This window comes from Microtus oregoni, unplaced genomic scaffold (genome assembly GCF_018167655.1).
Source record: "Microtus oregoni isolate MIOR12 unplaced genomic scaffold, Mior012 000019F_ref0000042, whole genome shotgun sequence".
In the NCBI taxonomy this organism is placed as follows: Eukaryota; Metazoa; Chordata; class Mammalia; order Rodentia; family Cricetidae; genus Microtus; species Microtus oregoni.
Window position 1 is genome coordinate 28,902,256 of NW_024543078.1, and position 426,305 is coordinate 29,328,560.

Here is a 426,305-nt window from a genome sequence, read left to right on the forward strand (position 1 = left end):
ACCAAACAAGTGAAGACCTGTATGACAAGAAATTTAAATATTTGAAGAAAGAAATTGAAGAAGACACCAGAAAATAAAAGATCTCCCATGCTCTTGAGTATGTAGAATTAACATAGTAAAAATGGCAATCTTACCCAAAGCAATCTACAGAGTCAATGCAATGCCCAGCAAAATTGTTCACAGATATTGAAAGAAAATTACTCAACTTTATATGGAAAAGCAAAAATCCCAGGATAGCCAAAACAATCCTGTACAATAAAGGATCTTCTGGAGAGGCATCACAATCCCTGACTTCAAACACTACTACAGAGCTACAGTACTAAAAACAGCCTGGTACTGGCATAAGAACAGACAGGAAAGCCAATGGAAGCAAAATAAAAGACCCAGGTATTAATCCACACACCTCTGAACACCTGATTTTTGACAAAGAAGCAAAAAATATCAAATGGAAAAAAGAAAGCATATTTAACAAATGGTACTGGCATAACTGGATATCAACATGTATAAGAATGAATATAGATCCATATCTATCACCATGCAAAAACTCAAGTCCAAATGGATCAAAGACCTCAACATAAAGCCAACTACACTGAACCTCATAGAAAAGAATGTGGGAAGTACACTTGAACACATTGGCACAGGAGATCACTTTCCAAATATAATCCCAGCAGCACAGACACTGAAAGTAGGAATTAATAAATGGGACCTCCTGAAACTGAGAAGCTTCTGTAAAGCAAAGAACACTGTCAACAAGACAAAACAACAGCCTACTGAATGGAAAAAGATCTTCACCAACCCCACATCAGACAGAGGACTAATTTCCAAAATATACAAAGAACTCAAGAAATTGGTTCATCAAAAGAACAAATAATTCAATAAAAAAAAATAAAGTACAGACCTAAAGAGAGAACTCTCAACAGAGGAATCTAAAATGGCTAAAATACACTTAAGGAAATGCTCAACATACTTAGTCATCAGAGAAATGCATATCAAAACAACTCTGAGATTCTATCTTATACCTGTAAGAAAGGCCAAACTAAAAAACACTAATGACAACTTATGCTGGAGAGGTTGTGGGGTAAAAGGAACACTCCTGCATTGCTAGTGGTAGTGCAAGCTGGTAGAGCCACTTTAGATATCAGTATGGTGATTTCTCAGAAAATTAGGAAAAAATCTACCTCAAGACCCAGCAATACCACTTTGGGGTATATATCCAAAGGATGCTCAATCATGACACAAGGACATGTGCTCAACTATGTTCATAACAGCATTGTTTTTCATAGCCATATCCTGGAAACAACCTAAATACCTCTCGACCAAAGAATGGATAAGGAAAATGTGGTACATTTATACAGTAGAGTACTATACAGCAGAGAAAAATAATAGAATCTTGAAATTTGTTAGCAAGTGGATAAATATGAAAATCATAATATTGACTGAGGCAATCCAGACCCAGAAAAATAAATATCATATGTACTCATTCATAAGTGGTTCTTAGACATAAAGCAAAGAAAATTAGACTACAATTCACAATCCCAAAGAATTTAGACAACAATGAGGACCTTAACAGAGTCATACATGGATCTAATCTATATCAAAATAGAAAAAGACAAGGTCTCCTGAGCAAATTGGGCACCATGGCAGAGGGTTGTAGGGTGGTAAGAGGAAGAGAGAGGAACAGAGAAGACTGTATAGCTCAATAAAGTCAATAAAAAATAACGTAAAAATAAATAAAGATTCACTGCAAAAAAAAAAAGAAAAGAAAAAATAATTTAATTTGGCTTATGGGTTCAGACAGTTGAAGTCCATGATGAAGGCATGTCAAGAGCCCTGCTAAGAATTCACATCTTGAACCACAAGTAGGAGGAAGGCAGGCCACACTGGGAATGACATGAACTTTTTTAAATCTCAAAGCCCATCCCCAGTGATAAACCTCTTTCAACAAAGCCACATCTCCTAATCCTTCCCAAATAATTTGATCAACTGGAGTTCCAGTACTCAAAATGAGCCTGTAGGGGCCATTCTCATTCAAACTGCAACATTCCACTCTCTGCCCCCATTGGCTCATATCCATATCATAATGCAAAATTAATTTAGTCCAATTTCAAAAGTCCCCATAGCATTTCAATATAAACAATTTAGAAGTCCAAAGTTCAAAGTTTGCTCTGAGAATTGACGAACTCTTTTAATTATAATCCTGTTGTAGAATGGCTGCTTGTTTGTTCCTAGTTGCTCAGCCCCAAAATAATCACACAGAAACCATAGTATTTGCAATACTGTTTGGTCAATAGCTTAAGCATATTCTGGCTAACTCATATCTTAAATTAACCTATCTCCATTAATCTGTGTATGGCCATAAGGCTGTGGCTTAATGGGTAAACTTCCAACATTTGTCTCCAAATGGGCTACACTGACTCTGCCTTTCTTCTCCCAGCACTCAGTTTAGTTTTCCTACCCTAGCTCTACTCTACCAGGCCAAGCCAGTTTCTTTATTAACCAATGATATTCACAGCATACAGAGGTGAATCCCACATCATAATCCCCTATAAAAACAATATTATATACTTCCAACATACAATGGCACTGAATATAAATTACCAATACAAAAGGGAAGAATTGGGGCATGGAGAAAAAAAAATACAGAACAAAGGCAAGACAAAAATCTAGCAGATAAAACTCATATTCTTTAGCTCTGTATCTGATTTAAAGAAATTAGATGGTTCTGTTCTTTCAGCTCTGATGCTTCCAACAGACATCTCTTGGGCTGGTTCCACTACCTGTGTGGAGCTCTCTTTGGCAGTTACTTCATGACTCTGGCACTCTGAACATCTTAGGGTTTCCAGTGCAATCCTGGCTTCACTTTCACAGCCTTATGCAATACATTTCAGTGTCTTCATATAGGGACTGGCTGGTCATACATTGCCAGACATTACCAGTTCTTAACCATGGAGGAAGATTCCACCGCTCCCTCAGTCATGCATCTTCCATGACAGGATCGCAAGTTCAGTTACTTGCTTGTGATGGAACCTCTCCCCTCCCCAGATCACATTTGTGGCAACTTTTATTGTTATGGTGTTTTAAGAGCATAAAATTTCTTAGACTTTTTCCTTTCACAAGCTGGAAGATTAACTAGGTGGGGTCTTTTCCAAGGGCACTCCTCTCTAACCAATTGTGGATCAGGCCTCTCTTTAATCTCTTTATCATTTCCAGAACAAGCGTGACTCCAACATCAACTTTCCTGGTGCTCTTTTTCTCTTCAAATAATATATTTTGTATTTCTTTTTGTCCCACTTCTACTTTTTCATTGTAGACCTACGCAAGCCTTATATTGGGAACAATGCAAAAAGAACCAATTCTAGGCTGTCCCAAAATCTCCTCTACCAAAGAAATTAGCACAGTACTTTTCAATGTAGCCTTAAGAAAGTCCTTAGGACAAGGGCAGAAGACAGTCACTTTCTTTGCCAAGGTTTCACAAGAATAGTCTCTAGCCCACTTGCTAATAGGGTTTGCCTCTGAAACCTCATCAACTTGGCCTCCACAGTCTTCATGGCACCTACTGAGAGGCTTCACTTACAACACTAAAGTTAAAAGAAAAAAGTCAAGTCTGTCACAGCAATAGTTGCCTTCTGGTATCCTAGTATCACCTCCTAGTTAGTTATGGTTCCCATTATTGTGATAAAACACCATGATGAATGCAACAAATAAAAGAACGTGTTCAGTTGGGCTGATAGTTTCAGAGCACAGGAGTCCATGATGGAAGAGCAAAGGCATGGTGGCAGGAACAGCTGAGAAAGCACATCTTGAACCACAAGTAAAGGGCAGAGAGGGCACACTGGAATGACATGAGTCTTTTTAAACCCCAAAACTCCCTCCCCAATGACACACCTCCTTTAACATGGTCACATCTCCTAATCCTTTCCAAATAGTTTCACCAGGTTGGGACTACATTTGCAAACTTATGATCCTATGGAGGTCTTTCTCATTCAAACCACTACAGAAGCTGTCATCTTTCAGAACTGAAATAACATCATTCTAAGACTTCTCATCTTTCAAAGTTTGCTTGAGAACTCATCTGCTCTTCTGACGGACTTGACCTTTGTGTGCTACGCAATGTTTCTCGTTTGCAGATTTCAATGTGTTGTCTTTGTTCAATGTGTCTAGTTTTAACTATAATATGGCACATGAAACTTTTTTCCCATTATGTCTGTTTGGTGCTCTGTATAATAGTTATACCTGCATGGGCCTTTTCCTACATTTTAGAAAGTTACTGTAATGGTTTTAATGAAAAATATTTTATATGCCTTTGATAGGAATTCTTCTTCTATAAAAACAGTTCATAGATGCAGTCTTTTTATGGTGCACTAAAGATCCTGCATATTCCACTCATATATTTTTTGTCTTTGACTGAATCTTTCAACTGGTCTATTTTGTCGTGAAGTTTTGTATTTTACTTACTGAAATTCTCACTTTCAAATTTCTAGTTGGTTTATTTTTCAGTACTTAAATCTTTTACTGAATACTTTTTACTTATCCTATGTTGAGTTTCTTATCTCATTTAGCTATTTGTTTCATTATACTTTATTCATGAGTCCATTCATGCCCTCTTTTATTTCTTTGAAATTATTATAATCACTCCTTTGAATTCATTGTCCATAATTTCATCAAAGTCATTTGCATTAGCAGCCTTTATGCTGGGATTTGTGGGCTTTTGTTGAGTCCTGTAGTCTTGGTTTTTCATATTACTTGTGTTTTTACATAAGGGCCTGCACACCAGGAGTTAGATTGTTGGTTGAATTCTTTTATTTAAGTCATTTTTCTTCTCTCAGTGAAAAAGCTTGCCGTTTTCAAGAGGGATTAATTTGTAGTAGGGTTGAAGTGTCATTTCCTCTACTAAGCTGTTATCCAGGACACTAGGCTCTAGCCCTCATCCTTCACTGATCATAGACTGTGCTCTGTAATAGCTGTTACTCAGCAGGGAGGGTTCCACTCAGAAATCAGAGTAATAATCAACTGCAAAACAACTTCTCCTAAAGCATCAACAATTTTATAAAGTAAAGGTTCACCACTTGTACTTCATGTGCCAATGTCTTAGTTATTATAGACAAGAAGGGGAAAAAAGAAAGCAAAACATGGCAAGACTAGTGATTAGTGTTGGGATAGTAGAAGAGGGAACACAAATGAAATGGGGAACTGTCAGATCAGGGGCACACACACATGCACACACATGCATATGCACACACATACACACATGTACACACATTCACACTCATACACGCATATATACACGCGCACACACACACATACACAAGCTGCAAGATATGAAGTGAAGTCTGGCTAAAGGAAAGACTGAAAAAAAAAGATGTAATCTCTCTCTCTCTTTTTTTTTTATATGGCATAGAATAATCTCCTCTCTTGGAAGCTAAGGCACTGAGACACGGAAAACCAGGCCAGGAAAAAGAAAAAGGGAAGAATAAGGGGGGGATGCCATATAAGGCAAGAGCAGAGCTGGCCTGCTAGATAAACGTTGGGTGTTAAACAAAGATAAAACGTGTAGACAGAAAGAGAGCCAGGTGAGGATGAAGGAACTGAAACTCATTGGCCTGGTAGCTGAATTCCTTCTGGAGTTTCTCAGATTCCTTCCCTGGCTCCTAGATGCCGGTCTCATGTCTGGGAGCTCCTCTTTGATGAAGTGGTTCCTTTGGCACTTTTTAATCTTCCTCTGGATAGTGGGATGCTGTCTCGTGATCCATGGGCAGTGCCTCACAGGTGGAGTCTCAGATAACGGTGCACCTCTGCAAATTCCTTAGGGCACATTGTCTTTGCCCCTGTGCAGCTCTTACATTGGCCTGTGCACTGCTTGTCTGTATGAATGACCCTGTACAGTTTGGCTACCACCAGATTTTAAATTCGCCGAATGCAGTACAGACCTGATCTCTTTCCTCCCTTCCTCCTTCCCTCGGTTGCTCTGTATTTTCTTGCTCGGGTTCCAGCAACAGTCCTAAAACACTTCCTGGGAGTATGGTTCACAGAGAGTCTTGGGCTGTCAAGAGCCACAGCTGCAGAAGTGGTTTTAAAATGGCATCCTGCCTCTGCTCTGTGGGAGAAGGCTTTTCCCGGTGTCTTTTCTATTAACGCCTGCTGCACTGGATGTGCATCTTCCCCCCCCCCCCCCCCCATCTGTTGAAAGTGTTTGCTGCTTCTCTGATAACTAGTTTTCAGCCTTCACCTGATTATTCCCTGGAGAGTCTCTGAGGTTGTGTCTGTGTGTAGCCTGCAATCTTGAAAGGAAAAAAAAGAAAACAGAAAAAGCAGGGAGTTTCATTTTCCTTGCTCATCAATTCACACAGTTGACTGAACTCGACATGTCAAGTGATGTTTTGAAGACCTTCCTTTCCAGGGCTTTCAGGAACTTTACAGATGTCTTGGCCCCGCTTTTAGTGATGGTGTTAGAAGTTTCTCCTCTCTAGATTGACCATACATATTGGTGCAAAAGTTCAGTTCCAGCACTAGGGAGGCAGAAACAGAAGAACCAGGCTAGCCAGTTTACACAGCTAATTCAGTCAGCCAGAGCTGCATAGTGAAACTCGGTGTCAAAAGCACACTTACTATTACCACCACGCACACAGATGATTTACGAAAAAAAAAAAAAGCGTTGTAAAGCAGTTTCTTCCTTCTCTTGTTCAACACTAAATTACTGGATTCCCACCCACCTGTGTAACCAGTCATCGGTAAGACATACACAGGCAATTGGAACATAGCAGGGGCATATGCCCCCACATTGTCCGTAATAAACGTGCTATGTAGTGATTGGGCAGCTGTTTAATTTCATAGGTTTTTTTTTCATTTGTAAAACTAAATGAAAAACATCAGTTTGAGGATTTTAAGTATTTTAATACATTTTTTTTCTTTTGGTTTTTCAGGACAGGGTTTTTCTGTGTAGCCCTGGCTGACCTGGAACTTGCTCTGCAGATCAGGCTGCCTCTGCCTCCTGAGTGCTGGGACTAATGGTGTCCATTGCCCAGCTGATTAATATATTTTTGAAAATACTAATGATATTGTCAGTCTCCTTAAAACCAAATCTATATACCTACAGGGTGTGTGTGTCTTATCTAAAATGGTTGAGACCAGAAGTGTTTCCTCAGGATTTAAGAAAAAAAATTAGAGTATTATTATCATACTGAGATACTTAGGAGTATCTAAATGTAGAATTAATTTATGGATGGTAAATTTATTAATAAATATATAAATATTTATTCATATTTATAATTTACATATGAATACTACATTTTATTTATACAACCCAAACTTAGTCTACATAATATTTTAAGTAATTTTGTGTGTTAAAACTTCAAGGGGTGCAATTTATGGTTTCTGAGGTCACGTTGTTACTCAAAAAGTTTTAGATTTCAGATTTTCAGATTATGTTTCCTCAACCTATGTGCTTTTTACTGGGGTCATGGTGACATCAGGACCATGGGCCTGCCAAGGGCCATGTCTGGGTCTGTGGTCCTGCTGCAGCTGGAGTCTGTGTCGATCTCCATGGCCCATGTTACCACAGGGGCCATAGAAACCATGCATGTTGAATCTAAAGGCCATGATGAGCTGGCATTGCCCTTTGCTGACCCTGGGAAAGCTGCCCCTGCTCCTTCCTGGTCACTGCAGAAGAAGATCAGGCCCCAACCCTCACAGGAGAGATGCCCTACACACACTCAAAAGAAATGGTCCCATGCCTCACCACAGGCATGAGAGAGCTAGCCCCCATGACCTGGGCATGGAAGAGCTGGCCCTGCTCCACACCTTAGGGGGACAGTCCCAATGGCCAGAATTGACTAAATCAGCTATCTTCAAGGGCTTTGTGTTGGTCCACCCCAACATCTACCCTACCCATGACCTGCCCGAAAAGGTGAAGGGACTGGTCCTGAAGACCCATAGTGACAGGATCTCCTTGACTCAGGGCAACAGCAGACTATCCAAGAGAAGTTTTGGTGAGGGTCCAGTATTGATGGTTAACCAGAAGAAAGAGGCCTTGAACCAGAACAAGAAGTCATTGCAATGAATATTTGCAAGTAAACCTGAGTGGACAAAAAAGTATAGAAGAGGTGGAAAAGACAGAAGCAAAACGGTGTGGATTTATTTTTCATTTTTTTGTTGTGTTTTCAATTCCTATTTTTAAAATTTTTGGGGGGAGGGAACCTACAGGGGTCAGGGACAGATATGGAGAAACTGGGAAATGAGCAGGATTGGGGTACATGGTGTGAAATTTCCCAAGAATCAATAAAACATTATGTTTTCAATAAAGACAAAAATACTGCATCAGTCAGAAAACATCAAAGTTGAACTAAAGACCCATCTTAAGTTGTAGAGGGCTCTGGCAAAGTCACTACTAAATGCTTCCTGGGACCCCAGAGTAGATTTCGGGATAGAAAAAGAATAATAGAGAGACTGGCAACTTTTAAGTAACTGCAGTAGGTTAATAAATAGCCTTATGCCAATGTCAGTTCCTGGTTTGGATAATGATGCCATTGTTACATAAGATATTAACTAGGGAAATTGATTGAGGGTACCTGTGGACTTTCTGTACTGTTTTGAGAATTGTTAATAAGTCTAAAATTATTTAGAAACATTTGAAATGTTATTTTTAATGTTAAAACCTCACTCATTTCAATTCCGTTCTTTAAAAATTCTGTGTGTTTTTAAAACAATTTTAAATTTCCTGTTGGCTCTTGAAGCCTTCTTTTGTAGTTTTATGATTGTAAACAGGTGTGATTTAAAGAGGATAGCATGAAAGGAAAAGACCAAACACTGGCCATTGGCTTTGGGGGCATGCAGGATGCAGGACCCATAATTATGGCAGGGAAACGGGGTTCACACAGGCCTGAAGAGATGAGTGGAAGCAGGCAGTGGTAAACATGGAAAGTACTCTCTGAGGAATTGATCTTGAAAGCCAGCAATGAAAGGGGACCAAAACACCAGCAGCTGTGGACATTTACAATGGACTCTGCTGAAACATGGGCATGGTGACAGGAGTGATCCAAAAATAGAAAATAAAAAGCAAAAAGGTGAGTATGGCTTTGTAAAGGTTGGGGGAGCAAAGCCCTAAGTTGAAGAGAGGTAGCCTTAGGAGTTAGGACTTTGAGGCCGTTCACAAGGTGAGAGGCCAGCAGATAGGTGCTTAGGCAAGTCACCATGTGGTTAGGAAGAGAATGCAAGGCTTTTCTGATAGCAGGCATTCTTTGTCTTCTAGTGGCCTGACTCCATGATGTTATGAAAACAGCATGCATGCAACAGAGATGGTTCCTTGAGGTTGGATGTCGACATTTTTCAACATGGTGATTTGTTTGGCTTATACTCCCTCAGGGTGCAGAGTAAGGCAGAGATCCATAACTTCAGTCAGCTTCTCCAGAGTGTGGCTTATTAACCAAAACTCTGTTATGCCCTGGTGTTAAGCAAGGATGTGCAGCATCAGATATAGTAAATGCGTTTTCTGATTATAGTATCTTGAAGGTAATGATAGGTTTGTCAATGCATAACTCATCCCCAGCTAGGAGTAACTGTACTTACGTTGTAATCACCGAGGTAGGTAGCTCTATTAGTCAGAACTTTCATAGAGCTAGAACAGAAAGAGGCAGATACACGTGTCCATTTAGTCCATTTAGGTCTCTACATCCTCGGGTTCTGCATCCATGAACTCAACTCATTGGGTCAAAAGTAGAGGAAACGAGACTTAAGAGATTCCTAAGTGGTTTAGAGCATTTGCTGCTGTTACAGAGGACTTGGTTTAGTTCTTAGCAACACAAGCAGTTCATAATGGTCTGTAACTCCAGCTGCAGAATTTCAAAGCCATCTTCTGGATTCCAGCAGGTCCAGGTGTGCACAAGGTGCACAGACTTTAGATGCAGACAAACCACCCATATACATACAATAAAAATACAGTAATATTTTTAAAAGTATGAGGAAAAAATTGTTTTGTCTGTATTGACTATATAGGCAAATACATAATATCTAGATATCCCTTAGTCATGTCAAAACATATAACTAACTATCAGAGCAATGAACAATAAGGATCAGAGAAGAGGTGCAGAGGTCATAGGAAATTTCAAAAGACATCAGATGGTGTCATGAAAGGTGGACCAGTGACATCACTGGGGAGATGCAATCACGGAGCAGTTCCTGGACTCCCTTCAGGTGAGAGACTGTGGGCTTAAATGACTTCACTCTCCTGTACAGTGTGTTTTACGGCCACCACATCCAATTTCTTTGAACAAAGCGCAGAACCGCGCTTTTGCTGCGGTGAGAAGCAGGTGGGAAAGATAAGAACGGATGGGGACTCATAGGAATGGCTCCCACAGTTCGCCATGAAGTCAGCTGAGAATTTCATGTAACATAATTTAATATAACTGGTGGGTCTCAAGAGAAAAAGCTTGATGGCTTCCAGTTTGTTTGTTTAGTGGAAACACTTAAAACAACATTCCCTCCCCTGTCTTAACAACCATGCAAATCAGACGCCATAGCCTGTAATCATTGGAATCTCTGCACACGCACACAGGTAAGGATGAGAAAGGTGGAAGGTTGTACTGACTCACCCTGTCACCCAGGCTCTGTTTATTGCACTTCCGTCCTTAGAAAATACTGCTTTCAGTAGGTAAGTGTGTTTCCTTCGGCGTTCCATTCTAAGCAGACATAATTAAATTTTGACATCTCCAACAAGAATTTACTGAATCATAAATCCTCCTGTTCTTTTAAAATTGTGGCATTGTCTTCCAATTACTTCTTCATTTTATTTTGTATTTTAGTGGACTAGGACATTTCTACAAATTTACAGGGTGTAATGCAACCTTTTGACACGTATTTCCAATGTATAATCAAATACATATGCCTTAGCAGAGGGCATAAATCCTAAGGTATTGGATTCTGTGGCAGTTTAAACATGGAGCCCTGGTAAAACAGATCAGCAAAGTTGGGTAGAATACAGTGTGAGCCTTAGCTAGGCCCTTTTACTAGCCTTGCAATCCCTGAATTCGCTTCTTCTAGACAATTACACATGAAACGGGTTCTCATTTCTCCTTTAAATTTATACAAAAGTTTAAACTTATCATGACTGGAAAACCAGTAGGCATCACATTTACTTGGTGAATTGCTAAAAAGTGTTAATTCCTGTACAGTGGGAAATAACTCCTTTCCCACCTTATTGTTTCTTTTTTTCTTTCTTTGCTTGTTTGTATGTGATCCAGAGATACGGCGCTCCCTTTATGCCTGAGGATGCTGCACCCAGGGCCACTAACCAGCTTCCTCAGATCTAATAGCAGATGCATCTGTTCTTAGTACACAGCATGGGAAGGCTATCATGATAAATGCTGAGTGAAGCATACACGAAAAATCAAAGGAAGCATGAGTTTGCTGCCAACTGAGATAAGGAATGGACCATGGAGGAGGCATGTCTGGACTTGGTTAAGAAACCTCCTTTTACGTTCTTCAAAAAACAGGATATAGGTTAAACTTAATATGTATTTGTATCAAGGGTTTCAGTTCTTCCTTTATCGGCGATCATTGTGGGAACAATTCCAAGAAACGTGGCAGGGAGTCAAAAGGAGATTATATTTGCACACGCACACACGCTCATGCGTGCACACACACACACACACACACACACACACAATCACCACCATCACTACCACACCATACATCACACACTTTGATTAGATTCAGACTTCCAGCCAGGCCTTACATTGAAGGGTGATATGGTTGGGCTAATACTGAGAAGAGTAATAACCTCGAACATGGAAACCTGCTACCTCCATCATTCCTTTTTCTCAGAGACTGAAGTTAGCAGCTTGTTATATATTTGGTTAGAAAGTATGTTAAGTTTAGTCTTCAGACTGTTTTGAATGACAAGTAACATAATATGGTGTAGACCATTATGAGTTTTTCCATTTGCCTGTTCTGTACATAAGTTGTTCCCAGCTTGAGAGTATGACAAATAAAACTCCTTAGAACCCTGGTCTATATATAATATAGATATGTTTCCATCTCTGTTGGGCAAATACCTAGAAGCAGAATGGCTAGATCACGTGGTAAACATATGCCACTTCTTGACTGTCTTCCAGGTAGAATCTACTTGAATTTGCTTTCTGTTTCTGTGACAAAACACAGATCAAAATTAAAGTTATATTCCATTATCAAGGGAAGCCAGGGCAGGAATTTAGGACAGGAATCTGGAGGCAGAAACAGAAGCAGAGGCCACAGAGAAATGCTGCTTCCTGGTTTGCTCCCAGGCTCAAGTTCAGCTACCTTACTTACACAGCACAGAGATGACACTACCCACTGTGGTTGGGGCCCTCCTACATTAATGAACAACTAATAAAACTCACCGTGAACCTGCCCACAGGCTGATGGATGGAGGCAGTTCCTCTACTGAACTTTCCTCTTCCCTGGTGGCCCTAGGTTTGTATGAAGCTGGCATCATTCCACACTCCTAGAAGTCACTGAGAGTGCCAGTTCATTATTATCCCAGCACTACCAGTAAAATCAATCTCTGTTCTTTTGCTATTTTAATCCCCACGTTGTATTGTTTTGTTGAGTCTTCTGTGGCTAACAGGTTTTGAACATCTTTAATATTTTATTATAAACCTATGCATCTTTCTTTGTGATATGCGTTTCAAATCTTCCACCAATGCTTCAGTTAGGTTGTCTTTGGCGTGTGTGTGTGTGTGTGTGTGTGTGTGTGTGTGTGTGTGTGTAAGAAAAAGAGAGACAGACAGAGACAGAGAGGTGCATTGCCAATGTTTTCTTACATTCTGGAGGATTTTTTCCATCTTCCAAGAGCAGAATTTTAAATTCTGGTAGAGTTCAATTTTTATTTTTTTTCTCTTATTGGTATTTTTATTGTTATAGCTAATAAATTTTACCCCAAGCACAAATTTTTCTTATATGTTATTTCCTCAAAGTTTTATAGGCAATTTTGAGATAAATTTTGTATATTTCAAAAATTAGAATCCCCATCAATATTTAAAAATATGAATATTTTCTTATTATAGTACTAGTTGTTGAAAGGTGTGTTCTTTCTATATTGAATTTACCCTTTACTGAAAGTCAGTTGCCCGGATGTGTGTAGACTTCCTTCTGGGATCTTATTTTGTGTACAAGGTGTGATTTCATTGCTTGAACAAATTAACACATCCCTGGTGTGCGGCTACTGATCTGACAAATGCTCTTTCTACATACATCATGAAAGACTTCCGAAAGGTTAGCTTCAGCTGAAAAGGTTAGCAGTGCACTTTCTCTCTCTTAACTCTACAATTCTTAGTTCTAAGGAAACTTTAGCTCCCTTTCTTCTCTATAATATTCGCCATGGTACATTCCTGCTATGGCACCATGGTGTTGTCTATTAATAATCAAAAAAAAGAAGCTACTCTAGATGTGTTGATAATGCATATCCCAGGGTTGGACATATTTTATTAAAATTCAGGAGCCTTCTACAAATACTCGGGATTCCTGTAGCAGGGTGAGACATCCATTCTGTAGCTATCCTTTCTTACAATTGAAAAGGGGGCTGATTGCACAGTGGGCCACATGGAACAGTGCAGGCAATGCATCTCACATACGGCTGGGCTACTCTCTGTTTCCGTATAACAGATAAACACAAAAGTTCCTATTTTTGAATGGGTTCCAGAACTTGCAGAAATATTGCATAAGTCCTTGCTGCCAATGAGTTAATCAGCTGTTTGGGCCAAGTGTTATGACAGATCCAATGGCCGTGAACTGTCACTGGAGATATAGAAGGGATTTGGAACATTTGCAAGCCTTTCTATTGAACACAGAGCCGTCTATAGTGACACAGAGCCTTATGATTTTGGAAAAAGGCCCTGCCATCACCTAAGATATCTTCTTAGAACGATTGACCTCCTATGGTGTCTTACTGAAAACAGAATCATAATCATGGGCCGCCAAGTTCCTATGCAACTGTCCTCGGTAAACTGGGTATTATCTGAATCATCGAGCTATAAATTTTAGCATTCACAGAAATATTCCATCATCGATGGAGTGGTATGTAAATGATCAGGCTCGGAAGGTATAATTAAGCTATGGGGAAGTAAAACAAATACCCCGGGTCCTACCTGGATACACTGCTTTCTGTCTTTCACTCTACACCTTGTTAGGGATTCCCTACAAGCAGGGATATAGATTTGACTTTGACAGACTAAGAGAGAACTGAAGCCTGTTTGCAAAGGGCTCCTTGTGGTATGCAACTTCTACCTTAAGTACATGTCTGCAGCACTACACCCCTCTGTCACATCTCTAAGGCAAAGTGGTAGAGGGAAGCCCTCCACATAACAAGACCCTAGAAGAAAAATGGTAAGATATTTGGATATATTCAGGAGCTTAATTCAGTTCATTGGTTTGGCTGAACAAAATTAATAAGAAAGTGATTGGAAATTGGTGGCAAAGAAATTTGGAGAAAAGATCTATGATTATAGTTCTTTTTCATGAACAGGGTCAAGAAGGTGTTGGTGTATCCATGTCAACGCTCATCAAAGGAGGATTTTATCAATCAGGTGTATAAGGTGACCCATTCTGTGGACCCCAGTGTCAGCCTCTTTCCCTAGACACCTCCATCATCATCTGGTGTGCAATGACCAACTAATACCAGCCACATAATTTTCCCTGGCATGATGTTATTCTGTGTGGTGAGCAGACAGTATCTGAATTTGTTTGAAGATACTATACCACTTCCTTAGTGGAAGAAATATCATTTCATCATTACTAAATACTTACTAAAACCTAGATTTGACTTTTCTGCCTATGTTGCCTTTTTTAAAAAAAAAACTGCCATCCTTAGAGTTATAGAAAGCCCTATCAAACAGGATGTGCTACACAGTATTATCTCTGATTATAAATCTCCTTTCACAGCCATAAAAGTATAGCGTCGGTGTCATACTCATGGAATTTTAATAAGAACTTTAGCACCCTGAAGTAACTAATCTGCAGAACAGTGGATGGCTTCTGAGGATAATAACACTTGCTCTGTGGCGTGTCTTGCAAACTGGACACAGGTCTTTAGAAGGCTGCTTATGTTCTGAATCACGTCCTATTTTATGGTGTTGTTTTTCTCATAGCTGACACTCATGGAGCTGGAGATGAAGGGGTGGGACTGGGAGTGGCACCACACACCATCACCGCTATTAACCTGCTAGCAAAAAAGTTTGTTTCCTGTTCCCACAGACTTATGCTCTGTTGGCCTAAGGTTCTTGGTTCCAGATCAAAGAATTATCTCACCAGGTAACAAAACAATGAGTCCATTGAACTCGAAGTTGACACTGCCACCTGGCCACTTTGGGCTCATTGTGTCTCTGAGTCAATAGACCGAGAAGGGAGTTGCTATGTTGGCTAGGGTGATTGATCTGGACTGCCAAGGGGGAAACAGTTCTGCTATTTCACAGTGGAGTTGTGGAAGACATGTTTCTGAAGCACAGACCATTTCTGAGAACACTGCTCAGAATTACAATGCCCTGTGATTAAGGTCAATGGAAAACTGCAACTGCTCAAGCCAGGCAGGATATCTGACATCCCTTCAAGAATGCAACTCTGAGCTACTCCACCAGGTAAAGAAAAAAGTTACTTGCTGATAGAAGTAAAAATGTCAGCTGTGACCATGTGACTAGTTATAGAAATGAGAATTCTAATAGCCTTATTTATTTGAGAACATGCTCATGTACATATAGTTAGCAAGCATCTTTGGTTTTGCTCCCGTCTTATTCCAGTAACATGAAGGGAAAATGTACTTATTTTATATAAGCCAACATTTAAGTGTTGCCAGTTTTCCATCATAGCACTAACGTTACAGACTGCCAGGGGAAGAGTAAACATTACTCAAGGTCTTTACTGTTGATTCCGGGAAGGCATTAGTCAGCTTTGGTTGGATATGGAACAGTTGGGTTGTGTTAGGTCTAACTATAACTTTATAATGGTCTTTATTTGGAGGTTTAACTTGAATTAGAGTGATGTGAATATGTTCTAAGTTCATAAGAGGTAAGCTTTAGAACGTTTCCTTTATGTGACTATTTCAGTAAGCTGTTTGTCTTTATATCTGGCAAACTATGATATGTTTATGGTTGTTTCACTTCTATGTGTATGTACGTATGCTATGCATACAAGTGTACATGCATGCACATATGTGTGCTAGTGCCCATGGAGGCCAGAAGAGGCCATCAGACTCCCTAGAGCTGGAGAAACAGATGACAATGAATTGTACAATGTGTGCAGGGTTCTGAACTGTGGTCCTATGGAAGAGTATCAGGTGTTCCTCTCTGTTTCCCCACCCCCACATTACGGATTGCACCTGAACTAGCCTTTTAAAAATTTATTTATTTATTTTGTGGGTTGAGTGGTGCACCATAGTGGTTGAGTGGAAGTGAGAAGATCGTTTATAGGAATGGGTTCTCACTTTTCACCCTGTGGGGCTCTGGGATTGAATTCAAGTCATCAGGCTTGGTGGCTCCTAAAAGTAAGATCTTAAAGGGAGAACTATACCTGTGTTGACAAGATTATGCACAATAGCAAAGTAACGGCAGTAATCCATGCAGCAGATATTCACAACGGAGTCCTTTCAGCTTAAAATAGGGTACGCTGACACATGCTGTAATACACATAAACGGAGGATGCTAGGCTATGTGCAATGACCCACTCACAAAAAGAGCAGTGCTAGATGATTTAACTTTCACTCCATCATCAAATTCATGGAAGAAGGAATGGTAGCTGCCAGGCCTGGAGGGAAAGAAGGAGCTTGAAGAATTGTGCTTTGATGGGTACAATAAGTGCTCCTAACTGCTGAGCCATCCATTCATCCAAAAGATGTGTTCTTAGAGAGTCTGGGAGAGAGCCTTGGGAAAGAAATTAACATTGAAATGAGATGGCAGAGTAAAGGAGATTTCTCTCCTTAATGCATGTGGGTATCATTCAATCCACTGAGGCTTTGGATAGAAACAGGAGGAGAAAGACAAATCCCTTCCTTTGTTTATTCTGGAGAATCCATTATTCTGTTTCTGATTTGGGGAACCTTTGGATCAAGACAAGGACTTACATTATTGACTCCGCTGGTTTCCACATGCTGAGGTTTGCACTGAAACTGTGTTAGTGACTTTCCCTGCCCTCCAACTTGCAGATGGTACATGGTCATTTCATGACTCCGTAATCATGTAAGCCAAGCAATTATTTTAAATACCCCCTCTTTCTTATTGATTCTCTTTTTTCAAGAGAATCTTCAGTTACTGATTGTACATCTATGGTTGCATAGTTTATTCATGATAGTGTTGGTTGTTGTCTCTCTCTGAGTTATATCTCTTTATGGTTTTGGTATCAGAACAATTCTGATGTCCCTGAACAAATTAGGAACTATCATACCCTCTTCCACTTCTGGGTGAGTGTGGTGGGAAGAACAGTCACACACAGAAACACATTTACACATGTATACACACACACATATACACACAAATATATATATATACCCACATACACACATTCACGCAAGCACAGACACACATAAACACACCACACACACACATACACATTATTTCTTTGGTTAGTACAGTAACTGGATTAGTTGAGAATATCTAACCCGTGCTGAGCAGTGTTGAAATCATGAGATTTTTTTTTTCTTTTCTGGAATTTCTGCTCATTGCATTTGCTGGAGTACGTATGCCACTCAAAGCTGAAGATATTGACAAAGAAGGAAAGGGGAAAATGAAGACAACTCATAGCTTCCTTTTCATTTAGTCTTCCCTCATACAGTCATTGACAGAAATGAAATGAAAGCAGTTAAGTTAGTTTTCTGAAGTTTTAGCAAGTTCTGGTATGAACAAGAAACATGAAAGCTACAAAATATATGCTGTGTCATTTTGATGGGTCCAATATAAATTAAAGACAATTTGTCTTTTAACTTTTGTATTTGTGTGCTCATGCCTATGTGCATTTATGTGTACCATATGCATGTAGGAGTCTGAAAAGGGCATAAGAGGCATAGGAACCCCTGAAGCTAGGGTTACAGATAATCGAGAGCCACCATATGAATAATAAGAACTGAATGTGGGGCCTCTGCAAGAGCAGTCAGTGCTCTTAACTGCTGAACCATCTCTCCTGTCCCTGTCTTTCTTTTCATTTAAAAACACCATTATACAATAGAATGATCAAAAGAAAAATTCATGTTCAGGATTTAAAGTTTCAGAATGTTCTTTACTAGGGATGACAATGAACAAGTAGAAATCATTATGACAAGTTCAGAGAAATCATACAGAAAAGAAAAGAAAAAGCTTTTACTTTCAGAACCTTCAATGTTCCTGTCCAAATATTGGGAATGGGCCATGTTTCATTTTGGACTAAGCTTTAGGGAGGCCCTACTCCTGACCTCCCTGAAATTGGATGATGATATCTGGTGATCCTTGAAGAAGAGGTGAGGTTCCTACAAAGGTGTTCCACTGGCAATCACCAGTGTGAAACAAAAGTACAAATAAACTGTGGCCATTTCAGCCTCAGAGGCTGAAGAGACGGCTCAGTGATCTGAGCACTGGCTGTTCTAGAGGACCCAGGTTTGTTTTCTAGTACCCGCACGGCTGCTCACATGTGGCTGGAATCCAGTCCCAGGGGATTTGATGCTCTCTCTGGGCTCTTGTGGGCACTGCAGGCACATGGTACCCAAACATACACACAGGTAAAACATCTATATCCATATTCATAGTGTAAAATAAGGAAATCAATCAATAAATGAAGATACCAATCATATGTTGTTTTTTTTTAAAAAACACAATTTAAAATAAATGAAGTATAAAATTTTAAGGTCACATTTTGTGAAAAAGTCCACAAAGGCCATGTATTGAAATTTTGGCTGATAACTCATGTCCATTGTGCAAAATGGTAGAACATTTAGGAGCTCAGGACTAGCAGAAGGAACGTAGATTCTTCAAGGCGTGCTTTTAAAGGGATCATTGAGATTCTGGCTTCTTTTTTTCTGTCTTTGCTTTCCAGTCATCATGATGTGAGTAGCCTCTTATGCCATTTGCTCTCACGATACACTGTGTTGCCATATGCCCAAGACAAGTGGTCCTAATAACCTCTGAAATACCAGGTAAACATTCTACTTCATGAGTTGATTATTTTATTTATTTTGTCACAATGATAAAAAGCTGACTGACATGTAGTCAGTAAATCCTTGCTATTGTTGCCTTTCCATGTTAGCTTCTACTCCTAGTACCCTAGCTTCTATCACTTACACTGCAGTTTCAAGACCCTGAACATCTGATCCAGAGCCCCTGTCATTGCCTTGCTTCCCCAGTCCCTAGGCAACAATGATAAAGTCATGATCCCACTTTTATACTAGTGACAACAAAATCAATCACTATCCCATGGGTGACCAGAAGCAGCTTTGTTACCTTCTGCTTTTTAAAGGGTGACAGCTGCAGTATGACCCAAACGGAGGTATGGAGTCACTGAGAATTAGCTGTCTCATTCTTCTCAGCATTATTTCAATGGCTTCATTAGTTGTGCAGATGTAGGACATCAGGTGCCTTTGACCTCAGAGAAACAGCACTATCAGGACTGTGCTTTTGAGCGGCTGTAATCCTTATGACACCCTGGTTGGAGGAGAGATGAGGATGGACAGAGAAATGATCTTAGGTCTTTCCATTCCAGAATTCAAGAATTGATCCCATCCCTTCATTTTCTCTTCTGGCTTTGGAAGGCTTAATATGTACCCTGGGAACATCTTCAACATTAACTGTTCACCTAGAAGTATAAACATAAGCATCTTCATGAGTCTGCCGTAGAAGTCCTGGTACCATCAGTCAGCAGCCGGCTTTTGAAGACCCAGATGCACAGGATCCCCAGGACCCATCTCTGCACGGCTTGATGGGGATATATCACTTCATCACTGATCTGCAGCTCCCTCGGAGGCTGATGCTAACTAAGCAAGGTCTTTTCTATCAGGGTGCTTGGAACATTCAACAGGGGCTGGACCCTCACAACAAGAAACTTGACTTTGTCCAAAAGGGCCTGTGATGTTCATGTGATTAGTTGGAAAAATAAAAGTAATACCTTTTGAAGAGCAAATACCACAGAGTTGCCTGCATTTAAGATCTCTTCTCTTGGGATACATTTTCATCTGGAAGTGTGGGAAACAGCTATTTCTGCAGCCTAGCATGCTGATGTTGGCATGCCCTCCATGAGAACTCTCTGCCTTTTAATGGGTGAAACAAAGGAAAACACTGGATTAGAAGCTGAGCATAATAGGCTGTGACATTTCCTGAACCGAGATTCCAAAGCCTGCCTTTTCATTTTTTAAAAATCCCAGAAGATCTAGTTAAGATGGAAAGTGTGATTCCACCCAGGCAGGGATGAGATGCGCACCAGGGGAAGCCCTCAGCTGTTGACACACACCATCATCTCCAGGGACTTCAACCATGACATTTCTGACTTAGCGAGCGAGCATAGATGCTTTTACAGTAAAAAAAAAAAAAAAAAAAAAAAAAAAAAAAAAAAAAACACATGTCCCTGACGACATGTGTGTCTTGACAACCCAACTCCTTCTTTTGTTTGGTATGCCTGATCCAGCCTGAGGCCAAAATAGAGGTGCTGTCTGGGATCCCTGTTAAATATTAAATACTCAAGAATGCAGGAAGTCAAAAACAACTCCCTCTTCTTTCTTCTTTGTGTAAATGTAGAGTTTTGGCTTACTAGAAAGATGGCATTTTTCATTTAGGTTAGAATCTCATGGTTTGGTACAAACCACCACCAGTATTCAAAAACTATAAATAACATTTGGAATGTAGTTCCTTTCCTAACTTGATCAAGAATGAAGGGGTTGGTAAATAGGAGGCTTTGTGGCAATGAAGGAGATGAATAAGATGGAACATTGATAAATCCAGCCTTGGTTGTCAGAATAACATTAAAATGGAACAGAACAAAGCTATCAAAGGGAACATACTTATCTGTTGATTACCGATATTTGCTTTCCACTGACTTTTAACCAGACAAGTTCTCTGAAGCAAAATACTTCACAGAGACAGAATACACAGAGGCCCAGGTTGGAAAATCCATTTTAGTCAGAACTGCTTGATGGCTTTTCTGTGCGGCCTCATATTTCTGGAAAACCCTGCAAGGAATCCTACACGCGGTTGCATAATCCTCGTGTGGGCTGAGGGTGGAGGTGCGATGTTATATAAGTTCACCCAGACTACACGCACGTCAAGGCGGAACAGCCAGGCGATGCTTCCCTCAACCAGAAGCAGGGCTCCCAGAATGATCTCATCAGTAGAAAAATGATGACAGCTGGTGGCTTAAATAAAGCTTCGTGACGACAACGTGGCAGGAGAGCCACACCTACACATTCTCTCCATTTGCTGTTTGGCAGCAAGTGCAGCACACACTTTCCGACAAACTCCAAGTGTTGGCGCTACTTGTGTGTTGAATCATCATCAGAAGAGCTGGGCGCTTGGCATACATGAGGGCAAGCATGGTTTGGGGCTGGTGAAGAAGCCTTGTGTACAGGGTCAGATTCCAGGGGATCAAGCCCGCGCTGTGTGCAAACATGAGGGACTTTGTGAGGCTCCCCAACTCTTGATTCTTCCTAACTGTAAAATGGTGACAACAATAGGACCTATGCTTTGTGGTGAATTCCCTTAGGGGGCAATGCTGGGGGTAGAACCCGGATGAGCACCCCATCACTGAGCTATATTCAAGCCCCTTGGGGTCACTTTAAACATTAAGTGATTAGGATTTGTTAACAAGTTAACATATAACTTGATTTTGTTTTACTTTTTCCAGTGTTGGATGCTGAATATACTCACATGCTGGACCTCACAATGTTCACCACCAGCCCCGAGAGCCACTGATACTAAATGTTAATGTTTGCTACGGTTCAAAAAACATTGGGTATTTTTCACTGGGTACATGAAGTTACCATAATTATTTCTCAAAGAAAGGAAGAGACAAATGAGTGTCTGTTTAATTGCTGGGGGCAGTTCAAAGGAAATAAATAAGGCAAAGTGGAGACATGGATTTCAGCTCACACAGTGATTTTGAAGTAGAGTAAGTTAGGAACTCTTCCACTAAGCCTCATCCAATGGATGCTGAAGGGTTTGTAAAATAGTGCAGCCATTTTGGAAACAGCTTTGCGCTTCCTCAAGGGAACCCTGGAAGGAAAAAGCATGGGGTTACCTATTGGTCTGGCAATGCCTCTTAAGCCTATACCCAAAATAACCCAAAATATACATCCACACAAAACTTTCGATATGTATAGCATGACAGCAGTATTTATAATGTCCAAAGTGGAAATGCAATCAATATTTGTCAACTAATCAACAGTTAAACTTAACATAGTTTGTCCGTGCACTAGAGTAGTATTTGAGTATTAAAAGATAGGTTAACACAATGCTACAATGTGGATACTCCTTGAGGATATTATCCTAAGTAAAATAATCTAGTCATTAAAGACCATGTGGTGTAAAGTATCATTTATGTAAGTTTTCCAGGATAGGCAAATTAATAAGGGCGATTAATGGTCCCAATGAGTGCCAATAGATACAGGGCTTATTTGGGGGGTGAATATAATGTTCTGAGATTAGATGGTGATGGTTGTTTTTTTTAAAGATTTATTTATTATGTATACAACATTCCTTCCATGTATGCTTGCATGCCAGAGGAGGGCAACAGATCTCATTATAGATGGCTGTGGGCCACCATGTGGTTGCTGGGAATTGAACTCAGGACCTCTGGAAGAGCAGTCAGTGCTCTTAACCTTTGAGCCATCTCTCCAGCCCCGATGGTGATGGTTGTTACATAGGCCTATGTACGTACACATACCTACTGAACTATATTCTTTCTTTCTTTCTTTCTTTCTTTTTTGCTGTGTGTGTGTGTGTGTGTGTGTGTGTGTGTGTGTACCTGGAGGCTAGAGGCCAGCCTTGTATGTCACTCCATAGTTGCACTCCTTTGTTTTCTCCAGGCAAGACTTTTCACATGGCTTGGAACTCACCAATTCGGCTAGACTGGCTGGTCAACAAGCCTCAAAGATTTGCTCATTTCTGTTCTCCAGTGATGGGATTATGAGCATTCCTGTCCATGCTGGGTTGTTTTTTTTTTTTTTTTGCCTAGGTTCTGGTGATCAAGCCCAGTTTCTCATGTTTGTCTGGCAAACACATTCCCAGCTGACCTGTTTCACCAGTCCCAAACTGTATATATGAAAAGGGATGCCTTTCATGGAATATAAATGATATTCTCCATCCAAGTAAAGCAATCTATATACATATTTAAGCCATCATTAACTGATGATACCATGTAAAATAGGTCATTTAAATAACTTGATTCTGCTATACTTCGGATATGATTTGCCACCAAAAATTAACGTGGTGGAAGCTTTGTCCCTAGTGCAATGGTGTTGACATACTGGAACCTTTAAAAGTTAATTAGTTCATGGAATACCAGCTTCAGAAAGGAGTTATGTAGTTCCTTTAGGACGACCAGGTTTATCCTACTTAGAGTACAGTGTTATAAAAGTGTTAGTCTGGTCTCTCTTTTTCTTCATTTCCCACCTCCATCTCTCTGCTCCTCTGTAATGCTATCCTGGAATTTTAGCTTCCAAAGTTATGAGATAAACAAACCTCCGTTTTTTACACATTACTTAGTATCAAGTATTGTTATAGGACACACAAAACCAGCTAAGACACACTGTGCTAGCTGGCCTTTGAGTTGCTGTGACCGATAAACAAACCTCTGTTTTTTACACATTACTTAGTATCAAGTATTGTTATAGGACACACAAAACCAGCTAAGACACACTGTGCTAGCTGGCCGTTGAGTTGCTGTGACAGAATGCATGACATAATTTAAGGGAAGGAGGATTTCCGATGCACCATTCCCTGTGGTGGAGAGGAAGCGATGAACAGAACAAACCCCACTGTAGCACCTATAGAGACAGAATGTCATCAGCCTTAGCTGACTTTCTCCTTTTCACAATTTATTTAATTCATAAAGACAGTGAATTCAAAGTAGGTCTTCCCCACTCAGTTAACTTTTCTTCCCTGGAAATGTCCACACAGACACGCCCAGAGATGCATTTTACTGATCCCCTAGGCAGTTCCCAGTCCAATCAAATTGACACACAAAATTTATCATCGAAGACGCCATCCCAAAGAGAAAGCAACTCAACCCTCTCCTTGAAGCAGAGTTGAGAATGCGATAACAATGTGGATGTCAGGACGTGGGTCATCAGGTCTTTTCTCAAGAGACCATGGGCCTAAATATAGGACCCCTTGTTGAAGACACCCCCCCCCCACGCCGGGTACCACAAGCTAAACAGAAATACCAAGCAGTTTCAGCTGTAGAACTCACACTTTCCCCAGGAAAGTGGTTTCTGCGACTTTAAGCACCCAAGCAAGAGGACTGAAGAAAAGACTTCAGGCTGGAGTCACTTCTTTCACCTTCGATCACATAAGGAGAAAGGCATCCCCACTCCAACAATGTTTACTGCCAATAACCTTTTGGTCACCGCCCAGTTCTGGCCACCTACCAAAGCCAAATGACTGGGGTGTGACTTTTGTTTGTGTCCTAGCAATGGTTCAAGGGGCTGGAAGTCTGGTCTCACATTTTTTGAAGGGAACTATGTACCTAAAGAAAACGAATATCTTATCGGTCCAATCAGAATCAAAGTGGATTGATTTCTTACAATTGCCAGGTGCTACCTTAAGCAGTTGATACGTGATATCTTCTTTAATGCTTACGCAAACCTGTGAGATAAATATTACTCTTTATCCTTACCCCTGGGGGCTGACTTATTGATATGCTACCAACCTCCCTGCCTGTAGTGCTGTGTCGACTTTGAATAATTATTTTAATGGTTTATTTTCTAAATCTTTGTCAGTCTCTTCAGACTGTCATAACAAAAATGCCATGAAAACAGGTAGCTTAAAAAAGTAGAAATTAATTTCTTTATGGCTCTAAAGGCTGAAACAGACATGATTGATACGCTGCTGGGCTTGTTTTCTGGTGAGGTCTTCCTCCCTGGGTTGCACACCTCCACCCTCTCTCAGAGTCCTCAGGTGGCCTTTGTTGTACATACTCAAAGAATGCTGGTATTTCTCCTTTTTCTATAGGACATTACCATATGGGATTAGAGATTCAACGGTATGCTATTGTTTTATCTTATGTCCCTAGAGCCTTTCTGCAAATACTATGCATTATAAACTGGGACTTGATTATTTTTAGAAGGCACCAAAATTCAATCCATATAATAAATAACCACCTTATAAACACAGTTTATATCAACCATGTTATTATTTGTAAAAAGATGGAGACTCCACAAAACCTGGATCTGTTTAGATTGCTCTGACATTGCACAGAAGGAAATGAATGTTTAGAGAGAAGGGATTTGCTGCTGGCAACACTACCAGTCAGTACAAGATCAATCCAGAAGCTACTATGTGTGACCTTCAGTCCTGGGCCAACAAATTTTGCAGCCCTGAGTTCTCAAGTGCACCATTGACTGGATAAGACTCGGCATCCTTTACACATTCAAATTCAGGAGGCACTGACACAGCCAGATTGTCCTCTTCCCATCTTTATGTGTCCTTGATGTGATCCTGGGCACCTTGTATATGGTCTGGGTGTACACTAGTAGGGTCTCTGAGGTCCCAGGCATCCCTACCAGAGGAAAGGTAAGACTTGAGAGAAGAGATAGAAGGAAAAGGGAGGATCGGGACAGAAGATGATGACAAGGAAGTCCCTCAAGTGATCTGTACTCTGGTACTAGCTCTTTCCCCTGAGTCAAGAGCTCAGTGAGGTAGCCAGGGTCACCAGTGACAGCCGGGAGATGCACAGCAGGTGCTTAGCTGTGCTCACTGATGAACGGGACAGAGGTGCAGCCTTTGTGTGGCATATGGGACGTTGAGCTCTGAAGAAGTGGCACCTGGTTGAAAACCTTGATGGAAGCCTGCCATCATCAGTCCTTATGGACTAGACACACCATGCAAACTGACAAATGCTACATCCTCACCCACCCCAGCTGTTACAAATATCTATTAGAACATCTTGGATTTCTATAAAATATTTTGCAATGGTCAATATTTGAGAGAATGCTGGCTTGTTGCCAGACATCCTAAAGTGTATGAATGGGGGAATCATCTTCTTCCTGAAATCAGTGTCCTTACATGCCATGATATTATTTGTTCTACTTAGATCAAGGAGTACGTGAAAGTATCACCACAAAGTGACCACAAAGGTCAAGTGATCTTGGCACGTGATCCTGGGCACAGTGCCCCTCAGACCTTTGTTTCAGTCTCTGTCTGGAAGAGCTCTGCCTTCTGCCTGTTATTTCTGTTTTCCTTGTCTCGTTCTTCATATATCTATCTGTTGGATGCTCTGCTTTCGGAAACATCTGTACAGAGATGGATCTGTTGGGATGCTTTCCATAAGGGAAGCAGTTCCTGAGTGTCAGGGCTGGCCTATTTATGCTCCAAGCAGAGGCGTTGGGAGCTTAGACCCTCCTACGGGTGTTAAGCCCCAACCTTGCCTTTTGCTTCATTTTGATAAGTCTTCCCAGTTCTTCCACCCACTCCATTTCCCTTTTTGGTTTCTCACATTGTGAGGTTTAGTGGCTTTCTTAGAACTGGAGGTTGTCCAAGTCTAACACTACCAGGCCTTTTTTCTTAGAACAGAAATAGGAAGGTCAGCCTTGAGGTGGACAGTGTCTGCCTTCCTCTAAATCTTTTGGTGTGGTATTCTCTCTCTGAGAACCAACTGCAATCAGTGCTCATGATGTCTAGCTGCTATCTCTGCCTGCCCTCTGAGCCACTGCTGTTTCTTGGGATATTCCCTGGGGCTTAGGTTCCTAGTTCCTGGATTACTGGTCTCTTCCAGGCTACTCTTTCCCACAATGGTGTCCAGAGCATGGAGAGATCTTAGAGATTCTAGGACAGAGATTCTGATAGCCACACTCAGGCCTGGGAAAGAGGCCTAGAAACTCATCCACTCAATGTTCTCTTTTTATAGTGAGCCCTAATCCACCCTCACTGCCTGTCCCAAATGTTGAGAGTAATGAAAATAATCAACAAGATCCACTCTTCACTGAGTCATGTCAAACACATAGAAACTAACAAAAACCATATCCAATATGGTATGGACATATGCATATATTTATATTCCATGTGTATATGATTCATATGCCTATATTTATATAAAGATAAAATTTATATGTATATACAAGGAAGCACTTTATAAATAGACACATAAAGTACACACACAGACACACACACACACATACACAGACATATACACACACACTAAAAGGATAAAACATCCATCAAGACAGTGAGCAAGAATGCCAAACAAAATTCAAGACACTGGACAAGCAGCAGATGGGAATTGACGATGGGGGTGTGCTTTAACACCTTGGATCACAAAAGACCTCCTGGATGAGGAGGTATCTGAGCAGAGCCAAGAGGATACATACAGAGCCTCACGGTCCTCAGGTGGGAAAGTGATCTGAGTATTTGCACTCAGATCGAGGCCTGACTCTGCTGGAAGTTTGCAAGGGTTCACCTGTTCTGAGTAGGCACAGGGGCTGGGGCCCCGAGGCCTGGCAGCCACTGCAGAACTTAGATTTTGCACAAAGTCTGGTCTTCCAGCTTTCCTTAAACAAAAAGTTGGGGCTCAGAGGAAGAAAGGCTTAGACTGGCTTCTGAATAGCGACTTCAGTCTCAAAATCTTGTTACTAGTCTTTATTCCAATCCTAAGAACCTAGCACAACTGCTGTATTTGTAGGGCTGAACTTCACAGAACCAGGTTCTGTTCCTGTTCCTCTGAGGTCAATTAGCAGAGTGGAGCGGTGAGGCATGGTGGATCAGGGCCTTCAGGTTGACTTGCCCGGTGGCCTCAGCACCTGCTGCCTCTGCTGGTTGTTTTGCCCACCAGTCGGGACGGAAATCACCACAATAATGTCCATTCCTATCCAGCCAACCAGGCTGGCAAGCAGGCAGGCAGCCCCACTGTTTTCTGACTTCTCAGAAACGTGTACCTGTACCCCAAACTGCATCCCTCTCCAGTCGCAGGTGCTGCACACACCAAGAACCTCATGGATCACTCTGCCCGCCCCACGCAGTAGCTCTGTGGCACTGACAAAGGTTCTTTTAGGTTCCAGGGCAGAAATGGGGACCCCAGGCACTCCCCTCTCTGTTCCTTCAACTCAGTTCTCACCAGCTAGTCTGCCCGCCTCGCCCCACATAGCCACAGGTGGCGAGGTGTTCCCCTGCCCAGATCTGACAGCGCGCCCCGGCAGGCGACCCCGTGCCCACCGCGGGGTGCGCGCCCCGCCCAGGTGCGCTCGGGCGGCGGGGGCGCGCGGGGAGGCGGGCGCTGGGGAGCGGCGCGCGGGCGCGGGGCGGTGCCGCGGTGGGCGCGGCTGAGCAAGCTCGGCGGGGGCGCGGCGCACCTTGCTCCCCGCGCCCGGGCCGGCCGCGTCGGTCCCTCCCCGCGCCCCCGCCCGACCGGACGCCTCCGGTCGCTTCCGTCCTCTCTCGGCACGGTCGCTGTCCTCACCAGGCCCGCGTGGGAGGACGATGGGTCAGCGCGGAAAAAGTGAATGAGGACGGCGACGCCGCCAGCCAGCGCCTCACTCGGCCGGCAGAGCCTCGCGCGCAGCCCGCCGGCTCCATGGACGCGCCGCGCGCACTGGCGGCCAAGCCCCCCAGCGGGTAAGCGGGTGCTGCTGAAGGGCGGGCACGGGTCTCCGTGAGGTGCTGAGGACTTGGGGCGCCAGGGTGATTGCACCGGTAACCGTGGCAGGCCTGACCCGGGAGCACTTTCCGCGGGCGGTGTTGGTGTGTGTGTGTGTGTGTGTCCGTGTCCGGGGCGTTGGGGGGGGGGTCCCTCCGTGCAGAACCTCAACTTGGAGCTACCTCCTGTCCCTTGCGATGGTGGCCACTGCAAGTCGAGGGGACAACAGAACTCCGGGCCTCGGACTCCAGCATGCCCATCTGGTCCAGTGTGTGGGTTCCTCCAGCTACCCCCTGGCAGGCCCTGTGGCCGACTTGCTCCCTGCCTCATGACAGGAGGGCACTGGGACTGGGGAGGCCCATGTGGCCAGGCGATCTTGGGAGGGACTTCATGAACATGTGGAAGGGACTTCATGAACACTGTTCTTCCTGCTGGGGCCTCCCTTGGCTGTATCGGGACCCGAAAAGGTGAAGAAGACACCTTCATTGGACCAGGAAAACAGAGCTGTCACCCCTGTCTTCTAGTATTCTCTAATTCCCAACCTTTTTAGTTTCTTTTTGCTGTTCCCACACCTTGTCGGCAGAGATTTCCTGTCACATTGAGGATTTTACTTGCGGACAGAAAAACTTGCCTAACACGGGTCAGGGTCAAACAATCTTGCTTTTTAATCCCTCCCCCAGAATCGTGCTCATCCGTGTCCATCCATGTCTGGACACTTGGCAACCTTTGTGGACTAGGTAGATTTTAGAGAGTGCCATGGGACCGACCTTTGACCTCTGCTCTCTGGAGCAAATTGGTCATGAGTGTAGCGAATGGAATGAGGTGGGCTGGGCCCGCACCTGCTCCTGGAATGGCCCACTTTCCACTTGAGCAACTGGGTTTTCGGAGGCAGCATTGGGGACAACAAATCTCTTTTCTTTTGCAGTTATGTCCCACTGACTCACCCTGTCCTTTGCCCATGGATGTTGCTGCCCAAGTGTTTATAAAACCCTTCTAAAGCAGCTCTTTATTATTTCTTAAAATCTCCCCTGGAGGTTTCCAAAAAGTAAGCTACATTAGTAACTTATAACTCAAGCCAAGGAATTTTTTTTAAAAAAGACTTTAACCCCACTACACTTAAGTGTAGTTATATAATTTCTTTGACTAAATAGATTCTCCTTAAAGAAAATAAATACGGGAATACTTTTTTTCTCAGTAACCGGAAAGCCCAAAGTGACCCAGGAGTTGTAAACAGAATTGCTTTTAAATGCGAGGCTTTTCTGGATTATTTCATAAGTCTATTAAAGGGAATTGAATTATTTTTTATCACATTTTCATATAAATAAATATGCAGGGACTATTTAGGAGGCCTGAAAAATTTCCTAGAGTCTCTGAAGAAACCAGTGAAGGAGTCTGGTAATAGTGAAACCACTTTCTTCAGCCAACCCAGGTCTGCCTTCCTTACTACTGGTCACAAAGGAAAACCAAAGACTTGCACCATAGGTGTGCTAGCAGAGTTTAGGAGGCTTGATGCCCCTGTACCCCCAGAATATATTGCCTGTTTCAACCTCTCTGTCCAAGACATCTCAATCTATTTTTGTAACGTCTATTATTGCCATTTGTCACTTGTTTATACCCTGAGTAAAGAAACACCAAGAAAGAATAAATAGGCTTTATTTTTCAACAAAAATTACAAGTTCAATGTTAACTATTTGGTGTTCAGAGTATTTTTTTTTTTGAATTTGAAGAAGCAAATGGCACTTAGATTTCGGATATTTTATACTGTTTGGTTGCTTCTCAGAAAGGATTGTGACATTGTTGGGCTTCACGGTGTTATCGGCGGCAATTATGTTTTCTTGGCTTGTCTTTGAAATTACTGTTTTCTTTATCTCTTGAGAATTGTCGGTGTTTGCGGTGTGCTCGAGTCAACTTTGTTTTCTCTCTGATACCAAAGAGGCTAGTTGTAAAATTAAACTTTGTGTAAACTATCATTTTCCCATGTGACAGCGGTCAACTGGCAGGATGAGTTTGTTATTATTGATTAAAAGCTCCTCAGTCATCCTTGTGCTGTGCAGCCTGGTTGCACTGAGCACGAGGTTGAACGTTATAAAGCATGGATTAGTAAAGGCACGGATGGGCTTGTTGATGGAAAATCATCCGCTAAGAGTGTTATCTTTGTTAAGAACACAGATGCTAATTTTACTGGAAGTCACATTTTTCTTAGTAATTCCATTAAAGCAGCGACTGTGACAAGTGTCTGTCTGGGGAAGGCCTTCTTTTAGGAAGGAGATTGTGTGTAGACTTGATGTGTTGCTTAGGTAATTACAGAACTCATTTTTAAATGTGTTTGTGTGTCTGTGTGTGCGGCACGCATGCGCAAACGTTGATATATGTGACTGGCTGCACACACGCTGTGGCGCATCTGTGGAGACTAGAAGACAACCTGGGAGTCAGTTCTCGCCTCAGGTTTTGACTAGTCAGAACTAATAGCTGGTGGAATATTTTAGAATACAGATTTAGGCAAATTGCCTGTTGGTAAAGTTTGAAAATATAGTTAAGCCCGTACTTAATGTATTTTAGTGTATCTGTTTGAGTATATGGGATCCATCTTAGAAGTTCGTTGTTATAGACTGAATTCTGTACTGAACACCATGGGCATAAGGAAGAGAGTGTTTGGCATTTGGCAGATGGTGGCTATTGAGGTTTTTTTTTTTTTCTATTGAGAAGGTGCATAATTGTGTGGAATTAGTATCCATTGACATGAACTCTCAAAGCTGGGTACACCTGAGCAAAGGCTGAGTCACTAATACAAATCAGTGGACTTCACAAGGATGTAGGTTTGCTACTTGTATGTGTGTATTTATTTTAATGACTTACTAGAACAAGAAACGATTTGAAAAAATGAAGTGGGGGTCTTGTTGTTGTTCCTTTGGGCCCAACACAGAACTACAGAACCCATCTGTCCCTTCACTAATCCACACTTTATAATGTTCAACCCCTTGCCCATTGCAACCAGGCTACAGCTCTGCGTAGCCCAGGCTGGCCTTGAACTTGTGATCTTCCTGCCTCAGACCTCTAGGATGACAGGCATGTATCACTATGCCCAGCTCAAAGTAGACAATGTGAGACCCTCTTATCTGTCAGCAACCAACACAGTATCACAAAAGAGTGCTTATCTCTTTTGATGAGAATATCACCAAACCATAAGTGTTCTGATCATAAGGAAATATATATCATAAGACATTTAGATTCACTTTTCGATAATGTGTTGGAGAGTGTCTAGATCCTTATGAAGGAGAGAATAAGGATTATCTGTTACAAAACCTCAACACTAAACGAGCTACATTCTTAAAGATATTACTCTGAGCTCTTTTTTATTCCATCCACCCACTTAAATAATGTTAAAATTCTGGATGTGGAGATTACTCCTTGGGATTTTACTTTTTGTAGTGTCAAATAATCACAAGTCATTTCCCTTGCGTCTGAATAGCTGTGTTCAGATGATGGATCTGAATGGCCATGAATATTGCTTCAGAGATATTTGCAAACTGTTGAATCACTCCTATCTCTGGGATTCTAGAATGCAGACCGTCCTTTGTTTTTTTTTTTTTTTTTTGTTTTGTTTTTTCTCATGATCGTCCATGCAGGGGCATATTAGATTATTATTGGGTGGCACTGTGACCTTGAAAATGTAACAATCCCCATTTATGCAGGCTTGAATTCTGTGGCCTCTTTAATTTGCGACTTGCAAAAATGAGGTCGTGACTTGTGTGCACCCAATGATATGTCTATAATTATTAAGAAAACAGTGATTATAGGATGTATCTGTATCCCATAATAACTGGCTTAAGATACTAGGCCTTTTGAACTTTGTGATTAGGTTTACAATTATATTTGCTTTTCAACTCATCAACAGTTTTAAAAGCTGATCAGAAATATTTACTGTCAAATGAGATTTGAAATACACAAACATGGCTATATTTAGACTTGAACTAAGTAAACACATTAAATAGACAGTGTATTTGTTATGTGTCTTTTTGGCCCCATCCACACGGAACTCTGGGGTTTGTGGATTTTATCTATCATCTAAGTTTAGTGATGTGTTTTCATCTGTGCTGCAATAGAGCACAGCTCTTATATTGCATGACCCACTGAAAACTTAGATATCTTCTCCTATTTGTACTTTCCTGTGCTTTATCTCTTTCATATTGACTTATATTGTTGATATAGATGATGTATCTTCTAAAATAATTTTTCATTTATATAAGTGAGTTGTCCATTTTAGCCTTTACCCTTCCCGTGATCAGTGTGTGTGCTGTCTTCCTTCTGTCTTGCCAATGTATTGTTAAAGGGCCTCTTAACGGGTTTCCTTTTGCCTTCCCTACTTCCACTGTTCTATATTTTCAACTTTTCTCTTGCTAGGAGAACATTATGTGGGCTTGATATGGTGTCAGTTGCCTTTTATAAAGCTAAGAATGATGGTTCCTTTCAAGACTGTCCCCGTCACTCCAGACCCACATGGGTATGCACTTTACAGTAGCAAATGACAGTGTTTCCCCAAGAGTGTGTGTGCTCCCCATAGGCTAGCCCCAGGACCTTTCCCATGGTTCTCAGCAAGTCCCTTTATAAGATAATCTTTTCCCCCAGCCAACAGCACCCTGTGGTGATTTAGGATTTTAAATTCTTCTGTCTAGTCCCTCCTGAACAGGAGGTAAATTGCTCCTGGCTAGGATGGTGTCTTCCAGAGGCCAAGTCCAATTAAAATAAATTCCTTAGCCAAACATATTTCTATTAAAAAAAACAATCAAAGAAGAAGCTTTAAGATCAACTGTCAAAATATATTGTACTTAGACTCATTTGATGAGATGCATCCCCAGGTCACAGGTGCTTTCACATAAATGGGCTTGGTGATCCAGTTGCCACCCACACCAAACCAAGTGATACATTTTATGGACTGCAGCTGAAGCTGGGCATGGTGGTACAGCCTGCAATATCAGCTACTTGGGAAACTGAGGTTGGAGGATCCCAAGTTCTAGGCCAGTCTGAGCTATAGACTGAGTCCAGTGTCTTCTTGGGTTCCAGAGTGAGTTCAAGGCCAGCCTGGGCAATTTAGACTCTTCCTTGAAGTGAAAAGGAAAGGTGGAAATGTGGCCTAAGATGATCTCTTAGAATCCTTACTCAGTGATATAACTCCCCACCCTGACCCTCCAGAACCTAAAACCAATCAAACGAACAAACCCAGCACACAACAACGACAAAAGACTACCTTAAATTGATTTAGAGAATTCTATTTTAAAGGGATAAACTCTTATCTCTTTGAAGTTTTCCAACTGTAAGTCAGTGAACTCAGAAGTCCTACTCCTCTGCCTTACCTTATTCCCAACATCGTTCTTACCCAGTCTGCTGTTCTAGAACCCAGTGAAGGGGCCATTATTCTAGGGAAAGCCCCGTGTTGCTCCAGACACAAGGCAGCAAGGGTACCCATTCCCCTTTCTGCATTAAGAGAAGGTGGGGCTAGTGGATACCATTGAGGTGACCAGGACTTTTGCTTCTTACTTCTATTCTCCTGTGGGAAGCAGAGAGAAGACTGGAATGAGATTTAGGTGCTGGTGGTAACATACACCTTTGATAGCATAGTCTGCAGCCTTCCTGACACAGCTCTGTATGAATTGAGAGAGTGACTGCACTCCAGCAAGGCTGCCCTGTGTGAGCCGTCAGGGCACCTGATCGACAGAGTTCTTCATCTGTCCTTCCAATTCATTCTAAATCTACTCTGTGTGGCTTGGAAGTCTCAGGAAACTGGCCAGGTTATTGACTGTGGTTTCTCAGTCTCTGGTGACCACTGCAGCATCTTCCCTGTAACTCTGCCACTGTTGCACTCTTTCCCCATCACCTGGCCCCGGAAGCCTTGTCTTCTATCCCAAGATGGTTCCTGGCAGCCCGTAGGCCATGTGGGCTTTCCATCCAAGGTCTCCAGTGACTTTACAAAAGTTAGTTCACTGGCATTTCCTTCCACATCTCCACACTTTCCCCTGTCAGAACCCTTGTAGGAACTGTGATTTTAGCTTGCTAATCTTTTTCCCACTGAAGTCAGAGCTCCCAAGAGGTAAACACCCTCCTCTGTGTTAGTATCATCTGCCTGTAGCACAGGAGACAGCTGTCACCCAGTAAACCAGCTCCCCTTACCATTTGTGGCTGGGTCAGATAGCCTTAGAACTCAAAGGGGCCCAGTGTTATATGATTCAGTGATCCAGAATGTTCTGGATGCCTCTCTCTCTCACTCTGAAAAAAGAAAATAACATTTTCTTAAATTTTCACTTACCTTTGCTTCTGCCAGACTGTGTGTGAACAGACAGATCAGCTGGCACTGAAGGTTCTCTGCTCTGGAGAAGCTTGCTAGCCATGTGTCCCCTGTTCTTCAGTGACTTGAGAGGTGTCAAATGCCTTATTGAGGAACAAGGAGAAATGGTGGCTTTGGGACAATGTATCCTTTTTTAACTGACTGTCCAGTGGGTTGGGCTGGGGTTGTGGTCCCAGCTTACCACAAAGCTCCTTCCCTGCCTTGCTGCTTTGTCATGGCCAATATGTGGCTTCCCCATGTTTTAGCAGGACACAGGAGAATCACCTGCCCTTTCCTTTGTGACACAAGTTGTACATGTTTCCTCTTATACACATGGTCTTGGCCCAACTCCCATCATACAGTCATTAAGAGGAGACATGACATAGTGGGACACAGTCCCTGACCATGGTCTGCGAGGGATGGGAGGAGCTTGGTACGTTAGACTGATGGGGGCAGGTGATCTTAATGCCCATGTGACTCTTCTGCCTCCTAGTAGGGGCCTCAGAAGTCAACTGTCAGGGAGTGTGGCAATGGTTTCTAGACTGTGCTGAGAAATGTATCCTTATTTTGCTCAGTTTATAATTGGCAGTAAGTAGGCCTGAGCTTCACTGACTGGTTATATATCAGCCCGATTCAGGCCTCTTGCAGCTGCTGCTTCTGATTCTAGTCTCCACATCAGTCCTGGGTGTTCAAAAAAATGCAGACCCTTCACCCTGCCATCTCTCCAGGACCTTACAGACCTAGAGCACAGGAGTTCTCTGTCCATCCCCAAGAGGAACTGACATTTAGACAGTCACCCAAAAGGACAGAAGCAACCAGACCTTTCTGGCTGTCAGATGCCAGGGCACTAGCATGCTTTAACTTTTATGATTCTCGTTTCCCTTATCTCCTTCTCCTCCTCTTCCTCCTCCTCCTCTTCCTCCTTTTCTTCTTCCTCCTCCCCCCCCCCCCCGCGCCCTTTTTTTTTTTTGGCTGTCCTGGAACTAGCTCTTGTAGACGCGTCTGGCCTCGAACTCACAGAGATCTGCCTGCCTCTGGCTCCCGAGTGCTGGGATTAAAGGCATGTGCCACCATTGCCCAACTCCAACCTCTTTTTGTTCATGGTGTGAAGCACTTTAAACCTGAGCAGATTGGAAAGAGAATTTCCTAGCCACAGCCATAGGCTAGCTGTGTCTGAGAAAGTTGGGGAGCCTCTTGCCTTGCTCCTGAGAGAAGGCAGGCTAAGCGAAGAGTACCTGTTCTCCAGTGATGGGGGTTGTCTAGAAAGTTCATCATGTTAAAAACTATGAGTGGATGGAAGAGTCAGAGAACTAAAACTGAGTTGTAACCAGTTAACTGATTTCGCAGTTTTTGAGTACGCAATCTGAGCAAATTAAATACTTAAATAGCTTCCTCAATCAGTCCTTGCAGGGTCTCCCCAAACTTAATAGTTTGGGAGTTGTTTAAAAATAGGCTTGTCTGGGAGTGATAATTCAGAGATGTGAACACTTTTGTTCAGGTGACTAGAGCCTTAATAATTTAGAACAAAACTTAATAATAGTCACTAAACAAATGGTTATCTTGAAAAAGGCTGGTGTGTTGTAGGCAGAATCTAGACATTGACCACAGCAAATAGTTCCTTGTCAAGGTCCCCATATGTCTGATCACTCGTCTTCTTGCCTATAGTTTTCTGTTGACTCAGCTTTAAGGTAGAAGTAAAACCTTGTCCATTCTACTCAGTGCCTACATCACGTACTATGTTGTAGTGGTCATTTATTTTCTAACAGCATTGTTTGTATGGAGAATGAATTAGAGATTTCTTTTGGCCCTTACCATATCGTATGACATCTTTTCAAGAGTGCTATTTGGGCTATAGAAAGCTCAGTGTTTCTCATGCTATACCAGCCCTCTGAATTCCTATCCATAGTTACTTCTGAGATGTTTTTGACAGGTGTTCACGGAGTGATTCATTTTCAAAGAAAATGCTCCAAATGAAGATTACGTGCAAATTTCACAACATCAAGAACCATAATGAGAGGCTGGAATGATGGCTCCCTGGGTAAAATGCTCGCTAAGTAGACAATGGGAACCTGAGTTCGCAATTCCCAGTGCCCAAGTAAAAGCTGGGTGTGGTGGCCATGGATCTGTAAACTACAGTGTCAGAGACAGGGACAGGCTGATCCCTGGGGGTTGATGCTCTGTCAGTCTAGCAGCTAGACTTAAACTGAAATATTGAGCTGGGGGTTCAGTGAGACACCCTAAACCAAGTAAGAAGGTGGGAAGTGGTGGAGGAGGACACCTCACATGGATCGTTGGCTTCTACACACACAGAATGACACACAAATGACAGTATTCCCCCACACATCTACACACACACACACACACACACACACACACACACACACACACACATATGAGATGGGGGTAATGAAGTCTAGTTTGTAAAGTAGACTGATTTGGAAGCGACACTTCAATTTGAGAAATTTTCTTACTATTTTTCAGTTTACCTAGAATTTTACATTTTTTTCGAATGAGAGGTTTTTGATGTTTTTTGTTTTGAGAGGGAAACAGAAGTGTTTACAAGCTATCAGTTAGGTGTTACCATATTGGCGATGTGCTCTAGGTTATGTTGAGTCTTTGGATGCTCTGTGAAGGCTTGACTCTTCAGGCTAGCCCCGATCAGAAAGACAATAGTGATTTTCTCCTGCCCTGTGAGTTCCCAGCCTGGCATGTGGCCCCCCACTCCTCATCCCTGGTTACTCCGCTGCACTATCTGGAAACACAGAACTGAGGTTCCCAAGTCCCCTCGGCTGGGGCCTCTTCTGCTTCCTGCAGGATGATATGATATCCGTGGTGTGCTATAACTTCTCAGCAGCCTTTTGCTAAAGAAACAGTCTCCCACAGGCATCCGCATGAAGCCTCTTGAAATCCATCACCTGGTGGATGCATCTGTCCTGCTGCATTTCCAGGAAGCACACCCCCTGGGACTCTTCAATGGGACTTTAATGCTTTGAAAGAAGTATGCATGTGTGGCAGGAGACGACCTCACTCAGAAGTTGGTGGACGCATTTGCAACATGGCTGAACTAATAAAAATTGGGCCCAGTCTCTGCCTCCCATCTTGCAAGTGCTTCTGCCTTGATCCTGGCTAATGAATTAATAAACATGAAAAGCCTTCCTTTGTACTGATATGACTTGGCTCTCTGTGTCTTGTGCTGATAGATTTGATAGAGGTACAGAATTCTGCTTTGTTCAGTAAATGTACTTCCTTCAATGTAGAAGCTTGGAGAACCTAAACTTGTAAATTTGTTAGTTGTGTTTTCTTGTGTATAACTTGAGGTAACCTTCAGTGAGAGCTGGGTGATTCTAATAGCCCCTTTGTTGTTGGTAAGTGGGTTTCACTGACAGAGTGTACTTGGCACTTATTAGGGCGTCTAAGGGCTGGTGTCCTGCATGGACATGCTAGACAGGGAAGGATAGTGTGTGGCTTTTTGGTGTGGCTCTTGCTGGGTTGTGCCTGCTATTGTGTACATTTCTACAGTTCCCTCATTCTTATTTTTATTAGTCAGTTTCTTATTAATGTGACAATTACCTAAGACAATTAACTTATCAAGAGGAAAGATTTCTTGTGGCTATGGGTTTCAGTGGCTTTAGTCCATGGTCTTTTGCTTCTGTTGCCTTTGGACCCGTGGCAGTATGTCACGGTAGGACATGCAGTGGAGGAAGCTGCTCAGATCATCTTGGTTGGGAAGCAGAGACCAAAAGGGCAGGGTTGCCAGTGATATAACTTTCACCATCTAGGCTCATCTCCTTAAAATTATGCCATGCCCCAGTAACACCAGGTTCAAGACCAAGCCATTAAAATACCAGACTTTGAGACTCTCCATATCCGAACATTACATTGCTCACTAAGAGACACAAAAGTGGAAAACCATGCTCTCTTCATGGTTAATGCATTCGACACCTAGCCTGAGTTGTTTTTGTGTTGAATCTCCTTTTCAGATTACATACTTAGCTCCGTGCGGGTCTGTGCACATGGAACATCCCTCATCCTATGTTTTTGAGCAGAATTGTTTATTGTGGTGATATTGGATCAATAAGCACGAGCAGAACCCTTGTTTCGGTGTTAACCAGTTGCTATAGACAGACAAGCGAAGGAGGAAGAGTGTACCCCTGACTTTGTTTGAACTGTTGGCCTGTGGGAAACCCTTCTCCTTAGACAGGACATCTGAGCAGTAACCTCGGAGGAAAATTGTATGCTTGAGATGTTTTCTTGGCGCTGATTTTTCAAAACTATGTAGGTTTCTTAGGGCAGTGATGTCTGTTTAACATGGAACTTAGTGGGAAGTAATAGATTGTTTGCCTTTAAATGAAATTAGCCTTCATAATAAATTCCTGTGCTCTGAGAGGAGGGCTATACACTCATTTGCACAACATTTTTATTTAGGAAAGGCAGTGTTTCTGTAATGAAAAAAATTATTGGCTTGAAAACATCTGTTTTTTGTTTATTTGTTTTAAAAATGTCTAAGTGCTATATGACTTTTCTGAAAGATTTTTCCCACCAATCCCTCTTTCTTTTGTTAGTGATAGAAGGGATAGAGCCTTGCTCTGTGGGTGCTTTCAGGCATTGGGAGAATGGGGTATGTTGCTGCAGGGCTGTGGCTGTGGTTTGCAGTTCTGGTCTCTTTCATGCTGAACATGTCAAATTCAGAGCTTGTGGGGTGGAAAAGTAAGATCTTCCAAACCATCCTCTGCCACTGAGACGTGTGTAACTTGAACCAGTTGGCTAGTTTCCTTGGCTCCCAGGTCCTCTTAATTTTTGGGGAATTACGTAAATTATAGATTCTTAAAAAGTTTTACATTTTTATTTATTATTATTAGTGTGTGTGTGTGCAGGTGTATGCAGGTGTGTGTGTATGTGTGTGTGTGCATGCACACGCACGCACGCATGCACCAGTGCATGTGGAAGTAAGAAAATGATTCTCCAGAGTTGTTTCTTCCCTTCTACTGTAAGGCTGGGCACTCAAACGTAGGCCATCAGGTTTATGTGGTAAGTGCTTATCCCTGAGATAAGCTGGCCCGGGTTGTAGAATTCATGAGATAATTTGACAAGGAGTAAAAGGATCCTGTGGAGTGCCTGCCATATGGTGGTTCCTTTTTTGCCCTCTGTTGTTCTTTTCTACCAGCAAGCCATCAGGCCAAACAAAGGAACAGACTCGAGGCACTAATATGGCACCCTGTCCCTGAGCATGTCTGTAAGGAGACATCCTCTACAGTTCCCATTGTTTGCACACAGGAGAGACAGAGCCAATGCTACTGTCATAGGAAACCAAAGACTTAGAATAGGATAGGATAGGATAGGATAGAATAGAATAGATGGGTCTGCAGTAATGTTCTGAAAAGAAGCACCAAGGATCAGGATGGTTTACCTAAACATCGGTGTGCGAGTATTAGGTAAAATACTACACATGAGTATAGGTGTTTCCAGAGGATATTTGCACGTGTCTTGTTGGGAGTTGGACTGATAACTAAGCTAACCTGTGAACAGTAGTTCTGTATCTGTTCTTGTCACATAGAACATCTAAGAGTCATCAATAAGATGCCCTTTCCTTTTTCCTTCTAAGGCTCCACACTGTCCAGATGGGACAGGGTGTCCTCTCCCACCAGGGATGGTGCCACCTTGGTACAGCACAGTGACTTGATTGTATGGTTTTAGAGAGTGAACTTTTCCTTTCTCATTCAGTTAGGTTTGATGTCCTCGGATTTTATAGAGGGTAAAAAGCATTTATCCATATCTTTGCCTTCTGCAAATGAATATCAGAGCCTGACTCTGAAGTTATAGTGTTATGCATTAACTCTGTAAGGAGGCTTAGAAAAACATCAGTCTATTGTAGTATTTTAACTATCCTATTTTATAAAGTGTAGGTTATATGGCAGTGATGGAAGCAATAGCTCATTTGAAAATGCAGGTCTGTGAATGGTATATGTTATCAGAGTTTTAGCATTACATTGGAACTACTGAAATAATGATTTTATATGTGCCAAAACCTGGTTCCCCTGCTGCCTTTCAGGTGTCTGTGTCAACTATAATAATCGTGCTTTCTGCTGTATGTGATGCTCCTTTTAAAGATAGATGCAAACTGGCAGTAGAAATTAATAATCAAGAGGTGGAATGAGCCCACATTAGGGCCCTATATATAGTTTGAAAGCATGATTAATTATCAACACATTTCTGATACTTTAGGGGGAGATACGTTTATCAGTTTATATAGCAGTAGAATGTGGCTATGGCTTGAAAGTGTCCTCCAATCATTATAGGTCGAAAATTTAAATTTATCAAATTCTTATCTTAGTGGAGAGGTATTTGGGAGGTAATGGGAATTTTAAGATCATAGGGGTGGTGACTCCATGCTTGCAGCAGTGGCTTTTCAGAAAAGGTAGCAAAAACCCAGTTAGCCCACAAGCTTTGCTTTAGTGCACAATAAAGCAGGACACAACTGTATCAGATGCTAAGCAAATGTGGGGTGCCATGCTCTGGGCTTCTCTGTCTCCAGGATCATGGGGTTAGGGAATCTCTCTTCTTTGTAAATTTCCTAATCTGTGGCATTCGGTTACTACAATAACACTGTCTGAGAGCGGAGCTTCTTGTCAGGGTTCAGCACTAGGAAGGATGCTTTTGCTTTCTTCACTGGTTTCCTCCTAACTTCCTCTGCAGAGAGTGAGGCCAGGTCTTTACCCGTGTTCTGAAGTTCTTTCATAAGGGCCTTTTTAGCACAAGGCACAGTTAGTGTCCTGAGAGAGAACATAGGAATGGAATATTAGTGAGGGGAGGTTGAGGCAGTTAAGAGCAGTAAAGGCAATCAAAGGCAAGGCCTGGCTATTGTTACTAAGAAATGATGCCTCTGTGGAGCTAGGAGGGATGTTAGAGCTTGTAAGGGTTTGAGCTGGAGCTCAAAAATCATATAAAGTACAGCTAGAGGGATTGCAGAAGGGTTGTAACTGGCGTGAATAGCAGCCACAGGGCAGATGAAAGCCTGGGCTATAGTCACCACGGTGAGTGCATAGGTCGGTAGTGTGCTGCAGATACCATGACTTGGATGTCTGCATCAGGAATGCATTGTGGGGGGTCAACAGGTGGGAGATGCAGAACATGGCTTTATCTTGATAAGCTGGGAATCAGGTCAGCATTTTGAGTACAACAGGATAGTAATGGACAAAGGATGTTCTTAGAATATTTCATGATTCCAGAGAGAGAGTGGGGAGAATAAAGGTGGAGTTAGCTGAGTCGTGGTGACAATGGTTTGATCCTGTTGTCTCATTAATAATAGGGTTGGTATCCTGAAGTGGCCCTAGTCTGATGAGTCACGGGTGGTGGGTGTTGCCCTGTTCCACAGCCATGGTGGAGGGAGTGTATGTATTTGGGAGGGTTAAAACCTTAACGGTGGTGGTGTCTTGGGAAGATCACATAATGGGAACTGGGCAGAAGCACAGGCTCTGAAAAGCTTCATTCATTCCACTATGGTGGGAATAAGTGTATTGTATTCTGACCACAGGATTAATATTCATCAGATGTGACTATCAGCAGGTGCCTCTATTTCCTTGAGGATTGATAAACTTTATTATTGGCCATGGGGTCGGGGACAGCTGCTCCAGGGGATAGCATGGTGGGGGTATATGATATACAACGTCTTCATATGTGTTCTCACCTTTACCCCTCACAAACGCCTTGTGGGGTTGGTTCTAATCCTATATTAAAATTGAGGACTGCAAAACACAGAGAGTTAACTCTCGTGACCAAGGATAGCTAACTTGATACATTCGCCTATTAATTATGTTGATGTAATCTCTTGCCCTGCTCAGATGTTCATGGATAACGTGCTGCAGGCCCTGAGGAAAGTCCGGAGTCAGAGGGGAAAGCAGGAGATGAGGGAAGAGCAGTGACAGCTCACTCAGATCCTTGGAAGGCAGATGACCTGGGGGGAAGGCTGGGTCTAATTAGGCAGTGCTTGGTCCTTGCATGGTTGTCTTGGAGCTTATTAGTTTATTCTTTCATTCCTCCGAGAAGGTATCTATCCCTTTTACCTCCTGTTACTGCAGCACACAATAGCTGGTCTTTGAGGGGCTGTGTTGTATAAGCTTGTGTCCTTAGGAAGGAGCAGAATAAGGCAACATGCTCTTCGGTGGTGTCTGCCTCTAGCTGTCTTTTCTTGGCCACACCCTTTGTACCATAAGAGACTCTATTCAGGTGGTTCTTCCTGACTACAGGAACTCTGACTGTGCTGGGGAGAGTCTTGGATAGGGGTCTTTAGGGGTAAGTGTTGGATATTTAAAATGACAGAAATGAGTCATGTGGTGACAGGCCCAGGGACATAGACCAAGGAATGTGAGTGTGCGCTGTTTATTCCACTACACTGTGCAGCCTGCTCTCTGAGAAGCAGGGTGTCTGAAACTTAAAGCAAGCGTGAACACATGTGTAAATAAAGCCAGCATGAATGGAAGCTAGTGGGCTTCCAGGCAGAGATGTGGAGACACCCAGGCGCACCATAAGGTTAAGCTGCTTCCTTGAGAAGGATACATACATCTTTGGTCTTCTAGACTCGGAGCAGGCCACCTGAATCATTGAGTGTTTTTCTTGGATTTTGTCACTCATCCATCTCAGTAGATCTGTATGCAGGACCATTACACTCCCCATTTTGGAGCTGAACATATTGACTCAGAGAGACTGAGCACTAGTTTGGGTAACATGGAAGCAGTCCCATGCTACATCCTTGGGCAGCATTTGTGTTGCTAATACTGTCTGTCCTCTGAAGAGGATCACCAACCTCCACTGACCCAGAGCCATAAGCCCCATCCTTATGTGCAGTGCTTGGGGAAGCCACAGGTTTGTACCCCTGAAACCAATGCTGGGGTGCCGGGATTAATTAGTGCTGCAGGGGTTTTAAGCTTATGACTTTGGGAAGAAATAGGAACAGACAGAAAACGATGAGTAAAATCTAGATTATTTGATCTTTGATGATTATTCTTTTTGGTTCCACTGCAAAGTCACAGCAAAATATCTTTTTAAAAAAAATCTTAGCTTTTAGAAGTGTTTTGTATTCAATACATTTTGATCACGTTTTCCTCATACCCAGACTTTGTGCCTACTTCCTCTTAGCCATGCTGGGATGTCGTCTGGCTTGAACTTATACAGGTCTTATACATGCCGTCACAGTCTCACTGAGGTCATCAGCACTCTGGTATCTAGAAGATGCTGTGTCCTTGGAGAATGTAATGCTTTCTTACAGAAAACATTATACCGTTATACCTTCTAGGAAGCCAGGTAGTGAGGACTGTTAGAAGTGTGCTGTGTGTGTCTCTGTGTGTGTGTGTGTGTTTGTGTATGTGTGTGTATGTGTGTGTGTGCAGACCTCTCACAGGACTCAGCATTCTTAAGATACTGAGAAATGCAGTAATGTAGCCAAGCTGTAGTTAAGGTTGTGTTGACTGGTCTTTGAGGGGCTGTGTTATATAAGCTTGAGGCCTTAGGAAGGAGCAGAATAAGGCAACATGCTCTTCAGCAGTGCCTGCCTCTAGCTGTCTTTTCTTGGCCACACCCTTTGTACCATAAGAGACTCTATTCAGGTGGTTCTTCCCGACTACCGGAACTCTGACTGTGGTGGGAGAGTCTTGGAGGGGGGTCTTTAGGGGTAAGTGTAGGAGATCTGAAATGACAGAAATGAGTCATTATACTGGGACGAGTTGACTGGATTGGAGCACTAGAGTCTACCGGATTCTACACAACCAATCCATGCCAAGCTTGCTTATAGGTGTGGATTGTCTGGGGTCTTGACTACTGTACAGGATGCTCTCTGACCTAGTGATTCGGGTCGTTACTGTTACTACGGGGGTCTTTTAATGGTACTTGACACATTTCACTTGACTTTCATAAAGCTCATGACTCTTCAGAAAGGCATTTCATTCTCTACTTTCCAGATGGAGAATGGCCAATGTACTGACTAATGACAGCAAAGGAGGCCAGCCATTATGATTCACATCTGGTTTTTTATAGCACTGGGAAGGCTGCGGCAGAAGGGCTGAGTTCAAGGCCAGATTGTCCTACATAGTGAGTTTCCAGGGCAGTCTGGATTACAGAGAAAGATCCCATCTCCAAACTAATAAACATCAGATGGATCAAGAGTGATGAAGTAATCACATTGCTGAGTTATCTGCCTTTGTGCTGGGTTGTGGAGCCCCTTGGAGCTGGCTCTAGGGAGGCAGCTTGTATGTGTAGATGGTTGCTGCTTGCTGTGATGAAATCACATCTGATCACAAAGGAAAGTGACTGCATTTAAGACTACAGATAGTAGTGATCCATCATTTCGTGTCTGTGTCCTAGAGCTGTGCAGCTGGCACCAGGAACACTTTTCTAAATGTTATATAAGCTCCCACATTGTGGCAGCTACATGTAGTCATTCATATAAAACATCTAGGAGATAGCTCCATCTTTGCTAACTTTCAGTGGGATCTTTGCCATGTGGTCATCTTTCTCCATATGCTTCGATGTCCTCACACCTAGTACCTGACACCTGCAGATTAAGAAATGACTTGGGGGAATGAAGGAGGAAGCTGTAAGGCCTTTTGTGACCTCGCCTCTGAAATTACATATGATAGCTCTGAATTCTATTGGTTACAAACAAATTACTAAGTCCAAACCAGGCGAGGGGGTGTTTTTTGGGGCAGTTACTATAGAACACCTGTTTTGGAATTTCATGGGGCAATCAGCTGGATTGCCTTTCTCCAAAGCAACTCTGTCAAGACCCTATTGATACTCCATTAATAACTTCCATCAGGGGTCCAAAGAGGAGACTTTTGTAACCAAATCCCACTTGTGATGGGACTGGCACAAGACATTCTGATAGTTGTTTTCTCTGTGTACAGAGAACTGCATATGATAATATTCTTTACATGAATATATGTTGTTTTTAACATAAACATTCTCAAAATGGTGAAAGCTTGCTACTGTTAATAACAAAGGACAACAGAACCCTCAGATATTGAAAAGTGACCAAGTATATCAGTTTGGAACAGTCCGTTTATACTTGTTACCCGCATGTCGTTCCGAATAGTGTTCATTTTGCTGTAATTTTTAATGCATTTCACATGCTTCATTCCTGTTGCTTAGAGAAAAGGCAGTTGGCAAGCTTTTGATAGGGTCAACACTCTCTAGATAATCAGCAATATGAAAATAGGTATAAAATAGGTATAAAGCCTTTGCAGCTCTGTTTTATGTGGCCAGCATGAAACAAGAATTGTGTAAAAATACTTCCACGGCAATTAGGTAATTCTTTTCCTGTAGAATTGTTTGTCTGTAAACAAAGTTTTCCTAAGTCAAAAAAAAAAAGTCATGGGATAAGTAATTTGTATAAAATAATATTTCAGTTAAAAAGCAAAGCAAAATAGAATAAAATTCAGATAAATACAAACAAGAAAAAAGACAAAGTAAGTAAAGACAATCTTTAAAAGCTTTGGGTCAGTAGTGTTGGGGATGGAGCCCAAAACCTCATATATGACAAGAGCCAATGCTCCTATGGAGCTACACCCCCACACTGCTTCATTTTTGGTCAGCTTGACACTAGCTAGAGATATCTTTGAAGAGGAAGCTTAGCTAAGAAAATGCTTCTATTAGATTGCCTGTAGGCGGTAGGACATTATCTTGGTTGATGACTGATGTGAGAGGGCCTTGCCTACTGTAAATGGTGCCATTCCTAGGCAGGTGGGTAAGAAAACCAAATGAACAAGCCACGAGAAATCAGTGAGCAGTGCTTCTCCATGGCTTTTGCATCAGTTCCTGTCTCAAGTTCCTACCCCTTACCTCTCCGGATAATGAAACACAAATTGATGAAATAAACGCTTTTTACTTGAGTTGGTTTGGGTCATGGTGATTTATCACAGCAATAGAATCTCTAAATTTGTTTGGATTGCCATTATTTGATCAGTCATCTTACATCTTAAGATGAATTTTAAATTTCAGTCATGTCTGTTTGATTGTCTCTGTTTTAATGGGTTTTGTTTTTGTTTGGTCAGGTTTCTTTGAATATTATAAAGGCTTAACAAAGAAATGATCCATTTTAACTAATGTTTATGATTTTAAAAACTACTTAGTAATTGGATCATGATTATTTGTAAAGCAATTGTTGCTTTGGATCTATATGTTGCACTTTGGATGTTCTTATCCTCACTAAGCCGAAAATATAGAAGTGAGAGAGACTCTCCAGTGCTGTTGAAATATCCAATGTCCAGTCTTCCTTTACATCTTGTCTTAAGCAAAAAGTCGAACTGCTCCCTCACTCACAAAGATACGCATAAATTCAAAGAAAAAGGGCACTGAGGTGTATGCATGGCTGTTAAGACCAAGACTGTGAGTTGGGTGAGTACAAAGGGCTTCAAGAGTACTCATGGTTAAAGAACCAGTTCTGCTTGAAGTGTAGGACCCAGATACATCCAGTTTAGTTTTGTGAAAGGCCATCTTAGAAAATTTGATGTGTGTTTCATCTCCATAGTCACCGTGTAAAGTGTTTTATCTTGCAGCCAGAAATTCAGGTATGCACCTCTGCTCTCCCTCCTCCCCCGTTCCTCTGTCCAGTGCTCCTGCCAATTTATATGTGGGTGTATGTATGTAGCATTTTGTGTAACAGGACTCTGTTTTTGTTATGCCCTTTTACTGAACACAATGGTTTTGATATGCACTCTCATGTGGTACTTCTTGGCTTCACACTCTTTGTTGACAGGCACTCATCCATGCTCGAACTTGTAAAAGTTTGTCCAACCATTCTCCAGTTGACAGACGTTTGGATGATTTACAGATTTCATATTATAGGTACGGCTACTGTAACTATTCACATACAGGCTTCATTTGACACATATTCCTTCCTTTTGGGTGAATACTTGGGAGAGCAAGGGCTGGGGCACATGGTCGATGTGCCTTGAATGTTTTAAAAAAAAACTTCTAGGCTGTTATACAGTCCACAACTATACACAGGAATGATATTTGCTGAGCAGTTTCCCCCCTATTTGAATGTATATGAAACCTATTGCATTTTACATGTGTTTTGATTTGAGATGTGATGTATGCTTGGTAGCTTTCTTTGGAACGACGGTAGTCTTGCTTATAAGGGCACCTCATTCCCAAACATGGGCTGTGTGACAAAAGTGTGTGAGACTTAGCCCTCTCCTCCCACATATAGAGTCAAGTATCAGTCTTACTTTGTGGCTCTAATTCTCCAGTGGCTTGATTGCTTGAGCCAAGGTTTCTTCTTTCCAGTTTCTAGTATTCCTTGTGCTGGTCATCTAGCTGATGATTCACATATACTGGACATTATCCTAGCCTCTGCTCTGCCTGGATTCACTATTAGATGTTGGTGCCTTGGCTCTTTAGAAGAAAGACATGGTTGTAGTCATGCAGGTTCTGTGCTGTTGACACTGGTGAAATGTGTCCAGAGGGACAGGTAGTCAAACCTCAGGGAAGGCCTCTGCTAGGGGAAGTGTCCCAGGGCTTCCTCAGAAGGTTAGTGTACACATGCGGGGTTGGGAATATGGGAGTGGTATGTGCCTGTCAGCAGACAGTCAGGGCAGTAGCTATAGGAAAGTGCCATTCACATATTAATGGTTAGTGTTATTATTTTGGTAATTCTGTCCTCCTGAAATATAAAAAGAGAAGAAAAGGCTGATTGTGAGGAGTGTTACTGGGGAGTAGTCTAGGATGGTAGGGGAGCCCCCAGAGGATCCGGCTGGCTGAGGACGAGCTTTAGTTTAGAGCTTCAGGAAGACAGCCGGCATGCACACTCCTCAGTGCCCTTTCTCTTTGGATTTATCCTTATCTGTGTGGGTGAAGGAACAGTTCAGCTTTTTGCTTAAGACAAGATTTCAAGCAAGACTGAACACAAATCTTTCAATGACGTTGACAGGTTTTTATTTTATTTTATTCTAAAACAGGCTCCTTGAACTGTGACATTTTGTAATTCACATGATCTCTGCTGGGAAGATCCTAGTGATGGGGGTTGGGGTGGGTGTGTTCTAGTCTGCTTAGTCCCTTGGAACCAATGTGCCCCAGAGATCAATAACCAGATTTTCAAGGACAAGAAATGTTCCTTTGTCTCCTGGTAGTCAACAGCACATGACATATATAACGACATTGTGACTTGGCCTTCTTTCGTGTTGCTGTTTGAGTTTGACTGTGTTTTTTCAGTGTAAGGGTGTGCTTTGAGCAAACATTGCTTCTTCACTTGAGATGGATCTCCAGCCACTCTGAGGTGAGGCCGATGCTGCTCATTCCCAGCCCCTTCTGAATGGGTGCCTCCCAAGACCATGCTCTTTGTCCTGTGCTGCTATTTTCTTCTATACCCCATCTGTTTCCCCAAGGCTTGAATAGGGTCCATATGCAGGAACGGTAATAAAAATAGCAGATCAAGTCAAACAAACAAACAGCGAAGAGAGCCTTCAACTCTGAACACAAAGCAGTGGGCCCTGACTGAGCATCAGTTTTGTCTTGGTATTGCTGACAGGCTGAGCATAAGAGAAACAATAATTGTCATTATTCCAATTATTGAAAGTAGGACATAACTTTTCCTGGCACTAAAAGGCAATTATTTGCAGTTGTTTGTTTAGGTCACTGTGCTCCCATCCATTCTGTGGCTTGATGGAAAGGTTTACTCAGAATTTCCAGATTCTATAAGTACACCTACTGCGTGTGGAATGCAATAAGTGATTGATGGTGCAGGGTAAGTGTTTGTGGAACCAAACTGCTATGGGCACAGGGCTCCATTGAGTATCAGAGTCGGGAGCGTGAGACTGCCTGTGTTGAGCTCAGTGCCTGTCATGGTGAAACTTCCAATAGAAAAGGCACAGTAACGTAACTGGAGCAAGGGACAGAGGCATCTGATGAGATTGGCAAGAAAGTTGGCATTGCATGAAGGGAGGCCAGCAGAAAGAATATTTGGGCAGAATCCCTCATTGAGGCCACACAGCTCTGTAGCCCATCAACAGCCTTGGCAAGAGGCATTGGAAGAACTTGAGGGATCATTGGATTCCATCTTAGAAAACCAGCTCTAGTAGCAGTCAGTGATGTTGGGAGACAAGGACTTGGGCTATGGCAGTGGTGGCATAGAGGGAGGATACAGAGGTTCTGAGCTGCCCCAGGAAGGAGGTTTTGAGTTGTGAGGGGATCCAGGATGCCTGTCATTGATGGAGCAGAGACCCACTGCAGGTGCAAATTAGGGAAGGAAAAGGACTTTTGAGTTCTGCATGTTATGACTTGGTTGGTCATGAGCCCATGAGAATAATTTTAAGACCTCTTTGTAAATGCCTTTGCAAGCGTGATAGTATCACACCATATATGATCTTCTTCAGAGGAGAGGGCAGGTCCAGTTCAACCTCACTTCCTCGAGACTCATGCTGAGTCACAATGCCATAGTGGTGGAGGCCAGCCTAGAGCAGGAGCTGCCAGCGTCCTGGGCCATAGTGGTTGTCAAAGCAGCCATCAGTTTGGGGTAAGGATCAAAGTACCAGCTTTCATGTGGACTGAGAATACAATGGATTTCTGGGGAGCAAGGCCTGTCTGGAGTGCTCAGTAGTGCCTGGGTGCCTACAGGGTGTCCATGCTCCTGAAGGACCTTGGAGATCCCAGTGGGCCAGAGACTAACTCTGATTAAAGGTTGCTAAAGCCACAGTGGAAACTGACACTGTCTGTCTCGTTTTTATCGCCTGTCTATCTGGTAGGTCTCACCTTCCTCTTCCCTAAGGATACTGTGACATGGAGGATTAAGAATTTTCCCAGGGCCTGGAAGCTAAGGCAATCTCTCAGTAGGTAAAGGGCTGCTGCACAAATGTGAAGACTTGAGGTTGGATCTCTAGTACCCACGTAGTAAACTGGTCATAGGTGTGTGACCCATTTGCTGATAGGGAAGGCAGAATATAAAGAGGAGAACCTCAGGAGCTAGCTGCTTAGCCAGGTAAGCATAATCAATGAGTTTCATGTTCAGTGAGAGATCCTGTGTAAAAAAAGAAAGGGGTGAGGGATAGAGAGAGATACCTGATATCAAGTTCTGACCTCCACACACATCACATACACCTACATTTGCAGCCCACACAAGTTACACACATACACACACACACACACACACACACACACACACACACCCCACATCCATATCCTGGGCTTGTCAACTTTCAGGAAGCCCAGTATAAGAATTTGAAGTGAAAAGCATGACTCAAAATTAAAAACATATCCTAACTCTTCATTGTTTATCTGAAGTCCACATTGAATGAGGCATCTTAAGTTTTTGCTTTATGTCCTATCATGTATTTGACTCAATTTTCTGCCACTATAAGCTAAAAATATCATAGACTTAACAATTTAAACACTAAACATTTATTCTCACAATTTCTGGATACCATGAAACCCCGGATCACAGTGCCTACATGGTTGGCTCTGATTCCTGGTGAGAGCTTTCTTCCTGTCTTAGTTAGGGTTTTATTGCTGTGAAGAGACATCATGATCATGGTGACTCATGTAAAAGAAAACATTTCATTTGGGCTGGCTTACAGTTCAGAGGTTTAGTGGATTATTGTCATGGTGGGTGCAGGCAGACACAGTGCTGGAGAGGTACCTGGGAATTCTCCGTCTGGATCCACAGGCAGCAGGAAGAGACAGTGAGCCACTAGGCCTGGCTTGAGCTTCTGAAACCTCAAAGCAACCCCCAGTGGCATACTTCTTCCAAAAAGGCCATATCTACTCCAACAAGACCACACCCTCTAAAAGTGCCACTCCTTGTGAGCTTATGGGGGCCTTTTTCATTCAAATCACCTCAATAACGCTTACAGATGGCATCCTTCTTAATGTCCTGAAGTGAGAGAGATGGAAACACAGGCAAAGAGAGACAGAGACAAAAAGCCAGAGAAAGAACCACCCCTCTGGTGTCTGTTCTTACAGTGTACTGATCACACTTTTTAGACTCTCCACTCATGACCTATGATCCTACTTAGGCTCTACCTTCAAATATCTTCATCTTGGGCATTAGGTTTCAATAGAGGACTTTGAGGGGAACATAAACATTGACTTTTCATAGTTCAGGTTACAGTGCTGTTACTGCAGTCTGTGAAATCTGCCGTTCTCTTCTGAGATGGAACATGGTGTTCTCCAACTGTAAGTCTCTGAGGAAACATGTGTGAAGTGAGGACAGAGGAGAAACAGGTGTAGTCTTAAAAGCACTGTTCCCACATGGATGGCCCCAAATTCTAGACAGCTAAAAGAAAAAGCACCGTCGTGGTGTCTGTTCATGGTTCTTCCAGTTCTGAACCACAGATGCAGTTGGCAAACTTGGAAGAGATGCAGTAGTTATGTGCCCTTTTCTATCAAACGTGCCTATGATGTATGCACAGTCCCTACCTCCATTTCCTTCCAGGTTTACCTCTGCCCCTAAATCCCCTTACAATTTCATGCCCCTCCCACAATTTTAAAAATTACCCCCACTGAGTCCAGTTTGTGATATCAGTATACTCCATTGGACCATCCATTGGAGAATGGTAGACTTACTAGGGGCCATATTCTTAAAGAAAGCTAGCTCTTCATGGGCGCTCATCATTGTCAGTAGCACCTCATCTGGGTTTAAGGGGCTCCTGTGCCCTTCCTTCTCCATGCAGCCATGTTCACTGCTAATTAAGAATTGAGAAAATTGGCTGTAGGCAAGTCTGCAGCCTACAGCCAATTTTCTCATTTGAGGCTCCCTCCTCTCAGATGACTCTAGCTTGTTTCTAGTTGATAGAAAGCTAGACAACATGGTGTATTCCTTTGTGCCTTCCCTTACCATTTGTGATTGTGTGTGTCAGTTTTTTCTTCTCTGTCGCTCAGCACTCGTCTATCATGGGTGTGGGTCCACCAATCTGTTCACCCATCCCTCATTGGTCCAGTGTTGTGCCTGTGCTGGAGAGCCATTGTCAGCATTCTTGCAGGTATGTGTTTGTGTGCACTGTCCAGTGTTGTGTTGCTAGGGTGAATGTGTTTACTCTTGCATTTACCTGATCACTCATAGCTTCATTTCTTTGCCATCCATGCATCTACTTAGTAAAAGAATGTCTAAGTCTTTTGCCTGTTTTTTTTTTTTTGAAAGTATGGCTTTTGAGGTTTCTTCATGTAATGTGAGTCATTCCTAGGCCCTGTATGTGATTTGTTTTCCCAGTCTATAGCTTGTATTTTCATTTTTTAAGTCATTGTTTTCTGAAGAATAGAAGTTTTAACTGAAGACATTTCTTTCCTTTGAACTTTATATCTTCGCCATATGTAGGTACCATGCCTATGAACTCTTGCCTACTCCTAAACCAGAAGATTTTGTTTTATGCGTCCTTACATGCATCTCATTTTGTGATCTTTTTTTAAAAAAATAAGATGTGGGATTTGGGCCAAAGTTCTGTTTTTTCTCCACTTTCTCCTTTTAACACAGGGTCCAGCCATTCTATCACCACTGATTGAAAAAACCATTTTTGTTTGATTTTACATAATTACTTCATACTTTTGTCAAAAAAATCACCTGGCCATATTTGTGTGGATCTATTTCTTGATTAATTGGTTTAATGACTCATAGCTGCTCCTCACAAGTGCTATACTGCTTGACTGTTACAACTTCATAGTAGTGATTAAAATGGTATACTCTAATACCCTGAGCAGTCTTGGTTTTTCAAAACCATTTTGACTGGCTTTCCTTTGCTTCTCCATACAAATTATTAAATAAGTTTATCCATAGCTACAAAATCATCAAATTGACAATGTCTGCAATTATGCGAACTCTGTAAAGCAATTTCAGTCTCCCAATACATGAATATCTGCCACAATTTTTCTAAGTCCCCTCCATTTCTCCCACCGGCATGGTCTGTCAATTTTATCAGTGCTCAGGAGGGTTATACCTAAACATTTTTTTTTCTTTAGGAATCAAAAGTATCAGTGATATTTTAAAATTTGAGTTTGAAATTGTTGATTGACAGTCTAGGAATTTAATTGATTTTGCATGTGAACCTTGTTCTGTTCCTTTGCTAAATTTATTAATTCTGTGGGCTTATATTATTTGAAGGTTCTTTGGAATTTACATGACTAGCTGGAAAACAGGCATGGATTCACGCCCCTGGTCTAAGCTTTATTGCTTTTAATCCTTTCTGCTTCCTATTGCCCAGTGTTTAGTTGAGTAAGAGTACTGACAGAGTCATCTTTATCTTGTTCCTAATCTCAGTGGGAAAACATTCAGTCTTTTAACCAAAAAAAAAAAAATCAGCTGTAGATGCTTTATAGATGTCTTTTTAATATTTTTTAATTTATTTTTATTTTATGTGCATTGGTGTTTTGCCATTGGTATATCGGGGTTCCCTGGAACTGATGTTACAGACAGCTGTGACCTGCCATGTGGGTGATGGGAACTGAACCCTGGGTCCTCTGGAAGAGCAGTCAGAGCTCTTCACCGCTGAGCCATCTCTTCAGCCCACTATAGAAGTCTTTTTAAAGACTAAGGTGTTCTATTTTCTTCTTTATTTGTTGACATTGAAATGCGTTATTGTTTTGTTTTAATTTGGTTTTCTTCAACTGATGTATAATCAGTTACATTAATCAAGTGTCAGTGAACCAGCCTATTCCATAGTGTTCCTAACTACAAATTCATAGTTGCTTGTTACTGTTCATGTTGGCAGGGTTTGAACTCGGGGCCTTATGCGTGTTAAGCATGTGACTCGCCACAGAACAGCTTTCTTCACAGAAAAACCAAAATTTTAGGTAGATATCTTTAGGTTATCTATCTCCAACTTTTTTTTATTTCTGGTGTTTTTTTTATTTACTTTAGGAAACCTTAAAATTCTGTGAATTTTCTAATATGGAAAATATATAAGCTTTTTTACTTAGATTAGTATTTTACCATTTGTATGGGCTATAACATACAGGTCTAGCATTTCTAATCCCAAACCCTGAAATCTGAAATTCTATAAGATATAAAACACTTTGAGCTAAACAGTATTCTAAGAATGTATAAATATTTCAGAATCCCCCAAACCTCAGAAATCCAAAGTCCTGCTGATGGCAATCATTTATATAAGGAGTGCTCAGCTTGTCTACTCACACAGTGTCATCTGAGCCTTGTGCTCTATGCATGTTATCAAGAACTGAAGTCAAGAATGCACATAGTCCTCCAGTGTGGGTCTCTGTCTCTATCTCCATCCATCGCCAGATGAAGGTTCTATGGTGATATGCAAGATATTCATCAGTATTGCTATAGAATAGGGTCATTTCAGGTTCCCTATCCTCAGCTGCCCAAGGAACTAACTGGGCACATCGCCTTGGGCTCCTGGGAGCCACTCTAGGTTCAAGTCTCTTGCCAACCCCAGGGTGGCTCCCTTAACTAAGAATTGTGCTTCCGTGCTCCCCTATCCAACCTTCCTTTATCCCAATCATCCTTTTTCCCCAAGTTCCCCCCACACTGGAGCACTGGACTGAGCTCCCAAGGTCCCAATGAGGAGCAGAAGGAGGGAGAACATGAGCAGAGAAGTCGGGACCGCGAGGGGTGCACCCACCCACTGAGACAGTGGAGCTGATCTATTGGGAGCTCACCAAGGCCAGCTGGACTGTGACTGAAAAAGCTTGGGATAGGGCCAGACTCTCTGAACATGGCGAACAATGAGGGCTGATGAGAAGCCAAGGACAATGGCATGGGGTTTTGATCCTACTTAATGTGCTGGCTTTGTGGGAGCCTAGCCAGTTTGGAGGTTCACCTTCCTAGATATGGACAGAGGGGGGAGGACCTAGGACTTACCACAGGGCAGGGAACCCTGACTGCTCTTTGGACTGGAGAGGGAGGGGGAGAGGAGTGGGGGGAGGGGGAGAAGGGTGGGAGGAGGGGGAGGGAAATGGGAGGCTGGGAGGAGGCGGAAACTTGTTTTTTTTTTTCCTTTTTCTCAATAAAAAAAAAAGAAAAAAGAAAAATAAAAGAATGCACATAGTCTATGGGACTGAATATGTTACCAGGTCTCTTTGCTTCTTTATGAGCCACGTTCATTGCCATGTTTCTGTCATATCCGAAGAGTTTGATGTAGCAATTCTAGAACCGTTTTATAGGCAATAAATTGCTTTCATCTGCTTTTATTTGAGAATGTCTCTTTTTTTGTCCCTAATGTATATGTTGGGAAAAAAAAAACATATAAGGAATGTATTGCTTCGCTTTTCATTGCTGTGACCAAAATTGCTCTTATAAGCAGCTTAAGGAAAGTTTTACTTTAGTTATGGTTTCTGAGGAGTCAGTCTGTGACTGGCCATGTGTGTTTTGGTAGAATATGGTGTCAACAAGAGCTTCTTCACCTGGTTGTAGACAGGAAGCAGCAGAGACATGAAAGAGCCCAAAACAAGAGACACCCCCCCCACAAAGACTGGCCCCAGTAATATCCTTCGTCCAGGAAGGCCTCACCTTCTTAAGTTTCCAGAACCTTTTCAAAATCATGAAGTAAGCTGAGGTCCAAGTATTTAACATGGGAACCTATGGGGGAGATCATATATTCATTTTAAACCACAACCAGGATATATTCACCATGTGTCCAAATTCTCTTGCATGACTTCATCTCTTCCTAGGCATTGTTTCTGTTGTGCTGTTTGCTCTCAGGATGCCTTTCTTTGTCTTCAGTTTTAAGTTAACTTAGATTGTGATGTCCAAGAGTGTGCAGTGTCTTCACTCTGCATGGGGTTTGTTGAATTTCGTGAATATGTAGGTTTGTGTCTTTTGCCAACTTTGGGAAGTTTTCTGCCATTAACCCTTGAAACATTCACTTTCTCTTTTCTTTCTAGAATCCCATTGATATGAAACTTAAATTTCTTGGTACCATTCAATAGGTTCCCAAGCCTCCACTTTTGACAGATATTTCTCTGACACTCCTGTCTGATAATTCCACTGACATATTCTTACTTAGCTTTGGTGATTCTGCCGAGGACTCGTCCCATTGAGTTGTGTGTTTCACTGATTGCATGTTCTCATCCCTCCTTTTCTTCTCTTTCTGCCAGGTCTGGGGGAGGGCAGGTGGTGGCTGTGTGGTACTTCTCCAGATGTCCTTGTTCCCACCTTGCCTGCCCCAGGTTTCATGCTGTGCTAAGTCCAGGACTGGGAAAAGAAGTGGCAGACTCAGCTGGTGGTACTTTGAATTCCGGATTTTGTTCTCAGATCATCTACCATTGTTCATTTTCCACAGCTCATGTAGTGGCTCTGTACCCTGAGCGGCTTCTATAGCTGCACTGAACAAGCAGTACATTCCTTGTATTTGAGCCACTCACTCTTCTTTTTCTTTGAAAATTCATGTGCCATTCATTTCCAGAAAATAAAACTTTATTCATCACTAAGAGGAAATAATGATTCAAGCTAGGACAGAACTTGAGGGGCTGTCAACTGTGGGTATTCCTGAACTAAAGACATCAGTCTCAAAAAGCTACAGACTGTATCCTTCCAACTGACTTCTGGAAAGGAGAAGATAATGGAGAAAGTAAAAAAAGATCTGGGGGGAGGGTCCCAGGATTAAGGAGATGGAAAGTGGACAAGCTTGCACCTTACAAGGGATTTGTAGGACAGTAAAATCACTCGTAGGACACTAATGGTGACTCATGCTGTGGCCCCTTTGTTTGCTGTGCAGCCTACTGAGTCCAGCACCGAGAGTGAAATGTAGTGGTCCTATAGTTGTTGGTAATAGTGACGTCTGTGATAGTGTCCAGTTTTAACAATGCAGGACTATGAAGGAGAGTGTCAATGGTGGGGAACGGCTCTGCGTGTGTGAGGGAAGCGAGCATATGTGACCTCTGCACCTCCTTTCCAAACTCATTGCAAACCTAAAACTACTAAACCATTTATGTTTTTTTTTTAATTAATACGTACATCAAAGATTGCATAGTAAAATCATTGGAATGCCTAGGAATTGTAGTTGAAATCTTCAGTTCATTTGCTTTAAAGCACGTTAAATTTATCAACAAAAAAAAAAAGAAGTATGTGCTTTTGGAAGCATGATGTAGCCTGTCCCCTTTCCTCTTCAGGTGCCGCGCTATGACTGTGGGCTGCTTTTATGTGTCTTATTGGAATTAGCAGAATCTAAGAGATAATTTTGAACATGCTAGATCTTCACTTTGCCAAATGCTGCCCTGGTGAATCACTGGGTTTTAAGAACTAAGACAGTTTATTCATCTCTCACTGCTGGGCTGGCACACAGGGTGGGGCTTGGTAGTAATTTGAGAATGATAACAGCTGTACCGTTCCTTATAGGACACAAGTGTCTCTGAGGAGAGCATTTCCCTGTCGCCCGCCCTGAGGCTGCGTGGGCGCTGCAATTAGTCATCACACACAGCCCTGGGACAGTCACAGGCAGGGCGTGCAGTAGCCGTGTAGAGCCTCTAATGACCACTTCTTTCCAAATTGAAATCTCAAAAAAACAAACAAACAAAACCAAAACAAAAAACCAAACAGAAAAACTAAACAAAACCAAACAGTGCACATTAAGAGACAGGCTCACCATTCCCATCCCTGTTCTCTATTGTCATTTTCACATTGTTATTATAGTTTTGTTGTTGGTTTGTGGGCTGGGTTTTTTTCTGTTTTTTTTTTTTTGGCTTTTGGAAAAGATGAATCATGAAGAGGCTGTAACCCACTGACTTGGAAGGTGAGAGTCAGGGACTTGTCTAAATATAACCCTGCTGTCTCTAGTGCCAGAGAAGGGGCCATGAAGTGACTGTCCATGGGGTGCTCTGTCCCCTGGCCTGGAAGGAGGCCCACCCTCCCTCCCTCCCTTGCCTGGCCTGTTTCTTGGTTCTACTCATCTGATCAGATATGGCCCTTTTGGTGGGCCAAATGCTGCCCTGGTGAATCACTGGGTTTTAAGAGCTAAGACAGTTTATGAGTCTGTACCTGTGGAATTACTACATGTCCTTATCATTCGATAAGAAATTTGTGTTCTTGTATTTGAATACTCTAGGCTGCTGCTGTTTTAGTACAATTAGGATTATCAGACATGTTCTTCTTCTGGTGCAGTTCAGAGATGTGTGCCGGACTGAACTGCCTACATCACAGACACAGCTCCTTCATATATGTCAGACTAAACTGCCTGCATCACAGACACAGCTGCTCCTTCATACATGTCAGACTGAACTAACTACATCACAGACACAGCTCCTTCATACATGTCAGACTGAGCTGCCTACATCACAGACACAGCTGCTCCTTCATACATGTCAGACTGAACTAACTACATCACAGACACAGCTCCTTCATACGTGTCAGACTGAACTGCCTACATCACAGACACAGCTCCTTCATACATGTCAGACTGAACTGCCTGCATCATAGACACAACTCCTTCATACATGTCAGACTGAGCTGCCTACATCCAGACACAGCACCTTCATACATGTCAGACTGAGCTGCCTACATCACAGACACAGCTCCTTCATATATGTCAGACTGAGCTGCCTACTTCACAGACACAGCTCCTTCACTTCCTGCATGCTAAGAAGGGACCCTAGAATATTGTTGAGACTTCAGGATGCATTTGAGAGCCCATGCTGGGCTGGATTCCCTGTCTCCCCATCTGAAGTTAGTATTGATCATTCTCTGCATGCTGCCTCCTTGGTGACTGCAGTGCAATTTTCTGCAACAGCCTCCCCTTTTTGTTGAAAAAAAATTTTCATACAATGTATTCAGATCATGCTTTCTTCCTCTCTCAGCTTCTCCCAGATTCTCCCTGCATCCCTATCTGCCCAGTTCTATTCACTTTCTCTCTCTCTTTAAAGAACAAACAACATACACACATACACAATCATAACCAGAATATACAAACAGTAAACCAATAAGACAAAAATAAGCCCTAACAAAGATATATGAGATAGAGTGTTGTGGTTTGAAAAACATGTCCCCCCCCCAAAAGGAGCTGCACTAATAGGAGGTATGGCTTTGTTGGAGTAGGTGTGTGTGTGGTCTTGTTGGAGGAAGTGTGTCACTGTGGGGTGGGCTTTGAGGTCTCCTATGCTCAAGATATGCCCAATGACTCAGTTTACGTCCTTTGGCCTATGGATCAAGACATAGAACTCTTCAGCTCCTTCTCCAGCACCAAGTCTGCCACCATGTCCCACCATGATGATAATGGACTAAACCTTGAAACCGTAAGTCACTCAAATGTTTTCCTTTATAAGAGTTGCCATGGTCATGGTGTCTCTTCACAGCAATGAAAACCCTAAATAAAACAATCTACTTTGTGTGGGCTATATACTTCTGGGTATGAGCCTTTCCATGAAGTGTTGTGAATATATTCACTGAGAGTCTATTGGATAAGACTAATTTTTCCTTTGCAAATGGGTACCGGTTGCAGATAGCTTCTTGGTTAGTGGTGCAAGCCTGTGTACACTTAGGTTATGATCTTTCCACCTGCATTTGGCATTCAGAACTTTGCAGAAGATAGAATGTTCTGTTCCATTAGCCTTGTTTCCCCTCTACTGTGTTGATTATCAGTGGTTAGATACAGTAGGCATCTGAGAAATATTAGCCATGATTACAGAATCTCATTGTAATTAAGGAGGACCAACTCATGGGAATAAAACACACACACACACACACACACACACACGCACACGCACGCACACATACATATATATCAACAATCATTATTTTACCCAGAGAAAAAATGAGAAAAAACAACATACTCACCATACAGTTAAAATTTTAAAATATGACTAAAACTTCTTCTTTAGAAGATAATTAAATTGCTTCAAATCAAGCATAATTAAGACAGATGGCAGAGAGGATTGAGGCCAAAGCTGGTATGGAGCGCTAATGGGAGTGCGAAAAAGTGGTCTGAAGGGAGAGGTTAGCAAGGTTCATGTGCACATGTGTATGTTGATAAACAGAAATTATATTTGTGGATCAACAATCTAATTTCCCTTTTCTTGCTTTATATTTTTAGAATAATATCAAATTTGTTGGAAGTTAGAATAATATCAAATTTTTTGATTCAAGAATCTTAAACAGAGCCAGGCAGTGGTGGCACATACCTTTAATCTCAGCACTCAGGAGGCAGAGACAGGTAGATTTCTGAGTTCAAGGAAAGCCTGGTCTATAGAATGAGTTCTAGGATAGCCAGGGCTACACAGAGAAATCCTGTCTCAAAAAAACAAAAGAGAGAGACAGAGAGACAGAATCTTGATGCACTCTCCCTACATATATTCCTGCTGTTCACGTGGATATAATGTTCTGTTCCTCTCTCTTCTGCTCCTCATTACACATGAATTGGTTCACGTGTGTAACACATGCACACATACTCACTTTTATCTCAGAGCGTGATATACTAATTCAAGCGCTCGCCCTTATGTCTCAGTCTAACACTGTCCCTCCCAGCCTTCCCACACTCCATATTTATAACTCATTCCCTGGCACTGAGAGGACTGGCTCCTAGTCCTTTCCATAGAATTGCATAGTTTTCTCAGTCCCCTGTACGTGTTTAGCCCTTTAGCAGACCTACCTTCCCTTTAACCTCTAAACCAGTGCTCCTCAAAGAAGGGAGAATAGAGGTATGAATGGAGGAGATTCCTCTAGGAGAAGGATGCGTTCTTCCCCCAAACATATTGTACTGATATGTGAAAGTTCTACAGAGTTTTGAAAATGTGCTTTGGAACATTGGACTTTTAATGGTTAGAAATCTTATATTCTGGTTTTAATAATTAAAACATTGATGATTTTGTTGATCTCTGTACCTTACATTGCCATGCAACCCATACATATATTCCCAATATTTTAGATATAAAAATATCTGGATAAGTAGAGGCCAGAGACACATCATTATCAATTACTCACCCCCTCTCATCAGCAGCTTCCCTAGGGCAGAAAAACTCTTAGAGAATTCTTGCTTTTGATGTTATCTGTAGAAAATGTAGAGAAGGCAGATCCTTGTGCCCTGATAGAGCTGCCCGATGGGGAGTGACTGTGTGCAGATATCTGCTGGCTTACCCACAGATAGACAAATCTGGGCTCACCATTAAGACCCGGTGCTGCCAAATTAAATATCATTGCATCATTCAAACAGTGGGAAAGTGCAGGGGTAGGATCTGTTCTTGGCTGACTGACCCCAGCTTTTTAAGAGCACAACTGGCACTTTTGGATTCAGCATGACATGGACTTGGACTGCAGAGCATCTGCGGCCTTGGTAGAAGCAGTAGGCTTGCATTCCTAGGCCTTGACAATAGTATCTCACCCTGCATTGAAGTGAGATACTATTTCATAGTGGGGGTCCTGTTGCCTGGCTGCTGCCTTTGTACAGGATGGTGACAGGCCAGAACCAGGAGGGCATGAACAATATCTTCCTCAGGGTCTCCATGTGTGCTCATTGGAGGTTCAGGGCATTTCTTCCCTGTGGTTTCCTGTGCTGTATCTCATAACTCTCACTGGTCAATTCCTATTGGCTTATGTATAAGCAGTGGCTTCAGATGACTCCTCTCCCTGCTATGGTGAAATCCAAGTTCTTTCTTGGGCATTGGGCCCAGGTGCACTTAGGCTTGGCTGACATGTGTCCAGCCTTCCCCTCCTGTTTGCCAACAGTGACCTGAAGTTTTCCCTCCCTGCTCTGAAGGCATCTTCCTTCCCAACTACCTATGCCCTTGCTCAGACCACTTGACCCCTAGCCTGTATGCTCATTCTCAGGCTCCACCACAGCCTTTAGGACAGTATGTACTTCTGGGGCCTCCTTGCCCTGTGTGATCTCTGGCTTTCTGCTGGTGTTCTTTGAAGTCTTCTGACAAAACTCGCTGCTGGCAAGGTTGCTGAGAAAGTCCAGCATGGACTATCCCTGCAGTCAAGCCAGACTATCTGTGGCTGAGTGTATGACATCACCAAGCAGGGGCCACCCTGACCCAGCCGCTATGGGTAGTGCCTCCTTTCCCAGAAGTTTGCGTCATCCTCACCATTCCCATAGGCTTCAGAGCCCAGAGTTGTCTAGAAGTTGTAGCTAGTCAAGGAGTCCCATTCCTCATGTTCTACAAAACAAAGACTTGATGGGGTCAGAGACCTTCTTGCATAGGCTCAGAGGATATGCAGGGGCTGAGTACCAATGGAAAGAGATTCCTTATACTTCCTCTCTTACCCTAACAAAAAGGTACTGAGTGGCCTTGAAGCCTGTCTTTATAGTAGATTCTCCAAAGTATACCTTTTATTTGGAGAAAGCAAAGATTAATTTGTAGAGAAAAGAATGGGGCTGATTGTTACTCAAGAGGGAGTAAAAAGAAAAATTTCTTCTATATTAAAGTAGACACTTCCGATCTCACCTGGAAGGTTAAAGGAAGAGGGAAAGAGGTGAAGAACAGGGCTGCAGTGTTTGTCAAGCTTTGAGAACAGGTTTGGTTTCCCACTGATAGGCGGAAGCTGCGGTTGTTAGCGTTCTCAGGAGCAATGGGTAATTGCATTTGTGCCCTTGCACAGCCAAGTGGGATGGTACAGTTTCTTCTGAGCACTAGCCACTGACCATGGGGTCCGTGTCTGTGGTTGCCTGGTGCCTTGGGCATCTGTAGCTTTGGAAAGTTTCTTGATGACTAATAGATGCCGAGGCTGAGGACACTTGTGGCTCTCGAACCAGTCTGCATTGTGTGGCAGGCGTGCTTGGATATCTTTTTCTTTGTGTGTTTCCTCTATAAATTCTTTTCTCCATTCTTGAAGGTACCTCTTGCCGTGGTGGGGTCTTATCCTCAGCCTCTCTTTCCTGGCCAATGTGCTCTATAAAGGATTCTGGCCTCTTGAACTGCAGAGGCCAGAATCCTTGAACAGTACATGATCTCTCTAGTTGGAGAACAGGGCCAGAAACCTTCATATGATGTCCCTGTGTGGGCGGCCCTGCCACATCTGGAAGCAGGAGTGTGCTGAATGTGAAAAAAAAGAAAAAGAAAAAAAGCTAGAGGGTGAAATGTTTGTTGCTTCATTGATATATACATAATGTCCCAAGGAGTCTACCCTTCAGGCAAGGAAGGGAACTCCCCAGGGGAACTGCCTGGCCCTTCCTGAAGCAACCCTCGTGCTCCCTCTCTTTGTGAGTGAGCTGCCTCTGCTGTTGCTCTCAAGTATCTCGCCGGGTGTAATCATCTCTGTAACTATTCCAGCTGTTTACCAGTCCTGTCAACCCTGTCTCTGCTATTCTCTCTCTTCAGCCCCATGCACATCTCTTCTCATGGTTCAGTCCCTGATTAGATGGACTCTCAGGCAGCCAAGAGTTCAGGCTGGATGTTTATATTTAATGTTGTTGTCACCATGGGTGTTTCTCCTTTCAGAGTCTCATAAGGAGCATGCAGATCTTCAAATAAAATCAAATTATTGGTGTCAGAGAAGAATTCTTTTTTATTAACAACGTGTCAAAACACTGCCTTGCATTTCAACATATGACTAAATAACAGAGATTTAAACTAGTGTTTTCTAAAATGACTCTGATGTTGGAGGCAGTGAGTCCGTGAACTTGGAATTCTTACAGGAACGTTATTTACTTTTACCGGTCCTCCTCTGCTGTGCAAGACAGAGATTGTGTTGAGCCTGTGCAGAGAAGCCTGCCAAGGGACAGATTTCAGTGGGGCTTTGTAGGTTGAGCTTTCCAGAGTAAGTCACCATGCAGATGTAAGAGTCTGTAACATGTAAGTGTACTTGGCACCAGACACCCCCTCTTTGTGGCTTATTTCTGTTCTTCTTTCCCAGATAATTAATGGTCTCAACTTGGTTCCTTTGTTTGAAAGCAAGGAAGTAAGAAGTGGAAGGCAGTTTGGAGCCCACTATTACAGTAAAGCAAGCAGATAAAAAGGGCATGGAATTTGAGGGCGTGGAAGCTATTGCATGGGCTGAAAAGCACGTGTTAATAGGTCTTGCAGTCAATGCCGTCCTCAGGCCTGGGGTACTTAGATATGAGGGTGAGCCAGGGTAATTGCTCAAGGGTGTCCCTTATCTGAGGCACAGTGATGGAGTTGAGGATTGTATTTATTTGCTAGGAAAGGCACTAAAATAACATTTGGTAAGAATTAGAAGTCTGTTTATATTGGAGGGGCAGTTGAGTGCAAGGTACAACATGACAGTGCATTTCCGGCAAAATGAAGGCCTTCCTGGAGAAGAGAAGAAGGCCATCTCACGGTGTAGTAAAGATGCCACTGTGAAGGAGGCCACTGTGTCCTTGATACAAGGAAAAGGACGAGAACTGTGAACAAGTGGCCGAGGACGACTGTATTTTCACAAGGAACACAGGCCTGTCCTAGCTTTTGCTTGCTTTCCTGCTCCTCTGATAAACACCATGACCAAGAAAAACACTGGGGAATAAAAGGTTTTAGTTTGCAGGTTATAGTTCATTGTTGAGGGAGAGGAAAGCATGAATGTGGGGGCAGGAACCGAAAGAGGCCATGGAGGACCACAGGCCCAGGGGTGTCACCACCGACAGTGGTCTGGGTTCTCCAACATTGACTATTAACCAAGAAAATGCTCCACAGACTGGCCTATAGGCCAATCTGAGGTAGGCAGTTCTTTAACTGGTGTTTTTGGGTTTTTTTGGTTTTGTTTTTCTTGCCAGATTACTGTAACTTGTGTCATGTACACCAAAAACAAAGAATAAAAAATAAAATGAAACAAAACAGCTGACTGGCACAAATCCCAATCACAAATAGGTGGAGCTGGTGTCACCAGAGAAAGTACTGCTAGATTCTGGAGCTGGGATGGGTTCAGTGACACTTCAAAATAAACATCTAAAATAGGTTTTATGAGATGTTGGGATTCCAAGGCCACTGAAGTGATCAAGTATTTTAGGAATTGGTTTTGATTATCAAACAATTTAGGCAAGTTAACTATTTTCAAAACAGTAAAATTAGTTTGTCTCTTCTGGCGAAGCCTGACATTCTCATTTAGAATCTTGACTGTTAAATGCCAGCCCGACCAGGCCGCTATAAATATGCAGCGGATGGGCTGCCCAGCCCTCAGACAGGACGAGCTGAGGATAGAGGGACAGTTTTCCGTCTAAAGCGGAGGACTGTGGCAGGAAGTAAGCCTGATCCAATTTGTCATGATCTGATATCTGCAAGAATTTCCTCAGAAATGTCGCTGTAGGTACCAGCTGCCTTTATGATAAATTTAACTAGAATCTTAGATAGGACCATTCCTCGCATTGCAGCAGACACCTTTCCAGCGCCTTCATGATAAGCTGGAGATAGGTTTGTGTTTTGAGATGGCTTTTCGATTGGTTTTCATTGGATTTATTCTAAAACAGGAAAAGGCACTCCTTGGGTTGTTGTTTCTGTTGCTGCTTGTGTGACATTCCTTAATGGAAGCACACAGTGAGGAAAGGGGTCTGTCCTGTGGCATCTCCTCTTTCCCATAGGCAGTGGATTGTGAATAGTTTTCTGAGCTCACATGCCTGCTGTGGCCTTTTGTTCAGACATCTTGGGACTCCAGGGACAGCTGCTGCTGCCCTAGACAGCGTTCGTGTGCGTACTGGGCTCCTCTTGATCTGTGAACTTGTACAGTGTATGCATATTTGAATGTTTTAGACGACTGGAAAAATATTCACTGATATTTTAGGATGTAGACTAGAACTTAGTTACCCTTGAATTAATCATCTCCTGAATTAATTTGTTCTTAGTAATCAGAATTTTCTTTTCGAAGTTTCAAACTAAAGCAAGTTGGTCCCCACCCGCCCCCCGTGGTAGAGGGCTCAACGGGCTAAATATTTCTAATTCTTATCTGTAAAAAAATGTGATTTGGGTTTCTTCAGAGTGCAAGTAATAGAGACTTGAAGAAAAGGATGCTGTATCAGATCAGGTTGCCTGTGATTAAAGGTGCTGCCTCTGAGCTGTGAGACTGTTTCAGGCTAAACCCATAATCAAGGTGCAAAAGGGGAACAAAATCTACCCCAGTGGAAGAAGTCCCAGCTTGAGTGAGCCATGCACACCTGAAACAGCAGGGAGCTTAGGCCCTCTCTGTGCTAGCAAGAACTCACTTCCATGAGCTCATTTACAGTGGATGTGGCGGTCCTTTGATAGAGGGCTATGCCCAGCATATATATCTGTGGGTTTCTGATGTCACCTAAGAACGGCAAGCCACATGGCAGAGTCTGAGAATCGGTCCTCAGTCTTTCAGCTCCTTCTCTGCGACCTTGGTAAACATCTGTCTACTTGTTTATCATTTTAGCAGCTTGCTTAGGTTTTCCTTAAACATTCAAATGGAACTTTTGTAAAAATACTTCTACTGCCTCTTTACAGATATTATCCACTGCAAAAATTATTTAAATAGTGTGACTAGCTATTCCATTGCTGGCCTGAGCAGTTTGGGAATGTCAGAGTTGGCTTTTAGTGGTATGTCCCCACCTCACAGTCTTGCTGCTGAAGGAGCCTGGTTGGAGCTCTTTGACAGACAGAGCTGAGGAAGTGGTTCACGAGAGTGGCAGGACAGTCCATGTCTTGGAAAGCCTTGCGTGCTCTACGCAGCGGGGCAGGAGTCAGCAAGCACTTTGGCAGAGGGTCAGGTGGTAAATGATTCCAGCTCTGTGGGCCATCTGTCTCTGCAGGACTCCTTGGCTCTGCCATGACATCCATGGCCACTGAGCAGTTCATAAATGAGTTGTGGCTGGGTTCCAGGCATGATTTGTTGATAGGCAGAGGAACTTGAATTTCTTGAAATGTGTAACAGGAAATATTGTTCTCTTGTTTTCTCACCAACCCATTTTAAAAACGTCCAAGTCATTTTTAGATTAGTTGCATGTTGGTGAGTGGGAAATGTCTTGGATGTCTCTTATACGTCTGTCATGTGTATGTCTTCTTTCTTTAAAATTTTCTTTACTCTGTGCGCATGTATGTAAGATGTGTGTGGGGGGGGTGCTATGTTGTCCATGTGAAGATAAGAGGACATCTTTCTGAAGCTGGTTCTCTTCCACTTTTACATGGGTCCCAGGAATGGAGCTCAGATCTCAAAGACCTTTCCTCGCCTCGCGATCTGAGACACCCCCTTATCTTCTTTAGGGAAATGTCTGTTAAGTGTTAGAGAAAGAAGGTTGAGGTTAGACCTATGATATAGAGATAGTCTGTTCATTCCTTCAAACCTGCTTCCTAGTGGTTCTCAAGCAGGCACTGCATTAACAAGGTTGCTCTTTAGACATTCGGAGTCCAATGTGCTGGCAAACCTGCTTTTTGTAAGGTCTGCAGCTACCACAGGGAACAGACCAAAGTTTGTGAGCCCATGTGCCGGCCCTGTTGGTCGAGGTGCTCGGGGCTGATCATGCCTGCGCTGAGGCCTGGCAGCAGCAAGTCGTCTTTGACTGGGAAGGATGCACAGGAGCCCCGTTCTTGCTGCATAGGATGGCCAGCCTGGTCGCACTCCCCAGCTAATGCCCTGCCACATGTCATGTACACATGTATACATATTCATTCCTACATTATACTTTATTGTTGGGACCACTTGAGTCCTGGCCTTCAGATGCTCTTCCCTGCTAGAGCCTTCTAATTGAAGTTACTAAAAGCTGTGCTTTGCCTAGAGGATCAGAGGATGGGATTTTCACCTGTTGGTCATTGACTGCAGGGTATTTAAGCCTCCATGGTGCTATTAAAGAGAGGCTTTTGTACCAGCGATTAGAGATCCGTGTGTTGGTCTGTCTCTGCATGTGTTTCCTCAACCTCTAGCCCCTTTCCCGAAGCTCCTTGGGAGGCCTGATGTTTGCTAAAGGGAAATGGAGCAAAAGTGGATAGGGATGTAGGGGAGGAAGGGATGACTGGTAGAAGTGGAAATAAAATTAAAAAAAAAAAAAAGAAATTGCTAAGATTTCAGCCCTGTGTGCTGGGAGCAGATCTACTTCTCTATGTGTATATGTGTGCATGCATGGCCGTGTGGGTGCATGTGGACATATGTACATGTGTGTGTGGAAGGCAGAGGTCAACCTTGGGTCTCATTCCTCTGGAGATGTTCCCTCCCCCCCCTCCCCCCACACACACCTTAGAGTCTTTCATTAGCCTGGAGCTTACCAAGTGGACAAGGTTAGCTGTCTAGCCAGCCCCAGGATCTCCCTGCCTCTGCTCCCTGGTTTTGGGATTATGAGGTGTACTACCATGCCTGGCTTTTTTCGCAGGTTGCGGAGGTTAAATTTCAGTGCCCGTGCTTGTGCAGGAGGCACTTTCCTGGCTGAGCTATCTTCCTTGCCAGCTTAACATTTATAAAATCTTACAATCTTGTCTTAATAGTTAGGTGTGTTTTGTATGCTTAGTCATTCTCTAGTAAACTACTATTAATTAAGACAGCATTGAGGTGAATGGGTGTTTGAATCTTTCAGCTCGCCTTTTATGAAACCTTAGTCTCCATATTTATTCTGTGTTCTGTTCACACTCCCATATTCTATAGAAATAGTCTATTAAATTCCATTCTAAAGATTGAAATCTGACAGTAAGTTATTAAATTTATGTTTGTGTGCCATGCCTCCTAAGTATATTTGTGTTTGCATGATTAAGTTTGTCCAGCAAAAGGCACTGTCTCCTTTAATAGTATCCGAAGTGTAAGCAAGCCAGATGTGTTTGCCCTCTGCCAGAATTCAGGCTTTGCTTTCTTACCCTCACTTTGCCACACGTCCCCTGAAAGCCGTGCTTGGCACCCAGTAAGCACATATTAAATGGGAATGAATGAGCATATTGAGGAAATTTGGAACTGAATTCGGGAATCCGAGTTTGGAAGGAGCCCCATTTTGAAGTTGTTCTGAATGGGCCTGCTGCTTCTCACCACCTCGGAACTGGTCCTGGCTCAGAGCTTTGCTGTCTTTCAGCTGAAGAAAGAAACTTCAAATTTTTCCTCCCTTCCGAAAACGATGCTTTTCATCTTGTTTCAGCTCAACCCTGTGTGCTTTGTGAGGTGCTCCGAATATGCTTCCTTTGCAGGTTCTGCTTGGTGGAAACATTTGCGTGACCACAGGTGCATTCATACAAGGCCATGTCCGTGCCCATGTTGGAAGCTGGCTGTGTTAGTAGACTCCAGACAGAACCCAGCGCTTCAGAAAGGCTTGGGCACCAGCGTATTTTCATTCTGCTAACTGAAGCTTAGCCCTAAGGGAGGAGAAGCTGCCCATGAGTGTTCTCTACCCCTTTTCAGGACAACCTTCGACTATCTTGGGATTTTCTTTGTTTTGTTGTGTTTGCCCTTGTCTGTTCCATGGCGAGTGTTGATATAACTGAACATTGATTTTTCTAATTAAAAAGATGCACAGACATAGAAGAGGTTGATAAAGAACCCACAGAAAAGTGGTTTCCCTTCCTGCCTCTGACTGTCTCAGAGGAAAGAATTATGATGAGACCAAGAAGCCTGCACTTATTGTTCCTTGCCTTAAACTGAGCAGGTTTTGTCCGCTTACTTGGAATCCTCCATGGAAGAGCTAAGCCAAAGGAGTGGGGTGAGGCGGACATGGGGCTCTTTGCTGAGTGCTTCCCCGCCCTGTATGGTAAGGCAACACCCAGACTTGAATACATGCCTCACATTCCTGCAATCTGGGCCAGCCAGGGGCCCTGGGTGGTGGCTGCATCCCGTTCCTTCTGTTACTTACAGAGCTGTAACAAACAAGCAGGTCCTTGTAGTACCACACAGCACTCTCCTTTCCTGCAGCCACTGAATATATGACCTTAGAGCAGCCCTCCAGCTGTGGGTTGCCTAGAGACCCAGCAGCCTTCTGGAACATGCCTGAAGGGATGCATTTGCCTTTCAGGCTGCTGCTTCTTGAACTCCTCACTCTGAAACACTCATTTCCTGTCCTTGGCAAGAAGGGAGAAGAAAGTTCCTTATCAGTCCACCATAAGACCCAAACATTGGTTTCTTACTTTTTATTTGTTAGAGTTGTGCTCTCCCGGAGTGGTAGTATAGCATCCTTGCCTGTGCCTTGTGATCCAACTGGGTTTTGTTCACAAAGTATTTATCTTATTTTTCCAAAGATCTATTTTTTGTGATTTTTGTAATGTTCACAGTATACTAATAATGTGCCTATGGTTTATAAGTAATCAAATGTACAGAAATGGAGGTAGTGGCATAAAGCCTTTTCAGATGCAGTCATAATGTGGACCTTGCTTGGTGACCAGAAGGAATGGATTTTGTCCTTGGATTGGACCCCTGGGGTTGTTTTGTCTCCAGCTAGTATGTGGAAAAGGGCCAACAACCCTTCAGATCAGAGAACTTACCTAAGTAGACAGGCTATTTACTGTATCAGAATTGGTGTGAAAAGTCAAATTTAAGGAAATAAAAGGATGATGAGGATAACGATTATCATTGTTATTTTTGAGACTCACTTTGTAATCCCATCTGGCTTGGCACTCATCATGTAGACCAGTTTTGCCTTAAGTTCACAGAGATACTCCTGCTTTTGTGTCTTTAGAACTGGCATCAAAAGTGTGCACCACCTTGCCCACCTTGGGATAATTTTTTTTATTGGTTTTCCTACTAACACACCCCTGTTTATATGAAGAGTCAGTGTGCCAGAAGGAAGATTGATAAATTGAGAGGACATCTTTGACTCCTTTGAGGTTTATCCCAAACCCATTAGGAAACTTAACCACGGCCCAAGTTAAAATGGTTTTGCTTTTGTAGTTATTTTGTAGTTAATTTAGCTGTGTAATAAATCCCTGGTTGAAACTGAAAAGACGAATGAATGCAGGTTACAATGGTGTGAACAGGACAGATTAAAACGGTACTCTGTTTGCAAATTTCCCTTTCCATATGCCTCCCAAGGCAAGTGAGTTACTTTTTCTGAATAAAACCACAATTCTCCATAGTGTACACTCCACAGCACCCAGAAGCAAGTCATAAAACAGGAATATATTTGTGCTTTGCCCAACAGTCCATCCATTTGTATTTGGGAGAATGAAGGTATCCTTGCACCGGAGTCACATGCGCCAAAGGGCTGGCAAACAGCCAGTAGAAAAACCTCTTCTGACTTTGTCCTGTAAAGTCATACTAGTTGACCTTTAAAAAAAAAAACAAACAAACAAAAGCCAAAGCTTATAATGAAAAATTAAATATCAATCTGTACTAACTACACATTTGCTTTCTGTTGCAGAAAATGATAATTATCATTTTGCAATTAATTTGTTCATATACAAGGTTTATTAACTACCAAATTAATGTATTTCCACAGCATGTGTCATTAGGTGCTTGAAATGCTACAGTTTGTTCTGGTGTCTGGAGAATATCAAATACTAGGTATTATATTAACTCAAGATGGCTTGCAAGATTATAAATTACTGTGAAAGAAACCACGAGTCAAAATATAGATGGAATAATGGGTATACTAAATCCCGTGTGGACCTAGTTTTTAATTATAGGTATAGAGATACTTAGGTTGTATTAGTGGACATTTTAACATATGGTTAAAAAAATTGCTAGTCCACATAGACTCTACCAATAAATTTTTGAGCTCATTGAGAGCCATAGTAGGAAGGGAACTTAGAACAAAAATAAGAACAAAGCTGTGTCCCCTCAGCTGTAAGTGCCAGCCTTCATTCCTATCCTCCTGCCCTGAGCAGTAGGAGCCTCCACTAGACTACTAAGAGAACAGGATTCTATCCAGAGCTGGTCCTGGCTGGGTTGCAGTTTCCCCTTCTGTCTTCCTCATCTGTGTCCTTGCTAGAGCCGGATGACAGCTGTGCCCTCCAGCCACTAGCGGATGAGCATTCTGTCTTAATGTTGGTAGTGGTCATCTGTGGGGCAGAAACGGACAGGAGTCGGTGGTTGGGGACCATCCCCTCTGAAGTTCTGCACTGACTCTGTATCCTGAACTCTAGAGGGTGCAGGATACAAATTACCCCTAGCCTTGAGCAACCAAGGGATGCTGAAACAGGATGCTGAGAACGTGACAGAAGAGTAAGAATGCCCCTACCTCTGAGGTTCTGCCTGCGACTTCTCTTCCTAGTTGGACTCTTTTATGTAGAAGGTTTAAGGCCACTATCAAGTAACCCTTTAGGAGGGACACTAGAGATGCAAGAGTATGATTGATGTAAGAGACGAGGTTTCCCGAACGCTCGGATTGCTTCAGGTAATTTATGACACATTTGCTACAGTTATATGATCTAGTTTCACGCATGTGCATACACATACATGTGTGTGTGTGTGTGTGTGTGTGTGTGTGCAGTGTGATCAGCCTGTTGTGCATCCTTTAACAAGTGTGTTTGACTTTATCCACATTTATCCCACCCCAGCTAGTGTGTTTTGATGCCACCAGCTTAAGGAAAGTGAAGGTGTCTGCTTCCTCTTGCCTCAGATGTTAGGCAGCGAGCATCCCCCGATGACTGAGCTGAGATAGAACTGAGCTGGAGTTATGGCTCCATCCCTTGCTAGCTATCTTGTGTTTTGACAGTTACTTAATCCCAGTCTTGGTTTCATCTATAAAAAATGGGAAGTGACCCCTCTCTGATGGGTTGGCGTGAAAACCTAAGGAGACTGTGTGTCTGGGCGCCAATCTCGGGACTATCTCTGAGTGAGCGTGAGCATTCCATCCGTATTAGTTATCTCCTCTCCCTCTTTTGAAAAGAGGGTAACTCTACAATGCCAGATACTTTTGCATAGAAATGATTACGAAATGTTCGGAAGTCGCCCAAAAGGTGTTTGGTGACATTAGTCTTGTGTCACCATCAGAGGGACAATCTAACACGACCAGTCTGGCTGGTTCTCTCTCCCAGGCTTCAACCAGAGTCCTGGAGCTTAGAGCCAGGCTGGCAGAACTGAAGCGCGAGCCTCACAGGCGTGCCTGGGCGTTCTTATCCTTGTGGCTTTTGAAATTTCTGCTTAAAGGATGGCTAAGATTCATCGAAGAGTCAATATGTGCCTCTTGCAGGGTACCCTAAAGCAGAGCCTTCTGCCTGCTGCATGAGCAGGTCACCTGCTAGTTACACACACACACACACACACACACACACACACACACACACACACACAAGCCTTTTTGTTCAGGAAGAAGTTATAGATCCAGCTGTGAACTTTTCCCCTCTGGCAGAATTTGTCCCTGAGTAGTCTGTGGAGTGCTGACTAATTTCAGACCCTAGTTGGGGTGGCTGACCTTGGTCTGTCTCCCGAGAAGCCCTGGCTCCACACAGGGTGTGGATCCTAAGGCATGTTCAGAATCTGCAGCGGGTGAGGATCCAAGCCTGGATTTGGTGGGACCGTGGGAATCTACTCTGCCCAGGTAGGGAAGTGACATGGGGCAGTGTGTGGGGTTGCCATGGTTGTTGTGACCCAGATAATGTAGGGAGAGGAAAATGCCGATAGTGGCTGTGGCCTCCTTAACTCCCAGCCCCTCTGCTCATCCACTCATCCCTCCAGCATTTCCCTATTCCGTGATCTTATTCTCTCTGTAAGGTTTGTGCAGCCCTGGCTCTCAGTTCCTCCTTGGGTTTCTGAGACTTTCTTGCTTCAAGCTCCAACTTTCTCATCCATATTCTATTTGCTAGAAGAGTTCCTGAAGCACACCCTTCTCATCTCTCCTCCTTTTCAACAGTGTAAGTGCTCCACTCAAATGTAACATCCGAGAAGGGTCCTAGGGTCCAGTTCAGAGCTTCTCATGTCGTGTGGTCCATGCTCACCAGAGCCTGAGGGGAAGCATGCTTCTCTTCCCTTGCCCCAGTGGGGATTTCTCAAATAGGACTCCATCCCAGGGCCACTCTCTGGGTTTGGGAAGTGTCCAGTGAATTAGTAATCACTCTATACGCTGTCACCCTACTGCTTTTTATTATCTTAATCGTTGCCACTGATGTGAGCCCTGAGCCCCTCCTGTTGCTGCCTTCATCTTGTTTTGCTCAGGGCAATGCTGAGTTGCTCCGTATACACATGGCCTGGGACTCTTTCATCTGAGATCCTTTTCCCCCAACTTCTTGAAGGGCTTTTCAGTGTTCTGTCCTGTATAACTTTCGGCTGGAATTTTCCATATGTTTGTGGCCTCACTCTGTAGGGTAAAACTTCTTCATTCTTTTCTCAAAACTCTTAAAAAAAGAAAACACAGTTTTTCTGTCTTACATTAGTCCCCGGGGATGTAACCTTCTGAGAGCACAAAGGTCAATGTTCTGTAGCTCTTCCTGCTGTTTCTGGGACAAGGCCTCTCTGTTGTGGAATATTATTGTAATTGGGAAAAGATGTGTTCCGTTTGTTTATACTGTGGAATATCACTTCCGCTGCATAAAGGTGTGTTACATTTGTTTATACTCCATTTGTTTAACAACGTTAAGATGTGTGTTTAATTATGCAAAGATGTATTGCAGTTATTTTGCCTTGCCTGTTTAAGGCATCTGATTGGTCTAATAAAGAGCTGAACAGCCAATAGCTAGGCAGAAGAGAGATGGGATGGGTGGGACTTGTGGGCAAAGAATAAATAGGAGAAATCTAGGCTTGAGAGAGGAACAAGAAGAGAGGAGAGAATGAGAGAGATGCCCAGGGCCAGAAGCCAGGCAGATGCTGACCAGCAGACACAAGAAGCAGTGAAAGTAAGATATACAGAAAGAAAAGTAAAAATCCCTGAACCAAAAGGCAGATAAAGAGGAACAGGTGAATTAAGAGAGCCAGACACAAACAAGCCTAAGCTGGCCCAACCACTTATAACTAATAAGAGGTTTCCATGTTGTGATTTTGGAGCTGATTGTTGACCCCAAAGAAAAAGCCTTGTACACCTCTCAATTAGACACCTTGATACGTCACAGCACATACATTGTAGTCTAGAAGAACAGCCACGTGGCTTCCCCAGCTCCCCCCTCTCATCTCTCATTCCCCCTTTCAGCTGTTTTTTAAGCAGACTTGCTCTCTATTATGTTCCCAGATGGAGCCACACAAGAACCAAACTTGGCTACATTGAGTCTGGAATTCTTACCCATCTCTATCCTTGGCCCTCTCCTTTTCCTGCAGGCAAGAAGAGGTGCCAGAGTAATTTTGGATTTCTGTATTGTCTTAGGTTTCACTCTTTTATTCAGTCAGTACACTTATGCATGCTCAAAGTCACTGTGAGTGCCTTGGCCTTTCACACTTGTGTTGTTCATTCATCTAGTAGATAGTCATTGTGGATCGATCCATTGCTCACACATACTTAACACCTGGGAAGATCGCCAGAGATACTATGTCAAAGTCTCTTTTAAACCTGACATCTCCATCTATTCTAGTGGGGGAAACAGGTATTAAGATATACTGATGTAACATATGAAAATGGAAAAGAGATTGTAGGGTTTGAGTAGACTGTCTACAGAGATTTTCCAAGAGCCGTTATTGTGTGCAGAGTAGTCAATGCTCTGGGGTGCAGTTGAATTTGGTAGGTCTACTTAAGACTAGGAAAGCCAGGAGCTTGGACGCAGAATTGAGCCACAGGAGAAATAATGGAAGTTGAGGTAGGAAATGGGAGAAATGGTATAGGAATAGGTGTAGATAGTTTCTAAAGCTTAGGAGATACCTCCAGGAGAGTCTGAGGAAAAGCGTAGAATGTGCTCTGAACCTTGCAGAGACATCCTCCAGGGAAGTCAGCACTAAATGCTAATACAGTCTTACTGTTGTCCTCCAAGGGTTTTCCACAACCTCTAGGTTAACCTCCTAACTATGTTTCTGCTTCCAGAGTCTCTTCCCTAGTGGTCTGGCTGTTCATTCTGCATTCTAAGTTGAAGCCAAACATGTAAGCTCAGTTGTTTATATGTCTAGCTATGTTTCCCATCTTTTCCTCTTTTCACACCCTTCTCCCCAGGAGATCAACCAGCACCTCCAGATTTTTGCCAGGGACCACATTCTCTTCCTTAGGCAGCAAATGTTCACACTGTTATCTTGAGCTCTTGTGGAGTTAGGTATCTTCTCTGTTTGGCATACTACTGGGGTTGGAATTCCCTCTATCTCACCATGTCTTCCCTCTTACAAGGGCCTTCTGCAGTATGCTTCTGCAGGGCACTGGATTTTCCATCTCGACTCTGGCTGTGATGTTTTTGTTGTGAGTGCTTAGGAGTCCTGTCTACTTCTGTAGAGACTGAAGAATTTGTGGCATTGTGGGGCCTTTCACATCCTTGTCTGTTTTAGGTACAACATAGTGGACAAATTATGGAGATAGTAATGGTAAAATCCCAGTCCAGGAAACATGTGGCTTCTTTACCTACAGCAGTAATTCAGGGAAGTGGGTTGTCAGACAGGAAATGATTTTAAGCCAAACAATTATGAGATAATACAACTTCTCTGTAGTGTACCTATCATCTGTGAACTAGTTGGCCACTTTAATCAAGCCTCCTAGCTTCTTCATCTAGGCTTGTATTTCCTGTTATTGGTAATAATAGTGACGCTCAGTCTGCCTCCTTGTGGGCTCATTTTGAGTAGACTATACCTCGAACTGTCTATGTACTAGAAAGAATACGTAAAAGTAGGCTGGCTAGAGGAGAGATATGTGCTTCAATAATGACACCACTGGCAGGCAGCTCCCATGATACTTTTCCCCAGAGATTCTGGCTTCTGGATTCCAACTCAAAACACTGTTGATGCAGTTCTTGAATCTCCGTCATGTTCTAAGATTGGGTTCTGCCTCCCAGTGACTATGCATGCCAACAGTGGGCTTTTCTGGTGCACAAAGGCTGTTTTGTATCCCTTCAAGTTTGATTTCAAAAGATCCTGGGGAAGAGCAGTTGGAGTGGCCCCTGCACAAATTTTGTGACTGCATCTTTGTACCTTTGGCTTCAGCTTTTTATTTAGCTCACTTCTCAAGTATATATCAAGGGAGAATACTAATTTGTTCTTTTAAGATGAAGTACCCAAAGCAGGATGATACAGGGCCAGTTTAAATTCCAGGTAGCTCTGTTACTGCATAGGAACACTGCCTTTGTCCTGGCAACTGACACGATATCAAAATCCTGCTCGTGGCTTTCCAGAGTACATTTCAGAAATCCTAACCAAGAATAATAATGTTAGTGTAGTGGATAAAACTAGCTTTTAGCCCTGTCATAGAAAGGTAGCTAAATGCTGGCCCTGGTTCTGAGGCCATTGTCAGGGTATTGTAGACTTGCTGATAGGAGGCGAGCATCCGGCTGTGCAGGAGCTTAGGGAATAAAACAGAGTGGGGCTAGATTTCCTGCGGGTCAGCTGAGCAACTGTGAAGGGTAAGGCCACCTCTAGAGACTGAATTGCCCTTGTGTTGGTAGCCGGACAGTTCTCCTTTAACTGTAGTCTTTTATGATATGAGACAACAGAACTCTGGTCATGAGTCATTGTGAACCTCCTATGAATGCACATGGCACAAGTACAAGGCAACTGGTCTACCAGGCAATAATTAAGGCCCAGATGATGCCATTTCCTATAGTGTCTGAGGTTTGGCCATCAATAAGTTTGTTCAGAGGAGACTTGGCAAAGGGTTCAGTGTGACTGCTTGGCTCTTTTCCCAGAGAAAGACGAAGAAAAGCTCTCATAGACGGGCTGAATGTCACTGTGCACCCAGAAGTACCCCAGACACTCTTAAAGACATTTCCTCACTTTGTTCTCACAGTAGCAGCCATGTGAGATAGCTGGGATGATCCCTCTTTTAATTAGAATGTGCATTTAAAATCCTTATTTTTAGACAAAGGAATATGGCAGGAATATGTTCTAAACAGCAGGCTCAGAAATAGCATAAGATATTCAGATTAATTCAGGCTTTACAGAAATCCTGTGGTTGAGTTTCTTATTAGTAATTTTGGGAAATAAATGTTTGGCTGACAGCTTGACAAAGTACTTTTAGTTAAGTGAGTAAGTATCCATAGATATTTAAGTCCAAGATAGGACATGTCAATACTTTTTCAATGTAGGCGGGACCTCTATATTATCACTGAGGAATAAGATACCACTGAAGCAAACGCTCATCTAGCACTGTGCTGAGGTCTGAGCAAGACTACAGGAAGCATAAAATAAAGCAGGTCCCATGGGATACAAGACCATGCCTTCACATTAACCCAAGAACTAGTAGACCTCTGTCTAGAGAATTCTATTTACTCACAGCTCTAATATTTGATCTGGAGGATTCTTGGAGAGCCTTTAATAGGCCACTTGACTACCCTAATGGAGGTGAATGGAAAAGGAATTCAAAATGAACATAAGAAGGTGAATACAGAGCTCTGTGTGGATGATAGGATTTAGCTGTTCTTCTAGCATTTAGTTCAATTCACAATTCAATGTTAAAAACATGTTTTTGCCTACTTGTAAATAGATAATGCATTTTCCCATTTGCTTTGAATTTAGGATCCAATTAAATACAAATAACACCTCATTCTACAGTGACAGTACCACATTTAATTATCAAAGGGCAGATGCTGCTTTTTCTGTTCTTTCATACCAAGTCTTAGCTCGTTTTCTAAAGGACTTTGTAGAAGCCGTAACAATAAAGACAAAAATCATTGCCGGTTAACCCAGAGTGATTTCTAATAGTCACTGCCAGAGAAAAGAGCATTCAGATGCTGCTTGATGTATGTCTTTGGAGCAAGAATTGAGGGGAAAATGGAATAAACACATATTATTTTTCTTTGGGGAAAAAACATATAAAGGGAAATGTAGATGTCTGTTGGAAAAGAATGTCTCATGAAAATAGAAGTGAGAGTTCCTCAAACATTCCTCTTCATATAATTTTGATCTTGAGATATAAGGTGCTTTACATATTCAGAAAACAAGACAGTGCCAAAGTTGGAGTGAATCATGAGGTTGAAAAATCAAAACTGTAGTCTGAATGTATGAAACTTATAACACAGTTGTGACTGTTCAGCAGAGCTGCAGTGAAGCCCTTTCATAACACTCGGAGTCATGATCCTAAGTCCTGTGAAGATGCAGGAGACCCAGGACAGCCAAAGCAAACCCGAGAAAGAGCAGCAGACAGCATGCCAAGACTTGTCATACCTGATTTCAGTGGAAGCAAGAAGAGCCTTCCCACCAGGGCTGCCAGTCAAGTAGTGTTGCCAGGCAACCAGTGCTGCCAGGACAGCTGTAGACCCACATACAAAGAATGAAGTTGGAGTCAGTATTTGTGTTATACAGACGTGCAGTGGATCACACACTTTGATTTAAATTTATTAGTATTACTACCATTACCTTATGCATGCACACATGCAGTGTTGAGTATGGGTATGGTGATGTGGTGGAGGTTGGAACTATGTGGAGTCAGTTCTCTTCTTCCACCTTTACATGGATTCCAAGAATTGAACTCGGGTTGCTAGGCTTTCACAACAAGCACCTTTACCATGTTGCTGGCCCAAGATCACAGACCATTATCTAAGAGTTAAAAATGAGACAATTCTTAGAAGAAAGCAAGAGTAAATTTTTGAGATATTGAATTAGGAAAAGATTTTTAAGTCTAACAGCAAGTACACTGTAGGCCAAAGCAAACATGGTTAAGTTAGATATACAAACATTTGTGCTTCTTAGAATTCCATAAAGAAAGTACAAATATAATCTATGGAATGCATTAAAATATTTGCCCATTTCTTTACAAGCACTTGATTCTGGGATCTGTAAAGAACTCTTTTTATCTCTGTTGTAAAACGGCAACCTGGTTAGAAAATTGCCAAAAAAAGGTTTCAGCAGATATTTCACCAAAGGAGATATCCATATCATCAATAAACACATGAGATATGCCTACTTCTGTTAGTGACTGAGTCCATTCAAATGAAAGCATATGAACCGCCCCTGAAAACCCATTAAAATGGCAGTAATAGGAAAGTCAGTAACAGATGCCACCAGGAATGTGGAGCAGCTAGAATCCTCATGCATTGCTTGTGGGAATGTGCAGTGACTTTGAAAAATGGTTTGTCAATTCCTCTAATTATTAAACATGGGGTGGCCACATGGCACAGCAATTTATACCTAAACAGAAACCTGAAAATGCATGTCCACACAAAAACTTTTTCAACTGAAATGTCTACTAACTACAGAATTCATAAATATAGCGTGACCTGTTTATACAATGGGATATCTTGCAGCATTCAGAATGACCAAGCGCTGACACATGGTGCAGTAATGATCAGACAATTTGAAAATATATGCTATATGATAGAAGCTAGCCACAAAGACCATGAGGCGTATGGTTCCATCTATATGAAATTCCCAAAATAGACAAATCCAGAAAAAAAGCAGACCAATAGTTGCTTAGATCTAAGGAATTGGAAGGAGCAAGGGGTTTGGTTACTAAGACATATAGGTTTCTTTGGGGTTGATAAAAATTTAAAATTGTTTGCTGTGAATTTATGAAACATTAAATTGGGGCAATGTCAGTGGGAAAATCATATCATATATATTTATCAATAAAGCTACTTTTAAAAATTCAATGCTAGAACTACAGCGCAAAATAAAGACAGAGGGGACAATGTTCTAATTTAAATAGGGTCTAGCAATAAAACACAGTGCCTGAAACTTGACTGTGCTTTAGACTGAAAAAATATATCCAAAGAATTGCTTGGGCACAACTGAGAATCTTGAGTTTAAATTGAGTAGTAAGTATTGTTTGCTTAGGTCTGAAAGGGTCATGGAATTGACTAGGGTTCTTCTCCATGCCTGAGAGATGCTTGCTTCGAGAAAGATTGCATATAACTAATTTAAGTGCTCCTTCACATAGTTGGTAGCATCCTGAAGTAGGGATGCAGAGCCGCTTATTTCCAGCAGTTTCCCATGTTAACATTCTACTCTTACCCCTGCAATGGCGTGAGAGAAAGAACTGTTGAATGTATTGTGTGCTTGGAATTCCTAGAGAACAGAGGTATGAAAGCACATGGGAAAATAAGATATCTGATGTGTCTAATACGTTTTTTGGGGCTGCCTATTCTTTCATTTATGGCATTTATCTCAATTTGCATACTTATCTCTGGTCCTCTGCCACTCACGTGCCATTTATAGGGTGGTAGTTACTGCTTAAGATGTTGTTAATCTTTTAAAATTTGAATATATACTGCAATACTATCACTGCCATTGAGGAGTTTTAACAGTGCTCAAAAAAATCATCTTCAGCAATGCCAATACTTGGCCAGCTGCTTCAAAAAGTCACTTAAAGTAAGAAATACAACACATATGTATTTTTATTTTAACAAAATATGTAGAATACATTTATTGGTAAATTCCTCAGAATAGGATTGTCTTTCAGTTGTTGTAACAGAATTCATGAGGATTGTCAATTTATAAAGAATAGAGGGGGTGGGCAGTGATAGTGCTTGTCTTTATTCCCAGCATTCAGGAGGCAGGCGCAGGCGGAGCTCTGTGAGTTGGAGGCCAGCCTGGTCTACAAAGTGAGTCTCAAGACAGCTAGAGTTGTTACACAGAGAAACCCTGTCTCAAAAAGAAAAAAAATGAGGTTTATTTTGGCTCACAGCTCTGGAGTATAGAAATCTAAAATCAGCATCTGTACCTGATGGTGATCTCATACTGCATCATAACACAATAGAAAACTGAGACATGTGAGCATGTGGAACAAAACACAGTGCTAGCATGGCCTTGCTCTTACCAGCATTCACTAACCATTAGTTCTTGTGGTGACTAATCCCATCCTGAAAACACTGCATCCATCCTGATGGCCTGTTCACTTCTTACAAGTTCTTACATGCAGGAATTTAACATGCATTTTGGAGGGGACAAACAATCTTCAAACCACAGCAGGAGTAAGGCCCTTTCTCCAAGTGTACATGGAATTTTTAATGGCTCTCATCCTCAGAATTCTCAGGGTGCCCAGCTACTAGGGCAGGTGTCTCTGCTTACGGTTGTGTATGCCTGTGGTGTTGGCATGGAGAATGACTCCTTCTCCTGTATTACATCAAGTCCCCTTTAGTTGTCATGGGATTTACTATTTAAGGTTCAAGAGCATCTTTTAAGCAATTTTATTAATGCAAGAACTTGAGATTTTCTTCTGAGTTTCACAAGGGACAAGGACAGTGAAAAGCATTTTGACAGAATCAGCAGGGAATGACTTTTCACTTCAGCAATTCTCGTTCTTTGGTCGTTTGTTTGATGACTTCTAGGAAGAATATTTTAAAGATAAAGATAATGATTGTCAGATTTGTCCACAGTATCTTACAGACAACTGTCAGTTTTGTTGTTGCTATAGATTGGGTCTGGAATGTCCCCCAGACCCATGGTTAAAGACTTGGTCCTCAGAGTGGTGTTTTAGGGTGGTAGAATCCAGTGGAAGGAAGGTATGCTGTTAAAGGTGCACCTTTCAAGTGGCTATGAAGACTCCGCACCCTGTGGTTTTCCTCTTGCTTCCTGACTATCATGAGGTCCTCAATCACCAGCTTCTACCATGAAGAACTGTGCCATCATAGGCTCAAAGCAACAGAGCCCTGCAGCCACAAGGTGAAATCTCTGAAACTGTGAACTAGATAAACCCTGCCTTGCTGTCACAGTTTCAGTTGACACCATAGCTGGGAAGAGGGAGGGTCATTTAAGTAATTACCTCCATGGCACTGGTCTGTGGGCAGATCTTTAGGGACTTTTTCTTAATTGCTAATTTATGTAGTAGGGTCCAGTCTACTGTGGGTGGTTCCATCCCTAGGCAGGGCTTGGGTTATTTTAAGAAAGGAAGCTGAGTAAGCCAGAAGGAGCAAATCAGAACTGTTCCTTCGTGGTCTCTGCTTCAAGATTCTGTCTCCAGGTTTCTGTTTGAATTCCTATCCTGACTTCCCTTAGTCAAAGAGTAAGCCCAAAAAAATTCTTTCTTCCCCCAAGTTGCTTTGGGTCATGTTTATCACAGCAATGGAAAGCCAGCTAGGAAAACTAGTGTGTGTGTGTGTGTGTGTGTGTGTGTGTGTGTGTGTTATTTTGCCCATGTGATGGAACAGTCAATTAACAGAGTTGATAAACATAAATCTCATTACTTTACCTGATATTTAATTAAATTACATAATTGCTCACATGGACAGCTGGTGGTGATGAACGTGTACACACAACCTGTTCTGCTTTATCAATTATAATAGTCAGCTATTATATTGGGTGTGATGGATTGAAGGGACTTTGGTTTTGCTCACTCAAGACAAGAAGCCATGCTTATAGGCCTGCTGCATGTGGACTTTGGTCAAGAGAATGCCCATTCTGCACTTCATTCATTAGAGCTGGAGCTCCCAGTCAGACCCAACCCTGTGCAGAGAGCATGGGATTCCTCTTAGGGCTAGGTCTGCTGGTTCCACTACCCTGATGAATGAAAACCTGCAGGATATCAAAGGTACAAAAAGAAATCAGAGTCTGGTGTGGGAGGTCCTTCTGTCTATGTTCAGCTTTTATTGGTTAATGAATAAAGAAACTGCCCTGGCCTGTTGATAGGGCAGAACTTAGGTAGGTGATGAGGACCGATCTGAATTCTGGGAGGAAGAAAGCAGAGTCAGAGACGATGCCATGGTGCCGCTGCCAGAGATAGATGTGCTGAAACTTTGCTGGTAAGCCACAATGACTAGAAATGGGTTAAACTAAGATGTAAGAGTCAGCCAATAAGAAGTTAGAGCTAATGGGCCAAGCAATGTTTTAATTAATAGAGTTTCTGTGTATTTTGGGTGTAAGCTATCCAGGTGGGCTGGGAACCAAACAAGTGGCCCCCTGCAACAAGAGCCTTCACTGATAAACAAAAGTTAAAAGAGAGGAAAATATCAAGTAACAATAAATGCTGTGACAGAAATGTGGATGTATCTTGCTTGAAGAAATGACATTGCAAAATGTATTTCATTAAGAAAAATGTAAAGGGAGTAACATTGTTATCTTTCTAGAATTCAGATGATCTACTCTTGAAGAATTTAAGGAAGTCTTTTCTGGATTCTGTGTTCTGCCCTTATTGAAAGTATAATTTATTATATAAAAATGGACTTGTGTTATGCTTTCTTTCTAGGGTTTTGTTCTGTGGAGCACATGATGAGAGTATATGTTCAGGAAGGCCCTGTGCAGGCTTAAGCTTGCACTTAAACTTGCCTGTGCTAGTTTGTGGTTTTCATGTATTCTTTTCTCTATTACAGATTCCATTCCAGGATACAGTATTCATGTTTTTCTTTGGTTGTCGTCTAGAAGTAGAGCCTTTCTCTCAACATACTCTTAATCCTGTGGGCCACAAAGAGCCCAAGACAAATGAGAGGCATACAACTTGGTTGGAAAGATGTCTCATTTAAATTTACTGGGTGAGGATAGAGGTGAACTTAGATAAATAGGCAGCCAACTTTAGCAAAGGACATACTTAGGAATCATAATCAATCCAGTATTCTACTGTATATTAGAAAACTCAGGCCATTGAGCTTCTTCTTAATCAACTTGGTCAAAGCTGAGTTATTCTTTTAATTGACCTTTCTTGTATAAGATCTCTTTAACTTTGGCAAGAAAAAAAATACATTTCCTTCAAGATAAATACACACACAGAAACACACATGTATATATATATATGCATTTCTTTCAACACACACATATACCTTTCAACATACATATATACACACAGTCACACACACATAGACACACATATTCATGCACACACACACATACCATCTTCCATCTAGCTGTCTAGTACTGTCTCAAGTTTAAAACTGACAAAAATGAATCTTCCCTTCTTTATAGCAGCTCTCCTAAAGGAGGAATAGCTTTATTTACCCTTTATACCCAGAGATCAAGAGCCTCAAGCAGTCTCATACCAAAGGCCAGTGGGGGTGGGAGTCTTTGAGAGAAAGAAGAGTACATGATCCCCACAGCCTGCAAGTATCAGGATAATTCAATGCTAGCAAGAAGGCAAATGGCTCTGAAGGAACTGAATCCCAAGTTCACTGTATTTCTAGAGTCAGTTCCAGTCAGGGAGTAATTTGAAGGACTTGTTGGCTGGTGGTGTTGAAGTCTCAAATCCTGTGATTTTTGTCTATTGGGTATCTGAACAAGTCAAGAACGATCAAGAATAACAACCATGATAACTTTTATATCATAAAAACTTTAATGATATATTAATCAGCATTCAGTGTGTTTTATTGGATCCAATGCCACACCTTGTGCTGGACTGTGTTATGTACAGATAGCAGTCTGTCCCCATCATTGCTCGAACTCAGAGCTGGGCCAAAGTATGCAAGGGTGGGGCCGAGATAATGCCTGAGATGTGTGCTGAGACTCAGTTCACTCACATAGCTTTGTGCAGTGACTCATGATGGAAGATGACCAGTGAAGGCACTCAGGGAGCATGGAGGAGTGGACTTATTTGGTGCCCTGTAGCCACAGTTACCATGAGATCCCAAGCTGGCAGAGAAGAGCCATCATTGCTGTTGTAGCTCCTGCCTAGACAGAGTGTAGATTATCTATCACTTTCATCCAGATTATGCAATGAAATGCTTTTATTCTGAATATAGCCCCTTTGTTTCAAATAGAGAATTTAGATAACTTAGATTATTTTCTGTGAGGACAGGGTATTTGAGTTTTCTTTCCTTGTTTCAAATTCATGGAATGATAGAGTTTTTCTATAAGTGCTACTAAATATTTTCACTTAAAGTTAATAGCACATGGTAGTATGTGATATAACTGATAGATACCTTATTTTATATTTGCAGTGATATTTGTTATATTGAGAATTAGCCCTCTGGGTAATGTGTCTTTATGTCAAAATAATTATCTTGCAAAATTGTAAGTTAGTCTGCAGGCAAGCTTTGTTTTTTCATCTAACTTTCTTTTGCATAATTTAATACTAATAATAATTTCTTTTAAATGTTCACATTTGAATCCTGCCGTATGGCTTACTGCTGCCTTCCTTACTTCATATCACTTAATTGCATGCTTTCTTCCAGTTTAAAACTAAAGTGTGTTTTCTTATCATCTCCAATAGACTGTTGGCTTCCAAAACATCTGGAACAATACAACATTTGCATCACAGGCTGTCCATAAATAACAAAGTCCTAAAGAGTTATCCCTCCACATTCATAAGGCATTTGTTCCAGGAGCCCCCAAAATACCAGTCTACAGATGCCCAGGCCCTTGCATACAACGAGACAGTCTTTGCACAGAACCTATACAGTGCTCCTATAAAGCTTAAGTAATCTCTATATGACTTGTAATGCCTATGACAGTGTAAATTCTATGTATGTAGGTGTTCATTGTTTAGAAAATTTTGATAAGGGAAGTGCTTGTTGTTCTGTACAGATGCTATTTTTATTTTGAGAAAGGGTCTGCTATGTAGTCCAGGTGGACTTGAACTTGAGTCCTCCTGCCTCTTCCTACTAAGTGATGGGATTGGTTCCAGTCAGGCTCCATCACACCCAGTTGTAATTTTAAAAAAGAAAGTGTTTTCACTCTGTATTTGATTAACTCATGGATGTCGCGCACCCATATTCAGAAAGCCAGCTTTCCATGTTTATGAATTTTCTGCTCTTTGCATGCCATTTCTATGGGTGTAATTAATTCACTTGGCAGTTCTGCCTTGAGCTTGTATTTTCAGCTAGCTACTCTTGACTCTTCTGATTGGTGCAGAACTTGGTGAGAAGGCAAAGCTTATGCTACCTGGGACCGAGTTGGTCAGAGCACACATTGCAGAGTTCTGAGGAAAGTGTTGAGAAGCTCGGAACTGGTATCCTAGTTGGGAGGTTGCAGAAATGGCTTCTCGTTCTCACAGGAGTGGGTGGAAATGAAGAGGAGGTGAGGGTTAAAAAATATGAGGTGGTGTTTTAGGGCTAGCTACTGTTTTTGTTGCACTCTATAAGAGGTGTGAGAGCAGACTCTCAGGAGGAATGGGGAAGAGAGGCCATCTTGGGAGGGGACAATGTATGTAACCATGATCATTTCTTACAGACTGGCCATTGTCAGCTATCCGACCAGTCAAGGTGGAGAGATAGAAGTCTGACTTTTAGAGATGCTGAACAAGTAAAGGGCTTTTTTCTTTTTCCTTCCTGGGCTCTGCACTCCCTGCATGAAATTGCTAAGCTCTGTTGATGAGAGCGTGGGGGTTAGAGCTCAGGAGAGGATCTTGGCAGAACTTTAGTGGTCAGTAAGAGGTTTGGCAGCAAAAGGAATGAGCAGTCAGGGGACCTTGCTTGTCTTTGGAAGTCATTAAGTGTGCATTTGGAAGGAGATCCCATTTCTTCCCACAGTGCCCTGCAGAGAGCCAGGGAGAAAGCAAAGGGAATGCAGGGTTTGGCACTAGGCCACACGGGGAACAGAAGCAAGTGGCTTTGAGAGAGGCTAGGCCCCATGAGACCTGACCTATTGCTTGTGAAAGGGAACACTCGGTTTGCTAGTAAGAAATCAGTCATCTTGTACGCCTGGAGAAGACAAGTCACTGTTCTACCCACCGCTCCAGTATGCTCTCAGTTATATTTCCGAATATACAGCCCCTGCCACTTGTCATTGTCCTTTCTTGCCACCTCTCCTGCTTATGAAGTTTCATTTTTTTTTCCTCTAGTAATCATAATCTCTTGCATCCATGAGCTTCATGTCTCATCATCACACCATGATAATTACACTTCTGTGTCAGTTTGACTGGCATGGACAGTGGTAAAATACTACATAGCTGTCCAGATCTTGAGATGTTTCATGAATTAAGGTTTGAATTAAACCTCAGAGGCCTCTGTCCTGAGGGGAAGGCCCCCACCTGATTGGTGAGAGTATCTAACCACACTGAAAGGAACTCTTAGACATGCTAATGAAATATAACCAATAGTCTTTCCTGGGATAGGATCTTAACTTTTCTTTTTCATTGGGATCAAGCCATTGGTTCTAAGGGTCATTCTTCCAGCGAAACTTGTAAGCCCTCAGTCTCCGGTATGAGGTTTTAGTGATTTTCTCCCTGAAAAAATAGTCTTTTGTAGCTGTAGGGTTCCATCCCTGCCCAGATGTAAGGGCCTTATGGAGTTTTCTGTTTATCTTTAACATATAGGAAAGGTCTCCCAGAATTATCCCTCAACCGCCCCGAAGGCTGTATGATAAATCCTTCATGCTTCTGTTAATTCCGGAGAGAGCATTTGGATTGTCTCTTCTTTTGTTTCTTGAAAGATTTCACGTGTTTTGTCTGGTATCTACTGTTCTATACCATAATTGCTCCAGGTCTGAATCCCCAATCTATTTTAAGTCACTTGCAGACAGGAAGTAGATTTCCCTATTTTTAGAGCTTCCCACCATCCCTGTGAAAACAGCAAACCTCTGTTTTCCTATCTGTTAAGTAAGGTGACAGTTCCCGTGTGGGTTGCCACAGAAGACTGGAATGCTAGTTCACAGAAATGCTACTTTTCTGAAGTCTTAGAGGACCAAGTAAGGTGCGGCTAAGCCTCTACTTATATAAGGGTGGGAACACACTTGAAAACATAACCGCTCCACTTTTCCTATATAAGAAAGATAGTGGGCGGGATTTTGGCCCAGCATACTGAAGTGTTCTGTCTATTGGAAGAGTAGAGAGAGAGTGAAAGACTGGATTGGGGCTGGGTGAGGGCCATTACTGGACTGTGCTGGGGGGGAGGGAGCCGGGTAAGAAGAGTGTGTACTTTTCCTGGTACAAAAAAAAAAAACAAAAAAACAAGCCAACTCTTCCCCATCTCGCTGTTGAACCGAGTCTGTGGCTCATCTTCTCACATGATAGCTGGTTTGGAGGTTCTAGCGGGGGAGTGCAGCTCGTCCCGTGCCCCTGAGCTGAAAGCGGTTCTGCTGCATTGGAGAAAGCTGCCCTTTTTAATTAACAGACAGCTGTGGGAAGCATGCATGTGGAGGTGAGGGAGAACTGAGTGTTTGGTAAGGTCTAGAGAATGATCCATGGTGCTCATAGTTTGGCCTTTAAGTAAGCGAATTTATTAGGTACATAAACAAGTCCAAGTAAAAGAATATATGGTAAGAGATAGCAGGTAAGAGATAGCAAGCAATCATCAAATCATATTCGAAGTATCCAGCAAAAATCATTTGGGGAAGGCCTGTTGAGGCTGCCGTTTATAGTTACTGGCAGACACCCAGACAAAGCAGAGAGATAGAACTTCCAAGTAAAATAACAAATAATAGCTGAACGGTAGCAACATCAAATCATAGGTTTACAAACATCCTGCAGGAAATGGCTGGCGACTACCAGCAAGGGAAATACAAAAACCATCAGCCAAGGATACCCCCTGTTCCATGTCCCCCCTGGGCCATGGAGATAGAACTCCGAGGGGAGGAGGCCAAGAGCAGGAGCTGCAACTGTGGAGTTCATGGTGGGAGCAGCCCAGGCTGCATCTTCACCTTCTGAGAAATGGGGCTATTTTGGTAGTACACAGAACCTGCCCAGACATCTTCCGGGAGAGAAGAGTGACAGACATAACAGTTAGTCCTGTAGTCCAGCCCTCCATAATGCAGCAGGGTTCCCTCCTCCAGTTTCCTTTTTTTTTTTTTTTTTTTTTTTTTTTGGTATTTCGAGACAGGGTTTCTCTGTGGCTTTGGATCCTGTCCTGGAACTAGCTCTTGTAGACCAGGCTGGTCTCGAACTCACAGAGATCTGCCTGCCTCTGCCTCCCGAGTGCTGGGATTAAAGGCATGCGCCACCACCGCCCGGCTCATCCTCCAGTTTCCAAAAGTGAACCCACTGCCCCCAGAGCTGAAGTCTGGGTAGCAAGGTATGCTGCCTAACAAGCCAGTTTGAAATGATGTCCTCCTGAACACTTATCCAGTTCCCTCCCAGGCTACTTTGACCACTGTCAGCCGCATCCTCTGGAACCACCAAGGCATTGTAGTGTTCAATAGTAGGTAATTAGGAAACCACCAGAAGTAAACTGTACAACATATAACTATAAAAATGGAAAACAAGCCACAAGAGAGATTGGCAAAAATAAATATAAACAGCAATTAAGTTATTGAATGTACCAGAACGAATGTTTACAAACCTAACTAAAATAAAATTCATCAAATTTTGGAAGCATGGCCAATTTCTAATTACTTCTTATCATCACATTGGCCCCAGAGGAGATATGCGGGCTGAATTGGCACTCATTTTAGATCTGAAATTCTACAGTAAAATCAACAGTTTTCATGTATATCCATTCACAGAGCTAGTGAGGGCAAAAGTCAGTTCTTATGTCTCAGAAAGAACAGATTGCCATGCCCAGACATCAGGAAAATATTAAAAATAGTCATTTGCTTTCAATAAGCCACACGGTGTATATCCACCCTCCCCCCCAATCAGTGCGGAAAAAAATAACAGAGCTGTATTAAATTCCTTCTAACAAAGCGTGAAAGGAAAGAACCAAGTGGAGTGGGAATCTTAAGATAAAGATGTCAGAGCCAAGAGTTAAATAGGAAGCCATATACTCTGAAACATATTGTGGCTCCCCACTGATAAGCCAGCTCTCTTTCTATTTACTTTTGTAAATAACTGAAAAGCAGGGAAATCTGACTACACAGCTTTCCACACAACTAGAAACTGATGGGAACTGAACAGAGCTCAGAGAAGTTCTCAGGAAAATGAAGCCAGCTCCCTGCACCTGGGGTTAGAGACTCATATAATACCCTGGGTCAAAGAAACAAGTATCCACGTGGTCCACATCCGTGTCTTACGGACCGTCCTTGTTTCCAGACCAGCACTCTTATATACATTGCCTTATGCTAGCTTTTATGTATTTAGTCCAAAAACAGCTAGACTTGTGTATAAATGTACCTACAATTTAATCAAACCACCACCCAGTCTTATTTCTGCTGTCGTTTTAAACAGTGCTCCCACTACTTAAAATAGACACAACATGTGGGGCAGGGACATGCTATAATCCAAGATACCTCCAGCAAAAGCATCAGAGCAAAGGGAAAGACAGTGTGAAAACACAGCAACCCAGAGTCACTCTGATTCCGTATGCACATTTTCTGAACCAAGAGCCAAAGACTGGGTACCTTTTAATTCTCTGTTCAAAATATGACACTTGATAACCTCACTGTGGCTGTTTCTCAAAATAGAGACTGGGCCTCACAGCAAATGTCTGGGCTGGTGAAACCTGAGCTCAGTAGCCCAACAGGCTCTGCGGGAACAGGCAACACAGCCTCTCTGGCTCTTTGTCCACTGCCTCAGAATTCCTGCAACCCACCCCCAGGGCTCAGAACCTTGGGAGATACCAGACCTTGGGCTCCAGCTCTCCTCACCCACTTCCCAGATAACATCTGCAACAAGAAGTCTAAGCAATGACCACTAACAACAGCAAAAGCAAAAACAAACCTTGAAAACAGTGTGATGATGGATTGCCCAATGAGACAGTACTTACATCATCAGGGTTGACTGATCATTTCACCGAGCACTAGAGCACTAGGCATGGTTCTGTGAGTTGTGCCGGGCTTCCCAGGCTTGTTACAGTAGAGAGGGAAGAGAGAGGAAGAAGGGATGTTGTAGAATGGTTTTTGAAAATAATGTGTGGTGTTTGTGTATTGTTTGCACTCCTGAATCCCAGAGGCCTTTGTCACCAAGCTGATGCTCCAAGCCTAAAGGTGTCCTGTCTGCTGGCCCCTTCCTGCCCAGCCCTAACTAGGTCACCAGGAATCCCACTTGTTTGTGGGTTAATTGGAGAAGCACCAAGTGAGAAGGGCAGTCTGGTGTCCTATCTTCTCTGTAGTATGCTAGAAAAGAACAGGCCTCTTGCTGCTGCTTTCCAGGGCTCCCCATGCAAGCACATTCCTAGCATCTGATTATGGGATTCTGAGTCAGCTTGTAGGCTTCACCAAGTGTGTAACACAGACTGCTTCTTCACTTTTGCACTGTGTTGCAGGGTCATTTCTAAAGGTTTAGGCATCAGGAACTGGACTTTGGCCATGGACTTTGAAGATTAGACTTTTGCAGTCACTATTTGATCCCAGGGTGAAGGAGTGGCCATCATCCCCATCATACAGAGGGGAAAGAAAGACCATCATAGGATATAGTGTTAGACCATGCATTTCCTGATGGTGCTGAGATTAGAGCCAAATCCATGTTAACCTTTCCCCTGTCACTTCCTCGGGGTCTGATTTCCCTTTTCATCTCTCACTGTGGAACACTTTTACAGTCCATCCTGTGACTCTGTTTTCCACTGACTCTGTGGAGGCTAGAAGGGATTGGCAAAGATCGACAGATCTTGAATCCCCAAACCCATCTGTGTATAGAACCACCAAGGTTCTTGTCATGAATGATGCAGAGAATGATGGATATAATATTGGAATCTTACAAGACAGACCCATCTGGACCACATAGGGAGTAGAGACTGAGACATTTCTATCATGGAGGATAGATGGACAAAGATTTTCTAGAGACGGTCCATCTTTGGCTTGAGATGGGACTCAGGAATTGGTGAGGCAGATGGTGGAGATTTTGTAGGGTCTACCCTTAGAGTCTGAAGGTGAAAGTTAGAGCATCTGTGACTTTAGAGACAGGGAAAGTGCCTTGGCAACTTGGACCCAGGGAAAGGAATGGAAGCGTGTCGGGGGATATAAGGGGAAAATGGAGGAGAGTGTGAGGTTGAACTCTGAGCAGATGATGAAACACTTGAAGAGACAAGAGGCAGGACTAAAAGGAAGTCCTTGTCTGGATATCATTAAGGGCTAGGGTGCTACAGACTTGGATCCTCATGGTGTATGTATATGCAGGGCCAGGGGGTGCTTTGGTGTCCTGGGTGTTTGTTACGAGGAAGATTAGAGGAGATGCTAGAGGCCTACTCCGTACTTTCCTAGGTCTGTTTTGAAAGTGACCTTTGTCCCTAGGGGATGAGAGAGGCTGATGACAGCTGTGAAGGTTGTCAGCCAGGTATGCCATTGATTCTGCTTACACAGCACTAGACAAAGAGATGAAGTGACAATCAGAGGAGAGCTGGAGAGGATGGCCAGATGCCCAGATCCTGAAACCTGCTGTGCATTCATTGGGGTCCTTGAACCCTTGACCACAGGAGAGCTGAGAGTTCACCAGGCTCACAGGCATACCTGCTTGCATGTGTCCTTTGGATCAGCAGCAGTCCCTGTGATTCTGAGACAGGACTGTGCGTAGAACAAAATGTATCTTTCGGGCTTGAAAAAAAAAATGCACCGTCCCTTAAGGACAGACTACAAAGAAATAACGAGCTTCTGGTTGTATAGCTTTAGAAAGAAGAAAAGCCAAAACTCCTTCAGGAGACAGTTCTACATCATAGCTGAGAAGATGATGGGAAGAATTTCTCTATGCAAATTCAACAAAGCTTAAGCACATGAGTCCTGCTGGCAGTGTTAGGAGAGCTGAGTCATCTCTCTAAGAATACTTAGGAATCTTCCCCGTGGGAACACCTATGAGCCCACACTGCCAACTCCCAGAGGTTTGCACACGCTTTGGGAGGAAGAAGCAGGTGCTACCAGACATCCTCATCCCATAGGGACTCTGCCCTTTCTCCTGCATAACTCCTGTATTCTCCTTCATGCTTTTATGGGTCTAAACAGGGTGTCGGGGGGCGGGGGATGGGACACAATTCCAGTGATGTCATTCTGCAAAAGGCCTTGTTAGCTTTTTGCTGGGAACACAGGCAGCAGCAGCCTCCTCATCTGTGAAGTACCACATCAGGTGGCACTCATAAAAATGTCACTGTGCTCCTCCACCAGGCCTGATTGAGCCCAGTGGAGGCTTTCCTTTATCTGCTGAGACTGTACTGACTACCAAAGAAAGCACATGCTCACTTGTAAGTAAGATGAGCAAGTCGCCGGCCTGGGCAAGGGACAGCCTGAGATGTATGCATGTATGGGCTAATGGTTTGGGAGTCGATGAGTTTTCTCCCAGTTTACTTCATTTTGTTTGCTAAGGATGTTCAAACCTCTGTAAACTAATATTGAGCAGTTTTGGAAAGTAGTTACTCCTTTTCTGTAACACTCCACAATACAGCAACTCTAGTTTCTATCCGATCCTCAACCCCAGAGTAGAGAGTTTGCTGATAGCTCACTCATGCACACTACCCGGCTTTCTTAACTCTCTTTGCTAGAGAGTTCAGTAATAGCTATGAGAGCCAGCTCTCAAATGTTCCTCTGTGAATATGCACCTGATATCTGGTGAGATACCAACATTCCCGTATATACTGGTCCCGGAGCTCAGAGGCTGGTAGGGGCTCCAAGCTTTTGTTACTGTGTTACAGAGAATCCTATCAGGAGAGTCTATCTTTTTATGGTGAGTTACTGAAAGCTTCCTCCACCCTAGGTCAAAACTAAAATTTTATTGTGAATAGCATTTCTTAGTTTTCAGTGTGTTTACTGCGTAAGTGAGCTTTTCATTGTGTCTGGAAGAATAGGCTAGTGTTCTACTCTTACACTGATAAAAGGTTTTTCCTTCCATTCCAAAGAGTAAAAATACTTGTGGTCAAGTAGTGGTCATTGATCATTACCTGGGTTCCCATAGGAGTCATCTCATATAATCCTCATGCAAACAGTACCTGGTAAACCTCCATGTTCTCTATTCAGCTCTACTCCGGCCTACACATTACAATGGATTCTCCAAATACAGCCACCTGCTGGAGGATGCACAGTATGTCAGAGACTTTTCTGGGTCTGACCTGACAGACTTAGTGACTCCTGAGCAGGGAGCCATGCCCAGTACTTGATTTGCACTTACAAGAGGGTATCCTGGGGCTGATTTCCAAAAGAGAGTCCCCTTCTGTTGCCCTGATATGAGGTATTTCTATGGGTATACTTATATCCCGGCATTCAGTGAGCAGTTTGGTAGACAGCACCTCTAAACAGCTCATTTGCAAGCTGTAGTTTAAATGTGGTCTCTTAGCCTGTCTGTTTCATACAGACACACTCTAGGCTTTGTTTATCTGGATCTTGGATGTCTTCTTAGACTTAGGTTCTGTTTTGAAAGGCAAGAACAGTTGTGAAAGCTTTGGTAGTAGTTTTCTGATTTGTCTTTTCTAGCATTAGAAGACAATCCTGTCATAGGAGCAATACCTTGTGTTTTGGGATTGCTGAGCACTGAGAGAAGGCCTAACAGGATTTCTTATTTGGAGGTCCCCGAGAGACAACCTGTTTTTATAAAAACCATGTTTACAGGAAGAAGATTTGGTATATCTTGTTTTCAAGAAGTTTCACGGCTTTGGCTATATATTCAGTGAAGGTTTTGTCCCTAGAGGCATTGAGGAACCCTCCGGACTAACTGGGGCCTGACTCAGCTCAATTGCCAGTCATCAGCCTAGGGCACGTATCTCCATCTCTGCAAGTCCATTTATTTCTCCATCGTGAGGAGACACAAGATCCTGACATTATGTCTGAGCCACATGGAGCTTTCACAGTGGGTATAGTTCTCAGGGAACCCCAATTCTGTTTACAATGTTTGGCCATAGCCTTTATTAAAGAGGATGTATCTGATTGTTTGCTGGAAACCTTGTCAAAGGGTGGCCTTAATCCAATCCCTTTCCCTGCAGGGTCCCAGTAACCTAAGACAGGGAAGAAGGCCTGCATTTCTACATTAGCTTAGGGTTGTTTGGTTTTGAAAAGTATTTGAGGCAGTGTAGTGTACATAGCAGCTAGTGCAATGCCCAAGTGTTATGAAGAGCGTGGGGCCCCTTTGTTCTGTCCCGCCTGGCTAGTTTACACCTGAAATAATCACACAGAAAATGTATTAATTAAATTACTGCCTGGTCCATTAGCTCTAGCCTCTTATTGGCTAACTCTCACATCTTGATTAACCCATTTCTATTAAATCTGTGTATCACCACGTGACTGTGGCTTACCGGCAAGATTCTAACCTACATCTATCTCAGGCCGGAGATTCATGGCAACTGCCTGTCTCTACTTTCTTCCTCCCAGAATTCTGTTCTGTCTTCCCAACCTACCTGAGTTTCACCCTATCAACTAGGCCAAGGCAGCTTCTTTAATAACCAGTGAAAGCAAAAAAAAAATAAATAAATAAATAAAAATAAAATTAAAAAAAAAATAACCAGTGAAAGCAACACAAATACAGAAGGGCACCACCCAAGGTTCAGAAACACTGCATCTGGAATTCTGTTATTCTAGCTGTGTGCTTGTCAGAACATTGACCAATCTATTGGGTCCTTAAGAGCCTTATCAGATTGGAGAGAGGGAACTTGTCACATGAAATTGCTGTGAGGATTGGAAACATACAATGTTTAGCTGGGCAGTGGTGGCACATGCCATTAATCCCAGCACTCAGGATGCAGAGGCAGGGAGATCTCTGTGCGTTCAAGGCCAGCCTGGTCTACAGAGCTAGTTCCAGGACAGGCTCCCAAAGCTATTGAGAAACCCTGTCTTGAAAAAACCAAAAAAAAGAAAGAAAAGAAAAGAAGGAAGGAAGGAAGGAAGAAAGAAAGAAAGAAGCAATGTTCAGTTTGATAATGAATTCATAAATTTCAGGGAAATGATAGCTAGTAAACAGGCTGTTAATGGGTTGCAGATGCAGGAGTTGGTGCCAGACATTAGGGTGCCTCTTAACTTCTTGGCACCTGACTGTACTTGGGGTGAGAGTGGGTTCCTGAAACCCTTTGTGTAAAGTTGAGCACGAGACAGCTGATCACAGAGGATTTATTCCTATGGCCACTCTTTGGCACAGTGGTTTCTGAGCAGTCTTCCCTGGACTTAGCACTTTGCTTGTCAGTGAGAAACCAGAATATTGAAGTCTTTATTTTCTTGGAATTGCTATCTAGAGCTATGGCTAGTAACTGGCACCCAAACAGAACAGAGACAGCTCATTTTGCACTCAAAGGCTCATTTGCACTCAAAGGCTCACACCTCCAGGAGGAAGCAAAGACAGGAATTCAGAGAGACCTTCAGGAGAGAATGGAAGCTCCCATGTGGCTGCGCCATAAGCAGATGCTGATTTGCTTCTTGATGTGATTGGCAGGCAGGCAGCTCTACCTGGTTCCACTAAAATGTTATATGAGCATGTGCTATTTAGCATCAGCTAGGCAGGATATCTGGCTTGGTAAACTGCAGGAATCACGTATTTGGTGTTTTTCCAGGGGAATTAGTGTCAGCAAACCTTTAACTTCTATGTCCATGGATCCTGGGTGTCTCAAGAAATTTTATGACTCTATGTCTTCAGTTGGTGTCTCTGATGGAGAGACAGGAGAAATACAAAAGTAGATACCCTTTAGATGCTGACCTTGGGGCTACAGAGAGGTGGGAGAGGCATGAATTTTCCATGTTAAGTCTACAGATCCTGAACTCCCTCATCCTGGGCCTCCTGTAGTCTGAGTGACGGCCTTTCATCTCCTGTAGAATTTGGGTTTAATTCATCTGTCTGCAGAGATCCTGAGATTTGCAGCTTCTGGACCATTTAGGCCATGTCTTCATAGGTCCTCTAGCTTTCAGGGGACAGTTTCCAAGCACTCTTCTCTACATTGAAATAAAACCCAGCTGGGAGCCATGGACTGATGAGAAAATTAGACAGTACTCAGGAGCTGGGTTGTATGATGGTCCCACATCATATGAAGCCACAGTCGATGACTTGGAAATGCCAGAAATGTTGTCTTATGTAATATACTTTCCACCTTGTAAACAGTTCCTGCCAGGCACACCCACCGTTTTAACTTGGAGAGCTGGGGGAGTTGAGTTGTGTGCTAGTGATTCATCCCTTGAAGAGCCCTGGCGGGACCTACCTGGTGACAGCTGATCAGCACCTATCCTGGGTGTGCCCAGGAGGAGCCAGGCAAGGCCCTAACCCTTAGGACTTGGTGGCACTTGGGCAGAAACTTGGCCCTCTCCTGTGCCCCACACCCTTGACTCTTAGCTTCAGCACATGGACGGTTTGCATAGATCTGAAAGAGCCACCTACTTGATGGAGTTCATGGTTGTTCACAGCTCTCTGTCTCAACTGCAGTGATTCTCTCTGTGCCATTCAAAAGTGAAGGAGGCTCTTTATCATTGTGACTGTGTGCTTTTTTGTTTGCTTGCTTGCTTTTCGAGACAGGGTTTCTCTGTGTAGCCCTGGCTGTCCTGGAACTCCATCTGTAGGCCAGGCAAATCTTGAATGCAGAGATTCACCTGCCTCTGTCTTCTAACTGCTGGGATTAAAGTCGTGGCCACCAGGCCAAGCTAGGACTACGTGCTGTCGAGACCATTCAGAGAATCCATGCCTGCAAACATGGAGAAGGGAAAGTCAAATTTGTCCTAAGGCTGTGTACTTCACCCACACTAGAAATATCTTCTCCCTAACGCACACATCCTTGACAAGCCTGACTACAAAATTATCTGCAACAGTACATTGTCCCTTATGGAAGATGGATCAGGAGGGAGCCAGGATTGAGACTTGATCATATTCCATGCACAGCCCGCCCCTTCCATCAGGATCCCTCCTGGGGAACTCATCATGCTACCTCTGACCTCATAAGAGTTTAAAATCTCTCCCCTCTTCCTCTTCAGGCTTAGCACCCTTGCTTCATCAGATAGGCTGCTCATCAAACCCGCTATGAACATAGATGAACAAATAGACCTAGTCAAGCCTCTTTTATCAGTTATTTGGCATCTATATTTAGAAGGACTTGCTAGTCATGTGATAATTGCACCTAATTTTAAGGAGTCATTTTCCTGTCTCCTGTAGTGGCTGTGCTACTTCAGAACCCTAGTAACAGTGCACGGGTGTTCCATCTCTATAGTATACTAATTGCTTTTGCCAAATGAAATAAAAGTTGTTGCTGTAATAATGCTATTTCAACATTTGATTACAATCCATACACTTCAGCTGTTAGGACTTAACTGGTCAGTGACAGGCACAGGGCATTTTCAGCTCCCTATGGGGTTTCAGGTCGAGTCTAGAGATGTGGAGACTCCTCATCTAGGTCATGGGTCTTTTCCCAGGCCTGTCTCTCCCAGAGATGAGCACTCGGAAACTGTGGTCTTCAAGAGACAAAGAGAAGGGCGAGGGCAGAGTGCTGTGAGGTTCCTACAGATGGGGCTGCTCCAAACTGCCGACTAGCTGTTTGACAAAACTGCTGACCCTGGGAGAGCCAGGAGAGAGGCTGAAGACCAAGAATCCAAAGGTGTGGTTATCAGTATAGTCTGCTGGGACAAGGATGGCTGATGTCACTGAGATGGAAACTCCCTCAGTCTCTCGAATGGACACAGCTGCCTTTGCTGGGAGTGTGTTCAGTGCATTGTGGTGTTTCTTCTTTAACAGAAATAACTAGAAATGATATTGTGGTTTTGAAATGTTCTATTACATGTGCATACATATTGTGTATATATGTATACATATATACACACACACATACACCACTGTCCTGAGCAAATAGCTCTACTGAGTACTTACAACCTTCCAAGTTGTATCAGGCTGTAGTCAGTGGGTTCTGCCAGGTAGTTTGTGGGGTATGCTGTGAGGAACAGCCCTCAGATCATGTTCCCTAAATGCTGTGGAAGAAATCTTAGGGCGGTGTAAATGACTGGAAGGGAAGCTGGTTATGTGACTGGAGGTCGTGAGGTTCTGGGCAACTGGGCTCATGAGCACAATCGGGTGGATACAGCGGTATCGCAGGTATCTAGAAGACGGTGGTGGATTGCTTTTGCGATGAGTAAAGGAACGGTTGAAACCCATTACCTCACGGTAGGACTGTGCTCCTGTGATAGCACAGACCACTGAGATGCTTCCTGCTTGACTCGGCTCTGCTAAATTGGAAAAGGTATTTCTTTTCTGAAAGTTACAAAATAAACAGAATTGTTTTTGTGTAAGCCCCTGTGGGAGGTAATTCATTGGCCCGACTTCTGTCTTGAAGTTGGCTAATTTGTGAATGTTTCTTTGTGCTCATCTTTTTAATCTCCAAAATGGGATTAACAACTGTCCTTCAAAGAGACTCAATAATGTAGTGGTTAAAATTTTGGACACTGTGAAAATTATGTGGGTTTGAGGGTAGCAAAGCTCTACGTCTTTGTCACGCTGCGGAAATGTGCCTCTTTATTGTCTATACCATAGGAAAAGTCTTTCCCTTAAAAGTGCCACAGATAGAAATATGACTTAAGAAATAATGGGCTCTCTGATACTCATGATTTTACTTTATTTTTTATTTTAAATTGTTTTTTCATTGTATTATATAGCCCAGATTTGGCATGAGACTCACTGTGTAGCTCAGGCTGGCCTGGAACTTGCTACCTTCCTACCTAAGCCTCTTGATTGTTGAGGTTATATGAATGTGCCACTATTTCTGAATGTTTTTTACTTTCATGTCTAGGGATGAAAAGAAATAAGCAATAGCAATTAAAATATAGCATAACATACAACTATTATATAAATCTTATGTTTTTATTTTTTAAGTAAATTTATAACTACTTACATACCACAGCAGAGAGTGCCATTCCTCAGTGTTGTTAACTAGGGTGGGGACATCTGGAAGCTTACAGCCACTTCTGGATCCCATTTACTGCTTGTTCACATTTCTAACTGATGGCTCATGTTTTACAAGTAACACACATTGCAGTAGCAAAGTACATGTCATATCTGGCATCGCCCAGACGCCACCACTGGTCTTTTTAGACTGTCATAGAGGCTATTACTAGAATGTAGCCCTCTCTAAACATGTTCTCCTAAGCAAATATTTTGAAATTTTTAATTTTTAAAAAATTACTTTAAAATGTTATTGTTCCTTGAATTTTAGGTTTTTAAATGCTGGTGCCAATATACTATTATAAAATCATTTATTAATTTTTTGATATGTTCTATTAGTTATTTAATTTATTGGTTGGTATGTGGTTAGATTGTTTGTCCACCATTAGAAATTATGACAGCATATCTCATAGGATAGTCTCACAAACTTCTTGAGAAAGAATTTCTAAAAAAAAAAAAATTGCTAGAAGCCTATCTGGCTATCTTTGAAACCTCATGCTAAAATGCCTACAAAGGTCATTTGGGTAATAGACCTCAGGATGGGTGGAGGGCTCTCATGACCTCTGTATGGATTTTGTGGTTAGGGCTGTTCCGGGTGGGGAAGAAGCAAGCAGTAGGAGCACTGGGGTTCCTGCCTCTGCCTGATCCTGAGTGATTGTGGGTCTTCAAGTGAGCTCCAAATCAAACTGGGCTGCAAAATATTTTGAATCTGGAAAGTGATTTTTGAATAAATAGATAGTTATTAAATAAATTGTGAAGGTTATTATAAAGCATCCCCCAAATGAGAAGTGCTAAGTAAATTGTGGCTACGGTTATTATAAAACACACAGGGTCTTTATGAATTAAGACTCCTGTATATAAATTAATGCCTGTGCATTTGCAAAGATATGTACATAGTTTTATATATGCTTATAAACACATTTTTATTGATTATATTGAGCTATACATTTTTCTCTGCTCCCCCTCTCTTCCTCTCCCTCCCCTTCAACCCTTTTCTCTGGTCCCCATGCTCCCAATTTACTCAGGAAATCTTGTCTTTTTCTACTTCCCATATAGATTAGATCCATGTATGTCTCTCTTAGGGTCTCATTGTTTTCTAGGTTCTCTAGGATTGTGAATTGTAGACTGGTTTTTTTTTATTTTTAATTTTTTTTAATTTTTTTTTTATTGAGAAAAGGAGAAAAAAAAACATAAACAAAAAACAAGTTTCCACATCCTTCCAGCCTCCCATTTCCCTCCCCCTCCTCCCACCCTTCTCCTCCTCCCCCCACTCCTCTCCCCCTCCCTCTCCAGTCCACAGAGCAGTCCGGGTTCCCTGCCCTGTGGTAAGTCCTAGGTCCTCCCCCCTCCGTCCATGTCTAGGAAGGCGAACATCCAAACTGGCTAGGCTCCCACAAAGCCAGCACATTAAGTAGGATCAAAACCACGTCCTTGGCGTCTCATCAGCCCTCATTATTCGCCATGTTCAGAGAGTCCGGTTTTATCCCATGCTTTTTCGGTCACAGTCCAGCTGGCCTTGGTGCGCTCCCAGTAGATCAGCTCCACTGTCTCAGTGGGTGGGTGCACCCCTCATGGTCCCGACTTTTTTCTTTATGTCTGAAAGCCACTTATGAGTGAGTACATATGATATTTGTCTTTCTGGGTCTGGGTTACCTCACTCAATATGATGCTTTCTAGATCTATCTATTTGCCTGCAAATTTCAAGAAGTGCATTGCTAGCAGCCTTTCTCACTATATGGAGTGTCCAACAGGTGGATGTCTTGTTGACAGGGACTGGGAATTTCCTCCGAGGTTAAGTAAGAATTCCAGCCACAGTTCAAAATAAGGTGAAAAGAAAAACAATGGGGTTGTGTGTTGGGGTACTACCACTTACATCCCTTTGCTACCCACAGCCACATCCATGCCAGCAGTTGTATTGGTGGTACTGGAATAGAGTTTTCTGAATAATATTAGATGGCTCAATTTGGTCTCAGGGCATCCAGTATTATAGATTCATAGATCCACTCGCTTAGATCTCATCCTAGTTCCTGGAAAGGAAGGAGCTTTGCAGAAAATTAGGGATGACCACCTCCTTACTAGTGATGAGCCAGCATGTATAATCCAGAAAGGGTCAGACCAACAAACTCAGCTGCACACACCTATACCTTGACCAGGATGGGTAGAAAATAAGACATGTTGCTTACAGATGGGTACCACATTCTTAGGATGTTTCTTTGACAGAAACACTTTCAAAAATGCTTATCATACTGTTTCTTTGAAAGTGCTTGTGGAAGATATTATCTGTTAGTACTGGAGACTGCTGGCATAACTTCTTTGAAAGGTCTCCATAGATTTCAAGGTGTTTCTGAAGCGAGCCATGAATGCTTTTAAGGATGAATCATCTGGAGCCAAGCATAAAACCTTCACCTAGTGTTTCTGTGTTATCATTTTCAAGAAAGAAGATGAAGGCCCGTGCTCCACCACCTCCTGGAAAGCCTGCTTCCCAGAATGTCCACAGTGACCAGAAACTGCCTCATGATTCTACACTGGGTTCCCAGCACAGCCTGGTCCAAATGAAGGAGTCACTACAGAACAGCACCTTGGACATCACTGTGGTTCTGCCCAGTGGACTGGAGAAACAGAGCGTGGTCAGTGGAAGGTAAGATTCTGGTACCTGGGTGAGAGTTCCTGTGTACCTCTTCACATATGTGGGAAGAGAAGGAAGAATGGTGTGGGCATGTCCTATTTAGTTCCATGTTGAATTTGATTCAGGTTAAAATGCCTGCTATGAATTGGTCCAAGATCAGAGCCTCCCAGATCCAGAAGTCCCACTGGAAAGTGTGGCCCTACTGACCCAGGCAGGCTCTCTGGAATCTTTAGGGGACTCAGAGCTAAAAGCCCATCCTGGTAGAGTTTGGGCTCAGAGAAAAGTGTAGAGATACATACATTTTACAATTTATTTTATGTGATAATTAAACAAAATCTTGATGAGTATTGGTTCCAGCCTCAATATCTACCCACGGCTGGAATTCTTGTGTTCTAAGATACCATGCCTTTAGTTGTAATAGGTAATATCATGTTGTTTTTGAAGCTCTTAATGCCAGCACAGTGTAAGAAGATATTTTTCAGTAGGATTTCTCTTTGCAGCCATTGTCACTGGTGTAGGAAGATCTTCACATTAGCTTCAAAGAAGGTTCTTGGACTTGAGACTGATACCTTTGGTGGCATTTCCCCAGGCCCAGCTCAGAGACTGAGTTGTAAGAGTTTCTATGTGTGTCTAGTTGTTTTATAAAGCAGTCATAATCTTCAGCGCACATTTCCTACAAAGTAAGGAGTTTGTTGTACTGTCATATCATAGTTTAAACACTATTTTAGAGTGCATGCTATTCTGCCAGTAAATATACATTTACTACATTTATATTTTCTCCAAGTTGATAGTTACTGCTTTTTCTTCTCTTAGCTTGTGGCAGATGGGTAGTAATGCATGAATCTTCTTTGATAAACACAAGGAAAGGTGGGGTTCCTTCCAGAGAGTAGAAATATTTCTGAAAATCCTTTCAAGTGGATGCATTGTGCTCCCTGTACCTTCAGTTTCTTCTTCCCTTTAGAGCAACAGTTATCACCATTACAGTTTGTAAGATTGCTGTGGAGTCTAGGAAGATCCTTATAAATTATTCAGATAACGTTCTCTTCTTTAAATAGAGAAACTTAGAGTCAGGAAGAGCCAGCCTCGGCCTGGAGGCCTCTGTCCCTGGGCCACCCTCTGGGTGCTACAGGTGAAGGCATGCTTCACTGGATGTCAGATTCCTCACTCTTGTTGGCTTTTTTGTTACATGTTTTTTTTTCTCATCTGCTTCAGCAATGGCTTTAGCAAAGAGCATGCTCATGTTGCCCTAAACAGCAGTTTACAAAACATAGCCAGCCCTGAACCTTGTATTTCCTGATGGACAGGAATCTACTAGAGAAAACAAGCTAGTGACTGACTGCCTATGACCCCATTCTGCAAATTATAGTTTTCAATTTTTTTTGAGCTGCTTTGGAATTTAAAACCGCACGTAAAAGTCCCTATCTGTTCTTAAATATTAAGACATACGGATGGGATTTGGAACAGTTCCTGACTAAGGGAGAAGGCCTGGCAGGCCTTTAGGAGTGGGGCTGCCAGCTCCCTGCATGGCAGGTGGGAAGGGAGCCAGCAGCCCCATTGCTTTAATTGGGAGCACAAGTGAAGAGAATATCTTTGAAGACACAGTACCCTCAGCCCCGGGGGAGCTTCATAAAAGGCTCTTAAGTGTTGACAGTGTTGGGCTGTGTCATTTTTGTGTAGAAAATTAGTCACATCCACATTGGTTCACACGGCTAAGGGACCTCTGGCAGGGAAAGGCAATGTTTCTTTCTCCAGAGCGGAGGGAATTGCTCCCAGTGTTGAGTCCTGTGATTCCACCCCTAAGAACGATTATACCCTAAACAACACAGAATAAACAAGTTTATACGTGTGCAGGGAATTCCAGGTCACGAGCCTTGTAAAGCGGTGGAAGGACTTCCACTTCCTAGTTATTAAGCTTATGGCAGAAGCTATTAAAGAACATCATTATGAAAGGAGTTTCCATACGCAGTTTCCCCCTCCTCCTCCCTTCTTCCTTCCCGCCTCCCCTTCCTTTTAAATAAAGGACACTGTCTTTTCTGTGAGGAAGTAGCAAGATTGAGGGTCTGAGATTTAAACTGCAAGGAGCATGCTGTCCTGGGAAAGGAGGAGTGTTTTCACAAACACACAGCTTGATAGTCTGTAGAGGGTACTGGGCTTGTTTGGACGGTGGTCCTATTCCAGCCCTCCTGAAGGGAAGTATCATTCTGTGGGCTCCTGATAGGTTACTAAATATTAAAATGTTCAGTTATCCATCAAGCAAAATAAATAAGGAATTGCAAACTCATGTGAGTCTCTGGGAAGAGGGTTTCTCAGCCCACAGGGGAAAGTGGAACGTTTGCTGAGCAGCCCACATAAGGAAGGTCCATGTTACAGAGTCTAAACTGCCTGCCAGGCCATGCAGTGGTTATTCTGCAGCCTACACAGATTATTAGAAATCTGACTTTGCAGCGCCAATTTTCTTCAAACCCCAGGAACAACAAACATGCTGAGTGGCAAGTAGACTATAGATGAATTTCTAAGACAACCAGAATTCCTTATTCTGAGGGTAATTTGTGTCCAGGTCGGCCACAGTATATCCTCTGAATGAAGATCATATAGAAGACACATGCCTCTCCTATAAGCTGGACACAGAATGCAAAAGACCAATGGTACTCCACCTGTGGGTCTCAGTCACTTTGGGGTTGAAATGACCTTTTCACAGGGGTCTCATATCTATATACTGCTACATATCAGATATTGACATTATTATTTATAACAGCAAAATTACAATTATGAAGTAGCAATGAAATAGTTTTATGGTTGGGGGTCACCACAACATAAGGAACTGTATTAAAGGATCACATTGTTAGGAAGGCTAAGAACCACTGGAAGTCTCCACAAATTAATTAAAGGATCACAGCATTAGGAAAGTTGATAACCACTGCTCTAGGCTCTGAAGAAAGGTAACTTGTAACACACGGGTGAAAAACAGGAGAACAGAGTTAAGAAAGGACAAGAGCTACTGCGGTCAGAAAAGGGATACCTTTGGGGCAGAACCTGTCCACACCTGCTCCCATAACCCACATCATATGGGATCGCTTCTGGACAGGACAAACACCAGGCTTCCCTGCATTCCCAGCTTATCTCCTCTCTTCAGATGAAAGAGTCCAGTCAACATTGCTTTCAGATGGTTTTCTAGTTCAGTTGCCTTAAGAAGACAGGCTCTCTCCAGATAGCAACTTTCACCTCTCTCTAATCCCAAATTATTAGACCTTTTATGGCCAGGCAGCAGCTGCATGGCCCCGAGAGATAAGTCTCCGGAATTTTAGTCCATCCTTCTGTCTCTAGCCTTTGTTAACCAGGACCCAGGCTTTCACAAAACTGCATTCTTGCTAGAGATTCCAGCCTCAATCTGAAATCCTGCCTCTGGCCATCCGACCTCCCTATTGATGTGCATCTTTGTGGTCTCCTATCTTGTTCTTAACTGTTTCTGTGTCTTGTCCTGGTGAAAATCCTCAGTGCAGACTGTCTGCCAAGGACCTTGATTACATTTTGCCTTGCCTCTTTGATGCCGCATGAACCTGTCAAACTGGACTTTCTCTCAGGATTTGTATTATTGACCTTGTGGTATGCCTCGCCCAGAGCTTGGGGCCACATGCTGGCCTTGGTCCATATAAGAAAGTAGGGCGCATTGGAACAGTTTGAGATTTGGCCAAGCCTGTAAATTCAGTTTGTTTTAAGACTGCCGGGATATACCTGAAAGCACTTTGCACGCCTAGCACCCGGTTACTGTTCATTCAGCATAGGTCCCAGGTGTACATGGCATGATACTAGTATCAGGACATTTTAAAGGTCAGCCCCTACACCTATGGCATTGACGCCACCAGGGAACAGGTAAGAAGTATAGGTTTTTCAGCCCCACCCAAGCCTGGCTGAATCAGAATGCCATGGGTGGGGTCTACCAAACTGTGTCTCCACAGTCCTAAAGGTTCAGACAGGATCCTCATCGGGAGATCTGCTGACAGCAAGCTCTGGGCAGTGCCCTTGGCCAGGCACTGTGTCCTGACTGTGCACTTGGGCTCTTCCTGGCCTGATGCCATGAGGAAGGAGACCGGAGTCTATATAGTCTATAAAGAGGCCTCATCATCTTTATCTCCCAGACAGAGCGTCTTCAGTGCCTTTCCATCTGTCTCAGGGAATGGTATAAGAGCAGGCTGCGATCTAGGCAGAAAGTCCCTTCAGTCCAGGAAGGCAGTTAACTTGTGGCCCCTCTGGCTTTGGTCTGCTGACCTCTGAGAGACCCACCAGCACGGGGATAGTGGTGGTGGTGGCACAGACCCTTCATTTCTTGTTTAGTCCCTTAGTAGGACTCTGAAAACAGTCATTTATATGACTTTATATGCTTTATAGCAGAAGACCAGTTTCTTATTGAAGTCACTGAGACAGAAAAAAATCGATTTTTGAACTTTGTATACATTTAGAAAAAATATGTGTGTGTGCGTGTGTGTGAAAAATAAACATATTTCATATATTTATATGAAAACATTTTTTTCTTTTCCCTTAGATAGGGTTTCCTGTCTGTCCTGGAACTCACTTTGAAGGCCAGGCTGACCTCAAACTCTCAGACATCTGCCAACCTCTGCTTCCTGTGTGCTGAAATTAAAGGCCACCACTGCCTGGCAGAAAGCAATATTTTTTTCTTTTTTTTTTTTTTTTTTGTTTTTTTTCGAGACAGGGTTTCTCTGTGGTTTTGGAGCCTGTCCTGGAACTAGCTCTTGTAAACCAGGCTGGTCTCGAACTCACAGAGATCCGCCTGCCTCTGCCTCCCAAGTGCTGGGATTAAAGGCGTGTGTCATCACCGCCCAGCAGAAAGCAATATTTTTAAGAGGAAGAAGTTTGTAAAAATTCTATTCACTTTTCAAGTTTATAATTAGAGTGCCCAGAAACAGTTTCATCTGTGTTATGAATATTAAAAGGTATTGTGGGGCAGCAGAAAGCAAAAAAAGCCATGGAGGATCAGTGGGAGGAAAAAAATTAAGAGACTGACAGTTATAAGTGAGCCCTCCAGCTCACCTCACTTGATTTTGGGAGGTAGTTACTCCTGCTTTATGTGAGAACTTTTACTCTTCTATTAAACTTGTGGCTTCACCTTAATTTTAGATGGGTGATTAGATAAAGAAATGGTACAGAGGGAGATTTTGTGTTTTATTCAGATTCCTGAGTGTTCCTATGACCTCATCACCTGGGCAAGATCTCTAGCACTTTGTAACTCCCTAACATTCCTGACTCTGTCTTTGACTTTCTGATTGCTGAGTTTCATTCCTTGGGAGTTAGGGGAAACTGTTTTGCAATTCAAGAGTCTGATGTCACTTGCTGAGAGCAGGGTGGCACTCTTTCACATTCCCTGTAATCTTCTGCCAGAGCAGTATACAATTCACATGGAAAAGAACAGTGAGCTGTCATTTACTTAAACCGTGGCATGGAGCCTGCATCTGAGCTGACAATGTTTAGTGTATTGAAGGTGTTAATTCAGTGGAGTCTCCAGCAACCATCTAAGGCAGACTCTAGCCTAATGCTCTTCCTGTGGGGAAACTGAGGCACAAAGCAGTGCAGGTGGTCTCCCTGGGTCAGAGAGGCCACATATAGTGATCTTAGGATTCCACACAACCAGACTATATGATTATCACGAAAAGAACGCTGCCATGGTAGACACCAGTCCCCTACCAGAGGATGATGTCAGGACAGCTGTGGACCAGGCACCAGGACTTCTCTAGATCATCTTGGGGAGGAGGAGAGGCCAGACTCAGCAGGTTGTGAGAATGATGAGTGACCAAGCAGTCTTGCCTGCCTTTGGAAAACTCTCTGTGGTGCAGATACAGGACTTACTAAGACCGTGTGGAGGCATACACAGAACACTCAGTTAACAAAGTCATCAGTTCTTGGTTCATAGACAACAGGAGGCAAGCTGGGATCTAATGGATCTGTAGTAAAATCCCACAGGGACTGTAGGCAGCTAGTACCTCTGTTCACTGTGAGGCATTGCTCCTATGCAGAGAACTGTCTTTCCCTACCTGGACAGGTTTCTCCAGGAGGATCAAAGGAGCTTTTAGAGACCCGAGGAGCTTCTTAGAGTTTCTCGAATGCCACCAAGTAGCAGTTTAACAGGTGTGCTAAAAACTGGAAAAATCCTGGCTCCACTCACACTCTGTTTTGAGAAATACATAGTGGTAAATCACAAGTCCTGCCAGTGAGTGTCCTCTTTTAAATAAAGTGTCAACCCCCTCAGGACACATAGTAAATTGACCCAGCATCCTGTGTTTTCTTATATGCACCCAGATTCCTATTACAACCAAATCAGTCCTCAGAAGAAAACTCCCTCAGGGTTCTCCTAGTGGGAGTGGGAGTTGACTGGGGTGGGCAGCTACTAAGACTTCAGTCCTATCTGCCCCCCCAAACCTTCTCACCTTTCTATAAAAACTGATCTGTGCTGGGTACAGGTTCTAGCCACCAGGAAGGCGTGGGAACCTGTTTGCTTCTCAAGACAGAGTTAGTAATGACTCTGTGTTCTCTGAGTAGCATGCCTAGTGAGCCATGTCTAGTGTATTGTATTTTGGGGGTTTAAGGTTTGGTTTTTGGTTTTTGGTGCTTCTCCCTCCACTTAATGATAGGTTGAAGTAGGTGGGTTATTGGTTGTTGATAACTGCTTCAACCCTCAAATGCTGAAATGTAGTTTCAGTTTCCTCAGGATGAAGCACTCTATGGGAAAACTACATTTTTTTTTTTTTTTTGGTGATGTGGGAGGGTGGAAGACAGTATTTCAGAGGGATTAGGCCAGGCGATATTAGAATGTCATAGAAAGTTGAGATTTGCACACTGAGTGATTTGATAAACACTGTCAATACATAGAGTGGCATGTACCGGTGTTGTTAAGGCAAAAAGGTGTGCCCCAAATCTTGTATGCTCCCTTTTATGGCGCTTTGCATTTCAGATATGTTTCTAAGGACTCTGACTGTTCTTCAGACATCAATGTTTGGATGACAGTAGTTACTGACTGTGTGCTTTTTGTGTTCTTTGATAGTTTGTATTCATATGTTTATATGGTGTAAATAGATTCCTCAGTGTGGTTAGCTGAGACAAAGCTGGAATCAGTATCCTTCGGCATGGGTATAAATTGAGTCCCAGCACTACCAGTTTGTAGAAACCCCAGAATGACTCTTCCTATTGCTCATACTAGAACTAAGAGTGAATCTATAGTAAGTAGCCCTTGGCTGCCAGAAAGACAGTGAATGGGAAGTTAGTATTATTTTAAAGATTTATTTCCATTTTTATGTATATAAGCATTTTGCTTGCACGTCTATTAAATGCATTGCATATGTTCCTGGTGCTATTTAAGGCCAGAAGAGAGTGTCCTAGAACTGGAGTTACAAATGGTTGAGTCACCACAAGGATGCTGGGAATCAAATCTAGGTCCTGTACAAGAGCAGCAAGTGCTCCTAACCACTGAGCCATCTCTTCAGCCTGAAGATGACACCATTGTATTGTTCCATTACAGCTTATCTTTCCACAGTGCCAGTTTCAGGGTAGTCAAGAGTTGTGCCCATGAGCTTCACCTCTGACCTTATTTTATTTTATTGAGCCACCAAAAAGAAAACCCTAGCACCAAAGGATTCAACAGAAAATCATTCAAAGAATAACATTCCAGCCGGGCGATGGTGGCGCACGCCTTTAATCCCAGCACTTGGGAGGCAGAGGCAGGTGGATCTCTGTGAGTTCGAGACCAGCCTGGTCTACAGAGCTAGTTCCAGGACAGGCTCCAAAGCCACAGAGAAACCCTGTCTCGAAAAAACAAACAAACAAACAAAAAAAAAGAATAACATGCCAATGCTTCTTAAACTCCTCAACAAAGAATGGATATCTCCAAATATCAGCACACCACAGGCTGCCATCCAAATGGACAGGGCTGAAAAAAAGAAAACTCAGAAAAATACCAGCAAAAAAAAAAATACATGGTTATTTTAGTATTTTTTTTTGAAGAGATTTCTTTTGGGGAAGGCTTTACTATGGTACATGGCAGTGTGTTTTCTCCTTTGACTTGAAGTTCTGCGTAGGGAGAGCAGTGAGTGTGTATCCAAGACGGAAGAATCAGAATTCACAGCCCTGCTTATCCTGCTCATTCCTTAGTGTATGTGTGAATGCTGAAGGTGTCCTGGTCCCTCCTACCCAATATCTGGGAGAACACAGGGTACCAGCTTCATGTGAGTTATTGTTGTACGGGTTGGCGCATGCTGTTAGCGTCTTCTTAGAAGGAAGATGTGGTAAGCGTTGCCCTGGAGACAGTCTTGAGTCTTTCTTTGGATCAATCAGATGTCCTGGATGTTCATTAGGTACAATAAATGGATGAATAAATGAATGCGGAATGGGGAATTTCGGAGACTCTTTTGATATGGTATTTGCTCAGAGCCAAGGAGGGAGGACCAGGAAGTGTTGTTCTAGTCATCTGTAATATTTTCTGAATTAAGCATGTACTTTGTGCATTCTTCTTCATTTTCTTAACTCTCTGTCTCTGTGTGTGTGTGTGTGTGTGTTGTGTGTGTGTGTGTGTGTGTGTGTGTGAGAGAGAGAGAGAGACACAGAGAGAGAGAGATTTCTATTGTTTTGAAGTAAGTTCTTAGTATCTATTATGGTTAGAGATTTTTAAATCATGATATTGAATTTTGTAAGATTTTTTTAATATGAATTGAGATGTATATATGTTTCTGTGGTTAATTTTGATGATATGATATATCACATTATTTATTGACTTGTCCTTATATATTGAACCAGACTTGAATTCTAGAAATAAATCCCATTTGTTCATGGGACGAATCTTTTTGCTATGCTATTGAATTATATTTGCTAGTATTTTGTTGAAGATATTTTTTCCTCCCTGTTTGTTTTGGATGGCAACCTGTGGTTTGCTGATATTGTAGTAGGGAGATTGTTAATTCTTTTGTTACTATTTTTGACGAGTTTAAGAAACATTGGTGTGTTATTTGATTATTTTGTTTAATTTTCTGTTGTACCTTTTAGTTTTAAGTTTTCCTTTTTGGTGAGGTTTAACTTGGTGAGGTGATTCGATCTCTTTATTTGTTATTGTTATGTTCAACATTCTCATTTCTCTTTGATTCAATCTTGGTAGATTCTATCAGTTTCTATTTGTTAGCTCATTGTTCATCAAAGTACTATCAATTTGTTTCAACTTAAAATTTAGTCTTTGAATACTTTATATTTACAAATAACTGGAAAACCAATGCCATAGAACCATAGCTTGTATAGTTTTTGCTTCTAGAATTTAGATAGTAAACCTAGCAGATCCATGGATTTAGCTAGAAATGGAACTCTTATTTTCATCTCTTATGATTTTGAAAGGTTGTTAAAATTTTATTTTTCTTTTAGTAATGTTGGTTAGCATTGAAACTGTTAACACGCCATCATGTAACCATGAATAAGAACTCAAAGTTTTTAAATTGCTGTTGTCGTCCTTGTCTTCTTCCTCTTCCTCCTCCTCCTCTTCTCTAGGCTTTCTCATGCATTCACTGTCTGTCTGTTCTGCCTTACTCAGTTAGACAGAAAGGAGCCTACAGCAGTCTTGATAACCATGATTTGTCTTCTCCTTTTCAGCCATGCAATGATGGACCTCCTGGTTGACCTTTGCCTTCAGAACCACCTGAATCCTTCTCATCATGTCCTGGAGATCTGGTCTTCTGAGACCCAACAACCCTTGAGTTTTAAGCCAAATACTTTGATTGGGTCCTTGAATGTACACACTGTACTTCTGAAAGAAAAAGTCCCTGAAGACAAAATTAAGTCTGGCCAACCCAAGGTGCCTGAGGTCAGTGGTGCATGTGTGTTGTCTGAGGATAGACAGATTTGTGCACAATGTGCAAGAGTGCTAGCAAGGACAGGCTTGTTCTTGGTTTGAGTACCTAACATACAGTGCTTTATTGAGGTTTCTTCTTCTATGCCAAGTGAAGGTAGGTACTGACTGGATTTGCTACAGGAAATAAGAACTTTCCAAATTTACTAATGCTTATTATTGTAATATTGATCGTTTCTTCTTATAAAGTTGGAACTGTTGTAGGGCAAGGTATCCGTCAGAGCTACCTTGGAGATGGAAGTGTTCCTAAAACTGCATTTCCCAGCATGATAGTCACAGGTCCTATGTCACAACTGAGCACTTGAAATGTAGCTGTATAATCAAGAAATTGATTTCTCAGTTTTGCTGAATTTTACTTAATTAATTGGTGACTACTTTCTTGGCACACATATTTCTAGATGTCTTTTAGCCCTAAGAGTCAGAGCTCCATAAAAGAGTTTACTGTCTGGGAGTGAGAGAAAGGATAGGCCCTTTGGAAAATTTTAATTTTTATTTTTTTCTATTTGTTTTTGGTTCTGAGAGAGGAGATAGAGGGCAGGACTATGAAGTTGGGTGTATAGGGAAGTAGATTGGATCTGGTAGGAGCTGGGAGAGAGGAAAAGAATATCATCAAAATATAGTATTTAAAGATTGTTTTAGGAAAATTTGGGAATATTTAGGAATATTTAGACTGTTGTATTCAGGGAATATCTTAGTTGTCATTTTACTGCAGCCATTAATTATCAAGTAAAATTAATCCCAAATTCTTAGAGTGCTTTGTAATATGGTTTTAAGGATGGTCTTTAGGCTCTAGTTAAGGCAGTACTACCTGGATCAGATTCTTGGAAGATATACTCAGCTTTCTTGCTTTCAAAACTGGCAGTTAATTTCTAGTTTTTAGTGATTAGTAACATTTAATTGGTGCCTGTCCACACTAAATCTGTGAGAGAATCTCAATTATACTTCAAACAAAAGCAGTACTTCATAGAGAAAGGACGTCTTTATATCCTTTGGCTTTTCTTAACTGCCTAGACTCCACCAAGAGTTAAGTCCAGATTATGTGTGTGGTTCCTCTTGAAGAAACCCAGGCTGGAGCAGTGCCCCATATTTGCCCTAATTTACAGTTCGTTAAGTCCACCAAGCCTGCCACTCAGAGCTCAGAGGGACCACGACCTTAATCTGTCACTCTTCTCACAAGCTACCTTGAACTTTGCAAGGTCTTTGCACTCTGTGGAGAGCAGTGAGCATGAACTGAAGTAGTCCACATGGAGCTTGGACTCCTACAGGTTCCTGATGGGACACATAGTGTCACTGTAGGTACTTATAATTGTTTTTTCTGAGTATTATATCTGGTATTTGAAAAAAGACTAAACCTATTTCTGGCTTAATATACACACATCTGTACATACCTCATGTACTTATAGTATATATAATGCCTTTATATATAAACATATTCACATGTTTATGTGGATATTTCGACTTCTTAAGAAAGCGTTTTTGTCTTGCAAGACTTAGTCTTAAGACTATTCATACCATTTACAGAGTGTTTTCTTTCATGTGCTCAAGTCTAAGCAGAATCTGCGAAAGGTTGTACACATATAGGATTTGAATTTCAATGCCTCGCTGAGGTCAGTTTCTCCTATTGTTTAGTAGTTACTAATTATGAGAGAGAACCTAGTAAATATCTAATATTCCATACATTTATTTTTCAGTATTCATTATGTTATTTTTCTCCCAAACCCACCAACTCTGTGGAAGAATGACCAGGGGCTGGGAAAGTCCTGCCATACTTAGTTCTAGAATTAAAGCAGAAATTAAAACAATTACAGAAAGATGCAATCATAGAAGTTTTGTGTCTGGTGTGTTCTTGCAGAAATCCGTGCGTCTGGTAGTGAATTACCTGAGGACACAGAAGGCCGTCGTGCGTGTGAGCCCTGAGGTGCCACTGCAGAATATTCTGCCAGTCATCTGTGCAAAGTGTGAGGTCAACCCAGATCACGTGGTTCTGCTCAGGGACAATGTCGCTGGGGAGGAGCTGGAGCTGTCCAAGTCCCTGAATGAATTAGGGATAAAGGAGCTGTATGCCTGGGACAATAGAAGAGGTGAGGCTCACCATGATGTACATACCCTGATGCATAGTGCCTCGGACATGAGGTTTGAACACAACCCTGTATTCTCTTCTTGCAGCTCTCAGTAGCAACACCTAGAAATGGGTATCGGAAGCTTCAGGCACCTCAGTTTTTGGCCAATAGTGAAGTAGGCAAAAGAGGAATTTGGCTTCTTGTCATATTCTATGATGCTAACTATGTTCCTCCCTCCCACCTCTGCAAATGACTTTGGCTTTCTGACTTTGAGTAATAGCAATTCTTTTGAAATGGTGAGGGGAGAGTACACCTTCCCACTCAGAGACCATTTACAACATTGCTTGAGTTTTGATCCATTTGTCATTGCTCCCAGACTTTAGCCTCTGCTTGTATCTAAAATCATTTGCCCTAAGAACATTGACTATCTTCTGAAATCAACCAGTTGTGGTTCCCGTGATCAGTCCCACAGACAAATTTTACACAGTTTATTGCCTATGCTGCACCTGCGGTGTGGATGTCGCACGATCATCGTGCCGTAAGTGAGTGGCAGCCCCTATGTAATGCTGGCGCAGAGAAATATGTAATCAGATTTTTACAGCTGACATAAGGGTTTGAAGTTTTAGTTAAATGGCTATCAGGAAAAAACAGAATTTATAGTCCTTAACGTTGTAGTTTTAAGATGGACTTTCAATTGTCTGTGGAGCTCTGCCCTTGGTCAAGGCCAAGCTGTCGCTACCATTAAGTCAAAGCAGCTGCGATTACCTGCAGGGGACCCTCACGACAGTAGTTGGAAGAACACTACTGCTGCCCTTGTTCTTTATTCTCCAGAGAGACTGGACTTTTAAAAGTAGACAGTTGGTCTTTTATATGTTCTTCTATAGCCTTTCAAATACAACTTTTAAGATAATTTATTCTAATAAAAATGTGTTTTCCTTCATTGGCAAATATATTGTGAAAACAGTGCTCATAGTGTCTTCTTTGGGTCCAATCCATACTTATCTCAATCCACCCTCTCTCTGGGGATTCTGGGGTCATTCCCCCATTTGACATGGAAGAAAGGGTTTTAGTTCCAAATAGTGTAAAGTACATGGAGTAGTTAGACTCCTGGAAAAGGTACTCTGAAGATTAGAACATTGTAGCCAATCAAGTTTATTGCTGCACGTTTGTGGTACTTGAGGTTGAACTCCGGACCTCATGCATCAGCTTCCAACCAGTATCTTTTAAAATCACAGTCAGTAGTGCTCCCAGTGTCAGCAGCACAGACAGGAATGCTCCCAAGGTCAGAAGCACAGACAGGAGTGCTCCCAAGGTCAGAAGCACAGACAGGAGTGCTCCCAAGGTCAGAAGCACAGACAGTAGTGCTCCCAGGGTCAGAAGCACAGACAGGAATGCTCCCAAGGTCAGAAGCACAGACAGGAGTGCTCCCGGTGTAGGCAGCACAGACAGAAGTGCTCCCCATGTCAGCAATACAGATCCAATTGCTGAGGGTATGTTTGTTTGGTTACGTTTAAACTTAGATTATAGGGTGTTTTAGAGGGGGGAAGTGTCTTCTAATATAAAAGGAAAAGAAAATCCTAAAAAAAAAGAAAGAAATAAAGAAAAGGAGTGTAAGAGTGAAAGGCTTGAACACCTAGACTTCTATTACACACTTTCACTTGGACATATCTTAAAGAACAGACGCCAAGCTGCTTTTTGGCGAAGTCCCGTTAAGGCTGCCTCTCTGTTAAGGAGAAGCCCTTCTGCTCACAGGTGTCTGAGACATGGAAGCTGACACCTTCAGCAGGGCCAGGACACTGAACACAGCTCTAGCAGGGCCATGGGGAGCTTCAAAACATAAAATGCACCAATTTAGCCTTTCCACTCTTGACCAGAACTTGAAAGACCCAGAATACCTCACTTTCTGCCATGACAATCTATCTCCTGACCCTGGGGTGGGGACACCTCCCAGCCCAAAGCCAAGCCTATGCCTTTCACCAGTTCCATGCCTGTTTTGATGTCTGTCATCTCATCCTGCTAACCACCAAACATCTAAGAAAAGAGGAGCATTTTCCAGATGGTGTCGTGGAGGACCCTTCTCTCTTTTGAAGCTTATTGGCAGGGCTGCTAGGGATGCCTTTGCAAGAGGGTGGGGAGCAGGTAGTAACCCTTTTTCCTCCAGTCCTACAGCTGCTGGAGAAAGGGGAGACGGCAGCAAGAGTTTAAATGATGTTGGCCAATGCCTCAGCCATCTGGACTCTGATGCATGCTTGAAGAATCCCAAGGCTCTGCTGCCCCCTGTGCTCACAGCAGGTCTAGCAGCCTGTGCTGGGGCAAGGAGTCCAGCCTTGCAGAAAGAGGCCAGCTGAATATGCCCTTGTCACTTTTGTGGGCGTTGTAACCCACCCTTGAGGCTGAGGGAGTAGTTAGAGTTTTGGTCTGGGCTGCTGCCGACCTCCAAGCTGTTCTCATCCTCTCATTGCCTGCCTTTTCCAGTTCTTCTGACCAAAACGCAGTCCGAGCCTTCCCTGAGCTATCAAGGTACAGTGAGCTCACAGGCTGCACTCTGCATGGCTGCCGATGCGAGGGTGCACGGAGGTGATGTGTGTGTTCCCCAGAGGAACTGAGTTTGGCTTGAGGCACCTCGGGCATGGGATGAAGGCTTGCTGGGTTAACATGAGGTTACGGTGTAAGGTTTTAGTTTCCCAGTTGTTGTAGACGAGAATGAGAATTTGCTGTGTTGCTTTAATCCGTAGAAATGGGCTGAGACTGTTGAAGCCTGTGGCTCAGAACTTCAGCTGGAAGTACTAAAATGACACCAGGTCCCTTTGCCTTGGCTTGTCTGTTGTTCTGACTTTTGTGCTTCCTGCCCAGATCTGCCCTCCATGCTGCAGTGTATGCGGCAGTATGGGATTGTTATTAAACCCCGTGTGTCATAGGAATATAGGTATGCAAAGGGTTAGTTCAAGTTTGGCACTTGTTTAGAAAGTCTCTGTGTATATACATGTACATACTCATATATATGAAGAGAGTGCACATATTTACATGCATGTATTTGTGCATATTTGCATAAGCATATACAAACATAAACATATATGTATTGTGGTTTTAATGAGCCTTTTAGAGTGTACGCATTCCCATATGAACATACATATTAGAAAAGTTAATATTCTGATGAGTTTCTGCATTTGGCAGGAAGTTTATCATTTTTGCTAAAGTATTTATTAAAAGATAATAAATGATGATTTATTTTAAAAGCATTTAATGAAAGGAAAAGCAACATTTGCGTGGAGCCCAAAGTTGTGATGGGTGATCTAAGTGATGGGGCTGAGTGTCCTTTTTGCCAACCCATAGCTGACCTTCCTCATCAACAACAGGATTTCGTGCACAAGCATTCTCTTTAAGGAACACCATTGTTCTGAATGCTCGTGACACGTGAAGGCTTTGGTCATTCTGGGAGACTGGGGATTTGGGTGGACTGGGACTGGAAAGAGGTAAACTTACTGCATCCTCCTTTACTGCCGTGTGTCTGCACCTTAGGGACAGGCTATGATGAGAATGCCCACGTGGACCACGTGGGAACTCACCCGTGTTCTCTCTTCCGTCATAGAACTGCCACCTTTCCACTTTCCCCTTCTAGACAAAGAGGTGCTCTGGATTAGATTCGGGGGCATTTCCACTTTCTCCTCCTCTTGTGTTTCTCAGCTCACTCTTACCATGTGTCCTTCACTTTAACTTGTCCAAATAGGGATTGCTTTCCTGGAGATTAAATGTGAGCCTTGAAAATAAGTACAATATTCACACACTAATCATTCAAATGATTTCAATTTTCAAACTACATCTCCCCAGGGAAAGCTGTCTGTCCACAGCTCAGTGCCCGGGCAGAACAGCAAGGTGTGTCTAGGGAGCTTTGCCTGATGCCAATGTGGAGATTTCTGATGCTCGGCTCTAGCCTTTCTGTGGTGTTTGTCTAGTGTCAGGAACCTCTCATTGATCCATAGGTAAAGCCTTTAGAAATACGCCGTCAGTTTGAGGCCCAGGTTGGGGTGTAAACTTTGAGGCCCTGCTGCAGCTGCACCATATAATTGTTAGACAGTGGCATGAGATGCCACCTCTCCAAACACTATGGTTCTGGTGCCAGGACCATACATGACCCTTCTTCATGGGGTGCCCTTAGTCCTGTGGCTAGTCACTTTCTATTCATGACAAGAAACAAAAACTTCTGCTAGCTTACAATCTATCATTTTCGTGGGTATTATAGTTTGGCCTATATGACAGCAACATATTTTCTTTCTTGTTTGTCTATGGGGTTCTACAGTGTTATCAGTTTTAATACATCCTTGTCATATACCATTCAACTGTAAAAAACAGTATAAACTAGAAATATACATGTAATGCATAAACATGATATTACTTTGTGCTATAAGGTATTTTATTCTTCCTAGTTCCACACTGCGTGATGGTTTTGATGTGACTAACTTATAATTATGTGTGTGCATGCGTATTTGTACAACTGCATCATGTGAGCAAGTCCTTTGGTTGCTGTGTGATGCAAAGCCCACTAATCTCCTTAGAAGCATGTCATTAAGAGTTCTGGCTTGCCCAAATAGGACAAAGGCCCTGCATCCTGCAGGATGGCTTAAGAATCACTGGGCCTGGGTTTAGCTTTGTTGAATGGAGAGTATTATTTCATTACACATTTATTAAATGCATTGACTTTTATGTTCTTTAACTTAGATAATGAAACCACACATTATTAGATACAAACATTAATGGATGTTTTGGGGTTGATATACTCATGGCAGTTTGTCTAATCCCACCAGGAAGCATTTCCACCAGTGGTCTCGAGGTCTGGCTGGCCTGCAATTGGATCTGGGAAAGTTGATCTTTCTACCCTTTACAAATTACCTGTTTTGTTTTGGGTTTTGTTTGCTTTTTGTGTTCCCCAACTCTGTCATTGTGTTGGAAGATAAGGGCAAGGTAAATGCCCTAAATAAGCAAATAGGAGAAGGTAATTTTAAAAAGGAAATATTTTGCAAGTAGAGAGAAGACGGCTCAGTGGTAAAGAGCACTTACTGCTCTTTCAGAGGACCTGGGTTTGGTTCCCAGAACTTATATGGCTGTTCCCAACCATCTGTAACTCCAGTTGCAGGAGACTTGACGTCCTCTTTGGGCCTTTGTGGACACCACACTTGCATGCAGAACACAAGCATACATTGTAGGGAACATTAATACATGTAAAATAAAATGAACTGGATTCTAATTGAATATAGAAGAAAGATTATGGTGAAAGAATGATAACCAGTACCCCTGGAGGTCTGGTTTAAATACTACCCTAATCTCTTGCACTGTTCCTCCATGTTCTAGGAAAGAACAGGGGGGGTTCATGTTTTATTTAGCATTTTTAAACCTTGCTTATAGCTTATAAGGCAGACTGGTTTTTCTTTTTTTCACATGTCACAAATCTTGCAGCAGTATAATTTGATTGAGCAGCAACAGGCCGCCTCTTGCTCTTAGAACTTCAGCAGTCAGTCCAAATAGAAAAATAATTGTCAGTCTTGGGTGAACACTGCCTTTGCAGACTCAGTACCAAAGCAATTGTAAAAGATCAGTCACATTCACATTAACTGTGGTAAAAATTGTAATATTTTGATTATTTTTGATTAGGTAAAACCATAGTTAAGTTTTTTTAATGCAGCTGCTAGCAAATGTAAAATGACACAGTTCGTCTTCGCCGTCTCTTGAAGAGCATCGCCGTTGACCTTCCATTGATTTGCTTCTTTTCATGTTCCACAAGGACCAAGCCACTCAAAGAGAAAATGCCGCCTTAGTACTAAAAACCTGTGTAAGAACTCCATGTGATTTCTTGTGGGCCAGAGGGCTTTGAGGTAGCGCTGAAGGCTTTGAATGAAATCGTGATGACTTTCCCCTTAGAACTAACAGATTAAAGGATTCCGTTAAGGCTTTAACAAGTGAAGTACTTAATCTCCTTTTTCAAATGCTGAAAAACACAACTTCTTTTTTTTTTTTCTCTCCTTCTTCTCCAGAAATGTTCAGGAAATCATCACTTGGCAATGATGAGACAGATAAAGAGAAGAAAAAGTTTCTGGGATTTTTCAAAGTCAATAAAAGGAGCGGCAGTAAGGTAGTGCCAAGTGCGCGTGACTCTGGGGTGGAAAGGTGTGAGCCTATCTGGAGAGTTTTCTAAAGAATTCTGTTCAATGATACTGACCGACCCTTCACTCTGTGCTCCAGGCAGTTATTTCAGATAAAGATGTTTTGTCATTGGTAGAGTGGTAAACCTCTGGACTCCCCAGATGAAGGTGAGCCATACCCTGCTGGGTGCCCACACTCTCACGGCATGCTGCAAGACTCAGCACACAACTCATAGGCATATGAATGAGTGAATCTGGCCTTACTAAGTGTATACCTGGTCAGTCTCCCTTTCAACTTAAAGTAGGCAGTCTGGGAGGGCTGCACTCAAGACCATTTGTATTTGTCTGGAATTGGCCCGTTTTCTAGAGTTTTTAAATTTTTTCTACCTTCTTACCATGACATGAAATCATTGAACACTGTAAGTTGTTTTTGATCTTCTTACTCTTCGTTAAATAACTCTTTATATGCGTATTATAGATGTAATATTGTACAATAACAAAGTCATACTACAAAGAGTTAAAGTGATGGGCTTTTTGTTTGTTTTTGTTGCTTTTCACTACTCAGAAGAGCCTCAAAAATGTAAATACTGCCTAGCTACTTGGCAAAGAAGACACTAACACTCTTCTTTTAATAAGTGTATTTTACTATCATGTAATGTCTATTCTTTGCCAATAATTATGACTCAAACATTCAAAGTTGAGGGTAGAGTGATGGCTTCGTGAGTAAGCCTATTTGCTGTGCAAGCATGAAGACCTGAGTTTGGGCTCCCAGCTCCTTATAGAAAACCAGACATATGTGTGTAACAAACACATATTCCACGCCCCCCCCCTACACACACACACAGTTTTGGGTTTTTTTTTTCCTTAAAGAAATGACCAATGTAAGTAACTAATATTAATACCGTGTTCTCAGTTGGCACAGGCTTTTTAAGAGTGAGGAAGACTTTCAGCTCTACTTTGCAGACCTGTACCTCTATGCTACATAGACATTTCCTGCTCTTTCCTTCTTCAACCTGCAACCCTAAAATTAGGATTCTCCCTGTGGTTTCTGGTGATGGTGTTAAAACTTAGAAACATAACCTGCTTTGCCAGTATGCCTGAATGATGCCAGGGTCTGTCCAGCTGTGGAGGCACCCAATGCCTTCCACTAAGCATAGGCTGCATAGAACTCCAACTCCTAACAGCAAAACCCTGATGTCTTTAGAGATCTCACAGTCTTTTCCTCCTTCCTGTGACACCTTGGGCTGGTTTTCTCATTCTGATTTGTGAATGATGGGGTATATAATTGTATATTTTTGTGCTCCTTACCATGCTTTTCTGTGTTACCTGAGAGTTTGTGCTCAGGCTATGTCTCATTAGTGAGATTTTTTTAGCCTTGGGTAGTTCACTCCCCTACTCCTTTTCTTCCTCTTCCTTTCCTGGCCTCTTTTCCTCTCATTTCTAGTATAAATGAAATTAAAGAATCAAAATTCTTTAGGGCTCTTAATTGTGTTTTTGTCCCTGGTATTGTTTAGATGAGCTTGCTGGAACTGCATTTTCTGCTGTGCCTTTCTTTGGTTATCAGTTCATAATGAAACCACCATTCCCCATCCCTCACCTTCGATCTAGCTGATTCTGCAATTCTGCCATTCTGTGAGGCTAACCCCAGAAGATACACTTGGTTTAGCCAGTAAGGGTTGAGGTTTAGAGACAGCCATATAACTTTTGACAATTAGAAAGGGCCTGACACCAGGAACCCATGACTGTCACTGAAAGGCAGTGCTGGTACAACCTGCTCTGTTCATATAAGGACCTCATCTTTTCTGTCTTGGACTTCCAAGTCATTTTTCACTTTCTATATACCTCATCTTTCATTTATTACTGCCTTATTTAAATATATTTTGCTCTAGACCTCCACTGACTCAGCCTGTCTTTATTGGGTTACCCACTCTGTGTATGTATATGTGTGTGTATGTGTGCTTGTCTGATGCCTACACTCCCTAGCACTTTGACTCTCTCCTTGTTATGGTTGGAGGTTTTTGCATGCTAAATACTTCCTTACCTAGTATCCCTAAAGACCTGGGAGAGAAGAATTATCATCGCATTATACAGGTCAATATGGCCAAGCAACTTGTGCCTTTGTAATTCAGTCAGTTATAGCTTAATAAATGTTAAAACGAACACCTTTCTAAGTCCTTTATGCTAATAACTCATTCACATTGTATAATGCTTAGCAAAACTTTCCTTATCTACAAAAAAGCATGTGAAGTAACCTTAAAACGATTCTTAAACTCCTGTGATATGATGACAGACAGGCATATACATGTCTCAGTACAGAATAAAATCTGAGAATGGGGACTTACAAAAGCATTCAAACTGAAGTTATATTCTAGTGTGTTGCTGTTAAGAAAGAAAGAATAAGGTGTATATTGGTGAGTGAATGTTATGTCCAGAAAATGTCAATAAAGTGTATACCTTAAAGGGACATAATTTTGGTCCAAGTAAGCGAGGGACATAACATTGGTCCAGTGTTTTATATTTTAATTATTAATGCATACCAATTTCGTATTACTTTGGCATCATTTATTCTCTTATACCAGTTGTTTTCAAAACATACCCGAGTATCATCTTAAGATATAATCGAAATTGTGAATTCTTGGGTCATGTCCCCTGATTCTCATTAGGCAGTCAGGAAATTGAATTTTCTAATTAGCTCTCCCTACCTGATTGTGTGGCTGGTGATGTATTATTGTTTGCCTTTTATGGATAGGAAGGGAATTAGCTGTGTGATAAATGGTTTCTGTGTACACTCAGTTCATTAACTGTGCAGAGATTAAAACTGGGAAATCTTCAAGACCTAGTTAATCAGTTGATTTGCTGGCCTAACTTGTCAGTTCATGGCCCCTACTGTTTTTAAATTAAGTATTTTCTAAAGTGAAGAAATGCATTCAGGGAAGTGAAAAAGGACAAAGTGGCGTTGTTCCCATGAGTTGTGGACTCAACAGTGTGAATTTGGAGTGAGGGAGTGCTTTGGTTAGGAGCTATTTTCAGACAGCATTCCTTCTCATAAGGTGAAGAGAACCGTATTGCTGTGTTCTCAACACTCTCCATTGTTGGGAAGCTTGGCCCTGCCATGCCGGTGTGTTTGTTTTAATAGCTGCTAAGGATGCCTGCTCTCCTTGGAGCTTATTGTCCCTGGAGTTGATGGTGGGGTGCATGTCTGTGTTCTAGGCTGAGCATCTCGGGCTGTCGGGTGCAGATAGTGATGAGGACCCCTTGAAGTCAGCGTCTGGAGGTGACTTGAACGTGAGTACTTTCTCCAGTGTGTGCTTCTGCTAGCCAGGTGGGACTTCTCACTGCAGATAACAAAACTGCAGATCAGCTTCCGTTTGCTCCTCTGCTTGGTTTCTGTAGTAGCTGTGGGTGGTTGCTTGTACTTATTTGGATAATATTCGGTATTTAGGCTTCTGTTCTCTATTCCACTGAGCATGGGCAGGAGAACCCTGAATTAGATTAGGTGAACCTACACTTGCTAAAGTTTTACTCATACTCCCAGGAGTAGGCTGATAGTTTATAGCCACTGGCTACCCAGAGCTAACATTTAGTGAGCTCTGTAACTACATTTTGTACACAGAACCAGGAAAGGAATCTCCTCAAACTCCATTTTACCCACATTTCATAATCGGCACCTAGAAGGTTTCCTTATAATTTTCAAATACTTGCAGCAGTATAATTCATTGCATCATATACGTGCTTATATGTTGAATGTTTTTAGTGAAGATCTGACATTTTCCTCTAAAATTTGTCTAGATAGGGCATAGGAAGATGGCTCGGTGCCTGGCACCCCCACATAAAGCCAGGTATGGCTGCTTTGTGTGCCTGTAACTTCAGATTGGAGGCTAGAAATGAGTAGGATCGGGGAGCTCACTGGCCTGCCAGACTAGCTGAAATAGAAGTTTCCAGGTTCAGTGAGAGATACTGTCTCAAAGAAACAAAATGGTCAGTGACAAAGGACGGCCAGTGTGCTCCTCAGGCTTCCACTTAACACATTCATTATTCCCCACACACATGCTTACATGCACACACATATACACACATGCATACATGTACACACGAATTACCTGGACAAACTTTCTGTATCAGTAATAATTTTACATTGCCATTCTTACTTTCACATCGATCGCTATGTGAAATCTTCTATCCGTTGTGTGCTTTATGCTTTAAAACATTTAATAGCAACTTGAAGTAAAGTCTGGTGGAGAAATAGCCATCTAAGATTTGTTTTATTTCGGGGGTTATATAGCTTTTAATTAGAAAACATTTTTATAGGTTAAGTTTTTATAACTTAAAAATTTTCAAGATAATATAATGATATTACATTTGTTGATAACAAATTATTAAACATGAGAAGTAAAGACACTGCTTTCTTTTTCTTTTCTTTTTTCTTCTTCTTTTTTTTTTTTTTTTTTTGAGACAGAATTTCTCTATATAACAGCCCTGACTGTCCTGGTGCTCACTCTGTAGACCAGGCTGGCCTCAAACTCACAGAGATTTACCTGCCTCTACCTCCCGAGTGTTGGGATTAAAGATGTGCGCCAGCACCGCTGAGTGCAAAGACATTTCTTCATAAAGTGAAAGATGGATTGTCTTTCACCTATTGCACTTACCCAGAAAAGCCTCAGTATTAATCCAGCACATCTTTCCACATCCACTGATACAAACTGCAGAGCATTTTCTATAAATAGTCTCTAAGGGTAGAGCAATTCTGTCACAACAGCGCCTTTTACTTCTTTGATGTCTTTCCAGACAATGCGCCCCAAGGCACAAGTAAACAAATTTTGTCTTCCAAATTTATTCATGGCCAAAACTTGGGAGCCATCAGATTTGTGGTCACCCTGGAACCACTGATTTCTGGGAAGTGTAAAGGAAGAAAAATCTGTGTCAGTATTTATCCAGTGCTTGTCATACTCACAGTTTTGTTTTTTTTGTTTTTTTTTTTACTTTTTACCAATGAGTAGTTTCTAACCTTATGTTTGTGAGTCTTGAAATCTTTATAATAGCCTTACTTTCTACTAATTCTTGCAAACAGATTCTTAATGACTTGCATTTTCATGAAGTGCAAGTCCTTTCTTGTTGTTAAGAATGTGGGATTTTATTTGAGAATGACCTTGGGTTTATTTTTTTCTCAAGGACTGGGGTTAGTGAAAGTTAGTCCTTTCAGAGAGTAGGAAATGCCTGTTATCTAAATTAATTGGTGCAAGAAGCCCTTATTGTTGGCCTAAGAAAAAGTCAAATTTACCTTAAGTACAAAAGCCTGATTACATTTTTTAAATTCAAGGCAATAAATAAATATGTGCCCGAGGTAATTATGTCACGTCTGCCTCTAACCACAGCTGTGCTGAGACGCACTAATTCTCTGTGTATGCACTTGAAAACGCAAGTTTAGTGCTCTGAACTTAAGTGTTTCCTCCTCTCAATGGCCTCCTATTAATGCGCTGTGGAAACCAGACTTCCGCCTTTGTTGGAGCCACTTCTCTTTGGCAAGTAAGAATGTTTGCAGTTTTGAGGATTTAATACAATCCCAGAAACTCTCCTGGGCCTGGGTGAACAGGGACACACACTTGTTCATGCCTTTTCCCATACAAATCAGCCCAGCCTGAATAGAATTCTGTAAGGATTTTAAGGCACCCTCTTCTGTTGTAATCTTAAGTAAGATCCTATCTGAACTAATCAAATCAGCCAGGCATTATGTTTGTTTTGCTATTAGACAGACTTAAATCAACAGAGGATGGCTTTTGATGCCTATAAACTCACTGGTCTTTTGAGCTTGTCTTTCATCAGTTTGTTTTATCCCGGAGATGTTGAAAAAAAAAAGTCTTCTAATATTTCACACATTCAATAAACAAACTGCTTATACATGAGTGGGGAACCTATTATATCCAAGGGCTTGGCATCTCACATGTTTGAGGCTATTATGTAACCAAGTAGAAACTCTTTCTACATCATTGAATGCTAGCTTAATTTCGCAGTAAGCATTGCTAATTTGGGTGAGCGATTTTGTGTGCTTAGAAGCATAAGAGCCTGGTCATGATGCCCATGGCTAGCTGGCCGGTTTAGTAGATAGGAAGGTGGATAAGTGGATAAAGGATGGATGGTTGACTCATAGGTGACAGAATCTAAGCAAAAACTTCATTTGAAATATCTAAAGCAGTTTTGAAAAAAAATTAAGATCCTACAAATATATGTAACAATAAAACTGTTTATTTGGAAGCAGGGGCCATATTTGTGGACAGACTGATTCAGTACCATTGTTTCAGTTAAGTTTTGTTTTAGAACTAATTAAGTTAATTATAAAGTTTAGTTGGAAAAATAAAAAAAAAACAGGAATAGCCAAGAAAACCTGAAAAACCCTTTGATTATTTCAAGTAGAGTTTGAAGCTCTGAAGAAGACTCTAACAGGTAGTCGAGTAACACAATAGGAAGGAGTCAGCTCTACAGGAGAATGGAATAAAGTCCACCAAGCCCTCAACAGCAGAGCAGGTGGGAATGACCGTGAAGAAAAATTAAAATTGTGCATGTTTTATAGCATACACAGCAAATCCAGAGATCAAAATCTAAGTGTGTGTATTGAAACCAGGCATGTGGCCAGCAGAAAACACGTGAATAATTTTCTAACTGTGGCTCAAACTCAAGGTGTGCTAATGAGAAATTCGATAAATTGGACTGTAGGGGAAAACATCTTGAATGACAGGATGGAGAATAAAGGCATCAGGAAGCAATCCAGGAGAAAGAAAAGGGAGAGGGGGAGACGATATGAATATGAGACTAGTAATAAATCTATAAACCTCCACATATTGCATGGGAGAGGGCGTTTAGAATAGAGAAGGCTGAATAGAGACTGAAGTTGATGTGTAGATGGGAATGCATAGACGATATCGGAAGAAAACTGGCGTATGTGGTATGTAAATTATTGAGCATAGCTTAGTCATGATTACACTTACTGCAAACTCTCATTACCTATTAGATGGCAAAATTTTGGAAGTTTATTCATCACTTGTGCTGGCTGATCTGTGGGTACTCTTTTTTCTGGGGGGGTATCATATAACATTTGTTCTTATCCTTTTTAAAATAAATTTAATACATTTTTTTCTCATTTTATGTAGCTATCCCTGTTCCTACTCCCTCCCCTCCTCATACCCCACCCTCACCCTTTCCCTACCCCCCCCCCATCCACTCATCAGAAAGGGTAAAGCTTCCCATGGGGAGTCAACAAAGTCTGACACTTCACTTGGAGGCAAAACCCAAGGCCCTCCCGCCTATATCTAGGCTGAGCAAGGTATCCCTCCAAAGAGAATGTGCTCCTAGATGTCAGTTCAAGCACTAGGCATAAATCCTGGTCCCACTGTCATTGGCCTCTGTGGGACTCTCAAATGTGTCACTAAGCAGAAAGCAAAATGCTTTAGCATTTCAAGTGGGGTTTTGATACTATCTAGCCAAACTATAAGTAGATTTATTATTCATTGCCACAGAAATTCTACTTTTAGAAATCTATAATACAATCTCCTTTGTTAGAGTCTGTGGTGATATAGGAGGCCATTTCTTATGACATTATTTGTAATAGCAAGAGCTAAACAACACCCACAGGCCCCTCAGTGGCAGAGTGAGAGGTTCAACAACCGTGATTCAGTATGATTTCCTGCACAACTGTGAAGGTAAGAAAATGATGGTTACCTACTGATGTAGAGTGTTCTTTGGGATATATATTTTTCCACTAGAAAAAAATAGTCATAATTATTTTTAATGTAAAGCAATGTCTGTACACGAAGCCTTGATATGCAAGGTCAATCACTGATTTTAGAACATAATTCAAGTCCTGGGATAGGGTGACATGTAATAAAATGGTGACTGTCACTACAGGTGACCTAAGCTGCTACCTCAGCCCTGCGTGGCCTCAGTGGTCAGCTTAGTGATATGATCAGGTTACTCTTCCTTTTGCAGACACAGAGAAACCCTATTTCCAGCTATGGATTACTGATCCAATCTGTTGAACTCGTTGAATCCTTTGTGGGTGTTTAGTATGGTCTCTTGAGTGTATAATTGACACGGCATTCCTTAAGAACACTGTGCTACCATTTCCTGTCACTTTGCCGTTGTCTTCTAGCCTGGAGGTACACCCTTAAACTGACCAGAAGGCAGGATCAGGTTTGCATCAGCAGTCAGGGTCACAGGAGCTCTCCATGTCTTTGTATGTTCTGTTTTGAAGGATCGAAGGCAGCCATTCCTCTTTCTAGTTGAATTAGACTGAGAGATGCCCAATATGTAGACCCGGTGATAAATTGCAAGCACTTCCATCTCCTGATTTCTTCTACTTTGAGGTCCGGTACAGGACTGAGTATTGCTTTAAGGGCTGGGAGGTGGTGGCTTTGGGACTCTTGAGAACTCCTCTGCCATCAGGCTGCCCTGTGCCTTTATATAACTTTTCCAGCTCCAGGAAGTAGACTGCTTGGAGGTGTGTGAGTGAGTGGGGGTGGGGGTGGGGGGGGAGTGCCAGTTTCTGTGAGACTCGGGAAAAGTACCTACCTCAAGGTCAGAAGTGTGGAGGTCAGAGGGGGTTGGGTCAAGTCTCTGTGAGACCAAGGACTGGTACCTCCATCAAGGTCAGGAAATGAGCTTTAGATTCCAGCCCAGCAGGGGAGCCTGGCCACGTTCACTTCCCCAACTCTACAACAGGAGAGCACTGTGTAAGGATTAGCCTTGCCTGACTCACTTAACACCACCACCAGGAAGCCTTTCTTCTGAAATGCTGAACACAGTTGAGTAGAGCCTTATCAGAGGGATTGCGGATATGACTGCTTTTTTTTTCTTGAGAAGCTGTAAGTAGTTTATCGTATCTATGAGACAAATAGTCCAGATAACCTACTTCTCAGGTAAATTCAGTTCCCATAGGCGAAGTTTACCTTATTCCAAGATTTAGCTTCCTTTGTTATTTGAATCAAATTAACTATACCCAGTACTTTTCTAATAGCTTCAAATGATTTTCTTGGAATCCCACATTTTCCAGGAAACTCCTCTTTCTATATTTGTGGAGGGAATGTGCTTTAGAGGATATGTCATTAGCTAAGGTACACCAAGCAAGGCATACTGACCTTTCTAGCATTTACCAGAGGAAATAAGCTACCTTTAATAGGCCCCATCATTTGGTTAAAAAAAAAAATTCCTGTAAGTACACCAATCTAAAATTCATTATCATTGATACTGATGTCTTGCTACTAAGAAGTCAAAGACTTTTTGATGAATGACTTAAAGAATCAGGGATCAAAACATAAATACATAAAATTAAAACTAGAGGCAGTTTATTTTCTTGCCCTGTAGGGGTTTTGAGGAAAACTGGTACCTTGGCGTTGACTCCCCTGGGGAGAAGGGAACCTCTTGCTGTGCTTGGCAGTGGATTCCATATTCAAAGCCCCCATAAACTCCCTGTAGTCTTTGCCTACAAGCCTAGCCATTTAGGACTCCAGAAAATAGGAAGGAAACCCATGGACACTAGGACATCTTAGGAAATGACACTAGAAATACCATCTTAAGGAAATCCTGTCATATTTCCTATGTTCTGTGGCCCGTCTTCCTTCCCGTCTGGTACTGGGCTAGGTGAAGACAATGAGCTCCCAGAGGCTGCGGAAACAAGTGCGTGGTGCTGGCTCTACCACAGGGTGTCAGTGTTCCCACAAGTACAAGGAATCAGCCTTGCCCTAGCCTGGAAAAGCTCAAGAAGGCTGTTTCTGGAACATTCACAAATTGCTAATAAGAAAATATACCCTGAGGGCTGAGCAATGTGCTTTTAGGGTAGAGCTGACTTTTTGCTAGAAATCAATTTTGTATAGTCTGTATCTTTACATTATATATTCAGTATTGTAAAATGAATAGCAGATGGCAATTTAAAGTGTATTTTTATTTATTCTTTGGGAATTTCATGCACGTATGCAGTATATTCTGATCATTTCCACTGCTCTCACTCTTCCAAGATCACAACACCATGTCTCTCTCCCCAACTTAATGTTCCCCTTTGGGTTTTTTTGTTTGTTTGTTTGTTTTTGTTTTTGTTTTTTGTTTTTTATTATCCACTGAGTCTAGTTGGTGCTGCTCATATGTGCATGAGTAGACTGGGAATCACATCAACGCTTCTGGTCTCCAACGTTTCCTGTCACCTCGCACCTCTCCCAGGCTCTCTCTCAGTGATAGAGCCACTCTAACACACATAGAGAGTGGCAGATTTGCTCTCCCCTCCCCCCATTTAAAATTACATACTTAAATGTTTGCCCTGCTATCTTCATAGTGAAAAGGGCTGGATGCATTTCCGTAAAAGGAAGCTGGGAGTCCAGCTCCTTGGGAAGCCATTGCCTTGCATGCCAGGCTCTGAGGAAGCTGGGAGTCCAGCTCCGTGGGAAGCCATTTTCCTGCATGCCAGGCTCTGAGGAAGCTGGGAGTCCAGCTCCGTGGGAAGCCATTTTCTTGCATGCCAGGCTCTGAGGAAGCTGGGAGTCCAGCTCCGTGGGAAGCCATTTTCCTGCATGCCAGGCTCTGAGGAAGCTGGGAGTCCAGCTCCATGGGAAGCCATTTTCTTGCATGCCAGGCTCTGAGGAAGCTGGGAGTCCAGCTCCATGGGAAGCCATTTTCTTGCATGCCAGGCTCTGAGGAAGCTGGGAGTCCAGCTCCGTGGGAAGCCATTGCCTTGCATGCCAGGCTCTGGGTTCTGTCTGCAGCACAGAAAAGAAAATGACTCTGGGTTGTGTCTGTTTGAATTTGGATTGTGATTTAAGCACTTACCGTCCTCCTACCTCATAAAGCCTTGTGTTTCCCTGTGTTGGGCCGATTTAAAATCACCACCACCCAGCATCTTTAAGAAAACAGCACGGTGCAGGCTCTTGGTCGTTTCTGGATAAAGCTCAAGTATCTGTCACTTGTTACTGTTAGTGTCACTCTAGCTATGACACCATTGTCTCCAAAACTGTTTCCATCTGGGATGTTTGTTTTTGCTGTTGTTGTGATTTTTTTCTTCTTCTTTTTTTTTTTTTTTTGGCTTTCTTTTTTTAAGCTTTGGAGCCTCTCCTGGGACTAGCTCTTGTAGACCAAACTGTCCTTGAACTCACAGAGAGCCACCTATCTCTGCCTCCCAAGTGCTGGGATTAAAGGCGTGCACCACTACCACTAGGCAGCTGTTGTTTTAACGAATCTAGCGGAATTAGTGAATCAACGAATATGGAAACTTTATGGCTTTCGCAAGACTGTGTTACTACGATGATTCCCAGAAGGGCACATTCCTGTTCCTGCCAGAAACAAGTACCAATTCATTGCAAATCAGCTCAGTTTTTTGTTTCTTTTTCCCATGACTCAGTTGTAAAACTCCTATACATTGGAGGTATATAGACCTCAATATGCAATTGAGAGTCTTTTTATTCGTGTACTTGTAAAAAAGAGTAATTACAATGTTCACGTTTGGCTGATGAGATGACTCAGCATGTGAAGGCACGTGCTGTCAAGTATATGACTTGAGTTCATTTTCTGGGACCTACATGATAGACAAGCGACTCCTGCAAATTGTCCTCTGTCTGACCTCCACATCTGTGTCCCCTCCCATGAAACAGATAAACGGAAAATTATGTTAAAATAAAATAGTCGTGTTAAGCCCTTCCTAGGGCCAATGGGGGAGCTGCCAGAGAGGCATTCATACTTAAAGCTTCAAGGGCTTTTTCTTCTGAAGCATTTGCAGTGAAAGTTCAAATTAGTGCCCTTTATCCAAAATACTTGACACAAGAAGTATCCGCAACATTTGTGTTTGGTTTTCCAGCTGATAGTCCTTAATTCAAAAGTTCAAAATCTGAAAGGCTTCACAATGGGAAACATAAGCATCATGTCAACACCCAAAACATTTGGAATGTCAGCGCTTCTTAGATTTCTAATTGTCCAATTAGAGATGCTGCGTTCATCAGCATCTGTTACCAAAGCAAAGGATCTTAAGATGAGGCTAGGAAGATGGCCCAGTGGGGAAAGTATCTGCCTCACAGGCATAAAAAACTGAGTTCAGACTTGCCAACATCCATTTAGAAAGGAAGAAGAAGGAAAAAGAGAAAGTGTGACAATGCGTGCCTGTAATTCCAGCACCGAAAGGCAGAGACAGGAGGATCTGGGGACTCACTGAACTCCAAGTTCAGTGAGAGACCAGGTCCCCAAAAATAAGGCAGAGAGCAATAGAGGAAGATACCTGCCTGCCATCCATGTGTATTTTCTGCGTGCAAACCCACACATTTGCACGGTAAGGTTAGAAAGAAAAGTATCTAAGTCGGTCTGGAATATAGCTTAGTGATAGAGCACCGGTGTGTCCTGCTGTGTGCATGATCCTGGGTGCCCTCTTCACAAACACACCACACACACATGCTTTCTCTCACTGTCTCTGTCATTGTCCCCCTACACCCCCCACATTAAAAAAAAAGGTTTATCTTAGGTCACATTTTGGAGGTCTCTATCTATAGTTGATTAACCTGTTGCTCTGGGGCTTAGGTAAGGTTGCAGATTGCAGGGAAGTGTGTGGCAGAGAAGGCAGATCATCTCGTGGTCAGGAACCCAAGAAAGACGAGGATGAGATTCAGATGTCCCTATCAAGGCTGTTCCTTCAGTATCTTTACATTAGTCCCCCATTTTGAAGGTTTCAGCATCTCCTCCTAGGTTCTAAGAGCGAAGTCATGGACTCTCAGGCATACTCCACATCCAGGAAGTGCAGATGCTTAGCTTAAAATACATAACAGAACCTGAAAAGTTAATTGACAGTCATTAACTCTTTTTTATTGAGTGGGTTTCACATCATGCACCCTGTTCCTATTCATCTCCCTGTCTCTTTGTATCCACGCTCTGCCTTTGCAACGTCCCCCCCCCAAAACAAAACAAAACAAAATAAACTTTAAAAGAAAAAAAAATATCGTCCTGAAAGCTGTAGTGAGTCAGCACACAGTGAGTCACACAGTAGACCCACACATCATTACCTGCTAGTGTTCATTGCAATGAGTCATTCGTCTGGTTTGAGTCCGTCGGCTTCTGCTACACTATCAATAATGGGCCCTCACTGGGACTCATCTTGGGTATCCTTTGTTGCCCTGTGTCGTGGAGATCCTGGGGCTTTGGGTCTGCAGGACCACCCCTTCACAAGTTCCAACAGTTCATAGATAAGGTGGAGTTGGGGTGAGCCAACTCATAGCCCTAGTTCTAGGCCTGAGTGGTAGGTGGGCTGGTCAGCCTGCCAACTCTCCCTCATCCTCAACATCAGAGAGAGCTCTCCAGCATGGCCTGGCTAGTTCACTCAGTGTCACAGGCAGCAAGAGGCAGGGCCGTTTTCCTGTTCTCAAACCCACAGGGCCACCTCACCCATACCACCAGGGCCATGTCTACTGTTCTGTCCAGGCAAGGTACAGGACCCACTCTCCAGAGTGCTGCAGCTGGTGAGGGGTGGGATCAGCTCTATGCAGCTCTTGGATATCAACATGGTCCCAGGGGACAGTCTAGACCAGAGATGTCCACATGGCCTTTAGTGGTGACATCAACACAGACCCCTGCTGCTTCATGACCACGGACCCAGACATGGCCCTCAGTGGCAACATGGGTCAGGACTTCACCATGGACTCAGGTGTTCCTTCACCTTTGAGTCTTCACATCAACCTTTCCCCGTCATGCTCAAATTATTCAGCTTTTCCCTTTCTTTCCCTTCTCTTCACCCCCTACTTGTACATGACAGTGGCTTGGAAGCACAGATGTTAAACTTCTTGAAAACACAATATTTGTAAGGATGCTGGGGGCAGAAAATGTCTCTCTCAACACACTGATTTGCTCTCTCTTCCCTCTACGTGTGATTTGATGTTTCTCACATCCTTAGTTCTCTCCCTATTCTTTAACAGATGGATACAAAACTAGACTCTCATTTGGTTCCATGTTGACTGGCTTAAGTTGCTTCAGATGCTAGGGAGGGGCGACTTGCAGAGTAATGAACCCATGATCATTTCCATCCAGGAAGTGGCAGTTCTGTATTCCCTGTGCCTAAACAGAAAGCTAGGATGCTCTTTGCCTCCTTTGTCTACTGTTCCACCTGTGACCCACTGTCAGGTCACCTGCTACCTTCAGGGAGCCCACAGAACAGCATGTTGTGGCACACCTCTGTGCCATCATCTTGCCAAGGCTGATGTCCCCAACTCCCAGCACAGTTTTGCAGCTACCTCCTGATTTTGGGGGTTTGTGGTCCTGGTACAGCCCTTTAACAGCTGGAGAGATGCTGTCTGCAGCCTCCTTGAGCCCTGGAGGTCTGGCTGCCTAGGAAGCGTGTGAGTCTTCCCGGGACCTCCTCATTTCTTCAGCCTCATCTTTTCTGTGCAGATTTGCTGTGCCTTGATCTATATCTGTGTGGAGAAAGGCTTCCTAGACTGTGATTTCCTCCTGGGTATGTCCTTTGAAATAATTGTAGAGTCTTTGTTCTACTCGTTGCTGAGCACCTGTGCTCTCTCAGACCTCTTGCTACCTTGTTCTAACCCCCTGGATTTATTTTCAGTTTGTACCCTGAGAATGTTGACCGGTGGGCACATGGCCAGCTGGGCTTTGCACATACTTATGATCTCATGTGCTTTTTTCTACAATGAGTTATTTCTTCCTGAAGCTGTCAGGTGTTGGCTCTTGTGCCAACCCTCTTGTCTACTTTCTCCCTGGGCTTAGCAAGCAGATGGGTGAAGCCTTGCAGTTATGGGCTCCCTGGGAGCATCTCGCCCCTGTATTTTTTGCAGTCCTGGAATGAGATCACATCTAGTTGTTTAGGACCTTGGACCAGGTATCTTGTGATATTTGTCTCCACCCCCGGAGCATTTTGAAAAGACCCAGAATTCCTTGCTCCTCCATTTGTTTTACATGCCCTTTCCTGTTGGCCAGCCTTTGCTGTGACTTCCAACTTAAATTATGTTTTATTGATTTTCCATCTTAAGTGAGTCTCTTGTTGACCTTGTCTTTTACCATGGCTGTGGACTCATGACTGGGGAGTCTTGAAGGTCCTCAGCATCCTGTTCCTACACTCAGGACTTCACTCTGCACCTGATTGTCCTTTTGCATCTTAGAAATGCTCTTAGCCCTAATTCATACTGAATTGCCAAGGACAGAGCCACCTATCCTTCATGCAAAGCTCACAGGGCTTAATGTTTAGCTATATTTATATTAATTGTATTATGTTTGTATTTATTTTAATCTCTGAAACACACAGGAAATACAAATGTTGTTGCCCCTCTAAGCCTAGCCCATCTCATGCTCCCCTCCCTGAGGTAATGACTCCTCTGAAGCGTCATTCCCCCACCCAAGGTAAGAACCCTTTTGAAACACTTATTCCTGAACAGGTGTCCATAAGCAGTACAAAGGTGTTATATATATATATATATATATATATATATATATATTAACAAATAAGGACTCCTTTATTTAACTGATAAATGAAAATTATATAACTTTTCTGTATAAGATAATGTTTCCATACAAACACACCCTATAATATAGCTGAATAAAGGTAATATCTCTGCTACATCGTATTTTTCATAGTTAGACCTTTTATATTTTCCATCAGCACTTTTCCAGCATATAGAACATATAATCATCATGATGTAAAGTAATCAGCTCTTCTGAAGTAATGGTTTATGTCAGGTCTTGATTCATGGAATAAGACCAATTAGTATTGATGGGGAGAAAGATGAGGGAGGAGGGGATAAGTAGATGGGAAGGATGGAAGGGGGAGGACGGGAGGGAGGGAGGATGGGAAAACCTTTGAAGGAAATGATAAACAGTGAGGAGCAGAAAATCATTCAGCCTCCCCCTGCAGCACTGAGCACACAGGCATGACCCTCACTGGCACAGACTGAGCCTGTCCTGATGCTGTGGGCCTGAGGTAATGGTACCCTGATGGAAGCCCATCCTACATGCTGGCCGTCCACTTCCTCACTGCTGTGAGTTGCTCTTAGTGAGAGAGGAGGAAGGCCTGGAAATGTAAGATCAACTCTTCTCTGAAATTCCATGAGAATCCTGAGGGAAACTCCAACTTAAGGGGACATTTGGGCTTCCAGCTCAAGTGTAGAAGAGTTTAAAGGAAACGGAGAAGAAAGGCTATGACGTAAAGTGTCCAGTTCTTCAGCCATATTGTTTTGTGATTACCAAGCTCATCCTATGTGTTTAACTTTGGCCGTGGTGTACACATGTGTGCCCATGTGTGAGCATGTACCTGGGATGTACATATGTATATAAAGGGTGGTTTTTAATGGCTCCTACTGAAAGCATGCAGAGATAGGCTGAACATAGGACCTGTTGCTTCGCATATGACCTCCACTGTGTGGTGACAAAGATGAAGTAATTCTTTCCGTGCCACAATGTAAGCAGTAAATTATATTTACATTTACACAATGCAAACTGCTCGTTCGTTTCCCAGATGTCCAGACCCAGATAATCACACAGAAACTACATTAATTACAACACTGGCCAATGGCTCAAACATATTTCTAGCTAGCTCTTATATCTTAAATTAACCCGTATCTATTATTTTGTATTCTACCATGAGACTTGTGGTTTGTTACCTCTTGCTTCTTGGGCAGCTACATGGCATCTGCCTCCTTTGGCAGGCTACATGGTGTCTTTCTGACTCCACCTACTCTCTCCATGTATTTCTGTTTGGATTTCCTACTTGGCTATACTCTGCTAAGCTATTGGTTGAAACATCTTTATTTATCAACCAATAAAAGCAGCACATGTACAGAAGGACATCTCACGTCATCACAGTCATAATGACTCCCTAGTCATGGCTAAGAGTGCTTCCAGCTGTTGGGGAAGCCATGCACCTGTAATTAGAAAGCATGCCTCTTTTGAAGGCTGGCCTCCCATAAACCTGCACGCTTCTGTGTGACACTTCCTGCCTTGGCCTCCCTGGAGCTGGAAGTCTTCTTTTGAGGTGGAGCCAGGGTGAACTTTCTGGAAAGCTTTCAGGGATTCATTGAGCTTCGCACTGAACTAATATGGTAAATTTGAACTTCATGATATTTTGGGGAGTTTTTTTTTTTCCTGAAAGGAAGAAAAAACATGAAAACTAAAAGTGTAAGAAAGGAATTGTTTGGCTTTCTCACTTGAAAATAGTGGTTATTTATTGTTAATATATGTATTCCGGCTTTTAATCTAAGTATTTGGAAGTAAAACTATTATATTTAATCTTAATTCCTAAGATAACTGTGTTGTCTTTGATATTTGTTTTCTTTTAGCATAATGGATTTCTGTCTTAGATGGGCTAGAAGCGGTGTGTGTGTGTGTGTGTGTGTGTGTGTGTGTGTGCAAGTTGTGAGGTTCCTCCCATTCTTACTTCCTTTTAGTCATGTTCAGATGAGCTACTCTGAATGCTGGAAAATTCCTGACTGACTTAGGCTGCCCTCCATAGACATCTTTTTAATTGGACACAGAATAGACGCCCTCAAGTAAAACATAAACAAGTAAAATAGCTGACTTAAATATTACTAGAAAGGGGGTGGTCTGCTTAAGCTCCATTAAATCTAGTATTGACCCTACTTAGTATGTCCTACTCTGTAGACATCTTCCCCTGAGTATTTATTTTTTTAATTTGGGGTAAGGAAGGGAGTTTGGACTCTGCAGATAAAAAGCCGTGAACTCCCATAAACTATGTAGACAGCCATTGTCACTACTATTAAAACGTTATCTTCTATGTACTGTATATCTAATGACACTGCCAAACAGTGATTCTGACTTCCTCTTTCCAGTCATCTACACGGATTTGACTATGTCAAAATCTACCTCTGCTGTCTGTGTTTGAGGTTTTCTTCCAACTTCAACAACCAATTGCAGCCTGCTTTTTTTGAACACTGGAGTTATTTGGTAGCGCATAAACGATTGTAACTCTAAAGGACAAGTGCCACTTACTAATTTTTTTCTTATTAGTCTTACACTTATTAATTCAGGTTGCATTAGACAGAGCGGCTGGAAAGTAGAGCAGAGCCATTAGCTACATGTAAAAGTGCCGTGTTCAGAGTACAGCCAGCGAAATGGACTTCTGCTCCAATTTGTCAGTATTTACATTCTACACCAAAGCAGATCACTGTGCTTTGGCAAAGCTATGATGCACATGAAAAAGAAATAACTTATTAATGCTAAAACGTCTGTCACAGTTGCAAAGCAACTTTAAATGCAGAGATCTAGAATAAGGCTCCCTCCTTAAAAGGAGAGAGCAGTACACTCAATTATTACTGGGTGTTTGTGGAAAATGGTGAGTGCCCATTCCTCTCCAGGATCTGCCATCTCCAGCCCATGGGGGTGGAGGTCAGGATGACCAGGCGCAGATATCGCCGATGACCCCAGCTTCACTGCATTGTTGAGAATGCTGACTCTCAAGAGGAAAAGGATATCCCATGTCCTGCAGAAAATTTATATGGCAGAACCAGAGGAGGAAAAAGCTTCAGTCTAATGTTTTTGTTGAATCACCAGGATATTGATTTTTTTTAAATACCATCTCCCAGGTCTACTGTCCCCTTTCAAATATCACCTCCTCCACTGCACACTGCAGTGACAACTGTGCCACCTTCTCTCTGCGGCTCTCAAGCCTGCCTAATTCATGGCCTAATCTGCTTGTTACCCATGAGGTGTATCCCGGGTGACTCACAGTTGCTGGTCTGTTCTCAGATCCAGTGAACAGCCTCAACAAATTTCTGCTTAGGGATGTACTTAAAATTGTGCCGTAACCCTCCTTCAGGCTTTCTTTTCTAGACTAACATCCATCGCATTCAAATAGCCTCTCATAGTGGCCATGTTCGTAGAGAAAGATGCTGTTATAGCAAGTTTCCAAAATCCAGAGGCTTTGATCTAACACACTCACCATTATTGAAAAGTTGTGGGAGGTAGACACGGGAGCAACAGCCTTTTAGCACAACACAGGGCCAGGGTGGCTCTGTTTGGTGACTGTGGTTAGTGACTATGGCTAGGTCTTACTCTGGAGAAGATAAACATGCAGTACATGTTTGTTTTATTGGAGAGCGTTTTAGAACACAGGTGTGCGCAGTTACAAGAGAGCCTAGAAAATGATAGCATTCAGCTTAGCACAGAGGTTGGAATAAAATGCAGGGAGGGGAGCTGGGTGCATAGCTAGCAGAACCACCATTACCCTTCTGTGAACGAAAGTTGCTGAGGCCTCCTTCCCCTGTCTGCCTCTGCTGTCCCTCACCCTTCCTTTCCTGGTGACAAGAACATGGAAGACTGGAAAAAGTAGTTTGAGTTTAGCAGCTTCTTTGTTAATTTACTTTGTGGGAAGAAAAGATTTCCCTGTATGGTTTTAACTTGTTGAACATGCTGTTAGAACAACAATAAGCTAAGTCATATTCAACATCTTATTTTATTTAAAAAAAAAATGTAGTTCCAGGCAGCATCTCAGTAAAGAGTTATTATTATTCAGATAAGTAGGATGGGATAATGTTTACAAATGTTTTAGTCTCAGAGTATAGATAATTCCTTCAGATTTTTCTGTCATTCTAGTGTATGTAAAAAGTATGTGCTGAGCTTCCTGTTAATGATAATACTTAATTGCTAGCAAATTGAAAGTAATATATCAAGAAGTATAGTAATATAACCTCGAAAGAAAGACCAGTTTTTCTTTATTTTATTTTTAAAAGGAAAACAAACTATTTTTTTTTCATTTTGCATACCAATCCCAGTTCCGACTCCCTCCCCTCCTCCTATCCCCTCCACCTACTCTCCCACCCCATCCCCATCCAATCCTCAGAGAGGGCATGACACACTGCTCTGGGGAAGGTCCAAGGTCCTCCCTACTATATCTAGACTGAGTAAGGTATACATACAAAGAGAATGGGTTCCAAAAAAGCCAGTACATGCAGTAGGAATAAATCCTGGTGCCACTGCCAGTGGCCCTGCAGTCTGCCCCAGCCATAACTCACCAGCATTCAGAGGTTTGAACATATGCTGTTTCCTTTCCTGTCCAGCTGGAGTTGGTGAGCTCCCATTAGCTCAGGTAGACTGTTTCAGTGGGTGAACCCATCATGGTCTTGACCTCTTTGCTCATATTCTCACTCCTCCCATTTATCCACTGGACTTTGGGAGCTCAGTCCAATGATCTGCTGCATGTCTCTGCCTCTGTTTCCATCAGTTGCTAGATGAAAGTTCTATGATGGTATTTAAAATATTCATCGGTCTGGCTACAGGACAAGGCCAGTTCTGGCACCCTCTCCTCTATTGCTTAGAGAAAGACCAATTTTATGTGACTACTTATCCTTGGGTGTCTAAGTAAAGATGGTTCACAGTTGGTAAGGCCCTTATATTCCAGGACCCACAGAAGAGGACAAAACTAGAATCCACAGTCAATTCTACAGGTGTGTGAATTTAGTATTATGAGCACAAAACTACAGTAGCTCCCTAAGGGTTTCAGCATATATAAAAATATGCTCCTCAAGGAATGAGGTCTCTATCATGTGTTCTCTTGGTCCTGCCTGTCTATTCTGAAAAATCTTGTAGTCCAACCATAGCTGAAGGTCTGAGCTGCAGAATCCTGGTGGGTCAGCCAGAACATTTCCATTTTAGGTCAGAGAAACAGAATTGCTCCTCAATCCATTTGCATCCTTTGTCTCTTCAAGGCCACCAAGTCTGCCCTGCATCCATATTCCAGGAGGGGAGAAGATGCTGTCTCCAAGCTCATTAGTGCTATCCATTAGCCTGTGTACAAAGCTGCTTTCAATTTCAGAATATTTCTGGCCTTCGCCAGCTTCTCCTTAGCAACAGAAAATAGCACTCCAGGAGTCCAGAGATGAGTGAGAAAGCTTAAAGCAGTGATTTGACAGCGCTAAGAAATACCTGGGGAACCTTGAAAATACGAATTCACGGTTTATTCCTTTTTTTCTTGCTTTTGGTTTGGCAAGTGTGCTCAAAAAGATGTTGGAGAGAGATGGTTTCTATACAGAATCAGTGACCTCTGCAAGGATAAATGCTGGAGCAGCTGGCAGGAGCTTTTCATGAAGCCAGAGGGAAGGGTGGAAGGTGAACCTTGCCACTGACTCCACCTGATTAGTACCAAATACCTGGGTCATCTGAAAGGTAGAAGTCAGAGCAGTGTTACACAGCCTGTGGATATAAACACCTTTCTACTGTGGCAGAGAGAGTGGCTTTTGTTTGCCTTGCAGTTGAAATAGCTCCTTCTTCTGAAATTCTTTCCTGAACCAGAAATTCACAACTGCCTTAGAGCACTAGTCATGTCCAATGTGCCCATGCCCTGTGCCTAGCCAGTCTTTCCTGAATATTAATATCACAAGAGCAGCCTTACCATTTCAGATATTAGCAGGTCTTTCAAACACTGTCTAAACCTTTATGGCAATGTTGCAGAGTATGTAAATTAAAATTTGGGTTTTTTGTTTTGTTTTGTTTTTGGTTAGAGTATTTTTTTTTTCTCCTAAGATCGTGAGCTAGGTGAGCTAGGCATGGCATAAAGCCAGGTCAGATCCCTGAAGAAATAATCTGCTAATGAATCTAAGCACAAGAATGGCCCCAGGTGCTGGTCTTGGTGCGCAGGTGGGAGGTTGGTCATGCTCCATCCTGGTTCTACGCTATTGGTCTGAGAGTCTTCAAAGCATAGTGCTTAGGATACACCGTCATATTTTATATAACTTTTGAAGGTTAGAAGAAAGTGAAAACGGGTGAAGTATTTGTCACTGGTAAACTATTACCCTTCCTCCCCAATGCAATACACTGTTTCAGCAGTCCCTCCTTTGTAATCTCTAAGAGCTCATTCCTGTGACACCTGAAAGTTTTAAGATGGCTCATGTGACATGTTGAAGTTTTAAGATAGATGACTTACGCCTACAGTTTCAATGGAAATGTCAAGTGATTCTAGCTCCTACGTGTTGCTAAAGGTTTAGATCTGCTGATTGCTTCATGATTGAGCCAGACCCATGAAATCTTGACAGTATGGATACCTAAAGAAGACTTGAAAATGATAATACCAACTGACATCCCAATGTGAATGGGGGAAATCACACAAGGTCCTACCTGTAATGAGAATCTATAGGCAGTGACTGACTTTTGAGAGAGGGAGAATCTGTCTGCTCCTGGGATGACCTCTGATAGATGATCCAATCCCAAGCAGGCAGCCCTAAGCACAGATACATATGAGCAACACTAAATGAACTTAACAGGCTGTATTTGTAAATTTATGTTCATATATATGTATATATGTGTGTGTGTGTAACAGTAATAAAGAAGGAGATGCCATGAATTTGAGGAGTATGGAGGGAACACAGAAGAAATTAGAGGGAGGAAAGAGAAGGGAAAATGATATAACTACTATATGCTCACATAAAATCCTCCAAAAAATTAGTAAAATTAAAAAAGTAGACCCTAATGCATAGGTTTGGAATGTTGTAAAGTTGCCTAGGAGAATAGTAATAGGTGTTTCGCTTCAGTCCTTCCTGTCTGCCAGTATAACTAGATGCCATTAGAAACTAGAGTGGGTTGTTTAAAGTTTGGGCATTTGAACAGAGAGAAGTCACCTTATTGATGAGGTGTTGTCTGTCTCTTTCCCTACAGGGCTCCATAACAACACCCAACTCACCATCTCTGCATTCTCGGTCCCTAACACTGGGTCCCTCCCTCTCACTGGGCAACATCTCTGGAGTGTCTATGAAGTCAGAGATGAAGAAGCGCCGAGCCCCTCCTCCTCCGAGTCCAGGACTCCTGGGTCAAGACAAAGCATCAGAAAAGGTAGGGGATGCACCTCTCATGGCCAAAGCATTTCTTCACTGACCCAGTTACCCCACTGCAGATCCTTGAAAATGCTGAATTCTTTACTCGTGTGGCTTTAGCGAGCTGTGTTTAGGGTGAGCATCTGAGCTTTATTTAGAAGTGAAGGTGAGACATCGCTCTGTGTCACTTACTAAGGTAGGAAACTATTTTCGGGTCTTTGGTTCTTAAGGACCCAGTGCTTGTAGATTAGCATGTGTTTTATTTTAGCACTGAAGTTTTGGAGGGTGTCAGAGAGATTGCATATGAGAATTTGCCCAAATAAAGGTACTTCAAGAAAGCTCAAGCTTGTGAAAGAGACAAAGTATGTAACCTAGATGCCTCAAGTTATTCAGACTCACAGAAAAACAGGAACTTCTCGGTATTGTGTTGCTTTTAATATGTTATAGGGCTTATTTCATTGGTCCGATATTTAAGAAGCCCACTCTCTGTAGGTCTCCAGAGCAGTGCAGAGCCTTCTAAGGTTTTTGTCATTAGATGTTGCCCTGAAGATCACATTCTCAGCAGTGAGTTCCATGATTCATGGTTTCTAGTGGTCCTCTTTCTTTCAGGTACCTGCTGATGCCTGAAATGTCAAGCCCTCTCTTCCGAGGAGTAGGGACCCATGTGACAATATGAACTATAATTTCATTTTTTGAATTTCTGTTACTCACAGCTAACCACGCTCCAAAAAATTATTAAATAGAAAGTTCTGGAGGTAGTTTATATATTTAACTCCCACACTCCTCTGAGTAGCATGATGAAATCTCAGAGCCATAACCCACCCTGCTGGGAAATGAGCCATCCCTTTGACTAGCGTGTCTATATTGTGTGCAGTCCCTGTCTATTAGTTACCAAGTGCTACCTCACTTATGACTAACTGTCATCGTATTACAGTGTTATAGTCATATAATTCTTTTTTGAGTTAGTTGTGGCCCAAGAGCAAAGAATAGCAATGTAAGCATGGAAGCAACTGATATTTGCCAAAGAGACACTCAAAGTATATATGTGGAAGCACTGTGTGTGTGTGTGTGTGTGTGTGTGTGTGTGTGTGTCTGTGTGTGTAGTTTGGTACTAAGGTTTCAGGCATCTCTGAAATCTATGTCCTCTGTAGGTGTTGGGGCAAGGATTAGGTACTACTCCTCTTTTCCAAGCTCTGAAGGAAATATTAGAGGGAAAAAAAAAACGTGAAATTTTACTTTTCTAAACACATCCTCAACTGGGTGAAGTGTGGAGACCACTTCTGAGGTACCCGAGGGAGGCTCAAGCTTTTTGGCTCTTCTAAGCTGTGCATCATCATCCATGTGCTAAGGTGCAATTTGAGAACAATAATGCCTTTTTCTTCATTGACTGCGTTGTTTCAACTGGCCCTGCATCCCAGCTTCAGGGGAAGAAAGCATACCCTGAACACTGGCATCACATGAGGCCGCTGAGCATCCTTTTGCTCTCTGATGGACTTCATGTCCTCCTTCTTGCCTGATGCCTTGGTGTCCCTTGCTCTGTCCCTGCATCCTAACTCTCAACAGCACTGACAGCCTTTAGTTTTGAACCATTTTTGCATTAGTCATTACATGACTTTCCCTGAAAATATACATAAATATGCTAGAAACAGTGTCCATTCCACCAAGATCTGAGGCCTTGCCTTGGGTCTTCATTACAGCTGCAGATGACGGTGACGGGGTCCTGACATCTTCCTTAACATGTGTGTTAGTTATTTTGTTCATGGCTATGGCAAAATACCTGCAAATATCAACCTAAAGTGGGAAGGGTTCATTTTGGTTTGCAGTTTGAGGATGCAGTCCATCATGGCAGATAAATCATAGCAGTAGGAGAATGGACTTCTATTTACATTTTATCAAGAAGCAGGGAGAGGTGAGCTGATGCTCAGCTCTTTCTCCTTTTTCGTCAGTCAATCCCTCGGTTCATCAGGTGATACCATCCACATTCAGCATGGTTCTTCCCTCAGCTCAACCTTTTTGGAAATGACATCATAGACATAGCCAGAAGAGGGTTTCCAAATCATATCAGGCTGACAATGCAGATTAGCCACCACAGCATCCTTATCTGCCTGTCTGTATACCTGTCTGTAGGTGTCTGTTTTTTCAGAGGCCTTCTTAACCTTGCCTATCAGAGACCGCATCTTACCTCTACAGCCAGCCTCATTATTTGTGTCACTAGAGGTTTATCTCAGAATCCTATACTACAGCACATTTTAGAGAAGATGTTCTGATTTTTTTTTGTCTCAAATACTCATTTCTTTTGAGATTCCTGTAATGCTGCAGCCACTGTCTGATTAAAGTAAATTTAATCACCGAGGTACATCAATTTGTCCCACACTTGATGGGATGATATAACCACTATGTGAAGCTGCTTCTTATGACCATAGTTCATCTCTTAATCAGTTAGTTTCTGTACTTTTTCAAAACACATAGGTATATTGATAACATTAGCCATTTCCAGGTATCCCTGAGATGTCATTTTTCCTTTTGGATTGGATAGATACTTCTTTTATGATGAAAAAAATATGTATTCCGGGATCAGGGTTATGTAAACACTTTTCTTCAATAAGAAACCTTAATGTGATGGAGCACAGACGTTACATCGACATTTCAACGTTGTCTTCTATACAAAGATGTTGTGTTTTGTTTTCCTGAATTTAATTTAGTTACTCATACTGGATAGTCTGCTGGAGCAGAAAAACATATAGTAACTGGAGAATTGGGAACTTTAAATGGAAAATAAACAGTCCATTCTCCCCTGAAGAATGAACAGAGTTCCCTCTGCAGCAGTAAAAGCTTCTACTGAAATCTGTTTTATTTGGCACAGATTGAGTCGGGAAATTGGTTGCTGGAAACCATCTTCTTTTTTAATTGTGTGGGTGAAATACAGACTGCCTCGAAACCTTTCCTATGAACATGCTTCTTTTTTAAAAGAAATATATTTTGTTATTTACCAGTTTCTGAGAAAGGAACTCAAAAAACTATGTTGTTGTGGTTGTTGGGAAGAACATCAATTCCTTTTAATGAATTTCCTTCCATCTAAAGATAAGTTGTTTGTTTGAAAACTCTATTTATATGTTGCTACTACAAAAACCAAAATTCTGAATACGGAGAAAATGTTTAGTTTCAGGACTTGGCCAGCTTAGGAGAATATTTCGGTTTTCATCTTTATGTGTTTCTTTTTCTTATCAACTAGGTGGTGAATTTAAAATTTTACATATCAGTGCCTTAAAGGTAGAATAATTTTGTGTTGCTCCATTTTATCTGAAATTTTAAAAAGTATATAACTATAATGTATTCATTACTTAGTTAAATTACTTGTGACTTGGTTCTCAGTATTTCTGTCTAAAGGTAATTCTCAAGAGATTTCCCTGGAGATGTTGGAGCTGGAAAGTAAGCAATGCCACCTTTATGCAAATTTCTCTGAGGAGCATTTGAGATGAGTGGGCACAAAGGCATGCACCCTTCAAGAGGGTCCTCTTTTCAGAGCCCATTGCTTCAGCCACAGTATCTTTTTATTATTATTATTTATTTATTTATTAAAGCTTTCTGCCTCCTCCCCACCACCGCCTCCCATTTCCCTCCCCCTCCCCCAATCAACTCCCCCTCCCTCATCAGCCCAAAGAGCAGTCAGGGTTCCCTGCCCTGTGGGAAGTCCAAGGACCACCCACCTCCATCCAGGTCTAGTAAGGTGAGCATCCCAACAGCCTAGGCTCCCACAAAGCCAGTACGTTGCCCATTGGCTGTACTACGGGGAACTTTAAGGTAGAGGTCATATATTATGTGGGTCCTGCACTAGGTGCTGAGTCTGTATTTTTCGAACGTGAATAGACACAGAGTGGGGTAGAAAGCACATGTTCTAAGCCCTGACACCAGAATTCTCATTCATCAAGTCCGGGAGGAACCTGAGCGTTTTCACCTCAGCACATCTGTTTTTCTACACTGGCACTTTGCAAACTACCACTGGCTGTCTCCCCTTAGGATCCTGACCAATCAGTGTAATGTAGGGAGAAAGTCTGCAGCAGAAAATTGATCTCAACATGAACAAATATAAAATACCTCAAAGTAATCATTATGTACGATTGGCTTCACATACGCATAGATTCCATATCTGTAGATTGAACTAACCTTGAGCCAGCATAACTGGGAAAACATTGTGTCTCTGCTGAGTGCGTACACTCTTTTTTATTATTGTCCCCTAAAAATAGTATTTCCGTAACATTTCTGTTTTGTTGGGTAATCTAGACATAATTTGCAGTATATAGGAAGATGCATATAGGTCATGCAAATACATTGCCATTCTGAATAAGGGATTAGAACCCTGGCAGATTTTTGTATACTTGTGTATACAAAATGGATACCAAGCGACACCTGTAAACACTACCATAGAAGTTGACACCTAGAGTTTTATTTTAGAATTCAAAAGTGGTACATACTGGGATCTGAGAATATTCATCAAGCAGAAAGAAAATGTCCATTTTCCTTCTCCTACCTCTTGGTTGGGAAATCCATGTCTCATCTACCCCTCGCCTGATGCTGTGATGGCTTGTCCCCAAACCTCAGCTCTGAGTCTGATGGGATCTCAGCTTTCAGTACCTGTCTTTGGGCTACAACTTGAGTGCTGTCTTCAGCAATGCCCCGGGAAGAACTTTTTTTTCTTTTTTGTCTAGTCATAGCTTTCGCATTTGGTTTACAGCTGTCTTTTGCAAAGCATTGATTGATTATGAGCATAGACACATGCTTGACTGAAATCTATCCCTAATTCTCTCTCTGTTCCTCAGTGTCCACCTCTGTAAAATGAAAACAATAAGCAGTGTTGGCAGGATCATGTTTGAATAGTCTGAATGAGGGGCCTGGGGGAAGAGCACCTGTGTGCCTGTGTTCCTAAGGGTGCAAAGTGTACAAAGGAGGTGCAGGAGAAGTTTGTGTGGGGGTGAGGTTGAAGGATTGAAGGGTGTCGTGAGAGGGATGTGGGGGTCTAGCCAGAGTTAGACCAAACATACTTAAAATCAAATATTTATGGCTATGAAATGCCAGGTATATGATTAAAATGTCACCCTGGGACATATTCATGTACTAAATAACTCTGGCATCTTTTCCCCTTTTAGTGATGTTTTCCTTTCTCAGCTTTGTTGATGTAAAACACAGTCATTTCAGAAAAGGAACAAAAAAAAAGGCAGTTTGTTCTAAACCAAATATGAGTGACCATGACTTGGGAACATGTTTTCTAGTTGCCCCAAATTATTCATTTCATTGTGAAATTGGTTACACGAGCCACCATGCACAAAATTCAAGTCCAAATGGATTAAAGACCTCAATATAAATCTGACCACACTGAATCTGATAGAAGAGAAAGTAGAAAGTAATCTTCAATGCATGGGCACAGGAGACCACTTCCTAAGTATAACCCCAATTGCACAGACACTGTGAGCAACAAAAAATAAATGGGACATCTTGAACCTGAGAAGCTTCTGTAAAGCAAAGGAAACAGTCAATAAGACAAAAAGGCAGCCTACTGAATGGTAAAAGAGCTTCACCAACCCCCACATCAGACAAAGAACTGATCTCCAAAACATATAAAGAACTCAAGAAATTAAACAGTAAAATTCTAAATAACCCAATTAAAAATGGGGTACAGAACTAAACAGAGTATTCTCAATAGAAGAATCTCAAATGGCCAAAAGATACTTAAGGAAATGTTAACATCCTTAGCCATCAGAGAAATACAAATCAAAACAGCTCTGAGAGACTATCTTACACCTGTCAGAATGACTAAGATCAAAAACACCAGTGATAGTTTATGCTGGAGAGTATGTGGAGTAAAGGGAACACTCATCCATTGCTGGTAGAAATGCAAACTTGTACAGGCACTTTGAAATCAGTATGGAGGTTTCTCGGAAAACTGGGAATCCAGCAATACCACTCATAGGCATATACCCAAAAGATGCTCAATCATACTATAAAAGCATTTGTTCAACTGTGTTCATACCAGCATTATTTGTAATAGCCAGAACCTGGAAACAACCTAGATGCCCCTCAACCAAAGACTGGATAAAGAAAATTGTGGCACATTTACACATTAGAGTACTACTCAGTGGTAAAAAAACAATGACATCTTGAATTTTGCATGCAAATGGATGTAATTAGATAAGACTATCCTGAGTGAGGTAACCCAGACCCAAAAAGATGAATATGGTATGAACTCATTCATAAGTGGATACTAGCTAGAAACAAAGGACATTGAGCCTATAGTTCATAATCCTAGAGAAACTAAGTAATAAGGTGAACCCAAAGAAAAACATATATAGACTCACCTGGGAATTGGAAACAGACAAGATCACCTGCCAAAATTGGGAGCGGGGGTGGGGGGTGGGGCGTTGGGAAAGAAGGGAGGGAAAAAAGGGAAGAGGAGGGGAGAAGGGGAGGGTTGAGGAGAACTTGAGGGAATGGGATAGTCAAAATGGAGGACAAACAGAGATGAGAGCAAGGAAAGAGATATCTTGATTGAGGGAGCCATTATAGGGTTAGCAGAAACCAGGCTCTAGAGAAATTCCCAGGGATCCACAAGGATGACTCCACCTAAGATCCTAATCAATAGAAAAGGGAACCCAATCTTGAATTGCCCTGTAGTCAGACTGATGAATATCTTAAACATCACCATAGAACCTTCATCCAGCAACGGGTGGAAGCAGAGGCAGAGACCCACATCGGAGCACTGGACTGAGCTTCCAAGGTCCAGTTGAAGATAGGGAGGAATGAGAATATGAGCAAAGAGGTCAGGACCATGATGTGTTCACCCACTGAAATAGTCTACCTGAGCTAATGGGAGCTCACCAACTCCATCTGGACTGGGAAGGAACAAGCATAGGACCAAATTAGTCCCTCTGAATGTGGTGGACAGTTGCATGGCTGGGGCAGACTGAGGGGCCACTGGCAGTGGCACCAGGATTTATCCCTACTGCATGTACTGGCTTTTGGGGATCCTATTCTATGGATGTATCCGTTGCTCAGCCTAGATATAGTATGAAGGGCCTTGGACCTTCCCCAAAGCAATGTTCCTTACCTCTCTGAGGATTGGATGAGGGTGGGGTGGGAGGGTGAGTGAAGGGAATGGAAGGAGGGGAGGGAGTGGGAACTTGGATTGGTATTTTTTAATCTAATAAAATAAAAAAAGAAAAAACAAAAATATTTTTTAAATTCTAAAAAAGAGTCATTAAACAAAAAAAATCATAATCATTCTGCAAATACACTGGTAGGGATGACATTGAGTAAGTGGGTACAGTGAAGTGGGAAGTGTTTGCTGTAACTTTAAGATGCTGATGAGAAACCAAGTGAATATATTCCAGAAACTTTGTCTGATTGTCAAAAGGATGTTAGGTCGGATAGGGGTGGGTGATGCACTACTGTAGCCCAAGGCAATGTCAACTTTCCACCTGCAACATTCTAGTTCTCCATTATCTAGAAATTCTCATAAGCTGATCAGTCTTATGAATCTTCAACATATGTGTGCCTTTTATTATAATTTATGGTTGATTCATAACCACAAAGGACAGGCCCACCACCCACTATTCAGTACCTTCAGAGAGTTATGAAGAAAAGGGTTGCCCTTCCTCCCATGTCCTGGTCTTCAAGCTGGGTAGAATACTATTAACAAGACATTCTTCTCTGGGTGGCTTCATTGCCCAGTAAAGACTGCAGCAACAACCTCCACCCAAGGTCTGCTGACACCTGCATTTTCCCATAGCTGTGCACATCACAGAGAAGTTCATTTTGTTGTTTTATCTCCATCAAATGATCAGAAACAACCAGGGGAAGTTTACTAGATCATGTTGTCTCACTTCAGTTATCATTATACACAAATACATAATGAACAACTATTCCTTTCTTATGTAAATATAGTTATTATGTACCTACTTCCATACCCATCAAACTATATATCTCTTCTTTTATGATAAAAAAAGAAAATATTTTAAAGCTACTGGGACTTTCTTTTACATCATATTATTTGAAATGTTGTATTCTAATGCTCAGCACTGGAAACTTCCAGCATGACAGAGATTTTTGGATGAAATCTTGGGCTCATCGCCATAGGGATTCAAAATAATTAGCAATGTTGACTATAAGAACAAAATGTAAAGGCTTGTGTTATGAACAGGTATTAATATCTTCCGAAGTAAGGTTTTCTGTGATGGTGTTGCATCTTTGTTCAGTAAATCCTGATGAAATACAAGGCTCTACCCTAAGACCAGGAATTGCCATTTATTGTTCTCATGCTTCCATGAAGTATACACATAGAAACACAATATCTCATATTATGTGAAGATGCAGAGTGATCCTAGATGTCAGAAACTTAACTGATAACTTCTCTACTTCTTTGATTTAGTGGTTGAAAATCATAAAACTGCTGAGGGCACTTCCGAAGGAATACTTCATAAAGAAGTGAAGTGTCTATTTTATCATTAAATTTAAAGGCTATTTCTTTTTGTTGTTTACTTGCTTGTTTGAGAAAGGGTCTCATGGCCTAGGCTGTCTTCCAGTTTACTCAGTATGTTGAACCAGTCAAGGGTAGCCTTGAACTCTTGACCCTTCTGTCTTCACTTCCTGAGTTTTATAATTACTGGCATGTCTCCCACACATTCCAGTTCAGGGCGTTATGCATACTAAGCAAGAACTCCACATCTTCAGCCCTAGAGGCCGATTTTCTTTTCTTTATGAAGCATAAGTTGGTTTTAACAACAGTATTTTAATGCAGTCTTGACCATAAGGAAGAGAGGCACTGTGGAGGAAAGATAAGATAAACCCAGAATATGGACATGGCTTCTTTAAAAGGAGGTTGTAGAGATTAAGACATACAAAAGTATAGGTAGAGAGAGTACAGGGGAGAGCTGCAGTGTAATATAGTTTGTCTACTGTTCAGAGAAGGAATAGAAAGGGGGAAGGGAAGGTTAGACTTTAGAAAAGTAGGCTGGGTTAGTGGAAAAACTCTACAAGCATGGCTCCCAAGGCCGCCTCTGATAGCAAGACATTTTGTCTCCTCTCCAGAGAGGTCACCTTGGCCTGAGATGGGCTCTAGAATCCTGCTACTATGGAGTCGCTATAAGCTTGGCCAATAGGACTAGCACAGCTACTGTGAAATGGTTAGTGCTATCTACTTCATAGACTCCAGAGTAACTGGAGAGGCGGACTTCTGGTTTGGCCTGTGGAAAATTATCTAACTCGCATTCATTGCGGTGTGAAGACACTCCCACCTTATGTGGCACCATGTCCTAGCTGTCATTCTGGACTCCACAAACAGAGGACAGGAGAGTAGACCCTTGGGTTCATCACTCTCTGCTCCTGATGCTGGCTACGTTGTGAGCAGCTGTTCTAAGCTCACACATTATACCCTTGTACTGGGAGCTGAAATCAACGGTTTCTCTTGTGCTGCCGCTGTCGGGTGAACTTTGATCACAGTGACAGGAAGAGAAACCATTCTTGCTCTGTCCCTTGATTTCAATTTTCTCTTGGCCCCCAACAGGTAGGCTTAGGAGAAAAAGCAATCTGTATCTTTCTTCACTAATATCTTCAGTCTATCATATAAGAAGTACAAAGGAAACTAAAACCCAAAAGTCCAAGCTGGTTGCTGTGCCAGATAAATCACAAATATACAAATGTCCAATGGCAGTACTTTCTTGTAACTATTTGGCAGCAAATTCCCCTGCATCTAACTGGCCCCAGGTCTCATACACATAAATATGGTGGTTTAATAACAATTCATCTTTTGTGGCAGTCCAAAGACCTTTACGCCCACCATCTCATGTAGCCTACTAGTTGTTCCTTCTTAAACAATGTACAGTTATTGTCTTCATTTTTCCAATAAGGGCAATGAGCTTAGAAAGAAGAAATGAGATCATGGGGCAACTGCCGTGCCAGTCAGTGACACAGTATAGATTACCTGATGTCTTTCTTACACAGAGCCATTAGAATTAATGCCGGTTGCATCACAGAGATATGTAGTTGTCAGTTGACTGAGTGAGGAACATGCTGGGGTGAGTCTGAGCTGCATTCTTTGCCAGCTCTGACATTGGTGAGGTGACAGAACAAAGAACATTGTACCTCTGAGGTAAATATCCTTCCCATGAACCTGCCTGTCAGGGAGATGCTGAGGGTTATGGGATGCTTGAAATGGAAATGCTTGCTTACTCACCCCTGACAAGGAGAGTGTGTGCTTGCTGTCTGAGGGTCAAGCACCCTCAAGATGAGGACGTTCCATAAATGCTGGAGGAAGATGGTCTTTCTACTCCTCATTTCACATCACTATTGAGTTTTTCATAAGCAGCTTCTTTCTGCTGTCAGTGCCATGAACTTTCTCAGTAGCTCATTTCTTTCGTCCTAGAAGTAAACTTACTAGGAGAACACTTGGTAGAAATAGGATAAAAATCAGTTCACCTCCATGTATATCCTTTGTCAAAACATTAGCTTGGACTGGCATAATGCTGATGAAGGATGCTGGACTCTTGAGAGAACTGTTTTAAATAAATGTATCCAACTATGTTTGACTTACTGGTTTCAAGGTTACATAAATTTAAGAATTTAAGCTCACATTATTTTTAAAACTATTTTTATTAGAGTATTTCAATTTATGTAATGAGAACTAATGAAAGATAAAAGGCATCATATAAAAGTGAAACTCAGTGAAATTAGTTGAATATGTAGAAATATGCACAAAGTGCTCACATTTAAAAGCATAACATTCTAAAGCCATTACCGTAGGCCTAGCCAAATGCATTATTAATATATCTACTACAGTAGCTGAAATGTAGTTCTCTGTATTTTTCTGAACTGCTCATTTTATTTAACGACTCCACACAATTTCCAAGTCTGTTTATGTACTCATATGGTATTAGAAACTTCACAAACCTTGACAGAAATGCAGAATAAAAGAAGCAGAATTCTTTGGACCTAGCCTAACTATCACTGGGTTCACATTCTACAAGGAAGTATGTTATTAATCTTTAAATGTCCCAGGTGTTCAGTTTATCTCTTTTAAGGAAATGAACCAAACTAGCACAAAACTAATTATTTGAATTTGTGATGATTCCGTTTGTATGGATACCCTAGTAGAGGCTCCATTGATATCTAAAATATGGAAATATAACACAACATTCATGGCAAAATGTGTTGGGTCAGTGGAAGTGCAGAGATGTCCCTGGTGTTTGGGAGGCTTCCTTCTTCTGTGGAGATGGAGAAAGTGAGGGCAGACAGCATTGTGTTCAGCGACATGGCGGAAGATGGGCTCTTTTCCAACGTAAACATCCCTAAGAACCTGGGCGTCTCCCTTCCACTGCAGAGCCTGGGAAAAGAGGCCACAGAGGAAGTTCCTCAGTGGAAACAACGGGGCGGCCATACTGAGAGTGCACTGTGGAAGGAAATGGCAGCTATTTTTGCTACTGGATACCTACCTTTTGTTTGTGGATTCTTTCCTTTCTGACACTTGCTGTTAAAGAAACAACTGTAGCTTTGAAAGAGATTAGATTTTTACTTCTTTTTAGCTGTCATTAAAGTGTGGCATTCTAGAGAGGCCTCGGCTAAAACCAATGTGAGAGGTGCAATGCCCGTTTCCCAGTGGGAAACAGTTTCATGGGCGGTGGAAAAGGGAAGTGGGGTAGTTTCAGTGTGGTTCTTGGGCTTGTGCTTTCTCGTTTTTTGTCATTGGTTTTGCCTGTCAACCTTCTCAACAGAGAGATAAATGAAATCGTGGTTTCATTATCTTTCTTACCTTCACATTTTGCTTCTTTCGTGTTTATTTTCTTATTTTTTTTAACTGTGTGTATACGTGTGTGGAAAGGGTCGTATATGTCAGTGCAGATTCCTTTAGTGTCTGAAAGAGGTCGTCAGACTCCCTGCAGCTGGAGCTCTATGCAGGTGTGTGTTGCCCAATATACCCCTGAGCCATCTCTCCATCCCCCTTGCTTCTTTATATCTAAGTATTTTCATGATTCTTTCCAGCTACCTTGATAATCAACACTAGGAAAAGTGAGTTGAAGAATACAAACCCGCACTTTAAACTTGTAGTGAGAAGTACCCTACTCTCTTGGATGCATGGTCTGTTTTGGAATCTGAACCCAAGTTCTGAGTTACCAGGATTATCTTGTATTAAACTTCCATTCTGGACTCGGGTATCTCTGCTTTGGGCTTGGAGTAGTTAAATCACCTCTGTGTTTTGAGACTTTTGGTTTATTCTTCAACCAATCTCATGAAATTTTAGTGTCTGTGACGTTTACTTTTTACAACAAAGGACCTGCCTGATGAAATGAAGAAGCAGCCTAGAGAACTCAAGAAGATATTTGAAAATTATATCTAATAAAGGATTAGCATCTAGATTATAGATAATTTGGAATTTAGCAACAGCAAACAGAATAGCAGTAAAAATTTATAATTGCACTGATAGACATTTTCAAAAGAAAATAGACAGAGAGAAAGCAAACACGTGAACAGATGTTCAGTATCACTAATCATTAGGGAAATCAAATCAAAATCACAGTATGAACTCACACTTACTGGGATGACTAATATTTAAAAAAAAAACAGAAAAGGAAGAAGCAAAATGCCAAGAATGTAGGTGGATTGGAACTTGTGTATCCGTTTGGTAAAAAGTTGAAATGCCACAGTCTCTATGTTGAAGAGCTTGTTAGTTACTCAGAACATCAAAATTTGAGTCCTGCAGTTCTCCTTCTGGTATTTACCCAAAAGAATTGAAAGCATGGGTGTAAGGAGATATTAGACACTCATCCTATTAGTTGTTATCAGTAAGTGAGAGGGACTCCAATAACCCATCGATAGATGAATAAGTAAGGAAAATGAAGTGTACCTGTATCATGAATTAGTAATGTTAAAAATAGAAACAATTCTGATACCTGGATCAATGTGGATGAACCTTGAAGATGTTATGCTAATTGAAGTAAGCTAGCCACTAAAAGATAAATGCAATGTGATGCCATTTATAGAAGATGCCCAGTGTGGTCAAGTTATAGATGCAGAAAGCGCAGTGGTGGCTGTCATATGTGGGGAGAGAGAAGAATGAACAAGTCTTGCAAGGAGAGAAGAGTTTTGAGTTTTGAGGACTAATTGTATAGCATACACTACTGCTCATGTAAAAATGGTTAGGATGGTAAATCCCGTGTGGTTTTTACAAATAAAACTAAATGATTTCAACACTTCCTTTAAAAGGTATAATCTTCAGTAAAATGCTTTTACTTAGTTTTGGGAAGTACACATTCCAGTGTAAGAAATTATGTATATTTTTGCCTACCTTTCTCTTTCTCTCTGTATATTGTTACATTTGTCAGCACAACTTTGATCCCTTCTTTGATAAATGTGAGTTTTAAAAGGCTACTGTTCTCTTTCTGTTTTTGCACTCCCGTATTTAATGTATTCATTTCCACATGTATAACATACATACATATATATGCACATACACACAAACGTGTGCACATGTGCACGTGTGCACGTGCACACACACACACACACACACACACACACACAAATGTGTGTGTATGTTGCCAAAAACCCTATTGGAACAGGAACCCTGGAAGCATGTAGTGTATCTTTGCTGCAGTAGCTACAAAGAATTGAGAAGTGACAGAATGGGCTGGAAGGTGGCTCAGTACATAAAAGGATATGCTATGCAGACATCAGTATCTGCATTTAAATTTCCAACACACCCATAAAAGCTGAGTACATAGCATGAGCATCTGTAATCTTAGCACTTTTTCGGAGATATGGGAGGGGAAGACAGGAGAATTCAGAACCTAGAGGACAAGCTATCCTGGTTTGTACAATAAAAAAAAAAAGACACAAAGGAACCTTGTCTTAAGGCAAAAGGTGAGGATTAACACTTAAGGTTGTCCTCTGACCTCTACACAAATGCTGTGACATTTGCACACCTATCGTCATGCACATAAATTCACACACACACACACACACACACACACATCATACATACACATCACATACATACATGCATTACTTATACATACAGGGACATTAAATTTAAAATTAAATTTAATAGTTCAGAGGCACTCTTCTCATCCATGCATTTTTTTACAACTTTGGACAAGTCATTCAAAAGGACTTAATAGTCAACATTTCTGACTTCTGTTTCCATGAAGTAAAATAGCTTGTCTACATGATAAAGAACTTTTGAAGGGCAATGTGTTTATCAACAAGACATGCTTTATCAGTGAAGGGCTCTATCAACTGAAGGACTAATGTGTTTATCTATAAGAGTGCTTTAAAAATTAGAAAATATTTTCACATATGTAAATCATTTGGAGACCTTCTAACTAGTGCTTGACTTGTGGAAATTGTCACAGACCTACTACAGCATGCTTGATCTGAATGGAATTAGAATTTAAAGACGTATAATATTATATCCTTAGTACGCTTGCTTAATCAACTAAGTGAAAGAGAACAAAATGTTAAATACAAAAGCAACATTGGAGCAAAAAGAGGAAAAAAATGGAAAAGGAGGAATGATACCCAATTGCTTGATTCCACCCATACTCACAATTACACTGTTCACAGATTAAAACTTGCATTTAAAAAAAATGATTGTCAGATCAGGTAAAAATACCATCATAAGGAACCTGTTTTAAATAAAAAGACATAAATTAGTCACAAATGAAGTAGGAAGAAAAATCAAAGAAACACAAGCAAAAGAAGGCTGGCTGAGTTTTGTGGCTGGCAGAGGAAATAAACTTAAAGAAAGAGAGTAGCTAAGGTTGAGGGTGAACAGGGCTCAGAGGTACCCACAATTGTCATGGCTGCCTCTGGAAACCCCACCATTCACAGTTCAAGAGCTCACAAAGTTGGTCAGAATGCAAGCAGTAAAACAGCTCTCCCAGAACATTCTCCTGGGTTTAAGGCTGACAGATAAAATTGTAAGGAAAGCTGGCAGCCTGCCAAATGCTTATGTTTATGAAGTTGGCCAGGAGCCCGTGAGAATCACATGATGTATTCTTTGCCAGTGCTGGTGAACTTCTGGTGGTTGAAAAGATTTTGTATTCATTCCTGGATTGCAGATGCTTTCTCGTGCAGACCCCAGGAAACTGAGACGTGTCCCTGAAAATATGTTGACATTTAGGATACGGAGGCTTTTCCAGAGAATCTTAAAATTATCTCTTTCCCATGTACCAAATATCATTAGAGACCAAATAGAGATCAAAGGTCAGACTTGGGAGAATCAGGATTCCATATATTTTCTGGGCATAAAGAAATCCCATTCTGTATTATACAATTAGAGAAGAAAATGATGGGTTGCTTTTCTTTCTGTTATTGTGATAAAACAACTTGACCAAGATAACCAAAGTTAATAAAGTAAGGGAAAGAGACAACCTATACAGAAAGGCATTTAGTTTGGGACACGTGGCTTCAGAAGGTTAGAGTCTATGACTGAGGAGCAAAGGCACGGGGGCAGAAACAGCTAAGAACTCACATCTTAATCCACAAGTAGAAAACAGAGAAAGAGAGAGAGACAGAGACAGAGAATGGAACATCTTTTGAAACTTCAGTGTTCATCCCTAGTGACACGCCTCCAAAAAGTCCACAGCTCCCAATTCTTCTCAAACAGTTCTGCCTATCTGGAACCAAGTATTCAGGTCAGGGATTTTGCTGTTGTGGTGGTGGTGGTAGTGGTTTTTTTTGTTTGCTTGCTTGCTTGTTTCTATGTTTAAAACATGGTTTCTCTGTGTAGCCCTGGCTGTCCTGGGACTTGCACTGTAGACCACAGTGACCTCAACTCAGAGATCCACCTCCCTCTGCCTCCCAATCTCTGCTGGGATTAAAGGTGTGATATCAGAGCAATTGTAACCTTAGAGATAATGCTCTTATTATATGTCCATGTAAATGTTAGATGAGGTACAGAGAAGGAAGGAAGGAAGATGGGAAGGAGGGAGGAAGGGAGGAGACAAGGAGAGAGAGAAAGAGAGGGAATATAAAAATAAAAAACCTCAGTCCTGGTTTATGATGGGAAGTAGGGAGGAAACTTAGAATTAAATATCCATTTAAGAGCTAAGAACACATTTTTATCCTGTGCTTAAGCATTTTCTAAAGTCATGTAAGAAGAAAATGCTTAATAGACAACTTCAGTTTTGTAGTTTAGGGAACAGAAAGAGGAGGCAATAAAGGAGAATGGGAACTGAGCCAAATCCTTTAGGCAAGAGAGATAGTGGATGCTATAGGTAAAACCTGATGTAGACACTTTCATCTCACCCATTCCTACACCTTTCAGGCAAAGCAAAGTGACTTCTTCGGCGGTTTTCTAGGGAAGGAGAGATCTTCCACTTCTGAGAAGCAGGTCTATTTAATGTGTTTCCTGTGCCATGTGACAGATGGGCATGGAACGTGTGTGGCTTACACTACATGACAGGATTTATTCTTCTTGTGGGAAGGAAAATGGGGCTTGGTTAGTGTGTGACCCATATTGTGTGACTATGTTCTTGTCTCTGATACCCAGCCAGTAAATGTGTTCTTGCCTTGCTTCTAGTCCTCTTTGCTTAGGGCTGGTTTCTTGGGATGTCTGGGTTCGCTAACATTTAGGTTATTCTCATAACATTCTGTGAAGAGTGTCCTGTGTTTTTCTTTCTTGAATTACCAAAGACTGTGGTGATAGACGTGGTTTTCCCTGCCAGCATGCCTACACCCACCTATAAAAATTCTTTTTAAAAAGTGTGGTTTAGACAACCAAGATAGCACTCTGCTGTTTACTTAGACTCTTTCCAGCCTTTCAAAGGAACCTACAAGTAAAGCAGAGTCCCCAAATAGTACATAGAGCCTAGATTTTGCATGAAGAAAATGCAGTCATTTTCAACCATTTTGTAATAGATCATCGAACTCTTTGCTTTCATTTCCCCACACTTTGGGGATAGGTAGATAATGCATTCAGGTCCCACAAGTTCTCTTACTTTCTGCTTCAGGGTTATTAATTTCATCAGTTAATTTAGAAATCATCCCTTATCCATCTTCCTAGATGGAAACTTCTGGAATTCTATATTTCTGTTGTGTGTTCATGTACACAAATCGTTACTCTGTTGTCTGCAGTTACTGTGTGACAGACGATTCTTGGGAGACGCAGTGCACAAATGCACACACGCACACACGGGGAGGGGAGAGAAAGAGAAAGAGAGAGAGAGACCAAGGGCAGACCAAAGTAATGATTGTATGCCAGTTTCCAGTAGGGTGGATCAATGAGTGTTCATTAGGTTACTATGAGGAATATGGGTGAGAGGTTATTATAATGAATAGAGATGGCTCAAAAACAGGTGCATCACCAGAATGCCCACCCCAGCACATGTGACAGCTTATGAAAGCTGCAACCTTGAAGGTCTCAGCACTCACCACGTGCAGGCAGCTTGACAGGCTAAGAATCTCTTCTCTCTGTAGTTCTGCTGCCAAGTCTCCTCCCCAGTAGATGTTCCAAATTTCTGTTCTTCCAGACATGGACATTTTGTTTACCTGCTGAGTCTCATGGAAGTAATACTTTAATTGGAAGGAAATTGCAATATAACAACAGTGTGAAGAATAAAATGTAGGCATATTCTCTGACAGGAAGATTAAATTCTTAAGTTCAGACTGCAGAATCTCTTGCTAGGTACCACCAATGACGAGGGTAAATACCCTGTCTTTCCTGGTACTTACCCAACCCTGCCAGGTGAGATGCTCCAAGATTATCAAAGTTATGATAGGGCACTGCCCCTTTTTCTTTTTCCAGGAAAGAAAACCATTCTCACCCAAGAGTCTTTCGGTTTGGTTCCTACAAGACAATTTTAACTGAGAGAGGGATCTCGGCAAACTTATTAGCCATCTAGGCCTCAGGATGATGGCTCTGCAAAACAGGCTGGTGAAGGGAGAAATCTCATATTCTAGGTGGATAATGTGACCTTGCTCTATCTTTCAGTCTCTCTTACCTTTAAAACACAGCATACATGTCTGGTTCAGAGACCCTGTGTTTCTTTCAAGTCATTTAGCTGACTTCCCAATTATTTAACATGCACACATATAGCATTTTCTAACAGCCTGTGCAGCCAGGGACCTTTCTGACTCATTAATTCTTTCGTTAGCTCTGTGGGGTGAGTGCTGTCATGATCCCATTTAAAATGAGGAAACCAAGACACATAGAACTAGGTCACAGCCCAGGTAGGCTAATTCCAACATGGAGCTCTTTGTTTTTCTTTTAGATTTTTTTCTTTTTTAAAATGTGCTTTTAATTAAAATATAATTATGTCACTTTTCCCTTACCTTTCCTCTTTCCAACCCCTTCAAAGTCTCCTCTCTCTAACTCTTTCCATATCTTCTCTTCCTTACTCTCAATTTGATAGCCTCTCTTTCTTCGTTATCGTTACATGTGTGCGTGTATGAATGTGCACAAATATAGAAATACAACCTTCTGAGTCTATTTTTCTTGTTTGTGTGACCACTTTGTATTTATAACAAATTAGGAACTCATCCCTGAGAAAGAGAGAGACTAAATCTCCTCCCTCAGCAGTCATTAGTTGCCTGCCTATAGTTCTTGTCTAGGGAACCCGATGAGATCCTCCCTTCCAAATTAGCATGTCTATTGATAATCTTGTTTATGCAGCCCTTTCTAGGAGAGCCTGTTTTGCAGCAGACATCTTTGTATTCCAGCTCTTACAGTCTTTCTGCCCCTCTTCTGTGATGTTCCCTCAACTGTGGATGCATATGCTGTAGTGGAGATGTACCCATTGGGGCTTATGAAATAGGAAATGGAAAATGGGGAGGACAGTGAGACTATAATTTTGGGAGGGACAATTCAAAAAGAAAAGGATGGAGGAGGAGGGACAAATAACACCTAGTAGTGTGTGTGTGTGTGTGTGTGTGTGTGAGAGAGAGAGAGAGAGAGAGAGAGAGAGAGAGAGAGAGAGAGAATATCTTAAAGGAAATCATGCCACCTGGGTTGACAGTGTTCCCCACAAAAAACATAGACTACCAAAAAAAGCAATAGAACCATGCACAAGAAATCTTTTTTTAACTGAAAATATTTTCCCACACAATATATTCCTATTTCAGTTTCCCTCCCTAACTCCTCCCAGATCATCCCCAACTCCCCACCCATTTAACTCCATGCCTTCTTTTTCTCTTTCTTTTAGAAAACCGGCAAATAAGAACAGAATTTAAATAAATAGATGCAAACAAATAGTATCACACACACACACACACACACACACACACACACACAAACAAACAACAATGACATTAAAACACAAAATCAGAAACTGTAACATTCAGGCAAAGACAAAAAGACAAATAAGGTTAAAAAAAATGTCCAAACAAAGCAATGAGAACCCCCCCCCCCCAAAAAAAAAAACTCAAAAAATACCATTGAGTTTGTTTCATATTGGCCTTCTACTGCTGGACATGGGCCTGCCCTTAAGTGTAGAAACCTCCTTTCTAATGGTTGGTTAGGATAATTCAGTGGCTCCTAAAACAGTATAGACAATTGCAGTTGCTCTTGCTTACCTCTTAGAGGTTGAAGGTAAACTCCTACTGCTGAAGATACCACACACTTAGGACACAGAACTTAGATGATTTGAATTTGCTCTAACTTTATAAGCTCCTTTAGCTTTCATGGGACCAGAAAATATTCTGCAAGCTGCCAAGGGAGAGAAGCAACTAATAATCCTACACAGTTGTGATGCCTATGCACTACACAGAAGCTGAAATGTTAGGACATCCAGAAAGCTGTAACAAGTGGCATGCACATATTGATGGTGACCAAAGGCTATCTAATTGACTTACGGCCTACTCAGCAGAAAAGAAATGTTGTCTAGTACTAGAGACCTAACCAACTTCCCAGGGCTAGTGACGTCATGGGTTTAAAAGAGAATCTACTGCTGCCATTTTGCTTTATGACTATACCAGTATAACTCCTTATCTAAATTCTAAATTTTATAACCACAGATAAGTGTAACTCTCACCCCTCATCAAAGAAACTTCTCTTTGCAGCAAATGGAGATCATCACGGAAAACAACAGCTATATAAACCATGTTTTCTATAGAATAGTATTATCAATGTGCTTAAGCTCAGGTAACCAAAATAGAGAGGCAAATATTGTTCTCTGAGAACTTTGTGTTCCCTTAGGAACTCTGACTTAAGGCAGCGCAGATTTGATGCTGAGGTGCCTCTGAGTGTCCAGGTTCCCAAAGACTACAGGCTCTTGGTAGGGAAGAGCCAAGTCTGAGAGTAAGAACTCTGCATCAGCTCCCTGAGAGGTCCCTATTTTCTGTGTTTCCTGTATTCCCATTTGGTCATCATAGGGACTGGAACTATAATAGGCCAGGTACTATTTCTGTCCTAGTTAAGTGGCTTGTTCAGTGTCGATGGCCAGTAGATACAGACCTCTAAGCCTGGCAGTCTGATTACCATCAGGCCAGGCTCTCATCTGCTATCAGTCTTTCCTCGCTATTGTGGTGCATAGTATTTATGGACATAGTCTTAGGAATATAGAGTATTTAAAGGAAATTATATATAGTAGTCATTCTATAAGCATGTGAACAGTTTTCTTCTAGGCTCACACAAACATATGGTAATTATTAAAATTGCTAATCCCAATGGTCATTATCTGTATAATGCTTTTCATTTATTCTTATAAAAGCAAGAATGGGCGCCAACACTTGTTGAAGATTAAAACTCATACAACCTTTCAATTTGGCAAATTGGGTCACATTTAAAGTCAATTTTATTTTAAAAGATATTTCTCCCCATATTAAGTCCTCATGCACATGGTATAGTGTTAGTGACCACAGGTGCAAGTATGATAGCATCTCCAGCCCTTTTCATCTTGCATAAATGAAACTAGACTTATCAACCATATATCATGTCCCTCTCCTATCTGCCCCTAAAAACCACCATTACATTGAGTCTGTGGATTCAAACTATTTTAGAAGGAAATTCACTGTTTTCTTCTTCTTCTTTGGGTTTTTCTTGGCACTAAGCACATTTGTGCATGGATGAATGGCCAGATGGATGAATAGATAAAATGATAAGAAAACACATAAATGGATATATGATGATGTTCCTTCTACTTCACAACGTTTGTGTCCCCTTAGGTCCATTGTTCTTCAAAGCTATGTCAAACATGAGACTCAAAGGGATGTTTCCATCCTCCTTAAGAATGCACATGTAATTGCTGTCTTAATATCATATTGCTGTGAAGAGACACCATGAGCAAGGCAACTCTTATAAGAGAAAGCATTTAATTGAGACCAGCTTACAGTTTCAGAAGTTTAGACCATTATCGTGGTAAGAAGCATGGTGGCATGCAAACAGGCATGGGACTAGAGAAGTAGCTGAGAGTTCTACATCTGGGCCTGCAGACAACAGGAAGGAAGAGCTTCTGGGCCTAACGTGGGCTTTTGACAACCTCAAAGCCCACCTCCAGTAACAGGCATCCTCCAACAAGGCTACTTCTCCTAATCCTTTCACATAGTGCCTGCCACTCTCTCGGGACTAAGCATTCAAATCTGCGAGCCTATGGGGGTAATTCTCATTCAAACCACGATACCTGTGTAGAGATGAAAGCTATCCAGACTCACAGAAGGCACCATGTGCTCATTTACTCATCTTGTATGAAGTTCCTATAAAATATCATACCCTAGCAAAGTTGCAAGGGGCCAAGGTGAGAAGCGTGACGCTGTGTGTCTCATAGCGAGAAGCCATATTTATCATCTTTTAATTAACTTCTGCTCCCCCTGAGATGCTTTTGGAACTTGAGTCTGGTGCTACATATAATTGACACAATGAGATTAAGAAACTAAGTAACCAAAGAGGCCCAAGGGAACAGTGCTTTCTATCACTGAGCAGCCCAATGCTCTCTAGGCTGCCATAGCAAATTTACCTAGACCACAGACATTTCTCATAATTCTGGAAGGTGTGAGCTAGAAAGGCTGAGTGCCAGGGGCTTCGGACCTGGTATCTGATGAGGGACCCCTTCCTGATTGTCTAACATCTGTATTTTTGCTGTGTCCTTAACTGGTAGACAGTCCGGGGTCTGAAACTTTATACGGTTTCTGATGCAGTCGATACAGGTTCTACCAGCACAACCTACCATCCCTACAGTCCCCACAGCATACCAGCCTAATACCATCCATCATGTCAGGGCTGAGGTTTTCAGCATGAGCTTGGTGGGAAGATGTAAAACATTCATTTTCTGACAAGATGCTCCAGTTTCTGGTTCCAGAGAGGAAAGAGAACAGAAGCAAGCTCCACAGAACAACTGAACTGGTGTTTGTAGTCTGTGTTCCTCAAAGAGTGCCCTAATGAAGGTAGAGCTCAGGGAACCCTAAGAAGAGGGAGAGGAAGGACTGTAGGAGCAGAGGGGCCAGGGACCCCAGGAGAACAACAGCCCACAGAATTAACTAAGCAGGGCTCATGAGGCTCCCAGAGACTGTAGTGGCAGTCCCAGAGCCTGCATGGGTCTGCACTCAATTCTCTGCATATATGTTATGATTGTTCAGCTTGTTGTTCCTGTGGGACTCCTAACCGTGGGAGTGGAGATGTCTCTGACTCACCTGCTCTTGGTATTCTCTTCCTCCTAATGGGTTGCTTCACCCAGCCTTGCTATGGTGTTTATTACTAGTCTTATTGCATCTCATTATGCTATGTTTGGTTGATATCCCTCTGAGGCCTGCTCTTTTCTGAAGGGAAAAAGAAACAATGGAGCTGGGGGAATGAGACATGTGGAAGGGGGGTTGGAGAGGAGTAAAGGGAGGAGAAATTGCCATCAAGATATATAAGAGAAGAACAAACAAAAAGAATACCCTAATGAGAGTATTAAAGTTTTTTAAGTGTTTCTAAAGCAACATTTTCAAGTACAAACTGGTTTATATGGTGTCTATTCAGCAGATGTTTACCATATGGGACATTAAGAACTCTAGTGGGAATGGCTAGAGATGGCTTAGCAGTTAAGAGTACTGGCTGCTCTTCCAGAGGACCCAGGTCAATTCCCAGCACCCACGTGGCAGCTGAAAACTCTTTGTAATCCAAGTGTGTGTGGATCTGATATCTTCATATAGACATACATGCAGGTTAAATACGAGTGCACATAAATTTAAAAATCATAATTAAAAAATAGCATAAAAAAGAACTCTAGTGGGTTATAATAGCTTGCAATATCACTGGAAGACAAATTTTCATTCAAGCTTCAGGTATTTGACCCTGAGCCACTCGCCCCTGGCCAGGTAGACAATATAAAGAAATAGCCAAAGAAGTCTGTGTCCTTTAAAGGCTGAATGCCAGCATTGCCCTTTGTTAGCTGTATAAGCAAGGGTGAGTTTATCTTCCATAAGCCTCCGTTTCTGTTCTCTGTAAATGAAAGAGAAGGGCTGGTGAGACGGATCAGCAGTTAAAAACACTGTGACCCAAGCCTGATGACCTGAATTTGCGCCCCCGAACCCTGGAAAGAGAAACAGCTCCACTGTTTGCATGGCACCCTCACGCCTCTACACGTGTCACAGAACCCTGTACACACAATAATGATGAATGTTTTTAGAGTTAGAGTAACTATCTCTTCAGAAAGGGTCTTTGGGTGGTCCTCTGAGAGACACTCGACAACTCCAATAAATGTCTAATAAGTGTTTGTGGGTGCCATTGTTCGTGTTTTCTTGAAGTCTATAAACCTTTCTGCTGAAAGCCTTTGTTTGAGCATGGTAAATCTCCAAAATCTTCGGGAAAGCGCTCTTGCCCATTAGGACTTATCTTCACTGGAGAGCCTCAGACTCTGCCAAGCCCTTTGCGAGCACGCTGTCTTAATTAGCTTACTATGAGTGGTCCTGTGGCTGGAAGGCACCTGCTGTTCCACAAGTGCTGGCTGAGTGGGAAAGATTGGCTCTGCGGAAGCATTTCAGTGGTGGCGTGAGGCAGCTTTGGCAGGGGCTCCGGATGTTAATGCTTCTCCTGATCCGTAATGAGGAGGGAGCAGTGGCTGTCTTTCAGCAGGTGAAATTGCTTTTCCAAATCGGGTAAGCCTGAATTGTTTCCCCCTTCCCTCCTAATTAATTCCAACCTACTGCGGATGGGCAGCAAAATTCTAGAACATACCACTATACAGACATCACTGGGAGCGTAGAGACCTCCGTTAACCAGTGTGGACTACAGGGGTAAAAAAAAGAAAACAGAGACCCCCAAATCACAGTTCAGGGCAGTAGCATTTCCATCCCAGGAGATGGTATAAACCTTACAGAATTACCCGTCCTCCACTAGCCTTGAACATGTTGAGGTTGGAGATTGTATGTATCATTGGATCTATTGTGGAGTCAGTCACAGAAACAACGACTCAGCCGCTTCTTGCTTGCTGATTAATTGAAGAGGTTAATAAAATAATGGCTTGTACCAAAGTCTCACTGTATTTGAAGAAGTGTTTGAGAAGCAGGATGTAGTTGATCATCTCTGTCATCCAAGTATTCAGAAGGTTGATGCAGGAGGATAATAAGGAATATTCATATATACTGAGTTCCAGGCAACCCAAGCTACAGAGAGGGACCCAAATTTCAAGACAAAAACATAAGAAAAGGAATAAATATTAGGATGTGTGGGTTAGAAAGTAATGTAGATATGAAAACCCACGGTGTTGAATAACCACAGTTAATGAATGGGTTAGGTTAAGCCTAGACGATGAAGTTTATGGCCAAAAGGCTTTATGGCTTTCAATGTTAGCAGCAACAACTTCAGTGGGTGGAAAACAGAATTGCTGCCAAAGACCAAACAGTCTTGCCTACAAATATCCCACTAATTGGGTACGAGGCAAGTTGCTGCTCCAGGGTGCTGACTCACCATAACAGCAATGCCATGCAGGCCTTAGAAGTTAGAATACTGTACCATAGTTGATCTCTGCAGAAACATTGCAAGGTTTGCTGTCCATTCATTTGAAAACATGCTGGTGGCATTTTACAAACTCAGTGTGAGCTAAGCATCTAACAAAGGTTCTTTATAGTATTAATGTGATAAAAACAAAACCACGAAAGTAGAATCTTCATCACCCTTAAGTGTGCATTAGTGAGGACCCACCATCAATTTCTAGCACCTACATCAGGTAGCTGTAGCTGCCTATAAGTAACTCCAGTTCCAGTAGATCCTACACCCTTTTCTGGCTTCCTCAGGTACCTTCGTGAACATCATGCATATACAGACAAGCAGGTGCATGCATATAAAAATAGAAAACGATAAATCTTTGTAGCTTTGTATCTGCTCCCTGGACAGATCTCTCAAACTGTTTCATGTTAGATAGCTATACTTTCTAACTACTTCATCTCTCTCTTTCCCTATTCCCTATACCCCCGACAACTACTATTCTACTTCCATGACTTAGGGTTTTGGCTGTTACATGAATCCCATGTGAATGGAATCATGCATTATCATTTTGTGACTGACATGTTTCACTTAACAGAATTTTCCAAAGGCTTACCCATATTGTAACATGCTTTATAGTTTCTTATTTCTTGAGGCTGAACATACTTTGCATAATATATTTAATAATCATCAGAAATTTAGGTTGCGCATGACTCTTGGGCTATTTGGAACAATGATACAACGAATATGGATATGCACATATTTATTGCAAATCCTACTTCAGTCTTATTTGTATATACAAATGTATATACAAAAATAAGATCATGGATTATATAGAAATTCTATTTTAATTATTTGAGGAGCTAACATACGTTTTTCATAATTACTGCATTGTTTTTATATTAGTATTTCCTATTCTTGAGAATTTTGTACGTGTATACAATGAAAAATTATCACTTATTCCCTCATTTCCGTCCTTCAACTCCTCTCATCCAACATGGCCTGCTCCCAACCTCATGTTTTGTTTTGTTGATAACCTGCTAAGTCCAATTAGTGCTGTCCATATGTTCATGGGCGTGGGGCCATCCACTGGGGCATGGGAAACCTACCAGTGGCCATACATTAAAGAGGAAGACGAATTCTTTTCTTCCCTCTGGCAGCTATCAACTGCCAATAACTTCTGAGTAAAGAATGGGGCCACACAGCACTTCCACTGTCAGTTCCCAGATTTTAGTTGGGCTGCTCGTGTGACCATGTGCAGGCCTTGTGTGGCTGGTGTAGGTTTCTGAGTGTGGTAGACTTGTTGAGTCCAGAAGTTTGCATTTCGAAGCACTTCTTCCCATCCTCCTGCTCTTAGATTCTTTCTGCCCCTTCTTTCTTGTTCCCTGTGCCTTGTGGGTGATTGGGGGGTACGTTGAGAAATATGTCATATTCAGAACAGAGAACTCAGTCATCTCTTCTTAGTACTTGGACTGTCTATACCACTAAGCCTTGACTACTGTCCGCTGCAACAGCAACAACAAAATATTCTCTGACAAAGGCTGAAGTTGAGAAGTTGAGAGCAGCCCAGGTCTATTAATATAAACATGAATATTTACAGGACAATTTAACAGCATGGCTACTTACCAAAATAACAGTAGCTGTTTTTACTCTAGGGCCTATTACTACCTCGGCTGTGGGCGTTTCTTATCAGAATTATGTGTATCACACATTGTCTTTTCTGGGACAGGCCTCAAATCCAATCATGTGATTAGTTAACCAATAAGTCAATGCCACTATAGTACTAGTGGGCACATCGTGCCTGATAGGTCGGTATTGAGTAAGACCATTGTTGTCTCCCACTCCCCGACACTGTGAAAGTTGGCTAGCATGTGTGTTTTGAGATCAGTTGGAGATTTATTTCTTTTTTCATTGTCTTCCGCAATAGAGCCTTATCAATAGAGTACTTACAGTAAGAGCAATGGCAATAGCCTTTGTTTTTTCGGAGAACTCTAGGGCTTCCCTTACCAGTAACTTCTAGGAAGATACCTCAGGCCTTACAGTGTGATTTTTCATTAATCTAAGTCTTTTGGAAGTGGTATTATCCACCTATACAGGGTTATTCCATTCAGACCCATCCCCTTTTAAGTTATATTTTGGAATTAGCTTACTAGTGACTACAAAGTGTGATGTCATATATCTTTAATTTTGGCTAATCTACCCACTATTTTCTCTTCTTCCCCAAACCCTGTTCCCCCATCCTCACTTGATTATTTTATTCCTGGTTTTGCCTCTTTCTTTTCACTACATGTATTCCATTATCCTTCTACATATACTTTTAAATTGCATTGTAAAATTGTAGGTTTTCATATGGTTTTCTATATGCCCTCCTTTGTGTTAACTTTTCCCTCCCCATTCTGCTATAGCCCCTCGTCCCTTTCTGCTGCGGCCTTCCACCCCCAGTATCCCCATTGTCTACTTTCACGGTAACTACAATTCCTTACTATCTCTCCCTCTCTAGTGGCTTACTGTCTTATAGGTAGGATTTCAATTGCTGGGATAAAACACCATTTCCAAAGAATTCTTGGGAGCAAAAGCTTTATTTTATTTCCACATCCACATCACAAGGAAATCAGGGCTGGAACTCAAGGCAGAAACATGTCTCAGGCTGGCTTCCCTCCATTGCTGCTGATGTCCTTTGGCAGTTGTCCCATGGTATTGCTATCTGCAAAATTCTGGGGTCTCTGCAACTGGGCTGTACCTTCACTGGTAGCTTCTCCTGGTCTCTCTTCAGGGACTTGACTCTGCTATGTGATGTGAAACGTCAACCTCTCTCCATGAGCTCTAGGGAACCTGCTGAGATTGAAGCTGTGCTTCCTCCCACTGTCTTTCCTGGCCGCTTACCTTGGCAACCCTTAGCTGCTCTCCATGACCCCTTTATGCCTTCAAAACCAGAACCACCTTGGTGATACTTACACCAGGTTCAGCTGGCAGCATGTGTTACAGCCTCGTCCCCCCACAGCTTCTATGTGCTGACCCTGAAGAAATGCTCCCAGAAGATTTCACCTCAGTGATGCTGGCCTCCATTTAATTGCATCTGATTTCTGAGCCTCGGCTGACCAGAATCAGTTGTCCCCATAAAACAAAGATTTTACTCTAGTTGTGATAATCTCTTGTTAATTACAGGTGATTCTTAATCTCAGATGACCAGACACCACAGATTTTTAACACAAAAATACCACTCAAACATCCCCAGTAGACTCACAAAACTCACTATCCAGCTAGTATTCTTTCAGCTCAAGTAAGAAGGCACTTTCAACAATCTTTTAGTGGAGGTCTGGTGATGATGAGTGCCCTCAGCTTTTGTTTTCTGGCAAGGTCTTCATTCCTTCCTCGGTTTGAAGATTTGATTATTTTAAATAAATAACAATTGTGTGTGTTTATTCGTGCTGTGTTATCCTTGATACATTGTAGAAATAGTTAAGCTAATCAATTTACTTGTTACCTCAACAATTTGTCTTTTTGGGGGTGAAAAATATTAATCATCTATTTTCTAAGTAATTTGGTAATGTACACTAGAGTGTTAGGAACCATGGTTACCACCAGGCAACAAGAAAATTTATTCCAGTTTAGCCGAAAAATGGCATCTTTTGATTAAACCCTCCCTTTCTCTCCTCCTCTGTATTCTCTCCTCCTATGTATTCTACAGCTTCTTTCTATGTTTGTACACTGGCAGACATGTAGATTATCTCTGTATTGGCTCTTGTGAGTAACCTGAGAGAGCAGATAGCCCTTCAGCTCACTTATGCCCCTTCCTTAGCAAATGTACCTCGAATGGGACTACCTTGGTCATGTAGTTCATATTTCATGAGCCTACATGCTCTTTCTTGGGAATGACTACTAACTCAAGTTTCTTCTAGTAGTGAGCAATACTGCTTTTTTCTATATCCTCTCCAGCTTCTCTTATCTTTCAAAGTAATAACCATTGTAAAAGGTGTGGTGAGTATTGTGGTTTTAGTTGCCATTTCTGTGATGATTTGCATTATTGACCAGTTTTCGTATATTTGTTGTTATATGAAACAACAAAAAAAAAACCTGGTTTTGTTTGTTTAAGGTAGGGTTTCACAATGCAACTATATTTTTTTTTGGCTTTTAGGATCTTATAAATTTAACCAAAGAGTGCAAAAGTACAAAGCATTGGTAATAAAAACTGAACAAGACTCAAATAAATGAAACGATATTCATTGTTTAAATATTAAAAGTATTAGTGTTATTAATTTATCCATAACACCCAAAGCAATCTACAGGTTCAATCCAGTCAAAATTCCAAAGTTGTTTTTCATACAGGCTGAAGAAACAATCTTATGGTTCACATGAAACTGCAAAAAGACCCCCAAATAAGCCAAACCCCTTGAGTAAAAACCAATGAAACAAACAGCCGGAGAAAATACTCCATGATTTCAACATACAATATAATGTGTTATTAAGCTACTGTAATCACAGCAGCAGAAGATCACATAAAAATAGATGAGTGGCAAATGAGATAGGTCGGAAATATACTCACCAGTGTGTAGTCGCCTGACTTTCAGCAAAGCCACCAATGAGTAAGAGCTTCTTCAATAAATTGTGTTGGAAAAACCGAGCGCTCATTTGTAGAAGAATGAAATTGGACTTTTCTCTTACCCCGTGCACAAACATTAGCTCAACATGGCTTTTAAAGCCTAGAAGTATAAGTCCTGAATTATAAAATTATATGAAGAAAATATACAAAGAAAACTCGGTGACATTAGTGTGGGCAGTTATTGTTGGTAAAGATCTCTGTTTTTAGCAGATAGTTTTGCCAGAGTGTTCTTGGTTGACATTCTGTTTTCCCTCACAACTCCGAATATACCCCCCCCCCCATCACTTCTGGCCTCCACAGTTTCTTCTGAGAAACAAGCTATAACCTCATGCTCGAGTGCAACATTTAACAGTCCCTTCTTGCTGCTTTGGACTTATTCTTTTTGCCTTTGCCTTTGAATACCTTCCTTGTCTCCAGGTGTCCTTAGTGTGGTTTGGGTTCATTTCAGTTTGAATCCTTGGATCTCCCTGAATTTTTAGATAGGATGATTTTGATGACTTCTCCACATATGTGCTACCCTTTCCCCTTTCTTCTCTTTCTTCTCTTTCTGGGACTTCTGTCATGCATCCATTGCTCCCTGTGACGCAGTCTCAGAGAGAACCCTCATCTTCCTTCTTCCTTAGGAAGCCCCTTCACTTGGTCATTTCTAGTGGCATGTTAAATTTGCAAAACCTTTTTTCTGCTTGATCAGGTTTACTAACCCTTACAGTGGCCTTTCAGCGTTGGTTGCTCCAGCGCTCGCTCGTTCTCTCTCTCTCCCTCTCTCTTTCCCAGCTTTTGTCTTTGAGTTGATCCTTGAACTTGTTCACATACAATTTTCATTATGTTGCATGTTCATCTATCTCTCTGTCCTCTTATAACTTGTCAAACTCTACTAAGATAGTTACTTCTAGTTTTTTAAGGTCATCAATCTCCATATTTTTGGGCCCGCTTTCTAGAGATTTAATTTGTTGTTTTTCTCAGGAAACAGTTTTCTGGCTTTTTAATAAGTTGTTATTTTTATTTGTTACTATAAATTGTAATTTGGGAAAAAAAACAAATCACAACAAACAAACAAAAAATCCAAAACTGCTCATTGTCCCAGACTTTAGAGCATAAACATTTTATAGGTCAATCAGGGTAGTAAGTCCATCTGCAGAGCTTGGAACATTTCAAGCTTTGTCTGTGTTTGTATCTTCTCTGGCCCAACCTGATTGTATTACCAGATAGAGTGTCTGTGAATTTCTTTTTGTTCAAGAAGCTTGTAATGTCTTCCTCCCTCTGGTGTTTGTCTGTGGTACTGCAGGTCTCTGACTTTGGGCTGTAGGTCTCCATCATTTCTTCAAGAAACTTGAGAGTGTTCTAAGAAATGCAGTATGTAAAAATCGAGACAAACATTTTTAATATTCGACTAAAGTCCAGGGGTCTTAGTTCCATATGACTCATCTGTCCAGCGGAGTAGCAATCACTTAAGAAAATGCTGGAAATTGTACATATAAGAGGGTAGAGGGAGAGGGGAAAGAGAATATGAGCATAGAAATAACAGATATCAGAAATACATCACTTCTTTCCTTACTCCCAGTCAGCTATGACCAAAACCTTTCAAGCGTGCAAACCTATACAGAAAGCCAAAGCATCGCATGCCCTTCCCACTCTTCTCATCCTCTGATGGATAACCCGTAAGTTGGTGCTGACTCCCGATGGTGCCTCCTGTACCAGCCTCCACTGGTGGATTGCCACCAAGTCTCTGAGCGCCGGAGCAGCCAGCCTTTGATTTTTATTCTTCAGTTCCTGCCATCTGCCCACATCTAAATGACATCAGCTCCCTAAGAGCTCTCCTGTAACCGAGGACAGAGCCAGTCCCTGCCTACGCAAGCCTTCTTAAAATCTGCAGAGCTGGAGGCCTTCTGATTCTTTTGTTCTCCTCCCTAGGGAGATCTGAGCCATGCTGGCTTGGGGGAAGGGATGAGGTACTTGAAGTGAATTGGCTTTCTTATTCATGTTCATGAGCCCGCTCTCCCTTGAGTGGCCTGGGTGCTGCTGCGCCTAGCTGATCACAGGAAGTCTCGTTAGAGCTTTTCAGGCTGCAGATGGATGCTAAGTCATCGCTTGTATAGAACAAGGCCCAGGGCTTCATAGCCCCTCCGTCTCGTCGCTGCAAAGGATTTTGAAATTGGAATAAGTAATTCCGGACTCTGTTGTCTTCACTCTGAACTCCACATCTTGAGAAGTCAAACATAAATAAATGGACTTAATGAAAATTCAGAAGAAGAAAGGACAAAATAAATGTTGGGCAAAGAAACGAGAGTGCTCTAAGAAACGCAGTTTGTAATAATCAAGGCAAACATTCTTAATATTCGACTAAAGGCAAAGGGCCTCAGTTTCATATGGCTCGTCTCTCCAGCTGAGTTACAGGCACTTGAGAAAATGCTGGAATTTTTACATACAAGATAAGAGGATGGAGGGAGGGGAAAAGAGAATATGAACATAGAAAACAGTAAGCATGTGAGAGTTTAGATTTGTTAAGTAGTTTATGATTGTTTCATAATGTATGCATGTATCAAATCATCAGTTTGTATGTAATGTTTACTTATCAATTATACTTCAGTAAACTTGAAAATAAAGGGAGATATGGTTTATAAAGCAAATCAATGTCTCTCCCTTTAAAACCCCTTTAAAATTAGCAAAAATTATTTCTTAAATAGTTTTCAATAATAGGAATTGAAACAATAGCGGTTTTCAGGAGGCCCTGTGGTAAACGCCTAGCCTGGTGAGAACAGCTAAATATTGACTCCTAGGGATAGGACTGATATCAGGCTGGCCCAGAACTCCACTAGGCTACAGAATCTGGGGTAGACTCCACTGCACCCAAGAGTACAGAATGAGCGGGTGCCTGACTGTTGCATATCTGAGCAGGAACACCATGTGACCCTTTCTCCCAGACAGCCATACTTCCAGCTTCTGAAAGATGGCTCCAGACATCAGACATGGCTAAGTCGGAGCTCCATGTGCTGCAAGGGAGGCTTGGGGCCTTCTCATCCTGTTCCTCTTTGTACCCTGAGAGTGCACCTTTAGCAAGGATGCCTGAGAACCATTCTATGTGGGAAGGGCTGACTTAGGAGAGAACCCTGTACAGGTGGCTATGTGGGGCTCTTTCCTGTCAACTGACCAGATTTTGGCCCAGATACTCTAGGGGATCTTGTAAGTGTGTGAATAGACTTTCCCCTCCAAAACAAGATAGTGTAAGCAGTCAGCCAAGGAGCACAGATATATGAAGACAGGTTAAAATGAAATTATCAGGGACAGACAGAGGTGGGGAAGGGGAGAGAGGGAGGAAGAGGTAGGGGAGACTTATAGGAAAATGCAGCATGTACTTTAAAATAACAAAAATAAAAATACTATAGACATACTGCTGTCAAGGAGAAAAATGAAAAAAAAAAACTATAACCAAGAAGGAAGACCACAATGCTGATTTTAAAATAAGTAGAAATCTTGGAAATTACATATGCCATAGCATACTTTAACACTCAAAGAGCTGGGCAATCAAGTAGAGGAAATTACCAAGAGGAAGGCAAGAACACTAGAGAAAAATAGGCAAATTGCTTCACAATCTGTCGTACTCAACCCACTGAAATTCAGAGAGGAAAAACAGGGAAAATGAAAGTAAGGGAAAGCTGAAAGGTGCAACTGGAGAATTCTGCAGGTTTCGAGAATAGAAATGCCTCAGGAAAGGATGAAAAGTGCACAGAATATTGGGACACAGAGTGGAGGGGACCCTCCAGGTCAGCAGCAGGGAAGCCAAAAGCAGGGGAAGACTGAGCCCCAGTGATGTTTGCATCCAGTGGGCACAGAAGCAGTCTGAGAGTGGTCAGCCTTAAGTTTCTAGTATTTTGCAATTGGTTATTCTCCTCTGTATCCATGTACAATGTAATAGGATAAAGATGCTTTTAGATTCAAAATCTCAACAGTCTTCTTCATGTAGAATTTGTTCCGTAAACAGGGGATCAACAGAGTAGAAAAAAAGTTGATTTTCAGGAAGCTCAGCTAGGAAAAGAGAGTTAGGTAGCAAGCCAGTTGTCCCAGGCAGGAGGCAATAGGACAGTGTGAGCTTTGTCATCAGAGCCGGGCCCAGAGGAAACCTTAAGAACTGCTTGTTTTCTGCTTAAGAATTTCAGACTACAGTTGAGTTCAGGTAACAGAAACTGAACCTGTTGGTAAGGACGGAGTACTGAGTCGCTAGAAACTAGATGAAGATTGAAGTTTCAGGGGTATAATGTAGAAGAAAAGTTAACTTCCTCCCACGTGTGTAAGAACTAAGTCCTCATCTTCTGGAGCAGAAAGGCAGGACTCTACCACATGCAAGGCAAAGCAGCATAGGAGCCTTCCTCTGCACCACTGAACTAGTGGCTTCCTCTAAGGGAAGGTGTTTGCTGTGGGTGCTGTTGAAGTGGAGGTGGTAACCAAGACCCCCTGACAACTAGGCTTTGAAGGGCTGTCGTGAGTTTATGTTTGGCCCACTTTTTATGCGAATCTCCTATTTGAAATCATAGGAGATTATCGTGATATATTACAAGTATACTATGCATCATAAACCACGTTAAAAAGAGAAAACTAGAGATTAGAAAAGATATGTCAACTGTTAGCACTTTATCTGAACAAAATTATTTTTTTCTCCTTTTTGTTTCTATATACATTTTAAACTTTTTGCAATAAAAGTATATTACTGATAAAATTTATACATGTTTTGCAGACACACACACACACTTCTAGTCAATAAAAGGGGGTTAGTTTTTGTAGCATGTTGCTGTATAGATACTATATTCTAGTAGTCACGAAGCATGCTTGAATTACTAAATCAAAGAGCACCCACGGTGGGCCTAAGGCACTAGAGGGTGGCAGTGTAATCAGGCTCCAGCCCTGGAAAGGTCTAGTAATGTTTGGTCAGGACTTGGCTATGAACAACTGAAGGCATAAGAGTGACGTCATCCTCTGCACCTAGGCCCTTCCTCTTAATGAATTCCAATCAAGTGAGAATGAACTAATGATAACTTTGCTTGCAAGGAGGGAGGAAAGAGAATAGAGCCCTTCAGGAGCAAAGAACTGTAGTCAGTGGGTTACAGACAAAAACGTTTTCTACTTTCAACTGTGAAACCTGCCCAAGCTGCTGATAGACAGTGTTAGAATTTCATTGTCGCATCTCTGAGCCAGAGCAGGGTTTCTTCTGTTCTGGATATGAGACTGATCCCCCATATCTTGGTCTAAGGAACCTATACATAAATGCTTCACTGTGGGGCTAGATGCAGAGTGGGCACAATGTGGCTCACGCTGGTCCTGGGATGTCCACATGAAGAGGTGGAAAGGGACCTGAGCCTTGAGCCACACTGGTCACTCCTACAAATGAATAAGTTATCTCTGATACTTTAGGAAGGACAAGGGGTCATTTTTTTTCACTCATATAATTCTCTAGAAATGCCTAAAAAAAATGGGCACTGTTTGTACAAACGTGGGAACTGAAAAACATCTCTCTGCCACCTCAGGACCACACCAGGTATTCTAGGCCTGCTCAAGAGAAGCAGACCTGGACAGTCAGTGCTACACAGCATTCCTTTCCTGGCAATGTCACACAGAGCCTGCTCCTGAAGGGCGTGTTGCAAATGTGTATGACCTCATACAGATGAACTAATCCTTTTCATCCTTCATTGTGTTTCCTAGACCTCACTCAGCTCACAGGCTGATCTACAGAAGAAGAAGAGGCGGGCACCAGCTCCTCCTCCACCGCAGCCACCACCACCAAGTCCTGTGGTTCCCAATCGCATGGAGGATAAAGAAGAGAACAGGAAGAGCACAATGGGTAAGTGAGTGTGGCCTGCTGTGTGCATGTCTCTGGGATGCCTGCTTTAACACAGGTCATTCATTAGCACTGTTGTTAACCCTGGCCAGTGGACTCTTTGTTAATTACATTAACCCAGAAAGCATGTATGCTAAAGAAAGAAAGTCTGGAAATGATTAGCTCTGAATTCCCCTATCTTATTTATATGGAGAAAGGCGTCGAGGAGGCGAGGATAGTAGGAAGAGTGGCTTGTGGTTAGAGAACCCAGGACCCCAGGAGAGAGTGATGATGGAGCTCGTGGTGTGAGTGGCTATGGCAGGTGTCTCTGAAGGATGTCTGTAGAGGCTGTTTAGAAAGTGTTTGTCATTTGAAAGACATCTTAGACTCCTTATGGTATGTACAGGCTTTGCATTCTTAATTTGGATGTCTGAAATCTGAAATTCTTCAAAATCTGAAAGTGTTTGAGCATCAACATGATGTTGCAAGTGGAAAATCCTGCACCATGGAGCTTGGTTTCATGAACAAAATTATTTAAAAATTACATGAAATTACCTTCAGCTTCTTTATATAAGGTGTATATGAATTATAAATGAATTTCATATTTAGATTTGAGTTCCATCCCCAAGATACCTCATCATGTATATGCAAATGCTCTAAAATTAGAAAAATCTGAAATCCAAAACACATCTGTCTCTGAGCACTTGGAGATCAACCTGTAATTTCCTATTTGAAAATAACCCCCATGTATATACAGTTTATGCATTTAGCAAAGCCACCATGTTGAGAGTAAGAAAACTCAAAAGAACTAGGCTGGAGTCCTGACACCTATAAGCAAGGAATAACCTGTGAAATCATTATATCCCACCCTCATATGCTGGAGATCATGGGGTGGGGGAAGATGCTAATGGCTTGATTTCTAGGTCCATGAACTTTAGGAGGCTCGTTTTATTTTAAAATCTTTCAGTATCTGCTGTTTCACTGTAGTAACAATACGACTAGCCCTTGTAAAGGAGGGATTAAAAATTGAAGCGTTGGATTTACTTGTTCCCATTATTGAGATTCCCATGGTTAAAAAAGCATCAGAGCCCTGGCTGAAGCCATGAAGCAACCGTGCCCATCATTGACTCAGGCATCCCATTGCTTCTCTATTGACAATGTGTCTGTGGCCCCAAAGGAACAATACTCCCCAAGATAATTGGTTACATTGTCAAGTTCTGAAATTTTAATAAGGGTGACTTGGCTGTTTGTCAGCATTTTTGCTGACAGTACTTTATTTTTAATGCCTGGCATTTCACAGCCTAAGAATCAATTATCCTAAGAAATAATAACCTGCATTTTATGTCAGTTCATTACATTTCCCAGGGGAATATAATATCAGAATGAAAAACAAGGACTGGAGAGACAGAGCAGAAATAAGGTTCCTACCACCAAGCCTAGCTCCCTGTGTTTGACTCTTGGAACCCACATGTAGAAGGAGAGCACTCCAACAGGTTGTCCTCTGATATCCACATGACACTCATGCCCTGATCCATGTGCGTGTATATGTGTGTGAACACTCACATATACAATAAATAAGTAAATAAACAGATAAATGCAATAACCTGAGACTCATGCTGGGCATGAGATCAGCTGGTGCCCATAGATGCCAGCAGAGATGTAAAGTAGGTATCTAGAACTAAGAACTATACTAACATCCCTTCACTGATGGTGCAAAGAGAAGACATGGATAGAGGCAGTTTTCCATTCTTCCTCCTAACTGATCTGTAACTTCTTTGTGGATACAGGAAAGCCAGAAACCTTTATTACTAAACAGTAATGTTACCCTTTAAGGGCAGGAACTGGTAGACAAGGTCTTGTTGGCAGTGAGAAGCTGAACTCCCCTCCCATTCAGAAGAACCCATGAGTTTAGAGGATGTTGACAGCACCCCACAAAACTCAGCAGTAAAATCTAGGTATCTGAGAACCCCGAACACTTTCTGTAACCTGGATCCCATTTCAAAAAAAATTTGAAGACTTTGGTCCTAAAAAAATGAAAGACGTTGATAGTGAGGTGGGGCTAAGAGATAACCCAAGTCACTGGACTGTCTGTTAATAGTAGGTGAATGAAATCGGTGAGCATGGAAAAGGCCAATGGGAGGAATAGTCTCATTTCAACATGACTGCGCTGCCTTCCAGGCTTTCCTGAGTTGTTTCAGGAAATTTATGGAATTGTGCCTAAAAGAGACAAATGGCCGCCAACTAAGCAAATCTTTCCAAATTGTAGCTGAACACTACGTACATGAAATGTTTAAGCATGGGGATGGTTGGCTATGGTGTACTGTTGCGTGAGTGACTTTGATAAGGGGTATGATTGGCTTGATGTAGCGTGAACTGGGATTTGGCATTGGGTGTGGCTGGTTTGGTGCAGACTGAGGCTGGATTTGAAATTGAATGTGGTTGCTTTAGTATTTGACTTGGTATTAGATATAATTTGTTTAGTGTTAGATTTGGTGTTGGGCGTGACCACTTTGGTATAAAATTTGATGTTGTATGTGTCTGCTTTGTTGTTAGATTTTGGTGTTGCATATGGCTGGTTTGGGGCAGAGTGTTGTGGGCTGTGGTGTTGAGTGTGACTGGTTTCGCATCTGGGGAGCAATAGCAATGGTTAAAAGACAGGACATCCTTTGGCTTAACTTTGAATCCTTCCTATTGATTCCATGTAGGTGTTGGACGTCAGGTGCCACAAAAGCCTCCCAGAGGCACAGCCCGGGGCCCACCCCAGTTAGTGCTCCCCCCGCCCCCACCCTACCCTCCTCCTGACACAGATGTGACAGAGCCTGTCACCTTTCCTGGGGAAGGCGCTGGTTCCGAGACCTCAGAGCTGAGACCCAAACGTACGTGCCTCTTGTTTCCATTCCAGCTGTGTGTTGACCCATCTGTCTTTCCGGTCACTACTGATTTAAATCTGTTTCCAGACATTCCCTTCTTGCTTTTGGACATCTGTACCTTTCTTTCCTTTCCAAATTTCTTTCCCAATGCTCAATGCAATGCATCTAGCTTCAGAGCGAAGGCACTGTGAATAGCACACAGTGGCCTGGAAGAACAGTGCGGTTGTTTCTACTTCTGTGAGACTTTAGCTGAAGATGTGCTTGTGGGTATACATTTAGGGAGGAGCTGATGCTCTTGGGGTTGGGAGTTTCCTCAGAATGTGTTCAGAGAGCAACAGCCACCGGCAGAACAAACTTTGCCGTTCTGCTGAGGCTCTCTCAGGATGGCTATGGATGTGTATCAGGGCAGTCAGTGCTCAGGAACTGGGAGGACACCACTTGTAAGTCAACTGTGAAACTCGTGGCCAATGGGCAGGCACTGGAATGCTTCTCTGTAGTAAAAAAAAACTGAGAAACCCAGAGAGGAAGCAGCTTCTGTCTAGTCATAGCCAGAATTAGAGTTCTATTGCGCCTGCATCATCTACACTCAGAGCCTCTTGGGATTCTTTCAATAAATGTTAATAAATATGTATAGCATTTCCCCTTTGAGATGGATAAGAGACTAACATGCTATGCATGATTGGAAGGCATCACCTTCATGCCAGGCCTGTGACAGTGCAGCCTACATCACAGCCCATGTACTCCAGTGGAGCAGTGTCACTCCGAACCAGCCCAACTGCCACCCTCTGTATAACTGTGCTCCATAGGAAGTGTGTGCTCTTCCACCATCGCATTTTCCTCTTTCTAACTTTGGAAATGGCAATTGCCGGCTCCCTATCTTACCTCCTTTCTTTAGCCAAAGTAATGGTGACTCAGTTTACCTTTCTCCACAAATAGTTCTTGTGCGCACCAATTATTTTCATCTTCTTTATGTTGCACATACTTCTTCATATGAATTAGTTGTTATAAGGTATTTGATAATTAATAATCAACTAGCACCAGCTGGTGGCAGTGCACACATTTATTCCCAGCACTCAGGCGGTAGAGGCAGGTAGATCTCTGTGAGTGCCAGGCCAGCCTGATCTATAGAACTAGTTCAAGGACAGACAAGATGACATTAAGAAACCCTGTCTTGAAAAACAAAGAAGGAAATAAAAAAGAATCAACTAGAGATGCTAGAGAGATGACTCGATGGTTAAAAGCAATCTTGCTCTTGTAGAGGATCCAGTTTCTAGCACCTACACAGTGGCTCACAACTATCTGATACCTTCTTCTGACCTCCATGGACACCAGGCAAGCACATGGTGCATATATCAGCATGCAAGTCAACTACTCATACATATAAAAATAAATCTTTTAAAAAATCGACTAGACACCAGTCAGTGAAATGCTAGCTATGGTGGCATCTCTGAAGAGAGGGGTATTCTCGGCCCCCTCACACCAAGGCACACAATGATTTCAGAGGCCACTTCCGTGATTATTTTCCTGATTCACATCTCCTTGTGGAGACAAGTGGACAGGAATAGCTGATGAGCACAGTAGAGTTCATGTTGTCAAGAAAGAACACCCACAAGATCTGCAGTGGAGTGTTCTACAAAGGGTGGGAGAGCCAGGTAAAAACCCAGGTCCTCTCCCCTGCTTGCTTTTCTTCAGACACATCCAGCAGGCAGGTTGAGGCTTTAGGCAGACAGGATCTGGGATGAGCTTACAGAAGCCCTTACAGAACTTCCTCCTTCATTGGTGGCACTATGAAGACATTCCCCAGCCTGCCCTGAGACTTCCTAGGCGGTCTGAAGGGTGTGGAGTAAAGCATCAGACTTGATTTCTTCTGGCCTTGTGGCTCAACTTCTCATCCTTTAGTCACTGCCATCTGACTTTGAGATTCCTTCTACAAGGATGGCATTTCCTTAGCCCTCCACATCATAAATCACCTTTCCTCCACCCTTCCTTACCCACCGAGATTCACATAACAGAGTGAAGAATAGACCATGATAGAGGCCCCAGAATCCATTAGATGAGAGTCAACAAATGCCACTTTGTTCAGTCAGCCTTGGCCTTCAATTCAGTCCAACCCTTTGGAGGAAGCCTGAGGTCACGCCTCTCTCCTGACTGTATGTGCACCAGAATCTCAGGCATCCAATGCAGAGCTTAATTAGCAAAACTGGTCTGCCTAATGTTTATGACATTGAAAACTGGGATCACTTGCCCAACCAGGCAGACTACAACTTGCCTTCTTTGATTTGGGATTCAAAAAATGAGAGAAAACAAAACCTTTGTATTTTTCTGTTTCTTTCCATAAAGCAGATATCTAGTTACTCCTCCTACCTGTCTCAAGAAAGGCAAAAGTGGTGAGCGTATAAAATGTCTGGTATTAATTTATGTCCATATCATATGCTTCTCACCTGCTCTCCCAATCAGACTTCTGGCTTTTGGGAGCTACATGAATGCTCAGTAGAGACATCGTCATGCTAGCTTCAAGCTCTTCTGTATCTTCTCCTGCTTTCAGTTCTCAAAACTTCATTCCTTTTAAAGGAATTACCCTACCCTCACTGGGAATTTCCCTTGAGAATCTCTGAGGGCTTAATGGTCCTTCATGTACAAGGTCTCATGCGGACTTTCCCCTAGCTCTGCCACCATAGAGAACTGAGCTCGAATGCCTTGAGTAATGCAATGAACTTTCTCACTATCGTGTCTCAGACCCTCTCTCGCTTTGTCTGTCCCCTGCTCTTTTCTCTCATTGTGCTGAAATCATCTATGGGACACCTTTGACTTTAGACCACCCTCTGTGATTTGTGTAACAGAGGTATATATCACTTAGGTGTTAGTCTTTCTTGGAAACAGTAAGCTCAACTGCCCATCCTAAGCTTGAGAACATTTCCAAAGCTAGTAGGTGATGGATGGGTATGCAGATGTGGGGAGGCAATGGGAAGACACGAGATAGGTTCTCTAACTCTGTCCTGTGTCTTGATAGCTCCCATTCTATCTTTCTGTTTCAGCTTTTCCCTCACTTCCTCCTTAGCCTTTATAAATATTTGATCTATGGCCATGAAACCACACTAACCTGTAATGGGGAAAATGAAAAGACAGTATCCATGTGTTTGCTCTCACACAGATTTGGGACTTTTGAATGTATTTGGAATCAAGGGCTCCAGAAGCAAGAGAAAGTAGCCATATGTTAATGTATGAGTTCTGCTTTAAGGACCCCTCTATCATTGCCTGTTCTCTAACCCAAATTAGATGATCCCAGCCTAGATCCAGATGCATATGAACTCTGTACATTCCAGAGTGTCAGACAGATAGCACTCTCTGTGTGCACCCTGCTATCTAGGAACAACACTGCCAGCCTTCTAGCTTGAGGTTTTCTTGTTGTTTCTATGTGCTCACCCTTTCAGTTACTATTTTCCATGTATCTGGTATGTGCCTCAGGTAGCTGGAGGCTGTTGTCTTACATTTTTGTTCATTTTGCAACTTGATGCTTAATGTAGTAGAAACCACTCTTCCATTCAGCTTCATTAAAGTGAAAATCACTTGAAAGTAGAGAGAATTCATGAACACCATCCTAGTTGTACCTTAGGATATCCTCAGTGAGTCCACGGTCATAAAAGACCTTGTCTATTTTACTTAAGAAAGATTGACCATCTCAGCAGAGTTTAGTACACCAATTTCTGCTTGCTTATTTTTTCTTTACTTGGAGCTAGTCCTTCAGATGTAGTGAATACCTCTAGAATGGTCCTTAGTAATGTCCTACTTATTAATCTCCTTTCCTGGCCCCAGTGATTCCCAATGAAGAGAATGTGACAAAGTAGTAGGGAGACTCTTGTCACTTCCAAAATGAACATAGAGGATGGCTATGGCTTTAATCTTGGACATCCCTTATTCCTTCCTTCTGGAGAGACCTGGCTGCCATAGGCAAGCTACTTTGGACAAAGAACTGAAGCCCTGCGTCCACTGAACACAAGAATAAATCCTGCCAGCAGCCTCACTGAGTCAATGTGGAGAGGAAGATATCTTGCTGGTAGAGCCTGCATGTGAGTCCCCAGCCTCATGATATATCTCTTGTGGGAGATCTTACCCCACAGTCACCCAAATACATGTGCCTGGTTTCCAGGCCTACCACAAAGCAATGAAGAAAGAAATGTCATTGTATTGAGCTTCTGAATGCTGGGGCAGTTTGTGCAGTAGCAATGGATACCCAAGACAACTGGCAAGGAAATGAAGCCTATCTTCAAGGGCTGGTGCCACCCAGTGAGGGAAAGTCATGTCACAGAGCAGGAGTGTCCGAGATTGGCCCAAACCAGAGATCCAGGTTCTTTCTGCCCCTTCTTTGTTACTTTTGGGGTGATTTCCTTCTCAGGCCTCAAGAAGAGGTCTGTGGTTCTTTCCTAGGATACATCATGACACCAGACTCTTCAGAAGGAGATGACTATCTCTCTTAATCACCTCTGTAGGAGGAAGCAAATTCAGAAGGATTTATCCATCTCTTTGATCACACTGGAAAATGCAGTGGCCCAATGTCTGGCACAAATGATATCACCTTAAATGAACCAAGCTCATATAGACAGAGGGGTTTGAACCAGCTCTCCTTGAGGGATGTGGAAATTGATGGGTGGTGAGGGGGTAATGTGATTAACATTGCATATACAGTCAGTGGTATCCGCCGTGCTTGTTAGAAGCCTTCCGTTTGGTTGTTGTCTGCATAAGGTATGCTGTGAGTGGGTGTAAAGAGAAGGTGCTGTCTATTGGTAAAGGACACATGAAAGGGTAGTCTCAACGGCATCACAGCCAAGAACCTGAAAGCCCCAAATCACCAGAAACAGTCCTCCTGAGGAGCAACAGTGTCATGCAAGACAAGGTACCTCAGACTTGGCATCTACCTGTATATCTCATTTTCTGCTTTCACAGAGCAGAGGAAATACTGATAGAGCTCCTGGCATCAGAATGTAGACATCCTTCCTCACCTGCACTAATCTGTTCCATAGTTTCAGCTGCATTATCTGAATGAACTGGAAGATTCCAGACATAATTCATACATTGTAAATTACTTACTCTCCTAAACCTTGTGATGAAATCTCATACCATTCATCTATATCCTGCCCAGGACCTGAATCACGCCTTTGTCTCTGTGTCCACACTGTTGCTGCTACCTAGTCATTAATATCACTTGGCAGCATTTTAAGGTTGATTGTCAGGATACTGCAGCACCCAAGTCCAAGTAATCCTTATTTTCCTTAACGATGTCCCCAAAGTTGGAGTGGAATGGTGCTCCCTTTAAGTGAAAGGGAAAAGTAAACCATATGCTGAAATTGCTAAGATCTATGGTAAAATAAATGCAACATGCACATGTATATATCTATGTCCGAGTATAGTTGTTAAGTACTTCAATATTCTCAGGAGTTTCTGGCATCTGGTGGGGGCTTTAAAACACGTTCCTTATGGATGGAGGAGGCTACTGTATGCCTTTTCGGTATCCAGAGACTAAAGTGTTTGCCTTCTAGATAATCTTAGTAGTAAGAAAATAGAAAAGTAGCGTTGGTTAAGGTGTGTGTCGAACTCATGAGTCCTAAGAATGTTGAGTGTCATTTAAAATTACTTCCTGCTTTAGAAAACATTCTTTCCTATTCCTAAATAAATTTACTATAATCAAAACGCAGCCTTTGAAAAGCCAACAGAAGGCACATGTGAAGTTGTCTCTGCCAGAGAATAAGTTCTCCCCTCTACCAGCCATTGTTGTACGTACAGATAAGGTTCCTTCTCAATGAGCCTTGCAGTCAGCCTCTTCATGGTCAAAACATCTTTCAGATTCCGCAGGGATGGATGCCGCAGGAAGAAAAGTGATTAGGCTCTGTAGCTGCCCAAAGCCTCACTCATGTCACCAAGTTCATCTCCAACATGGCTGTGCGTGGAAGAAACGTGATTAAGCTCTGTATAGCCTCCCAAAGCCTCATGTCACCAAGTTCATCTCCAACATGGCTGCGTGTGAATGGTTCTTAACATAATTGTAAGAGCAGGAAACTAATAGGTCTCTGCTCTGTATTCTTTAATCTTATTCATATCAATGCTTTCATATTCCCCATTAGGTATCTACTTACACTACTTGCACATGCAAGCTCTTTGAATGCATGTCTAAACCAATAATAACGTGTGCATTTGGATTTTGCTCCCTAGCTTTCTAACTAGCTTCCGTTCTGCTAACGTTTGAATCTGCTCTCTGAATCACTTTTGTGGAATCATCCCGTGAGTTGCACTGAATTGTTTGTTTTCAGGATTTACAGTACAATCATAATTGGGCTATTAATGGCTCTTCAATTACAAATTCCAGTTAGAAGGCCCTGGGGATTTGAAGATAGAGCACATAAAGCTTATAATGACGCATTGTTTTAAATATTTTATTTTTTAGTAAATTTAAAATGACTATCTTTTTCTTACACATTTTCTTGTGCATAGCTTGGGGGAAGTAAGTCTTTCTCTGAGTGTGTGTTTACAAGAGAATTGGCAAAGAATTGTAATGGCACAGGAAAAAAATAGGTCATTCCCCTGTTCTCAGCAGTAGCAGTCACCATCCTGTTATTTCTAGCATTTTGATTTTAAATTGCAATCACTTCTGGGTCTTTTGGTTAAGATCATGTGTAGAATCCTCCTTTAAATTTGAATAGAAGCCCTGTTCTAAAACACATTATGGAAATTCTGAACTGGGAGGAGGGTGTGGAGGAGAATTTAGAGAAAGGAATTACCATTTTGAATTACAAGTTGGTAATTTGAATTTGATTGATGCAGAATTAACAATAACAATTCATACTCCAGGCAAGTGACTCAGCAGAGGAGCTAAGCACAGAGAGATTTGGAGCACACTGTGGTAGTTTGTAGATGCCTGCCTCTCGTCTAACTGCACTTTGGGAACAGATGCTCCCAGAGGGCTGCTGGCTGGTGACATAGAGCCCAAAGCTGGTGAGATGAAGCAAGACTTTGGTAGATGTTATTAAATTTGGATCAGTGGTCCTAAGTCACCTATTCTCTTGTTCCAAAATCCACCCATTCCCACTACTAAATACAAAATCCTTCTGCTTTTGTTTTTTTAAAAACAAACCCATTCATTGAAAAGCTCCTTAAGTCCACAGGTGGGTAGAGATTGGAGCTGGCTCAGGAACCTTCACTTACCCCTTTCTCCTATTGATTTCTGTCTTTCCTGATCATGGCAAGGGAGCTGGCTACACAGCTGCTCCGGCTGCCTTGGGAAAAGGCAGAACATCCAGGAAAACAGGAAATAGATCATGAACAAATAGCCTTTTCCATAAAACAGCAGGAAATTATTGACTCTGGGAGCAGAGCCTGTCCCTGACTAGATTTTCAGCCTGTTATTTTTGTACCTCGGACTTTATTATCCCCACCTAGAGCTAATATTGGATGCTTTTTAATATAGACTCAAGGAAAGCTACAGTCTGTATACAGCAGTAAGGGAAAACAAAAAACTTAGGAGCTCAATTCTTGTTGCTTATCATTTTCAGCACTTTATAAGGTATTTGAAAGAGAATTCAAGAATTTAGTGCCAGTGCAATAGCATGGGCCTGTGTCAGATCATGAAAGTATAACATTAAATTTTCAGTAATTTTGTAAGCAAATTGCTAAGTAGAATTATTAATAAAAAGGAAGCTTGTTAAAGATGAAATTTTTAGTAATTCTTTGAGAATTTCATACAATGGGTTTTGATCTTATTCCCCCCAATCCTCCCAAATCTTCCTCTTCCATGTGCCCATCAAAATGTTTCCTCTTTTGGTTGTTGGTCATTCCCATCAAGTACAGTTTGTGCTGTCCATATAATATTCGATTTGTGGCCTTTCATTGGGATGTAGTTAACCTACCAGGGGACACACCTTAAAGGAAACTGACTTTCCTGGCAGCTATTGGTTGTCAAGAAAACTCCTTAGCTAGGGATGGGCCTTTTTGCCCACCTCCACTGTCTCCCTGCTGGGATGTGGCCTGGCTTGAGCTCACACATGTCTTGTGCGCACTGTGAGTTCATGTGTGCAGCCATCCTGCTGTGTCTTGGAAACGGTTTCCGTTTAGTTATCCACTGCCTCTAGCTCTTGCTGTCTTTCTGTTCTCTCTTCCACAGTGGTCCCTGAGTTTTGGGAGGAAGCAGTGTGATGTAGATATCCCATTTAGGGCTGAGAAGATATAAAGAGAGAAAGTATAGAGCACCGCGGCATAAAAGAATAGTGGGGGATAATGAACAGGAAGGGATTAATGGGGTGAGGGATGGAAGAATAGGGTAAAGGAGGGAATATAGAGAAGGAGAACAACACTAACGCTATTTCAACAAAGTCATAGGAAATCTACTACTTCTTAAAATATATACATACACACATATAAAGATTTTAAAAAGAATTACTCTGTAACAGAGCAGCAATTCCACTGCTAGACATCATATCCTTACAAATAAAAAGCCTAGTGCTAGGTGTGGGTTATTACTTTTGGAATTGTTAGCCAATGCGGCTCCAAAGACCCCAGACATTACAGGCTATTATCAATGCTCTTGGTTTCCCTGAAGAACTTGATAGTAAGAACCTGTTGCTGCAGATATCACAAATTGGAGTTATAGAACATGGAAAAGTCAAGCTGGTGCTCACCTTGAAGCCTCATCTCTACCAGCTAGTTTTCATAGCACTGGAAGGTACACGATGCATGACACCAGAGGAGAACAGTGATTATCAGGACTACCCAGCTGTGACTCCTGCAAGCCACAATAATAACTGGCCTGCAATACTTGCAATCATGGCACAAATGTCATGTGAGTAGCCAATCATTTTCTGATTAGATTTAAGGCCTGCTCCACAAGATGAAACCCATACCTGGCACCATTATTGAAAGCCTATGGCTAAACAGTGCCTAGGTCCTAGAGAAGGACCTACCAGTATTTCACATAGTATTAAACCAACTCTTATTGGTGGGTATGACTTACTGTTATACCCACAAATTAGTACCTCTCTCTTCCCTAATCAGAGAAGCTTATTTTTGCTATAAATGGTGATTAAGACAGAGATACACAATTGTTCATGATACAAAGAATAAAAAAAATCAAATTATATTTTGGCTGCTATAAATTAAGGAATTTGACAAAACTTAATGAAAGCATTCAATCAGAATCAATTGATTATATAAAACTTATAAAAGCAGGATTATGTATCTCATTATTTCTTATAAATATTGTGCTTTACATCCTTAACAAAACTGATAATTATTTATGCTTTTGCTTCTATACAGCTGGTTATTATTTACCATCATATCTTGAGAAAGAAATAGCAAATATAAATAGGATGGAGAAAAGAAGTAAGATTGTTTAGGAAAGCTAAAGACAAGTTTATCTTAAATTTTCTACAAGTTAATTAAGCACCACATTGGCTCAATAATTATACCTTTACAACTATGGTTGTGTGTCTTAAATTCTTAACTTGCAGAATGAAATTAAGTTAGGAATCCTGCTTTTTTAATATGAAGTATCATAAGAACTTCTTTCTGGATTCATATAAATTTAAATCCTTCTAAGAAATAAGAAATGGATATATGGTTTTTCAGGAATGGTGAGAAAAATATTAAGTAATATTGCTTTCTTTTATTATTTAAAAATAAATAAGGTCCATGGTTATTTTTGTTAGGGTTTCTGTTGCTGCGAAGAGACATCATGACCATGGAAACTTTTATAAAGGAAAACATTTAATTTGGAGTGGCTCGTGTACAGTTCAGAGGTTCAATTTATCATCTTCATGGTGCGGAACATGGCAGCACACAGGCAGACATGGTGCTGGAGTAGCTGAGAGTCCTACATCTTGCAGGAAACAGGAGGTCGACTGAGAGACTGGGCAGTATCCTGAGCATAGGAAACCTCAAAGCCCGCCCCTACAGTGATGCACTTCCTCCAGCAAGGCCATACCCACCCCAACAAAGCCATACCTCCTAATAGTGCCACTCCTTATGAGATTATGGAGGCCAATTACATTCAAACTACCACAATGACCTTGGCATTCCTATATGTCTTAGGGAGCCATGTGCAATGGTATAAATTTTAAGTCCTTGATTTCTGTCCCTAACCATAAGACTTAAAGCTTCACACTACTTCCCTTTAGTTGTTATTTCTATCACAAGTCATTCTTGTCCTAGAGGAAATAGCAGGACAGAAAATAGCTTAGGACCTTTCAAAAATTGTCTCAACCTGCACCGACACCTCATGTCTATCTCCAACTCAGTGAACTCTGACCTCTTAATCTATGCTTGCTTTCTGCCCAGTATCACCAGCATCAAGAAGGGGTATCTGAACTCAAGAACAGTATAAAACAATACAATCTGTTTTTCACTATTTCTACAGGTATCTTAGGCATTTTTTTCCCCAAGAGGTAGTCTTGCTTCTAGCTGAAGAGTTATTGACAATTGATGAAGAACTGCTGGGAGTGACAGAGTGAGTTTTCTTCAGGGATGCATCTCCTGGGAGGCTATCCATGCCCCCAATGGATGGTCCTATACCCGTGCACATACTGGCAGCACTAAGTGAACCCAACAGTATTTTTTAAAGGATACAGGAAGTTGAAATTAAAAAAAAATGGTGGGGAATAGGAGAGGAAGGAGTTGAAAAGGATGAAATGGGGACGGTGGATTTGATCAATACTCTTAATAAGCATGTATGAAATTCTTAAACCATAAGAAAACTAAAATAAAATAAATGAGGTATAGCTTTTTCCTTCCAACTAATAGGTGTTATTGCCTGTTCTATTTGGTGACCTGGAAGACCTACAACAGTGAACGATAATGGTAGTTATAACACTGTTTTCACTGGAGACAGAATTCTACTGCTGGATCAATAGACCTGTCTAACAACAAACCGGGGAAAGACTAAAAAAAGCAATGCTGTCGTACAATGCTGACGTCAATTGGCCAGCACCACTCCGTGTGCGGTGCTGAATCTCCAGGGGCTGAAGTGCATGGTGTCAGCAGGCGGTTGCTCTACCAGGACTTGACATTCACTCTGCCATCTATTTCCTCTACAGTTTATTGCTGTGCTGCGTTCCCTGCTCATGGCAAGCGCTCCTGAGAGACAGGCCTCTTCCGGCCTCAGGCTTTTCCTGGTGTCTCTGCTGTCCCGGCTCTGATGCTGCTGTCATTCTGCGTCCTTCCACTTTCAGGACAAAAAAAAAGAAAGAAAGCTCATTTGTACCCCCTTTACTTTCTTTAGAATTTACATATAAAAGAAAAAAATGGCAAAGATTTGCTTAAGGTTCATATTTTGTTGAAGGAGGGAAAGACTTTGAGATATGAATTTAAAGTTGGTAATATTGATAATATTGACTTATTTGACCTTCACTGATAAATGCATCTCTTCCTGCGAAGTCCATTACTTTACTGTTGATTCATACTATTCTTACTTGGGGTTCTTTTCTAGAAGCTAGTCTCTATTTTCCTCAAAAGTAGGTTGTATACATGATTTGTCTGGTATTTTCAATTTGGGAAGGATGGAAACAGTCTATCTACCTTGTAAAACAAAGTGCTGAACATGTGAACTCAGGACCTAGGATATAAACCTCCCCACTTGGGCATTCATGGGCCCAACTCCTTGGTGTGTCTCCAGTTTTTCTGTTACTCTATCATCTGCCATTTGACTAGTTTCCAAAAAAAGGGAGAAGGGGAGCTGTTTCTCTCTTCATCTGTTCATTGTTCATTCATCTTTTTCCTGCTAGACACTCATCAAGCACTTACCTGATGCTAGGCATTGTCCCGCTATCCAGAAGATAAGAGTAGATAGCAAACACATGGGTTTTACTTAGATGTGGAAGGAAAAAAAAAAAAACAGTGGCTCAATTTGACAAATACTGGTCCTAAGATTTGTACAGATGACAAAGGTACCAGAGAGTGTAACAACTATGTCTACACAGAATGTTTTGGATTTTTATGGAGTCCAAGATGCCTCTGCAATCTTCAGGAAACTGACAAACTCTGTCATCATACATCTGTTACTGTCACCTCTGTCAGTCCAGAAAGAGTAGGTAAGGATCATCATATTGGAAGGTTCAAGGTTGAGCAGAAAAGGCAAATGTTCCTTGCTTGCTTTTGTTAAGTTTTATGAGTGTTCAAAGACACATTTGTTCTAGAGAGGTTTTCGTGTTTCTCTCCGAATCTTTTAAAAGATTGTTGCTTAGAGGAATTTTTATTGCTCTTGTCAATCGCAATGAAAACATTAGCTAGCAATTGTTCTTGATGATAGTAATGAAAACATTAGCTAACAAATACAGGCATGATCATAACAGGTGCTAGTATATGTGATAAAACAAATACAAGCTAGAAGTACATAAAACCAACGTCGTGCCATGAATTGGAAGAAAGAGCCAAAAAATGATAGGAATCTCTATCTCTCTCTCTCTCTCTCTCTCTCTCTCTCTCTCTCTTTCTCTCCACACCCACATGCACATTAGAAAATGCTTTCTCCTTCTCTTTTCTTTCTTTTTCTTTTTTCAATTCATTTTTCCCTTTCCTTTCTTTTTCTTTTCTTTTTTGTTGCATTGAAATAAAGGACTGTTGTCTGATAAGTAGCAGTCATTTGACCTCAGATCATTAAGTGGAGAAAATCTAAACAAGAAAAGGTAATGTTTATAAAATGTTGGGAAAGCATCAGGATTTATGAGCCAGACATCAAAGCTTGTAGAAGATTGTATATAATTACAGCAATAAGCATTTGTGTGAGAAGTGGCTATTATGCTTAAGAAAGATGGCAGCAAAGATTCTCAAGACAAAACGTGAGTACAAAAGGGGAGGGTGATAGTGCTTATGAAGTCATTGGTTAAAGCAGAAGAGGTAGGGTGAAAAGTATCCTGAAGATGAGTGGAAGTAGAGTGTGCACACACACCCCACAAACGGAGAGGAGTTCAGTACGTGACAAGCACAACTTGACTGCACAGACTCCACTTACTTGATCATAAAGTCACCTGAGACATGGATGGGCAATCTCTGACGATCCCCAACTTTTTATGACAGACTACTTAAAAGTCTTCTACAACATTATTCAGAACCGTTTGGTTAAAGTCAGGCAGATTAGCGTCTGCCGTGCATTATACTGGAGTCTTTTACAGATTAGAAACATTCATTTGCCCCAGAGCATCTGCATTTCTGACTTACTCCAGACCCCAGCCATGACTTTGCGGGTCGGGCCTTCTCCTGATAAGCCAGCCGGAGGGAAAACATGTTGATATCTAGTCTCCATAATGCTGTGCATGCTATCTGTAAAAGATGAGAGTTCCCATGTCCCGAACGGAGACCCACAAATCAAGCAGACTAGTAACTGGCTTGTCCCCTTGCACTTTCACGGAAAAGAAAGCACCCTGGAGAATATGTGTTCCACAGCAAATGCTCAGGTAAAAGAAAATTAACTGTAATTATTCATAAATTATAATCAGCTGAAAGGCTCCGGTTTTTGTCAGTGGACATTGGGACACACTGAGTCTGGAAACTGCATGGGTTTCCACTCTTGATTCTGAAATCTTCTCATTTTATGTAAAAGCTGCTAATTTTGCAGCTGAAATAATTTGGAGACATTTTCCAACTGTTTACTCACTGGTATTTCATTTTCGCACCCATTATAATCAATCACACATTGCATCTGTGTTTGTGGTGCTTATCAGCTGCTAATTTTCACAGTTTTCGTGTTAATTTGGATCTATAATATGATTCAGTTCGTTCACAACTTTTATAGTTCATATAATCAGATTCAAAATATTTCTATGCAAAGGCCTAACATTTCCCATAACCAAACAGACTTTTTGAGATGGGGACAGGGTTATATTTTCCAAAAGTGAAAACGGCAGGTAAAGGCCTTCCACACAATGATGCAAGGTGTATTCAGACACCACAATCACCTACACATTGTACATTAAGGCTTTGGAATTCATCTATTACAGATGTCTCCTCCTTGAGGGTATATGTGCGTGCGCACACTGTAGCATCATTCAGACCCGAGGAACGTGGATCAGGGAAATTGCTCAAAATAGTATCCCCTCATTAGTCACAATGGTTAAACAACAAGCAAACTTCAAACATTTCACTAAAACCAAAGACCTAAATAGTGAGACTATGCAGCTCAGCAGTCCCTTTTGGGATGGCAGGCGGCGGGGGTGTGTGTGTGTGTCATATTTCTCTTCAGTAGCTGGATGGAGTTAGTAACTATTGACTGAGTAGTCTCCTTTATATCATTATTTCTTTGTTTATTCTATCTGTAAGTGACTGCAGTGACTTCTGACCCTTTCTTCTCCTTTCTTAAGTAAATAGTGCATTTTATCATAATGCATGAAACTCCATAGTAGTCAGAGACTGCCAGTATTCTCCAGTAAAAAAGAAAAGAAAAGGCAAGAGGACACAGAGAGGAGGATTGTGCAGACTGGATAGAGTGTATCCAGATTTATAAATTGGGTGAAGGAAGAGAAGTGGGGAAAAGTAACCCAGACCTGAGTCCAGCTGGAAAAGCTGATGCATGCCACACGTCCTTCTTGGGCCTGGAAGAGACCAAGATTAAAGAACAAATATATCCTCTGATGGGATATAGCAAGAAGTAGCCTTGAGAAATGTAAAAGTCCCCTGCCTCACACAAATCCCAAAACAAAAGAGATTGGGGAAGTAAAGAAAGCATATATGTGCTATAATTGCATGGCCTCACTGTTCAGTTATTCCTGTGCTAAAGTTTGCTTTAACGTGGAGTGCTAGTTCCTCTAGAGGGTATGTGAAGCCTTCCGCACAGACTTATGCCCCTCCAGGGAACCTGGGCAGCAGGTGCCCATGTGCACAGGCTGGGAACCTTTTGGTCCCCTTGACCCCGACATTCATATTGGCACCTAGGTCTCTTGAGGTGCTGCGTTTCCAATAAGAGAATTAAAGGGTGACTGTGTGATTGTGTCTCACTGTCAGGCTCCTGACTGTCTGACCGTAGGTGGACAGAGGTGTAAAATTAAGCATATGCTATTAATAGAGCTGCTGTTTGTACAGGAGAATGGGTGGTTCTTGGTAGCAATAGAGAACCTTTGTTCTCATGGCCAGTTTCTCTTTGCTGTATGCTGTCTGCACCCTGAAGCACCTCACTGACAGCCTCTCTCCCCACCGTTCTGTCTTCTAGCTAGTCTTCTCGTAAATAGGCAAACTCCTCTTAATCTATACCACAGCTCCTCAAACATCCCTTTCTGTTATGCATAGCCATTTTTGCTCTGCAAGTATGTGTATTTTGTGCACAAATAAAGCATTATGTATATATCTACATACATCACCTTATGTCAGTATTATAAATCTAATGGGGAAATGAGCAAAACATACTTTATAATGACATTGTAAATCAATTAAGAAGTACAGTCCCATCCTAGTAAAGCTTCTGACTAGGAGATTGTTGAAGTGTAGATTATAACACGTTGAAATTAATGTCCTTAATGATAAAATTGTCCTGATCTTGGGAGAAGGAAAACCGAGTCTGGCTTGTTACAGTCCGTGTAGTCATCTGGGTATGTTATTTTAAATGAAAATGCAGATGTGTAAGCATGCACACAAGATGTTGCCTTCTCTCCCCCTGTCCGTTTCCATAGGAATCAGGAGAGTGTTATTAGTGTCATTTTCTCCTGCCAAGAAAGCATGAGTGCATTTCTCATACATATATCAACATCCTCTTTGCTGTCCTAACCCAGCTTGACAGCCAACTGATAGCGCTAGCTTCAACCAGTCTCCCTCTGACCATCTCAGGAGTTTGTAGAGCTGGTGCCAGGGCAGAATCTTTCCAGGCTCCAGTATGGACCAACTGCTGATCAACCCTCATTCTTTGCAAGCTTGTCAGGTCCCTAAGGCACTGGTTTAATTTAAGGTATCTTGGAAAACAAGTGGTTTTATCTGCTTATATGTATAACCACCAGGGGGAGCTCTAGTTATCCCATTGATGGACGGCTCTGCAGAATGGAAACAAAGATACAAAAACTAAACACCAGGGCTTTGCTTTTATGCCAGTATTATGTTGCAGCCAGTCGCACAGAACAAGCAGGCTTGGTGACTACAGTCTTAAAGCTGATCCTTCCCTAGTCACACAAAGAAGAAAGTGAAGCCAAAAGAATCAACTGATTTGCCTAAAAATCACACAATTAAGGAAAGGCCTGTACTCAGCTTGGTAGATCTGCTGTTGCTGGGGTGAATAATAGATCATGTATTTGGGAACGTTATGTATGTGTGCATATACGTGTGCACATATACATGTGTGTGTGCGTTGTGGGGGTATACATGTTTATTTGCTGTATCTCTGTATAATGTATACATAGACACATGCATACTGTAGAAATACACTGGTATACACTGTAAACACGTGAATATGCATGCACAACACATATGGGTATCCGTACCATATACATGCCTGTGTATACATCATTGTTGTAGACACACTATATCCATATATATTCATAATACATATACAACCATATAGAAGACATAGTACATTGTATGTGTACATGTCAGTATATGAGGTTACTATAGTATGTGATATTCCTAGCTTGTGGATGCCAGTTCACCTCACACACGATATTCATGAACCTGTGTTTGGTTGTAAGAACTGTGACACTGTTCATTTAGCTTTCCCAGAAATCATTGTTGGCCTCTTTTATTGTCTGTCTCAGGTCCTTTTTTTTTTTACTGCTGTGACCAGATACTCAACAAAAAGGCATTTAAGGGAGGAAGCCTTTGTTTTATTTTTTATTTTATTTTATTTATTTATTTTTAAAACAATAGTTTCCCATTTTACATACCTATCCCAGTTCCTAGTCCCTCCCCTCCTCCAGCTCCCCACACCTAGCCCCCACCCCACCCCTCGTCCACTCCTCAGGGAAGGTAAGAAGAGGAAGCCAATATTTTGGAGCACATTTTGAGGGAGATGGTCCATAGTGGCAGAGCACATGCATGAGGCACTAGTCACATTGCTTCTGTGGTTAGGATGCGAAGAATGGAAGGAAGCAGAGTCAGCTACAGAACACCAAGGCTCAGCCCTAATGAGAGTTTCCTCCAGGGAGGCTAAGCCTCCTAAAGTGCCATAAGTTTTTAAAGGAGCGCCTCGAACCCGGGACCGTGTGTTGAAATATGTAGGAAAATATTATGTCTTGTATCAGACCACCATGGTTCCTAATTTGCCACTGAAAGGAGATTTAAAAATTGAGGAGAGCCGGGCGGTGGTGGCACACGCCTTTAATCCCAGGACTCGGGAGGCAGAAGCAGGCGGATCTCTGTGAGTTCGAGGCCAGCCTGGTCTACAAGAGCTAGTTCCAGGACAGGAACCAAAAGCTACAGAGAAACCCTGTCTCGAAAACCTCCCAAAAAAAAAAAAATGAGGAGAACATGATCAAATGGCTAAAATGGAGAGTTATACAGCTTTGGGTGGGGCCAGAATCTCCTGCCGCCATATTGATATGCGTATTTCACCATTCATTTTTATATCTACATCTGTTGGCTGCGTTGTATCTGGGGATCAACTGACACAGAGAGGGTGGCCTATAGTGGGTCTACAGAAAGAACCCTGCTGGAAATGGGCAGTATTTTGTGCTCCATGGATTCACCCTTTATAGAGTAAAAGTATGAGATAAAAGTAGCTACAAGTATGAGATAAAAGTAGCTACAGGTTATGGGCTAATTCTTTAGTCTTTACCACTGCCCTAGCAAGCAGCGCTGCTGTTAATATCCTCAGTTTACAAATAAGAAAACTTTGGCACAAAGATAAGTAACTTGTCTGGGCCAAAAAACAAGTTAACGCCCACTTAAGCCAAGACTTGTTCCTTGCCAGTTAGGTCCCACACACTGAGCTTGTGTCTGTTTCCCCCTTTACTGTGTCTGCTAGTGTGTGGCCAGGTGTTGTGCATCCACTCTGACTGCCCCCTCTTAGATGCAGAGGATGGCAGCTATGGGCAGTGGTGGTGTTCATATTTGAAGCTCTTGAGTCCACCGCCACCAGCTGCGCTGTGTTAAAACTCCAGTCAAGAACAAGTCCAGAAATGAGCCGAGGCACTAGACTCACATAGTTTCCCACATGTGGACACCTCTCAAGACAAGATTGTGCTAGATTCGTCTCCAGAACCAATGGTCTTCTGCCTTGCTGGAGCTGCTATGACATCATAGCACACTGGCAACTCAAGCCATGCATGCTCCCCCAGCTTTGAAGGCTGGAAGCCTATGATCAGGATGTCAATAGGGTTGGTTCTTCTGGATGCTGTCTCATTGGCTCATGGATGTCATTTTGTCTCTTTGCCCTCATAGCTCTTTCTTCTATGTTTTGGGCTCTGGTCTCCTCATTTTTTAAGAATGCTACTCATACTGTCTCACCCCATGAGGCCTATCCTGACTTTTATTCATTCCTTTAAAGACCTTTTCCACATAATGTCCCATTCTGAATTTGCTGCAGCTGTGGGTTTTTAGAACAAATTTTGGACCATAACAATTGCTGTCACCTTCCTGTGATTGCTAAGGAGATAGTAGAGGCTGCAGAGAGTATGATATACCCATGTGTAATCTTGGAACAGTACTAGACCCCGACTGTAGGGCCTGGGCCCTTTTCCATGTCAGTACCTTGTCACTCTCCAGATACTAGCTGTGCTGATCTTGTCCACATTTGTCATGCATGGCCTATGATGCCCTGTCCCTGAAGTAGCCATTTTCCTGACTTTGCTCTGACTAATTTCATCCTCTTTGACAGTTTATAGAGTGTCTGCAATTCTGATAACACTGAGTTCTCCACTGACTATCAGAAAAAAAAAAAAACCTGTCAATCCCAAGACAAGCTTCCAGAAACAATCAGGAACTGGGATACCCTACACCATACTGACATCAGAAGCTGCTTCTGCTTGTGCCACCCCATTGCCCCCATGTACCTCTCAGCCCCCATTTGCATCTTTCAAGCATTTGTAAATTCACATGCACTTGTGTGCTGGTACACACACACACACACACATACACACACACACACCATACACACCACACCACACACACACACACACACCACACACACACACACACACACACACACACACACACACACACACACCACGGTTGAAATCTATCTTGGGTCTTGGTTGCATTTGACCCTTCATAGTTGTCTCATAGTTATGTTCATAGTTATCTCAACCTTTACTTCCTGTTTCTCCTGTGTTTTGCAGAGCATTGTAAAGATGCTTCATATTTATAAACCTTCAAATGTTCTCCTGAAATCAGTTACTCACACTCCTCTGCTGTAATGAATTCTATCCATCTTAAAGGTTACCACATTGTCACCGCTTTCTCCCAGCTAACAGGACTTCTGAGGAAACTGAGCCAAGATATTAACCATTAGCCACAGATTGTGTTGCAGACTTCGCAGGCAAAAGGGCCCTCGAGACCCTGCTCCAGGGCCTGGCAGCCTCTGTGTTTTGCTTAGACTTGTTTTTGCTTGACCTATGCAAGGCATCTTAAATTGTTCGAGTAAACTGCTGAATCAGTTAGTAGCTCTTAATTATAACTTTAAGAAATGACACAAAATGTGCAACATTGGGTATTTTCCAGTGCATGGTCCTGTGGTGTTGAGATATTCACATGGCTGTGCAGCAGACCTCCAGGTCTTCGCTGTCTTCCGAGCTTCATTCTACATCCATTAACTTCTGTTTTGCCCTTTTCCCCAACCTCTGTCAACCACAGTCCCACCTTCTGTTTCAAAGAATGTGATACTCGGGATACTTCATGTAAATGGAGCCACATAGTGTTTGTCTTTCTGCCACTGACTCATTGCCCTTAGCATAACACCCTCAAGAATTGTTCATATGGTAACATAAAGCGGAACTGCCTTCCTTATGAAGACTCAACCACTCCCATTGTTTGTATATGCCGTGTTATCTTTCTTCATTCATCCATTTAAAGATACTTAATTTGTTTACACTTCTCGTCAGAAATAATGCCGGGGAACATCGATGTACAAATATCTCTTCAGAGCCATGCTTCCATTGCTTGTCATAACAGATCCAGAGATGGGTTGCTAGAATGTCATTCAGTATGCCTTTTGTCTCAGCCACTTCCAGGAACTTTAACTCTAGAGGTGGAGCTAGCTCTCTTAACCCAAAGTAAGTCTCATGAGAGATCTAGAGTCAGGGTGACTGATCCATGCAAATGTTCTTTTAGACCAGAATGCAGTGACCAAGCAATAACAAGGACAGTAAGACTGGATTGGGTCACTAGGATCCCTGTGCTGGAAAACTAGGCTGTTTCTCCGAACAGGAGAGGTAAAATGATGCCGAGCAACCCCAACTGTGTCTACTGGAGTCTCTCCAGATAGGCAAGCAGGCTAGAGTCAAAGTTAGTTGGACTAACCTTTTAACTCTGTTATTGGATAATCTCAAGCAAGTGAATTGTTCTCTTCCAGAGTTTCTATGAAAAAAAAAGCTGCTTTTGAAAATTACATAAGCAAATAAATGCAGAGACATTAAGAACAACAATCAGCACCGAACAAATCATAATTAGTATGAAAATGGCTATAATACAAGATGCAAGAAATTATACATTAAAATCTAGACGTTTTTGCTTCTCATGAGAAAAAGAAGCAAGGCAGCACCAGCTTGTCTCAGTGACAGTGTTAGGATACAACAATGCCTGTGTCTGGTAGATGCCTACTGGCACACGGGATATCCTCTGTGCCCTATCACTTCTGACCCTTGGCCTGTCACTCACAGATGTTCCAAGATCTCTTTAAGTTCTGTTCTCAGATTTCTGCAAACTAGAAAGAGTAAGCAACTCAAGTCCTCACTGTAGACAACAACAACAAAAAAAAAAATCAGAAGAAAAATGATGAAGTAAGCCCAAATAAAATATTTTCTTCTTCATACCCCTTCCTGAGAAATGTGTGGTGAAATTGCTTTTCTCTTTTTTTCTTAAGATGTTGCCTTTGCATGTCTCCTTTGAGAGAAATCTTAAAGTATCTTTAACTGCTCTTCAAAATGAATGCCTTGCACCTGGGGAGCTCCTGCCACTTCTCGGAGAACCTAATGTCCCACCACCCACTCCCACTATGACTGTAAATTCTGGATAGCATGTCCTTGGCAGATAGGAACTGAAGAGTGGTACTTGTCTGTACCCACTTTTCTTTGTACTGCAGAACATTCCCAGCTGTCTCAGCGCCCCTGAGCAAGCACCAGTCTTTCTATTCAGCAACAAAACACAGGGATAAATTAGCCCTGGTATCCCCTGGGAGCACTGCAGCCAATGTTTAATTGAGATGCCTAGAGTGGATACTTCTTGCCACTTCAGAGACACAACTGACACTAATTGGAAGCTTGTCTCCCGGTCCCTATAGGCAGGCTCAGTGCTGGTCACAAAGCCTAAAAGTTAAGCCTGAGCCAGCCCTACTGCTACACCATCCACCAGTGTCTGGCCAGAGTAGAGGATTTCCCAAGCTACAGAGAGGCAGTTGAGTCCTCAACCATGTTCCCATGGCTGTGACTCCTGTACCTCTCATGGGACGGAAGAAAGAGGCAGGAAGGGAGGGAAAGAGGGAGGCTGCTCCAAACAGCCATGCTGGATATGCAGTTAGGGTTGCACCCTGGGAAAGCTGATTTGGGAGGAATTGCACCACTGCTAATTGTATAATTCTTTTTCTGAACAACTTCAAAGCATGGGGAGCATAATACAGTTTTTATGAAATAGGGATATGTTAACCCTGACTACTGTTTAGCCCTAATGACTTAGGCAGTCACACCAAGTATTCACAGAGAACTCTGGATGCCGAGGTTCCTTATGTGAAGTGATATAGTATTTACATGTCACCTACGCAACCTCTCATATATAGTTTAAATTATCTCTAGATTACTTACAATACTCAATATAATGTAAGTATCATATGAATGGCTGTATTGTTTAAAGGAAATGACAATCTATACATGTTCAGTCTCGAATGCTTTAATAATATAATATAATAATGCTTTATTTGTGACACAAAGAGATACCTGCATGTATTTTACACACTCATTATTTCAGTAGAAGCTGAATTAAAATAGAGACTGGTTCATGTGTAACTGGAGACCAGAAAACCCTACTATCTGCCATCAGCAGGCAACAGCCTCAAAAACACCAGAGATGTGAGTCAGTTTGAGTGTAAATGGCCTCAAACAACGAGCTCTGCTGTCTGAAGGTGATGAGGCCTGGAAGTCCCCATGCTTGGACTCATCAGACCACATGGGTATCTTTAAACCACACTTGATCTCCACATACAGATACAGACAAGGTCATGAAATCAAGTAACACAATGCAGCTCTACTGCACAGTATCAAAACCTTAGTCCTCCCTTCCTCTAGGGGCAGCGACACCTTTGAGACCTGTCTCACTCTTTCCTGGAGTAAAATTAATAATACTTATACACTGACATAAAATGTCAGTGATAGTACATGGTAAGGAAAGAAGACCAGAAGAAAGGGATACATTTTTATATAATTTTTGTATGACTAGAAGCATATTCCTAAGAAGTGTGATTGTAGCCATTACTCTAACATTGTTCATGGCATCAACTGGTATTTCCAGCATCCACCTTCTTTCTATAGCCCTTCTTGGCCTTTATTAAGAGCCTAGACTGGTTTTGGCGGATTATTTAGTGAAATAACCCAAACCTTCATTCTTGAAGGGTTTGAGCCATTAGTAGTCTGCCTGGAATGGATTAGGATAGTTTTCCATTGACCTTAATCATAGGACATTGTGATTCTGAGAATTGCCCTGAGGGACAGCCTGTGTTCTAGAGAGATTTTGTTTCCTACTTTTCTTATGAGGTACAGTCCAGTTTTCCGTGGGCAGTGTGGATTAGTTACACAAGCCATCATTCTCACTGTTTCTTAGCCTTCAATGATATGAAGAGTCAAAGTGATGGTGTGAGAAGTCTTAAATTTCAGTTCAGTGAAATCACTGTTGTGTCTACTCATAGAACTCTAGGGTGAAGAACCTTAAGCCTGCAGAACAAAGGGGTGAGAGAGAAGGAAGCAGAAATTTTGTTAGTGGGTAATTCGGGGATGACGGTAGATGATGCCACTTCAGTTCCACCCTTTGAGTCCCAGCTTTGGGGAGGAGAGCATCATGTATTGGATGCTGATCCCATACATGTAGCCTCCTGAGAGTTGTGCTCAGCATCATATTCTACCTCAGTGCTATCTGCATCTCCAAAAGACCACAGTTCTACCAGGATGTCAAGAAACAGGGACAATCAGTCAATTTCTGTAAGCTTGAGTCCATCACTGACACAAAAAATAGTGCAAAAATATTGCCTTGAGACCGTTGAATATAGAGTAGGTAGATATATTAATTGTGGGGTAATATATCGAATTTTCTTCATACACTATAAAATTTTCTTATGTATGAGTCCTTTAAAAAAAACAGGCCAGAAGTAAAAGCAAGCAAATGTAAATCACCATGATTATCCTAAGGATGAGTAGGTGAGTGATTTTACTCAATTGTTAGGATTTTCTTGAGTTTCTGATCAAAAGGGGAAACATACTTACTTTAAGACCAAAAAAAAAAAAAAAAGAATCCGAATAGACACATACCAGGTAAAATTTGGTGCTAGTGCACCATACTTTCCTTTCAGGAAAGTGAGGGATGCCTCAAGTCCTAAAGACTGACCTTGAAAACTTGGGGCTGGACCTCAGCATCCATGCAGGTTATTTTTGGGGATTGGTAGTTTTGCTGAGGTGAGTGTTTTCTGACCAATAAAGCTGAGTTATTTTGGTCCACCATAATTGTGTGTTTGACAGGTGGTTTGTGTATGAAACGTTTAATTTACTGGCTGTGCAGTCTGTTGACTTTGGATAGAGCTAGAAACAATTCTATACAAGTTTCCCCAAATGATGGGCTCAGATGCTGATCTTGTCGCCATTACAAGCAGATACACATCACCAAGCCTGCTGGAGTGGCAAGAGGGCTCCGTGGGAAAATCACGGTGTGACTTTTCATGGTCTGTACGCTAACCACTCTCTGGGATTGCGTGGCCTTGGGATTGTAATTTTGCAGGGTATGTGTGTGTTGTAGAAGAACACATTATAAGAGCATAAATATTAGTCACTTAGATTTTCTTCACATATTTTATGGTTTATTTTTATTTTGGGGATCTCTGATACTGTTTTGGAGGGAACTTGTCTTGAAACAACACCTGTCAAAGTGGTTTTCCATATTTAATACATATGCTTTTATGCATGAGCACAGACCCAGGCAGCAGTCTGAATAAGTCATGTTCACAGTTTGTGCTAGTCTGTGTGTCCCAAACTTTAGGCGATGTACACAAAAAAGAAGGCAAAATAATGAGCTGGCCAGCTAAGCTGATGAGGCTGCAGCTGTGGGCGGTGATGTGCTATGGGTAATCCCCAGAGACCTAGGCTTTAACAGCCATTCAGCATCCCTTAATCTCCCTGCAGCCTGTTTGCTCTTATATGTCTCTTCATGACACCACCATGGCAACGTATTTTGAGGGAAGGGGTAGAATAATGAACATGCATTGCTTCTGAGACCTTGAGGACAGATATCCAAAATCAAAGTGTTGGTAGGCCCCACACTGACACCTATAGTGGTCTGATAGCTGGAAATGGAAAGTTTTAAGGAAAGGGTGAGTTCCATTTTGCTTCTAATGCGTCTGGTGAAAAGAAGAGGAAAACATGAGAAAGGATGTGGATGCTGATATCCCTTGAACTCCTCGAGGGTAAAGCCTGTCTCCATTACCTAGGGGTCTGTGATGGGGTGCAGAGCCAGAGCCACTCAGGCATCAGGGGAAGGGACCTCAAGAGATTCTAGAGCTAGAGCAAGGACAATTCGCCACTAGATCAGGAGAATGCCATGGAGACCAGAATTTAGGAAGTCACTCACATCTAGGCCAGCCAGTCAAAAGAAGAAAAAAAGTAATGTAATAATCTTAATTGATCTGGAACGTCTCAGCCCCTTATGCACCTTCACTCAGGTGGCAAGAGCCCACCGCATGGCTCTGTTCAGTATAAGGTTTATAATGTGGTCTGAACCCAAGACAGGAGCTAGAACATCTTGTACTTACTCTACTGAACAGCTTGAAAGCTCCTTGCATTTGATAGACTTATAAATAGTAATACTTAAGAAGCCATCAATATGAAAATAAAAGGAACAGGTAAAAAAAATGTAATCTATGTTAAAAGAAAACAGCCGTCACCTTGCATTTTTAATTTGTTTTTGAAAAACCAAATGAAGGGTTTTGTTAAAGATATACAGGGGCAGATTCATCTGTAATGATTGGCCTTCACTCTCAGTACAACTAAAAGGGGGGGTGGGGGTGTGGAGATGAGGGGATGACTGGCCTGATGCCGGATGGGACTCTCAGGATCATGAGAGGCCACGTAGGCCCATGGATGGGAGCCTCTGAGATGTCCATTTCACAGTGACATTGCAGGTTATTTGTCATCTTTCCTGAGCTGTGTGTGGTGACTCACAGCACTCTATGTCCTTAGTCATGCAGAAGATTAGGTTTTGATGTCCAGACTCTCACATTTTAACCAATAGTATGCATTCCACTTACTGAACGTGTCAATCACTCTTTGTTTCATCATAAACTTAAGGCTCATGGTGCGGCAGTAGAAACAGGCCTCCTCACTAGGGGTACCTAGCCCCCAGGTGCGGTGCCCTTGTTTTTACAGCTCTAGACCTTCCATCTCAGAGGACAGGCAAGGATGCTTGAGAGGACACCCAAAGGTGCATAATGTTTGTGAGGGGGTTGTCTGACTCCTTCTTCTATTGGGAAAAAAATCTGTTTTATTTCTAAATAGCAGTGAATGTTAAAAGGAATTATAACTATTATTCAAGCCTAGAAAAATCTTGGATAGGAATATTTTAACAGTTCAATATAACATGCAAAAATATTCTCTATTTGGCTGACTTTATATGAAATTGAGGTCAGAAGTGGTAGTTCTGTGGTGCATTATGGGAAACTATGCAGAACTGGGCCCCAAACACTGTCCCTCAAGGCCTAATGAAGAGAGATAGACCACGGAGAAACTTAAAGTGCAGTGGTGATGTTTTTCATAGATGGCCTTGTCCTTGGACGGATGACTCACCTGCTCTGTGACAAACCCGAGTCCCAGTCACTTACTTCCAAATTGAATCCCTTAGCAACTTGGCAAGTCCCAAAGGTCCGTTTTCTGAGGTGTTGACTAAGTAAAAGTCACGTAGTTTTCATACACTAGGTGACCTGGAGACAGGGTTTCTATTTTGACAGTGGAAGCGAAGGCTTCCTTTGGTTCTTGGCAGCAGCAACTGCCCTCCACTCCCAGTCTTCCTGTTCCATTCAGAGGCGAGGCCACAGAAGTACTTAAGGAGTTGAAACATTTTTTATTAAAAAATACTTTCAAATACTTTGGAAATCTTGGCTATATGTGACTAGAATTTGTTCATTGAATTTAAAAGATCATTCAGCTTTAAAAAATTAAATTAAAATATTCTGGTAAAGTTCAGAGTATATTTTCTTGGTGAAAGAAGAACCTTGCTTGATTGAAAACTTGCCTAAGTGAACTTTTGTGATTTTTTTTTTTAAATGTGCTTGCCCCTTTTCTGAGCCTAGCAGAGTGTACCTGTTACATGTACCCTCGAGGGTAGATAAAATAATTTGTTGATGGAACTTTTAAAATGTTGTATCCATTTAGTTATTTTTCTCTGTTTGCATGTGAGTAGGGGCTGCATGCTATAGCACACATGAAGAGGTCTGGGGAAAGCTTCGAGAGTCAGTTCTCTCCTTCTATTATGCAGGTCTTGGGAGTCAAACTAAGGTTCTCAGGCTTGACAGCATGTGTCTTTACCTGCTGATCCATCTCTCTAGCTCTGAGCTTCTTGTGCAATTTGCAGAATTGGAATCATGGTATCTGCACTAGAAGTATCATGAGAATTAAACAGAAGATAGATAAGTGCCAGCCACTTGAACAATACAGAGTACAAAGGTTCAGTTCTATGATGAGGCTTTGAAATATATGTCTTGACCTGACCTCTCCCTCATAGTAATTAGTCAATACTCAAATATTGTAGGTGACTCTCAAAGCCATGGCATTACCACCAAAAAGGAATCCTGCTTGGCTATGTGCTAAAGAAGATATGTGTCTTAGTTAGGTTTTCTATTGCTTTGATAAAATACTATAATCTAAAGCAACTTGAGGAGGCAAAAGTTTATTTCATCCTACAATTCTCATGTCACGCTCTGTCACTGAAGTGTGTCATGGCAGGGATTCAAGGTAGGACTCTGGAAACAGGAACTGAAGCAGAAACCGTGGAAGAATGCTCTTACTAGCTGGATCCTCATGGTTTGCTTACCCTGTCTTCTTATATAACACAGGGTCATCAGCCTAGGGATGGCATCACCCACATCAATCATTAACCAAGAAAATGCAAGGCTGACTTGCAGTTAGGCACTCTGATGGAAGCATTTTCTCAAATGAGGTTCTTCACAGAAAACTCAGCTTTTGTCTAGTTGACAAAACAAAGGGAAAAAAATCAACAAGGACAGCTTGTAAACAGAAAATGGAGCCTTACTTTAATGAGAACTGCCTTCAAGCACTGGCTACCAATACCAACACTGTGGCTACTGTAGTTAGAAACCCAGCTACCTCTATCAATGCATTGTTCACCTCAAGAAGTCAAACTGTCTTTCAGCACAGTAGAGGTCTAGTTAGTCCAACGTGGGTTCATGTGCCACGTCTAGGACTGCTGTCTTTAGACGTTTTGTACCAAAGTAAGGAAACACTGAAATTCTTGAGTACCAAGGAAACCCACTTCCTCCCATGCCGCCACCCTCACTGAAGCATGTAAAAGACAGCCAAGAGTCACTGGACCATTTTATTTGTAGTTCTTTTTTTTCTTTATTTTATTTTTTTAATTAAAAATTTCCACCTCCTCCCATTTCTCTCTACCTTCCCCCTATTCCCCCTTCCCCTCCCTCTCCAGTCAAAAGAGCAGTCAGGGTTCCCTGCCCTGTGGGAAGTCCAAGGTCCTCCCCTCTCCATCCAGGTCTAGGAAGGTGAGCATTCAAACAGACAAGGCTCCCACAAAGCCAGTACATGCAGTAGAATCAAAACCCAGTGCCACTGTCCTTGGCTTCTCGGTCAGCCCTCATTGTCAGCCACGTTTAGAGAATCCAGTTTGATCACATGCTCCATCAGTCCCAGTCCAGCTGGCCTAGGTGAGCTCCCATTAGATCAGCCCTGTCGTCTCAGTCCCTGCCGTCTCAGTGGGTGAGCGCACCCCTCGCGGTCCTGACTTCCTTGCTAATGTTCTCCCTCCTTCTGCTCCTCATTTGGACCTTGGGAGCTCAGTCCAGTGCTCCAGTGTGGGTCTCTGTCTCTATCCCCATCCATTGCCAGATGAAGGGTCTATGGTGATATGCAAGATATTCATCAGTATTGCTATAGGATAGGGCGAGTTCAGGCACCCTCTCCTCAGCTGCCCAAGGAACAAGCTGGGGACATCTCCTTGGACACCTGGGAACCCCTCTAGAATCAAGTCTCTTGCCAACCCTAAAATGGCTCCCTTAATTAAGATATATACTTCCCTGCTCCCATATCCACCCTTCCTCCATCTCAGCCATCCCATTCCCCCAAGCTCTCCCCATCCTCCCCTTCTCCCTTCTCTCTCCCCATCTCCCCTTACTCCCACCCCACCCCCACCCCCAAGCTCCCAATTTTTGCCTGGCAATCTTCTCTACTTCCAATATCCAGGAGGATAACTATATATTTTTCTTTGGGTTCACCTTCTTATTTTTACAATAAAGTTTAAAATAAATTTAAAAAAACATTCATAGTAATTATATATCCATCCTTCAAAACATATACACATAGAAACCTTTTGGTCAAAGTTTTGATGCCCACATGTTAAGAAGGAAAATTTTACAACCTTCTACATGTAGATTGTATAAACAAATCATATTAGCACACAGGTTCTTATGTACTGGGCAAGGTGCTAAAAAGTGAGAAGCCGGGAAGGAAGATTTGCCTCTAGGTCATACTGCGATTGCTTCATACAGAGAGTTGAGGTAATGAGTCAGTGAACTCACTGTCTGACAAAGGAAGGCTGCCAAAATGTTCTCCAGGTTTACTCAAGCACATCCTAAATTGGATTATACTCATGTGTGATACAAATGAATAAGTCTAGGAAATGTAAGGCATGAGTCAGGAGACTTTGAAAATAAAGCTTTCTTCAGTAGAAGCATCATCATGAAGAATATGTGTTTCTTCAGTCAGATAAAAGTAAACTTTTATTAGATAGAAGTCTTTCATTCTAAGAAACAGCTATATTTTGAATGACTTAATCAGAAAGTGTCTATGTGTGTTTAGCTTATATCACTTGAAATTCTATAAGATCAGTCTTTATCATATGTATGATAGCTCCATGCATGAAGTGAAATTTTTCTAAGTCTATGCTTGTTTCCAACTAGTGGGGAAACCATGTGCCAGTTAACACAGCCAACACTTACCTAGAACTCACTCCCAGTCCATTTGTCCTGGATGAATGGAACCAGCTTCCTTAAGAGCTCTGATGGAGAGGTTTTGAGAAGATTTTGATACACCCAATTTCAAACACACATACATCACTGGACTAGTCACTCTTTTCACATTAGCCACGTGTGTTTCATCTCTTACCACCTCTGTGACTAGGGTAGGATGGGAGCAATGGACTCACCCAGAAAATGAAAACTAGGTTACAAAATGTTCGCATCAGTGAAAATGAAGCTCTGATTTATAATGAAGTGAGTCTGTGCTTCCTCAGGCTGATATTCTAATAGGTACATTAGGATTCTAGGGCTAGACATATTTCATGCTCTGAAGGAATAAGGATAGATTGGTGCAAAGAAAAAGATATTTGACTCAATATAACCAGCTCTATTTTTTTTTTTTGGTTCGTTCATGCTTTCCAAGTCTTCATCATCTTTTCTTCCTCAACATAGCCATAGTCTATGCTGAGTTTCCTATACTTGCTACCTTCACCATGGGATGGTCTTCAGAGGCCTGGATGAATTAATTGACAAGGACATTAAGATAAGATACTAAACAGTTTCTATCAAAATAAAGAGGATATGATTTTGAAGAGTAATAGATCAACTTGACTTCATGAGAGCTGTGAGAATTAGTGAGAAAGAAAGAGAGCACACTTTCCATGTAGCACTGATAGCAGAGGGTCTCTCAGAGATTAATCTTAAACCCACCTCCTTTAGCCTCCCCAGAATATTTGCACATTTGTGCACATGCAGCCATGTATGCTGAGCCCTGTATACCTGAGACACTGCAACTCTGGCCACTCAGCAGCACCCAGCACTTCCCAAGATGCCTGTGGTTTGTCCACTTCTCATCAGACTACTCATCTCTACCTTCCAACAAGCTTGTTCCAAAACCTGCTTCAGTAGTCAGCTTCATGACTTCCCCATCTAGAATGACTGTTCCATTTACTACATTTCCTGACATAGAGAACCATGGACTTCATCACCTCAGATCTTCAGCTACAGCCCTGTGCTTAGATGTAGCTTTAATCAGTTATGTGTTTCCGCTGGAGATCTCCAGGACTTCCATAGGAGCCTTCTCTAGGTGTTCTCTACCTTTTCGAGAACTGCCGTATTGAAAACTCTAGCATCATTCCTTGTCTCCTTCCCAGATCCAGGCATTGCAAAGGCTCTCCTTCCTTATATTACAGACATGGTCCTTAACCACTGAGAACCTCACTAGGGTGCAGGACAAGTCTTTCCCTCAGGACCTAACTAAGCCAGTGGAGATACTGACATATGGTTGAGCAGATATAGAACACTAGTGATGACAAATCCTTCTGAATATCAGGCATTTTCCAGTTCTCCTTTCCTACCAGATTTATAAAGGACTATGATGATATGATAACAATGCTGCCCAATTATAGATCATTAAGCATAATTTTTGTGACAGGTCCATTATTTTTGGCATATAACATAAGAAGAGCTTTTTAAAATTGAGTGGAATGATGTAGCCATCAGATAATTTTCTTCTTTCACCTCTGCTTTTTTTTTTTTGGCCCTTGTCTCTGATAAAAATGAAAGTTATGAATTGAATTTATGCTAAAATGCCTCATTTTAACAGTAAGGACTCCAGATATTTCTAAGCAATGAATGGGAGAGAAAAAGCCTCAATTTTGATCCATTTGCAGCATTTTATCATTTTGTTTTAATAAATGTCAGCATTTTTAGTGTGTTTGTGTAGCTGGGGGTGTGCGGCAGTGGTAGATTGCCTCTCTAAAATATAAAAGATCCTGAAGTTGATGCCCAGCATCACAGGAAAAAAAGTAGTTATTCTGCTTTTCCTGACTGCTAATCACTGAAGCAATATCTCAGTAGACAAAAAAATAATTGAATAGTATTGCCTTACAGTGAAAAGATATAAAATATATCTTTCATTTATGAGCATATTTTACAGAAAATGTGTTTAAAATATATCTTGAGCAAAAAGTATATTCAGCTAAGGTAGATTTTATTGGGCTATACAGTAGGAATTAATTCAAGGAGGAATAGATGTGGCCTAAAGCCTTGCCTATTAGAGGAAAAAATTATTGTTCATGTTTCTACAGAAGGTGCTGATCATGAAAACATAGTTAGTAGCCTCTTGAGTCTTTGGGTTGCAATTTTTAATTAGTGAAACATTTTTATGAAAGCACTGATGTTTATAATACAGTGGAATTGCTGCAACTTGTAATCGCTTCAATTCAAGATGGTAATTTTCAAGTGTTGCTTTCAAAAGGAAAGAGGAGCGTGGTTGTTTAGAATTATTCTGAAGATACATAAAAAACATTTTGAAAAGCATCGTGTGAATTTTCATCTCTCTGTCAGAAGCACTTGCCTTATTTTCTCTTTGTTGCCAGGACATACAGCACAAAGAACTAAGACAATGTAGGTTGAAATGAAGGACAAACATCAATTGTGAAATCAACTCTTGAGGACTCTCCTTTCTTGATGACTAGTGACAAAAGAATATTATGTAACATTTTCCCTTTATTGATCAAACAATGAAAAAAATGAATCCATTGTAAGTTTAGATTCTTCTTGATGGATGGTATTTCATCTTGAGGAACATAAGGAAATTTGAAGTATTAGAAGTAGAAATGGGTTTGTTAAATCTGACCTTCAAGCCTTCTAGCTTGTCTAACACCATTTGATGCTGAGTATCCATGGTTTACTTCCGTAGCCTGTGACTAACTAGGAGCTGCTATTCAGTGTTGCTATGCAACATCACAAGAGAGCCGTGGACCACAGCAGGGACCCCAACAGTGATTGAGATTCAAAATGTCATTCCAAATGAATGTTTGTCATTTTTGTACCATACTAGATTTGAAAAAATTTATAAACTGAATCATCAGCAATTAAGGATTGAAGAAATTGATATATAGGGTTTGATATTTTTCCCCAATGACTCTGCGAAAGTTATATATAAATGAACAAGACAAGTAAAGGACTAAGAGTAATGATCTGATTTTTATACATGTATTTTGGTTGATGGTTTTATACATGCATTTTCATCATTTGTACATGTATTTAAAATGTCAAATAATTAAAAAAAAGTTCAATTAATCAGTAAAATGTTTGTTACACAAGCATGAGGACCTGAGTTTGAGTCCTTGGACCAAAAAGAGCAACAAGAAAGTCAGGGTAAGGGAGAAATGAATGGCAGCTGGCCGACTCTTCCCTGGAGTCTGACTGGATAGCTTCAGAAAATCAGAGTTCCAAGTGGGGATTGTTGTCTGGAGTAAGTGACATAGAGCTAATTGAAGGGCTGCATGGTAAGAGCAGAGAAGAATCATAAAGCTTGTTACCAACTCACGGGCAGGAAGAATTGCAGGTTATGTACGTCAGTGTGTTAATTACTTTTCTCATGTGGTGAAATTCCTGAAAAGGCAGCATGGAGGGATGAAGGGAGGATTGGTTGGTTTTGGCTTACAGTTTTAGGGTATAGCCCATTGTGATGGGGGAAACATGGCAGTAGTAGCATGAAATATCTGAACTTTTCACTTCAGGACTCAGAAAAGAGAAATGGACATTGGTACTCAGGTTGTGATTTTATTATCCAGTCTAGCACCTTGACCCATGGAGTAATGTCACCTACAGTTAAAGTGGGTCTGCCTGCCTCAATTATTGCTCTTAACCCAGTCTAGAGATCTTCACAGATATGCCCTGAGTTGTCTCCTAGAAGATACTGGGTCCTGTCAAGTTTACATTAGCCACTGGGACACAGATACTGTTTCTTCTTTAGTCTTCAGTCTGCTAAGCTTTGCAGCTTGGCATAGTGCTGCACACCAGCAATCCCAGCACTGAAGAGGCAGAGGCAGGAGGATGCTGAGTTCCAGGCTAGCCTTAAAAGGAATCAGAACAACTTTTGTTCAGCAGTGCTCTGAAATTTAGTGCATTGCCTTCTGCATTTGTGTCTCTCCCACTCCCTCTGTAGTTCCCACTTGCTTCGAGCTCTTTTGTGAAATTTATATTCTTATAAGTGTTTATTTTTTCATGTTTTTTGTTGTTCAAAACTCACATAAAGTAACACATGAAGAGATTTTCCTCCAGTTTGTTGGCTGTTAGTTGTTGTTGAGATATGATGTCTAGAGATGCAGAGTGCGATTCATATTAACACACAGTAGTATCATTGGAGTGTGCACTTGCACACACCTACAGCCTACACCAACATCACAAGTCCAGGGGCTATATAAGGGAAAGGGATTGACTTTGGAACACAGAGTCTGGTTCTAGCCTTGAATCTCTAAATCTAGAACCTGTAAATCAACTGCAGCCCTAGAGTACAGCTAATCTAGAGTGGTGAACTGCAGTCCTACAATCTCCAGCTCTATGCATGGAGTCTTCTGACATTCTCACTATGGATAGTTAACATGTCTCCAGTTAGCAGGATGATGGTGGTGTTCCCTACCAGGTCTCAACAGAGACAAACTCTAAAGTCAGCTGAAGGTCACACACAACTCTGCACATCATCTCCCTGTGTATTTCTTCGTAATGCTCACAGGCATCAATCAACCACTCATACTTGGGTTCTGATACCTTTTAATTTTACCTTCCCTTCCAAGCTCATCTCTCACACAAAAGCTTATATTATCTCAAGTTACAAATGAAGACAGGGCCAAATGTTGAAGAGGAATGCCATGAACATGCAGACCATGTAGACCACATTTCCAGCATCATTCTGTGAGGCTGCAGGTCAGAAGACCCCCAGACCAGAATGGTTTACTTCTGTTTATTCTTAATGTTTTTGTTTGCTTGTGTAAGGCAGGCATTTTTATATTATTTCTTTAATTTTTGAAATTATAATTACTTCATTTCTCTCTTTCCTTTCCTCCCTCCAAACACTGCTATATACCCCTCCTTGCTCTTTTTCAAGTGCATAGCCCTGTTTTTTCCATTTATTGTTGTTATATACTTATATGTGTATATGTGTGTGCATATATATGAAGTCATTTTAAGTCAATAATCAGACTACAAATAATTGCATTCATTATCACTAGTGTGAATATTTAACCACCATAATTGCCTGGAGGATGCATGTTTAAAGGGCTAATTAAGGGTTTGAAGATGTAGCTCCTTGGTTGGGCACTTGCCTAGCATGTGCAATGCCCTGGTTAAATCCCCAGCACCACAAAGATAAATAAACAAAAAGACTAATTAATCAAGTGCCCAGTTTTTATGGGAAAGTTTACATTCAATTATGCATATACATAAGGCCTTTTCAGAGTTAATATGTTTCCAGAGGGTGCTATGCGTTTGGCAGAGAGTCTTCCTTACTTAAATCTCCCTGAATCACACATTTCAGATAGGTCAAAGGGATATTGCCTGTGTTAGGAAGCATGACACCCTGAGTGGCTTGTGTTGACCTGTCTTTGTGTGTCCTCTCCAGTGAGCCTGCCCCTGGGGCCTGGCAGCCACTGCAGCATGGGTGGAGTCTCACAGGTGCCACCAGAGGCTGAGGAGACAGCATCTGTGGGCAGCTGTTTTGCGTCAGAGGATACAACCGAGGACTCAGGGGTGATGAGCTCTCCCTCAGATGTCATCTCTCTGGACTCGCAGCAAGACAGCGTGAGATCTAAGGACAAATGGTCCACCGACCAGGAGGACTGCAGCGACCAGGACCTAGCTGGAACTCCAGAACTTGGTCCCCAAAAGAGCCCATCGTGGGGGAAAAATGGCTCTGGGAACTCCATTCTAAGGTGAGTCGTGGAATAGCTCCTAATTTTCAGGGTGATCCAAATAATGATCATGTTCTATGTGCCTTCCATGGATGTATCCTACCCTGGAGTTAGCAATTTGTTAACTCCAGTCCTATCTTCATGCTGCGTGTAGACATGAATATGTTTGTAAGCCATGCATCAGAATGCTTAGTGTGCCTTGACACCGGATCCAAAGACACAGTAGTTGTGGCATACTTTTCTACTCTACGATGTTAAAAGTCACCCTTGATAACTCATATACTGTCCATTCATGTATTTATCCTTTTTCATATTAATGGGCTTAGGTTATTCCAGATTTTCAGGACTGGAAATAATAAGTAAACTACATATATGTTTTTGTTTAATAATGAGAATTTTCCAGAGGAGAAATTAGATCATCAGAAAATTCATCAGCTACATGGAATATCATCAAATAGATGCTCTGTGTATCTATGGTACCCTGTCATTCCATGTCTACACTAGTGTTTGTGGTTAGTAGACATCTAAGCTTTGCTGATCCCATGGGTGTCAAATGGCATCTCAAGTATCTTCAGTTCATAATCCTTGGACAGTAAAAATGACTATACAATTTGTTTACTATTTAATTTTACTTTTTATGTATTGTTTTTGTGGACTTTATCCTTTTTTTAAAATTATATGCTTTGCCATTTTTAAATTGGTAACTTCTTCATTGGCTTTTTAACCATGAGGAGTTTCTAAGTCTGAAGTTTAAATTAAACTTTGTTATTTTAAATTGTACAACAATTGCCTTATGTCATATGGTTGAGTGTGTCCTTGCCTTCCAACTGCTACAGTCTCTGCATATATAAGGGATTGTTCCTATTACCTAAGGACTTAATTGGCTGAAACACTAATGCTAGCTTACACCAGGGTGCTCCTCTACCCTTGGTTCATTTTCAGGCATGGTGTGAAAAGAGTCTGGTTTTTAAATAGGATCCACTTGGCAAGTTTCCGTAGTTACATCACCCTGGACTGCTTTACACTAGTCCCTATCGCCATCCTCTGACCTTGTTCACCTTGTCGGCTGGGTGAAGAAGAAAAGTATCTGTGATCTCTAATCCTGACTGATACACTAAGTTATCCCCTGAAGAGATGGCCTCCCTCAAATCTCTCCTTTCAGGAAATAGGTCGGAGAAGGTTTTTGGCAGAACTTTGTCAGCTGAAACATCATTCTGTCTCAGACCATGGTATACCGTGTGTGTGTTTCTGAATATGAAATACAGAGCATTGCCATGTAACTTGTAAGCAATGTCTGTAGTGTCAGAAGGGGTTGAAGCTCAAGTGCTGGAACTTGCGTGGGGTGAGGCCAAAGAGCATCATTAAGGGAGCAGACAGTGTGGGTGGAGTACCTGCAGGCTTCACCTGAAGATAGCAGCCCTTTTCTAGACATAACCTAGCAAGGAGGATACAGACCTTTTGTGGACAGTATCTGAAATGTACCAGACATCTAGATTGGTATTTCACATCTCACAAATTTAAAATGCTGTTAAGTGATCTGAGCATCCACAGTCAGACTAAACAGATGTGTAGTTGTGGTCAGCCCTCAGGTATGCCCTTCAGTAAGTATATAGGGATGCCTTCACTATTATGTGATTCTTATAGAAGCACTTTTACCTGAATGCCTATCTGTAAACTTTCAGATACTATTCAGATATTTCCTGTGCTATAGCACTTCAATAAGTACATGTATAAATATATTTGGGAAGTCACCATATTCTCCTCTTAGCCCCAGTGGGTTTTTAGAAGATCTTTTCCTTAATTTTTTTTATTCATTTTACATACCAACCACAGTTTCCCCCCACTCTCCTCCTCCCGCTTCCTATCCCAAGTCTCCCTACCCATCCCACCTCATATCCACTCCTCAGAAAGGATAAGGCCTCCCACAGGAATCAACAAAGCCTGGCACATCAAGTTGAGGTAGGACCAAGGCTTTCCCCTCTACATCAAGGCTGAGGAAGGCATCCCGAACCTTAGGGAGTGGGATCCAAAAACCCAGCTCATGTACCAGGGATAGATCCTGGTCCCACTGGCAGGGGCCCCACAAACAGACCAAGTCACACAACTGTCGCCCACATGCAGAGGGCCTAGTCTGATCCTATGCAGGCTCCCCAGCTGTCGGTCCAGAGGCTGTGAGCTCCCATAAGCTCCAGTCAGCTGTCTCTGTGGATTCCCCTATCATGATCTAACCCTCCCCTTTGCACCTATAATCCCTCCTCCCTCTCTTCACCTGGACATGCGGAGCTCATCCCAGTGCTTAGCTGTGAATCTCTGCAAGCTCTTGAAGACCTTGCAGACAAGGCCACGGGTTTAAACATCCCTCTACGAAAGGCCTCCATGTGGTCTTTAGGATGAGTGCTCCCTTAATCACTGTTTGGAAACTCTTCGGTGTCACCTTCCTGCTGGGATTCACACTTAGTGGAGATGCAGGTGCATGAGTCACATGGCTAGGGAGAAAATGGCTCTCTTAATGGAAATGGTGGCTCTAGGGCTGGGAGGTTGGCTCGGTGGTTAAGAGCTCTTATTGATCTTACAGAGGACATGATTGCAGTTCGCAGTGCTCACATGGTGGCTAGCAACTATCTGTAACTATAATCTGAGCAAGTTGATACACTCTTCTCACCTTTACAGGCATCAGGCTTGTATGTGTAAGTATGTACACATACATACATGTAGTCAAACACTCATACACATGAAATAAACTCCTTAAAAACCATGATGGGTTTTGTGTTCAGTTCCACAGAATACTACACTGAAAACTTGGGTTGTAAAGAGGAAGAGAAGTGGGGGCAGGATTGAGGGTCCCACAAACTGTAGTAAGCTGACTTCTCAGCAGAATGCAGGTGGGGCCTGGTGGAGCAGGCATCTTCCAGATACCAAAGCTGGGAGGGGCCAGAATTAGGGAAGTTACAGCCCATTTCCAAAGCATAGTGGCCCAGAATCAAGGTAACATTGTGAAGTAACAGAACTCACAGGACTGCAGCCTTAACCTTGGCCATTTAGACAGGGAGAAAGATAATAAAGAGTACCAACAGAAAATAGTGGTCGATGAAAGTAATAAGGAATATGTTTCCTGGCAACCTCCTAGGGAGGGCCTGCTTCTTGCCCCTTGTAGTACTTCCCCCCCCCACTGTGTTTATACCTGAGTATGTACCCCAAGGGCATGAACTCTGCTCTGGGTGGCTAATTTTTTGTCTCTCATTCCAAACTCCTGCCTCTACCCAGCATAATTCCAAACCAATGCCTAGTTTCTGCAACTAATATTAATATGTTTATTTGTGTTACCATTATGAGACATAATGATGGTATGAGACCAGGCTATATTATGTCCCTCCTGTCACCTCTGTTGCCAGACTCTAGGAATGTAGGGACATCAGAGGTTACCCTTTGCCATAACAAGCAACGTCAGGACTCTAGGATGAGAGTAGATTCCAGTAAGTTGCCACGGATACCTCACTGTGCAGAAAGTCTCCAGTATGGGATCAGTCACTAGGGGGATAAGGACTACCCATGGTTTCCACTTTACTAGCACAAGGTCTTCTTTTGCCGCGCCTCCAATACTCAGAAAGTCACTAAATGTTGTTTGAACATCATGTAAAGACAAATTGTGGCCCATAAAAGCCCAAAAGGTCCACTTTTCTCAGGTATCTCCTTTCTTTTGTAGCCAATAGCATGTGTATTTGGGGTATAGGATTGCTTGGGTTTAGATATTTAAATCTTAGGTACAAATATTATTTCCTCCCAAGCACCCATCCAAGAATATTTTGAGAGCCATCCTCTGCTAATAGCTATGTTTTTTTTTTCCTACTGTGCAGTCATGTGGTAGACTTACTGCTCTGATTTGGTATGGCTGAGGGTAGAAACTTAGCTCATTGCCACTGGGACTGCTTCCTCATTGCTGCTTGTGTTGATGAATAGCACCTGGCATCCTTGGAGTCTAGGTTTTAAGTCGAAGAACATCAGTAGTAAAACTCGGTCTTCTGAAATAATAAAGCAGGTGGGGATGGTTGGCCATAATTCCAGTTTATTGTATGTGATACAGTTTGAAAAGGGGATACTTCTCCATCAGCTCAATTGATGAGATCCAGTGGCAAAGTTTTCATTGTCCTGAATTCAAACTCTACCCTAAAATTGGTACATCACCTTTCTCTTGTCTTCCTTTAAACTTGGTACCCAAAATAAATTCCCAAGAGGAATTCTGGCCTAAAGTGGCATATGCATATGGAGGTGGTTCCTTGTTCTGGGAACACCCAGGAGTGCCACTCTGAGCTTCATCAGTACCTTTGCCCTAGGAAAATGCTCAATAATTCATGCTGGATGGACTTATAAATTTCTTACACCTGTCTGTTGTAGATGACCCAGGCCAACATTCTTTATTCTTACAGGATAGCTTGGCAAACGTGTGTCTTTAGCCTCCAAATTCACTTCCCCCTTCCATTTCTTCCTCAGTAAAGTTGAGATACGTGACATTTCCTCTTAGAATGGTGCCGGCATATGGCTTGCTAGCCTTCAAAAGTGGTGAGCGATGCTGTTCTTGTTGCTCTTGCTTTTGTTTACAGGTCCTGGGGGAGTAATAGAAGCAGGATTCTTTGGATAGTCCTTGCGATCATTTCTAGCTCTGCTTGCCTGCCTCCTCTTCCAGCTATCACATCTTTGTCTGAATAGAAATAATAGGGTGAGAAGGGAGGAGCAAAAGGGATGCTGCCCCCCCTCTCTGAGAGGACCAAAAGTGGAGCTAGCAATGTTTCTAAGCAGTGGATCCCCAGAACAATCTGGCTGTCATCAGGCAGTCTGTCTCTATCTCAGCATCACGAAACTCTGAGTTCTAAGGTGTTTTGGGGGAACTTGAGTAAGGCAAAATGCTGTAAAGTATGACTAAGAGAGATGACTCTGTGGATTTGGGTTTTTCTTAATGGTGGAGCCAAATGCAGTCACATGCAGAGCCTCTCAAAGTAGAAAATACATTATAGCTTCAGCCTCACAAAAGGTGGTGGAAAGAATATAAGAGCCAGAGGATGAGGAGGAGTATTGGGAAACATTGTCTGCTATGCATGACACGGCCATTGTACCCATGAACTCACAGCAGCTGTAATTACCTACAAAAGACTTGCACCAAATGGAGCCTGTCCACCATCCACGTGCTTATAGGAGGGGTCATGAAACCTCATACCTCTCACTTTGTCAGGAGTTATTGACAGGTGGTGATGCTCACTTTCCTCGGTGCTGTGGCTACGGATACATTATTAATATTCTAATAAACAACCCCCCATCCATATTCATACTAATTAAACTCAGTGGGTCACAAATAATAACAAAAACAAAATATTTAAGAGTGGAGGTGACTTGGGAAGAAGGAATCAGCAGAAGTATGAGGAGGATGAGAGTAGGGAATGGGGTAAAAACGGTCAAAATGTATGGAATTTTCAGAGGACTTAAAAATAGTGTATATGTGTGAAGAGAAGTATAGTTTTTGTTTCTGTGGTGAGGAAGGACCCCCTCTCCCATCCCATCCATTGTCTGTACTCTAGCTGGCAACCCTTTAAGGGTCTTCCTAGCTCCAGCTTGTTGGTAAATGGTAGGATGGTAGGACTGAGGTTCATAGTTGCAGTCAGAGGAATTCTTCCCCTCCTTGCAGGACATGTGGTTCCAAGCAGCCTTGCATGTAGACAGAGACTAGAGTGGGACTTGGACCCTGGATTCTACCTCATCCAGCCTCTGGATCCTTAAACCAGAACTCCAGGAGCGGTGGTCACAGAAGTGTCAGGAGTCATTCATGTAGCACAGACCATGATACCTAGAGTCTAGAAACCATGGGGCCACAGGAGCATTTACAAACTGCACCATGACCATGTAGACCCCTGAGCGTTCATCACCATCTGCACTCGGTAGTGTCAGGAGCAGTTAGAGGCATGTTATATATTGTAGAGTCCGTCAATGGAGAATTAGAATACACACGAATGTGGAAAGCCTTGGGGACAACACTCATTTGGTAGAGTCCTTGTTTTGTTTACATGAGGCCCTGATTTGATCACCAACACAACAGAAAAAAATGTGGAGTGCTGTACCCGACTGTAGCCCCTAATCATACTAGCTGCTAAACATGACTGTCCAAGCTGAAATAATTTGTATGTGTAGAAAAGAAACAAATCTAGTACCCAGTAAACAAATGTTTTAATCACATGTATAAATAAAGCTAAAACTAAAGTAATGAAAATTGCATTCACTTCTCTCATTTAAAACAGGATTGCAAGAAGATGTAAAATTACACATATGACCCCCCACCCCCGATGTGTTAAACACCAGTGTAAGACTCCGGAGCCTTATCGCTGGGGAATGCTTACAGCTGCAACGAGGGGTCAGCATATGCAGCAATCATCCAGTTTCCCAGGCTGCCTGCTCTCGGGCTGCCTGCTCTGGGGCTGCCCTTATCATTCTGCAGTAGCAGGGTTGCTTTGGTCTCCATAAGCAAATTAAGCTCCTCTCTGAAAACATCGTGATTTTCCTCTTTGACATTTTCCACAATCGTATACATTTCTTAGCGAGGCTCGGCCGAATCAAAAGCAAACACAACAATGCGCTGTGGATTTCTTAGGATTCGAGATGAGTCAGAACCGTGCTATTCATCATGCTCTTCACCTTTTCTTCCCAATAGCAAATGGAAAGAAAAACTCACCACGCTCCTATTTGTCCTAGCACTGAATAGACGGGACAATTTCCTCTTCTCATCTGCCTGGAGCCACACAAACAAATGCTGAGACCAAGCTGGGCGAAAGCTGCCCCAGCTGGATAAGAGGCACACCCTCTCTCTCCACTCTGAGTTCCCAAAGGGGAGGCAGAGGAGGCAGATGAGCCTCCCAGACAGATGGGTTTGGAAGTCCCCAGTGCTCTTGGCTTGTCCCTCATGCCTTACGCAGCAGTGGCATGAACAAGGCTCTGCAGCCATCACCTCCAGATCTGTGTGAGAAAACAGCTCCGGCTGTGTTTATTTAACATGGGAAGGCTGATAGCAAAATGCCCACTCAATGTTTGTTGGCTTTCTGTTTTCTTGGTCCTTAGCCACAATAAACTGCCAATGAGAACTGTATCTAAAGATTTGCTCATTGCTGGGCGTAGGGGGAGGAAGCCTGGGAAAGAAACATCCGTGCACATTGGCTTTATGTCAGCAGATGCATTGCCTTCTGCCCAGTATACCCTGCTCAGTGCTACATGCCTTGTGCTCTCCTGGAAGCCCAGGAAGCTACTCTTTAGGCCCCGTGATTAAGTCCAGGTAAGATTACAAGAGGAATGGCAATACTGTGCTTTGGTGTAACCCTTTGCAACAATGGAGATGGGTATGGAGGAAAAGCAAACCCTACTAGATCCCTACCCGCCCCCCAGAAACCTTAGCTAGGAAAACAAAATTGGTAGATTGACATGGACATTGACCTTGACTAGATAGCCCTCCATGCAAACGCTCAGGCCCAGGAAATGGCAATCCTTGAGGTACATCAAAACTCAGACAAGCTGAAGAAGCAGTGAGACCCACAGCTACCATGTTCAGAGAGTGTAGGGACTCAGCCAAGGGCCTGGCAATGGTTAGACTTTGGTGCGCTCCATAAGGCACCCAGGTTGGCTCCTACTGGCATATGTCTACTCCTTCCCAAATAACTCTGACCCTAAGAACACAAATCCCATCCAAGTGTCAGAGAGCAAGGCCAGGACCATGGGAGGATAGGGGTGTGCTGGCAGGGTCTGAGACTGGGTGCCAACATCAGTGAGTGGAGAAGGAAGTCTGTGAGTCTATATGAGGCAGTAAGAGGAAAAGCACTGGTCAAGGGCAAGAGGGCATAGGTGAAGGGATAACTTTAGCAGCTTGGAACCTCAGACTTGAGCAAGACAGTTGGTCTGGATGCAGAGAAGAAACCAGTGGGGTAGAGTAGTTGGGACTGATCCTGGTGGGGGGGGGGGGTAGGAGTGTGATGATCACAGAGCCTACTCAAAACCGACTGTAGCCTTCTCCCTCACAGATGGCCAGGAGGCTCCTGTAGGAAAGAAGACCTTACATACCATTTTTGTGGGAAACATTTCATCTCATTTACAACAAAAAATGTTTAACTAGAGTCTGAAAGCAGTGTAAAATCTGCTCATTAAAGTAGGCTCATCAGTCTTGGGAAACAGGTCAGTAAAGTGCTAGTCATATGATCATGAAGAACTGAGCCCAATCGCCAGAACCTGCATCTTTAAAAAAAAAAAAAAAGCCCAGTGTGATGACATGTGTCTTTATTTCTAGCACAATGGAGGCGTGACAGGAGGATCCCCATAGCTCGCTGACCAGACAGTCTAGCCTACATGGAAAACTCTAGAGAGAGGTCCAGTCTCCTAGACTTTCACACTCATGCACATAAAAGCGCTGAGATATGTAAGCATGCCCTTTTTAAAAGCAGTTTTATCATACAAGGTGCTTTATGGTAAACAACCTCCATAAACCCCCCTCAGTAAAGCACACAGGCGCACGCCTAGCTTGCCCTGTTCACGGGTGTCTGTAGTGTTCTCATGTCATCCCAGTTATCCTTCATAGAGTGCTGTGTCTTGGCTTTTTTCATGCATTGTGCTAGAAGCAGCATTAGCCTGTATTTCTCCATAGGCTCTCTGATTGTCATGGTTACTGATTGGACTGTATTTTTCCACAGGCTCACTGATGTCAGAATTACTGATCGTATTGCCCTTTACAACGTAGGCAGCTCTCTTTGCTGCTGAATATTTTAGATTTCTTCACAGAACACAATGAATACTGTTGTCGTTATATTTTCCCCTCCCACTGAATTGTTTCCTTACCAAGATAAAGATATATGATTTCACATTTTTTTCATTTAAAATCAACAGCAGGAGTGTGTGTGTGTGTGTGTGTGTGTGTGTGTGTGTGTGTTATATTCATTGCAGTTTCATGTGATTTCTTTTCTAATTTAACATTTAGAATATTGGTGGAATTTAGTTTTAAGTCTTACTGAGAACCTTCTCTTCACTGTCTCCTGAGTGATAGAGCCAGAAATTCTTCAAAGACAAATATTTTGATATAGAAGAATATATATCCTTATTATATATAATATTCTTTGGCTGGACTTTAAGCATTCTAAACTACAAGTAAAAATCTAAAAAGTGATCTACTTTACATGTTGAATACCATTTTGCCTAGAAATTTCCATATTTTATTTCTCTGCCATATAGTCTAGTAAATATTTGAATGTATTTTTTTTTCCATCACATTCCCTGAAAGAGAAACAGCTTTAGTAAACCGCACTGAAACAATTACAGGCCCAAAGCAAAGCCATGGGAAGGACAATTGGGCACCTCTTGCCGTCCTTATTAACTGGTCTGCATGCACACACATCTCCGACCAGCCCCTTTTGTCTAGCCTGTCGGAGAGCATTAGCCGAGACGGATCCTGAAGCTACCTCCTGGCTCCCAAACGGACGTAGTCACTAAGAAAGAAAGACTCATTTATTCGAATAAAAATTTTGCTGCGTAAGTGAGGACTGTACAAGGCACATTTCATGCATCATTATCTGGGCCTGATTAGCAACGATGGAAATTGGTCCTCGATTCTAACAATCAGCGGAAAGGAACCTTCAGCTTTCACTGAAGACAGACAATTGCCGTAGACATGGCTGTGATTTCTGCACAATAGGAAAAGAGATGCAAAGGCCCTCATGGAGGCGGCTTTCAAATTGTTTTGGCAGCGGTTGTCTCACATATGCCATTGTCCCCGTGACGCAAATAAATCATGACCTCCCTCTCCTGAGCAGCAGGATGACATATCTTAGGATGCCCCATGCCACAGGGGGCCACATTGTCCCTCTTGACCCTAGACATGGCTGGGCCACCTGGTCAAGGCAGCCGAGCCTTACCCAGGCTTTGGAGCAGGTGCACCTGGCTTTGAATGCTGTGTGACCTTGCACGTGTCGGTTGGTCTCTCTGGACAGTTTCCTGTCTGAACAACGGCAATGACAATGCGATTTACCTTATAAATCATTTCTGAGGGTTGTAATAAGGTGATTCATGCAAACAGTCTCTATTCGGGGTCCAGCAGGCAACAGTTGCTCCTCTAACACAGAGGTTTGCCATCTTCTGGAGCTTCCTATGAAAGGCCTCCAAGAAGGAAGCCACAAGGATGGCCAGGAATGGTAGCTTTTTTTTTTTTTAGTATTTTTTAAATTGTTTTTATTGAGCTATATATTTTTATCCACTCCTCTCCCTTCCTCTCCCCTCTCTTTATACCCTTTCCCAAGGTCCCCCATGCTCCCAATTTACTCAGGAGTTCTTGTCTTTTTATACTTCCTGTGTAGATTAGATCCATGTATTTTAGGGTCCTCTTTGTTGTTTAGGCTCTCTGGGATTGTGAATTGTAGGCTGGTTTTTCTTTGCCTTATGTCTTAAAGCCACTTATGAGTGAGTACAGATGATATTTGGGTTACCTCACTCAATATGATATTTTCTAGATCCACCTATTTGCCTAAAAATTTCAATATGGCATTATTTTTTCCACTGTGTAGTACTCCATTGTGTAAATGTACATTTTCCTTATCCATTCTTTGGCCAAAAGGCATTTAGGTTGTTTCCAGGTTCTGGCTATGAACATAGTTGAGCACCTGTCTTTGTGGTATGACTGAACATCTTTTGGGTGTATACCCAAAAGTGGTATTACTGGGTCATGAGCTAGGTTGTTTCCTAATTTTCTTAGAAATCACTATACTGATATCCAAAGAAGCTGTACCAGTTTGCACTCCCACCAACAATGGAGAAGCGTTCCCTTTACCCCATATCCTCTCTAGCATAAGTTGTCATCAGTGTTTTTGATCTTGGCCATTCTAAGGTGTAAGATGGAATCTCAGAGTTGTTTTGATTTGCCTTTCTCTTATGGCTAAGGATGTTGATCAAATGATCCTTAAGTGTCTTTCAGCCATTTTAGATTCCTCTGTTGAGAGTTCTCTGTTTAGGTCTGTACCCCATTTTTTTATTGGATTATTTGTTCTTTTGATGACCAATTTCTTGTTACAGTAGGCAAAATGTTTTCTGTCTATCCTGCCATGGTCTTTATGGTTACAAAAAAAAAAATCCTAAAGTAGTTCACCTGTGGGTGGCACAATCAGGTTTCCCAAGTCCTCATAATTCCCACCTTCTGCACAGTGCAGGAATTAAGATGCAATAATATGAAGAAAAAGAGACACACCAGACAGTTTGAGAGTCCCTGGTTGTAGAGGAATGGCTTGTTCCTCCCTTTCCAAATCTTATAGGTGGATCGCTGCAGAGGGGCAGCACAGAGGGAGGCACTGGGCTTGCAAAATTGAAGGCCTTCTGATACTTCCCATACAGCCCCATGTGCTCCTCTCTGAGAGTCTCTCTGGCAGCATAGGAAGTTCAAAAGTGTCCTGTGCCAGAGCTGAAGCCCACGTGACTGCAGCCCGAGGAACACTGGTAAAATGCACATGTTCAGAAACAGGCTGACCCTTTAAAGTCTAGCAGGGAGACACAGCCCTGGCATCATGACATATAGCTGGTCATCAGGTGCCTCACTTCTTAGAATTCCAGGTGTGGTGCAACTTAGATATGTACATGAAACCTACCAGCATGTTTACTTGGCTGGAATAGCAGAATGGAGACATGTGGACCACATTACAAATACATGGGGTTCAGGCACTGATAACATTTTGGGGGCTAATATTAACATAACACTCCAAATACATCATCTGTAACACACATAGCTTGCATGTCTTATACAATACACATGTATATAAACATCACTCATGCAAATATCTGTCTGTGTAGACAAAGACAGCGGTGGCCCGGTGAATGTGGGGACTACTTAATTTTGAATATGAACTGAAGTTTCTGGAATGGAGTACTACGCACTAATCATAGTAGGAAATTAAGCACTCTTCCTTTCTCTTTGGTCTTCCTCAGAAACGAGAAAGTCACCATACCTCCAAATGATGATGAAGACCTATTCATTACCGGACACTTCCATCAAACCCTGGCAGATCTTGATAAAAACCTGGAAGGTAACAGCCACAAGCCTCCTACTTCACTAGCCTCCCATATGACCTTCTAGGCAGTCACTTTTTTGAGTAGTTTGGTGTGACTGCAAAAAGAAGAAGTCTCGGGATTGCAGCCTGGTTCGGATGTGTTTTGCCTGTATGTAAGGGCTGAACTCCTTTCTTGGGTGAGGGCTCTTCTTGATGTCTACTTTTTGCAGTATTAAGGAAGTGTCTCAGTAGTTTTCAAAATATGTGACTCGCAATACTGCTTTTGTGTGTTCTGTAGTAGTCTACACACATTGAAGACAGAAATATCCAGGGTGCCAAAATGACATAGAGAGACACAAGATGGCACAAAGAGAAGCAGCTGTCTTTATTAAAACGTCTAACTCTTCCTTACTTGGTAAAATACACAATCTTCTGTCCATGGTAAGCAGCCTTAGCAAGGAGCACCCCGTGGCCCTGCTGCTCCTTTAATATGTTCCTTGGAAAAAAACACTATAAGTTAAAGGCTGATGCAGCTGACTTCAGTAAGTAGTGGGAACTCCTTTAGACAAAGAAAGCTGCACTACTCTTTTTTTCCTACTCAAAAATAAACTAGAGAAACCAAACAGGGATAAAAATCAGGCATTCAAACCGACCCTGAGTTCGTTTAATTCGATTTTCTGTCTCTTCTCATCGGTATTCGGATGACACAGCTGGGAATCTGTAGCGGCTGTGTAGTCTCCCACACGTTGTGACCACATGACCCACTGCGTCCTTTAGTGCTGTGAGGAGTCAGTGTGGTACTGAAGACATCAAAGCTCACTTATTCTCTCTTGGAGAAAGAAAGCTAGGACAAGTCATTCTCCATGTCTTGCTTCTAGTGGGCACGAGAAATAGGAAGGGCAAAATCTCAGGGCACTTGAGAACATTTTCCAGAGTATCAAATGTAGGAATCTGTTTTATAATTGGATGACTTGGCAAGACGTGGAGACTAAATGTCATGGGCCTGCAAACGGCTCTCTGCTGTATGGTGAAAGTTGCGATTCTGGTCTCAGGCAGATAGAGATTATAATCAAGATAACATTTAGCGTACATGCTTTTAAAAAAAACACAGTAATAATCCCTGGGGAAATCAAAGTATTGGCTGTGCTCGCTTTAACTCACTGGAAATACTACAAGGGGCACCAGTTGGTCACTTGACGTTTGTCTTTCTCTGTAGGAATGGAAGACAATTATGAAACAGATACAAGCTCCCTAACCAGCTCTACAAATGGTGTGTCTAACCACAGCCTGCAAGAAGCTGCAATCCCTGATAACGGCATGGATGACATCCCCGTTACATTTATCGGGGAAGTTCCCGATGAGCCTGTTGACTCGACACTGTTCTCCAGCAGAAGCAACAATGCTGCTGCCTTTAACATAGGAGACATGGCCAACCACAGATCTCGCCTGTCCCCATTTCAGACGGAGCATAACCAGCCTTATGTAAGGACAAGCACAAAAGAGCCTGACCCCTCCCCTCCTTCCCAAGAGATCAGAAAGAGAAATCAGTCTTCAGCCTTCACTAACACATCTGAAGACGAGAATCCAGTTGAAAAAGACCCCAGAGTTACTTCATATGTTTCAAAGCTTTGTATAGATGGTCTAAAAGTGAAGGATAAGGGCAAGGTGAATGGTTCTACTCAGAGCGAGAAGACACAGGCAGGCCACAGGGTAAATTCACTACCAGTCAATCACAAAGACGGTGACCATGAAAGCTCCAAGTCAGCACTACCACCATGGTCTCATCATGGTCAGACCTCAGGGGGAAGCTATGGACTCAGGCATGGCTTGACTACATACAAAATTGTTCCTCCCAAATCAGAGATGAGGTATTACGACAGGGATGTGTCCCTCTCCACTGGTGCCATTAAGATCGATGAACTGGGGAATCTGGTGAGTCCTCACATGAATGGGAGCAGGACCATATCCCATTCATCTGCAGTTGTCGAAACAGACGCACAGCCTATTGGAAAAGTCAAAGAGTTCTGGAGGCTCAACTCAGTGGAAAAATGCCTCAATGGGCCGGCAGAGTGTACAGCCAAAAGGCCCCCCTCCATCACTACCACTGCCACACCAGTGAGACCGCAGCAGGATAACGTACCGAAGGCAGCCTTCATGCTGCCCACTCCCCAGCAGCAGCCTGCCCCAGAGGAACATGGGGCACACCTGGAGGAAGAGAGCAGCCAGCCACGCCCAGCAGGCTCTTGTCACGTGAAAGTGCCAGCAGCTCACCCCACAGAAGTTACATTCCTCAAGCCTCAGAGAAGAACGTCCAGCCAGTACATGGCCTCTGCTATTGCCAAGAAGATGGGGCCTCCAAAAGTCTATGCTGATGTGGTGAGACCACATAAGCAGACTGCTGAAAAGGGTCACAAAGAACCAAAGCCGGTTAGACCACCTCCCATGGGGAATGACAGTGATGCTCCCAACCTGTGCTCAGAGGTGCAACAGCTTGAGCATGGTTCAGACCAGGGCTCTGTCTGCCTTTCCAGCAACGCTGGTGTGCAGATGCCCGCAGGGGACCATCCCAGGGTCAGCAGCTCATATGGAAAGTCATCGACTCAAGACTGTCCGGCTGCTGTCCACAGAAACTGCAATTTCCTCCCAGTCAGATCTTCCCAGAGGGATCGTGTTTCTGTGGGACCAAGCTGTGGTCTCAATGGAAAGCAAACTACAAGTAACCAAAAGACGAGCTTACCATCTAACCCCACACAGGCACCGGAAAGGACGCCCCCGCCCCCTCTGCTCTTGGCAGAGGCCCGTAACTCTGGGAGGATACTGATGAATGGTTCTGCACGGGCCTCAGGAAATTGTGAGCCTCCTCACGGTCCAAAAGAGTCTAGCCCTACCAGCTACATCATCTTGCAGACAGAGGAAAAGCCTAGTCCATTAACTACAGATGTTCAAGACACAGAGGATGCTCCATCATCCAGCATTTTTGGGCCAAAGAAAAAATTCAAGCCTGTGGTTCAAAGGCCAGTTCCAAAAGACACATCTCTGCATAGTGCCCTAATGGAAGCTATCCACTCATCAGGAGGGAGGGACAAGCTCCGTAAGGTGAATGTGGTGGGCATCAGGGGTTGGGTGTAGGGAGCTCCCTGAGCAAGACTTTCATCCCTGTCACAGATCTTGAGAATGGGATGGGAGGGAAGACTGCAAAGCCAGAGCTGCAAGTTTGTGGGTTTCATTTTAAGTGCATTCTATCTTTTTCTTTTAAGGCATTTGAAGAAAGACACTAGAGAGGCTGATGAGCTTTAGCTTGTCAGAGCCCAGAAGTGTAACAGAAAAGATGTCAATCAATAAACCTCCATCCACTGGGACAGAGTAGCAGTGAGGTCAGGGTGTGGGACTGTCTATACTCTGGTCCAGAAGCACTCTGTCCACTTTGTGTTATTATAACAAAATATCTGAAAACCTTAGAAAAAGAAAAGATTTATCTTGGCTCTAGGTTTGGAGGATTTAGTTCATGATCAGTTAGCTTATTGCTTTTGAGCTTATACCAAAGCAACATAGTATAGTGAGAACACATGGCAGGTCAAATACTCACCTCATAACCAGGGAGGTGGAAGAGACAAGTGTCCCACCATCCCCTTCAAGGATCTCCTTCCAGTGACCTTGGACCTCCCACCAGGTACCACCTCCTAAAGTCTCCCCCAGCTCCTAATGGTGACAGGCTGAGGACTATGCCTCATGAGCTTCTGGAGAGCATCTTGACATTTTGAGATAGTAAGACTCAATCATGGTTACTGCTTCTGTACAGCCATGTATTGATACACACAGCTACACATTCTGAGAACTGCATGGTATTTGGTTTCATTGTGTTAACGTCATGAAGTGTCACACAAGCCTACATGGCAACAGGCCAGCAGTCAGCAGGAACTTCTTGTTACATCAAATGACATCAAGAACAGATGACAAGGATGCTGCTGGCATAGCAGGCCTCATCATTTTGGAGGAAGATAAAGGGATAAAAGCGTTTCCTAAAAGTAGTTGTTCATGCCAGCATAAGCATAGGACCGATGGTATAGTTAGTGCATTATACAGTAACAAAGTCACCTGTGTCATAACTCAGAGTGACAACTGCATGTAACTGTGTGTTGTCTACCAGTATGGAGCATAGGCTTGTCTCCACTAGCATCACACCAAATACCCCCAAAGTTCATTGCAGTAGGACAGTAGTATGGTTCCAGTGTCACCGGGAGACAGGAATTGTTCATGTCTTTCTAGACTTGTGAGTCTCCTCCCATCAGTGTGGTTATTATTGACTGAAACGTTATGTGAAGGCATGCCATTGTCATTCTACAGTAAAAAAGCAAGAATCTTGTGGGCCTTCTCCACTATCAGCTCATTTAATACATCAAAATGTTATTACTAACCCAGTGCTAATAATGAAGAGTTATTTCTTCTATTTTTCAGTGGAAACAAGGTAGGAAGAGTCTAAGTGGTCTGGCCCAATGTCACCCACTAACATTCTCATCCAGGTTTACAAGATTTCCGTAGATTTACAACATGTCAGCTAGGGAAAGCTGGGAGAATAGCAGGAAGAGTCTCATAGTAAAAGACAACATTGGCTGCAACCCCAAACCTATAGCCTTTGATCCTCAGATAGCTGCCCCTCAACTTACTTCAGGATTATGTCATGGTAGTCATAGAAAGTTGAAGATACCCTAAGTTGAAAAGCCTTAATGCACTGAGCTCAGCTGCCTTAGTCCCACCTCCCTGCATGTGCCCAGAACATTTATATCAACCTACGTTTGTGCAAACCCTGCTCTACAAATGTGTTGAATGACTCAGTATAGTTTTTTTTAATACTATGCTGAAACTAGAAAAGAAAATCAGTGTGTGCATGTGCTTTGATACTGTGGCTGAGCAGAAAGCTCTTCTGGGACCTTCTAAACAGACCTTTAAGCAGACAGATTGAGTGGAGTTGATGCTGTAGGCCTCGGCTGATATGGAGTTAGCCTTTCCTTATTGTCTGAACGAAATATGTTGACTTCATTAATATTCTAGACTGCAGAACACACCTCAGAAGAAAGGCCAAAGAAACCATCCTACATGGAGACAGAGAGCGAGCGATCTGCCCTTCTGGCAGCCATCCGGGGCCACAGTGGGACTCTCAGCCTGAGGAAGGTGAGGAAAAGGACCTCCCATACATAACTTATTTAGAATCCTGCCTACGCTTCTCCCCAGCAATCTAGGCCAGTACCGCCAAGTTTTCATTACTCTGACTAGATGGCAGGCACCATCAGAGCTGCAAACTCTACTCGCTTGGCACGTTGGCACCCAAATCCACAGAATGAGGCAGCTGTGTGAAGCCAGCACTGAACATGTACTATTGGCAGAATATTAATTGAGCCAGATAGTGCACCTGTGGCTGTCACGCATGGATTTAAGGAATTGATGTGACTTGCGCATTTCCCCTATGGTTTCAATGGGTGTCACTCCCAGCCCCAGTTAGTCAAGTTTGTGTGCCTGGCTTCTGTTTCTGCCCTCACGTTTGAAGGGAAGTTAGAGAGTACTCTTGCCGCACTTGGTGCCTCTGAGCATGCTTTGGAAGAGCGCAGGGATATGTGTGAGTCATCAGCAGACAGATGTCTGCTTCCTGTAGTTCATCATTAAGGAGCCGTTTGCGGGTCACTGTGACATGGGTAGCCATGTGCTGTATTCTTGGAAAGGACCTCTACACAGATTGTAACTCTCTGAGTCTGGCAGGCTGCTGTAACAGAGCACTGTATGCTGGGTGGCTTAGGAACAACAGAGGTTTATTTCCTACAGCTCTGAAAGCTAGAAGTCAAAGATCATGACAGCCACAGAACTGGTGATTCAGGGGGTTGTCTGAACAATTCTGGCTCAATGTACCTTCACACCAAGGCTTCACATGACAGAAGGTTCAAGGAACTCTCTGGGGTCTCTTTTATAGGGTACTGATTCTGTTCATGGGAGTTCCATATTCATGATCTCGTCACCCAGTGTCATCACCATGGGGTGTCACAGATGAGACCGGGTGCAGGAGCACTCAACTCTAGTAACCTCGTAACTGTCTCCTTAGGTGTCATCCCTTGCCTCTGAGGAGCTCCAGAGCTTCCGAGATGCTGCACTCTTGGCCCCAGGTCTAGACAAAGCTCAACAAGAAGACCATGGTCCTCCACCTCCACCTGTCCTGCCTCCACCACCCTCTGCAGCCTCCCAGCCTGCCTCAGCCTCCGTAACGGTTTCTAGGTTCAGCACCGGCACCCTCAGCAACACAGTGGATGCCAGGCAAGCCTTGATGGATGCCATTCGCTCGGGCACAGGAGCTGCAAGACTGAGAAAGGTGGGTGTTGGTATGGGTAGCTGAAATGGAAAATGATTGTGCAGCCCAGCTTCTGGAGGGCACCATGGAGGGAAGGGCAATAAAGGAACTGACTGAGGAGAAAGCCAGCTCTCCATACTAACTGCTGCCCGTGTGACAACTTTTAGGCTAAACCCACTCTGTACCCCTCCTAACCCAAAATCAGCGCTAGAGGAAGGGACAGGCTGAGGATGTACTGTGTGCTTCCTAGAGTTTCTACTAGGAAAGCGGCACCGTAGGCTGCAATGGCATCACCTAGCCTCCCTTAGCCACCTTCGTCTGCCTTTTTCTGCCAGCATAATGCATAGCTCTTAGGGACTTCAAAGTCTCACAGAAGAGCACACACTTTTTTTCTACCCTCGGGTCTCTTTTTGTGCGGTCTAATGCAGGCCGGCATAATTCCCACATAGACACTGCAGAAAACTAGAGGCTCTGAAGCAGGAACAGTTCCACCTGGCTTCCAGGCTGTTTCAGCCCAGGCCTGTGCTGTGAAATCACTGACTTCTGTGGTTGCACAGGCCTCCTGGATATGGGAAGTTATGCTAATAACAAGAGAGCTAGGGAATTTTAGGTTTTCTAAAAGATCATTTCTGCATCCTGAAGTGTGCTGTCCCTGAAGAGGTCGGTAGAAAGTTAATCTTCACTTCATATGTGAAATGTACAAGGCTAGAGAACCAGAGTCCCTTGGCTTAGTCACACAGGGACTGGACTTAGCACAAAAGGTACTTGCTGCCCAGGCTGTATCCTCTAAGGAAAGCAGGTTACCCATGAAGCGGAGGCTGGGCTACTTTCATATAAGGCTGCTATTGTCATGAATCAGATAGACAGATCTCCTTAGAGGAGAGGAACAGTCCCTAGAACATGTGGCTGTGAAAAATCTGTCCTTCCATTGGCACAGCTCCATTGACACTCACAGGCCACCAGCTCTTTTGCTCTGCTAGAGTCTCACAGGTACCCCTGAGTTGCACTTTTCCAAGCTCCCTCAGAATCTACTAGGCTCAGTTCCCTGGCTAGCCCCCACCTCCCTGGGCTTGTCCCGTTTTGAGGACAGCCATGGATGTACAGGTGTGACCTTTCTTATCAAGGATTATTGTAATAGGGAGCGGCGGGCTGCATCCCCGGCACCCGGCCGCCCTCATGGCTAGCTTATGCCCCGAAATAATTACACGGAAACTGTATTCTTTTAAACATTGCCTGGCCCATTAGTTCCAGCCTCTTATTGGCTAGCTCTTACATATTGATCTAACCCATTTCTAATAATCTGTGTAGCCCACGAGGTGACTTACCAGGAAAGATCTTAACCTGCGTCTGTCTGGAGTGGGAGAATCATGGTGACTGCCTGACTCAGCTTCTTTCTCCCAGCATTCTGTTCTATCTACTTTGCCTACCTAATTTTCTGTCCTATCAGAGGCCAAGCAGTTTCTTTCTTACTTAACCAATGAAACAACAGATAGAAAGATGAAAGGATGTAGTCCATCTTCACTGGAGGCATAGCCCACTTCAGTCTTCTTTCCAGCAGCACTGGAGACTGACACGCATCAAGCAGGCTCCTCAGGAAGGGGAATAGGGGCTTCATTCAGGGCGCTTTGAGTTTCCCATGTCTATGGAATTGGTGTATTTCTGAACTTATATCGTGAATAGCTGAGATGGAATTCTGGGAGTCGGAGGAAGATAAGGGTGAGCACAGCAACGAGGCCCCTCTGGGCCCCTGACAGCTGTTTCGCAGAGCCCCGTTCCCAAGCTGGTAGTTCTGGACCTCTTTGGGGAAGTCCTAAGTAATTGAGTGAGAACCATCACCAGTCTTTGTTTCTGAGCTCCGAAAATCATGCTTTTCGCCCGAAAGGCTATATGCAACACCTGAGTCCTGAATCCGACTTCTCAGAAGTTAGAACCCATGTGTCAGCTGAGTTAAACTGTCTACAAAGGGATTTTGCTCTAAGGTTTGGGGTAATTATGCGTCTTGTTCACTGCTCTAATAATATTCTAAAAAAAAAAAAAAAACACCGAGTATAACCTACCTGAGGCTTCCCTTCCTGCCTTATCAGTGAGCTAGTCAACCATGGTTTGAAACTATTAAGTAGATATTTCCAGGAATAACAATTGATGAATTATAGCTAACTTTCCTTATAGCAAATGGGTACTAGAATTATAGCTCTCGATGTCTTCCGGTGCTAATGTGTGATACAAACGTCTCATACTCAGAGATGTGTGGGTCTAGTTGAAAGCACAATACTTAGACTCTGGTACACGCTACAGTTGTAAGCACCCGGGGCAGGGGGGGAAGCTATGGAGAGGAAACTGCTGACGTGAAGGCTGCACGCACACTTGTTCTCAGAGTTTCACGCGTTTCACTGGCTGATAGTTGAGGCTTTTCACAATAGCTGCTACTTTCTCCTGCGGTCATGAAAAGGACACTGGGTCAAGAGGAGCTGGAAGCCAAGGTTGCACAGCTAATAAGTGGTCGTCTACAATTTTAAAACTCAGGTTTGCTTTCTCTGAGACCGATTTTCTCTGCTTTGCAGAGAGGTAAAAAGAAGCAAGGCTGAAACAGTCGGAAAGAAGAGACTAAGTGGTTAGGGAAGTTAGGGGTAGACGTGAAGGACACGGGATGAGGAGGTCTGCACTGACAAGCACCTGGAGGTTTGGAGGTGAGGAGGGAGTTGGCCAGTGTGCACCCCAGGCATGCCTGCAGGAAAGGTCAGTACAGCTAAAATGTTCTAGCCGGGGCAGGAGCCACAGCTGCCAGTTCTCACATGATCTCAGCTTTTGGTCAGCTGCTTAAATGGAATTCACAAGACCAGGTTTTGATTATTCCTTGGGTTGACTTAGCTCTTGGGTTCCCCTTATTCGCTCTGGAAAGTGTGGGTCAGTAAATGTTTAAGGATTTATAAGGCCTGTTTGTTTACAAGGTGCTTTGGGGGCTCATAGTGAATTCAGAGTCTCCCAGTGGAGCAGACACTTTTTCTACCCCCGTGTCTCTTTTTGTGCAGTCTAACACAGGCCTGCATATCTATTTCCCACCGAGACACTGTAAAGAAACAATGGCCTCCAAAGCAGGAACAGTTCCACCTGGCTTCCAAGCTCTGTTTGAGCTCGGGACTATCCTGTGAAATCACTGACTTCTGTGGTTGCCCAGGCCTCTTGGATATGGGAAGTTCTTCATCTGACTCCCATGATTCCATCTGAGCCATTCATGATAGAATTTCAGAAGTGTACCATTTCCATAAACATGGGAAACCCAAAGGACCACAACCTTGATGAATTCACTTGAAGCTGGGTCTTGGGTGATGTGGGGCAAGATGACAGTGAATAGGTTCTTGTCACTACTGTGCCCAGATGACCTCTGCCACCTGCTGCAGGATGTGACTTAGGAAGCCAGGATGGGATGACATACCCTTCTGAGCAGCCCCCAGCAGCCCCTCTGGTGGGGAGGGAGTGCTCGTAGGCTACAAAGCCATCTCCTGGGCAGGTGCTGGGTCCTTAGGGGCACTGGTTTGCCTTCCCCCTGCAGCTTTTTGTAGAGCTCTAGGTCTGGGCATCAGGGAAAATGCTCACAGTTAGGGTAATGGGTTCGGAAAACTGATAGGTGCTGATTTCTTGCTATGTGGACCACGGGCTTTGATGGCTCTGGAGTGTGAAACACACGGGCTTTCTCTCTTACTGTTTTCTTCACTTTCTTCCCCTCTTTGATCCAACTGACCTTGAGAAAAATCCAGAAAGATTGTGACTTTTGCAGCCTGGACTGAGCTCTCTACAGTTAGGCATCTGTGTGGCTCTTCACACCTGGCTGATCGGTGTAAGCTCCTGATCAAATGGGTCCTTGAATCTAGCTCTCCAGGACTTTGTAAAAGGCTGCAGTCCACACGGCAGGATGCTTTTTGCCACCGAGAAAGCCCTTTCTCAGCTCAGAACTTTAAGAACTTTAAGAACAAAGAAACCGACCATGGCAGGCAAAGTGAGATGGTTGTTCACCCTACTGTGATGCAGGGCTCCTTGGGAAGATGCTGCCCGTGATCCAAAAAGGTCAGCTTGATGGAGAAAGAATAAATATCTTAAAGATGACATCATTGTTTCTCAGCGTTCACAGTTGCCTGCATGGTGGGAGTGGCCCAGATCTCTGGCTATTGACAGCTGCCAGCGCAGCTCCCAGCTGCCTGATTTGCTTCTCGTTCCATACGAGGACACATGCAGCGCCACTGTAACCACTCAGGTTTCTTCCTAGGATGCCCCCTTTTCCCAGAGATAGGTTTCAGTGCACACCCTCATCCCCGCGGTGGCTTCCTCCTTCTCCTTCCAGTCCTTCATTCACAGTGAAGGTAAAACAGCCTTCTGCACCCATCTGCTTCAGCAGATCTGTGTGTGCTAAAGGAATTGTGTCAGGGGTCCTAGAGCACACGCACACCGTTTCTTCTTGTCTGTGTGTAGATGTAAACATGCGCATGGCAGTGCTTCATCCCGTAAGCCTTCGGAGGCCCCTTCCAGGATGCTGGCACAGGGACAGCTGAATGGAGCCTCGCTGCGCCTACAGAGAGCACTGTGTCAGAGGCACAAAACGAGAGAAATAACTTTTCAGACTCACTGAAAAACGTGGTTAGAAACCCCACCCCACCGCACAGAGAGGACATGGCCAGCTCCCGCTCTGTTCCCCTGGGAGGAAAGGCTGTGGCTTCCATTTGATAAATAGGCAAGTGGGGTGCTGATATCCTGCGAGTTTTCCTGGCAAAGCATTCCTAGGTCAGCACCTTTGCAATGCCCAGACATCTTATCAGCTCCTGGCCGCCTTGGCAAAGGCCCACGAGCCACGCTGAGCTCACACAGCACAGGTGCCCTCTTTCCCACTAGAGGAATCACAGATGCAGACACATGCATGTCATGCCTCTTGACCTCAACAGGAAGCCCCAAGAACTGATTAGACATATGACGTAATCAGGAGGTCCCAAGCTAGGGAGGAGAAAAACAAACCTCTTCCTTTGCATCTGAAGGGAACGCTATGTTCCAGGGACTAGGGAACAGAAGCCTGTGTCAGCACAGACCTGACTCCTAAGTCAGCTGCTTTGAACACTGGGCCCAGGTTGTTCATGTATAAGCCTAGCTATGTGTAGTTAGATTGGAATGGCCTCAAGACAGGCAGTCAAGATGTTCCTGTGACAGCTCCCCCACGCTACCTGTTGTCTCTAAAAGTGGAGCTGGAGTAAAGCGTGTCAGGCAACTACCCAGTGCACTCATCCTTCCTGTTTTCGTACACACTCTAAACTCTCCAGAAGGCTCCTTCAGTCCTCAGGCTGGCTCTGTTCTCCCACCTTGTCACTATGTCATTTTCCCTTCATAATGCAGGTCACAGTTCCAAGTTCCTGAGAACTAGTGTGAGTCCTGTTGAATATGGGCCTCTGCTTGCACAGCATGGCCTTACACAACCAGGCTCACCCCTCATTGTATCCGCAGCCCCATCAGCAGCTGCTGGCATAGAGTGGGCACTTGGTCACTAGCTGAAAGGGGAACTGGGAGACTGTGCCTCATTCATGGTGTTCTGCAAATCTCAGCCCTCCTGTTGCATCCTGTTGTCCATACACCAAGAGGTCACTGCCCATGAGAATCAGTAGAAAATCTTGCCAGATATCCGATTCAAATTGGAAGTTCCCACCTTCCTTTCCTTGAGGGAAATGAAATGACCTTAGGACATCTCCAGTCTTCCTTGCTGGCCTGTTTGCACCCTCAGCTGTCAGTCAGCTGCTGTCTCCCCTAGACTCCTCAGCGCCTAGAGTCTGTCCACCCAACCTGGAAGAAAAGCACTTAATTAGAGAATTTCCTGCTCTCTTGGCGATTTCTTTCTACAACACACACACACACACACACACACACACACACACACACACACACACTTCATTCTCCAGCAACAGCATTCCCAGAATTCCCAGAAGCACTGTTCACTTCACCTTTTTCCATGCAGAGAGTATTCTCCTTGGCAGGTAGTAGCAGGTAAGGAAGAAGAGTAAAAGTAGCTTCCCGTATTCTCTAGTGACCCCTGAAGAACTTTTCTTCTTGTCTAAACAAAATAATACGATACCCTTTTAGGAAGCATGAGTCTTGGAGGAGGTTCTAGTGTGTGGCATCCGAACTGATCTCTGTTGCCACCGCCTCTCTCCTCCGTGCACACACACTTGTCTCCCAGGCTGCTGCTGCCTGCTGGCCACAGAAGCAGACTCTCAACAGTAGGACCATCCCTGGTGCCCATCTAGATGGCAGTAAGTCAGCGGTGTAGCTGAAGCCTGAGCTGTCATCATTCACTGTCAGTATAAACTCAGGCTTCATTGACAGGTACCTGCCTCCCTAAACTTGCTTCGGTGACAGTCTAGCTAGATCTTTCCCATGCTCTCCTTTGCAGTTTTCTTTTTATATATGCAAAAAATAGAAAGTATGAGCATTACTTCCTCCTCCAAATTTTTTCCTAACATACTGAGAACTGTTCCAACCCATGCTGCATCATCATGGTGGACATGACCTCCAGACCCTCTACACTGTCTGTGAGAGCCAAGGATGGGCAGCTGCCCTGCCTCCTCTGTCTGCCTTCTCCTTCTGTCACCAGCTTGCCCCATTCCTACTTATCCTCGTGTGTCCTGAGAGATTCTCCTAGGTAAGGTATCATCATACCCCAGGAAAAATGCTCAAGTATCCTAGCATTAGCACTCTGGGAGTGCTCACTCAGCCCGTGGATCCATGCCAAACCCTCATTACAGATCACTAACCCTGGCCCTGGGAGGTGATGTAGTCTGTGTCTGTCGTGTTCTCCAGAAGCCCATATGCCAAAAGAGAAGCCTAATGGGAGTTCTAGTCATTGTTGGCCAGCTCCTTCTGCTCTCTGCTCTCTCCTGTGAAAGGAACGCATGTACCCTGCTGCACATGCCCTACCTATCCTATGCTGCCTCTGGGATGTGCTTCCATAGACCCAAAACCTTGGGCTGACCCAGTTATGGGCTGAGACCTCCAAAACCAAGAGCCACAGCAGCCCATTGCCATGTGTGGGGAAGCATGCCAACATAGAAGCGCCCCGGAACCACAGAGTGAGCAGGTGTGCTGGCCATCCCATTGTGCTGGGCACCCTGTGGAATGATCTTGGCCACCTGACAACGCAATAACAGAGACCTCGCTCTCATCATACCAGTGGAAGACACAGGGGTGACAAGGGTGTGAGCTTCTCTCAGAGCTTCCCCCAGCCAAGGTACAAGTCCACAGTCCACAGTGTGTGCTCCTGACACTCACACACATTGTGGTTTTACATTGTGGGATTTTTTTTAAATGAACTATCTCAAAACTGGCTGGAGGATTTTCTTGACAGCCTGCGAAGACGTCACAGCCATTCCTTACTCTGACTTCTATAAAATGCAGGTGAGCAAGCTCCATTTCTTTGTTTTTGCATGAAAGATAGTTTTTATCCTTTTTTATAGGAAAGATTTTGAACATGTTAAAAGTTGAGATAATTGTGCAGCAAACATCCCCGTGTCTAGCCCCACAAGCTTTTGATGACAGCTTGCTATATCTGTTTTTATCTCACACCGTGTCCATCCTCACTCTCTACCCCGCTGCCTACCTGCACACACTGTTTCTTCTGTTGTTGAAACAAGCTCTCGCTGTGTGGCCCAGGCTAGCACTGAGCTCAAGGTCTTCCTGTCTCATCTTCAGAATGCTGGGATTGCAGGCGTGTGACCATCACACCTGGCTGAGGATTTTACTTGTGTGCAGTGGAAGTATATTGAAAACATTAGCATACTTGACTCCTGGGTGACTTCACCTGCATGCTACTGGAGTTTGCTTTGTACAGTTGTTTTTCAGGTGAACATATACATAGGGTGCTACGCACACATTTAAGGAGCTCACGGGTTATTTTAGTGGGACTCCATCCTAACCATCTTGAGATTAGTTTTTTATAAGAATCTCAAGAAGTATAGAGCTTACAGGTGTGCCAGGATATGCATATGTGTGTGTGAATGTGTGTGTGTAATTTGTAGCTGTTCATACTGCCTGCTTCTGCCTTTGCATATTTTGTGTAGGCTGAGTGGGGAGGGCAAAACAATCTGGTATAGTTGGGAGACTGCTAACCCGGAACAGGGGAGGTGGGCCAGTAGAATCAAATTGCAGGAGGGAGGACACAGCTTTTTAAGTAGACTCAATGGGTCTCTGGGAGCTATGACAATACAGAAGGTAATTTCAGGGATTGGATTTATCAGACTACCTGAAGCAGCTAAACATTTAGGAAAATGTGACTTCAAAGTAAATAACCATTAAGTCACAAGGTCCGTGGTCTTTGAGAGACATCATAGCAGATAGTGAGGCCTACATCCAATATCTCCTTCCCCAGCTGTAATGTAGAAATGGTGCTGACCCAGGCCCATTGTTCTTGCTAGGGTTCCTGCTACTGTGATGAAATGCAGTGACCAGAAGCATGTTGGGGAGGAAGGGGTTTATTTGGCTTACACTTTCACATCCCTGTTCATCATTGATGGAAGCTAGGACAGGAACTCAAGCAGGGCAGGAGCCTGGGTGGCAGGAGCTGATGCAGAGGCTGCACAGGAGTGCTGCTTACTGGCTTACTCCTCGTGGCTTGTTCAGACTGTTTTCTTATAAAATCCAGGACCACCGTTCCAGGTGTGGCAACACCCACAATGGGCTGGACCCTACCATATTGCTAATTAATTACCAATTAAGAAAATACTTTACAAGCTTGCTTAATTTGCAAGTCTGAATTTATGGATACGTCTTCTCAATTGAGGTTCCCTCCTCTCAGGGGACTATAGTGTGTGTCAAGTTGACAGAAAACTATCCAGCACACCCATGAACTCCTTGTTTGAGATGCAAAGCTGCAGTCCCAGGACACCAAGGCAGTTGGCATGCACAGCCAGTACTGAAGAGATTGTGACACAGAAGTCCAGAGACCTGTAGGATCTGCTGGAGTATCGAGCCCAACAAGGGAGGCTGCAAACAGAACCACCAAGAAAGACTGGGAGAGGAGAATCTGGAGCGCTCGTAGGTGGAGAATAGGGCCTTCGAGTCTTCCGAAGGTGGACTCAGCATTGGGCAACAGTTTACATGGTCCCGTACTGTCCCCAAATCTTTCCAACAGGGGTCAAAGTAACTCCACAGGATCATGTCTCAGAACAAAGCTTAAGGATATACATATGAATGTGAAATCATTTAACACTCGAGGCAAAATTAGCACCGTCTGGCGTCCAAGCAAAGCTGATCAGGTAACAAATGGAAAGCCAGCCTGCAGTATTAGCCACTGAAGATGGCTCAGACATGCCCCGTAACAAACCTAGATACTAGACAACAGTGATTCATTACCATAACAGGATTAAATTATAAATTAATAACAAAATGGCCTCAGGGAAATCTCAAGTATTGAAATAATATAGTTCTAAGTCAAATAATCCATGGGCAAAAGAAAAAAAAAGAATGAAGAAGTAGTTTGAGGTGATTATGAATTACGCCATGAAAGTGTAGATGCTGCTAAGCGGTGTGCTTTCCAGAGAATTCCATGGTGCTTTGCTATTCTGTAGCTGGGTTATGTTCTTCACTCGGAAACTAGAAAAAAAAAGAGCGAAACTAAAGTCTAAAGTTAGCAGGAAAAAGTAAAGGTCAAAGCAGGAACCAATAAAATAAAAAAGAAAACTGATTTTGAAAGCACATGGGTAAGACTGGCATAGGATATATCAAGAGAAAAAGATTCTTTGTCAGTTTTGGGAAGGAGACATTTATATCATCACATGGATTCCGCATACATTGTAAGAGACTATTATCCAAAGGTAGTATCATACACGACTTCATGCCATGGGTAGGTTACTTTAAACACATCAGCTTCAAACTACGAAAATTCAAATGCAGAACTCCAGAAGAAATACATCAGTTGAACAGCTCCAGGTCTGGTAAAGAAACTAAATAATAAGGCTTTTACTAAAAGCCTTCACACACTCGATCACACATATACACGCTTGTGTGCGTGCACAGACACACACACATACATACGTACTTCCAAACTTCCTAGATATCTTCCCCAATAACAAGACCTCTAAACAAATTCATCCCAAAAGCTGAAGAGGAGAGCGGGTCCCAACTTATCCTTTGAATCCACTAAGATTCCACTATCAGACAAAGACAGGTAAGAAAAAACAACATGAAAATGATGCTGTATGGTGGCCCAGAGAAATGTGTCCCAGGAGTGCAAGGCTCGCTAACATTTAAAGTCTATTCCCATATGAACCATTCTTTTAAGTCATCCTAATAGATTCCCTTGAAGCATTTGGCAGTATACTTCATTTCTCATGAAAACTCCGTAAAACAGGAAGAAAGGAATTTCCTCAAACCGATCAAGGCCATCAGTGAAAACTGGCAGCTAGCCCATACGTGGCAGTAGAGCACGAAAAAGTCAGAAAGCGCCTGTTCTATCTGACTTTCTTCACCGCTTGTGGAGGAAAACAAAAGAGGAGGGCATGGAGATGGGCGCACTGGCATTGGCATACGATGCTTGCAGCAGCTTCGTTCCTAACTGCCTCAAAGTTGTGAAAAGCTGCCTATCAGCAAGCAATCATCAGATACGCTGTGTCCATACAGTTAGCTACTGTAATTACAGCAATAACAGCAACGTGGATGACTGCAGCAATACAGATGAACGTCAAGACAATTTTATGCTGAAAACAACCTGGCCATAAAACTTAGCACATGCCATATTGTTTGATTGCTATAAAATTCTGGAAACTATAAACTCCTTCGTAGTGCTGGATTATTGGTGGCATTTGAGGACTGAAGGGACTTTAAGGAAATCTTGAGAGTGCTGTTGTGATCTTGATTGTGGCTGTGGTGCCAGCAGTCCATGTGTTATTAAAACATAACAACTTAATCCCAACACTAGGGGCAGCAGAGGCCCCCGAACTGTTTATAAGTAATAGTCCAGCCTGGTCTAGATAATGAGTTCCAGGCCAGCCAAGAACATACTGAGACTTTGTCTTCAATGTGTGCGTGTTTGTGTGTGTGCGTGTGCACACATTCTATCTATCGTCCATCTCTATCTCTGAGAGAGATGATGTGTCTTATTTCAGTTGTCACTACAGTAATCATTTCTTTATAACCAGACTCTCCTTCCCCACTGGCATGCCCTCTTGCCCTGGTACTACCCATCTTCTCCTGACTTTCTTCTTCCTAGGACCCCTCCCCCCTTACCCCAGTGGTCACCACAAAGGTATTGGATTCTTCTCACCCTACAGGCTTTCACCACAGGGAATCAGAGAAAATCTTTTGAGCAGTTTACTGGGTACTTTTTAAAGAAGTATCCCCCTGTGTTTCTCTCGACCCTCTGGACACAGTTTTCCTGGCTTCTTGATGTTCTAGACTCTGGAGTGAATTTATTCTGTGGGTTTGGATTAACAACCGAAACCTGGCTAGTGGAGCACAGAGGGCAGGTTCGGGAGTTGGGAGGAAAGCACTATTATAAAGAATGGGCTCCCTACTCTATAAGCCTATAGATCTCTGCCTGCCTGCTGGCCTGTACTCCTGGCTATGCCAGAATCCTTCATGAGGTATCACCCTTGCCCATCCATGGCCCTTGGAGCTGCCTCTTCAGCTTCTTCCTAACTCATAGCCCCTCTCAGCTTCCTTTGTGGCTTATATCTTTATGGGACACTGAACAGCTGTATACTTGGTAGTGTTAGTAGGGCTGCCACCTCCATCTCCTTGCTCCCAAGCTTCACCAGGAAGGCAGACCCAGAATGTGGAGGCACCAGAGGTCAGAGAATGCTGAAAGAGCTAGGAAGGTATTACTGGGCCCACATGAAGACAACAGGAATTGAGCGGTACGAGCAAGTGGTCAGAGGACCTGTGCTCTGGGTAGGACTCACTGAGCTTGCTGCATGTGAGCATTTGACCCAGAGGCTCCCAGCTGAACGTGCTTTGTGTCTGTACCACAGGTCTCTGATCGAATGTCACTATACAGAAAGTATTCATTTGACTGCAAAGCTGGTATATCCACCTCACCTGTTGCGCTGCCATCCCCCACAGGGTCATCACTCACACATTTCCCCCATTGCTGCATCCCAGGTGGAAGCAGAGGGCCACACCACCCCCTTCATCCACACATGCCACAAGTGTTAGGTCAGCTCTGGGGCTGATGGTGCTGGCAGTATCTCCCACCATGTCTGTTGCTGCGAGACGAGGCCACAGGCAAATAGCTGAAGGAACTGCATATGGTGACTTCTCCCAGATGGCAAGCCCATGAGGACAATGTCCAGTGTCCCGGATTGCAGGGGATGGATTACTGGTGCTTGTGAAAAAAAAAAAAACAAAAACAAAAGAAATTAGAGCTGTATATGCCCGTGGACAGAAGACCTGTGCTAAGAAAAAACTATATGTGAGCACTTGACTTGAAGCACAGTTCACCTTGCCTTTATATGAGAGGCAAAACTCCTAATGACGGTGACAGTATGTCACTTCTACCTTGAGCTGACATACAGATGAGCTAAGACTTGCACAGTACACGTGGTACCTGACTCACAGCAGGTAGACCAGTGCAGTACACGTGGTACCCGGCACACAGCAGATACACTGGACTTAAGTTGGGTACTATCGACCCAGTGTGCTTGTGTTAGTTCTGAAGGAATCTGTGTCTTTTGAGTATTTGCTTTGGTGGATAAACTAAAAAGGTAGAGCGCGATGCTGAATTCTCTATCCAGCACCATCCAAACTGTTTCCAAGTCTGATGCTCTAGGAGAAAGACAGTGGTTACTTCATAGGAAATCCATTTCTGTAAAACGTGATCAGAGGCACTAGAGACAGTCCTCTAGACCAGGATTTCCTGTTGTTGGTCTGTCAGGAGAGAACTGAGCCAGCAGAAGCTGTGTGTCCTTTCCTGCTAAATAGAGGATGAACTTCCCTGCTCCTTTATCCACATCACAGACTGGGCGTGCACTTCACATATGTGGCAGCGAGTAAGCCTGCTAGGGTTCCTCACTCCAACACAAGAAGCAATGAGTATAGTTCTGGGGGAGAGACCTACAAACAAATATCTATGGACACCACAATGCTTTTTCTTTCCTCACAAGTCATTGGAAGATTACAGTCTATTTGTATTTTGCAAAGGCTCTTTGGGACAGTAAGCAGCATGGCCATTCGTCTAGACTTCGGTTCTCCAACACGTGCACATACATCTCTCTTCTGTACACTTTGTTGTCCACAGAGACAGTGACTCTCCCCATCTTCACTGCAGGTCCCCTTGCTCGTGTGAGGTCCTTCGGCTGCAGAAACCACCTGTACAGCTCCCAGGATCATCACTAAAGGAATCCACGCAACAGGAAATGAAACCATCAAGAAGTGGTACTTCGCTGTCTCCAGGCCAATGCCCACAGTGGATTTTTCGGTGTTCCTGCATAATAATCCAAGGGGAGATGGTGCTTTGCTGTGGGGCTTGTGTGCCAAGGACATGTGATCTGCCTCTGAATGCTCACAGTTGCCAATAACCTGCTCTTGTTGGCAGAGTAATGGGAACACACAGGCTGAAACTCAACACTCATACTTGAGTATAGTTATGGGCACAAGGAATCATGCCTTACACTGATTTTTGCATCTTTGAGACTTTGACCACATACCCGTGGTTAAAATCACTTGTTTAAGATCTTTTCAATTCTAGGTGGATAAAAGCATAAATCAACAGAAACAGTTAGATTCTATCACATGCTACATGAAACTCAGTTTCTGGAGTATGAAGAGTGATGGAGGAAGGCTGCTACGGGATGGCTTTTGCAGGATAGTCAAGCATAAGAGTTCTATTCCTCACACAGTGAATCCTCACACCACAGATGATCTTAGACCATGATCTGACCAACTAAGCTTTTAACACTCAACTAGTGTTGCCCAGACTAAGAGCCCTCCTTGACTTTGTGAGCAGGACATTCCTGCCTCCTTATGAGATGATGGGAAGCAAAGATCAAACACTGGAAGGGTTGTCCCTTTTCTTAAGGCTTGTGTCCCACTTGTATAGCTGTCCCCAGTGCCCCAGCAGGCTATGAAGTGCAGCAGGTCACTCTGAAGGAGCCTTGCATGGAGCCTGAGACTTCACCACTAGCCTTCAGAGATCCTGCAGAGGGCCAAGGAGCACGGTGTTGGGTGCTTACATGTCACCAAGAGCACTCCAGATTGTGCTGTGTATTCTGTGGCTTACATTTTATCCTGACACACTTCAGCATGGTCCAGCAGCTGCTCTGGTATTATCTGACCGTCTTAGCACATGGTGTGTAGACACCATCTTTAAAGAATTTATGCTCAGCAGGAAGTTTTGTGGTTTTCTTTCTTTCTTTCTTTTTTTTTCATGTGTCTCTTAAACCTTTTCTTATATGGAGAAAACCATGACAGCAATAGAAGTCAAAAGCAGTTCATGATACCAAATTTCTGCCTTAGTGAATATATATATATATATATATATATATATATATATATATATATATATACATGAAATCATTTTGTTGGTTCACCCTGTTTCAAATCTAGGTGCCGGGCAGAATGGGGACTTGGTACTGTATGATTACCATTGCTAAACTTTCTCAGTGAGGCAAGAGCTGCCAGCCAATTGCTCTTAGTCACAGCTGTCTGCTCTTTCTCTTAGTGCCACAAATAAATGCAAATCCAATCCTGTAACTGTCGTGTGGATTTCATGCTACAGTGGATTGTCCTGCCTGCAAAACGGAGGAGTTAATTTATTCTGCCAACAGATACGTTGGCTGCTGTGTTAATCAGTGTTCCATCGCGGTGACCAAACACCTGAGGTAAACAGTTTAAGAGGGTTTATTTTGGCTCCTGGTTTTAGAGATGTTGGCCCCATTGCTGCCCCTCTGGCAACACAACACACCCTGACAGACGTGAGTGCTGGAGCTCACCTTATAGTGGCATGATACAGAAGGCAGGGGGAGGGGCTGGGATCTTGCTCTCTCTCTCTCTCTCTCTCCCAGATATCGCAGATGTGTAACCACATTTACTTAACTCATCTCCTGAAGGGTCCCTCTCAATCGTGCCACAGGCTGGTGACCAACCTTTTAATGCACAGGCCTTTGGGGGCCTTTCAAAGTCAAAACTATACTGAATCTTTCTGGATTCCTGAGTCCCAGCAAATACAATAGACAAAGCCATCATAATCATATAGGTTAGATTATAGAAGAGAGAAAAATCATCAGGAAAAGGAGGCAGCAGACTCAAACAGGAGGTGATGGGGAAAGGCTTTGGTTTGAGAAAATTACTGAATGAAAAGATATAAATAAGGCAGGGAGAAGAGCGAGTACAAGGTCTCTGGAGGCACATCCTAGGGGAGAGGAGTGGGGAAGAGGCTGTTGTAGAAGATGAAAGAACAGTGCGAATGAGCACCTTTCAGGCCTGTAACTCCCAACCCCTACAGGTCTTTGTGAACTGTCTAGAACCCTTTTCACTGAAGCCGTGTTCCCCGGCCAAACCTGAGAGGTCCAGAGATGGTCCTTGGGGAGCACAAGGGCCCCCTTCTCTAGTTAATTTTGTTCATGTGGATCAAGGTGGAGCTATATGTGCTTGTGTTCTGCTCCTCCAAGGACATAAGCCTTCGGGTTTGGAGGTGACATAGAATAATCAGAGCCTCCGGTTCATGCTGCGGTCTCTTCTCGGTGTTGTCCTAGTTACTTTGTCTCCTCTTCTTAATAAACCCAAATATCAAAGCACCAACTTCCGGATGAGCAAACTGGAGGCTAAGACGACTAGACAGGTCTATCATGTGGTTCACATTCTTGCAGCAACCTTCTGGGACTCCTGTTGCCCAGAGTTAAGTCTGAATTCTCTCATAGGTTCTATCTCTCCTCCTCTAAAACCTGTTGATCAGCCCTCAAGAAGGAAGCTGTTCGTGACTCTCTGATTTTAGAAAGCAGGCCCTTTACCGTCGCGTCCAAACAGCCTTTCCACCGTTTTCTTTGCCCACATCCAACCACTCTTTTTCTGAGAGACCCTGAGACCGTATGTATTTTGAGATATATATATATATATTATTTTCCCCTGCCTGCTATGCCCAGAATCCTCCACTAGCCATCCCCTCCAGCTGGAGCCTCCAGCCTTGTCCTAGACAACTCTCTCCAGCATGCTCACACCTCCATGCTCCCACCATGTCTCCTCTCAGCCTCCATCCGCTGTGCTCCACACACCGAGCTAGGTGAGCCTCCAGGCACGGAGCAGGAAAGACTTAGTTCATCCAGGGAAACCTCAACAGAGGTTAAGCCTCAGGTCATCGTCCTGGCCGGAAGCCTGTGAAGACATCTAGCCACTCCCTTCCAGCCGTGTTGCACAACACAGAGGCAGAGAGCAAAAGGTGAGCGATCTCAAACAGGAAGTAAGTGGCTCGGCTCCAGTCATTGCCCGGCTAATTAGGAAACACAGTCCCAAAATATCCCAATGTAGCTCATAAAATCCATGACATCTATTGCCAGAGTCTGGCCCACACAGTGCAGTAAAGGTTTAGCAAATGCCTCAGATCTCCTAGGAAAGCCCAGATGAGTGGAGGAGATCAGAGCTCAGGCTCACCTCTTGCCTGAGGTTTGTCTGCTTTGTTCGCCGCCTCTGTGTGGCAGGTTATGGCCAGAAAGCCTCCTGGAAGAAGTCCTTACAGGCACCCCTGCAGGGCTAGTAGCCTGACAAAACAAAAATAAGAACAAAAAAATCCCCTGGCCTCTCTTCCCTGATGGATCTAACTTCTAAAACCTGCTGATGGGCTCTCAAGAAGGAGGTTGTTTGTGACTCTGATTCAGAAGGCAGGCCATTGACAGCTTGCCTAACACATTCCGCTTTCCAAGCGGCCTCTTCAGTGACGGATCCCAGAAGTCCTGCTATGAGCATCTCTACTACACAAATAGAGTCCCTTTCTAGGCCTCTGGAAAGCCCTTCAGCTCAGCTCCCGATCTGGAAGGCTGCTGGCTTGTGTGTCCTGCCAGCTTGCCTCACTTGACCATGACCCCACTTTGTCGTGTGTGTGTCTGGGCCTTGTGCCTGCGCCTCCTGAGTGGCTCACTTCAGTGGTTTCCAAGTCAGAAAGACAAGGAAACATTTGCTAATCATTGAATTCTTCTGTTATTTTTCTCCTTCCATGACTGTGGGTATCTGTCCCATTGCTGCTTCTCCATGGCTCCCCTTACTGCCTCTCCCTTGTACCAGCTTCCTGAAGGTCCAGCCTCTACCCACAGTACCTTCCTTAGACTTCCAGGCCTATATGCAGCCAGCATTCTGACCCCTGGGCTCAATAGCAGCTTCACAGTGCCTGCTGGTCAGGCTGCCTCTCGCGGGTAGCAACTGTGCTGTGTGTGGTTCATCGTGTTTACTTCTGGGACACATACCCATTGGTTTGGAACCCAAAATATTTAGACAAGAGTGTGGCATTATTTCTCCATCACAGAAACACAAAGGAAGAAAAGAGCCCAACAAATAGAGTCACTTCACAAATTAGTAGGATCAATAGCTCCATTGTCCTTTTTCATCCCTTGGACATGGCTCAGAAAGAGGAAGAAAGTAAGTGTTTCCTACCCCAGCTTATGCCTGGGTGCGGCCACATCCCTCCACTCTGACTAGAGGAGCAGGTATGCTCAGTGCACAGGAGCACACACTAGCGATTGGCCTGAGGGCAGTTCTGGAACCTACCATGGTGTCACTTTCTTCTTCAGTAGAGGATTGAGCCAGGGGACATCTCTCCTCTCCTCAAAACATCCTGGTTCCTGAAAGGGCTGGGATGTTTTCCAGGACCAGAAGCCATCAGAAGTACAAGTTGAGATCCATAGGGCTCACTGAAAGTACTCTTTCAGGGACCACCATGGTGGGCAAAAATATGTTTGTTCCTGGACTCAGAGGATCCGGGTACCGACTGATCCCGGCATTTCCTCTAAGAGTGATGTATTTTTCCTGATAACTCTTTGTTTGTTATAACAGAGAACTGCACTGTCAGCAAAAGGGGGATTGGTCCATAAACCAGGAAGAAGAGGGCCAGAAGGCCAGGGACGGGTGATTGCAGAGATCCAGGAGGCTGACGGCTAGCATGACAGATGTTCTTGAGGCAGGGAGAGAAGAAGAGCAGGTGGAGAAAGCAGGTAGCCCAAATCACCACCATGCTGTGCCTCTGTCTGCTCTGCCTCATCTTGAGGCTCTGTTCTCAGGATCAACCCCCCAACCCAAGGGTACAGAGACATTTGGCACACCCATTACCCCTTCTTTCCTCTCTTCTTCCTCCCCTTTTTCTTCCTTCTCCTTTTCCCTTCCTCCTCTCAGTCTTCCCCCATCCCTCGTTCCTTCCTTCCTTCCATCCATCATCCCTCCCTCCCTTCTTTCCTTCCTTGGTTCATTCCTTTCCTCTCCCTTCTCTCTTCCCATCTAATACCAGAAGAGCTTCTCTCAGTTGGAATCCCCGATGGGTGCCTGAAACAATTACAAATTAGTGTCTCTGCCTTCCAGTAAGCCTGCTGGCAAGTAGCCACATGGAAATGCCAATCAAGAGTGTAACAAGTATCCTGGGGGAGAAGAGATTTGGGGCAAAGATTGGAGGCTCTTCCTGGTGGGTGGCTGTGGTGGAAGCCCCTCACAGGAGCATCAAGAGAAAGGCTCCTTTGCAGGTTAATAGAGCAGGGCATAGCCAGAGGGCCCGGGGAAGCCAGGGCCGCGGCGGAGGACTCAGACTAGGGGTTCTGCACCGGGGCTCTGTTCCACTGCAGACATTCCTAGGGCTGAGGCTGCTGCCACCCACTCCTGTGTTCCACTAGAAATACAAATGTGTTCAAAGCGGAAAGATCAAGAAGCGATTAACCATGCTGGCACCTGCTCATGAGTGGTTTGGCCGTGTTCCCAACTGGGGTGTGCGCCGAGTGAGCGCAGGTGGCAGCAGCTTGCCTCATACCGCCTGGCATACTCCTTCTGAGGAGCCATGCACTGTGCGTTCTGGACCTGCATCGCAGACCCTTCCTCTAGATGCAGAGGCTGGAAATGCATGAGGGAGAAAAAATTGTTTGTCGCTCCAGGTGGGACCACACATGGCTCTCCCCCTCGCCTCTACCGGATCTCTGAGAGCAGCAGCGTTAAGCCCTGCCACCACTCTCGTACCCAGACCAGTGTGGGACTGGCCTTGCTTGCTCAAGGCTAAGCTCGGCTGGTGCCCCTCCACTCGGTTGTGGCCTTTCAGATTTCCTGCTGCTCCTCAGTTTCTGCCCCTCTTAAACCTCAGCAGCTTTGATGTCTCTGAAAATACCATGTGGGCTCATTCTACCATGCTTTATCAGAACGCCAACTGATCCTCCAGAACCCAACCACCTCCCAAGGAAAGCCTCTTATAACCACTTAGTCCCCTGTGGAATGTCATGCTTCTTGTTACTATGGCCATTTCTCAATGGAGTCTATTGGCGTCTGTGACCCGGAACTCTGTGGGCCCCATTCATGTGGGAGTGTCAAGTCTGAGAACACAGGACTGATGCCATGGGCATTCGCTGAATGGATGGTGCAGAGTCTGCCCCAACCAGACTGGCAGCACATTCTGAATACAAAACTCCTGACGACCTGCTTGGCCAGTGGCTAGTGGGCAGATGCCCAAGAGAAGGAGGCTGCAGTGTTCCTGCAGGGCGGCTCAGAGGCCTTGGAAAGACTCCAGACTGCAGGGATAGCAGTGGCCAGGGACGGGACAAAGAATGGGCTTGCGGGCAGGTTTCCAACTCAAGGGTACAGCTGGCCAAGCCCCAGGTTGGGCAGAAAGCCACTGGCACTGGGGATGAGGAGTTGGCTGAGGTGGGGCTTAGAACAAGATGGCCACAAGCCACTCTGAATCCGACTGTGTGAATGAGGAAGCTGCTGGGAGTCAGCGAGTGAGTCACACATGTCTAAGGCTCAGCTTAGAAAGCAGACTGGAGTATGCCTTGGGGTAAAGGACTTTCACAGAACCAAAGTCGCCCTGCGATGGCACCGTGACATTTACCATCCCAGATCTTCTTGAGTAACATCATGGATACTAACCAAAACAGTGCCATTTTCTGAGTGGGCTTTTAAGGTCCCTTCTTATGAGTTGGGGTGGGGGGGATGCTACCAAAGTCCTGTGACATCTTTGACCACACAGGAGTTAAGGGGTCAGCTGACAGGGCCCACCACTCCCCTCTTCTTTCATTTGCTTTGCTCCTTTCTCCTCTTTAGACAAAAAGGAGTAATTAACAGACCAAGCATCTTGGGGGCCTCTTAAGCATTGCCCTGATTCAGCAATGTGGAGATCACAAGTGTTTCCTGGATCTATCTCAGAAAGCCAAACCCTGGCCTTGTCAGATCTCTCTTCCTACCAACCGAAGCAGAGAGATATCTAGTGACTTGCTGATGGTCACACTTGAGTTCACCCTGACATTGGCCTAAGCCCCAAATCTGATTCTCCCCCCATCCACTGTACCCTAGGAAGAGCTCCAGTCTCAGGAGAAATGAATGCTTCTCATTGGCTGGACTCATGTACTCGAAGCTGCACCTGATCAATGTGTATATGTGTATATGAGTTTGTCTCACAGCTGAAGAGGGTAGGCAAGCCCTCTGTTGCTAGGATTCCTGAACCAGGAACCTCATGGGGGGCCATCGTTCCTCACTAAGACCTCCTAGCACCCAAGCAGCATCGAGTCAAGACTGCTGGGCCCTTGGTTGATCCTTGCATCTTTGGGTGCATTTGAGCTATTAAGACCTAACTTTTTGGGAGCCTAGGCAGTTTGAATGCTCACCTTACGAGACCTCGATAGAGGTGGGCAGTCCTTGGGCTTCCCACAGGTCAGGGAACCCTGATTGCTCTTCGAGCAGATGAGGGGGGGGGGGACTTGATCGGGGGAGGGGGAGGGAAATCGGAAGCGGTTGTGGGGACGAGGCAGAAATCCTTAATAAATAAATAAATTTAAAAAAAAATAAAAAAAAGACCTAACTTTTTATAGATCTCGCCTGAGAACAAGAAAAGAGAGTTCAGCATAGACCCCAGCATATACATTCCTGAGCATTTGAAACGAAAACCTAAAGGATACCCAAGGGGAGGTGCCAAGTATGGCCTGGGAGGAAGTTTTCCAGGTTCCATCAGGCCTAGAGTCCCCCACAAGGACCTTCTGACTCTGCTTGCCTGGTACTTGTGACTCTCAGACCTGAGGCCAAGAAGCCGCTACCAATATCATGTGACTGCAAGGCCTGAGGTGAGGCTGAGCAGGGGGAGAGGCTGAACACCCAGCTCTCTTCACACGCGTGTGCTTTCTCAGCTTTCTTCCCAAGCAGACACTCAGCCACAAGACAGAGCATCCTGGGAAACGCGGAGCTGATCTGGTCAGTCTGCCTCTTCCCTGTGCTGAGAGAAACAGCACAGTTCGCCTCAGAGGGCACCACCAGCAACTGAACTGAGTGAGGGCCAAGTGTGCTGGCTGCCAGTCAGTGTCTGGTCCCCTGTTGCTTCCGGGATCTTCAGGGACCAACAGGCAGCAAGCCCGGCTGTGGGTGTGAGCCCCAGTGGGATGTGGCAGGGCTTCCTTGATGGACTCTCTGCCAGACACAGGGAAGACAGCCATCTCTCCTCCAGACATAGCTGTCCCAGACTGTCCCCTGTGGTGGACGGCGTGGCAACATGCCCGAAAGGTTCCTTTTCTTTTCGCCACTACTTCCAGCTTTTTCTTTATTAAGCAAGCAGTGATTTTATCCTATGGACAATAGGCAAGAAGCATGGCTATGCAGAATTCCTGAAAACTTTTGTCACTTAAAATCATGACTGCTTTTCTTCAGCCAGGCCCTGGCTGCTTGCTACACTTGCTTGAACTCTGAAGCTCATATGATCTTCTGCCTTCGTTTCCTGAGCAGCCAGGACTCCCAACACTTGCCACTGCTCAGGGATCTTTTTTTCTCTTAGATCTTAGATACAATGTCACTCCATAGCCCCCCTGACACTGACCTGGAACTCATTGTACAGCCCATGCTGGCTTCAAACGCACAGAGATCCACCCGCCTCTGTTTCCTAAAGATTGGCACTAAAGGAATGTGTCACCACCACTCCCAGGTTCATTTTATTTTTCTAATCAGAGATATTTATGGAATGTAATTTGAGCATTCATTACATAAGTACAGTGTAAAATGATCCGATTAGGTTAATTAGCATTGCTTTATGTTAGAAACCTTCAAACCCTGTCTCCTCGTTCTTTATAAAACGTATAATAAATTGTAGAATGCTGTCACCCTGCTGTGCTGCACAGCCCTGGAATTTAACCCTCGTGGTGAACTCTACTGTGGTACTGATTATATTCATCTCTTTGTCTCTATTCCTCCTGCCCTCCTGAGCCTCTAGTGGCCACTATTCTCTCTACTTCTGGAAAAAAAAAAAACAGTGGTATTTTTTTTCTTTCCACATGTAAAAGAGATCACGCAGCATCTGTCTTTCTGTGCCCTGCTTAACATGACGTCCTCTAGATTCATCCATGGATCTGGATGCTGCAAATGATAGGACTTCATTTTATAACTGAATACTATACTATTCTTCTGTGTGTGTGTGTGTGTGTGACATTTTCTTTAACCATTCATCCATGGATGAACACCCATAGATCCCATATATTGGCCATTGTGAACAGTAATGTAATAAACACAGAAGTACTGAGTTTGTTTATTTCTGTTGACCATTCTCTCAGTAATGGGATATATAGACCACATACTGGATCTACTTGTATTCTGTGGTTTCCATAGCAGCTCTGACTGTCCATTTCTCTAACAGAGCTCTACTGAAGGCTTTCTCACATAGAATGTGTTATCTTCTGAGTCTTCAGTTACAGCCCCTCCCCCAGGGTCGGATGATATGTCATTGTGGTTTGGATTTGCATTTCCCTAAAGGTGATGAATGTTTTTTCAGGGCCTCCGCAGGCAGAATTGCTTAGGTAGGCATCCATGCTGCATCCTGGCTACAGGAGGCTGTCAGAGTACCTGTATGCAAATAATTCTTTGAGCTTCCCTGGGTTGGAAGGCCAGATCTTGGTACAGTCATACCCAGATGCCCCTGACTTTATGGGACAATAGTACCAGTGAACTTCACAACTTCCCAGTTCTGAGTCTGGACTTGAGCACGATCCTGGACCTGAGGGCTGCCTGTGAACATTGCTCAGGAAGTCGTGAGAGCAGCTCCAACTATCAGCACTTGCCCCATTTCCCCAGGGTCTCCTCCAAGAGAAAGATAGCCTCTGGCTTAATTTTAATGAAGCAATCTATGTAAGCCATAGTCTGGTGACCTCATACCTTACTTTCTGCCCTTGTATAGCTATCATAGTCAAGACACCCTTTGCCATTTGGTCTGGCCTCCGGAACTCTACTTTGATTTTAGATTAGCCCACATGATGGGATTGGGCTGAGCCAGTGGTAACACAGTTCAAATATAGCTCTGTTGTTAGATCCAGGTGAGAAGCAGCGCCGCCTGTCACGCATTCCCCAGGCCATGTGGTTGATGATGCAGTTTAGGCACTGGGTTTCCTCACCTGTATCGCTGGAAGATCTGGAGACCAGAAGGTGATGAGTGAATTCACTCACGGCCTCACAACCTCTCCTGATGAGAGAGTGAAGACAGAAAGGCAGGAGTGCCCAGCTATCTGACTCATGCTGTTTGGGATCATTCTGAGTGCCCATGTGGCAAGAAGACTTAATCCCTGGGCTTTGGCCATGGGGTTTCTGGCAGTAGGATCTGTAGCGTGTGACAAGCACCTCTTCATAGTGAGATTCTTCACAACATGAGGAGTTTACAGTGCTCACCAAGGCCTCTCTAGAGCCCTGGTGTTCTAGAATTCATACTGTGTCCACCAAGATCCAGAAACACCTTCATTTAGGTGCATGACTTGGGAAGACAAATTCCAAAACTGCTCTCAGAAGGATGAATGTAACAAACCAGTCTAGTTGTGGGTCCTGGAGTAAAAGGCAAGGGAAGGGACCGTCACCACGGCCTGACAAGGGTTCTGTGCTCAGCAACTCTTCGAAGAGGAGATAAGCTTGTGTGTTTAGAGAATCAGTCGCTGACCACCTCAGCCTGGCTGGACAGGAAGTGCTTTGGCTTGTTAGTTCCTTGGCCCTCCTAGTACTTTTATTCCAGACCCAACTAGAATTGACAAGACGGGAAATTGTCAGTGCAATATACAGTAATCATTCTCCAAGGTCCATGATGGTCAGTTTCTTATGCCCAGGATGGTTAGATTCCTATGTACATGATGGTCAGCCTATAGAGTCCATGACAGTCAACTCCAATGACTAGCCTTTAGGACCCACAATGATCAACCTCCAAGTCCCATGATGGTCAGCCTCCAGGTCCCACAATTGTCAGTCTTCAGGTTCAAAGGTGGTCAGTCTGTGGGTTCCATGATGGTCAACCTCCAGGTTCTGTGATGGTTAGCCTGCAGCTTCCATGGTTCAGTCTGTAGGTCCTATGGTGGTCAGTCTGTAGGTTCCATGGTAGTCAGTCTGTAGGTCCCATGGTGGTCAGTCTGTAGGTTCCATGGTGGTCAGTCTATAGATTCCATGGTGGTCAGTCTGTAGGTTCCATGGTGGTCAGCCTGTAGGTTCCACAATGGTCAGTCTGTAGGTTCCATGGTGGTCAGTCTTTAGGTTCTATGGTGGTCAGTCTGTAGGTTCCATGGTGGTCAGTCTGTGGGTTCCATGGTGGCCTACCAGCGAAGTCTCAGCACATCTATCTCTGGTGGCAGGTCTATGGCATCTCTGACTCCACCCTTCTTTCTCCCAGCATTTAGTTTCATCTCTCTGCCTACCTAAGTTTTGCCCTATCAACAGGCCAAGGCAGTTTCTTTATTCAGTAACCAAGAAAAGCAACACACAGACAGAATGACCTCCCACATCAAGGAGAAAAATGGAATTTTCAGCCACAAGGCTAGAATCTACCAGGCAAGGACCAGAAATTTCCAAATAGTCTTTTCATGGAGCTGTTGATAATGAAAGAAGAGACTATGCCTGGAGAAAAGTCAACTGTTAGTAGGCAAAAGTAGTTTGTGCCCTGATGTGGGATTCTCCTTTGTATGCTGTGAATGCCCTTGGTTAATAAAGAAACTGTCTTGAGCCTGTGATAGGATAGAGTAGAGCTGAGAGAAAGAAGGCTGAGTTGGGGACAGCCATGGGGCCACCGCTGCCAGAGACAGACATGCCGAAACTTTGCTTGTAAGCCACTACCACGTGGCGATATAAAGATTAATAAAAATGGGTTAAATTAATGTGTAAGAGCTAGCCAATAAGAACCTAGAGCTAATAGGCCAAGCAGTGATTTAATTAATATGGTTTTCTGTGTGATGATTTCAAGAGTCTGGGCAGCTGGGAAACAAACAAGTGGTCTTCCTACTACAAATTGGCACTCCAACGTGTGCTCACTAAATTCACATAAAATCTGAGAGAGCTTGAAAAGGAATTCTAGACACACACACAAAAAGGTTTAACACAGCTTCTTGCTCTTTGCTGGTGGCATGCCACAGCTCCTTTAAGAGAGGTCTTCCTAATTCAGGGGTAGCAGAAAAAAATCCACGAGGTTACAAAACAGTGGTTTCTTGAGCCGTGCTGCCAGTACAAACTCTGACTCTTTCAGGAGACCAAACATTTAAATGGGATCTGTGAGCAGAGATCTACAACTTGCTTAATGGAGACATAGACCCACTGTGTGCCTAAAAATGGGGCAATGTGCTTTGCTTTCAGAGGCAACAAACTTGCCTTGGGCATATTGGATTGGGCAAAACAAGCAGGCAGGGTCACATTGTCCCTAGACATGCCCACTTAGCATTTTAAAAAAGCCATTCTGGTTAGAAACGGATTACAGATATGGAATAAAGACAAATACAGATGGAAAAAAACCTCTCAATAGGTCACAGTATTGGATAAATGTATGTAGGCTTGGGAGAGAGAAGAAAAAGAGTATAGAGAGTTATAAAAGGAAGTAAATGGTCTATAAAAAATAAAATCTTAAAAGAGACAGAGTAAACTTGTAGAAAAAGTGATAGAGCAAGAAAAATAAGCCATGTAAAGATGAAAAGCACACAGAGAGTCTGGATTATGTATACTATTGTGTTTTCTTTGAATTTTTGACTGTGAATGAGCTAAGTACAGAGACACATTTCATTGTACTGACTGTTAAACTAAACCAGCATATATACTCTAAAGGTATCTTGTCTTCAAAATTTGGGTCTAAGAATTTGTTGCTTTGGAAAAGAGGTTCTGCTTTTGTTTCCACAGAAGATGAGAACCTGTAGAATCCTTCCAGACTAATGTGGTTTAATAGGCCAAGACCCCACCCAAAAGGTCACCCTAAACATTCCCAGAAATTACTTTGCCCAATAAACTGCAGGAAGTAGTTTAGAGAGAACAATGCCCAAATTCCCAAATACTGTTTATAAATGTTTTTTTACATTTAAAGGGGGATATGCTATAGAGATAGATACTTTGCATTGGAATGGATCTTGCTTTATTGATATAAATTTAAGGTCAATTTTGTAATATGTATATTTCTGCTCTTGATTAAGGTATTGTGTTTCTGCAGCTCATTTGAAAATGTGATGTATAATTAAGAAATATAGGTTAATATATAATCATCTATAATAGTCAAGCTTGTGGTCATGTTAGTTAATTTTCTAGATGTATAGAGTTATATTTTAGTTAGATAGGTATTCTTCAGATCTTTCAGAGATCTTCAGAATATGGCATTTAAAATGTTTTAAGAACTTAGGACTTTTCATGACAGTGAGACACATCTGCTCCTGGCAGCACCAATTACTTCAGAGGAAGATGGGCATCAAAGAGGCTCCTCATGAAGTTTGTTAGCCATTTGGGCAAGAAACTGCTCTTGCCTGGACATCTTGATATTATGCTGTGTGAACTGGGCATGCAGAACCCACAAAGAGACGACTGCTGAACTTGCCAAAAAGTGAGACAGTCGTTTGGGGTTCCTGCTTCATGAAAGAGTCTGCCAGACATTCTGCAGAACACTGAAAAAAGTGACTGACAAACTGCTAATATAATAGGAACTATCTTTGAAATTTCCTGCTTTGTGGGAAAGTCTGGGATATTATGGGCCTGAAGGCTGAAGATGGATGCTCCAAGAAAAGAAGAACTTTGGGTGACTGTCCAGGCAGTGAGATGTCTCTGTCAATTCTAGAGTTCTGGAAGTACCTTACAATGTACTTCCTGTTTACTTAGGTAATATTATATCCTTCTGAATTCTTTGATGGCATTGAAGACTGATGGGGGAGAGTCTTCTGTTTTGTATTAATTTCATTGGTTAAATAAAGAGATTGCTTTGGCCCCAATAGGACAGAAAATTAGGTAGGCGGAGTAGACAGAACAGAATGCTGGGAGAAAAAGCCGAGTCAGGCAGTCGCCATGATTCTCCCACTCCAGACAGACACAGGTTAAGATCTTTCCCGGTAAGCCAGCTCGTGGTGCTACACAGAATATTAGAAATGGGTTAGATCAATATGTAAGAGCTAGCCAATAAGAGGTTAAAACTAATGGGCAAGGCAGTGTTTAAAAGAATACAGCTTCCATGTAATTATTTCGGGTAATGCTAGCCGTGTGGTGGGAAGCAGCCTGCAGCCCACACAACAGAAGACATTATAGTTATAGCTTTCCTTAGTTATGATAAGAGATAAAGAAAATATAAATATTGTAACTATAATTCTTGCTTGATAACTCTCTTGTTATATGTAATTTTACTATGTTAGAGTTAAAATCTTCTTTTTTATTTAAACAGAAAAGGGAGGTGATGTGGGATTCCCCTCTGTATGCTGTGAATACCACATTAGGGTAGAATAGAGCTAGGTGGGTAAAACCAAACTAAATACTGGGAGAAAGAAGGTTGAGTTAGAGAGAAGCCATGGAGCTACTGCCAGAGACAAACATGCTGAAACTTTTCAGTAAGCCACTGCCACGTGACGATATACAGATTAATAGAAATGGGTTAAATTAATATGAGAGCTAGCCAATAAGAAGCTAGAGTTAATAAGCCAAACAGTGATTTAATTAATATAGTTTTGTGTGATTATTTTGGGAGTCTGGGCAGCCAGGGAACAAACAAGTGGCCTTCCTACTACAATCTCACTGAAGGCTGTCAAGTGCACACACTGGTCATAAAATGCCAAAGCTGCAATTCTTCACAGGCAGTTGGGAGTGGAGACAAGTGCAAAGGTGTGTCAGTAAGTGCAAGTGAGACAGACACCTGAGATACACACTCCAAACTCTTGTTAACAGTGTCAGGAAAGGTCTTCAGCAGGCTGACAGCTCAGTGGACCAAAGAATGAGCGGTTCCAGATTCCAGCAAGTCACTCTTTGCTCTGAAAGGCCAGAGTAAACTAGAGTCAGGGTGAAGGTTCCCAATACCACATTTGAAGAGGATGATTGAAGATTCAGCACTTTCAAGTCGTAGACTTTGACATCATCTTGATGCACAGTAGAAGTCACAGAACGTTTCCAGAGGGAGTAACAGGATTCATTTTGAATTCTCATTCTGCCAACAGTGCTGGGTGAGTGTCACTGGATCAAGCATAAAAGCAGACCAAGGAAGCAGTCCCCAGCTGGCCAAGCAGTGAAGGGAGATGGGAATTATCAGGTGGTCTCCCATAAAAGTGAGCAGGCTGCCAGACTAACCCAGCTGGGCTCATGCAGCACAACCCAGAAAGTGTTAGAAGGGGAAGGCAGATGTCAGCTCACCAGGAAATGCTGTCCACAATGAAGAAAGTCTGCACCATAAATGAAGTAAACTACTATACACCACGCCACACATCCCATCATCCACACGAAAGCAATACCATTATCAATTAAATTGTGTTGATATTTGTTACAGTTTGCTATATTTTAAAATCACTTTCCCTAACTTGCTGTATTCCAGAGGACACTAAAAGTGAGAATTATAAAGTACAAGCACCCACGTCATCTCGTGAGTCAGAAACCCGAGGAGAACTTGGGAACCCCACCCTTCTCTCCAGTCCCCATCACTAGCCTTCCATTTAAGTGCTTCCTTTTGTGCTATAAAAACAAAGAACTTCATTTTTGACCATTTGTCTCCAGATGTCCATATGCAATTGTCTGTGCTTCTGGCTTTCCTCCGTAGGGTCACCTCTGCTAACGGGACAGTTCGGGCCTTTGTGCTGTTCAGGCCTTCTGCCGATTAGATGACGGCCACCCACACTGCAGAGGAGATCTGCCTTTCTCAGCATCCACCAATTTATGTGCTTATCTCAAACAAAAGTATTCTCAAAGGAGCAGCTGAAACAGTAGTTCTCAAGCTGTGGGTCATGACCCATCAGCCATCCTGCATGTCAGATAGTTACATTACAGTTCATATCAGTAGCAAAATTACAGTTATGAAATAGCAACAAAATAATTCTATGGCTGGGGGCCACCACAACATGAGGAACTGTATGAAAGGGTCACAGTATTAGGAACACTGAGAACCACTGCTCTAGAATAATGTTTGACCACACTGCCATATAAAATTAACTATTAAACTTTTTAAAGTTTTAGACTTAAACTTTTAAAGAATTAGAGATTTTAATGGGTAGATGGTAGTATCTCAATTTTGTTTTAATTCACATTTTCATATTTAATAATGCTGGGGTTTTGGTTTTTACTTAGTTTTTATCATAATCATAAACTTAACTCTGCAATCCAGCTAGACTTGAAGGGGAATAAGGAAAATATGGAACCCAAAGAACTTCAGTGAGAGCAGAGATTACAGGGTACTGCGAGCAGATGGGGCTGGGGTGCTCTCCTGAGCTACAGAAGGAATGGTCTGGTGGGTAAGAAGCCTGCAAGTCAAAAGAATTAGAGTTGTCCACAGTCGGAAATGGTGATCTTGCTGGTCTTGCCATTCCTGGACCCAAAACGCTCCATGGCTTCCACAATGTCCATGCCTTCTTTCACCTTCACAAAGACCACGTGTTTGCCATCCAGCCACTCAGTCTTGGTGGTGCAGATAAAAAACTGGGAACCGTTTGTGTTTGGTCCAGCATTTGCCATGAACAAGATGCCAGGACATGTGTGCTTCAGGATGAAGTTCTCATGCTCAAATTCTCCTCTGTAAGTGGATCTGCCTCCAGTGCCATTATGGCATGTGAAGTCACCACCCTGGCACACGAATCCTGGAATAAATCTGGGAAAGGAATAACCCTTATATCCAAATCTTTCCAGTGCTCAGAACATGAAAGTTTTCAGCTGTCTTTGTAAGTTTGTATGCAAATAGCTCGAAGGAGACGCAGCCCAAGGGCTCGCCATCGGTGAAGATGTTCAAGAACACGATGGGGTTGGCCATGGCAGCACCAAGCGGCAAGAGGGGATGGCAACGTCTGCAAAGCCACTGTTGAGTATTTTAAGAGCGTATTGACCACTAATAATCGTTAAAGTACTATTCAAATGTTTGGCCCATTTTTAACAGAAATTTCAATCAGCTTGAGAGGTATTTATATTGATAAGTCAATACGCAGTAATCATATGAATAGTTTGTAAATATTTCATTAGATATGCTTTGGTTACAGCTTCTTATTATCTCTCCATATATGGATGGCAAGGCCTCCAAAATAGTCCTTTATCTTCAGAATTTCCTTGCAAAGTGAGATCTCTTATTCTTGTAGATCAATTTTGAAATAAAGTTATTGAGCTTCAATGAAAAAATAGGAATTTTGATTGAGTGAGCACTAAATTATAATATATATACAAAGACACATGATATACATGGGTCCATGTGCATACGCACCCATATGGACCCCTGTATTTTCCAAGCCTTGTTTTTGGGGTTGGTTTTGTTTGGGTTGGGAGAATCTGTGAGTTTTACTCCACAGCCAGGCTAGCCTCAAACTTAACACCCTCCTCCCTCAGCCACCAAGAGCACTGGGGTTACAGTTGTGAGCCACTGTGGCCACTCTTCCTTCACGTTGCCTCACCGTTTTCTTCCTACAGGAAGTGCCATGGAGTCCCAGTGAACTCGTATTGAAATGAAATGCTGGATTCTACTCGTCATTGTAAAACACATTTTGTCTTGATAGAAGTGAATGAATAGCTGTCTTATCGCTATTTTTTGCATACTACGTCTATAGGCTTTAGAATCCAGGTTATGCATACGTCCTATTTTCCCTTTTTGAAATGGTAGAATCTTTTAAGTAGCACTGCAGTTCTTTGATATGGTGTCAGACTTTTGCTAAGAAAACATCTGGTCAGATAGAGGATATAGCTCAGTGGTAGAGCATTCGCCTTGGGTTCCATTCCCAACCAAAGTCAAAACAGACTAACAATCAAAGAAAAGGGGAAAAAAGAGGGAGGGAAGGCAGGTAGGCAGGCAAGCTTCTAACCATGGGACTTGAAAAGACCCATTTTTAAAAATTTCTCTCTTTGGTCCCGAGGAAACTTTTCATCTCTACTAGGGTCAAGCCTGAGGAAATACAATTTTTCCAAAAATGTGCATTGTTATCTAGATGTTAAGGGCATCTGTAGAATATTATACTAAGTGCATGGTTTTATTTCCTTCTCTGTTATCACTTTCTTTTAAAAACTATTCATGTGTTTAGCTCTGCACGTGTGTTCAGTGCAGTGCACCTGCAGCTAGGTCAGCCTCAGGTACCTCCTCAGAGCTATCCACCCGGAGTTCTGAAACCGCATCTCTCTTCAGCCTGGCTCTGATTGGCCTGGAGTTTGCAGAGTAGCCTTGGCTGGCTGGCCAGCGAACTTAGGAATCCTCTGAACTCTGGCAGGATTACGAGCGGGCACCTCCATGCCCACCTGTTTAAACAAGACTTCTAGAGATTGCACTCGAGTCTCTGTGTTACTTTAACCCGACTTCTTCTCTTCTGTTGCTTGCTTTCTTCCCAGCTCTTATGTCTTGTGCTTGTGTGTTCTGTCCTTCATATACTTTCCTGGGCTCTGAGTTCTCCCCCTCTTAAATCTGCCTTTAGTTAGTGACCTTTTCTTTGCTTTTTTTGTTTTGTCTTAATTTGTTTTTCACTTTCTCTTATTGATATTTTTTTCTAGCATTTTGAATTGGCAAAATGTCTGTCTTCATTTTACTGAAATAAGTATTTGCTGCTGTGCAGTTTAGATTCTGATAAACTGTATTTCCATTACGGTTATTTTCTAGAAGTTCTAAGATTTAGTTTTATCTTTCCCTTTGTGCAAAGAGTTATCTACTTACTAACACTTGCTTGATGAAATGGCCACTGGAAGAAAAAGGGAGCAAACCTTAACAATTAATTTCTAACTGCTTTAGGTTTATATTTACATTGCTCATGGACCTTTAAAATGTTACTAATTTTCACATTGTTATATTATGGCCATAATTATCTATTATCAACAAAGTTTTGTTTGTTTTTGTTTGAGCAACTTGAAGATTTTGTATGTATGAAAAATGTAAGCAACTTTATTGAAAACTCCACTTGGTCTTGGAAGAAAGTGTGTTCCCTGTCTAATTCAGGATTCTTATACTATATTGACAAAATGTAATCTACTACTTGGTGGCTCACATATTTTGGTGCCTTAATAAATGTCTTGTCTATCTGATCTCTCTCAAACTGAGGGCAATTTCTGTGTTTGATCTGCTTCCCCTTATGTCCCCTCTAGTTTCTCCTTCACAAAAGTCACTGCTCTGGTATTCAATGTACCTGCTGGGTTTCTCTGAGTAAGAACTTGCAACAAGGATTGAGATGCAAGTGGCTGAGGTGGTAAGTGGAGAACACAATGGTGCATGCAAGAGAGAGAAGCAGGGTAGGAAGCAAGTAAATGGGTTGTGTTAACACTATGGAGCACATGGACCTAGGACACCAGCTGTTGGCATACCGTGTATGCTGAGGGCTTTTCCTGTCCAAGAGCGAGGAAGCTGTTCTCTTGCATGCTCCAAACCAATTATCACGGTTGAGGACTACTCCCAGGGATATTAATTCTCCAGCAAATCCACACTATCACGTGATGGCCAAAGAAGATGCTGGCTGCCCAGGAAATTCGTGCAAAGACATGATGTGCCAGAGCGGGGAGTTGTGAGGTCAGTACGTGCAAAGGAAGACTATTCATTGATGTGAACAGACCTTATGTATCAGTTCCGGCTACCAAGAGAATGAGCCCTGCTGGCATGTTGCTTTTCTTCACTCAGCATGGTGGCCAAGACTTTCACTTGGATTATGTTCATTGCAGCTATGTCTTCCAAATAGAGTTGCATTTTGCTTTGTTTATCATCTGATTTCTTCTATTATCAAGATACTTGAATCATCTTGTGTAGTAATAAGAGCGGTGGGGCTGCGTCCCCAGCACCCCAGCCGCCTGCTAGCTTATGCCCGAAATAACAACACACAAACTGTATTCATTTAAACACTGCTTGGCCCATTTCTATCTAGCCTCTTCTAGGCTAACTCTCGCACCTGGACTAGCCCATTTCTTATAATCTGTGTAGCCTACAAGGTGACTTACCAGGGAGATTCTAGCCTACGTCCATCCTGGGTAGGATATTTTGAAAATACCTTGACTTTGAAATTTGGATCTAAGGACATGATGCTTTGGAAAGGAGTTTCTTATTTTGTTTTCACAGAGGATGAGACCCTGTTCATTTCTTCTATTCCGATATGGTATGATGGACCACGCCCTCCTGAAGGATTGTTGTGAACATCTTCAGAAAATTGCTTCGCTCAACTGCCAACTGAGATGAAACTAGCACACAGGTTATACCATGAAAGACCTAATTAACGACGCCCCCATTCAGCAGGAAGCAGTTTGGAGAGAAAAAACTGCGCCCATGTTCCCAAATATGGTTTATAAACGTTCTTTAACATTTAAAGGGGGATATGATATAGATATGAATAATTTGTATTAGTATAGATTTTGCTTTATTGATAGAGATTTAAGGTCAATTTTGTTATATGTATATGCATATTTCTGCTATTGATTAAGATATTGTGATTGTGTAGTTTATTAAAAAATGTAATGTATAATTAAGAAATATAGGTTAATGGATAATCATCAGTAATAGTCAAGCTTGTAGTCATGTTAGTTAGATTTTCTAGATATATAGAGATACATTTCAGTTAGATAGACATTCTTCATATCTTTCAAAGACTGCAGAATATGGCATTTAATGTTTTAATAACTTAGGACTTTTCATGACAATGAGACACTCTGCTCCTGGCAGCACCAATCTACTTCAAGAAGAAAATGGGCATCGAAGAGGATCCTTATGGAGTTTGATAGCCATTTGGGCAAGAAACTGTTCTTGCCTGGACTATTGCATAAACTGGACACAGAGAACCCTCAGAGAGAGAGAACTGCTAAACTTGCCTAAAGGTGAGATGGTCTTTCGGGGTTCCTGATTTATGAAAGAGTCCGCAAGACATTCTTCAGGACAAGCAGATAGTGACTGCCTTTGAAATTTCCTGCTTTGTGGAAATGTCTGCTGGAAACTATGGGCCTGTAGACCGAAGATGGATGCCCCAACGATACAGAGTAACTTTGGGTGACTGTACAGGCAGCGAGATGTCTCTGTCATTTCTAGAGTTTTAAAAGTTGCTTACTTTTTGTTTGCTTAGGTAATATTGTATTCTTCTGGAGTCTTTGATGCAGTTGAAGAATAGATAGATAGTTATAGTTACAGTTTTCCATTGTTATGATAAAAGATAAAATAGATATAAATATTGTAACTGTAATTCTTGCTTGATAACTGTTTTGTTATATGTAATTTTGCTATGTTAAAGTTAAAGCCTTCCTTTTTTTGTTTAAACAGAAAAAGGGGAAGTGATGTGGGAGTGTCATATATCAATCTGTTGATTTCATTGGTTAAGCAATAAAGAAACTGCTTGGCCCTCATAGGTTAAAACATAGGTGGGAGGAGTAAACAGAACAGAATGCTGGGAGGAAGAGGAAGTGAGCTCAGACTCGACAGCTCTGCTCTCTGGAGCAGAGACGCCATGCTCCCCTCTCCTGGGCAGACGCACGCTATGAAGCAAGCTGCCAGGTCAGACATGCTGAATCTTTCTGGTAAGACCGGTGCTACAGTTTATTAGAAACGGGATATTAGAATTAGCCAGTAAGGGCTAGAGCTAATGGGCCAAGCTGTGTTTAAAAGAATACAGTTTGTGTGTTGGTATTTCGGGGCATAAGCTAGCCAGGCGGCCAGGGTGCTGGGGACGCAGCCCCGCTGCTCATATTACAACAATCTTGGGTTTATTAATTATTAATTTTTTAATGTTTGGTCATTCATATTATTCATGTCATATTTCATTATGTGCTAAAAAGATTCTTGAGACAGGGCTTCACTGTGTATCCCTGGCTCTCCTGGAACTAGATATGTAGAACAGGCTGGCCTTGAACTCACAGAGATCTGCCCGCCTCTGCCTCTCAAGTGCTGGGATCAAAGGCATATGCAATCATATCTGACTGCTTTTAAATTTTTTAAGTGATTAAAAACACAACATAGAAAATTTCCATATTTATGAGGTACAATGTGGTGTTTCGGTATACTCATACATTATAAAATGTTTAGCTCAGGTTAAATAACTATCTGTCTCTTTAACTATTTGTCTTTTTGTTGATCCTTTTTGAGACAAAGTCTCACTATGTAGCCCTGGCTAGCCTCGAACTCACTATGTAGATGAGGTTGGCCTTGAACTCATAGAAATCCTCCTGTTTCTGCCTCTAAAATGCTGGAATAAAAGGCATATACCAAATTTACTTATGGCCCAGATATTAAAAACCCTTTATTCAAGCATTTTCAAACACTCAGTACATTATCGTGACTTGTAGCACCCCCTGACCTTCCTAGTCCTATTTCTTGGTGCCATTATCAACTTACCCTCACCCTTTTCTTTTTATGTTTCCCAGACTCTAGCAACCAGCATTCTGCTCTTGGTCTGTTTCTATACATGTAGAGTTGTACAAAACAATGGATTGCATTATGAAGTTTCAAACATGTATATCGTGCACGTCAGTCCAGTTCACCCCAAACCTCTTGTTCTTTCTCCTTGCTCCTGATGGACCTCTTCTTCTTCCCAAACAGTCTTTCTACTTTGCTGTTACACATTTACAGAGAGACAGACAGACAGACAGACTCTACAGCGTGTGCTGTCAGTGTTACTAGGTGAGCGTCCTGTGTGCGTGAGTAGAATTGTGCAGTCATTTGGTTTTTTATGCCTGATTTATTACACTTAGCAGAATGACAGTAAGTCACATATTTCTACATCTTTTCAATTCACATGCAAACTTCTAATCAAGATGTTGTTATAAGAAACGGATTTTCCTCCTACCGGAAAGAACAGAAAACTGACACACGCCGCAGTGGCTTTCTAGACACTAAACCACAACGAGCTGTGAGTAATCCTGATCGAAGGAACACAAGCGGGTAAGTGTTGCAGCTGCTCTGCTTCTTGCTCTGGGAGACTGTCCGGGATGAGATGTTGGGACAGGGAGCACTGTAGAGCATGGAGTGCCGACGAATGTTAAGTACAGGAGAAGGGGGCATCTGGTGCCCCAGGACAAGGATACAGAGAGGCCAGAGCTCTGCAGAAGCTCTCTCTCCCAGCGTCCAACTAGGAGGAATCTTCAGTTCTCTATCCCTTTGGCCCATGAGTGAATTAGTCCGATATTTGCCCAGCACAAATGCACATATCCATCTCTTAAAGTTCCCTTGTGGTCCAACCTCACAAGGGAGAAGTAAGTCTTCGCGTGAGTTTTGATAGTTACTCAAACTACAGCAGTCACTGAGAATGTGAAGGAAAAGATAATAGGCCCAGAACTCAGGAGTGAGAACCTCTGATTGTAGTGAGCCCAGGCAGGCAGGCTTGCTTGGTAAGAGGAATCAGGGTGAAGCCCAAGGTGGCTCTCAGGAGGTCTATGAGCTGCGGGGTGGTTCATTTTCACCCTGGCTTCAGCCAGCGATTGTGCCCACAAAGCCCTATACCTTTCTCTTCTCCCTGACTCCCATCTAAATGATTCTATCCCTGCCCCATTCGTTAAGAGGCTTCTATAGTGATTTATTGATTCAATATAAATGATGAACCTAAGTGCAATTTAAGAAGAATAGAACCCTATAGCTCATGGTACTTAGGTTCCCCGGGGTATCTGCAATTCTCCCAAGGCCAGAAGCATCAATCATAACCAAATGATACAGGAGACAGTCACCACGGGCTGTAGATGGCGAGTCAACATGGACAGTGAGGTATTTCACGGGATACGTGTAGAGCCAGACCTAGGAGCCCAGTTTCCCTGCTTCTAACCTCTAAACCAGCCAGGCCTCAAAGCCTGGAGCAAAGATGAGCAGATAAAAACAACAGTGAAAATTAAGGAGCTGAACGTCCCTGTGAGCCTCACAGTAAGGCTTATGCAACCTTCATTGTCCCCTGTGAAATAACTAACAGAGCGTCTCCATTCTCCCCACCAGGCAGATGCAGAGGACACAGTGGCCCACTTCTCTGTTCTTTAAATAAGCGACTGGGGAAAGCTGTCTTGGTTACAAAAGCCTCCTTAAATGGTTAACAGTTAGCCCTACCTATAGGCCACAGTGTTAGATACTGACAATATACTCGGGTAGATCTGCAGACTTCAGAATGGGAACAATTTTAGGGATGACGTATGACGTGTCAGTTTGAAAAAACAGAGAGATAACAACACTGCTCAGGAAGTATCTTAAGGGTCTGTAGACTTGTCCTGAGCAACCACAGCTTATCCCCCAAGGACCTATCTACCTAGACTGGAGTGAGCCACCCCGAATGACCAGTGTCCTGCCAAGGAACCTCCATTTCTACCAGGAGATGCTACTGCCCTGGATGTTCAGATTTTGCCTTCAGTTTGAATCACACCAAACTACCCCGTGCCTTTTATTGTCAATCAGTGTTCTCAGATAATTAAGATGCTGTTAATTCTTGGCAAAAAGTGTAATTAAGAAGCTTAATTATGTCTGTGTGGAGTGAGGGGACTCAGCAGGACACAAGGCAGCGGCTCTCAGACTTTAATTGCATTAGGAGTCACCCAGGGGGAGCTTGTTAAAAATGCAAATTCCCTGGCTCCTGGCCAGAGCGTTCTGATTCAGCCAGTAGGGGGTGGGACTCAAGAATGTGCATAGTTATTCTACATGTAAGTGCGCAGGTAACTCTGCCACGGACGTGGAAGGGAGCACACACGAGGGATTGAGCCAGCAGCTCTTCGTCAGTGGGACCCAAGTCAGGGCAGGAGGTGGAGATTTTCTAAGTCACGGATCCAATGAGGTCTCGGCCCCTGAAATGCTCTGTGCATTCTAATGTGCTTCTGGAGCCTCTGAAAAGCCCTGCTTTCCTGGGCTCCTACCAGGGACCAACACAAGTGCTAATTATGACTTAACCCTTTAGCGTGTCTCTGTGTAATGAAAGTTTCATCATACAGAAGAAGACACTGAGCTTATGAAGGGTAAATATGTTTCTTATGATCCCATGGATTTCTCATTTTTTTCTAATGCAATATGACTTCGCTTATTGAAGTCTATACTTATATGAACTGCATTTGTATATAATATTGCCTAAATTTACTTGTCAAATACATATCTATTTCCATTACTTTATTTTATTAGTATATAGTCATTGTATCAATAATTGATCATATTATGACGTTTTCATACATGGGTATAATATACTTTGATCAAATTCACTTCCTCATTACCCTCTCTTAAACCTTTTACTGCCCCCCCCAGATGATGATCTTTCTTCTCTCAAGTAGTCCTTCCCCTATTTTCATTTCATTTTTTTTCTTTTATAAGATTTTCCATTATTAAGGAGATAAGTATCAGTTGGGGTCTGCCAAAGAAGAGTCAAGAGGATATGTTTGTATAGTGTGTGTGTGTGTGTGTGTGTGTGTGTGTGTAAGACACAGAATTGACCATGTCATCATGGAGGCTGAGAATTAGAGACTCAGAAAAGCCAATGGTATAAAACCCATTTGGACTTTGAGTCTGAAGGCACGATCTCATAAAGTGATGCCTAGGTTAAAGAGGGGTAGAGAAAGAATACTTCCTTAGTCTTTTATTCTATTTAGACCCTTAACAGATTAGATGAGATCCAACTACATCAAGGAGGTTGATCTGCTTTACTCAATCTTTCATCTAAATTTTAGTGTCCTCTGGAAATTTCCTCATAGACATATCCAGAAATAATACTTAGCCAGGTATCTGGCACCTTGTGGCTACAAGATGCCATGTAAAATTATCTTTCACAGTTGCTAGACAAGGTTTTGTTGTCCAGCATGCCTCTATCTTGCCACAGCAGAGTCACTGGAAGGTTCCTGCTTTTTGGTGTCTGGGTGTCAGGGGCTGTTTGCACAAAAGAAGGTTGTGAGAGCCCCAGTTACTCCCACAGATGTACGGGAGCTGTAGATGCAGAACTCCCTCCTTTAAACTTGACTTCAGATGCTGTTGTCATTGTCTAGCATCTTGGGCACCTATAGAAGGACGCACCTCTGTCTGCCTGATGTTGCTTCTTAGCTTTTCTGTAAGCTATGGTCGCTGGCAGGGTCCTGGTCCTGGAAGCAGCTTTAAGGAAGAAGTAGAGTAGAGAGAACACATGCAGAATAATGACGGGCCATCTCCTACTATGTAATAATGAGCACCTAGACTGTTCAAAGAGAATCTGATTGTGATAATAATAAATGAAGAAGGCACAGAGAGATACAGTTGTTTCTATTGTGAGTAGTGCAGGAGACGATCACCAATGCGAGCATTTGATGCTCACAAGTATCCAGAGAAGCAGGAGAGATAGAATCTAGTGATCACCAGCTAGCCTGCTGTAGGTCCCATCCTCTCCACCAAAAGAAGGGACAACAACAACAAAAAAATCAGTACTCTGAGTGATGACATTTAAAAATGGAGAAATTAAGACATAGGAAAGAGAAGTGTCACCACTGGCAAGTGGGAAGGATAGAACACATACCTCTGTACCCCAAACTGTAGAGTCTTTGGGGGACAGTTGGATACATAACATCACGAGAATCACTAAAAGAGAAGTCTAGCCCATTATTATATGTTTGAGAAGAAATAGGAGAATGTAATTTTTAAAAATTTAACAGTTTCGGGTTTTATTGTACAGAAATTTTGACAATAATGGGGATCACTCATTGGAACATTAAGTAACTGGTGACAGATAGAGGACGAAGACAGGGCCCAGCCGGGATTTGGACTCTCCTTGATACAAGAGATATGTGAAAATGACCCCATGCTGGGTGCAGCAGCAGGCAAGGAAATTGTATGTCAGGAAGAACCAGAAGATTTAGAGCTGAGAGCCAGGGGAGAAAGCAGATTCTGGCAGACCTAGGTCACATGTGGAGTAGGGACACAAGGTTAATGCTGTCCAGATCCGGCCATTCTCAGGGACCTGGAAGTCTCAGGGCTGGACCAGGAGTCCAATGACACCTGAAGGTTACCAATTACAGGACAGTTGACAGAAAGCAGCCTCTCATTGAAATCCTAGGTGGCTATGACGGTAGAATGAGTATTGTGGGAGAATTTGTTGAAAACACAAATTAAAACAAATGAAAGCAAAATAATATGTGTTATAGAACATATTCAGAGATTAGTATTATCTCAGACACATACTATTGAAAATATGGATTGTTACCGTGCTTCAACTGAACAATTTAAAAATGCATTTCCATGTTAAAATGGGCATAACTCCTGTTTAGTAATTCATATTCCCAGAATTCTGTGCAAATGAAACAAAACCATGAAGATAAATGAACTAGGAAATGTTGAAAACAGGGAATTTATAAAAAAAATTTATAAGTTATCTATACAAAGCGAGGCCCTGGCCAGTTGAAATGTTGTTGAATATTTACAAGAAACTATAGTAAATGCAAAGGGAAATTAGAAAATGTGTGTATTGGAAGACTCCAATTCGCTTAACTAAATAGTTTCCTTAGTGAAACTGTGTGAATTGGTTACCAGCTAACTCTGCCGATAGCCTCTGTGTAGGAGTTCTAGATCTTCAGAGGAACTGCAAAGTAGATAGCATTTAGCCCCGAGGATGCCTTGATGCTGCTCTTTCATAGCCATTTCAAGGTCAATATGATAAAAGCCCAGAGGCTGTGCTTCATAGGTTCCCAGGAACAGTGTAGGATTGGATCCTAGATGCTGATCCTGTCCCCCATTTGCGGTCTTTATTGACTTTGCCTTCACTTTAGGTCTGACAATGATATCATTTGTACCAGGTGTGATGCCTCAGCTCTCCTGGCAACAGAAAAGCCATAGGAATGAAAAATTCCAGCCTTATTGACAATGGCCCTGAAGTAGGTTCTAGTCACCAAAAGCCTGATTCCAAAAAAAAAAAAAAAAATCAGTTGTGCTTATGTGTTTCTCAAACCCATACAGGGTGTTCTAGCTTATTATAATAAGCACTGATCAACAGTAACTTTGGGAGGAAAGAATTTATCTCATTGTGCATTTCCAGGTAACCATCCCTCGCCGGGGGAAATTGAGGCAGGGACTCAAGGCAAAAGCTTGCATCAGAGCTGGTGGAGGAAGGCTGCTTATCGACTGTCTTGCTTGATTCGCTCAGCAAGCTCTCTGCATAACCCAGGATCATGTGCCTAGGAATGTTCCAGCCGTGTGGTCTCTTGTACATCAGTTAGACATTAAGAAAATGCCCCACAGGCATGCATGCCCACACAGCAATCTGATGGAGGCAATTCTCCATTGTGGCTTCCTCTTCCCAAGTGTGTCTAAGTTGTGTCAAGTTGAAAATAAAAACCAACTAGGACATTGGGATCAAGCTCAATATTGTATTAGAACATGGTGCTGGACCACTATAGGAAGATTGTGAGTAAAATTCCACAGATTCGTGAACATACCTACTCTATAGGGAACAGGAACTTCATCCTGATGACTGTATAACCCCGAAGTCCTTCTTGGCTCTGTGTGTGTGCACATGTGTGTCTTTGTATGTGTAAGTGTGTGTATGTAGGCATGTATGTCTGTGCATATATGTGTTTCTATGTGTGAGTGTTGAGTGTGGGTTTCTGTTTATGTGTGGTGTTGAGTGTTCCTGTTTTGTTTTCCAAGTCCCATGTTGTAGTTTCTGCAAACATCCTGCTTTCATTGAACAAACCACCAATTGTCCTGGAGATGTTGTTCAGTGTTAAAACACTTCTCTGGCATGCATGAGGCCCTGTAGTCGACCCGCAACACTGAAAACAATAAAAAAAAAACAGCAACAAAACAAAACTTTCAAGACAAGGAAGGAACTACCATCACCCTACGGTTCCAGTTGTTAATGCCCTGCCCAAATCTCCCACCACAGAAGCCTTCAAGTCCCCTCGCTGGCGAGTCAGGGAACCACATCCCTCACCAGATACAGTTTCAGCTCTGATACAGTGGTTATTTATAGGCCTAACAGTCGATTGAGGCTTGACTCTTAAATGAAGGGGGATGGGGGAAACTTCTTCTAGAGAAGTCTGGAGAGTAAATATTTCCAGTGTGTCAAATCTGCAGCCACAGGCCACAAGTGTCCCAGGATAGCTCTGAATGTGGTCCACCACATTTGTAGATAATGGTGTCATGTCACAGTGTGAAAAGATCCAGGTTGAAAGCCAAAGAATCTTGTGTTTGATAACTGCGCACAATAACCACGACAGACACAGTTGCTTAGGAAGAAAGAGCTTGCACTGCTTCCTCTTCCTCCAATGCGTTTCCAATAGCCTGGCCTATTCGACAGTACTGCCACATGAAGGAGAGTTCTCTTCCCCAGTCAGGGTCCCACTTGTTATTCTTCCTGAGAACTCCCAAGATACACCTCATCAGCGAGCTCCAGCTGACCCAAATGACTCTCAATCTAATCAAGTTGACAAAACCAGCCATCACACAGCACCTCATTTTTGTGAGAACTCTAATAGTGGCCTATTTGTTTTCTAATTTTCTATAACAAATTCCATTGAGTGAAGTGCCATTAAACAATCAGACAGATTCTCTCAGAGTTTGGAGGCCAGAGAGAAAAGCCAAGGTATTGGCTGGAATGTACTCCCTCTGAGGGTGACAAATGAGAAACTTCTCTTGTCTACTCTGGCTTCTGGTGGCATCAGGTTCTCCATGGTGCAAGACTCTTAAGACACTGCCTTCTAAGAACTTACTTACTGAATTTGGAAACATCCTTAAATTCAGGATGGTCCTATATTGAAATCTTTGGCTGAGATTTGCAAAAACCCTCTTTACAATAAAATCACAACCATGGATTATAGCATTTAGGACTGCCATGTATATTTTAGGGACACCAACCACCTAACTAAAGGCAGTTAATGTAGTCCATTCCCACAATTACATGTTCGTCAAGTGGGAGGTACAGATCATGTGTCGACTCAGACTTGATGGGTTTTCAGTTTGGGAGGATAATGCATAAGGAGCTGGATTCAGGGACCCTCACCTACACATCAACTTGATGGAGGTGAGACCTGGTCCTCAACCTTAACCTGAGGCTGGAATGGAATGAGTCTTTGAGGGGCTCCTAGGAAGTGAAGTCATATTTTTATGTGGGATAAATGTTAAAAATTATAGTGAAAAGTCATAAAGAGTCAAGAGGCACATGATGACAGTTTGGAAAATATATCTCTCTAAGACTTTGGCCCCTCGATCTGGAAAAGTAAGATCTCACCAGAGAGACTGGGGATGGGAAAGCAGGGAGAAGTATATCGTAGCATCTCAAGTCTTCGTGCTCAACTTGGCTTTGCTACATTAACCCATAAGGCATGCTATTAAAACTTGGAATTGGGATCCTACTCATTGGATTCCTGTTCTGGGATGGCTGTGGGAAACTTGTATGGCCAAGGCTGTAGTGATAACTACTCTGTGGTATTCCTATCCCCTAACACACACACACACACACACACACACACACACACACACACACAAGCATGCACATGCGCAAGAACCTGTCAGGAGGAGTTTCTGACCGTGGTAGCAGCCCGGGACAAGGAACTACTTCCTGCAAGGCCTATACTCCTGCATACTGCCTCTCTCTTCCTATCTTACCCAGCGTGCATCTAGAACCCTCCCCACTTCTGCCTCCCTGCCGTCTTTGGGCACATAACATCATGCAGCTCAGCCTGTCTGGGCACTGGGATCGAATCTGGAGGGCAGCGGGAATTCCTTTGTTTCAATAGCCTGCCTGCAGCAAGCAAGGTAGGCGCTTTGTTTATGAGCTAACCAACCAGCACGGAGATCTGATCTCGGCACCAGGAGAGCCATCACTGGGGCACCTAAAGAGCCGTCAAGGGAGAGTGCCATCACTGGGAAGGTACATCAGTGGACAAGGAGACCTGATCCTGTAAAAGAAGATCCTTAGGGGAGCATTCGGAGGAAGAGATGGGCAGGCGCTAATGCAAGAATTCACCCAACAATCTGAAAAACAACATGAAACCACCAGAACCCAGCGACCTCACAACAAGAGGACATGAACACCTTAATCAAGAAGAAGTAGAAAAAATGGACTTTATGAAAGTGATTGATGTACTTAAACAGCATATAAAAAAATGCCCTTATAGAAATGGATGAGAAGTACAACAGAAAGTTTGAAGAATTGAATAAAGCAGTGAATGATACCCTAGGAAACCAAGGAAAAACAATCAAACAGATAATGGAAACAGTTCAAGACTTGAAAACTGAATTGGAGACAAGGAAGAAAACACAAACAGAGGGCCAGCTGGACATGAAAAATATAGGTAAACACATAGAGATTACAGAAACAAGCATAACCAGCACAATACAAGAGATAGAAGAAAGAATCTCAGATTCTGAAGATAACATAGAGAAAATAAATGCACTGATCAAAGATAACAGCAAGTCCAACAAACTCTCATCACAAAACATTCAGGAAATATGGGACACAATAAAAAGACCAAACCTAAGAATAATAGGAGTAGAAGAAGGAAAAGTACAGCTCAACGGTCCAGAAAATATATTTAATAAAATTATAGAAGAAAACTTTCCCAACCTAAAGAAAGATGTACCTATGAAGGGTCAAGAAGCATACAGAACACCGATTAGGCTGGATCAAAAAAAAAATCCCCTTGCCATATAATTATCAAAACACAAAGCATACAGAATAAAGAAAGAATATTAAGAGCTGCAAAGGAAAAGGGACAAGATACTTATAAAGGTAAACCTATCAGACTTACACCTGACTTCTCTATGAAAACCATGAAAGCCAGAAGGTCCTGGATAGATGTTCTGCAGAAACTAAGAGACCATGGATGCAAGCCCAGACTACTATACCCAGCCAAGCTTTCATTCACTATAAATGGAGAAAACAAAATTTTCCAGGATAAAAACAAATTTAAACAATACGTAGCCACAAATCCAGCCTTACAGAAAGTATTAGAAGGAAAATCACTAACCAAGGAGTCCAACAATGACCACAATAACTCAGACATCTAGAGACCCTTCACCAGCACAACTCAAAGAAGGGAAACACACAAACCCTACTACTAAAAAAGTGACCAGAGTTAACAATCACTGGTCATTAATATCACTTAATGTCAATGGACTCAACTCACCTATAAAAAGGCACAGGCTAAGAGATTGGATACGAAAACAGGATCCAACATTCTGCTGTTTACAAGAAACACACCTCAACCACAAAGACAGGCACCTACTCAGAGTAAAGGGCTGGGAAAAGACTTATCAAGCAAATGGACCTAAGAAACAAGCAGGTGTGTGATGTGGGAGTATCATATATCAATCTGTTGATTTCATTGGTTAAGCAATAAAGAAACAGCTTGGCCCTCATAGGTTAAAACATAGGTGGGTGGAGTAAACAGAACAGAATGCTGGGAGAAAGAAGCTGGGTCAGTGAGTAGCCATGATTTTCCCACTCCAGGCAGATGCAGGTTAAGATCATTCCTGGTAAGCCAGCTGGTGGGCTACACAGATTATAAGAAATGGGCTAGTCCAGGTGCGAGAGTTAGCCGAGAAAAGGCTAGATATAATGGGCCAAGCGGTGTTTAAAAGAATACAGTTTCCATTTAATTATTTCGGGTAAAGCTAGCCATGCGGGCGGCCGGGTGCCAGAACGTAGCCCACCGCTCTTACTACTACAGGTGTGGCCATACTAATTTCTAACACAGTTGAATTCAAACTTAAAACAATCAGAAGAGATGGAGAGGGACATTTTATACTCATAACAGGAAGAATTCATCAGGATGAAGTCTCAATCCTGAATATCTTTGCCCCTAATATAAAAGCACCCACATACGTAAAAGAAACATTACCAAAAAATTGAGGCAGCCATCAAAAACCGCACACACTAATAGTAAGAGACTTCAACACTCCTCTCTCACCAAAGGACAGGTCATTCAGACAGAAACTTAATAGAGAAATAAGAGAATTAATGGAGGGAATGAATCAAATGGACTTAACAGACATCTATAGAACATTCCACCCAAATAGGAAAGAATATACCTTCTTCTCTGCAGCTCATGGAACCTTCTCGAAAATTGACCACATACTCGGTAACAAAGCAAACCTTCACAGTTACAAAAAAATATTAGTAACCACCTGTGTCTTATCAGATCACCGTGGATTAAAGTTAGAATTCAAAAACAATGCTACCCCAGAAAGCCTACAAACTCATGGAAACTGAACAGTCAACTACTGAACCATACCTGGATCAAAGAAGAAATAAAGAAAGAAATTAAAGTCTTCCTTGAATTCAATGAAAATGAAGAAACAACATACTCAAACCTATGGGACACTATGAAAGCAGTCCTAAGAGGAAAGCTCATAGCACTAAGTGCCCACTTAAAGAAAACGGAGAAAGCACACATTGGAGACTTAACAGTCCACCTGAAAGCTCTAGAAAAAAAGAAGCAGACTATCAATGTAATCCATCATATAAATAAACTGAAAGAAAAAAAAACATATGATCATTTCATTATATGCTGAAAAAGCATTCGACAAAATTCAACACCCCTTTATGATAAAGGTCTTGGAGAGATTAGGGATACAAGGGTCATACCTAAATATAATAAAAGCTATTTACAGCAAGCCGACAGCTAACATCAAATTAAACGGAGAGAAACTCAAAGCCATCCCACTAAAATCAGGAACACGACAGGGCTGTCCACTCTCTCCATACCTCTTCAATATAGTGCTTGAAATTTTAGCAATAGCAATAAGACAACATAAGGGGATCAAGGGGATTCGAATTGGAAAGGAAGAAGTTAAACTTTCGTTATTTGCAGATGATATGATAGTGTACATAAGCGACCACAAAAACTCCACCAAAGAACTCCTACATCTGATAAACACCTTTAGTAATGTGGCAGGATACAAGATCAACTCCAAAAATTCAGTCGCCCTCCTATACACAAAGGATATGGAAGCAGAGAGGGAAATCAGAGAAGCATCACCTTTCACGATAGCCACAAACAGCATAAAATATCTTGGGGTAAGTCTAACCAAGAAAGTGAAAGATCTATTTGACAAGAACTTTAAGGCATTGAAGAAAGATATTGAAGAGGATACCAGAAAATGGAAGGATCTCCCTTGTTCTTGGATTGGGAGGATCAACATAGTAAAAATGGCAATTCTACCAAAGGCAATTTATAGATTCAATGCAATCCCCATCAAGGTCCCATCAAAATTCTTCACAGATCTTGAGAGGACAATAATCAACTTTATATGGAAAAACAATAAACCCAGGATAGCCAAAACAATCTTATACAATAAAGGAACTTCTGGAGGCATTACCATCCCTGACTTCAAACTCTATTACAGAGCTACAGTAATGAAAACAGTGTGGTATTGGCATAAAAACAGAGAAGTCGACCAATGGACAAGATTGCCAGGCAAAAAATTGGGAACTTGGGGGTGGGGTGGGACGGGGGTAAGGGGAGATAGGGAAAGAAAAGTAAGAAGGGGAGAATGGGGGGAACTTGGGGAAACGGGATGAGTGGGAGAAAGGAAGCAGGGAATCACATAACTTAATTAAGGGAGCCATCTTAGGGTTGGCAAGAGACTTGAACCTAGATGGGCTCCCAGGTGCCCAGGGCGATGTCCCCAGTTAGCTCCTTGGGCAGCTGAGGATAGGGAACCTGAAATCACCCTATCCTATAGCCATACTGATGAATATCTTGCGTATCACCATAGAACCTTCATCTGGCAATGGATGGAGATAGAGACAGAGACCCACACTGGAGCATCGGACTGAGCTCCCAAGGTCCCAATGAAGAGCAGAAGGAGGGAGAACATGAGCAAAGAAGTCAGGACCACGAGGGGTGCACCCACCCACTGAGACAGTGGGGCTGATCTATTGGGAGCTCACCAAGGCCAGCTAGACTGTGACTGAAAAAGCATGGGATAAAACTGGACTCTTTGAACATGGCGGACAATGAGGGCTGATGAGAAGCCAAAGACAATGGCACTGGGTTTTGATTCTACTTCATGTTCTGGCTTTGTGGGAGCCTAGCCAGTATGGATGTTCACCTTCCTAGACCTGGATGGAGAGGGGAGGACCTCAGACTTTCCACAGGGCAGGAAACCCTGACTGCTCTTCGGACTGGAGAGGGAAGAGGAGAGGAGTGGGGGGAAGGGGAGAAGAGTGGGAGGAGGGGGAGGGAAATGGGAGGCTGGGAGGAGGCGGGAATTTCTTTCTTTTTTTTTTCTTTCAATAAAAAAAAAAAAAGAAAAAAGAAAAAAAAAGAACCTGTCAGGAGCTCAGGAAGAGCTTACGTCAACAGCTGCAGGCTTCTTGGCTCCCAAATCTCTCTACAAGTCTCTTCAATCCACCCCAAATAAACACTACAATACCATGTTTGTTGTGAAAATAGAGTTTCAAACAAATCCTTTGGCACTTCCTTTCAGGGAAAGAGATACCACAATTAACTCACAGAGAGGTTTAGGAGCTGGTGGGATATCTGTGGCCCTGTGAGGTAGACATGCTAAAGATCAAAGGGGTGACATGTTAGTGTCCAAGAGGTTTGAGAACAAATACCCCAAAGTGGCCAACTGCAACAGCATCTTGGAAGCTAGAACATCCCATTTCAAGATGTTAGCCTCTGAGACTTTCTCTTTGGCTTCTAGAATGCTGTCTTTTCTCTGGGCACACATCTATCAATATTTCTGCCCTGTCCCTTTGTCTTAAAGACCATAGCCACATGGCATTGCTTCCACATAAATGACTGCATTTTACTTTAATCACATTTGTAGATGCTGGCTCTAAATCCAGCCTCATCTTGAGGTTCTGAAGGTTGGAACTTTAGTATGATATTTTTTGGGGTGCACACCATAAGTCTCTGCTCCTAGTGTGAGGAGGGAAAAGGGTGGTGACTCTACCAAGAACAGGGTTCTAGAGACAATGCTGCCAATGACAGTAGAATCCCCTTGCCAGGGATACGTCACCTTTTTAACTCTTAGCACCCACTTGTGGAAAAGTAAGGACAACACTCATACATCCCTCACAGGGTTGCTACAAGCATTACACAAACAATAATAGGTTCCCTGTATCCATAGATTCCCTGTCCCCAGCTCACTGCAGTTTTGATATTTTAAAAAATTGTATCTGTGAGGAACATACAGACCTTCCCCTCTCAGCACTGGTTCCTAAACAATATTCTAGTCATAATTTTCACGAGGTTTTAGGTAAATAAGTAGTCCAGAGATGACTTGAAGTTAGAGAAGCATGTGCGCATGTCACACTCATGCTATGCCATGTTGCACAGCAGATTTGGGTCTCCCTATATTTTGATATGAGATAAGAACTGAGCCAATTTCCAGTGGATACCAACTGAATATACACGAAAATACCATAGTAAGTATACAGCTAGCTCTGGCACCAGAAACAAGCATATTAAGTGCGAGTTCATTCAGACTGGATTACCAAGCATCACTGAGGCTCCAGTGGAGGCTAGCAGAAGAAGAACCAAGGCTCAGCTGTTTCTCCCCTTCATCTGTTGGGACTGAGGCACAAACCCATTCATAGCCACAAATACTGGCTGGTTCCTGCCCGGCGTTTCTGCTTCCTTTTCTTGCCACAGTCCATCCCACCTCCATCTACTGTCAACAGGGCATCTCCATCTCAGAAGCCCCCTGCTTGAAATTCCCTCAGAGCTTTCTGCTTCTTCTAATGGTGGAGGAGGGTGAACTTGGAAGTGCTTGTTCCTGGCAGGCAAATCCTCATCCCCTTCTCCTCGTGTAATGTGCTGACCTCAGCCCACACCCAACACCTTGGTCATGCAGCCTCTTCCTACCTCAGGACCTGGACACACACTGTTCCCTTCCTGAAACACTCTTCCTGTTCAGTGACTGAAAGTCTTCACTCCACCATGATGTCTTGCCTAAACAGCATTTTTAATGAAATCATCACCATTCCTGCCTTTCCTGACCTGGAGTGAGGTAGATGTCCCAATACGCTACCGCCTTAAAGCCCTCAGTGCTCACACTCTGTTCCTCAGCATTCTATCTGTGCTACGGTCCTTTCAGGCTCAAACTAGACATGTTATTTAAGGAGAAAGATGGAGAGATGGGTGGAGGAACAAAGCAATGTAGCAGCTTTCCATTAGAAAAGTCTGTGTGAGCCATTCCACTCAAGGCCTTCTGTGGGGTTGATATAAAATTTCACGCCGGTGGTTTTTGTGAACAATCAAGATTATTTGCACATTGGATCATTCCTGCATAGCCCATAAGATACTTGGTGCCTAACTGTGCTGTCATGTGCTTCGTCCATGACCACATAAGATTACATCACATATCCTCCTCTGCCACTGTCCAGTTTGGGGTCCTCCTTTTCCTGGAAGTTGACATCATAGCAAAATGGTTCTAGAGCAACAATCATATCTTACATGAATTCTAGTAACTTTAATCTCTCCCTCTGGTTGAGAAAATGTCACAGAATGAAGGTTTGCAAAGCCATGCTGAACTTTCATGGGCTATAGTGGTGGCGATGGCAAAGCAACACTAAACCCAGGTCCATAGCTACAGGATAAACAACAGGTGAGTACCCCAGGTTGATAGGAATCACAGCCTCACTATGGAAGAAGAGCATGAAGATATGAAATGGGAGAGGCAAGAAAGACCCCCAAGGCTGTGGATTATAATTGTAGGTCCTTTAGCAGTCTACCAAAACGTTGAAAAGAGTCCAGCATCATTGGAGCCCAAACTTGGCCTCTGAGTTTGTCTACTTTGGAGAAATAGTCAGTTTCAGGATAGAGAAAGGTAGGCTGAGTCAAAATCAGTTAGTGGTGATAGACCAGTAAGAAAGTGTCCTCCAACCAAAGTGTAGCCCAGATGTGGAATCCAGCCAGAAGGGGCTTCTGCTGGCCAAATGCATTCATTGATTTGTGCATCCAATCACTTGCAGTAATGCATTATAAACCACCAGGGAAATGGAAATGCAAAAACATTCCCCTAATGATAAATCTATAGTTAATCAATTACTTCATTATTGGAGGACTCTTAATGCTGAAAGCCTAAGATGAGTATGGAGAAACACACAATTTGATTCTGATCAAAGGAAACAACCAAAATAAAAACTACTATTGGAAGGGGTAAAAAAGGGCTGGTGAGATGGCTCAGTGGGTAAAGACACTTGCCACCAACATGAGGACCCGTATGCTTGAAAGAGAAACTGATTTCACTAATTGTCTTCTGACTTCTATGAGTGCTCTATGGACAAGCAGACACACACACACACACACACACACACACACATACATATACACACACATAAACACTCACATATATACATACACACAGAGTAAAATAAGTAAATACATAAATGTCATTCAAAAATGGATAGAAAAGAGGTTCACATATGTCAACTGGATGAAAGAGGAGGGAAGGCTGGAAATGAGCTTGACTTAGGGTTAGAGAGACAGATCCATGAATGCAGTGCTCAACCCAAGATTGAAATTAAAAATTTATGAAATTTATGCCCTGGCAATGCTGAAACATGCATGGGCAGCCCATATATGGCGGTTCTATTGAGTTTGCCCATGTTATGTTTTATGGCTTAAGTTGATGAGGGCAACTGACCAGCTCTCTTCCTCAAGAGGGCACCAGAACTCATTACAGGTGGTTGTGAGCCACCATGTGGTTCCTGGGAAATGAACTCAGGACCTTTAGAAGAGCAGGCATTGCTCTTAACCACTGAGCCATCTCTCCAGCTCAAGAGAAAATTCTCAAACATTACTGAGTTAAGTGCAAAACTGGCCTACAGATGGGAGGCAAATACCATATGGACTTACGTATCTGGTATTGATGCTGTGTTGTGTATTGTGATCACATGAGAGAACTTCTCTTGTCCCGAAGAGATCTCAAGGCTTCACACCACAGGGATTTGTGTTGAGATGTGTGTGATAGCTTCCTCTCAACTTCACTAGTTTTACTTTCCTTTTCATTTCTCTTTTTTCCCTGAAACTGGGGGATTGAAAACCCAGCGCATTGTAAATACTAGTGAAATGATTTACCACTGAACTATATTAACATCACAACTTAATGATTTTCTGTTAGAACTTAGTTTAGAAAAAGGAAGGAAGTAAAAGATGAAGGAAGGAAGGAAGGAAGGAAGGAAGGAAGAAAGGAAGGAAGGAAGGAAAGGGAGAGAGAAAGGACAAATGAATAAACACAAAGAGGGTAAGCAAACAATAGAAATGGGCTGAGGATGATATTAGGCAAAGTTTTGTTCAATCATCTTCATTATACTATGCATTATACTATTGGCATCATGTAGATTGCATGTATTACAAATGCAGTGGTTACTATCCGGAAAAAGACACTCAAGCATTCTTTGTGTGCCCTTATTTTTGCATGCTTATATAAATTTAAGACTTATCCCATTCTTTCTCCCTAAACTCCTCCTCTGAGTGCTGAATTGGAGCATCTGACATGTGTGTCACACATAGAAATACAGTTGTCATAACAAAGATTAAGAATAAAAAAGGACAAAAGCCTACTGCTTATATGAGTGGCAGACCCATTCTCAGTCTGGGCCACTGTGGACAGATTCTAATCCTGGATGATCTCTGGAGCCTCTCACTCAAGCTCACCACAGCTGAATTTTGCTCAAGAAGAGAAATGGAACTAATTACATCGGCATTAGGGTGATAGCTGAAAGAAGCTCACTGTTACTTCACCCATATGTCTACACTTCAATGGGATGTTGTAAAACATTGATATTTCATCTTAATGCTTTTATTTCCAAGGGGGAACTCCTACTGCTATTGTGAGTCCCCAAATTACTAAGGAGCCTTCTCAGATTGTGAAAGTCACACCAAGGGGACAAGTCCCTTCAAGGCAACTTGTAGTTTTCCTTCAATCTAGTCTCCTTCTGGTCCTTTGCCCTGCTTTGAACTAGTTTGCCCCAAACTAAAGTGTCTCTCTCTCTTCTCTCTCTCTCTCTCTCTCTCTCTCTCTCTCTCTCTCTCCACAGTGATAGCATCCCTCAATGAGGAGATTCTTGGCTTATCTTAGAGTGTCTGCAACCTTGCAGCCCTTGCTTAAGAAAAATATTTCTTATATAAAGCATCATGTTATCCTTATGATAAGAGATCAATATATAAAGACTCACAAAGGAAACACCATGTGAGGTCTCAGGGAGAAATACGTCTTTAGTTGTATTCTCCTCTCTAAAATTGAAAATAGACTCTTCTCTCATACAGTACATCCAACCAGTTTCCCTTCCCTCCACTCAGCCTACCGCCTCTCCACACCTCTTCTCCCCACCAGATTCACTCTTTCTCTATTTCCTCTTCAGAAAAGAGCAGATCTCCAGGAAGCAACAGCCAAAAAAGAAAGAAGGAAGATGCAATAAGACAAGGTAAAAAGCCCTCGCATGGAGGCTAGACAAAGCAACCCAATGGGAGGAAAAGAGATTAAAAGCAGGCAAAAGAGGCAGAGATGCACCAGCTCCCACTGTCAGGAGTCCCACAGAAACACCAAGCTATCAGCCATAACATACAGGCAGAGGACCTTGTGCCTAGCCTGATCTTGCACAGACAACCATAGATGCTGTGTATTCAGGAATATAGCAGGCCAGTCCTATCTAGACGACACTGTTTCACTCAGGGTGTCTTCTACCACTGGCTCTCACCATCACTCTGCACCCTTTCCATAACATTACCTGCCATGGGAGAAAAAGGTGTGGTACAGGTGTCCCATTTTGGCTGAAAACTCAACAGACATTCTCTGTGCTCTAACCAGGAGTGAGTTTCTGCATTAACTGTGGCTCACTGAACAAAAACTTCTCCGATGAGTTCTGAGAGCTGCACTCTATATGGGAACAGAGATATGAATTTAGAGAGCAGATTGATACTATGTCCAGTTAGAACAATAATAGCAGTAGACTTACCCCTGGAGACCATGAGCTCCCAACATGGGTTCTTGGTCAGACGTGTGGCTCTTCCTGTGAAATGGGCCTTAAATCTAATCATTAAGACGTTGGTTACTTCCATACACTTGTGCTACTCTCTGTGACAATTCATTGTCCAGTTTCGTATTAAGGTTATACTGGCTTAATGGGAAGAATTGTGAAGTTTCCCTTTTCTACTTTATGTAATAATCTGATTGGTATTGACTTAGTGTTGGAGGAGGGGAGAGAGAGCCACTTGTTGGTTCACAGCAGCTGCTTAGCCCTGAAATAATCACACAGAAACTATATTAATTAAATCACTGCTTGGTCCATTAGCTCTAGCTCCTTATTGGCTAACTCTTCCATATTAATTTAACCCATTTCTATTAATCTGTGTATTGCCACGTGACAGTGGCTTACCGGCAAAGTTTTGGCATGTCTGACTCTGGTGGAAGCTCCATTGCTTCTCCCTCTCTGCCTTCCTTCACCAAGCCTTCAGTCCAGTTTTTCCTGCCTACCTAAGTTCTGCCCTATCAACAGGCCATGGCAGGTTCTTTATTCATTAACCAATAAAAGCAACACATAGACAGAAGGGCCTCCCTTTGAAGATTTGGTAGGATTCTTCATTGAATTCTTTTAGTCTTGGTTTTCTTTTCTTTAAATGGGAGATTTTCTAAATTAATGCTGCTAATCCTATTGGTGGTTATCTATGTGTTTAAATTATTTACTTCATTTTGGTTTAGCTTTTGTAGTTGTGTACATTTAGAACCTCATCTATTTCTTTTTAGATTTTTGAAATCCATGTAAATTATGGAAACCAATACATTGTATCAGAAAGCATACCATCCTTTATCTCTTCAGAAGGGAATCCCATTTCCCTTCCTCTCTCTTGTTGGATGTTAGGCTGAGCTGCCCCACATTGTATCAGACTTTAAGTGTTGTCTACTCACAGGTTTACCACATGAATGAGTTCTTCCTCCTCAGGTTACAGATCCTGTCCATGGTGAATCTTACACACTCTTAAACCTATTGAACTTTTTGCTTTGTTTATTCTAGGTTATGTTGAGAGCCTGTTTGTTTTGGTTTTGGTTTAATTCCAAGTCTGTTCTGGCATCATACTGCCCCACTTCCCATGTGCAGATGCCAAGTCCATCTGCTAAAGCTGTAAGCATAATTGGTGGTAGGTTTTAGCATGCAGCAATTTCTTCGGCAGGTTGACTGTAGTTGGGATATGGGGTGTTTTACCTAGATCCTGTATTGAAGGCTTGGCCTCCAGCTTGACACTGTTAGGATGCAATAAAAAAAGAAAATCCTTAACACGTGGAGTCAGGGGGAGTTTAAGGCTGTTGCATAATGAGCCATTGGAGGAAGCTACCCAACACTGGTTCCCCCCTTCTTTACCTGTTCTTTTCCCAGCTGTCCTGAAGTGAGCAGCCTGCACCTTCGTGCCCTCCCCATCATGATGTGCTTTTGTCTCATCACAGGCCTGATGCAACAGGGCTGATCCGTCAGGGACTGAAACCAGGAGCCCAAACAAGCCATCCTTTTTTAAGCATCTCAGCTATGTTGTCATGGAATGCTGACTGGCAGTCTTTGAAGTTTTCTCTAGATTGTTTTCTTCTGTTGTCTCATGCAATCCAGTCTCACATATATGTCTGGTTATCTTTCCATGTTTATAAGTATATTTTCAAAATAATTAATAGAAGGTATAGCATGAAAGCAGCTCTCTCAGAAAATGTCCCATGCAAGGGGACTTGGGGACATTGCTAACCAAAAACTGCCATTTATCAGAGGGAAAGCTCTGAATGACTAGACTCCCCAAGTGATTGAAAGTTGTTTTATACTTTCCACACGGTCCTCTGATGGCATCCACCACTCTCAGGGTGACCCTTTGGGGCTTCACTCAATCCAGACACCTCCCATTAGACCCCCGACCTAGTGTACACATACGACAGACTCGTAGTCCTGTGTTCTATAAGAACCTTGACAGCTAAAGTATTGTTTGAGGAAACTGATCCAGGACCAGAGGAGTTTCCCTGAAGGGATGGCGCTTCCTCGCTACTACTAGATCTTGCTTGTTTCTAGGAAGACTGACTTTCAAGTGTCCCAGGGTTTACTCTGAGAAGCAGTAGGGCTACTGCAGGTGACCTACAGGATGGAGTAGTCCTCAGCTCTCCACACCTCTGTGTGCAGAGCATCAGCCTTGGAGTCAGCTCTGCAGTGGAAGCCTCTCTAAGCTGTGCTGGTCTCTGTACAATGACAAGGATGTTCAGACTTCCTGGCAAGAATAGAGTGAGGCTAAAAAGAGACACTGGGCCTCCATTTAAATATACGAACAACAGATTACAAGCATTTGGGTTTCCTCAGGAATCTCAGGCTAGGAGAAAGAAAAGACTGAAGTCTGCTGCCAGCCAGAGGACTTATCTCTCAGGAAAAACCTCACAGGGTTCTGAGCACTTTGCCAAAGAGAGTGGAGCAGAGCCAAGAAGGGGTCAGTGATGGGAAGACAATCATGGCCCGCACAGCTTAGTTACCTGTATGTCTGGCTCTCTACTTCAATCAAAAACCCTTCAAATAGCCATTAATTATATGTCTCTCCCCGCATTCCCTCCCTTGCCCTCTCCTTCCCTCTCCTCACTTGATCCTTTCATTCCAGGCACCCCATCCATCCATATCTATCTATTCTTTTTCCCTTTCCTAATGAGCTCTATCTGCGTCCTAGTCACTTCCTCTATACCTAACTTCTGTGGTTCTATATTTGTAGTTTGATTATCATTGACTTAATACTGCATTTGCCTTTCTGAGTCTAGAATACTTTACTCAGGATAACTTTTTTTCTAGTGTTCTATTCATTTTCCTGTGAATTTCTTGATTTTGTTTTTGTTTTCGTTTGGTTTGGTTTGGTTTTTCGAGACAGGATTTCTCTGTAGCTTTGGAGCCTGTCCTGGAAACTAGCTCTTGTAGACCAGGCTGGCCTCAAACTCACAGAGATCCACCTTCTTCTGCCTCCTGAGTGCTGGGATTAAAACCATGCGCCACCATCACCCAGTTTCCTTTTGATTTTTTAAAGGCCAATAATACTCTACTGTGCAAATGTACCGCATTTTCTTTATCAATTCCTCCATTGAGAGTTGTCTTATATTTATGGAGACTCACATTGTGTTCTAATATGTAATCCATTTTAGAGAAGGTTCTATGGGCTTCTGAGAAAAATGTGCATTCTTAAGCATTTGGGTGGAATACTTTGTAGATGTGTGTTAGGTCCCCCTGACTCCAGTTGTTTCTTTGTTCCACCTTATTTAATTGTCTGTAGAGTGAATCTGTTTAACATTAAGTGTTAAGGATATTGAAGTCACCCAATATACCTGTGTTCGGGTCAATCTGTAATTGTAAATCTGTAGTAATTGCTTTATAAAATTAGATGAGCCAATATATTCACAATAGTAATTTTCTCTTTCTGGATCTTTCCCTTGATTAGTAAGAAGTAACCCTCCTCATTCTTTTTTCAAAAAAAAGATTTGGTTTGACCTCTGCTTGTTCAGATATTAGAGTAGCTACACCTGCTTGTTCATAGTTCCATTTGCTTGTAATGCTTTTCCACCCTATTACCTTAAGATAGTGTACATGTTTGGTGATAGGGTGTGTTTCCCCAGAGGCAGCACAAAGAGGGATTTTGTTTGCTAACCCACCATGTCTCTTTAGAATGAGTTGAGACCACTGAGTTATTCAGAGTTATTATTGAAAGGTAGGACTTACTCCCTTTCATATTGCTGTGCTTTAGACTTTCTCAGTCTTCTTTTGTTTAATAAGCGGTAGACATCACTTATTTTTTTTCTTCCTATATACTCTCTTACGTGTTCCTGCCTTCCTCTTTGGACTGTAGTGTCCTTTCTCCGTCCTCTGTAGAGCTGTCTTGGTGGCTGTACGTTTCTTTACCATGCTGTTATCACAGAAAGGTTGTCTTTCACCTTCCATTATACTAGACAGTTTTTCTAGGTATGTTAGACTGCTTGACAGTTATGATGTTTAGAGTTTAAGAGACATCAATCCAAGCCCTTCTTGCATTCATGGTTTAGATTTTTGTTTAAAAAAAAATTCAGTAATCATTCTTATGGGCCTGCCTTTGTAGGCAGGTAACTTGGCTCTTCTTTTTTGTGGCCTTCAATATACGTTCTTTGTTCTGTCCACTTAGTATTTTTGACTATGACATGAAGAGTGTCTTTTGTGGTCCTGTCTGTTTGGTGATCTGTCTTGTCTCATGCATGAATGGCTTCTCTCTCCCTAGATTTGGAAATTTTTCTTTATATTGTGTTTTCATTTCCAGCACTTCAGTTTAGGTGTTCTTCAGCATTGCTGTTTCTTAAATTAAATTATATTTTCAGATTGTGAGTGGGCTTCCTTATTTCATTTATTTATGTGTCTGTGTTCTCTTGGAAAATATCTGAGTCCTCTTTGAGTTGTTTTATAATGCTTATAACTGTTATTTTGAATTCTCTGTCTGGCATGTTGTCTATGTTGCTCATATTTTTGAGCTGGTGTCTGCACATAGGGGGTAGCCTGTTGGTTGAGGTGATTTAATTCAGGTTGAATCTCTTTGTTCAGAGAATGTGTCTGTAGTGCTCGGGAAAGACTAGGCTGTAGTAGAACTAGGATGTTTTCTTATGTGGTGTTTCAGGCACCAGACTCTGTCCACACAGGCTAAGTACTATCTATAGCAATGGTCACTATTTAGTACTCAACATCCTGTGATAAAAGAATAGCAGGTGAATACAAATAAACACTTGTCAAGTACGAATTTGTTTAGAGAGTTAAGGACCCTGATAGTCCTGTGTGTGCTGATAAGTTAGTGTGAGTAGAGAGGAAGAGAAGAGGTGAGAAGTCTGGGTGAGACTAGTGATAAAGATGTGTATCCAGTTGCTAAAGAGGAAGACATGCAAGAGTGGGAATAGTTGAAAATAATTAAAGCAAAGGAGAAAGTGGCGCGGCTGTGTGGGGGATCTGGTTTTCAGGAGACTAAATGGATGGGTACAGATATCATAAACCAGGTCAGCCTCTGGGATTTGCAAGATGTGACAGTAAGAGGAATGGATTCAGAAAAAAGAAAAAGAAAACAGAAGAGAAAGGAAGGAAGGAAGGGGGAAGGAAGGAAAGAAGGAAGGAAGGAAAAGAGAGAGAAAGAAAGAAAGAAAGAAAGAGAAAGGGAGGAAGAAAGAAAAAGAAAGACAGAAAGAAAGAAAGAAAGAAAGAAAGAAAGAAAGAAAAAGGGTAAAAGGTCTGGGACAGCAGGGGACAGTGTTGGCCTGCAACAATGACCTGCTGGACTATATAAATAAGAAATAGCTGTAGGAGAGGGTGGGGAGGTGGGTGGAGATGTGAGATAATGGAATCACTAGACGATAAGGATTAGTTGTAGTGGGGAAGGAAAATAGGGTGGAGATACCAGAAAATGAGATTACTGGCCTGAATGTTTTTTTCATCCCCCTTGACAGAGCCACTGATTTTTCTCCTTGGCTCCGTTGATTTTTAGTGGTCCTGTTCTTCTCTAGTGACCTCCCAGTTCTTCTTGTTTGGGGAGTTTTTCTGACTCTGTCAGCCATGAATAGATAAGGCAAACTCCATCAGCGGTTGCTGTCCTCTGATAGGAACCAGTGTCTGGTGGCTGATCAGTGCCCAGAGTTTAAAGCTTGTGCTTAAGTCCCAGAGCTTCACATTCCTTGACGGAGCATAGAGGGTATCTTGGTAGAAGTTGCTGGAACCCTTTCAGTGAAATTCCTGCTGATGCAGTTTCTGTAAATCCCCTGATAGAAGTCTTTTATGTAGGCTAAAGGCCAGCCGCACACTACCTGTATTGGCACCCTTCACAGCCTTGAATCCAGTCTGATAGTAAAGAAAGTAAAGGAGTCCATTGGTAGAAGAGGTTTATTGTAGGTACTGAAGAAATCAATTCAGAGACTGGAGAAGTAGTCAATGAGGTGATAAAGTATTCCAGTTCCGCCTGGGCAGTGGTGGCTCACAGCTTTAATCCCAGCACTAGAGAGGTAGAGGAAGAACTCTGTAAGCTCGAGGCCAGTCTGGTCTACAAGAGCTAGTTCCAGGACAGCTAGAGCTGTTACACCGAGAAACCCTGTCCCAAAAAAACAAAAACAACAACAAAAAGTATCCCAGTCCCCTTACTTTCTCACATAATAACCAGCCACTCATTTCAATGTGGTTTCTAGTCTGCCAGCTTACCCTGAATTTGGGATTTCTTCTTTGGAGAACTTTTGCTCAGATTCATAGCCATTTTTAATTGGGTTGTTTGTTTTCTTGGTGTTCAGTTGGGTTTTTTTTCCAGTGTTTTGTGTATTGTAGACACTAACCTTTCATCAGATGTAAAACTGGCAAAAATGGTCTTTCATTTTGGGTCCTTACTTGATTGACAGTTTCTTTTGCTCTAGAGAAGTGTTTTAATTTAGTGAGATCCCATTTGTCAATTGCTGGCTCCATGCTATTAGATTTCCAAGCCTCCAAAATGACAAGCTAAAATAAACCTTGATATTCTTAATCAATTACCGAGTCTCGGCACTCCCGCTACAGCAGTAGAACACAGATGAAGAAAAGGTTCGCAGGAGACACACATGTTCTACATAAGTCAGGAAAGTCTCAAGGTTTTCTGAATTATTCTAAAGAAAGGATATTATCACTCACGTGAGAAGAATTTGGTAAAATTAGAAATTGCGTTCTGGTTGTCCTGTGTATTGTTGAAGGAGAGGAAGCGGTGTTGAACCTTGAGGGACTTCCTTCCATCAGCTGAAGGTTTTAGGGTCAAAGCATGGGTTCTGGCAGCTGGGCTGTACTCAGCAGACCAATTAAAGAGTCCGATGATGGTGAAGGGGAGAGAGGAGAATTTTTTTCAATGTGGTCACTATGAGAAGAGTAACACAGAAGTTCAGTGACATGAGTCCACCTTTGGAGTGCTAACAGGAGGTTTCCGTTTAAGTAGAGGGCCAGACATACAGGTAACTAAGCTGTGCTGGCCATGATTGTCTTCCCATCATTGACCCCTTCTTGGCTCTGCTCCACTATCTTCTGCAAAGTGCTCAGAACCTTGTGAGGTTTTTCCTGAGAGGTAAGTCCTCAGGCTGGTGGCAGGCTTCAGTCTTTTCCTTCTCCTAGGGTGAGATTCCCCAAATGCTTGGAATCTGTTGTTCACATAGCTAACAAGGAGGCCAAGTGTCTCTTTCACTCTTTCCTGCCAGGAAGCTTGAACATCCTTGTCAACGTACAGAGACCAGCACGGCTTAGAGAGGCTTCCACTGCAGAGCTGACTCCAAGGCTGATGCTCTGTACACAGAGGTGTGGAGAGCTGAGGACTCGATCCTGCAGTAGCCCTACTGCTTCTCAGAGTAAACCCTAGGACACTTGAAAGCCATTCTTCCTAGAAACTGTTGGAGAAGGTTGCTTGCTCTTCCTGGCCACCCTGGCTAGCTTAGACATGAAATAATCACACAGAAACTATTTTATTTAAATCACCACTTGTCTCATTAGCTCTAGTTTCTTATTGGCTAATTCTTATATTAATTTCTATTAATCTGTATATCGCCACGTGGCAGTGGCTTACTGGCAAAGATTTGGCGTGTCTGACACTGGCATCTCCATGGTGTCTCTCTAACTCTGTCTTCTTCCTCCCAGCATTCAGTTCCATCTTCCCTGCCTACCTAAGTTCTGCCTTGCTAGAGGTCCAAAGCAATCCTTTATTCATTAACCAAGAAAAGCAACACATAGACCGAATTACCCCTCACACCAAGAAACAAGGAAGCAACAAGAAACAAGCAAGACCTGGAAGTAATGAGGAAGCACTGTCCCTTCAGGGAAACTCTTCTGGTCCTGGATCAGTTTCCTCAAACAATACTTTAGCTGTCAAGGTTCTTATGGAACACAGGACTACGAGTCTGTCGTATGTGCACACTAGGTTGGGAGTCTAGTGGGAGGTGTCTGGATTGAGTGAAGCCCCTAAGGGTCACCCTGAGAGTGGTGGATGCCATCAGAGGACTGGGTGGAAAGTATAAAACAGCTTTCAATCACTTGGGGAGTCTAGTCATTCAGAGCTTTCCCTCTGATAAATGGCAGTTTTTGGTTAGCAATGTCCCCAAGTCCCCTTGCATGGGACATTTTCTGAGAGAGCTGCTTTCATGCTATACCTTCTATTAATTATTTTGAAAATATACTTATAAACATGGAAGATAACCAGCCATAGATGGAAACTGGATTGCATGAGACAACAGAAGAAAACAATCTAGAGAAAACTTCAAAGACTGCCAGTCAGCATTCTATGACAACCCGTTTGAGATGCTTAAAAAAGGATGGCTTGTTTGGGCTCCTGGTTTCAGTCCCTGACGGATCAGCCCTGTTGCTTCGGGCCTGTGATGAGACAAAAGCAAGTCATGATGGGGAGGGCATGAAAGAGCAGGCTGCTCACTTCAGGACAGCTGGGAGGAGAACAGGTAAAGAAGGGGGGAACCAGTGTTGGGTAGCTTCCTCCAATGGCTCATTATGCAACAGCCTTAAACTCCCCTTGGCTCCTCGTGGTAAGGATTTTTTTTTTTATTGCATCCTAACAGTGTCAAGCTGGAGGCCAAGCCTTCAAAACAGGGTCTAGGTAAAACAGATCCCAACTACAGTCAACCTGCCAAAGAAATTGCCACATGCTAAAACCTACCACCAATTATGCTTACAGCTTTAGCGGATGGACTTGGCATCTGCACATGGGAAGTGGGGCAGTATGATGCCAGAACAGACTTGGGATTAAACCAAAATCAAAACCAAAATAAACAGGTTCTCAATACAACTTAGAATAAACAAAGCAAAAAGTTCAATAGGTTTAAGAGTGTGTAAGATTCACCATGGACAGGATCTGTAACCTGAGGAGGAAGAACTCATCCCTGTGGTACATCTGTGAGCAGAGGAAACTGAAACTCTGATATGATGAGGGCAGCTCAGCCCGACTATCATCCCAATAGGAGCGGGGAAGGGAAGCGGGACCCCCTTTTGAAGAGATAAAGAATGGGATGCTTTCTGATAAAATGTATTGGTTTCCGTAATAAATTATCATAATTTTTTTTTTTTACTTCAAACAACATGGTCACATATTTGGATGCTGGAGATCCGAAGTCGGTGCATCTGCAGGCATCTAGCTCTTGTAAATCTTGATAAAAGAGGTCCGTTTTGCCAACTCCTAACGCCTGCGGGTTCTAAGACAGCTTGACTTTTTTTTTTTTTTTGGTTAGCAGATTCTTCCTTGAGTTCCGTCCTTTATTCTTCCACTCTCTCTACTGGGCAACAAGGAGAAAACCTCCCCTGCTTCCGCTGCTCTGCTCGGAAATAAACTCAGGTCAATTCCCAAAGCGTGGCTAACACATTTTAATTTCCCCAAAATATTGCTGTTGAGCTCACTGTAAAATTATTTTCTGTCAATCAACCAAATTGGAAGAGGGATTAGTTTACAAATCAAGTCATCGTCATGATTCTCCAGGTGAATGTGGAGTTTTGTGGAAGCAAGTCTGTCCTATTCAGTGTAGAGATCCATTTCCCCATTTCAGAATCCTTGCAAACCTCCAGCGGGAAAACAATATTTTTAAAAATAGTATTCATTTCAGGAAATCATGAAACTGAAGAAAACAAAAGGAAAGTATGTAGAGAGCTGTGTCAGGGAGCAAACGGCCAAGTCACCGATTGAAGTGTGAAAATTTGAAAACAAGTTAAAGCGGAGTGGAAAAATCCAGCTGCCTGGGCTCGGACTTATAGCTGAGAATGACCTTGAACTTTTGAGTCTCCTGTCTCAACCTCTCTCAAGTACTGGGATTGCTGGCAGGTGCTATCATACCTAGAACATGGGGTCTTGAGAATTAAACCCAGGATTTGATGAATGCTAGTCAAGAATTCCACCCACTCCCAGTCCAAACATCTCACTTTCTGAGGTGAACACAAAACAAACCCTCCCTGAGACTGCACCACCAGGACCTGGCACAATGTGACCCCATGACTCCTTTGACAAATGGACAAATGGGCAATGTTCATCTCCTCATTTTAAAGAGACAAAGACTAAGAACCAGCAAGATGGCTAAGTGGGAAAAGCATTTGCCACAGAAGCCCGGGACCTGAGTTTGATCTTCAGAACTTTTGGTAGAAAGAGAGGAGTGAATGTCAACATCTTTTGGCCTCTGCATGTACACACACACACACACACACACACACACACACACACTAATAATAATAATAACAATAAATTTAAAATGAAGTTGAGCAAAATTATTATTACATTTACCTAAAGCAAAAAGTCTACAACCTCCAGGGCAGTATTGCCCAACTCTGAGAACTATGCAGGCAAAGACAGGTCTATCCTGTTTCCCCTCACTTGGGGGAAATGCTGAAACCTGAGCACTCAAGATTGAAAAGATGAGAAAGGACAGACTCGTCAGGCATACCAATGCCCTGGTGTGACAAGAACACACCTGGGGAACACAGGTTTCTCTGTGTTCTAGACTCGGTGACTACAGATGCTGGTTCCTGACTACCCTGTGCTCTGACACTCAGTCCCTTCTGATCTTCCTTGCTGTGGAAGTTCCCCAGTTTCTCTGGTTCTGAACATCCCGAGTCCCTGTACTATGAGCACCAAGACTGGAATGGCCTTCTCCACTTCTGGATTCAGGATGCAGACACATGACCAAGACAGACACAATCCCAGCCCCATCCTGCTCAAGGAGGTTGCCTCGTGCAGAAGAAGCTTCATGCCGTTGCTTCTGTTATATTACCCTCCTCCCACATGTCTGTAGTCATCCTCAATGGATGCTGACATTTCCTCCCTCTGCCATTGACTCTGTTCTTGTTGCACAAGGAGGAGCAGTGCATCTTCCGCCAATATTCCTTGTTATGCGGAGGTTAGGCTCACTGATTCTCTTAGCCTTGAGGAGTCACGCGTCACAGTCTTTCCTTGTCTCACATGTGAGATGTAACCAGGTTAGCTAATGCCATTGATATGTGCCATTAGTTAGTTCTTTCCACATACTCCCTTTGCTGTGGGCAGCTCCACCTCCCTCTCTGCTAGGGTTGGCTCCACTGTCCTAGGACCTGAATACTTTGAGATTTCTCCTTCTAGACTCCAAGCAGACGCCTATTCATTAGGTTAGCCTAGAAGGACCCCAAACCTTCTGACCTTTCTGCCTACCCTTCTCATTGGGACACACAGGCACTCACGACAAGGGTATAACTGAAGTTCCGGGTGACTCCAGCTTCCTTGTGGCTGGGTGAGGATGACAATGGAAGTATCTGTTTCCCTTGTTGCCTCTCTGTCTTGCCTAGACCAGACCTTCACCTTCCTGTTCTTATCGGCAGGCTCCTTGACTCCTGGCCATTCCAGTTCTCAGAAATTGCTTCTGGAATTCTCAGATTTGGGTATTTATTACGACTGAATGTCTCTGGCCATGAGAATATTAATATTTTTAATATGAGAATATTAATATAATATTATATTGTGACCAGTGCTGTTAACAAAGCTACATCAATAAGGTCCAGGAACTGTAGCAAGCTCCACCGCTGTCAGTTCTTCCGCTAATGACCTGAAAAAGGGACTATTGTTGCAACTCATGTTTTATGAATGAGGGAAGGGAGACTGAGAGCATCCTTCAGCCAGTGAGCAAAGAGCTGCGAGCATCTGATGCCCAGGCCGTGTTCTTCCTGCTTGACCAGGGCTCCCACCTCATTAAGGTGCCTGTTTGTCCCCAGATGATACCACAACCTTCATTACTCACAGAAGGTCCACAGAGGTTTCGAGGTTGAAATGTTCTTTCTATCAAGGAAAGCGAAGGATCATTTTTTTCTAGCTGATGTGAGAATAAAATCAGGAAGGTGTTCTTCAACAAGAGCAATTAATATCCTCCATTAAACCCAGTATAAAATGAACTGGAAAGTATGAGCGAAGAGCCCGCTTCATCATGCAGGGTGAGCTATCTCACCTGGCACAGGAGAAGGCAAAGAGGGGACTGGTCTTAGGTTCATAACCAGAGCCAGTTTTGGAGAAGGAGAAGGGTTCCAATGAGCTATGCCAACTTTAATATGAAGTGTAGCTTGGTCACCCATTAAAAGATGACCTAGAGACTGGCCCTCGCAAGCTTCCTGGCCCCCTGAGCCACCCCGATCTCCTTCAGGATGTCATTTTTATTGAACTTCTTAGCATGCCACCCAGCCTAGCTGGGACAATGTGTTCCAGGTTCAGTGAGAGACCTTATCTAAATAAAAACAACAAGAATATGAGAGGCCTTATCTAAATAATAACAACAATAACAATAATAATAAAGTGGCAAGCGATCAACAGAGTTACCAGAGAGCAACATCGAGTTTCTACTTGTACATGCACAGGGAACATACCTAAACACACGTACAGTCATAAGCATACATGTATGCGTACATAATCTAATCCTTACGGGAGGGTTGGTGTAGTGGCATTTCAATTGTATTTTAATAAATAAAGCTTCCCTGGGGATCAGGAGAGTCAAACAACCACACGGGTCAGTCTTACAGTCAGGCAGTGGTAATCCCAGTAGCCACACTAGTTGCCATAGAAACTGGGCAGTGCATGCCTTTAATCCTAGTGGTGCATGCCTTTATTCCAGCCCTAGAGAGGATTATACATACGGTGGGAGGAAACAGCTCTCATTCTGAGATTCCTGGAGGCAGGATGGCCATTTCGGACTGAGGTTGAGGTAATACCCAGTAGCTGACTGCTTTGCTTTTTGGGTCTCCAGGGTGAACTCCAGTTTCTCTCTCTGAGTTTTTATTAATTATGCTTCAGGTTGGTGCCTGCCTTGTTTTTATTTTTACATTGGTCTCCAAATCATTCCAAATACCCTGTCAGCTCTAGCAGATGTTTCCAGTCTCCAGCCACATCTGCTGAGCACGCACAGCATGTCAGAGACACCTGGTCCAGCTGAACACTTTTTCCCCCACCGTGGAGCTTCCCTGGGTTGATGCTCTGTGGGCCTCCACTGGTCATCACTGTGACGCAGCGGTTTGATCTGCCTCAACTCACTCCTGAAGATTTGGATGTTGTCTGGCGCCTGCAGCCTTCTTCCCCCGCACGCAACAGTTCACTGGAACACCCTGGATGGAATGTTTTCAAAGAATCACCCGAGCGTCTGCTTTGGAAAAGGTTTTATTTATGTTGTCTGTGCAAGGCAAGTGTCAAAGCTCTCACTGATTGGGGGTGTCCTGGCAGTCCCAGGTTGAGTCAGAGAGACAATCCTGCCAATAAAGTTCTTGATGAAGACAGCGGGAAGCAGGGAAGGAAACTCTGCCTGTATCCCAGCACACGAACTGGGAAAGGGAGTCCAAGGGATTCTTAGAATTCTCCTCCTTCTCCTCCTTGCCCCAAGATGTCAGTTCAAACACTTTCTTCCTGAAAGATTTCGAGACATCTTGGACTTTTCACCCTATGTTTTGAAGGCCTCAGTGCCTGCGAGCTATAGAGCCTACAGGAATGCCTGGCTATGCAACGTGGTACATTGTGGGAAGCTTAAAGCGGTGTTTCCCTCTGAGCACCGTAGAGCTTCTTTTCAAAGAAATGTTAAACCAGCAGTCGGCATTCCAGTTTGTAAAAGTATGTTTTTCACAGGCTGCCAAGAAAGGATGTGTTGCCTCGGCAGCTTACTGGTAATTAAAACGTGGCGGTTCCTAACACGAGAGCGCCTCAAAAGTTTCCTACGGATTCGCATAGGTTCACAATAAGGAGCAGGCGCCAGGCCTGCTTTGGCTGCCACTGACTGAGCAGGTACCCGTGTCTGGGTCAACCTGCAGCAACTCTAGCTTTCCAAAGTCAGACATCCAACTGCGCATGACTGCTTTGCTCAGTAGAACAGTTTTTAATGAAGTGGAAACCGGTAGCATAAACGTGGAATTATCAAAACACAAATAACAGCAAAGTGGAGAGAGTGGGGGTAGGGAGAAGGGATGTCTTTTTCCAGCTGGCATCTTCTCAGGCTCATTGGCTCTGCCTACCTTGGGGAGTCCTTGGCAAGAATGGACTAAGCAGCCAAGCAAAAGAATGAACAACGCTGGCTCAACTGTTATTTTAAAAAGGCTTAAGCAGGTGGTGATGTCCAAGGCATCCCAGCTCGATGTCATAGTGAGAGGGAGCTGCGTGGCCTTGGCAAAGGAAGGCTTTTCACACTCCTCCATCTATCCATCCACAGTGTCTCTGCAAGACAAGTGCACACGGTCTGCCCTCATCCAGGACACGAGGAAACACTTAGTGCAGGCATCATGCCCACAGAGGTGCAAGCACGGCAGAAAAGTTGGGAGCAAGCCCACGTGAGCCAAACCCAAAGCAAGTTTCCCACACGAAACATATTCCACCGCAGTCCCACTCCTGCACAAGAGTCTCAGGAAAGGACTATTGGCCATTAGAACAAATTCTCTGACCAGGATAATGGTTTGCTTTGGTATGCAGCCTTGCTACTCACACCAAGGAAGATATTAGTGATAGTTACAGTTTCATAGACTCCTTATCTGGAGATCTTTCTAGAAAGAAATGAATCAGAAGGGACTTTGGAGGGAATGTCTTCCTTGCTGTTTCTGCCTGTCTGCCTGGGGCCCTTGGTCAGAGGCAGAGGAGCTGTGGAGAGAGCCCAGCAAATGTGTGACTTGCAAATCTCTTGTCAACACAAAAGTTTCAGGGACCCATTGTCCACTTGCGAGCTCTCTGACTTTTGCCGGCACTATTGTTTGTTATCATTTCTACTTGATATTATTAATAGTTACAGATAGCATCCATGACTCTAACCAGTTCTAAAACCCCATGCCAGTGTGTTTGCCAGGCTAGTCTGCTGTTGTATTATTGTTACTCTGTCCAGTCTAGTTTGGCCATGGAGATCTGGGTAATAGGACCTTCCAGCATCAGAGTCTTGCAGAAGCTCCTGGGTTGGATTTCAGTACACGTTTTGAATTGGGGAGCGCTCTCTCTCTCTCTCTCTCTCTCTCTCTCTCTCTCTCTCTCTGTCACTGCTCTGCACTGGTCTGCCACCACACCTCTTCCCAGTGGCTCCACCTCTGTTTGGAAGTCAGGTCATAGTCTCTTGGTTATTAGCACAGTCTCTCGATGAGCTGCTCAACTCTAGCACACCCACCCATAATCCTTTCTAAAGTAACTATTTTAGGGGCTAATAAGATGATTTAGTGAGTAAAGGCAGTTGCTGCCAGGCCTGATAATCTGAGTTTGAACCCCAAACATGCATGGAAGGGGACACACACACACACCATTAAATGTAAAAAGAACTAAAATAAGGATTTTATATATTCACCCTGCTATTTCTACTGTGCAAATTATGATTTCTAACAATGTAATCTACTAATGTAACTTCTTTAAAAATGTATGATGAAGTAGCTATGTTGTGAAGAAATAAAATCAACTTTGTAATAAATATACAGGTTAAATCACATTTTATTTACAATAAAAATTACATAAAACAGTTCAGTTCAATATAATGAATTTATAATAAAATATACAAAATTTTAATATATAATGAAATAGTTATGTATTTATACCTGCTAACAATAAATGTTTAAATCTTTAAATTTCCAGGAAGTAAGGAAGAATGTTCTTTGGGGTAGCTAGGTGGCTGTCAGACTGACCTTGTGGATAATAATAATTTCATGTCTGGCTGAATCTACTAAGCAGTTATTTGAAGTTGTGGAGAATAAACAGTGGCAAGTTTTGGAAGGGATTTGACAGGGAGAACAATGGATCGGCCCTGAGTGTGTTTCTCAGCTACAGGATTATGGCATGCAGGTGGCATCTACCTCCATGTTACAGGATGGCTGAACCTCTAACAGAAAACCTCCATGCCAGTTTTTGGGTGGATTAAAGTGTATAATTTAGGATTATCTTGGTCTTTGCAAAATGAGAGGCTATTCTATGAAGGACAGAGCCAGACAAAGGAATCCAAATCCTGGACAGCAGCTCTGGCTGTGTCCTGAACCCCATGAAGTCCTAAAAACGGATCTGAGATTTAAGTTCCCTCTCAAGAGGTAGTTGGCAACATGGGTCTAGCCAAGTTATTTGCATTCTAAACAAAGCTAATCTTCTTTGGAAGGATATAATGAAATTCCAGGTCTTTATATCATAAAATTCACAATATCTGACTATAATACAAAATTATTCAATATGCAATGAATTAAAAAATACAGCTAACAGAATTCAGTTCATAATGATCCAGATGTTGATTAAGTGGATGAGGACATCAAAGTAGATATGACATCTGTTCCCAGTAGCCCAATGAAAATATGGTTGTAATTTATGAACAAGCAGATCACAGCAAAGACAGAAAAATTACGGGTTAATATGGTACCTTTATAATTTAAAAATACACAACATTTGAAATAAAAACACCATGGGATAAAATTTATAGTCAAATAATGATTATAGCAAAAGGAGTCATGTGACTTTTTAATAGATCACTTTAAATCTGATTGAAAAACTAACTACAACTTCCAGGATTTTCAGAACATATCAAATATTAGGGCATACATGCAACTGGAGTCCTGAAGGAAAGAAGAATGGAAAAGTCAAAATGTCTGAGAAGTAGAGAATGTATAAACTGTGTGTGCATAAGATACCAAGGGAAAGAAAAAAGAGGAAACATAGTGAGAGGAAACAGAATAGTTATAACTGACAAGGTAACAGCAGAAAACCTCTGTTTGTGTAGGATGAGGAAGAGATACAGTGGACCGACTGGAGTCGGGAGACCACATCATGACAACCTAGAGGTGGTGAAATGAAAATGAGAGCAGACTCACAGGTGAGTCATCCCTTAGAGGGACGGTGTTCTAGACCGCATCCTCGGCAATAAAAGACGCTGGCACAGGAACAAAGGTGTGCACGTGCACTCCTAGAGAGCACTCCTACCTATTCAAAAGGAAACTAGAGACTGGAATCGTGTCTAAAATTTGATTCACAGCTTGAGGAAGCAAGCAGCCACACAGCAAGCAAGCATGGACACATACATAGCCTCTGAGAACTGTCAGCAGCTTCTGGCTTAGAGCCAGCAGGAAGACAGGGACTTAGTCACACAGGTGCAGAAGGCTGGACTTGAGTTTTACTCACAATTACATGAGCTGAAAAGAGAATCCCAGGCTCCCCATCAGAACGCAACACAGGCAGACGGATGCCCAAGGAGACGTTCGTGAAGACCCAGACAAGCCAGCTTCTTTATTCATTAACCAATAAAAACAACATATATACAGAAGGACTTCCCACACCAGAGTATGATATGTCAAATTTTATAGAATTGTATTTTGTCTGAGTAATGTTAATGTCAGTGTTTCTTGTTAACTGGTTATATTGGTGTGTATTTGATGGGATGTCATTTTTTTTTTATCAATAGGAGATACCTTGATCTATGTGATACTCTTTTTTAAACCTTTATTTTTACTATGTGTGTATGGGTGCTTTGCCTGCATGGTCTGTGTACCCTGTTTATGTAGGGTCTGCAGAGGCTAGGAGAGGAATTGGATTCCTCGGTTCTTTGGAACTAGAGTTACCTGCAGTTGTGGATGCTGAACTACAACCCAAGTCTTCTGGAAAAGCAAGCAGGCCCTTACTCATTAGCCATCTGTACAGCCCTATGATACTTTAGAAAGGACTTTTTTTCAGCCATGTAGCTAAATTTCACTTTAAAAATTATCTTTTTTCATTTCCATTTTCAACTTTTTTGATGATACTGAATTTAGGATTTTGTTTTATAGAAGAAATGTCATTAGATCATTTTCCAACCAAATTTGTGAATCTTGACTCTGGTTCTATGCTTACATGTTATATTTTAACAACCCCTAAGACAAAACTCTTTGTTCACACTGATAAATAACCAAGATTATTATTTTGGAATTTAGTTTCCTCCTTTCCCTACCTGGTTAGCTTCAGTATCATCTTGTTAACTAAGATATTAGTAACCCTATTTTTTGTTATGGCTTTTTCCTTCCTAAGAATAATGTCTTAATAACTCTTTAGCCATCAATATCAAGCAAGATTACAAATGAAAGAGAAAGAGAAAGAGAGAGAGAGAGGGATGTTGTAAGGAGAGAGGGCCTGCTTGTCGGCCCAGCTGCCCCGCTATCTTACACCTGAAATAATCACACAGAAACTGTATTAATTAAAACACTGCTTGGCCATTAGCTTTGGCCTCCTATTGGCTAACTCTCACATCTTGATCTAACCCATTTCTATTAATCTGAGGTCATAGCTCACTGGGAAAGATTCAGCATGTCTGACTTGGCATCTCCATGGCAGCTATCTCTCTGCTCTTCTTTCCAGCATTCAGTTCTGTCTACTCTGCCTACCTAAGTGCTACCCTATCAAAAGGCTAAGGCAGTTTCTTTATGCAACCAATGAAAGCAACACATAGACAGAAGAATCTTCTACACCAGAGGAAGGAGAAAGAAAAAGAGACAGAGAGAAAACAAGTGAGCTCCCAATCTGACTACCTTGGGCCAAAACTGTGAATTTAATTATATTATACATTTGAGGAGCCTGGTGGGCATGGCTCAGTACTCTTATCCCTTTCAACATAATTTCCTATTTCACCCTTGGTCTTTGCATCTCTCCTTAACTTTAAAATTTCTATAAACAGAAACCAATGGTTGATCTCTGGCCACATAGCCATAATGTAATTAACACTGTAAAATTTAACAGTATTTTTTACCTATGTTACAGGCTCAACATTTTCTCTCATAGGTCAAGTCTTGTGCACTTAATCTATAACAGTACTTAGAAAGCCAAGACAGGAGGGTTGCAAATTCAAAGCTACCCTGGGCTTTTCTGTGGCCTTACCACTCCACTTTTAGTTTCTTATACAGGAGTCAGAAGAGACCAGCAATTGAAATTCTTTTTTTCAGCCTCATTGGTTAATTAAATTGTAGCTAGCTATAGAATCCCCACAGAGAATTGATGTGAATTGCAACAAATGAAGGCTGAGTAAAGGGTAGACAGGAGGGAGAAGTAGGACCGCAGGCCCTGGAACAAATGGAAATTGTTGGTATCATGTTAGTATCAACAGGAGTTCAGTTACTTGGGATTGGTGGTCCCTATCTCCTTGGTCTGAAGGGCTGCCCATAAATTCATCATTCTTCTTCCATTGAGCCAAGTGGGGCCCTTGTCAAATACCCCTTCCATTGGCCCTCCTGCAGTCTCCTAGTGTTCCTGCTCCCCAGTACAGTGATGGCCATCCATCATCCTGTGCTATGGTTATAACAGCTATCGCTATTACCTGAACTGCTTCTCTGGTCTGTTGTTTAGTTTCCAATTTCTTCTGTAGAGCTAAGACTTTGTCTTGTCCATTGCTATATTCCTGGTGCCTGACCAAGACTAAGCACTTAGTAACATCCAGTGAGTAGATTAGTGGATAGAAGCCAATAGCAATTGGCACATTCACCTGCCAGCTGACAGACCAAGTGTCTGCACACATGCACTATCTACCACGGCATCACAAAGCAGTCACCCACAGAAGGTAGAGTTGCTACTGCAGCCTCAGCTACTGCAGCCTCCGCTGCTCCCATCATCTCAATGGCTCCGGCACCACTGGGCAGCAGTGTGCTGCCCACTGTGAAAATTTAACCAGTCATCTGTCTTCTTCCCTGAACAAGAGTAACAGGGCTGGGAACCATGTATCACATCCTTATAGAGGGAGAAAAAGGACCATGAGTGAGTGTTGCAAGCTTTATACCGAACTCATCCTCTATGGTCTGAAATGGGCTTGTTCTCATAAATCAAGAAATAGGGATACAGAAGTACATGACCACACCTGGAGCAAAGAGCTTGTGTACTTTTCAGAACCTTGGTTTGCCCCAAGGGAGCCAGATGGCCCTGCCAGATTCTTGCCTCTCCAACGGCCTGTACTTGAAGACAGAAAGATGAAATCCTGAGAAGATAAGGCTCTTGCATCTCCAGAGCTACTGAACATGTGGTCACACTCCTAAACCCAAAGATAAAACAACCATGTGGGCTCTCCATCACTTGCTTCGCTACAGTGTGCAAATGCCTGGAAGGCTTCTCTTTGTCAGAAGAGGGAGCTGGACTCCCTGAGATTGTCACTGGTCTAGAGGCATGCTGTCCCTAAAACAAAGGAAAAGAAGCCAAAGAATCCTGGAAGAAAGTGGGCAGGACTCCTGGATTCCTCAGCAGAGAACCCAGCTGAAGCCAGATGAGTTGGAAGTGTCTTCTACTCCTGCACAATAGCTAGCACACCACTGAGCCATGGGGAACTAAACTTATGCCTCGCCACGACTGTGCTCACAGGTCTCCCGAGTGCACCCTCATCACAAGCAAACTGCAGGCTGGGGGTGGGAGATGGGTCAGAGCCTAAAGAAGCCATTGCTGTCTTTGCAAATGTAATGCACAGAAATACACACAGCACACCACCAGGAGCACAGGGGAGTCTGGAACTTTAACTTCCACTAGGTTCTTATTGCATCAGTTCTAGATCAACAGGCAAAATCAGACCGGACTGCTACAGGCAAGGAGAGTTGGGTCTAAAGTTCTGCAGCGCAGGTGACCACAGTCTCCAGTCATCTGCAGCTAGTGTGCATACTGCACATCACCAGAGAAGTCTGAAGGCCCCCAGGATGTAGAAATGATAAAGTGTGACGTGATGGAAGTACTGACTACTTTGTTGTGGTTGTGACAGATGATCGTGGTGAAACCCCACATGCATGGGTAACACATTTAAAATGGAGAGCATCTTTGGGTGCTGAGAGTCTTCACCTTCTGTTCACGCAGAATCTCTATCATGGAGCAGAGGTTGACAGCAGACTTTCCCATGCAGGTTCTTGGGCCGGCCATCTTCCTCTCAGACTTCTAAACAAGGCCTGCCATTGGCTTTGCCCACACTAATAGTAGAGACATGATCCAGCTGTGGTGGCATATGGCTTTAATCCCAGCACTCGGGAGACAGAGGCAGAATGATCTCTGAGTTCAAGACCAGCCTGGTCTACAGAGAAAGTTCCAGGATAGCCAGGGCTACACAGAGAAACCATGTCTTGGAAAAAACAAACAAAAAAAGAATCAAGACATGGTTAGCAGCCAAATGACACATTCCTAATCAGAACCATATTTCAATTCTGTGTGTGTGTGGGGGGGGGCAGCAAGTCTGCAGGATACATGGTGGCTGGCGAGACTGCGAGACTGTTTTCAAATGCACATACACGCCGACACTGTGAAGCACCTGGTTTTTCTAACATGGATGTGGGTATTCCGAGGGAAGAGATTCAGCCCTTCCCCCAACTCTGAGGACTGTACCTGATACTCTCAGTGAGGCAGGGACACTGACTTGGTGGCCGTGAACGGACACTGAGGAGCAAGTTTGAACGAGAGGGGCTGTCACCATGGGAGGGGAGAGAAGTGAGCGACTTGTTCTTCACAACTCCTGAAGCTCAAAGTGGTGTGTGTATTTTGTTTTAGAGAGGTTATCATACAAAGCAACAGGACTATGTTTTATTCCACACCTCACATGGGTTCCCTGTGGGAAACTCCATCTTTCCAGGTGCTCGGAGGTGTCACCAAGAGGATGGCCCTGTTGCCCCCCATCCTCAGACTTGCCGTTCTCTTTTCAGAATTTCTAAACAAAGGATTGGTGGCTTGCCTTCTGAAATGGAGTGGGTGATCATTTCTTTAAAAATTAGAAGGAAAAAAAAAAACCTCCAAGATCAGAGAACTTGAAGAAGACCGAAACCCCAACATTTAGAAGAAAATCTAGCTTCTGAGGGCTCATTCCTAGGGGAATGTTTCTATTGGGTTTTGCTTGTAAATCATATTATTTGCCCAAAAATTTTAAAAAAGGCCAAAATGCTAGTCAGGTTACTGGAGCTCGATAAAGTCAGATGTGTACTTGCATTAGCTGGCTGGAAAAAAATGCAAAGATATGTTAAGGTAAAGAACATTTGAAATAAACACGGTCTAGAACTGCATATATTATAGTTAGCCTGCCTTTTTCAGGCATGGCTAGCATGAGATACTTCTGATGAAATCATCCCTTTTCATACTAGACCCTCCCTAGGGTTCAAAGAGACCTCAACTTTGAACGTAAGCTTGCCTCAGTTGCTTTGATGTTCTTGATTTGAGCTTTCCTCAAATCACTTTTTAATTACAGAATTCTGATACCTATACAGAGATGCCAGGGCCCTAACAGTTTTATGATGATGGTAGACACAGCTCTCCTGGTATCTCTTTCTCTTCAGTTGTAGGACTATGTCCTGGCTTTTGAGACGGCCTTCTCTTAACAAAAGATATTTTCATATAACTTAGGTGTCTTTCTCACCTGTAAAAGTACACCAAAGAAAAAAACAAATCTTAGCACTGTTTACATTTGAGTATGAGCTGTTCCTCCTTCTCAGTGTTGGTGGAGATCTAGAGGAAGAGTGAATGGATATTTGGGATTACAGAGAGACAGAATTTAGTATGAAAAGGAACAGTGAGATGACATTGCTGTTTACAAGATAAACTTTTGAGGGAGGGAGGAAGGGAGGGAGGAAGGGAGGGAGGGAGGGAGGGAGAGAGGGAGAGAGAGAGAGAGAGAGAGAGAGAGAGAGAGAGAGAGAGAGATTATCTTTGAAGAAAATTCCCAAAAGGCTGACTTGGCCTCCCATGAACTGAGCTGGATCCTCTCCCAGAATGCCTTTCTGACTCCTGATCCTACCTAGCGGGGCTAAGCGCCCTGACAGAGACTGTGGCATCCTGCCTCATCTATCACTTACCATGTCCTATTCAGTCAGTTCTCTCATCTGGCTGCTCCCTAACTCAGCTCCTTGGGAGCAGGAGTCACCCCATTGCCCTTTTCGGCTCTCAAGGTTATGGATCGCACACTTAATTGGAGGGCTAGAAGGCCAGAGCACCAAATGAGAGAAGGAGAGCAGAGCAGGAAAGGCAGAGGAAAAACTAAGACAGAAACCCCCTCATTTTCCAGGACCTCCAACTCCCAGCAGGCAACAGGCAAATGCAGCTTTTAAAAACCACAACCTTTGGGATTTTAATTATATCCAACCCAATATATGGAAGCATCTTAGCATCCTTCATTATTTATACTAGTATAAGAATGAGTTTAAAATCAGATTAGTCCCTAACAATCTAATTTATCCTCTCATGTATCTGCAAAGCGAGTGTCTATTAGCTATCACTCCCAAGCCAAGGGCCAAGCTGTTCTGTAAATCTGATAACCAATGCAAGAGCAGGGCAGTTATCAAAACTGCCTTTAAAGGACACGGTTAAATCAGACCGTGCTTTGGGAAGCTTCTAGTTTAGAGACAAGACAGATATGTGAAGTCTTGATGGTGAGATTGTTCTCTAATGGTTAAGAAAGAAAGATGAGATAGGTTTTAGGTAAGTATGTGTGGCCAAGAGGCTCAACCATCAAAATTTCAAAAGTGCACATAGCTGGGTAATATCTAATTGTACTCTGTTATTTAGCCTTTTGAGAAAAGGCTAAAAATATCAAGATTAATTAGTTAGAGCAAAGGCCCTAACTTCAATTAATTTTAATAGTTGAAAAAGAAGTGTGAGGTTTTGTTTTCCAGAACTGGAGGTGAGTAAGTGCTTAGGGCCCCAGGAGCCCTGAGGACACTCATTCTATTAACCTGAAGGAGTGGATTCTGGGGCCTGTCCATTTATCCCACTGAACCTAAGGCCAAGGCCATGTTCACACCATCTGTCGTCCCAGTTTTAAGTCACACACGTGAGAAGTGGAGTGATGAACAGGAGGTAGAATAAATGACCACCTTTCTATTTCATGACACACCAGGCCAACCCACTGTTAGGGACATGCTCTTCCTGTGTCCTCACCAAAGCATACAGCGTGTGCATGACATAGAAGACAACAAGAACCATGTGACACGAGACGCCACAGGCTCCTGCCAGCTCTGTCTGTTGTGTACAGCTAACCATGATGGCCAAAGCCTGTTGACAAAGGACATGGGAAGCAGGTGCTATGCTCAGCCCTTAAATGCCTCATGACATGCAGTACCTCTCTGCTTTTCAAAGGGGAAACTGAGGCATAAAAGGCCTGGATATTCCGGCCATGTTGTGCAGCTCTGGAATAGCTCTGCTGAAGAGCACGTAGTCTGTGTACTTAGCTTTTGAACTGTACTGGAATTTGTCTAGTGTAGCAATCGGTTCAGAGGTTAGCTATTCTCCAAGCACCCAGGCTGTATGTGCAAAGAACACTGACAGGTTCCAGTTACATTTGTGAATCACGCCCGAGAATTCCATCCCTTGTGAAGCTTTGTAATTCCTTAGAGGGTTTTGTCTCGGCACCTGGACTGTCAGGCAACCTTCTCATGAAGATGACATTTAACCTGCAGCTGCCCCTTGCTGGGCAGACAGAAGGGAAGGAGAGGTGGCCTGGGTGCAGGAGTGAATGCAAGGCCCTACATGGGAAACCACTATGCCTCAGAAAGCCCCCAACAAGGCTCTGAGGGCAGTGCTTAGGGATACAAGGGGAAGGAGATGCAGGATGGTGAGAATGACCATTTTCTCTAAGGCACATAGAAGAGCTTACAGATCGGGTGTTAATCTCAAGAACACGAAAGATAGCCAGCCATAAACGGGTCCGAGAGAAAACCCTTAGATGAAAACTCAAGAGACAGAGACTCCAGAAAGCACAATATTGTTTAAAATGTTTTGCAAACAAGGAAGCCAGGACTGTCTGGGCTCCCCTCACCACAGGCTGGGATGTGTGTGGGTTTGCTCCTCACAACATAACATTACGTTTGTTTTCCTCTTGAGTCCCTCTCTTGTTCTGCTCTCACTCCATGCCCTCTACGATGGATGTGTGTGTGGGGGGGGAGGGGCTTGGCCAGCCTTGGGCCTTTCAGAGTAAGACAATCTCATGGGCACTAGAGGCTTTGAGAGTGATGTGGTCTAACAGAAGTCTTCCCTATGGGCTCATGCTTTGAACACTTGATCCCCAGCCAGCTACCCTGTTTGGGGAAGCAAGAACCTTGAGGCTGTGGTGGTGCCTAGCTGGTAGAAGTAGGTCACTAGGTACGTACTTCCGAAGGTTACTGTCTGATCCCTAATTCTGGCACCTTCTCTGCTTCTTAGCTACCACAGGGGGAGTATCAGACATATACTCTTACTGCCATCAGTGTGCCTTCCGTTCCCAAATGGACCGAGAATCGAGCATTCTCTAAAATGGATCCAAAAGAGTTCTTTTGTCTTGTAAGCTTTTCCTGTCAGGTGACAGTAACTATTATTAAGAAAAAGTAGAAATGTGTGCCCTGAGTCCAGAGTCAGAGTAACACCTAGGACAGTGTCTTAGAAAGACTGGGCCAATGACTCTGAAAGGAATTTAAATCTGGAAGCATACAAGCCTTGTACAGATCTCCCTCCAAAATTGGCTGAAAATACAGCAGTGGCAGACTTTTTGCTTTTTACAGATTCTGACACAAGTTAACACGCTAATGTCAACAAAAGCGTGGTATGATTTCCACCATCACAGATAAGACTGTCTGATTACCCTCCCAGTATAAACGGACGAGTGAAAAAAACACATGAAATATTTTCCGAGGGAGTCAGACCTGAGCTGCGTAGAACCACGATGCCTGGAAGGAGAGGTAGAAAGAAGGTAAATCCATGGTAACTCTGCTTTCCTATGGGAAGGGAATTCTTAGACTCCAATATTATTATTAAAAGAACCCAGTTGTCTTGCTGGGCAGAAGAAAGAACTAAGCTCAGTCAACTCTGCTAGAATTTGCAGGGCAGGGTTAGAAAGAGGAAAGCTAGACAGAGAGGTAGCAAAGCCCTGTGCAGGTGTGCACCCCTGAATGCAGATGCTATCAGGTGCACCCAGGTGATACACCAGGATGCCAGTACAGAATAACCACATGGAAGGACCAGGGAGCAGCCAGTCAAACAGCTCCAGTTCTGTCAACAGAAGGAGGATGGCCGGTTGTATTCATAGACATTGAGAAGTGGCCCTTAAAGGTTCATACTTCAATGTCATGCTGAAATTCCTTTATCTAGAATCAAAACAAAATTAGTAGACAGATGAAGCAGTAAAGCAAACATGCACAAACCTAGTCACTAGACAAGAAACCACATACACACACATACACACAGACATGCACATATGTACTCCTATATACACACCTACATATACATAGAGATATACATACACACATATGCATTCAAATACACATGCACACACACATATATCATACACATACATATATATGCACTCATATATACATACACATGCACATATATACAGACAGACATATAAACACAAGCACACATATGCACATACACATATGCACACATAGGCAGACGCATAACATATACACACATATGCACATACATTCATATATCCATATGCACATGAATACACATGCATATATGCACATATTCATACACTTACACACATGGGCACATATATACACACATTTGCACACATATACACATGTGCACAAAAATATACACACATACATATGCACACATATCCACAGATACAACCACACACACACACATAGATATACACAGACTCACATTTATACAGCACACACATACATATACACACCTACACACTTACACAACACATATACACTGTACACAATATACATAAACACATATGCATGCACATTCATACGCATATACACATACAAATATACACAACACATATACACACAGGCACACGCATATGCATATGTATATCCAGGTACATATACATACCCTCAAGTCCACACACAGGAATTAACAGACAAGACTCCTTACACAACTATTATAAGGTTTTACACATATGCTCAAAAGCTCAAAATACTTGCAAATAATTTCAAAATAATAAGATAAAGAAGCAAATTTTGTAAAATACATAGTAGAAAAATCACTAAATGATTAAAGTCAAACACTTAAGAAACAGAGATGTGTGACCCTTGAGGCATAATAACAGAAATGACCTAAGCTAAAGCAAAGAGTAAAAACCAGCCAGGAGGTGGTGGCGCACGCCTTTAATCCCAGCGCTTGGAAGGCAGAGGCAGGCGGATCTCTGAGAGTTTGAGGCCAGCCTGGTCTACAAAGTGAGTTCCAGGACAGCTAAGGCTGCTACACAAAGAAACTCTATCTCCAAAAACAACATCAAAAACAAAACAAACCAACTAAAAGCAATGAGAGAAAGAGAAAGGAGAGAAAAGCTTCAGTGACCAGTAGAACAACATCAAAGACTCTACTCATGGCTGTATCTTTCGGAATTTTAAAAAGATGTGGAAGTAAGGGGGAGAAAGGAAGGAAGGCATACACAACAATTTTGAAAAAAAAATATGGCCCCAATTTTCTCAGTTTAATAATAGCTGCCGTGGGTCCAAGTAAACAAACTAAAAAGCTAGATGAACACACACACCTCTTGAAATCATTGGTATAAACCCCTCAGAACTGCAGTTAATGCTTAGTAAAGAATTGCCCTAGGCGGGTTGAGTGAGTCTGATAAGTCTGTAGAAGGCACTAAGAGCAGAATAGAGGCTTTCTATAGAAGAAGGTCCCCTATGGATAAGATCAACTCTTGCCTAGGAGTTCCAGCCTCGGGGTCTCAGGCCCTTCAGATCAGGGACACCAAGTCATTTATAAATTAATCTAGCAAAGCAAAACTAAACTAAAAACTTAGCACTGATGAGAAAGACAGAAGCACGTATACAGAGATGAACTAGAAGAAGGATAACAGGTCTCGTCGGCAGCTGTGAGGATGTGAAGTGTTAACTGGACACATCTGGGAGGCTGCCTGGATAAGGTGGTCTGTGGGGACTGTCCTGATGATCTTAACCAATGTAGGGAACCCAGCAGCAGCTCCGTTCCCTGGCTTTGGGTCCCAGACTGTAAAAACATAGAGGAGCTGAGCTGAGTAGTGAGGGAACTTTCACTCTCTGTCCCTGGTGGCAGATGTGACCTGTGGTTTCAGGTTCCTGCCTTGTGTCCCCAGTAATGGGCTATCCCCTAGAACAGTGAGCCTAATGAACTATTTCTCTCTTAAAGCTGCATCGGTCGGGGTATTTTACGGCAGCAGCAGGTAAGGTGGTAGCAAAATAGGTCAGAAGATGAATTGTTGTCCTCTTTAAATATTTAAAGAGAAAGAGCTATCAACATACAATACAACATTTAATGGAAATATGTTCAAAACGTAACGGAAAAATAAAGATGGTAAACAAAACTGGATTCTGCTCCCTTAGAGATTAACACTGCTTTGAAGGGAAATTCTTCAGACAGAATGAAAATGATTGAAGCTAGAAAGACAGGCCTATCTTAAATATTTATTCTAGGCATTTGATCTTTCAGGGCTTTTTTCTTCTTCTTTTAATCCTAGCACTTAAGGGCCGGAGGCAGGAGCGTTGTGGGTATGAAGCCAGGGTCTGGTTATTAGCTAGACTTTATCTCAGAAGAAAATTTTTTTAATGTGGAGAAATGGAATGCAAAACTGTGCAAATCCCTGAATTTGATACCCAGCTGAAACACACACATACAGATACACACACGTAAACACGTACATATACGCAAACATACACACTGACACACACACACCATTTAATAGTCAGTAGACCACTTAAAGCAAAGCGCGGCGATATCTTATGAGCAAAGGCACAGCATGAAGGAAGAAGGCAACAGATTCCAGTGTGGCAAGTCTCACATCATGAATGAAATAACAAGTGGCACGCTTGAAAGTAGACTATGACATCACAAGTACACCTGTGATTGTCTTGGAAGCAGTTTTTCTCAAACTGTAGCATAAACTAAAATCGCTATAATATCCCAGTTCAAAAGGTCCAGAGTATGACCCAAGAATTTCTGTTTCTACAAAGTCAGAAGTTGTCCATGAGATTAAAAATCCTGATATTGTTAACCTGGGCTCATAGGGGCTCAGAGAGACTGTGACAACCAGGGAGCCTAAACAGGACTGACTTGGGACCTCTGCATATATGTTCTAGTTTCATAATGTGGTCTTTTTATCAGACTCCTAACAGTGGGAGCAGGGGCTGTCTCTGACTGTGTTGCCTGCCTTGGGGACCCATTCTTCTTACTGGTTTGCCTTAATAGAAGAGGAGGTGTCTAGTTTTACTATGACTTGATATACCATGACTGGCTATAACCATGGAAGGCTCATCTGTATCTGAAGCGAAACAGTGCAGAAGGAAAGGTGGGGTAGAGGGAAAGTCGGGGGAGAGGAATTGGGAAGAAGGGAGGGAGGAGATACTTTGGTTTGGATACAAAAACAAAAATTTAAAAATCCTGATGTTATATTACTTCAGCTAGTCACCTTTCTATGCACTATATACATAACCTCTCATTACAGCTTTGTCAATTATACATTTTCATGAAGTCAAGGAGAAAAGAAGTAGATAATTATTAACTTATGAAATATATTTTGATGATTGAAATTCAGGTTTGGTAAAAGTAAAAAAGATGGTTAGTCATGAGACCTGGGAGTAACTGTATCTATACTGTGGATTTAAAAACTAGGTATTAGAATGAGTCAAGCAGGGGCATGATGATAAGGGATCAATCCATCACAAAGAAAGAGGTATCTTAGCTATATATGCACCTAATGAGGGTTTTTAAATTCATGGTACCACAGAAGCGACCAAATAAACACATCCACAATCATAGTTGGACATTTTATCATTTTTCTCTCCAAAACAGTTAGAACCATTATATTATCAAACAAAAAAAAACAACAACTTGGAAATGTTCTAAATTAAAACTGTGTTCATTAAAAAAGAAACAAAAGGACATTGACTTCTTACCAGCAGCAGCAGAGACTCACTATGGGAAATTCATTTGGCACACACCTGTATCTGCACATTGGAGTGAAGCCCACTACCCACCACATACACCGCTGTCAGAGAAGAGCAATGGTTCTGGGGAAAACAGAGGAGATCTGGAAAAACAGGATCTTTACAACAAGAAAAAATATTGATGTGAGCCTCATTTGGCAAAGCAGTTCCCACTTGGTTCAGGGAAGGGTCTTAGCAAAAAACAAAATAAAATAATTAAAAAAACCAATCCAACATCTCACATGGCCACAGTACTCATGAATTCACAACTGCTGGGCTACCTGCATAGACAGGGATGGATTCACGGGGCCCCTCTCTACCCACTGGAGCTAATGGCAGTGGAAGGCTGCAGGAGAGAGGAAGTCATTGTCTTCAGTGATGTGGCCACTGGTGAGTTAGTCATGCTCCTGCCCACAGGGGTAACCCTGCTGAATCCCTATGGTCCACAAAACAAAAACAAAAAGACATGAAATTAGAATGGGGATTTGGTGGGAATGGGAAGAGGGTAAATGTAAGTAGAGAGATGAAGGTGAACAGAATTATTATACACATATACAAAATTGTCAATAGATAAATTAATTTTTAAGACACACTAAAAATAATGACCTCTTAAACCAAGCATGATGATATACCTCTGAGAGCCCAGCACTCAGTTGGAAAGCTGGGGCAGGAAAATTGTGAGTTAAAGGCCTGCCTAGGCTATAAAGTAAGTGCTTGTTTCAAGAAAACAAAAGCACAAACAAAAAAAATGTGTCTTAGAGCTTGCTTCATGCCCATCCAACTTTAGGGAGCAAGTTGATAGACTAGGGGCATTTTTTTTTTTTACTAAAAGTAGATTATTTTCATATAATATATTTTGATTATCGTTTCCCTTCCCCCAGTTTCTACCAGATTTTCCCTACCTCCCCACCCACCCAAATCCGCAACCTTTCTCTCATCAGAAAACAAGCAATCAGATGATGAGGAGGATGATAAAATAAAAACAAAACAAAATAGAGCAAAACACACAGAAAAAAAGTCAAAGAAAAAGCACAAGAAACACATATAGACACATAGACAAACATATTCTCTCTGTCTGTTTCTTTCTCATACACACACACACACACAGAGAGAGAGAGAGAGAGAGAGAGAGAGAGAGAGAGAGAGAGAGAAACAGAGACAGACATCCCATAAGAACACAAAATTGGAAATCATAATATATAAGCAAAAGACTTTAAAGGTTAAAAAAAATAAAGAAAAACAATGCCCAGTCAAAGCATTATGAAACAAAAAACTTCCAAAACTACCACTGAGTTTGTTTTGTATTGGTCATCTACTACTGGGCATGAGCCCTGCCCTTAAGTGTGGTTTGTATGCCCAGTGAGACTTCCTTCGAGAAAACTACTCTTTTTTTGTGAGAGGTTTCCACAGATGGGGGCTGAGTCTACTTCCGCTCTCTGTGTTGGAACCCCATCTGAGTTAGACCTTTGGAGGCCCCGTACATGGTGCCACAGTCTTGCTTTGCCTAGGAGGCTTTGCTTCCTTGGTCTTGGTGTCCTCTGTCCCCACTGGCTCTTACAACCTGTGTCTCCTCTTCTGCAGAGTCCCTGAACTCTGAAAAGAGAGATGTGATGGTGACATCCCATTTATGATGGAGTTTCCAGATTCTTGTACTCTCTGTACATTGCCCGTCTGTGGGTCTCTGTATTTGCTCCCGTCTGCTGCAGCAGGAAGCGTCTCTGATGATGGCTGAGCAAAACACTGGTCTATGAGCATAGCGGAATGTCTTTGGGAGTCTTGTTATTGCTACATCCCTTTACTTTTAAAACTAAACCTGACATTCTGCATGTAATTTCCATCAAAGGTATGCTTATAGCTTCTAGGCTATGAACTCTGAGATGATACCAGGCCATGCTACTAGTCCTATGCAAGAAATTTGCAGGTCCTGTGGTGCTCAGGAGAAAAATCAGATTCCAAGACCCAGCAAGGAGAAGGAATACTGTTCTTATATTTCTAATATTTCCATAAAACCCAAGGGCAGATAACATACTGAGTTCAGATCAGAATAGAAAAAAGTATACAGCTTCAAAGTGTTCCTGCTCATTATCTGTGAAGTAGAAGACAGTACGTCTTCCCTTCCTGAAGCTACTGTTTCCAGAGCCTCAGCAACTCTCTGTCTTTATTATTGTTGTTCCTATTTACAGTGTTATTATTAGAAAAGGTCTCATTATGTAACCCAGACTGGATGTAAATGTACAATCCTCCTGTCTCAGCCTCTCCAGTCTCTGGGATTACAAGTGTGCACCACCACATCTGGCTCCGCAACAACCCTTTGTAAATAATGTCTAATATTTGATGATAATTGCAAGCAACAGTTGTGAGATGAGCCATAGAATTTAAAATAACAACAACTGTAATTGCAAGTTTAGATAAAACTGAAGCTCTTCCTAGAAAAACTATAAAGATCAATAAAATGGAAGTTCTTTTCATTTCAGTGGAGTTAGATATCACATAAACACAAGATGGAAACATTCTTGGAACTCAAGGAAGCTCGGTAGATAGTTTCAAGTTGAACAATGGAAAAAAACAATGAGTTGACAATACATGCAAGATATAAGGCACATAAGAAATACATTTAATGCATGCATACCTGATATCTTGTAAAGGAACAAAAGAAAGATAGGGTAGGAAGACTTAAAGAGCTACCAACAACAGTTTTCAAAAACTTGCCGAGAAAATCAAGCTGCAGAATTTATAAATTTGCAAAATTCCAACCACCATGAACACCAAGATGCACAAATGCATGAACACATCCATGCACATGCACACACATGCATCATAGTTAAAGAGAAAACCGTGCAAAGACAAAACCACTGCTAAGGTGGCAGAACAAACCATCTAAGCAGCCCGAGGAAAAACTATGGAAACCAAGAGATAAGGAAGTTGTTTAAAAAAAAAAACACTGGAAAAAATTTCCTACCAATGATCCAACCTGAGACAATGTGTTCTCCAGGAAATACAGAAACCCAGACAGAAATGGATCTCCATGACAGCATGGGAATACAGGAAGAAAACATCATGTGAGTGGGTTACAATCTAGCAAGTAGAATGAATATAAAATTATTCAGTAATCCAAGGAACATTTAACACTGAAATATCAACATCAATTATGGATAGAAGAATAAGTGGTTTTAAGTAATTTTCTCAGGTTTCCTTATTTTGTTTGTTCTTAACACATGGTCTTATACAGCCTCGGGCTTGTGTGTCAAGGTTGGACTTGAACTCCTGATCCTCTTGCCTCTACCTCCCAAGTGCTGGTGGGGCCTCAGATGGACATCACCACTCCTGATATAGATGTGTGTATTTGAATAAGATTTCAATTCTTAAAGTACAAACCAATATACACATTATGATATTTAAAAAAAATCACCTGCATCTAAGAGCCATAAAAACTACAAAAGAAGAGTAACAGGATTGGATTTATTGTGATATTTATTGTGATAGTCAAGATACCTAGCAAATAACACGATTAATCCAAAAGAAAGAGTGAAATATGGAAAGTAGGGGTGAGACAGAAAAGAAATACTAAGTAGTAAGCTGCAGCTAAATTCCTGGTTACTGATACTAATGTATCATTAATTACAGTAAATATAAGCATAACAACTGTTACCAAGTTAAATAATAAGTTATCAAATTGAATTTTCAACACCTATGGAATTGTGAGACTTCTCATTTATAAAGATACCAAAAGTTCAAAGTAAAATGATAACAGGGTAAATTGAACAAACACAAGCCAAACATGGCGGTGTGGCAACACCAAGTTCATGCTATGCAGACTCCAAATCCATCTATGCTTAACAGTCGAAGAGGGGACTGGAGAGATGGTCCCGGGGGCTAGTTCATAAGCTCCTGCAGAGGCCTGGGGTCAGGTGACTCACAACAGTCTGTAAATACAGCTCCAGGGGATCCGAGGTCTCCACAGGCAATAGCATTTACATGCACATATCCACACAAATACACATAACTAAAAATAAAAACTAATTTTAACAAAGAATTAAGAAAGAACATTTAAGACAATAAAATCTAACAGGACCTAAGCTATATAAAACAAAAAAAAGACAGAGTAATAGTAGACAATTAGAAAGTCTGAGATACCTCTGAAACTGTTTCTCTGGGATAAAACCGGACTCTCTGAACATGGCGAACAATGAGGGCTGATGAGACACCAAGGACAATAGCAGGGGGTTTTGATCCTACTTAATGTGCTGGCTTTGTGGGAGCCTAGCCAGTTTGGATGTTCACCTTCCTAGATATGGACGGAGAGGACCTAGGACTTAACACAGGGCAGGGAACCCGGACTGCTCTGTGGACTGGAGAGGGAGGGGGAGAGGAGTGGGGGGAGGGGGAGAAGGGTGGGAGGAGGGGGAGAAGGGTGGGAGGAGGGGGAGAAGGGTGGGAGGAGGGGAAGGGAAATGGGAGGCTGGGAGGAGGTGGAAACTTGTTTTTTGTTTATGTTTTTTTTCTTCTTTTCGCAATAAAAAAAAATACAGTAGAAAAATCTGAAAATAGAACAATAACCAGGAAAGTCCCCAAATACCTGTGGTGATGCAGTACTCCTCTTTATAATGCACTTCTTAAAAAGAAGTCAAAGAGAAAATTAGAAAGTATAATTAGAATGATGTTTCATAACATGTAGGATATTGCTGCTGCTAAACCAGCTAGTTTTTCTCCCTGAGTGGAATGACAATCACCATCAGACACGTTTTCTAAAGGAGACTTTATCCACTTGTCATTAGAGGACACAGGAGACCCCAGGCTCTAAGGCACCTCGCTGGGGATAGAGTCTGGGGATTTCTACCAGCAACGTGCTTGGAGGTTAACTAAGGACAAGTGAAGAGGGGAAAGTTTATAAGAAATGTTTGTATTTTTCCTACATTGCACCACCTACGTCGGTTTTTAATGGCATATTGGTAGTCCTAGAACACACACACAAAGAGAGACGCTAAGAAGTCATATTGAAAACCACTGGTCTAATGTCTGCCTCAAGATAAATGGGAACACAGAAAACTCAAAGAAAATTCTAGGCTCCAACATGGCTAAGAGTGGATACTGAGAAAATAAAGAATTAAAAAAAAAATGTAACTGATAATCATGTGGCAATACTGATAAGCAAAAAAACGCAAGTAAAGGCTATTAATAAATATTTCAACAGTATATTAAAACAAAGATTCCAGCTTAAGCCATTACAAGGTGATTTTATTCCAACGATGAAAAGATGGTTCAACATATCCAAATCAACAAATGCAATGCAGTAAATTAATGGACTTAAGAACAGAACTCACGTGTTCATCTCCATAGATACAGGAAAGACCTTTGAACACCCATTGAAGATGAAAGCCTTGAATAAACTATGAAAATGGAGACCACACCTCAACATAATAAAAATGTTTATACAGAAAATCCATAGAAAATGTTACAGCAAATGAAGAAGCCTGGACAGCATTGCCTCTACTATTCAACACAGTACTTGAAGTCTTAGATGAAGTAATAAGGCAAAAGAAAAAAATTAAGGGCTACAAATAAGAGAAAAAGAAGTTGGAGCTAGTGAGGTGGTTAAAGGGCACTTGATGCTCTTGCAGAGGACCCAGTGAGTTCCAGCACCCACATCAAGAGGCTTATAACTCTGGTCACTCCAGTTCTGGGGTATCTAACACCACTTAATGTGTCTGCAGGTCTGCATGCATAGAGTGTGCCCCTACGTAAAATAAAAAAAGTAAACTTGGTTTTAAGAAGTAAAATTTGTAAGATTTTACTATTTGTAAAAGACATGATTTTGAATTTAAAAGACCATAAATAGCAACCAGAAAGTTCTGAGCATTAGTAAACAATTTCAGCAATATATCAGGATATAAAATAAACTAAAAATCAACATCTCTTCTATATACTGACCAAAAAATTCAAAGTACTTTGTATTTTTCATGTTATTGCTTTACATTACTGTGTTTTTTCTTTAATCACTTCTTCATAAACAGCTCTCAACAAATGATCTGGTTCTACTTTTTCTATTGTTCAGTGTATGTTCTTCATATTTCTGCACCCACTCTATTGTTTATACCTTATTTCTCCTGTACATACATGTCCTTTTTCATTTATTCCCACCCCATTGACCTTTTTGATTTCTTGACTATAACCTTCCAGAGTTTTGATTAGGTTTGAAATTTGTTTATCCAAACACTATCCCAAATTCCCATTTCCATCTGCTTTTCTCTGTGTAATATTTTTCTAGCTTGTTTTTTGGGGGGAGTGTTTGGGGGGGGGTTGTTTGTTTTTTCAAGACAGGGTTTTTCTGTGTAATAGCTCTGGCTGGCCTTGAACTCACAGAGATCTACCTGACTCTACCTCCAAGTTCTTAGATTAAAAGCATGTGCCACCATCGCCTGGCTCTTTCTCAGATGATCTAACACTAATCTCTAACCCTAGTCAAGCTAATGCCCTTCCATTCCTGACTTAGTAATATCTGAGTCTAGATCATATTACCCTCCCTTTATCTCGATAGTAATAAGGTTATAAGGGTGACTGTTTTGACCAGCTATAATTTTGCATAGTGGGTCTATCCAGTGGCTGTGGTTGCTTTTGTAATTAATACTATATATTAATTACATATATTATATATAATATATTCCTAAAACTGTGGAGAGAATACTCATACTCCACATGAACTTTGAGCATGTAGAGTATGAATTTAGCTACTAGACTATAGTGTTGATCTTACTACAAACCATTCCCACCTAGATATTGCAAGTGCCTCAACTGGAAGACTATAACTTATTTTAAAACCATTAGAAGAACTCCAAGTGTGTAAGTAGCAATGCAGGAATATAAGAAAGAAGAAAAACAAAGGTTTTATGACCCTCCAAAATAATAAATTCCACAGCAATGAATTACAATGTGAATGAATTAGATAAAAGTCCAGACAAAGAGTTCAAAAGAATACTTATGATTGCTCAACTAAATCAAAGAAAATGCAAATACACTCCCAAATGAATTAAAAGAAAACACACATAAACAGCTGAATGTAATAAGAAGATCAAATATCAAGAGAAATTTAAGAAAGAGATAAAAATACTAGAGAAATATAAAATAAAAACTTTAGAAATCAATTCAAGTAAAAAGCACAGCAGAAAGCCTCAGAAAGAGATCAAAGACAAGACAGAATAATTATAACATTTAGACATCTACAAAGACAAGATAAGAAGCTGTGACTATAACATACAAGATCTATGAGACAATATTAAATGATCAACTTATAAATCAAGCCAACAGAAGAAAAACTTTAAGCTAAAAGCATAAAAACAGTTCCCAGATCTAAGAAAAGAGATGACCACCCAGGCTCTGATGGGGAACTTCCTTCAGCCAATGGCCTTTGAGAGGCTGGACCAGGTTGGGCATTACTTTGGGTATCAAAAGGTACATGCCCACTGTTTCTCTGTGTGTGTGTGTGTCTCTCTCTCCTCTCTTCCCTCTCCTCCCCTCCCCTCTCCTCCCCTCCCCTCCCCTCCCCTCCTCTCCTCTCCTCTCCCTTCCCTCCCTCCCTCCCTCCCTCCTTCCCTCCCTCCCTCCCTCTACTGTCAAACCTGGATGCTAGATTCCATTCCTGTTCCCCATTGTGATCTGTGAGTTCCCTTTTAAAGAAAGAACCCTTTATTATACCCTATTCGGAGTGAGTGTGGGATTACTTTGTGCTCCCCTTCATTTGTTGCGTTCCCTTTCAAGGTTCAGAATGCATTTAGAACACTAGGCAAGTAAAACAAGAACTTCTGTTCTTCATACACCATATTGCAGTCAACACATGAAACATGAAGAACAAGAAAAATACTACCAGCGCCAAGAATGAACACCAAGCCACATGTAAAGATAAATCTATCTGAATCATATCAGTTTTTTTCAACATAAAACCTAAAATTCTGGAGAGTACATAATTTTATACTCGATCTACTTAACTGCTAACCCAGATTACTATACCCTGCAGCTTATTCGTGATAATCAACGGAAAAGGGAAAGCCTTTCAACGATAGCCTTGAATAGGAATGGATTCATTCCCCCAGTCAAGAGACAGACCTGAAGATGTAAAGGCAGCTCAGCAGTTCAGACAGCTGCTGTTCTTCAAGAGGACTCAAATTTAGTTTCCAGCACCCATACCAGGTAGCTCTCACCCACATGTAATCCAGCTCCAGTTGACCCACACACCATATAAAATATGCCCAAGTATACATAAATAAAAACAAGTCATTTGAATTGTTCTAAAAATGGGCCTGGGAATGAAACAAAGACTTCTCAGAAGAAGAAGAAGAATGGCCAAGAAATATCTAAAAAAATTAAAAAGATCATCATCCATAGCAATTAGAGAAATGAAAGTCAAAACAACTTTGAGATTTCATCTTAACCCAGTCCGAATGGCAAAGATTAACAAAACAACTGACAATAAATGCTGGAGACATGATGGTGGTAAGAGGGAAAGAGACCCTCATTTACTGTTGGTAGAACTGGAGACTGGAGCCACTGTGCAAATCAATGTGAAGAATTCTCAAAAAGCTAAAGATCAGTCTACAATATGACCCAACTATACAATTCTTTGGCATATGCCCAAAGGACCTGGCATCACAATCCACAGATACTTGCTTAGCCATATTCACTGATTCTGTATTCATAACAGGAAAAATGGAAACAACCTAACTGCTCTTCAACTGACAAATGGATAATGAAAATGTGATACATATACACTGAGAAATACTACTCAGCTATGAAAAAAGTGGAACCATGAACTTCGCAGTTAAAAGGATGAAATTAGAAAAGATTATATTGAGTAAGATAACTCAAACTCAGAGAGACAAATATCAAATGGTCTCTCTTATCAGAAGCTTCTAGCTCCAAATCTTCAAATGTGAGTACACGTCCTGGAGCAACTACAGAAACTAGAAAAGTAAAAAGGATCCATTAACGGGGTATGGGGGGATTGGGGGCAATAAACAGGGGAACAGCAAATGATCTGATCAGGGAAATGGGAAAATGGGGGCTCTTTATGAAAGTGGAAGGTAAATATAGAAGGGGGAAGAGGTAAAATAACAATAATGATGTCTGAAAAAGTCATTAGAAATTATACTATTAACTATTTAAAAAAATAAAATACACATAATACCATGTATAAATATGCATATATAGTCTTAATGATTTTTTCCCATTTGGGCTGATAATTTCTCCCTCCAAGAGCCAAATATCACCTAACAAAACCCCGATACCAGACCTGAGAAGCCCTCTTTTGAGCTGTTGTTCACGGCTGTCCAAGGGACTCCCCAGACATGCAGTCTTTTGTCCATGGTTGACTTCAAATATGGAAGGTAAGCCCCTATGGCTGAAGAAGCACTTCAGAAACAGAGGCCCCTGAGCTGGAACTAACCTGAATGTCTCCACTCTGACAACTAGCTGTCATAGTACCAGAGATACCAAGCAAGCTTCCAAAGGAGGGAGGCAACCAATAGTCCCACCCAGCATTGATGCCTATGGACCACAACAATGACCAGCACAGCTCAATAACTCTAAGGATGAATTAGTGGCACACATACCTTAGTGATAACCAAGAGGTCTCTAATTGTACTGAAGACCCACTCAACAAAATGGATATCATGCCTGATACTGGAAGCCTGACCAACTACCCAAGGCTAGTGAAGTCATAGATCTTGAAGGAGAACCTACAACCACCACTTTACTAAACTAGCATAATTCCTAACGACATTCTAAATATTTATCCGTATACCAACAGATAAGTATAGGTCTCACCCTCATCAAAGAAACATCTACTTGTAACAGATGGAGATCATTACAGAAAGCCACAACTCATCAAATGCCGAGAACAGAGGCCATGTGGTGTCCAGCCCCAACTGATACACCTACAACCCAATTCCTGAATCTACGGCTCAGGGATCACAGATGAAGAGGGGGCAGGAAGACTATGAAGAACAGCAGGACAGGGAGTTTGCTGTGAGATTCTGTCTCCTACCCGTGTTAGAGAGCTATACCCATGAAGCCTCATTAAATGGCCAAGAAAGGCCTGAGCAATGATGACACCAATAGACACGTTGAATGGAAGGGAGAAATCTCCTGGGGTCTCCGCTCTAGGTAAAGGATTAAAGGCAACTAAGGAATGCTAAGATCAAAGGGAGAAAATAATCTTCCCCAAGTATGAACCCCCAAATTGATTATACAATCCCAAGTGGTCAACCTTGAAATCATATACATGCAAAAAACATTATACAGACTGAGAGGCTGTATTTACATATTTAGGAAATATATTTATGTAAACACACACCTATATATCTATATATCATCTATATCTATATATCATCAATTAAAGAAATAGAGGCCATGAATTTAAGAGAGACTAAGGGATGCATGAGAAGGATAGCATAAGAAAAGGGAAAACAGTGTGATTATATTTTAATTTCAAATTTTCTTAGTTTCAAAAACTGTGTCTAGATTGAACACAGACTTTTTTGTCATATTCCCTAAATAATGTATCACAGCTGCTTGCATGATACCTATGATGCTTTAGGTGTTGTAACATCTCATGTAGTAGGGCAATAATAAATAAGAGTTAATAGATAATATCCCAAGCTGGAAACATACAATTATTACTTATATAAATGGAGGTCTGCTATGAAAAGAATGGTAACAATTTTAAAAAGCGTTTCCTTAGGAGTGACCGAGAATATATAAGCCATACACAGGGGCCATGCAAATGCTGCACCATTCATGTAAGAGTCATGAGCTTCTGCAGTCTGGGTACAGAGGGGAAGGGTGTCCTGAGACCAAGCTCTTGTGACTATATGACCCCAGGCTAAAGAAGGAAGTGTGAATAAATATTGAACTCTAGGTAGGAAGTTTATTGTGGGTCAGCAGTTCTGAATTATATCTGTGTATTCTAGGACTTAGCAATAGCAGACCGTGGGATATGGGAGCCAGGTTTCTCACCATCATCTGAATATACTCCAACTGCATTCTAAGTATCAAATCACAAGGGAACCCAAGATTTGTTTTCAATTCATGGGAAACAACTGTATTTTACACACACACACACACACACACAAACACACACACACACACCATACCACATGCCCCCTTGCTGTGATTGAGGCTGAGGAATCATACAGCCCTGAAAGCCCTGAGTTCCAACTTATGCTCAATCATCTTTCAGTTTTTTTTGTTTCACCAATTCTCTGATTTAGTTTTTTTTTATTTTTTTAATTTATTTATTTATTAAGGATTTCTGCCTCGTCCCCACAACCGCTTCCCATTTCCCTCCCCCTCCCCCGATCAAGTCCCCCCCCCCCCCCTCATCTGCTCGAAGTTGCATGAAGTCGCAACCAGGATCTTTCTGGATACGAAAATCTTTGGCTACACAAATTCCATATGTGAAGTGACCTAATATTTATTCATAACAAGAGGTGCACAATATCTCTCATATGTTTTCAGTACTGTCTTGATCATTCATCTAGTAAAACATAAATTCTGCAAGAATAATCTTATCTCTTTAGGACAAAATGACAAGGGAAAAGCATATTTGTTTATCTGTATGCTTTCAACTTGAGGTTGGTTGGACCAGAGAATTCCAAGCCCCAGATGTGAAGGGCTGAGTATAGCCATTAACAGATAGCAAACGTTCTCCTCCTTACTCACTGAACGCTTAGTTAAACCAGTATTTCACTTTGCAAAGTAGTGTTTTCATACAAATAATCCCAAGGAAATAACTTTAAAAGCCAACAAAACTAAAAATAAGTGTAGAATAAAGTGCTAGGTTCTAGTATTCTACAAAATAGGAGAGCTAGAAATCATAATAACGTATCAGACATTTTATGAATAATGAGAGGAGAGGAGCTCAAAAAAAAGTGGTAAGAGTATGTAAATGCTAATTACCATGATTTCATCAGTACATAGTGTGAGTGCACTAAAATATCACATTCAGCTTCATAAATGAGGAACTATGTGACAATCAAAAATTTCTCAAACTGCCTAAGAGGATGGCAACATTGGCTGCTCTGATTTATCACTGCACACTGAGACATTAGTCGGCATCACCACATACCCCATAAATTTGTACAATTAAAAGCAATTACTAAAAACTCTTTAAATGCCCAAAGCTTGTCTTTAAATCTCACAGTTGGCCGTCACGAGGCTGTCGTTCATGTGACTTGACTGTGGTCGGTTCTCTCTCAAGAATGGAAGAGCCTTCTTTTATGTCTGTAATTAAAAGTTGGGTCCCAGAGCTGATTAGCCCAAAGCTAATTCCAGCCTCCACACTGGCTGCTTATAACTTTTAAATTTTTCTGTCAGGCACAGAGACCCGTGTAAAAGAACTACCAAGCATGCAGGTTCATGTACGAAGGCACGCCACTGCAAAACGTCTGTCCTCTCACCGTTAGTACAACTGTCTCTGCGATCATTGACTTTCTGGCATTCCTTCCTGCTCCTCCATATACCACTGTACTTAATCCATAGGAGAAAATCCTATGGGAAAATCCCAGCCAGTCTTGTTCCACCAACCAACAGCTATGCCAGCTCCTAGCGCTAATCACTCTCTTTGCGTTTGGGCAAACAATGACTCTCTGCAAGAGAACTTCTATGTCTAAGCCTAACTTGGTCAAGAAACCAAGCTAATCCTAAGCAATTATCAAAAACAGAACTCAGGGATCCTAAATTCTTAGTTTCGAATGATGTCTGTCTGCCCAGTGTGAGTGACAAGAAGCAGACACTGTCTTTATCTAATTCAGCATGTTAACTTTTGTGTGTTGCTTAGCGCCCTTAGTATCCAGAATGCGGTTGGCACTCAATGAACATTTCCAGCAGTGATAAAGTTTAAAAGGAACATGTATTTACAGAGTAAATAACAAATTCATTTTTTCTTATCCTTTGGCAGGTGGATCTTTATCAAGTTTAAAAGCTGGCATCAATTTGTCATGAGATTGCCATCCTGGATTTACTTTGCTTTACTCCTGTTCTAATCCCCAGAGAAGCACTTTGGCTTTGAAGGCATTTGAAGCCTTGAATTATCCATAGAAAATTTCTGGAAACAGCCCAGCCAGGGCACCTGGTATTTGCATCTCATCAGTTAAGGTATTTAAACATTTTTATCCCTTCAAATCCTCACACTCTGCAGTGTATAAACTGCAGCTCCCTATCTCACCTCACAGCCAGGCAGCCGGGTGGCCAGGCAGCTGGAGATTTGGGTTTGTTTGGGATTTTTGTCATCTTAAAAAATACTTTATATTTATTCTCTGGGAATTTCATACATGCACACAATGTGTTATGATTATATTCATTCCCCATTTTTCTCCCTTCAACCCTTCCTGGAATCCCCCAACACGGCCCCCTCTCGGTTCTGAGTCTTCCTGCTCCCCTTCTCCTCTCTCCTTCTTTCTTCCTTCTTCTTAAAAAAACATGAAACCCACTGCGCCCCATTAGTGTTGCCCATATGGCAGTTCGGGGTTAAAGTCATTTGTTGGTCAGAGCTTTGGGCTGTGATTTACTGCCTGAGCTTTCTGTAGAACTCCAGCCATCTTGGTGTGTACTCTGGAAACACACAGGTACTTTTATAGCATAAATAGGACCCAGATAGATCCATCTGTGACAGGGGAACACTACTGCCAAAAAACATTTAAGCTGCAAGCATTAATTGCTGTTGAAACTCCAACAAGCTTCCCCAGCACTGAGGTGTATGGTCTGTGTTTTTACTTTAACCCCAACATTTTTGTCTTTCCTCTCCTCTTTACTTTTGTTCTTTCTCATATATCTCCTAGTGTGAAGGCCTCGGGAGTTCCCAATTCAGGCACCAGCCATAATGGAAAACTAGTGCTATATATAGATCTTGGACTATCCCAGTTATTAAAGGTTTGCTTCTAGGTTATGGAACCATGAAGGGTTGGACCTTTTGGGGTATATGGCTTAGAGGAAGGGAGCTAGGTCACTGGAGCATGCCCTTGGAGTGGGTTTTTGGAAGTAAATTCCTTCCTCTATTTACTCCCCAGGCACCATGAGGTGAGCAACTTTGTTCTGACCTTATGTTCTACCTTATCAAAAAACCAAATGTGGTAGGGTAAAGTGACTGTGGATCAAAACCTCTGAAACCCAAATACACCTTTCTTCCTCATAACATGTTTATTCTGGATACTTGGTAACACCGTTACCCTGAGTGTGGAGAAATGAGTGAACACTTGCTTTTACCAGATACACACATACTGTGTCTTTTTTTTTAATTTTTCCCCCCGTTTATTTATTTATTAAAAATTTCTGTCTCTTCCCTGCCACCGCCTCCCATTTCCCTCCCCCTCCTCCAATCAAGTCCCTCTCCCTCCTCAGCCCAAAGAGCGATCAGGGTTCCCTGCCCTGTGGGAAGTCCAAGGACCACCCACCTCTGAGTGAGGAAGGTCATTGGTTAAAAAATAAAGAAACTGCCTTGGCCCATTTTATTGGTTAGAACATAGGTGGGTGGAGTAAACAGAACAGAATGCTGGAAGGAAGAGGAAGTGAGCTCGGAGAGGCCATGCTCCCCTCTCCCAGGCAGATGCACTCGATGAAGCAAGCCGCCAGGTCAGACATGCTGAATCTTTCCCCGGTAAGACCAGTACTACACAGTTTATTAGAGATGGGTTGATTGGGGATATCAGAATTAGCCAGTAAGGGCTAGAGCTAATGGGCCAAGCAGTGTTTAATGAATACAGTTTGTGTGTTGTTATTTCAGGGCATAAGCTAGCCAGGCGGTTGGGGTGCTAGGGACGCAGCCCCACCACTCCTATTACAACACACCTCCATCCAGGTCTAGTATGGTGAGCATCCAAACTGCCTAGGCTCCCACAAAGCCAGTACGTGCAGTAGGACCAAAAACCCATTGCCATTGTTCTTGAGTTCTCAGTAGTCCTTATTGTTCAGCGAGTCCGGTTTTATCCTAGGTTTTTTCAGACCCAGGCCAGCTGGCCTTGGTGAGTTCCCAATAGAACATCCCCATTGTCTCAGTGTGTGGGTGCACCCCTTGCAGTCCTGAGTTCCTTGCTCGTGCTCTCTCTCCTTCTGCTCCTGATTTGGACCTTGAGATTTCTGTCCGGTGCTCCATTATGGGTCTCTGTCTCTGTCACCTTTCATCGCCTGATGAAGGTTAATATTCAGGAGGATGCCTATATGTTTTTCTTTGGGTTCTCCTTATTTAGCTTCTCTAGGGTCACTAATTATAGGCTCAATGTCTTTTGTTTATGGCTAGAAACCAAATATGAGTTGAGTACATCCCATGTTCTTCTTTTTGGGTCTGGCTTACCTCACTCAGGATAGTGTTTTCTATTTCCATCCATTTGCATGCAAAATTCAAGAAGTCCTTGTTTTTTACTGCTGAGTAGTACTCTAATATGTATATATTCCATACTTTCTTCATCCATTCTTCCATTGAAGGTCTGATCTTCAAAATATATAAAGAACTCAAGAAATGAGACCGTAACAGGCTAATCAACCCAATTATAAAATGGGGCACTGAGCTGAACAGAGAATTCTCAACAGAAGAAGTTCAAATGGCCAAAAGACACCTAAGGTCATGCTCAACTTCCTTAGCAATCAGGGAAATGCAAATCAAGACAACTTTAAGATACCATCTTATACCTGTCAGAATGGCTAAAATAAAAAACACCAATGATAGCCTTTGCTGGAGAGGTTGTGGAGAAAGGGGTACACTCATCCATTGCTGGTGGGAATGCAAACTTGTGCAACCACTTTGGAAATCAGTGTGGCGGTTTCTCAGGAAATTCGGGATCAACCTACCCCTGCACCCAGCATACTGTGTCTTATAACTGGTACTGGTTTGCAAATGTAGATTTGTACACATTCTCACAATAGAATTTTGTATAAAAATCTATATTCTGATCTATTTTTTTGTGTCATAGGTAAACATGTAGAACTCACAAGATGGAATCATAACAGAATGTAATTTTTTGTGATGCTAAAACTCCAGCAACATACATTATACATGTCATTGTACTGACATCATCAATAACTCAAATGAGATTTAATGATTGAAAGTGGGATGATTAAAAACTCTGATGGTTCAGTTTTATTACACTGATATTAATATTTAATGAAAATGAGGCTTGTGTTGTTTCATGAAAGAGTAAGCTAAGTTCTGAAAAGATAAAGCTTGAATGCATAATGGAGGGTGAACCACAGATGGGTTAGAGAAAGGTCAATTACCTTGTAAAATACAGAAAAGAAAAAAATTTGGAAAAAAAATGTAAGAGCACTTGCAAATGGGATAGAGGTGTCTCAGAAAATTAGGGGGTGGCTTTCTTTCCAGCAGGCACCCTAGTTCCTGCTAGCTGACTGTCCCTGGCTGAGCCAACGGGCTCTGATAACAGGCAGCAGAAAGGGGGCTTACCCTTTCCTTGGGCTCAGTATTAGATGAGGCTAGAGCAAGGTGCTAAGCAAAATGCAACAGCAGCCATGGTGGGCAGGGAAGGGCACACCAAGCCAGCACCTCTCAGTCCAGATCAAACACCAGCTTCCTATCTCTGCCTCACTCCCATACACTGAGGCTGAAAGTACCAAGGCAGAGTTCTGTAAAGCATCTGCCCAAACAGTGTGAATGCACGGGAGGTCAGTAGCTGCCAAGGCAGAGCTGAGAGTTGCCGACCACTGTGGTGCACGGGGTCATTTACTGATCACCTGCAGCCTCAATTTTCTCGATCACAAAGCAGAATAACTGTCAATGATGTGATTGCAGAAGTAAAAGCACGACTGTGCAAAGCACCAAAGGCCACATCAAGCCAAGGCAGGTGCTCAGAATTCAGTACCTGTACTTGTTTTTTATATCACCTCTGGCTCATGGAGTCTGGGAGACTTAAAAGAAAGCCTGGGACATGTCAGTATAGAATAAGGTTCAGACAGTGCCACCCTTGTAAATGTAATATTACTTACAGCTAGTCCAAAAGGCAAATTCTGGACAGGGCCAATACCTTGTACAGCATGTGGATCACATTTAGGGGGCTTGCCTGAAGAAAGACTTCTTCTGGTAGCTGGTTGTCCTAGTGTTCTGCTTGTTTATGGTGTCATACATTCCTAGATGAGTAGATCCAAATACCATGCAACACCTGCAGGCATCCGGCTCCTCAATCACAACTTAAAGGCTTCTTTTAAATAATAGCACTAAATTACAATAGCCCCATCACTACCGCATGTATGGGCAGCCATTCTAAGACCTCTTACAGATGTATAAGACCTTCTCTAGTAGCCAATTTGTAAAAAGAGACTGCTCTTTGCTTCCCGAATGTATAGACACGAAAATCACACAGAAAATATATTAATTACAACACTGTTCAGCCAGTGACTTAAGCATATTCCTAGATAGCTTTTTTCTTATATTAACCCATTTCTATTGACCTGTATATCGCCAGGAAGCTGTGGCTTACCAGGTAAGGTTCTGCTCTGGTGTATTTCTCCTTCTACAGCTACATGGCATTTCCATGACTCTGCCTACTCTCTATATATATCTCTGCCTGGATTTACCTCCTGGATTTATTCTGCCCTGTAATAGGCCAAAGCAGCATCCTTATTAACCAATAGTAATAAAACACATTTATAACATATGGAGAGAAATCCTACATCATCTCCCCTTTTCTGTCTAAATGAAAAGAAAGGTTTTACTTTAACATAGTAAAATTATATATAACAAAATAGATATTAAGCAAGAATTACAGTTATAATATTTCTTTGGGACTTTAAAGTTTCATATCTAATTTATCTTTTATCATAATTAAGGAAAACTATAACTATCTGTCTTCAAAGACCCCAGAAAGATATAATATTACCTAAGTAAACAGGAAGTACATTAGCAACTTCCAAAACTTTAGAATTGACAGAGACAGCTTGCTGCCTGGACTGTCACCCAAAGTCCTTCTGTAACACTGGGGCATCCATCTTCAACCTACAGGTCCATGGTATCGGGCAAACTTTTCCATGAAGCAGGAAATTTGAAAGGTTGTTTTACCTATCTTGGCAATTTGTCAGTCACTTTCTCTGTACCCTGAAGAATGTCTGGAGGTTTCTTCTGTGAAGCAGGCACCCTGAAGAACCATTCTGTCTTCTGGAATGCTCTTTTCTGTGGCTCCTGCAAATCCAGTTCATAGGGCATACCATCAAGCATTCCATGAAAGAGCAGTTTTTTACCCAAATGGCCAGCCTTGTCACATTGAAGGCAAATTCCCTAACAAGCTTCTTCAATTACCATCAACCTCTCTGAAATAATTGGTTATGTCTCACTATTGGGAAAAATCTAAGTTCTTAAAACATTTTAAATGCCATATTATGTAGGTCTTTGAAAAGTCTGAAGAATACCTATCCATCTGAAACATATCTCTGTACATCTAGAAAACCTAACTATATAACTTACTTGACTGCAGTTTGACTATTATAGATGACTATTATTAATCCATAATTTTTAATTACACATTACACTTTTAAATGAGCTGCATAAATATAATACTTTAAATAAGAGTAGAAACATACATATACATAATATAACAAAATTATCTTTAAATCTGTAACAATAGGCCAAGATCCACACCAATGCAAAGTATTTATTTCTATATCATATTCCCCTTTAAATAAAAACAAACATTTATAAACAATCATTTTGGGAATTTGGGCATAGTTTTCTCCAATCTGCTTACTTCTGAGTGTTGGGTGAAGTATTTTTAGGGTTCACAAAGACCTTTCAGAGGGTCTTGTTTCATCTAACCACATTAGCCCAGAAGGAATCCACAGGTTTCCATCCTCTATGGAAACAAAAGCAGAACCTGTTTTCCAAAGTAACTTATCCTTAAACCCAAATTCTGAAGTCAAGATACCTTTAAAATATATATGTTGGTTTAGCTAGCAGCCCTCAGAAACGTGTCAAAAAATTCAAAGCAAACACAGTAGTATGAATAATCCAGACTCTCTGTGTATATTCCATCTTTATATGGCTTATTTTTTTTACTTCTTTAATCTATGACTGTCTTACTTTTTTATATTATTTTACTGTCTCTTTGAAGACTTTGTTTTATTTTTAAAACTATTTATTTCTTTTTTAACTGTCTATACTCTTTCTTGTCTCTCTCTCAAGTCTATGTACATTATTTAAACACATGATGACCCATTCAGAAGTTTATTTCTGTCTGAAACTGTCTTTATTGTATATCTGTAATCATTTTCTGACCAGGAGCACTTCTTAATTCTTAAAATGCTAAGCAGCATGGCTAGGACTAAATGATTCTACCTTGTCCAACATGGCAGAGGTATGTTCACTGCCAGCTCTGCAAGCCATGCTCACTACCCAAGTTCCAGGGTTGCAGCAGGTCTATGTGGCAATTAAACAACAAGTAGCATGCTGCTCACAAGCCCCATTTAAATGCAGGACCTCCCAAAAGAACCAGAGACATTCATGCAACTAGCACAAACCAAGAAGCTTTCTTAAAGGAGCTGTACAGCTTTTGCTGTTACTACATTCTCTTAAAGGAATCGAGCCTCTGCTTGCCTCTACCAAACAAAGCCCACCCAAGAAAATGCTGCTACCAAGAAGTTGTGCTTAACTCTATTCTTTCATGTCTAGAATTTCTTCCCAAGCTCTCTCAGGTTTTAGTTGGCACACTTTGGTGACACTGGTATGCAGAGGCCACTTGTTCATTTCCCAGACCCTGATAATCACACAGAAACTATATTAATTACAACAGTTTGGCCAGTGACTTAAGCATATTATTACCTAGTTCTTTTCTTAAATTAACCAACTTCTATTAATTTGTGTATTGACACAAGGCTGTGGCTTACCAGGTAAGGTTCTGTTTGGTGCCTCTCTCTTTCCACAGCTACATGGCATCTCCTTGACTCTGCCTACTCCCTTTCTATATCTTTGTTCAGATTTCCTGCCTGGCTATATTCTGCCCTGACATAGGACAAAGAAGCTTCTTTATTAACCGATGGTAATAAAAAACATATTCATAGCATACAGAGGGGAATCTTACATAAATCAATACTTTACATGCTGTCTTTTTTTTTCTTTTTCACCTCTTTATTGAAAGGAGAAGTGTTAGTAACTTCTCTTGGGCATATCTAAACTACAAGCATTTTTCATTGTTTCATTTGGGGGTCATTATTAAGTAAAATTAGGGTTGCTTGAATGAAAGGGCTGTGGTATCACACCAGTCTGTTACACAGTCATGTAAGCTACTAAGTGGCAAATGAACCGGTAGCATATACAGTGCAGATACCCCAAGTGAATGATCGTATCCCGTACTAGAGGCAGAGGGATGCTGTGTGATTTCATCCAATACTTAGAACCATGTGAAACTTAAAACCTAGGAATTGTTTGAGTGTTTTTCTTTTTTTTTAATTTCCAAGATAGTTATTTTTGATTGTGGTAGCTGAAATTACAGAAACTGAACCTTCAGATTAGGGAAGATTACAGAACTAAATCAAGAAGGACAAGGAGAGTCCCTCATATAACTGCTTCTAGTTTGTACAAATTGGATCAAGAAGATCACTTGCTCAATCTAAAATGTTATGTGACTTCATACAAAGTTCTTCCAGGGCTAGGGATATGGCTCAGCTTGAAGAGTGCTTGTCATACAAGTTTGAAGACCTCAGATCAGACCCTCGTTGTTCATGTGAAAAACGCAGGTGTGGTAGTGTACTAGTGCTGGAGAGGAAGAGACAGACAGATCCCTTATGCTCCCTGATTAGTCAGCCTTGCTAAAAAAGTGATTCCAGGTTCAGTGAGAGATTCAGAAAAGTAGGTGAAGAATGACTTCAAAAAGGATCTACCTGATTTTGAACAAGGAAAAAAAAATAAACAATTTTCTGTCTAAGAAATGCCCATATAGAGGGGCATGTGTCTATATCATTTATCCTAAGCACAAGAGTACATACAGAGTTATTCACTGCTTTGGGGACTAGAAATGGAAACAGGTGACAAGTTGGAAAGTGATGTGAGTGGCTTTAGATATGAAGATAGAAAAGATCAGGGAAAATGGGGGCAAGGGATCACAGCTCCTGTATGTAGTAACACTAGAGATGGAAGTACAAAATGCTCAAAGAAGATGCTCTTGTCAGGAGACTATTAACAGAACTGATAGCACCGCACAGCCAGCATCTCATCCAGTCCTTATGAACAAGGACAAGAGTCAATACAGATCACCTCGGAAGTATGTGTGATTCCAGGAATGACGCCTAGGAGCTGAGAGCACTGGAACCCATGTGTACTGCACCTGAACACTGTGCTGCCCCCTGCGAGAGGTGGAATCTGACAAGTATGGCTTGGTGGGCGCTATGTCTTACATAAGGTGTTTCCCCTCTGAAAACTCATGTTGACATTTAATCCTCAGCGTGAGGCGTTAAGAGCATGGACCTTGATCTGGTCGTGTGCTTAGAGTTGGACTTTTGGGAAGCAATGAAAATTACATCAGGTTATTAGAGTATGGTCTCTGTGACTGAATTCTCTTTGCTTCATAAGGAAAGGACGTAACCTGCATACTTGGCGTTCTTCGCTCAGCCTTCGGAGTCCACCAGCAAGAACACCATCACCAAAACTCACCCTGAGGCTCTGGACTTCCAGTACTCCCATATCAAATGCCCAAGTCTCAGATGAGAACCAAAAATCTGGATCCAAAAATTCTGCTTCTTAGCATCAGAAAACTTGTGAACATTCTGAAGGAGAACCATACAAGCAGGTAAGAATGTCTTTTATGTGGCACATCACCTGGTTTTGAGCAAAAATATGGACACACATCTCATTAGAATTCCTGGGGCAGTGTTCAGCATTTCTACCAAGTAAGGACTGGTTGAAAGTCATTTTGTAGAACTGCTTATTATCCATTTAAGATGGGAAGTCTCATTTGTCATCCTATTCAGCATTCCGCCTTCTCAGTGAGCATAATGAATATTTATGAGAACTCTCCCACTATTTTCTCTGAGGCTTCAGTACAGCGGTTGCAAATTCTTTCCCCATCAGGTTTCCATTCATTCTTTCTTTAGAGATGGAGTATTGTACACATAAGGAAAACATGATAAACAGAGGCCATGTCTCCAGAAATGTTGGCAGAATGGCATAGGTAAAAATTACTACCTAGACTAAACCTGAAGATGAGTTGGGCCATGTGTTTTGCTAAGCATGCCAGTTGCCAGAAAAATGAAGTGCAACAAACTGAAGATATTGTCTTAAATAGATTGAAATGTGAAGTGCCAAGAAAATAAGAGAAAAATATAGAAGCACCGACTTTGTCGTTTTTCAGTCTCATAGAAGAGAAGCTTGGAGATGTGGCCAGCTCTTAGCTGGAAACACCACGCCTACCAATGTGCCAACACTTCCTTGGCCTTCACCTCAGAAGAGACAAAAGCAATGCTTTTAAATGTTATACATAAGGAGTTGTGTGATGTTACTTGAGATAATGCTATTTCAAAAAGAAATCACGTGGTCCAAACATGAACTTCACATTCACTAATTTCTGACTCAATCTAAGGGGCAAAAGAGGGGCAAATAAAACTGGAAAAAATGGGTTTGTCTATTTTCCTACCATCACATGTTCCAGTCATCCAGTTCAGTTCCCATGATACTGTGTCTTTGAGACTGTCCCGAGTGACACGCAGCATAAACACAGCTCTCAGAGCTGAGCCAAGAATGCCAATGGAGAAACCTGCCTTTCTGATTGGAGTGGCAGAGAAGTTCAGAGAGTGGAACATTGCCTTTTAATTAGGCTCAGACTCATTTACCTACGTGATAGGCCTCTCTGAATATCAATCTCTAAATTATAAAGCTTAAATAATAGGATTTTGCTACGTGACATGTGATATTTTGAGCAGTCTCACCATTTTCAAAGGTTATTCAACATTTGTGATCCCTAGCTTTTACACTTGACCTAGCAGAAGCAGGCAGTCAACTATCCTTCTGATAGCCACATTGCAGGAAAGGAACCTGGGGGTCAAAAACACTGAACATTTTTACAAATCCATGTAGCAAATAAGAAGCGAAACCTAGAATGGAATCCACGGAGCCATAGCAGCGTGCTTTTTCCTCTAAAGGAAAAAGCCATGGAAAAATATGTCAAAAAATACCAATGCCAAAACTGATTGTCAGAAATATATTTAGAATAGTTGATCTGGGGAGTCAGTTAGGTTTAAAATAAGTAAATGGGGCTGGTGAGATGGCTCAGCAGATAAAGGCACTTGCTGCCAAGTCTGATAACCTACATGTTAAAGGAAGAGCACCAACTCCTGCAGGTGATCCTTTGAGCTCACCAGTATTCTGTAGCATGTGCACCTACATTCATGCACGCTCACGCATTAAATAGATAAAAGAATAATAAAATTGAAAGTGAAATAACACAAAAAATGAAGGGGATAGGTAAGTTTCTGATCGGAGCTTGAGTGTGCTATCAAGTGATAACAAAGCTATTGGTGTTTCTCTTGGTTGCACACTACAATAACATTGTAATACCATATTGCTGAAAAATTACACATTTTGATTGCAGAACAGGGAAATCAATCTCAAAAAAACTGGGAATCCTCCTCCCTACGGGCTAGATTTCAAGGCACTAGAAGATGTTAGGGAGGCTACTGGGGTGGGAAGACATCAAAGGTATTGCCAAGCAGCCAACAATGAATACTATAATACCAACCTGCCAAACAAGATGTGACCACTAGTGCTAAAGTGTCACAAAGGTTATATGGGTAACCAACCACTTTGGGCTTGCTTTTGAGGCTTGCTCCCTAAGAATATTTAACCCTGATAGTATAAATTTGGTCAAAGTCCATAGCTCAGGAGGTCATAATTCTTAATGTGAAGCCTACAACTGTTGTCTTGAAAAATTGACATGCTGTTAACCAACCTTATCAAATTTGTTTTTGTATCCAAAAGATCAGTGATAGCAAACTTGGCCAAAGATGCAAGTCTTTTGCAGTGGCCAGCAGTCAATGTAGAGACTCATAACTGATACAAGGTCTGAGAATAAGTGTCTACTAAGTGCTCAGCCCTAAATGAGGCTTATACACCAACATTCCTCCTCCCCAGGGCTCAAGGAACATAGTGAAATAAGGGGCAAAAAGAATTTAAAAGGCAGAAATTAGGGAGAGTTCCGTTAAGAGGCATGGACATGGCTAGCAAACCTATAAACTCACTGCAGCTATGATTACCTGGACAAAACCTTCACAAGACCAAGCCAACATGATCAGTAAATGTTCCAACATAAGGCACTAATTGGACCCAGAAGATTATAGAATAAAAGAAGAGGCCATGAAATAGGAGAGCTGACATGTTAGGGTTGCTTTGGAGAAGTGGGACAGTGGAGTTGGAGATGGGTATGATTAGATATATTGTTCACATATGTAAAACTGTCAAAGATATTTTAAAAGATAGTGTGAAACTTGCATAAGAACAAACTAGAAGATCACTGGAGTAACACTGAGAGTCTAGAAAAAAATTTAAGTGGATAGGGCCTGACGAATAAAACCCAAGTTTGACCTTGGACCTCCACATGATTGTGCACAGATATATAGGCACACTTGCACGCCCACATTTATAAATGGATATGTATACATATAAAAGAAATTAGAGAGAGCAAGTCTCCTACTTTTAAAAATTGGCAAGCACTATTATTGGGAGATTGCAACTAAACAGAAGCCCACACTAGTACACCTCTGCCAGAATGTCACAACCTGAGACTGACCGCATAGAATACTGATAATGCTGTTGGTGAGAAAGCAAGAGTGGTCACTTTTGAAGATAGTCTGTTCATTTCTTATAGAACACATTACTCTGACCATTTCATTCAGCATCTGCACTCTCTGGTAATTAACCAGATGAATTGAAATTTTATGTCCACCCACAAACCTGCATATGATCGTTAGAGCAGCTTTATTTGTAACTGTCAAAATTTAAAAGACAGAAAGATCACTTTTAATAATAGATGGACAACCTAGCAAAGCTGGAAAATGGAACATCACTTACCATGAAAAACAACTGAGTTACCAAGCTGTGAAAGGAGAAGGAGAAAACGATTATGTTTATTACTGAATAAAAGAAGCCAATCTGAAAAGACAACCAACTATGTGATTCTAACCAAATAACATTTTGGCAAAATCATGGAGCCAGCCAAAAGAGTAAGCAGAATGCAATGACTTCCTAGAGGCGTTAACTAGCCTATATGATCATGATGTCCACATCCCATTAAAAAAGTATCCAAACTAACGAAATACACATTACCAAGGGTTATATCTGATCTTGGTTGAGAATGAAGTATCAAGGCAGCTTATCTTTTGTTATTAGTAACTACTCTGATGAACTGAGTTGATAGTAAGGAAGGCAGGGAATCAAGAAGAAAGAGTTTATCTGGGTTTATGGATCCATAGGGACAAGAGTCCATCCTGGTAGGAGTCATGTCAACAAACAGGCATGACAACAGGAGCAAGAAGCTAAAGGAACACATCTTTAGTCACAGGCACCAAACAGAAAGAGTGAACAGGAAGTAAGGTGTGCCTACATAATCCCAAATCCCATTCCCCAGTGACATTTTTTCTTCTACAAGGTCACACCACCTTGTACCTTGCCAAATAGCACCACTAACGGAACCAGGTGTCTGAATACGAGAACCTATGGGAAACATTTCTCCTTCAAGCCACTACAGTACCCATCTTCCTTTCTGAGGGCTCTCTGTTCAGATTCATGGCTCAATTTTTAAGTTAGGGTGCTTGGGGGTTCTGGTGTTTAGTTTCTTGGGTTCTTTGGATATGTTTGATTCTAATCAGCTGTCAGATATGTAGCTGTGTCTTGACAGTTTACTCTAGTAAACTGATGATTTTTCACTTCATGAGATTTCATTTATTGATTATTAGGCTTTTCTCATAAGCAGTCAGAGACCAATTCAGAATTCAGCTATATCTTGAAGCATACTCTTGTTTGTTTTTTACCAAGTTTCAGGTCTTATGCTGACGTTCTTACTTCATTTGGAGTTAATTTTTGTGTAGGTTGAGAGATATGGAATAGGTTTCATTCTAATATAAATATTCAGTTTTACCAGTTGCATTTGTAAAAGATTGTTTTCTCCAGTGTATGTTTTTAACATCTGGATCAAAATCCAACTGACTGTATCTGTATGGTTTTGTTACTGGGTCCTCTATCCTATTCCACTGACATGGACTATTATGTACTAGTGCTATGCTGCTTTAATTACTGTGTCTCTGTAGTATTACTTGAAATCAAGTGTGGTGATACCTCTAGTGTTCCCCCTCTTCCTCAGGCTCACATTGGCTAACTCAAGTCCTTCGTGTTTCCATATCTATTTTGTGTAGAAAGACCTGGTGTCTTGATTAGGATGGCATGAAAATGTAGATTGTTCTTCAGTAGTCATTTTCTAGCTGGAGACATGGCTCAATGGTTAACAGCACTTTACTCTCTTGTAAAGATTCAGTTCCCAGAACCCACAGAGTAGCTCACAGCTATCTGTAATCCCAGCTCTGGCAGATCTACTGGGGTCCAGAGGCACAGTGTACATGTGGAGCACAGACACACATGCAGCAAAACACACATACATATAAAATAAAAACAAGTAAACCTTCTAAGCTACTTAAAAAGCCATTTTACAATCATGGAGCCAGCCAAAAGAGTAAGCAGAATGCAATGACTTCCTAGAGGCGTTAACTAGCCTATATGATCATGATGTCCACATCCCATTAAAAAAGTATCCAAACTAACGAAATACACAATACCAAGGGTTATATCTGATCTTGGTTGAGAATGAAGTATCAAGGCAGCTTATCTTTTGTTATTAGTAACTACTCTGATGAACTGAGTTGATAGTAAGGAAGGCAGGGAATCCTTCCAACCCATGAGCATGGGAAGTCTTTCTAGCTTCTAGTATCACACTCAGTATCTTTCTTCAGTGTTCTAAATTTTTATTATATTCTTGAGAGTCTTTTAAACATAGAATCATGCCATCTGCAAATAGAGGTAGATTGATTTCTTCCTTTCCTATTTGTATCCACATGATCTCTTTTCTCTTATCTTGTTGCTTGGGCTAAGACTTCCAGAACTGTATTAAATGAAGGTGAAGATAGAGAACACCCTTGCCTTGTTACTGATTTTAGTGGAAATATTCTGAAATTTTCCCCAATTAATATGATGTTGGTGGTAGAATTGTCATATATAACCTTTATTATGTTGAGATATATTCTGAATTTCTTAAGACCTTTTTATATAAAAGGATAATGGATTTTGTCAGAAATAGTTCTGTGCCTATTGAGATAACTATGTGATTTCTGTCCATGAGTTCATTCATGTAATTTGTATCCTTTATTGATTTATGTATGTTGGACCATCCTTGAATTGCCAGAATAAATTCAACTTGATCATGATGCATGATATTTTGTTGCATTCTTCGATGAAGTTTGCAAGTATTTCACTGAGACATTTTGGGCCTACGTTCATCATGGAAGCTGTTATTTTGCTTTTTGTTGTGTTATGTACTTTTGGCACAAGGATAATACTAGTTCCATAAAAAGAGGTTGGCAGCATTATTTTTGTTTTTTCTTTTATTTTTGAGATTATAATATAATTACATCATTTCTCCCTTCCCTTTACTTCTTTATTTTACAGAGTGATCTAAGAAGCACTAGCATTCGTTTTTCCTGTAAGTCTGGCAAAATTCAACCTAGACTTTTGTTAGTTGGGAGGTATTTAATTAGTTTCAGTTTTATTTTCCATTATATATCTATTTAAATTGCTTACCTCATTGTGGCTGAATTTTGGTAAGTCATAAGTATGTACAATTTCTTTATTTCCTTTAGCTTTTCCCACTTAGCGGAATATGCTTTCAAGATAAGAACTGATGATTTTTAAACTTCCACTGGCAGCTGTTGTTATGGTTCTCTTTTCATGTCCAATTATTATCAGTTTGGGTCTTATCTCTCTTCTGGGTACTTGGGCTAAATGTTTTGTCATTCTTTCTATTTTTTCAGATAACCAACTCTTTTATTCTTTGTACCGTCTTTCATGTCTGTTTCAATTTTATTACTTTCTACCACGATCTTGATGATTTCTTCCCATGAACTGACTTGTGGTTTGGCTTGTTCTTCTTTCTCCGGAACTATGGGCAGTATCAAGAAGTTATTTACTTGAGATCTCTGTTTTCTTATGTAGGCATTAAAAACTATGGGCACCCATCTTAGGACTGCTCTCATAAGTTTTATTCCTTAAGTTTTGTATGTTGTGTTTCCATTTTCATTCAATTTTAGGTGTGAATTTATTTACAGGTTGATTTTGATCAGACAAATCATCAGTAGTGTGTTGTTTAATCATTATGTGATTGGAACTGTGCTAAGGTTTCTCTTCAGGTTGATTTGCAGTCTTCTAAACTTACTTATTTATCATTTTATTAGTTAAGTATTTTATATAATGAGTTCTGATCATGTCTACACTCCTTCCACAAACTCTTTAAGACCCACCCCCTTCTCTTCCCACGCAACTTTGTATATTTTTCCCCCATCAAGATCAAGATTGTACTGCCTATATACCAGATGCATGGTCTTCTACTGGAGTGAGGTTGAAACAACAGGGGCTACATTCTAAAAACAAAACAAAATAAAAGCCCCTCTGATGTGGGAGTCCCTTCTGTGTGCTGTGATTACCATTGATGAATAACAAAACTGCTTTGGACCTATAGGAAGGCAGAACTTAGGTAGGCAGGGAAAGCTAGGCTGAATGCTGGGAGAAAGAAGAGTGAAGTCAAAGAGAAGACACCATGTAGCCCACTGGAGAGAGACACTGGGAACTTTACCCAATAAGCCACAGCTATGTGATGATACATCGTTTACTAGAAATGGGTTAAATTAAGATGTAAGAGTTAGCCAATAAGAAGCTAGAGCTAATGGGCCAAGCAGTGTTTTAATTAATACAGTTTCTGTGTGATTATTTGGGGTCTAAGCTAGCCCAGCAGCTGGGAATGACAAGAGGCTCTCTTCTCCAACAAATTGGTGCCAACATGGTGAACTAAATCCATGTAAAACCTGAGAAAGCTTAGAAATGAGTCCTAGACACAAAAGAACAGAGTTAGCATGGTTTGGTAGCAACATTTTCTTGGGTGGGTTCTGTTTGCCAGAAGCAAACAGAGGCATGGTTCCTTTAAGAGAGGTCTTACTGATTCAGCAGTAGCAGACACACGGTTTCAAAATGGCAGCTTCCTAGCCATGGACCATGCTGCTAGCATGAACTCTTTTCAGAAAGCTGAGCATTTGGCCGGGGTTTGTGAGCAGTGTGCTTCAGCTTCATTGGTGGCAACTTGGACTGGCTGTGTACCTAGAAGTGGGTTGGTGTACACGGCTCAGAGGTGCAAGTGGCTCCACCATGCTGGACTGGGCGGGTCAAGCAGGTAATTCTGTATATATCATAGTAATGGTGCAGCTTAAGTTTTAGACTGGGCAGGCAAGCAGGAAGTACAGTATATACCATAGTAATGACACAGCTTAAGTTTTAAGAAGTGCTTAGCATTTTAAAAAGTGCTTGTGGACAGTAAAGAATTACAGATATGCAATAAAGACAAATCCAGATGAGTCATAGTATTGGATAAATGTTCATAGCCTTGGAAGAGAGAAGAAAAAGAGTATAGAGGGTCAAAAAATAAAGTTAATGCTTTATTTTAAAAAAGGATAAAGTCTTTAAAAAGACAGAATACAGATAGTCATAGATTAAAAGGAGTAAAGAAAAATAAGCCATGTAAAAGTGAAAAATTCACAGAGAGTCTGGATTATGTATATTATTCTGTTATCTTTGAATTTTTTTGATTGTGAATAAGCTAAATACAGAGAGACATTTCATTGTATGGGCTGCTAAACTAAACCAGCATATATATTTTAAGGTATCTTGACTTCAGATTACTAGAAATGGGTTAAATTAATATGTAAAAGATTAGCCAATAAGAAGCTAGAGCTAATGGGCCAAGCAGTGATTTAATTAATACGGTTTCTAATGCAGTTTCTGTGTGATTATTTTGGGTCTAAGCTAGCCCGGTGGTTGGGAACCAACAAGCAGCCTTCCTCCGACACTCCTCCTTTCCCAAGAGCTAAAAATTATCAGTATCTCCATCATTAGGGGTGGAACTTCAGGTCTCACACTTCTCTCTATTCTGAAATCCAGTCTGGGTTAGGTTGGCACAGGGCTTGTGCATCCTGTCACAACCACTAGGACTTCACAAGTGCAGCCACCCTACTGTGTCCAGAAGACCTTTCCCTTGTAGTCATCACCACCTCTGGCTCTTAGACCCTGTCAACCTCCTATTCCTCAATGTTTCCTGAGCATTTGGAGAACCATGGTTGGCACATATGTTCCCTTTATGGTGAACATTCTCTATTGGTTTATTCTCCACACCTTGGTCAACTGTGGGTCTCTGTGTTGATCCATCATCCACTACAAACAGAAGCTTCTCTGATCATGGTTGAGGGGTGCCTTAATTTATAGGTATACTGGTAAATCATTATATCCATTTATCAAAATAATAACAATAGATTCTCTCCTAGGGTCTGTGACCCAACTAGCCATAGGTTCTCAGCCCAATAATGATGCCAGGTGCAGCTTTCATCTTGGGGAGTGGGTCCTAAATGCAATCATTAAGTATTGCTTACTCCCAAAACATTTATGCTACTATTTCAGAAGTGAGCATGTCTTGCAAGCCAGTCATTATTATGGCCTGCAAAGATTCCATCTGAGTATGACTGATGACCTTTCTCCTCTGGTAGCATAAATAGCAACTTCCAGCACTATGAAAGGAAGCCAGTATGAATGAAGTTTCCAGCTCTATACCAGCTTGATTTTTCTATGTCCTATGACTCATGTATGTGATGCCTTCAGCAATATGGCCCTACTCTCCAGTTCTGGAGTGTAATCAGAGGGCTTTTAATAGCCTGTGTCTGGGAGCCTTTGGGTCTCTTCTAGACAACACCCCCCCCAAAAAAAGTCATCATCCCTTCAAAGTCACAAGCCACCTTAGAGTGAAAGGATGAAAGATGGAAAAAGATATTCCAGGTAAATGGGACCAGGAGGCAGGCAGTGTCACTCTCCTACTTCTTACAAAATAGACTTCAAACAGAAACAAGCCCGAGGAGACAAAGATAAAGATCCAGTCAAGGAAGGAAGACACCTAACCCTAAATATACATGCACCAAACTCTGGCATCCACAATTCCATAAAAAGCATACTATGGGACTTAAAGATACAGATAAACTCCGCCATGATAGGTGATTTCAGGGTTTCATTTTCCCCAATAGACAGGTCATCTGAACAAAACCTAAACAGAGAAGTGCGAGAGTGAAGTGATGACATTTATCAAGTGGACCTAAGAGATTCAGTAAATATGCCACCCAATCACCAAAGAGTATACATTCTACTCAGTTTCCCATGGAAGTTTCTATAAAGAAGATCACAACCTGTGACACAAAGCAAATATTAACCAACTCTGGAAACTGAAATAAATCTGTGTGTCCTATCTGACCACAATGCAACAAAGCTTTAAATCAACAACAAACAAATCTCCAATAACTACCAAAGTTATGGAGATTAAACAACACAATACTAAATAATGATTGAGTTAAAAGGGAAATCAAGAAAAATTAAAATTCCTCATTTTAAATGAAAATTAAAATACTGCACACAAAACCTCTGGGACACACTAAAAGCCACATGGAGAGGAAAATATATAGCTCTAAAAAATTAGAAAGAGCACAAATAAATGACTTAATCATGCAGCTCAAGAATTTGGAAAAACAAGAACAGATAAAACCCAACTCCAGTAGACAGAAAGAAAATTTTTTTTTTTTTTTTTTTTTTTTTTTTGTTTTTTCGAGACAGGGTTTCTCTGTGGCTTTGGAGCCTGTCCTGGAACTAGCTCTCTAGACCAGGCTGGTCTCGAACTCACAGAGATCCGCCTACCTCTGCCTCCCGAGTGCTGGGATTAAAGGCGTGCGCCACCATCGCCCGGCTAGGAAAATATTTTTAAATATTTTAAAAATAGATTTTAAAAAGAAAATATTTTTTTAAAAATTAAGCATTAAAACTAATGAAACAGAAACAAAAGAAACCATAAAAAGGATCAATGAATCTAAGACGTGGGTTTTTTTTTTTTTTTAAGACATCAATTTGAAAAAGCGGTGTATGGGAGGGTTTAGAGAGAGGAAAAGGAAGAGAAAAATGATGTAATTATATTACAAATCTCAACATTTGAAGCAAAAAAGATGGAAATAAACAGCATATTCACCCAACTGATGAAAAGAATGATCCAAATTAACAAAAGCAGAAATGAAAGAGGCAACATTACAATGAATAGCAAAAATCAGAATATTATAAGGGAATAATTTTAAAGCATATCCTACATTAAATTAGAAAATTTTAAAGAAGTGGACAAGATCCAAACTACCAAGGTCAAATCAAGAAAAGATCAACAATTTAAAAGACACATAATGAATAAGATCAAACAGAAATGAAAAGCCTTCCAACAACCAAAAGAGCCCAGGTGATTCTCAGCAAAATTCTACTAGGCTTTCAATGGATATCTACAATCAGTACTTCTTAAATCATTCAAAGATGAAAAACAAAGAAACAGAAGAAGCACTCTGAAAGTCCTTCTATAAAGCCAGTATCACTCTCATACCCAAGCCAGTTAAAAACAACAAAGAAAACTACAGATCAATAGCACTGATAAGCATAAATGCATGATGTCTAGATATGAGAGAGAAGTTATACCCAGGAAATCTCAACAAGTCAGTTGCCTAAAACCAGCCTGCATGTTGACGACAACAGTTGAGATGCCTACATGGATGAGGGGACTTTCAGAAGTCCCACCCTTAGATGAAAGAACAGTGACTTTTGAGAGAGGGAAGTTCAGTTTTCTCCAGGGGTGAACTCCCTAAAAGACTATCCAGTCCCAAGTAGAGAGCCTTAAACACATGTAAGCATGACAACACAAAATGAACTCAGTAGCTTATGAACATATAATAGATGCATATATGTGTGTGTCTATATGTACACTAAACAGACTCAATAGGTTGTACACACACCACACATATATTTGTAGCATTGGTAATTAAAGATGAGTATATGAATTTTAGAGTGAGTAGGGAAGGAGCTGGATAGTGAGAGAGAGGAGTGAAGATGGTATAAATTCAGTCCTTGTCTGTGAGACTATCAAAAACATTTTAATTTAAATTATAAAAAAAGGTACATGCAAAAAATAACAAATAATGATAGCATTTTTCAAAGGAAAAGAAATTAAAAGCAAAAGATGATCTATACTATATGATTTTTTTCTATCTTCAGTCCTTAAATGGGAAAAACTTCAGTAATGGAAATTGCAGCTGTTATTCTGTAGACTGAGTGAGTCTGGGAAACGGAGTGACTGCAAAGGGATATTTTGGTGGTGGTGGTGGTCAGAAGATTCAACAATTGCCAAAAGCGTATCAAACCATAAACTGAAATGACTTATATAAACTATACTTCAGTAAACTAAAGAAAAACTGGGGGAAAAAAAACTAATGGTACATATAAAAACAAACAAAACATCTTAGAAGTAAAAAAGTATACACATTTAAAATTCAAATGAACTTTTGTTGAATAAATTCTAAAGTGTTTGCCAAAAGAGACTAGAAAGCTGGAAGTTAGTAATGAATGATGTATCTAACTCAGACTAAAGAGATACAGAAGAAATAAAGAAGTCAGGGTTGGAAAGACTGCTCAGTGGCTGAGAACACTTGCTGCTCTTGCAAAGGATTCTGGTTTCCAGCACCCACATCAGATGGCTCACAGCCACCTATAATGCCAACTCCATATACTTCAGTGCTGTCTGACCTCTATGGGAGCTTGCAAGCTGGAGGTATAAACAAACTCAGGCAGGCACACACAAATATACACATAATTTTTTTTAAAAAATAGACATGCAGGATAGATTTAGAGACTGTAATATATTGTTAGGAATATCATTAAAATGGTAACATGAGTAACAGGAAACATATTTCACAAAATAGTAGCAGAGAATTTCTAAATTTGTAGAAATAATCTGACCACTCAAAAAATGACTTTTGGTTTTAATATGGTTAATGAAAACAAAACAAGCCATACATGTTTATGAAATATCAAAACATTAAGAACATGTGTTCAATTAACCCATGAAGAGTATAGATGACCAAAAAAGAAGAGCATAGTGGTGTTAATCTTCCAATCAGCATTGTAAATCATTCCCAAAGTCTCAAATGATTGCCAGTCTTGAACTTTGAACCCATGGGCACAGTTTGCCACACTGATCATGGCTCTAGTCTACAGGGTTCATAGACAAGGACTTTTCCTCAAAACAACTGACGTAGCACTTTCTGGTACTATGAAGTAGCTATCAGGGAGGAAGCTTCCTGGCAGCACCAACTTGATTTTTCCATGTCCTATGACAAAAGTGCATGATGCTGACAACCACGGGTTCTTACCATCAGGTCCAGTAGCCAATCAAGAGCAATAGCAGCATCCTGTACTGTTTAGAGGGCCTCTGGGACACCCTTTACCAATAACTTGCAGTGATGTATTCCACAGCTGGCATTAGGTTTTTTATTGGGTAACCTACGATATCTAAGAGGAACATTATCCCTTGTGTAGGGTAACCCCAAGTAAATTACTTAGATGAATAAATATAGTTTTATAAAATAATGTATAGTTTGTTGATTTTTCATAGGCATTGTCAGTTTTATTATAAAGATCACTATGGTAACATTCACTGCCACTAACAATATCTGTGAATTCTCATTGCTCTGCATTTTTACCAATACTTTTTTTTCCAGAACTTAAAATGGGGGTCATTTTGTGGGTGAATAGTGTCATCTCAAATGATCCTAATTTTCATTTCTTTCATTGTTAGTGAGATGGAGGTTTTTTTCCCATTTATTTACTAGCTGCTTGAACATCCACTTTTATGAAGTGCCTCAAATTTTCTTGTATTCTTGTCCTTTTCTTTAATCCTGTGGTGGGTTTGCATAAGTGTACATGTCTGTGTGTATGCACGCACGTGTGTGTGCGCATCTGCATGTGCAATAATGAATAGATGTGCAATGATTGAATTTAGGAAGTTAGACATTCCATGCAGGTACTAAAGCACCGAGCTGTAATCCCTGTCCTGTCTTGGTGTTTGATGCGCAAGTGTTCCTTATACTTTGTAGCTATGGGTTCTTTGTCAGCTTTCCACACTGCAAATATCATCTTCTACGGGATGCTATCTTAATGGTATCTTTCACTTTCAGACATTTAAAAAACGTCTCCATTTGAAATCATTTCAAATTTACAGCAAGTTCACAACAGCAGAGAGAACTCTCACAACAGCTGTATTAGTTACTTTTCTATTGTTGTGATAAAGCGCAATGTCCAAAAGCAACTTACTGAGTAAGGAGTTTAGTTTGGCTTCTGTTTCTAGAGGAAAAGTCCATACTGGCAGGGGAGGTGTGACAGTAGGGACCCATAATAGGAAGGCGAGAGACCACATTTTCAAATGCATGCCAGAAGCAGAGAAGAAGAACTGGGGTGGAAGCAAGACTTTAAATTCCAGCCCCCGGTGTCACGCTTTTTCCAGCAAGGCTATATCTCTAAAACCTCCCCAGACAGAGCCATCACTAAGGAACAAATGCACAAATAAGTAGCCAAGACTATGGGGACATTCCACATTCAAATCACAACAGCCTTTATCTAGATTACCCTGTTGTTAATATTTTATTATACTGATGTATTGCTTTCTATTTTTGAACCATTTGAGAATACATATTTGCTTTCCCTAAATGCTATGATGTATGTTTCATTAAACCACTGCCAACAGATGGACAATCTATGTACCTGAAATATAACAGGAAAAATGGAAAATTTTGTATACGAGCAACAGGGTAGGCTCTCGGGTCTTTCTTAGTGCCTACTGCTCATGTTGGCATAACATCTTCCCATGGCCCATGTGACCTGTTCAATTCTAGATTCCTGGATCCTGTACTAGCCACAGAAAGTTCTTACAAGATGGTGAATGTTGACAATGAGGAACAGTTTGAAGTCTATCAAGATCTTGTATGGTTTTTTAAAAAGCATTTTAAAATAATGAAGAAAAATCACAGTGTACCAGTTGGCCATTTAGACACTGCAAAACCATCAGGTTCTCCAAGCCCTTCAAGAAAGGTTTGATGGTCTGATAGAAACAGCAACAGGATACATAAAATTCTTGTATCGGGTAGTTAAGATCCTTCATACATATTCAAATCAAATGGGCACAGACAGAAGCCAGATTCTATGGGGAAGTCCACAGTCTTGAAAGGCTGCACATTATTCTGATTCTGTCATCATTAGACAAGTCATTTGAGATCATTAATGCAGAATAGTAACCAATAGTAGAATATGAATAGAAACAAGAAGAAAATGAATTTCTGAGTTGTAGGCAAGCTTTTGGAGTTTATGGTCAGTCAGTCAGGTCCCATAGACACCCCTCCCCCAATATTACAAGCTATGACCAATGATATTGGTCACCATCCAGAATTGGATGGTACGATGCTATTGCTGAAGACACCACAGACTTGGGCCACAGAATATGGGGCATCAAGTTGGTCCTCACTGACTAGCTTTCATTCCTACTGGATAGTTTCGAAAGTTCTGGAAGGTGCTGTGCATGTTATCAAAAGAAAAAAGGATTCAGCAATCTTATCCAAATGTAAATTATGTGATCTACAAAATGGTCAATTAAGACTTAGCCACTAGTAAAATAGTGGAACAAATTTCACGGGACTAACCAACTACTTTCTGATTAGATTTAAGGCCCACCCCACAAGTTGAATGCTATAATTGGCACTGTTACAGGGTCCAAGAACCTGTGATTAGATGGATCATGGACCCTAAAGGAGAAGTCCACGATTACTCTGCTAAATGGACATACTGTTAAAATGACTCATAAGGATTTATCATTATGCCCATAGATTGATATATCTCTCAACCCTTATTAAAGAGGTTTTTGTTATGTTGGTGGTGGTGGGAATTAACTTAGAAACCAACAATTGGTCAAGGTGCAGAGAATAAGAGATGGCAGAATGCTCATCAGTAAACAACACATCTATATCAGCCTCCCTCCTCCCAAGGCTCAGAAATCATCACAGAAGAGGGGGCAAAAAGATTGTATGACTCAGAGGTATCAGACCAGTGTTCTCTGGACATGGCCAGGCATTTGCACATATGAACTCACCGTCGTTGTGACAGTGTACACAAACCTCCACAAGCTGCATCCAGACAAATTCCCAGCATGGAGGAGGGGAGGTGGGAAAGAAGTCCCATCCCCAGCTAAGGAGCTAGTGGGAATTAATAGCTTCTGGCAGCGGGACAGTCAGCTTTCTTTAAGGGTGGAGCCCCTGGTGGGCTGATCATGCTTCAGTGAAAGTCACACATCCAAGAGTATATGAGCAGCACAAATTGAATTTGATGGGTTTCAAATTAAATGAGGACACACTTCGGTGGTTTTGGAAGGAGGGGTGGATGTGCGAGTTGTGGAAGGGGATGAATATGACCAAAATATATTGTATGGAACTCTTTAGGAACAAATAAAAGCTGAGGGGGGGGGAAGAAATTCTGGGGGAACTGAATAAATATCAAGGCTGATGGAAAAAAATGATCCTAAAAGAATTTACGATTTTTTTGGTTGTTTTTAAGAATGGCAACTTGTGCAGTGACAAGGTCCCAGAATATGATAAACTTATTCTGAAGCATCTGGTAGACATTGAAGTTCTTAACCTGTGCTTAATTTGAGCTTCACGTTGAGCCCATTAAATATTTAACAAATGAAGAGTTAACAAAGACATACACAATGGTGTCGGAACCAAATAATCCTGACTCCTTTTTCTTTGTGACTTTTTGTTTTGTTTTGTTTTCCGGTCCTAAAATTCCTGAGAACAAGAGAGCTATATACTGTGCCTGAAGAAACCCTTGGAGTGGAAGACCTTGAAACTAGTCACATTATATGTGAGTGTATAACTTTAAAATCTTTGTTAAACTTTACGGAAGAAGTTACAAAGAAGAGAAGGAGAAAGAGGAAGGAGGAGGGAAGGAGGGGAGGAGGGAAAGGTAGGAGGAGGAGAAGAGTAGAAAGAGGAGGGGAGGAGAAGGAAAGAGAAGGAGGAGGGAGGAGTAGGAAAAGTTACATCTGAGGAAGAAGAAAGAAATGAGGAAAACTATCAGAACTGTGAGTTGTAGAATATGAAGTGCAAGTTGGAATAAAGAAGGATGCTACAGCCTTGAGGACACCCTATCGGGTCCACCTTCTGCCTTCATGAATAGCATGAATGTGCATCATTTTGTAAGCTATTTCAATTTGTTTCTTCCTCATCGGTTTATGTTTTTCTTTTTGAGCCTAATATTACAATGTCATATAAGAAGAAAAAATATTTTATTGTTTATGTCTACAGGTATTATTCAAATTTCACCAGTTATCATGATCATGTTTCCAATAATAAAAATAACATTTATTGGGCTAAAGATTCAACTTGGAATTATCATGTCTTTTGCTGCCATGTATCTTTATCCTCTCTTTTTAAAATTATTTCATTTTTAAAATTTACATATATATATATATATATATATATATATATATATATATATATATATAGAAAGTATCATGATCATAGTCAACCTGCATTACCTTCTCCTGTCCCTTCCCAATGTGGCTGACTCCCTTCTTCCAAACTGGCACTGCTCCTACCCCATGTCTGCCTGTCTGTCTGTCTTCTCTTTGTTCTCTGTCTCTCTTTGTGTCTTTGTCTGTCTCTCTGAGTGTTTATGCGAGTGTGTGTGTGTGTGTGTGTGTGTGTGTGTGTGTGCTTGCGCACAATCAATGCTCATTAAAGTTTAGGGGTAGGGATCATACTCTGTAGCCTGACTCACCACGAGGTTTGGAACTATATCCATTAGAGTCCAGTGCCTAGTCAGTAGATACACAACTGGATACAATGACAGTCCCATGGCAGAAATCAGTTTAGTATTTTTATGGGATTCCTGTGTGTGTGAATGCAAATGAATGGATCCCTGGTTCTTATACTTTCCCTTGGACTCTTTTCCTTTTGTTGGTTTGTCTTAGTCCAACTCTGATATGATGGCTTTTGTTTTATTTTATTTTACTTTCTTATGCTTTGTTGTTTAAAAATTGTGTCATCTTGTCTTAACTTTGATATGTTGTATGCCTTTGGAAATTCATTTCTCTCAAATTTTGCAATTTGGTAGAATATAGGTTTTAAGGCATGTTCTTATGATTTTGTGAATTTCATTGGTGTTGTGTTGTTTCTCTTGTCATCTCTGATCTCACTGATTTGGGCCTTTTATCTCTTGTTAATTTGGCTAAGCACTTATCAGTCCTGTTTATATTTTCAGAGAGCCAACTCTTTATTTCATTGATTGTGTTTATTATTTTCTTTTTTTTTTTATGTCACTGATTCATGTCCTGATCTTGAATGTTCTTTATGGCAATGCCTTTGGGGTTTTTTCTTCTTGTTGTTTTGAGGACTTAAGGGGCATCATCAAGTTATTTTTCTGATCTTTGATAGAATCAAACATGACTGGAGGAAAAAATGTCAATACAATGATGCCTATCAATATTCTGCTATATTCATAGAATGGTGACTACCCTAATTGTCATCAGAGAGCTTTTGCCCAGTAACTGACAGAAACAGATGCAGAGACCCACAGCCAAACATTAGCCCAAAATCAGGGAATTGTGCTGAAGAGGGGTAGAAAATCAGTTGTTAATCTCATGAGACTTCTTTGTATGTGACCCTGCCCTTTTCCTTTGCAGCTTAGAATATACGTTCTTTGAGCTGTTTATTCAGTGTTTTGACTATAACCTGGTGTGGGAAACTTGTTTTCTACTTATATCATTTTGATGTTTTATATAACTCTTATTCCTGGGTGATTATCTCTTTTCCTACTTTGCAAATTCCTCTTTTATGATTTTATTAAAAACATCTGAGCCTTTGGTCTGTGATTCTTCCCTTTTGCTTCTTCTTCTATGCCTACAATTCAAAGGTTTAGTCTTTTCATGGTATTCCAAATTTTTGTAAGTTCCATTGACATTTTTTAATGTGTCATTTTCTTCACTTGAATGTTCCAGTTCCTTTACCTTGTCCTCAGACCCTGGTACTCCATCTTCCACATGATCTGTTCTACTGGCAAGCTTTCCACTAAGGATTTTAGTTGAATTATTAGATGTTTTATTTCCAGCTTCACTTCAGTTTGGCTTATCTTAGTATTTCTACTATTTTATTGAATTCTATTTTTGTGTCCTGAATTGATTTTCTAATTGCATTTAGTTCTTTGCTTCTGTTCAATTGGAATTTGTTCAGGAGCACACACTTGACCTATTTAAATTCATTTTGGTGTTTATTCATGTCCTTTTTGAATCCCATGAACATTTTTCTATTAGTTGTGTTATTCGTTTGTTTATTTTTTATTTGTTTCATTTTGTTTTGTTTTATATTCTTCTCTTATACAACATCCCAACCACAGTTTCCCCTCCTTCTACTCCTTCCAACCCCTCTCTCTCCTCTCCCCCAGGTTCACTCCTCCATTTCCCTTCAGAAAAGAACAGGCCACCCAGGGCCATCAACTGAACATAGCATAACAAGTTATAGTAAGATTAGACACAAACCCTCATATCAGGGCTGGGTGAAGCAACCCAGTAGGAGAAAAATGGTCCTAAGAGCAGGCAAGAGTCTGAGTCAGAGATAGTCCACCATCCCCACTGTTAGGGGGTCCCACAAAAACAGCAAACTATCAATCATAACGTATTTGCAGAGGACTTAACACAGACCCATTTAAGCTCTGTGATAGCTATTTCAGTCTCTGTGAGCCCCTATGAGCACTATTTAATTGATTCTGTTGGCCATTTTTCCTGGTGTCCTTGGCCCTTCTGGCTCCTATAATTGCTCCTTTTCTTCTTCTATGGGGTTCCCCAAACTCTGAGGGGAGGGACCCTATGGAGATCTCTATTTGGGCTCTCTCTCTGCCTAATGTTTTGTGTAATCTCTGCTTCCACGTTCATCAGCTGCCAGAGAAAGCCCTCTGATAATGGCATGGACTCTGGTCGGACAGCTGTTAGTAGTGTTACTGTGTTGGGGTTTATACATCAGGAGTTAGTTCACTGGCAGAGCTTTTCTAGTACACCAGTTGGATTGGTATCTTATATTTCCTCAGTTTACTTGGTCTTGATTAGGCTGGAAGATGCTTGGAGTTCAGTTGTGGAAATACTCAGTGCTGATTCATAGATGAGTAACTGAGGCCATCCCCACATTCTCTGATCTCTCAAAAGGGGTCCACAGGATATGCCAATGTTGGAATCAGATGGCAAAGTTACTGATCTCTAGGGACAGGGCTCACGGTGTCTGAGGTTAGGTATATGTGACCTCACATAAGACTATGCAGAGTACCTGGAAGTCCTGGCATGAGCCTGGAGCTGGTAGAGGGAATAGAGGTCTAAGTCACTGACCTCATCCAATCTCACACAGGGTCGATCAGAGTCCTTGTGAGTCCCGCAGGCATACGGAGATGTGTGAGGGGAAGGTCACAGTTCATGGGTCCCTGAACTCCCACTGGCCATCAGAGACCCTTTGGGTTTCAGCAGGATTATGTAGTTGGACACAGGGTCACTGTTTACAGGTTTCTGATCTCACACTGGTCAGTCAGTGTCCCTCAGGCCCAGTAGTAGCCTGGAGATGGTTGAACGAATATCAGAACTAGGCTGAAGATCGCTGACCTCAGTCTGTATCAGTCAGAATCCCTAAGGGGGTCGGGAAGAGTCTGGGTTGAGCAAGGAAATACACATCAAATCTTATTTTTTTAAAAAAAATAATTTGGAGTCATTTAGAGTAAGGTGGTGGTGGCAAATGCGTTTAATCACAGCGCGTAGGGAGGCAAAGGCAGGTGGATCTCTGTGAGTTCAAGACCTGCCTGGTCTACAGAGCAAGTTCCAGGACAACTAGGGCTACAAACAAAAACCTTGTTTCAAAAAAGCAAAAAGACTAAAATGAAGAAAATATTTGCTGTATAGTACTGAAGCATCATTTTTCTTTTGGGATTAGTTGCTGGGAAAGGAGTGTATATTCACCAGCTTAATAATTACGCATTTTGTTTAGTTTGTACCCAGTCAGGGTCTTCTGCATCCCATGGTTTATCTTACTACTTGGCCAAAGATGACAGTGATATCCTGAGCCTTGTGCAGCCCTCTCCTGAGTACTAAGATTAGAGGTGTGCAGCTCCAACCCGGTTTATGAAGTCCTGGGGATCAAACCAGGGTTATGTGAGTGCGAGGAAAGTACTTTACCAAGTGAGATGTATCCTAGCCCATATTATTCAAACTTTCTAATTCTTCTTTTCAGCTTCTTCTTCTTTTTATTAAATTTATTTATTTATTAAAGATTTCTGTCTCTTCCCCGCCACCGCCTCCCATTTCCCTCCCCCTCCCCCAATCAAGTCCCCCTCCCTCCTCAGCCCAAAGAGCAATCAGGGTTCCCTGCCCTGTGGGAAGTCCAAGGAACCCCCACCTCCATCCAGGTCTAGTAAGGTGAGCATCCAAACTGCCTAGGCTCCTACAAAGCCAGTACGTGCAGTAGGATCAGAAACCCATTGCCATTGTTCTTGAGTTCTCATTGTCCACTATGTTCAGCGAGTCCGGTTTATCCCAGACTTTTTCAGACCCAGGCCAGCTGGCCTTGGTGAGTTCCCAATAGAACATCCCCATTGTCTCAGTGTGTGGGTGCACCCCTTGCGGTCCTGAGTTCCTTGCTCGTGCTCTCTCTCCTTCTGCTCCTGATTTGGACCTTGAGATTTCTGTCCAGTGCTCCAATATGGGTCTCTGTCTCTGTCTCCTTTCATCACCTGATAAAGGTTAATATTCAGGAGGATGCTTATATGTTTTTCTTTGGGTTCTCCTTATTTAGCTTCTCTAGGGTCACTAATTATAGGCTCAATGTCCTATGTTTATGGTTAGAAACCAAATATAAGTGAGTACATCCCATGCTCCTCTTTTTGGGTCTGGCTTACCTCACTCAGGATAGTGTTTTCTATTTCCATCCATTTGCATGCAAAATTCAAGAAGCCCTTGTTTTTTACTGCTGAGTAGTACTCTAATATGTATATATTCCATACTTTCTTCATCCATTCTTCCATTGAAGGGCATCTAGGTTGTTTCCAGGTTCTGGCTATTACAAACAATGCTGCTATGAACATAGTAGAGCATATACTTTTGTTGTATGATAAGGCCTCTCTTGGGTATATTCCCAAGAGTTGTATTGCTGGGTCCAGGGGTCAGTTGATCCCGAATTTCCTGAGAAACCGCCATACTGCTTTCCAAAGTGGTTGCACAAGTTTGCATTCCCACCAGCAATGGATGAGTGTACCCCTTTCTCCACAACCTCTCCAGCAAAGGCTATCATTGGTGTTTTTTATTTTAGCCATTCTGACAGGTGTAAGGCCATCTTTAAGATACCAGCTTCTTCTTATAGTCATGGTATGGGTAAAGTCTCGTACCTCTCACAGTCAAGGGATGAGACTGGAAGTTTGGGGTATTTAGGACAGTCCTAACCCAAAACAACTTCAAGCCTGCAAAACCAGTACCATGTGGTCAATGCTACCAAATTCTGCTGCTAGCTCTAGATAAAACTTGGAATCTTTGGGGCACAGTTAGAGTCTGGGTTAATACTTCCTTGTGAAATTACTTCTGAGAGTCAGGGAACCCTTTCTGTGGTGCTCTCAGTTTAGACTTTCCTCCCAAATGAATTTCATTTTCACAAGATTAAGCCTTAAATTTAACCTTATTCAAACTCTCAGAACATATGTAGAATGTAGCCAGATTCTCTTCCAGGGTGTTACATACTTAGACCTTACCCCAATTTCTAATAGAGTCCCCCCCCACTAAAACATCAGGAGCCAGATCTCCACTGCCTACATATCAATCTCAACACTGTTATTCTTCCACACTCCAACCAGAGAGACCCCTTTAACTCTAATTGTAGCATTCTAGGGCTTTTGTACCCCAGTTGCAAACTCTTCTACCTTCTTCCTACAAAACAATTCTGAAGGCTAGGAACCCCATACTCAGCAACAATCACATTCCTAGCTATCAATTCTCTATATTTGTTACCTCTCTCATTGCTGTGACAAAAACAATTACAGAAGAAGGGGTCGATTTGGGCTCATAGTTCAAGGGTGCAATTTATCATTGTGGAAGATGCCACATTAGCAGAAGCTGGAGGAACCTGATCACATTTTGTCCACAAAAAGTCAAGAAGCAAAGAGCAATGACTGCTCAGCCTGCTCTTTCATTTTTTGAGCTCAGTAATTAGCTTAATTTGTAAAAATCCTTCAGAGATGTCATAAGATTTGTCTCCAAGGTGATTCTACATCTTGTCCAGTTAACATTTAAAAAAAAGCAGCACAAAATCTAATAATCCAATCTTCCTGTGATAACCTAAAGCAGCAAGACTCCCTTTGAGATTATTATTATCCCCAAATGGAGTCCTCTTGAAGCCAGATAAGGAATCAATTCAATTTTTTGAAGACCAATAGGCTGTCTGAACTACATCTCAGTGTTTAAGGATCTCCCCATTTCCCAAGAACGTGGAAGAAGACAGTTTACCATCTTCACGTCAATTTCAACAAAACCTTTCGTCCTACGGTTTTTGTAAAAATCCATGTGATACTTAAAATTGATTATCAAATTGGCAAGACCTGGAATAACCCAAAAGACAAGTCTCTGGTAATGCCTATGAGAGATTATCTAGAGTAGGTTAAATGAGATGGGTAGCCCCACCCTAATTGTGGACAGCACCATTCCCTGGACTGGTGCCCTGGGCTTCATAAAAAGGAAAAAGGTGGCTGAACACTCCCATTCATCTCTCTATGTTTCTTAATTGTAGACACAATATGACTGGGCAACTCCTACTCCCATGACTCCCCTGCCATACTGAACTGGACTGTGGGACTGTGAAGCTAAATCAGCCATTCCTTCTTAAGATGTTGTTGTGGGAAGTTTTTTGTTGTAGCAATGAGGCAAGTAACTCAGCCACCCCTACACTCAGTTCTAGTAAGACAGCTCTGAGCCAGCTGAGCAAAATCACTCACACTTCTGGTTAGGAAAAGGTATCATTTCAATAAAATTAAGCAGGTATTCCCTTGACAACCTTTCCAATGTGAGTTCCAATATCTACACAAGCAGGTCTCAAAGAGTTTTCAGTCTATTCTTAACTGTCATTGTATCACTCCAGGTATTCTTGCTTAGAGAAAAGTGGAGGATCTAGATGATTTTGTACAAACATTTTTATAGTTAGCAGTGGACAGGCTGTTTCCATCCTTTTCTGCTGTTTTCAGTGTCAATGTTCAATGTTGCAGCTTTGGATCAACATACAGAATATTCATTTTGAAAGTGTAAATTCATATAACCAAATCCCTGGAGGGGGACGAGCACTCTAAACAAATAGTGCTCAACTGACTCTCTTGTTCTGCTTTCATATCTGGGCTATTATAGACTGGCTGATACACTTTAAAGCCAGTGCAGAATAATATAAGTAGCTGAATGATATCCATCCCCACAAGTCAAACTAGGATTCTATGCACTAGTAACACTATTTTAAAAACAGTGTGTGCATGTGTCTTTGTGTGTATTCTTATTTGGTTGTTGTTGTTGTTGTTGTTTGGTCTCTTGTATCCCAAACTGGCCTTGAACTCATTATGTAGCTGAACATGATCTTGACCTTCTAATCCCTCCACCTCTAGCCCCTAAGTACTGGGATGACAGGCATGTACCACCATGCTCAATTTATGTAGTATTGGGGATCAAATCCAAGGTTTCATTTCTATTAACAGAAAGTGGGTCTTATAAGTTATCTACCACCAATAAAATTGAAGCTCTGAGAAAATATAATTATACTCAACTGTGAATTTCTAGCTGCAACACATCAGTAATAGAGTTGGTATATAACAAATGTGGAGCTGAACTTTTTGACAGAACGTCTTCAGATGCCTCTCTATGATGACTATATCCATCCCCAAAGTCATGAGCCAAAATAAACTCAGTGTGCCAAATTGGTCACTTAGACAGTGGTCCATAAATGCCCTCTCTTAGTAGGATGCAGATAGAGAAATAGCTCATTAGTATGATCGTCCAGGAGTTAAAATTAGAAGGAAGTTTGACATGGGGCTAGAGGTAATTAGTGCTGCAGGGACCAGGACCCTCATGCTCCTGGAATATGTCAGGGTCCTTTGTTCACAGTTGTCTATGAACCCTCCTCCAATACATTTATCAGGGTCAGAAGAGAAGCCTCTATTCCCTTCCTGCTCCAGGCTTCTGTCTGTCAGCACTGCAGCAATGCTGGCAGGCTAGCCCCCACTTCCCTGACTCCTACTGCATAAAGAATTAGAAAGTTGGTTTAATTTATTCTTCTGGCTGGAAAACTTCATCTTATGCATAGAATAACCTTTTATAATCCATTCAGGATTTCTCCCTAGAGAAATTGCTTTGAAAAACAGATAAGGATTATTTGTAACTAATTAGCAGCTACCTCCATGTAAATGGATATCCTGCAAATGCTTCATGCTCCAAGGTAAATGTATCTTATGAAATATCTCTATCAATAGGTACCAATTTCTTAGGGAACTCCTCCTCCAGTACTGGTCCCTGAATCAGTAATCTCTTCCAGACTGCTGTTGAAATTATTTGTACTTCCAAATTCATGAAGATTGTGCTAATGAGCTTTTCCTCTACCTGCACCCTTGACATTAACATCAGCTAGCCATAGCTCTGATTTCAGAAAATTTATTATCAATTTCACACACTAGAGAGGGTTCAATTAATTTTAGGCAAAGCCCAAATGACATCGCATTTTGTCTCCACTCCTGTTGCCCATGCAGGAGGACTTGCAAGAATAACATTTTAATGGCTTGGAAACTGTTCCCAACAGAATTATCTGAGAGAGAATTTTTCAAGGGTTACATCACTAAATGACCAAACAAAGACGCAGTGTCTGGCTACCACCCACATGATCCACTGTGAGCCATGTTTTCATAATGATGACACTCAGATTTAGACACACCTCTTTTATAAGTGGTCAAAGAGATATTAGCAAGATCAAGACTTGGTCCTCAAAAGCCATCAAATGTCCTACAGGGTATAAATTTCGCTTTGTGGTTTTATCCTCAATAATAATAAAAGCTAAAATGTGCTGGGCATGTAAGGTACACAAGGCACATTACCTCATGTGACCTCACAAGAGCCCTAAGCACCGAGTCCTATTATTCCTCTCATTATCAGGAAGAGACATCAGAGTTTTCCTGAGGCTGGCTGCTTTGACATCCAGGTAAATGAGAGTCTACAACCTGTGTTCTTTAGTGTTGATTCTAATTAAGCAATACCAAATTAAAGCAAAGGCTAATAATGTACATAAAGTATAAAAGTAATTTTTAAAATATTGTATTTGTCTTTGTGTAGCTTTGTTATTCGTTATTAAAGTACTAAGCTTTGTTATTTTCAAAGTTTTTTTAGAGAGATAAAAATTAATTTTTATGATCGTGCTGTGTTTGGCATCTTTACAAGGAGTTTTGTTTCTCTAGCAGGTTGCATATTCTGCTTAGGTCTATGTTGGCTGTGTAGGTATAGTAATTATCTCCGTTTCTTTTTATAAAGAGGGTTAATCTGAAATGCCTTGAAACCTTTGTTGGCCCCCTCTACATCTTTTGGAAGTAGCACATTCCCATCACTTTCCTTGGCATCTTGCTCCCTCCTTGACTCACAACAATGTAAGCCAGATTAGATGTATTCCTCTCCCCTGCAGGGACCTGGTAATGTTTTCACCATCCCCAGAAAGTGTCCGTGAGGGCTTACAGAATCCATCCTGCAATAATTCCAGTTTTCATATTAAAACCCAACAGACAAAGAGCACTTTTCCCCATAAGGAAGGAAAGATAGAACTTTGACTCACATCATGAAACTCTTTATCTTCTAAGAGAAGTACCAACATCAAAGACAAGTCTTGCCCAAAAGGATGCACTTCCATACTGTTCATCACTCCAGCCTGGCTGCCTTCCCTGAACCTTCTGCCTCAGTTCCCTATCAGAACACAGGCCAGGACCTGATGATCACTGCCCCAACCCCATCGCCATCGACTTACAGATCTGGACTCTCTGTCTAGATCATGTTTTTAGAAAAAGATGCTTCCGAGAGTCATTCATCTCCATAGCCTCTTCTTGCCAACAGTGTTATAGCAGCTGCTACTGGACTCCTTCTGCATATGACTTCATTTGTTCATTTATACAACCTCTATATGAGATTTTATTTCATTTTTGAGACAACTGCAGCTCGAATCTATGGCCTTTATTGGTCCCTACTCTAATTCCTGCTGAGATGCTAAATATGAAAAAATGGACAGAGCATACGTACCAAAATACTGTGTAGCAGAAAACAGAGCTGAAGGCCAGTCTACTCTTGCTAAGCAATCAGTCATGGAAGCCAAGCACAGTCAATGCAACAAACAGCACCAAATAGCCAGGACTCAATTAACAACTGAACAGCTTCCCAACTTGTTTCCTAATTCCAACCAAACACTACCTAGAAAAAAAATTGCCTAAACTGGCAATAAGGATCTTGGTTGTATCATAAATACTTTTTCCTAAAATGGGAAGTCCATAGAAAGATCTCAGGCATGATCTATGCACACCATGATCCAGGACCTGCTGCTTCCAAGCTACAATTAAGATGAATACTGAGAATGTTCAGAAACTTTCAATGCAATCATGTTGTATTTGTTCTTATTATACATATTTAAATGTAATTTTATGTCTGTTGAATCTAATAATGAAAAGTTGGTGTACATCATTTTTATGCCTTACTCCATTTCTTTGGCAATTCATTTATATGGTAGTTTATGAGAATATTATTCAGAAATTGGTCAAAAATAACAATAAAACATATATTCCGCTATAAAGAATTTAAAAATCACTATGGCTTATGCCACTTACAGAAATGAGGGGTGGCAAAGACAAAGGATGACAAAGGGTTGGTTGTAAAGCCAGGCAATGACTATTCCTAAATTAATAAACACATACATGACCTCAGTGAGCACAACAGTGCCTGACACTCACAAAACCAGTATCACCAGGAAAGCTCAAGTTTCCTGCCTTACATTTCCCAACAGGAACCTAAGCCCTTCATTCTATAGGTTTCTGCAATAAGAGCAGGGCTCTTGAGAGCTAGGAAGTTAGTCACTGTAACCTAACCAAAAAGCAATTTGGCCAGCAGACAACATCAGTAAATTGCAGTGGAAAACCAAACAACTAAAAAGATTTGGATTCGGTTTCTGGAAATAAAATAGCAACAGAAATACAGAGAAATCATGGTTATTAGTATCTTGTTGGCATGTTAGCTCAGGTCTAATTCAAAACAACTGTCTTAAAGGGTGGAATCAGGTTCTCATGCGCTAGATCTACCAGGACTGCTCTCTGAGGATCTGGAAACATTCCCTCAGGACACATCCTATGCAGAGGTTTTGTTGGCAAGTGAGCCTATGGAAAAGAGCCCTTGGAAAGTCTCAGCTGTGCACCTGCCAATACGCACAGTACACTGACCAATCCTGTGTCCAATTCCAGCATTTGCTTCCTTGTTATTTCCTTAACCAACAAAACACTGACAAAAATAATAATGGCAGCTAGCATTCTGTGAGAAACGCGCTGCCCAAACCCAACAGTTTCCAAGTGGCTTACTCAACTTATGCAAAAACAGACACTTGTTCATGTGTCTCTGTGCTATCCTGGATTGCCACCTGCTTCCAACCCCACTCAGCACTCATGGTACCCTAAATCGAAAATTCTTAGGCTTCTATTCATTCTGACACATATGATATATGATGTTTGTTCTCAAGACTCACTTCTCTGGGCAGTATGAAGCTATAAACAACGGGAGAAGAGGTAGTCCCAATTCAAGAGATTAAGTAGGATACAATTAAATGATAGGACATCTTGGAAAAGCCAAAATAAAATCCATGCTGGCTGTAAGTCATCTACAAACTTTGATATAAACTACTATCTAATTTTGATATATAATAAATGAGTACAACCACACACACACAAACATACCTGGTGTGTTATAATTTGGGAACTGAAACATTCTCAAGCTTATTTTTATGGGTTTTTTTGTGTCCATTGATAAGTGCCATCTCTAGCGTTTGTTGGGATTGTTTGGAAATAGGGACTTGCATTAGTTACTTTTCTTGCTGGTATGATAAAATATTTAACAAACACAGCTAAAGGAAGAAAGCATCTATTCTGGCTCACAGTTTGAAGGTCTGCCCATCACGGTGGGGAAAGTATGACAGGAGGAGAGCGAGACAGCTTGTCACACACTGCAGCCACAGTCAGGAAGCAGTTATTAATGTTAGTACTTACTGCTTTCTCTTTTTCATTCAGTCTAGGACCCCAATCCATGAAATTGTGCTGCCAATTCAGGCAGTATCTTCCATCCTCAATCTTACTTCTCCAAGAATCCAGAATGAGGAGAAAATAATTGTCTAAGCTATCTGGTATCTGCAATGTCAGTCTCTCAGGAAGGCATATTGTTTTTTCCTGTACTCTAATAGCATAGACTTTTTTTTGAGCAAAGGCATGGGTTCTATCCCATACATAGTAAGTAATCCTCCAATTGACAACTCTGACACCTTCTAGCTGAGACAGGATCAAAGGCCCTAAATTCAAGACTCACACACTAAATTGTGTCCACGTAAGTGGCAATTGCCATTCTGGAGTGGAAAGCTGTACTTCTGCGCAGTGCTCTGCGTGTCAGATTTGGCTGTAACTTGGATGAAAAGACTTTCTGTGCCGCACACTCAGTCTCAGAGTTAAAGTGCTGAGTGCAGCTCCTACCTGGCAGCCCCAGAGCTAGTAGAAAATGGTACGTACTCCATTTTGATATTGGAGAGAGGTGGAGCCAACATTCACAGCAGCCCTCTGCTCTGCAGCTCAGAGAACACAACTCATTCAGTCATGAGCTGCTCTGCCATGTTGGACTGGGCGAGACAAGCAGGCAGTACCTGTTTTTGACCTAGGAATATCACAGCTTAGATTCCTGAGTGCTTAGAGACTTAAAGGCACAAATCAAAAGTGCTCCTGGACAGTAAAGAATTACAGATTCACAATGGGACAGATTCAGACATGGAGGACCTCTAGTTGGATCACAGTATTGGATGAATGTACGTAGGCTTGAAAGAGAGAATAAAAAGAATATAGAGAATAAAGTTAATGGTTTAAGAAAAAAGGGTAAAATCTTTAAAGAGACAGAGTACAGATAGTTATAGATTAAGAGAAATAAAGAAAAATAAGCCATGTAAAAATGGAAAATTCACAGAGAGTCTGGATTCTTTGTATTATTGTGTTTTCTTTAAAATTTTCTGTAAAGGAGCTAAGTACAGAGAGACATTTCATTATATGGGCTGCCAAGTGGAACCAGAATGGATATCATAAGGGTATTATGACTTCAGAATTTGGGTCTAAGGATATGATGCTTTGGAGAGGGTCTTCTTTTGTTTTCACAGAGGATGAGACCCTGTGGACCGCTTCTATCCCAATATGGTATGATAGACCACGCCCTCCTGAAAGGTTGCTGTGAACACCTTCAAAAAATTACTTCACTCAGCTGAACATAGCGGACAATGAGGACTACTGAGAACTCAAGAACAATGGCAGTGGGTTTTTGATCCTACTGCACGTACTGGCTTTGGGGGAGCCTAGGCAGTTTGGATGCTCACCTTACTAGACCTGGATAGAGGTGGGCGGTCCTTGGGCTTCCCACAGGTCAGGAACCCTGACTGCTCTTCGAGCTGATGAGGGAGGGAGACTTGATCGGGGGAGGGGGAGGGAAATGGGAGGCGGTGGCGGGGAGGAGGCAGAAATCCTTAATAAATAAATAAATTTACAAAAAAATTACTTCACTCAACTGCCGACTGAGACGAACCTGGCACACAGGTTACCCCATGAAAGATATGATTAACAGCGCCCCCATTCAACAGGAAGCAGTTTGGAGAGAAATAACTGTGCCCATATTCCCAAATATTGTTTATAAATGTTATTTTACATTTAAAGGGGGATATGAAATAGATATGAATAATTTGCATCTGTATGGATTTTAAGGTCAATTTTGTTAAATGTATATGTATTTCTGATCTTGATTAAGGTATTGTAATTGTGTAGTTCATTTTTAAAATGTAATGTATAATTAGGAAATATAGGTTGTTGATGGATAATCATAAATAGTCAAGCTTGTAGTCATGTTAGTTAGATTTTCTAGATATGTAGAGATATATTTCAATTAGACAGGCATTCTTCATATCTTTCAAAGACTACAGAACATGGCATTTAATGTTTTAATAACTTAGGGCTTTTCATGACAATGAGACACGTCTGCTCCTAGCAACACCAATCTACTTTGAGAGGAAGATGGGCATCGAAGAGGATCCTTATGGAGTTGGTTAGCCATTTGGGCAAGAAACTGCTCTTGCCTGGACTGATGTATAAACTGGACACAGAGAACCCTCAGAGAGAGGACTGCTGAACTTGCCTAAAGGTGAGATGGTCTTTCTGGGTTCCTGACTCATGAAAGAGTCTGCGAGACATTCAGCAGGACACAGCAAAAAGTGACTGAACTGTCTTTGAAATTTCCTGCTTCATGGAAAAGTCTGCTGGATACTATGGGCCTGTAGGCTGAAGATGGATGCCCCAACGGTACTAAAGAACTTTGGGTGACTGTCCATACAGTGAGATGTCTCTGTCATTTCTAGAGCTTTGGACTTCTTGTTTGCTTAGGTAATATTATATCCTTCTGGAGTCTTTGATGGAATTAAAGAATGGTTAGTTATAGTTATAGTTTTCCTTAGTTATGATAAAGGATAAAATAGATATAAATATTGTAACTGTAATTCTTGCTTGATAACTGTTTTGTTATATGTAATCTTACTATGTTAAAGTGAAAGCCTTTCATTTTTGTTTAAACAGAAAAGAGGGGAATGATGTGGGAGAGTCTTCTGTTTTGTGTTGATTTCATCGGTTAATAAAGAAACTGCCTTGGCCCTTTAATAGGACAGAAAATTAGGTAGGCGGAGTAGACAGACAGAATGCTGGGAGAAAGAAGCCAAGTCAATCAGTTGCCATGATTCTCCCACCCAACACAGATGCAGGTTAAGATCTTTCCCTGTAAGCCACACCTCATGGGGCTACACAGATTATTAAAAATGGGTTAATCGAGATGTGAGAGTTAGCCAATAAGATGGAACTAATGGGCCAGGCAGTGTTCAAAAGAATCCAGTTCCCATGTAATTATTTCGGGGCATAAGCTAGCCAGGCAGCCGGGAGCCGGGGCGACAAGAACGCAGTCCGCCACTCCCTACTACACACTAGTGCACTGACCAGCATATTTGTCAAGCCACTCATTATTGTAGCTTGCTGGGTTCACAGGTAAGGGACTGATTATTCTTCTTCCTGGTAGCATGCATAGCACCTTCCTGTATTATGAAAGCTAAGCAGTAGAAACAAAGCTTTTAGGCCAGTACCAGCTTCATTTCCCCATGCCCCATGACTCGAGAATGTGGTATTTTCAATAATAGGGTCTTACTACCACGTCTAGAAAGTAATAGTATTATTTAGGGGGTCTAAGAGACCCCACTGACCAAAAGCTCAAAATGGATAACCCATATCAGGCACTGGACATTTTATTTGACAGGATACTGTATTTGTGGAAGGCACTGAAAACTCCTTTCATACATGTGTAAGCATATTTTTAGGATGCTTCCCCTAACTCAACCCCCTTCCCCCGCAATCCATTCCTCAAAAAGGTCTCCCATGCGAAATCAACAAAGTCTGGCATATCAAGTTGAGGCAGGAACAATTCCCTCCCCCCGTATCATGGCTGAGCAAGGTATCCCTCCACAGGGAATGGACTTGTCTATTAGGAACTGGTCTTATCTATTAGGTGTTCTATAAACCTTCTATCTGGATGGGTATCTCTTTCTCTAAGCTTGAGAAATTCTTTTAAATGACTTTACTGAAAATAGTCTCTATGTCACTGGTGTGGTTTTCTAGCCCATAACTTGGAGGCTAGCTCTTTTCATTGTGTCCAAAAACTCTCTTATATTCTCATATAAATATATATATATATATATATATATATTTAAATTTCCCATTGTCCTTTACTAAGTGAATCAATTTCTCTACTTTTTCCTATCATTCATGACTCTCTGTTTTCAATCTAATATTTGTGGGACTATTCACTGAGTGTTTAAATGGCTTATTGAATTGTTCATTCCAGCATTTGTTTGGTTTTCTTTAGATTTCATGTTTTTTTTTTCTTTTTATTTCTGCATTGGTATTTGTGCATCTAGAGTCAGTTTATTGGTTGACTTATTTTCTTTTTTGTTCAGATCACCTTTACTCTTTTAGAAGAGCAGTTTACAATGTTCAGAAGGAGCTAATTCGTAGCAGGATTGGGACCTCATTTTCCTTTGCGTAGTATATGGGATTGGAGAGTCTATCAAAGGTCTTCAGTTTCTCTGCTACACTCTTGTTCCTTCATCAATCTGTTAAGAGAGCTTTGAACAAGTTTCCCCTGCTATTGTAGAATGCTCCTGGGTCTCAAGGCCATAGAGGGCAGGTAGAGGATCCAAGTCATCAGGCAAGTATATGGGTCTCTGGGTCACTTTTAGTGGCTAGAAAGCGCCCTGGTGTTGGGATCAGGTGAGTCCCAAGGGGAGTTAGCCTAGCAAGCAAAAATGGGACTTGGACAATCCAATGGTGAGGGGCTGAGGGAAAGGAAGTTTAAGTAGCCTATCTGGGTATCTGCACTATGAATTCTGTTTAGCTGTTTAGAGTCCCCTGTAGCCAGCTGGCTGGGATCAGGCAAGTTGCAGAAAGAGGAGATGGGCCAAGAGGAGTGGACAGTCCCTACCAAATAGACTTAAGACTTGGTGAAGCCAAGTGATGTAGGGCTGGAAAATGGAGAGTAGATAGCCTCTCTTTTTTAAGGCTATCATGGATGGACTTATTTCTCTAATTTCTTACTTTGTTTGTTGTTGGTATTTAGGAAGGCTGCTGGGTTTGTGTGTGAGTCTTGTACCTTTCTGCTTTTCTGGATATATTTAGCAGCTGTAGTAGATTTCTGAGGGAACCTTTAGGGCCTTTTATGTGTAGAACATTACCAACTGAAAAGAAAGCAATTTTGACTTCTTTTCCTATTTGTACCGCCCTTATCATATTCACTTGTCTTGCATAAGTTGAACAATACCTCATCTCCAAGATAAAAATGACTTTATCATGGTGGCCCCTTTTGATGTAGTCTTGACTTTGGTTGTAAGTATTTTACAGAGAAGTTTTGTGTATGACTGTCAGAAAGATTTTTTTCTTCTGTTATTATATCTTTCTCTGGTTGTATCAGGTAACTCTGGCCTCAGAAGAAGAATTTAGAAATGTACATTCCTTTTAAATTTTATGCAATAATTTGAGTAGTATTGGTATCAGTTCTTCTTTGAAGAGCAGGCAGAATTCCATGTTCAGTCTATTTGACCCTGAGGGTTTTTGTTTTTGTTTTCTTTTGTTTTAGTTGAGAGACTTCAACAGTTGTTATGAGTCAATTTAAATGATTTCTTTCATCTTGATTTAATTTTAGTTGATCATATATTTCTAGAAATATAAAATTTCATTTATATTTTTCAAATTTAGTGAATTGTAGAGTTTTAAAATATATCTTTTTGATTTGCTATGCTAAATTTCTTCAGCATATGATGTAATGTTTCTGGTTTTGTCTTTGACAAAATTTACGTGGGTCCTCTTTCATTCAGTTAACTTTGCAAAAGGCTTGTCAGTCCTCATAATCTTTTCAAATACTCAACTCATTTCACTGATTTGTTGTACTATTTTTATTTCTATTTCATTAATTTTAGATGTGATTTGATGATATTTGTCTGTCTATGGTTTTGGGGTGTTATTGCTGCTTTTCCAAGGCCACTGAGTGTATTACCAAGTTATTAAGATGGGATCACTTGAGTTTTTAATGTAAGCACTTAGTGTTATAAACTTTCCTCTTAGAAGGTGGTTAAGGCGGGGCACATATTTAATCCTAACAGGTGGAGGTTGAGGCCAGCCTGCTCTTACATAATAAGATCTAGACCAGCCACTGTTACATGTAAAAGTTTCTTTCAAAAACTTAATTTAATAAATGTTCTTCTTAGGACTTTATTCGTTATATTTGGTATGTTGTGTTTCATTTTCACTCAATTCTAGGAATTTTTAATTGCATTCTTTTTTCCTCACTAGACACAATTTTTATTCAGTAGTATTGTGTTGGTTAGCTTTCATCAACTTAAGACAAACTTAGTCACCATAAAAGAGGAAACCTCAATTTAGGAAGTGCCTTCATATGGTGGGCATGAGGAATGTCTGTGGATCATTTTCTTAATTAATGGTTGTTGTGGGAGGGCCCATCCCACTGTGGTAAGTGCCACTCCTGGGCAAGTGGCCCTTGCTTATATAGGAAAGCTAGCTAAGCAAATCACGGAAAGTAAGTCAGTAAGGAGATTTCCTTCATGGATCCCACCCTGATGTCACTCAGTGATGAACTGCTGATTAAACTGTGTAATCCGAATCAACCTTCACCTCCAAGTTAGTTTCTGTCAGTACTTTACCACAATAGTGAAGCCAACTAGGACACGCGTGCTGTTTTATTTATACAGGGCTGTGCACTATCTGAACTATTGCTGCTGATATCCATCTTCATTCACTGATGATCATAAAGAAGGAAGGATACTATTTCAATTCTCCTAAATTTCCTGAGACTTGCTTTGTGTCCTAATATATAGCTAATTTGGAGGAATGTTTCATGGGCTGATGAATATAATATGTATCTCTGGTATACGGGTAGATATTTGTTAGGGATTTGATTTATGATGTCATTAACTACAGGTTTTTTCTGTTAATTTTTGACTGGATGACATGTCTATTAGTGAGAGTGAGGTATCAAAATTACTCGCCATCACTGTTTGGGGGTCAGTCTCTGGTTTTAGGTCTAATATTATTTCTTCTACTATACTGGATACCTCCATGTTTGGTGTGTGAATGTTTAAAATTATAATACCCACTTCGTGGTGTTTCCTTTATGAGTAGGAAATGTCCTTCCCAATTATTTTCTGGGTAGCTCTACTTCGGAGTCTATTTTGTCAGACAGTTAAATATTTACACTTGCTTGTTTCTTAGTTCCATTTATTTTTCCATTCTTTTACTCTAAGGTACTGTCTATTGTTGATGATGGAGTGTGCTTTTTAGGAGCAACAAAATGATGAATCCTATTCCTAACCCAATCTGCTAATGCAAACTGTTAATATTGAAAGTATTGTTGAACGATATTTGTAATTCCTCTTATTTTTGTGATGGAATTTTTTCTTTTCCCCCCTTCATTTTTAATTGTTTTTATTGAGCTATATATTTTTCTCCACTTCCCTCTCTTCTTCTTTCTTCCCCCATGGTCCCCATGCTCCCAATTTACTCAGAAGATTTTGTATTTTACTACTTCCTATGTAGATTAGATCCATGTATGTCTCTCTTAGGGTCCTTTTGTTTGTTTGTTTGTTTGTTTGTTTTTTTGTTTGTTTGGTTTTTCGAGACAGGGTTTCTCTGTAGCTTTGGAGCCTGTCCTGGAATTCCCTTTGTAGACCAGGCTGGCCTCGAACTCACAGAGATCCTCCTGCCTCTGCCTCCCAAGTGCTGGGATTAAAGGCATGCGCCACCACCGCCCGGCTCTTAGGGTCCTTTTTGTTGTCTGGGTTTTCTAGGATTGTGAATTGTAGGCTGGTTTTTCTTTGCTTTATGTATAAAGTCACTTACATATGATATTTGTCTTTCTGGGTCTGGGTCTAGGTCTGAGTACATATGATATTTGTCTTTCTGTTACCTCACTCAATATGATGTTTTCTAGATCCATCCATTTGCCCAGAAATTTCAAGATGTCCTTATTTTTTCTGATGTGTAGTACTCCATTGTGTAAATGTCCCTTATTTTCCTTATTCATTCTTCAGTTGAGGGGCATTTAGGTTGTTTCCAGGTTCTGGTTATGACAAAGAATGCTTCTATGAATATAGTTGAACATATGTCCTTGAGGTATGATTGAGCATCATTCGGGTATATACCCAAAAGTGGTATTGCTGGACCATGAGTTAGGTGGTTTCCTAATTTTATAAGAAAACTCCATACCAATATCCAAAGAAGCTGTACCAGTTTGCACTCCCACCAGCAATGGAGGAGTGGTCTCTTTACCCCACATGCTTGCCAGCATAAGCTGTCATCAGTGTTTTTGATTTTGGCCATTCTTACAGGCGTAAGATGGAATCTCAGAGTTGTTTGGATTTGCATAATGCTTGACCATGACCTTCTGGCTTTCATTGTTTCTATTGAGAAGTCAGGTGTAATTCAGATAGGTCTACCTTTATATGTTACTTTGCCTTTTTCCTTTGCAGCTCTTAACATTATTTCTTTACTCTGTATGTTTAGTGTTTTGAATATTATGTGGCGAGGGGACTTTTCTTTTTTATCCACTCTATCTGGCGTTCTATAAGCTTCTTGTATCTTCATAGGCATATCTTCCTTTAGGTTGGGAAAGTTTTCTTCTAATTTTGTTGAATAAATTTTCTGTGCTTTTGAGTTGGACTTCTTCTATCACTATTAGTCTTAGATTTGGTCTTTTCATGGTGTCTCATATTTCCTGAATATTTTGTGTTAAGCTTTTGTTAGATGTAATGTTTTCTTTAACCAATGAGTCTGTTTCCTCTATTGTTTCTTCAGTGCTTGAGATTCTCTCTTTCATCTCTTGTATTCTGCTGTTTATGCTTGCATTTGTAGTTCCTGATCATTTTCTCATAATTTTTATTTCTATAATTCCCTTGGTTTGTGTTTTCTTTATAGTCTATATTTCAGTTATCAAGTCTTAAATAGTTTCTTTCATATGTTTGATTGCTCTTTTCTGATGTTTTTAAGGAATTTGTTGATTTCTTCCAATATTTTGTTTGTCTTTTCCTCCATTTCTTTTTAAGGAATTTTTCATTTCCTCCTTAAGGGCATCAAACATTCCCCTAAAGTTATTTTTTAGGTCATTTTCTTCTGCTTCATCTATATTTGGGTGTTCAAGTCTTGCTGTTGTAGGATCACTAGTTTTTGTTGATGTCGTATTGCTCTTTGTGGTGTTGAATGTGTTCTTACCTTGTCTACCCATCTTTTCCTCTGATTGGTATAGTTGGGGCTGTGTCTCTGGTGATCAATCTTCCAGGTGCCAGTGGATCCAAGGCTCAGATGCTTCTTCCTCATGGAGCAGTCAGAATCACAGTTCCCAGGGGTCACTCTGCAATTCATTCAGTCCTGCTCTCATGGAGGTTGCTCCTTTGTACCTGCTCTGGCAGAGGTCGCTGGTTTGAGACTGGCCCCACCAAGGTCTCTGACTCAGGCCTGCTCCCTCAGCAGTCTCCCTCTTGTACCTGCTCCTGTGGAGATAGCGGCCTCAGGCCTGCTTAGCAGAAGTCTCTTGCTCAGGCAGGCTCCTGTGGAAGTCACTGACTCCAATGGTGGTATTTTCTTATTCCTCCATTGATCAACTGTGCTGGAATTGCTTATTGATTACTTTTGGTAATAAACACACTTGGGTGTGTTTAATCTTCTTTTCAAGTTGAAGTATACCTCATAGCAGCCTTTGAAGAGCTGTCTTAATGGTCATAAATATCTTTAGCCTATTGTTCTTGTGGATTTTTTCCTTCAATTATGACTAATAGTTTTGTGGGGTATAATAGTTGTCATGTGGGGAATCTAGGTTATCATCTGTGTTATGTCAGAACCTGTAGAACATCTGTCCAAATCATTCTGCCTACCTAAGTTTGTTTTGAAAAGTTATATTCTGATGGATCTGCCATTATAGTTGACTTTATCTTTCTTACAACTTTTGATATTCTTTTTATTTCTGTACATGTAGGGGTTTAATTATTATGTGATATGGGTAATTTCTTTTCTGTTTCTGTCTATTTGGTGTTCCTCTTAAATCTCAACAGAAATCTCTTTAGCTTTGGAAATTTTTCTTCTATGATCTTTGTTAAAAATATTTTCTCTGCCTTTGACCTGGATTTCTTATTTTTCTTCTACACCTATGATTTGGGGTTTTTGTCTTTTTATACTATTCCAGAGTTCCTGATAGTTCTGTGTTTTGGTCTATTGATGTTGACACTAATATTTTCATTGGCTGTGTGATCCAAGTTCTCTACCTTCTATTTGAGACCTAATAGTCTCTTTGTCATTTGACCTACTTTGTCAGTAAAACTTTCTTATGAGCTCTTCTTTAATTTCCTGAGTTTTTTGTTTCAAATGTTGAGTTGTTTTGGCTATAGGATATTTTTGTACTTTCATATAAATTTTGAAATTGTATTTTCAGTTTCTGTGAATAATAGTGTTAGAATTTTGATATGAAAAGTATTGACTCAGTAGATTGCTTTAGGTATTATGGCCATTTTCACAGTATTAATCCTACCAACCAATGAGTGTAGGAGATCTTTGCATCTTCTGGCATCTTATTTCATTCTTTAGTGTATTAAACTTTGCATTATATAAGCCTTTTACTTTTGGTAGATTATTCTGAGATATTTTAGAGGTTAAAATAGATGAGATCATTTTTCTGATCTCAAACAACCAAAAAAGGAATTGAAACATCTATTTATTGATGACTTGAATCCATGAAAAGATTAACAAGTTTGACAAAACTTTAGTGAACTTGAAAGAAAGAGGATTTAAATTAACAAACTAGAAGTTAAAGGTAGATATCTTTTTCAAAATTATAACCAACACTTAGAAAATTTTGAGAATCATAAGGTATACTTTAACTGTTTATATTTCATGCAACTGGAAAATATAAAATAATGATACATTTCCAAGTGTACCTGACCTATCACAGTTAAACAAGATGAGGTACATAATTTTTAAGAATCTGTAACAATCAATGGAATGGAACCAGTATTTGAAAAATATCCCCTAGAGAAGGTGATATGAAGGAGAAAAGGAGAATAATGATAATGGAGGTTTAAGTTGGAAGAAGGATGAGAGAATAGGGCTGCAAAGGTTGTGGGGGGATAATACCAATGATAGTTAAAAAAGCCATGTGCAAAATTACTATGTTATAAGCTTCATCAATATCTATATATTCACATAAAAAGTTTAATCAGAGTTAACCTTCACAGGGATAATGCTCTCTCCAGAAAACATATATTGCCAAGTAAAAGGTCCAATGTCAGATGCGAGTTACCTCTGGTAGAGACCTCTCAGAAGAATATATGTTGTTTCTATTGTTCTTGGTTGCCTGCCAGAACTTCTTAGTGAGACCTTATTGCTGAAGACACCACACACTTTGCTCACAGGATGTAGAGAGATCAAGGTGGTTCATATCAAGAAGCTTTCTCCATGCTGGCTAGCTTTCACGGTACCAGAAAGCACTAGGCAGGCTTCTGGGGAGAAAAGATCATCAACCATCTCATCTGAGCCCCATGAACTTCAATGATCAGTAGGGCTAGATGATGCCCATGGGCTCAATAGTGGCAAAAATGTTACAAGTAGTGCTAAGTGGACTCTGTGAGCTATCTAAACAAAAACAAAAAAAATTAAAAAAAAACAACACAAGAGTACATAAATTTGTTAGGGAGTAAGGAGGTGAGGTAGATCTAAATAGGTGAAGGAATATGTGTGGGTGAACATAAAACAAATATATTATAAGGAATTCTCAAATGATTAATAAAAATACTTTTACTAATCTCCCAAATTTCACAGCAGATTTCAGTACATGACATAACCCTTGACTAATGAGCAACAGAAACTGGCACATTTATATTTTCTTTCTTCTCTCTTGATGAACAGTATTAGGGCTTTACACAACAAACAATATTAGTGCAAGTCTTATAGAAAGAAGGTAAACTTGGGACCTAGGAGATGCAAAGTGCCTGTTGAATAATTATGAGTACCTTTGAATATCTATTACCCACATAAAAGCCAGGAGTGACAGCAAACACCTGCAATCCCAAGTTCTAAAGGAACAAATAGGGGGATCCTGTAGGTTCTCTGTCTAGTCAATTTAACTGAAATGGTAAGTTCCAGGTTCAGAGAGAGACCCTGTCTCAAAAATTATAGAGTAACCAGAGAAACCTGGTATTGATATCCAGCTTCCACACTTATGTATACCCAAATGAGTGCATAATGAGGATTATGTCAATGGGGCCACTTCTGGTTTCTCTCTCCTTCCGCCCTTGTTTTCTATAGAAGTCAGACAAACTATGATGCCAAGTAAACACAGACTGCTAACTCACACTGTTTGGCCTCTTGGAGCACAACAAAGGGGTAGAGGAGAGTTGGGTGGATCTAGAGAATTAGATGCTTATGACATCCTTGAGAATGACATCTCTTTAAGACAACCACTTTGGCTCTACACATAATGCCTCCTTGTCTCTTCCCAGAAGCCAAAGTCCCCAACTACTTCCAGGCTCCATTTGTCAACTGATAATGCCCTAAAGCTTCTCATGGAATTCTGGTGCACTCCAGTTCTGACAGAGATGGCTGTGAGCTATTTAGTAAGACACAGCTCTGCAATAATACGTTGAGGCTGAGCTTCCATTTCTCCATGACCCTCACTCAGCAAATCTCAACATGCAAGGGTTTGTTTCGGTTCAGAAGAGCAGTCTGTCATGGTGGGGCAGTTTTGGTGGCAAAAGCTGGTCATGTTTTATCCACAGTTAAGAAGTAGAAAAATATGATGCCAGCTGTCTTTCTTGCATGCAGTCCAGAAGTAGAAAAGTCAATCCCAGGAAATGGTGCTATCCATAGGAGGTATACTTTTCCACCTTAATTTACCTCATCAAATTAATCCCTCACAGTCATGCCCAGAGATTAGCACTAATCTAGATAAACCCAGAGAGCCAAGTTGAAGGAGAATCTCAATCTTGTAAAGTTGATAATCAACATTAACTATCATACTAGTCTTTAAAACCTTAGCCGTTGTCAGTCTCTGGACACACAAAAGTGACGTGGGGGGCCTATAAACCTTATATCTGTGAAAAAGAGACAGAGATATATAGTAGTTACTTTTTCTCTATTGCTGTGACAAAACATCATGACCAAGGCAATTTACAGAAAAAAGAGTTTATTTGGACTTACAATTCCAGAGGATTAGAGTCCATGATGGTGGCTTAAAAATACGGTGGCAGGAACATAAGCTGAGAGCTCACATTGTGATCCTAAAATACAAAGCACAGAGTGAACTCAAAGGGTGTGGGGCTTTGAAACTTCAAATTCCACTCTCCAGTGACATACTTCTTCCAGCAGGCCATACCTCAGAAACTTACCAAAACAGTGCCACTAATTGGGGACCAAATTTTTAAGTACTCAAGACTATGGAGGACATCTCATTGATACTACTACAGAATGGAAAACAAGAAAGCAGCTAGGCCATCCTTTGTACTGAATAAGACAGCACATCTGTGCTATAAAACTACTACTCCTTATAGCCTCTTAGGTTGGGTTGAACCCTGTAGTCTAGAGATCAGAAAGAATTGTTAGGTCCAGAATACATGTGGGTTAATTTTCCAAAGGAGGCATGAAAATATTTGTCACACCAATGCTTTCCTTCAAACTTGAGCATCTCAGTTAGGTCTGTATCCTTTCCTTTGCTTCTAAAGATGTTCCTTGCTATGGCAGAAAAGTCCGTGCATCTCCCTTGTACTGACTGTTCCTAGAATGCCCTCTCTGGACATTCTTACTCATGGCCAAGCTGACATGCTCTGAGAAGCCTGAGCTACACACAGGAGCCACACATATTGGTTAATTCTGTACTGTTGTGACCACAATACCTGGAAGAAACAAGAAAATGAAGGCTTCTTTGGGCTCATGATTTCAGGGTGTCTCAATCCCTCATTGTCAGGAATACATAGACAACGGTTAAAGCATGTGGTAGTGACTGTTCACTTGTGGCAGACCAGGGAAAAGGAAACAGGCTTTTAACCTTCAAACACCTGTTCCCAGTGACCCACTTTTGCCAGCTATTCTGCTCCCTCTAAAGGGCCCATAGTATCCCAAAATAGTAACAGTTAAAATATGAGCCTGTGGGAGACATTTCCGATTCAAATCATAGCCCTACATGAATGCTCTGGTCCCGGGTGAGCCTCACATTAGCCATCCTGGCCCAGTTAGCAGACAGTGCAGGAGGAAGTCATCAGAAGGGATGTTCCAGTCATGTCATTCCTGACTTCCTAGAAGAGATCTGTCACCATAAAGAGCAAAGAGCCTGGTCTGGGCCCTGTCTTATTCCCGATCCCTGAATTCATAAGCACAATGAAGTGATTAGCTTATACCATCAAGTTTCTGGTGGTTCACTAAAACGCAAGAGCAAATGGATCTGAGATCTCTTCTCTGCTTCATGACAACAACTTAGGTTGCCTTTAAAAAGACTCTCTCTGGTTGCTTCCACAAGCTCTGGGTATTTGTATGTGGCCACAGTGAATGCAGGATAGGAGGTGCCTGATTTGGGAACTCACCCTGCATTCAAGACATACATCATGGCTGCTGAGCATGAGCAGGCAACATCATCACTCTTGTGGTTTTCAGAAGAGACGGGAGCTCTGGAGTGCTGAGGAACCAGGAAGGATGACAGGCCTATCTCTTACTCACATGAGCCATTGCTGTTTGGAAGATTTAGACTGGATGACTTGAAGACTGCAGGAGTCTGTAGAAACCCCTCCCAGTGCAACCAGCTTAGTCAGCATCCACTGGGAGTACAAATGAAGATAGGAAGACATAGGCCCTGATTCTCCCGGGAATATCTGGGGTTTGCAGTTCTCCAAAGCTACCTAGTGCTGATTCCATCTCAACTTCTACAACCAGAATTCATTTGGAAATAGAGGTAAACACTCCAGACATATCCAAAACAATGCAAGGTTGTATGTCAAAAAGGACCTACCTCATTTCTGGGAAGTGGCAGAGTTCTTGGGTTAAGGATTATTTACATATTCATGGCCACAACAAACTTGATTGTGGTCACAGCTGCATCTGTGGAATAAGACTGGACCTCAGTACATGTCAGGTTGGTATTCAGGTCTACAGGCGGCCGCTCTTGTAGCTGTATAGTTAACACATGATGCTATGATACAACGTGGCATGTCCACGGATGCTTCAATATAAACAGATGCCCGAGATTTCCAAAGCCTCATTGACCTAGATCCCACCTCCAAGGGAAAATGTACACAGAAGCTCACCTGAACATCACCTGTCTGATACATGGGAGCCTCAGCCCACGATAATGGCATGGCCACTGCCAGTACTTGCTGTCCTGATGGGTTCTCATAGCCCAACTCATCCCCTGGAAGAAACAGTTGGAGGTGCAGGGTGAGGAGTCTGCGCATTTGTGAGTAGGCAAATGAGAATCTCTCTTCCTGAGAAAGGATTGAGCTGAGCACTGAGGAGGCTTGGGTCGGTCCTCAGAGGCTACCAGAGCAAGCTCATAGCTGTGCAGAGCTGCATGCTCTAATGCAGAGGGATGGGACTTCTGCAGACTGAAGCTGGAAAACATCTCAGGGACCGAAAGTGGAGATGAAAGAAAAGACAAAGAAGCCCTGGAGACAGCTATGGGCTGTAGCAATCACTGTTTCTGCTAGCTGTCCACTCCGAAAGGCCACCTGGACCTTGTCACATACCCGCTGTCTTATGGAGCTTGAAGGGGATTATGATTCTTGTGATCATGGCTCTTTCCCTCAGGTTCCCAGATAGGAAGAATCCTCAGAAACTTCTATGTGGGATTCTGTGTCTTTCAGGAAGGTGCCAACCTTATTTCACCATCAGCAGGAGTCTGTAGAGAGAAGGAATATCTGCTCAGAGGGGACAATGTCAATCTGAAAGCCCTGTGATGATTGTTCATGTAAAAGTTTGAGTTTTGGTTTTGAAGAATTGGGATCAAACCCAGGGCCTTGCACAAATCAGGCAAATGCTCTATCACTGAGATTCTTTACAAGTCCACAATCTTCAGAGAAGAATGCTCACACTCAGATAATACCAATCACGTCTTAGTCACTCCCAGGAAGATCTGATCAGTGTGAATACCACACAGCCACACAGATCTCCCTGATACCACTGACCCTGATTTTTTTCCGTATATGGAAACTATTTCAAGCCACAGTCCACTATCTACCAGTACCCCATGTAAAAGACAGGAAGAGCAGTCAGACCCAAGCAAGAAGCTAGCTGAGAGACCAAGGTGCACATGAAATAGGTTTCAAATGTGTGCAGTCAAGCAGCTCAAGATGTATTCTTGGCCAGCACTAGAAGGGTTATGGACAGATGTGTTAAATGTGAATGACCTGGCATGTACCAGGCATTGTGCTTGGCCCTGTCACCCCCTTCAAACCCTCCCTTGTCATAGAGGTACTACGATAATATCAGTTTTACTACTTGTCTTGCTCCAGAGTCTGTGACTATCTTAGGGCAGGCTGCCCTGATGTAGGCTACCCCAGTCCCATTTGGATACTCAGAGGGCTCCAGCTCCTGGGATTGGTAAGGAGCAAAAGCAACTGAAAATTCTTTCTTCCTACACAGATGAAAGCATACTTCCTGGATTGCAGATGGAGAAGGCAGCTGAGTCCTTCTGCAGCTGATGCTGACCTCAGGTAAGTGGTCCAGCCCCAAAGTTGTCCTCTTTCCCTCCCTCCTCCTCATGGGTGTACCCTAAGGTGACACCTACTCTATAACTGTCTTTTTTTCCTTCTTCAAGGTCTTTCTTGTATTGATCATGTAGCAACTCGAAGATGCCAGCAACCATACTCTAAGTTATAGAGGTGCCACAAAGGCAAGCAGATCCAGGCTCCAGTCCATCAAGGCTACTTAGTAAGCACATGTGTCAAAACACCTAAACAACAGCAAAAGCAGCAATGACAAAATAGGTTTATCATGAAAAGGGACTGACAAGACGTGAACACAGCTCAATACAGACACAAGAACAAGAGGATACTGCATAGCACCCTTGTCTGCAATGATGAAAATAAAATAAGGGCCTTAGAGCAATTTAGAACATGCCAGCATATTGTGGCAGAATCACCCGGTGGTGAAAGATAAGGAGCGTGGTGTATGAGGGCTCTCCAAAGGAATAGGGCAGAGAGAGGAGAAGAAGGGAACAGGGAAGGGGAGAAGAGAGGGAGAAGGAGAGAAAGAGAAGGAGGGAGAGAGAGAGAGGCTGAGAGTTTAGGTTGGCTTACATGGTATGGTCTGGATACTTTGACAATGGCTGTCTCCCACAGGAGAGGCAGAGAACCTGGTGGCTGTTCAGTACATGCGGCAGAACTCCTCTGCTGTCCCAGTCTGGTGCTGAAGGCTTGAAGGATTCCTGAAAAGGCTTCAGATGTCACTCTAAATGGGAATCCCAAAGAAGTTGGTGCTAATATCAGCAAAGGAGTGCCACGGCGGAATGGCAGAGAGATTTGCCAGCTAGAGTGATGGCAAGCAGATAAAAGTGAGGTTGGTGCCTTCTTCTATGTCTTTATCAGGGTGCCCGCAGAAGGTACAGCCCACATTTAGAGTAAAACTTCCTGCTTCAAGTAATCTGTCAAGACAATCACTCAAGAACACCCAGCAGCTTGCGTTTCAGGTTATTTCAGATGTAGCCAAGTTGACAACCAGGATTAGCCAAAATAGCTAGTTATAAAATTCAGATTCCTTGTCCCTCCAGAAACCCTCTGCATCAAGATCTTGAGAGAAATTTAGGAGGATGTGGCAGCTGGGCCAAGCCAGAAGATTTTACCATAGGCTAGAAAGTCTAGACTAGAGATTGTTATTAAACCCAGACCAGTGGTTGGAGACAGGCCTGATTCTCTAACACAGAAGCATAAGCCTCCCACTTACAATCCAGGGTGGGGGAGTGGGAAGAAGCAGCCATTAACATGATACTGGATTTAAGACTCACCCAGGATGCAAGAAGCTGGAAGTGAAAGTTGGACAAGCTTTCACTACCCGTTTCCTAATTAGCATTAGGATTAGCATGTGGGAACTTGTAGGAAAATTGAAAATCTACTACGTCCAGGCAATAATCGGGATCACAAAGGGGGCTCATGCAGGTCTCTGAGAAGCTGGTGCCTTTGATAGCTACTGCCCTGGTCCACACAGGTCTCTGTTAATGAGGTTCAGGCCACTGTTGGCCAACAACTGCTGTTACCAAAATGGAAAAGTGGGTGCAGCATAGAGTGAGGATGCGCGGGACGCTCAGGCTTCTGTCCTAACAGAGCACTGCAGCCACAGTGCCATGGCGCCACCTCACTCCCACTTTCAGACCTCTGCCAACTTGTCCTTTGACCACACCTAGCCCAGAACTACTCAAGGAAAGAGATTCTGGAAAATTCTCAGCTTCGCCCCATATACATGGAACAATCCAACACAGTTGGGTAAGAGGGGTCCAAGTATCAACAAAACTGCATTTGAACAGACGGACAATGGTCTGTCTGTCTCCCTGATGATAATCAATTTCCTTTGAAGAATTTCCAACATTAAGTATACCATACTCCAGACACACACACACACACACATACACACACACTCCTGCACACACACTGACACATGCCAGTGTGGGACAGACAAGCCTGTACAGTACTTCTTCCCCTTATTCATGGGAGGCTATAGCTCACTATCCCAACACAGAATATCTGTTTTTTGTTTTTTGATTTTGGCTTTTTACTTTTATTTTGTTCTGCCGTGTCCTCAGACTTGAGAAACTCGCTTCAAGTTTCTTTTTCCCATGTGCTACTCATAAAGTGTCTATCCCAGCTTATATATATCACCTCCTCCCTGCAGCTTTCCCTGACCACAGCTACTAAAGTGCTCGGTGTCTTCTTTGCTTCACTAATGCACTCGACAGAGATCACCATCCTACTACACCCCAGTGACATAATGCTTCTTCTTCGAAGCGACAATCTCACCTAGCCTCCATCACCCTGGGAACGAGTCCACTGCACGCATCTTCACACAACTAGCACACAGGGAAGAGACAGTAATGCTTTCCAATAAATACAGATGAATGGGTATTTTCCAGGTCACGTCCTATGGGTTGTGCACTCTTTAATGGCTTAGTTTTAATGTCGTTCAATTAATTGGAGTTGGCGAAACTGACACCTTGGAAGAAGCAATGGGAGTGATGACCGGGGACCGGAAGCTGTAATCAGACTTTCCACTCCACCTACTCCCTGGGTCAAGATGGGGTGGTTGCAGATCAAGCCACATAGCCAGACCAGAAAGAGTCAACCCCATGATTAAAATCTCCTTCTGCAATGTTTCCCATCCTCCACTGCAAAGGGAAACCTCTGATGGGTTTACATGAGGGCTGTCTGTGTTTGCTTACCAGACAGCTCCCACTTGCTGGCATGAAGGAGGTGGCAGGAAAACACCTCATGGAATTTCCTAGTTTCTCAGGGAAAGTGTCCCCTTTGTTGGCCAGAATGTCTAGGAGAAAGTTCTCAAGGATCAAAACCAGGTTTTACAAGTAATTTCCAGTTCAAACAAAATAGAAAAGGGAATGCATTTTTAAAGCTTCCAGTTGGCAAAACTTAGAAATTTTGGGAATCTTAGCAATTATGGCATAAGTTGGATTTTTATATTAACATTATTATAAAAGCCCACACTTGACGCATTGAAGACCACAGAGATTAAACTCTTCTTGGGTCAGTGTGAGAAAACACAGCTTTGCTATTTCGCCCTTTTCTGCTCTTTCTTCACAATTACAGGCGAAAATAAAATAAAATTAAAAACCCTGCATGTGAGCTGTGCTTTCTTATAAACACCCAGAAGTGAGCTGTGCATTCTTATAAAATTAGACTTAATTTGCTTAATAAAACAAAGAAAGTAATTTTAAAATTATTTTTAAGGACAAAGGATTGTGAGCCATTTTCTTTGGTTCTGTGGTATTTTAGGTCTTAAGAGACATTTATTAACCACAAAGACAACTATGAAGCAAGATAGCCAAGAAATAAGGTCTGTGATTATTGAGAAGAACTATAAATGCTGGGTGTTTCTTTTTTCCCTTTTTCTTTCAGGCTTTATTTTTCAGCTGAGTTAAGACATAAAAAGTTCAGTTGCTTTGCATGTACACCAAACTATGCTTTTATCAAAATACTATTGGAGAAGCTGCTTTGGTGGTGCCTGCAGTTCCAGCTACTTGAGAGATCTAGAAAAAGAGTATCACTTCAAGTCATAAATTTGAAGCCAGCCTGAGCAACATAGCAAGACCCTGTCTCAACAGAAACAAAACAAAAGCACTTTTGAGGGACAAGATCCATCCACAGGAGGAGTCCCTTAAATTAAATTCTCAGTGAATTTATCACACTGCAACCTCTTCTCATTCATTTGATTCATACTCACTTATTGCATAAAGTCTCATTATACTTGCTGGTATAAATATTAATAATCTATGCTTTCAGGGGACTTCAGCACACCCTTCCATCAAAGCACAGATCAGCCAGATGAAAAAGTTCAGAGCTAAACAATGCTGTATATCAAATAGATCAACCAGGCACTTACAGAACACTTGGTCCAGCTGCAGCAGAATCCACATTCCTCTCATCAGTGGATAAAAACATTTTCCAAGATAGATATTTTAGAGTACAAAATGCTTGTCAACATTTTTTTCAAAATACAATTTAGTATCTTTTCTACAAAAATCAAGTTAAACTATAACCAACAAACTTTAAAAATGCAAATACATGGATGTTAAACAACATTATCTTGATTGATCAATGAGAAATCAAAGGAGAAATTTAAAATGTATAGAAACAAATAAAAATTGAAACACAATATACCAAAACCTATAGGCTACAGTAAAAGCAGCATTGAAGAACAAGTTTATAATAACAACTAGGGGGTAGGGGAGCTTCAAATGAGCAACTAAGGATACAATTTAAACAACTAAAAAAAGCAAGAACAAACAAAACTCAAAATTAGTAGAAGGGCAAAAATAGCAAAAATGAGATATTAGAAAGCTACAAAATAATAGTGATACAAATATTTCTTGAAATGATAAAGAAAATCAACAAGCCATTTACTAGTTTAACAAGTAAAGGAAAATATTCAAATATATGATACCCCAATTGAAAAAAAGAGATATTATGACCAATATCATTGAACTACAAATGATCATCAAGGACTAATATAAATTGGAAAACCTAAAATAAATTTACAATTTTCTAGATATAGTCAACAAAAAATAACCATGAGGACATGGAAAATCTCAACTAATCAATAAACAGTAAAATGGAATCGGTAGCAGAACCCAAATCTCCTAATAAAGGAAAGCCTATGCCTTCATTAGGGTTTCTATTGCTGTGAAGGGACACTCTGGCCACCAGAACTCTTATGAGGAAAACAGTTAATTGAGGAGGCTCACTTATAGTTTCAGAGGTTCAGTCCATTATCATCATGGCAGGGAGCATGACAGCATGCAGGCAGCCATGGTGCTGGAGGAATCTCTGAGAGTTCAACATCTTGGAGGCAACAGGAAGTCAACTGAGATACTGGGCGTTTCCTGAGCATAGGAAACTTCAAAGTCCACCCCCACAGTCAAACACTTCCTCCAACAAGACCATACCCACTCCAACAAAACCACCCCTCCTATTAGTGCCACTACCTATGAGATTATGGGGGCCAATTACATTCAAACTACCACAGACTAGGACCAGATGGCCTAACTGCCGAACTTGACCAAATTTGGAAAGAAAACCTATCCCAATTATTCTCCGTCTACTGCTGAAGACTGAAAAGGGAGGCGTCCTTCAAAACTCCTTCTAGCTTAGTACCACTGACACATCAAAATCAGAGAAGGGGACAGCAACAAAACAAAGCTACAGCATCCCTGATGAATACAGATGCAAAACCTCTCAACAAAATACTAGTGAACAAAACCTTACAGTCTATTAAAAGATTATACCCTATGATCAGATAGACTTCATCCCAAGAATGCACATGATTGGAAACAAATACATGAGATCAGCAGATGTACAAAAATTGAGATCATCTCAACAAATAAAGAAAAGCCATTGGATAAAATTTAACATTGAATTAAGTACTTCAAAACAGTATGGACTGCCTGTCAGAATCACAGCCGATGTGTTTGAGAAACACTGAAAATTTCCTGTAAAAATTAGGATCATGACAAGGATACCTATCAACGTCCTTCATCTTATTCCTCATAGAAAAGAGAAAGGAGACAAACTGTGAATGTATACAGACAGCATGATTTATATAGAGTCAAACCTAAGTGTATCATTAAAAAAACTGCTAGAAGTGATAAACACAGTAGTTACAGTATGTGCATCCAACATGTAGTGATAACTATTTTTAAGCTCCCAAGGTCCCAATGAGGAGCAGAAGGAGGGAGAACATGGGCAAAGAAGTCAGGACCACGAGGGGTGCACCCACCCACTGAGACAGTGGAGCTGATCTATTGGGAGCTCACCAAGGCCAGCTGGACTGTGACTGAAAAAGCATGGGATAAAACGGGACTCTCTGAGCATGGCGAACAATGAGGGCTGATGAGAAGCCAAGGAAAATGGCACGGGGTTTTGAACCTACGTAATGTGCTGGCTTTGTGGGAGCCTAGCCAGTTTGGATGTTCACCTTCCTAGAAATGGATGGAGAGGGGAGGACCTAGGACTTACCACAGGGCAGGGAACCCTGACTGCTCTTTGGACTGGAGAGGGATGGGGAGAGGAGTGGGGGGAGGGGGAGAAGGGTGGGAGGAGGGGGAGAAGGGTGGGAGGAGGGGGAGGGAAATGGGAGGCTGGGAGGAGGTGGAAACTTGTTTTTTTTTCTCCTTTTCTCAATAAAAAAATGGGGAAAAAAACATAGATCCCTGTTTTATAAATAAATTAAAAAAAACAAAACAAAAAAAACACGAGCTTGATAAAAGAAATAGAAGAGGACACTAAAAAAATAAAAGAACAACCTATGATAAGTAATTGGAAAGATTTATGTTATTAAAATGCTTGTTCTACACAGTGTGATTTTAGGATTCACTATAATTCCTATCAAAATATCAATGGCATTCTTCACAGAAACAGAAAGAACAATCCTAAAACTCATGAGGACTACAGTAAGAAAACAAGAATATACAAATAGACAAAATAGCTAAAGCAACCTCAAGCAAATGAACAAAGCTAGAGTATCACAATATCTTATCTCAAAACATACAGCAAAGCTATAGTGAGTAAAACAGCATGATATGACTATAGCATGAAACTAGGTACTGAGACCAATAGAAGAGAATGGAAACTTCAGAAATAAATTCACACATCTAAAGTCAATTGGTCTTTAACAAAGAAGCCAAAAACCTGCACTGGAGAAATGATAGCCTTGCCAACAAATGGCATAGAGAAAATTGAATATCTATACATTTGTATGCATATGTATGTACTCAACTCAGTATGAATTAAAGATATAAAACCTCAAACTATGAAAATACTGGAAAAAAACATAAAACACTACAAGACAAGAGTATAACCTGTTGAATATAAACTATTATGGAGGTTTTTTTCACACATCAAAGCAATTTGTGCTGCCCATATGTTCATGTGTGGTCTTCTTCTAGAACATGTATGACCTGCCAATGGCAACACTCCAAAGAAACAGGTGTTTCCTCTCCCAGCAGGTATCGATTGCTTATACCTCCTCAGCTAAAGGTGGGGCTTCATTTACACCTTCCTTTCCCATGCTGGGATTTGGTCTGGCTTGAGGTTCATGGGAATTATGCATGCTGTCACAACCACTGTGACTTCATATGTGTAGCTGTCCTGCTGTGTCTAGAAAGCACTATTTCCCTGTCGTCACCCACGACCTCTGGTTCATAGACTCTTTCCATCTGCTCTTCCACAACGATCCCTGAGCCTTTACAGGAAATAGGGGAGTTAAATGCTCTATTTAAGGCTAACATTCCAGTCCCGGTTCTTTGCACCTTGACCAGTTTTAGGTCCCTGTGTTGATCATTATCTACTAAAAATAGAAGCGTCTCTGATGACAGGTGAGAGATGCATTATGGGTGTAACATTGACTCATTAAGAATCAATTTAATGGGATGCCCATTTAGCAAGGTAAGCATAGTAGGTTCTGCCCCTAGAGTCTATGATCTGTCTAGATATTGGGGTTTTTTTTTGTTTGGTTTTGTTTTGTTGGTGCAAAAATGGCACCAGGAATGGGCTTCATTTTATGGAGTGATACTGAAATCTAATCAGAAAGTGGTTCGAACCTGATGTTCAAACCAACGTTGCAGCAGTGGAGATGTCTTGCTAGGCCACTCATTATGTAGCTCAGGCCTCACAGCTAGGTAAGGCTGATGATGATGTTTCTCCTTCCGCAGCATGCATAGCACCTTCAGACACTATGACAGCTAGCTCATTGGATGAAACTCCCAGGTTACAAATTTGGGTGAGCAAAACAAAAGGGGGGTGGATTTGGGAGGAGCCTGGCAAAGAATAAACATGATCAAAATTCGCTGTCTAAAACTCTCAAAGATCTAATTTTTTTGGTTTGTTGATACATATATATATATAGTTTTTATTGAGCTATACATTTATCTCAACTCCCCTCCTTTCCTCCCCACCCCCCTTCTATTCTCTCCCATGACACCCACATTCCCAATTTACCCAGAAGTCAAAGATCTAATTTTTAAAAGAGAGTTGAGAGAGAGAGAAATATTTTCAATGTTAGAAAATATATTTTCCCCTAAAAGCATTAAGAAATGGAAGGAGGTAGGAGTATGCTTTCTTACCTAGTATTGATAAGGTTTCTGACCTACCCATAATGTATGGGTTAGATGTTATTTGTGCTCAGGAATCATTGTCCACTTTCTCCCCTGTATTGGCAGAACAGTGGTTATTTAGACGTCATCATTTTTAGAAAATACAGGAATGAGTGCTCTGATGCCTGTGAACTCTTTTCAAAGATCTAAGAACAACATGTAGAGACACAAACATGTGTATACATACAAATGTCTAGATACAGACATGTATGTAGATATGCATAATCATATACAAGTACATGGATGAATAAATCCATGTGGCAACTTGTTAAAATAAGCAAATGATGGACAGCCACCTTTCATCATGGTACAGTTCCAACTTCTCTATAAGCTTGTTATTTTTCATAATAAAATACTGGGACACGAAACAATATAGAAATGCCTCTTTGTTGGTGAAGGGTTAATGACTTAAAAGCCTCAGGGGGCTTGAGATGCTTTGGACATTGAAGTGTTGAATAATTCCTATGGAAACATCTGGAAAGGAGAGCTACATACCAAACCTGCTGGGATCTTCCACTTCTAGACTGCAGGGGAGCTGACCTGCAGATAATCCATTCCACTTCCCAAACTGCACCAGGCTATTTTTGGGGGGGTAGGCACCAACCAGTTCCCTAATCAAGACATGGAGACTTATTATATGCTTGACCTTAACTTATGCATTTTTTTGCTAGCTCTCATAATTTAAATTATCCTGTTTCTCTACATCCACGTTTTGTCTTGGGGTTCGTTCCTTCTTTCCTTCCTTCCTTTCTTTCTTTCTTTCTTTCTTTCTTTCTGTCCTACTCCATCTAGCTAGCATGTGGCTGCCTGGAAGACCCCAGGCATGTCCCTCTCTTTCTCCTTCATTCTCTTCTCTCATTCTTCTCTCTTGAGTCTCAATTTCTCCACCTATTTATTTTCTCTGCCTGCCAGCCCTGCCTATCCTCCCTTGCCTAGCTATTGGCTATTCAGCTTTTTATTAGACCAATCAGATGCCTTAGGCAAAGTGAAACAAATGCAACACATATTTACATAATTAAGAAAATGCAACATAAACAAATGTGACACACATTTACACAAAGTAGTATCCTGCAGCATAAACAAATGTAACACACCTTTCCCTAGTTAAAGTAATATTCCACAACACCAAACTGCCCCTTTTTCTGTCCTCTAAAATCCCAAGACCCTCACGCCATGCTCTCCCTCCCACAGAGAGACTGTGGTCCTTCAGTTGTTCTGATTAAAAGAACAATTATATTCTGCTTCTGGTGATGCCGCTCTGCTTTACTTCTATTTCTTTGTCACCTTCATCAACATGATCTAACATTTGGAAGGCTGGGGATGGAACCCAGGGTCTTGCATACACTAGGTAAATGCTCTAGAACCCAGGGATGTCTTTAGCTCTTAGAAATGTCTGAATGCATGCCACATTTGCAAGATATCTGCGGTAGACTGGAACTCTTTCTCCTGGTTCTAGATATTTCAATTTTAGTCTAGAAGTCAGAGATCACACTGGCATCTTTGGCAGTCAATTCTTAAGCCCTATTGACCTACTCTGATCAAAACCCAACCTTACATTCCTCTCACTATGCTGCTCTGCAAAGTCAGTGGGATTGAGTCTACAGTGCTGCAATGGGGTTTCGCTAGGAGTGGCTTGAATATCCTTCCTAGCTTTGTGTTATATGCATGGTTTGATAGCTGTCCCTTATTCTCATACAAATCACTGGACAAGTAAGAAGATGGGTTTTCTGGCATATTCTAGATATTCTCTCTGGTGCTTATGAAAAATTGAATTTGTGCTTAGTGCATCTCCCTGTTTATCCAGAGATATTTTCTACTCCGTTGCTTTTTGAACATTGCAGTGATGCCACCCATTTTCATTTCATAACATCAATTCAGTTTTCCAGGATTCCTTTAAGATCACCCACAGAGGTTCAGTGTTTATAAGGTCTCACGGGCCCCTGGGATCTGAGCCAGGGACTTGGATAGACTTCCAGCACTTACGTAAGGGGTCACAAACTCAAATGTCTATAGGAGCCAAGTAGTGGACAGGGGAGGGAGGGAGACTCTGGGAAACTAGAGATTCCTGACCAAAGTCAGCAGCACTTCAGATTTCATGACCCAGTGCTAAGCATCCAACAATATCAAACCATTTAATAGTGTAAGAAAATAGAAGAGTTTTAGAAAGAAATATGTATATTTCTAAATTTGGGGGTTATACATTAAATTTGAGGTTCTATCCACCAATGACATGGATTCGAACTTTCTCCATGATCCTCCCCCTAAAACAAAAAATGTTGCTTCATTTTTTGCCCATGTTAGTATACTACTACTGGCTTCTTCACTTAGGGCCAAAGAGATTTTTGTTGTTATTGTTGTTGCTGCTGCTGCTTTTAATATTTGGTTTTATCAGTCATTTCTGCCATCAGTATCACTGTGCGAGGATCAAGCCGGCACCCACCACCACACTTTGCTCTTTGTCTAAGCCTCTTTTGTAGCTTTTAGAAAGTCTTTGTCCTTAGGGCATATCAGTCTTTAGTATTCCTAAAGCTATGTTGCAAACTCACACTTCCCTCATATTCCCCATAGAATATTATGCCATGCCATTTTTCTATGTTTTATTCATGTGCCATTTAAATCTGAGCTCACCAGAGAGTTCCTGGGTCCAGCCTTGCCGCTTTCTCTCATTGTATGCCCTGACTCTGACCTTTTAAGTAATTCTGACTCAAGGCAAGCCAGCAAAGAGCCTGTAGGTGACAACATTCTAGGCAGTATCGCAGGGCCAGTCTTTCCTTCTACTACCTTTTTGGTTCTAGTCTTTTCCTTGCTTCTATTTGCTCCTGGACTTGGAGCTCATCACCTAGCTCTTACAAGGTACGTCTGGATCTTTGGAACATACCTTTCATATTTGGAACTGGGATGTTGTAGATTCCCTCGGCTCATTTCTTCAGCACTTAAAATCCTCAGGAATAACTTCATACCATCCTCCTGCTCCCAGATAAGACCAAGGCTGACCAACTCCAGCTCCAGCCTAGAAAGACAAGACCTGGTTTTTCTTTCCTGCCCCCATGGAGGAGGTGAAGAATTCGTTCTACACACCTTTAACCTGATGCACAGAGCACAAAAAGAATCAACTCCTCATTAAGCACCTCCCACCGGCAGCACAGCACGATGGACTTTTCCTGGATTGTCTCTCTTAATTCTATACTCAATGATAGTAAAACCAGAAAGTACTCCTTTACAAATGGGGAAACTGAGGCTCAGGGCAATGTAGTAACTTCCCTGAGATGACATGGTAGGAAGATTGAACTGAAATCTAAACCTGTGCTGCTTATTTCCAAAGGCACAAGGACTATTCCTTTCTTACTGACGAAAGGAAGTAGTTACGTAGGCAAAATGCCACCAAGCAAACCAGAAACACAGATACTTAAAAAATGAGCCACAGCCCCCTGCAGACTCTTACCTGTGTTCACACGCATGTACTTTAGATTGTCACCTAATGTCTAGCTACAAGCCTCAAGCCTCTACATTAGAGTTTTTTGAGAAAAAAAAAGCCTAGCAAAGAAAAAAAAATGGCATTGGAGTCTGATTTTGCAGCATGAACTCATTCTAGAAGCAATGATTAAACACCTATGACATTCCAGGCTTTGAGCCAGCAGAGGGAATATAGTCGTCAAGGACAGATTTGGTTATTGCCTTAATGGAGCCATCTTTCCTATGCACTGGTTAAGTCGCTGCCCAATTTCCTCTCACACACACTCTTACGGGTTAGACGTGCCATTCTGAGGGACTAGCCCTGGCACCAGATGCAAAGAAAAGAGGAGAATGCTTTACGTCTCACTCCACCGGCTTTCTACCAACAAGCTCCATTTTCTTTGTTCTTGATGACCCAAGTTCTCTCATCCCACAGGAAGCTAAAGTTTTGTGTTTTAGATAGAATCTTGTTTCTGTGTTGCCATTTTTTAATCTCACGGATTTCTTTGCCTTAAACACACACTCAGCAATCTTCAACTGGACTTATTGTTCCTTTCGCTTGTTCCCAACCCATGTCCACGAGAACACATCAAATAGCTCCTAAAACCTTTACAGAACAACCATGTCCACTACTATGTCCCAGGAAGCAGCTCTTCTTATTTTGCCCACAGTCCTTTTTCCTGTAATTGAGGCAATTTCACAGAGGTATGGGGGTGAGATAATGGTCTCAGATTCAGCTGCAGTTAAACCGTTGGACCAGCAAGGGCAGATCAGGATTGATGGCCTCTTCTGTCTGAGAACATTCAGAAATGCAACTCACTCTATCTGTGGTTGCTACTTAAATAACAGAAATACCAGGGAATAAGTAAAAAAGATATTCAAAAATGTCAAAAATCCTTACCATCATGAAGTTTATTTTCAAGCCATAAGAAGTTACTAAAACATGCAAAAAATGAACTGGAAGTGAAATCAGCCAGACTCAAAAAAGATAAATAAATCATGTTTTCTCTTGTATGCAGAAATGAAATTTTAAATTATATATGTGTATTTATATATGGATATGATATGCATATTTGCATACATGTCTTTAAACTAGAAAGAAGATCATGAATGGGGAAGAAGACAAGATATTACAAAAACACAGAATTAGCAAATTATATGAGAACTATAGAAAATAGTAGTCAATAATAAGTATGTAAAATAAGAAAGGGAGATGAGAAGAGCTACTGAGGAGGTAGCACCTGCGTGTAGACCCACAGGTAATAAGAGAATTAGCAGCCATCATCTCTGGAGTTGAGGAAGAAGCCAATGTTGAGGGGAGGCTATGGGAGCATGCAGGCATACCCAGGGCAGCTATGGGAGTTCGCCTAGTACACCCAGGAAAATATGAAGAGAAGTAGAAGGCAGAGTTATAGGTCAAGGACATGTTAGAGTGAGAGACATATAGCCGTTGCAAAGACCTCTTGGTATCCATCCAGTCTAAATAGAGGTCTTCAGAGAACTTTCAATGGATAAAACCATGCTAAACTTAATATCTCAACAGCCCATTCTGAATGTGAGTAGAACAAACACAGACAAGACCGTGAGGGACCAGTCCACCTCTTCAATCCCCATGTCTTCTTACCTGGTCTTCTATCACAGATGCCTAAAGCGTGGCCAAGTCCTTTTCTTTTCTTTGAGCTTGAACTTGCTGCTACTGGAAATCTCTCTTCCAAAGAAAGCAGTGAGAAAGGCCCACTGAAGCAAATGGAACTGCATGTGGATAGGAAAGGAAAGGAAAGAACAGCTGGCATCTGCTTTCTGCTAAGAGGTAAGTTCATAGCACTTGACACGCTAACCTGATTTGTCTTGTCACGGTAACATAGGAAAGGCTCCCAACAGAAGGACCAGAAAGCCAGTGACAGATATTGACCTCCACATTCCATCCCTGACAACTCTTCCTATCCTGGGACAACACGCCATAAAGTATTCCCTCCAACAGGGAAAAACTGGGCTCCCCTGAACACCCGCCTAGAGGGCATAACGGTGCTTCCCAGTTGAGCCTGCAGCCCAAGTCTTCAGGAGCTGAAAAACCCACGATTACTCATTTGGTCACAAGCTAAATTAAACCCTACCTCAGCGAGCTAACCACAAGATAAAGGTGGGGCCACTCATAAGAAACGTTAACCCAATGAAAACATGCCTGAAAGGATGTGCGTGTCTCATCGTTACTCTTTTCCTACTCAGGAGGCATGAGAAAATGCAGGAAGAGGAGCCAGACTTTGCCTCTGATAAATTACTTGAGGGTAGGTAGCATGGGTGAGGTCTGGTGGGAGGAATATATCTTTGTCACTTAACTCCTAGCATATCTAGGAGAGTCCACTCCTTTTTAACATTCCATATATATTACAAGGAAAAAAAAAGGATACTTGGATCATTCCCACCCTCTTTCCCCTGATAGCTTTAACTATAGGTCTAGACAACATATTTCTCTCCTACTTGCTGATTTCCCAAAGTCTTGAGAGTCAACCACATCCTGACAGCCCTTGAAGAAATGGAGAGATTTTCAGAACTCTTGGATTTAAGTTCTGATCTCTTAGATTATGGAATAACTTAAAAAAATGATGACTAGGACATCTTGAATAAACCACAGAGTATGAAAGCTGGGGTCGCTAGGGTCTTATTTTCAGTATGGTACCAAGATCCAAACCTAGGGCCTATACATGCAGTCAAACACTCTCACTGATCTACATCCCCAACCAAAAACTTTCAACCCCAATTTCTCTCTTTTCCTCCTTCTCCACCCCTCCCCCATCTCTTAACTCTATCAACAGGCTCTCATTTTATAGTCCAGACTAGCTTTAAATCCATGATTCTGCCTTAGTCCCCTTAGTGATGAGATTACAGGTATGTACCATTGTGTCACTGATTAAGACCTAAATTATGCTCCATTGATTTGTGTGTTAAAATTTTAACACCTGGTATCTCAGAACTGCATTTGGAAACAAGGTCATTTAAGAGGTTGTTAAATTAAACTGAGGTCAGGGGGGACTCTAATATAGCTGACATCTTTTTTATTGCTTTTATTGAGCTATCTATATATTTTTCTCCACTCCCCTCCCTCCCTCTCCCTTCCTACACTCTCCCATAATACCCACACTCACAATTTACCCAGAAGATCTTGTCTTTTTCTACTTCCCACATAGACTGATCCATGTATGTATCTCTTAGAGTCCTCTTTGTTGCCTAGATTCTCTGGGATTGTAAATTATAGGCTGGTTATGTCTAAAAGTCACTTATGAGTGAGTACATAAAAAAATTGTCTTTCTAAGTCTGGGTTACTTCACTCAATATGATGTTTTCTAGATTTATCCTTTTGCCTACAAATTTCAAGATGTCATTATTTTTTCTGCTGTGTAGTACTCCATTATGTAAATGTACCACATCTTCTATATCCATTCTTTGGTCAAGGGGCATTTAGAGTATTTTCAGGTTCTGGCTATGGCAAATAAAGCTGCTATGAACATAGCTGAGCACATGTTCTTGTGGTATGATTGAGCATCACTTGGGTATATACCCCAAAGTGGTATTTCTGGGTCATGAGATAGGTTGTTTCCTAATTTTCTGAGGAATTGCAATACTGATTTCCAAAGCAGCTGTACCAGATTGCATTCCCACCAGCAGTGCAGGTGTGTTCTCTTTACCCCACATCCTCTCCAGCATAAGCTGTCATCAGTGTTTTTGATCTTGGCCATTCTTACAGGTGTAAAATGGAATCTCCGGGTTGTTTTGATTTGCATTTCTCTGATGGCTAAGGATGCTGAGCATTTCCTTAAGTGTCTTTCAGTCATTTGGGGATCATCTGTTGAGAGTTCTCTATTTAGGTCTGTACCCCATTTTTATTGGATTATTTGTTCTTTAAATGACCAGTTTCTTGAGTTCTTTGTATATTTTGTAGATCAGCCCTCTGTCTGATGTGGGGTTGGTGAAGATTTTTTCCCAATATCTGACATCTTTAAGAATTGTTTAGAATATAGCCAATGGAGAGAACAGGTGAGAACACAGAGTGGAGACAGATTTAAGGAAAAGCCCACCCTGCCTGCACCCAGATCTTATATGTACAGCCTCTATGTCCATGAGAAAATCAATGCCTGTATGCTAGTTGCTCAGGTGAGGGGTTTTGCTATGGAAATCTGAGCACCACATACAGGTACCTTAACAATGGCACTGGCAAGGCTGGGCTTCTAAGCAACAGCCTAGCTCTAAAGCTCCAAATAGACAAACTCTACTATCAACATCACTCAGGAAAGGGGCTGCACTGTGGACAGGTTGTAAATTCCTTTATCTAATTGTGTTCTGGTGGCCAATATTCTTGCTGACCTTTTCCACTGGTCCAGCTGCCCATCTCTACCACCTTGTCACATTCCTCTGTCTCCTTCATCCTGACTCTCTGTAGCACATCTGGTCCCCTCATTTTACACGTTGTGCATGTCATGCCTTGTCCCCAGAACACGCAGATGTGCCCAGTAGAATACATCCTTCTTCTTCAAGCTTTGTTTTAGCTGGGTCATCCCCTCAACTGTCACTCCCAGGTGTGCATTCCCTTTAGCCTGTTAGGACTTGCATGTGCCAATTTGTTTTCTGTGTCATGGTCATGACAGCAGCCACACTCTACTTGTGATTCGCCACATGTGGCAGATGTCACTGGGGATCCAGGGCCCTGACTCAGTAGCTAATTTGTATACAAGAATAATTCCCAGAGGCATCTTTCCTTTAGCAAAGTGTGAACCAGACACAAACACACACACACACACACACACACACACACACACACACACACACATACATACACACACAGATTTACCTCAGCAGATACACATGTATACAGTCTGCTGTTCACTGGACTTATCCACTGATCTCCCATGCTTTTACATTATGGTGAATTGCTCAGTGTAGTTCTATTGCCCTGGGGACCCTCTTGGTAATTCCCTAATTGCCTCAATAAAGCCTCTCTTTTCTCCCAGCTCTGTCTGCCTTCAGCCTTGAGATTTCCTAATGGAAACCACTCACTCCTATTGGACTCCCAGGCTGTAATTAGCAGTCTGGGACTTTGGTTTTTTTATTCCTGTTGGTGTGAAGGTGAGGCCATTGCCAAAAACATTGTCAGTGTCAGCGGAGCAGCCCCTTGAAGAGAGCATATGATGGAGCTGTTACATGTTGACTGTCTCCTGTGTATTTATTGACTGAAACATTTGAGCTGTTGCTTTTCACATTTGTAATTTTAGATCACAGATGCCTAGCGAGTTTAATCATACAGCAAAGCTCACATTTAATGAGAAAAATGTCAAGTATATTGTTATCCACCACAAAAGCTGTGAAAAATATTTCTGCCATCTGCAATGTGCCTTCTGCTGCTGCCTCTAAGAAATTTTCTAGTAACAATACAAAATTAACAGTTGGGCAAACATTATAAAAAAGGAAAGTTACTGACGCTCCTGAAACTCAGACCATGCCTCAATGTCACGTCAAGTTACTTCACCTAGATTCCCAGAATAACTTGCTACTGGATGACGTGGTATCCTGCGTACCTCACACACCTTTGACATCCTGCCAGTGATTAACTACATCCTAGATCTGGCTACATCAGCCTCTAGGTAACAACCCTGCAAGGCATTTCCTCTCCAGCTGTCACACATCAGCACGCTCCCTGAGCCTGTCTCATCCTTACTCTTGCCTCCCTGCGGGGCTCTACATTCCAGCCAAGTCAAATTCTGGGTCACTGGCTGAACTTACCTCCGTGTTACTGCCGAGAAGAACAACTTTCCTCCCCTCTCTGTGGTTATTCCTACACATCGTGCCAGATCTACCTCAGTGTCATTTGTGGGAAACCTTGAGGGACACTTCCCCCAAAGGATGAATCCCCTGGAGCCTTCCGTGTACGCTGCCACAGTATTTCCACCTCAAGTCTCTGCGTGTGAATTCCTAACGCCTCGTGCACCAGCCTCTTCTTGCTCAACTGAGCTCCAGGTTTACAGGGGTACCGCTTTCTGATGGCAAACTGGCTGTGGCCGCTGCTTTAAAGGACTCAGAAGCAAACGAAGTCACTGTAACAGGAGTAAGCGAGGTCTCTTGCCCAGGAACTTGCTCTTTTGACGTTGGCAACACAAAACCTTGCCATTATGCAGGCTGTGTTTATTTCTAGGTTTTCTCTCTGTATTTTAGCCCTTTCTCCTACTGAAAGAAATAACAGTCCTGTCAGTCAGGGAGCAATTGATAGTGATAAAAACTCTCTTTTTAGACAGTGAGTTCACTTGTTCTTAAGTCATTCTTTGCCACAAACTGCAGGCTCATTATACGAGGAAAATGTGGTATCTCGGAGAAGCCACACTCTTAGAAGTTTGTAATTTACCTCGCCTGATGACTAAGGTCTGGAGGTTGGCGCTGCTTATTTGAGTGTGGTTTGGGTGGGGAGGCGGTGATAAACAAAGCCTGTCTTACTCATTGGAGCTGGGCTGTGGGAGTTGTGTAGCAATACCTGTTCTTTGGGCAGTACCTTCTGCTTTTAGGGGGCCACAGTATAAAGCGCCCTTCTCACAACTTCAGTGTGACCCCAAGCTCTGAGCTGGTGCTCACTACACATGGTGTACCTCACCCACAACCCATCTTTCCCTTTAATCCCATTCATCTTCTGAATTCCAGTCAAAACTTCAGTTGTGAGACATCAATTCTTCTTATACGACTTCTGTCAAGAAAAAATAAATGGCATTGAGTTCCCACAGCATCTTCAAGGAAAGACACAGGGTAAACTTCAGGTAGAAGGTGACCTGGGAAATGGAGAGCAGGATGGATAAGTGATACTCCTGTCACTCAGCACCCAAGTAAAACCATACCTGGTACTACGCCTCACCATCTAGTCCACAGATGTAGAGTACCCTATTCTATTTTATTAGTTTGCTTTCTATTGCAGTGATAAAAAAAAATGGCCAAAGCCATATGGGAATGAAAGGGTTTATTTCCTTGTACAACTCTGGATCACATGCCACCACTGGGGGAAGTCAAGGCAAATACTCAAAGTAGGAACCTGGAGGTGGGACCTGAAACAGTCTGTTGAGGGATGCTGCCTACTGGCTTACTTGCCATGGCTTTCTCAGTCTGCCTCTTCTAGAACCCAACATGCCCAGGAATTTTCTTGGTCCCTTTTCCCAAATGACACTAGCTTGTGTCACACTGATGAAAAACTAGACAGCATATCCATCTTTTCTAAATGCCTACTGCACATGCCTCAATCTCCAAGGAATCAGACTGGCACAGAGGACAGGGGTCATATACACAGAGCCCATCTTTGCATGGTGAAGAGTGTGGATCACTTGGACATCCTCAATGCATAGGGACTGCCCCACCCTTGTCTCCTTTCTTACACCATGTAACTATGAAGTCAGATATCAGCCAAGTAACTTCACACCCAGCTGCACCCACTAGGCTCCTCCATAGCCTCCAGAAGGAACTATCACTGCTGACCGCCTGACTTTAGAGTTCCAGTCCCTGTACGATGTTGCTGACAGCAAACCCAAGGAACTAACACACTTTCTTTTACTAAAAAAAAATGGTGAGACAAGCTGGGCAGGTTGAGGGAGATTTTTCAAGTGACCCTAACATGGAGAGAGTTTAGAATGACAGGGTCACAGTCATAGAATTCAAGTTCGCCAACAACATGAATGGTTGCTGAACTGGAAGACATTCCTCCTTGCAGAATAAAGTTGAGTTTTAAAAAGTCTGAATAGCACAGTTATGTATGGCTATGTTCCATTTACATACACACACACATAAGAGAAGTGAGAATAACTGTTTACATACACTTACCAAGACAGAAAGAAATACAGACCTTTGGTCGAACTGTTTCTCATAAGTACAAGTGATTGCTTTTTAAGAAACCCTCTCCTTCTGAATTTTCATTTGACCATTTTTATTGCTGCTTTTTTTACAACTAGATTTTTATCTTAATTAATATGTAATTGTAATATTTCCCCTGCTTTCCTTTCCTCCCTCCAACTCTTTCCATGACCCCACTTTACTCCTTCTTAAATTAATGATCTCTTTGTCTTTGATTATTATTGTGACATACATACACGCATGCACACACACACATATACATACATACATACATACATACATACAGAAATACAACCTGCTGAGTCTGTTTAGTGTTGTTCGTATATATATGATTTGGGGGAAGAACACTTTATTTTGGATAACCAAGTAGGGGAATCATCCTTGAGAAAGACTAATTCTTCCTCACTGAGCAGTCATACCTATCATCTTTGTTTAGGGGTGGGGCCTCCAGAGATACCCCCCTTCCATGTTTCCATGTGTACTGTGTTGTCATTATTAAGGTCTTGTTTAGGCAGCCATGTTATTGGGATATGATATTATTGCTTTACTTTTCCCCTTCATTTCAGACTTGTACTTTTACTTTAGACAGTTTCCTTTTTCTTTTTTGGCAAGAACATTGACTGAAAGGTTTATCATAATTCCTTCATTCTTCAGAAGACAACTACAAAACCCCTCTCCACACTCTACTGAGCATGTACAGTTCAGAGGCTGAAAAATAGAATAACTCTCACTTTAATGACTGAGAGCTGTGCCATCCAATATGGGAGCCGGTGGTCACAGGTACCAATTTGCCTTTACATGCAAATTGGTTTCTATCAAATACTAGACACCCCAGTCTCATGGTCAAGTGCTCATTGTCCACCTATGACTAGAAGCAACCACACTGAGCAGCCCTGATAGGGAACTTTCCATCAACACAGAAGGATCTATGGCTCCGTGCTATTCAAGAGAAGCAAATCAAGAAGCCTAACAGAGGCAAAGCTCAGAGCATCTGGGTCCCAGTGCCTGCTTCAGATGCCTTCACCACACACCTCTGGCAAAAGATCTGATATACTGTAGCTTTCTTTTTCCTCTCTACTGAAAGAGGAAGATAGTTTATAATATTGTGGACTTTATAAATTAAGATATTTATAAAAATCTATTTATTGCAACAAATATTTTTTAAAACACTTAGGAGGTAGGTATTATGATAAATCTACAGAACAAGGCCGTAACAAGTTCTTCTGGTCTCTGAGTTTTGATAAGAGAATGATGAGGATAAAAATAATTACAATGCAAGTGACAATAAATGACCATCATGTATCAAGGTAGAATGAAATGGTGGTATAAAGGTTGAAGAAAGTCTAAGAGGCATTTTGAGGAAGAGTCCACACAGGAAGTGTTTCTAAAGTAAACCAGTTTGAAGAGGGATTGGTGTTCTGAGAAGCCTCAACTTTGCTTTCTGGCATAGACTTTACTCAATGAAATCTAGGTCTTTGCTCCCCTCATTCCCTTCCACTCATCACTGAGCAACCTTTCTTTCATCTACAGAACATGTTATTCAAACTGTCATGTGAAACACCACACACACACATGCACACATACACAAACACACACATGTGCATGCACATACATGTATGCACACACACGTGCACGCACAGAGTAGGGAGAGAGACTAAAAGGCAATGTTAACAAAATTTAAAGAAAATCAGTTTTAAAGATATTGAATACCACTCAATGGAAGTCAGTGGTCACCAAAAGTCAAGAAACAACCCAGGTGAGCCCTGAAATTGCCCCCTGCTTTAACAGAGCCTCCAGGAGCTGGTGATGAGGAAGAACCTAAGCCACCCCCACTTCAACAAGGACAGAGAGTTGTATACTTCCATTTATATGAAATATCCAGAGTAGTCAAACCCAAAGAGGGCAAAAGTACATGAGAAGTGTCCATGGGCTGAAAGAATGGATAACACCTGCTAATACATGTGTCTTTGAAAGCGATGACCCATGCTTTAAAAACCAACTATGACAAAGGTTGACCTGCTTTGTAAATATGCTAAAGACTGTGGGGCGTGAGTTTTAAAGTATGTGTTATGGCGAATCAACTTGATGGCATTTAGAGTCGACATGGAAACAAATTTCTGGGTATGTGTTCAAGAGATTGTCTCTCAATTAGGTAATAAAGGTAGAAAGACCTACCTTAAAGGTGAGTGGTACCATTTCATGTGGGTGGGTGGGTGGGTGGGTGGGGAGTTCCAACCCAAATATAAAGGAGACATGGACCTGATCATAAAGATTCATTGCTCTGTATTTTCTGAGCATGGAACCAATGTAATCATCTGCTCCCTCCTCCTGTTATCAGGCCTTCCCTGTCACAGCAGCCTACATCCACCTGGAAATTTGGGAGATAAAAAAAACCCTTAGTTTAGTTACTTTTGTCTGAAGAAAAAAAATAAAAAAAAAAAGAAAAGATTACTGTGGAGAAGTATTTGTTAAAAAAAAAAAAAGAAAGAAAGAAAAAAGTATGGTCCATTGTTGTGTCAAACCTGACCATGTAGTTCTTATGCCATTAGAACTGATTTATGGGAGGGATATGGAAAAGTTTGTAAGCTTCGGCTAGAAAAGCCCTTGAATTTTGTAAATAGAGCTTAACGGGTCATTCTAGCAGAGATCTGGAAGTCGAGAATTCTGAGATAAACTCAAACAGTGCAGTCGAAGCTCATGGGGCTTCAGAGGCAAACAAGTTTATAAACCAGGCCTGTTTCTGTCAAAGGATCTGGCTACATTCCGCCACGTCCAGAGAACTTGAGAGAAGTTAAACTTAAAACAAACTTACTTGGTGAAGAAATTTTCAAGACAAGTTAGCTTTCAGATTGTGCTGTGGGTACTGCTGCTTGCTTTTAGGTCTACAAGGACAAAGATCAAAATGGAGATCAGAAAGAAAGAAAAATATGAAGTTCGCAGTAAGGAAAGTCACAAGATTAAATCACAAGTTTGGGCCGAAGAGAATGTAAACAATAATGTGTCTGTAATTGTTAAAACTGCGATAATAGGAAAGGAGGTCACACCTGTCTAATTTCACCTCGTGAAAATACAAATTCATGTAAAAGGAGAACACCTAAGGCCAAACAGCTTAGTGGATAAAGATACTTGACCTTAAGCCTCATGTCTTGAGTTCAATCCCACAACCCACATGATTGAAGGAGAAAACTATTTCACACTAATTGTCCTCTGACCTCCACATGTAGTGAAAAGCAAGTGAACGTGCTCTCTCTCTCTCTCTCTCTCTCTCTCTCTCTCTCTTTCTGTCTCTCTCTCTCTCAAAACAACTTTCTAATAAAGTGTTTCCCCAGGGTCAGCACATAAGGGCCAATGCAATTATGGCCCAAGGAGATAGACTCCATCTTGAGCTGACGGGAGAACACTGTAGCCCTGTCCACATAATATTGGTTTTGGAGTCATGAAGTCTTACACCATTTTTCCAAAGAGGACTGAAGTCGGGCAATGTATGGCATGGTTGGTGTTCCTGCCAAGAAGACCTTTGAGACCACTGTAGAAAGCTTTGAAAGAAAAGCCTAAGCCGCAAGGGTGACTCTGGATTTAGGAGATGCTAGGACCATGGGACAAAACTGCTGACACGGAAGTGTGCTGGCCAAGAGAGTGGCTGTGTGTGCTGCAGGTAGCAGGACTGGAGAGTAGGCATACCTAAGCCCTTTAGAGCCCAGTGATTTCATCGCAAGTCCCCCAAATGGACATGGAACTGTAGGGCTTGGTGTTTCCCTGTGGAGTTTGGTCTTAGAATGAAATGATCTCTTTATTCTTTAGCATGAGAATATTTACTCTGAGTCATCGTATGTTGAAGATATGCAACTTGTTTTTTATTTCATAGGAGCACACAGGTAAGAGACTGCTTAGAGTTTCAGATAAGACTTAGATTTTGGACTTTTAAATAATGTTTAAATTGTTTTTAAAAAGACTGTGAGGTTTTTTGAAGTCTGATTGAATGCATTTGAGACTGTCATGAGCCTGTGAGGGTAAGAGATAGAAATATATGGGTTCAAGGTGATGCATTTGGGTGTCAGGTTGACAAGGGAAGAGATGATGGCTAATCTTGATGGCATTTAGAATCACCATGGAATAGATTTCTGGACATGCTGGTGAGGGGTCATTTAGGTTAGGCTGATGATTGAGGAGGGAAGATCCACCCTAAACATGAGCAGTACCATTCTATGGGTACCCAAATTGAATAAAAAAGAGAAGTCAAGTTGGTTGCAAGCAGTCATCCGACTGACCACAGCGTGACATACTGTGACAAGTTGCCTCATGCTCCTGTTGCCATACCTTCTATGCCATGATGGACTATGTACCCAGGAAATAGAAGACAAAGTAAGCCCTTCCTTTTTTTAATTTTATTTTGTCAGGTATTTTGTAACAGTAATAATGAGTTACTAACACAAGACATTAATTATAGTTCAATATATTATATAAAACATTTTTAGGGATAGCATAAAAGTTAGAAACAGAGAAGTGAAAATGATGCTCAGAATACCTGACAGACATCCTGCTACTCTGTTTCTTTCGGGGTTTCATTTCATTCTCTGTAAGTAGATATCACTGCTGTTTGTCAATTCTTTATTTCAAAACACATGCTGAGCTCATTTCTCTCTGCCCCTGAATTAGTCTACTCCGGCTTCCATAACAAAGTGTCATGGATTATATGCCTTAGACAACTGAAATTTATACTCTCACATTTTTGGAAGATGGAACTGAAGAGACACGATCCATTTCTGAGGATCGGAGCTCTTCTGGTATTCCCCTTGCGTGGTCACTGACCTCTGAGGTCTGCTCCTTGTTTCTAAGGCTTAATTATTTAATCTCCCCTGATTAGGGAAGCCTCTATTATAAACATTTTTATTTTACTTGATGATCTTTGTATGTATAATTTCAAATTTTTCATATAATGTTTCAGAATTAAATTTTAATTATTTTAAATAATGAAATGTTAATCATCTCTCCAGGGATCTTTTCTATGCTTATGATTTTATCTGTTTTGAATTAGTTCCTCATGTTATATCCCCAATTGATATTAATGGACTAAATTGTCCATCACTTTTACAGATGTTGATCTGATAACTTTCACTGTTACTAGTAATATGTAAATGTACATACCCTACCACATGTTCACAAGTATTGGATAGTATTATCCATTTCATTCTACCTTGAAGTGCACTAAAACTTGTTCTCAATGTTCTGTGAAATATTTATGTTTATAGGTAGGCAGGTGTGAGAACTAGGATTTAGTTTTAATAAGTAGGTGGAGTGCAAATTCTATGAAGGGAGAGATTAGCAAAGGGTTTGCTCCTCTTCCTGGGCTTTTCACACAAGCCAAGTACCTGATGAGCTTAACATGGCTAGTAGGGATCAGTATGGATGTTTCTAAAAGCAAACAACCAAAACCTACAAATAGACCTACCAGATCCAGAAATAACACCACTGATACTTACTGGGAGGACACTAACTCGACATATCACAGATATTCGCACATAACTGTTCATTGCAGCACTATTTACAAAGGTGATATTGTAGAACAACCTATGTGTTCACAACCAGAGAAGTGGAGAATGCAATGTATATACACAACAGAGTCTTTTGCAGTCATAAAGAATGAAGTTCTGTTATTTGTGAATGTTGGCGTGGCTCAGTTTTAGAATGTTTGCCTCTATGCAGTAGGTCCTGGGTTCTAGCTCTGTCGTGGGATTAGAGACAAAAGCTAACATTTGTCAAATATTTCAGACTAGGTATGTAGCCAAGAGCTGTGCATGCACTACTTTTTTTGTGTGTGTGAATGCACTACTTAAGACACTTTAATAACATTGTGATGTCCACACGATTAAGAGCCATGATGTACCATGACTATGAGGTGCAAGAGGTGGGGAGACCCTTTAGTTATATCACTCTGGTATTCTTAGAGCAGATTCCAGAGCTTGTGTCTACGCCTTGAACTCTATATAGCGGATTTCCGTGGAGGGAAAATGACCGCCATGTCTTTCCCCTCCCCCATGTACTCAGACAGTATCCTGTTCTGGTCTCTTAGACTGCTTCTCTTCCACACTTCCCCTTGCAGAAGTCATTCTGAGAGTAGGGCTTTCCTTCCAGTTCATCCTACTCTCTGGTGACCTAGCCTCTCGAAATCTTCCAGTTTACAGAGAAGAAATGCAGGAGTCCTGGAAAAGGGAGAACTGGAGCAGGGAGAAGGGAACATGAAACAAAACTAGGCTGGAGAGGAGATAAAATGACTGTAGATGCCTTGCCATTGGCGTATTCGATCAGTGGCTGAGAGAAAACTGCCAGGAGCCTGGGCGGGGGGGGGGGGGGGGGGGACGCAAAAGCAGCAGATCTCCAGTTATAACTAAGTGGTCACTCAGCCTCTAGTTCCTGCTTTATGAATAGATAAGTCTGTTTCCCTTTGGCATAGGGATGCATGAATACCACTGTTGAATAAGCACCATGGGGTTAAGCCCCATGCACTAGCTACAGCATATGCCCACCAATTCCCATAATGACTCTGGGACTGGTGCCTCTATACCTTCCACAGAGCAAGCTCACAGGCCAAACTTGCCTAACACCTGCTTTCATATGGCACGTGTGCTAAGAACTATCATTATATACTTAAATGGTGTAGAATATAAAAAAAAGAATATTGAGTGACATATGAAAATTAGGCCTATTTCTAATTTTGGTATCCATAAAATTTTATTGGAAGATGGCTCTGCCCATTCACTTGCGTGTGATCTCCAGTTTGTTTCACTCTGATAACTGCATCTGTGTAGCAAGGAAAACTGAAAATACACTACCTCATTTTTTACATAGGACTCCCTCATCACTACAGAAGGGTACCCAAGTCAATGATTTATAAAGAAAAGGAAGGAAGTCTCTTTGGAATCACAGTTCTGAAGGTTTGGAATTCCAAGACCAAGACCTATAACTGGTGCTGGTTTTCTGCTGCTTCACAGTGTGCAGATGTTAAAAGAGCAAACAGGTGCAGGGGGCTGCAATAATGCAAGGAGCAGCCTTGCTTGATAGCAGTCTATTGTCACAAAATCACACCCAGTGAGAAAGCATTGATCCCTCCTAATGAGCTAATCATCCCCTAAAGGAGAATTCAATCAAATCCTAACAATAGTCTCACAGGAGACCGAACATACCCCCAATTATAGCACCCCAGGTATGAGCAAAGATCACAAGGGCCAGAGGGACTGAAAATTTCACTTACTTGTAAGGACCCAAAAGAGAGTGTTAACCAAGCTGCTCCTAGAGTGTCCACACTCCTGCTTCTGGGAAGAAGAAGCAGTTGGATGTCATTGGCTTCAATGTCATTCTGGTCTGTGCTGAGGATAAATTGACAGTGAGCACATATTGCTTCTGTTCTATCCTTCCAACCCCAATTGCTCTGCAATGTGTCCCAAAGAAATGAGATCCAGGAATGCCTTTTTTGCTTCACTGAGTTGCTGTAGATCCTGGGTCTTTATATGGTATAATTGGAAGCATGAAAACTCCAGGAAGGCATAGGGCTCATAGAAGCATTAAGCGAAATAATCTCTTAAACTGCCATAAGTAAAAGGCTAGTTAAAGCCACATCTCCCTTTCAATATAAAAACACAAATTTAACGTCAAGATACATGTGTGTAAAGTTCTTCCCAGTTTCCCGAAAGCCTGCAAGGAATAACAATCCAGAGAGGATGAACCTATCTGGTGTGTAGACACAGGCTAGGTGTGTGGCAGGTTTTAAAAAAAGCAAGGGAACATCACCAAGTGTTAGGGACGAATCTCCAGGTAGCACATGGTTGACTTTCTGCAGGGCTGTGACAGAAGAAACTTACTATTTGTTCATCAGCTAATCTCAGGTAAGGGTCCACTCTGTCCCAGCAAGTACACACAAGGCACACACAAGACAGGCAAGGTGCTGTTCCTCAGCAACTGACATCATCATGCAGGATACAATCCAACACAGCTGGTGATAAGTCTAGGAGGCAAACACAAACCACGGCAAAGGTTAGTAGACTTGCACCGAGTGACCAAAGAAGGCTCTCTCTCGGAGTGGCGCTTTGAAGGAAAGTGAGTCTACCTCAAAGGAACAGATTCCAAGCAGAGGGAAGACTGGTGGGGAAAGACTTAGTACAGATTCAGGAGTGTCTGAGGAACAGAAGAGATGAGGGAGTGCTAGAGCCGGTGTAGGGCAGCAGGAAGGAACCAGAGGAGGTGAGACCTTTGTGGTCAAAAGGCTGTTGATCTAATTTCATTCTTGGGTAGAGGTGGTAGGTGGAACGGTTTCTCCCAAAAGATAGAATGAGGCCTAACATTTGGTGCCCTTGAGCGGGAGCTTATTGAGGTACAGGCATCTCCCTTCCTCTCCCTCCCTCCCTCTCTCTCTCTGTCTCTCTCTCTCTTTCTCTCTCTCTGTCTCTCTCTCTCTCTCTCTCTGTCTCTCTGTCTCTCTCTCTGTCTCTCTCTCTGTCTCTCTCTCTCTGTCTCTCTCTCTCTCTCTCTCCCCCCTCCCTCTCCCTCTCTCAGGAGTGGTTAGAGATGGTTTCTCTGTATGTAGCCCTGGCTGTACTGGAACTTGTTGCTTTGTAGAGCAGGCTGGCCTCCAACTCACAGAGAGAGATCTGCCTCTCTCTGGATTGCTGGGATTAAAGATGTGTGCCACCACATCAGGCAGTGAAGGGGAGATCTTTTAAGAGTATCATTAAGCTGAGATGAAGGCCTACTGCATTATCAAGGGCCATAATCCAATGGCTGGTGTCCTTGAAAGAAGAGAGTACATAACAGATTCTCACAGGGACAAGCGCTATGAAACAACAGAAGCCGAGATAAGAGCGATGCAGCTACACACCACAAAATGCCAAGCGTTTGCACAACCACTGGAAAATGGACAAGACAGGGAAAGATCTACACAGGAGCATGGTCATGAAGATTTCTTGATTTGAGACTCACACCCCTGATACCTCAAAAAATATTATTATTGTTTTAAGAACACCCCAGCTTGTGTGAGGGTTATTCCTTGTCATCTGTGAAGCATTGGTTCCAGCGCCCTGTTGATTCAGAACCTAAAGGAACACACACACTAACTCAATCAATCAATAAAAGAGAATTTCTAGAATTAGTTTCAAAATATTTCTAAGCCATAGTAGTTGAATCTGTAGGCATGGAATCTATAGATACAAAAGGCATACTATAATTTGTCTTAGCCCCCTAAGAAACTAACACATAAGTCATCCTCAAGGGTTGAAACAGAAGTATGTCTGGCTGAAACTGTGGAAGAAACTATGGCTACTAGGTTGAAAGTTGACTGCAAGGGCTGGCTAAAGTGTAGCTCAGTGATGAGATCTCTGCCTCATATTCACAAGGGCTATGAGCTTGATCACCATCCCTGAAAATAAACAATAATAGGAACTAAAGAACAGCCCAACCCATTCGGGAGAGTACAGAAGAGAGATGGCAGTAAGCAACATCGCGGAGCTGGACTCCCATTTTTAGGCTGAGCACCTCCAGGGGCAGCCAAGCATAAGACAGAGCTACGCAGTTGGACCCCCCTATGTACCTGGAGGACTCAGGCGAAGACAGCCTATTGTAATTGCATCCCTGACTTAACAGGCATCCTTCAGCTAGTCACCCAATATGTAGCTCCCGGGAGCAGAACTTCCCAAGGCAAGAATTAGTGATTTTCAACTTTTCTGCATCCACAACTATTTTTATAGATGGACTTACAGAGCGCCTACCCTATGACTGCTGAGTAACGTGGATGGAGTAAACTGCGAAGGTAAATGTATGCTAGAAACATGTATGCTAGAAACAGATGTCGCCAATGGGTCAAGACTGTTTTCATTTAATTTATTCCATAAATTTTGCTGGAATCAATTCATTGCATGTATTAAAAAGCTACAATAGTTCATCCTGAAATGTACCAGTGGTCAGGAATCTACAGATCACTCTACCTCCTACACAGGGTGAGAAAATTTTGATTCTTCTGACTTGGCATCAGTGACAACAGCCAATGAACAACCACGGAGCCAACCAGTGTTCCTTCACACTAGAACTGGGGCTACCTGGCTACCTCCCTAGCAGCGCACAGATCTTCCCACCGGGTCTCTATACCATTCTTTCTTTAAAAATAAAAATTTTAAAGCTACCATTGTGGTCACGATGGAGAGATTTACAGATGTTTCGATGAAACTCTTCATTTGGAATTTATGCAGCAAAGTACATATTGACTTTGTGTCACTGAAAACACTAAGATTTATTATTCCTGAAGATAAGTAATAACCTTGACTTTGACTTGGTCAATATTTATCTCGCAAGTTGATAAATCTCCAGCAATAAATTTCAACAAAAGCCAACACTTTCTGATACAGGGCTGTATTCTGCAGAGGCCCCCAAACTTCTCTGTTCTTTCTCACAGAGAGAGCAGTCAAACCTGAGAAAGTATTCTCAGACATATTTTATTTTTAGTGAGTTCAGTCCCATTATGACAGCAGAGTTTTATCCAAATAACTTAATGTGGGTGGGAAAATTACAGACTCTGGATCTTTTTGTCTTCCTTTCAATACTTCAACCAATGAATCTTCTCCTCAGTCCAGGTCTTTCTAAAGCTGATCCCAATGCTAACATCAGACATTGGCCAGAACAGGCTAAGGGACAGGCCTGTCTGCAAATAAAGGTGATATGTGATACTGGTCATTTGTGTGCCTGTCAGTGAAGGCATTATCTAAGCTGCCCTATTATATTTTAACAGTGAGTGACCTCATACTAACTTCGCAGAAGCTCAAAATCTCTTTTTAGTGTTTGTTGGTCAAATAGTCTGTCACCTTTTAAAACGGCAGTGCATGTGTGAGCAGCCAAAGCCATTTTCCCATCTAACAGGACGTGACACGATGCTGGTAACTCCAAATGCCTCATCCTCTGCATCTTCAAAGGCCTCTTCCTATTTAGTGTTACAGCCAATCCCCTTCTTTCAGAATATTTGGGATCTGTGTTCTAATCTGTAAAAAAAAAAAAATATGTGTGTGTATACATTTATACATACATACATAATATGATACTGGGTAATTAATTTATAAAGAACATATATATATATACATATACACATACACATATATATGATACTGGGTAATTTATAAAGAATGGGAACCATTGCTTTCCTTTCATGGTTCTAAAGGACAGAAAACACAAAAGCATGGCCCTGGGATCTGCTCCATTGCTGGGCAGGGCCTTTCTTGCTACATTGTAATGTAACAGGGGACTTGTCATGGAAAGAAAGACAGAGCAAGGATGCTAACTTGGGTCTCTCTTACTCATTTTTATAAGGCAACTAAGGACATCATGGGAACTGAACGAACCCTCACGACTTCTGATGCTCATTGCCTCCCAGAGGCCCTATTTCCAAACACATGAACATATAAAACTGGAGATAAGGCTTCCAACACATTGCATTGGAGGACATAATAAAGACAAATCAATAGAGGGACAGTTTATCAGAATGTATGCACCGACACTTCTGAGTATATGGTATCTCTTCTCCTTAGGGGAGAGCGAACATCACAGTTGGTGCTTGCTTTCTGTCCAACACACTTCACCTGAGACCATGGGAGATGATTCATAGAGAGGATTCTTTTGCTTGAATCTATAATAGTCTCTTCCCTGCCTATCAAAGACCCATTCCAACATGCTGACAGATGAATCTGTTAAGGTCTTTACCACCCGAAAATTTCTACCCAATTAAAATTTAGGCAGATAATATTTAGCTGCATTTTATGCATATTTTCACCTACCAGGCAGATCTTATTGCTGCTATTTATTTGATTGTGTTGTTTTATTTGAGACTAGATTTATTTACTCGATGTACTTATTCAGTAAAACTTCTAGAGAGCTAAATCACAGATGGAATATTTGGAAAAATCTAATATATACTTTTAGATTATATCAAAATGATTGCAGCCAATCAAATTAGCAACCTCCCAATAATAGAAAACTGTCTTTTTAATATTTATATTGAGATAATGTTACAGATCAAAGTAAGGATTTTGGAGCCAGACGGTCTGGAGTTGGATCCAACCTCTCCTATATACCAACTGTGTGACTTTGGGCAAAGTGATTATCTCTTTGTGCCTATTTCCTCACAAGTTAAACTGAGATCTCTAGTTGTAGAGACCCCATAAGATTGTTATGAGAATTAATCTATTTGATATCTGAAAAGTGCTTAGAATAATATCTGGCTTTCAGTAAGTGATAAATACGTTAACACTGGCATTCTATAATGAGAGTGAGATTTTAAATTAAACTTATACTGTTAATCACTTCACATATATTAGTAACTCTAATTATAACAATTTCCAAGACATATATTATTTTACAAATTAAAAAAAAAACAGACCCAGAAGATCAAGTGATTTGCCTGAGATAGCTTAGTAAGTCCTAAGAACTTGGCTTTGAGTATAAAAATACCAGTTGAACATTCTTGGTAGCATCCTAAGATGCAAATGACACTTGGACCAAGCACTCCCTACATGTCTCCCATTTCGACATGTTGCTGCAATGCCTTGCAACAATCTCTTGAGTTTGTTTGCTACGATTTCATCACAGGGAACTGGGGTCGCAGTCCCCTGGAGCTGCAGTTCCAGGTGACTGGGACCACTCAGTGCCTGTCCTGGAAAACAAGCCTGGATCCAGTGCAAGAGCAGCAAGTTCTCTTCACGCTGAGGCATCTTTCTAGCCCTTGGTCCTGGGTTTAAATCTGTCTTTTGCAACTAAAATTGTTCACTTTCTGTCCCACAAACTACACCCACATGTAACTATAAACTCTGGGTGGTTTTCACATTGCTATCCCAACACATCCTCGCTTTTCAGCTTGACGTTTTTTAGGCACTCGGAGAAGCTGAAAGAATACAATTGATATCTGAACGTCTCTCAGCTGATTGTGACATTTTTTATTTTGTTTCTTTCAACAATTATTTTTAATCTAAAAGAAGTTTTCCAAATATGCAGAAATGTCACCAAGACGTACTACTTGATATGAAGGTTGCTTTCCAGTGATAAAGAGTACAATATGGAAGAAGGTCTAGCTATGATGGATCCATATGCATCAAATAATATGGCATCAAATTCATAAAGCAACTGCCAGAGAGGCTATCATATGGACAAACAGAACCACAGAAGTGTAAGACTTGAAGTCACTACTCTCTATTCATCAAAAAAGAAATCAAGTAACCATATAAAATACACATAAAATCAAAACAAGTTTGGTATGGGAGGAGTCAGAGTCCAGAGATAAGTCTTGGCTACAGAGTGAATTTCAGGCCTAAATCTGAACTACAAAGTGAAATTCTGTCTCAGAAAAATGGGCAGTAGTTTAAAGGAGCACTGGATGGGGCAGCAGGAGTACAGGGCAGGGGGCTGACATAGCATGGGACATGAGAGATCAGGGAAGAGGAGGACTTCAGAGAGGGCTTTCTTATGGCACCTACTGGACAAGAGGAGGCATCAAACTCTATGCTGTTGAGTAAATAACAACATGAAAATACAAGTTTCCTTCAGAAAAACATGAGCAGAAAGCCGCTCTCCTCTGATCAAAGCAGTCTCTGTGCGGCCAGTGTCACATGCCTTGTCTTTGGAAGTTATGTAGATCGATGGGCAGAGGAGAGGGGGCCAGTGAGCTGCCTGTTTTCAAAGAGCACAGCTCAGCTGTAGATTGCACAGGCATTTCTGAGCACGGAGCAGATCAAACACCAATCACTCAGAGACCATGCCTCCTTCCAAGGACAACGGAGTTTGTCCCCTGACTAACTTGCCTAGCAGGGGTCTAGTATTGAGAGCTGGTGTACTGCATCGGGTGGATGAGACATTTATTGAGGTATGGCAGCATACGTGGTATAACTGAGTAAGAAGCTGAATGTGCCACACCTCGAACAGGTTGGTAGCCATAAGCAGAAACTCTACACCACTCTAGCACCTATTTCTAACTAAGAGATTTGTTCCTGCATTCTGAAGCAAAGCTGACATTGCTAGACACCCTCAAATAAGACAAGTGTCAAATAGTATCTTCTACTTTCATGGAGTTAGTGGTTTTCAAGAGTTCTGCTGCTCCTTGCTTTTCTAAGCCTCATGTGTTCATGATGTTGATCGTCTGCTTCCCATGGATGAGGAAGCTGGGCATTTTTAGCTGTCTGTCTAGATGGTTAAAGAAGGACATGATGGAGAACTGATGCCCTGACACATACAAACCTTCACTACTGGTACACTGAGTGAGTGAGTGAGTGAGTGAGTGAGTGAGTGAGTGAGTGAGTAAGTGAGTAGGGGGAGTGGGGAGGGAGCAGCATGCTACTCACTCTTCTGGTGCCGTGAAAGAATACCATGACAAAGGCCTGGAGAGAGGGTACAATCCATCATAGCAGGGAAGGCATGCCAGCAGGAGCGTGAGGCTGGCTTGGCAGCCAGGAGGCAGAGTGGTCCCATTCATCACACACGGGAAGCAGAGATTAGAGAATATAAAGTAGAGGTAGATATAAAATGCCAAAGCCCAGCGATGAATGGTTCAATAACTTTCCCAATGTCACCAGCTGGGGACTAACCAGTTCAAACATGACTTCTAAAGGATATTTCCTATTTCAACCATGATAAACAATATGCCGAGAGAGCTGGACATTTCCACCCAAGTCCTGCACCTGGCATCTGCCACCATGAATAACAACAAAGGGTTCTCACACATCTCTCCTACCTAGCCGGGGCCCTAATATCCCAGCAAGTACTTGAGAGAAGATACCACCTTGAGCATCCATGACTGACAATGGAGGAGAGGTTGTTAGTCTCTTTTTAAGATAAAAACAACGGCTTTAGTCCATGATCTGGGCAACTGAAACCGTACACAGCTTGGTAATATGAGGGGCAGCAAGTGCTGCCATCACCTTTGGGTCAGAAACACGATCCAGAAGTCCTGAAACCAAGGCAAAACTCTCCAGAGAATTGCATGTTTAAGGAAAATAATTTCAGGAAATTTAACCAAATCAACTTTTTTTTTGACATTAAATCATCAAGGCAGCAGCCACAGCACAAAGGAAACCGGTATCTGCACGGAGGGATGAGGAACTTTGGATCCAACAACGGATGGGGATAAACACTAAAAGTTTTTCTTTTCTTTTTTCTAAAAATACACTGAAAGCTAATTGATTGCCCATTTCTGAACAAATAACAATGTTGCACAGGTTAAAATGTATTTAAAAGGAAGAGTGTGACAACAGAGCAAAGGCCAGGAGGGAGAAAGTTCACGGCTGCAAAGCCTTGGTTCTCGGCACGAAGTGGGACAGTACTCTACATTTTCACACATCACACACGGATCTGCTTCCAGGAAGAGGAACTAGCCTGCAGCCAAGCTACCCTGTGTTGTCCTGAGAGAGTGAGGGAAATGGCTTAGCATCTCTGAACCAAACTTTACTCATGGATAAATCTGTCTTAGGTTTTTGGGAGTTTGTCTATTTTTCGTGTTATAGCAAAATGTTAACGTCTCGCTACTTAAGAAGAACAGAAGTTTCTCTGACTCGTGAGTCTGGAGAGGAAGTCTAAAAGCAGGATGCTGGGATCTAGACAGGGCCTTCTTTTAGCAGAACAAAAGGACAGAAGGTGCCACGTGGCAAGATAGAGCACACGTGCTACCTGAGGCCTCTTAGAAACCTCTTAGGAGGTCCCTGATGCCATCCTGAGATCCCCACTTGCATGAACTCAGCTAATCCTGATTGCCTACTGCCTCAGTTCCCTTTCTGCTGCTGTGATAAAACACTCTGAGAAAAGCCACTTATGGGAGAAAATGACTTATTTTAACTCACTGTTTAAGGTGTAAACCATCAGCGCAGGAAGCCATGGCGGCAGAAGTTTGAAGCAGCTGGTCACATCACGTCCACCAAAAGGGAAAAGAGGCAAAGGTAAGATAGTGTTCAACTTGCTCTCTCCATTTCACACAGCCTAGGATTCCCTGCCCAGAGAACTGTCCCGCCAACAATTCAGATAAGGCTTCCCACGTCACTTAACATAACCCAGTTATCTCCCATAGGCCCGACCAGAAGCCCATTTCCCAGATAATTACAGATCTTACCAAGCTGACAATTAAACCTAATCATCACACCGATTTTGATGGCTAATCTTGACTGTCAAATTGAGTGGCCCCAGAATCAACCAGGAAACATACCTGTGGGCATTTCAGTGAGACTTCCAGACAGGATTAGCGGAGGGGGAAAGACCCTCCTTCAAAATAAAAGACACCTTCACCTGTGGCTCAGATGTAATCAGCACTGCCTGACTTCTTCTTGAACAAGAGCATCTCTCTGTGTTGCTATCACTGGAGTTCCCTGCTGACATCAGATCCCAGGGCTTTCCAGAATCAACTGAAGAAGACGAAACTCCGGAGTTTTCGAAGACTTCAGTGCTCAGTTGGGACTGCAAAGGTATTCAGTTTTTTGGGCTGCATACCTGTTGGATTCCCAGTCCCTCAGCATATAGATGACAATTGTTGGACCACCCAGACCTCTAGTGTAAGCCAGTCTGGCCCCCTTTTCCTCTTTTGTTAGATACACAAATATAAATATTTATATTAACCACACACATCTATCTGCCTTTCTGAGCCAGTCACTCAAGGAATGTGTTTCTCTAGGTGTTCTCAAATAATGTTGGCCCTGCTGTTTGAGGGACTATTGCTCTGAAAACAACTAATTTAAGAAGTACAGTTCTCTCTAGATAATTTTTTTTCTCCATTCTGCCTCTGCCTAATACACCTATCAAAGGTCTCACCTCCAAATATTAAATCATTAATTTGGCCATCACATTAAAATCAAAGCAACTAGGAAAAGCAATTTTTTTACATCGTTACTCAAAATGTGGTCAATGTTTCTATTTTGCTCCAATTTCCTAAACCATCAGAAATCCCAACTAGTGGTGTGTGCCTTTCAGATATTAGAACTCTTGCATAAAATTCAGGCAGTGACATCCTTGCTTCCCCAATCATTAGAGGCAGAAGAAGCTGGCTCCTGCTGCTGCAGGTTATTCCACTGAGAGACATTTCAGCCTGCAATTGCTGTGATTGAGGCCAGGTGGGTATAAGTCCTTCTAGGTTTAGGGAAGACCAAGAAAAAGAAGCAAGAACCAAGGTAGAATCTTCCACTGAGAGGAAGACTAGAGTGGGGGTAAGAGGACTTCCTGTAACTCCCGAGAGCAAGCTGTACCACCTGCTTCCCTCATCGGGGGGATACTGAAGTCAGTCCCAAAAGTGCTCCAGCTTGGTGATGAGGTAAGTAAGGCTGTAACTAAGACAGATTTATGTGTGTCCATTTGTTTATCAGTGTAGGACACTCCAAAGAGTTGTTCCTTTCTCATATTGAAGGCTGAAAACATGTATCTAGGTAGGCTGAGGAGAAGCACTAGTCAGATGTCACTCTGGATCACAATCCAGAGCTAAGAATTTCTTGGAATGTGGGGCTCGGGCCATGGGCTTCCCATTGCCGTGACCTATATGGTATACAGACAAGTGATTTGGCCTTGGCTACTTACTGGAAGTTGACTCTTTGGGGCTGGATCTTTGTTTGTGTGCTCTTCTGGGGCCTCTGGCTGCAGGGGTGGTGTTAGGGGTGGATCCTTTGTTTATAATAATTGCCTAAGGTCAACTGCCTGCCTGGCTGCTGAGCCAGCCACCTGAGGAACGTGTTTCTCTAAGGTGTTCTCAAATAGTGCTGGCCCTGCTCTTTGAGGGACTGTCGCTTTGAAAACAACTGATTTAAAAAGTACAGCTCTCCCTCAGAATCTAGAGGAGATCCTGAGATGTCCTGACTATACCAAACCTGAGGCTTCTAAAGTCATCTAAATAAGACGCATGTGATTAACACACTGCACCCTCAACAATTTCAGTATGTCTAGAATATTCTCAACAGCCACAGAGACCCATCTGTCCTGACAACCTAGGAAGTCTTTCCATGATCTCCATCTCCCCAAGTCCAAGGAGCTAAACATTTTATGTTTGAACTGGATTTCAACAACACTGTGACTAATATTCAGACTTCTGTGAGACAGTGGAAAGAGTGTGGATTCTGAGTCGCTCATATTTACTGAGCACGGTTTTTATTCCAGGCACTAGGCAAACATTGGTTCAGAAAAGTTAGCCTACCTAGGAGGGATGAATCCGCTGGAAAGAAGAAGTCATGTTTGAGCCCAGGCAGTCTGACTCCTAGGATCATGGTTAGCTTGATGCCATGCTGTTGCTCCTCCTACTAATGGCAAATAATGCCTTGATCACGATAAAACCCTCATGATAACACACATCCAGACTACCTCAGTCCAGTTTCCTTAAGTTTCAAGACATAGAGACCACTCACAAGCACCTTGAGAAAAGGAAAGCTGTGAAAGCTGCCCGTGGGTGTTCCAGCAGCCAGTCCTTCTAGTCTCTCATGGGGATGCTTCTCTGTGGATCTTGTACTACTAAGCGCATTGTTTCCCTCTGCTATTCCGGTTCCCACTGCTCATTCACAAGTGAGCTCCTGGTTTTAATTTTCTTAGCACCTTCACTGTGAGTGAGGTTGGTATCGCCAAGCCCGTGTCCCCCAATAGATGCTCTAAGCAAGAAATGTTCATGCCATATAACTGTTCACTGAGTTGCTTTCATTGTGCTCCCACTACCACTGACAATAACTGTCTTCGGAAAGGTGACTCCAACAAACCAATCAGCCACAGAAAGGAACAGGGGTGTAGCCTCTTATATAAACCATAGCAATGTAGGTGAACAATAACTTTGTTCTTTAGGTGACTATGACTCTGAAATCCGGAACACGTGGAAATATTCCTCATGTTATCTTGTTCTAGCTAAGTAACATCTATTTTCTCTCAGCCATCATGTGATGCAACTTGCTTTCTGATGTTTTCTTGATCTCACTATGTCAAAGGCTTCTAGGGACTTTCCCGATATGGAGAACTAGGGTGGAGAACTCGGGATCAATGTCATTCCTTCTGTGGGAATTGCTGCCACAAAAAGCCATCTTCTTGGGGATGAACTGCGCTAATACTAATGTTTAAACATGAGTGAAATCCTGGCTTAGGAATATACCAAGGACAATGAAATCTGCTATCAGGGATTACATTTGGATTGCTCAGGAGGTGATAATTCTCCCCCGAGTTGTTCTCTGGAAAAGGTTCAGAGTGTGCTAACTACTATTCCCTCAGTTGCAGCTGTGGAGTCCGCTCAAGTTAGGGGCTACATGTGTTGCACAAGTAGGGACATCTCTGGCTCTAAGTTAATCATTTGAACCAACTTCATGATAGCAGTTCAAAAGCATTTGAGCCTCCGCTCGATACCAGACA

General features: G+C 42.1%; 1 protein-coding gene and 1 pseudogene across 5 annotated transcripts; one reads left to right on the forward strand and one right to left on the reverse strand.

Moving 5' to 3' along the window:
- The first annotated feature begins 28,436 nt into the window (after positions 1–28,436).
- Cobl (cordon-bleu WH2 repeat protein) lies at positions 28,437–250,934 on the forward strand. Of its 5 annotated transcripts, none has more exons than XM_041669022.1 (15): positions 28,437–28,727; positions 103,661–103,864; positions 113,489–113,699; positions 115,597–115,825; positions 121,831–121,928; positions 125,149–125,223; positions 144,550–144,723; positions 179,873–180,011; positions 182,693–182,863; positions 217,813–218,122; positions 230,078–230,175; positions 231,356–233,235; positions 235,189–235,308; positions 236,228–236,491; positions 249,756–250,934. In XM_041669022.1, the coding sequence occupies exons 1-15, from the start codon at positions 28,687–28,689 to the stop codon at positions 249,771–249,773; spliced, it is 4,032 nt and encodes a 1,343-aa protein (XP_041524956.1). In that variant the 5' UTR covers positions 28,437–28,686; the 3' UTR covers positions 249,774–250,934. The 5 variants fall into 5 exon arrangements, with proteins under 5 accessions (XP_041524956.1, XP_041524959.1, XP_041524958.1 ...); XM_041669023.1 differs by lacking the exon at positions 28,437–28,727 and adding an exon at positions 35,101–35,196; XM_041669025.1 differs by lacking the exon at positions 182,693–182,863.
- Positions 250,935–266,323: 15,389 nt separating this feature from the next.
- On the reverse strand, positions 266,324–266,822 carry LOC121459860 (annotated as a pseudogene).
- Between the last annotated feature and the right edge of the window lie 159,483 nt (positions 266,823–426,305).

Coding starts and splice junctions, on each gene's coding strand:
- Cobl (XM_041669022.1), top strand. CDS start 28,687: ATGGACGCGCCGCGCGCACTGGCGGCCAAGCCCCCCAGCGG. Junction 233,236..235,188: donor GGAGGGACAAGCTCCGTAAG/GTGAATGTGGTG, acceptor TTAATATTCTAG/ACTGCAGAACACACCTCAGA. Junction 235,309..236,227: donor GGACTCTCAGCCTGAGGAAG/GTGAGGAAAAGG, acceptor CTGTCTCCTTAG/GTGTCATCCCTTGCCTCTGA.